This window comes from Neopelma chrysocephalum, unplaced genomic scaffold, assembly GCF_003984885.1.
Source record: "Neopelma chrysocephalum unplaced genomic scaffold, ASM398488v2 Primary Assembly neopelma1_69, whole genome shotgun sequence".
Taxonomy (NCBI): Eukaryota; Metazoa; Chordata; class Aves; order Passeriformes; family Pipridae; genus Neopelma; species Neopelma chrysocephalum.
The window spans coordinates 3,599,318-4,176,033 of NW_020897729.1; the positions used below are offsets into that span (position 1 = coordinate 3,599,318).

Here is a 576,716-nt window from a genome sequence, read left to right on the forward strand (position 1 = left end):
ACATCACTGCAACAAGACAAGCATGTCAGGAAAGTATTTTCCATGCCACATGACAGGAACTATCTATCGCATTCCAGTTCTAAATCAGCAGGATTCTCTCACACCTCCCAGTGCAAACTTTCCTGAGCTATCCCAGTTCAACACTCACTCTTCCAGCACTGGTGAAGGACTAAAGGAGATGCCAGAAGATCCAGGTTTTCCATATCACCTTACACAATCAGAATCATGCCCAGGAAAACCCAAACTTGTTCTTCCAAAAATTTTGCCATTATTTCCGCAGAGCTCCATGGCAGAAAATTCTCCTATATGACCCCAGAGAAAGATGTTCCTGGCTTGAGAGTTGCAGGGCCAATGACAGTTCTTCAATGAATGAAAACAGCACACGGAGAAGGGGGGAAAGCATTCAACTTCTAGGGAGGAGAAGCACTGAAAATAATCATTAAGTATTCCAACCTGTGTCTTCATCCTGGCTATCTCAGGCTCCACTGTGACTGAAAGGCTCAAAATTCTGAGTCCCTTAGGTACTGTGAATGGGTAAAAATCTCGCCAGTAAACAATGTTCCTTCAGTTCTAACTAAAAGGAAAATTCCCTAATAGTGAAAACTACCACCTAAAATCTTTAATTTTGTCATAATTCATAATTACAATGTACTTCTCAGAGGAATCTGACCTAGAGGAAATTTGACTGCCTTCTACAAAAAGTGACCCATGGCACTACATTCATGCTTTATACAGATTCAAAGAAAATAAAAATATGCAAGAATTTTTTTCTTGACAAAGTTGCCTAAGTTTTGTCTTTTTTTTTTTTACTATGGATTTTTAGCTATTAATATTAAACTAATAAATTATATTAAACTACTAAGCTATTTAAACATCCACGAAGCAAACTCTAGCATAAATTCACTAATGGTGTTTGGGTTACCACCTTTACCTAGAAAAGGTCTGAGAACAGTTAACAACTTGCAGTCTCACACTGCAGGGTGTCCCACACAGGTGCTTCCATTGCTACAGCTGCTGGTGGTGATACCCAGAAATACTGCAGTCAAGGACAGCCCTTTCCAAATAGCTCATAATTGCTCTCAGGGGAAGAGGAAAGCAGATGCATGTAATAACTCTTTCATGTAAATGTTTTCTTTATCACTGAACCTTCCTCAATGGAAACTGAGTTGGGAGGAGCAGGAAGCAAGAATAGTGGTGCCTCTTTATACTCCAGCCCAGATCAAGGTTGAGTCCATTCAGATAGTCCCAGGACCCCAGTGAGCTGGTTCAGAACACCCATCTCATAAGTAAGAACTTGGGATTAATCTCAAAAAATTAGTAATTTCATCCTCAAAATAGCTCTTTAACAGCATAAAGTGAAAGTCTTAAGGCTACATCGAAGGAAAAGAAACAAATGGGGACTCAGTGTAACTGAGTGAAGGTTGACTAACTTTTAGAAGTCTGTCAACATATATAAACAATCTTATTTCTGGCACAGTTTATCCATAGTCTCTACTAAAGTTCATTTTCTTTAATCAAAACTTGTAGCAAGTGTGGTGGGTTGACCCTGGCTGGGTGCAAGGTGCCCACCAAAGCTGTTCTATCACTGCTCTCCTCAGCCAGCCAGGGGACAGAAAATACAACAGAAAGCTCACAGGTCAAGGTAAGGACAGAGAGAGATCACTCACTGAATACTATCATGGACAGTCTGGATTTAGGGAAATTGGTTTAATCTATTACCAATCAAACCAGAGTAAGATCATGAGAAATAAAGTTAAATCTTTAATACACCTTTCCCCCACCCCAACCTTTTTCTCAGGCTTAACTTTACTCCCAATTATGTCTGTCTCCTCTCCTCAAGCAGTGCAGGGGGATGGGAATGGGAGTTGCAGTCAGCTCACCACATGTTGCGTCTGCCGCTCCTTCTTCCTCAGGAGCAGGACTCCTTACAGTCTTTCCCTTGCTCCATCCTGGGATCCCTCCCCCTGCACACAGTCCTTCATGAACTGCTACAGTGTCGGTCCTTTCCACAATATCCAGTCCTTTAGAAACAAATTGTTCCAGAGAGCGTCCCCTGCAGGGTCACAAGTCCTGCCAGAAAACCTGCTCCAGCACAAGCTTCCCACAGGGTCACAGCCTCCATGGGGAATCCATGTGCTCTGGTGGATCCCTGCTCTACCACCAATCTCCATGAGCTGTAGGGGGACAGCCTGTCTTACCATGGTCTGCCCCATAGGCTGCAGGAAATCTCTGCGCCAGCACCTGCAGCATCTCTTCTCACTCCATCTTCACTGATGGTGGTGTTTGCGTAGTTGTTTCTCACATATTCTCACTCCTCTCTCTGCTATTGTTCTTCCCCAGTTCTTTTTTACCCCTTCTCCACTCTGTTATCCCAGAGGAACTACCACCACTGCTGACGGGCTCAGTCCTGGCCAGAACTGGATCCACCTTGGAGCCAGCTGGCACAGGCTCTGTCAGATATAGGAGAAGCTTCCAGCAGCTTCTCACAGAAGTGAGCCCTGTAGCCCCCTGCTACCAAAACCTTGCCATGCAAACCAAATACAGCAAGACACAGCTGGAACACAGGAGCCGAGGAAATCCCAAGGTGTTCATAAATCCAAAGAAAAGCTATGTGGTGCCAAACACTGGAGAAAAGCACCAGATGTTCTCAGCCAGCTCTGATCCTGGCTCTGCCAGACACAGGGAACATTGTTTAATCCTTTGTTCTTGGGTGTCACATGTCTGTAAAGGTAACAAAGCACCGTGGACTGACTAATCCATGGTCCAAAGGCAGTCTCTGCATGGCAGCAGAGATGGACATCTCCAAGAGTACTGCGAAGGACAACATTTATCAAGTGCTATTGAAGACTTATGTGACATTCAACCACATACATCTGTCCAAAGACTTTTTTCAAACATGTTCTGAGAGCTACAGTTCTCAGAACTACTGCAGTTTGAACACTGAACAGACCTACAAAATTTATAAGGTTGTTGTCCAGAACTTCCTTGCCACTGTGACCTTCTTGGGTGTTTTATTTAAGCCTTGTAGAATTCATTCTCAGTAGCAGTTTAGATGTTAAGAAGTCAGAAAGCTACAAACATTCTTTCTCTTCTCCTCAAGATCTGTCCTGCTTGGTCTAAACATGTCCCCAGCTGCAGCCATTTATCCTGTTATCTGGATGGCAGGTGGATAACCTTAGTGTCATTCTGGTGACCACACAAAGTTTATTTAGATAAACTCAGAAGTTTATTTGCAGTATAAACAGGCTATGAAGAGAACCAACCAACCCCAGCAGCCCACTTGTTCTGTTTACTTAGCTATTGCTCCTGAAAAACAGAAGAGGTGACTAAAACCCTGTCAGGCACTTCTTTTCCATTTGGCTTTTAAAGAGCCTTCTAATTCAGGTGGCTTTTTTATCCAATTATGAAACCTTTCATTGTACTAGCACTCTGCTGTAGTTTTTTCTGCAGCAGAGCCATTCCTCTTCCATATGAATTTTCGGACTGTGATGATCCTGATGTCTTTAAAGCTGTCGACGCAGCACTGCAGAAGTACAATGGAGAGAGAGCAACTGGCAATCAATTTGCTCTATACGTGGTGATGGAAGCCAAGAGAACTGTAAGTAGACTTCGCAAAAAAAAAAAAAAAGAGTTGGGATTGTTTATACAGTGTGAATCAGTGTATCTCCATCTCATTGGTAAGGGGGCAAGTATGACAGCACAGTGTATTCCAAAAACTTTTTAAAAAATCAAAGTGACTTGCACAGTAAGATACTCGTTCCCATGACAAGCAGGGATGAATATTATGTTCTTATCAACAGAACTATGTGTGCTGGTGAATTGCTTACTAATACAATAGGAAATTTCTATCACTAATACAATTTGTCTTACTAATCCGCTCTGTTTTCTCCTTTCTTTGTTGGGAATTCTATCCCTTTCCATCATCACTAAGGTTTTCAGACCAATGGCAAAAACCCACTTACTAAAAACATTAATATAATCTTGACTTGGCAAGAGCAGGTGTCACACATAGAAAAGAACTACCTGATAAAGTTTGGCAATACTCTGAATTATTTGTGAATATTATTTGATTGACACCTGTCCTAAGTCAGATATAACGAACAGCACTAGGTGGTATTTTAGTCAAACAGGGTGACAGCTAAAATTACAGGAAAAAAAAGAATGCAACATGATCCTTTGCCTGGAGTCCTTCTGTATAGCCTTAATCTAACAAAAGAGTATTTACCTCTGAGAAGCATACAAAGATGGTATTACCATAATAATGACAAGCATTACTTTACTTGAAAATAACATTAGCATTTTTTTCTACTGGATTGGATTTTCAGATGTAAACCACAAGAAACTCAGTGTCAGAGGGAATATTTTGCAGCCCAAAATCACAAGACACTCTTAACCAGATAGAAATTGACCTCAGAAAGGGGACGTGCATTCCTTGCCTTACAGCAAACTCCCCACATCTCCTGGCACCTGCCCTCTGGTGTTCCTGTTTACACACTGGGGAGATTTAAGCATGTGGAGACAAAGACTAAAATCAGGAAATCCTTTATACAATTAATATTAAATAAATGGTCTCACTGTTTTCACTGAACTACACATATCTTTAGCAATAGCCAAATGCAAACATCTCTGTATCAGAGCTGTAATACCACCTTCTTTTTGCTGATGTTCTCAAAGGCGTTTCAGTATTTTACCTTGAATAATGTTGTATTTTTAAGAATACATATTTATTGCAATTATTATTCATCTTTCCTTCTCTAGATATCCATCTTTCCTTTTCTTAAAAGATCTGAAGTGGAAATCAACTATTACTTTGAATCATTGATCCGATTATGATGTTAAGTAAAAAACGGAGAAAAGGAATCTGCAATTGAAATTTCCTCATACTTGAGATTCTTTTTCTAAAAAGAGTATAGATTTTACTCTTTGCTAGTCTCACAATGTTGAATGCATTAATTAAATAGCTGGTTATTACATATTCATGTACATTCATTATTGATAGGGTAATAAAACATAAAAGCTGACTGGTGAAAGACTAAACCTGCCCCAGTTAAAGGCATAGCTGTTCATTATAATAACGAAATAAACCAATAGCAAATAACATACAGAAACAATGTCTTTTCTTATGTATTTTGTTTACTCACTGAGCTGATTTATTGCAGATTTAGAACACTGCAACAGAGAACAGAATTTGGCTCTTTTTAAGTCCCAGATAATATAATCTGATGCAGCTCCATAAATGTCAATTTCTTTCTGCTGAGGATTAAGTCTATTATATTTTTAGGGCCCTTTTTATCCTTTTTTACAACCTGCAACTATTATATCAGGTACTTGTACACTTCTTCGTAGCTGTAGCAATACATAACAGGAATTGAGAGAAGGCAGAATATAATTCTGTGTCTACATCAGTGTAAATCCAGTATATGCCCCCACGCCAGCTCAGCTTCACTTTCTTGGTACCACTAAGGCAAGAATTATCATTTAATTCTCCCAGCAGAGACAGAGAATAATAACTGGTTATTTAAGAATAACCAGTGCTAAAGTACAGCAACTGCCTGTTTGTATTTGAAAAGTCACATTGGCAGAGCATTTTTAGTGGCTGTAAAAGATTAGTAACTTTGCACTTCATACCTTCTCTAACGGACGAACCACAAACTTTAGAATGTGTCACTGTCACCTGTAGACACAGACTCACTACTTGATTTATGGCAAGGAGAAAATGCCCACTACTGATTTATCAACTTCTGAAATACTTCCACTGGCCAGGCCAAGCCTTGCTTAATACTTTTTATTTCATCTTATGTGATTCCTGAGGCTGCCTCCGCTGCAGCTCAGCCTTCAGTGCCTACAGAAAACCGCAGGCACTGCCAAAGGCTGTCTCCAGAGCACGTGCCCTCCTCGCCCCTTCCCGCAGGCAGGGCAGCTGAAGTTCCCCGGCACCACCGAGGAAAGGCCGTCTGGGCACTGCCAGGCTGCCTGAGGGCTGCTGTGCCTGGGCTGCCAGTGGAGCTGCACAGAAGGAAAGTAGACAGATCTGGGAGGAGGCCAAGAGTGAGAGTGAGGGAGTCAGACAGGAGCACAGTCCAAGCTGGTGATTATGCTAACTACCCAAACAGCTGCCCAAACTGGCTTTTTTGGAGTACATTTGAATGAGATTATAAAACCTAAATGCTTCTTCCTGGTTCTAAACCCCTTGGTACTACAAGTTAAAATGAAGGTAGTTGAGCATATTGTATCTATTATATCAACATATTGCTATTGTAGGTAAGGGCTAAGTAATATAATTAGATAAGTTAATATTTGAACTACCATGATCTGGGAGACCAGCAGCCAATATGAAACCATACTATAAAATACAAGGTAACCGATGAATAGCATTTACTTTTTGGAGCTCTTATCTTTTCACTTGATTTATTACTATGCAAATGATGACATGTATATTGTTCTAATCCAGGCAGGTCCTGACCCACAATTCTACGTGAAATACCGAATACTTGAAACTTCTTGTGCCATTGAGGAAAACAAATCCTGGCAACACTGTCATTACAAACCATCTGCAGAGGCTGTAAGTATTTGTTCTTCTTACAAGTTCTCTGTACAGAAACATCAGTATAATGACCAGGAATGTAATTGCCTGGGGGAAAATACAGTAGAAAAATTAACTTTTTTAGCTATGGTGCTTTTGAAAGCTTATATGACTAAAGTACAGTACAGAAATGTTTAAAATTCCAAAGTTAACCATTACAATAATTTTTCCTTTACAATCCTGAACATACGCAGAAAGGAACATTTCAGCGCTGCAATATGAAGGTTGACAATAAACCCAACATAAGATACGTGCACACGTGAGTGTGCAAGGGCTGTAAAACTTTCTGTTAACTATGTATAATGGAAACTTGCACAACCAAATGCTGACACGGAAGCCACTATGGTGGAAAATTTGGCAGAGGGCTTTCAGCTGTGCAAAGCAGGCCTGGCTCGTGCTACCAGAGATCACTCAGTAGAAGGTACAACAGGGGGACACACACTGCAGGAACACTGCTTGTTCCCAGTAGAAGGTACTGGTATTTCACACAGTTCACAGGATGATTAATATTATTTGAATCTATATGAAATGTCATGGTCATTGCTGCATGTCTTGTACTAGCAAAGAGGAAATTGGGTAAATATTTTATACAGTCTCTGTTCAAGAGGATGTGCTAATTTCCACTATTCTGACTATAAATTCTTCAGTTAATCAATACATATCATACAAACACAAAGCAATCTTTCAAGTTATCTGCTCAGTTCATCCCCTACTTTCCTCACAATCAACAAAACTGGTCCTTTTCCAGAAAAAAAAAGAGCAAATTAGACACTACTACAAATGTACACATCAACCCCTTGCCAAAATCTGTTTGCAACTGTCAGCTGTGCTCAACTAGAGGAATATATGGCACTGTATTTTTCCTCAGCAAGTTTAAGACAGTTGTTGCCATTTGTTTTTGCAGCAAACAGGAGAATGCACAGCTCGAGTTCACATGAATGATGCTGAAAAAACAAGTAATGTTTCCCAAGAGTGCAAAATTTTCTCAGGTATGTAAATATTTGGGACAGTATTCAACAAATACACTGACAAATAAGAATGGAATAAATATAATGCTGAGACTTTCAGGTAATTTTAAAGGTAGCAGTTCCTTATCATTCTATTCAGGCATTTATAAATAATCTTCCATAAGCAACTACACGTTAAGGATAGAATTTCACTTCCCTGTTATACACATATAGACTAAGTCAGTGAAGCACTGACTGTCCAGGGTAATAAAAATGAGCATGTGTGTGTAGTAAGTTTCTTCAAGCACTGAAATTATACGAAGTTAAAATTAATTTGCTTAAGATCAAAAGCATCCCAGTAACTTAAAAGACTAAATACAACTTGTCACACTTCAAATTTCTGTCCTTACTTGTTTACATACAAAATTGTGCCAGCAATCACTAGGAAAAAAAATTTGTATGACAAAATTGCACCTCAGTTTTCTCCAAACTAAAAATTAGTATTTCTGTTAAAGTTTACCAAAATAAATACTTACTTCAACCAAGAAAAAACCCCTAAAATTTCATTTACAAAATAAAAATCTAGCAGTGATGTAACTATATGAGACACTGTGATATCTTTTAGACCTTAACAATAAGCATTACTACATTTCTAGCCTATAAGATATTCAGATATGACTATTATATTCACATAGAAATTTCCTTTATTAAAAAGAGATCACATCGTTTTAAAACTTTGCAACTGAGAGCTCTATGCCTGGTGTTCTGAAAGACATATCCAAGCTAGCTTTAAAACATTCATCTGTCTATTAACTACAGAAGTATTTACCATGATTTCTGAGATGTTTGGCAATTTATATTTGGGCTTTTTTTGTAAAGCCAAAAATGGCTTTACCTACAGCCAGTGTACTTCTAGGAACTGCAGTACACGAACTCCATGTTCTACCGCTTTTGTAAGGCAATGGTGACATCTAGTTGCCAGTAAAAGAATGCACGGGAAATTTGCATTTGAGTCTTTGCTTAGAAAGCATTAAAAAACATACATAAATTAAATGAATCATGTATTCAGCCTAAGAAGCTCATCTCTTCTTACCAAGTTGTAGCAACTCTAAAAAAAGAACACACATTTGTTCAGCATTGTCCTTACGAAAGTGCCAAGACCACCATTGGTCTAGAACTGGGTGTGCTCTTGGTTTATTATCTCCTTTGTGACTACTTACTGAAAACATGGTCACACTTTTCTATAACATGTATATACTTGTCATTATGGAGTCAAAATAAGTGATGCTAGAAATACTAAGGGCCAGAGTTTGTTCATGTACCCCTCAGAGAGTTAAGACTAAATATTACTGCTTGCATTGAGATATTCCAAACATACAGAGGAGCCAAACCAGATGCAAAGGATTCAAACAGAAAGAGTAAAACAACAGATCCTGAGGGGTGAGGAATTTCCCCATCATATTAGATACCACACTGTTCAGCCTTTTTGGTGAAACAGTTTGATCTAACTGACCCTGGACTAGTTTCCTGGCTGGTGCAAGCTGGCGTAACTTCATTAAAGCCAGTTTGTGCCAGCTGAAGATCAGGCACACAAATTTTACTTCAATTCCACAGAGACCACATATTGTCCCACTTTCATTCTCAAGCTCACTGAATCGTGAAATTAATTTATGTACTGAACTATAAAATTAATTTATGAAAATCCAATCCATGATTACTAGAAAGGAAAGAGAGTTAATAGGATTAGTAGTAGGAAACAGAAGTTTGAGCATCCCTGTCAAGCTTGTGTTTCCACAGCCAAGCCAGCTGGTTAAACCTGAAGGTTACACCAAGTGGTACCTGGCAGCCACAGTGACTTGCAGGGGCACTAGAATAGTCCAACTGCAGTCCCAAGGGCGCTCAGAGTCAGAACAGCTCACATGGCTGAGCCAAAACGCTCCTGCTGAAGTCCCCATCCCCAAACACCGTGAGGACAGCAAGCAGCTGCCACTGTGGGTGAGCTTTGAGGAACCTGAAGAACATCCCCTTCGAGTTGTAGCCTCCACTGGCTCTTCCCTGACTGAACGAAATGACCCTTCCTTAATGGTGTCAAAAGTACTTGCAAGGTTTTTCTAAGATTCAATAATTGCTCAAATGGAGTTCACTGCTGAAACCACGCCTGGATCCTCATGCCATGGATGGACTCTGCCACCACAAACCAGAGCATGTTTCTAAATACAACTAATGGCTTTGCAGGCCTTGAAACTGGAATGTGGGGTTTGCTCATCACACCAGTTAGAAGCAGGAAAGGTTCTTGCTCTTTCCCAGGTAAAATTTAATCCTAAAGCTGTTTTACATGAAGCCCTATATTTTTTGGTTTCTTTCTTTTCCAGATGTGTCAAAGATAAGAATTACTCAGGTTCCATGTCTTGGATGCTATCATCCTATACCAAGTGACAGTTCACGAGTGTCAGAAATTCTGCAAAAAGCCATTCAAACCTTTAATAAGGAGGGTGATGAGCCTGCCCTTTTCAAGCTTGTGGAAATAAAACAAGCCAAAAGACAGGTTTGTGCATTATTTTTCTCTAAATTTTACCAAAAACGCAACCCAAAGCAGGTACCTTTTTTGTTTTGTGCACTTTTCTGATATTAAGGTGGCTTATATTTCATAACAAAGCATAGAAAATGCACATAAAGTGTAGACTCTATAAATAATTATCTTCATTTATAAGGGATCATTAATGGTTACCTACTGGATTTTCAGAGCTGACAACTTGATAGTACACGCATTTTTTTCTTTATCTGCAGTTGCATCTAACTGGTGTTTAGCACCAGTTTATTTGCATTCAGTGCTGACATATGCATCTTGTGTCATCTCAGATGCTCCTGGGTACTTCACTTGGCCTCTTCCTGAGGCTCCAGCAGGAGCAGATCTCTCCTGGGGTCTGTGCCAAAGCTGCCAGCCTGCACAGATGTCTCACATACTCTCCAGCCTCTCAAACAGCAGCAGGCATCTATGTTTTTGCAAGGCAGTAGGGCCCATATGTCAGCAGCTGCTGTACACTATAGGATGGGTAAATGCCACATAAGAAAAATGGGAAGAAAACCAAAAAGCCAGAATGCCACTCACAGAAATATTTCTGCACACAGGAATATCTGTTTTGCTAGAAATGACTGCTTGGGTTGTAGAAATTCTGTGTCATCCTGTATTCCATGCAACAATTCCTTCCCTGTGAATGGCTCTCCTACGGACTGGTGTGACATTGCTAGAAAGTAAAGTTTCTTATTTGGTTTTTAACTAGTATATAACCTGACACCAAGTACAGACCCTTTTCTTTGAATATGTATGTATTAGTCAATAAGCATCTTCTGGTCTCATGTCAGTTTGACCCGTGACTTAATTCAGACTTGTCCTCCTTATATTTACTGAGGGCAGTGATCCTCTTTGCTCAAAGACAAACTTGCACAACATTTAAGCCATAGGACAATGTCACAGACAGACTGCAATCCAGCAGCTGGAAAGAGAACCATCATGTCACCTCTGGCCAACAGAGACTGGTCAGAGCCCTCCACTTCAATTGATCTGGGATGGAAAGTTCCTATATTTGATTATTTCTCCTTTTTAACCCAATGTTACCTGACCCAACACTAGATATGGAGAGATTTCATGGGTGAGAAGTAGTAGCCACAGTGAGGAAAATGGAACAGCTTCCTAGAGAGAAATTTTAAAAAAGGGTCACAAACCTGGACAAAACAGTGTGTGGGAGAAGGTAAAGCCTGGGATAGACACAATTATGGGTAGATGATAAATGCAGGACACTCAACAACAAATTATGTCAGCAGCATAAAGTTACATTATTCAGATACTGTTTTACTGTGTCCCACGCTCAGGAATGCAGGACTTGCCAGACTGTCTTAGTGTAGTCATCTATCTAGACCAGCTTCCTGGCACTGGGAGTAATAAGTAACAGCCACTTTGGAGGAGAGTGCAAGAAACCCAGCAGGATGAGGCTGCAGGTTTGCCAGGAGAAGCGAAAACCAAATACAAAGTGCACTTCTCACATATGCAGGACTTAGTTTACTTTTTGTATCACAAGGACAAAAATATTTTTGCTGTCCATGGACACTTTATGGTTAGTGATTGCAAAGTGATTTGATGGGAAATCACTAGAAGGATAGTTTTGCTTTCTTTGCTAATCACATTTAATAGTTTAACTTGCAATTTTGTATTGGTTTAAGTCAGGTATAACCAAAATATCTCTTCCAGGTGGTAGCTGGATGGAATTACAAAATTGAATATGAAATTGAGGAGACAAATTGCTCCAAAGACCAATTTCCAGATTTAACTCCAGAGTGCAGAATTACTTCTAGAGGTGTAAGTAATCTTCAAAATCTGTTTATCAAGAAAATATCATACTAACAAATAATCACTGAGATCTGACTCAAGAAAATATTTATAGTCTTGCTTCACTTTGTGAAAGAAGTTTAAATCCAGTCTTATACATAACTATTTATGCAATTAGAACATCCATGTTTTCTCCTGAATCAGTGACTAAGAGGACCACTGAAATGTTTACAGATTACTCTACAGAATCTAAACAGTTTCACACAAATAATAAATCCCTTGAGAAGTTCCTATCCAGATATTCAAGAAGTTACTCATATACAACCCAAGAAGTGATAATTAAAATTAGCACCATTTTTCCAACTTAAGACATATGTTCTAAGAAAAGTAAGTAGCTCAATTATTACTCAATCTCTACCACAGTCCAAATAAGAGAACTTCAAAAGAAATTTATAAACAAATATACATAATCTAGCTAAACAGTGCTGCAAAAACAAGTTCCTCCCTCAGCTTCTCTGACCTGGAACTGAAGTAGCTGTACCAAAAATAGAGGCTTCCTCTCTTAACTGACCTCCCTGAATCAGCTCACAAGGGGATCAGACAAACAATTCTGCAAACACAAGGCAGAGGGCAGGAATGCAGAGTCACAATGAGCAGTGGTGGTCAACGGGAGGGGACTGACTGGCACCTGTTTCAGCTGTTGTGGAACTGCACTACTGAGGGTTACATTCAAGAGCCTCTCCTGTTCCACAATTACTCCTTGTACATTTCGAGAATGTTTCATATGAATTGATCAAAAAGGGAAAGAATGGCAACATTGTGGTAAATAACAGAAGTGTGAGAACCAGACTAGCTGAAGCAAATCCCTGCATTACCCTCATTTGCCCTTAAACCTTAAGCAACTTACTTAATCTGCTTGAGTCTGAGTTTCCCCAGCTGTCACCTACAGGTGATGACTTCTGTCACCTCACCTACTGCAGGAGCTCTCCCTCACTCACATGCTTTGGTGACCCAGGGTTTCTGGGATTAGATCATTAGCACTTATCCCCTGAACTGTTAAGCAGTCTTGCTAATAGATCACTGACAGATATTATTAGACTACCATATTCCACGAATATTCCACACCTTGAAATGACCAAATTCCATGGAAGCTGGTTTGTACCTTTATTTAGCTCAGTACTATTCATTTTTAAATGGGACAACCAGAACTGCACCCTGTATTCAACACACATGTGAACCACTGAGCTATACTGGGGCATAATGTCAGTCTCTTTAACCCAGATAATAAGTCTTGACATTATTTTTTATTATTTTTTCTAAACCACCACTAAGTAGACTTTTTTATGGATTACATTTTCAAGTATCTGTAATAGCCCTAAGATCTTGATCCTGAATTTTAAGCCTTCCTTCTTATTCTACAGTTAATTTGATAAAGGATTTCACCAAAACCTTTTTGAAAATCTCTGTATACTTTATCAACAAGTCTCTCTACCCATCTTTGTTGATGCTTTTGAAGAACTCTGACAAATCTGCAAAATATTACTTTTGTTTATCACAAAACCCTCAATCTCTCCTTGATGTATTCATTCCCTCCAGTTCTTTCCTTATTACCATTTCTAATCACTGGAATGGTGGAATCAGTTTATGGCTCTATAACCTCTTAAAGAAAGAACAGAACAATATCTGCTTTCTTCCAGCCCTAATATATCAAGGCAATTCAAAGCAAGTCACCTATCATAGTTCTTTTAGAAGACCTGAATAAATACAAGAAACTCAGTAATGTTTGATTTGATAATTGCATAATTTTCTTTTTGATCTGTACAGTTTGAGACAGAAATTCCACAGAGTTCTCCATAAAATAGGATTCTGGCTTGTAAACCTCCTCATTTTTTTACTGTAATGAATATATACAAATAGTTCATTTGCCTTCTCTTTTATGATCTTATTTTCTCCAAGTTGTCTTTTTGAATCCTGATCCTTTAATGGCTCTGCAGACGTCTGTCAGGCTTCTGGCTTCCAGTATATTCAAGGAAGGAAGGAATTATTAGTAGCATGCTTGACTTATTCTGTTAGCAGGAAGGTATTAAGATGTGAATTTGTTCATTATTTCTAAATAACAAGGAGCTGTTTTGCATTTTTTACTCCAGCGTGTAGGCAAATGTGAGGCCAAAGCATATCAGAATCTTCAGGCAGAGATTAAAGAGATCAAGAATGAATGCAAATTTCCAGGTATGTCGTAGGCACTATCAAATTAAATAGTCCTGCAATTTTCAATGTTTTTTATTGTTATTTAGTGTTACTTTTTCCCCATGCCATCTATCTGGCCACAGATTATCACAGCTTCAGAGCTTTAGAACAGGGAGCACAGTACTACTCCATGTAGTAAGTGCTGCACTCTCACCCATTCAGCCTCGGTTTTCTTCAACACACAAATTCATTGCTGATTACATGCACCTTGCACCTCTTGTTTCACCTAAACCAGGTCTTCCCATACATGCAGCTGTTCCCTCTCCATATATGCTGACTACCCACAGCAGGCACACGCAATTCTTGTTTCTATGAAAGAACTGTTGTTAACTGGCCAATGTGACAGTAGATGCTGATGCAGTGCTCTTCTAGATAACCAACATGTCATATTGCTGATCATACAAAACTCAAAGATATTTTGGTTTCATTTCATAGACCCAAATATGAAGCATTCCAAAAGGCAGAGGTTCATAACTAACTGTTTTTCCCAGCCTTTATGTACATTGAATCTTTTGTTTCTTAGATCTGAAATCTGTTGGTCTCTTTCAGTTGAGGAACCAGTACGTCCTGCCATTTGTGCAGGCTGTCCAGTGCCTATCCCAAGAACCAGTCCAGAACTGAAGGAACTACTGAAGGTTTCTATGGAGAAGTACAATTCGGAAAGCAATGATGATTTCTACTATAAACACGGAGAAATAGAATCAGCAACATCTCAGGTTGGCATTACAGGCATGACCTCATCATTAGTCTGAGCTGAATGTTAGCTAAAGTTTGTATTTAGCTTTGAAATAATGTTTTCCTCTAAGTGTTGATACATTTGGTAACTGAAATATTCATGCAATTTTTCTTGAAAAATTTTATCCATCTTGTCTTGCATTCAAAAATTATTCAAAAATCTCCCATCTCTTGAAATTTAATTTTTTCCTTAAAACAAAATGATTTTAAAAGCATGGGAAGAAGGTTGACTCAGAGTATTTTATTTCTTTTATCTATCCCACTTTTTACCAGCCTTTGTAACATACCTTAGACTTCTAAAGCATAAAAGATCTACTAGACAGAACTACTCCCTTGATCTACCCTACCAATACTCTCTTTGTTATTTTAAGCAGTGTCCACCCTAGAGTAGGTGCAGCGTCCAAGAAATGAGGCTTCTCAATTTACCTTAGAAATCTGTTATTTTATATACTGATTGTTCTGCGAATAATATTCCAGCAAGATTTAGAAAAGGATATCTGTGCATAACATAAGATAAACAGAGAAATAGAGCTGGATAAAGAGGAACAAGGAATCTGGAGGATAATATTGGTCAGCATTTGCATTTGCCTTGTTTACTGTTCCAACACATCAAAACAGAGGTTAAAGACAGAACTGAAAATAAGACTTGGTCACACCAGAATTTTTCTGAACAGCTCATGTTATCTTACTAATAATATCTGTGCTTTTTCTTCCTTTTTTCTTCTTTCAAACTTTTTTCTCCTTTCTGACTTTCCATATCATACTGATATTAGCACGGATACATTTTTAAAATAGACTTCAGAGAGACAGAATTTCATGTTTTGCCTGCTGTCTCTGAAACAAGATATATTATCTCAAGCACTGTGAAAAATACTAAGAGAACTCATAGCAGGCACATTCTTGAACCCTTGCAGATTCTCTCTTTAACGAGTTTGGCAAATAGGTTCATTTTCAGCTGAGCCCATTCATCACACACTTCATTTTACTCACATTCCACTTTTCTTACATCATATTTGGCTCTCTACAGTGCTATCTCTAATGATTTCATCTCTTACTAACAAAATTACTTCAGGCATCTAATGAAACAAAGTCAAAATTGTGGGCCCAATATTATTCTGGCCTCTTCTGTTTCCTTCAGCTTCAATGCTGGAATTTTTGAGAGTGGGAACTGGAGTAAATAAGTTAGTTGATTAGAAGCAGATAGGTTTACTGACAAATATTTTAATATTGTTCTTCTTAATATATATTGGCCTAGTGGTTAGGACTTGTAGGACATAAGTAGTATAAGCTTGTAGAAAACCATCTTTCCTGTGAACCCTTTTCAATAAAATGCTTTTAGCATAGAAAGCCTTTTTGTTACATTTTCAGGTGGTTGCAGGAACAAATTATCGAGTAAAATTTAGAGCCTGGAAGACAAACTGCTCAAAGAAAGAGTTTGAAAACCTTAATGAAGACTGTGAAGCCACATTAGACAGCGTAAGTAATGATGATGTTGCCAACTGTAATGTTCCTAATAGATAAATTCATTTGCACCAGAAATTGTAAACACTTCAGTAAAAGCACATCCTGAATTCTGTTACCTCTTTCAGTATACTTTTGTTTCAAGGAAAGCAGCTTTCACTGTTTGTAACCCAAGCCAGTGACATATTAGGAAACTGAGTCACTCCAGCTGCAGGATCAGTGCTCACTGCAAAGCCAAAGGAACTTTCTTTTGATAATAATCAACCAAAGAAAGGAAAGGATGAGGCTGCTGAGAAATGAAATAGCTGCGATGCTCCTGAGTCTGTGGACTCACAGCTAAGGAAAACATGAGACTGGAGTGTTACTTGTGTGCAAAGGAATGATGGCTCTGGAGTGTTCCCAACACTGGAAAGTCACTGATAGGGCCAGAAACCACTGGCAAGGGAGTTGTTTGGGAACGGGGGCTTTATCCCCCTCTCTTTTCCCATCATATGAAAAGCGCTTACCTGTGAGATTTTAAAATTTGTTTGTGCAGTAGACAGCACAAAATAATTAAAAAAAAGCCTTTATCTCTGTTTCAATTTCCCAATTTTTAGTAGGAGAAATACTATCAACAAACAATATTTCTTAGGAATATCATGAAGATTAAAGTTAGTGGTCCAAAAGTGCTGGAGATGAAAGATCCAATTTTCAGAACCCAATCTCAAATCCAAAGTTGAATTAAAGTGTTCACACAGGCATACTATGACCTCAAAAATAAATATCCATCGCTAAGATAGATTTCATAAATATTTGGGTAAAGTTCCAAGTATTTTAAAATATTATTAGAAAAAACATTCTTTTTTCAGGCACAACTCTCTTCCTTTGTGTCTGATGTTTTGTTGCCTTAATGTGTTGGTTTTGTTTTGTCAACAGGCATCACTGTCATGTGAAGCACAAATTTATGTGATCCCATGGGAGAATAAAATCTTTCCAAAGATTAACTGCTCTGAAGAACGGAGAGTGGTATGATTCCTCTTCATCACCCACCATCTTAAGTAGAGCAAAGAACAAAGGCAGTCATTAAATTCTTTATCTATTCCAAATTATCCCATATTTTGTACCAAAAATAAAGGAACACATAGTTCTTTTAACAATCTCAGTAATGCCACACTTCTCCCTCTCACCCTCTAACCCGAGCAACCTGTCACACTGAAGTCAGCTTCTTCACAAGGTGAGACAGTGCCCAACAAGGTGATCACAGCAACAAAGGCCACAGGACAGGGAGAATGTCCTGCCTGTTGACTGCTCCTCTGTATTGTCAGTTATGCTCTGAAGTATCAAGCCCCATCAGCTCCTTTAAATTACTACTCATACTAGGTTTGAAACTTAAAACAAAAATGTATTTGGCAACACAATAATTATACCCCACAGATTTCCAAAGCATGTGTGAACCTTTTCATATCAGTTGAGTGGCAGATCCCCTGCCACCGTTGTCAATCTCTGCCAGAGGATCTTTCAATTTCTTCCTACTCAGCTCCACAATTAACTAGCCCTGAACATGGGTCAGTTTGACAATCTCAGAATGGAATATAAATATTTTTATTATCGGAACTTTCTAATGATTGCCGTTTTTTTAATAAATGCAGAGATTCCCATGCTACACTGAATAAAGACAGATTAAGCTGCCCTCGTAATTAATAACTTCACTGTGCTCAGAACCTCCATAACTACGTATCCATTATGTATCAACTAATATCTTTCCTCTCTATTTTCACTACAATATTGTATCCACTTCAACTTTCAAATTTAGTTCCATCCCAAATAACTCTGATTTGCAGTTAGATAATGATCAGAGGCTTTGGTGGAGAGAAATGAAACCCATGTTGAACAGTGACTGTGCACCAAGTATTCAGCCTTTGTCTTCCAGTTGAACAGTGATAGGGGAGTAGAGATCACTCAATAACAACCGAGTGTTTGATATTATCAGCTTCAATCTATGTGTGTTATTTCTAGGCAGTATTCTGAAATGCATATGCCAAATCTAGAGGCAAAAAATTGAATAGTTACATTTTATATAACAAAATGGCACAGATCTTTTGTATATTTTGCTATTGATACTACTCAGAGATGTGTTAGCCTTTAGCATAAATTGGTTTTACACATCGGAGTATTATAATCTAACAATTGTGGGGACATTTAGTCCTAGATATCAACTGTATTGTTCATAAATTAAAACCAGTACATGTGTTTTGCTCTCTTTAACTGGCAGAATTTCAGTGATGTAGACATATAGCTGTTAAAATACTCCAGAATTATTTGGGAGGATATTTATGCTTGTATGCTTATCACAGATAGAAGAGAGAATTATTTAATTTACTTTAAAAATCTGCTAAATGATTCAGGTACTACAATGGGCCAGCTTCTGAATTTCCCAAATCTGAAGCAATTGTTCTTGTTCATGTAACAAATGTGGCTATTATGGCTATGTCTTTTAGGAATATTTTGCCAGAAGGCCTCCTGGATTCACACCTTTCCGGAGTGCTGCACCCTTACTCACTGCAGAAGACACTCAAAGTCCTGGCAAAGAAACAAAGGAAGACAATGGACAGGAACCAGAAGGCAAAGGTGAACCTGAGCATAAACATGGGCATAAGCGTGGGCATGGATGTAAAAACGATCATGAGTCTGACAAAAGGCATGGGCATGAAACTGGTCGAGGGTGCAGAACTGGCCATGGGTGTGGGCATAAAAAACACAGTAAAACCAGTAAACATAAACATCCAAACCCCAAATCTTCTGGGGAGTCCAGTGAAAGGGGTTTTAATCAAAACAAAACCGTCCCATCATCCAGTGCTGAAACAGTACCGGAGCTGGTTAATCCAGGGATTGCAAGAAAGGAAACCAGTACACCTGCAGAGCCACTAATTCTTCCTGATACTTCTTTATTTAATGGGTTGCCAGATCGCCCAGAATCTCCTCACCCCAGATGTCCTGGAAAACCATGGAAACAAATTATGGATCTTCCAGACTCTCCTAGCTTTCCCAGAGAATTCACAAATGAGGATCTCTTGCCTTCTGCAGCAGAAAATGTTGATTCAGCAACAGCAAACGAAGAGGAAGACTTTGATCTCGCAGATGCTTTACAATAACTCAAACATTGTAGGATCCTTTTCAGAAATGATACATAGAGAAAAAGAAAAATAGTGCCTTTTGAAATGTATAAAATGTGAAGAGGCAAAAGCTCCTATTCTGTTAACTGAAAGACTCAAGTAGGTCAGCAGCACTTCTGGGGACCCAAGACCATATGGCAATACTGTGTATCTGCATATATTTGCAAATATGTAAATCAGTGTAACTCATCTGCCTCAAGTTGCTATAAGCACAAAGTGAATCACTGCATCAAATCTCACTGTATTATATTTAAAACAATGGCAGAAAGAATTTTGCAGATTACGTGAAGAATCTCAACCAAATATGGGTAAAACAAAAGCAAGACAATAGAGAGTAAGGGAGCCTCTTCATATATATGAAATAATATTTCTCTGATTTACTGGAGTGAAATAAAGAACAAAATAAAACAAAGGAACCTGTTTTATCTGTCAATTTCTTTAAACAAATTAATATTGCCACCAGTCTATCACTAGCAGGTTGTTCTGTTGGATAACATGGACAGCTGAGAGAATCCTAAATAAAGCACTTTTATTATTCCCTATAGGTATGATGTTAACTACACAGAAGAAGCGTTATGACTGACAGATTTTCATGTGGCAGAAGTGTACAAATATTACAGATCAGACGACAAAATTACAAACTCTTGAGGCACCTAAAATTTGTTCGCTTTCTTCCATTATTAGGTTGCGCATAATTTTGAGACTGGACTGAATTTTCTATTCTGGATATCTTCCAAAGGTTGGTGGTTTTGTGGGACACATTAGCTAAAAAGCATCAAATATTTCTTGCAAATTAAAACATGTTTTCCCTCTATATGGATCCAATAACTTATTCAGCTGAAAAAAATATAATACGCAGCAATAAACAAATGAATACTATAATACCCAGATCAGTTCACCAGTTTGAGCCACTACTTGGTCCCATAAAAGGTTAGTGACAGGGTAAGGTTCTACAAGTGGTAACATTTCACTGATATTGTTGAAAAAGACCATATTGCTTGAAAGCACAGAGTAAGTATCCTCCAACACAGCTTCAATTGCCTGAAGTTGCTCATCCCAGCTCCTGGGATTCTGTGGCATCAAGACTATATATTCAACAGCTGGGAATGGGTCCTTCGTTTGTGTGCTGTGCTTCTATGGCCATCACCTCCCTGGTGAGGGAGAACAAGACAGGTGAAGTCCATTCAGAGAATGCAAATTGATGGATGAACAGGATCAGGAGGTCTTGGCACAACAGGTCCAGGATGATCTTGAAAGAGAAGTAGCTACAAGAAATGGTCAGAAGACACGGAAGTGGAAAGGACAGAGGCAGGGTGGAATGATATGGACAGGGTGAAAAGAACAAAAGAAAACAGCAAATGAGTGGCAAAAATTGAAACAGACTGAATGGGATGGAGAAGTGGCTGAAGGCTCAATGGCCAAGGAGCTAAAAAGGACAGGAACCAAAGAAGAGAGGTAAGAACAAAAGTAAAAAGCAAGAGATGTGTGCAGGAGGGTCTCTCTGAATTGTGGCAGGGCAGTGCCCAACACATCACAGAACTGAACTCATACTGCCTTGAATCTAAACATTCCCTGGCAGTGTAGGCACACCTCCCCTCTCTGGTGCCTGGTTCCTTTTTCCTAATTGCATTAAAAGCTTCGGTGAAATGTATTGAAAAAGTCATGAAGTTCAAAATTAGAAATGGTCCCTGTGAATATAAACTCAGCCTGGTTATGTGCATCTAAAGGTTTTGGTTTTTTTTCACAGTGTAACTGGCTGCCATATAGACAGACAGACCTCTGTCGTGACTGGTGATATATAATCAGAACGACTGTACTTCCTTTCTTTCTGAAAACTAAGTTACCAATCTTTCAGAAGTCACACAACTTAGCTGGAGCCCCATTTTAGAGAAAGATACAAAAATAATAAATCCTGGATCAATCACTACTCAAATCCAGCATTTTTTTTCCATTTCTTTCTTGCAGCATAAAATGCAAAGTCTATCTTCTCTTTTTACCACGTGACAAGTACTAAACTTACAAAGCTAGACAAAGGAAAGCCTTGAGAGTTATCTTTAGTTTTCTGTTTCTTTTCTTTTTTTCCTGAATTTTGACTCGTGTGATCTTGTCTGTATCTGCAAACTCTTTTGTGTATGCTGAACTATTACAAAGAGCATAAGCTCAAACCAGTTTTTCTTTAAATCACCCTAGCAATTTAAGTAATTAGTACAAAATTACAGTAAAAGAAGTAAAGGTGCAAAGATGAGAAAAACAAAGTTTTCTTCCCATTTCTGATGTCCCTGATCTGAATGAAAAGATAGTCACACCCTTGATATATTCTCCCCACAGAGAATCATACGTACACGATCACGAGTAGTGAGACAGACTGAGCGGTCATTTACACTGTGCTATAGTGATGATGTGAGATTTCATTAATGTTTAATACAAGGATGACAATTTCAATTTGCTTTCGTAATTTACAAAAATAATTACTTTTAAAAAAAATCATTCTGGAATAAAAATCAGTATTCTAGTCTAAAAATTTTGAAACAGAATGTTTGGATATTTTTAGAATGGAACATTTCAACTTCTCATTGACATGTTCTCAATTACAACAAAACAGCACCTTTGGAGGGAAGAATCTGCTGTCAGAAAATTACTGACCAGCCTTGTTTCAGTTCTGCTGCTGAGAGCTCTGCAAAGCTCCCAGCTTCTCCTACTGCAGGAATCACGCTGGCGCACTCTGTCCAGGGACCACAGTGGCTACCGAGTACTCTCCTCCTTGGCCAGCAGATGGCACATTTTTTGCCACAGGGTTTACGATCTCCAAATTATGTCAGTCTTGTGATTGCCAGGAAAGGCTTAGTAGACTTAACACTCAGCGTTTGGTTTGGGTGAGTAACAATGTAGATAAGAACATCCCATCTGTGCAATCTGTTTTAAATATTATGCTTTAGCAACAGAGCTCCGAAGTTTGCCAGTTACTTATTATGAGCAAGGTGTATAAATAATGCTCTAAGTGTAATTTCACGAACATAAAGAATAAAGGCTACTCCTGCACCAGAAAAATTGCATTCTTAGTGATGCAGATAGTGCAGGAACTACAACTCTGGGGTATGAAAACATGTCTGAATTAAAGCTCTGTTGATGACACTGCTGACATCCAGAGCTGCACGATGGCCATTCTGCAGCTGTCTGAATTTAATGTGCTCTCTCTCTTGTTCATTCCACCTGTGACTGTGGGACAAAATATGTATTTCAACTGACCACGAAAATTCCTCAGCTTTACTATGGATGGCCTATTGGATTTTTGCCATAATTCAGACACGACCTTTTAATCACACTCAGCAGTTCCAATCATCCTCCTGTGCTATGTTGACACAGTGTAAGCCATGGGAGAGAGCTGTGCAAACACCTGACATCAGAACATGGGGAGCATGAACAATGAATGCTGGCATTTGATAAGATGTAAGAACCCATTTCCTTCCTTGTTTTCTCAGGTCTCTCAGCCAGCAAGATAATTGCTCCCAACTTAGGAATATCAGCTCTGAGGATAAGAGGCTACAGAATTAGAAATGACATCGTTGTGTGGCCATTGTAATGTAGAGAGAGCTGTACCAAATCCAAAGTATAAATTCCTCAAATATTCTTAAAAAATAATAATGGGATTAGATATTTTCAATTCTATAACTAGCTACTCACACACAACTCCTAATGCTGCTGTGTTTACAACACTACATTAGTATAATTCAGCTTCCACAGTTTTAATTAAGCTTTAAGTGAAGTTCATTTGGTAAAATGTAAGTAATAACAAAACGTTTCTACTGCATTCTCAAAGAAGAGGAAGGCTGCTTCATGAAGGAAAGAGGGAAGGTTTTCCTAATTGGGTAAGGCATCTTTCTACAATGAATACTGGTAGTACTGCTGTTCCTGCACTCGTTTCAATCTGCTACTCAGTGAAGACTCAACCATAAGCTCCTACTAATATGGAGTAACAGGGATTCAAAACTTGACAGAGATTCTTTTCTCTTCTGCCATGAATACTGACAGTGCTGATCTGTGGGTTGAAGATCAGGTATTAAATTACTTACCTTATTGTTTCAGTTCAAATTGAGCCACAGAGAATCAGAATTCCCTGCAGAATCCAGAGATATGCCAAAGAATTATATTGGTTTTAAAAGTAAAGAGCAAAAATATATCTATGAGAAGCACTGTCTGAATTTGGTGGCTGCCTCTCCACCTTCCACTGGATGCACTTATCACAGGAGCCATAACAGACCAGTTGGCTTGAAACAAAAAAATAATAATATGAGTGAAAAACAAGGGAACAAATCTGACTAGGGTAGAGAATGAACAAGGAAGTACCTGTCACTCAGGGAGGACATATTTTTAACTGAAACTTAGATTGCTATAAAAAAACTCAAACAGTTGGGGTAGACAAGAATTGAGGATTATTGATTTCAACTTGGGGAACAAAATGCTCATCAATGGAACATCCACAGGAGCTGTAACATGTTTAAAGACTTTGACTTACATGCCCAAAACAATATAGTTTAATATCTTGAAAATCCACCAAACACATGTGAAGGAACATAGTTTTATTTCTTATTCTAACCCCTAAGCATGTCAGCAGAAGTTAATTCCTTGACATTCAATCCAAAAGAAAAAAAGATTAATGCCATAAAACATCACGTAGAAGTAAATCTACTATAGCTGAATTCTCTTCATTTATAAGTGCCAGCTGTTCTAGCAGCTGTATATTAACAAAAAGAGTAGAAATGCTCACAAATTAATAAAAATAAAGGGGTATAATGGGACGTAGCTCAGGCTTTACAAAAGAAAAAAAAACCAGTTCCAGCAGGAATCTAGAATTCAGATTGATCATTTAAGCAGTCTTGTGACTGCTAAACTAAAATCTCCTGTTTGAATGTAGAGGCCTGATTTTAAATTGTGCTGAGAATTAACCTTAAATTAACCTTAAATAGCATTATGGGTACTCACCATTTCAAAAATCAGGCCTTAGAGCACTCAGCCAAAATCTATCGTGTAAAAAACTGATATTACTTGGAAGTGACTGAGATGGACATTGAGCAGTGCAATGCCTCTAAAAGGTAATTATGGGCAGAATTAACCTTCAAAGTAGCTCTTATATTTTACAGTGCTTTGGGAATTGGTGCAGGTCGTGGTATTAACAACAGCAGCACTAGTGGCTTAACAGCTTTCTTTCATGGCCCAAATACAGAGATCAGAATGTTCTGGGTAGTGTTTTGCCATACTTCCTTATTCTCTTGATCATTCCCACAATACAAACCAGGTGCAAGAAGCAAGCAAACCAAGCATAAACTATGAGATCACCTCTTTCTTCAGAGTTCAATCCACATGTATGGACAGATTAGTAGATTTACAAACAACTCCTCTGCCCTGTTTAGCTTCCAATTAAGTTACTTTTCTATCATAAGACAACCAAGATAACTCTGGAACTTTGACTCAAGGTGACAGATGTCGGTTGTAGCCGACAGTTTGGCACAGGAACAGTGTCAATAGGAAGGGTACAATGTGAGTTCACTCCACTCAAAACATATCAGCACTGCTGTAGCTCTATTCATTTTCACTGTAAATATATATTAGCCACCATCAACCCATCAACTGGAACCAATAAATATTCATACCATTTGCAAATTTATGAGAATAACCTGTCATTTAGCAACATTGTGCTTCTGCCACCTGTTTTTGCCAATGAAGAACTATTAAATCAATCTTACACTTCAACACTAATCGTCCACGAAATAGCTGTTCTAAGGCAACTGAATTTTAGTCTGCATAGGGTCCATCCATTCCTTCTTTAACAGCTACTGTACAGAGAGGTGTTTATTATACACTCATATTTGTTTGAATAATCACCTTACAACTCTGAAGAACCCAAACTAGTTTGACTCAGAAGTTCAGTGATCTCTTCTGGAATGTAGCACCCAATGCTCAGTGGAACTCAGCCCTAACACAAACTCAGCAGGGCGCTAACAACTGTTCGGAGCAGAAGGTGATTAAACCGCTTGCTGACACTGAACTGAGTCACAATCACTGGTATTGCCAGGGGGTGCCTCAGCCATGGATTAAGCTCAAAAGACTCATGCAAACCTTAACAGGATGTTATCAACCCCAAGTGCACTGCGGACAACAGTAAATAAAAAGAATGGTTCTGAAGACTGCAGAACTGTCTGCAGCTAATGAGTCTGACAAAACTAGTCTGAATCACAAAATGGGTCTGACTAGTAAAAACAGACTTAAACATCCAATTCCCCATGATACACCTTGGAAAGGGCAACTGATATATTTGTGATTGATGTATCTTACCCAGTGCCACTCATGGCTGGGAAATGACATGTATGAGCTAAGCTCTATGATCTCAAAGAATAACAATTTCACAGTGAGAGATGGTAATACTACCAAAAAAAAAAAGTGAATCCCTATTTACAACCTGAATTGCCAAACTACCAGGCTGCTATAGGAAAAAAATTCACTCTGACCCAAATTGCAAACAGACTGCAGAATAGTCAAACACCATTTGATAAATGGTGATAAAGTGCAAAACAAGAAATTGTGAGAAAGGGCTGTTCTATCCAAGCACACTCGATAACACAGCAAACAGATGGTTAAGCAATATCAACACAGGAGTACCAGCAGAGCTAAGACAGCATTATCACTGCCTCCACAGTTTGTTTTGTTCTCTTCAAGGCCCCACAGCTCAAACATGGCAGGTGTGCTGGGTTCGCAGTGCAGGGCACGTGGGTTCAGTTGCCTCAGAAAGAGCCAAAAGACTGAGGGAAGGAGCAGGTGAAGGACAGCAAAAACACATAACATGCTAGACAGATGTAGAAAGAGCAGCAGTAGCTTTTGCATGAGTGTTTCACATATAATTCTGCAATGATCTTGAAAAGTCTTAGACTACAAAGCTCACCCCATTAAAGAGATCCCACAGAAAGCATGTCTGATGTCAGTTCTGTAGTCAGTATTCTTGAGTACTTAATATTTATTTTTCATTTATTTATTATACATTTCCACTCAAAAGACATCTACTTAGAAAACAGAAGATGAAAGATCATTGATAAAAGGTGGATAACACATCAATATACCCCAACAATCTCAGCACAAAAAATATAGTTTCACTTGCATTTTGAAAGGTTTCACAGCACTGCACAGCTGAATGCAACAACTGACATATTTTAATATATACAAACAGAATTCAATTGATTCAATGTTATACTGAATTTTTTACCACCACTTTTTCTTCTTATCTCTCTACTGAGTTTTTTCACAGATGTCTTTACCCAGGGTAACAACGTTAATGCCAAATAGTATCAAAAAGCAGCTACCTTGAAGCAGCAGTGAATATTTTCTAAACGAAAAAGTCACTCTTCTTCTCCCTCCTTTCATTGCAGTATTTCCTCCTGAAAGCACGGGAGTGTGCTTGCTTGCTCATCACTCCTGCTACCCTAAACAACTGAGAGAGCTTTGTTCTTCTGCACCAGCAGTTCTGCTCATGAACACTGACACTGAATTTCCTTTTTTAGACAGCAAGGACGCAGACTTTCTTCCTCTTCTCCCCCCCCTCTGCCTCGCCTCCCCTCCCCCTCCTACAGTCTTTGCTGTGCCCTCATCTTACCTTCAACAGCACAAGAAATCCATGCTGCAGTTTTTTTCCTCGTTAGCAGCTCTATGGCAACAGCAGCTCTGAGGCAGCAGTCCTTCACAGTTCTCACTTCTCTCTGCTTCCTTCTGCATAAAGATACACAGTCTGTTTGCCCAGGAAATTAGCAAAGACAATTCTGATGTGATGCAAATTAACAAACACAATTCCAAAATTATTTCAGAAAAAGTGTGCTCCCTGGGGTACAAAGTTGTATTCCCAGAAGAACTGAATATTAACAATGCAAATGAATAATAGTAAAGGAAATCAGAGAACTCTTTTTGTTTAATTAACTGTAAAATCATCTTTGTGGTAACTAAGCTTTCTTGAACACAAATGTGAAAAAAGAGAACTCCGAGCTTAAGATACATAAAATATCACATCCAAAAGAAGTCCTGAAACCAAAAGTATTTGTCATTGTTTGACTGAGTCTTTCTTCATTTGTTATTAACACATAAATTAAATCAGTGGTTTGTTTGTTAAACTCCTACTAAAATAAAAGCAGTAATGGCATACAAGAATTCATAGTCTTGTAACCCATGGAAAAGTATATATCAGAATACATTTAGAAATGGTAACACAAGCTAAAGAGGGCAAAAAGCAAGCAAAGAAAAAATATCAGTAATTGGGTGGTTACTGAGTACTACAATATCTGTCCGCTTAGAAATTAGGATTTTCCTGACTTTGCTACTTTTAAATTAATCAGAAGAATGAGCTACAAGTAAATGTTGAATATGACAGCAAATAAACAGCTCCTTAAGACTAAGAAAGAATTACTATCAGAAACTCTTTAATTAAACTAAAGTACCTAAGACAAGATAAAAGTACTTTGAATAGAGGCACACACATTTTATTTATTTATTTATTGCAAAAAACCTGTCAGTAAATTATAATCTAATAATTTTCACTACATGCATGAACTAAATGAATCAATATATTCCTGCAATTCAGCATGAACTTGCATTTCTGTCTCCTGCTGGGTAAAGAACAAAGGTTTCTGGTCACTGCCAATTGCTGTGACATGATGTGTTAAAGTGCATGTCCTGGAGTGGCACGAGCAACGCCACAATTATTCTTATCTAAAGTAACATGATCACCTGCATCTTGTCCTGTCCATGCATTAGTCCATGTCCATGCTTGCTTGTGTTGGTGGATCCCAGGAAAACACAGGCAGCTGTTCCTGGGTACAACCTGAGAGGAAAAGAACGAATTCTCTACTATCCAGCACCTCAAATGTTCATTTTTTGCCTCATCTGGCAGTATTCAGTCAGCATACAAAACAATATAAAATACCATTCTGGGATGGGTTAAAGCACAAACAACTGGGGCTAAGGACTGGCCTACAGAGGCTTCACAGCACGAAATAGAAGCCCCAAACAACAGAGCAGGACAGTTACAATTAGCAGCTCACTTGGCACTTCAGCTTCATGAGCACACATTTCAAACCCAGCCATGACAAGAGCATGAATCCGTAACACTGTTAAAGAGAAAAGCCTTGGAATAATTATATTTTTCATCCCCAAAAGATCTCAGAAAGATTGAGAAAACAAACGAACAAAATTATTACAAAAGTCATAATGTTTATCTTGATTAAGTTTTTAAACTTTTCCCCACCCAGAGGTCACTGCTTTGCAGGCTGAAGCATAGCACACAAAGCCATCAGTCCCAGCCTTAAACAGTTTACAGTCCAAGAGATTCTTCAAAGAAAGACGATAATTTCCATTGTACAAACAGATGAAAGAAGGGCACAAAGCTGAAACTAATTATCTATACTTTCACATTAAATCAGTATCAGTAACAGAAACTGATTCTGAGCTATAGTTACCTGCAGAAATTAATAGTCTCAATTTTCTTATGAAAAGTAAATCTCAGTAGGAAACTTTCAATTTGTAGAAATTAAGATTTACCTTGAGGCAATACTTTTGACTACACAGCTCATTTTATTAATGACAAAGTATTTATCTTTATTTTTACCTGTTACATGCTGTAACAAACTATAAACTGCAAAATACTACTTTGAAATTTAAAATGCTCTGATAGAGAAGGAGCAAGAGAATTCGTTAACAGACAAGGCTGGATATGGACACAGAAAGAGCTTCTGTTAAAGAACAATGAAGTAATTTGTGTGATATCTCACTCTTGCTGCTTAGGGACGTGCACATTTCAAATATCCTGACAATAAAGGCCTGTAAGACACTCACAGGAAGTTCTCTGTGCAACACTGTATCAGTTGATAAATGAAATCCCTGCCATTTGTTGTCACCAATCTGAGATGGGCCCTCATAACTCACAGCACTGCACAGCACAGTGTGTTTGTCCTGATGTCCAAAAGTGTCATTTGGATGGGGAAGGGCAGAGTGGCTGGCTCTCATCACTCAGGACACAGAGCATCTATCAAGGTTCACGTATATCCAACATAAGAGATTATTACTTTTTGACCACAAACTGGCCCTATGAATTTACCCCTGTAAAAATCAAAGTCCTACTTGGCCTTTTTGGTGTTTTCATCTTGGGCTTGGTGCACGTGCATTACTTCCTCCTACTGAGAACATAACACTCAACTTTTTATCAATGAAGAAAGGTGCTCAGATTAAATAGAGAGTACAGGTCTGCCTGTAGTGGCTGTTCCAAAAATTAAACAACTGAAATCATCAATTGAAAACCTTAAGCAATGTCAGTGGATTCCAAATTTGAATAATGATGAGAATAAACAATGTGCACAGATGGTTAACCAATAGCAGAAGGAAAAATGTTTTCTTCAAAGTAATGCACAAGCTCATACCTTTCTCTCAGAATTGGAAAAAAATATTCTTTGCAGACTGCCTCACAGAAATATATGACATGCACTATTTCATGGGAGTGCAAAAGGCTTTCAGCAGACTTAAAAATAAATGTAACCACTACTGTGTCAGGATGTTACCAGCAGCTGCCACCTGGTTCATCTCTCAGCTTTTCTTTACTTTTGCAATAGAAAGAACAGACTCTACCCTGAAAGTACTTGTAACTTCTATCAAAGATTTCTAGGCCTCCTGTCATTACTGACCCCCATGTTTCAATCACTTGCCCACACGTCACCTCTGAGGCAAATACCATCACCCCACTTTGCAGAGGAGAAAACTCAAGAGCAAAAAGAGCTCTCATTATAATAAGAGTCAATGGCAAGTCTTTAATAAATATAATCTGTTCAATTTTAGTGTTAAAATTACATGTCTGTGGTCACACTGGGAGTCCTTAACACAATAAAGAAAAGAGCTAAGCCGACTTCATGTCCTGGACCCAACTACAAGCCTTGAAAACTACAACAAAGGATCTAATTGCTCAATCAAGGAGAATATTCAAGACCTAAAACTGTAATTATTGAGTTTTATAGCATGCAGAGGACTGAATGACTACAAAAATCATAGAAAGAAAAGTGTGTTTCTGTTTCAAGTATTTCGGTTAAGGTTTTATTGTGCCAACATTTTTCTTATTACCAGAATCGTTACTAAAATTACAAGACCACCATAAGTGATCCCATATGATAGTTTTCTTACTTTATACTCCTTTAAAGAATTAACTGTAATTTATATGCTTCCTCTAAGAAATTAAATACTGATTTTCTAAAATTAACCCTAGTTTTTTATTAGAAGCCCAATGTAATGCTAACTAAAGTAAAAGGGAAGTTTTTCACAAATTCAAAGGCCATTGAATGAAACTATATATACTTACTATAAAAATAAGTAGTATTTCACTTCCCTTAGTTCTAAAGATTTTTTTACCCTCTGAGACAGAGCTGAGAATCCTGGGTTTCTCTGAGGGCCCAGAACACTTCTGCCACTTCCTTTCAGCAGCAGTTTACTAAAACTTTCCCACTGCATAAACCAGAGAATTTCATTATTTCAGACTAAGAAATACGTAACAGACAACTTCAAACCTCTGAAGGCAGGAAGGTCACTAAGAGTCTGAATTTAAGCTCCAAACTCTAAAGAGGAGATGAATTAATGGATGAATAACCGGAAATATTAAATTCACACAACTTTGCTCTTTCTTTTTAAAAAATTAGTCTTAAACAGTTTAACAGATTAACATCATCAAGGAAAAAATCTAACTGGGAATGAGAGAACTTAAGGTAAGAAACAAAAGTATGCAAAACTAAAGCAGGAACACTCCTTGGAGACTTGTGCTCCAAGCAACTCGGAAGGACAAGCCACAAACCACCGTGCATACATTTCAGACAAGTGAGTCAGCTGGCCAGCAAAAGGTCCTGTCCACCCCACATCCTCTACACAAGCCTGAATATCATGAATAGACTGAGCATGTGAGACAATTAAATCAACTAAAGCAGCTTAAATCCCACTGTCTGTCTATAGTGCTTGCCACCTAAGTAATTCAAGCATATTTGAAAACATTCCTTATTGACCTAGTGCACAACTATTCAGTGAGACAGAACTTGGACTGGGAGAGGAAATTCTGTGTCTGGATGTACTTTTAATTCACTCAACGGGGACATCATTGAGATTTCACAACACAAATTTGACTACAGTTACAAAGCGTAGAAATATCGGTCAAAGCGTAACAAAGTTGTAAATTAATTTTAAAAAAGGATGACAGAGCAAACCTAGCAGCCCAACATACTGAAGTCATCAGAATGTGGATTTCAGATTACATGAGAGACTACAGAATACAAAGCCAGCTTTCTCAGTCCATTAAAAACACTGCATTTTATAAAATCCTATTGTTTAGTTTGTTTAAATTGTAATTTCAGTGGAATGACAAAAAATGCATAAGTTAGCATTAATGAAACCCTGACTACTTTTAAATAACAAGCATGGGACTCCTGGAATTTGGACTTTCTTTCTTCCCTGGAGGCTTTCCAGAATCTTTCCTATCCACTCCTACATCTGAGGAAGAGCGCTTTTGTTTAGGCAGGATCCTTTGGGACTGATGAACTGAAAAACAGGACTTCTTGCTAACAACACCCTAACAAATCATCTTGATCCTTGACATGACCTACTGTGAGTGAGCTCTGTCTGTTTACCATTACTTTCTTTGCCCTGCTAGTCATGACAATCAAATAATACACAGTCCCCACTCTCGCACCAGACTTGCGAATGCAGGAGAGGAACTCAGGCATCTTCCAGGTTTCCTGTGAAGTACGTGACAGTTTCACAGCAAATTCAAATCATGCTATGAAATTTCTAAAAGGAGATTTCTGAGATTTCCTAATGCAAACTGTACCACAGGCTTTGCCAGAATATTGGTGAGCAGGGATTACTCAACTGGAGCTCAGTTTCAGGAGGTGTCAGCTCCTACTGCTTTCTTTAGATACATCATTCCTTACTTCAATCTGCATGAGTAATGACTGGAAACCCAGCTGCTAAACCAGCTAGTCCATCTGTTACCCCCTGCTAATAAATGTATAATTATGTTCACTCTCACTAAAGAGCTCATGATTCACTGGGATTGTCTTTTTGGGAAACATCTACTGAAGTATATTAGGTGCACATATATATGTGGCCGTGGATCCTATCTTTAGTACACACATATTATTTAGTGTCTTCTTGGTGTCTCTTCTGCTTGATGAAAACATGAACCTGATCCTTGAGGAGCAAGTTTTCAGCTGAGGCTGCTCTAGAAAGCTTAATCAGATCTAAAGCCAGGGGACCATAAGAAATCCCAGTGTAATTCCAAGATTTTTGTCAGTGACAAAATCTGACCTTTCAGTACCTCCTCACTTCTTGTTCAAAACACAAATAATTCCAGGCAGAGTATGGCTAACACTGACCTAAAAATACACAAGTTAGATATGAAATCACATGACATGGCTGCTTGCCCTACTGTAACCAAACAGACATTTCTCAAACACTGTACAAAGGTTTTAAAGGGTGTAAAATGTCGAAATTTTTTCCTCTAGTACAGTTAGGGGTCACTGCTAGGATAACAATCCTGGATTTCTGCTATCTTGTTTCACAAAAAGAAAGGACTGATTCTGCATTTCCAACCATTTGTTTATCCAAATTTAATGAAACAAAATTTCTTTCCTCTTTTCATTTGGTGAAACAAGCCAATGATTTCCACTGCAGGAAACACTGGGTTCTGTTCCTCATAGGCCCTGGTGTGAAATATCCATATGAATAAATCTCTTTTACGTGGGAACTGATGATTTGTTTCTTAAATCATAATTTCATTGTTCCAGTCATACAACACTCAAAGCAAAAAGAAAGTATCTGCCAAGGGGCCACCAGATCAAGGACTGTCACTGCATTAAAACAACCATGAACCAGAGCAAATAATGAGGCCAAATAATTTGATTCATCAAACTCTGCCAAACTCTGCCACGACCACGTGACAGGCGATACCAATAAACTCAACAGGCTTTCCTTTATACTCAAGCATCAGGTAAATCAGAGATGAATAAAATCTTCAGAGACACAGAAGTCTCAAGCTCCTCTACAAAGGTCAGTGGTCAAGAGCTGGGGGGGCAGGCAGCACTGCTTGGCTACGTAGTTGCCTAATTCCAAGAAATCTTGGCATCTGACTGAGAGACTTTCCATTATTTTAGACAGTAAATAACAATATAAATTTATAAAATTGTCCCTTGATCGAAGTTAACAGGCAAAAAAACATTTTCTGAGTTTTTTTTTAACAGGATGAAATTTGGTCAAGCAGAATAAAACAAGATTTCCAGGAAGCTAAAGCAATGGGAACAGTTTCTCCTTAAAGAAAGCCAGGAAAGCCTTGCTAGCTAAAAACTGTTGTCAAAACTGAGTTCTCAAAGTGATCTGATAAATGGATAATCTGAAATAACACAAATTTCATTATAGGGAAAGATAAAGTAGATACTTGTTTCTGAGATGTCATTTCAAATCTGTGAAGAATGATAACTTACCTTCCTGAAACTCCCTCAGGTCCTGAAATCTTTTCCACTCAGGTTTGCAAATACTTCAAGACTTAAATGCAATACTTAAATAAAAAAATACATATTCAACAGCTTTCTTAATAAATATTCAAGATCCCTAACAAATATTCAGCACTTTTATTTCTCCTTTTAGACTCAAAGTCATCTTAGTGGGAAATCTAACCACGCTAGCCATGCATTCATGTTCTTTCTTCAGTCCATCCTGTTTCTTTTACAACCAGAGGTTTATGAGTCCACATAAACTGTCATCATTTATTTAAAAAGCCTCTGGCTATCGTTGAATAGCTGTCTGAACTGCAAACACAAGATATTCTCAATATTTTCTACCCAGCATGGGTGAAACAAAACTTGAGACCATTAGGGTGGGTCACAAGTGGAGTTGTATTTATATAATTTTGCTGGGATATTGGTAAATGCTACATTATTTCTACAGATGATATTGCCCTAGCAGATGTTACCATAGGAAGATTAAATGTATATATAGTCTTTGTGAGATTCCCTTTATGGATATTCTAGATGGTTCTACACAATTTACAATATTCTAGACAAGTAAAGGGTCGAGTTTTTCAAGCACTGCCTTCATTTGTTCATATATAATCACTATGGAAACAGGTTTGAGAAGTGATACATATAAACCCATTAAAGTTGGCAAAAAATTATTACTTGCAATTTACATTATTTGCCCACGTATTAAATACTGATGAAGACTATTGTGAAACCTGAGAAGAGCATTACAATGATCAATATTCTTTTCTACCACAGTATGAAAGCACTGGGCATGATCATTGAATCGGTTTGCACAGTAACATTTCGTTTACGGCTTTATATTGAACTGCACTAACCTTTAAATCAGTCTTGACAGGCTTTTTTTGTGAACATCGCTGTACTGAGACCTGCAGTGTATCACAGCACTGCGCTTTCGGCAGCGCCCCAAGGACCACCCAGCCCGTCTCCTAGAAATACTCCCCAATACTTCTTCATCCCTTTCAGGAATGATGCACCCTCAGCGCCCCGGGACAAGCCTGCAGGATTCAGCCCCGGGACCGCGGGCCTGCACCGCCGGGTCCGAGCGGGGCGGGGGTGAGGGGAGCCCTCAGAGGCGCCTCCATCTTCCCCCCATCACCTCACGGCCCCTCCGTGCGCTCCCAGCACTGGCCCCTCACGACCAATCCGGCCCCGGCCGCAGGAGCGCGGGGAGGAGCGCCCGGGTTGTGTTTCGCCTGCAGGGAGGAGGGGGCGGCGGGAGCCATTTCTGGGAGTGGGGCGAACCCGCGCCCCTGGAGCGCGGCCCCGTCCTAGGACATGCTCTTTTCACTCCTCTGTCATCCCCTTACTCTGGGGCTAAAAAAAAACAGACGCGGCGGGGGAAATATGGCCAGGAAAAGGCGCCGCTGTGCCGGCCCAGCCGCTGCCGCAGGGCCGGTCGGTGCCCCTCACCCGGCCAGGCCCGGCCACCATTTCCCCTTCCCGCCCCGCGCTGCAGCAGGGCCGGGCCGGGAAACCCCGTGCACGCGGTGGGGGGGCAGGGAGGGAGGAAGGAGTGAGGCGTCGTCACGCACTCAATGGTGCAATATCCTTCCGCGCTCCGAGAGAAAAAGAAGTCCCATGCTCCCCGTGACCTATTGGCCCCAAGCGGCTCAGGTACGACCTTCGGAGTAACCCAAACGGTCGTGTGACGGGAATCCCTTGGAAAACGGGGCTAATTCCGGGGGGATTCGTGCTTTTTCGCCAGTGGCATGCTGTGTATATCCATGCGCAGAGCGAAGCGCAACGAGTCCGACGGCGGGGCGGGTATATAAGGCGGGCGCCGCGGAGCGCTTGCCTTTTCAGTTGAGGACAGAGCTGGTGATCGGAACATGTCAGGGGGCTCCGCGGATTATAGCAGGTATGGCGGGGGGCCCAGGCCCTTTCCTCTTTCAGGGGCTCCGTGGGTTGTGCGGAGGCGGCCGGGTAGAGGCGAAGGGGGGTGGATGTGGGCGCTGGGGTGCGCTGAGGGGAGGCCGGCGCTGCGGTCGCTCAGCCCTGCGCCCCGGCCCCTCCCGTTCTAGACGTTTCTGTCCCGGCGCTTCCCTTGGCTCGCGACTCAGCGGCGGGTTAGCTCTATTTCTCAGGGCTCGCTTTTCCTTACTGGCATTTTTTTTTTAGCCATCCCCTTGCGCCTGAATACAGATTTTTTTTTTTAATTTAAACCGTAGACAACTGAGTCGTGGCTGAAATGTTTTAACGCCTCCACGAGGATTATTTTTCCTTGACGTTCTGTTCCTCTCCTCGCGCCGTTGGTTCTCCCCGGGTTGTAGGGCCGCGCTGGGGGCAAGATCATTGTGTTTTGGGGGGGCCCCCCCGGGCCATCGCCCGGCGCCGTCCGCCCGCAGCGCCCGGTTTGCGCAATCCCAGGGGTGGAGCTCTCGCGAGAGTTCCCCGGCGGGGCGGGGCGGGGGGATCCGCAGCGGCGCCGGGAGCGCGCCCGCCCCTTCACCCCCCTTCCTCCGCGGGAGCGCGCGCCATTCCCCGCCGCGTCGGGACCCGGCCCCGGGAGCTGGGAACGCCCGAGCCGGGGTGGGGGGAGGGGGGTAGGAGTTCGCCCGTTGGCAAAATCCCAGAGCACCTGCTGGAATGATCCGTCACGGGTCCCGCGGCGCTGGCAGCCGAGGTGCCGGCGCGCTCCCGGGTGCTGGTTGCTCCTGTACTAACAGCGTGTTCTGTTCATTGGCAGAGACCATGGCGGCCCAGAGGGAATGGAGCCCGATGGTGTCATCGAGGTGAGCACCTGTGAACCGATCTGAGAATTTAGTCGCTGGTGGAGATGGGTATTGTGTTTAATATTTTGCCTTTTTTTTTTTTTCCATTACAGAGCAATTGGAATGAGATTGTTGACAATTTTGATGATATGAATTTAAAAGAATCCCTTCTAAGGGGCATTTATGCTTATGGTTTTGAGAAGCCTTCAGCTATTCAGCAGAGAGCTATCATTCCATGCATCAAAGGTATGTAGGCAATTCATTTATTATCAACATGGAATATTTAGGAAAGCATTGTAAAATGCATACATTGCTTTATTAGTGTATAGTGATACTTATCTTCAATCTTAAAAAGTGATATGATGGTACACCATCTTTCGGGACTGACCTGAAATGGAGAGAACTTTATAGTACTGATCACTTGATTCAAAGGGAATGAAATAAAACTAAAAACCATGAATGACCTCTGGGAGCAGTAAATGTGTATCCTACTTTTTTTAGGGTATGATGTGATTGCTCAAGCTCAGTCAGGTACTGGCAAGACAGCCACATTTGCTATTTCCATCCTGCAGCAGTTGGAGATTGATCTCAAGGAGTCCCAGGCACTAGTACTGGCCCCTACCAGAGAACTGGCTCAACAGGTATTGATAGCGTAGTTTAAAAAAAATAAATGCTTGTGTGTTGCATAGGTTTCAGGTTTCACAACTGTGAGACAACAGACTTCTCAAGGGGCTGTAATTAATATCCATTCAGAACCCTTTTTGTGTGAAGTAATGGGGGATACAAACTGCCTTCTGTCCCACAAGTTCTCTGCCTGCTTGAAAAGCTGAGTTGATGCCCATGGAGGGTGTGCTGGGGCAAAGGTGCAGGAGCCACCTTCTGTGCTGGATGTGGTTAAGATGTGGCAGCATCTCTAGCAGAAAACCAGCTTAAAAGCACAGTGTTCTGAGTGGAAACAGAATTTACTTTCTTTGGAAGCTATTTGAACCTGAGAGCAGTTGTGCAACATGAAAACTGCAAGTGCACATGTGGTCACTTAGATTTTTCATGTCTTTGTATGTTCTCTTGACAATGTAATTGCATGTCTGCTTAACCTTCAAGGCTTGGTATTCTGTTAAGCTAAGTGAACATCTCTTCACAAAACTTATAGGATACTTAAATTTTTAGGGTGAGAGTATTTGTTATGTGGGGTCTTGAAATGTTAAACCCAACTTGAAATGGAAAACATCATTTTCAAGTAGAATATACTAAAATGCCAGTGCTGCAGTGACAGTTCTTCAAGGTAAAGCTAAACATAACTAAATCAGACAGAAAAGAATCTAAAAAGTCAGTGGAACAAGAGCCTCTGATCAGAAGGTTAAGCCTTTGTTCTACTCTGAAGCCATTGGTGAGGTGAGGGTTGTTTTGAAGCCTGGCATACTGCGGTGCACTTGCAAACAGCTCACAGAATTGTTCAAGTGCTTAATGCAGGCCTGAGCAGCTGAGAGCTTGAGCTCACTTTGGGAGGCCTTGCCTTCAGCTTAGTAATTGATTCATGGTAGTCACTCTTCCAGCAAGTTCATCTAGTAAGGACAAAAATGTAACTTAAAGTGCCCCTCTGACTCAAGGTTAATAGTGAACAACTTTAATAATGTGCAGTTAGGCAAAGTCCTTTTAGCAAGTCTCTTCTAAGAGCTGTGTAGTCTTTGCTGTCCTGGTTTCCAAAGTCCATAAATGCCAGTGATGATGGACCTTAATCTTTATTGTACCAGGAACTACTAATGGAAGGTTCTATTTTAGATTCAGAAGGTAATCCTGGCCCTTGGAGACTACATGGGAGCAACATGCCATGCTTGTATTGGTGGCACAAATGTGCGCAATGAAATGCAGAAACTGCAGGCTGAGGCTCCACATATTGTGGTCGGAACTCCAGGGCGCGTGTTCGACATGTTGAACAGGCGCTACCTTTGTAAGTATGAATTCAGTCATGCTCTTAAATAAATTTCCAGTATAAATCTCATACCCAGTAAGAGCTTTTGCTGGAAAGTGTAGTACTAAAGGAGAATGATATTCAGAAAGGACTTGGTGTGTTTCTGAAACTTCATGAGATGCTACTTTGTTTTTTTCCAATAGCGCCTAAATGGATCAAAATGTTTGTTCTGGATGAAGCTGATGAAATGTTGAGCCGTGGATTTAAGGATCAAATTTATGAGATCTTTCAAAAACTTAGCACAAACATCCAGGTAAAAAGCTTTTACATGGTTAAATTAATGGATGCAGATTTTATTACAGTGTGGCTGAGAACTGAATTGTACACATTGGTGTTCTGGGTACGTGCTAACACAGAGTAATGTGTTCCAGGTTGTGCTGCTGTCAGCTACAATGCCAATGGATGTGTTGGAAGTGACCAAAAAGTTCATGAGAGATCCCATCCGTATCTTAGTAAAGAAGGAAGAACTGACTCTGGAGGGTATCAAGCAGTTCTACATTAATGTTGAGAGAGAGGTTGGTATCAGTTGTACTTGCTCTGACAGGACAACTTTAATCTCTTACCTTCTTGTTAAAAGCACTGTACTAAAATTGCAGGAATCAAGGCTGAGCTTTGGTTTCTGCAATAATGCTAGTAGAGTACATGCAAGAAGAAGAAAAATTCAGCACTGGATCGAAAAGACTAGGGTGGACCTCTTTCTTAATGTCCAGTGTCCTGTGTCTTAAGATTTGGTGCAACAATTGATGCAAAAATTTGACTTAGTGTCTTTGTTCCAACTTTCCAGATAATACTAAATATACTGTGTGTGAGAGGATGCTTCATTAATTGTTGTATTAGAGTTTTATTCCTTGTTTGGGGCTCTTAATGTATGAGCTGTCCATGGCATGATGCATTTCCTTATCTTCCTTGTTTCTTTTCAGGAATGGAAGCTGGATACTCTCTGTGATCTGTATGAGACACTGACCATTACACAGGCTGTTATTTTCCTGAATACAAGGAGAAAAGTAGACTGGCTTACAGAGAAAATGCATGCCAGGGACTTCACAGTCTCAGCTCTGGTAGGAATTGATACTTCCCCATCACTTCTGAAATGTCCTGTATGTACTGGGAAAGAAATGGTAATGAGGGGTATTAGAATGAGAAGCAGGAAAGTTATAATATAGCTGTGCAGTGCTGTATTATCGTTCCCCCTGCTTAAAGTAAAGTGCTTCCTTTCTATCCCTACCTGCTTCGTTCCCACGGCAGGTAGGGACGCTGGGTTTCACACATGTGGCTGTTTCTTAAAGGATGTTCCAGTCTGGAGCATTGGAACTATACTAACTGCAACTGTTTTTTAAATTCTCCAGCATGGTGACATGGACCAGAAGGAACGAGATGTTATCATGAGAGAGTTTAGATCAGGGTCAAGCCGTGTCCTGATCACCACTGACTTGCTGGTGAGTGTTACCTTACACTGAACACGTTCCTGTTATAACCTGGTGCCAAAAGCTTCATAAGTCAGTGATGGCTCTTGTAGCCTGAACTGTTGGGAGCCTTTTGGAAGAGCAAAGAGCACGACTCCACTATGGACTGCACAGTTGTAGTTCATAACTAACAATGTGGCTGACAAAAAAAACAGGATAGATAAATTTTTAAGAAGCCTGTGACTTGCATTCATTTCTCTGTGTTGCTTTCCAGGCTCGTGGCATTGATGTGCAGCAAGTGTCTCTGGTTATCAATTATGACCTGCCGACCAATCGTGAGAACTACATTCACAGGTCAGTGGCTCTGCCCACCAGTTTGTGTGCTCTGCTGAATGTCACAGCAAAGGCACAGACCCTCACCTGTTCTTCCCTGTAGTCCTTGCCAAAACCAGGAGGTGTTACTCATCCATGCATACAGTAACTGCTCAAAAGCCAGCAGGGAATAAAGCCAGTTGTGGATGGGCTTTAGAAAAGCCCTGCATTTGCACAGCTGTGGTTCTGAAACAAGGGAGGAGCAGGACTTTGGACAATAAAACAAAGCAGTGGGAAAACTTAGATGTTTAAGAGGTTTGGTAATGGCTGATCATTCTTAAAGATGTGGGGAAAATGCCAGCTACTGAACTGCCTTTTGTCACGTAGGCTGCGATGAGCAATGGCAAAGCCATTACTGGCACATCATTGACAGCAGCATCAGCTTAATTTGGGGTCCTGGCTGGTCTTGAGTTCGTTGCTGCTCAGGGACCAGACAGACCTTGCTACTCCTAGCAAGCGAGTTGTATAGGGCTGCCTTCACTTGAGGAGGTCCAGCTGTGTTCATGTTGTGTGTGCCATGTTTGCTCTTGGTGGCTCCTCAGTGGGATTCTTTCCTCTGTGGTGTGTCTTCTGGTAGCAGTTTGTTCCCCTAGGTTTAGTTAACTGCTTCTAGTGACTGTCCCTAAATTAAGTAAACTGTGCTTTGTTACTTGATGTAAAAAAATACAGGAGTCGATAGCAGCAGTTGATGACACAAGATGGTGCTCAGAAACGACGTTGACGTAATTTAGGACGTGGATTCGTAAGCGGCACAGTTTGAATAAAGAGCGAGTTGGTATTTATTTATTTCTTTTGTCATGATTATCCCCTAAGTTTTGTGAGCCATTTCTGTGTGTTAAGCTCTCGCTGGCAAGGTGCTCTACTGTGCAGTCTGTAGGAAGGTAGAGCTGATGATGGTGGGTGTAACTAAACAGTACTCACTGATGTGTTAGTGACCGATGTGGGCTTACACAAAAATGTTGGACTTAAATTTCGCTTTTTAAAAAAAAAACAAATCCTAAGTTTTCCCACTGGAAACAGGTTGAACTAAATTTCTGAAGTTCAGTGTGCTGTTCTATATGTTACTGGATGTAATTGGATTTAGTAACAGTCTGATTGTTCAACAACAGCCTGTCTTCTGTGTGCCCTGTGCTTGGGATTGGATGCATGAGGGGTGGCTGTGCAGTTGAACAGAGGGGAGGGAGACTGAGGACCCAGGACCTCAGACCGCAGCACCAACCATTAAATAAAGATCTTACTTTACAGCCAAAGAGTAACTTTGTCTGCCCTGCTGCCATTATGGGATGGACCTTCTGCTATGCTGCTGGCAGCAGCTGCTGGTTTTTCCTGACCAGAGGTGATTTTGCTGGCAGCTGGTCCTGTAAAGGCAGCCTAGGGTGGCCAGTGGCAGATAAGAGCAGCAGTTTGTGAGTGGATCTTGCAAACATGTAAAGCAGGTTGGAGTGGTTAACTTGAATGTAAATGTGCTTTCTTTTGATGCAGAATTGGTCGGGGTGGCCGGTTTGGCAGAAAAGGTGTGGCTATCAATTTTGTCACTGAAGAGGACAAGCGGATCCTGCGAGACATTGAGACTTTCTACAATACTACAGTGGAGGAGATGCCGATGAATGTGGCTGATCTCATTTAGTCCCCGGGATGAGGTGGTTGTGAATCCAGTGCTCGCTGTTGCTGAATAGGCGATTCACAACGCGCATTGTGCTTCTTTCTTTGGGGATATATTGAATCTTGTCTCAATGCTCATTACGGATCAGAAATACAGATTTTTGATAAGAGAAGCGACTTTGTGTCGTGAGCTCTTGTGGGGAAAGCCATTGGCTTTGTCCACTTTAGGGTTAGACTGTTGGGGTTGGGTGGAAAGTCATGGGGTCTGTAAATTTTTTCTTTATTAGAAATTTATTTCCTAGTTCCATAGAAGTGGTTGTATTAGATGTTCTTTATCATTTAATAATTTACTTATGGACTAAAAGATATAAGTGCTGTATAAAGTCAGCCAATTATGTTAAACTAGCCTACCTTCCTTTATTGTATGTACTTACACCTCAGATTAAATTGGAAAGGCCTTTCAAAATCTCTAAACTTTTATAAGAGCATTAAAATGCATTTTTGTTTCATATGTATTTATTCAATAAAGTATTTAATTAGTGGTAAGTGTGATTTGGACCCTGTTGCTAAGCCCCAGCAAGCAAGCAATCATACTATTGTCTTAGTTAGGGTTAAACCCAGTAAAATTTGCCATATTGCACATGTCTTAATGAAGTTTGAATGTTCAATAAAATACTTCTATATTCACTTAAATTGTAAATAGTTGCTTCTTGGGTAGAGGGGTCTCATTTAGAAGAGTGCCAGCAGCCTGGGCTGTCTCAGGGTGGGAGCTGAGGGTGACAGGGCCCAGCAGGCAGCTTTGTCATTATTGCAGGGGTGTTCTGGACTAGTACTGGGTGAGCTCCACGTGCCAGAGGCTGTCCCTATGTGACACAGCTCAGGGGTGCTGGACAAGTGTCCTTGACACTGAAATACCCTTTCATCAGTGTAGAAAATGGCTCCCTTAATAATCGGTGCTGGTTGATAAAACTCCCTGCACTGCAGCATTTTAGCTGCATTCCTGTACAAGGGCTCCTTTTTTTAACTGCATTCAGGAAGGTGGAACCAGGTGTTCAAAGCACCTCTGAAAGGAAATGTCCCAAAGCTGCTTGACCACCAGAGCTGTGTTCATCCAGGTCACAGCTTTGAAACTGGGTTTGTGAGTAAGAACAGAGTAATGTTCAGGCAACCTAAGTAACATCTTTTGAACATGACCTGCCCTTCAGATTTTTTTCTTATGTTGCTTGAGTGAAGTAAAAGTTGCAACATGCTTACTAGAAAACTATTTTTGCAACATTTAATATTAAAGCATCAGATACAAGATAGAGGTGGCATGGAATCTGTTCCTTCAGGAGCTGAGTTCAGTCTGAAGCCAAGTTCAATAGGGATGTGATCATTTTGCTAAGTCAATTCATTCAAAACCAACAGGGGCTGCAATGAATAACTCCCTTTTTCTGCTTGCATCTGATTATGCGTTCAGTCTATGCACATTTTTTGATGACTTTACCTTTCCAAGTGTAAGTGCAACACAGAAGCATTACTGACCCCTCTGCTCTTTAACCCAGTGTAAAAAAAATGAATCAAATACTCCAACATGAGCTTTTCCAACTGCTGAAGCAGTCCTTTTATTGCAAAAACAGTACAAAAGTTCATGGGTCTCTGGTCTCAGAGCCGCAGCCACCCCTGGAACAAAGGGCTGCTGGAGGAGTCAGGTGTTCTGTGTGAGCTGCTGCATCACAAGGGCACAGAGACTCATCAGCTGCAAAAATTCGTCAGCACCATCTGCCAGGCATTTGTCCACTTCCTGCAGACAGAACAGAGGAGACAAAACCCTCTGAAAATGGTGCTCATGGCATCCGTGTTGTGGGGTACAGTGGAGAACCCCAAGGTGATGTTTGGCAGCTGTTTACTGAATTGGCACAGATTTCTCCAACAGTCACACACTGCACACCCCTCCTACTGAAGTGGGAACAACAAGCTCTCCAGCCTCCATCTTCCTGGGGAGGCCACACACAAAGGGATGCGCCATTGGCTCTGAAACGACCTGCCAGGAGCATCCCTGCAGGGCATCGACACCACCTGCCTGTCTGCAGTGAATTTAGCCAAACCTCCACCACTGCTGCCTCTTCTTCTAGGTCAAAATTTAGCAAGTTAATGAATTTTTTATTTTTTTTAAAGGCGTATTTTACACATCAGAACAAAAAATTGCATTTTGCAGCTCCTAATTTTTTTGAAGCGATTAATTAATTTTGTCCTAATTTTTCCTCCCACCTTACATCAAAAACAACCAAACCCACAAACCTCTTGCTTGAGTCCCACTAGAACAACATAATATGATCAATAATTCACTTAACTGGGGTTCAATTCCTTCTCATGAAATTTCTCAGGATAAAAATTTAGGTTCTACCAAGAAACACTCAAAAAAAAAATGATCATGTACCTCTTGGGAGAGACCCTACAAACAAAAATTAATCAGTGAAGATTAACATGCTTTGGGTTTTTTAACTGAAGCTACAGACTCACCGCAAGTTTCTCCACTATGACAGATTTCTGCTTGTCACTGAAATCTTCGCTCTCCACCACCGTGTCGTGCAGCTGGTTTACAAGCTGAGCAACAGCAAACCCCTCATTGATGAGATTCTGTGCCAGGGAGAGAGGAAAATGGAGGTAATTCAACTGGAAACCCAATCTGAAAAATTCTGTCTGAACTGAAAGACTGTGCTGAAATTTAGTATGGAACTTCTACATTTTGGAGGACAGTTCAGCAGCTTGGGGACAGCCCTGCCCTGCATCCTGCCTGACAGAGACCCAGAGTGAGCAGCCAGGAAAGGCTGCACGAGCAAGGCAGGCACAGAGCAGTGATCTTGCCCAAATGTTCTTCCAGCTTCTGACAATTCACGTCTCGGGGATTTTGTGAGACATCTTAAACATTTAACAACCTCCACCGAACCTGTCCAATCTTACTCTAAAATTAGGAAAGCCTGGCATCCACAGCATCATGTGGCAGCTTCACAGCCTTCCTATTTTAAAGTGCCACCTACTTTGATTTATTTTCTTCATCTGGTTGTTGCTAGTCTCAGGCATACAGAGATCTGTAAGGCCAAGGCCCTTTTACTAAAATAAAAACCATGGTAACTAAAGATAGCTTTTTAAAAAAAAGCAGTAGTGCCCAGTTACAAAACCAACAAATACTGAGAACAGTGGTCAATGAAGCCATTTAGGAAGAAAGAAGTTTAGGAAAACAGAAAAAGAGTTGGTACAACCTTATTTTTCTGCACAGCTAAATCCACTCCCATGCTTTACAGAACTGTGTGTCCAGTTGTGCCACCCACCACGAAGCAACTACTCTGGCAAATGGAGAACAGTTACAAACCACTCCATTAGATTAGATCAGATCACGGCCTGATAAAAGACTATGCCAGCCCTGAAGGTTTGGATAATCCAGATCATCACCTCTTGAGATCAACACAGTTTCAGACACCATGTAAGTCAATGTGAAAGTGTAAGACAGGGACATCTGCACAAACCTTTGCACAACAATTTTAAGATCTGCTTCAAGTTTACAGGAGAATAAATCCAGACTCAAACCCAAAGGTCCTGCCAAGACTATCCAGTGAGGTTCAGCCAAGCAAAAAGCAGTAGGCTGATCATAGTGACTTTTTTCATAAAGCCATGGAAGATTTCACTGGAAGGGGGAATGGTACTGTGGCTGGCTCTCTGTCGGGGACAACTCCTTGAGTTAAAATCCAGTTCAAGACTGACTGAACCTGCTTTAAACTCTCGAGATTAGGAATTTCCCATTATTCAGAAAAATTCTGTATTAAAGAAAATAAACCCACCTCTATTAAACAGTACCTTGTGCTTTCTCCGGCAAGGTCTATTTTAAGTCACTGCAGTTTGTCTTACAAACTTAATCACTAGTGCACCATAAGATTAACATGAAATATTTTAAAACTGAAGAGTTATTACAGCTTTATTCAGATACTTCTCATCTAACACAGCTTCTGAGTAATGAAGAAGGTGACTAGTCCAGGGACTACTCCAGTCTCTGAAGAGACAGTTCTAAAGGCCTGAGCCAAGTGTCTCCCTCAGAAACGCTACTCTGCCTAATTCAGCCTAACAGCTCCACATGCCACCAGTTTAACTCAGGAGAAAACCAGAGTCCCACTGGTAGGGAAGTTTATTTGCAGCTTCGACAGCTCTTCCTCAGAAGGGAAAGCCTGGAGTTCTAACTGGTAAAAGACACTTCCCAAAATGTGCATCCAAACTGATTAAGGCCAATGTTCTGCTGCTGCAGCCCAGCAACAAAGGATTCAAAGGGCAGTGACTGAGGAAAATATTCAGGACGGAGCACTAAGAGCACTTTACCTTTGCCAGTGTTTCCAGTTTCTCAAAGGAACCACTCTGACAACCCAATAGCAATTCATCAATTGTCTCTTTAGGGATGACCTGTAACAAGAAGGGACATTTCTTAATTTCTGCTTTGTAAACTTAAAATTGATGTTGATGCTTACAGTAACAGATACAAACTGCTCATGGCAGAGGCCATTTCAGCATTTCATTCCTCTGCACACCCAACCACTTCAAGCAAGTATATGATGGACTCACTAAATTTTGAAAGTGAGAGTTAGGCTTTAATATTTGTCCTATATTGGTGATATTAAAACAAAAACCGTAAAAACAGTGAACTGTCAAAGTCACCTTCATGAATCCAACACACAACTGCTTATTCAGGACACTAAGTGGAGGACATACTTCAACATTTAGATCAGTCAGTGCTTTCTGCACCATTCTACACTAAAACAACACAGCAAATCAGTTTTATTTCCAAAGACACACCAGGGACATCCAAAAAAAGCCCAATGCACTAAGATCAGACAATAAATCAGAAGAAAAAAGGTTGACAGATGCCATTATTTTGCTCTATGCAGGGAAGAGCTGCCCATTTTCCCTTCTATTCACTGTCATTCCTGTCGGTTGAGTGTCTGGACAGTTTGTTTTCAAAGCTTCTTTATTAATCTTTTGTACTAAGGTCACTCCAGGGTCACAGAAGTTATGTATGACCAAGAACTTTATGTTTTTATGAAGGTGTAAAGTTGGGTTCCTTTGGTTTAAACAAGCATGATTCATTCAATAATGGAATTTCATGCTTCTCTTTCCTGTCATTACAGTCAACTTCTGCCAGGTTTCAGATATCTGATATCTATTCAGATATCAGCTCTGTTTTACTGCTAGATACACAAAACTGAACAATGACTTCACTGAGAAAATTGCTTAAAATTGTTCTGTAAAACACTGCACAGAAGCAATTGCCTCTGGTTCCATTAAAGTGAAAACCTCCCAGCCCTTACAATTACCTGTGATGGCAGCACCTTCAAGGGAAATGCATCCATCATTAAAGCCCATTTATTTTTCAGCTCCTCAACTCCTAATCTCACATTTCTTGCTTTAGGGGGTAAGTGTTTTGTTGCTATAGGAACACCTCACACATGTTTTATTAAATGCATTTCCTCCCAGGTTTCTCCTGTCCCTGTCAGTATTATCCATGTCATTCTAGAATAAATCACTGCTGTTTTGTTAAAAAGCAGAATCTACACAGATCCTTGAAGAGACACTGTCACTGTGAACATTTAAGTTGTAAAGGAGTTGCTACTGAAAGTCATTCCACTGTGGTGCTTCCAAACCATATTTTCAATGATCTATACTTATATATATATACACATACATAAAAGCACCAAAAAATGTTCTAATCTACTGTTCCACAAAATGCAATACATTTTGCATTTATTTCAGAATATTTCAACTTGTTTGAATTATAAGACTATTTTACAGTTTACCATGACTTACAGAAGAAGTTGCAAGAAACTTGCTATGTAGTAAGTGTACAGAATCAGGCAGTCTTTAAAATTCTGGTGGATGCTCTATTGGTACCATACTGCAATACTAGTGGGTATCGAACAATTTTTTAATCCAACTTGAACCAACAATAGATAAGGGTAACAAAATGCTTTTCAAAGTAATCACAGGAGAAACTGCAAAGCATAGCTTACCCCAGCAATTTCAGTGACTATCTTCTCTGTGATCTCCTTCCCACCCATTAGGCGAGTGGCACTTTGAAGGAAAGTAATTGCTTTTCTTAAATCCCCTTCTGACACTTTCACAAGGTATGACACTGCCTGAAAAACAATGTCAGAAAATACTAAATTATATGCTCACTGTTAATTAAAATCCAGTACACCTTTTTAACACGGTTATTTTAAAACATCAAGTAGTGCCTAAAGCAGATTTTCAGAGCCAGGCACAATACACAAGTCACAAAGCAACCTCTCTACTAACACAAATGTGTGCTGGCAGTTTCAGAATGCAGCATGGTTTAATGCCAGTGCACTCGGCAGAGAACAAAAAGCCCTACAGTTTAGCTTCAGTCTTCTCTGGTGGACACTTCTCCGGTTTTAGGACAACTCTTAAAATTCATCTCGTCTGCGGAAGGAGAATAACACCTAAATGAGTTTATGTATTGCATTTCATACTGTTGAGCAGTCTGGAAAAGTATGCTGACTTGGCCTCTTTCACTGCCATGCAATTATGCACTGGATTAAGCAATAAAACTACATGGCAACCACGAAGTTACCTCATTGCTGATCTTCACATGTTCCTTCTCAGAAACGTCCAGCAGCCGCTGCTGTTGGATACTGTCTGACAAAGGCTTGAAGCGGAATTTGGAGCATCGAGATGTTAAAGGTTCAATTATTCTGAAAGAAAAGAATGTAAGTGTTTGGAAAATCAATGTGTGGGTCAGATTCATACAAACAAAGCTATCAAGGCGGAAAAGGTTTAAATAACCTTAAAACTGCAACACTGTAAAAAATAAAAGTTGAAACCTAAATATTGTTTCAGTCTTGCATTCATACAGCTACATCTCTACTAACTGAAAACTATGAAAACTAGATATCAATCTCTTAGTGGGGAAAAAAAAAAAGACTACAGAACAGGCAGTAAGTCCAAATAAGCCAAAAATCCCACATGTACCTGCTGATATAGTTACAAATAAGACAGAAACGTGTTGTTTTAGATTCTTTTTCCATGGTGCGTCTTAAGGCTGCCTGGGCTGCTGAAGTCATTGAGTCTGCTTCATCCAGGATTACAATTTTAAAAGGAGGACACATTTTACCACTGAAAAGTAAGAAGAAACCTGTTATGCAGGAGACACGCAATGTACAGATCAAGGAGAAACAAACAAAAAACATAAACAAAAAACCCACTGCAAATAGCAAATCATATTTTACTTAAGAATGTATAATTGATAAACATAACACATTTTACTATTTTTAGATAAAGGATTAATATTTGTAATAAAGGGGGGGGTGAGTTCCCATGGAAAGACCAACACTTGAATGCTGCAAAAGTCCTCTAAAACACATACTTTTGCTTTTTCTTCTTTCAACACCCAGTGTAGCTCATCTTTTTACAGGTTTCCTGATTCCCTGAACTCCAAAGAACACTGCAACAGTCTGATTTCAGTACACAAAACCATTTTTTGCCAGACAGTCCTGGCACGCAGTTTCTTCCTGCTACTTTCCGCAGTCCATACACACGGCTTGACCTGCACAGGGTTTCTCACCACCTAACACCAGAATCCTTTTGGCATCTTACAAATTAAACCCATCTCGTGTGAGATCCTCCACTAGGAAAGTAACTTCCACCATGATTTATGCAAAGAGGTTTTTCTATGGTAGTCAAACATCTGCGAAGACAACAATGTATGACCAAACCCAGAAGTCTTGACCTTACAGGATTTTCCCTGTCTGCCTCCAACGCTAACAGCACCAGCAAAAGATCCTCCCGGGTATTCAAACCCCCCAGCATGAAATTCCAGGAAGCCAAAGCTCAGCCAAAGCACTGTGTGTTGCCAACTTTTGGGCAGTGCTGACCCATCATTTATATTGGAAAAAAAACCAACCACGTGCTTTGTCCAAAGCAAGAGGGGTTTGATCCAGCACTTACTCTGAACGGCTTCCAGATGCAGTGAGCTGAGCAAAAGCCTTCACTTTTTCCCGAATCACTTGTATTCCGCGCTCATCAGAAGCATTTAACTCAAGGACTCTTTGCCGGAATAATTCAGGCCTGCAAAATTTTTATTACAACATGTCAGCTGCTAACCCTCGTAATGATACACTATAGAGTATGTCAACAACCCTTCTGGCTGCTTTGAATAGCAGGGATTATTTTTATCAGCATTACTAAATAACATTGTTAAAAGACAGTGAAGTTGAGATCATTAAATGTTAGGTATGAATTTCCATTAGCTATTTTTAGAATCTCCTCCCGGGTTACAGAAAACAATGAAGTATAAAATTACATCAGTTATCCAGGAAAAAATAAAGTAGGAAGTTGGCTTCATAAGTTCAGAGCACTATATTATCTGCCTTTTTACTTATATTCTGAGAACAATGTGGAATAAAAAGTAAAATGCCAAGATACAGTCACTGGCAGTACTACCAAATGAATTATCTACAAAGTATAACACGTGGTATTTAGCAGCAGTACTACACAGCAGCAACTCTGATTAAAGAGGAGCTGTCTTCCTACTACTGAAGTAGAAGTGAATTTTTGACTCAAAAAATGACTCAAAAATTAAAGGTGATGAATGGGATGGGGGGAGGTACTGAAGTCAGCACTAGATTTGATCGTAACATCAAACACCTCCTCATCCATTTTTTGCTTATGGATCACTGAATTCACTACTCAAAAACTCCCAAGTGTTACAAGTGAGCTGATGAATGCACACATGCTGAATTTCAGTCTGACTCCAGACACAATTCAGTGGTGCAGAGACAAGAGATCACAATTCAGACATTGTATGAAGCACTCGGAGAACAACTTACTGAATAAATCATAAAAATTGGAATTCCTTTACAAAGTTCAGTAAGGCATATGCAAGTAATATTTTTTTCCATACTTTGCTATAGGGTTACATGGCTGTTAGTGTTAAGTGTTGTAAGTCTATACTGGTAACAGAAACCAATGGCTTGTGGCAAGACAAATGAGAAAGAAATCTCATGTTGGAGCAGAATTAGAACGTGAAGATATTCCTGAAAAAGTCCTGGAAACTACAAAAGAGCAGGCAATGACCAGAGGCACTGTGTCACATGATTAGAAGACGTGACAGTCGATTACACCAAAGCAACTTGATTCCAGCTTACCCAAACAGTTCTCTAGCAGCTGCTAAAATAGTGGAAGTCTTTCCAGTTCCAGGTGGGCCATAGAACAACAGATTGGGAAGCTGAAACAGCAAGGCACCATTTTTAAGAAAAGTAAATGAGCAGAACAAACAAAAACCAGCAAAACCTACTGAAAATATGAGCATCTAACAGAATAGAAACTATCAACTTCTTACAGTAAACAATACTAAGTCTTTCACTACTAGGTCTCTAAAGAAGGACAAACAGTTGCTGTTTATAAGGCAGCATGAACAAGCTGTTATTTGGTGGCACCATCACATGTTCCAGCAAAACTAATATTCCCTTTTTTTTTATATATATATATATATATATATATATATACTCCAGGACATGTCTGAGATCACTAAGGCCTTCAGAATTTACTGTTATGACTGCAGTGACATACAAATTTATCCAAAGATGACCTTCAAGCAGCCTGGATAACACTAGCAGTGCACTGTGACAGCACTGGTCACAGGTTAACCATCCCTTGCTTTCTCAGCTCCCCAGACTGCCTTGTCAAGCCATGCTGGGAATTCTGCACTGCCACCAACTCCACTGCAGTGAGCACAGGGCAGCTCGGGAATGCCTGTGATGGATTCAGGGAGGGCAATGCAGACACAGGGACGCTCCCAGTGACTCACTGCACTGCACAGCCCTGCCAAATTCACACCCACCCAAGGGTTTTTCAAAGGAGACCAGTGGCATTTCTTAAAGAGATTAGGTTAATTGATCTTTAAAATAATTTAATTAATGACCTCAGGATGAAAAAAAAGACAGCATTAAGGAAATATGCTGACACAGGAAGATCAGAGCAGCACAGCAAAGACTGCAGTAATAATTATACAATGACATTTAGCAGCACGAAGCAAAACAATCTCCCAAATTGAGAATATAACTAAATATCTGCTAGATACCTGAAATTCATCAGCTAGAATAAAAGAAGGTTTTGTTTTGTCTGCCAGAGAGCTACCATAAATCAAATTTGTATAAGCCATGACTGAATTTTGCCTGAAATCAAGAAGCTTTCTAACTAGCATAGGAATGATAGCTTCCTATACTATCTCAATTAATCCCTTTTATAAATTATCACTTTAAAACTGCTGTCTTTAACAGTAGGAGATGTTCCAGTTCTACACTCTTAAAACAAGAATCCAAAAGTCCCCTCTGATCAACAGCAAAAAGACAAACCTCTCAGTCTCACTTGATTTCCAGCCCTTAATAAATGTTCTATTTTTAAAAAGAGTCAACTAAAATTAGATTAGAGAATTCTATGCTGAATATAGCACGCAATGCTGACAGAATGGGAACAGCAAAACCAAAACCATCCAAAGAGCAGAGAAAAATGCAGAAGTACACAATTCATAATCAAAAAATGAAATAGAGACAATCATTTTAGTACCAACCAACCCATTCTAACAACTAAGACAAGACACAGAGAACAGATTCAACTGTGTACGTACTGTAAAAGTACAGAGAGAAGAATTTCAGTCTTCCATCAATTTCTAGGAAATAAATAATTTTCAAGTTTTGCCTGCTTTTTCTGCCAATCAATCATTATTTGTTTCCCTAATTACTAACAAGCAAACTGCATCACATACTAACATTTTTTCAAATTGAGATACACACAACATTGTTGTGCTCCTCAGTCTTTTATGACAGCTCCAGGGAGATGAAATATGTACTGAATGACAGCTGAAAATTCACCAACCTCCTTAGGTTAGGACACTGCAAGGGCAGATATTTTCAAGGAGATTCATAATTTCATGCCTCAATGCTAATTCACACACTACTAGTTCTCAAAACAAGCATTAGCAGGTAAAAAGTTTTAATAAGAAACTGTTCCTTAATTCCATTACACCTCTACTTTAGTACTGTTTCTGTTTCAACTTCATTTATGCCTTTTTCTCACAGAAGTATTTACATTACTTTTTCACCAAGCACAGCCTAATCCTTTATGTAACTGTGGCAGTATTTTTAAACAAACTGCAACCTGATCTGGTTATGCATTTTTCTACGCTTGCCAGGAGTAAGCAGGATACCTGCAGGCATCACCCTGTTTATGGAAAAGTCACCGCATAGAGTGCAAACCCCAACTGCTTTTCCAGAAGTTTCAGCACAAGTGAAGATGCAAATTGCAATGATAATCCTACACTTCACTCTTTTTTCAGTCACTGAGGTATCATGAAGCAAATGAAAACCAAGGAATACCGTGCCACTTGTCAGATTCTTTGCAAAAAACACAAACAAATGAACAGTCCTGGCAGACAGAAATCAACTGCTCCAGTTCAAACCCACTGGGGCTCTGGTCTCCACGGTTTATAACAGGATGGATGCTTGCTCTTACACATGGAGATATAACAGGGAGTTACAAGTCCTGCTGCATGTAGAAGCTCCCAAACCAAGGCCCACAAATACAGGCCAATCAACAGAGGACTAGTTATCTATTCTCAACATTAAGGTTTAAATAAAGCACATGACACAAACCTACAGTGTTGTCACAGCTGTTTCTTTGATCTCCCCAGATCTCCAAATTCAGTAAGAACTTCTGAATAAGTACCAGCCACCTCAGAGTTTCAATTACACTTCTGCCTTTTTGACAGAATGAGTCCTTTAAAGAACTAATAAAAATGTCCAAATTTTAAAAAACGTCAAATATAAAGTACCTGCATGATTTTGTTCTCAAATACTTTGCTGAGTTTGGGTTGCTATGGCAAAACAAAAAGCCTCTAACCACAAGCAGAAGTTATGATTTGTCTGTTCAACTCAGGAGGCCAAAAGTCAACTCAAGTGTACTAGTTCTCCGAATCCAAGAAACACAGCTGATCCAGAAGCTGGAAGGTTTTAAATAACTGTTGCTCAAAATAGAACTTCCCAACACATCACCTAAGTGATGTTACATAACTTATATGTCCAGACAGAAGAGGTGGCAGCACCTCATTTTCCCTTCACTGTTAACAGTTCCTTCCTAATTACCCCAACTTTACAAATACTGTAATACAGCAGCATTAGTGTTGAAACACAGATTTCTGTGGGTACAACATTACATGACAAGGTTACATCACAACAGCATTCTCAAAGCAAACTGGAGACATGAACTAAAGAAAGAAATACAAATCCTTCCAGTTCTGTCATACCAGTTTGATTGTGGCTCCCCACGCTCAAACAAACAAGGTACTTTTGCTTTTGCAAGTTCTAATTAGATTTTCAGAGGGAAACAGACTCACACTAGTCAAAATAAAAACTGCAGAGAAAATTGTTAAAAGTTTCAAGTACCACAGACTCCCTGCGCACATTGAGCATCAGAGCACACTGTGAGTGAACAGCTTCTTGAATAAAACTCTGAAGGGTCCAAATTGCTTCATTTGGGTCTGGGTGAGCAGACAGCCATATCACAAATGGCATTTTCAGAACATCCCTACCAACCATCTCAGGTGGCACTATCAGATCACGAAAACAGAACCAGCTTTTGAAGCACAAGAATGACAATTCCAGGTGAAGCATGGAGGAAAAAAAGGTCTCAGGTCATACAAAGGAAAAAATTGTTCAGATTTGAAAAAAACCCACATGGCTATCTCTTGGCTACCTACTTTATTTCTCCCTTCATTCCTTGCACCTCCTCATCAGCTGGTTTGGAAGAAATAACCATCATACATACGAAACATTTACTAAATTTTTATCCAAAAGCAAGTGCAACTGTAAACAAATGCAACTGAAAATGCTCTGCTCATCTTCTTTATACTCTTAAGTCACAGAAGAAAACACTGCAGTGAAGTCAGAGTAACTGTTAGACTTAGCTTTTTAGAGCCAAAGAGACTTACTTTGAAACTTTAACCCAAACAGTTTGGGGATCACTATCCAAGTAGTAGATCTGGCACTTATAAATTAAATTTCCCTCATTAGCAAACAGTTTTAGTGTTTAGCAGTTTCACAGAAGCACTGATAGGTCACTAGAACTGTTTAGGAATGACTGGCAATCCAGTCATTCTTTCCCCTCTTCTCTTAAACATGAATATCAAAAATATTTGTGGAATAGTAGTGAGGAGACAACAAAGGTCTTTTCAGATTTGAAGCTACCAACAGGAAGTTTACCATTTGAGCTTTTCCAGAAAAATTCCAAACTGTATCATGGAGCTGACACCTTTACAGTGTTTGGAGGGCTGGAAATACCACAAGCTTTACACACATACCACAACATTTAGTGAGGAAGTCACTCAGCTTGTTCGTAAAGTGCCACTGCAAAAATGATCATTGCTGAGTTGGAAAAGAGGAATTTTCATTACCACTGGCTCAAGTGTCTGTCTAAACTTGCTGATTAGGTAGATGTTACCATTACACTCACATCAGCACCTTCCAGGGACTTCTTCAGCACAGCAACAACTTCATCCTGGAAGGCGACTTCATCCACATTTTTGGGGCGACTAAATAGAAAGACATTAAGTACAATTTATTACCTAACAAAGCTTCAGAAACAAGCTGAAATTGAGAAAAACAACATTACATCAGGTACTGAAGAATTACAGTGGATTTTGTAGTTGAGGTCAAAACCATAACAGAAAATCTAACATCTCTGGTCCACATTACCGAAGTGATCTAATTCCTCAGGAAGCTGATTGTCTTCTTCTGTTGTAAACACCTGTCAGAGCTGTTTTTAGAAGCAGAATTGCAATATTTTACCACTTTGTGGTAAAGGCTCCACAAAAAACCAAAGCATTTCATGCACTTACGCATGGAACCACAGGGATGAAACTGCATCGCTTGACAAGAAGCATTTTCTGCCCAGCAGCATCCACAAAGCTGCTGCTCACAGTGCTGGGTTTCATCCAGAACAGGGCAAGTTAAGCTGTTCTCCCTGGTGTGGACACCTACAGCTGCGACTCCCCTTGCTATGCATCCACTGCCTCTCCACACCCCTCCCGAGCCAACCCCTCCTTCACGGCCAGCGACCTCAGAGCATCCCTTACTATTTCTCCACCCAGGGGATGGGTTTGGTCCTCTTGCTCTCCCCGCTGCTCCCCGCCGCGCCCTTTTCCTTGGCAGCCACGGGCTTGGTGCTGATGGAGGACGGGCCTTTCAGGAACGCCTGCATGGCTGCGGCGGTGGCCGCTGTGCTGTTCTGTGCCCGGCTGTGCCGTGTCAGACCCGGCCGGAGCTCCCTTCACAGACCCCCCCCAGCCGGAACCCCCAGGCTCCTCGGGCCTTTCCCGCCAACCCGCCGCCGTTCGGGGGCGGGGCCGCTTCCGCTCGCAAGGGCCAATGAGAGCGCGCGGTGCCGCCGTGGGGGGGGTGGGGCGATGACGTCACTCCGACAGCCGAAGGGAGGGGCGGAGACAATGCGCGCGCCGAGGGCGCGAGGCGGGCGGTGCCTCAGGGAGGGCGCGCGCAGTCCCCTCATAAATGGCGCGGCCCCAACGTGAAAAAAAGAACGAAAAACCTCCATCAAAAAACCAAAAACAATCCCTAAAAAATAATACAACCCCCCTCAAAAGAACAAGCGCCGTACGACAGCAAGCGGAAGAGGGGCTTCTCTCTCCGGTGGGAGGTCCTGAGGCAGCGGCCTCTGCCGGCCCATGGCGGCCGAGGTGCGTCTTGCGGGCTCTGAGGGTGCCACCAAGTGAAGTGAAATGAAGCCCAGGGGAGCCCGAGGCCTTCACGGGCCTGTCCTGGGTCATACATTTGCGGCTGTACGGGCGTCGTTGCTCAGCCCTGCCCCGTCCCCCGCAGCCGCCGTGAGCGCGGCTCCCCCGGGTGTGCAGGCTCGGGGGTTATTGGCGCTGAACTGAAGCGAAAGTGAATCCTTTGTGCTTTCCCGTTACCTCTAATAAACTCCACTACAGTAAAGCCAGGGGGAAAAAAATTGAGAAGTGTGATTGATGTGACAGATGCCTTTAAATGATGAAAAGGCGTCCTGGTAGATGTGGCAGTCGTGGTGCACGCCCACGTTTCCATGTGCTGGGTGGCTGCAGCTTATCCTCCACCAGGCTCCACACACCAGCTCTGTGGATAAAAAATGGAAGTATTTCTGCTACCAGCAGCTGTGTATTATGTGGCTGCAGATGTTCTGCTTTACTATTTTCCCTACTCCTGGGCACGAGGCACAGACAGAGTAGCCTGGGAAGCTGCAGTAGTGATCCTCTAGAATAGAGCCTGTGGAAAGGAAAAAGAGATTGGAAATGGTCTCTATGGCAACAGATGAGCAGCCTTTGGAAAAGGAGATGTGGGAAAAAATTTAGGCTGAAAATACATCAGTCAGTGGGACAAATCTGTAATCCTTCTCTGGGCAATTTTAAATAAGCTGTTTCCTCTCATCCGGCATTCTGCCACGAAGGATGAAATCCAGATTGTAGCCTTAGCAAGAAATGCCCACACATATAATTACTGAAGTTGTCTTGTTTTAGAAGAAAATGCAATGATCTTTTTTCCCACTGTGATTATATTTGGTACTTCCAAGTCATGGTAACAACTGATTTCTGAAATCGGTTTCTTTGTGAAACTCTTTAAAGCTTTGTTGTCTTTTTTGAAGCATAGTTCTTATTGGTGGTCTGCATTCAATCCACTCTCCTTAGTGGGGCCACTTCAAATGTACCTGACATTTGAGCATTTTGTCAACTTTCTATGAGCATCAAGTTCAGTTCAGCAGTGGAACTTCCTGTCTGCTACATTAACTTAACTTCATAACACAACTCTTTGTTTCATTACCTTGACAAAAGTTTAAAACTGCAGAAAAGAATAATGAAACCCAAGCTTTTGTCACTTGCTCCCTGTTTTTCTCTCCCTTCCCCTCATATATACCAGGACTGGAAATTATGCTTGCTCTATTCTATTGAATTGCATTCACTCACCATCTCAAGGTCCAACAGATTGAACTCAGGCAGTTACCATGTCCTCTCATTTGCTTCTCTCCAGCGTTTCCCATGTCATAGACTGTGGTTTACACCAGCCTGGTCAGTGCTCCTTGAGCTGACCTAAATGGGGGGCCTGGTCTCTTTCCTTCCCAGTTGTTGTGGTTTAACCCCAGCCAGCAACTAATTCCATGCAGCAGCTCCCTCACTGCCCCTGTCACCCTGAAGGGGTGGGGAGGAGAATCAGAAAAAAACCCACAAAAAGTAAAACTTGTGGGTTGAGATAAGAACAGTTTAATAATTAAAAAAAAGTAAAATATAATAATACTAGTAATACTGAAGATAACAACAATAATGGTAATAGTAATAGTTGTAATGGAAAGGGGAGAGAGAGAGAAATAAAACCCGAGAGAGGGAAGTGATGCACACTACAATTGCTCCATCCCTGCTGACCAGTCCATCCCTGAGCAGGGATCGGCCCCTCCAAGCCAACATCCCCTGTTTATACTGGGCTCCTAAGAAGAAAACTAACTCTATCCCAGACGAAACCAGGACACCAGTTTCTTATGTCAGCATTTGCAGGTGTACAGCCACAGAATGAGGGTTCAAGAGCTCATCTGACAGAAACCCAATGTGTCAGGGGTTAGGGACAGTAGCAGGGCAGGAGAATTGATTAGGGGGAGGACATTTGTCTTTATAAGCTACTCTGCCTGCTGCCCTGGAGACCTGCTCATGCCTCCATCAATCTAGACCTTCAGGCCCTTGACATTATAGCTTTCTAGGAGATCAGCTCAGAGTTTTTTATGACACTGAAAGTGGACAAGTGGCTTCCTTGAATAAATTACATAGAGTATAGAAAAGTAAGCTGATCCTAAAAATTATAGGATTGCTGTTTAACAGCTTTGTCTAAAAAATCAGGGTTTGTTTTAAAAGAGGAAAGTGTTGAAAGAAATTAATGCAATAAAAATATATGGATTTTCATAAAAATTAACAGCAAACATTTATCTCTTAACTTTCAGCATTGGAAGACTTCTGTCAAAATTATGTAAGCAATACAGAGCAGACTGATGCTGGCAGTTTTCACTGTCCAAGATGTATAAACAGGAGAAGGTTCAAAGCAAGATGGCAAGACTGTTGAAAGGTATGAATTGACTGCTTTTTTTCCCCCTAAGATATAGTAACTAGGGCAGCATTTGTCTCAGCTCAGCTCAAGACAGAGTGACTGTGGGCTATGATCACTGTATAAAACAGTCATGGCTAAGGTGGATACTACAAATAGGGAATTATTCATTCCTTCTCAAGATGCAGGAACCAGAGGCCTGATATTGAACTATCAGGCTTCATACTTAAAACCAAACAGAGTATTTTTTTTCACACAATGCATATTTAAATTTCAAATCTTGTTGCTACCAAACTTTCTAGCTGTGAAAATTATAAATAGATTTAAAAAATAGCTAGACAGATTCATGAAGAAATGGAGTATTAAATATTATCAGTCATATGCAAACTTAAGCTCAAAAAGTCCCTGACCTGCAATCTGAAAGGGGAATACTGGAGAGGAACTCTCTCTAAGTGGCCTGTTTCATACACTCTTTCCTAAGGGTATATTAATGGTCCTGCTCACAGATGGACCACTGTGTCAGGACAGCTGTTCTGGAGCACAGAAAGTGAATGATTGATGTAAATGATGGTGACAAAAAGGTTTATGATGGGGAACGAAGAAAGGGACAAGAGCAGAGAGCTTTACTAAAACTAGTGTCCTCAGTGCCCTCTATTTCTTCAGAGTGGATGTTAGAGGAAGCTGTGCTCCCTTTTAAGGAGCTGAAATGGCCCCTGAGGCAAAGTAGGTCAGGCTTTGCAAAGTTTAGGTAAGAGTCTAAGTGTGAGGGTAGAGCCCCCGGTGTTGCCAGGGGAGCTGTGTGTGGAGAAAGGCTGTACATGCAAGTCTTGGCAGAGAACCCACATTTGTCACAGCAGTTGACTGAGAGGACAGTGGAAAGTCAAGAACAGCAGAGAAGCACCAGCACTGTGACCCTCTTAGAAGCCAAGCAGAAGCTCAGTTCACTGAAATGTTCCAAACAGAACAAAAGTAAGAAAACTTCAAATATGGTGTGCTATTTTCCTTTACTGTGTGATTGATGTTCCAGAAAGGAAGCAGCACTGTGTGCCTTCTTTGTGGGTATGAATCAAAGAGGTGTCTGACTCATTTAGTAGTTTCTGCTACTAATGAAAATGTGCTGTGGGTCTGAGGTGCTGCCACAGCCAGTAAGAAGTGGTGACAGTGTAATTACCTTTCCCAGTTGTGCCAAAAGTGTTATAGTTCTTCCCAGCAATAGAGCCCCAGCCTTTGATACAGGGATCAGACAGATATAGGCAAAAGTTAAGGGAGGGAGAGGGATGATACCAAAGTAGCTTGTTTTCAAAAGAAGAAAATTGAGAAAGGGATCCTAAACTTCTCTGTTATTCCATCAGCCTACCTTTTTTGGTCCTGCTATGGAAGTGTCTTCAGATGCACTCTGCGCACCAGAAGGTTGTAATCTTGTTCTGAAAGGAGATTCTTATGAAAAACTAAAAGATGGGTGAGCTTATAAAGATTATGTGGGACTGGGAAAATGGAAATAATCAAGACAGTGAAGAAGATAGGCTAGTGCCATGGATGGATCTCATTTTGATTCTCACTAGCCCTTCAGGCTCAGTTGATTAAATGTTTCTTAGTGACAGAAGAAAGATATATAGCTATATAAGATGAAAAAGAAGAAAAGATCAATTTTTTTTCCCTGTGAGAGTTTCCCCTTCCATCTGGTCAGGTCATAGAATCTTGTAAACACTTTTTGTTTGCAGTGTGCAATTTACTGCTTATTAAAATTGCTTACAATGCTTTGGCCTCAGCTGTTTGATTCAGGATCTAATAAACAGCTGGTGATTTGTCAGGCTGTCACTCTATGGAAAAATCAAATTCTTTTGCCTGTTGGCCATCATTTGAATAGTGGAACCATGGTGTTTGTATAGCCCCTCATCCTGCTTTCAGTGAGACCCCTGCCTGAAATGTAAATCATCATCCTTTGTACCTCTACCACATGTATATCAGCAAGGGCTTTTATCCTTCAGAGGGAAAATCAGTATTTGTTGTAAAGCTACTGTCTTGATTTCACAAAAAATCCCAGCACTGGAAAATGTTACCATCACAGCTATGGACTAAGTTGCTCCAGCATCTTTGAGCCACTTCTCAAGTGACAGGCACAGGGCTTTCCTTTCTCTCTGTCTCCAAGAGATCTCTGTAGCCCAGGTCCCTGTTTTTCCCCTTTCTCAACTTGGGCCTTGAAGTGTGGATCACCAGTGCTTTTGCAGTATTTTTGAAATGGTTCAGTCCCTGTGGCTCTTCCATTTGGGAATTTGTAATGGCAATGCACACAGTAAACAGCAAACTCTTTTTAATGCAGGTGCCAGTGAATCTTGGCAGTGTAAAGAAATCATCCCATAACTGGTAAAACTAGTGGAGTTTGCAATCCCATGGCAGCCCAAACCTTCCCACCAAAATTTCCCCCTTTTGTTTGTTATAACTCACATCATGAGGGAGGGACAGCACTCTCAGCTCAGACTGAATCCCATGTAACCCAGCCCACAGTATAAGCTGGGCAGGGAGCAGCCACAAAACATAATTATTGGGTCCCTACTGCATCCTTTCCCCCTTCAGACTTTGTGCACCTTGCTGGATTTCAGTGAACCTGTGAGAACCAATTTCTCACTCCTGAACTGGATTGCAGTTGACTGGCAGGTTCAAAAGTTATTGAACTATGCTGGAAAGCTGCAAAGTAGATTAACATAGTAAGAACAAATAATAAGAGAAAAAGGATTCTTAAAATAGCTAATGGCCATGTGTCTGCAGTTACTGATGCTGAATAACAATGTTGGTATAAGAGCATATGGTCTTAAAATAACTGAGAATGAATCTAGCTAGAAATTAGACAAAGGCTCTTAACTATCTTAATGTTCTTGAACAGCCTTGCTGTAGGAGTAGTGAGAGCAAACCATCTACACTGCCTTTCAGTGTGTATTTCATTTATGAATGGGATTATGCAGTGTCTCTCCCTGCAGGGAAAAAAAAAAGAAAAGAAAAAAATCTGGTAAATGTCTGGAAACGGTGACTTTTCTAGTCTCATATTCCTACCTGTAGTCTGTGATTCTCCAAGAGCAAAATAAAGCATCCCAGATCTTTCATATTGCTTAAAAAATTATGGCTGGGTGTCAGTCTGCTTCCCACATGCATTTTTTTCCCAATAATGGCATCTCTTCCCTGATTGAGAGAATCCTTTTAAGTTTAGTTAAAAGCTTTACAGTTTGACCTTTACTGCCAAGAAAGGCAGTAAAATTAGATCTCAGAAAAAAATGTCTTTTGCTTTAATCCCAAAATGTTGGCAGGTGGGTGGCTCTGAAGTCATCATTCTCACATGTTTTCAGACAGACTTACTGTTAAAATAACTGAGCAGAAGTATGCAAGGAACCTCTCAGCACAGTTGGTCAATCATCCCAAAATGAGGACAACAGCACAGATACTCAGACTGGCTTGTAGGTCAGCCAGCTGATTATAGGATTTTCCCATCACAGAGGTAGATAAACCTTTTTGTATCACCAGGACAGACACACTAACCATGCTCTAAGATCCGATGAGCCCACAGGGGGGATTTTGCAGCTCCAGCTTTGTGTATACATGTTGTCAGGTTCAAACATGTATGTTTGGAAAGGTGGACTCAAGTAAAACTCTATGAATGTGTAGGGAAATCTGGAGTTAGAGCTGAATCCACTCTGTGGGAATAGAGCATATCTTGCAGACAGCTGCACCCTTCTCTATTTTATTTCTTCTGTTTTAGATGTGTAATAAGTTTTCCCTATTTCCAGAAGTGTCTTGTGTGGAGCTTCAGGTAGGCTTCAGAGGGGGAGGTGCAAAGAGGGGATGGAGACATACAAGTCTCTGGCGTGCCCTGCCCTTTTTCACTTTCTCGCTGGCCTCACTTTCCCTCTTCTCGGATCCCAGCTGGGATCTGTAGCTGGGAGGGTTGATGAAGCTTTCCCATAGTTCAGCAGCCAGTTGCCCTATGGCAGCCCCATATCCATGCCAGGCTCAGCTGTGTCCCTGGCACCCAGGGGCATCTGCTCCCCACAGACCTGCCCTGGCCCACTGAAGTCCACCTGTGCCTGGCTGCCCCACGGGCACAGCTAATCACAGGTGAGTCCTGCCCAGCACCCGGGGCTCATTAATTCACCCTACCTGTACATGTACAGCTGGAGAGGGTCCCATGAGCTCAGTCACACCAGGATCTCTGAGATCCTATCCATGCAGGTGGGCAACAAAGCCTCTGGCCACAACACCCCTAAAAAGCCCTCTGCCCCCTCCCCCTCCATGTAAGCGGTGGCCCCATTTTTCAGGCAGGGGCTTTTAGAGGGGGTGGGAGGAGGGTCTCTGGGAACACTGCGGGGTTCCACTCGGGAGCAGCCTGCAAGGCACCCGGGCCCCAGAGCCCAGGGGGGAGCACCGGAGGCTGCGAACGGGTTGTTTTCTACTCCCGGGCACGCTGGTGAAGAGAGCGTCGCAGAGCAGCTGCTGCTGTTAGAGCTCTCCTGCCAGCTCCACTCCTCCCGATGCCATTCCTACCTCCAGGATTTTTCCCTTACTCGCAGCATCACCATCCAAAAGTCTCCCTGGAGGAAGGTATCTGCTTGCTGGTTTGTCTCTTTATCCTTTGCCTCATCCGCGGGAGAAGGGAGAAAAAAAAGCTATAAGCAATCAACTCGCCTGCTTCTTTCCTCTTTTTTTTCTCCCCCCTCCTGCTCCTTTGCTGCTGTCAAGGGGGGTAAAATCCCCTTCTGGAAGGAGCTTTACGAGGTCCATGCATGGATGGCAGCAAATTGGAAGAGGTGAGCAGCTGACAGAAGATGTGAGAGCTGGAAGGGCCGTGCCGTGGGAGTGGTCCTTGCTTTGTGTGCAAGTGAGGCAGTGAGTGTGCAGCCTCCCACTCTGGGTGCATCTTTTTTTGGATGCTGTGTAGTCCCCTGTGTGAAATGCTTTTCTGGCTAAAAGAGGAAGAGATGTCACATCAGGAGCTCACCCAGCGACTGACTACGGTTATCACCCATGTGGGTAAGTCATCTTTATTTTTCTTCTTACTATGGATTCGGGGGCCCTGTTCTCCCAGGAGGTGCTGGTGCCTTTGTGTGACAGTGTCACACCTGTGCATGAAATAGGAGCCATCGGCAGATTGTGAACCCCTGGCTCTGGGCAATTAGACAGCCTTTTATTGATGGTTTGGTTTGTTTTTCAAGCATGTATTTCTCTGAAAAGCAGGAAGAGTAGGAGCAGAGTGTGTCCTACCTGTGAACTGATCTGTGTAAAATACCCGAGCACAGTCCTTGCAGCGAGGTGGTGGAGAAAAGGGGGCGGTGGGAGGATGCTGGAGCAACAGCAGTGCTAATGTGCTGGGCACTTGATTGTGGTACTGGAAGCAGCCCATTCTCAGAGAATCTTTTTTATGGCCTTTGATGTTTCAAGATTTCTGGAAGCTGCTAGGACAGGATCTCAAAAGCTTTTCTCCATGTCAGGCTTGATTTTACTGTTGCTAACCCTCAAATGCCCAGGAATACAGGTGAGGCCCTGTACTATGTGCTGGCATCCTTATGCGTCTAAGCTGGCTACACACTTGCTGGCATTGGTGACTGAACTGCAAGGAACTGACTAACCTGAAACTAGCCAGACAATAGGAGATGCTGGTGATCAAAATATCAACTGAGAAAGGATTTTGTGACCCTTTTTTGTTACCTATAGTTGAGTTAAAGCAGATTGCAGCTGTGTTGCATCATGTAAAGAGAACGTTTTTAGTTGAATTGCATGGAAGCAAATTTTATAGCTGTCAGTGTTTGTAATGGATTGTGTGTTGTGAACGCCAAAGATGTTGTACAGGTTCTTGAAATGCCTTTGTCACAGACTTTGCTCAATCTGTACATGAAACAGAATGTTACCAAAATCTGGCTTTTAGAGGATATCCAATATCCAATATTCTTTGGTTTGATATTAGCTGTAGCAGCTGAACTTTTAAGAAAGCAAATGCAATCAGTACCTTGCCAAAAGAAATAGCACAAAAGCAGATTTAAACTGAATAAAATATTTAAGACCAGGTCCTATCTCTGCAAGATCTTATCCAGGGGTCAGCCTTCGTGCTCCTGGTAACCTCAGCAGGAGCTGGGTATGGGAGACAGAATGATTGCCAGGAGAGCTTGTGGCAGCAGCCTCTTCGACCCAGTAATGCCAAACGAGCTGCTTTGCAATTGTGCAAATTCAGATTGACATGAAGTCACATGAATTCACATTTTTATTGTGAAGATTTGAGATTCAATATGAGACACATTTAATTTTGTTTTAGGAAGAATATTTCAGTGGAGCCAAAGAGGTTTGTGCATCTTCTGGTTTTCCTGTTAAACTCAATACAGGTCCCTATCATCCATATTGAGGACCCTCCTTGATGTCAGGAGGGATTTGCTAGAGGTAACATAGCATTATGTTACCTACTATATAACATATTATGATCTAGTAGGAAATAATTCTAGACACTAGAATGATGTTAATGAACCTTTCTCCCGTTCCCTGATATGTAAGAGAGGTTTCTGGGTCATGTGGCTGATGCTAAAGAGTGTCATTGGTTTTCTGGAGATCAAGCAGGCCAGTCCTAGGGAGAGGAATGAAGGTCACAGATCTTGGTGGTTTTTCCATTTCACACTGAGGCAAGAGCTGAGTTCATCAGCTTCCAACAGGGAAAGATAATCCCACCATTTTCCCAGCCATTAGAGACCTACAAAGCAGATGCTACTTGTGGAGTCTGCCTGCCTTTTTGTAGGCAGTGCTCATTTTTTATTGAATCGTGTAACTGGAAAAAGCAGTTGTGCAAAAATGGAAGCAAGTAGTGTTAAAATATTTATCATTGGCTGGAGGAAGAACATTTCTTCCAAATCCACTGATGATACACTGTGTTTATGAATAACATCATAACATAGTGTGAGTTGCTGTAGCTGAATCAGCAGTAGCTTATTGAAAGAGTAATTCCTAGGAAGCTGCACAGGTCTCTTGGAAGTTCAGGGGGAATCTTTACATCTCAAGCAGGTAAAAGGGCTCTCAGCCTTAGCAAACTGAGGGGATCCTCGCCATGAACATACTTTATAGTGGTTACTATTTTTACAACAAATATCACCTTCATATTACTGCTTGGACTGATGGGATTCAACCTGTCTAGAATGTTCCTTGCTTGGGAACACAGCTCCCAGCTCACCCAGGGAGCAGGAGGGAAGAAACTTATGCACTGAATTTGAAAAATGCCAAACAAGAACTTTATGGGAGAGTTAAAAAGAAAGACATATATTTGCAATAAATTCTTTATGGGATCGTTTTGATCTGTGTCAAGTAGATGACACACCAGTTTATTTTTAGTGTATTGATGAGAGTGACACAAACATAGTTAATTGCCTGGGGTTCATCTTATCTGTCCTGGGAAAAACCTCTCATCCCTCATTAGCTGACTCATGTTGTGTTAGACAGTTCATGTGCTTGCAACAAAAGCCTCTTATCCTGCTACAGACTTCATACATAGAGCTACCTGCCTTACCAGGTTAAAATCGAAGCATTGAATGTATTTCCCTGCTCTCTTAATTGATACTTTTCTAGTACCATGCACCCTGTACTGTAGCACATCTTCATACAGTGTCAAGCAACAGAGGACCAAATTAGATCTCTTAAATAGCTCTGTGCTCCCTCAGCCTCCCTGGGATTGTTCCTGATAGCCATGGTGTGGGTGAGGTAATGGGGCCACAACAGGAACCTGGGACAGGAGTAGTTTGTGAATACTAGCGGGCTTTCTGCTTACTATCTGAGATCTGGCACAAAATGCTACCCAATCATGTTACCAAAACTGCGTCAAGATTCTTTTTTTAATTTAACCTACTTTCATTGAACTTGTTTGTTGGGAGGTGTTGGGGAAACACTCATCAATTTTGAAAAAAGTGTGTCCTTCGGGTAGGTGGGCAGGTGGCAGCTCTTCTGTGGCGGGGAGGGAAGAGCTTTGCTGGGTGACGTGCCTGGTGCCGATGGCAGGATTGTTTGCCTGTGGGAACATGCACAGTTCTTCCAGCTTGCAAAGCCCACAAGAATATGCTTTTGTGCACTACCTGCCCACCCACACTCGGCAGTTGGTCCCCAGAAGTCTGATGCCAGCTTCGCTATTTGCGGGCAGCGTTCTGGGCACAGTTACGTACACAAGCACCTCCACCCAGTGCCCCATTTACCGCAGATTTTTTCTTACAATGATTTTATAATAGGATGGAGCTGCCAGAACCAACATGAGCTGTCTCAAAAGGACAGCAGCTTGGGTCCTCTGTTACCAGTAAAGAACTCCACAGCATGTTAGGGATGGAGTTTTCTTAGAGGCGCCCCTTAAATCTCAATGAAGTTGTAAGAGCTCTTCACATCTTCAAATGTCAGGTGGATCCAGATGAGCTGGCTGTCAGTGTCCCTGGTAGGGGAGGCAGTGATGTGAATTTGCAGAAGGGACTACGTTGCACAAATGTTACATAAAAGAAAAGAACCATACAATCAGCTTTTATCTGATTTTGTATATTCTTATTTGTCCAATTAATGAAAAAAAAAAGGAATTTAAGTAACTTGATGGAAATCAAAAGGAAAGTCAGTGGCAGAAGCTGGTCTAGGATTGACACCTCAGGCCTTAGACAACCACCTAAAATTCCTATTTGTTAACCGTAGTATGTCAGTTCCCACCACTCTTGGCTTAACCACCAGAGTTGAGGGAGCTGTGTAAAATACTTGTGTGTGTGAAGAGAACCTGTGTTACAATTTGGAACAGGAAGTAAAGGATGATAGTGCATCCACTTGACTGTGTGAGAGGAATTTAGGTCAGCAGAATGGAATAACCCGAGCTGGCACTTGTCCGAGGCCAATGGCTTAGCATCACAAGTCACAGAATCTGCTTTACGCTACAAAGCCAGAAATAATCTAATATGTCACAGCTGGACAGACGATTGCAATGATTGATATTGTCTGTGTACATCAAGGGCACTCAAAAGAGATATTGTAAGAAATTAGCTTTCGAGGTACCATATCAAATAGGCCCTCTGCTACTTCTCTGCAAAGGCCTAAATCAAGGCAATAGAAATTCCCCTGCCTGCAACAGAACATTCTTCCCTTTGTTTTAGATCATTCATGCATTTCAGGAACTCTTTTCGAACCACTGATTCTGCAGCTCTGTCCTACTTACGGATTTCTGGTGCGCAGCTGGGGGCAGCTGGTCCTTCCGCTGACCACGGCACACCGGGTTTCCTCACCCAAAAGTAATATACGGGCATGGGATGGACATCTATCCCTGCATTCCCAATGAAATATGACAACAGAAAACTTAAAAAATATGTCTGTTAAATTTACCTTGGATCTCATGCTAGCAGGAAATGGTAGGTTGGAGTTCCTTTCCCCATTAACCTACTTCTGTAAAAACACTGAGCTGTGATCATGTTATCTGCATCTTTCTCTCTGTACCCCAGTAAAGCTTTTGAACTGTTGGCCAATTTTTACCAGATTTGATGAAGTGGCAGAGGTCAAAAATATTGCGTTCATGCAAAATATGAAAATAGTAACTGAAGAGAAAGGTGCAATTAGTGAAGAAAATACTAATAAGCTCATTCTATTAGATCTAAGAGATTCCATGTGGGAAAGTGCGATGTGGGAAATGAAAGATAATGACAATTTATCTTTTTTAGTTTCAGAGCTTAATAAAGCTACTTGTTTACTTTTTTGTTGCTAGATTGTGGTTATTAATTTTACTCCGTTCTATATGGCCTATTTCGTGCAGCTGTTTCTATAGAAACTGTTGAGCAAGGAACTATTTAAAAGTGTTTTGTTATTGCTGCAAAGTTTGTGTCTATAAAAAGTGGAAATTAAGCTCTCACAAAAAAATGTGCAGATGTGCCTAGTGCACTTTCCAAAATGTAGAATAGTACAAGTACCACATAGTTGTTTAAAGCCCACATTTTAACCTGTTTTGTTGAGACATGATCAGAAATAAAGTCTATAAGAAACTGTTATGAGTTGGGGATCCAAAACACTTTTTTGTCTCAAAGCAAAATATTTATATAATAGTTTTGTCTCATGTTTAGGGAGACAGAGGTGACTAAAGAGCTTCCCAGAACCAGAAGAAAGAGTAGCTTGCATTAGGGCTGCTTCTGTTTCAGGAGAGAACAGCTCAGAGATGTTTCTCTTCAATATTCCACTTTAGCTGTGGACTTTTTCATATGGGATGAGACCCTGGCATCCTTGAGAGAATTTAAGAAAAAGACAGAAAAATTTTGCACTCTCCAGGTGTGTTACTGTTAATAATTTCTTTCAGAGCAGCAGGCAGTAAGGAGAGCCATGCAGAGCAGCACAGAATTGAAAGGCTGCTTACAGCCCTAGCGGTTTTCTCATTTATGGATATTCTCCCCAAAACTGGCTGTTATACCCTGAGCTTTCATTCTCAAGCCAGTAAGAGAGCAGGATGTTGGAAAGAAAAGGGAATGACAGTAGCTATCCACCATCTGCTTGCTGCAAGGTTTTCACACTTTCTACTTAGGCATGTTGTGATGGCAACTGTTGGAGACAGGGAACTAGGCTGGATGGAACTGAGGTGTGATCCAATCTGTCAATCTGTAAGTGACTCTCTTTTTCAAAAGCCTCCACGTTGCTGCTGTTATATCTAATGCCACAGCAGCCTCCCTCTGTCCTTTGTTTTCTAGTCTGCCTCAGTAATGGCTTGTGGGTGTTTGTTTCTTGGCATGGAGGAGTGTTTAACATCCACGGAAATTAGTAAAGGAAAATCAGATGACAGAAACCAAGTTTAGCTGTTGGTAGTAGTGATGCCCATGGTGCCTTCCACAGCTGTGCAGGCTGGACACCAGGTCCTGTATATCCCTAGAAAGCTCTACTCACCTCTGCAGTTTGTCTTTTGGTGCCTGGAAAGTAGTTGGGACACAAATGAGTAATTCCAAGATGCATGTTTCAGTTGCAAGGAAGTCTGTGTGTCTTCTGTTTGGGTCAGCTCATGGCTTTCCCGAACCCACCTCTCTCTCAGGACTGTATTTTAGACAGTGTTAGCCCTTTGTGGCAGTTTTAATAAAGCAGAAAGCAGGAACCTCTGACTTCCAGAGCAGGCTCTTGCAAACACTATGTGGTGGTTTTCTGTTGGGTTTTGGGTTTCCTTTTGCACTTTTTTGGGGGTTGGGGTTTTTTTTTGTTTGTCTGTTTGCTTCTTCTTTTTTTTTTTTTTTATTCTGTGGAAGAAGCAGTTTTGTTATTAAATAACAATTTCAAAATAAAAAGGAAGAATGAGGTAGCTTAGGTCACGAGCAAGAGAAAAATGACGTCTTACAGCATTATACAATGAGCTAGTCAGACTGTGGCACTTCCCCCTCTGCTCTTAAACACTCCAGAGCAAGCCCAGGGCTACCTGGAAGGAGAAAATGAGGGGACTGTCCAGGGGAAAGCAAGTGTAGGAGGTTTCCTCCTGTGATTCAGGCACAATGGGAGATGCTGGTGCTGGCAGAAGTCATTGCTCACTAGCAGGGTGGGCAGTTGTGACCGTTCTGCTAAGTCTCAAGATTAAAAAGCAAATAGGGCCAGAAGGAGGTAGAGAGAAGCCCCTGTCTGCTCCCATCTCTGTGGCAGAGGGAAGCTCAGATGGCCTCGCTGGAAATTAAACTGAGCTGACATCTATCACGTTTCCTGGCAGCTCGTTAAATACAAGGGCGCTTTTCCACCTCTTGCCTCATCTTTTATTTAATTCCTTTTTCTCGCCCTCCATATGGTGCCCGAATCCAAAAGGTTCCCTGAGAGGACATCTCCCTGGGGGAAACTTTGGAAGGTACTTGCAGCACCGGGTCGTCTCAATGAGTAGAGAATAAGCTCATCAATTCCATGGCTGTCACTCTTTTTTTCCTTTTGCACTATGTTGGAGGCCTCTTTTAGCCCCTGAGGTTGGACTCAGCATTCAATCCAGGATGGACTTTTCTGGACCTGGGTGATTGCTAAAATAATTTTGACAGCACAGTGTCTAGTACATGGTACTGGTCCCGTCTGCATATTTTATCCTGTTCTTCAGAGCTGGGCTTGGAGCATTTGGGAGAAGATAAACCATAAATGTTTTGTGTTAATGCTGTGTTTGTGTTAATGCTGTGCTTTAGCCCACTGACCGAGTTTCTTGTACCTCCCTTTAGAATTCAGCACAGTAACATCTGGATTTCCCCAGATGGTCAGTGGGTGAGTGGGAGAAATCTAAGTTCTCTGCAAAGCTGCCTGATCATTCTCACATGAGAAAATGCTGGAGAATGATATGAAAGGGATAACACGACACATGGATCATTATTAGTCAGTCAGCTTTGGTGATTCACACTAACCAGTGCAGCAGACACGGCCAGAATTGAAACCAAGGAACAAAATGGAGGCAGGGTGAAGAAACAGTCCACTCTTACATGCATAGATGGAGAAACATCAGTTGTAAATACCTTAAGTGCTCTGTAAATCATGGCATGGAGGGAGGTACTGCTCAGAGAGCAGGAACACTGTAAAGAAAAGCTGGTGAGTTTAGCAGAGGAAAGGCTCCACTTTGGCATGGGGACAGATGTGTAGGGGACAACTGGGTTGAGATCACAGCATCTTCAAGCTCCACTGTCATATAAACACAGCATAGATAACATCTGTCAGTCCAAAGGCATAACTGCCTCTGAGGAATTATTGAGCTTGTGTACTGGAAGGGAGCCATGTCCAGCGTGTGAGTTCAGGCTGGTCCGAAGTAACAGCATTCATTCAAGGGTGACATACATTACATTTGTGTGCACCCACCTCTTGTCTTTTGCAGTGCAGCATTGCAGAAGGCTGATGCCTTTTCAGCAGAGGCCTGCAAATAATTCTGTTAGTGAGTAGTCCTTCATCCTATTTTCTATTAGAATATTCCTTGCAGTGTCATAGGGAATGAAGCACTGAAACAAGACAGAAAATCCCAAATTTCAGTGCACCCTAAGATTTAGTTTACAAAGATGCTGTGTTCTGTGTCTATCTTTTCTAGCCACTGCAGAGAGAACAGTACAGAAAAATATCCCAAACAATGTGGCCAAAGGAAAGATGGGCTACCAGTATCAAAAATCCATGCTGTCATGGAATTATTGTCTATTCTGTTGGCAGAACAATGTGCACACAATAGCTCAAAATCAGCATTGCACCTGTTGTGTGTTCTATTTGGGGTGTTCTTGAAAATGCATTGTTCCAAAATCACTGCTGTCATGAAATTTGAGTCCTGAATCTTTTAGGCAGTCAGGACCTAACAAGCATAGCCAAACTACTGATTCTCCATGCCTTCCTGGAGGCTGCTTCTCATTTGCCTGCCTCAAAGGTGGACTGTGCCCATGGTTTGGCTCTGGTATAAGGTACTACCATCTAGTGCCCTCCTGATCTGAGGACACAGGGACTTGTTTGGCACCTCAAGGCAGTCAACCCAGCCCTCCCTTGTATTGGCAGAGCGTCCCTGATTCCAGAGCTACATGAACACAACACAGATGGAGTTCTCTGAGGACTCCATTGCAGTAAGTGCAGGACTATTACACTGAATGCAAGGGTGACTCTCTGGAAGCTTAAATAGAGATACTAAGGTCCTTTTCGGAATGTTAGTCCAGGTCTGATTCCTGACCTGGATTACTCAAGCATGGGAGTAAAGGTTAAAATTCTGCGAAAGCCAAAATCCTTTGAAACATTGCAAAGAAGTGACGGGAAACAATGTCTCATCAATAATACAAGAAAATGGCTCTGATCCAGAAAGGTGCAAAGAGCTCCCTATTTCTGTGTGAATAAATGGGGAACTGCTGATACTCAGCACTCCACAGATATTTTTGTCTGAGTGCACTCAGCTGTAGCTGACCCAGCTGTAGCCACTCCTGCAAACAGGTATAAGAGGCAGCACAGAGACTTAGCACCTACCATCAGAATTTCCTGAGTTCATGTGGGGATCTTGGGTCAGTTCCTGCCAGAGCTCAAGGAAAGCCAAGCTGAGAGGATCTCAAGTCAGATTCCCCACATCCGTGAGCGCAGCCTGTAATCCGTGTGCTTCCGGTTACCTCCATCTGTGTCTCAAGGATCTTGGATGGAAACCAGCAGCTCTTATCCTGAGACTGTTTATGCACCCACTCATATCACCTAATATGTGAACACCCCAACTGTCCTACAGCAGGGCTGTCATAGTATCTATCCATATATTAACACCATATGTTACAGAATTGGTAGGAGAAAGGCTGGATCTGCCACTTCCGCAGTGCAGGCTGTTGCCCAGGGCAACGAGATATGAGGGGCTGCAAACCATTTAGCTCTTGCTTCCTCTGCATGATCGTGAGCTCTGTGATTTCCAGTTTCCCTTGGGCAATGAATTGTCTACAGCTGGCCCCGAATACAAGAGCAGTTATCTGCGGTTCCGAGACATAAACACAAGGCAAACAATGCTGGTGTACAGCATTGTAGGCTACCTGGCAACAGCTGCAGACAGGATCTGATTCTCCTCATTCAATACATGCCTTGAGCTCCAGAGATTTTATATATATCTATACTCTCACAGGAGAACCACTTCAGGAAACTGGAATGCGAAGAGGTGAAGAAAATCTAAAACCAGAGAGTGTATCTGTCAGTATTTCAGGAGAGCGATTGTTGCCTTTAAATTCCAAGACCTTTAAGATAGCAGCCATATTTTAATTATACATAGGTAGGGAATAAGCCCACAGTTACTGGCATCTCCAGTTATTATTATTGCAATATCTCCAGTTTAGTTATGACTTTCCAAGGATGTGCATGTGCTGACAGACAGGTACCAGGGAAAGAAGTGCAAAAAACACACACAGCTCGAGTAACAATGATAAGTAGAAATGAGATTATTTGAATGTAAAAATATATATTTGAATATACTACCTGTTAGCTATATATGTTACAACCTTGACACTCCAAATGCATTTTTTTCCTGGTGTGGAGTTCATATTCTAATAGAATTACTGTGGCTAGAATTACTATCAGAAGAGTTTGCCTCTTTTTATCAATCAATAATTCTTCACCTAACAAAACATGACTATAAATATTTCGTCCCTTAGGGTCTGAAGTTCACTGTTATCCATTACACTGTAGTTCCTAGATCTCTGAAGCCAAGGCTTAGTTTTTGAAGGGATCAATACTGGTGTTTGCAGCATGAAAGCCAAAGCTGATGACATACATAGGAGCCATAGTATTGATCTTGCAACATCCAGAGAAAAGGTTATTTCAAACCGAAATAGCCATGGCCTTAGCATGACCCTGAGCTGTAATCAGGTACAGAACTCAGAGAGCTTCCAGCAATTACATGCCAGTAGTTGGTGCAGGAAGGCTGCTGGGAAAATCTGATTAATCCTTGTTATGGCGACCAGCTTATTTTGTGAAAACAAACTTCCCAATTTTTTTAAAGGCGAAATTCAAAGCTACTCTCACAATTTCATCTGTCTCAGATATTTGCACTGTTATCAGTGTCTAGTATCTTTTCCCATTCCACACCAAAGAAGCCAGAAGGGGCTTCACAGCTGACTTTGAAGTCACAGTTCAGTCTGAGATAAAATTTTTGGTCCTTTTTTTTTTTTTGATAGCTTATAAAAATCCATCTTTCTGGCTTTGTTTTCAGCTAGGGGAGAATGCAGTTTCAGCAGTGTGCAATTGTCATTTTGGATCATGTTGAATTACACTCTGACTATACAGTAGAGCCTTGTGCATAATTTTAGCTTGAATGGGAGCAGAGAGCCGGCAGCCAAGTGCCCTGGGAAGAGCAGAACTGGTGGGACAGAGCAAAGAGGAGCCTGTCAGTGATATTCTGTGCCCATTCTACCCCAGTACCTGCAATAGCAGCTCTGTACGGGCCATACTCTGCCTGTCCCACTGTCCCCTTCAGTGCTGGAGTGTCACATTTGTGCAAGTCTTTCCCAGTCCAGTCTGGAGAAATTCTCCAGAAGGAGAAATGAAACACAAGCCGCCATCCCCTGCACCCTTCTCTTTCCAGCAGGGTAGCAGAGCAGGGCTGCTGCCTGAGGAAGGGGTGTGTGCGTGGGTTGGTCTCAGGAAGCAGCTGTGCAGGAGAGGGGGAGAAGGCAGCAGAAGGAGCAGAGGGCACATCAGCTCCGCTTTGCACTGCTTTTTCTACTGCCACTGTCCCTCAAGGAAAGGATCAGACCTTTCCGGGATCACCTGAAAGGCGGGGTGTTACAGAGATGGGCAGAGGAGCCTCACTCCCTCAACCCCCTTCTCCAAGCGTTTTTAAGCCGGTAGTGGTACCCGGGAGTTACTCTCTGTTGATGGAAAGATCCAGGCGCTCCCACCGCTGCCTGTTTGCGGAGGAGCCGCTGGAGGGCGCGGGAGGGTGAACCATTCCCTGCCCGAGCCCCGCAGGCCTGGGGCATCTCCTCCTGAGGCCACAGCATGAGTGCAAAATACCAACATCACGATTTCGGAGAAAGCCATGATCTCCAGAGATAAATACACTGTGAGATGGGTGTTGAACCTTTGAAAATTGGGGTACAAAAGTACTCTATCTAAGCTTTTCATCCAAACTGGGATATACTATAGAAGCACATCACTTCACTACATGTGTGTAATTACTGATCTTTTTAGTAATCATAGTTTAAGTTTTACATAAAATCTACTTTCCTATTTAGGAGTAAACACATCCGTTCATTTTAATATCTAGAAAATATAAGAAAGAGCCTAATCTTATACCAGCTTCTCTTTCAGAAAATGTGAGAATCTATCACGATTTTGATAATAAAAATTATTAACATTAATTAAACAGTACAGAATTTACTAAAAGTCTTAAACATCTGCCAGAAAATACAAAAGCTAGGAATATGCCTTGCAGAAAAATAAGGCTGGCATTAGTATGATTTTTCTCACCCCCAGAGTGCTGTCCCATAATACCTGAGCAAAGGTGGTGAGAGACTCAAATGATATATCAGGTCTAAATTAATCTAGCAAGTCTAAACTGCAGGTCACGAACAGCAGAGAAAGCAGCTGGAAACAGCATCACCCACAGCATACAGGAAAGAGGGACTGGGGGCCCTCACAAATGCAGTAGCTGAAACATTGGATGGAGGGTGTGTTGGTGGAGCCTCAGGTGAGAATGCTCTGGGAGTTCAGGCTGATTAATGTACTCAGGACCCTGACTACAATACTGCTGCCAAATGCAAAATACTTTCTCAGTACAGCCCACATGCTCTAAAATACCTGCCATGTCCACTACCAGTGCTGATATTTGGGATCAGTCACTGAACCTGATGTTAAGACTCCTTTTTAGTGTTTTGGTTTTATTTCACTCAATTAGGTCATTCTTAGTAGTTTCAGCAGCCTTTATTATCAGACTTGTTGCCCCAAAAGTCTGTGTAGTAGTGATTAGCCTGGAACAGAACACTGCAAAACCTTAATGAGCAAAACTCTGCTTTAAATTACATTGTTGAAAAGATGAAGATACCTACAAATGACATAAAATAAAGTTGAGGGTCGCTCTGTGTACCCTGCTCAAGGCTGCAACCGAGAAAAGGATATTTCTTAGCATGTCCCCATATATTTTACAGCTTTACTGCAGTAATTGCAATTGATCTTAGGCAAACTATATGAATATCTTGGGATTCGGTTCCCAGCTGAAGATTTTTTCCTTATGCTTCGTTATTTGTATTGCGATTTTAAAGTTCACTGGTGGGTTCTTACAATGCTTCTGACACAATTATAAATATTGCTTTATTTTTTTTCACAGTTGATTGCTAGTTTTGAAGCAAGTATATTTAAACAAGAGACAGGAAAATATTGTGTAGAATTATGTGGGTTTATGCTCCAAAGAAGCAGCAAAGAAAGGGTTGAAGAGGGACTGAAATTATTGTTAAGCCAATTCAAAGGGCTCTCAAGCCAGAGGGAGATGTATGGATTTATGTAGCACATTTCTCCCCAATTTTTTGCTTTCATGGGGCAAAACTTTCAGTGAAATTATTCCTCCCCCCAAGACTTCTTCAAACAGTTCTCAGATGCGTACTCAAATACAACAAAACAAAAGTATTGTTCTTAAAGCATACCCTTTTATTGGCAATTAAATAGGAAATTGTCTATTTCACGAGAGTAACAATCTCTCTGTGGTGCCAAAGTGCTCAGCTGAGATTCACTGCAGAAGTGAATGCAGCATTATTTAATGCTCCATTCCATGAAGTGGACTTACGCCTATTGGGACTAAGGTCCATAAACGGATGTGGGATTTAGATACATTTTATTGAGTTAATCTGTTCTGGTCAGCAGAAAGCATTTGCAATGGGGCTTCCTGACAGACTAAAGAGCAATTTCTTATCTCATCAGAACACTGCACAACTCAGCTTTAGGCAATTTAAGTCCATGGTGCTGTTCAAGTCAAAGCACTGTCCTTATTTCATGTGGGCTGGAGGTCTAACTTTGTGCAGACAGTGCTCAGCATGTCCCAGCACATGGATGCTTCATGTCCCGACAGCAGGACACTTGGGGTTGACAGGGGAGGCCATTGTGCATTAGTGCAGTGTTACAGAGAAACCCTTGTGCTGCCTTTCGTAGGAAAAGTTGTCTCAGGTGCAGCTTTATGCTGTTTCTGCACCTGAAGCTGGCTTACAGACTTCTTTTTTACTGTGTGGATCTACTTGCCTTTTAGTATATATCCCTGAATAATTTTAGGCTTGCTATGATGGGAAATGAGGCTTTGATGCTAATACTTTTTCTATCCCAGCTGGCCATTTTCCATATAATTTTAGCAGCTCTTGCCTCGTTTTGACAAAGGATTGAAACTCTTGTTTCCTGTAAATTTACCCTATTTACATATTCAAGATGGGGTAGGGTGACAAAACCCAATAGTTGTGCTGGCTGGGGAGGAGAGGGAGAGGGCTGGGGGTGTGGCTGTGTGGAGGCAATGTCTTGCCTTGCTGTGCCTGGTGCATGATGCAGAGCTCTGGGTGGGGAGAGGTCAATGAAGTGCTCACACGATGCTCAGTGATGCACAGACTGGCAGGTTATCCATCCCTTCATTTTTCTGCTATGCACCAGGCTGTGGTGTAAGTTGGGAAATCACTCCGTAGATTGTGTCTTTGTAGAACCTTAAATCTGTTACAACTGATAACTTAGAGACAAAGCTGGGGTGGATAAACTGGGAACAGCGCAGGGGTTCAGGCTGTGGGTGGATGTGAAGAAGGAACAGCTCTGCAGGATCAGGCACTGAGCAGGACAGATTCCTACCACCTGGATGGAGGCATGTGCAGGCATCCAGCTGCTCTGTGTGGTTGCACTTGTGGGTGCACACAGAGGAGAGTGTTGCAGCCTCTCATTTGCAGGTGCCCAGCATGGAGAAACTACCATGTGGGCAGGTCCTTCAGGACAGACCTTTGGTTTCTGACAGCAGCCCTGTCCTGGGGAAAAAAAAGATAAGGTATACTTTACAGTAGCCAGACTAGAGGCAGTAACTCCTCTTTGATGATTTTATCCTCAATTCCTTAGAGGAATGCAAGCCTTGCCCTAGAGGATGTTAAAGGAGTGTGTTTGATGTATATCTGCCAGCTGAGAGCCCCATCAGTCAAAAAGGTGTCTAAGAAAGTCTCAGAGGAGCTCCTTTTTCCTTGTGGACTACACAGAGTGACTGAAAGAACCTCAGTGCACAGATATAGAAACAGGGAAAATCAATAGTGCCTGAAGCCCAATCTCCTGCTTCTCATGGTAACTGATGTTGAGTGCTTGAGAGATGGCAATAGAACATTGAAAATGCCTTTACTGTACTTTGTAATGTGAGAAGCTCTTTCTTCCTGTTTAGCTAACATTTGGCATGTGTCCAAAAGCCTTGAGTATCAACAGCCCTTGTGGTGCTCACAGATCCTATTTTTATCCTTGTGTCTTTCTGGTTCTCCTTTCTCTGCTTCAAGTTATGAATTGCAACAACAACAAAAAAATTATGCTTCCGTCAGGGAATTTGCACAGCTGCTCCTCGGGGAAAGAAGCTGCCCTGGTGGTCTTGGCTGCATGGATCCAGCAGCTGTTCTGCTCTGTGAGTGCTCCAGTGGTTGGTTGCCAGGAGGAAAAGGTGAAGGGGGAGAGAAGGAGGAATAGTGCAGTGATTCCAGTGCAGTGCCCTGGATGATGGCATGGGCCAGGGTTGCCATGACTCTGGAGGTGACTCAGTGTGTGCAGTGGCAGAGTACAGAGAAGAGAAAAACATGTTCCCTGCTTAATCCAGACTCTTTTCCAGCACTCAAGGTGCTGCCGGAGGGCCATGGCACAACGACTGTACCTGGGCATCCACCTCTCAGATGCATTGGTGGTATGGTCATCATGGTGTTTAGGAGTGTAGGATGATGGGGGCTGACATGCTCAGTTTTATGGGCCACAGCCACTGGGTATCCAGTGTCTCTGTCATCTATTCCTTTTGCATTTACTTGTCTTTCAGTTTATTCCCCTGACTTTAAACCAGGAGCTATGGATTGGGTATGTATTTCTCAGAAAGTTTCTTGGTCTCACTTAGGTCTTTAAGCATTTTCATGATCAGGATTGGAAGAACTTTTCATCCAAGCCTAAACCCTGGATCCAGCTGCTTTTTACCCCAGTGCCAGTTACAGATTGGTAACTCTGAGAATCTGTTTATCTTGCCGAGCAGATTCCTGGCAGGACAGAAATGTCTTCTGTTGGTGATCTGCACTCAGCTGCAGAGGTCGAGAGCCAGGTGCCACAGCACTTTGTGCCACTGCTTGACCAGTGAAGGTTCTGCTCATCTCCTCATCTCCTAGGAAGCTTCTTTAATCCAGCACTAATGGCACTGGCCTATTTTGTTTTGATTTTGTTGGTTGTTTTTTTATTTTTTATGATAATGGTAACAGTCCTTGACTAACCCTGGATGTCTGCACAGATTTGAGATGGCAAGAGAAGTTCCTTGGCTAAGGTTGTCCTCTGATCTTCACTCTACTCACTCCACTTTACTCCCTGCTTGCGTGGGAGTAAATGTGCGTCAACAGTGGCAGAGTTGTTGTTTCCTCTGCTGAAGGTGACCAAAAATGTTTTGCTTGTCCGTTAAGAAGTCACTTTAAGCAGATCAGTGTAATGAGATTCTGAAGCCATATGGCACTGGAATTAGTGCCTTCTAGTGCAGGAACTGTATGTTGTAATTGCAACAGTGCTGTATGCTAAAAGTAATTTCAAGAACAGTGATGTTTTTTCCTCTGCTTGTTACTTTAACTCCTTGGGGCTTAAAACAATGTCTGGGATGTAGCCCTTTATTAAAAAAGGAGGGAGATGCAGTCCTGGTATGCTTTTTATTAGAAAATAAATGGAAGTTAATAGAAAAGATCATTTTCCATTTCCTAGCTGAACATTGGAATGGATGTTACCTGTAACAGCACCAAGTGTGCTCTGAAAATAAACCTGTGTGTCAAACGGCTGAAATGCCTCAGATTGATGTTCTGGGTGATGGGGAAGGCAGAAAGAAGGTCCTGGATGTATATACAAAAGGAAAATGTGTTTCAGCATAGCTATCAAAGATCAGTTCAAACATCAGATAAAACATCACATATGAAATAGGAAAATGTGAAGCTGGGGTTTCAGGAATGAAACACATATTATTTTCTTAGCTTCAATGCGTGTCAATCCTAATATTGGCATTGGATTTAGATCACTTATTTCTCAGCCTTGTGGAATGCTATATACATCGGTGGGGGGATCTACTGGTCTTCATGAATAAATATCTCTTGCTTTTGGGTTTCTATATTTTGTTGTTGTTTTTAAATCATTGGTGGATAAGAGAGGACATTTTTTGAGTCTTTTCTACACCAGACTTTCTTAATAGTTCTTACAAGGCTCTGATGGAAAAGTGATGCCTGTTTCCCTGCAATTGTTTAAATGACTGTGTGGGTTATGCTGCAAACAGGGACCATTTTACAGTGTTTTCTAGCTGCCTCATTTACCCATGCAGCAGAAACAGAGTTCTCTTCCTCCTTCCTCTGGCACATAAATGCTGTTCCCAAACTCAAATCTTGACTGTTCACAAGAAATTACATCCCTTGGGCTCAGCATCATTGAGATCCAACGTGTTTGTTGCATATTTCGTGCTTGACAGTGATACCAACCATCAGAGCACTGCTTTTTGAAGCAGAAGCATATTGTTTCATGAGAAGAGATATTGGGCTTAAACTGATTTAACTGAGTTGACTTCAAATTTGTGGCCATCCTCTGGCCACACAGTCATGGCAGCAAGCACTTCCCAACAAGTGTCAATTCCAAGGTAAACTGGTATTTCTGATGAAAGTCAGAACTAGTGCAGCTTCACAGGTTGTTTTGGTTAATGGCATCTGAGGATATCTGGGTCATGGGTTGTGGGATGGGGGGGGGGTTATTTTGTTTTGGTTTTTTAGATTTCTGATGACAATTTCTTACATTTATTTACTTGCTTATTCATTGACAGACCAAGCCAGATGATGTTGCTAGGCAATGCTGACAATTCATGAGCAGAAAATGTCCTCTTCCTTAGCTTTTCGTAACATTTTGCTCTGGTTGTCTGCAGCAGCAGCAAAGTAGTGCCCTTCCATTCTGTTATTATGGAGAAGACCCAGGGAAGCATGTTTACCATTTTCTATACCTGTCCCCTCCACTCCTGCATGCAAAGAGCAGTGACTTGCTGTCAGTCAGGCTGATACTTTTCAGCTAACGGAGAAAAATTGCTTAAAATCAATCGTCCACTCTGAGTGTGTTTGGTAACATGTTACATAAAAGCATTCCTGCAAGCCAGCCCTTGCAGCAGGTCCTGTGCAAATACATCCACAGCAATACAGAAGAGGTGATCTGTGGAGGAAATAGGGCAGGTCTCAGCACTCCCATGTCAGAGGTTTCCCATACGTGTCAGGAGAAGCCAACAGAGCTGCCTGTGAAATGGGAATGAAATGACACTTACAGGAGAATAAACAGATCCTTTTGCCCATCCATCCCAGTCCTTTCAGCACAGCACTCAGTCCCTGAGGTAACCCTTATGTGCCTTGTTGCTCAATGTGGAGCAGCTGCAGTCAGCTTATTTTTTGGTCTGGAGCTGGGTGATGGCAGTGGTACCCCAGGCATCAGAGTTTTGTATTGAGCATTGTCATGGATCAGGATTTCCTAGGGAAAGACTGAGAGATGATTTTAGATAGTTTTCCTGTTGTGTGCTGTGGCTACCTGTGCTTCCAAAGCTCACACCTAGGGTAGATTTCTTCTTGCATCCCACTTCCAGTGTCGGGTCTCCCACTTGGAATGGAGCATCTCACAGATCCTCCTGTTGCTAAGCCATGTAGATACTGGTGGGAACAGAGTACAAAAGAGCAGCAGACAGAAGTGTATTGCCACAAATGCTGGATTCTCCCTCACTGTATATCTATATGTGTACAAGGTTGAAGTGCAATTAATCTGTGTATGTCAGGCATGAATATATTGTCAGCAAAGTTTATTTTCTAAGGTACATCGTGTTTGCCTGTGTATGGAAGGACACCTTGAGCCCCTGTAATGAAAGAAAAGATGATGGAAGAAAGATTTAAAGATAAAACAGTAGGGTTGTTTTTCTAGTTTTCTTATCTCATGATGGCAGTTTTCTACAAATTAATTCTGCCTTCTGTGCCACTGCTCTCCCTATCTCTCAAATATTGCAGTCCCCTGGGGATTTCTCCATGGAAGCTCTAATAAATATTTTACAAATGCTAATGAATCAGGTCATCCAACAGCTCAGTACATCAATGTCCTTGCTTTGCAGGCAGTGTTTTGGCAAGGAGCAGCTTCATGCCATGTAGCAAATTTGGGGGGCAGGGTAGCACAAGTCTTTTACCATAAAAGGGGCAATGTCCTTTATAGCTTTCTTTGGTCAAAGAGGGAGGTCCAGAGGCTCAGTTCTCAATCTGGTAGCTATTTGACTATATGGTCAGTTTGTGTGTGCTGGGTTAGGAAGCTTAAACAGCTCCTACTGTGTGGCTGAGGAGCAGCAGAGCTGGCAGGGGAGAAGCTGCAAGTTTGTGAAATGGGATAGAAGCAGGAATGAGTTGACTTCCGTGTGCTTCCCCTTACAGGCATTCAATGCAGTGAGACACTTATTCACCATTTTAGTAATGGCACCATGTGAGGCTTTTCTCTCCTGAACATCTTTGTTCCTTCTGTTTCATTCTCTGTTTCATTCTCTGATTTGGATTAATTACCCTTCTCTTTTCCCACTCTGTGCCTGAGGATCAGCTGTGATCTGAGTAGGTCATGAGCTGAACACACTGGATGTTGTTCTGGCACTGTGTGAAGTGCCAACAGGTGTTAGTGATTGAGGCAGAGGAAGGCAAAGGTTCTCAGGCTGTGTGTAAGGTCCTTGCAGGAAGCTCGTTCTGTGCTCAGGTCCCTGCAGATGAGCTCTGGGTGGCAGCTCAGCCCTGATTCATTGGGTTCTCACTGTATTCTTTGCACTGTCACCAGTGCTGGCCTTGTGCCTGTTGTGCATCTCCTGTGCAGTCCCCTCCAGATCCCAGGGAAGGCTCCTTTTTATTCTACTGCATCAGGATTGCGTGCTCTCTGTACTCAGTTCCCCAAGTACTAGTTTCTTCACAAAGCTCTCTAACCATTGATTTGTATTATAGTAGTTGTTAAAAAGGAAAAAAAAAATCAACGTAAATAGCCAGCCCCTTCAAAGAGATTTAATGGATGTTTCAAATCTCTCATTTTGGTGTCAAATTGATTGATCCAACTTCTTTTTTAAACAAAATTGGTTGGGGGGTTGCACAGCCAGCAGAGCATGTCTGCCAGCAATATTTCCCTTGTCCTCGATTTGCTACTCTGTTCATTTAGATTATCAGATCTTATGAGCAGGGACTGTGCACAGCAGCAGAGAGCTTTTCTGTACAGTTGCAGCCTCCCAGTGCCACTGCCAGACATATGAGTAATTGGTTGAGCAGCTCTGCAGAGCAGTCTCCTTGCACTGTCCAAGCTGAAATGCAGAAGTAAAAAAATCCATTCTGAGAGATGAAGAATCATAAAATCATAAGCCTGAAAGGGACCAAAAATCATGAAGGAAACCCTTTTCTCAAGGAAAAATTATTTGTGAACCTGTCTGGCATGCTCCTTAAGAGTCATTCTGTGATCTTGCAATGTGCTTCTGGGATCTTCTCTCGTCATTGTTGCTTGTAAGGCAGCTTTAAATTAATGATAAGGAAGCCATTCAGGGCATAGGCTGTGCTGAGGTTCACAGCTTCCATTCTGAATGAGAGATTAAAGTAAACTGATATTGAAAGCAAGGAGGGAGAAACAAACACAGTCAGTAAGCCTATCAAGTCTTAGCCAATTGCGATGGCGAACATCCTGCTGGCGAGGGTGACCTTGAATGAACTAAGTGGGATAAAGTCACCAGCCTGGACTGACGGCTGAAGAATCAGGCTGGATTCCAGCAAACAGAGAGCAGATTCCTGACAAGAGTCTTCTGAGCTGTGGCAATGGCTTCTCGGTGTCGGAAATGTGGACAACAGGTACCCAGGAATCTGCCTTTCACCGCTGTCCGGATAACAGAGGGAGAAATGAAATCTTACCATGATTTTATAGGAGGATGCATTAGGCTGGAGCGCATGGCAAAGAAAGGTATGTACAGCATCTTTAAACAAAATAACATCTTCTCTTAGTGGGAGCTGCATTGCGTTCCCAGGCAATTTGCAAAAAAGAGATTATATTTCTAATGCTTTCTCTGAGGAGTCAGTGAGATAAAGGCAACTGGCTGGATTTGGATATTAACTCAGGTGTGGCTGCAGCATTTTACTTGGCTGTCTATTTCTGGGATATTTGCAGTGATTTGACCTAAAGGAGGTTAAAATGAATGTTAGGCTCATTCTGAATAAATATTTATTTCACTCAGATGTCAGACACTGACTTTTCTGTATATGTCAGGAGCAGGTATTTGCTGTGCAAGGCAAATACTTTTTTTGAAATGAATGTGAGAAGCTGGGGCCGTGGGTTTCATGACCCAGTTGAACCTGTCACCCAGTTTTCCTAAATTACTATGTAGAAGGTCATTATCTTTCTCTTTGTAAAGATTTTAGTTTCACTGTACTCAGAAAGTTGGACTATGGAGCTTTTTATGCTCTGTGTGAGTCAGCCTGGGTACAGGGCAGTATTCTGCTCTCAGTGGGTTGCTAGTATAAGATGCTGGTGTTCTGGCAATTTGTGCTACCTGCATGTTAACTCTGGAGAGATAATAGTTGAAATGTAGGCTGTTGACTGCTTAGTCACATATCAAGATTGCTGAATCATAGAACACTTTTTTTTATGTGCCATTTGAAAGAAAGATTAACCAAAGAGCCCCCTTTCATTTGCTGTGTTAACTTGAATAAATACTTAGTAAACCTCAAATCCATTATAACATGTTCACTAATATGTGATGAAAAGATCCCCAAAAGCATGCAATATGATTGTATTTTCAGGCTGAATTGTTTATTATGATTTAATTAGCTCTTCAGCAAAGAGAGTTGCATTCAATGTGGTAAATGGAGAATATTCTGTAGAAAAAGAGGTGGACCAGAAGCAGGACATCGGCCGGCAGCTACTGCCTACAAACTGGGGTTTGCAGATGCTTTCTTTAATAGGGCTCTAACACACAATGTCAGGGTTTGAAAACTGCAAAGCCAGTCCATTGTACCTCTGCTTCTGTGGGTGATCCATCCGTGCTGATCTTTGGGCTCAGTGCCTACCTATGCGTTGCTGTGTTTGGCTGACCTCTCAGTCACACTGATGTTTCCAGTTGCACTCTCTGTACTGTGGCATTCCGAGTTCAGCACAGTATGGCAGAAATGTCTGGTATCCCAATAAAAGACAGCAGAATTCATTGAAGTTCCTTCCTGGATGTTTGATCAGGTGTTTCCAGGTTTCTTATGGCTCGGGGGGCCCATGGGCCTGTTGGAGGCAGAGCTCAGGCATCTGCTGTTCTTTTTCTTCCTGTAGGTAGAGAGGAGAAGAGATTGGTAAGAACTTTGCTATGGTTACTGTTCCCAGGGAAACATCTTCTCTGCCTCTCATTGAGAGGCTGGCTACCTGGCACAGTATTATGGGAGGAAATCCCTTGGAAAATCATTTTCTGCTGGAGAACAGATAGTGTGTCAAATCACCTTGAGCCTGTTGCCATTTAGTGAGGCAGAAAACATTGTTGCTGCTTTTGTTCTAAATTCTACCAATGAAGTTGCTGGAGGGGCGAAAGTTTGGTTATTGCCAGGGTCAAGGTGCCTCCTGCTGCAAGTGTTAGAGCTGGGTGAGCTGTGAGAACACACCGGGGCAACTCTGCATGTGGTGACAACGTGAGAAGGGGGCTAAGGAGCTGGCAAGGTGGCACAGGAATTCGTAACAACACTGCCTGGGTTCCTTCTTCCTGCTCTGAACTGACTCTGACCCCACGCTTATCTTTGGTCCTGTTTTGGCCTATGTTTTCTTATCTGTAAAGTAGGAATAGAATTACCTGCCTCCATAAAAAGTGGATCCTGATGGTGTAGTTATGACTATCCTTTGATGATTAGATCAGTTTTCCTTTGTAGTCTGTAGTGCATAAACACAGAGGAAGAAAGATGATCTGTCCCAGAGAACTTGGATTCTGCCTACCCCTTCTTGCTAGTCCTTCTAGCAAAGACTCATTGACAAACTCTAGGGATGTGTGCCTTTTTCCCTGTGGCATGTTCTGACTTACCATCACCTAGGAGTACCCTTTCTGCAATGTAAAGATCCAGCTGGAGTGTTGCTGTGGTCTAATTGGCTGGTACTTAGTGCTTCAGGCACTCCAAAATATGAAGCATTTTTCTCATACAGACCATGTCTGTTGAACCCTGTGAATATTCTGTGGCAATTTTCTCTCTTATTAAATATTATATTGAGAAGAGATGGAAGGCATGCAGGTAACTACAGCAGAAATAGAGGCCACGTGGCTGCAGTGGCCTGCAGGTAACCTGCCTTTCAGCAGCAGTACCCCACAGCAAGCAGTGCTGTGCCAAGCTATTCCAGTCTCTGGATCACACAAGTTTCAAGGCTTCCTTTGAATCAACGTGATTTGTTCTGGTGAGTGGTTAGAAGTGTGACTGTAGTCTCCTGTTCAGGTAAAGAGATGAAAACAGTGAATGCTTACAAAAAGAAAGTGCTGCTGTGAGGGGCCAGCTGAAGGCATCTTTCCTATGGCCATGTGATGCCTGCTCAGAGCTCCACAGCCCCAGCTCCCTGCAACAGGCTACATGAGCTGCCTACGGGTGCTGAAGGCCCCTCTGGGGTCTGGTGTACAAATGGTGCTATTTTGAGTACCAGTATGTGACCTTGAGACTCTCAGGGATCTGCAGCTCCAAGGTGCTGGTTATAGCACAGCTATGAGAACCAAAGGGAAGGAGCCCTGAGAGAACCAGGCAAGAAATGTGACAGGGACTCCAGTCCAGGGTTGATCCTCATTGGAGTGCTCTCAGTTCCTCACTAAAGAGATACTGAAGGTGAAAGCAAAGCATAGCCTCTTGTCATGAAATACATCATTCTTGGACTGTGGCTCATGTGCCCTTTCAGCACTGACATGACTACTCATGTCACCCAGCTGCTGCTGAACATCTTTAATGCTTCAGGACACCTCCTGCCAAACTGGCCCTCTCTGTCCCCAGATGCTCCCAATTAGCCTGCCTTGTTTTGATGCTCCAGTCCGCCAATGGGACCACACACCTATGGGGGCTTTACATGGATGAATGATTCTTTGCTGGTTAGACTATGTCTCTGCATGCTGTGGAGCTTGAGGCTTCATGTGGATTATATATTTTTAAGTGTGGTTTTCATCTGTGCTCAAGGCTGGTGGCTGCATAAATCAGGGTGATGAATCTGCAGACATTAAGGAGTATGCAGTTCGTTACTGAGGCTATTCAGGATTTTGCTGCTGCTGCAAAACCAGGCAAGAGCCTCCTTGCCAGTGGGATGGGGACTTGTCTATTGTGCTAACAGAGGGTTTCTGATTTTGTCCTCTGTAGAGCAGAGGAATGGTGCAGTTCTGTCTGTCCAGCCATCATGGGAACCTTTCCTCAGTCCTACTGCTGTGTCTCTCTTACTGCTGGAGTTGAAAAGCAGTTCTTCATGTCTATCTGTTCAAGGAGGGAGCGGAACTGAAGTACTGGAGCAGTTAAGGAGTTACAGTGCTATCTCTGGAAGGAAGTCCCATCTGTATTGAGTCCAGGCTGAAATTTCTTGGACTTTTTGGAGCTTCTCCATCTTTAGTAGTAAAATATTAATGAGAACTGCTTTCCTTTCCCACAAGGCTGACCTTTCCACAGAGGTGCTGGTTACTGGAGAAAGTGACTATTTCATGTGAAGACCGAAACCTGCAGTATAAGTGAAAGGAATTTCTAAACCCCTTGAGACTCAGTCACAGTGCCTCCTCCTGCATTGTTCAAAATTGTTCATGTTGTATTTGCATTCAGTATCTCTTCTCTTTAATATAAAATGCTACCTAGGGAGCCTAGGGTAATTTTTTTTCCAGCTGGCTCTTACTGCAAAGAAAACAGCTAAATTAAAATATTCTGTTTTCCACAGAGGTTTTTCTAAGAGAAGATCTTTATCTTGGATGCTTGTGTCTCTTTTCACCTATTCCCATTGATATGCAGCATGTTTTGCTGCAGTTGAGCAATACTAAACCCTGTTTACCTAATCAGAAAAGTCCAGAGAATTGTGAGGAAAATAGGGAAGGCAGAACTTGATTTCCATTTTAAAAGAATTTTGAGAGATAAGTAGTACTGAGAAGATCAAGAGAACAAATCCTCAGAGGACGAGTTATAGCAGAGGCCTTCTGGGTATTTATGTTTTTCCCTTCCTCCCAGGATACCAGAACAAGAAACAACTCAGTGAAACGGAAAAGCATTAAACACGGATAGACAGATTGCTGTAATTGGCAATGTTTTGTTAACTTGTGGGACTTATTACCACAATATAATAGCACAGTTTGCTTTTTTTATATGCCTAAATTGTAGTGTAAACTGTCTGGGGAGAATATTTCAGGGGGAAATGGTGCTGAATATACTGGGAGCTTGGAGAGCATCTCTGCAGAGCTCTCACCCTGGTTATGCCCACGGAGCTTATTATCTAATTTCAGCCAGTTCTGATGTTTCAAACCCCACTTAAAGACCCAATTCTGCTGTATTGATCTTTTATACAAATTGTGCTGCTGCTTTATTACCTGAATCTTGCTGTGGATTAGCCTGCCCAGTGGGGTTTCTAAGCCACGGACTTTCCTTCTTCACCACCTGTACATTATCTAGTAGAATTACTCATGCTCAAGTATGAAGAATGATAAATAAAGCTTGGTTGTAGCAGCCCACATATTTATGAATATTTGGACTATACCAAGTGTCGTATTGCACAAATTTCTGATCCTGTTAGTTAATTCCATTTTTCAAGGGGAAAAAAAATCCTCCAGGTTTTTACAACAGACGAGAATTATTGGCCAAAGATTTTTTTTTTCACCTTTTTCTAAGCCAGGATATCTCAGCATCTTTGTTCTGCAAAGAGTCAGTGCTTTATTCATATTCAGAATCTGTTCCTGTGAGTCATTGAACTGGGGATTGGTGAGTTCAGGCTATTTGTCTAAACTCTTGTGTCACTACCTTGGGACAGTGTGCTGCTGGGGGGGCCTCTGAGGAGCAGGAATCTATGTGTCTGAAGATCTGATTTTGAAATTGTGATACTGTTAATTAGTAAGGTCATCATCTGCTAGCATTGGGAAAAGCTGAGGTGAGATGGGAAGAGGTGAAGGAAGGGGATACTCTGTTCCATTTTCCCTTGACTTTACCACTAGACTCAAAAAGTGAGATCTGCCAGAGAACAGATGAAACTGGGGGCAACTATTACATTTTTAAGTCAAAACCACAATAAAAACCAGTAGGCTGTAAATGAAAGTGGGAGCTTTGAAGCACAAGCCAATTTCTGTGTGTTAGGCCAGCTCTAGTGGAAATAGTGGATTTGCAGTTGCCTGGAGTCTTTAACATAAGATTAAAGAGCTTTCCAAAATGCTAGTTTAATCCAATTTCTGTGAACATCTTGTGTGTTCAACAAGTCAAACACAATGAACCTAGTGGACCTCCCTGGTCCTGCAGTGAAAGAATCTAGGAAGATGATCTCTGAGTTAGAGGCACTTGGGGATGAGCCATTCCTTGTCAAGCTTTTGTAGACCCACACCCATAGGTGTGGGTCACCCACATGAACGTGTGGGGTCAGATGCTCACATGGTGCAAGTTATTTCAATCAAACTGAGGTGTATTGTAGCAACTGAGGATCAGGTCCTTAGATATTATTTTTTTAAGTAAACTTAAATGTGTACTACAGATGCTTCCCAGTAACAAAAACTGAAACATCACTATTACTGTGTGCTGAGTGCTGGTGGGACAGTATTTGGATAGTACAAAATACTGTTCTACTGAGAGAGGCACAACCAAGCCTTTTCAGCTTAACAAAGACATTTTACAGATGCTGACTAAAATTGCCTTTACTAATTACTGAAATAAAAAATGTCTGACATGTGTATATCTATTTTATGAAACTGAAATTGCTGCCCGATGAGCTTTCCTTTGAGCATGTAGCAGATCAAGCAGAATTTCTTGGTGCCTCTTCTGCGGTGACTTCATTCCTCTCCTTATCTCTGGAATTCAGCACGAGGTCAGTAATTCACATTCACTTGCAGACTAACATCTAATTTCACAGCTGGATCTGCTACTTTTGCAGCGTCTCTATACACAGGGTTAAAGTGATTTTTGGACTGTAATCACCTGGCACACTTAGCAGCCACTTAGATAAATGTGACACTTGTCCATAACGCTTTGGAGCTTCTCTTACTTGTGCTCCTCGGGAGGCCGAGTCCCGGCAGAAAGGTGGCAGATGGTGCCCGGGAGAGGGCAGTGGCTCCCCCAGAGCCGGCTGGGCTGAACGGGCTCTTCGGTTGTTTCGTGCTTCCCCCGGAGTTGAGCTGGGTTCGGTGCATAACTGCGCTGTTGTCTGTCTGCCGTGCGCAAGAGCTGGAGGGGAATCTCTCACCTGAGAGCAAAACGTATCTGGAATGGGAGACATGTTTTGTAAATTCGCTACACGTGGACACTTATACTGGTAAAGGCAGCAAAGGGTAACATTATACACTCACTACAGCGGTAAATTCACCCGTTCAGCAACCAGTGTGGGAGAGGCTGGGGAAAGGAAGTGCAGTGTAAAAATTATACTATGCATCTTGCCACTTTCCTAATCTACCTTTATCTGCCAAGTAGTGTCTGTCTATAACACTACTCATACATATCTCATACCAGCACAGTGATTCTCTGCTTTGATTTGGCATTTATCTGTAACTACACAGAAAATTGTGTTAGTTTTCTCATGCTGTACTATAAACATTGTGAGAATTTGTGCTGGTTGGCTGATGGGGTAAGGATGGAAACAGTGGGTGTGTTGTCCTTAAGACAGATCCACTCCAGTAGTCTGTCTGAACGACTTTGATTTGCTGCTCATTTTACAGGTGGGATATTGAGGTTGGCTGGTGACCTGGATTCCTCTCCCCATTCCTCAGTTTCCCTATCTATAAAATGAATGACACTTGTCTTTTTTGAGCCTGACTGATGGCAGGACTTAGAGAAGAAACAAGGTGTTACCACTATATCACACATCCTAGGGGACAGCTGCTGTGCTGTACCCTGGGTGAAGAGTGACTTGTATCCAAAGTTACTGAGCTGCTGGGGGTTGTGGTAGTAAAAGAACAATTTTATCAATGAATCTAATGTTAAAGTGGTGACCCAGTATTGCTTCAGACAGCTGTACATGCAACGCTACCATTGGCACACAACATGAAAGCACATGTACTCCCCTCATGCACTGTGCAAACTTGTGTCTTACTAGATCTGTAGAACTGATTCCTCCCCAGCTCAAGAGCTACAGTCGTGTTTCCAACCAAATTCATAGGTCTCGTGCACTCTTCTCTGTCTTTAAATAACAGGTCTATGCTCTGGTGTGTGGGTGTGCCTTTGGGATAGTACTCCAAGACAGCTATTCACAGCAGCACTGCTGGTTTCCATTGGCCCTGGTACTCTGCTATTTAAAGTTATTTTAATGAAAGTCCTTTCCATGCCTTAGTCTGAGCAAGTGAGTCTGTTTTGTTGGTTACTGGGCTGTACTTTTATTTGTTTGTGTTAAGCTGTGAATGCCTCTGAAGCGTCCAAGGGCCTGAGTGCAGAGCTGGCTGGGCGGGAAGAGGCAGCTGTACCCTGGGGAGGGTTAAAGCCTGGGTACGGTGCGAGTCAGAGGGCTCTGCTGCGGTTTGCCTTGAAGCAGTTACTAAGCAATTTGTGCAGCCTCCTCCAGGAGAGCGTCAGCTCTTTGGTGCACTGTTGGTTGGATCCAGGATTGCTTCCACAGAACACTGCCTCTCTCCATCCCTCCTCTCTGCCTCGGGAGAACTCCTTGCCACAGCGGGACTGCCGGGAAGCCAGTCTGGACACAAGGGAGGGCACATGCTTGTGAGTGTGTGTGGGTCTGAAGGGGAGAATCGCTCTTTGCAGCATCTTTCTGTTACTTTTTCTAATGGGATCTGAGCTGAGATGGTGGTGACAGCTTGGAGGAGGCTGCAGGAGGTGGCTGGGTCTCCTTGGGCAGAGAGGTCGGCTGTGAGCAGTATTGGTCCTGTTACACATAGTCAGAGTGCTGCTGGCAGCAGTGGTGGCTGCTGTGGCTCACTGTCTGTCTCCAATGACAGTAACCAGGGAAATATTTTTGAGCTAACTGGCCTCTGCTCAGGACTGAGCATTCTGAGCTCCTGAGCTCAGAAATTATGTGATTAGGCTCTGAAATGATTTTGCTGGATGCAATAGTTCAGAGCAGAGCCAGTGGGTAGAATTTTTCTAAGATACTGTTTCAGCTGTGAAACTGTCTGCTGGCAAGCTCTGGGAGGAAGGAATGAAGTCTGCTGTATCTCTTGATTAGCTCAGTGTCCAGGCATTGCAGTGAGAGTATTTTAGATTTGCAGTTTGCCACATGTGGTTTTTGTTACTCACGATGAATTTTAACACGACATTATGGAAATGTTCTTTTGTTCTATTCTCTGAGCAGGAATTTGTGTTCTAGCAATCCAGCGCTGTTGTGAAGCACAGATTTTGGGAAGAAGATGAATTAACTTTTCTCTGGCAAAAATTGGAAACCATCAAGTGTTTACAACTGAGGGACTAGGCAAGAGGCTGTCACAGGCTGCTGTAAATCCGGGTTAATTTTTTGAATGCTGAGCTTAGACCTTGGTCCTTAATGTCTTTTCTTAGGGAAGTTTCAGTTTGTGGATAGTAGGATGTAACATCCCCCCATCATATCCCCGCACACACTCTTTGAAATCAAGCAATATCTCTCTCAAAAAAAGTTTGCTGAGCAAGTGATGTGGAATGGTGTGTTTCTTTAGATCTTTGCTGATTATGGATTGTTCATAATGCATAGTGAAGATTTGCTAATAATTTCTTATCTATCTCCTGAAATTTTACAGAATTATTATAAGAACTTCATAATAGGCAGGGATATGAAGGCACCTGAACAGAACAGTGACAATACTTTAAGAATTTTAAATTAGTTTGTAGAATTTAATTTTTATGGGGATTATTCATCAAGGATTCTTAGGTGTGTGCATAAATGTATGGTGCATTCTGGTAGTAAGTAGTCATCAAAATCCTTGAAGTGTGACTATATATATAAATTTGTACACACCAGTTCATTTTTGTAGAATGTACCAATAGTAAAGCTAAATACCAGTTTACTTATGTAGCAGAAAGATTTTGATTTTTGTGATTTGCCAATCAATTTAAAGACAACTTCTTTAAAAACATACAAAAAAAAAATCCCAGTCAAACAAGAACATCCAAAGATTGTTTTTGAAGAAGTGGTTAAATGGAAAAAGTAGCAAAATCTGTTTCTTCATCTGAGGAAGTCTATACCAAAATATTTTGAAGTTGGCTTAGAAAGCTGACATAAAGCCTAGAGGGTACATGTCAGCAGTAGCAGCACTGCATATAAGAGTAGCAGGGACACGTCCTGCCTGGACTGGTAACAGCCTGCTTGTCAATTTGACACAGAATAATTGATGTTTAAACTATACATAGGCCTGGTTGAGAACTATCAACTTCACTATTTCTGAGTCTTGGTGTTCCCCAGGCTCAGATTTTGCGTCTGTATCTGAACTTCCTGGCCATCTGCTATCATTTTAAATTAAAACATATTTAAATGTTTAACAAAACAGGACTGCAAGCATTTCCTCTTGTTTCTGTGCAGCTGCATATAGACTTAACTTTGCCTTACACACATGCCTCAGGGGTCTGTCGAATCAGCAACCACCTGAAAGGCTGGATCTAAATTCAGGTTTGAATCAAAAATAACTGTGGTTCACTTGCATTTCTAGTGCAAAGTAGGAGCATGATGGACAATTTGTGACTTGAAAGTCACTGCAAACAAGTCCGTGGAAAGTCCTTGCAGTTTGCTAATGACTGGTGTGGTCTTGAGGGTGAACTAGAAATTTCACTTTTATGTAGTGGCAATGTTGACCTGCAAACAACTGGGAATGTGGTCTGTACTGTCTGTAGTCCTTACATTCTTACTTGGACAGTGTTCAAATGTCTCCTTTGGAGGTTTTCTGTAATGACTGCTTTGAGCCTCTCTTGCATCTTTCATTCAGTAAGCTGCAAACAAAGGGTTATGTGAATGGCTTTTGCCCAACATACCTACTCAAGAAACTGAAATCGAGGGGATTTCCAGTTGGGAGGACAAGATTTCAGCTCTTTGACATGAACAACTCTCCTTTCTCCCCCTTCCAAGTCAGCCACAGTAGACTCCTAATGTGTAATTCTGCCTGCCTGTAAAAACAAATTGTTTAAGTCTGTAACCACTCCTGGAACACAGGAAAACACAGCCACTAAACAAGTATTTTCAATCTGTGACCTCTCCACTCCTGTAATTTTACGTTAAATGAGCATCAAAATTAGTAAATGAGATTAATTGAAAAAATGCAGTGATCCAAAGTAATTTGAGCAATCTTCCCTGAAAGACTTAAAACCAGCAGAAATGTCTAATGTGTCTGCAGAGCCAAGCTCAGGTAAAGCTGTACATCCCTCATTAGGCTGTGCAGAATGCCTTGGAAATACTGATCATGACTTAGTGTAATGACAGGAGAAAACTTGAGAGCAGATCTGCTGTGCAAGAAAAAATCCCATCAGGCACCAGTTCAGCTTCTGCCTACGTAGACACCGAGAGTCACAGGTTTTTGAGCTCTTTAGGGAAAGGTGCATTTCTAGCCTTTCCCTCTTCCGTGGAGATTGTTTGGGAAAGCTTGTGAGGCAATTCCATCCACACCATGATCTGTCCCCTTTTTAAGAGATTGGAACATATTGGAAGTGCATCACTCAAGACAGTTGGAATCTTGCTCCTAACCTTGCATGTCCGGATTTCTACTACATTAGTGTACACAAAGTCAGGCTGCTGTTACAACTAAACCACCAACTTTTAGGGATACCTCCAGACATGAACCAGTTACTTAAATATTTTAGAAGAATTTTGTGTCTCTGTAAGTTAGTGAGCAAACTTTGTGATGAAGTTTGGTTTTAATGAGAAGAGAAATTGAATTTAAACAGATACTCTTTGTAAGTTTTACAGTTGTGCTTGGTGAAAAATTGAGCTGGGATAGAAGATGACATCAGTCACTTTACCTATGCTGTATTTTGGCTTTTGCCCTAAGCTGATCTTAGTCTGATTGTCTTCTGGAAGGGGTAGTCCTGGCTTTGCCATTTGGCCCCCCTGCATTACCAGCACTTGTACCCTTCAAGCAGCTCTGCAGAGAACTAACCCAGATCAGAAGCAATTCCACTAAGGAAAGGATTGCTTCAGTTTATTTACAATAACTTTATTCCTGGCTTGGTTTTCAGTTGATTCAACACAGGTTAGAAAAAAAAAGAGGTGGTGGGACTACGCAGCAGAATAAGAGAAAGGATGGGATTTCCTTTCTGTTTATAGCTGGGTTTTAGTTCCTCTTTAGAGAAATTTGTAGCACAGCAGCTTGTGTCTGATCTTGCTGTTTCTCTGTCTGGGCTGTGAGAATAAACAAACCTTATCAAAAAGTAAACAGAAAGCACAAATTGTGAGAAAGAGAAATAAATAGAATTAATTTTAAAAAAAAGAAAACCAAAAAGTAGTAACTTTGAAGTTCTTTTTGACCTTCGGGAAGGGAAATGTTTTGCTTAAGGGTTCGTACTGGGAATTCTGGTGGGACAGATTATTTTCAAATCCTTTAGCCTGCTTAAACCTTATCAGTGAAACATATAAATTTGTTTCCTTAGTGTGTTTAATTCTTGAAATCTAACTTATCTCTGCTAGACTCATAGCTAACTGTGGTTCATGGCAAGCAAAGCAGATACAGGACCTGAGAGAACATTTCAACAGTAGGTACTTTGCAACCTTCAAACTCTGAATTTGTGTGTTGCTTTTTGGTAGTTTTTAAGAAGCATAAGCACACATAACATGAAAGGTGTCCTTTCATGCTCTTAAAATGAAATATCTGGCCACATGCTTAACTCTCCCTGACCTTTTCCATCACATCAGCAATCTGATTTTTCTCCAAACCCACAATCTTGATTTGAATGCTCTGAGCATAATTTTTGACTGAGCTTGCACAAAATAGAAGTAGGCTGATGTATTCTACCATTCTAGCAAAGATTTTCTTTCACTCCCATCTGTCTTCTTTCCCTGTGAATTACATATTAGGCTGTCATTAAAAAGACATGAACTTTGCTCTGGAAATTTGTAACCCATTATTCCAAGATTAGTGACTTCAGATGGGAGATTGCCGCAGCCCCCTCCTGCAGTCAGCAGAAGGCCGGGCAGTTGCACCGTTCAGTCACTGAACACAAAGAAACCCCAGTGTCCTGTTGTGGCTCTTTGCCTTTGGTGTCCTCCACGGAGCAACAGGCACTGCTGTGTCAATCTGCTCGGCACGGTCCAGTCCTTCACTCCAGAAGGTCATATTTCCAGCACTGTTGGAAATTATTAGTTGCCATTAGCATGTAAACTAGTTTCTCTCTGCTCAGAGAAGAGACAAAGGAACAAGACTATATTCATTGTTACTTTTAATCAGCTGCTGCTGGTGTAGCTCCTCCAGACCTGCTGTGGGAACACATACAGCTGGGTGAGGAATAAAATAGGCAAGTGTGCGTGTGGGGAAGCCCAAGCATGTTTCATTTTTGAGTGAATTATGAAGCATAACTGAATGGCTTTCCCCTTGAAGATTAGATAGCACAGTTGCAGCTAGTTTCCCTAGAGAGCAAGAAGGGAGGAGAAGCTGTGCCAGACAGATGGCTACAGTAATTGCTTTTCTTTTTCTCACCCTGGATAGAAAACCTTGGGAAGCAAAACTGTAAGGCCTAATTCTTCTGCAGTGAAACTGGCCTCTGCTAGGAATTCAATTTGTGGTAGTTTAAGAGGAGAACCAAGAGCAGATGAACTGACTTCTTTTGTTTCTTTTTTTTATTTTTTTTTCCTCTTCCATCACATTCTTATTCACATTTTAATTGCCTTGGCAAATTAAATTAGTTCAAGTCATGAAGAACTGTGTAGTATGTGTAAGTGTTCAGTTTTGGTGGCCTGTGTAGGGGATTGGCATTGTTTCACATAACACCATTTGATCAATTAAGCTTTTTTCGTTTTTTAATTTTAGAGACAATTAAGACCACAAGAACAATCACACAGAAGCTGGGAAATGTCTGAGTCAAGTTTGCCAAGATAAACATGTTCCAGACACTTGGCTGGTGTAGGTTTTGATATGATCTTGAATGGCATTGCTCTACAGACTTTATCAGAGGACAGGACTGCTCTGAGGTGATCAGGGGTTATCCAATCTCTTCTGTAGATGTTAGCAAGGCACAATGAAACAAGACAGTTGTTAAGCTCTTGAGGCTTTTCAGCTTCCTGAAACCTTCCTATTGACCTCTGGGTCCCCATGTAGCGAATTAAAACATCCTCAATAGGTTTTTCTGAAGTAGTCTATGAACCTGCAGCTGTCAGCTCAATATCAGCTCATGTCAACCTGAAGCAGGGTTTTCTCAGCTGGGGTTTCAGTCCCACAGGGAAGTGGTACATTGCTTCTGTCCAAGAGGGTGAACGTCACTTCCTTCTGGCTTGTGGCTTGCAGCACACAGACCAGAGAGGCTGCAGAGCCTCCTGGGATAAAGTTAGTGGAAGATATAAATGGACTAATGCTCAGTAATGCTAGACAAAATGTCATGACTTTGAAACAAACCCAGACCTGTGTCTTTAGGTTTGCTTATAAGATTTTTTCAAGCTTTTCTTTTAGTTGAAGGTTAAAAACTTCCTTCAGCAGCTCCAGGTAATGATGTTTCCAAGGACTACAACTTCTACTGCAAGCTCTGTGCTGTGATGGTGATACAAATTCATCCATGTTGGAGAGTAACCACTTTTAAGCACTCTCCTAGAAGAAGTTGCAAATGGGACCTTGCGTGCTGTTGGGTACAGCTGCTGACATTTCATGGCCACGTGATCTGATTTGCCACTTAAGCTCATGAGGCACCTTCCCTTGTTTGTTCAGATTTTCTCAGTTTCCTGCTAGTTTCTTCTGCTACAATTTCTTTTCCCAGCATGTCAGTGTGTGAGCTCTACTCACTTACTTGAATGTGTGATTCCTAGTCACCAATTGTATTTTGTACCACCTTTATCATCATCATCATCATAACATCTCCTCCTGAGTGTGGGTTTTACAACAAATCTCATGTGTTTTGTCTTGCCCAGGCAGGGAATTTGATGAGAATTAACTGGCACTCTGCAGTTCTTGTTTCTGTTACTTCATCTGATCCGTACATCCCAAAATTCTTTTGGAATAAAAACGATATTTAGAAACCTGAAACCAGGCTATTTTTAGAGCAAGCTAATAAAGCTAATATGGGGGTGGTAGAATTTCTATTTTGCTCAAGACTGATTGATATTAATGATGCCTTCACGTTGGGAAACATCAAATGCAAACTGAGGTACTGACAGGTTTGTTACCCTGGAGGGATGAGGAAGTCTCTGAGAGGTGAGAGATGGTGGCACCTGTTCATTGTCTGTTTCTATGGAGCCTCCTTGTGATTGTCTCATCCTTTGCTCTATTTCTGCAACTTTTTGGCATAATCTCAGTCCTGGTCACCCAAACCTGAGAGTACCTGACTACCCACGGGACTGCACAGTTGTCACAATATCACATTGTGTGTCACTGTCTGTCTGGGAGAGAGCAGTGACACAAGCCCTTCATCTACATCATCTCAAGGCATTAGTGTAGTCTTTGAAAATGAACAGAAAACTTTCCAAATGAAGTTGTGTCATTTAAAACCTAGACTCCCTAGTTCTGGAAAGGATCAGAGTGGTTGTCTGAAAGCAAGAGAGGTGGTATTTGGGGCAGTAGACTAAGATGCAAGAGAAAGAACCTAATCTCTAACCTCTCTGACCTCCCTCTCTATTTCTGGACAGTTGGTTTAAAACCAGGTGCACCAAAATATTTCAGTATCTGTATTGTATTCACATCAGTGAAGATCTTGATGCTTAAATAGGGCAGCTGCCTGCCTTCCCTCAGATTTGTGATCTACCTGGACCCAGCTTCCTTCCTCCCACTTGTTGTCTGGGCATTAGAGGCGAGTTGTACAAAACCAGGACTGGTTGTTGTTCTGTAGCTGCACAGTGGCTAAAGGAGTAGTTACAGTAGGTGTTATTATAACATAGGCCTTGATCCTGCCAGTTGACTTGGCAGATATTCCCCATAAATGCTGCTGCTCTAGACTGGGGTGAAGAGTGGGGAGAACAATTGGGTGCACCTGCTTCAGAAAGAGATCAGATTACTTCAGCGTGAGATTATAGGTACTTGTCACTTGATAGATCACACAAAATTGTGGTGATTTTTCCCCAGCTACTTGCCAAGTTACTTTTTAACTTTTCAGTGTTTACTTTAAAAGAGCAGGCTTTGTTTTCATGAGAAGAAAGCCTCCCAGCCCCGTATTTCCTCCTTTTACTATGTATTTGATTGTAGCGGAAAAAGCATCAGGAAAGGAAACAGTTCTGGATTGGTTGGTTACACAAAGTCCTCCGGCAGAGATCGGGGAGTCCGGGGTGGAACATAGCCCTGAATGAGGAATAGACTTCACTGTTTCAAAGACTGAAACGCTGCTGTACTGGGAGGCCAAATGCAGTGACTTAATATGAAACCTGAAGCAGTAAAGAGCAGGTGTCGGCTTGAGCAAACCTGTGGCAAGCTCTGGCAAATCCACTGGAGCTGGTTTATGGAAAGCTCTCTGTGAAACCACAAAGCAATAGCTGAAGTTAGTAGGCTGAAGAGGAGAGAGACTCTGTAAGTATCATAAAGGTCTCCATGGTAGTCATATAATATCTCAACCAGTCGCCCAGCCAGGGTCTTTTTCTTTGAGTGTCATGTTTGTTTAGCTGGGTTCTTAAAGGATGCAAAAATTGTCATAGAGGCTTTATTAACTCATTTCTGTTTTCCCTTGCACAGATGAAATCATGCAGCAGGAGATACGGCCGCTGGTAGCAGTGGATATAATAGAGCAGCTCCACAGGCAATTTGCTATCTTGTCAGGTAAGAAGTTGCTAGTACTCACATTCCAGGATTCTCTTGGAAACATATTGGAATCTATCATGCTGACTGTCACCCTTCAGCTCTGTACAGCAGTTGCAATAGTAGTTTTATATTGCTAATGAAAAGTGCTGTTACAATCAGATATTTGGGGTGTTTGGAACTGATAAAAGCCAAGTTGCTTGTTTTTCTTAGAGCAAGTCAATTTTCCTTGTTCTCCACAATGGGCTGGGGAGAACAGATACAGGGGGTAGAAATTAAACAAATCTTTAAACAAATCTTTATACACATATCTTTCCACAATGGCCGAGCATCTTGTTTGTGGGAAAAGATTTTGGTCTATCAGGGAGCTATTCATGACCTCCCCCTTCCTTCTCATTTGCCTTTGTTTTAGAAATGATTCATTGCTAAAGTGTAAGGTTCTAATCTTTTAAAGATATGATTATTACATATTCCTTTGTTTGCCTGAAGTTTGCAATCACACAAAGTGACGCAGTTCCTTTCCTGAATAAAGAGCTGATACTGAAATATTTGCCAGATTATTTAATACACTTATTTTGGATACTGTAGAAGGTATCTATATAGAATGGCCTGTGCTGTTGACTGCATGGCCTCCGGCAATTCTTTTTGTCTTTGTTTCTGCCTGTTCTGCAAATAAGGGAATTCAGAATTTGCATTTTATCTTCCCTATAGATGCACACTGAAGTATCATGAATTTACACAAAATGCTGAGATTATCATAAGAAGGTTCTCTTGAACAACCTGTCCCTCTTGTCAGAGAGAAACCCTGGGAACACAGTGCAGAGAGTGCACAGGCCCAGCTCTATAAATGGTCAACTCGGCAGGCCGGCTCTTTGCTGCATCTTTGCATTTTTAAGTACATTCCAAGCTGCCAAATGAAATCCAAATCTTGAGTTACACAGAATTCTGTATGAGGCTCTGAGTATTCAAACTTGATTGGAGGCTTCTAAGTAGCATCTTGTGACAGTTTAATAAGTTCAGTAACTAACAGGTTTGTATCAGGCAGAGGGTATTGACTGGTGGAACCAGCTGCCTTCTCATCTGCAGTAAAGCATCTCAGAGTCACGTCTTCCTAGAATTCCTAATGAATACAAACCTCCAGGCAGGATAGTGTCTGTAACTGCATTAAATTGCTCAAACCTATTTCATCCCACTGTTGTGCTCAGTGCAGGATAATTAGGAAGTGTTGAGAATTCCCTGCCTCACATTCAGTGTTCATCCAGTAAAATGTGGGGAGCTGCCATGCCTGAACCCCATTACTTTGTGACATTTGGGACCATTAATAAAAGCTGTATATGGCATGTAATGAGCAACCTGTGGAAAGTGGTTTACTAAACAGGAAGAAAAACCCATTTCCAGTTCTATCTAGAACATTAAACATGGAACAAAGATGTCAAGGGTAAACATAAAAAAGCATATTCATATTTCTTTATGGACTCACCATTGTAGCAGTGCCTGTATTCTCACCTGCTTTTTTAGCAAGTTCACCTCTTCACATTTGATCTAGTTCTTTTATTCTTGTAAGTGATGAGACAGATGTTTAAATAAAGCAATTGAAGTGTAAGCTGCTTAAAGACTTTGAAAATAACTCTTCATAGAAGGCAGGGCTGAGGGACTTGTTTGTTAGAGGTTGGCAAATAATTGGTTCATTGACATACAAGTGCTAATAACCAATAACAAAGGTGAGTGAGAAGGTGTCCTTCGTGGCCCCATCTACATGAAAAACAAATCCCATTTGAAGAATTTTCAGGCTTATCTAAAATCTCTTCAGTTAAGTCCAGAAATAACAGTCTAATAAAAACCAAGGCAGTATAGTTCATAGTTTCCAAATTGATTTCAGTCTGAAGTCTACAGCTAAATTTGGAAACCTAGGTGCCTCCACTCCAAAATCCCCATGGCAGCATGTGAAGAAGATCAGGAACATTAAATCATCTACTCAGAGGTCCCTTCAGCCCAGTATCTTATTCTATTGGTGACCATAGGTAAAATACATCAGGAATCTTCCTTACTGTCCCTTTATTGCCTCCTGCAAACAGAGGTTAAGGTACAAGCCAGAAATTACTATAGTGTTCAAAAATGCATTTCTCTAAATAAGTGTAACTTTCTTTTTCCTCTAGCAAAAGATTGGTTTTCTCATCCAATGAAAACAAATCTGGGCACTCTTCTGTCTCATTTCACTTATTAAAGTAATTCACACATAAATGACCTCATTTGATTTTGATTTTTTTTTCCAGATGGCTCTGTAGCTTTTCCTCAAAGCATGCTGCTTTGCTGCTTTTCATTAGGTACGAGCAACCACAAATATTTTGGTGCTTCAGTGCTTGCCTACATGGTGACTGAAAATTTGATACTTAGCCTATTTCCTGGTTTTCCATACTGAAAGATTGCAGTCAGTAGCCACTGTCTGGAAAAAAAGGTCTCACCATTGTTGGCAGTAAAAGGCAATCCCAACTTTCTTGTAGAGTGTTATGGACATGTATCATGTTTTTCTGAACAACTTCATACCAGTGGTATATGCTGATTTATAGTAGATGGGGTTGCTGCAGCCCCCAGAGCACAGACAGACCTCTCTTCCATGCACATACAGAGCTCAGAGGATGTAGCAGTGAGTCTGGTTTTTGTTACTCCAGAGCCTCTGGCTTTGTCAAGCTCTCCTGTTCAGTCCTGTGGACCCCAAATCCATTTGTCCAGTGATAACAAAAGTAACTGGTTGACTATTGCAAACTTTGTTATGAATGAGTATTTCTTTGGTTAGTACCACCTTTTTAGCAACAGCTGGCAGCTAAGGCAGATGTAGTGAACACATAATATTCTCTTGCATTAAAGCAGAAAAGAAAGAGGAAAGTGATTGAATCAAAGGCTCTTTGTTTTCTCTGGACATGACTCATTAGAAACACTTTTCTCCACTATTGCTGTGTACAAACTTCCTAAGAGGATCTGACTGTCTTGCCATCTCTGAGCAGATGGTAGGAATTATATAACAAGCCTAATGAGTTTGGTGTTTGATTGTGCCAGGGTCTAGTTATAATGAGTGTATTAGCTACTAACAGCCTCCTGATTGTCCTGGCCCTCCTGACCAGACTAACCAAGACCTTACTGTCCATGCCAAGAACAGGGAAACTCTCCAAAGCCTTCCCTGGTCCACTGAGGTCATGGAAGATGCTGCAGTGTAGTGTGACAATGTGCTTAATCACGTAATTTTACTTTAGTAATCTTTTTCCATGTGCTTATTTAGCCCTGCTTAGCTTGTGAGATCTACTAGGAGTACTGGTTCTTGTGGTTAAATTCTAGTTTTGAAACCACTACTGCCTCTCTCCTTTCCCTGAAAACAAACTCCCAATTATGGGACTACAGCTGTGACAACACAGGAGTGCTCAGCTAGGTTTGTGTGTTTCCTGTAGGTGTTAAGGGAACTACATCCCAAAGTTGGGTAGTACTGAAACCTGGTTATTCTCACACACCAGTTTTTACTGAAGAATAAAGAACCACTGGTAGAATACTGTTTCTGTCCTGCTGACAGACTAATAACCTGCTGTACCAATCTGCACTTGAAACTACTACTACCCCCCCTTTTTATCTGCAGTCTCACAACCTGTTCTTATCTGTAATTACTCTTTCAAAGAGCCCAATCTGCCATTTGCAGCAATAATGGATCTTGTTACTAAATCACGAATTTATTACACAAACTGTCACGAAGTGTATTAGCAGAGAGTCATTTTCTTTGTATTCTGCTCCTGTTAAGTCAACAGGACTGCAGTGAATGGGAGACTATATCTGAAAATGGTAACTGACTCAGAAGCCAGTTTATTTAATTTCCAAAGCCTGAAGGGTATTTGGCCATCTGCTTCCTGTTTAAACTGAGCCTTTTGGAAAACCTGGCCTGACCTTGCCAAAAGGACAGCTTGGAGCTTGTATAAAAATTGAGACCCAGGAAGCACGATTTAATAAGAAATTCAGCACTCACAACCCTTAATCAACATGGAAAACCAAAACAACAGAGCATGGAAAAAGCAAGACCTGACTAAAGCAGTGAAACTTCAGCCAAGACATCTCTGACCTTTTTGGCTGTCTGGCCTGGGAGATGAGCTGCACTCGGGGCTGCTCTAACTCAGGGAGTTCTCTGCACGTGGGCAGGCCCGAGCAGTGACCTGCACGTGTCAGCAACATTTGAAAGAACACTTTCCAATACTAACTGATGAGTTAGTGTCTGTGGCAGGCTGGGGACTTGTGCTCTGTAAACTTGCAGAAAAACTTTTGGAACTTTTCCTGACCATGGCCTGTTTGTTGGGTTGAGTTTTTGTTTGTTTTTCTTCCCCCCCCTCCCCCTGGGGATTCAGCATATTTGGTGATCTCTAGTTAGGAGAGCTGCTAGCTATGGAATAGCACTTCAGTGTAGCCCCTGATTGTCTAAACCATGGATATTTTGATGCCCAGCCAGGAGGCATAAGTGGGCTAGAACTGGGGAGTGGGAGATTTTCTAAGATCCCCATCGTGTCCAGGATCTTGGCCTGCAGTTGTGATTGCTTGCTGCTTTTACATCAGTCATACAACATGCAAGAGAGCTCCCAAAATTCAGCACTCACACCTCATTTGTCAATCACACTCTTTACACTGCAAAGCAAAATTAAATTTTCTCTGCTGCCATAACCCTTTCTCTCCCATGTATATTCCTTCCCCAAGCACTTCAGCTGTTTTGTTTCCACAGCTGAATTCTGTCCCTGTCTTCACTGCAACAGCTATCCAGGCTGCATTGGCAGCTGGAAAGGCTGTCTAGTAGGGGCAACTATGAATGCTGCTCTGTGTTCTGGGACTTGGGGAATTGGCACACGTAAGAGTGAGCAATGGTCCCATTACTATGCCTTGTACTACCCTGATACAGCTTGTGTGCTGTCTATCCTACATTTCTTTCCCTTTCACATTCACTCTGACTTCTGACCTGTCACCCAGGTTCTTCCTTTCCCTTTGCCCTTGGGCCACAAGTGAAGTGGAAAAGTTGAGCAAGAAGCTGGAGCGGAAAATAAGGAATGTGCCTAGGAAGAGGAGGAAAGGGGTGCTGTCATTCTCATTCTGAGTGGCAAACCAGGCAGAAGGTCAAGTTGACCGTAATATTTTCCTCATAAGTCTTGCCTTTTTTCAAGCAGCTCAGCCCTCTGCTCATGTTGTTTGACTCAGTCATGCTCCAAGTTGTTGAGTTTGATGCATCTCTGATCATCTATCAAGGTCTTTAACCAGAATGCTCTTCCCCAAGCAGCGGTGGGTCCATATATTTGACACAGTGAGTTTGGGTTGGATGCAAGGCAGGATGTCATCTGCAGAGGGAGAGAGCAGAGAGATGGAACTCCTCAAGGAACCTGAGGGGGCTAAACCAGATCAGCAGCATGTGTTACATTTGTGGGTGCTATCTGGGAGGGGAGCTCAGGTTTGCAGAAGAAGTGGCAGACAAAATCCTCTTGGGTTTCCTGTGCGGGCAAAAGTATGGAGCTACTTATACCCCAGAGCAGTCTGGGGTCTGACAGAGGAGCAGTGACCCACAGGAGACTGCCTGTGGGATGACCTGGCTTCCCTCAGGCAGATTCAGGAGTGAGCCTCATGTTAGTTCAGTTAACAGGGGATAGCCCTGAACCTCCCCTGCTGCCAACTGAACCTCCAACGCTTGTGACTGCTGCTTGCAATGGCCACTGCCACCAGCTGCTGTTTCCCTGGCTGGGCACCAGCACTTGGAGCTGCCAGGAGACGTTGGAAGTGGCTGGGTTGCCTGAAGAGTGCTGCAGGGTGGCATCTAATGGTGCCTCGAAGAGCTGCAAGTCAGAGAGGCAGACCTGTGCATTGCATGAAGGCAGCTGCCAGGTATGGCCACACTCCTGATATCTATTTTTTAGTGTGTCTTTGTTTCTGTTTCTGACTGCACTAAACTCAAGGTATTGCTTGCTTCTCCCATTGGGCTCTTTAGCTCAGTTCATACCTCATGTTGCTCTGGCTTCTCTCTGAGCTTCTTTGCTCCTGGCAGTCCTTGGGCCCCCTTAACCCTGCTGGAATAGAGCAGACACACCTCAGGTAGCCATAAGGTAACCTCTCTGACCTCTCTGCTGTGTTCATGTGGCTCACTCCATTCAGCACTTCTGTCTTCCTCTTCCTGCCCTCACTTTCTAGTTAAAATATATTTTTTTTCTTTTTTTGAGGACTACCTTTTTTCTTTTGGCCTTCCATGGAACTGCTGGAGCTTGTCCTGTCCCTGTATGCCTGACTTACAATGGATTATAAATTTTCCTGTTTAACAATTAGACGCTTCTCACAAGTGATCCTCAGGAGCATGGGGGTTATGCACAGTCAAGCACAAGGATTGTATACAGAGAGTCCTTGGAGCCAAATTCCATGTACTCAGTCCTTGTGGCTGTGGAACTGATTGAAGGCTGTCCCTGTTGGTTTTCACTTTGTGCTCTCTGTCCTTCCAAGACATTGAGTAGTATCCAGCTAAAGTATTTCAAGGACTGGAAGAAATCATGTGGGAACTCTCTAGAAAACAAGGTTGATGGCCCTGAAAAGAAAGGGCTGCAGCTTGTCAATTTGCATTCTGCAGAAATTTGCATACTGCAGCAAATCTTGGTTTAATGTTAGGGGAAAAAATGGCATTAACATTTAGATGTATGGAACTGCTCTGTCATACAGAGGAGTTTTCCAAACACCCTTGATATTTAAGGAGCTTCCCTTATATCCTTTAACATCTAGTTTTGTTATCTTGCTATACGTAGGGATAGATGGATATAGATCGTTTTCCTTTGTAACTCAGCTGCTGCTTGAGGTTCAGATATGGGCAGGAACAACCCATTCCTAACATATTTCTGTTATTGCTTGTCACTCAACACTTCAGATATTCCTGCTCTCTTCTTGTCATAGTATTTAACAATTTCTGATCGCAAAACTCCCTCAAACTTCACCCTAATTTCCTGGTCTGGCAGGAACTGAAGGTTTCCTTGTTTGTTTCCCTGTCGGAAATACAGCTGTACTGAAAAACCTCTGAGTGTTCTGGTTTGGAGAATGAGATGGAGCCCAGGAGCTGTTAAGGGTGTGTGGCCTCATCAGAGGCAGGAGCTTCTCACTCTTAGCTGAATGTTCAGTCTTAGGCTGCTCCTAAGTGTCCTAGATTTGTTCCCAGTGGTAAAGGGAAGAAGTCAGTGTTCAGTCTGCCTACATTTATTCCTTGGATGACTTTTTGTAGAAGATCCGGTCATAAAAATACTTAGCCACATACATGGAGTGCATCATCAGCCTGCCTCACCTAGCTTGGGGAAGAGAGGCCAGAGGAAGAAGAGCACATCCACAAATGTAGATACAAGAGAAAATAAAAGGGATACAAAGAACCCTGGTCTTGAGGAGCCTTAGAAGTACCATTTGAAACTTGTAGTTTAAGCAAATCTTGAGTATAACTGCAGATAAACGATCAGGCTTTGAAGGAGGGGATCCAGGGAAATCTTTGTCTTATCCTCCAGCAGCAAATATTACTGCTTTAAACCAAAATATTGCATGTTACTACATCTCCCTCATTTAAAGTATCTTCACATATTTGAAATAAGAGCATGGGAAAGCTTGGTGCCCAGGAACCATGTGAATGCTCATAAGATACCAGCCATGAAATACCTTGGCATGCACTGAACTCTGCATGAAGAGACAGAGCAGACAAGCTCACTGTTTAATTTTCCTGGCTGTTACTGTTTGTGTCCAGGAGATGTCACTGAGAATCTGTAACAAACCAGCCTAACTGGGTACCAGCTGGTTGGAGTTCCTGGTCTCTAGAGTGCAACAGTCTGGGGAAAATCTGACTGAATTTGCATGACAGCATATTCTCCCTCACTGCTGACTGCAGACAGTGCAGCTGGAATGCCCTGGGATCCAGCTGCTGTGCATCAGCACTTGGCATCATCCCAAGGCCAGTGTGGAGGTCAATGTGGAGGCTGTGGCTCTGCTCAACATTTGAAACCCAATTCAGTGCAGTGTGAATGATGGTATTCTTGCTTTGTGTTTTGGCTGAAAGCCTTTTCAATCTCTGTAGGCCTGTTTTCTCTCCAGTAGGGTCAGTTTAGTGGATGATCTCACTCAACTGAGTCATTTTCAGATGTAATTAAAGCAATAATCAACCTTCAGAAAGGAAAATAGGGGTTAAAGGTAGTGTGCTGACAAAGCCACCATGACGTCAAGAAGGTGGGAGGATTGGGCAGAGGCAGGTTCAGGACTAGGAATGGACTGTCCCCTCTACACGCAAATAGCCAGGAGTTCCTGGAGCACCTCTTTGCAGTCATCACCAACACAGGAGCAGGAGAAACTGGTTTGTGGCACCAGCTGTGGTTAACAGCAGGGAAATGCAAGGAGCAGCCTGGAAACAGGGTTTATTTGTGGGGATTTAGAGGGTACTTTCAAGGAATGAGAACTTCTTTTTTTCCCTCACTGATTCTCTGTTTCCTCCCATGTTCCTAATGGGATAATTTATTGGATATTTTCCTTGAGGAAGGTGATTTACTGTCTCCCTCTCACAGCTGCCCCTTCACTAAATAGAAGCCCATGACATGACTATTCTATGGGCAAGAATCTTCTGTGGGTGATAAATGATGAGAAAATCTCTATGTGCTGCAGGACTACCCTCAGTATTGGGTTGTAGAGAATTCTTGAGCCTGATGCAAAAAATAGGTTTACATAGAGATTGCAGAGAAAGAAGAAAGACTCCGGGAAAAGAATGTCCTTAATGTCCTATCTAAGGAGAACTGAGCAATAAGATACTTGTAACAAATGCTTTGTTTCATCATGTTCCTTTATGTTCTCGTGCCTCATTAGTCAGCTCTGAGTCCAAGCTGGTGAGAAAACCTCTCTTAACTTCTGTGTGGTTGGAGCAATGCCCAGATTTAATTAGCAGAACCAAGTTAGGATTGTGCTGTGTACTACAACAGCTCCTAGAGCTGAGTATCGTGTCAGGAGAACTGTAAAGGCTGCTTGGTTATGAGGGACTTGGCTCCATGTTTCCTGTAGCTCTACCAGTGTTTAGACCAGGGAATCCCTCAGAAAGAGTCTCCCCTTGACCTTGTTGTTTATGACCCTCCTGTCCTGTTTAGTAGGGGTTTGATGCATCTAAACAAGACAAGAGCAAAATTCTTTGATTAATTCCTCCATGCACTTTGAGTGTCTTCTTGTTAAAGAAAGACCTAAGACCGGGTCAGTCCTAGGCCCGTGTCAGGGGTTATGTGTGTGTATTCAAAGCTTGTATGCTTAGTTATTTCATTTCCTTTAATGTCTAGAAGGAATCGGAGAGTGCTGTACCTATACGTGGGCAAATGTTTTAATATTATCACAATGAATTACTTGGAAATGAGTAACAAAGAACCAAAAAAAGCACTTAATCAGAATTCTGAAGAAGGTTCCTGAAAAAGCTGAGAATAAACATAGGCTAGAATCTCAGCTGGAGTAAACTGAGGTAATGAAACTACAGTGAGTTATAATTTCAAATGGGAAGCTGATTCATGTTTACTGAATGTGGATGCTTTACAAGGAGGGATATACCATTGAGTACTGACCAGTCTGTCCAAAGGCATAAAATCACCCTCTAAACTTTACAACTTCTCTTTTGCAGGAGGAAGAGGGAAGGATGGGGCACCCATTATAACTTTTCCAGAATTCGCAGGATTCAGTGAAATACCTGATGAAGATTTTCTGAATGTGGTCACGTATCTAACCAGCATTCCCAGGTGAGGATAAGCACAAGTGTCTGTTGATGTCCTAGAGAGTTTTACTTCCCCAGTGGTTCGCTGCTTTTAGTGATGCTGCCGGGATGTACCAGTGACCCTGCATCTATCCAGTTGTTAGGAAACTTCCCTATGTACAGGGGACCCGAGGAACCACTTTCATAATTTTCATTGGAAAGAAAGCTTCACACAGGGCAGGTTGAGCTGGGTGGAAGGGGTTGTAGATCTGAAGAGCAGCAACAAAGATGGCAGATCACAAGAGAGCTAAGAGGGGCTGTTTGTGAAAACCCTCAGGGGACTTGGGTGAAACAAGGGAAGGATTGCATCTAGAAGGAGACAAACTGACACGGGTGCTGTGACTGCTTATTCTCTGAGTGCATCTTTCTGTGCAGCTTTCCCTTTTCTGAGAAAGCAATTGAAGTGCCCCATTGACAGGATTCTGGCAAGCACCATGTGCATTCTGATGCTTCATTTCTTTGGAGATTGCTCCACAACTGGGATGTTTTCCTTGCTCTTTGCCTGCAGTTGTGGAGGGATAATGAAACAAACTGACTTCCCTGGCTCTGAGGATCTGTGCTGAGGCATGGCTGCTGAATTACTTCTTGTTTATCTAAGAGAGCTTAATATTTTTTCAGTCCCCTGATCCTGTCTCTGAACCATGGCTGCTTGTGCTAGTTAGAAGCAAGCAAGGATTTATTATTTCCTGTGGTTTTGTGTAAAAAGGTACTTAGAGGATCATAGGGGAAAATGCGCTCCTTCAAGTTTGAGTGAGAAGTTTTCCAGCTCCACCTACATGTATTCCCCATACTGAGTTGCCAAAGCAAGCTGAGAGAAACCACACACTGTGAATTTAACAGCTTCATTGTTTCACTCTGCTCTGTGGGGCTTTTGTTCTGCAGGAGAAACTCTGTCTTAAGTATTTCTTCACTAGCTTCAGGACTGGGAGGGTGACCAGCCTCAGGGTTCATAAAACAGCAGTAGTAGCTGAGAAAAACATAAGACTAGTTTTTCAGTTCTTAGTACTTGATATGCTGGGGGGTGATTCCCGGTAAAGTTGTCACATGTTGGGGAACTAGCATGTTACATTGTCAACATGATAGATAGAAATGCTTTATGCTTCTTCAGCCTGTGTGAAACCCAAAAGTACAGATGGGTTCAAAAGAAATTAGCCAAATTCATGAAGGATTGCTCCATCAATGGCAACTGAACACAATGGCTCAGATGCAAACTTGGGCTGAAGAAATCCATTTATTCCTCAATGTTGGGACTTGGGAGAATATACCAAGGGAAATATTGTGCTTCTCATTTTCCTACTACCTTTGTCTCAGTAGCCACTATCTACCAACACTGGAGTCAGGGTATTGGGCTGGATGGATCTTTGCTTTGATTCAGTTTCAGTTCTGTGTTTTCTCTTCCCCTGAGGAATCCCAGAGCAATGTGCAAAGAATGATGAATTGAGTTTCAAAACTTTGTAGGTCAGGAGAGCTGCAATATGCCCATTTTACAGATGATGAGTTATGTGTAAGTAATATCTCACACTACAGACAGGCTCACCAAAACCTGTGTTGAGTAAGTGACTGCTCAGTTTGCTTTAAATGACTCATTCAAGGTCAGTGACTGGAGTTGAAGGTACATTTTCTGCATACCAGCACACTGGTTTAACTCTTAGCTTCAATCACAGATCACACTGCAGGGATATGAGTTTTCTGTGGAGATTTCTAGTCTTTGTTGCAGTGCTTTTAGAAAGATTGACTACGTTTCTTGAGTCACTATTTGAAACTTGTCACCCTCTATGTAGATAGTGAGGGACAAAGATGTCAATTTAGAAGAGGAAGAACCTGACAAGCAAGCTTTGGTTATGTGATTTATGACTTCATTATATGAAGTACTATCTTAATATGTCATAAGTAGTGGACCTGTTTGGGTGCAGCAGAGCCTTGTTAATCTACATTTGGCAGGTCCATGCACACAGAGTGTCTCTGCCACACATCTCAGCAAGCAGTAAAGGGACTGCATTGTTACCTTCATCAGCATTACTGTGCTATATACTGCTGTGTGTATTATAACAGCATTCCTGTGCATGTTGTTTCACTGCCAGTAGTTCACCTTTTACTTCAATTCCAAGAAAGATGAGAAGGTATCAAATGAAGTGACTAAGAAGAGAGAATAGTCTCTAACTCTTCTGGAGTTACGAAGGGTATGGCCATGAATCAGGTTAGATGAAGTATAGTTTGCAAAGCAGTTCACCCTGTTTATCATAGAAAGTACTTCTTTCTTCGGAGCTTAGTGAACCAGAGAAATCAGCACACCATTTTCCAGGCAAATGTAGAGAGAATATCAGTGTCTGATTCTGCATATCCCGTAGAAGAAGGCTCATGTTTAGTTGTGGAGTTGAGCTCTGTGATTGCAGATAACATCATTCAGCATTTGTAACTAAGTCCCTCTGGAATGGTTAATCCTACATGCTAATATGACAGAAGATATCCACTTGACATGGATCAGCTCCCTTGAGGAACAGGTGCCCTTCTCTCCTCCCAAAAAAGGTCAGGAAATTCAACATCTCCTGGCCTCCTCAAGTCAGTGTTCAAGGGCTAACCCCAATTCAGAGCTGAAGATACAGCTCTGCTGATTGCACATATTTCATTCAGGGAAAGGGAACCTCTCTGCCAGACATCTGTAGATCTGGGCAAATGTGCCAGAATTTATTTTGGAGGTAAGCTTGATGTCTGTCTGCTGTTCAGGATTGTCTTCAAATCCCTCTTTTCAGAGAACTGGAGAAACCCCAATGCATTTTCACAAGACATATTACAGTAGTGACACTGAGAAAACAATGATAGAATTTGAGTGTCTGTGTGTCTGTATTTGTTTTTAAACAAACTCCCTTCCTCTGGGTGCACAGAAGTGGGGTTTCTCAGCTGTACATCACTTGTGCTGATGCTTCCATCTTGGCTAGGCCTCTTCCCATGGCTGTTTGCCCGCATCCATTCCTCGGTGCCAAATGACATTCAGACCTTGGTATGGCCTTTCAGCATACTGACTGAAATAGGATCACTTGCTGACACTCTCTCTGTTTCCCTGGCTAAATTTAGGATCTAAATCAGACCTATCTAGTTAAAAAAAAAAAAAAGTTTCTGGATACTTTTCTCAGTGTGTACTTCTCTCCAATGCTGAATGCTCTTGGAAAGCAGAGAGTAGAGCAGTCACACTGAAATCCTGAACCCTAGAGTGGGATTTTTGAGAGGGAAAGAGAGGATGCAGTATTTATGAGGTCTACATACGTGGGATAGAGCATCAAATCAGTGCCTCCTAGATCCTCCTTGAAAAGCACTGAGAAGGAGCAGGAACTGTTATCCTAGACAATATGTTAAAAGGATAGTTTTGAATGACTTGCAACCCTAGAATGAGTTTGTGGTTGGCAAGATAGAATTCTTAATTTCTGCTTTGTCTACCAGAATTCCTGGGGCTTATGTACACAGCAAGGTGGTAACAGTCAGGGGATATTGACCCCCAGGAGCTCAGTGCCCCTGTCAGATGTCAGCATACCTGGAGAATGAAGACTGAAGTGGGGTGTCTAATAGCTTGAATTATTTTGCAGAGAAAACAGGATCTGAGGTTTTTGTCTTCAATACAGCACAGTCCAATTTGTGATCCTGAACGATTCGTGTCACCTCGACCAGCAGTGGAGTTGCACAGCAGCTGAGAGATTTAGCAGATAAAATATTCATGTTTTGTGTAAGCTGCTAACCTTATGCTGGAAAGAGAAAATTTGCTGGCTTTCCCTTTCGTGTGAATTTCAGCCAAATATTCATTCTTTCCACTGTACGTTGTTTTCATAATGAGCTCAGAGGGTGATCTGAAGGAGGCTGTGTTTTGCTGCAGTAGCTCTTCCATGGAATGGGAGTATCTCCGTGTAACCCTGCATACCTATTTCATCTGTTTTGCAGTCTGGAGGCTGCCAGCATCGGATTCATCATCATCATAGACAGACGACGGGACAAATGGAGCGCAGTCAAGGCATCCCTGACACGGATAGCAGTAAGTGCTTGCTTTTGTTATTTATCTTCTGGAAATTAAAATCGTCTGCTGAACCTTCAGCACATGATATAGTCTCCTGTGCTCATTTTAAGCTCCCATTTTCTGGCCATGGATGCAGACTCTCCCCTGCCCTGAAGCTCATGAGTGTTAAATAAGAGAGGGAGGAAGCTGCAGGAACAAATTACACAGCCTTGTTTACTGCTGAATTAGGACAAATTCCTAATTTTCTGGGTTGACTGCAATCTAAATTCTAGTAATTTTAAGTTGGTTCCTAGAAGAGTATGAGGTCCCCTTCTGTGCCCTGAGGAGGAATTGATGTGGCCTGCCTATGAAAGAAACAGATCCCAAGGGACTTGTGTTTGCATGGTAGTAAATGAACTCTGTTAGAAGCTCTTAATAGCTTATTATATTTCATTTGCAAAAGTCAGAGCTGGGCACTGCTTTTCATTGCTGAGAAAAGCAGCTGCATTTATACATCTATTACCAGGAACATGTGCTGTGTGAGGAGCAAGCACTTATACACAGAGGTGCAGGATGAAGGGATGACAAAGGCAACTTTAAGTTCTTTTGAGGTATTTAGACAGAATTGTTTTTTATTCTCAGGGTTTTTTAGTTGCTCTCTTTGAGTAATTGTTCTTTTTTTATGCTTGATGAGCTCAGAGGAGTGTGTGAAGAGATGTAGGCTGGCTGTTGCAGGCAGGGCCATGTCTTATGAAAGTCAGTGTCTGCATGTGTGTAAAAATATGTGAGGTTAACAGGATTCAAAACCCTTTGCAGAATGAGAAGGTAGGTCAGCCTGGGGAATCCATCTGTGCCACCAGCTTCCTTCACCACGTCAGACGTGGGCAGCCACCTTTGCCCTCTAGTGGCAGCAGCCTAAAAAATGGGAAAAGCTACGGTGTGGTTGTGCAAAGGAGCTTGGCAGGGTTCAAATCTGGGGGAGAAAGGCCCTTGTCAGGAACTTTGCAGCTCTGTGATAAATCCACATCAAAAAAACAGTGTGTGGCTGGGCAGTAAAATCCATGGGCCAGTCTTCCTGCTGGCTTTGGAGACGGTGACAATGGGCACATGCAGAATGGACCAGCTGATACAGTGAGCAGCTAGACTGAGCAAGATTCAGCAAGTCCTACCTACTTAGCCCTGTTTAGGAAACACTTGTCTGAAAATTCCCTAACAAGGCAGAGTTGTGCCTTCTAATAGTTCTGTATTTCTTGCAGGGAGCATTTCCAGGAAACTTGCAGCTGGTGTTTGTCCTGAGACCCTCCCGCTTTATCCAAAGGGCGATCGCTGACATTGGCATTAAACTCTATCGAGATGACTTTAAAATGAAGGTACCGGTAAGCATGCATTTTTTGTCCATGTGTTTTCTCCATATCTGCAGTTCTTGGGTGTCAGCAATTTCTCATAACCCAGTAACTGAAATATGATTGCAAGTGGCAACTGGGGACTTTCATCTGGGTCTGTATGATAATACCTGTATGGTGATGCCAAAACGTTAATTAGCAGCGGATGCTTCACAGTATTTAATGGACATGTTCCCACGTGGCAGGTCAGTCTAGCTATAAAATGTGGCTCAGTTTTTAAGTGTTGACATTTTAACTCAGTGGAGCTGTTCCTCTGAGGTAGGCAGAGGTAGATCTCATTCCAGTGACAAACATTAAGTATTGAGGACTACAGACCAATGAAAGGCTGGGGTTGAATTCTGCACTATTTTATGGATTGTCCGTGGGACTGCTGACTTTGTTAAGTGCTTCCATAGCATTTCTTATTCTGAATGCCTTTTATGATCCCCAGGCCCTCAAGATTCAAAGTTTGTTTTCTGTTTCTTTTTATATTCACTTGGCATATGCAATAGGTTGATGAGACTGTGATTTGAAGAAGATTATCAATCCTGAAAGAGTTCAAGTTTTAGGTTATTCTATGAGAGCTCTTTTGGGAGTTGTTCCTAGCTGCATGTTTGCATGTGGTTTCAAGTGTTTTATAAATAGACTTGAATTATGATTATTGATGATATTTCATCCTGGACCAGACTCATACTGGGTTCCATAATGACTTTACTGTAGTGATTCATATGACTCTTTTGGATTTTACTTGTGGTTTTATATTGTTTTGCAAAAGACTCATAGCTCTCCACCAACAAATTCTAGCTCTGTCAATACTCAAGTTTGAAGTTCAGGTGTTTAAGACACCTTCTGCTTCTTCTGAATGAGAGACAGCAGCCTATTTATTACAGTGCATACAGGAAAGGAACCATGAATAGGCATTTGGTTAATGTGGACTAAATTGTAACATTTACTGTAGTTTGGCAAGTGTGGCTTTTTGGTAAAATGCAAAAGTGATGAAAAAATATATCTTTGAATCCAAACCAAAATATCTTATAATACTTTAAAAAATGGATGTTCCTATATTTAATAAGCCATGATCTGTTACTATAGCAACTATTGTAGCAGCAACTGCAGCCCAGAAAGGGCAACCTCATCAAGGATTAGCATTTTCCAACAATTCAGCATCTTCCACACTTCTAGCAATTTATTTGATGACACTGTTGCATTTCAAATCCAACTTGGAAGAGATGGAAATTGGAAGGGAGGTTAATTCTAGGCAGAGGTCAAGCACTGCATTAAGTATGAAATAATAATTTATCTTTCTTACAAGCAGGAAAATCAAGATATGAGTTTAGTTTGCGGTTATCTTGGATATTCTGATTTTGAGACATCCTGGGTATGTCCACAGAGCTCTTAGAAGAGCAACCTTACAAAAACTAAGAGTCTGCCATGCTCTCTGGAGGGACCTTTCACCTGTGTTTGCAGCCCCATCCTAAAAATACCATCTGGACATGCCCCTGTGTACCCGAGTTTCAGAGCGGGGAACTTTTAGGGATCAGTGCCTATCTTCAATATCACCATAATCTTTTAAATTGATTATAGGTTGTTTGTGTTGAGAGTTTGGCACTATGGCAACATTAATGTCATAACTGGGCCATGGATGGGTGGTATTTCCTATCACAACTGTAAGCGAGTCAGGATCAAGACATGAACATTCAAAAGGAGCTCCAAGAATATTGTGTGCATTTGTCAAAGAAACATTTGTTTAATAGTTTATCTGAGCTATCAGACTGCAAATATGTTCAGTAAAGTAGATTTGCTGGGTTAAATCAACACTGGATTGAGTAGGAACCAGAAGATTAAACAGGAGCTGGAAATAAAGGCTGAAATAACAAACCAGACAAAATAAGGAAATGCGGATTTATATCACATTGGCATACAAATGTGGTTCATAAAACCTCATAAAGTAAATCTTTATTGGGATAGTGATTTGATTAAATATCCTTGTCCAGGAGCAAGATAAAGAAATACAGGGGACACACCAGGGTTCATCTGAGACTAAATTCTGGGAATTCAAAAGGAACACACAGAGATTTACCTGAGGAACCTGCCATCATAGGAAATGAATTAAAGCATCCTCAGAGCATACACAAAAGGCTGACCAATCTGTCCATAGCAGGGACTTCTTTGACCTTTGTAGGCTGTGACTTCTTTCAGGTGTCCTAACCCATCATGAAGCAGCCTCACCACAGCTCTGTGTTCTGACCCGCTCATGCAGACCCTCCTCTCCTAAACTGCTGCTCCCTTGCAATTTCAGCTTACTGACCATGACTGTCTTTAGGCTGGCAAGCAGCATGGGAGATGCTAATGCTCTCTAAGATTGGTTTCTTAGATGGATGCTGGATTGCTCCTAGGCTTTCTCCTGCAGAAATGCCTGCAGGGTGAAGACCCTGTGCCCTGTTGGGCAATATTAGCCAGAATATTAATAAGTTTGCTTTGTGGCTCACGCTGAGAATATCAGATGAAAGCAAACACAAAATTCTTCTTAAAAGGGAAGTGCATGACAGTGTTCCTCTGTAGTTTTAGTGAAGTGTGAAGTTTAAAAAGATTTCCAACTTGTCAGCAACATCTCTGGTGGAGAAGAACTACAAAGCAGTCGAGATTTACTTTATCAAATGTAATTTGCAATTCACAAGTAGTACATGGACTTCAAGTTCCAGTCTGAGGGCCCTTCAAGATGATGCAGCTTTTTGAGTTTTCTGACTTTGATCATAACGAGCAGTGTTTCGCAACACATTCAGGTAACAGCTTTTCCTCTAGCTTTGGCTGAGGAAATAATAATCTGGAGTGAGATCAACAGAGAGACACCAAGAAGGTCAGAGCTTGGAGCATGTGCTCTACATGAAGATGCTGAGGGAACTAGGCTTGTCTAACTTGGAGAAGGGAAGGTGTGGGAGGGTTAATATGACAAACCAGCAGCTTTCCAGTTCTTCCAAGAAGGTCACCGAGAGCACACAGCCAGGCTGTGCATGACAGTAGGACAAGAAATATCTGACATAAAGTGAAACAAGGGCAGTTCTGACTTGGTATAAGGAAAAACTTTTCCACCACAAAGATAATCAGGCAGCAGACCAGACCGCCCAAAGAGGTTGTACAATCTCAATCCTTAGATGTTTCCAAATCTCAGGTGGATAAAGCCTTGAGCAACCTGGTTTGATCTCACAGCTGACCCAGCTTTTAGAAAGAAGCTGGACTAGAGATCTCAGGTTCGTGCCAGCCTGAATTATTCCAGCATGATTCTGTAACAAGGATCAGCTAAAAACCTGTTCAGGTTTGTTCTTAAGGCTTTTCCTAGAGCATTATTAGCCTAGAATACACATCCTCTTGCCTCCGTACATCTTCACTCATCTAATTGTCCAGAGTGTTTGCCAGTGTGTGTCCCACGCTCCCTTGGGACAGGCAGAGCCAGTTAGCCTTTAAACAGCAGTCAGGTAACACGTTTGACATATTTTAAAGTCCAAGGCTTAAAATTCCTAGTAATTTGTGCTCAACATCTTGTTCTTCTGTTGCTGAAATCATGGCATATTTTCTAGCTGTTAGAACAACAATACATGTGTTTTATTTGTGTAATCACTTGTGTTGGCAAATTTACAGTGGTAATGCTGCTTATCTGAAGCTGACTGCAGATTTTTTTGGCTTTCATTAAGCAAGTCTAGTGGTAAAGAGACTCTTTAATGTAAGAAAATGAATTTAGGTTTGTCTCTGCTTTCTCTTCCATCATGATTTTAAATTGAATAATGCCAGTGAACTCAGTGGAAATACAATGCCAAAAAAAAGGATTATAAAACTGAAAGGGAAATTTTATTCTCAATGATTTCATTTAAGCACTTGCCTGGATCAAGTGCTTGGCTTTGAAGAAGCTGTTTTAACTTGTCCATGCCTCCATTTCTCTGTAAATAACAGTTATCTAGAGAATAAATTATTTGATGGAAGTTTGTGTGAACATTATCAATACCATACTTTTGCTCTTGAAGCATGTGCCCAATGACTCAGCCTAGGAAGGAGCAAGATTATGTCAAACTATGGTTAGCTCAAGAATGGTCATGTACACATTAAGAAGGAAAAATCTAGTGAAAATAAACTGTGGCCATTGCATGACCAAATACATGCTGAGAATTGACAGCCTGTGGTGGAACTGCAGTGCTCATACGTGTTAAGGCAAACCCAGATCCTAGGAACAATGGTTTAAAGGGCTCATTATTTCTCTCAGTCCAGTGTGTTTGGATTTTTTTTCAGATCATCATGTTAAACTCTGTCTCTGATCTGCATGGCTATATTGACAAAAGTCAGCTGACCCGGGAGCTGGGAGGAACTCTGGAGTACGGCCACAGCCAGTGGATCCACCACCGAACTGTGAGTGTTGGTTTGTTCTTCACTTGTCTGCACCAGAACTGTCCAGATGACTAATGCAAAGCAACCATTAAGTAGTAACTCTTCAGGGGCATTTCAGCCTACTGATTCTACCAGGGACTCATGGAAGGAGGAAATCCATGACTCAAATAGAGAAAGGCAAATTCCCAAAAGTTTGCAATAGAAGCAATAATCTGTATCTCACTGTGTTCCTGGCCCAGGGCCGAACGCTGCCATGGTATTCTTACTCAGCAAGGCCCCTTGGCACATTCTCCTGGCTTTTGAATAATTGATGGGATTCATAGGCCTTCAGCTCATGGTTGAAGTTGAACATAGGCTTTAGCACTTTACTGAATCAAAGGTCAAAATTCTTACTTTAATGATTAATTATGTCCCTGCTTTTAAGATAATAGAAACACTAGATTTTATTTTACCTCGTTTTCATTTCTGTGCTATGTAAGCATGCACTCCAGCTGGGTCATATTTTGGGTAACTGAAAAACAGTTGTACATAGGAAGGCAGAAAGACTTTTTATTCTATTGAGGAAACTTGTACAGGTTTGATTGTTCCCTTTTGGGGCTGGTTAATGCATTTCAGTGTTTGCTTCAAAACAATGTAAACAATTCATTATGGTGCCCAGAACAGGTGACAGTTCACAAAAACAAACTCCAAACTCTGGCACATTAGCAGCTAAAATATTGTCTCATCCTTCCTGAGTAAAAATGGGCTAAGCTGGGTCGTGATCCTGGAAAATTAATTTCGCGGAGACTCTATGCAGTGTTTGCATCTGTCTCTGTGGGTCTACTTGCAAGATTGGTATGTTAGAGCTCACATCTAATGTGAGCCCCAATATTTTGCAGAGTTCTGATCAGCCCTGGGTTCTAGTCTGTTGTTGCTGATGGACAGGTTACATCTAACACTCATAAAAAGAGCTTTTCTGAGGTAACTTTAGGTCAAGTCACTTTTGTCACTTTCTTGATACAATTTTTTGTGCTTTTCTGTCCTTACAAAATTGAATTTTACTCTCCTTGAAAACCACCAAATATTTCAGGCTTCTAAATGTGGAAACACAGAATTTGAATTCCCTCTAGCACTGATTTTCTACATTTATAGCTGTGTTGACTACAGTGAGGTTAGGATTGAGATAGGTGAGCAGGCTTATGTGTTAAAAGTGTCAAAAATATGAAACTGTCCTTGCAGGAGGGGGGGAGTGTGAAGAAATGAATCATCTATATGAGCTTTCAAACAGCTAAAGGCTTGAAAATATGAGGGAGGGGAGTAAAGAGAGACACAAGAAAGGCTGTATCATTTATTAATGAGAGGAGTTTACATAAAGGAATAATATATAGTTTGTTAAAATATCCAAATAAAAGTGAGCCAAGATTTGAGGGCAGTGGGGCTATGTAATCCGCAGAGGTTTGGGTTAAATTTGTTTGAAAAACTTTTACCAAGCACAGAGACTTGGAAAAAAACCCCAACAAACCACAGATATAACTTAGGTACATGAAACAATTTATTAGACGTGCACAGGAGAGGGGGGGGCAAGCATGCTATTTAGTGAAACTCGGATAAGCTCCTGGTGAGTGCTGCAGTCAACCAAGGAATATCTGTATAAGAGGTTGTCATCAGGGAAGTGTCAGCCTCCGTGGCACCTTGAAACAACCTGACTTTGAGTCTTGCTGAGGTATGGTCTTCATGTCCTTTGCTGCTTCTCTCAGTGTTCTCCTATCTCGTCCTTCCAGTGCTTTTTTTCTGAAACAGCTTTAAACCGTGGCTAAGTGGTAGTGACTCAGCAATCTCCCTGCATTGTTCACTGTTTCTGCTTTCTTATCTTGCTTGGCAGGAGCCTGTGAGCTTTTTTGCCCACAGAATACATTTTTGGGCTTTCAGGAAATTGGCTGGGGATGGCTGTGTCTATGTGGCAGTCAGAAGTGTGACATTTCAGCCAACTCTAATCAGTAGTTTCAGTGCTGAGAACAGCAGGCTACAGCTGCTGGGCACCAACCCAGAGCATATGTGGGTCTGTACTGCTTGTGTTGAAAGCAGGCATGCATTCATGGGGAAAAAGGGAAGGAGGCTATGGACTGTGCAGGCATTGCTTCATCTGGGGCATGTTTCAGATCACATATTTGGACTGTACCTTTTGAATTATGATCTACTTCCTGTTTGTTTTTTACTGAGCACACAGCAAAATTTTACTGTCATGGTTGCAGACAAGGAATTCCCATCATTGCCGGAGAAGGGAATGCAATGTGCAACAACTACATAGCGTTTGCCTGGATGTAAGAGCATCCCTAGTGCTGCTGACTGACTCAAACCATTGAGTGGGTCAGATCATAAAGTGCAAAGAATAAAGAGCTATACAGAACAATAAGGTCCCCCTCAAAATTTGGGCATAATCATGAAAAAACATCCCACGCAATTACTTGCTACTAGATATAAAGGTTTTACTCACATCTCACAGGTCTGAACAGTGTATTCTCGGAAGGCAGCATTGATTTTAAGGCTTCCTCTTTTGCCCTTTCTTCAGTAAAACCACAGATTTGTGGCAGGTTTTGTGTTAGTAGACCTAAGTGATAAAGCAATATTCCAGTGAATCTATGCATTTTAGCTGTGTTTGCTGTAACTTGTTCTTGTATTTGTGTACTAACATGAACAGATGGGAGGGAGTGACTAGAATGCATCTAGTACAGATAGGCGGGATGGAGATGCACATTTTCAGAAGTCAGGGGGAAGACAGATTACTGCTGAGTGAACAATGGCTGTATAAATATAAACACAAAAAGACTTTGCCCTATATACTTTAGGAGTGTCCTCAACTTAAAGCCTTCATTAAAATTTTAAACACAGCAGAATTTCCCAGCAAGCATGGGCAGAGGATCTGAAGTTCCAGGCCTGGCTTTGAAGCTGATGTCCTCTGTGTTTTCATTATGTCCTCTAAGCTCTGGGAGTTCCCAGCTGGCTCATGGAGATGACAATACTTTGTGACAGAGGATTCAATTTGTGACTTTTACCATATCCACCCCAAAAAAGGCAACGTGCCCTGCTTTACAGACATGTAATGCTTGCAGCACAGTGTGCCTGAAGGACTGAGTGTTGTTAAAGGGCTGTTGTTAAAGTTTGTGACTTTGTGCTCCTGCTTTTCCAGGCTATTGAAAACTTTGCAATGACAGTAAAAACAACAGCACAGATGCTACAGACCTTCGGAACAGACTTAGCAGAGACTGAACTTCCCAACGATGTGCAGTGCACAGAGGATCTCCTCTCCGCACACACCGACCACCACAGCAAGCTGAAGGTGATTGTTGTCTTCTCATGATGGCTCCAGCACAATAATACATGATTTGTGACTTAACAAAATTTTCTGCCATCACTTGAGAGTCCATTGTCTGGAAGCCACTGAGGAGGACAGAAACCTGTGTTCAGGAGGTCAATTTGATTCAGCTGTGGAAAAGGACATTTTACTGCTTCAAGAGTGATAGAACAGGGAAATGTCACTTCTAATGTAAGAGGGGTAGTGATGGAATCACATCTGGAATAGCATGGGCTCCTGATGAAGAGTTCATCAGAAAGAATGAACTGGAGCAGATAGAGACAACTGTGAGGATAATCAGGAATAGATAGAATGATCTAACTAGGTAATGATGGTTGTTTTATTTAAAAAACAAAACAAAACAAACTTTGGGGCAAGTTTAGCTTTGCAGAATAAGAATCAGAAGAAAACATTACTGCTGTTAACAAATACCTTAGGTTAAGCACAAGAGAAAAAATACTACTTAGGCTATATTAGCACAACAACATGTTTTATGAAAGAATGTGCAGTGATATGGGGATTCATCAGCTGATATAATAATGTTTCAGCTTCATTGCCCTTTTCATTACTTATCTTTCATGCTGGGAAGACTCTTCTTCTATGGATGACTCCTTATACCTGTTGTTCTGTGGCTCAGCATGTCACAGTGTTGTTTAAGGAAATTCCATTAAGAAGTGCAACGTGTCAGCGCAGGCTCTCAGCTCACTGAACAATCTGCAGCACACATTCAATTTGTGGTAGAATAATTTATTCTGCAATAAATTTCTGCCTGGTCAGAAAGGCAGTCTGCTCAGAAACTGTACTATTTCTTTTCTCAAAAATAGATCTACTATTCAAAGTGAACAGATTTAGTCTCTGCATTTTCTAGAAAAACGTATCACCTTTGGTAAGCATTTATATTTTGTTCCAAATATTTAGTACCTATGAAAGAATCCTCCCGTAGCATCACTATGTTGTCCATGTAAGAGATGTGAGTGTTGTTAGAAGTACATACAATTTGTTTTCTGGCTTGTTTTTTTTCTCTCAGGATGAGCTAAAACTAGCAGTGAAGCAGGGGGCCACCCTGCTGACATGCATTCGGGAGCCAGTCACCCGAAGTGCCAACAGCAAACTCAGTCCAGATGAACTGGAAAATGTGGCCACAGTAGAAAGGTCAGTGAAGCTAGATTACCTTGTGCAAGTTGCTAATTTATTCCTAAGAAATGCAAGTTATAAATTGCCTCCGGTTCAACCACTCAGGATTTATTGGACAGGGAACTCAGAGAAGGGAATGGCTTTGAGGAATTTACTTGATTGAACTGTCAAGGTGAGTTCAAACAAGTCCTGAATTTCTTGGTAATTTTTGGTCAGACCACTAACTACCTGGGCTGAAGATTTAACATGAGACTTACTTTCCCTGTAACATACGTGTCCTCCAAACTTCTGTGCCTGATTTGAAGGGCACCTGAATCTCTGAGATGAGAGGGTGTGTGCTTGTGTATGTCTGTGGAATCACTGGGGGAGAAACAGATGAAGTGATACCCCATCACAGCTGCAGAGAGAGAGAGAGAGAGAGAGAGAGAAACAAACCCCTTTTCCTTCCTACAAAAAAAAAGCTATAAAGCTTTTAGTCACCATGTAGAAGTTTCTGCTGTGCCATGTGATGCAGTGGAAAGAGAAATGCCATGCTAGTGTTTCAGCATGTCTGCATTCACTGGGAACAAAGCTGCTAAAAGTAAAGCTGAGCTGATATTTTTCACTGAATACTTTAAAATCCTTTTAACAGTCACACCAAAAGAATTTGCGAATTCATCTTGAATTCAACAACCAGCTTTTATTAAAACCACATTTTCCAGGGATAGATTGAAAACAGAACTTTGTTTTTGAGAGAAATAGGAGGGAGCTATTGTCATTTGCCCTAATAACTTGATCATTTCAGCACTCACCAATCCCTACCTGCCCAAAGAGTGCCCATTTATTGAAATACAGGATATTCACAGAAAACTTTCTTTTCATTTTTTCTTCTTGTTTAAACTGTTCTACATTGTAATTAGTGGATCATTGAGAAACTGTGCAGATGACTCACTAGTCTGGTTTTAGACATTTTACTCAAGATGTATGACACCTTGATATTAATTTCTTTGCAAATAAATGTTTCATCATTTACACAAAGTAATGTCCATGGGAGTCATTATGAGCTTCTAATGTATTATTTTTAATGGACAGGGAAAAATGATTCAATCCTTGCCTGTTTCTGATGGGTGAAAAAAATGAACAAGTTGTAGAGTTCTGCTTTAAACATTCCATAAAATAATAATTGCATCACATTCAGTCTGCACCCATTGGGGGTGAATTATCTTTGAAGCACTGGGTGGAAGCTTGGGATTACAGTTGCCCTTGGCTGCCAGAGCATGGAACAGCTCTGAGTCCTTGTTGCAGGTCAGGAGGCAGGACTGCAACTGCCACAGTGGATCCATGTAGTTGTCACTCATCCATCATACTCCTGCCTATCCCACTGCAAATTTCATTCTCTTTTGCTTAAGAGAGAGTTGACACAGAGCCCTCTTACATGAGTGTAGGCTCCCCACCATCTCCCTGCTCTGCTTTCTGCCATCAATTAGTGTAACTTAAAAGAAATGAACTATAGGAAATAAGTACATTCTATTCATTATAATTTCTTAACAGGTTGTTGGCTCAGTTGGATGAAACAGAAAAGGCTTTTGATCAATTTTGGACCAAGCATCACCTAAAACTAGAACAGTGCCTGCAGCTTCGACACTTTGAACATGATTTTAGAGAGGTACTTCATTTGTTCATGCTGTCTAGTCTTCTCTGGTAAATAAGGTCAAATTTTACTCATACCTGAAGTATACTGGCAATCCAAAAAGAAGGTTGGGAGAGAAGCCCTTCATTATGAAATAAGAACTGAGTTTTCAAAAATTAAATTCTTGGCAGCTATCAGATGTCTTACAACATTTGAATAAAGCTCAGTGAGGAAAGTGCCAAACTGTGAGGCCAAAATGTGAAACATCAACTTCTTGATGTAATATAGACTCTGGAGTTACAGGTTTTCAAAACTGCGTGGGCCTAAACAGTGAGAAGCAGGGCAACTCTTTGAAGAATAGTTGATTGTTGCTGTATTCCATGGCTTTTCCATTTTGGAATGAGCTGAAAGACTAAATTTGAGATGCAGACTCTTCTCAAAGATGTAGATGAATGTTTGTTGTAATTTTATGAGTATCTTGTGGTAAAGTTTTGGGTGGGTTTATTTTGTTTTGGTTTTATTGTTTTGGTTTTATGCTTTTGTTGTTGCTGTTTTTTAGGTAAAACTGACCTTGGATAACCTCATGGAAGCACAAGCAGGTTTTGCTGACATTGGGGACAGTGTGACTCGAGTGGAGCACCTCCTAAAGGAACAGAAACATCTGGAAGAGAAAGGACAGGTTTGCACTCAATTTAGTATTCTAGCTGCTGTAGAATGGTATTCCAGACACTTCTTTGTCACTGTCCTTCCATCACATTTACTCTCTTCTCATGAGTCATTATTTTAAATTGCAAAACTCAGATCCTAATTTCCAGAAGCCAGGGTTGTTCAGACCCAGTAGTTCCAGTCCGTTTCTTAGAAAGCAGGGGGAAAATAGCAGGGGAAAAAACTTGTATAATGAATGTCCCCAGTATGGAGAAAGAAGAATTGGACTCCACAACTTCTCTGGGCAATGTATTCCAGTGTTTGTTCACCCTTACAGTAAAAAAGTGCTTCCTGATGTTCAGATGGAACCTCTCAAGTTTCAGTGTACTCACTGACAATAAAGTTGGTCTTCAATGTAAATATAAAGTAAGACATATCAGCTATATTTATATCCCAAACCTTTACCCTCAGGTTACAGCAGGGATTCCAGAGATGGACTGTCATTATTATAAATGTCATTCTAAGATCTAACTTTGGATTTTTCTCATTAATTTCACAGGAACCTTTGGAGAAGGCCCAGTCTCTAGCTCTTCATGGAGAACAGCTCATCCAAAACAATCATTATGCAGTTGACTCCATTAGACCAAAGTGTGTTGAACTCAGGAGGATTTGTGATGACTTTACCAATGAGACCAAGAAAAAGTATGATATTTTGGGAAAGTCTCTTGAGCTGCATAAGCAGTTAGATAAGGTGAGCAAACCTTCTCAGGTAACAGTCCTGCCAAGGTTCTACTGAAAATGAATGTTTTTATAAGCTCACATAATTACAATGAAGATAAAAAGTTGTGTTTGTTTTTTCTCTGTTTCATTCAGTAAATATAACTAGAAACATTGGAGCAGTAGATTCCCATAAGTATGGTCTTAAAATGATGAAAAATAGGAAATAAACTAAGGAAAATTGAGCTAGACCTAAATTTGGAATGAGAACCAAATGTATTCTAGTGCTTAAAAATTAACAATTTACTGCTTGTTAGTTTTCAATTTCTCTGATCTAGCTAGAATAGCAAGATAAATGCTTTGAGAATGTTTGTTTGCTATTCCAGCAATGTAAACCTTCTTTGGAGTATTTCTAACTGAGTTTCATAGGCCTAAGAAGTTTTGGGGAGTTTTGATATGGTTTCAGTTTTTGGGTTAATTATGTGACTGAACACTCAAATGAGGTAGTACAGCTGAGAGATTCCATTTGCAGTAACACTTCTCCTCTTTGCTCAGAATATTATTCTTTTACATGTTACTGGACCATCTAGCCCATGAGAGCTGAACTGAACAGCAAGTTCAGTTCAGCAAGTCCAGTTCTACATATCCTGGTGGGATGACTTGGGCAGGAACTATTGCATGCTACGAAGTAACATCCATCCCTTTTAGTGACGTATTAGGGCAAATCTGTATTTCACAGAGCAGAAGCAACACTTAACAACATGGACTGTCAGTGATGATGAGTCCTTCTTCCCCCATTTTTCTTTAAAGGCAAGCCAATGGTGTGAAGCTGGAATCTACCTCTTAGCTTCCCAAGCTGTGGACAAGTGCCAGTCACAAGAGGGAGCTGAAACTGCACTCGTTGAAATTGAGAAGTTCCTGGTAACAGCCAAGGAACACCAGCTCTCTAACCCAAAGGAGTTCTACAATCAGTTTGACATGATCCTCACCCCTGAAATAAAGGTAAAACCCCTCAGATGTGCATGCAATCACTTAGAATTTAAAAATTACCTAATGTACCTGACAGTGTACTGGGCTATATATTTGAGTGCTAAAATATGCCTCTTTCCCTATTCCAAAAGGGCACAGAGGTGAGCACTTGGGGCAATGAGTTTTGCTCATATGAGTAGTCATGGAACACACGTGATTTTCTTCAGAGCAGTGTCAGAAATACTGCCTGAGTCACCATGTCTTGGTCAGTGAAACTGTGATGTCTGTGGAGTGCATGGACTGGGTTGCATTAAACTGCAGCACAGTGTCATCTTCAGCTCTAGTCTGTCTGGTAACACAAGTACTTTCTTAACTTACCCAGTCCAGCACTGACAAGCATTTGTTGTTTGCCTTTTCTTTGTCAAGGCCAACGCCCAAAGAATTGTACAAAAACTTGAAGATGTACAAGAAATGTTTGACAAGAGGCAAGTAAGTTTGAAGAAGCTGGCAGCCAAACAGACCCGGCCAGTACAACCTGTTGCTCCACATCCTGAATCTTCCCCAAAACGAGCATCACCAAAGATTACCAGGCCAGCAGCAGTAGGTAGGCCATGAGCAGTTGCTTTCAGACACACACCAATGTTTTGTCCACGTAGTGATGTTTAATTTTTGTTATCAGAATGAAGACTTGCATTTGATGTGCAGTGATGTGCATTTGATGTTTAGTTTATGCATGCAGTCTCTGATTTTGTTTCTTGAATTTCTTTCTTGTCATTTTAAAGCACTTGCAGATTTTTTAATTAAATTGTTGGTAGAGATAGAACCTTATAGAACAGTCACTAGTATATACATGACAGTGCTCTAAGTTTTGATTCTTGTTCATACAACCAATCCCATACTATCAGCTCTTTCACAGAAAATCATGAGATGCTTCATTGCTCTGCCCCTTGCATTGCAGTTCAGGGTTTTACAACCCAATACAGGATGACTGTGTGACAAGGATTAGCCTCTAACGTCCTGTTGCAAAATAATAGGTAGATGAAATTTATTTTTAAATGTTACTGTGGTTGTTCTTTGAGAAGGTGCAAAGTGCAACTCAGTTCTGTTCAGACTCTGATAATAGACTGTAACATCTCATTCAGATTCCTGAAGGTGACTGACCAAGAGTACCTCTGTACAAAGAAACAAACCCTGACTATCTACAGCTTATCCAGGGGCTCACAATCAGTTACTTTAACAGCTGTGAATAGCAAATGTACATTCACATATTCTGTGTAATGGCATCCTTTGGGTGTTATCCAGCTGTCAGCTACCAAGAATTGTACTTTGAAATTCCTGAGTGCCCTTTCCCTTAGAATGCCAAAGCACTTGGCAAGTACTGGTCAGTATTTTAACCTCTTTTTTTTTCAGAAAGAAAACTGAAGCACAGATAAACTGAGTGATTTACCAAGGCATTTTACAGTCTGACTCTCAAACGTGTCTGAGAATAGAAACAGGGACACTGAGTCCTATTCCAAGCCTTGAAAATGAGGCTGTGAAATTCTGCTCTTCTTGAAGCTACCCTCTTTTGGACTTTCCTTTGTGTCCTTTCTTCATATTCACAGGATCAATGCACTATCAACATTTACTTATGGGGAGAATTTATTGAGCAACATCTTGGAAACATGAGAAAGGCTTAGATTACCTTTTTGAAACAGATACTGCAACTCATTGTAATTTTTTAGCCAGGACTTACCTGAATATTTCTAAAAGCTTGCAAAATAGAATATGGCAACAGGAAAATGCCATGTTCCTAGGCTGCGTAAATATAAAAGCAGGCAAAGGCAAATGAAATGTTGTAAACAGAAATAGAAGACTAGAAAGAAAGGCTTTTGTCCCCAGGCAACAGAGTAACAATACCATGGCAGCACTGCAATGGTTGACTGTGAAAGGAAAAGAAGTTATGTTTGTTCCAGAATAGATTTTGTTTTGTTTTTCCTTGCTGACTATCCATTTTCCAAACAAGGAGTGGTAGGGAAAATTCAATCCAATCCAGGGTGCTAATGGAAAAGTCTTCACAGATATGAAGGCTCAGACATGAAATACTGTCAGACTCTCCCTTTTACATGGACAAATACATAGGTGCACACAGGCAGAGCTGATACCATGTCGGAGAGGAAGGGCAGGTTTCCATCAGGGAAATGACTGTCACAGGTTATGTCTGTGTCCTTATGGTCACTGGTGACTGACTCTCAGCAAACTCTAAGCTTAGTGAAGATCCAGAAAGGCAGCTCAGAGCTGCTGTAAACTCTCCATCACTCAACACTTTTCTGTGGGTCTGGAAGTTCTGAAGCAAAATTTTAGATTAATCGCAATTTTGCTTAAAGCTTTTGGTTTCACAAATGAACTTTCAAATTTTGCAGGAGCAGGCCTGTTCAACATTGAAAAACTAGTTTTGGAATTATTGTGATGCTCCAAAGTCTGTGCCAGCTGGACTTGGTGCACATTTTAGCTGTGAGAATCTGCTTAAGTATTATTCACAGATCAACACAGAAAAGGCATAAAACCCTCTGTTGACCTTTTTATAATGAGTGCCTTGAAAATATTTAAGCAGCATATATAACACCTTATTTTAAGGAGAACTCTATTTACTCCCAATGGAAGCTGCTTGAATACTGCTGATGGCTAAACTTGTCCCTATATGTGTTGGGAGGAGAGAATTGGCACTTGATAGGGAAATATTTTTGCTGATTTACTTCTGAGGGCATAATTTTTGATGATTTGACTACATATTTGTTTTCTGCATTTCTGTACAAAACTCCTTAGCTGGAGTGAATTGGGATAGCTCCACAAAGTCAAACCATGCAGGCCAGTATTGCCTCTAGGCTGTCAGGCACAGATTAGAGATAAATTACAGAACTGTAAAGGAGAATACAAGCTATTAGGGATGATTGCAGTTAGCATTTCTCTATTTTAATTTGCTTGTAATTCTCCCAAACTCTAACTCTTCAAAATGAAACTTTCCCAAAGGCTATCTTCTCAGCCTGACACATTCTTGGAAAACTTCAGTTAAAGGTGATTTGGCCATCCTGTGACCATGGTTAGGAAAATTGTCTTGCTTTAGTTACCTTTGTGGTGAGAGCTGGAACATGGCAGTACAAAGTGCTATAAAATATTCACGGGTAGATTTCTTTGTGTGCAACATAAATTTGAAATACAGGAGCAGAGATGTCAAAATTTCTGTGAACTCATTAAACAAATAACATGTTTAAAAGCACATTGCACATACAAAATCCATGACTCACCATACAAGCATCTTAGAAGGCCAGCTTGGAACTTGAGATTCATATGGGGGAACACAGCTGGAGCCTTTTCAATTCTTTAAATAATATAACTTAAGCTGGTTCCATCTCAGTTAAATGTATACAACTGCTCATTGGATCTATTCCAGCATTCCTCACAGTCACTAGTGCATAACACTCACTAACTAATAACATCTGGATAGGGGATAAAGGAAGAATGTCTTGCAAGTGTCTGGGGATGTGTGCAGGGGAAGTGAGGCTGCAGACAGATTAGCTGACTCAGAAAAGATGCTGCATGTGGTTTTCGTTAATGGTTTGAGAAACCACTCGTTTCTATAGTTCAAGATATTGAATAAGTGTAACTCATTAGCCAGCAAGAGACACAGACTCTGTAGTCAAGGGTTATAATACATGCCCAGCACTTGTAAGGCATTCAAAGACCCCCTCAAATAAATGCTTTACGTTCAGGTTTTGCGTGAATTTCCCAATCACATCTTTCCCCATATGTTTGCTGTGTGAGAGTTTGTGCATTCTCACTAATCATCTACAGCAGAATCAAATTCCTTTGGCAAGAACAGGCATGGAAACAACTAGTCTGCTAAACTTTATTGAGGTTTGCTGCTTGTGCTGTCCAACAGGAAACGTGAGTTCGAAGATCATTAATGACTAAATCATTGTTTTGAATTGTGGCGATGACAAAAGAGAATGTTTAGGCAGCTAAAGAAACACCAGAGCATCTTTGCTTTATCATTCAATGGCTTAGTGCAGACTTTTCCATTTTTTAGCAATATAATCTATACTTCTTTGCTCTAGCAAAATTGCTGTCAAGCTCCTGGAAAATCTGCCAATATAAGAAGCACAAAGCAAGGCCCCTCTATGTGGAATATTATTCTACAAGGAGACACCCCACTTGTCTTCCCTTGTTCCTGTGCCTTTATTCTTCCAGTAGGCAGCTCAACACTTTAACTTTCAACTTCCTCAGCAGTACAATGCAGTACTGACCTTGAAACAGCCAACTGTGCTGAATTTTATAAGGGAGTTTCCCTTATATTTCCAGTTCCACAGTAATTAGTGCAATAATAATTGGCAGGTATTTTGGCTGTTTCTTTCTAAGGTGCTCCAGAAACTACTTAAAGATAGTGACGTGCAGCAGTCTCTGACTATGGGCCAGTCAATAACTGACAAATTCTCTGGAGCATGACCAAACCAGATTGCTTCCTGCTTTCAGTTCATTTCTGGGTCAAATTGGAAAGGGAAGTTCGCTGCATCAATCTGAATCAAATTCATCTCTGAAATATACGCAGTTGAGTTTGTCTTTCTTATCTTTGTACCTGCCTCCTTTTCTGAAATATCTCACACTGAAGAAGCCAAGACTAACCTAGTGAACTGACCTGAGTAATTGCTGCTGGATCAAGGAGCACCTGCACTTGGGCTTCTTGTGAATGTGCCATCTTTCACTTAAGCTGTCCTGGATCACCTGGAGCTGTCTGAATTTGCGAGTTGTGATCCAGACATCAAAATTTTAACTGATTTCCACTTTTTCTGCTGGTTGCTTTCAGCCAGGATTTTCATACCAGTATCAACCATCCCCTCAAGTCTTCTGATTAATGAATAGGTCAAGCAACATGGTATTGCTGACTATGCTCTTCTAAGCAAAAGTTGTCATGTTTTCTGAAGTTATTTCCTTTGCTTCCATTTCTTTCCACAACACATCCATAAAATTTGTGAATTAACTTTATAGAACAATCCAGTGGACTGAACCCAGATTTAGATAGGGCAACCAGACTTTGGCAGAGTATCTAGAGTATTCAGGATGCCTGTAAGTGTGTTAGTAAGAGTATGAAACAATGTCTTGGTAGTCGAGTCTTAGATTTATTTCTTTTAATGCTGATTTTTCAAGGTATAAATAGGATATAGTTGGGAGAAGCTCCTGGAGATAATAGTGTTTAGTGTGATAGGTACAATCAAAACCTGCATTTTGTCAAGATGGGGGTAGATGAGAATTTAAGGCTAAATAGAATCTCCAGGGTGCATTAGTATGGAAAAGAGTGAATTTGCTAATGCTTATAACCACTTTACTCAGGCATTCATGGGGGAAACCATAAAAGGACCCATTTGAAAACTTATCAAATAGTTGATGAAGCTTGGTATTCTGGTTTTGCCAACACTATAAATCATCCTTCTTGCAGATTAGAAAGGTAGGAAGAACTTTGACAATGAGGATCAATAGCTTCTATATGCTTTATCTTGCATCTTTTTGTCCCCTTGGTTTCAAAATGTCAGTACACCACTTTTTGGGTGAAATAAAAATACCTTTGAGAGAACAATAACTACTTCAGGGAAAGCTTTCTTGGGGATGGGAAAAAGGCATCTGTTGAAAGTAGTGCTCAAAATCAAAACAAATCCCCTGCTGTATATTCTGAAAGAGACTGATGGAAGAGCCAAAGAGAGACGACATTTGCATTTCAGCTCAGTCCTGGGAACCACGAGAATCCTCTAGCAGTTGATTATAGCTGCTGGTGGCTGCCAGATTTCACTGTTCCATTGAGGAAACCTTCTAGTATAGAGTCATTGTGCAGAGGTAATAGGCATGAAATGGACATTGCCAAGTCCTCATGTCATTCAGCATTGGATAAATCCAAGAAGATTTAGGGAAGAGTTGGAGAGAAGCTGCTTTAATTAATTCTCTTCCCAGCTGTGTGATAAGGTCGCTGAAAAGACAGAGGGGAGAAAAAACATCGACTTCCATTATTGTTGTCTGTGAAACTGATATGTTGCCTTTTTAACTGAATATAATTTGGGTGCTTCTATGTGCCTTTTTTGCCTTTTTTAAAACTACCTTGAAAGAAGAATTTAATGACAAGGGCATCTGAAACTTTGTTAATGTGTTTCTTCTCTAAAAAGTGTTCAACCCCCTCCTACATGAATCCTTTGATACTACATCCTCTTCATTCAAAGATGTCTGCATCTTTGTTACTGCACCCCTCAGCTTCTCCCCAAAAAATTACTAATTACAACCAGGACTCTCAATGCCTCAACACACTGAACTTGGTGAAACCATCTCAAAATGTTACCAGATGCATTTGAAAACAACAGCTTTTATTCTTAGAAAAGTTCTTGTTCAATTAGAAAGTTTTCCCAGAATAAAAATGAAACGGACCTTATCTCAGAATTGCAGCAATTTTGTTTGGTTTTCTTTTCTTTTTTGTTCTTCTAACCCAGGTTCTTTCACCATTTCCTCTGGCATTGTATGTGTTTTTACCATGACATGAATCATTGCTCATATCAATTCAGCAACTAAGAAAAAGAAGAGAGCTGATTGCCTTGTGCTTATATAGTGTGTGCTGTGAGCTCGTTATCAATTTAAAACAGATACAAACTGTAACAGAGATTATTTTCTTCTCAAGCAAAATATATGATTCCCCTTCTCACAGTTCATTGTAAACCTTTCCTTTGGACAGCAGGCTCGGGACAAGTGGTTATGTTGTTAAATATGACTGTCCAGCGGCATCAGACCCCTCACTGTCAGCTGTGGTTTGCAGAGCCTGCAAAGTCCATCAAACCTGACATGACAGAGCATATTCCAAAATCGCTTCCTCAGGTTCACTATTATTATATCCGTGTCACAGTGACTTGCTGAACTCCTGTGATTACTCTTTTGAGACTTGTTCACGTCATGAAAACATTCAGGGCACAATCCTTTAATCCAACATTGCCAAACCATTACCAGAACCAAAATTTCCTTTCTTTGGGAACCCACACAAGCAACGCTGTGCAAGTGACAATTACCCAAGTGATGATACAGCTGGCTAACATTTACCTGTGCTGGCCTAAAGATGGTTTTCCCAGGGGAAGCCAAACCAATCATTACACTGTGGAGCTTTGGATGCCAATCTGAGCACTGAACAAGGTGGCCCATCCCTTGTGCCAGCTGGTCCATTGCCAACCCAGCCACAACTCAGTTCTCTAAGCCTGGTCTCAGTTACTACTGATGTGCTGGGATCTTTGCTCACTGCTTTTATTAGGAAGTAGAATTTCAACTTTCAGCACACATTTTCTAATGTTATTCTCTTTTTGACTCCTTCAGCTACCAACAGGAGGTCCACTGAAATTTCCTGCCCTCCAAAGACAGTTTCTGAAGTAGAGTTATCAAAAAAGAAAAGCATTAAGAAGACTAAAGGTGGAATTAAGGTAGGATTACCTGTGATTTGGGGACATCCCATATTATGAGAGAACTCAAAACCACATAAATATAGGTTTACTCACTTAGAATTTAAAAAAAAAAAGAAATATTGAACATTTCTAAGTTGACTCTCTGATAAGGATTTTTTTTACACTCCACATTACAGTCTGAAAGCTACTCAGATGATAGCGTTAAAAAGCATTTATGGAAAACCAAGTTACACTACAGGAGAAATCATCTTCAAAGGATGGAAGTGGAAATGTGGAAGAAATGTCCAACAATAATATACTAAAATGCAGCCAAAGTGCCCATCCTCCCTTACAGCATGTGAACTACTTTGTTTCTAAAACTGTAATCTGATTCAGCTCAAGTTGTGTTATGTTCAGGGTTTTACAAAGTTACAGATTTTTCCTCATTTAAATATTTTCTAAGGGTAATTTCTGTGTAAAGGAGTTAAAACTAGACATGTAATACTTAGGAATAAACCAGCCAAAACCCAAGAAAATCCAAAGAAAATCCACTGTTACCTGTGCCTGCATAGGCATGTAACCTTCAGGGAAAGCTATCTGGCGTTTGTGTCTCTGTGATCAGATTTCCTGCATTATTCTTTCTACAACAAGAATCTATTTAAGATTGTTTGGACATCTTTATCCTTTCCTCTCTATTCCCAAGCCTGACAGCATGTAAGAATCCTGCCCTTACAGCAGAGAGTCTGTGCTTTGAGCTGTAGACACTGACTGGGATAACAAGCTACCAAAACAGCTGTTTGGCCTTCCTTGAGTATTTTAACACTGGAAACAGGTTTCAGATACTCCATTCATCTGTAGGTCTTGAAACTATGATGAACTGCAGCTGCATCCTAAAACTTTTCATTTGCCCAAGCTAGCTGAAATAGCCACTTTCAGAGAACAGACTTCTTTCTTCTTTTCCCCTGTCAAAGTCAAGAAATACCTCATTTGTCTTATTTAAAATGTTTGGGTTTAGACCACGCAAATACGCCGGGGAGAGAGAAGAGGAATACCAGTGAGGTTATATTCTGAATGGTCTGTGCACAAATGTCATACCTTTGCCAACATCCCCTTTAGTTAAGTTTACTAAAAATAAGAGGTCAAATCATACACAGTGCTGTACACTCACAACCTTTTAAATAACAGTAGCCCTTTGCCCAAATTTTCTTGCAACTTGCCTGCATTAAGATTCATATTATTGGCTCTTTAGGCCATTATATCATTAAAATGGTAAAAAATGCAATTTAAGGTATGTTTTGAGAAAGAAAACATAAGCCCTGAATGTAAGGGAAACAATACAATGAACGTTCAAAAAGAATTGTGAAACAAGTTGGGTAGTATGAGGTATGATCTTGATTTGGGTGCCTCATGAAAGTGTGATGGAAACAGCAAGTAGCCTTTTTCATATTGTTCAGCAGCATGGCGGAGAAGAAGAGGAAGGGAATAAGCTTTTTCAGTACATCACTGGGGAAAATAAATACCTCAACTTAAAACAGGTTATATAGAAGAAGAGGAGATGACACAATAGTCCCTGCACTTACAATTTTTAACTTTTTCATAGTTCATGAGTTATTTTAAAAGGGATTTTTAAAGGTGAGCTCTATATGAGAACACATCCAATAACAGAGATCACATTTTATTAGTTCTCTGTGGCTTTTCCAGTTTAGTCCACTATTACTCAGGGTTTTTGTAAAATAAACATTTTAGAGTTTCTGATTTTAATTAATAATTCACAGACCAAAACTCATACATTAGCACTTCTTACACTAGTGACACCCAAACATGGATGTGCTACTTTCATCTAAATATTAAAAAATGGTTTAATCTTGTTAGTGCAGGAATTCCACACAGGCCAAAACCAGCTCCAGGGTTTTTTTGCTTGTTTGTTTGTTTTTCGTTTTCTGGGGGGATGGGAATATTTAGCAGGGACAAGTGTTACCAGGAGGCCTGAAAAGCTAAAAAATGTATCAAATGTCTACGTGGCAAAATTCTATTATTCAATTTTTTATATAATACAAGCCACTTCAACCCAGCTCTTCTGTTATCCACACCCCTGACTTGGTCATACATTTCACCTTAATTTCCCTGAAGCTGAAAGTAAAAATTAAACTTGGTCCATCTTCTGAAATGGCCAGAACAGTCCACAACTTCAACAATAAACACAGAATAAAATCCAGTTATCAGCAGGAACCTAGAGCTGGTTCTCCTTTTTTCTGATAATAGTTCAGGTGAGGACAGCTTATTAATGGATCCATCGTTATCATCAACCACCTAAATAATTTTGCAATATTGAATGTAAGATACTTTTCCCCTCCAGAATCAGCCATTAAAAATGAAAGTGCTCAGGAACTAAAAGACTCTGCTGGAGTTTAGATATTGGCTTGGATTAACTGCAAACTCAGAAGCTGGGTTGTTTTACTGAATTTGAAGATTTTGGCTTTTGAGTAAGTCCAAGTAGCACTTGGTGCTCTTAAAGCAAAAGAAGGAAATACCTGCTTAAAACTTTCCTGGAGCACACCTGAAATGATCAACTCTGCAAGACTGGACAAGGGAGAAGGTTAGTGTTTATCAAAATAAACACTGGAGCAATCCAAAAGCTCCATTTCAGCCTGGGGGCAGCCCCTGCACACGAAGAACACGTGCTCAGCACTGTCTTACCAACACTGCTCCTGGGACACAGACACTTCTCAGAGGCACAGGATGGATTCCCAGCCTTCTCCATATGGCACCCTACAAAGAACTCCAAAAATGTCAAGTCTTTGGTTTGGCTTGAGACACAAACCAAAAAAACAGCATTTCAAAGTCTAAGGAACAGACTATCATGCCTGTAATTATCTACACAAGGAGATAATTCACCCTCTATGGTGCAAGAATATAACGTCTTTGCCTGGAGTCAGGAATGCCTCCCATGCCAACACTGAGCAAGGAAGCAGAATAAAAATAGACAAGAGGTATTCTTGATTTACAACCTGCACATAAGAATTCAATTATTTTAACTTGTCTAGTGACTTGCTAGGTTAGGTAGGATCTGTTTTTTATTTTTGCAAAGAGTTAAAGTGTTCTAAATAAAAGCATCAGCAATTAAGTATTTTCACTTTTAACGTGTCCTTTTTATTCAGATTGAGGTGATGCATGAAGCAAGTCAAGGAGGATCTAGCAGAGTCCTGGTGACCAGTGAAAGTGATGAGAACTTGTCAACAAGGAGGAGGTAAGGCTGCACACATGAGCTAGTATATTTTTTTTCTTCTTAGAATGCAAATTATTGCATTTATAGTACACTCTCTATGATTTCTTTGAAGCTCATCAAGATTAATAAATAATTATCTGTAATGAAGTCACTGAAATGTTTACAGCCATGCATTTATACCCAGTCTATCAGATGGAAAAGCAAGAAAGATTTATCTTTTGTTTGGGTTGGGGTTTTTTCCCATTTTTTTCCTTAGAAACATTAATTACAAGATGTGAGAAAATAAGTCATTAGAATAAGCCTTGCATGTATGTTCAAAAAAAGCAGTATTAAAGACTATCTCCGTGTTCAGAATGTTCATATTTAACTATATGCCTCTGAGAAGCTTCTGGGTTTTTTAAATGCATGCTAGAGTTTCTGCAGTCTTGAGAAAAAGATTATTAATGATATATTCTAAAGCAACAAATATTTAAGTCACTTAGTTCAACAAAAAGTACCAAGGAAACAGCTTAATTTAGCTGAACTGCACAGTTTCTAGGCCAAAGGGAGCAATTAAAATAAAAACCCACACCAAAAAACCCACAACAAAACCCACCCTGCAAGAAGCCAAATGACACAAGCCCCACTGACTTCATTTGCTTTGTTCTCTTCCTCACTGTGATTTAGATAATTCATACTTACGTTATGCCTCTGTCTCACACAGGTATACACTGAAGTTACCTGATGCAAAAGACTCCATTTGTAAAAACCTTAGGTTGATACATTATGTTAGACAAATTGGACAGACATACAAATCATAATTATCTGAATTTAATTATACCCTAGGAAAATACCATGTCTGGTCCCCAAACCATCAACTAGTTTTCAAAAGGTGCAAAGTAGGACCTGAAATCTTGTGTAGATAAATACACATCTCCAGAAGAACAACTGCCTAAAGAGAACATACAAATAATGACAGGTTAAGCTTCTAATATCTAGCAGTTCTATACAACTTTAGACCTAGAAGCTTGGTAAACAAATCTGTGAGCTGGCTCTTTCCTGAGAAACACTGATTTTGCCTTTTGTTGAGGACTGGTTTGGTGCAAGATAGAACAGAAAGGAAGGTGAGGGGAGGGGACAGTTTGAAGTCCTCTCAAGAGGGAACTCGAGATAACACTTAAAAGCATCAGAGTTGATGCTGTCAGTTACAAAGAAAGCAACAAGAGATATTTACCTCTGCTGTACTGTTTGAGTTTTTTTAAAAGAAATAAGTCTGTTTATTCAAAACAAATTTTACAAAACAATTGTCTTTCTGTGGTACAGAGCAAAGTTTAAGAATAAATACTGAATACTTTGTATAAAAATTAGTAATATCAAAGGGAAACTGATGCAAACCAAACAAATAGGTAAAAAAAATTTAGCATTAAATATGCTGTGCAACAACGTCAAACTCTTAATGAGGAGTGACCATTCAGGCTGATACAGTTTTATTTGTTGAAGTAAAACCTGACAGCCCTGCATTGGAGCACCGAGACTATTGTTAAAAAAAGTTCCAGATGAAAGTGTACAAATATTGTGTTTAGAACCAGAAAATAAGAAGTTTTCTAGTGTCTCCATTTTTTGAAAGGAGTGCCTTCATGCTTTTCTTTTTATTCAACAAGCAACTTCTTTTCACTGCAGCAAAAGAAAATGCATACTACAAACATCAAGACCCTTTTAAGATTAGGAAACAATCCAAACAAAACTCAAACCAACTGTAAAACAAAATATTTCAATGGTCAAAAGTGACTTTCAGATAATGGCAAACTACATTTAAGCAGCATTTTAGATGTTAGCTAGTTTAGGCTACTTAAAGCTTAGTTTACTTTTGCTTGTATGAGTGAAAACAAATCCCAACACACAGTTATGCTGCAAAAACTGTAGTCTTACTAGTACATTTTGGTTGCATACTGCATATGAAGACCCTCTTTCCCTACGGTGAACAGGGTGGCTTTTTCTAGCAGTGCAGTTTTGCTGTGCAGCTTTGTTGATTTAAATGGCTCAAAACAAGTCAGAAATCTGATGAAGCAGCTTTCCTTCAGTACAGAATAATACTTCCTCTATATGTGCATTTATCTTCTCTGTAAGCAACAGGTTATATAGATCTAGGGTTGTCTTGTGTTTTTTTTCTTTTAAAAAATACATATTCTCAGTACTATAATCAATGTTTAGGCAAGAATAGGAACTGGATTTGGTTTTATAAGTTGGAGTACAGCTGTTGTATTCTTCAATCATTTTGACACTGATAAATGATTTATTTGTTGGCTCTTTATATGCCAAACATTTGGAACCAGTTAGGATTCTTATTATCTTCCTTCTGGAAAATCAATTATAGAAAGTTACATATTTTATGTAGCTACCTATCATCCATCTGAACAGCTTAGAGAACAGTCAGCAAGCTCACTCCTGGATTCTGTCTACACTAAGAGACGCCACTATCCATTCCAACCATAAAACCCGCAGCACAGCTCCAAGAGCAGTAGCAGTTAGTTAAACCAAGTTTACTACTCACAGCTTTAAACTAGCAAGTCCTGTACAGCTACCACAGGTTTTGCAATTAGCAACTAAGATATCTGTCCTGAGAGTCTGTGGAAGCACCATTAGTGAGCTGTACAAGAAAGAACTGCAGACACCCTACAGATCTGGTTCTCTGCAGTATCTCTGTGGCACCACAGTACAACTCGTAAGGGCTGGAGGTTGCAGGTCACTTTGTTCTGTTTTGATTTACAACCCACAGGTGTTTTGTTCCTCTGCAGGTGATATTAACATCGAAATATATTCAAGGTACAGGGTTTTGTGGACACAAACAACCCTGAAATTTTAAAGACAATTTTGATGAAAAATATTTTAGTTATTTTGATTTGTGTACTGGGTTTCTGTGAATCGCCATCTCCCTATCCCTTCAATGCAAAGTCAAAGTTTGTGCAGGAAATATCTCCCCTCTTTGCTAGTACCTGCTTAAAATTTTGCTTTTTTTTTAAGTCTTTAAAAGCTTCACATTAGCTCTAAGTAACATTCTTGGTGACTTTTTCTTGCTTTTAACCTTTAGAATTGTGAATATTGGAAAACAGAAGCATTCTTAAAAGAAAACTCATTTAGCTTATTTGCTTATTAAAGATTGGACTGTTTAAGCACACTGATTCGGTTTTCAGAAGGCAGAGAAATATTAGCCAAACCTGTTACATGAGTAGTATTTGATTTTCATCACTTCAAGTTCTAAAGGGAGCTCCTTTTTTTACTTAAAACCACCAAGTCAGAGGGCATTCAAACACTGTTTCCCTGTTTCAAAGATTTAGGGAACTTCGAGAAAACGATTGTAGCAGGTCTTCACTTCTAGCACTCACTGTCAACTGTGCAGGTCCAGACTGACTTTTGATGAAGCACCTAAAAATGGTGAATATTTGTAATGAGTTTACACTGCCTTAAACTACTGCAACACTCTCATTCATCAAGTCAGAAGTTCCACTTTCCTCATGTTTTGAAAGGTCTATTCCATTTTGATATAACAGATTTTTGTTTTGCCACATGCCTTAGTTCACACAGCTTTAAAAAAGACCTCAAGACTTACTGACAAGTTCAAAGTAACAAACGTTTTCAACAAGCATTTCAAAGTCTAGAAGTCTATTATAGTTCATTTATAATCCAGACTTGCATCCCTTGAAGAGTGTAAAAAAACAGGCTACAATGTAAAAAGTTGCAGTACAACAGGAGAGCTATTCCAATAAGTTTCTGAACAAAATCTGGGACCATCTTCTTCCTCTCCCCTCTGCCCACCCCGAATATTCACATGTAAATTTTACCTCTTTCCATGTTTACATATATTTTGAATAAACACCTAAAAATTGTTGCTCTGTTTTGGCTCAATGGATCTTCTGTGCAGACATTCAAGTATTAAGAAAATGCAGCTGAACAAGGATATGTGTCCTCATAGTACAGTTTACAGAGAAGCACAATATTGACTAGTCTGCAGTATATTCTACCCCAAATCCCTGAAGAAATCTTTTTAACTTTGGGATCTGTAGCCTGCTTCCAGAGCTGGCGAAGATCATCTACGTGTCCGTGAGATGTCATCATCTTGTTATAAATGCAGGGATGATATGGAGCCTTTCCTTCCCCAGAAAAAAATACATGATATTGTGGTACAATTCCCATTTTATTGGCACAGAGACCCATGAAAACATCATCTATATAAAGACTTGTATTGAGAGTCAGTGAAGCCTCATAGACTTTAGCTGCTACATCATTTGATATTACATATGCAGCTCCTGCTGTGTAGTCAGGGTAAGAGGGCCACTGGTACATTTCATATGGAACATAGTATTTGCTACTCTTGTCTCTTACGGGAGGGGATCCACGATGGACACGACCAATCCAGAGATCTTGAACACCCATTTGTGCTAGACTTTGGAGATAAGCAACAAGATTTGGCATATGGATAAATATATCATCATCTGCAGACATAATGAACCTGGCATGAGGACAGTAGGCATTCACCCAGCTAAACTGCAAAAGCAATTTTAGAGTAAGATTGTGAAAAGTATCCAAGAAGTCTTGCTGAATCAAATCATGGTATTTCTGGTCTTCAAGCTCAAGTTCCCTTTGCCGCCATGTTTTCTGCAGATGGTCTGCTGGTCGTCCTAAAGCAAAAAGAGTTTTAATGTTGGCATTAAGTTGAGAACGAACATACTTCTCATTACCCCAAGTTTGTCTAATTGCATCCCTCCGATGACGGTTTTCAGGAGAAGTCTTCACAAACAATAGGAGAAGGACATCCTGCTGCTGACATTTCTCTCTGTGGTTGATCAAATATTGGTAGCTTGATACTCTGTCCAGGTTATCCCTGCTGATAGACAGGCTGTCATTCACAAAATGGTAGCTATTTATGAGGTATCTGTATGAATAGGACTTCATATGGCTCACAATGTGATTATCAAATGGTTCCCAAAAAATCATGAGACATAGTATGAAGCAAGTGGCAAATATTTGCAAAAAATGGCATTTTCTGACTCTTCTGGGACTAACAAACATTCTGATGCAGTTTTTATAATCCTTACTCTTGTTCAGGATCAGTGTTTTTCAAGTGCCTTTGTTTTTGTTTAAGAGCACAGTGTCACCCCTTCAAGATAAGTGTCCCTTGTAAGGCATGATGTCTTTCACTCAGTATCCTTGTGAAGCCAGCTTTGTTCACACACTTCATAAGTCATCTTTCTCAAAAAACATTTTTCTTTGATTGAAGGAACACAGGCAGTTTTGAAAGATGAGACTTGCAGATGAGTATTTTCCCTTTGGGGCATTTTGAAACAAACACTGCGGTTCTAATCGGATCTTCTCATGTGTTTCCCTCCTTCATGAAGATGAACACTTGCCAATTCTAAGTGAGGGAGAGGAGAAAGGTTTTAGTGAGCTGTTATTAACACACTTGTGTTTAGGTTTGGTCATGGAAATGGTTGACTACTCAGACACTCCCCATCAACAGCCACACACCCCCACACCCCCTCCCAGCCCCCAAAAGAAAAAAGTAACCTGACTGGCAGCAAGTCAGAGGTGATCAGTGGCCCAGAGCAAGCTTGTGGAGGCCAGGGAAGGAGGAACCTGACACAGAAACCTCTTTCTTAGAAATGCCCACCATTGTTAACCTACAGATGGCATTTCATTTAAACTATAAGCTCGGAGAGAGACGCAGCCTACAAATGTCCCGGGTTACAAATGGTCTTTGGGCGGTTGGTCTGCTAAGACACAGACCAGGCAGAGTCCCGAGACGGCTCCCGGGGGATGGAGTGCCGGGTGAGCGCTCCGGCCGGAGCCCTGGCACCTCTCGCTGTCCCTCACCGCCGTCTCCCGCCCCCCCCCCCGCCATGCCGTCCCCTTGCCTGCAGCGCTCCATCCCCCCCAGCCTCTTCCAGCACCTTCCCCCGCGGAGCCCCAGGACGGCCCCGCTGCTCTGCCCCGACCCCGCTGGAGGGGAGCGGCCGCTGGACTCAACAGCTGCGGGGCTCGAGAAGCGCCACGAGTCCAACCGTGCCCGGATCGGCCGGTACCGAACGGCCCAGACCCAGCTCGGGACCGCCCTCAACCCGCGGCGCAGACAGTTGGTCACCCGAGCTACGGTTAAGGGGCGGGCTGACAGAGAGACAGGCTGCACCCCTGTCGGGACCAGACAGCTCACACTTCAGGGCTACTGTCTCTGCTACCAACTAGGGTTTAGTGAAGAATCCAAAGCACAAAAAGCCACCCGAGTCCAGCCTTCTCATCCTGCAGTTTAAAATTCAGTTCTTGTAGCCAGAGTTGTCCCTTCTATGTAATAGATAAGAACAGCCTGAAGTTGCAACTACTTGTTCATGCTCCCAAAAAACGACAATTAAGAGCTTTGTCAAGCAAGAAATGTAGGACTAGCACCGTAAGGAATGACATCCCACAAGCTAACCACTTGTTGCATAGAAATAACTCCTGAAGCAAGAGAACACAAGCTATCATTAGAAGTTCTGTGCAACACAAATATTTTGAGAATGTTTTACTCATCTGAAGACTTGCAACTAGATAACAATGAGAACACAACAAAATATAGAAATAAGAAAACTTGGAGCAGTTTTGTGGTGCTCCACGAAGGGAACTGGCTCCTCAAAATGGAAACCACGCATTGGTGTATCCGAGGATTGCAGATTGTAATGCATAACAGAAAAGCTGTATGGGCAGTTTGGTGAATAAAAGTCAGTCAGCGCTTTTTATAGTATCAGTTTAAACCCTTTTTATTTTGGAAACATGAAGTTAAACAATGCACCTCAGAGTTATAAACTCAGCAACTTTACAATAGAACACTATTGTAAAGCTTACTCTTGTTTCAGAGATGCAGACAAGCTGGAGTGTTACAGAAATCCAAACATTTGGTAGTGTCTTTTGGAGGAGTTGGTCTGAAGATACCAAGTAGTCAGGCTGCCCACCACCATCAGGATAAGCTTAAAAGCAGAGGACTGGAAGTTATCTATTTAACCACTTGAAGCAAAGTTTACCCTGGTAAACACAGGACTCCTCATCACCAAATACAACTTCTTTAGATTACACCTGGATAAGAAGTTTTGGCAACAGTCTGCAATTGCCCATGTCATAGGGTAAAAGGAGACAACAATCAACACCACAAAGGACAAGGTCACTGAAACCTAGCAGTGCAACTAATCTACATGACAGTTTTTCCCACTAGGAAAAAATAAAAGTCCTCAGAAAAAAAGCAAAACACCAACAACACCCAAACCAAACCCACAAACCAACCAAAAAATCCACCACAAAACGCAGACATCATCATGGACACAGCTTTAAACATGGAGCAGATAGCAGGGGACAAGAGAGATGCATAGACTCAATTTTCTGCTACCTAGCACCCCCCTTCTGAAGTCAGGGATGCTGGAACAAGAGCTTAAGCTTTTCCTTGCAGAAAAAACAAGCCATTAAATTAACTGAGTAACAGTCTGGTCTGTAATTTCCTTGATCTACTTCAGGGGAATTAAATCAACCATTAGTAGACAGAAGTTGTTCAGAATCCTCCTCAGAAATACACCTCTCAGGTAAAACTTTAAAATGAGACTACAGATGAACAATACTGATGAAATTTATGGAGGCCTACACTCACTTGCCCATCTCTCTCCCAAAAAAATCTAGAGACTTGCACTGAAGGTACTAATGCACAAGTAGAGTCTCTTGGACTGTCAGAACTTTTTACATCCCATTTAAAACACCCATCCTTTGGGCTTAGTCATGTTCTCCTTCCCTTAACAGGAAGTTAAGGAAAGCAGGTTGAGCCACCACAGGAGCTATCTGCTGCCATGTGAACCTCATAATTCTGAGAAAAGAAAACAATCCAACACACCAATGTGTTCTCCCTGGCAAGAGGAAACACCATGGAACAGAGATAAAACCATGCTTAACAGTCATTTTTCTGACCATAATTAAGGTGTTTTGCCTCTTGATGTGCATTTTCTTACTTGTGGCTTGAAAGCTGTTAGATTCACTCTGAGACTGGAGAGAGACTGAGAGAACCAACCAAACACACATCCTCCAACTGCCTTCCTTTCCAGCAGATTTCAGATTCGTAATTGCATGTGGTCTTCCTCCTGTTGCAAGTACTGAAAGCTTTTGTCATCCTGTAGCAATCCTGCCTTTCCTAAAGGAGCTTTAACTTTTCAGTATTACCACAAGCATGACTCATTGAATGTAGCAGCTGTTCTGTTCTGTATTTTGCATTCAGAATATATTCTGGTATGAAAGTGGAGCTAGCATGGGTTGTCTTGCAAAGTCAATAGTTTGTAGAGTGACCACTATGGAAGAGATGATCCTTAGGCAGCTACTTTAAATATCCACAGAAGTCAATATTTGAAAAAAAAAGTCAGTATGAAGTTTATTTTAGGATAGAACAGTTTTGGGAAGTCTGCTGAGGAGTGGCAGACAAGAGAGATCCTAAAGAAACACAAAGACACCCTAGACATGAAACACCAGAGACACAGACCCTTGCAGGAAGAACCATGAAGAGACAACATTCACACTTGAACATGGTGATTCTTCCCAACTATCACTACCCTGATGAAAACCTAAACCCAAGAGAAACCAACTAAGACTGCCCAGAGAGAACATCTCATTTTTCTACTGGCTACAAACTTTGTCACGTGGTACGAGAAGCAGGCTGGTCTTCAATACACCACATCCCTGCACAATGTGTATTTTAGGACAAAGATCATAATGTATAGTTATTTTTCATTCTTTCCACCTAGGACAGAAGATAAGTTTAGATCACAAGCGGCTTTGCCAGACAGCAGGACATACCAGGAAGCACTATTTTAAATAGAAACATTTTTTACAATTTGTAGCAACTGTTCCTTTAACATCGACAACTCTTCGATAAAGTTCAGAAGACCTACAAGAAAGATTGTAGAGCTGAAACATTACCTAGTTTCAAACACAAGTCATCCGAAGAGCTGCTGATCATTATGTCCACGTTTTTTGGCTGTGCCAAAAAGCCAGTTGAAGGGTGCAGTTCTATGCAATGGTTGAGTTCAATCAAAAGCCACTGCTGCCAAGTGGGGACAGCCTCACACTCGCTCTTCCCCCAGTCCTCACCACACCAGCCTTCGACAGCTCTGGAGTTTATATAGTTGTTCAACAAGCCAAATTCAGCTTCTCCAACCTCTTCTCCTCAAAAGACAACTGGCTGAAACCCTGAAGAAGTATCAGAAAGTGGCTAATTGAGGTCAAGCTGTGCCTAAGTGCACAACAGGATTCAAGAGTTTCCTTTGTAGAACCAGATGTAACACACATTGTTTCTAAAGCTTTCAGTCTTTTCAAATCTAAGGCTACTGGCCAGGCTCTGTCACTACAGAAAACTTGAAGCCCTAGGACAGGCTTTTGCTCTGAAGTCAGGATAGTCCTGTCACATGAGCTACTCCATATAAGCTTGTTTGACAGCGGAGTGTTAGAAGGCACATCATAGAGGTGCTCCATCCTGCTTCAGGTGGGCTTCCTCCTGTGTGCTCCATCCTGACATCAGATGTTACAGGGACGCCAATTCTACAGTGCTAAAGGAATGTGCCCAGCCACAGAGGTGACAGAAGCAGACATGCTGCAGTTAAATCTGGATGGGCCAAGATTAGCATTGCCTGGATGTAAATTCAGACAGATTTGTTAAGCCTAGTGTAAGGATAAGACAATTCTGAAAAGAGTGAATTAGATTTTCTTGAAGCTTTCAAAATTGGTTCAGAAAGAGGCTACAGGTTTCAAAGAACATGTGTTTTGGTATGTTTTAGAGTTTTATTTGTTAAGTAGAATTTAAAACTTTTTTTCCATGTTTGGAGCAATTTAAACGGTTATAATTCCTGTGAAATTGAACTCTTCCATCTCCAGCATTATTGATTTATGTATTGCTTACACCCAAAGACCAAAGGAAATCTAGTCAAGTTTGCACATCAAATAAGCCATCAGAACACAAGCTTATCGAGATTTTCCATTCCAACTGTTAAGAAAGTATGTGTCTAAGTTAATGGGAGCAAGGCCTGAGTGGAGTTTGCTGCTTACAGCTTTAGCTACAAGATTATGTAACCCAGGTTGCTCTGATCGTTTTCCCTTTGCTGACATGTCTTCACAAGTCGTTATCTGTCATCTCTACCCTGGCCTATGTTCTCCTTCTTCAATACCCAAAATTTGAAAAACTTCTTACACATCTTAAGAAGTTGCTTTGAAACTAATTTTCAAGTTCTTCTTTTATATGAGCTGTGTCACAAGAGAAAACAGAATGGAAACACTGAGCAAGTTACACCCTGACACTTCTAGGACTTCCTGTCATAGTGACAGAAGGTCACTTTTAGGAAAAAAGATGCAGTAAGGTACTTAGCTAAGTCTGTCTTCTTCCACGGTTTGCAAGCACCAAGATGAAAAGAAATCACAAACAACTTGCAAAGAAAATAATTTAAAGTAATGTCAAAACCTCCAATATTACACCTTGTTCTGTTCTATACAAACTGTTGAGAAATGGAAGCCAAGTTCTGTAGAAAACATGGTCACAATGGCAATAGGATTTGGAAAAAGAATGTGATACAAAGATCTATGAAAAATTTACAGTCAGGTCATGGATGTTGCATCAATAAGAAACATAATGCAGGGATGACTGATAGTAGCTTTTCAGACTTTGTTTTAAGAACATATAACCCATCTTCTCCAATCTCCTTTGCAGGCTTTGCCTGCAATCTCTTTAGTTTGCCTGGAACTTCTACTCAGGCTACGGTTTCCTAGGATGGGAAATCAGCATTCATAGATGCTCTTTGTGCATGCATTGAGGACTTCTCAGACTGAACAGACATGAGATTTTCTATGAAAGTGAACATCCAACACTTTCCAAAACATGAACTCTTTAAATGATTCCGAAGTTGCTCAGTCAAGAGCAATCCCTGATTAAAAAAAATGGGCATTCAACATCCAGGGGAGTTTTGTATCACAAATAACTACAACAGCACCCAGAAAAATGAGCCATCGAATGCTGTGCCCACTTGCTGATTCTCACTGATGTGTAAAACTTGTAAGTGCTGAGCAATCTCTGAAGTCTTGGTTGGCAGAGAAATCAAAAGGATGGCAAAGCTTTAGATGACTAAAGCAGTTCAACTCCTTCAGGGCTGGAAGCAGAACCAGGTTGTAAATGCTTAGCACTGAGAGAAGGCAGCTAACTGCCAGCAGAGATTTAGTTTCTACAGAGGTTTTGCACTTATTGTAACTATTGGGTAGAAAGGAAGAGAGTGATTTCTTCAATTTCCCTTAAAATGAGCTGCAAGCTTCCCAGCTGATCTGCCAGAATGGACAGACTTGCCTTCTTCAGTTGCTTTCATGAAGATCAGTTGCCCCAAACAGTCACTGTGGAGATGGTAGGAGAGGAGCAGGACCACATCCTTCAAACACCAGTCTACATTTAGACTGCAATTCTCAGTTGTTTAAACCTGCTATATCCACTGCAGACTCCTCCCCATACAAGCTAGAAGGAAGGATGGTGTTTTCCTGAATGGAAGTCTCCAAAATATGAGTCATTTCATTCAAGTGATTTTGCATAAAACACACAAGCACCAACATGAAATTCTCTGCTTTATGTGAAGCAGATTGAGTGAAAAGAGCCTGATCTTTGTACTGACAGTGAGGATAATATTCAGAAGTTTTGGTCTGATTGACCCCACACGTCTCATTTTCTGAGAAAAGGGATTAAGTTAAGCACTTCCACATAGATAAGTCAGAGCTCTTAAGACACAGCTAAAAAGGCTGTAATGGCACCTATTTCACAACCCACTGCATCTGTTTTGGCAGCAATGAGTTCTAATACTACACTGAGCAGCAGTCTGCATTTATGTAAATTCACTTTTACAGTGCCAGTGTTTAAAGATGGGTCAGACTGGCACACATTCCTTTCTACTCCCATGTACTAAGGCAGAAAAAGGCAGCAAAGGGGCAGAGCACATTAACTGCATTTGTTAATGTTAGCCTGTCAGGTATAACCTCTTCAAAGTCATCTCCCTCCCCCTTTTATAGTAGATCATTTCTGTTCATATTTGGAATCTTATCTGGAAGCTTGTGTACAAGTGTTTTAATGAATTTTCTACTGACTATATTTCACTTAATCTCAGAATATTATCAACACACCTTGACTGCAAAAGTGGGCAAAATGAGGCATGACAAAGGGCTCACTTGCCACTGCTTTCTATCCCACATTACTGTATCCATCTCTTTACAAAAAAGTGTATTTCAGACAACCCTGCAAGAAGGACATCCCATTACACATGGCAAGCTTTGAACTGAACATTGAAGAAAAATGTTTTCCCCATCCTAGATTAAGCAATTGTGGAATATCAAGCAGTTAAGGATCCAATGCAAAGCTCAGCACTGGAAGACAAGAAAATGCAAATTCCCTAATTACGCATTAATACTGAATCCCTGTTTCATAGCATGTTCTAATTGAAGAGCTACAACATCATATCCCCACCTAATCAGTAATTCTTCCTGCTGCCTGTTTTAAGAAAGCCCATTCAAATATTTATTTTCAGCTAGATTTAGAGATGTTATTTCCTGCCTATTTTCCCCTCAAATCTAAGGTGATTTCTGTTCCAATCTGCAGGCCATACCCGAAGATCAAGCTGAACAACTATCTGAAGCAGACTTTTTCCATGCTAACTGCCAAAGTAAAAGAGGAAGTCAAATTTCAGACTGACACAACTAATTGTAAGACTAGTTCAAGCTGCCTTTCCACGGGGCCTCACTTAGAAACTTTTCTTTTGCCTAGTACTTTAAAAAAATGCAGTGAGTTACAAAGTGTATGAAGGACACACGTAAACAGAAGACTAACACCATTGTATCTCATCTACTCCTCAGTCTATCCATCTTCTCTGACAATACTCTAGCCTATAACCCCAATTCAGCATCAAACTCCAAATGGATGTCCCATATTGCAGTCAGAGTTTGCAGTCAAAATTTGGATGTTACATGAGTCACTAGCATGTGAGCACTAAGGCAGGAACACAAACAAATAAGAATTTGTAAGTTCAATTTGCAGATTAGGATACAGGGTGTTTTTGTGCCAAAGGATTGTGTTTTTTTCCTTTCAGTTTGACCAATGATAATAAAACATGTTGGAATCATAAAAGTCAAAATACAGTTTAATTTACAGGGTACAGGAACTGGTGGGGGGTTTTTAAATGTTCTATCAGACTAGTTTTCTGCTTTCCAGATATAAGTTAGCACAGATCAGATATATGTGAACTCCTGAATCCACATAGCAGAATATCATGCCATCTAGACTTCCCAGTTCAGTTCAGCTGCATAAACTTGCCTGTCTCTCTTAAGCATGGCTTATTAACCTTTGCCAAGTATCATGCTGACTTACCATCCAGACACCATTTATGCCCTAAATATAGCTGAGCGTGACAGAAGTCCTGGATCACCCTTCTCTGCATCAAATCCTTTCCTCCAGGAGTTTCTGTTCCCAAACCTACAAGTAGAGCCCCGGGAGACAAAAACCACATACACAAGATTTTGAGGAAGCTGGGCTGCAGAATACTAGTTCTGGTCCCCACCCCATCAGTCAGAACCATCACCACTTCAGCTAAAAACTCTTCTCTCTTGATGACTCAGGTCACGCAGTCAGGAGCACAGCCTGGTTTTCAGTTCTTTACACACACTGTAGAAATTAAGGAGGAAATCATGTCCCAGTCCTATGCATAGGGATACTAGACAGTAAAGACTAATGTTCTCGGTTGTTGGGGAAGTATTCAAGTCTTTAGTCTCAAGGCCATGCTTTCCACACCACATGTACAGATCCAGCAAGCACAAGGTCTAATGCTACACTGAATCAACCATGCACAGAGCTGTACCTCAAGCAAAGCACACACTTAAACAAAGGTCTCCTAGTAATTTAAGACAGTCCTCTTAACTGTAGGATCAGCCTAGAAAAGAAGCTGCTCTGTGGAGAAAAATAATCCTTCTATCCATATCTAAGGAAGCATGTGTATGTATAATTAATTTTAAAAGATGAGCTTTCTGATGAGTGAACAATCATGAGGAAGAGGACCTCTTGAAGATGACCCCTAATGGCTCATCCCCTCCCACAAATGTAGTGGAGCTGCCATTAGCACAACACTTCAAAGGCCTCCTCTTGAGATCACCAAGAGCGAATATTGCTTAAGCCACTTCATCTTTCCATACACCCACAGATGTACATGCACTTAGGAACTGATAGTCACTGCACACTGTTCCCTTGGCCCTGAACAGAATCAGGCCCTGTTCATTCTCACACCCTCCTGTTCTCTGCTGTGCAGAGCTGCCAGTAACTCTTACGCTAAAAAAGAGAAATGCTGTATTCTGCTCGAGGCTGGGGAAAGAAGGGAGTTGTTAAATGACCCTCTCTGCTTCTTGGAGATAACCCCATCTAGTGGGTTGTCTACTTTTATTAATAGAAAATACATCTATTAAAATCAAGCAAGCAGCCTATCTGACCACGCACTCACTTCTTCTTTAGCATTTGTACTTTGGTTATTTTCTTAAGAGATTAATTACATTTGGAGTGGTTCAGCAATAATTTGCTAAAACTGTTTCAACACATGCAAATTCTGCATAAACATGACGTCTGTATATACAATATATACACACACACGTTTTCTATAAAAGCATGAAGTACTAGTCATTCAAGATATACCAACAGAAGTTAAAGAACTGAAATTTTTTAATGACTTTAAATTAAAGTTACATAAATGGCACCCTGAATTCAATTAAAGAGTCACCGTAACTTTAAGCAAATCATTTTCTAGAAATAGCAACACATTAGACTGTCCATTTCTCCTAACTTCCAACCTGCAATTCTGAAAGCATTCACACAGCCTTCACTGGCATAAGAAAGCCCAATTAGTGTTAACTTTTAAACTGAATAAACATTATGTTAAGAGGAACAGGTAGTTTGAGTAATCAAACTCCTGATCAAACAAGTACCATCCAAACCTGTAAGGTTCAGGCACTCCAATCTCTATTTGTATCAGAAGACATCACTCCTTGTGAAGTGACTGTCAGTTTGGGGAAGAGATTAAAAAAACCAGCAAAGTTTTGCTAAACCTAAGTGTACCAGATGAACTGGCCAACAAAAAGGACCAGAGGGAATAATGATTTACCACTTCTGTGAGATCTGGATTCATATATCCAGCTATCCTCTTCCTTTAGTTCAGTAGTGAAATGTTTAATTTCAATTATTTTATATGACTACGTAAGTTTCAAGGCCCTGATGTAGTTTTCAAGACAATCAAATATCACATCAAAAGCTGACGGTTCATTGAAAATTTAAAAACAAATTCAATACCAAAGGCACATAAGTACATATGGGAGGTCTCCATGTTTCCTTCAAGCCAGCCTGAAAGGGATAAACATCTCAGATTTTAGGATAATGTGGATCGAGAACCACCTCATCATATACAAAGGAGCTGCAGATTGCCTGGAATAATAGCAGTGCAAGGCTTTGTTTAAGCCTGTCTGCAAACCGGGTGGGATGAATTCCATTAATCCTCTCCTACTTCTGTGGGAACTAAGAAGAATTTTGGCCTTTTATACAGCCTCTTCTGCAATGCAACAGGGCCAGGGATTGAACAGGAGACAGTCATCTGCTTTTTGTTGTTATGAAATATGGGGAGCAGGAGCAGCACAGCTCATGGCAAAAGCAAAGAAAAGCACCAAGCCCCCATCACACACTTATGAGAAACATGACACAGAGAGCTGTGGCCACTGAAGAACAGCATCCTGCAGTTCCAGCTTACCACGGCTCAAGTGCCCTCACTGAGAGCTGCTAACAAGCCACTGGCCATAACTAGCCACAGAACAGATGACTAAACAAAGAATTCCTCAGGCCTAGCTTCAAGATTCAAATCAGATAAGAAAAGTCAAACAAAGGAGCTGCAAAACACTCCCAACATGTTTAATAAGCAGTGAGATTTTTTCAAAACTACAGTCTTTGTAAATTAAATGAAGGAACTTGTGTATTTGCATTTAACCAGAAGTACTTGTCTCTGCTTAGGTGAAATGGATAACAGGTCACACTATTCAGTAATATCAAAAGCTAGTAAAAATAATATTTTTATATCTAAAAATACATGCCTATTGTACATATGTGTGTATATATAAACACATTTCTTTGCAAGACTAACATAAGGCCAAGAATGTAGAATGTAACTGAACTACATACAGCACTTGCATACACACAGCACCACATTAAGAACTGCTGTGAGGACAGTTTAGTGAAACGGAGTTAAGTTGAAAATATAAATGGAATTCATTGGGAGACAGACCACAAACACCATGCTGTGGACTCTAAAAGGAAGCTACAAAGATGGGAGCAGAAGCTTGCAAGGCAGAAAGCAAGACAGAAGGAAAAACAGAGACATCACTGAAGAAGCCTGATCATTCTAGAAAGTTGAGCTTTAACTACAGTGCACCAGAAAGTCAGTATTTTTAACTGCCACAGGACTTTGCTCAAGTCCTGCTGACAAAGCAGTCAGAACCTTGAAAAAAAAAATTAGTCATAAGAATGACTAATGAATGACCTTTGCCACCCTTAGTACCCCCTACATGGGTTTCCTACTGGAAAATATAGTGAATAAGACTTTGTTGGAAAGTCTTAAAGGTTACAAGGATGAGTTGTGAAAGTGAAAGCACTTTGTATGGTCTTAACAATAAAACACATGGATTACCCACTCCAGTGTACAATGCAAAGTTAAAGACTAATCTTCCTTTAGTTAACCAACTCAAGCATCAGGAAATCCATCCATCCTCTGTCTGTTTCATACTCCATGGAAAAACACAACTGCAAGGGTAGAGAGCTGCAGTGATGTATGATGAGTAGCAGTTAAAAAACCAAGTTTCCTCACCTAAGACAAAAGGTCAGTTTTGCCTGACAAGTCTCCTCAGGTCTTCGCAGAAGTGAAACTCAGAAAAACAAACATTGCAGGATCTAGCAGCAGAAGAAATGTGAGCAGACTTACTAGGCCAACAGCATGTTCAATTTGAAGCAACTTTCCTCAGCTCTAAATGCAAAGGAAGAGTTAAATCCCTTCCTTTGCCACTATGTCCCACAGTACCTCCAACAATATGTTCTATGTTGACAAAAGAAGCTCTTTATTCCAAAGATGTGGCCTCGCCTGAGTTGGTGAAGTTGAGCTGCTGCACCTGAAAGGTGACAGTGTACCTTCAGAGCATGGCAACATTCCTGTGAGTTTTGAGTGACCAAACACTTTTAATTCAAGTTTAAAACTACATCCGGAAATCTGGAGATGGTATCAGACAGTCAACCCTGATCTCATGGAACTGGTTTGCAGGAAATCAACTCCTCTGCGCTACAAGGCAGGAACTCCCACAGGCCGTGGTCTTCGCAATATGTACATGGATGCCCCTCTTCAACAGTCCTTCCAACTAAGTTGCTTTCACTTATAACATTCCCTTCCTCTGTTCACAGGTTGTTTAAGCAGTTTGGGGATCTGGGAGATTTTCTGAGTTATTCGGACATGTAGTAGCCACAGCAACTCCAAGCCACAATTCTGTCTAAGTTGAAGATCAGCCTGTGCAGCCAGCCAAGCAATAAGTAAACCTCAAGACTGGCAAAGGTTCATTCTGAAAAGCTGCAGTTCCAAAGCGAAGGTGTTTCATCATCCTATTTCCATACATTGTGGCGGTTTCCCCATTGACTATAGAATTTAAGTCAAGTGTCATCTTTCAAAGGTACTTCCATAGCATTCCCCTTGTTGCTGCCAAGGGCAAATGTCCCATGAAGAAAATTTATGAAAGAGCAGAATCTCTCTAGTGTCTGTGACTATTATTTCAGTTTTTGAAGACTCAGGAGTGCACAGATCTCAGTTCAGGATCTAGACCACAATCTTCCAAATGTTGCAAAGATTCCAACTATACAATGTCTCCTTTATCAGTGGAAAATCCTTCTTTCATTTCCAGCCAACCTGACAGATGTAGACCATGCTGCTTTCCACAGGATTGCAAAGATAAGTTATTACTGAGGTCTGCTGAATAATCAGATAGCCTCAGTCAAGATGCACATATCCTAGGAAGCTAAGGAAGGTATTTGACTAAATTCTGCAAGTGCCATATGGAAGGAAGAGCCAGCAGTGCAATGCTAATCCATGATGTTCTGACTCCCTCCACCTCCTTCTGCCAGTTCCAAGGCCCAGCAGACCTACCGCAGCAACAGCAAAACCACAGGGAGCTTTCCCAACAACAAAACCCCCTCAGTACTTCTGTACTTTCAGTTACCAACATCTTCAAGTTAAAGGATTACCAAGGCAATTCCTCAGGCATAGAGGGATAACCACGGGAGAGGCCATGCTCAGTACACCCTAGATGCTGTAACACTGTAGTTGCAGAATAACACCAAACACATAAGCCACTGGCATTTTACACGATAAGCGATGACTTGCAGGGTTTTCCACATGCTTCTCCCTAATCTGTAGGCGAATTACCATTCAGTAAGTACTCACTACTCCAGTTTGGCCAGATGTCAGAGAGACTGTCCCAACTACTGCTTTGGGCAGCAGGAGCAACCAGTTTGTTTCTCAATAATGTAGGATCTTAGAGAAAGCGATACAGTTTTGATTCACTCAATGGAAGACAACTAGTAAACAGATACTGCTATTAGATATCTAAGCAGAAAAACAAACAAACTCCAAAACCCCTACCAGCGAAAAAGCCCACAGTTTTACTGAGATATTACATTTCTGTATGTAATAGATAGACTTCCATGAAACTAGTTGTGTGCAGAACAACCAGTAACTTCCAAAATACCAGAGCAACATCCAGTTCTATGTAACGGTTCAGCCTTCTGGAATACTAGAATATTCCATGGCTGATATCAACAGTGATTTACTGTCTCCTGCCCTGTTCAACAAGTAAAGAAAAAAAGCCCTGGCATTTATCCTCTCTTAGAGTACATCTTTTTTCCCTCTTTAAAAATTAATCTATCCCTTTGCTAACCCCATCCTTTTTCCCTTTCCAAATGCTAGGAGAAATGCAAGAATTGGGGAGGAGAAATGAGAACAAGACAGCATCATACAAAACAGATTTCAACAGCTACATTAGTAGTTCCAACACTAAGAGATCCTCAGGCACAAGCCTGGGCAGTTCCTAGATGAGGATGCGGCAGCACTAGAGAGCAGCACGTACCGAGTTCACTACTTTGCAGAGCCAAGATAGTTACAGGGGTTTCTCACTGTCTTGCACTTGCTGTAGTTGCTTACACTGGCGTAATGTCAATCTCCCATCTCTGGGTACTCCCAAGATCTTCCGCAGTAGCACTTAACGAAGCTGCTTCTCCCAAAATAGCCCAGGTGTTCCCTGTGCTCCCTGCAACGCGGATGAGCCAAAGCGACTCCCCCTTTCCTCGGGCCCCCGCCCCAGCCCGCGGCTCTGCCCCGCACGGCGCCAAGAGCATCATAAGCTCTCCCGAAAACCTCTGAAACCCAGGAGAGTCGAACATACTGGGAAACTCTCGGGCTGAAGGACAACCCGCCGCCTCCACGGGGTTTCCCCGGATAGTTGTTGCCGCCTCCCGGCACCCCCACGAAACCCTAGACCAGCGCAAAGCCATCGTGATCCTTCCCGCCGCCGCGCTTTCCCCCATCTCCATCCCCCGGGGCATCCGCGGAGCACGGGAGCGGCCTGGGAGGGGCGGGGGGCAGACAACAACTTCCAGCCATGCGGCTGCGGGCGCCCCTTCGGGGGAACAAAGGCGGGGGCCGGCCGCGTCCGTCCCCGCACACCTCCCCCGCCGGGAGCTCCGCAGCGCGGACAAGAGCACAGGCAAAAAATGATACTTTCATAAGCTTTGCTTGGCGCAAAGGCGCGTTTGGAAAACGTTCGCTCTGCCTGTTTTGCCCAAAGCTTTTTCTCCCGCCGGTTTTCCCTAAGGAGTCCCCAAAAACTGCTCGGGAGAGGGCTGCTCCGGCACTAACGAGGCCGTGGGGGGAGCGGCTGCCCCGCTCCTGGGGGCGCGTCCCCGTGTTGCAACCCCGGGCTGCGCGGAGAAACTCCCAGGCGGATTTGCGAGTTTCTTGGGTGGGAACAGTTGAGGGGGGAGAAAAAGTCCCACACTTTTCCTGTAGAAAAAAAAAAAAAAACAGTTTGGAGAAATACGAAGCCGGGAGGGGCTGCTGGAACAAGGGGCGGGAGGAAACGGCGCTGCTTTGAATGGGCTGTTTCACTGCAATGCTCGAGTCGCCGCGGGTTTTCCCTCCAAGGCTCAGGGCATGAGAAAGACCCTGAAAGGGCCACAAAAAGCTTGATATTTTTCCGCCTTTTTTTTTTCTTAAACATAATCGACTGCCAGACAATCAGAGGTTTGGGGGGAATCTCCTAAAAGGCTACATGAACAGACAGTAAAACTGCACTAAACTTTGCGTCTCGTTTATCACAGAAATTTGAAATCCCAAACCCCCGAAAAGACTCTTTTTTCGGACGGGAGCGGAGCAGGCGCGTAGGGCGTTAATGGATGCGGTCTGCACCGAAACCTTGGAAACAAAGCAGTTAGAAAACTCGTTTGTCCAAAGCAGGGAACCGCAATTCCTGAAACGCGGATAAGTGAAACACCCTCCTTCCCTGAACAGACCAGCTCTTACAATTCCCGAAGCCAGAGAGAGGAGAGGGGAAAAAAAGCATTTAGATATCCAGAATATTTTCGCTAGTTTTAATTACCCGGCTACTCGCTTTAGCCATCAGAGGAACGAACAACCCGGCTGCTCTTAGTTTAGAAAGCGGGAGGGGGAACGTGACGACGCCCAGCAGAGATTCCCGCACCTCACCTCCAGGACTGGCCGGCGAGCTGCTTTCTCCTGCGCTTCCTTCCTCGGGGAAGAGGGACCGGCCGGGCCGCGCTCCCCGGCAGCATATGGGCTCCCGGGCCCGGAGCCACCGGCTCCGCCCCCTCCCCGCGCCCGGCCCGGGCTCCCTCCTCGGCTCGGGTGTCCCACTGTTTGTAAACAGCCTGCCCTCCCGCGGCACTGCCGCCCTGGGCATTATCCCTGCTCCCGAGGAGGTGGGGAGGGTGAGGCTGCTGTGTGCTGCGTGGGGAAACTGCGTCTTGCGACGGCACTCGAAAGTGCTAAAAGTAATGTTGCTTAGAAGTTCGAAAGTACTTACATCTTAAAAACGTCTTACGTTCTTAAGTTTAGCTAATTGCTGCTCTAAGTCTCCGAGGTGCCAAATAACATCTGCTAGGTAGTTAGTTTGCACGTCACAGTGAAAATTGTTTATCTCACTTTTTTGTTGGAAATCTTCAGAGGGGTAAGAAAGAGAGTGATGTAGGGTTTCTTTTTCCCTTCTGCCTTCCCCACAAACCTTGGTGACTTTTTACACCACCTTAAGGGGAATGCCTGATTCACTGAAGGACATCAATAGTAAGTCTCCATGGGCAGTAGGCTGAGACAGAAGTATTTGAAAAACAAACCGAAGTAAGTGCTATGAATACGCCTTCTTTAAATACACTTCTGCAAACTTTTGTAATGAGAAAAAGTGGATTAAAAAAAGGCACTCATTGAAATTCAGTTGAAAAGCCATTATAATGCTGTGCCTTGTATGGTTTCATAGAATCATAGAATCAGAGAGATTTCTCACTCAACAAAATATCAAACACAAACCCATTGTGTATCTCCCATTCTTTCACATGACTGTGATTGATCTGAATCATTCCTGACCTCATCATTGACTTCACAGAAATTTTAACTATTGCATATCATGACAATTAGGGTCTGTTTGTCACTTTATAACCCTAAATCTGACAACATCTTTGTGAGGCGAGGAATTGTTTTCTTTTCACACACAAGAGAGAAAATCAGAGATAGGAATACTGTTGTCAAGGTCATCCAGCAAAAGTAGAGCAAGGGTAAAATCAGAACAGCTAATGATCTCACAGAAGGATGTGTTGCTTTGCAATACAGGTTTTGTTTGGAGAAACTTCAAGGCCTATGGAGTTTTTCACTTAATCTCTCCTTTCTCTTGTTATATGCCTTGGTATGACTAAGTACTTCATAGCAGCCTTCCCAGATTTCTCTTTGTCTGTTTGATTCTCCAGTAAGACAAAATATCATTCTTTACAATTGGCAGTTCACCTTAGAAGGAAAAGTTTGTAGATCATTGTGGAAATTTGACATGTTATCTAAGCAGTGTTTAAATCATAATAGAAATTACCTTATAAACCAAGCATCGTTCATTTTTCTTATCAGAATGATAATTACTGATTCTTTCCCTAGTTCACAAACGTAGGGGTTTTTTTCCATAAGTTATTCTTCTTTCTTACTTTTAATCATCATTTCTGCCTTATCTGTGTCTGGATAATGCAGCTCCCAGGAAATACAGCTTCAATGAGTCACATTTTCAAAATCAGGAGGTACTTTTACAATTTAAGGTATGTGTATGTGGAAGCATGATTCAGACATAATTACAAGTTTTGAAGAATTGGGTACATAGAAAGCAAAGTCAGAGGTATTTCAATTATTGAACAAGAGTGACTGCTTCTAATCAGCACTGCAAAGAGACTTAGTTTGGTATGACTGAGTTTGTCTTACAGTTATGTCCACTTTTCTCCTGAAAAGTGATATCGGCTCAAAGGATCAACAGCTTTTCCTTTGTGCTCACTTATGTCCCATCTTGATTGATCTGAATTTTCATCAATTTAAATGCAGCATCTCTGTCAGTGAAGTAATCACACTTCCCCTCCCCTCTTTCTCCTTTCCCCATTCTCCTTTCCCCCTTCCCCCTTCCCTTTTCCCCTTTTTTTTTCTCTTTGTTTTAAAACAAAATCCTGTAAGGGTCAGGTCCTCTGCTGAGATAAAATTTATTAAGAAATAAAGCTCTACCTCTTCTTTTTTCCCCCAGTGATGTTGGGAGGGTTTTTCAACCTTTATTTGTTTATAAATTAGATCTTAAACATCCCATCTCAGCCATATCTTGCCCACTCAGCCCTGACAGCTGCAGAGCAAGTTGCATCTCTAAACCAACAGGAAAGGAACCTGCATGATCAAGCTTACTACTCAAAAAAGCCCCTCACACGTGGTTTTCCACAGGAAACACCTACCCTGGGTGTAATTCTGCTGTCGTGCAGTGCTGCAGCACACACAGGTTCAGGTCACAGAGATGTCTAGAGAGAGCAAAGTGGTTTATTGGGGCAAGGACTGATACTGGAGAATGGATGCGGGAGAGAGCAGCACGCACTTGAAGGGATGGGGATTTAGGCAGGCGGATTCCTTGTACCCATACAGCCATCCATCCCAGTTGGCCTCATGTCTAGCTGGAGACATCAGGCCCAATATCAGTATAAATAATGAGTTGATAAGATTCAACAGAACAGGGAGAAATACTTAGATGTTATGGTTTTGTAGTGTGATTTGTAATTCCTGCAGATTTGTGTTAAGCTGTTAAATAATTCGTTTCTGTTAAACAATTTGTTTCTCGAAAAGAAAGTAACACAGAAGCCTGCCTACCAATTAAGTATTTTCACAAGGAGGTTGGGATCAGAGATCTGTCATTTATTGCTTCTGAGCCTTTGAGTCTACAGGGAGCCCTGATGAACCTGCACAGTGCACTTGGAGAGGTTGTGACAGGTGCCTGTGTGGCCTAACTGTTGTGTTGTCCAGTGCAGCCCAGTATAGTCTGGGCCCAGAATTCATGAGAGGAGATATTCAATCAATAGAAAGATGATCTAAAAATCCAGAAGAACAGTTCTGTTTGATAAGTGAAACCAGCATCTTTCTGTGAATCCATGAGATGTTTCTTGTATGAGAAATGCGATAATCTTTCACAACTACCTGACTGTGCTTAGAGTGGAAGTATGAATGAGTTGGGCATTTTTGGTAAAATCACAAGAAGAGCAACCCTTTCTAGTTCATTTACACAAATGGCTGTAGGCAGCCTGTTACTGTAGCAAACTGACCAAATCTGTGGAGTCCTAACAACTGCATTCCTTAGTATCTTGTATGCATTAACTACATTACTGGAATAGTATTCAATTTATGTTCAGATGTTGTTGTGGGGAGATGATCAGATGTTCTGTGGTATTATTTTATGAAAAGAAATGTGATTCATAGGTCTATTCTGATGTTTCACGATCAGTCTAAGCTCATTTAGGGCTGCTGCTGCCCCTTCTGCTTTCTCTTCCCACACACACTCCATGTAGTCCCTTTGCATCCCTTGTACAGGGCTGGCAAGCATGCAGCTGGTATGACCTTTTTTTTTCTTTCTTTCTTTTTGTGAGATTAGTTTTGAGTTGAGTCAACTCCTCTCGCTCAATTTACCTGAGTGTGCATGCTGGTGTACCCTCACTGTCAAATGCAAGGAAGAGGACAGGATGAAGTGAGTGGGAGCATGCAAAGGTGCATATTTATTCCTTCATAGTAATGGAGTGGATAAACTGATCAAGAAACTCCACCCAAATAGTTGATATTGATGATCCCCATCAGATAAGAAAATTTGAAATATTTTTGTGGTTGATTGGCTTTGGATCTGACTCACCCATCATTTTTCTAGTCACCCTTGCAGCAAAGGCTGGGAGACTTTGTTAGGCAATGTTAGTGCTTCCCTTTGAAAACATGTAACTATGACATCTGTTCCTGGGCTTTCTGACCACAGTTTCACTGTTTTCATGAGATGACCCCCCAGATCTTGCACGTGGTGTTGATGTTCTCAGTGAGTTGTCAATGTGGCCTCGCAAGCGGTCACTTATAAGCACAGCAACATGTAAATTGAAGCGATGGGTGTGCAGTGGTAGGAGTGACAGCAGTGTCATTCATTTAATTTTCATTCATGCCTATTACTACTGAATAATAAGCTGGAAAATTGCAAGGCATTGGTGGGTTTGTACTCAGATGTGGTATGTCACATAAGCAGCATAATCCCTGCTTTCTGAATTAAATCCTCATGAGACTGTAAGCTCTCCTAGAGCTTATATTCAGATAGAATTAACCTCATGAATGACCAGCTCTGGGGTTTGGACTCTGAGGTATCATTTATGGGACTTGAATGAAAGAGAGTCAAGTTTAAGAATAAGGAGTGGCCTCAGCTATCACATATACATGGAGCACTACTGTAAACATGCAAAATAGTTTCCAAGCATGTACAAAGACCAAACTCACTGCTTGTCCACTGAACACACATTTAAAGTTTGCTTTACGTGCTGAGGAAACCTGTGGAGCATCTGGGATCACTTCTTGCACACCAGCAGCCAGCTGTCACTTTGCAAATTTGCATTCTGGAGTGTGCAACCTATGGGTCTATGCCTGAAGGTATTTGTAGCCTTAAATGACAGGTTCCAACTGCAGATTTGGATATGATTTAAATTTAAGAGTCCTTTAAATTCAGTGCATCTTAATATCTGAGTCAGGCCTACCCTCAGTGTAATTGATCTGACAAGGACTGGGGAGCTTCATAAATCAGTCTGTGCATCACCCTGAACATAAGTATATCACTGAATCATCAGGTTGTGTGGGTGGAGCAGGACAGCCCTTCTGCCCTGGGTAAAGAATTAGAAGCTATTTTCAGAATGAGAATATTGTGCCAGAGCCCTATTCTAAATCAGCAATAGCAAAGTTGCACTGACATTAGGACTGGGAATTGCTAAATTTAGGTGTGGACTGGTGTCAAAAATAATAGTAGCTCAGGGAATGCTGCTGAAAGCTTTGGTGTCCAAGTGCTTGCTGTAATCATCAGAGCTTCATATGGCAGGAGAGAACTAAGATTCCTGATTTTATTCGCTATTGACCAAAGGTGCAGTACTTCTACAGGAGGCAGAGATAAATATTAGAATCATAGAACAGTGTGGGTTGGAACAGACTCAAAGATCATTTAGTCCAACTCCCTACCATGGGCAGGGAGCCTTCTACTAGACCAGATTGCTCAGAGCCCCATCCAGCCTGGCCATGAACACTTCGAGGGATGGGGCATCCACAACTTCTCTGGGCAGTCTGTGCCAGTGCCTCACCACCCTCACAGTAAAGGATTTCTTTGTGATATCTGATCTAAATCTACCCTCTCTCAGTTTAAAACCATTGCCCCTTGTGCTGTCACTACAGATCTTAGTAAATTCCTCTCTCTTATCAGTCTCCTGTATATTTTGAAAGGCCATCAAAAGGTCTTCCCGGAGCCTTCTGTTTTCCAGACTGGACAACCCCAAAAGGGGAAATTATTTGCCCCTTTTATACGGCACAAGTAGGATCCATTGCAAAGGTTTCCATACAGTGTATAAGTGGAAGATATAACAAATTTCATAATATAATGTAACATAACATAAAACCTCTATTACAATGGAAAGAAGGTGATTCTGGTGAGTGGTTGAGACATAAGTATTACAGTAGAACCCCAACAGCATGTCTTTCCAGTCTAATTTGCAGTTTTATGAAAACTTTCACCTGGTAGAAGGGAAGAACTTGGAGCCTACATTTTAAAAGAGAGGCTGTGGTCTTGACTTTATTGATAGGCACAGAGAGCTGGGGTTTTTTACCAGATTTAATGAATGTGCAGTCAGCAGGAGAAATTTCAAGAAGCCACAAGCCATTTCTTGTTTGCCATTGTCTCTTTCAACTTTTACTAAATCTTTGTTTTCAGAGAAGATTCCCTGTTGGGCAGATTGGCTCCAGCACTTACAAGTCTAATTACAGCCTAAAGGGTTGGGAAGATCTTTGAAGTGAAGTGTATGCTGCCATGTGGGGAGATCTGGCTGCTGATAGAAATCTGTGAAGAATAGCAAGAAGAGATGTATTTCTACTATAGTTCCAAATAGTTCTGGGAACTGGGAAAATTATTATGAACAGGAGAAAAAAAATTCTTATTGTTACAATACAATAGTTTACTGAGCATTCTGGAGGGTTCTTGAAGTCCTTGTGTCCTTGCTCCTAAAGAATCTGGGAGGTAGAGAAAAGCTGGAATAAGCACTCTCAATATTCAGGTTTTCTTAAAAAAATTACACTTTAATCGAATATCAAAGAGGATTAAGCAGTCACTTCTGCTATTATCTCTCATACCTGCTTTCTATTGGAGACTAAGGTTATTTTAATACACTTCAGAAATTCCAGGAATTCCTCAACTTGTTTTCTGTGCAGTTGTTCTGCTGCCTGTTGGCTCTGGGCAGGCTCCTGGAATGCAGCTGGCCACATGCACATCCTGGATGGTTGGTTTGGTTTAGGCCCATGGGGTGTTTAGGATCAGAGGTATCTTCTGTCTTGCCCTCTGTCACAGGAGTATGTGTGCTCCACTTGAAAAGCACTGGAAACTTCTGCAAACATGTAGTCAATGGGGGGCAATCTGCACCCTCTTCCTGCTTCTTCTGCCCACCTAGGACATGACTGAAGATCTGCTCTCTCACACCCCCTGATCCAGCTCAGGGTTTACAGAGCACATGCAAATAAAGGCAGCTTTGTTTTGGCCTAGGACTGGATGTATCTTCTCTGAAGAAGCACATGTGGGCCCGAAGACTTCTATGGTTGTTTCTCCCCTAACTGTAGCTCTGTCACCTCTCCATAAAAACCCCTTTGCTCTGACACAGCAAGTCCTTGGCATTTCTGTATTTGTGTGAAGGACACCTTGAAATCCCAAGTAACAGGCACAAGCCGAGGAGCAGAGGATGTTAGCCCTCTTATCACTGCCAAGCTGATGGATGGGGAAAGACAAGAAGAGGCACTGGTGTGATTTTTACAGCACCTCAGTTCAGATGGTGCAGCCTTCTCTTTAAGGGGCAGTACAGTGACAGTCTCCAGGGTAAGAAATCATGGAAACAAACTAGGAGCAATCACACCTCTCAGAGTGTAAAATTCTTCAGACAGTTGCCAAAGCCTTCCCCTTGCACATTCATGCCAGTTCCAATGAAATCTGCTCTTAAACCGATATGTAGTTAAAAACGCGCATATTCTATGTGTCAATTAGCTCATGGAGGAGCGCGGAGCACTTCTCATTGTTATTTACAGCAGCACAAAGAGCACGATCATGTTGCCTAATCAGATGTCAGTGACTTGCACTCACACTGGGCTGATCTAAATAATTGTATGGTTTGCAGGACAGCAGCAGACAGGTCAGGGCAGATGGGAAATCACTCAGTCCCGTGTAGCTAGTGATGCAATGGAGCAGTGATTTATCAACTGCACCAGGCAGTAAATCACTGCTGACTTTACTTCCTGCATTTAACAAGCTGCTTATTAACTGGGAATATAATAACTAGGTTTGCAAGATTTGTGACATAATCATGTTTAGAATTCTGTGTTTACTTCTGAAAATTCATGTAGACCTTTTTTCATGCAGCAGGAACATTCTTTCCTCATATGAGTCTAAACAGGAATTCTATTTTATATAGTATCACTTGTCTGTCGAGTAGATCCTCTGCAGATCCTGCAGAATTCCTGTGCATATCCAAATTATTCAACACACTGTTGCTGATCTTTCTCTGTAGTCTCTAGCTGGAAGGCATTGATACTTTATTTGCACTTCTGGTTATTACATATGTGTCTTCAAATGCTGTTCTCTGGTTAATAGCCATGTTGGACAAACTAGCATGGACAGTCTTGTCTTTATGTCATCTGACCCGAATTACAGCTAAATAACATGGCCCCGAGCATGCTCTTCTTTGTAAAAATGCTGAAGTTCTATTTGTCTGTGCTGGCTCCCCCACCAGGACTGTCAGGCCAGACTAACTGTGTGGGCAGAGGACACTAAGAGCTCCAACCTTTGTAATAGCTGTCCCCGGTGTGTGTTAACCTCTTCCAGTCAGCACTGCAACTGCACCCAGCCCCAATTCTACATACAAACACTGGAGAGGTGAACTAGGCATTTCCCACGTAGGCAAGGCTTGTGTAAGACCTGTAACAGCCACTGGGGCTGATAAACCAAGCTCCCTATTCTTTTGGGGGGAAAAGGAGAGGAATGGCAGTCCTGAATGAGCCCAGAAATCTGTCTGTCCCATTGTACTATCTTGGACATTGGCTATTAGCAGCTGTTTAGAGAAGAAGGTAAGAAATCCAAATGCTGGGTAATATCCTCCCAATTTCTTGCAATCCGCAATTGTGAGAGATTCCTGTAAAGTGGCCCTGTGAACACCCTCTCCAGCTGTAACCTACAGTTCTCTAAAGCTGCTTTCTAACTTTGGAATATCTTCCAACAGACAGTGTCTCTCCCTGTTTCTCTAAGTTTATCATTAAATTCTGCAAGCAGTATTTCAGAGGTGTGGCAGACAGGATTGTCCAAAGTATAGTTTAGTAAATGGATGTGGATGTTGCCAAGAGCTGTGATTCCCAGTCACTGATGGGTGTGGTAGCTGCAGATGGCAGGATCCTTGCCCGCCCCTCTGTCCCAGATTATCACTGCAGAGCAGGCGTGACACACAGAAGAGGGATGCTTGCTCCTCAGCCATAGCAGTTCACAACTTACTGACTGAGGTAAATGTGTCAAGAAGAGATTAACTAAAACAGAATATGTGTTCCAGTTGTTCCCATAAGCTCTATTTTAGGTTGTCAGAATTTTCGCTCCCTGTTCTATTCCCATTGTCACATAAATTACACCTCGGTTTATTTCCCCCGAGCCCCACAGAATACTGATTCTTGAGGACATTTAAAAGCAGGGCATATCCAAGAGATCTACCAGAGCTTGGGCTGGAGGACCATAGAATATAAGTCTGACAAACTGATATGTCCTATTACAGGGAGAAGCAGATTTAGGAGGATGGAGTTTCCTTAGGGTCATATGACAGACTGAAATCATAGAACTACAGAATCATTTTCATTGGAAAGGACCTATAAGATCATTGAATCCAACGATTAATGCAGCATTGCCAAGTCCACCACTAAACCAAGTCTCCACGTGCCACATCTATGTATCTTTTAAATACCTCCAGGGATGGTGACTCCACCACTTCCCTGGGCAACCTGTTCCAATGCTTGAAATACAGCCCCTCAAAGGACGAGGCATCTTCACCAAATCCATCCCCTCCCTTCCAAGTGCAACATGACCTTCTCTGGTCTGCCCTTTCCAACATAAACTCATTAATTTTAAAAGAACCAATTCCTCATTCTACCCAAATGGCCTTCTGAAGTCTCACAGAACAAAGCTATCGAAGTCAGATGTGCTGTGAGAATCAAAACCACTGAAGCTCTTCTGGTCCTCCAGCAGAGTGGGCCCTTCAGGATAGAATGTGTCTTGCCATTGGCAAGAAGTGAACAATAGTTTCGTGTTCAGCTTCTCTATCCCAATCCAAAAGGGCTCTGTGTGGCACAAAATGTCCTTGCAGGAAGGGAATGAGTGAGTACCACAGGCATGAGAGATGTTAGTCACAAGACCTAATGGAGGTGCTCTGGAGTAAGACATTAGGGTGGTGTAGTAATCTGTGTGGAGCAGAGTCACAGGAGCCTAAATCCTTCTCTGTCCCACCAAGATAACACCAGCGAGGATACCCACCTGAGATTACACAGAATTTTGGAGTCTGTGGGCATGGTTCAGGTTCACTTAGAGCCTGAGCTCTAGCAGTCAACATGAATTGTCAGTATAAATAGTTCCCACTAAGCTTCATTTAACCTACTTTCAGGTTTTATTTTATTGGTCTTGTCTGTTTGACAGTTTCGGGGTTTTACCGCAGTAACTTTTGCTGTTATTAAGAAAGTCCTTTTCAAGTATCGTGCTTTACCACTCTGCATGGGAAAATCCACAGCACTGTCAGCCCTTATCAGATTTCTTGCTCAATGAGGTCAACTGGTGTTTGGATATTATTGTATTGCGTCTACAAAGGAATGGAAAAAATACTCTACATGTAATCTGAAAGTAGTTGCGGTCTTGAAAATCAGGTTAAGCATAGAAAAAAGGTGTTAAATATTTTTTGCTAAAGTCAGAAACTATTACATATCTAGAAATCTTTTACTTGCTCTATTTCCAACTTTTAAGAAAAAAACCGACAGGAAAGAAATTAATTCCAGGACTCAGAAACCCTGTGAATTTCCCACACTGGTAGGACATGCAAAATTCAGAGTGCCTAATTTCAGGGGTCTTAGCTTTTAAATATAGGCCTGGACTGTATGTTCTAGTCCTTACAAGCTAGAAACAAGAACGAGCGTAAATCTAAATATAAGTATATTAATAATATTTATTTAGTTTTTAGACATATATATATACTTATATTTTTACATTTTATAAAACAATGAGCTTCCTTCATTGGCTGGTAAACTTGAGTGTTCATAGTGGCTTCAGTTGAACAGATCAAATCCATTCTTAAGCAAGTGTAGTGAAGAATTATTTCTTTCTCTCTTGCCCTCACTTTAAGCCTTTTATGCAGTATACTTTGCTGCCATACTAGATCTCCCTGGCTCTAAGAAATCAGCTGGTCTGCTTTTGATTGGGTAATGTTTCTAAGGAAGAGTATTGAAATTTGAGTAATTAAGTTAATTCTGTGGCCTGCATGTAAATACCCATAATCTCAAGCAAACAAAGAATTATGAGAAATTACACGGAAGTCTGCACAGTGTGGGAGCAGCCTGTTAACCTGCAATGTCTGGGTTGCATCAGATATTTTACAAGCAAGTATGTGTAGTAGCTTCTGTGGATATCAATCTACTGGCAACCTACTACAGTCTGCTGAAATACAACCTAATACTAATACCACTTAGCAGTTACAGTTAGTAGTAGGTTTGATCTATAAATTATTCACCTGCTTTTAGCTAATTGATTACTCAATGCTGAGATAGCATAGAGCTAAATAAATCTTTATCATCAAATAGAAATGGTGCAGCTGCAAGGTCAAAATCACAAGGTGGGCCTGATGGGTAGTTCACAAATATGGGTAGTTGACAAATATTTACACAGCTACGTGGCCTGTTATTTTGGCCACAGTAAGGACCAAGCTGCAGCATCCGCATCGGCTAAAGCTCAGATTTGGGTCCAGAGCTGCTTCATTCAGTGTAGATGCACAGCTGAGCTGAGAGACAGCTCCTGCATGACTTTTAGTCCTCTATTCATATTATGCCTTTTGGTAGGTGATATAATTAATTTGCCTCTCCATTAACAACTATTCCTATAATGTAGGTCAACTAATTAAGATATATAAAAATATTTCCCCAAGGTCATTTGTTTTGGGAACAATGAATGTGGGACAACTCCTTATATATGAAGAGTTCAGATCACTTCAGAAGAAGCAAAACATTATAAATTGTGACTTTGGTGGTGAAATACATTTCTAACAAAGATGCAGTCCTTCTGCTCAGAACAACTTCCATAATAGGTAGAGCAAATCCATTTGACATTGCAGCAGAACAGGATCACTGAGGCAGGCAATGACAATATCTTCACTAAGGGGCACTAGTTTTCAGATGAGATGGAGCATACTACATAAATCCCTTATCCTTCTCAAATTTAGTTAGTTGGGGTTTGTTTGCAGCCGTGAAATGTACTTCAAGAACAGTCATTGTTCTTTCAAGGCATTGCTCTCATTTGAAAAAAAATGGAGTATATGGCAGAGAAACAAAAAATGTTTTCTATATCAACTAACAAATACAAAGTTCTGTTCTTACAAACAAATGTTCTTAGGTCCAGAATGATCTTTTATTCCACTTTAGGAGGTAAAGTACAACAACTGACTCATTACTCAAATTTCACTTGAGCTGTTGCACAACCTCACCTGAGAATACTTTTCAACTGGAAAAAGCACTTTTAGCACTGTGCGAAATGAAAAATAATTCCTCTTAAATGTAATTATGTAGGTGGAATGGAAGTTTCCTCTACACAGCAGCTGACATGTTGTAATTTCTTTTGATTCCATAGCACCAAGATAATTTTCAGATTTTAAGATTAGACCAGTCTTAGAATTTCTTGTAGTGATTTCTAATTCAAACCTGGATGTGTTGTTTATAGCTGATTCTGCTTCTACTGGAACAGCGAGATTTTCACCATTTGATCCCTACAAAAAAGATACCAATGCAAAAAATATAATTTTGTTATATTTTATTTACATTTGGAAATAGAAATTTCACAGCACTTGAAACTAGCCAGTGTTGGGACAAAAAGGTCTTTAACACTGTGCTCACTTTTCACTCTCGCTTCTTCTAAGTCCAACTCTATCCAGTGTTGATATTTATTCTAAGGTTACGTATCCATTGTACTGTACACAGGTTCATTCAGTCCTTTCTCTTGTTTTTGAAGCCTCGGGTATTGAAACAGCCAGTATTTTCAATTTAAGTAGACATCTATCTATATTAGATACATTTATAAAAATGGTGGGGGTTTTTTAATTAGTTTAATAAATTCCACTGAGTATTTTGCTCTTGCACACTCATATTCTGCTATTTCAACTGTTGAACATAGTAACTTTTCATCTTCTAGGCACCATGCATTTTTGCAAGACAGATACAGAATACTCATGCACAAGTGCCACTTTTGCTGGCTCCACATCTGTCACGCAGACAGGTTTTCTGCACCACCGTAATTTTGAAGCACCAGTTATGGTTTGTAGCGGGGTTTCTTTTCAGAAAAGCTCACCATGGTTTAATTCTGTCCAATGGCTCCAATTCCTCTTCTGGGAAAAGACCCCTTATCAGGACAGGCACCTGTGATAGCAAATCCTGGCATAGAAACAGGATCTGTGAGTGGAGGTGAGCCAGTGAGTTTGTCAGAGAAGAAGCACAGCTATGGAAACAAAAATCCTGAATTAGTTTGTGTTGCCATCTGAGCAGGATGCACAAACAGTAACTGTATGAGCACAAAGCAATTGAGATTTAGCCAGAGGAGATATTAATAGGTTGTGGTAATCTCTAGATATTATTTCTGCTTAGTGTTTCATGATATTAGATGGGGTCTTTTAAGGCAGCTCATACCACAGCAGAGAAACCATTTGATACTGCTCCTACCAAAATCATTGTGATACAGACCTGCAGAATGACCTGACACCTCTGGGGAGCTTGTCCAGCCATTCAATTATGTTTCCTTTTTCTTCTGTTATTAAAGAAGAAGGAAGGAGAAAGAGTTATTGACATAAAATGGTCTGGTATGTGTCTGTTTTATGGTCACTGGGGTGATGACCTTCCCAGCAGTGTGTTCTCTGTTACCAGAGGAAGCCAGCTCAGATAAATACCTATTGACAGAGTTTTGTTGCAACAGGGCAATGCAGTGCAGGGTAAGTCTATACTTGGTTAACAACATTGATAATTGCTATTTGTACTGTCTACAGCAATATAAATAGCTAAGTTTGATCTAAATGTCAGCACAGGCAGGGGCAGATAGAGAAATGCACGGCTGTATGTGAAGGGTGCTAATTAATACCAGAGTTTACCTCATTTTCAAGGTTTCACTTATGACTTTGGCTAAAAACAAGTCTCTTCCCAATGCTTTGATGTCCATTGCAGTTCCTACATTCTCACCCTTGTTGAAAGGAATCCTTTGTGCAATCATTTTTTTTCTTGACTCCAGCATGTCATGACTAACTTGCCAGATGTCAAAGAGAGCATTAGTAACAAAGCAGAAATAGTTTTCCTGTTATTTTCTCCTTTCTTTTCATCCTTATTGTGCTTCTCAAAGCTAGGAGTGGTGGAGACTGGCTCAATGTGTGAGATCTTAGTCGTGCTGCAGGATGCCATGGCTGCTGAAGCAAGAATGACCTGCCCAGAGGAAACCCATGTGAAATCCCACTTGTGGGAAATGTGGTCTTAGTGTAGCCAAGGCCATGATGTTTCATTAGAAACCCAGATCAATCATTCAACAAAATGTGAGCTAATTCATGCATTTAATTTTGTTCCGTAACAAGAAATTTCCTTTGCTGGAGGAACATCTGACAATATTGTATCAAGGAGCCTGTGTGTGATCCCTGCCACAACCACATCCTAACTCTGCCAAGTGATGGTGGCAGCAGAGGCCCTGCCATACAGAGTTCTTTGCCAGGTCAGTGGTGGCTGAGCCCTCTCTCCTAGGACACAGGGTAAAATCCATCCACAGAAGAAAAGCTGGCCTTGATCTCCTGAGCAGTGTTTCACTATTTCCACACCAGGAAAGCTGGTGAGTCAGGTACTATTGGGAAAAGAATATTCCACCTTTGGCAAATTCTTCTAATTTGGTGAGTTTATTTGTTTCTTTAGGGAAAGAGCAAGTATACTCGAGTGGAATGAAGATTTACTGGCAACAAGGATGCCTATAGATAGGACCTTAGAGATTTCTCAGATTCCATGGAAAACTTAGACTTTCAGGTCAGATGCCTCATCTTTTACCATCTCTGTTGAGATGGCCTGTTTGCTTGAGAATGATCCTGGTGAGGAACTATCCTTATGAGAGCTGCCCATAAAATTCAGCCAACTCACAGTTTTGTTGTCTTTGGGCTGCTGCCACGCAAACCTCCTAGTCTTGTAAAATGTCTCTGAAATGAGACATACCTCACACATCCCAGTTACACTTAGAAATAACTTCTAACCTAGTCATGCATGTCAAAGGGGAAAAGGGAGTTGGAAGGACTGCCTGTGACAATAGTCCTGTCAATTGCTGTATCGTATTTCCCTTAAACGTGATCCTTGCAGTAGGTGCGTGCTGAGTTCCCCTTGCTGCCCCACGACAGTCACGGAGGTCAGCAGCTCCAGCAGTGGCATACTCGACAGTGGAACAGAAACTCTAGAGTTTTTAGATATCTTTCTCTCAGAGTGGAAAGTGCACAAGGTGGAGTTTCCCAAACTGGAGAAACCATAGGGAGAGCAGAGAGAGTCACCAGAAGCCCACAGCTGGAGCAGGAGTGGCTGATGGGACCCGAGTGTGGCCAGGAGCAATGGTAGCCAAGTCTCCCCAGCCTTTCTTCTATAAAAGAAACTCCTGGGGAATAGCAGCAACCAGGAGTGCTACAAACAGGGTGGGCAAACGGGGCCTGGCATGACAGTTCATGCAGCAGTTTGCACATCAGGGTGTGAAGGGCGGGCTAGCGAGGTTCTTCTGTCTGTTGTCTCAGTGGAGGTAAGGGATGGAGATCCATGTGGGAGCAAAGACCCAAGTGTTAATGATGAGTTAGAAACCACAGAAATGCCTGAGAATGGTTATGTAGGAATTAGTGCTTCTCCCCCCAAAAAGGTGCTGGGATCAGTAGCCCAGCTGAAGTACATCTACACCAATGCACACAGCATGGGCAACAAACAGGAGGAGCTGGAAGTCACCATTACCGGAAGGATTTAGATGATATGTAGGTGTGACAACTGGGGACACGGTTTAGTGGTGGACTTGGCAGTGCTGGTTTAAGAGTTGGACTCTGTGATTTTAAAGGCCTTTACAATTCTATGACATAAACAATTCTGTGATATCCCAGAAGAGATGAGCTTTCCCCATTTCACCCCTCATGTCTTGATGTGAATCAGATCTAGGCTGTTAAGACTCTCTCAAATGCCATTAAATTCCTTGTGCCATATAGTGAGCTCTCTACTTCACCATTTCCCAACTCAGCATGCTCACACAGTCAGCATAAAAGTATCTCCTTTAAACCTCTCAATGCTTTCCCCTGCAGCAGCAAGACACACTCACATAGCTCTTTAATTTGCTGCTCTTAAATTGTGTTTTTGTCAGGGCAATTCTAAGGTCTGTGGCCAAGTGCACACTTTGTATTGTTAACAGTTTGACAAGAGGGTGATTCATGTGCAACAACCTATAATGTTTTAGATTTTGCTGCTGTGGTTATTATTTGCAGAGCAATTGAGGGAACTTACTCTGGGTGCACTGGAGCTAAGGAAGGCTCTTTTTTGATGGCTTTGTACCAAGTGTTTGTGGTGGCTGCTATAGCAGCAACCCTGTCAGAGAAAGACATACAGAATAACATTTTCCAAAGAGTAGTGTTATAATCATGTAAAATAACATCTAGAGACTGTGGGATGGGCACAGATAGAGAGACAGGGCTCTCTAACATGGGTTAGGGTCTAACACAGTTTGGCTTCATGAAGTCATGTAAAGTACTGCAGAAGCCCTTTGCATTTTTGTTTGTTGCATAGTACTGTTTAGTCATGAAGGTCAATATATTGCTAGGTGTGGCTTTCCTGTGCATAAATGTCTCAATTTGGAGATAATTGGATCAACGTGGAGGTCAAGTAATTGGAGTCAGGACTCCCTGAGTGTGCAGGGTACAGCCTGACCCATTGCCCTACCTTGTGGTAGACACTCTGCAATTCTATCTATTTAAGGCATTATGTCAAGATACCTATGAAATCCTAGCTATTTTATAAAAAATTTGAAATATTATGAGTCAGTTGAAGATAAGGTCTCATTTTTCAGTATTTATAATGTTTCTCAAGCAGTGGTGCATAAAGCAGCAATAGCCTATGAGACCAGAATAAGTGGTTCAGATCCAGTCTGCAAAACCACATTGCCTTGAAAAAACTGGGGAAATCCAACACAAACCAATGAATCTATTTTAGTAGCCTAATAAGGTTTTAGTCAGTGCTTTTGCATTTCAAGCTGCAAGCTGAAATGTGATTATTTTACTTTCAAATGCCTGGCCAAACCATTCAAATGAGGCTTTATCAGAAGTGTGATCATTCTTTCAGTCTCAAAAAGGACATCCTAAAAATCTGTGGAGGATGACAAAATTCCCTTATAGTGGATGCAACAGTACAGATGGGGTTCATGATATAAAGGGCTAATGGGGTCTGGCTGATTATGTGATGGTTGTGTGATATATAAAATCCAGGTAACCAGACATAGGCCACATGTACAGGGAGATGCTGGGTGAATGCACGTGCTGGAATTGATGCCAATAGTTGCCTACACTTTACTGGCCTCAGTTTGTGTGCTGCTTGTGGCTGGCCATCCTCCAGTTCCTCTGGACATTACTCCCTAGCATCCTTCTGGGATGTGTTTTTGCTTGAGGTAGCTGTGTGCTTACAGACTCCTGTGGAGCACGGACCAGGAAAAGAACACTGGGCACTTGTCCTTTTCTACTGGGAAAAACTGCTCAAACCTCTGGAGGAGCTACCCTGAAAACTTTGTTCATAAGGGCATTAAAGACAACACTTTCTTGATAATATGGGACAGTTGATGCATTAAAAAAAAATAAAAATTGAGCGACCAAATGCAATTTTATTTTAAAATCTAGTTATTTATTTGTCCAAAAGTCAATTGGTTACATTCATGTTTCTGTGAAATACATCAGGCATCTTCAAGATATATGTAGTATAAATATTTTAGTCTAACTTACTTTCATGTTTCCAGACTTCTGACATCATCCTGTTGCCTGTTTTTGCAATGTATTATAGAAGTCTAGTCACCAATTTTGTTTATTGTATAAAAGAAAGTAAAATAGAAACATTAACATAGCTTTGAAATATAATTTCATTTTATTGAGTATTGTTAGTTATTCTTAGAAGAGAAACCATTTTTTGTTTGCCTTCTGGGGCATTTTAAATATTTTTTTTTCAGATTTGCAGGTATAAAAATGACAGAAGAAACCAAGATGAAGTTTAAAATGAGCTGAAAAAAATTACAGTCCAAGAAGTGTTTAGGTCTTTTAATCTTATCAAAGCACAATATTGAAGTACTGAGAAATGACCTTCAGAGGGTTTTTTTGTCTATAGTCAGAGGCATAAAAGGGAATATGCAAGGAATACCATTTTTTTCTTTCATGTGTGCTTTGTTGAACTGTGGATAAACACTATAACTCTCCACCTTTCTTTTCTTTTAGCCACATAATCAATGAGCTGATAGAAACAGAACGGGTTTATGTAGAAGAACTTCAAAGTATAATAGAGGTAAGAAAGTCTTCTGAAATGACTTCCAGTGCTTAACCTCCAAATCATCACTGCAGGTGCACATCCTTCATGGGCTGAGCCCTCCCACCTGCTGTTTATAACACAAGGCTGTGTTAGCAAGATAGCTCAGCCTTGGAGAAGGAGAATGAGAAGGATGTTTTGAACATCTTTCCTCAGGGCTTAAAGGAGGAGGCACCTTCCCTGGCCCCAGCCCACAGAGTGATACAAGTTGGGTGGTTCTCAAAGCTATGGACAGAGGAATAGTTAATGATGTGCCTTTTCAAAATATCACCAGTAGGTCTTAGAAGCAGCATGCTTGATTTCCATGGGACCAGACACTGAATTCTGTAAATGTAGGGTTGGAAAATGATTGAGGAAAAGGAAGGCTTTCCTCCTGCTCTTCTTTATTGTCCCATGTAGTGCTTGAACACAGCAGCTCATGATGCAAATATAGTTCTTGAACTTTTGAAACTCATATGATATCAGCACACTGTGTGTGGAGTCTGAGGTCCCCAGTCTGTGGGAGGATGGAAGCTGGGTAGGGATCAATTGTGCTTATATTTGGGTGGGACTTGAAGGACATGTGGTTACTTCTTTATTGTATTTGATCTGTGAGAGCTGACAGCTCTGGTAACTGCTATATTACTCTTGAGTTTAAAATCAAAATGTTTTTCTCTCAAAGTTTTTATTGAAAAAACATAATCCAATTTCTACAAGAAACAACAAAATAGTCAAGCCAAATACCACAGTTCAACAAATAAATCCAAACTAAACCTTATGCAATGAAGCAGTGTAGTAGAAAGATACGTGTCTGTCAATCCTGGCAGTTTCCACCCCTACATGACCAAAATGGCTTTTGAATCCTCGGGACATAACTTTATCTTTTTTTTGGTTAACCCAGTAATCTGTCCATTTGTGGTTAAAAATGTGTTTGCACAGTTGCTTGGTAAAAGCTCTGGGGAAAACCAGAAACATCAGAAATTCATGGGAGCAACAAAGCATCAGGCATGAGAGAAGCCTTTGTATGCTCTGTTGAGAACACAATCACATAGACTTTGGGGCTTTCCAGTGTATCAGACATGGTACTTCTTCCCCTGGTAAAAACAGGCTGGTTTTATTTTCCATTCTTCTCTGCAGGGGTACGCTTCAGAAATGGACAATCCCAATTTATTACACCTGATTCCATCTGCACTTCAAAACAAGAAGGAAATTCTTTTTGGGAACCTCCCAGAAATCTATGAATTCCACAACAGGCATGTGGGAACTGGTGGTTGTTCTGTGTCCTTGGGTGCTATGGTCATTTCTACTCCTTTTTTGTCGGGTGCTTTTCATGCTCATGTGTACACTGGCAGGAAAAGTTGTCCTCACTCTGCCTCTGTGTGTGTCCTGTAAAACCCATGTGTAGAGATCATGTCTGAGACCATTGTATTTCACCTTTTCTTGTGAAAGATTATGCCCTTTTGTGCATTTACTAGTGATTTCCCCTGGCATTATCCATTTTGAATGCTCCTTGTGGTGAGTATTTTACCACCTCTCTTGGTACACTGGTAAATATCACAGCACTAAATCATGATGTTTTTTCTCTGGTAAAACTCCTCTGTGAGGAAGTTTTCTTAGTGTTCAGCTTATTTGTCCTATATTTCTGTTATCAGGTCAGAAGAAGTGATATATTTCATAGCACTTTTCATAAGGAATTTTATCCTTCATATGGTCATACACCTTGGTAGAAGCCTTGTCCATACTGTGGACAAGGTAATCTAGAGCCCATAACTACAGTTAGGAACAAGATCAATCTCTTTTCAATCAGCTTTCAAAACACAAAGCTTAGGACTACTACTGTAAATTTCCTGCTTTTCCTAGCCTTGTGTAAGTAAAACTGGCTATAACTAAAGTGAGAATCTAGGAAATATTTTGAATAATAATTCCCTGTAAGATATAACAAAGAGTTGAACAAAATAAATATAAAAACTCTCTCTTTTGCAAATCTTAATATTATTCCAGTGTAGTTAATACATAGCAGAAAAAATATTTTCCAGTTTATGTGTTATTTATATATTATTTTGAAAGGTTGTGTCTTCCATTTGGAGAAAGATATTCCTCTCCCTTTGCAAGGCCAGTCTTTCCCAAAAGGCTTCATGCATTGACTGTGACTGCAGAAGCCTTTGGACTACATCCCGTATTTCCACTGCTTGCTGATTGAGCAACTGCATCTGACAGAGCTTTCCTGTCTTTTCTAGCTGTTCTGAAAAATCTCATACCCCAATGTGTTGCAGGTATTTGGGCTACATAGTGGAAACAAATCTCAGCAGCCAGAGGAACCAGATGTATCAAATGCTTGTGATCACATGCAAACAGGATAACATTGGTGATTTAGGGAATCAGCTGTGAACCACATCCCATTTTTCTAAAATATGTATTTCTCTGTGTGTCAGAATTGTTACCTTCCCCATTGAATCCTAGTACTACAAACACACAGGCTTTAAGCTGGATTTACATAGAAGCTAGCATGCACAGGATGCATAGGATTTTACATTACTCTTTGCTCTCTTTTTTCCCTCTCAGGATTTTCCTTAAGGAGATAGAAAATTGCATTGAAAACCCTGAACTTCTTGCCCGATGCTTTTTAAAAAGAGTAAGTACATCCTTTTGCATGTTTGTATCTATGGTCTTATCCTACAGCACTTACAGATTTACTTCTATCCTTTCACTCCAATTGCTTTTGTGAATGAGGGCAACTCCCATAAACAGATATTCCCAAATTAAGCCACAGTTAACAAGGATGTATTCTGAAATCTAACCCTTTACATGGTTTACTGACAGGAAGAGAGGTTTTACTAGTGTTTTACCAAGTACTTTAAGTCCCCTTTAAAAGAAAAAAAACAAACAACAAACCAACAAATAACAGTGATCAAATGTTTAACGTGCTTTTCATATCAGACAAATCTATACCAGCAGTCTAAAGTAACCCTGACAACAACCTGCAGTAAAAAAGCACAGCACAGTATCACAGAAGGTTACTCTGAGTGCAGACAATACATCCTGTTCCTGCCTTATCTTATCCTTCTTTTCTCTGCACAATTCAGGATTTACTCCCCTAGACCTGGCCCAGCAGAGTCTGCTGCCATCCTCACATGGACCCCACCAGCTCCGTAAGACTCTGTGAGGTCGACTCCCTTACTTGTTCACATAATTCAACAACAAGTGGGATTCTCCCCCACTTGTATGAAGTGGTGGGGGTCAACTGTTTGCTTAAAAGTAGAGAGAGCTCATTTCTGAGAAAGCCTCAGGCCATCAGGCAGTGGTGGCTTTGGTCAGTTCCATGTGTGTTCGCTTCCTGTGGCTCTCAGTGCCCAAGTTCCACAGCTTTTCCCCGAGAGCTCCCAGTCATGTCCCTCCTCCACCACCCCACCCCCCCCCCAGCCTGAATGTTAGTTCTGTTTCCTGCAACACAACCAAAGGTGCTTGTTTATATGGCACTCATTCAGGGGCCCTACTAATGAGAAAAAAATATCTTGGTGGATTGCTACTGTGTTCAGAGTCTGACAAAACTGCTTGAATAAGACTGTGTTTTGCATAGGAAATGGAAGAGGCATGAGAAATGGGAAAATCTGTCCACTGTAGTCAAAGGTACCTCCTGCCTCTCCTGTACACATCTAGCATTTGCTGCTTTTCCAGGGTACACATTAAATACAGACAGATTTGCATGTACCAGTCAGAGATATTGAGCACTCCCACATCACTAAGATTTGATGGGAATTATGAACATGTGATACTTGCAAAGGGTATGCCCCCAATTTACAAACAGGTCAGACTGAAGAGAGTCATATGAGTGTAAACATGATTATATGTCCACTGAATTATTTTCTGTTTAACAACAAAGCATTTAGAGCTTGAGTGAATGACACTACTAAGGAATGTGTTGTTATCCTAAGATTCAGATGCTGAGCAGGAAAATATTGTGGTGAAATCATTATGCAAAAGAGGATAAGTGAAGAATGCAGACCTTTGAAATCCAAGAAGCATAAAATAGTCCATGCATTGCAAATATCCCTGGATTTACAGCTAAAGAAAAATTCTTGATATAGAATTGATACTATAATTCTGCAGAAAGTTCAGATTCCATATTTAAATATTGTAGCTTACGTCTCTCTCTGTAAAAACAGTGATGAGCCCAATTCTCACTATTCTACAAAAATGAAAGCAGCACTAAAGCTGTGGTTCAGGTTGAAGTGAAAGAAAACCGGTCTGTCATCTTTTCTCCTCAGTTTCTGTGGCCCAGTCAAACCACGCTAAGTCCATCAAGTAAGAGGTTAAATCATGCATTTGCTTTCTCCTTATTTCAAATTTCACACTAAGAAAGCACAAGCTTCTCTCTTGAGATGTCTCTGCTCACACAGTAGCACCTTTGATTCAAGAACTTGCCCTTATGTTCTGTTTTTAGAAGAAGCCACATAAAGTCCAGAAATGTGTTGTTTCTGTTGGACTGCCTTTAGGAGGCACAAACAAAAGTCTGGTTGTGTGTTTGTGTTCCCCATGATTTGGCAGCTTTTTATGCCTTCCTGCTGAGCAGTGGCTTCTGGCTGCCCCATAAATTATGCCTGTGCTTGCTATGACAGGGGGAAACAGAAGCAGCTGCTGTTCCAGGTGATGCCCGAGTTCTGTGAGGAAACTCACATTGTTGCAGATTCTCTTCTCTATTTCTCCTTCTTTTATGGGTGTGGCCATCCTGCCACAACATCGTGGTGGGCTTGTGATTAGAAACAAACAGTTTTTTTAGATTCATACTTGAAGAGCTCTACCCTGTCTGATCACACTGGGCTTTTTCAGCCCTGATTCTAGAGTTTCCTGAAAGCATCCTGAGAGCTGCAGTGAGACACTCTGGTGCCAGAGTCCTTCCATCCCCTGCCAGTCGTTCCTCTGCCATGTCCCTACACACTCTCCCACCTCCACCAGTGCCACCAGATCAGCTGTCACCCTGAATGTGAACCCTTCTTCTCAGGTGATGAGAGGAAGGCTGTGGAGACATAGCCTATTTCTCCTCTCTGGCTTCTCTCCTGGAACATGGTAGAATCAGGTAAAAGATGAGCCAGAAATGCCCTTCTTGTCCTCCCTCCCACTTTGCCTGACCTTGTTTAGGGCATGATTTTCATATGAACTAAATTGCAAGTGAGCCAGCTTAGCTTTGCCCACATGGCAGCTATTATACCATCACCAAAATGCTTGACCTTATTTAAAGCTCTGTGTGGTCAAGGATTATGCAGCTGTTTAAAGAGGGAGGGATGTTCACTGAGTAACCTTGTAGGATGGGTCTCCTAGTGCTTTATCAGCAGCAGGAGGGGCAGTCTGGGCTGATGTGCTATACAAAGGACTGGGAAGAAGGAAAACTTACCAAACCAAGGCAGGAATGCCCAGCATGAAACCAAAAGTGTGTCAGGCTGCTTACCAACATGTGCCAGGTGATGCGTCTGGCAGGAGTGATTCACTGTGGGTCACCACTGTTTATTTATTCATATTGCTAACCTTAAAAAAGGGAATAATTTAGTAGGAACTGGCAGTTAGAGCATTTGGTGATTCAGGGTGAAAGAAGCATTTAGACAAGGAATCTGTCTGTGAAAGGACAGTAGCAGCTGACCAGAAACCTGTGAGTTGGATTCAAAGGGCTAAATTCTGCTCTGAAGCAAAAATTATTCATAAATCATCAGTCAAAAGATAATTGGAACTGTGCATGTATGCTATGTGCATTGGAGCTTACAGAGATCTCAAGGTGCAAATCAGTGTGGAAAGGAAAAGCATTACAGGAGAGATGAGCATGGTGTAAAAATACCAGCAAGAAGTCAGAACCTTTGGATTTGAAACTAGATATGAGCTGAACATGTAAGAGTGGGATTTGAATAATGAGGCAATTAATTATTTCTTGGCATTTTAGAGTCTGATCTTAGTAATTTAATCAGGAATTTTCTATTCCTAACAGTATTGCAAAACTTAAAGCTGTTTTTAGAGATGTAAGTATCTGCCTGAGCAGGTAGGTGTCACTGATTTAGGTAGGAGTAGCTTGCATTGGCATAGGGTGGTTCCACTATGGCAAATTACTGGTAGATTGTTGGTTATTGTACCTTTTCTTTAAATTGAAATTGGTTATTTTCTCTTACTCCTAACAGTGCTCTTGACTGTTGCTGTCTCTGTTCTTCTTGCCCAGTCCAGTTAGATTTCTGTGGGCCACGAAGAGATTGTAATACTTGATTATGCTTTATTCCTACTTTTAGTTTTGTGGGTTTGACCTCCTGCTAACTTCCCTCCAAGACAACATGTACAAACCATTCTATTTTTGTGAAGGAAACACTGCACCTCTTTTGAAACAGGACCATTAATCCTCTATTTAGTTGCAACAGAGCTTTTTGTATTGCATAATCCTTAACACGGCTCGGTGTTCCGTGGCACAACTCTGCTCACAGCTGATTCCTCAGGGTGATGTCAGTATGGGTCTGTAGAGGAAGACAGCAGTAACATTGATTTCTTCTAGTAATTCTATACAAAAGGAAAAGCTTTCCCTGCAGCAGGAGTGTATAGGAACTGTCTAGTGGACTGAAAGCACAGAGACAAGAGCCAGGAATTCCTGAGATTTATTTTTGATGCTTTCTTTGATTCACTGAGGTCACATCCCCCAGGGTAGGTGCAAATGAAGATGGGGAGCTCCCAGCACAGCCAGCCCTGCTCCATGGCCCTGTGGCTGCTGGGCTCCTGGGCTTCCTGGGTGCATAGCCAGTGAGCCCAGAACCTGCCAGAGGAACACCCATCTCTGCATCCACCCACACAGCCCAGGGAGCTCAAAATATCCCCCTCTGAGCTTTTATGGAGATTGCCTTTGTTTTCACTGAACTCAATGAAATTTTTGCCATGGACTGCAGTGTAGTCAAAGCTAAACAGAGGTAAAGTGAATCCACCCACTATCAATTTAGATAAAACAGGGTTTAAGTATATCCCCCTGCCTGGCCTGGGGCATCAACAAAACAAACTTCCTACTTTTTTATTCATCCGTGTATTTTTGAGAGCCAGCACTATTTTCAGGTTGTGCTGAACAGGTAATCCTTAGCTACGTGGTGAGCACTGTTAACAATTTTATTGTTAATAAAATTTACATTTCTAATGTGTCTTTTTATTTGTTTTCAAACCATCTATTCCCCTCCCAGAAAGATACCAGTTTTGCAATTAGATTATGTGTCTTCCAGTCCGCAGTCTCCTTGCTTTGTGTGAAAAGTGAGGAAAAAAAAATCTTACTTTCAGGTGTATTTAACTTAATCAGGAGTAAAAAGTAACTTTGGTAGTTTCAGTATATTTTTACATACAGAGTTATCTCCATGTATTAATTATTCCATGTCTGGGGATGGAAGGTAAGAAAAAATGCGATTCAATGTAGATGCTCTATGGATTCTTTTTTCTTACCTTACCTAAACTCTCCTTTTCTTGCAGAAAGAGGACCTTCAAATATATGAGAAGTACTGTCAGAACAAACCAAGGTCTGAAGCTCTCTGGAGACAGTGTGGAGACAGCATCTTTTTTCAGGTGGAATTTCATTGCAGGCTAGCAGTGCAAAACCCATAAAGCTCCTTTTCCTTCTGTATCTCTTCTTTCTTTAGAAAGCTTAGAGCAATGCACAGACTTTTCTACATGCTGCTTGTACTGAGGGCAGGTGCTCAGTGTGTGTCAAGGTGCTCTGTACAGGAGATTGGGCAGGTAGAGCAGATTTCCTGCTCAGGAGCCTGACTGCAGGCTATACCCAAACCAAACAAGTGCTGGCTTCTTTGCAAACGCCAGGTGATTGCATGTCATCAGCAGGGAATGCCAGATTTCAACACTAAGTTGAACCTTAACATTAGCTCTTGTTTAGATGTATTTTCACTGTGGCATAAATAACCTGGAAACTCCTATGCAGACTGAACAAATTTTTCTCTCACTTAATTCACAGACATATAATCTCAGATTGTCAGATGATAATGATCTTGGTGTCTTGCCTGTGTTTCAAGAAACAATTGTGTTTTTCTACCCTGTTGTCTCTTACAGGAATGTCAGCGTAAATTGGATCATAAACTCTCACTAGATGCTTATCTCTTAAAGCCAGTCCAGAGAATCACCAAGTATCAGTTGCTGTTAAAGGTAAGTTCTCCATGGCAGTGCAAAGATTTCCAATGCATAGCATTTTACCTAAAGAATTGCAAATCAGTCAGGATTACCTGGAAATAAATCCTTGCTCAATTCGTCAGCAAATACTTTGCAATGTTCATTTGTAAAATGGTAGAAAACAGAAAAAGAAGGGACTTGCATTTTAGAATAGGAACTGCTATTTCTTAGCATTACTTACATACTAAGCAATAGAAGTATACTATTGTATGTATAGCTTTCTCTATATAAAGATATTTTACATAGTAAGTATTTTATTGTCTTATTTATTGTTTTATTTATCTTTGAAAAGAAATTGAAGTTGGCTTTTTTGGGTCAGTATATGGTCTTACAGTCTGAAAACAGGAACTGATGCCTTAAATCCTGTCTCTAACATCTGTCCCTGCTTAACAAAACTCTTTCAGCTCTCTGAACTGATATTTTCCCATGGTTGTGACTCAAACCTTTCAGAAGGAGCCACTCCCTTTTGCTGCTTCTTTTTAAAAGACCCAGCTAGGAACAAATTGTTTGTAACTTTTCCAGGAGATGAAAATGTGAAATTCCCTCTTGATTTGGCTGGAACCCTGAGTGGTCCATGCTTGAAATTGTGGTCTGAACTGGGCAACAGGAAATATATAACTCAAAACAATGACTTTTTTTTTTTTTTTAAGATGATGGCTTCAATGTCTGTCTTCATTTTCTCAGTTCTTAAAAATAATACTTATTGTCTTTCCTTATGGGAAGGTCATGAAGGTGAATTACATGCTGTTCTCAAGCCGCTGGGATTAATGTAGTGTTGTGCACTGTCAGGAAATTTAGCATTGAAATTTGCAATGAAGATTTTAGGCTCCCATTTAACTTGCTAGTAGCTACTATGGCACTGCTCAAATTGTGCCAGTGCAAGCCATGTGAGGACCTGGCTGGCCCTTCTTGTGCAGTATTTCTCCGGGCTGTTTATTGACTTTATGCAAAACTATAGAATTGAAGGGGGGGATATTGACAAGGATAAAACTTAACTGATTCCAGCATATTTACATCAACATACTCCAGAAATAAATTTGACTCTATTTCTTGAAACTAATCTGTGAGAATGGAAAAAGTGTCAAGGTCTCCAGAAAAGCAAGAATAAACCAGTTTCTGCTTTTGGTTTGAAATATGACTGTAAATAAAACCAAGATTAGATCAAGGAGTAAAATTCTCGGGCAAAACAGGTCACAGCCATTGGGGTTTGAAGCTGGTCAGACCAGTTTCATACTTATCAACAACACACTGGCATGGGCATTTACCTTGTCAGGGATTATGAGATCTGTGAAGGTGATGCACTCTTTTCCTGGTAGCAGGAGCACTTAAACATGTAGAAAAATTGAAGTCAGTGAAAAATTGATAACAAAGAAGTGGTTAAGAAGCCGTGTGCCTTGAGTGGTGGGCAGACTAGATTTAAATTTTGGGTCACAATTATTGCAACCTTCTATTTTCAACCAGTTTAGCTATTATGCTCATGCTGATGAAAGCAGCATGCTCACTATACAAGGAGCAGAGATCCATCCTCATCCTAGAAAGTGTGCAACAGGTACTATAGGAATGAATCCTGATTTACCTTCTAATGTCTGGTTACCCAAGCACTTGAGGAGAGGCTGCTGCTGCTTGGGGTTTGCAGGAACTACCTTCTTGTGGCCCTGTTTTAGGGTAACACAAGTGCATCAGCGTTTGGATTAAACTATTTACAAACTCAAAATGTGGAATGCCAAACCTGGCAAATTCAGATTAGAAATTAATTTATATTTTTAACAGTGGTAAGTACCTTGTGGAACTACTTGCAAAGGAAAATGGAGAATTCTCTAGCATCTGAAATAATTATATTAAGTTTGTTTTCTAGCAGATGTGAAGAAAAAAACCCTGGAAGTAAAACCCTCTGACATGCAAGAAGTTCATTGTAAATATGTCAGAATGACACCGTCTCATCTTAAATGAACACTTGAAAATGGCCAAAAGGTCAAAATGTGTGTCCTCAATGACAATCCTGGTGAATGTCCTGTTTGGTTTTGTTTGGGGTTTTTTACTCCCTTTTTGTTTTCCTAGAGCTCTGCTACTTTGTCTATACAGCACAAATTTCAGGGAGGATTGTCTTATGGTGTCTTCTGGTACAAGAAGTTCTCAAGTAGTTTCCATATCTCTTTTTAATCAGGAAATGCTGAAGTGCAGCAAGAATTCAGAGGGTACTGCTGAATTGGAAGAAGCCCTGGCCACGATGCTTGATATCATCAAATCAGTAAATGATTCCATGCACCAGATAGCAATCACAGGATATGAGGTACTATTTGCTATTGCTCCTACTCTGGTCTTGAGTAATCCAATGCTCCTCCCACCACTGATTATGCTGTGCCTCTGGCTGGTACACTTTGCAGGAGCCTGTGCCACATTCCTGAAGGATGCCACTCAGTGGCATGTTGTGATGGCCAAAAATACTTGTCAGCACACCTGTCATGTGGAGGTGGGGTGTGAGTGTGGGGAGGTAGTGGGACGAGTGTGAGACTTCTGAGTAATTGCACCCAAAACTCATTTACTTATTTGTAGGTGAGAGGTGCAAGTGTGACAGACATAACTTAACAAATTTGCTGAAACTTTGTGACCTCTGTGCAGCTTGACAGTTTTCAAGTCTTTTGCACTGAGGGAAGAAAATTTATCTTCCACTTAAAAGTGGATAATAGAATCCATCCCAGTCACTGGCAAGCTTGTTATCCGAAATATGAAATAACAACCACAGTACAAATCAAAGGGAACAAATCTCTCTCTCTCTCTCTCTCTCTCTCTCTCTATATATCTGCTAATGCTCCATTGAAGTCATATGACTTTCAAGAACTAGTGTTGCCTACATAAAATGAGCCCTTAAGTGAGAAGTGGAAGTGATTGACACATAAAGGAGAAACACGCCTGGCAAAATGAGGCCTGAGGGTCATGTGGTTGCCCATTTTGAAATAGCTGCAGGGTGAAAATGTCAAGAAAGAAATAATATACTGAGAAACTGGGTTCAAAGAATTATTACATCAGAGTAACAGTTTAGTCTAGACACCAGGAAAACTATTTTGTGCAGAATGCAACTTCCTGAGAAGGTGCTGGGGTCTATAGAGACTTTGCATGGGCGGGAAGAGTTATTCTGTTTTTCAGGATGGGAGTGGCTTCAGGAGTTTTGATTTCTATAGTTCTTTCATGCAAGTGCATCTGGTAGCCGAGGAACCCATGCCCCTGTCAGCATGAGTTTATAAATGACTTTAACTGCTTACTCAGCGGCATGTCAGAGATCCACTGCTGCACACAGCTGGAGATGCTCCTGTGGACTGTGCATTACATTTGAACTGAGAATGTGAGTTCTTCCTCCAGCAGCTGTACTGGTTGAAGTTGAAGCAGTGGCCACCTCGTTATACTGGTAAACACAGGCTATAATGGTGCCTGTGGATCAGAGAAACACCACAGGTCATAAGCATAACCTTAGATTCCCCAAACCTGACAAATTTAAATAAAGCGTATGTTTGCCTCATTCTGGTTATGGCCAAGTCTAAGTGTCTCAGAGATTCATTTTTGAAAAACTCTTTAGAGCCTGGATATTATTATTGCAGACTTGAACGAGTCAACATGGGCGTGGGATGCTCATGGATACAGGACACAGTTTCCACTGTTTCTTATTCATTCCCAAAGAGAAGGGTAGTTTTCCTCCTGTGTTTCCCAGTTTAAATGTATGAAGTTACAGCAATTTCACAAAAAAATTTGGTTTTAAACTGCTCTGTAAGGGATGGGCAGAAGAGCTTCCCCAAGAAAGGTATCATATTATCCTAAGCAGAGGGGATCTAGCCAGTTTGCTGTCCACATAGATGTTGAGATCATCCTTTTGCCTATTCCTTGCTTTCAAATCTCAGAGTAGTTTTGTACTCAGGAATTCAACAGAGCATTCCTGTTCCTTTTAAACTTTTACTTTTGAATTTTCCAGCCTTCCATGAAATGCCAGATAGCAGCTCCCAGGACTAGATTTTTGCTTCTGGTTTCTTAGCTGAACTGAAAAAGGGGGACACAGCTGCTGTTTAGCCCAATGCTGACAGCATTCCTGAGATGGTTTGTTCCGTGATTATTCAATGGGGTGAAAGTGTCAAAGAGGATGCACCCAATAATTATTTCTTCTCCCTGTTCCACCTGTCCCAGGTGCTCAGCTGTGGTGCCAAATAAACACCTTCCGTAGCTGATGAAACCACACCTCATCTTGTGGAGTCTTTCCCACACAGCCATGATAGAAATACTTGGCTAGAACACCTTTCAGGGAGGGATATTATGCCAGCAGGAAAGCAGGTTTTGTGGCAGCTGATAAATGCTCCTAATTGCATAGGATATTCTGCTTCTTGGACTTGTGCACATGTAGACTAGAGGAGCTGAACTGTTGTGTAAGAAATTTCGAACATGTAAGTCTGGGGTTGGTTTGGTGGTTTTTGGGTTTTTGTTTGGTTGGTTTTTGTTTGTTTGTTGTTTTGTTTTTAATTTTTATTTTTAGTCAAAGCCACAAAAAAAAAAAGTAGAATAAAGCTTGGAGAGCAGAAGTTTTACAGATGTTTGCTATTATTATCCCAACATTGGTATACAATCTGGCCTGTGTAGTTTGTCCATGAGTAATCATGGGAGATACATATAAGTTATCATAGTTATCTCTCATATTTCATAAACATGAGATACAGTGTATTGTTCTCAGAGAGGATAGTTATGTTTGAGATAGTGATCAAATCCTCCACTTTAAATTAACTTCCTTTAGGAAAAATATTGCTGCCCACTAGAAGAAATTACCAGAAACAGCATCCTCCTCTCCATTTGCTGCCCACACTGAAGAGAGAGTCCAGGGCTTGTGAGCTGATATTCAAAGACTGCCATCCCTGTCCATCCTCTTTCTCCCTGCAATGGCAGCCTCCCACTTCACTTGCTGTATCCCAATCCCAGGTACAAGATTGGAGACAGACCTATCACAAGAGTTACACTGAGCTGGATCTCAGTGCTGTACTAAGCAGTGCCTGGGGTGACAGCAGCTCTCACCATTTTCAGAACTGTGTAGAAAATATGCTTGTTTGTTTTTTTTAATTTAGCTTTACATACCAATATGCTTTTCACAGGCTTGCAGTTTATACCTGTGTGCATATATAAATACAAATATCCACAATCCTGTACGCACAAATAAAAGATCCAACTCTATATATTAGAGATGAGAGACTCTTATTGAAATCACTGAAGTTCTTTGAATAGTTTGGAGAGTCTAATAATACCCTGATATAGAGTGGAAAAGTACCTAGTTAAGACCTGGTTTTGCAGTGGGATCTGTGGTAGAGGAGGGGGAGTGAGAGAGAGAACAGGTTGCAATCCATAGTTTAAGAAATTAGACATTCCCACTTGGAGCCAACATCCTCACCTTCTAGTCAACAGAACATACAGATGTTGAAAAAAAGTACTTTAATAATGCACTGGGCTTATTCCCTCAACTTATTATACAAAGCATTCCTAGGAAAAACTTGCTGGTAGGATAATTATGTTTATCATTACTTGTTGAAGCCCATTACCATATATGTGTTGCCATATCCTCTATCCACACTTTACTACACTCTTAACACTGAACTGTGCTGGTGACATCAGAGCTACATATTTGTTGATTAATATCAGTTGAGGTATTTACCCATCAGTGGTCCTCAGACAATTTAGAAAGGTCTTGTTACTGTTTAGTTTCACTCTCCCTCAGGTACTTTTATGGCTCCTTGGTGCATTCACTCCCTCTTTGCCCAAGGCTGTGCAGTGTTGCATAGTTTGCAGATAGTGAGCCAGGAAACTATTGACAAAGCTTGTAAAAACTATTTTGCAATAGGAGGGAATCACACACCTACATACCTCTGGGCACCAATCCGTGACTTCAGACATCTAAGCTCTTTCAAGGTTTTGCCCACAGAGGGAAGAAGCTCCAGAAACTGAAACTAGATCTTCCAGAGCCAGGGCCTTTGCTTGAGCATCTGGACTGCACCAGGCCTTCATACTGCCTTGGAGTCAGGAGTCTTGAAACCCTTTTTTGTCAGAAGTCTTCTCTGAGGTCACCAAAGGGAACAGCCTGTCCTGAGACAGACCTTAGATGCTAACTATGAATGGGGAGACAAACTGAGAATTATGGACATGGAAACCAGTGGGTTAATGGTTACATGAAGAAACCACAGAGGTTTAGCAAGGGGACATGTGCACTCTCCAGCACAAAGGATGCCTAGACACATGCCTCTGCCTGGAAGCCTAAACACCATTAGAGGAATGAATTGTGCCTGGGATTACCCTATTGGAACATGATGTACACTCTCTTGGTTTCTAGGGCGATGTCAGTGAGCTTGGCAAGCTGTTGATGCAGGGTTCCTTCAACGTGTGGACCGACCACAAGAAGGGGCACAACAAGGTGAAGGACTTGGCCAGATTCAAACCGATGCAGAGACACCTCTTCCTCTATACAAAGATGCTACTTTTCTGCAAGAAACGGGAGGAGAACACAGATGGCCATGAGAAGACAGCTTCATACAGCTTTAAAAATTCATTAAAGGTAATAAATGCAGTAAGGGTGGGGGAGATAAATAAGTCTGCTGTTCTCACAAGACAAGGATGTTTCCATGTGGAGATTTGAAGCAGGTGCACATATCTGGGGCTGTCTCACACCCCTGAGTAAGTTCCCATTTGGTTTTGGTCTGGAGACAGACTAATCCATATGTCCTGCAACTCCAGACATGAACCTTGTTTTTTGCAAGTTGATACAAATGGGCACCTTGTGTGTTCTTGCCCACCATCCCATAAAGAGAAGCAAGAGTGCATGGACCTGCATCTCTGGTTGTTCTGCCTGTGGGTAATCCTGCAAGTGTAATTCTACTGCAGGTTTTACTATTGACACCAGTTGAGCAGCTCTATCCTGTGACAGTAATAGCTACAGATGAATCAGTGCAGTAGAAGTGCCCTTTTATTTGCAAGAGTGGCATTTCCAGATATGAGTCAGGACATTTTATGGTGGGATTCACAAGCAGGCCAATTTTCCCTTTAAGCACATTGGTGTGACACTTGTGACTTTAGCCAACTGATATGGATCATGAAGTGTAATGCTGCAAACTTACTACAGGGTAACCAGACAGGAATTGTAATAGAACTTGGTTCAAGAGTTGAACCAATTCATATAAACATTTGTAGTTTCCTTCTGTGGAGAGAGAAGGAATGGTGGCATAACACTGTCTAAATCTTCAAAGAAATGCTGAGGTAAATCAAGAACAAGAAGGATGAACGAATATAGGAAGAAGATGGGAAGCTGGTAAGTAAAGTAGCAGCTGAACTTCAAAATTGTGGTGAAGAATATTTCATTTAAGAAATTTAGAATTATTTCCTTCAGGTTTTTTGTGTTTGGATTTGCAGTTCAGTCATTAAATCTCACAAAGCCCTGTTCCATCCCTCCTTCTCTCCCACCTTAACAGGTCAGCGATGACAAAGGAAAATACAGTCTTCTCAAAACTGAAAATTTGTCTAGGTGGACAAGAGCCAGGATGGGTTGAAAACTGACCCACAGATGAAGCAATGAAAGAAAAGAGGATAAACTCATGGTCAGACATTAGCTTGGGTTACTTTTGAACACTCTTTCCCTTTAATCGAAAAGATGAACAACAAATTAGATATTGAGAAATAACATGTTCTGACTTTTAATGAGTCACTAAAGTGTATAAGTGAATGCAGCCTTTTCAAAATGCTTCTCAGAGCATTGAGTTTAAAGACTTGAAATTTTCCAGATTTCAGCTTCTTCTTTTTTGTTTTGAAACAGATGAGCACTGTGGGCATTACAGAAAATGTAAAAGGGGATAACAAGAAGTTTGAGATCTGGTATAATGGCAGAGAAGAGGTCTATATCATTCAGGTAATGACATAATTTTTTTTCCCCCAAGGACTATATACTTCCTTTCAATTGAATTGTTTTTAAGAATGTTTACTGTCCTGTACACTCCAGAAACAATAGCCATTGAAAGCTTCATTGCTGTGTGGGCATTGAAATTGCCAATTTATTATTGTGAAAATGGTCATGATTTTGGCTAAAAGAGGAAATAGTGTAGTGGGAAATCTCTTGGAATGCTAGACAGAAAAGCATAGACAGGACCTTAGATTCATTGTAACTCTTCCATCTCGAAGAGCATCCTCTGCTTCGCTCAAAGCTGGCCCCAGTGTTCCAATCCTTGGGAAAATTGAGAGCAAACGTAGGTCAGGGCAGCACAGTGACTGGCAGCATGTTTTAACTGGATCTGCTTTGCCTTGTCCTCTTGTGTTCTCAGGCATCTTCCGTTGAGCTGAAAAACACCTGGATTTCAGAGATTCGCAAAGTCCTGACAGGACAACTGGAAGCGTGTAGAGGTAGGACACACAGAGCAGGATCTGGTGATGTTGCCTTCCTTCTGGAGCTGTGTGTGACAACATGGAGCTGGGGCGAGTTACAGGGCTGGCCTGTACCACCAGTGAAACGGGCAAGAACAGATCTCCAGTGTGAGGACCAGTTGGGTGGTTGCAGCATTGCTGGGATTTAAACCCTTGTCCTGGTCAAAGAAAATTTCTTGGAACTTTAGAAGTGGCATTGATAATTATTCCGTTCACAGTTAGTCCAAGGGACATGCTTTTCCTCTGTTCTCCCTCTCAAGCTACAACTCTAGAAACATCTGTTTACACCAGCATGTGAGGAATTGGAGTCCCAGTCTTCACTTTGTGCCTGCTCACAAGACCTGGCACAAAAGATCTTTGTCTATGTCCATGACCGAACATAGCAACTGTTCCTCTCCGTCCTACTGTTTCCTTTATTTTGTTTGGGCTTGAAGGTTTTTATTTTCAATCTACTCATCTACCTTATGTTTTAAATGTCAGTCAGTTATCCCATCTTTTTATCTTGGTGACCTCCCTGTAAAACAGGGTTGATGACATTTCCCTCTCTCACAGAGATGTCACAACAAAGGTGGGTTTTGACGTGTTCAACACCATGAATGATCTAAGCCTCATAAGCACCTAAAGTAAAGACACCCTTTTAATGTAAGATATTGAACCCCAGACAGAAAAATTCAGCTAGATTATTCCAGATAGTAAAAGAACATAGTCATGAAAGCTATTGGAGATACTATTCTATTTATTTTGTCTTAGGACAAAAAAGCCTCACAGCTGTGCCTAATACAGGTTTTTCCTGGGCCCTGGCATTGCTTGTCATCTTGGTCTGTCATTTTCTGCTTCTGTCATACCTCTCTTAAAAGCAAGGTCAGCAAAGCCTCTCTACCCACATCCTTCAAATTCCTAAGCAGAGTTTGTTCTAGGTGAAAACCTGTGCCTGTGCTTTAACTTTAGAAGTCACCTTTAATTGTCTGTTTCACAGAGACAATGACTTCTTGCAGCCTCCTTCAGTGGAGGGAAACAACTATGTACATTAGCCTCAGCAAATTAATCCAACCAGACAAAATACTCACTTACAATGCTTACTACTGAGGTTTTTTGTTACTGTTCTTGTCCTCATCCTTTCTCCTTTTTATTCTGAATTTCACTATGATCAGTTCAGCATGAACTGCCGAGGACAGAACTCAAAATTCTTCTAAGCGCAGTTTCAGGAGTTGATCTAGGGACTTTTTGATATGGTTTGTAATATTTACTCCTGGAGTAAATAAAAGCTGGTGTTGCTTAGGCTACTGCAGTAGAGAGAAGAGAAAATGTTCGTGTTTAATAGGAAAAAGTGCTAATCCTCCATGTGTGTTTCTAGGCAAAGAAAATGAAGCTCACAGATGAGCATTTGTGAAATATTTGTAGCATAAAAGATGTATTAGCTAGAGTTACTATGCATTTTCCAGAGAAAAATACTCAGAAATCAAGATTGAAAGTTTTTAAAAGAATTTATGTTTTGATGTTCTCTATTGTTTTGTCTTAAGATCATAGGATTCTAGAATATTTCTGTCTTAATATCATAGGATTCTAGAATATTTCAGATTTCAAGGGACCTCAAGACATCGCAGTCTAAGATCCTGCTCAAAGCAGAGTTAGTTATTGGCCAAACCACATTGCTCAAGACTTTATCCAGTCTGGTCTTAAAAACATCCAAGGATGACTTTCATCCTACTCTATGAGTAAAGTCAAGCTTCCCTTCATTGTGAATCCAGCAGAAGAGCAGTCAGAGGGTATAACTTGTATCTCATATGCTGTTGCAGCTCTTCCCATTGCCTTTTCCTAAATGATCACATGAATCAAAGCCCTTATTACAATACTGATGTCAGGAAGCACATGCTTTGTCCTGTGGTTTTACACAGTTATTTCTAGTTCCAATGACTCATGAAAGAAGAGACTCTAATCCAAGACTGGATATTTCTCCAACTGTGCATTGTAATGAGAGAAGGAAGAGGGATATATTTGTTTGTCTGGCTGTTTTTAAATGACTGTTGGTAGGAGTTGCACAGGTGGTTGGGATGTTGGAAGGAACCAGCTGACATAAATGAGTGAGTGAAGGGCAAAGAAGGTGGCCAAAGTATGTGATAAATAGTTTAACATATGGGTCATTTGTGTCCAACGCTCGGTGTATGTACAGCCCCAGCACATATTGCAGTGAGCATGGAATGCCAACAAGGCTTTGGGTAACACCGTGGTCCATCAATCCCAAAGAAAGTAGTTGTCTCTTGAAGGCAAAGGAATTACTGATGCAGCTTAAGGGATCTGTGCAAGGCTGTGGATCAGTTGCCAAAGTCAGGAATGGAGCTACTTCCGACTCCCCACCCAGAATGCACATTTCTGCCCTGCCAAAAAAGGACTTCATTGAGCTTAATCTTTTGGTGCTGCCCCTCACCCCTTATCAGTTCTTTCATTGAAAGGAGATTCATCTTCTTCCACAGCAAAATAGCCTTGGGATCTCAGCAACCTGAGAGCTTGAAAGCAGCTCCTTCCATTGATTCCTCACTTCTCAGAGTCTGACCCTCCTGGCCGTGAAATACAGGCTGACAGCATCTTTCTTATAATTTTTCTTCACTCAGCACTTACTGGACATAAGTACAAGTTGTTGCTACCTGACAGCTATGCAGAAAGAGTGAACAAGTGGCACCTAAACAACATTTTCTTATTTCTGTTTGTCAAGGATGCTGAGCAAAAGCATTCTGCAGAGGGGTGGGGGTATATCCCACTACATGGCTGTGTGTGCAAAAGGACTGGTGTACATGCATTGCTAAATGCAGAAAAACCTGTGATCTGCAAAACCTGTATTCTGGGAAAAATGGCATTATATCCATTCTCTAGATCCATATAGTGCAATTAGCTAGGAATAGGTACAGAGGAAAGAGAAGGAGGTAGGGCAATAAATCTCTTCTGCACTGAAAAAATATTAGTGGAAGAGGTGTTTGGGTGAGCTAAGGTTTCATTAAGATCATCATATGCCTTTTCTTCAACTACAAGCATTCCATTTTGATTGCAGTGGCAGTCAAAATCTCTTCTCTCCTATTTCTCTCTCTTTCCCACCTTCTACATAAACACAGAAGCAATTTATACAATTTGGGGCAATTTCCTTTTATTTTTTCTTTACCAGAAGCAAGTCAACTGCACCAAAGAATCACTGAGAGTGTATACCATGCACCGATGGATTCCAATGCAAGCAGGTAACCACAACTACTGTGGCACATTCAGGGCCATGTTTTGTCTTGCCTTTGTGCTTTTGCAGTACAAAAATTCTTGGGGTTTTGTATTTAGCTTCCTGGCTATGAACTTACTCGGTTGTCTTCAAATTCTTTAAAGATAAAGTCATAGTAAATACAGATAGAGATTTTGCTCATGGGGGAACTAAAATCACAATTCTGCGTTGATTAGCTCAAGTTTAGGCAAAACGTACTGGGACATTTCCAGATGTTAAATGGAGCTGTCAGCAAATTTTTGTAATGGCCCAATAGCTGGGCAAGTTTAATGTAAGTTGGCACAGGATATCACCGTAACATTTTAGCAGGATCAACCAAACCAGGAGGTCCAAGGTAAGACGGCCAGCCTTTGAGAGCTGTACAACTCCATGCAAGAAATATTAAACACCTGCAGTGCTAAATCCTGCACCATATTTTCTCTAGGCTTGGTTACATTTGCTTTGTTTAAGGTTTAAGGGTGGAAATCTTTCAGCAGAACCACCTTGGGGATAGGAGAAGTTTATTCCAGTAAGATATGAAATGCGAGCACAAAAATGTTTCAAAATAATCCAGACATGTGTCCTTCTTATAAGGCTCCTAAAGGGAGATTTTTTTCAGAGCAGAAATTATAGAAAAAGTATGTAAACAGAAAATTAATTAACTCCAGGAAGAAAGGCTGTGTGATTAGCTATTTGTTCTAGAATGGATTAAACCAAAGGAAAAATGAAGCGCTTGATGTCCTCACTCTGCCAACTGTGCCTGAGAAGGAAAGATCAGATGCTCCTGCTCCAAATGCCAGGTTATTATAGGAACAGGAAGAATACAGTAAGTCTTCATGAAAGAACAACATCCTGGGCTGTCATGAATGGAACAAGGTTTGGAGCGTGATGTGTGTCTTCAAGAGAAGCAAGGACAGGGGAATTGCGGCAGAAGTTAGCTTTGCACTAGCTGATGTGAAATGCTGGATCCAGAATTCCCCAGACTGTGGAGCCCCTTCTGCAGCCTGTTTTGAGATGCTGGGTGAAGGAGGAGAAAAAAGGAAGCCACCTCGTGGGCACAGTCTGTGTTTGTGACTGACATGGCCAAAGAGCCCCAGTTGTGAAAGGTGCTGTAGGTAAGCCAGTGGCAGACAGTATTAGCTAAAGAGCAGACATCATCATCAGAGCTCTGCCAGTGGTTGGAGAATAATTAATCATTGAAATTTTATCTAACCAATAGACACCTGGTTGCCTGTGTGTAACAGTGACTATTCCTAATAGGGAATCATCAAACCTGTGCTGTGACATTAATGAAATCTGTTTGCAGGATGCTCTCCCCTCCCCAGGCTGTATCTGTTCCATGACAAAGACTATCCCCTTTACTTGTTTATGTGCCACCACAACACTTGGGACTGCAATTCCATGAGATAAGGCAGGGCTGGTTTGACTCAGGATTGGAGCTGAGGTGTTGGCAAGAGGGACACTTAGAGCCAGTGCCCATAATACAGGCAGTTATTGAATGTCCCTGAGTCCTGTTCAATCTATTTCAATTCTCTCTCTCTGTAAATTCTTCCCCAAAGTTTCACTGTTAAATCCTAAAATGAGATGCCCTGAGGTATCTATTGCTGCTGTATCTCTCTCAGGGGATGGTTACTGCATTTCAGTGATAATGAAATGATCCCTTTGTATTGTTTTCTAATCTATTTAAACATAAGAAACTTAAATAGATTATTGTTCTAACTGTTTAACTATCTTCTTTGTTGGAAATGACTGATTCAGTCATACATCCATGTAAAAATATCCTCTGCACATAGATAAACAAACACTTGGAGTTTGACTGCAGATGCTGTTTCAGAAAAGCTCGTGTGTTTTCTTGGTGACTTTCCCACAGCTGTATATCTTTAACTCTGTCAGCTGCACATCTCATAGTTATCTCAGCCCAGCTGAGAAGGAACAGAGAAAAAAGAATAAGGAAATGTGACTGTGCTTTGGATTTCTTCCCATATTTATTTTAAGCCCAATTTTGTACCTGACATTAGGCTGAAAAATCACATTTTGATTTAGTACAGGAGGTAACAGAGACCTTGCTAAGGTTCCATCAGAAACAGGTCAGAGGTTCAAATACAAAGCAATGAGTCCTGGGCCGGTTTATAGTTATGAAAGTCATTCACAGATCTCTAGTATTCCAAATGTTTTAATGTTTGTAATGATATCTCAGGCCTTCCCTTACAGCAAAATAAACCCTATGAATGTTAAGTTTAACAGTTCATTGTTAATTGTAAGCAGCAGTGTAATTGCTGATACACGTTAATAACAAGCATTTTGGCAAAGAGGATTTCAAATATGTAGATACAGTGAAATGTATGGAGCAATCTGCCAAAGATAACAGTCAAACACCCAAACTAAACCACCAGACATTTGCAAAACAATGAGGATAAGAAACATGAGAAAATCTTGCAGCTTGAATGTCCTACAAACCAAGGGTGGGAGAGTCCTTCCCGTTACAGACACAAGGCCAATACCTGTGCAAATCTGTCAAGGCAGATCCCCTGTGGTCTGTGGTCCAGCTGTAGTCAGGGATATCCCACTGGGATTCATGTGTCCAAAGAGAAGAAGAAACAGAAGTTGGGGGAAGCCAGTGGAATTCACATGTTCCTCTATGCATGGTATGACCTCTTTGTGACCATCCAGTATCCATTTCTCTCCTGGAGACAACTGTAAGCTACAAAGGATGGAAAACTGGGATTTTCTTTCCTAAGCTGGTTTTCCCCCTCCTTCCTTCCAAATTGGTTGGACTTGCAAAAAGAGCTTGTGCAGACAACCAGCTTGTTTCTCCATTTTTCTCAACTCTCAGAGAGCACATCCCCATAGCGTGTGGTGTAGAGAGGAGGCGGGGGCTAGGATGACTTTTATCCACCACAGATGCAGGCTTCTGTAGCACAGAATTTTAAAACCTGCTCTTTGTTCTGTAGGCTTTCATGTCTGAGGAGAAAAAGAATTCTTAGTGCTCAGTGCTCTGTTAGGCATTAACCAGGAATGTAATTATTTTTATATTTCTTTTGTCCCAAGGTATAGCAGGAAGTCATCAAGTATTTATGAAAACAAATCTGAGACATCAAACGTGGAAGCATCTAACAATAAAAACAGGAATTCCAGTCCCAGCGCCAAACAAAAGAGAGGTAGGAGTTCTGAGACAGAGCTTTTGCTTCCAAAGGGTAATATTTTTATAATTACACATATTTCTGGAGTTTGATGAGGATACTTTAAATGTATGTTGTTTAAACCCAACATCAAAAAAACAATGCTGCAAAGCTGAGCAACTGCACCATGAAACTTCCTGAACATCAAGAAGTGTTACTAGTTTAGGATTTTTAAGTCTGAATTTTGATGCATTATGGTGTTCTTTATGAAACTTGTGTTTTTTAAAAATAGAATTTTGGGGACAATAGTATATGTATTTTAACCTTCTGTATCCTGGTGAAATTGGTTTCTAGATATATTTAATTTTAAGACTGTCTGTGGACTTTGCTAAGTGATTTCCTTGTTTTGTGTCTGAGGCTTTTTGCATCCTCTAACTATAGAGGTGGTGTATAGTGAATAAACCCACACACTGTCACAGAAAGTCCCTCCATTGTTTGAGGGCATAAGTACAATAGATATTCTATACAGTGTAGGTTAAAATGAACTGAAGATGAGAAACTGAATCTCATCTGACAGTAGCAGGAACAGAAAATCTTTTGACAACAGTTTCTCTTTCAGGCAGTATTTCTAAATGCTAGAGCAAAGAATTTTCTAATAATATCAAATGAAAATTGTGAGGTCTTAAGAGACTAAGGCCCAAATGAGGCTTAAAGTAACAGCCCCTTCATAAATAGAGATAGGAAAAAAGAAAGTGGAATATATTTTCTTTGAAAAATAGGCTATTCACCAAAAGATTTTTTCATTTCAGTAAGTTTTCATGGTGAGAAATGAAGTTATGGATTCTTCAGTTAAAAATCCAATCTTAAAAATTTTTTTCGGTAAATTTTTTTAAATATAAACTTTTTAGAAATTAGGAAAGTGAAAAGTGGCTTTTCATTTGAAATTCATAAACCCCTTTAAAAAAAAATTCCAGGAAAATTATTGATGTTTTTAACTGGTCCAGCTTAGCAAGAGTGTGGGAACTGGGGTCACCCTATGTACTGATTGTCATTCTTCTGTCTTGCCTTTCCCATGACCAGCTCCTCAGGGCTCTGGCTTTGATCCCACTAGCTCAGCCCAGAGCCTCCTCATCCTCTGCTGGGTGGCTGCTCCTGCAGAGCTGGGCAGTGAGTCCATTCTCGTTTTGGGATTCGGGTGTCCTGTGCATCCTGGGCTGCAAACCAGGCTGCACAAAGCCAGCAAAGAGCTCTCCAGCTTTAGATGTCCCACCAAAACTTGAGGTTGTGTCCCTGTGAGGCACCTCTGGCTGCTCCTCTGCAGGGGCTGAACTGAGTTTTCTACATATAAACCTGTGTTTGGTGTGGACCTGACTGGTGGAGTCACTGCCTTGAAGCCATGTGGGAGCAAGCCCAGCAGGGCAGTTGGAGCAAGTTGCTCACAGCCATGTCCTGCTGGGCTCTGAATAGCTCCAAGGATGGTGACTCCACAAATGCCTTGGGGATGCTGTCCCAGGCTTTAACCACCTTCCCAGTAAAAAAGTTTTTTCACATTTTAAAATGGAATTTTCTGTATTTCAATTTGTGCCCATTGCCTCTCTCATCCTGTCACTGGGCTCCACTGAGAAGCATCTGACTCCTTCTTCTTTATTTGATAAGACCCCCCTGAGACTTTTCTTCTCCAGGCTGAAAAATCCTATTTCTCTCACTCTCTTGTCATGTCAGCTGCTGCAATGCCTTAATCATCTTCATGGCCTTTCACTGGATTTACTCTAATGTCAATGTCTGTCTTGTCCTGGGGAGCCCAGGACAGCATTCCAAGTGTGTCTCTCTTGTGCTGCAAAGAGGGGAAGCATCACCTCCCTGGTCCTGCTGGCACAGCTCTCCTAATGCAGCCCAGGATGCTGTTGGCCTTCTTTGCCACAAGTACACATTGCAGACTCGTGTTCAACCCACTGCCCATCAGGACCTGGTCCTCATTATGTTTGGAAATGGTTTCCAGGGTTATCTGGTATACTTGCAGAATAAAGGAAAAGGTTTGAAATAACTCAGGTTATTTCAAAGACAATGTGAATTTAGAGACCAGTGTATAGTGCTTTGCTGGTGCTGAAAGGCTGGGGGGACTTGTGAGATCCTTACAGGGTTCCTCGGTGAAGTGATGTAACTGCAGAGCTGAAGAACTAACATTGAAACCTGACCCCTGCAGACATGCACTGATGTATTTACTGTGGGACTCTGATAATGAAATGCTATGGATTTTCTTGCCCTAAGCAAACAGAAAGTAAATGCATTTTATATACAAGTTTCTGGATTCTTTATAAGCTGCAGTATCTTTCCAAGGTTGCCTCGCAGTGGGAGCAGCCATGGCAGGGAATGGTTCTTAGGCCAGCACAGATGGTCTGACAGCCAAAGGCAGCCCCGCAGCTGAAACCACCACTCGGTAGCAATTCCTCACCAGATGCATCTGCCTGGCCCAAAGCTGGCATCAGGGCACTGGGTAGAAGGAGCTGAAGCCCACTGACATAACACTTCTGTGAAATCTGTTAACTTCACACCCACCTATGCATGCAGGCACCTTGCATCCTGGATTATCTTGGCTGCAAATCAGAAAGTGACAGGATGCACTTTCCTTTGGAAGCACAGCTTGTCTGTTGCTTGTCCATCAGTGTGGATTCACTGTCTCTTTGTGTTCCCTTTGTACTTCTGGTCTTCATTTGTCCCTCTAATGATTTTCACTTGGCAGTGTATGAAGTAAAGAAGAGGAAAAGCAGCCAACACATGGCTTTTGTCCTGCTCCTTTGCCATAAACCTTCTGTGTGTTACCTGCCCACATTAAGAGAGGAGCAGATGCAGAATTTGGCAGGAATGTGTGGATCTGGGGGTTTGATCCAGGTCCACCTGTTTCCTGCAATGCAAGTAACTGAGTATCTTTCAAACCCAGAGCCTCAGGACGTCGATCCATCTGTGACTGATCCCTTTAGAGGCGGCTGTCAGGCAGCATGGCTGGCTTATTCCTGAGGGAGCCTGGCATGTAAGCTTTGCTGGCATGGCATCCTTACATCCCAGCAAAGCATGAGATCAATTGCATGACTATGTGCCCGCTTTGGAGGCTGTTAGGAGGACTGTAGGTGGTAAGGCTGAGAGCATATCAGCTTTAGGGTGGACAAGGGCAGAGTGCTCAGTATGAGTGCTGGATAGCAGAAGTGGGACTGCTGACAACACTTGCATGTCTTGCACTGCAAGGCTTCTTCTGTTATTTCTCCCTACTACCTTGTTGTTCCAACCACAGTGATGTGTTTTCACACTAAAAGGCACTAGAGCCTTTTTAATGAGCTTGCTGCTAAACTGTATTTTCCTTTGATGAGAGCTGCATCCCTTCACCTGTTTTTCTTTGGCTTTCTTTTGTTATTGTTCTCCATTAAAACTCAGTGAGCCAAACTCAACCCAGGGGCTCTGTTTGGCTCAGCTGGTTTAATCACCCTGACCTCATGTGACCTTTCTAATTGATTAGCTCTTGCTCAGGCTTGAACTGAATCAAAATTTATTTATTTATTTTTAGTTGTCATCCAGTGCTAACCTTTCCTTTCCCATAAGCTGAACAGCTGACCCTTCCTTCCTTATTTCTCTTCCCTCTCCCTCTCTCTCCTAGTTGATGCTTCCACCAGCCTTAACCTTGAGCGCACAGCGCTTGCTAGAAAGCGATTCACATTGCAAGGTCTTTCCAACCGCAGAGCTCCACCCAAAGGTAAAATCACCCATGCAGCATTTGGTCTCAGGCCATCTGTCTCCTGCACTCCCACAATGTTCTCTCCATCCCATAGTGTCATCCATCACTGTTTCCCAAAGTGCTGCTGCATCTCACCCAAACGCTCCTGTCTGATGCACACATTTGGCTCCTCTTCTCAAAGACACTGTTACCAAAAATTGCTCCCGCAGCAGCGTTGGCAAGGCAACCTTTGAGTTGGCCAGTTGGGTCTTTTACTGGTGCACATTGCAAGTAATAGAAATTTCCAGTTTCTCTCAAGGGTCAAAGTGTGAACTGGTTTTAAATGATCAACCTAATTTCTTTCAGCAACTTACAGGCTTGAAGGGAAGAGTACCATCTCTGTGTTGTGCTACACAAGGTTTTCGTGTGTTAAATCGTTCATTGGTTGGACCTCTTTGTTTTTTCAAATGTTGCTTATCTGTGGCCTAGTGATTACTCTGGAGAACCAGAATTCAGGAGATCTGGTGTTTATTGCCATTTCTACTTAATTATTTTATATGGTACTGTAAAACGGTGTGTTCTTGGTCTTTGTGCATAAATGTTTAACAGATATTTAATATCCATGAGCAGAGAGCACTGTGTGTTCCTGTGATGGCTGTACAAGGAAGAAAATTCAGAGCAAAGAAAGAAATGTGAATAGAAATTAAACTGGATGACTACTTACAATCACTTTCTGAAAAGATACTACAATTACTCCTTTTATTGTTATTGTGTAGCTTTTCTCCTGTTCTGATCAATGATATTTCCTTTGTGAGACAAAGGGTTAGTGTGCAGTGATGGAGAGGGTGAGCATCAAAGGAGGAAGAAGAAAGGTGAAAGAATAAGAAGAGAAATGCAGAAGCAATAAATTGCATTGTTATAAAGTAGATAACAGTGTAGCAAGAGCCATGACAGCCATAAGATTCTGGCTGCAAGGCTAAGGCTGCACGTGGTATTAAGATCTGAGGTACACAAACTAGTTTGGTCTGAATACCAAACCCAGTGATTTCTAGATCCTGTGACTTGGGGAAATTAATTACAAAATACAGATTTCAGTAATTTGTGTGAGTTTGGATCTACAATTTTAGTTTGGGCCTCTTTTGCTTTTTTATCTGAATTTTTGTTGTCATATGAAATGTCTTGCCTTGTATTCAATGTTCCAGACAGTGAAGCACAGCTCAGAGGAGTTCATACCCCCTCAGCTGTAGGCACTCTCAGCTCAAAGGCTTGCAGGGTCTGGTTATTTGGGATTCCTGTGAAACACCTCTATTGCCCAATGTGGTGTTTCACCTTGTTGTGCTGTTTTGTCACTGATCTGGCCCTGGCCTAGAGGGAGCCATTGGCAAACAGGTTGGGTGATGAGGTCATTCTTTCAGGCAAAACCATATTTAGCACAACATGGGCTGGTTGTTAAGGCAGATGGGAAGCTGCAAGAAGGGAATGGGGAAGTCTCTGCAATCAGCTTGTCCTGCTCTTGAACATTTTGTCTAAAGATTCATTACTGGACGTGGCAGGGGATGGTGCATCGAGCTGAGCACACTTTGGCTCACACCTACCGTGTCTGTTCATGTCCAGAACACACAAAAGGGAAGATCTAAACAATAAAATACCAAGACTAAATAGGGCAAAACCAAGAGATTGCCTGATGGATATCAACTGGTAGTGGAGCATGGATGCTCAGAGAGATGCTGAACTGTCTGACTAGGCTGGATATGATGGGGTGGAAAATGTTATATATAAGGACTTCAGTGTTTTGGACAAAGAAATGCCGATGTCAGGAGGAGAAACTTTACCATCCTGCACTCCACCAGTGCAGAGATCCCCCAGGCAGCCATAGCAGAGCTGGCACCAAAGTCTATCAAAGTCCATACTGAGCACTCTGCATCTCCCCCATCCTGGTTGGAAGAGCCAAGCTCCTATTACTTGGTGTTGGTACAACTCCAACACATCTCATAGTGAAATCTGGGGAATTTGTGTCTTCACTCCTGAGCAGACTTAGAGAAAAGGGAGGGTCCTAATTGGAGTAAACAAAAAACTGCTCTGTAGCCTTCACTGGTTTGTCCTGGTAAGGATGGAGGCTCAGAGAGTGTTTTCAGGCATTCACACAGTTAACTTCTAGAAATGACATGTGAACTCCAAACCATTCATGTTTGTTTTTCAGTGTACTTCAGGTCAGTCATCACATAACAAGCAGTTCAGTGTCTAAAATAATCCAAACCTCATCTGTAGACACACACCCCATTCTAGTCATCACGCTCATTTCTCTGTGTTTTGTAGCTGTACTTGGACACTAGTTGGTTGCTAAAATAATAATTGGCATGAGTCTCCTTTCTGAAGTACTGAAACTGGTGCAATTGGAATTGCTTTGAAAATATGTCCATAGCAACTCTTTTCTGTGCTTCTCACTTTGTTGAGGGTATTTTTCCTGTTTGTTTTAGAGGACCAGCCCACCTTTTACCTACCCTTTTCCAGCTGCTGCTTTGCTTTGAACATCTTTTACCCTCAGTGCTTATTAACCTCTAACCCTGCCCTGCATTGCATCTGTCTGTTCTCCCAGATCCAGAGTCTAAGGACAGAGAAGTTACCCGTCGTTTTTCCCTAGCCTCCTCCATCAGCACCACAGTTAATGCTTCTGCTGTGACCAAAGGTACTGTCACGCTGCTTGCTTAGCTCCCCCTCTCCCTGCCTGCTGGCTGATACATTCACTGCCAAATGCTGGTCACAGAGTGAGTACACCAGGCTCGGTTTTTACAAATGCAGGAGGTTCCAGTAGAAGAAGAGTCAGGACCAGTGTAACACCTACAGGGAGGCAGCCCGAGACATTTCAAATGTATATCCAGGTGTGGTGCCAGCACATAGAATGAGTCTTCCCAGTTTCTCCACAGTAGGCTTCAAAAAGCGTTGCTGGTTTCCATGGAAACTGCATTAATTTTTGGCTGATGTGGGGTTAGGTTTCCAACTTCTCCCTGGTTTGGATTAACTAAAATTCAATGGAAATTATTTCTGTTTCCTTAAAGCTCTTCAAGATTTTTGCTTTCAAGAAGGAGAGAATCTCCTCATTGTGCAGCAGACATCAAGAAAGTCTGAAATCAAGCCAAAAATAGATGCCAGTTTTAAGCATATTTAGCATAATCACAGTTATGATTAGAAATTATGTTTGCAAGGAATTTTCAGACATGCATGAAGGCACTGACCTCTGTGCAGTTCGTGTGGGAATTTATGAAAGTTTTAGGTTTGAGCTTTATTTTGAGAAAAGGCACTTTTACAAAATTTACTCTAAGTTACTGCATCAGTACCTACATTTAAACTCTAAATCAACCCGTGCATTTGGGCAAGCTGGTTGTGTTGAAAATCAGTAAGTCTGTAGGCACCTATGCCTACGTGTCAGAGATACTTTTGAGAACAGAACATATGGTCTTACAAGGAATTCTGAATATACTGTCTTTTGGCAGGTCTTGGAATGAAGCAGAGGAACTGATTTGCAAGTTTAAGATTTGCAGGGGCAATTCACAAACCAAAATAGAAGGAAAAAATGTCTGAATTAATTTGTATAAAAATCTTTCCTCTGTATTTGTCAGGAAGGAAGTTGCACAGTATTTGGTGCCTTCTCAATAGCTGTGAAGGGTATGAACAGCATCCTTGACTGCCATGAGGCTGTCAGGAAATGAGACTGTGGTGGGATTGATGGGCAGAGGAAGGATGTGACAGTCTCACTACCTACAAATGTTTCTTTGCCAGCCCCTTTAGATGGTAACAGTAAAACATCACCCCATGAAAGTGATGGGCATAGCACCGGAGAAGAGGTTCTTAGAGCTTTCTGTCCTTGGCAACAACTTCAGAAATACATGGTCAATTACAAAATTATGGGAAGACTGAATTATTTCCCAATAATTATTTTCAAGCTGAGGAACAGAATGAAGCATATATTAAAAAGAAAATGGGCAACAAAGGGTTGTTCTTTCGTGTGGTTTAACAAAGAGAGCATGTGTGAATTGCAATGAAATTCAAACTCTGTCACAGTTTCATATCAAAAAGTCCTGTCCTAGAATCCTGTCTGCCACAAAACTGCTGGCAGTCTTTTGGAATGCTGAGAAAGCAACTCTTGTAATTATTTTAAAAGCTAGAAAATAAAATCAGTGCTTTTCAGTTAAGTATTTTATTTACAGCATCTCTTTAAAGAAACTATTTTAGATGACAAAAGAACTGAAGCCTGAGTCTTGCCTCAGCATCAGCCCAAATTCAGTTCTAGCCAGGGTATTTGGATCATCACTTTCAAGGCTACGGCTACTGCTGTGTCTGATCCTCACTGCTGACAGCTCAGCTCCCTCCACATGTGGAGTCGGGACACAGGAGAGGCTGTGACAGGTGTCCTCCATTTCCGTGGGGTGTAAGTGTTGGCTTTTGTGGGCTCTGCCCTGCCAGTCTCACGGGTGAGAGCTGGAATTTTGTCTGGCTGCTTTAGTGCCATCTCCTGGTCAAGAGTGAGAGGGAACATCTGTGAGACCTGACGGGAAGCAGATACTTTTACTGTGATGTCTCAATGTCTTTTGCGAAAAGGGGTCTGTTTCCTATCTACTTCACAGAAGTGCTTGTCTGCACCACCTAGAATTTAGTGGTTGACATTTTTTCTGGGTGAAATGGAAAGTCTTAAGAAGGTAGTGTTTCCAGGTAATGGGAAAGCAAGTTTCTCCTTTAACAATATTTACAGCCTTGTGACTTTGTAAACTTCACACAGGTCCCCTTGTTCCTGCAGTTAAAGTCAAGAGACATGAAATAAAGAGTGACCCAACTCCCCTGGGGTTTGAAGGTATGAGTATTTCCATCCTGCATGAAAACCTGTTTGGTGATCATTTGATATTATTCACTGAATTCACATCTCATCACAGCTGGCAGATGACACCGGAGTCCACTGGGGCTTTGGGGTCAGTTTATCTGTATAACTGGGATAAAGACAGCTTGTCTCTCCCTTGCCTGTCCCCAGCACTCATATTATATTCACCTAGGGATGGGCCTGAATTAAAACCCCAATTCTCTGCCTGTTTTGGGAAGTAATGCTCTAGACTATCACCCGGATCTGGATTTTCTGCCGAGCTTCTGCCTCTCTCCATCAAGTGTAGCCGCAGGGAGCCAAGGGGCTACTTTTCACCCTCACCTGTAGTCTGGCCACTTGCATCCCTCTTCCCTTGTTAGTGTCTGTACCTAGAGAGAGGAGCAGGAGCCATGTGCATGAAGACTACAGAAGAGGCTAGACTGTGCATCAATAGCCATTTTAAGGTGCAGTGTTTCATTTCAGACAAGCAAAATTTCCACCTATTTGTTGCAGCAGATTAATCAATTACTGCTTAATAAACAATACAAAAGAGTTAAGTTGGGATGCTGTTATACCCAAGCACTGAAAGATCACTAGCTTCCATTGTCAGTTTTCCCCTTTCCCTGAGCATTTGCCAGAACCTGGGACACAAGGAGCCAGGTACCCCTGCTGCAGGAGAGGGAGGAGAGAGATGTTGGCTGAAGAATTCTTTCTTAGCATTTTGTCATTCTGCACAAAAACTTGGTAGAAAGAGCAGGTGAACAGGTCAGTGACAGAATCAGTGACATATCAGACCTGTGTCCTGTATCACCCTCAGCAGGAGAAGAGACTGGAACAGAGAGGTTGGAAGAAACAATTCAGAGACAGCAGAAGTAGTTTTGCTGTTTGCAGAATATTTCCTTTTGCCAGTGACCCCTGGCACTACGTTTAGAGTCATCCTGGCACCCGGCATTAGAGTTTCCCAAACTCTGCTGTTTATACCTCACTTTCCTCACTGACAGATAAGTCTGCTCTCAGCATACCATGGGGCTGCAGAGGTAGGGGGGATTTCAAGATACAAGGACTAACTGTAGCATAGAACTGACTTGCTCCTCATTGCTTAAAACCAAGGTCCTACTGCACAACATCCATCACCAGACTGAGTTTCTTTAAGGAGGAAACAATGAGCTTTATCATCCCTTTACCAGAAGATATTGCTGCTATTGCCAGGGCTCTGATAGAGGTAATAATACAAAGGATTTGATGTACTTAGATAAAAATGTCCCCCTCAAAGTTGCATTGCATTCATCAAGAGTGAAATAATTCATTTCTGGCCTCCCTGGTCCCCTGTTGCTGCTGTATGGGTCAGCATCAAAACTATAGACTATCACCTACAGAATGATTTGAAATGCTGCAAGGAAAATATGTTAAAAATGGGTAAGGAAGCTGTAATGAAATAAAACACTGCGCTGTCCACCCAGCAATCGTTTTCCTTAATTAACATCAATATATCTGTTTGATTCATTTGGCTGTTCTCTGTCCTTCTCAGACTTACAGTTTTTCTGTGGAATGCTGCTGTCCTTTCACTCATTTGTGCTGGTCATGTGTCTCCTCTTTTATAACTGTTGGACCCCAGTCCACCTGTTTGTTAAAAAGACTGCTAGTAGCAGAGGTGATGCAGGAATTCACTTTGTACTGGTTGTCTGGTCACTATTTCACCTTGAAGACACAAACTGTACTTCCTGTCACAGATGCTTTTGAGAACACCATATTGGCCCAGACTAACTCTAATACCGGTTCCACCATGAGATCCGTACCTAGATCTGCTTCACAGACAGGTAAACAGAATTAAAGAAGTTATAATCTCAATTTGAGAGTGTAATCTAAACTTATGATAATATTTACTCTCTTTAACATAAAGAGATTTTTCTCTCCTGGTGAATATAATTTCCCGTCAGAGCAATGAAAGAACAAGCTTGGATCCCTAGCAGTATGGAAACAATGCCTCAGATTCTGGTTTTCTGAGGTCAGGAACAGTTGAAAATAATGCTTTTAATTGATGCCAGAGAGCTCAGAATTTGATGTCTTATTTTATAGCTTGAATTAAGTATGTGAAACTTGGCCTATTTCTTAGTCTCTGAAATTAGAACAGCAATTTGTATGGAAGAGAAAGGCTGATGCATATATTTGCAAGGAATCCTTGCTGGTGAGGTTTCTGCCTTGGATGCTTTCTGTAAATGACAGTGGCAAAAGATTACAGAAACTTTGTCTAAGGGGGAAGAGGGATATCTTTTTCTTCTGGTATTTGTAGCCCAACCTGTGAATTTGAACTAAAATTGCTGTAGCAATTTGAAGTTAATTAGCATCAATGTATTCTTGTATGTTTAGACACTTGCCAGTATTTTGCTTGTGTGAATAAACTGATAGAGAATACTGTCACTTCAGAGGCTGCTTTACACCCTTAAAAGTACAGATGACCAAACCATACCCGTGGGGTTATAGCCGGGGTCACAGCTCTGGTGGAAGAAGGTCGCTGTGTCTCTTTTAACTGGATTGCAGTTGTGGGAGCAGTCACAGCCCCTGGGAAACAGGAGAGAGGAGAAGGGGCTGCAGAGCTGCAGACCACATGTTGCATCAACCAGTGCCTATAGCAGGGAGGATGTGCATGGGGAGGGATTAAATAAATCAATTAATAAACCTATTTCTCCCAGATCACTTTTCTGTTTGCTACCTGAACTACCTGGCTTAGTTTTGTATTGTCCCAGGCCAGGTTTTTGTGTGGGTTGTGAGTGCTGGGATATGTAATCTCACCATGTGAACATCTGTCTCTGTGCACTGTAGTCAGAGCACTGCTTTGCCTTGTCAAGCAGTGGCCCACAGGATGTAAAGAATTTGGTTCAGCATCTGCTCAGCCCAAGTCCCTCTGAATCAGCTGATGCAGAGCAGGTACATTAATTAGGAAGCACACGGTGGTTTGACTGACTGTTCAGCTTGTATCTGTTGGGGCTGCAGAAATCTTTGGGAGGTGGAAGGACTGTTTCCTCTGATCTGGACTGTAGTCATCCCCATCCCCACCAGAAAAGGGACAGGCATCAAATGAAGGAAAGTGCAGATCATGATTTCTCTCTGTACAGAAGAGTCTGAGCTACTTTTGCATCATGGGAGCCTCAGACAGGCAGATCTTACAGGGCTCAGCCTCAGTTTCCCTCAGGACACATCCTATGGACATACCTTTGTAGATAAAGAAACTGGGGCTGTTGTGCTTGAGCTGGAGATCTCTCATTAAGTCCCTTCCACTGGGCTGGGGTTGTTCTGGGTGTAAATCATGCAAGAAGACTCCTAGGAACAGAAATTTGAAAGGTCTGATTTTCTTTGTGCCTTGCTGTTTATCCTGTCCCTTTCCTGCAATTCCAGCCTTCTCCAGGGTATAGTTCTGTAAGTTGCTTGGGTGGTAATAACCCCTTGGGGTGAGATGGAGATAAGAAGTCAACAAAAATTCCATGGCTTTGGACTTCAATTTATAGATAGACATGTGGAGGTAAGCTGGAAATAGAATGAGCATGGCCTTCTGCACCAGCACCAGTTATCAGTTGCTACAGCACTGGCTCAGCAGAAATATTCCTGGTCCTTGCTTTTTGTACCTCCTGAAATGAAGGCATTTTGCAATGCTAAACACTGGAGGCATTGATGGATGTGCACACTGTGGCCACACAGTCTGCCCTCCTACAAATGACAGCGAGTGTACAGGTTTTTAGAGACGAAACAATGGCTGTGACATAATTTTTGTGGCAGAATCAGGGAATAAGCTATAAAAAGGTACAAACAATTCAGTAAGTAGAATAGTGAGAAGTGAACCTGTGACATTTATTTTATAAAGATTGATTCTGAAAGAGGCTAATGACTGATAGCTAACTCCTCTTCGTTTTTATGTCCTTTGAAAAGGTTGGCCAAGCAGGCAAATGCCTTCTCTAGACACATTTGAAGATTTTGAAGCCATCCCTTCCAGTATGGATGAACTCTCGAACTCCTCTGACTTGGAGGAAGAGACCAACCCTAACAATGTAATTCCTTTTTCAAATTACACTGCCCTTTCCCAGCACAACCTCCTCCCCTCTAAGAATCATGATGTAACCCGCAAAGTTTGGGTTCATACCAACCTTAAATTCATTGATATGTGGGAATACAGAAGATGGGAATTTGATCTGGGGTGTTGGGAGATTATTCCAAGACTATTTTGTTGATCAGAATGAGAAACATAAAAAGTCACTCTTCCTTGTAAGCTGTTGCTTTACTTGTTACAAAAGTGAGGGAAAACTCTGAGCCTTTAAAAAAGTAACTTCAGACTTTCCCACATAACTTCACCTGGTGTCACAAACCCAATTTTTATGTCAGAATAATGGCTGGCTGGTTAATCCTAAACCCTGAATGCACAGCACAGTTCTGTCATAATTTTGAATAATATTTAACCTGGGCATGATAAAAGGAATAAGAAGAGACATGTCTCCCTACAGAAGAAATCTCTGCCAGCTTGAAATGCCTAATTTAGTGTTTAACTAAACTCACTCTCTCTTGCATCCATAGTGACTCTCTTTCTGGTGCCTTGTTTCATTCATTTTAGGGCAGCAATCTTTTTCGGGTAGAAGGCAGTTTTGACAGCTGTTTCCCGGATTCTCTGACTCTCGAGGATGGAGATTTGGTGCAGTTTGTGCAGGAAGGAGAGAATGGTCAATGGTAAGTACAGCAGAGAGACAGCATTTGACAGGTAAAACAGCCATGAACTCCTGGAAAAGATGGAAAATGTTCAGAAGAACGTCAAAGTCTCTTCAAAATCAATCCATATCCCCTCACCCCATTAACCACAACATGAAAGAGGCAGTGGGAGGCATGAACACACAAGCAGCTTTGGTTAATTCCACCTGGTTGGCTTTCATCCCAAATGCTTGTGACAGGAGACTTAAGAGGACAGAAGTTGGTATAAAGGAAATGGAGGGGATTATCTAGAGTTTTGACATTTTCTAGGCAGAAGGGCACTGTCAAAGGCAGCACCCCCCTTTAGGACACATCAGTAAAATCCCCACGCCTTCCACTGAGAGCATTTTTAGCCTGGAAGGTTTTGATATAAGATGTGACTGACAAAGAGGAACGAGTCTGGCCTCCCCTGAGCTCACATATGTTTTGGTGCATTTATTCTCTCTTACTGCAAAGTGAGTGTTAGGAGCCAGTAAGTGTTAGTGCCCAGACCTGCCTGGACATCTGAATTCTCCCTGCATGGGCAGTTTGGAGGAAGAAGATCTGATCTCCTTAAAGTGCCTGTGCAGTCAGACCCGTCACTCAGAACTGACATGCAGCTGAGAAGGGAGCAAGTTCCATAGGGTGAAGTAGTTGGGAAGCGAACTAAACCCATCCTCCCTGGTATTTACAGCAAGGGGGATGGATAATATGAAATATTAATTTTCTTCAGCTCTGAATTTAGAATCATAGAATCATTTATGCTGGAAAAAATCTTCATGGAGTCCAACCATTAACCCTGCACTTCCAAGCCCAAGGTCAGTGTCTCAAACACAGGCCAAGGCTCTGCTTCCTTGTCACACAGTCTGCTTGAAAGTGAGCTTGATCTGGGATTCTGGGTCACCATCTGAGACTGAAGAAACTTAGTCACCAGGTACCTGTAGGACTGCCTTGGGTCCTCTGCCTTCTTCAGTTTAGGAAATAGCTGCCAACATGCACCTCTAAGAAACACAACCCAGGGAAAAGGAATGTAGGAAAATTCACTGACTGTTCTTTGAGTTTCAGGTTAGTGAAGAAACTGGTCTCTGAGAAAAGCGACTGGGTTCCCTCCAGTATATTGCAGCCAGCAGAGGGGGACAGTAACAACATAATTAAGAACAGCAATGCAGGTAATAGAGAAAATGTGTTACTGGCATTTATTTTTTATTTCCATACTGAAAAAGGATGTGATAAAAAAAGATGTGATAAAAAAGTGCACTTTTTGTTTTAAAGGACGCACCTGAGTGTATGTGCTGCAGTCTCTGGTGATGTGGCTGAGACAGCCTGAAATTTGGTGCCTGGGTGTCAGAATTAGTTAAGGCACAGCAGCTTTCCTTGGCATGCTTTAATTGTTTACCCCTCCCTGGGCAGAACTTGAATCTCCCACCAAACTTCTGTGGCTACCAGTCCTTTACAGCCAGCCCAAGTGTGTCATATGGCAGGGTGTGCCTGCAGGATAGCTTTGATCCTGACATGGATAGCGTTTTGGATGGAGATCAGCATCAGGGCTGCGGTTCTGGCCTAGGTTTGAAAACATTAAAATTTCATGACCCATTACTGCTTTCATCATATTTCACAGCTGGCTCCAAAAGCTGGAGGAAAGGCTGCTCTGGCACAATTTCAGCCAAATCAGCACTAAAAGTCATCCTTTCTTCAGCTTTGGTTCTGACCTAACACCCAAACAGGTTGCACTGGAAAAGCTGAATCTCAGCAACTCTGCACATCAAAGGTTTACAATTTTGGATTAATTTTTGCCCATCCTTAAATATAATTTACCAAAATGTGACCTGCTTTTCTTCTGGTAACAGAGGACAACAAAATCTCGCAGAGGCATTCCCTGAGGACCTGCTAAAGAGAGTTACCAGCACTTTATTCTGAGTTACTGGTGTCTCTTGATTTTTTTTTCTTTGGTCAGTTTGTTAAAGTGGAGGAAACCTTTTTAAACCTCAGGATTCTTTGCTGTGGTTTAAGGGGAGTTTGGTAATTGCTGCTCCTTCACCTCCACAGCAGGTCAGTTCTGTCTTCACCCTCAGTGCCCAACTATAGCTCTCATTTCATTGGCATGTCTAATGCTTCAAAAGAAAAACAAAACCACACACACATTACAGTTCATTATATGCCAAAAGAGCCTCCCTCGCCTTTAGTGAAGGAGTTAGGAGAACAGTGGAATTGTGATTATTTGTGTTTTATTTTATTTCAGGCTTTTAACAAAGAACCTCAAGACTGTAGATGGAAAATCCTATAGACATATTGTAGTGACAATGCCCATGTCCTCCTTTTCAGACATGTACAACGATTCCTGCAGTACAGCCTCAGTAGAGTCAGACACGAAGGAAAGTGAGGTGGCCAAAAGCTTCCCAGCAGAACAGAGGGCTGGCAGCTGAACAGCAGGACCAGCCTTCCTCAGGACCCCATCCATCTATGTTTATTTTGGGTGGACACTGGATCAAAGTTGCCTTTCTCACAAGCTCTGAGGTTCACAATTCACTAAAACTTTATCACCATGAACAGATGAGAACTGTGCTGTCCACCTGGCAAGCTGGAAAAAACAAACTTGAAAGGAGCATTAAACATCCAGAAAACATCAAACCTACCTTCAGTATTAGAGGAGAAAAATGCTTCTCGCATTGGTTATCAAACTGTTTCAGAAGATGTGGCCTAAATTAGGTCGACAGCAGAGCTGAAGAGTTTCTATGCACGCACCTTTTGGCAACTTTGCTTGAGCACCACGTCACTGCACGGGGCACGTGATGGTTACGAGTTCTTGCTCTACCTGGGGTCGCCTGGACGTTTCTCCATTTGCTTGCCTCTGGCTGTGCCTTCCCTGTCCTCCTTAATTCCAGCTGATACATCATCACAAACGTGCCCTTTTTGCTACGGTCAACACCAAAAACATCCAATTTTAGGGTGGCTGGGGAAAGGAACCTTCTGACTGGGGCCATCAGAGAGGCTCCGTGCAGCAGTGACGTGACTCCCTGGCGATGGCACTGCTGCACACGGCATTCCACAGCTTGGAATGGTGCAGGTGGCAGCTCCTGGCTATGACACGGAGGTGCAGGGCTTAGCAGGGAAGTAAAGATGTGTAACTGCTACTGTGACAAAGAACATTTTGAACTGTTTTTACAATCTAAGTCATTCCTCTGCCCCCTCTGCAGTCTCTGGTTGCTGGATCACAACCCTTTGCATTTGGTGCCAAGAATTCAATTGAATGCCATTTACTGTCACATGTTTGAGTAGACTGCATGCTTTCCTTGTGTGCTGGGCTATGAGTAGATACATTTCACCCCCCATTTGGAATATACTTAAGCATTGCAAATAGGCAGTGAGCATTAGAGTGGATAAAGTGTTGTTGTTGAATACTTCTTTCCAGGACATTTGATTAAAGGACTGTACCAAATCTCTGCCACATAAGGATGTAACGTATAATATAAAGTGATTAGAGATGTTATTATTCCTATACAAGCCATTAGCTCATTTAGAGCAGCTGTTAAGGCATGAAGGCGTTTTGATGGTAATTGGGTCTTAGGTCCCACAAAAGCTGCTAATACTATAGTAAAGATAAGTATTGACTAAGGTTTGCAAACAGGCAAAGATCAATCTGGTAAAAATGACCCTAGAAGAAGCTCAAGAGTGAGTGAGTGGCTTTCACTCTTAGGGATGTTTTGTTGAACCCTCAGACTAGTGGTGCTTTATGTAAATAACAAAGGGGACGAAAGCACTAAAAATGGAGATGAAGCAAAACCAAAACCCACTCTTTACTAACTGAGCCTCTGAGCAAAACAGTAGGTGTCTGTCTCACCTCTGCTATCTCCTTTGCAGGGACCTGAATGTTTTTCTTTCTGTCTCAGTGGAGGCTGGTGTTGCAAATATCTTAGTGTGTGGGTCAGGATAGCTGTGACACAGGCAGATAGTCCTATTAGAGTAGGTAAAGGCTTATTCAGATTTTTTTTTGCCTGTGAAGCCATTGCTTGATTATGATTTGCACTGTGGTGATTAATTCCCATGGCTCTTCTAACCCTCCATATCTGATCCCTGTGATTTTGGACATTTTCCATTCATGACTAAAGGACCTGAGAGTTCTGTACCTTTTTGGAAAATGATTTTGTCCTGTAGAGAGTTGAGCTTACCTGTTTTGTGCTGGTCATTTACCTCAGAAATGACACATAGGCTCTCAGGAACATGAATCCTCTTGGTCTACAGTAGTTATCAGCATCTTAAGGGAAGAATTCATTCCTTTCAGTCCCCTAAGGAAATATGCAGTGATGTTTTCTTGTAGTGCAATTCCTTTATCCTCTCCCTAAAATGAGTCCATTCTGGTTTCAGTAATTTTTGCAGTGCTGCTGTCTACTCCTGCCCTAAGCATAGGAGAGGGAAGGGTAGGGAGCATTGATTGCATATTAATAAGTACAGTAAGCTTTTGTGTGAGGGAGAGAGAGATGGGGAAGGGTTATCCTGGCTATATGAAACTGCCAAAATGAAGATTTGTGACATTGCTGAGAGATGGAATGATGAAAATCTGCACATTGGAGTTTTCTTTTTGAGGAATCTCATTCTTATGGTGAAATGGCAGTTTGATCTGAGGATGAGAAATCAGATATTGCCAGTCCATTTCCTACCTCTGCTGTGAGCAGGGTGACAGTGTGCAAGTCCTATATCCCCTATATCCTGCAATACCCTCCTGTAAATGGGAGCGATTGAATTTCCCTCCTCTTGAATTATGATGCTAAATTTTACCCTGTATGCAAAAACTGGGGACCCTTCAGGGAAAGTGAAGCTTTGAACCCCATATGTCCCAATGTGCCCTCCATGAGTGCCAGTGGCAGCACCCTGTGGAGCAGTCTAGAGCTGGAGCAGGGAAGAGGATTGCTGATGAAATGTCTCCTCTCCCAGCTCACAATCTCATTGTGACAACTGCAAAGGTATGGGCTGGATTATCACAATTCTTCTCCCTACTTTGCTTTTGAAAACATTTTTTTTTTCCCCAAAAAAAATGTTTTATCCTGCTGGACCAAAGTTTGAGTCACTCCTGCTCCACGAGTGTCCTGAGGATGACAGGTAAGTCTCTGCCCCATTGCCACGCAGCAGTGGCACAGCACTCTGCTCCTTGGGAGCTGACTGTGCCACAGCCACTCAGACACACTGCACCTGAGCAGGGAGCCCACAACCATTAATTGTGTCTTTAACCCTCCAGCAGTGCTGGTGAGCCAGAGGCAGCTCCTTGTTTCTGTCTCCACGTTCCAAACCCAGAGTATACGGCAGCCCTGGCAGCTGCTGCTGGGCAGTGACCAGGCCCTCTGTCAGGGAGACAGGGTTTGCTTTGAGAAAGAACAAAGCTCAGGGACAGATCAGGCTGCTGACAACTCCAGGAGCAGCCCACAAAAAGTAACCCTCTGGCTTTGCTGATGAGACAAAATGGGGTTTGATGACTTTTTGTTTTGTTTTTTAAAGGGTAGACAGGATAGTCTTTTAATTAGTGTATTTCTGTCAAGCAAGGTGATAATTAAGGGAATGGCTCTCCATGTACAGTCTAGATTATGATTTGGTAATGTCCAGCAAGACTAATGCGTATGTTAAGGTACACTTTGTATGTAGGCCTTTGACACCATCCTTTTCAGCTAGACACACCTAAAAATCATAGTTTTCAAATATGGATTTCATTTCAGTGTTGTTTGGAGATTATACAGTGACCAGAAAGTAATTTAAAAGTAACAGCTGCCACTAAGTTTTGGTTGTAGAAGACACAAGATCCCAGGTAAATCTGGGCTGTAGCAGCACTTGTGGCTGGGCAGTGCCCTTGCTGCTGGATCAGTGAGTCCGTGCCAGCTGCCTGCTCTGCTCTCTGGGCCTGTGCTGGTGAGCCCTGCCCTCCGGGCTCAGGGTCCCCTCTGCTCTGCTGCTCTTCTGTGAAACTTGCAGGAACTTCACATCCTCAGAACTGCCCTCTGCTCAGGCAGCTGCAGGTGGGCAGCACAGTCCTTCCTCACCAGCAGCAAAGAGCCGGGCAGTTGCCATGACACACAAGTCTTGCTTTAGTAAACCAGGTTAACATTTAATCAGGGCTCATCCTCTCCTCTCACCTTTAGCCCCACAGGGTGGAGAATCACACCAATGGTCATTGTCTTGTCATGAACAGCTGCAGCCAAACCACCATGTCTGAGCTCTGGCTCTTCTTGCCAGTGACAGCAAAGCTGTGTGTGTGTGTCTTATGTTCTGGTTGTGTGTGTGATGAAAAGCCATTTTATTATCTATGATTTTCTTAGACTCTTGATATTTCAAACAGGATTGGGTATGAGAAAGGCCATGTGCTTCCTTTCCAAAAATATACTCAAAGACTTCAAATATATATATGATTAGAAATATATAAGAATAAGAAGAAAAAAGACCCAAAATGTGTATTTCTTCTTGCAGCTGGAGCTGAAATAGCTGCTAAGATTTCCTCTCCCCAGCTGAGAATTGGTACAGTTTGTTTTCTTACATGATTTCCATGGTGTTGATAATGATGTATTTGTATATTGTGACTGATGAGAGATAATCAGACAGGGAAAGAGCACAGAATTACCTGTCCTTTTTTCCAGTCATGACAGAATGTATGAATTTATTACAAGAAAAAAGTGTGCAAATGAACTTCCTGTAATTAGGCCATTCTGACCTGTGTAGAACCACACTTTGTTTGAAATTTATAAAAATTATAACTAGTACAAAACCCTGTGGTTGATGTCTCTATATGAAGCAACAAGTCAAATGAGGTTTTTTCTATTCAAAATAAATGCATATTAGTAAAGGCACACCATCACAGCTGAAAAAATCCTCATACCCATTCAGTATAACTTTAATTTGCCCAACACACATGTCACAAAAGGCACAGTGTTTGGGTTTTTTTCACTTTACCCATCTCCTTTAGTCATGTTCCTGAATCCCTAGGACTTTTTGGGTAAGTTCACATAGTTCAGAGGAAGTTGCAGGATGGCTTTATTATAGTTACCCCCGAGATATCTGCATGCCTTTGGCTACCAGTGTTTATTAGGGAGCAGTAATTGACCCAAATACATGCTGTGGATCATGCAGAAAGGCAAACAGGTAAAAATAAGAATGCAGAAACACAATGCAAATTGAGCAAAATAAACTGGGACTAATTTCAGCTAGTATCCAGATTTCTGGGAGCAAACTTCACCTCACTTGAATTTTCAAGTCATTGACCCTATCATGTTATTGCAGTGCAGTATTGGTATGAGAAAAAGAGGAATTAGGAGGACAGCAGATGCCTTTGTCCCCCCCACCCAGCAGTCCCCATGGCAGCAGCCCAGGGCTGGGAATGCAGCCTTAGGGTCGAGCAGGAGCAACGCTCTCCTGTTGCAGATCCCTGGTGTGTGCTCTGCAGGCTGGGACCTGCCCCTGCAGCTCCTGCCCCAGCCTGGCGTGGTCTCCAGGAGGCACTTCGTGGGACAGAGGTGAGGTGTTGCCATTTGCTGAGGAGTGTGTTTGGATACATCACTAAGGGTGAGCCCAGCTGATCCACCTTCCACAAGCCCAGGCCTTGGAGCCAGCAAAGGCTGCTGACCGTCCCCACCTGAGACAAGAGCCCATTTGGGGCTCTGCTCTGCCCTGTCTCGCTGGTGCAGTCTGCACCAGGTTATCAGAACTGGAGGGATCTTTTGACCTGGCCTTGCAGAGCCTCACGTCTCAGCTGCAGAGTGCAAGCCTGTCCCCCCCCCGAGTCAGCCCAGCACTCACTTCTGTTTTCACTTTCTTTCCTAACCATCATTTATTTCCTTCTGCGGTAGTTTACAGGCAAGAAGCACTGGCCTCCCCCTCCCTCTCCACCTCCTTCCCAGCCATGTGACTGAGCACTCCCTGCATCAAGTGAAACTTTTCAGTCCCCAGGAAACCTTGATTTTCTCTCCACCTGCTCCACGGTGAGAAGCAGCATCTCTCACACCTGCAGCCGTGCTGGCCATGGGGAGGAGTGCACGGCAGCTCATCCTGCTGACCTTCGGCTGTGGTGAGTAACATCTCCATTTTTATCTGAGAAATCAGACAGATTATGCCAGTTCTGTTTGCTGGCAGTCAGGACAGCACCTGAAAGACTGAAAACTTTGAACAGTTTTGTTGCTAGCACTAAGGGTGCTTTCAGTGAAGTTCACTGCTAAGAAATAACCATAACTACAGTGAATTGCAGCTGCTGTAGACTTAGTTGGATGTTTTCCTCTATTTTTCCTTGCACTCTGTGGTGACATAAACTCTGACTCTGTGAAGGAGTCAGCTTAAAGTAGTGTGAGAAGCAGACTTTTTTGTCCTTGCTTTTCCTTATTAAAAATAGTTTCTGGACCAGCAGAATTGACTGAAAATCTTGAGTGAGACAAGCAGGAAAGAAAAAACTTAGGAAGCATTGCTCTAGTCATTAATTCATTTGCATTGCAAGATGCAGAAGCAGGATCAGGAAAGCAGGAGTGAGGCAGGGGGCTTGGAGAGGGCAGGCTGGGGTTTAACTTAACGATAAACCACATCAGAGTCACTGTTTGATCCTTAATGCTGCTCTGTGAAAATCTGTGGAGCCAGCCAGACCAAGGATATCTCCCAGTGCTTGAAGGCGCCCCTCAACGCCTGCAGCAGTACAAAATTTGCCCTGTGAAGAAGGACAGAGCGTGATTTAATCTGCGTAATGGCCGAGGGGGTTTGAGCTCGCTGTTGGGACACTGCACTTCTGTGGTGGGTTTTGCCGTCGGCACACAGGGATCACACCAGTAACAATCCCCGTCCTCCTCCCAGTGCATGAACAGGGAAACTGCCCAGGGACTCGACCATGAGCAGCTCCTGCTGTATTTCTCTGCATTCCCACACCTGCTTCATAGCCAGAGTCTGCTGAAGTAGCCCCAAAACATACATATGAAAGGAGGGCAAGATCAGACTGAGAAGTAACACTAATAACTCAGTGGTCAGCAACCACTTTTGACCAGAAAGAACTTGTTTCCTCAGCTCCTTATCCATTTTTGATCTTTCCTTTAATGATTTGTTGTGATGTTTTATTAATGTCCCAAAGCCAAGTCTTCCTGTGCAGACAGGGAATTAAACATAATTAGAGTTTAAGGGATAAAGGTCAGATGGGTGGGAAGCTATGACAGTACTGAATCCTCCCAGAAAATCTTGGTGCTTTTCCAATTCCTCAAAGCAAACCAAAGCAGCCAGAGATGGTGAGAGTGTTTTCAGTGATTACAGGAGCTGGGTCAGGTTTTGTGTCCACATGGAATCAGTCAGCTAAACATGAGCATTTCTTCTGGCAGCAGAAAGCGGAACAAACCCACTGGGCAGCTGAACAGCATGAGTGTGGTTAGATGGAGAGGGGAAAAAATCCTCAGTAAGAGTTTCTATCACCCACCCTGTTGCAAGATGGCAAGCTGAGAAATGTCACAGCCAAATCATGGCACTGAGCACTCCCCTTCCCATCCTAATGCCTGAGAGCAGAGAGGTGACATTCCTTATGACTGAAACGTGTCACCAAAGCATGAAAACGGGATTTCCAGGCTCGGACTGGGAACAGTGAATTTCTGAGACCTGCCCTCATTGGTTTCTGAGAGTTTTGTTCAGGAGCTTTGCATGCAGGCTGCCTGGACTCAAACACACCCCTCAGCATCTGTGACACACAGCTTTGATGCTGAAGTAAGATGAGGGATTGCAGCTGCTTTCTTTAGGAAGATACACCCCTGGACTCTTGCAGCCCTCAAAATGTTGCTTGTATGAAGTTTTGAGTTGGCTTCATGGGAGGAAAAAAAAGAAGACTAACGGGGGAGGCAGGTGGGGTGCAGAGCTGCCATTTCTTGTTGTTCTGCAGCATTTGTTTTGTTCCCATTTTGTGGCAGAGCCATGGGAAGGGCTGTGGTGGTGAGAGCTCTGCAGGCGGCTCCTTTGCCGAGCTGTGCAAGCTCCCCAAGAGGAACATGGCAGTGCTGAGCGAGACACAGGGAAGCCTTCCTGGCCTTAGCTGGAGGGCAGGTCAAGGACCCCACGTGCCCACCTCCCCCTCACACAGCAGAGCTACTGACTTACCTCCAACAGCCACCAGAAAAGAGCCAAGACCATGAGGTGCAAATGGAGAGCAATCCTTACCCATCCCTGGGAGCTCCCGTGGCCAAATGCCTTCTGAGATGACAGTCCAAGCCAAGGGGTTTAGCAGCGTGGCCATGCACTGACAGAAACTCCAAAATACTTGGGAGAGCCCAGAGGAGTGGTCTGGTAGGTCACAGTGAGCAAGAGCCATGGGCCACCCCAAAGACATTTCTGGCTTTACCCCTCAGTGACCCTGTCAGGCCAAATAATGAAAAATTGTTTGGTTGAAATTACCTTTTGGGGATAACAAAGTTTCATTTAAAAGCTATGAGTGGTATTCCAATGTCAGTTAAATAATATTTCTCTCCACATCTGTAAAGTGTTATCTGGCCAGTAATCAAAACCAACCTATGAACTAACAACTAATAAGTACTGACTTTATTTAAGACTTGTGTAAATTTAAATATGAGTTGTTTCACAGTCTTATGGGGAAGAAAAAGTGAAAATTGCAACTTCTTCTTTCTTGTTCTTATCATGCTGATACACTCAGATGCAACTACCCAGAGTTGGTTTATGGCAACTGCTCTGAATTTCCACTGGCACACAGAGGAAATCAGTTGTCTGCTTTTCAGCTCTGTGGTAAAGTCTAGAGGAAAGTGAGAAAATGAACTAAAGTATCATATTAATTACACATTTTTATGTTCATTTTGATAAAAATCACAATATTTTTTGAAGTTCTTCAACTGTCTCAAATTGCACTTCTTTGATGGTAACAAGCTACACTCGCAGTCATGTGTATCCTGTACAGCACAAATTTTAGGAATATGAGTATATGCACTTCTGCTCTTCTCAGTCATAGTCATTTTTAAGGGAAAATTGTAGTGTGGGTTAAGAACTATACATCTGCTCTTATTTCTTTGACTTTTGTCTTAAATTTGATTCAAAACCCAATAGGGTTTATTATTCTTATTTAGTTTACATGTCTCCTAAAATGGTGAGATTTTGTGAATTCACCTATAATTGAAGACCTCTGTTCTTCATGATGAATGAAAAGAAATAAAAGGAAGAACCTTTGAGATTTCAGCAATTTTCACTCTGAATGTGCTTCTGGCCTTAACCTATTTCAAAAGCCAAATCTCAGCAACCTGCCTGCCACAAACTTTGACACCAGTTGATGAGAAGTTTCTTTGAAAGAACCAGTGTACAGTAAACTCAGACAACATGCTGTGGCATCCTCTGTGGAGCTGTACTGTCAGGAATATGGCCTGTCTTGGACTTTTGGGTCCCTTTGGTCTCCAAACTAGAATGCATCTCTGTCCTCCAGCTAATTTAGGGTCAGCTGAAGCTCCATGCACATCAAGGAATATGTCATTGAGTTATGTTTTCTTTTAGCTTGACCTTGCCTTTCCAGAGTCTTGTTGCAAGCTCACAATCAGAGATTCAAGCAGAAGAGTTGTGACATTCTTCTATTCTACAATGTACTTTCCCATTTTTTGTTCACTTCCTTATTTACATTTAGGAGCCAGATTTTTTTTTTTTTCAGTTCAGCAAGGGACATTTTTCCGTAAATGTTATTAGATGGAAGTGTAATTTTAGTGCTGTGAGTATTTTCCAGTATGGTCCAAAATGCCCCTGGATGCTGTACCCTGAAATTGTTCCTCATTGCTGAAAGCCCATCACTAAGAGAGACGGTGGTTTTTTGGGTTCTTCCAGGAGGAAGGGCTTCAGGGTTCAAGCTGACATGGCTACAACAAAACCATAAATAAATATCTGGAATTTCCCTGTGTCCCAGACTGGTTTCCTAGACTATTGTGAATCACTGTAAGACCATTGCTCTGCCTTCCCACACACATGGTCCCTTTCCCTATACTTTGTTGGTAAGTAACCAACAACCCCTTTGCCTGTTACACCCTCTTCATTTTCCTTAGACCTCAATAATTTACTTCCAGCAAATCCTGCTGTACTACTGCCTGCAGGGAACTCTTGTGCTGCCTGAGGATTGTGCACGGTCTGCTCACACCTCTGGTGTCCTCTGGCTTCTTCAGTGTGTGGAGAGCTGGGAGCCAATGTGCTGCCACTGCAATGGGTATATTCAGAGGTGTGAAACTTGGGGGAGTGGTGACAAGTTATGGATAGTCTTACAGGGTGTCTGCCTTCACTCTCCTGTCATGACTGGAGCCAAATGAATAAAATCATGTCACATCACCCATTTGATAACAAAATAGTGCAGTTTGGTTGTGGGGATCAACAGAACTGTTAAAGGTAAAGGTTTCCAGACTACTGACTTTAGTTTCTTTGCAGCATTTTCCTCCTGCCTTGCTGAAGTGGCCTTGAGGGTTGAGCTGTCTCCAGAAACCACGTCCTTCCACCATATGGCTACTTCTGCTCAGCCACTTTCCCTTTATCGTTCCTCACCCCATCAAAGCACCACAGCTCACTTTAACAGCACAGTCTCTCTTGAAACAACACCCACAAGCCACAGAACAACTGTGCAGACAACAGAGCAGCCCCAGGAAACAGCAGCTCCAGGCCAGCACACGACAACCCAGGCAGGAGCTGGAACACCCATCACCACCGTGACACCAGCAGACAACACCAGTGCAGCTGGCCAGGCCACAACCCAGGCCATGCACAGGGTCTCACCTGCAGGGAAGAACACAACCACCCCCTCTGTGTCCTCCACACACGCGAGCACACCAATGACAGCCACCAACACATCCCAAAACCACACAACAGCAAATACTCAAGTGACAGCTGCTGCCATCGCCTCTACAGCCACCACGCAGACGGTCAAAGCCGCCACACAGTCAGGAAAACAAACAACAGCGACCAGAAACTCAACAACCACAGCCATGACCAGCACAACAACCGCCCGTCCAGGGACACAAACAGCCACCCCATCATCTACTGCGGTGACAGCGAGACCCACTCATGCCCCACAGCCTTCTTCCATCCCCACTGGCACATACACCATTTCCAATGGGAACAGGACCTGCATCAAAGCAGTCATGGGTTTGCAACTGATGGGTCAAAATACACAAAAGGTGAGGTGGGAGCTGAGCTTTGTAATGACTGTTTCTTCATTAGCTGCAATTTATTCTTCTTTCCAAGCCATTTTCAGAAGTTAGTTCTATGATTAAAATAAGTGGTTTGCTGCCAGTAAAGCCATTCATGTGCCACAGCATCTCAGCTGCTGAACTTTGGTTTGTATGATGATGCCAGGGGGACATACATGTGCTTTCTTATTTCAGTGATGTACATGTGGAACCAATCCTGGAGCAGTAGATCAGCCTGAAACATTATTTGTGTTTCTTACAATGGGAGACTAATTAAAATCTGAACTGACTTCAGTGAAGGGCTTGACATTGTGAGTTATAATGAAAGCAAGAAATTGCCAGTTCACAGACTGGGAATCAGGACTGGGTTATCTTGATGCTGATGCACTGAGATTTTAGGAACACAGAAACTTCCAGGTCCTGGGGAGCTGGTACCCTCTCCTCGAAATGATCCACTGAGAATGATTCAGCAAAAGGTGTCATACAACCTCAAATGGTAATTACGTCCCTCAGACTTGTGGTTTTGTAGCCTCCATTAATACAATATGTGGGGTTACATCCTCAGGCTCTGGAGTTCATATGCCTTGAGCCATCCCCATTACAAATCCAAATATTTTTGTTTGGAATCTGGATATTTCTAAGGTGGGATGAGTATCTAATGTTAGTAAAAGTAATTTTCATCCCTCATCCTGGCAGAAGCCAGGTAGGGAGCATGATTCCCAACCTCAGCAGACCACAGCGACACGTTTATAATAACATAGGGTGTGTTTGAGATGAGACTGAAAGAGCAAAGCTCCATTCAGGGCTGCAGAGCTCTCCTTTCAGACTGCAGTATGGGTTGTTAGATGCTAAAGATGATGTGCAGGACCTAATGAGGAGGTCGGGGTGATATGTGGAGTAAAGCATGCTGAAGCCGAACTAACCCCTGCCTGCTTCTGTCTTCATCTTTCCTCTGCCTTCAGGCACAAGTTTCCACTGCTCCTTCCTTATAAATTACCATTTGTACTCATCTGACACTGCTCTGAATCGTATCAGTCCACTGAATGAACAGAAACCAAATATTTTCATATTTTCACAGCTCAGTGATGGTTTACGAGTGGGGAATGGCCCTGGCAGGCAGCAATTCAGCTGCCACCATCACTGGCCTGTTCATTCAGCCACACAGAGCCTGTCTGGGGAAAAAAAACAAAGCAGATATAAATCTCTGTGTGTTCCTACGAAGTTCCCCTTCTCTTCATCAGCAGCCCTGCAATGTCTCTTCTCTCTACAGGAGCAGATGGAGTCTGTGATTGTCAACCCCAATGCGACACAGACATCTGGAAGCTGTGGGATGGTGCAGTCTCAGCTGAACTTAACTTTCAGTGGAGGATTTGTGAACTTCACCTTTGTAAAGGTAATTGTTGCATTTAGAGGGAAGGAGTGTTTAGGACTGGGGAGCTATAACTTAGGTTCCCTTTGACCCATTTCATCTCTCTCCATGCTTGTTTTCCACCTGTATATAAGGCACTATTACTCCTGTCCTTCCTAAAGGGGTAGAACCACAGATTAGTTCAGGTTAAAAAAGGCCTCTGAAGACCACCTGGTCCAACATCCTGCTCAAAGCAGGTCTTGTCTGTTTGAACTTTAAGTTTGGAAAGGTTCATACCTGCAGTGAAGGGTAAGCATGGCGCCTTGCCATCCTTTGACAGAAAGTGCTAGAGAGCAGTGTTAAAGCTCCCCATCAAACAACACAAAGTCTACAAATAGGCTCAAGCAAAATCTGAGTCTCTTTTTTACATAGGTAAATGTCAGGTCTGCTGTTTACATTGGAGTGGTACAGAGGGAAAGGGTTTGGGACTGGAGTCCCTGCGCAGGAACAAGGTGTGTGTGCCGGGAGCTCTGACTCACTGTCAAGCTGCTCTTAGTCATTTGCTTCCCATAAAAGCCAGCTGGGGTTGTTAAATTCGAAGGACAGCCTGTGCAGTTTTAAGTGCCCAGGAGCCACGACACATCCGCAGCTGAAGGAGCCTCATTTCATCTAATTTCTGAGTGGAAAATTCCAAACAAGTGAACTACAACAACAAAATTGTAAATATGCAATTGGGAATGCACCACACCTGGGAGACCTCCAAATATGCACAGAAACTTGGATGGGATGGGAGGTCCTGCTTGCACAGTGGGAAAATGAGCTTTCTTTTTGACATTGTGTCTCTTGATACCATGGTCCCACTGGGACCATGTTGCATGTGGGTGAGGCTTTAACACAAGATACCAAAAGTGCTACAGCTGCTATAACCACAGGAGAAAATCCCTGAGTGCAGCTATCCTCTTGCTTCCTCAGGAATTCACGCATTTTTTGGAGGCTGTAAGGGCTGGGTGGTGATGCCAGCAGGGCTAAAGACAGAAGTTAATATTTTGTATAAAGTGATTAATGGGCAGGGAGGAATACAGGGTTGGATCCCATCAAATTCTGATGAGTGTAATGTGCATCAAGGCATGTCCTGGAGCTCCAGAGCTGCATCTGGCCATCACTGCTGATCCAAGCCTTTCAGTTAATCAAGCCAAAGTGTCAATCTTACAGCCTGGCTCCAAGCTCAAATTAGAGATAATTAAGAAAAGTACAAATGCTTAGTAATTTTCATAGACAGTCCAAGAGGGAACAGCAAATTATACCACACGTGAGTCGTTAATTCTTGAACAGAGATAATATTTCAATTAATAATCATCTTAATTTTAGTTTATGGCAAAAAGTTTTCTAAAAGCTGCAGAGGAAAAGTGAGGTAAAAAATGAAGGAGCTGTTTTGAAACAAAGGCTCAGTTCAGACCATGAGTATTTGCTTTAAATGTGTGCTTCCTGCATGAAGGGGAGCATTTTGGTGTTACAAGAATCCTTAGAGAAAGGCTGGGGATTCAAGTACCCATGAAAGCCCCAGCTTGCAGCAGTGCTAAGAAGAATCACGTAACCTTTAGGAGGTGCTTGACCTGTCTTGCCCTGAAAAGGGTGGGTTTGGCACAGGATTAGACAACCTGCCCTTCACTTAAAGATAAGCCTCAAGAGCACAGCAGGGCTCGGCTTGGACTGCTTTGAAATTCGGGTTAATAAGAAATCATGTTGCTGCTGGTTTTTATGTGTTTGGCCCCCACAGCCTCTCTCAGTGCTTTGAACCAGGAGTGCTGCAGCAGTGGCACTTCTGTCTGTCCCCATGTGAGAGGAGCTGGGTCAGGGGTGGCAGAGGAGAGTGGCTGGTTCAGTGCTCACCACTGCCAGGACCTCCAGGAGAGCTTGAAATAAAGAAGTTGTGTAACCCACCCACAAGAAGTGAAGTAGGAGCAGGTGTTTTCCCCGAGCAAAGTTTGTAACTGTGGCCCAACAGAACATAGTGCTACCTCCCAAAAATGGTCATATTTGACCTCTTTGTGTCTTGAGGTTGGAATAATGCTGAGAACCTCTTCTCTGGTGTATTTCTTTCTTAAATTTTCCCACTCCATCCTACCAGTTTTTAAACTGGATGCACAGGAGACATTTAAGTCTGCTGCCATTTATGCACCAGCTGCACTGACCAGGCCCTGTGTGCTCACAGCTGGAATTAAGCTGAGCAGTAGGGCTGCCACATATAGACACATTATGTTCCAACACTGCTACCAGAGAGAGGCTTCCTAGGGCTGGCTCTTGCTTTGTCACAGTCCAGTATTCAGGCTACACCACAGTTTCAGGGCACAAGCAGGCAGGACATCTGGCTGGAAATTTTGCTCTGTGTTGTACCAGGTGCTTTCCATGTCATCAGTCTGCAGGCATATGAAAACAAGCCAGCCAGAACCAACGCTGTCAGCAGGGTGGAAAGAACAGTTATTTCTCCCCTACACATCCAGGTTGCTGTTTTCTGGTTTATAGAGACCATGGTTGGCAGACAAAATAGGAAATGAGTGGTACAAGCATAAAATGAGCTCCTGGCTCTCAGATTGTTGTTGACCTCTCCCAGCTCAAACCAGTGATGGCCACAGAAGTGCTGCTGCTCTGTGCCGTGAGCTCACGGGAAGGGCACCTGTGCATAAAAACACGGTGGCTCCAAGGATCCCCGGAACTTCCTGAAAGTGTGGGGTGGGTCCCACAGGCAGGGAGACTGCAGGGCTGAATTCAGTGCAGGATTACTCAGAAGAGCACTGTAGGGGCTCTGCATGAAAGTGAGTAAAAGTAAAATGGCCTTATGTCATGCCTGTTAATTTGCAATGTACACTATTTATTGAACTTCTTCCTACTTTTGGTTATCACAAGTGTCTCACAAATGTCCAGTTTGAGCAGTTCCTTTAAAATGACACCTGCATGGTCCCGTGCCACTGAACTGAGCAGAACTGGTGATGTAGCTGAGATTTGGAAAAGAAAAATACATCCAGAAGAGTTGGTTTTTGGGTCTTGAAGGTGATGCTTTGAAATGTGTTTCTTTGGGAAATTGTGACCATTTTTCTGTGGTAAACTATACTTTTTTCCCTGCAGATATGAGTATGTATTATTAATAAAGATTTATCTTCTTTTGCAGCAAGCTCCAAGTTACTTTGTCAGTAACATTGAGAGCAGAATACCGTTATCTTCTGAAGGTCAGTGATTTTACACTGTCTTAATTTCATATCAAACTGTACTGAATGTGGGATAAGCTTTCATATCTTTAAAACACTGTCTTTTGCAAATAGGTGTTTTATCTAGTTTTCAACATGCCACTGTTTTATGGTATGAAAATGGAAGAGAAGGGACCAGGCTGCAGTTACATCAGTATTGTTACATTTTCCTTTTGACCTCAAAAACTTTCCCTGCCCCACCTCCTTCAGAATAGAGATTACTTCAAATCTAAATTTAAGATACAAAACAGTCCTCATAGTTTTTATCTGCAAACACACAACAATGCTGTGACTTCAGTTCAGGTGCATGTGTCTTTCCAATCTAATCAGCAAAGTGAATGAATACAGTACCTGGATCACAGAAATGAAGAGTTAGATACAGATTTCAGATAGGCCAATATGGAGAGGAGGCACATTTGACATTTTGGCTTTGCAAAAATAAGAACTGAACTCAGGCTGAGGTTCTTCAAACCATTCTGAAATACTAGACCCTTTCTGTGCTCTTCTCAGGCAATTGGATTTTCATTTGGATGGTCAGGAGCTGCCTCAGGTGCTACATCCCAAGAAATGCTAAGGGAACATCATTTAAGTTAGAGAGAAAAATTCTAAGCCATCACTTCACATTTTCTCTGACATTAATTTTGCACAAATGCTTCCCAATATATCAAATCTATAATGATTCTATCATGTTGCTTCTCTGTTACTTGTAAGTATTGAATTGACTTTTTGTCCCTGAAAGAAGAAAAACAAATCAGGAGCTTGACCAGGTGTGTCCTAGTAGCACTGAGCTCAATGCCTATTTTCATTCTCACTGATGAGCATTTTATTAACTCCCGTGGAGTCTCTTCTGATCTATGGGAATGAAAGTAAAAGAAAAGCTGATCCAGAGGATGTCTCCAAGGAATGTTCTCAGTCTAAATGACCATCATTTTCCTGTGCATTGCTAAGTGCAAATTGCAGCAAATACAAACTGATCAATTTAATCATATGTTTTAAAATCCTCAGCTATACTTTGTGTCCCTCAAAGTGGTGCTGACAAGAGACACTTTTCTCCCTGGATGTCTGTCACTGCCTCTCTGCCAAACGCTGCCATTTCACTGTCCACCAGCAGTATTTTTGCAGTGATAAGTCCCTAACTTTTCTAATATAAAAATGACTGAATTAACTGTACCAGTAGACACTGGTGTACTGATTTTGACTGAAGAGGACCAAGAGTATGCTGCACATGATGTGCTGGCAAGATGTGGTTGAGATATGCTGAAGCAGAGATGGTGATATGGATGATTTTGTCTTAAACTGGCCTATCTGCTTCCAAAGGAGGATGTGCATAAAGAATATAACCAGGTCACAAAATCTTTTCATGCTTGGACCTTGGGCCATATTTTTCATAAAGTACTCTGACACTGAAATATATTTAAAAACATATTTAATACATAAAGTAATACAGACTAGTTATGTCAAATTCCCATGCTAGAGATGGTATCTCTTTTTTGTCTGGAAATAACTATGCTGGAGACCTAAGATAGTTGCCTGCTCCTGAGAGAATTCTAACCCCTTTGCAGACTCAAGTTGTTAAAATATGATTTGGAGAAGCACCTGAAATTTTAGTCACTTTTTAAGACCCAACCTCAGCTGAGTCACCCACTGATACTTAAAGCACGCATTTAAACTTGGAACAATATAAATCATACTTTATGGGGAAAATATCCATGCTTTAGTCACATCAGTGACTGCTGCTCTGACAAAGCAACTGGGGATCCTCCATTTTATCTCTGTTGCTTCCAACAGACTCAGTTGAATTCTCATTTGCCTCTTTCTGGCCTCCAGGTATGTTTTACTATGCAGCCCTAAATGAGAAGCTGTTTACAACAAAGCTGGGGAATTCCTTTAAGTGTGCCAGCAGGCAAACCTTCACCTTGGAGAAGAACTTCCAGATCCTCTTTGTTCATATGCAGCTGCAGGCGTTTGACATTGTTGGTAACCAGTTCGGAAAAGGTAAGTAGAAGGATACCTTTCCACCCTTCCAAGATCTACATGTCAGCACTCTGGTAGCCTGATAGATATAATCTGCTAAATTATACCCATACACAGGGGATGATCCTGCTACAGCACAGTCACAGTTTTGTATTTGTTCCCAAATAATGTAACCTGTCTGCTGCTGTATTCTCAACCTTTTCTGAGTCACTTCCAACACAGTGCTAATACCTATGGAGGATAGAAAAGTATTGTTCCCTCCTGCATTCAGTACCTTCTGTTTCACCTTCTCATGAAAAATGTTCAACTCTACAGCCAGAATTTTATTTTTCACCCATTTTCTCCCAGAGCAAGCAGAGGTGTTCACCACCAGTGCACTGCCAAATCCCCCAACTTTACAGTTCAGTCCCAGGTCACTGTTCTCAATATAGTCATATTTTAGCTATTTTTAAAAGCTCCTGACACTCAGGTTGTCTCACAGCTGCAGCAGCAAAACTGCCAGCTAAAAAGGGATATTTGTGAATGAAGGATGATACTTTCAGAGCAGCTGTGCCTAGACGTGACAAAATGTGCTCCTGAGGAGGATCACAATTAGCACACTCACAGATTCAGAATTAAATGTGATGCTTATCTCTGCACTTTGTCTTTTCTTGGAAAAGCATCACAAAGAGACAACCAGGTCTCTTAGTAAAAGACAGATCAGAGAGGTGGAGTAGGTGGAACCTTGTTGTCTCTTTCAAACTGTACATCTTCTCATTTTTGTAACTTCCTCTCAGCGTGTTTCCATTCAAGAACTCAGATGAACAGAGGGGTTGATCAGCTCTCCAGCCCTTCAGATGCACTAAAAAAACACTCTCTCTTCTGACACTTGCCTCTCTGCATGCTTACAAAATATTGACCCTGTATTCTTTTTACTTTAGATCTGTCTTTTGACTCACTTTGTCTGTGTTTGACCAATTCTTCTTCCGTTAGGTCACCATTTTGGCTGCTTTTCTCATTCTAAAAGGAATATAATGGGAAACGACACTTGGGGCTTTTTTAATACCTGGACTTCTAAAAAGCCACACTGAGAACCCAATTTATGCTCTCATTCTCATGAAGAATCTTTTCATGGGATAACATTGAGCTGGAACAACTCATGATACCCCATCTGGTCTCTACACACCCGTTCAACTTTGTACAATGAGTGATTTCAATTATGGGATTTGGTATGGCCTCACCTCTAGCAGAGACTGAGTTGAGAAAAATGTTCTCTCTCTGTCTCCAAGATCAGGCTAATCTCTGCTAACCAATACCATATACAAATTTAAATTAGTTTTGCTCTTAATCAGAGAGCTGAGCAATCAGTTATCACTTCTGATATAATTCCCCAGTGGCCGTGAAATAGTCATGAAACTGTTAAATACTTTGGCTGTGTATGCAGATTTTGATAGATAAAATCCCCACTGAAAGAATGACTCTAAATACATCACCAGCCACCTCCCTTGGGTGTCTCAAGACTCATAGTTTCACTTCTGCTGCTCCTGATGTGCTTATCTTTAAAAGGGGAAGAAAAAGAAAACATTAATGGTCACTGGTTTCAAGTTCCTTACAATTTTGTACAGACTGCAGCAGTGTTACATCAATAGCTTGGCCTGTTAGAGTCTGGAAAGTTTAGAAGTGCCTTCTGAACTGTATGTCAGTATATCAGAAACAATTCCTAGAGTTCATAGCCAAAGGTTTCATCAAATAAGAATGGCCAATTCAAACATCTCTGGCTTTTACAATACTTAAATGCAAATATTTTTAAACTCATTTAACTACAGGTTACATTAACCAGACAAAGCTTTTAAAAGGCAACATCTAGTAGAGTGTTGATGCCTTTGACTTTGTGGCATCGCCATCTGGATTAGAGAAGAAGTGGATCAGATTTTGGGAAGAGCCATGTGGAGGCTCTGGAGCTGTGACATGATGTCATGCACTCCACATGCTCCCTGGGCAAACTGCCCACTGTCAGTGTAAAGATTCCCATGGTGGAGAAGCCCAAGCCAAGCTACAATCTGTGCCAGCATAGTCACTGGGATAACAACAGGGGCTTTTGCCTGAGTGTGCTGTCAAAACCTGCCTTGGAATAGTCACTGGGAGTGAGAAGGGCAGAGGGAGTTTGGATCTCCTTCATACCCTGTCTATAAACTGGATTCACTGCTCAGCTGGGATATACTGAAGGGTTTATCTGACCACAATGCCCTAAGTCAGACACTATGATCCACAAATATTCTGAATTAACTGGGAGAATAATCAGAATTTGATTTTTCTTAGGAAACACTGACTTAATGAGGATCCTTGCTGTGCTAGTGATGTGCTGGACTATGAGCTCCCTTCTCTGGCCTGATCCTTTTTACTGGGCAGATTAGATGAGGAGCAGTTTTTGACCATGCAGGATGTGTCTTGCTCTTTATTTTTAGGCTGGCATTTTGTAGTGTGATGCTCCCCATCTGCTGCCAGCAAGAAAGCTCCTGCTGTGTGTGTGTGCGCTGAGTGGTAAAAAAATTCCTACAGACATGAGGGAGCAGAGTCACTCTCTAGTGAAGCATGCAGCTACTGTGAAAGGGGCAAGGATGGTTTTCTTGAGATAAGGTTTACCACAGATAGAAATGTATAAAATATAGCTCAGGAAAAAGAAAGAAAAAACCAAAAGAAAACAACGTTTTGAGAACATCTGTCTTGTATTTGCTAACTTTTCTGGAATAGAGATGTATCGTCTCGGGGTATGGTGTTCTGCTATAACACAATCTCTGATCTTTTCCTTTCAGAAGAAGAATGTTTTCCTGACAGAAACAGCAAAGCAGCTCCCATCGCAGTGGGCCTGAGTATCCTGGGGTTGTTTGTCATTGTGTTTGTTACTTTCCTGATTTCCAGGAGGAAGCCGCATAGAGGATACGAACGCCTCTGAGGTGCCCTTGTACTTCCAAATGTGTGTAGCAAGCAGAGAAGTCACAGGAGTTTTAGCTTCTGCCTGGCAATCTCACTGCCCTGAAGCCACATTTTTAAGTGAGATGACAGCATGTGTTTAATGAATATTTCTGCAAATAGTTTCTTTAGGGTAGGAAGGAGACAACTCACACCCTCTACTTTAGGCTATTCTTAGCATTTAATTTAGATATAGCCCAGATGACCAAAATGAGGAGCCTAAATTCTCTGTGTTATCAACAAAGGAGATAATTCAGACCACCTAAGTCAGATTCCTAGAAATAGCTTAAAGCAGTATTGGTATCCCCAAGAAAATCCATCAGGTTTGTTAATTATAATATTTACATTTATTAAAATATGTAAGTCTGGTGATATGACTTTCAAATGAATAAAGCAGAGATCCAGAGCTACAGACAGCCCTGTTAAATTAAAGCTCAGTGAAAGCCTTGTGGGAACACTGTGTGTGCCAAAATCTCAGGGTGTCAGTGTGACTCCATTCACAAGCAGGTTCTCAGCAGTCCTACAACAGAGTTACACTTCCTAAGTGCTTGGGTTTTTTCCTAGTAAGCCCTTTGCAAAGACACAGTGGTAATATGTGACTCTTACTCTGGAGCTGAATGTCACAGTCTTGTGAGAGCTCACGAATCACCCACGTCCTGTTCGGACATGGACCTGTCACAGTGACCACCACTGAGCCCAGTAACTGCCCCTCTACTGAGATGGCAGCACTGGGATCTCTGAATCTGGGAAGATGCCACACTCACTGGAAATGCCTGGGATTCAGTGACCACCATCGTGGCAGACCTGCACGAGGTCCACGAGAAATGGAAATCCACTGACACTGTATGTTCAAGGCTTCTGTAAGAACTAAAAGCTTGCACAGCCCTTGGACAAACTCTCTGTCCAAAAGCGAATGTTATCCAGTGTGCTGGATTTTCATGTGGAAATAATTTGGAGTTGCTTTAAAGCACATTAATTGATACACTCTGCAGTCTATTTCCTGCCAAACCAATGATGAAGGCATGAGAGTAGTAATTGCTTTTGAGGTTAAGTCCAGCTCATGTTCTTTGTTGTAACAAGGAAAAGCTCCTTGTCACAAAAGATTTACAAAGCAAATGTGCACATACACACACGTACATGCATGTGCACACACCACACAATCTGCTCACTGAAGCCAATGATGTCCAAATTATAAGAAATTAAATACAAAACTATTTGCAAAAGAGAAAATAACATTAAATAAGAGCACACTTCCCCCTAAGGAGTTAGGGTAATGGCATTAATTTTACTAATAAAAGTTTGGCCTGGAAAAGGACTGTGGAATGGTACTCATTAAACAAAAGAAAGACTGAAATCATATGCAAAAATACATTGATAGTTTAATCTGTATCTAAACAAAATATAAGTGCTATGAGCTGATTTAATTTCAAGGAAGAATGGCCCAAATCCTGAGCAGTTGTGAATGACGATGCAACCTCACTGGATTTTCACTGGGTAAAACTGGTCATTGGATCTTGTCAGTTTAATTTCCCTTAAGTATTTTTAAACAGTTTTGATATTTTACTAGTATTTAATGATTGTGAGTTGACTTATTTAAATTGAGAATGAAAGGAAATATTTTCATTCCATGAATTACTAAAAGATGTTGGTCTGTGTGAAGTAGGAAACATGGTCATACTGTTCCATAATCAGTATAATGTGTAGCTGCAGAAATAATTAAGTCTCCAAAAACATTCCCTTTGGATCCGAATGAACCAATAAATGAGAAAGATAAAGACAATTCTGAAGCACTTTTGCACTTGGAGAAACATCAGAGAGAAGTCAGAAGCAGCTGTGAGCAGAGGGGCAGATGAGTACGTTTATAAGGTAAAGTAGCACAACCAATGGGATACCAAACTTTCCAACCTTTAATACAGAGACAGTGATTTAAGTGTATTCAGTTTAAAGCTCAGAATGGTCCGACCCTAAGCTGTTCTGCCCAGTGATCAATAAGCCTCTCCCACTCAAAGCTAAGTCGTATTTTACATGTTCTTTGGATTGCGGGGTTGCATGATCTGTAGTGTGTTTCTTCTGCTGACACGGAATATTTGCTTGTTCTGTTCTGAAAAATCACTTTATGTTAATATTCAGTCTTTTAAAATCTGATATCAGGGTGAGGAGAGAAAACTGTTCCTAATGGCTGCTAATTCTGTGTTTAATCTTGTGATACCCTATGGCATTACCAGTGATGCAAGATAAATGTTTTTCCTGACTTTTTTTATTTCTACACTGAATCAACCCGGTGTTATTGAACAATGTTCAGATTCAGGTTTACCAGATTTGTTCTTATGCTTTTTATTGCTATTGTTTGCTATTTTTATGAAGCTGCATAGCCCTTTCTAGATGAATAATACTCTGGGCTTGCTCTAAATGTCACAGGGGAAATGCACATGGTACAAACCGATGAAACAATAGGATGCTCCCAGGAAATGCTGCCAACATGCAGCAAAATTAATCCAATGGAGTTAGTGCTTCAGAGTAGTAGAAGATCTATCAGAGAATTCCTTACTGCATCAGGAGATCCCAGCCGCTAAGTGCAACCTTTCTCCCACCTGTGGCCCAGTCTGCATCCCGTCACATCTTCCTGATCACAAAATACAGCCAGCCTGCAGCAGGGATGTGTGTCAGCACACCAGCAGAACAGGGAATGTTGCCTCTCCAAATTTAATGGTAAATTAGAATTAGACAGCCCAGCTGCTCCCTGAGCTGCCACGTGCAGCTTTAAAAGCTAATGCCTGTATTTATTCTGTGCCAGAATTTAGGTAGATGTTTAGCTGGCACTTTTTTATCTAATGGAGCTGCCTTGAGATCTTCCTTCCATTGGGAAGACTCTATAGGGCTAATGGGCCTTGCTCTTGCCAGACCTGCTCTTTCAAATATCTTGTCTGAGGAAAGATTTTGAGCAAAAACTCCCTAAAAGAGCACAGTATGAAAAGAGCTCTTATGATAAGCTAGTTGTACACTAGGTGGGCCGTAATAGTCATACTGTGGGCAGAAGGGCACAGTTGCATCTGCTGTGGGAGGGGACAAGGCTGCAGTGGGTCTCAGAGTGACCAGTGCTGGTCTCAGCAGCCCCAGCTCATTTCTTCCTCCAGCTGCAGACCCAGATCAACCCATCCCTGAACCAGAGGATACTGACCAGGATGACATGATGCACTAGGGCAGCAAAGCTTAACTTCTGTGCATGCACGTGCTGGTCAGGAGACAGTGGGGCCATCACAGTAATTAGGAGGTGAGCACATCCCCACATCCCAATAGCTCCCTGGTGCTCTGCTGCAGCTCCCACCCTGGAACATCCACTGTGGCCTCTTGCACACCCAAGGCAGGCACAAGGACATCCCATCAGCATGATGATGTCATACTTAGCCAAATCTCCAAGGAATTTATAAAGCAAGGTTTAATTTCTTTCAGTCCTTTTTGTTCTCTGATGGACAAGTCCAAATTAAGGAACAGCTCTTGATTCAGCTGAAAGAGGAAGGGAGATGTAGATCAGCATCTGGAGTGTCTGAAGGTGGTTTGGTTGATCACTTCTAGCTTGCTATATTGTATGGTTGCTAAAAATAACTTGCTATGAGAAGTAAGATATGCTCTTTATTTTTCTATTATTGGTGTTTCTATAATAAAGGTTGTATTTAGTCATTAGAGTGTGCATTGCTGTGGAATTAATTTATCTTTTGAGTGCTGTTTCAGTTGAACTGTTTAAAATACAAGCACAAGCTAACAAACAGGGAGGATCCTATGAGCTTATACCCTAACCATAACTTTGATGATTATTTCTTCTGTGGCTTGGGCAGCTCCTTTGACATTTCTATATTTGTTTTATCAGCATTATTAAAAAAAAAAGGCATTGAAAATATTACATGATTTTCTGTTAATCTCCTCACAGCTTCTGGAGAAGCTGAATTCACTGTTTCTTTATACAACCAGATCTCTTCTTTCCTATTGATCCAATAAACATAGACCACAACTCACAGCAAAATGAGATGGATGCTTGTTACTTCACGTTTAAACTGTTTTCACAGATAATAATCTTACGAATTATGGTAAGAGTCTTTTGAGGAGAATGCATCCTTTCAGCATGCAGTTATGGAAACTGGAGGAAATAAATAGCTTGGAAAATACCACACATAAACTTGAGAACTCAGCAGCCACTATCATGGTAAAAGGAATTTCCCAAAGGAGGCAGGCTGGACAAGATCATCCTTAAAGGTCTTTTCCAACCCAAACCAGTCTAATATTCTTTGTGGCTTCGCTGTGATTTTGCTGATTGTCATATCAACAGGCAGCTTAAAATATCATAACTGCATGAGGTAAACTTCTCAACAAAAGAGGGCACTCAAAAATTTTTCAGCTTCATCTTTAAAGATTTTTCAGAGGAACTTCAAATCTGTCTAAATCTACATTTGGTGAGCAACTGCAGCCAGAGCCTGTTTGGGGTGCAGGTTCCTGTAATGCCTCTAAGGCTGTTGTTGGGGGGTCACATCCTAGAGCTGGGCTGGCTGGGAGAGAGAGGTGGACGAGGACAATGCCCTGTCAGTGGTGAGCAAGGTAAGGCTCTGAAATAGCTGAGCGAGTCTCACATGTTGTGCTCTTCATGGCTAAAGAAGCAAAGGTTGTAGATGGACTGCAGGAAAGCAGATGTGGTAAAGATGGGTGAGAAAACCCCATCTCTCTGCTGCTGGCAGCTGATGGAGGAACTCAGCTGTTGGAGAAGTGCCAGTGAGGGCAGCAAAGGGACCGTAACTTCCCTCAGTGATAAAATATCAGAATTATGTTTCACTGGTCATTTCTGGTGTCAGTGCACATCCCCCCATGATAGACAACTTATGGCTACAGGTCACAGGTTGAAAACTTCACAAGCCCCTTGATCTGTCCCTGAGCAGAAAAGCAGGGCTGCCTGGAGAGCAGGGGCAGTTTGCTCTGCTCTCTGGCACTTGCTTGGTCTGGTACAATAATAAATTTGGTGCCAGGCTTACACCTATTTAGTGGATGAGGTTCCTCTCTTATTCGTGTCAGTTTTAGAAGCTGGGCACTGGTGTGTGTGAAGTAGACCCTCAAGGGCTGCTAGATGTCTCAAAATTCTCTTTCTTGGCAAAGTTTAGGGGTAGATGAAGGAAGAGTCAACCATTTTTACTTTGAAGGCAAAAAGCCCCCATCTTGTGTCCAAGAAGCACAAAGGTTTGGAATTTATTGAAGAAACCTTTACATCACGAGTGTCTAGAAGAAAATATAAGGAGTATTTATTTAAGCATCAGTTTGAGCAACATAACAAGAGTGAGGAAAGAAAGATTTCTAAGGAGTTAACCCTTCACAACCAAGGTGACAAGACACTTGCAGACTACACTTTCTTTCAACCATCAGAACTGCATGCTAACAAGGCAGGGGCACGTGTGTCTCAAGTTATCAGCCACAGCAACATAACACTCCTGGGCTTTCATGAGCATCTGGGCTTTCCCAGCCAGCCACAAAATGTCACAAAACCTACACTTCTCTTTTTCTGCAAGTGTTATTGCCTATGAAGTTGGTAGATCCCAAGTACTTTATTAAATTATAATCTAATTGGCTCAGTTTCTTACTTACCTTTTTCTTCACAATTTTAAAAAAGAGTAGGTTGCATTTCCAACATGCAAAACAAAAATAAATGGCTGTTGGGAAAAAGGAAATTGTTCAACCTGAGGAAGAATATCTGTGTTTATTAGATCTTAGTTTTGAATCTCAGGTTTGCTGGGGCTTTCCTATACCACAAAAATTTTTGAAGATTATGCATCATGAGTCCAGCCAAAGTTTAACCTCATTTATTTTGCTATGGAATGACATTTTTTTCATCTGCTCAAGGAAAATGATTTCATATTTCAAATTATGGTTTACACAATCTGCTCATGGGAGAAAATGATAATGAGAAAACTACTCATATTAGTAATCAAAGCAGCTTTCAAAATACGCCAAACTTCCACAATAAAATTTAAAATGTTGCCCATCCAACCTACATGCATCACTAGGTTCATCACAGTGCTTCTGTCTATGTATATGCACGTTAAACATACTACTGGTGTCAGTGAGAAAATTATTATTTTTTCATTTCAGTGTTATTACACTGCACTTTCAAACATCTGCATGTACAATCTGGTGATTCCACTAGACTTTGCAAGCCCTAAAAGCCATGCTTGCAGAATGCCTTCCACGAGCAGATTTGCAATATAAATGAGTTTGTAATTTTCATTAGTTTTGTTAAAAGCATCAACTCCTCCACCATCTCTGATTTAGGTATTATAAAATATCTATAGCTCTTCCCAATATTCAGTAGTTAAACTACATAAAATGCTGCCATCTTGTGTTTAGAGATAAATTAAACATGCAACTTTAAAAATCTGGGTTTCAAAAGACAAAAGTAGGATTTACAGTGTCAGCACATTATGTGAAAAAGATTGAAGTTAATGAATTATGGAAAAGTGGAAGCATCACTTAATAATTTCGCTTTTAAAATCTTATCCTTAGAGCAAGTGCTGAGCCCACCACCCCTTGCAGTCAGGGCCAAAGGACTGTACAATTTCCCCAAGCTGATCTGGTGTCTGTTTAACCTACTTAAACCACCCAGTCCCTGGTGTGAGGGGTCACCATGGCAAGTTAAAAATAGCAACAGTGGAACAAGCAGAGATTGCTTGCATATGAAGAATGCTCCTTATGTAAAAATCTTTGTTAATGCTTCAGAGTACAAGAACACATAAGACATGTTAAACGCTGCCGCTATTGCAATTAATAGCTTGTGTATTCCTTTGGTGAAGAAGCACGGCTGCTTCACCATTTGTAAACAACTAGAAATACTTATTTTGACCGTGCTGGGGCGGGCCAGGTTTAGCAAGGTTCTGCAGTGAGGTGAGCTGGGCCTTAAACTAACAGATATTGGGAAGAAATTCTTCCCTGTGAGGGTGGTGAGGCACTGGCCCAGGTTGCCCAGAGAAGTTGTGGATGCCCCATCCCTGGAAGTGTCCAAGGCCAGGTTGGATGGGGCTCTCAGCAACCTGAGATAGTGGAAGGGGGTTGGAACTGCATGATCTTCGATGTCCCTTCCCACTCAAATCTATGAGCTGCAAAGCTCCGATGCCTGCGGGAGCAGAACGGACCCAGCCGGCTTTGTGTCCATGAGCAGGCAGAACGTGCTGACTCCACCGCTCCGTGACCTGCTTCATCCACACGGCGCAGTTCTGATCCAGGGATCTGGACCTGAGCACAGGGACCTTCTGGTGCCCTCGGATCCCCGTGCCCTTCCCAACAACCCTCACGTTCACGCGTCGCTATTCCATCACAACCCCGGATGTCATTCCCGACGGAGCGCGCTCAGCCCAGCGCCCGCGCACCCATAAACTCGGTAGTCCTTGGGCGGCGCGCATCGCTTCGCATTTATAGGAAATTTATGTTGTCTGCTGTTTGAGCGCCCACTTTCTCGGCGTCATCCAACCCCGCCTCCCGCCAGCCATTTCCCCGCTGTCCCGGAGCGGGCACCGGGCGCGCTAGGGTCCCCTCCCCGTGACGAGCCCCGTTGCCCCCCGAGGGCTCTCCCCGGTCCCCGCCCGCCGTGACCCGCCCCCTCCTCGCAGCCACTGCGGGCCGGGCAGGGCCGCACACACCCTCCGCCCACAACATGGCGCTGGCGGCGGCGGCCGAGCGGGGCCGCGGCGGCCTCAGGGCGCTGAGGCGGCTGTGAGTGCGGGCTGGGGGCGGCTGTGCCGGGGAGGGCCCGGCCGAGGGCAGGAGGGGCCGGCGGGAGCCGCCTACAGCGAGCCCCGAGCTGGGCTGCCGGGGGGAGGAAGGGAAGGGGGCTCTGCTGGGCGTGTGGGAGGACACCGGCGCCCCGGGCTGCTCTGTGGGAAGGGAGAGCGAAGAAACCCCCCGCGGTTGAAGGGATCGCTGTGGCAGCTGCCCCGGCGCTCGGGGGTCTGTCCGCAGCCTGTGCTCACCTGCGGCACCTGAGTGGTACAAGCTGGGGAAGTGAGAAGTTTGGGGAGTGCGCAAAAATCCCTCTCTCGTTATTAAAACTGAGGCTTAGTTGTGTGGTGCCTTTTTGCTCCGACAGAGCTTCAGAGTTGTCTGGACTTGATCCCAAATTCCAGAGTTGATTTATGCACTAATTAACTGCTTTCACAGTTTCATCCAGCCGCTTCACCTTGGCTACCCCTTTTTGTTAGTATTAGTCGTTTGAGGTTTAGGATTCTGAAAGTCTCCACAGCTTTTCTTTCTTGCTGCCTTCACATTCTTTCTCTTGCACTTTTTCTCTATAGACACAGCTCCTATTGCCGTTTTAAGCGTTTCTATTTTGTGGTTGTCAACATCTTCTTTCCCAAATAGTTTAAGTTGGCCTCTCTGATAAACGCCAGATGTTGGCTGTTCTGTCCACTAAAAGACTTTTTTTAAGAAAAAAACAAAAAAACTTGACTTTCTGTTTTAATGCTGCTAAAAAAGCAAGGGGATAATTTTTACTGTATCTAAATGAAAGCAGTGGAGGAGCCATCTGGTGAAGTTTGTACAACTTTCCTTGTTGTACCTGAATATGTAAACAAATGTATCAAAAGCTTCAGGGCTATTTCAGTGCTGTTGTTCTCTCACCTGGAAATAAAAGTAGCTCAGTTGCCACTTCTTCATATGCATTTGTAACACTTCTGTGTGTTTATAATTGCACAGGCAATGGAACCAAGTGCAAGGATTTGTGAAATGGGCCTCAACGATAGGTATGAAATTTAATTTCTTTGGCTACTAGGTTAAATTGCTGTTTAATGTGGATGGTTTTACAATTAGTTTTAGAGCATTAGTTGCTGAAAAACTGTAGGGTTTTTTTAATAAATATTCATATCTTCATAGTTCTTGAAAAAAGTAGCCTGTAGCTAACCTAGCAGAAATCATTTTGAATAATTTTAGCTGTCATATTTAGGTAAACTGAACTTTATGAAAACTATTTGTTTTTGTGATGTTTTCCTTTGCTGATACAAGTGTTGCAAAGTCTGTGAGAATTGTTTTTTAAGGCATAATAGCATTTAAACAAAATACGAAGGAGAGTAAAATTATTTAGCAAGATGATTTAAACTCATTCTGTTGTCATGTTGACGAAAAAGATAGGTTTTAGATTTCAGAGATCTATCTTCATTTTAATTAGTGAGTTTTAAGCTACTGAGTTCTGACTGTGAAGTCTCTGGCAGTGCTGACCTTACACTTTATCAAGTTGTACTTGCTGTCTTGAGACTTTGTAGGAGCTTGTAAGTCACTGCTTAAAAAACCCAAACAACAAAAAACTTGATACCTTGTTCTTTCTTTGTGACTGCACGAATGGGGAACAGTGCTCTTCAGGAAAATGTCAACTGCTTCCCCTGGGGAGGACACAACACAGGTGTTGATTGTTTCTTAGTTAGTCCAGGGAATACACAGCAGAAATATAAGCATCAGCTTTTATGTTTAAGTGTTTTTTTAGGGTTAGAATATATTTCTTGGATTCTAAAAAAGGAAATCTTTAAAAAAGGCTTAAACATACTTCTGCATAAGGACTCTAAGGAAAAAAATCCAAGAGTAGCATGGAAATGCTTTTAGGATGAAGTTTTGAGTGAAACAACTTCATTGTTGGAAGAAGTGCATAAACACTATAAATTATGAAAAAAGAAATCATCATTTTAAAATTGCTGTGTTTCCAGGAACGTTTTTAAGGATCTGTTTCTTACTGTGGTTCATCCTTTTAAACAGGAGGCCACAGCATAGGGAAGATTCTCATCGCAAACCGAGGAGAAATCGCCTGCAGAGTGATGCGAACAGCGAAGAAAATGGGTGTGAAGTCTGTGGCAGTTTATAGTGAAGCAGACAGAAATTCCATGCACGTAGCAATGGTGAAGTATATTCATTGTGCTTGTGACTTATGTTCATTCACAACAGTATTTCCTATTGACAAGTTCCGTGTGAAAGCAGATTTGGGTGCTGGTGCAGTTGAGTTTCACCTCTGTAGAGTTACTGCCAAGTTTTCCTTGAATTGATGAAAAGTTTGCCTGGTCTCTGTCTCAACACCTGACAGCTATACAGGAAGGGATATTAAATTTTGGCTCTCTAACTCCAGAGCAGCCAGAGGTTAGAGAATGGACTCTGATTTTGGGAAGAAAGTCAGAATTTGTTTCACTCAGTTGAGCCCTTTCATGAGGAGAGGCAGTGATTTAAACTGCTGTGTGCCAGCAGTGTGACAAATAAAATCATCTCAAAAAATTCAAATTTGCTAATAAACAGTCTGTGTCCTATGTATTTCTTCTAAATCAGGCAGATGAAGCATATTGCATTGGTCCAGCACCCTCACAGCAGAGCTACTTGGCCATGGAGAAAATACTGCAGGTGGCCAAGGTCTCAGCAGCACAGGTGAGTAGATCAGAACCTACAGTTTTCTCATATTTTCATGTCTTTAGTTCTTTATTTTTACCCATCTTGAGTTTCCTTGACACTACTGAAGTTTCTGAGTTTTCTAAGCTAAACTGATACAAAAATAGGCTGGTAACGTTATTCTATTTTAGGCTGTTCATCCAGGTTATGGTTTCCTCTCAGAAAACACAGAGTTTGCAGAGCTGTGCAAGCAACAGGGAATCATCTTCATAGGTCCACCTTCATCTGCTATCAGAGATATGGGTATTAAGAGGTATCTCTTTCTGATTTATGTGGTTATCCAATTTACAGCTTGGCAAAGCTAATTTTGTTAACGAACGACCAGTGTCATAATTGCTTTATTCTATCAGTTTTCACTGTATATTATTTTTATGGCTTTCTTCAAAGGAATAAACTTCAGGTCTATAGATATGGGATTCCAATAGACATAGACACAGTCGAACTTGTTCAGTTATTAGGATTTCAGTAATTAAATAAGTAATGATTCTGCTTTTCCAGAACTGGGGCATTCAGCGGTCAGATTGGATGTTTTGTATGTTAGTCAAAAGAGCAGTGGAAAAGAAACACCACATCATTGGGGTTATTGTGGCTCATGGAAAATGGGGTGGTAAGTTTAGTTCATCACCGAGGACCTTAGTTACTTAGATCAAAGAAATGCTTTTAGGGTATGAAGTATAAATCAAGAATGTGGAAATGAGGTTATTACTAACACATGAGCTGTATAATAGTAATTTGAGAGAATTAATTTTTTATCACTTTGTAATGTGAGAGTAAATTACCTCTGTAATTTAACGAGCTCTACATGTATATTTGAAGTTAGAGTTGTTATGCTCGAATGTTTGATGTGTGGTGTGAATCCAGCTGTATCATGAAAAGTGTTTTGCCTTTGTACAACTTCAGATATGGTTTTGGCAGGATACAGTGTTGTAGTTTGAAAATTTTAGGGTTTGGCCTCTACAATGTGGGTCAAAAGACAGGAAAGAACAGCAGAACTGAAACTTACTCCTGCTTTTATGTGGAGGGCTTGGAGAAAAAAAAATCCCTGTTTGAAGCATGTGATTAATTACAGTCCAATCCTATGTAACCCACCTATGCAAGTAGTCCTGTCGAGGTCTACTGTGGAAATGCTTTCAAGAAGAGAGTTAGCATTGGGAACATATACAGGTTTGGAGTTTAAAGTAAGAAAAAAAAATGTTATTATCATTCTAAATATAAAATTGTTCTGTCAAAGCACTTCCAAAGCTATAATGTCTGCTGCTGGCGTTCCTGTTGTTGAAGGTTATCACGGGGAAGATCAATCAGATGAGTGTCTAAAGGAACATGCCAAGAGAATAGGATACCCAGTAATGATTAAAGCTGTTCGTGGGGGTGGAGGAAAGGTAAGGAACTAATCTGTTCATCACATGCCATAAAGTGATCATGTCTCAGTATCTGCAACTGAATATTCTAAAAGAAATCTGAAAACAAAGAAACTGGAAAAGTGCTTTTTGTTAAAATTCATTATTGATGTCCAATCTAGCACTATGAAATCTCATTTCCGTTCATTGTGCAGTCAGGCAGAAGGTGAGTAGCTGGAATAAACTGGGAGAGTTTTATTTATTTCAATGGATCTCCAGCAATTCACATAAGCAGAAAAGTTGTCCTATGGATTTGTGTGAAATTAGATAACTTTAAATTGTTACTTTGTGATAACTTCTGTTACTTCTTTTGTTAACAGTTTTAAATGTTAACAGTTTTAAATGTATAAGAAGTGATTAGAAATACCATTTAAATATTTTTGTCTATAATGTGTGGTGAATTCCCAGTCTAAATCTGATTTTACTCTGAAATGTCTATAAAATGACATGTAGAGAATTTTAATTATTTTCAAAATAGCTATATTTGTTTTGTAATAAACGAGTTTTTCTTTGCCAAACTTGGAAAAGTCCTATTATATCTGAGAATAAAATTGAGTTTTGTCCTCACCCATATCAATGGAGTGATATATCTATTTTTCACACTTTTTATGGCACTTTGAGTGGGACTTAGAAGGATTATATTACTGGAAGCTGATACACAATATTAGTAAAGTTTAAGAAAGGAGGGAAAAGAGTTATTGTTAAGCTCATTTCTTGCCATTTGTGTGCAACAACTATTTTCATTGTATACCCTATTTTCAGACATTTAGAAAGGCTTTTTTCTGTATTTTAGGGCATGAGAATTGCTCATTCAGAGAAGGAGTTTCTGGACCAACTAGAATCAGCAAGGAGAGAAGCAAAGAAGTCTTTCAATGATGATGCAATGCTGATTGAGAAATTTGTAGATAATCCAAGGTGAGAAACAGATATTTCAATATAAACACTGTAATGTTTATTCTATGGTTGAACAAACATAACTGGTTTAGTAGTAGGATGAAAATTGGTCTTGTATGTTTTATTTGCACTATGGCAGTTGTTAATTTGGTCATATTTTTTTATAATGTATTGAATTTTTTGTAGTGACTTTGTTTTGAATGCTAGGAATTAAAATACAGTTGTTTGGGAGACATGGCAGTGCGTGAGCTTTCTAAACTTGATTTACATCTAGAAAAAAAATCACTTTATAATACTTCAACCACAGACCTGAGTTAAGCTGTCATGGTGTTTCTGCTGCCCTCAGGTGTCCTAAAGTAGTTATTTAATCTTCCTTTATTTTGATATTTAAAACAGAAGGGATAGTTTTCATCTCATGTCTGGCCTCTGAAACTGAGCTAATTTATTTTTTATAAAAAACTTCTCACATAGATCTGTTTGATAATCTTGCACTTTACATCTGTTTTTCTTGAAGCATCACTATAAAGAAAGCATTTATTTTAAAGAAACTAAGGGCCTCCTTATGCTGTCAGATGGGCATGAGAAAAATCTCATTCCTGGGGAATTTCTTTTGCCAGTATCAGAGGATTGTCACAGTGGTGACATATTTTTGTTAGCTTTATACATAGAACAAAATTCTGCCACCTAATAGTTGTCCTCTGAAATGGTGTGTTGAAATAAACAATGTTATTGCTGAGCCAGGGCTGCTGCTGCCTCTTGTGCATTGCTACACAGTAAATGATGGGGGAAAGGAAATCATCATTATCAAATAACAGTGGAGTGGTTTCACTTTTATAATAATAACTAATAAAGAGGAGGCAGCTGTCGGATATGTACCTCGTTTATCCCACAGCTTACAAGATTTCAATGCAGTAGTTGGCATTTAGAATCCTGTTTCATTTGGGACATCAAGGAAGTCTAAAACAATTGAGATCTTGCGTAATAGCAGCCTCACTTCTATATTTTCAGCATTTATTTGAGGGCAGACACTTAAACCTCTGAGAAGTCCTACTGGAGCGCACAAGGCCATGTACAAGTTCAAAGTCTGTTTGAGTGAAATCAGTCACAGGATTGGGGTTTTATTGAAATACATTGAAACATTTATGTTTATGGAACAGGCACGTTGAAGTGCAGGTGTTTGGTGACCAGCATGGCAATGCAGTGTATTTGTTTGAAAGAGACTGCAGCGTGCAGAGGAGGCATCAGAAGATCATTGAAGAGGCACCAGGGGTGAGCAGAAAGTTCTTAATATTTTTTATGAACCGACATATTTTTAAAGTAATTAATAATCCCCCATCACATTTATTTAGTTGATAGTACTTTATTTGTAATTCTTAGACCTGTTTTAATTTTGCTGCAGAAAATGTTCTAATTGAAAAAGCAACTTTCTTTAGGAAAAGGATTCTCAAGGAAAAATTATATAGGTGTCTTCACTACAGTTGTTAAATACTGCAAAATATTCACACATACTAGGTTTATTATCACCAAACTTAACAATAATTTATAATTTTTTCCATTATTATTATTTACAGCCAGGAATTAATCCAGAAGTTCGGAAGAGACTTGGAGAAGCCGCTGTCAAAGCAGCCAAAGCAGTGAATTATGTGGGAGCAGGTAAGTCTGTGGAGGCTTTTAACTTAATGAGAGTTGAAGTCTCAAGCAAATGGCATCTGATTGTTTCAGAGTATGACGCACATGCCCCGAGTTTTTTGCGGTTCAAGCAAGTAATCACATAGTTCTGATGTAATTACAAATTTAAATTAGCATACCTGAGCTCAACACCAGTGGCAGCCGAAGAAAAGGAAGAAAAAATTTCAGAGCAAATAATTCAATCAAGTCGACTGTTGGAAACTGAGCATTATGAGTTAGTAACTTCAAAAAATAATTTCATCGTACAAAGAATAATCCTTTATATTCAAACACTAAAGCCTTTAAAAGAAAAACACAAATCAGTGTAAAGTCCACACCATTTCCCAGATGAAAAATAACCTCCCAGAATTACTTGTGACTTTGTTTTCTCACTAATTTCTTTGGTTACTTATTTTTAAAAAATAATTACACAGTCTATAAATATTAACAGTACTTTAGAGAGTCCTGATGGACATTTTAAAGTGCTAATGAAATGCAGCTTTTATTGTAGAGGAGAATGCCTACTAAACAGCACAGGCCATGTAAATGTAAAAGGAAACAACTCTTCTGTTTTCAGGCCTCAATTTTGTGACCCTTTTAGATAAATTGTAGAGAATTTAATGAAATTCAGTCTATCTGATTTGGAAATAATAGTGTTGTCCTGACATAATTAAATTAAGTGTCATAGATACTATTTGGTGAATAGTATCTTCTGTTAAATACTTCAGGAACAGTGGAATTTATTATGGACTCCCAACATAATTTTTACTTCATGGAGATGAACACCAGACTGCAAGTAGAGCACCCAGTTACAGAGATGATCACTGGCACTGACTTGGTGGAATGGCAACTTAGGGTGAGTGTTAATTGTTTTTACATGTAAGGTTCCTCCTGAGTGGTGAATGGTGCTCTGTAATACTGCCTGTGAGAGAACAGATGGGTTTCCAGATCCTCATCTCCTGTTCAGCCAACAGGGTAGAGTTTCCTTTGCTCCAGAGGAACATCTCACATTGCTGTATTTGATGTGAGCATTGTGTAGATGCTCTGAATTTCAACAAAGTCTTCTCCCAGTTGTGTAGAGAAAAAACCTTTTTTTTAAGTGTATTTAGAGACCTTACAGTTCGTGCTGGTAGTGCTGGCTGCCAGTAACCCATTTTATCATCTGCTTTTGGAGCAATTTTTGTCTAATAAAATCTTGTCTTAGTTGACCAGGCTAAAACTTAAATAATTTATTTTTTGACATAACCAGTAGAAAAACATTAGACTTTTTTTTTCATTATGTTTTAGCTGTCTGAAATATTAGGCAGTAAATTTACACAATAATAATTCAAAATCCTTTGATTGGTGGCTTCCACAAAAAAGGAAGGAGTGACTTCAGAATTAGTCTTTTATGACCCACCATTTTTTTCTGCTTTTGCTTTTTTTAATGTGCTTTCTAGTTGTTCGTGTTTAGAAGAAAGATATTTAATATTTCATCCATCAGCACTCCAGAATATTGATCCTGCATTAAAGAAAAAAACTGCTGTTTTCAGGTTGCAGCAGGAGAGAAGATTCCCCTAAAGCAGGAAGAGATCCTGCTCCAGGGCCATGCATTTGAAGCCAGAATATATGCTGAAGACCCTAATAATAACTTTATGCCAGGAGCTGGGCCGTTGTTGCACTTATCCACCCCTCCTGCAGATCGTTTCACCAGGATAGAGACTGGAGTCAGACAAGGTAACACTGAAGGCCGTGATGTATAAGAAATAATTAATATCAAAATGTTTTCTTTGTAAGCATTTCCCTCTTTGGCCTAAATAAGTTAGTCTGACAGGGTGTTGCTATAAAGACAAATCCATACAGAATTATTCCTCCTTGTAATTGTCCATGTATTTTTGGTCAATCACTGACTATTTTATTTACCTCTTTTTTTACCTATATCCATAGTAAAATCCATTGGATCATGCTGCCTATATTCTCCTCACAATTTATCAATCCTGCATTCTGATTGCAACAAAGAAAACTGGATTTGAGTAGTGTTATATCTACAAAGTCTGCACTGAAGTTGTCCTTGAAATTGAAATGCCAGGTCACATCATCATGTCTTCGAAGAACTTTAATCTCTAGAGAAATGTGGCCATGAATTGTGTCCCCGTTTGATACCATGTGGTGTCCAGTACCTTGCATTACCAACTTTCAGAAATACTTGGTTTAGTGTTACAGCATTTCTTTTATTCACATATTTTAGGTGATGAGGTTTCTGTTCATTATGACCCAATGATTGCAAAGCTGGTTGTTTGGGCTGAGGATCGGCAAGCGGCGCTGAGGAAGCTGAGATACAGTTTGCACCAATATAATGTAAGTAGAAAGAGCCCAGTGTGATTTCAGATCTTGAGCTAACTTTGTGAACACCTGGAGCTAACAAAGTATGCATAAAATACTAGAGTAAAACAAAAGTGATTTCTAAGAGGGAGCTTGCATTGCCACTACTGTTTCACATTCATTATTTGTTTGCAGAAGTTGTATTTTTTTCCTAATTTGCAAACTGTTTTTATAGGTGGTGTGAGTAGAAATAAGTGTGAAGTCCAGTTTTACACATAGATTTTTAAGTTTGTGATCTCTTCAGCTGGATGGTGCACCTGAGACTTTGTAGAAGAGGAAGGTTAAACAACATTTTCCATTGTAGTGTGAGCTCTCTTGAACTTAAAGGAGTGGAATTTGTGTTTGTGTTTGCCTGTAATTTCTGATTTGTAAAAATAACTAAATTTTTAGACTAAACATGTGGTAAAGAAATATGCTGTCAGTTCTTTTTAAGAAACATGCCCTTTCCCCCCCTATAAAAACTACAGAAATAGTATCTTTTCAAAAGCGGAATTCAGAAGGTTTGACTTGACATGAGACTGAATATTATTTGTGCAGAATTAATTTACACTTTTAAACCAACAACATGAATGTGATTCAAGTATTGAAAATATCGGGCCCCTTATTGTTTTAGCTACAAATGAAAATTACTTCAAGGGAAAGAGTTAAATTCTGGAAAAACCCAAGAGAATTCTTTTTCTTAGGAGTTCTGTCAGTACATGTTGACAGCATAACATAGTTACCAGTTTCACTAATTTTTCTGAAATAATTATGTTGTTTGCTTAGGTATTTTGCAGTACAGGAAATGGATAGTATCTAGTAAATTTATAAAAGTCTCTGTTCCCACTTGTTACTATTAAAAGATCAAATATGAGATACTGACACTATTGTAACTCATTTTTTCATAAGAAGCACTTGTCAAGTTAGGAATGTTCTTTTAAATACTCAGAGCATGCTTTTTCAAAACAGTAGAGTTTTTTCCTAAATTACCTTCCTTTACTGTTGCTGGGAAGTTTTCCTCAACTTCACAGTGGACAAAAGTGGTGTTGAGAAAACAGAGTGCTTTTGGCAAGGCATCTCTTTGGGGTTTTTATTTGGTTTGTTGTGTGGTTTTTTCTTTTTAGAGTCATTTGTTTAACTGGTAATAAAACAGACCAGTTGAATGAATTACATTTTATTGCTGAAGTTTGTTTCGATGGTGCTATCTGAAAAAATACTCATTTCTTATCTATACATAACTTGAGCAGAAAGCTGCATGCTCATTCATAACTTCAGTTTGCACTATGCTTCTGTTTCTTTACAGATTGTAGGATTAAGCACTAATATTGATTTCTTACTGAGCCTGTCAGGACACCCACAGTTTGAGGCTGGAAACGTGCACACTAATTTCATTCCTCAACACCATGATGAACTATTTCCAACCAAAAAGGCAACTCCACATGAAGTTATGTGTCAGGCAGCTCTTGGGCTTATACTGAAAGAGAAAATGCTAACAGATGCTTTTAGAGATCAGTCAGAGGGTAAGGATCATTCTTTTGTTTTATTTTGGGAGCTCATGTGCAATTACTTACTTCGCATGTTCTTTCTTTCACCTACTTTGTGCCTGCTCAGGGTTCTGCATTCTGGCCTCTCTCAGATATTTACAAAGACTCTAAATTTTGTGAAGGGGCAGATATGGAATGTATCCCCACTGTAATGTCCAGAGTACTTCCCACAGCACTGCAGATAGGCATTATCTGGAAGACCTTGGGATTCCTAGTCAGTGACACTGTGCACTCTTTGCTCTTGACAAGCACAAATTGTGACCATCTGCCTGTGCTGTTCCTACAGCTGGCCCAAGGTCTGCAGACGTAAAATTGACTCTGCTCAGGGTGGGAGAGGCAGTGGGGTTTGGTGGAACCTTCACCTAAGGTTTAATCAGAATCTGCTGTGGTGTAACTGAACTCCCACACATTCTTGTCCTGTTCAAGGATGTGTGCATGGAGAGCAGCCAACGCCCCCCTTCTTAGTGCTGCTGTCAGCGTCGTGGTTTTTGTGGGTTACACAGATCAGCTTATTCAGTGTTGAAGACTGAGGAATTGTCACTCTCAGTGACTACAGTGGTTCCCCAATCTTTTATGTGCAATGTAAAACTATAAGTATGATGGTAATAACAGTAGGACAGTGATTTTATGGAGTAAGTTCTGAGTTATTGTGTTTTGGCGAAGTAGAATGAAAGTAACATATCTGTGTATTTTGTGTTTTAGATAAATTCTCACCATTTGCATCCAGCACTGGTAGAAGAATAAATATATGTTATACTAGAAAACTGTCTCTGCTGGATGGGGAAAACAGTAAGTTAATAAGAAAGTGTGTGGAGGGAAGGGAGGCACTTGATGGATAAAATTATTTCAACTGATGCTTGAAAATTCAGACTAAGAAACAGCAAATAGAAGCAGTATGAGTTCTGTGCAATTTAAGCTGAGAATTCACAGAATTGCATGCTTAATCCACACTGTTAGATCTTGAGGAGATGTAAACCAAATTCAAATGACACCATTGTTGTTCATCATTTAAATGAATAAGGTTGACATTTTAAAAAGAGCTGAGTGCCATTGACTTTTTTTTTCACTTCATTTTGGTATGAAAAAGCTCAGAACTCTTTCCCATCACAAACCTGTTTTCTGTCCAGATAACACAATACAGATTTCAGAGCATAACTTCAGGTGCTCATCTTTGAAAAACATGTCTCAAATTCAGTATGAAAGCTACAGTGTCTACAAAGCTAACCTGAAAGTACTTGTTCTTTTCTTAGTGTTGGTAGGTCTTGTTTTTATTAAGAAACATAAAGTAAATATTGTGTATATGTCATCATTCTCTAGATACTGTAATTAATCTACTCACATATACATATTTTGTTTTATTCAACAGCTGTGGATGTAGCTGTAACTTACAATCAAGATGGGTCATACAAAATGCAGGTACAAGTCCATTTTTTCAGATATTTCATTAGATAAAAAAATCTGTGTCTTGTAGACTTATCTTAGTATTAACTGTTACTAAAGTTGCTTGGTGATTACAGTTACAGGATTCTATTTTTGGCTTACTTGCAGCCATTGCTGTAGACTGTTATTTTAGCCTGAAATTATCTTTGGTAGATGGTGGATCGGCATGGAAGAGCTACTAAAATACTTCTGAAAATAAGGCTGAGAAAAGTGTTTGTATTTTCAGTATTTAAAGGTCTTATTCTTCATTTTCCTCTTCCTTAAATTTGTCTTCCTAAAAATAAGTAAGTAAGTTAGATTTAAATCTGCATTTAAAAAGACTTTTTTTTCCACAGGACTCCTGCTTTATTCTGTGCATGAGATGGATCTCCTGTGGCATAAATAAAAGCTCTCTAGAGCATTATCTGTAGGATAACACTTATTTTATTTTGAAGATGGAAATTGAGACGTGGTTACCAAATGGGATGAGGAATCTTCCGGTCAGATAATTGAATGATACCCCATAGAACTGGCTTCTTTGTCTGTGCTGTAGAGCTCCTATAGGATACAGCTCAAGATGCTTTAAACATAGATAATTTTGTGTGTGCACATGTGATAGTGTCCAGTTGTGTGGCTTATGGAGGTTGTGTTTTGCTGAGTGTTAAATATCCTCCTTGCATCACTTGTAGTCCAGTGTTTTTTCTCTCAGATTTGTCACCCTGAATGAAAGCATCTGGAGAATGCAGTCTCTCTGTAGTTCAGCTTCTTGTTCCCAATATTCAGAAAAGGGAAACTGGGAGAATAAGTATTTATGAACTGCTTAGACTGTGTAGAGATGAGCCTACCAAAAAAATAATGAGAAAACTACTGTGCTTTCGAGGGTATAACAGCATCTTGGGTAACTCACACCCTTATTTCTATGGATACAAAGACTGAGATAATCCACATCCCTCCAGTAATACCCAGGTTATTTTGGGTGTATTAATTACGTATGTGATGCTGCAGAGCTCTTACACTCGAGGTTTGTCTCATGTAAGTCATGTCAGCAAAAGTAAAGAGAGGCTGGAAGGGATGTAGGGGCCATTTGTGGAGGGAAGTGCAGCTGGGGAGAATGTAGGCTCCTAGGGAAGAAGCAGGAACGGAGGTTGAGATGGAAGTGGAGAGAAGCTGGAGATAAAGGATGGAGAAACATAACTGGGAGCTGATTATGAGGAGGACGTTGCCTCTGGAGTGTTACAAAACCTGTGCTGAGGCCAATCAACCAGAGCAGGTTGCTGGGCCCTGGATCTGGCAAGCACTTAGTGCTTCCAAGGGTGTTGCCCTATTTTGTGCCCCTGCTCAGGATACTCATCAATCAAATGATTTTCCTCTGAGGGATAAGTATCAGATCAACAGTATCTTTTCAATGCATGTTTTCAGTGGAAGAACAGTATGTGACTACTTAATAAAAACTGAGTTTTACTTCTACTCCTACCTCCCTGAAAGACCAGCAAGTCTCTGATCCTTTGCCCAGTGATGGTAGACTTAGAAGCAAACATATCAGTTAAATGTAATGCACTTTTGTTTGTATCCTTGCAGTCTTTGTATGCTGAGGTTGTGCCAGAGGTGCAGTTTCCACTGATGTGGTTGAAGGGTTTCTCACAAATAAATGACCTTTCCATCTGGTCTTTCTTTTGCAGTTTTGGTGTCTAACTGACACTGTTTCCATTACTGCTCTGCTCCTTTGTGGGTTTACTGAATATGTTGTAGTTCTTGTATTGCAGTCTTCCAAGGCAGAGGAAGTTAACCTGTGTTTTGGAAAGCATCGTGGAACATGATGTCAGCTGAGTAGTATGGATTTTCAGTTTGAAGTCAAGATGCTACAACAAATCAAAAATATTGGATGTTAGTAGCATCACTGAACTGATAATTCTGGGGTTGTTTTTGTTCTTGAGAAATAGTATATCTTTGTTTAAGATAAAAATTGTCCTGGGGGAACAATTTTCTGAGCTGTTTGTATTGGATACAGAATACAGTCTCTTAACTGAAAAATAAAGGATACATAAGATTTAAAAATATTTTTTCTTTTAATTCCAAAATTGTCTATGAAGAATCACAGGTTATGAGTGCACAAATGCTGTCTTTTGGTTTATTGGTCGTGAAGGGTTAACCTTTGTCCTTATAAAAGCATTGAACTTTCAGATTCAAGATAAAACGTTCCTGATTTCTGGAGAGATGTTGAAGGAAGGTGATTCACTTTACTTGAGCTCTTCAGTAAATGGAACAGTGTGTAAGGCCAAATTGGTCATTTTGGACAACACCATTTATCTCTTCTTTCCGGTAAAGTTCCTTTCTTTATTATCACAAGTTTAAAATTTCAGAATTTTATCCATGAAAATGAGGAATATAAATTGCAAGAGAATGTGAATCATAATTTCAGTTTCTTACTTTGACCTGTAATGTTTTGATACTTGCTGGATTTATAGGTCTAATTAGAAGTTCACTGCTTATGGTCCATGAGTGAGAAAATTACTTTTAGAAAGATAAAATACAATGAGGTGAATTGCAAATGATGGCTTAGGAGGAGGGAACACAAAATATTAAAATTGTCAGGTATTTAAGTTTGTCATAGAACAGTAGCAATTAGTTCAAACTGACAATTATTTGAAAGTGCTTGTAACTTTTATTTTAATTTCATTTTTTTAAATTATATGACAAGAAATAAATTGATACTGGTCTGAGGAAAGATAACTTCAGCTAATATTAAAAGAATGGAATTATGAGCTACCATGGCATTATATCTGTTGCATATATGCAAATGACATTTGAAAGATGATGTACCCTAATTTCCATTATTAGGCTGGTAATTTTTTATATGCAGTTCAAAAGGTTGCAAGGCCCTAAAGTAACTCAATAAAAATGTAATCTAAGTAAGTAAATTATTATGTGTTAGTTTCAGTAATTAACCTCTAGCCCTGAGCCCCTTAAGACTTTCTGCAGAATGCAGTGAAAACTTTGCTGCTCCAGTGGTGAGGACTAAGAAACTCGTGCTGGAATGGCAAAGCTCAGTTCTCCTGTGACATCAGAGTGGAGTCAGGGGTGGGGGATCTAGAAGAAATCACAGCAGTTTTAGGGTATGGGTAGGGTGTGGGGGAGAATGAGTCTTTGGGGAACTCTGGGCACCAAGTGTGAGAGCACTTAAGGGATTTTGAATAACAGTGAGAATTTATTACTGAATTAGCACTGAATTCATGTTATTGTAAGTTGTGAAGCTCTTATTGGCAATGTCTCTCTTCTTTGTTGCAGCAACCTGCCTGCCCCTTGTGCCTTTATACATTTTCTAAAACCTTCTGCACTGTTGCTGCATGAATAGGGGAGGTGCAAGATGGGTTTTGTACAAAAAAGATCCATGTGAAGCTGCTTTTCCACAGGAGTTCCTTCCTTGCTGACCCTTAGCAGCAGCAGCAGCCTGACTTTTAAGGCCTCAGACATTGGCAAAGCTGCTGACAGTCCTCCTGCTGCCCTGACCCCAGGGCTCTGCCACCCTCAGAGCAAGGCTGGATCTGTTCATTCCTGAATGTCAGAACATGTACTGGTGGTGGGATTTTATGCTGTTAACTCACCTGTCCTGGATTTTCTCCCTGTAGGAAGGCAGTGCTCAGATTGGCCTCCCTGTGCCCAAGTACTTGTCTGCAGTGAGCTCAGGGGGAGAGCAAAGTGGTGCTGTAGCACCCATGACAGGCACAGTGGAAAAGGTAATTATAATAACATGGGTGGGAAGTGAATTCCAAGTTCACTCTTCCAGAAATGGTGCTTCTGTACTGCCAGGAAGGAATCAGAGCCTGAAATGCCAGTGCTGTATGACTTCTAATTGGAAAAAGCCTTGTTTACTCTTGAGTTTTCAGCAGCCACCCAAGAGTTTTTAAGGCTTCCAGTCTTCTTTCTCTAGAGCTCTGGAAGTTCTGAATATTTAACTAATGCTACTGCTTAACTAATTTTTTCTTCATCTTAATTACTTTTTAAGTTGAAGGTCCCTGAAGTGTTAGAGACTGTTTGATTCATTTCATCTAACAAAAGAGCGAGTTAAGAGATGCACTTGCAAAAAAGGAAATACTCAGAATTGCCTTTTTGTTAAGCTGTGTGTTTATTTGTTTTTCTTTAGCTCAGAAAGTCTTATGTATTTCTCTGTACAGTGACAAAGTTTCCACAGAAGAGATTTCCATGAGAGTTTAGTGGTTAAGGGATTCTGGTAGCAATGAAAAAGCATGAACCCTTTCAGAGAGTCAAGTACCTTGAACATGGATCTCCTACACACTGAGTGAACACTCTAAATCAGTTATAGTTGAATAACAAGGTGGCTCTGCCATCTTCTTTCTGGGTGTTGTTTTTTAAAAGACTTTAGGGACTGGCTCCAGGAGGAGGTCCTGCACTTTCTCAAAATAGAAATGCTTAAGCCAGAAAGGGTCAAATATACATCATCTCTTCTAGTGTTCCATCTTTGATAGGTAAATGTCTTCCTGCTTGTCCTGGCAGCTGGCACTGAACCTCTCTCTGTAGCTCTAACTTCCCTTAAGTGTCATCTAGAGAACTCTCATACCCAATTCAGCAATAATAAAAATAATATGAGGTTGTTTTGCAAAACCACAATCACTGTGTGGATTGTGCTAGTCAAGATCCAGCTGAGGATTGTTAATGGCATAGACAAGAATGATTTTTTTTTTTTCCCCAATTTTCTCTTGAATTTAGGTGTTTGTGAAGGCAGGGGATAAGGTTCAGGCTGGAGATCCTCTAATGGTTATGATAGCTATGAAAATGGAGGTAAGTGACATATAAAGGTTTTAATTACTGAGAAAATAAAAATCTGGTCAGAATTTTATAATTTTTGGTTGCATTAGTGACGTGTGATGTAGCTTGCAGATGTCAGTATCATTTCATCTGCTATGAAATGAGTGTTGTGTCTGTCTAGATTTTAGAGGATTATATTTGCTGTTATTTTGCTAACAAATTATGATTATATAATCCATGGCATTCTGCAGCTGTTTCAGCATGCATTTGGTGAGCTGTGTCAGGCCTTCTCTCCCCTCCTCTCCTTTGACTTCTCTAGCAGAAGACTGTCCAGGTGTATATTTGCTCACTGATTTGATCCAAGCATATGGAATATCTGCAGTTACTTCTGACAGAAATTTAGCTACTGGAGACTTTGTAAATATGTACAGGGTTCTTTGTGTATAATCTTTATTATTTACATAAAGTTTTACCAAGAGTACACTCAAGATTCTGTGTAATTGTCCACATGGCATTCACTGGACCAGCACTTTGGCCATTTTATCTTGTCACAGTGTTTGACTGAATTACAGATTTTTTAGCCTTAACTGATTTGACTTGACTATTAGTTTAAAATAAACCTCAGTTTGTGGTAGTAGAACTAACATTGTTGAGAACATCCCTTATTGTGTCCTTTTTAAATTATACTAAAATTACATGAAATAAACCAACTGTGCACCAAAAAAAACCCTAGACCCCAAATCCTTTGCAGTTGGATACTAAATGTGTTTGTGCCTCTCCAGCTGATACCTCAGACTGACATTATCTGAGGTGCAATTTTTTAAGTCCTATTCATATATAAATTGTAAAATTTAAAAAGCAAATTATTATTTACATGAGTCTTGGCTTAGATGTGAGGATTTACTATGTGGTATTAAATGTTTTGATACTAGACTAGCCTTATGTAGAAAAATACCAAGAAACAAAGCTACAATGGAAAACTACCTTGGTGCAATAACAAGCAAACCAGTTTGGGGTTGGTATGTAAACATGCTGGTTTACTGTCATTAGTAGCTGTATTTGTATTTTATCTGGATTTTGCCAAATATCTGCTCAGTAAAGACCCCTCCTGGCCAGAAAACAAAAATATCTTTAGTAAATCTGCAGATTCCTCTTAAGGGATCTTAATCTGCTATATGATTAACATTTTGGATTAAAACTGTATTATTTCTGCTTGGTATTTATTACAATAACAAAAACTGTTAGTGAAGTAAAATAACATTCAGCTGTTCATACTTCATCATATAACATTATATAGCATTTTTTGTCCCCAGTATACTTATCAAATATTCATGAGAAAACTTGAAAATGGACTAGTATAATGTTTTAAAAGGTTTAAAATAAATAAATAAATAAATAAATAAATGTGTCAGAGGAAGGAATGAAATGTTTTTCAGTTCTAATTGCACCAAAGAGTAATATTAGCATTTGTTGGAGAGAGAGAGAGAAGGGAAAAAACCAGGTTCTCTGCTGGTTCACTCTTGCTCTGTTTTGTGCAGCACACCATACGGGCTCCAAAGGCAGGAGTGATAAAAAAGGTTAATTTCCAAGAAGGTGCTCAGGCCAACAGACACGCTCCACTGGTGGAATTCGTGGATGAAGAAGCCGAGTCAAAATAAAATTCAAGGAAGGTCCATTTCATTTTTTCTACTTTGCTGATTTTCTCCCAGGAGAAGACTTCTTTATATTTTCAGCAAACTGTTTTGTATGAGAGATTGGGGAATTGGTTTCCTCTGCACTTCCTGCATAGGTTGACTGTAAATTATGCTGACTTCAGTGGAATTTGGGTATCACTGTCCTGTAATTGTATTTATAACCCGTGGACCTGTGTGATTGTTGTTCAGTGGTTACGTTTGCCTGTGGAAAGGCATCGGACTGGAAAAAGATGTGGAACTCTCAAAGGATGGGAGAGGTTAGTAAGGACTGTAAGGGACAGACAGGTTGGGTTCTTCTGCTTCTTCATTCACAGCTGCCTTTTTCCCTGAGATTTGAGAAGACTGATTTGAAGGAAATCTGAAGGAAGACAGTTGTTTTATGAATTCATTTTCTGGCAAAATCCCTGATTGTGGCTTATGTTTTTGCCTTAATAGGGAATTCAGGATTTTTCCTTAGCCCTGAATCCCTCTTGGTCATTTCTGTTACATCTTTTTTTCCCGTTTACCTCAATGAGTAGTGAAAATTTGCATTTCAAAAATTATTTTAATATACCTCAAAACATCTGATACAATGCATTTTTCAAATACATTTGCTACACTTATTGAAGTTGGAACATAAGTTGGTTTCTAAAAATATCATTTGAACTTTAAATATGAAGTAAAGTTACATAGAAAGATAAGCTTATTTATTACTTGGAAAGTGTGCCAAAATAAAATACTGACTTCAAAATCCTCATTACTGTTCCCATATTCTTCATGTTCTTCTGTGTTACTTACTGGCTGGAATGAAGTACATCAGTCCTTGTAATAACATGAAATATTACTATGAATAATAGATTTTTTTTTTTTTGGTATCTGCAGGGTTTCAGAAGGGAAAATTGTTAGGTTTTTTGATATGCAAAGAAAATACTCAGACTAAGCATACTGATCATTTGCTATAGATTTATTTTAACTTATTTAAAAGCCCCTCAGAGAAACAGGAAAAGGGAAAGAAAAATATGTTTTAATTGTTGCAAACTTTGGATATATTTTTACCTTTCAGTTAATGTGATGTTCTGGTTGTCATGTGAAGTTTTGATATGCTAATTTAATTCAATAATATGGTCTATACTGCAGAAAGGAACACATCAGATGCTGCAGTGATCCCAAACTTGTAGTCAGATCTGTGCAAATGGATCCTCACACTTACCTGAAATCTCATTTCTGAATCAACATACAGCATCATGGGGAATTCTCTGATCTGCTTCTATAATTGTGCAGCCTGGCCTGCAATGCAGAAAAACATTATAAAAAAGAATTGGCTCTGGATGGACTGTATATTAAAAGCATACTGTAATACTTTTCAATGTTCCTTGTAATCCTGTGGCCACCTAACAAAAAATTATATTGATCATTTTGTAGAGTATTGCCACAGTGATTTTTATTTACTGCCAAATAAAAATTAAGCTTAATTTTGAATGTTTGTTTTTGTTTTTCTCCGTTTTGTTCCTTCCTTGGTTGCTTCTGTCCATGCATTACATTAGAGGGTTTTAAGCAGCTGTTTCTGTAGCATCATCTGATGATGACCACAGTCTGCAGATCACATTTGGGAGGCAGAAATCCAGGCAGTTGTGATGGGCTTCACTGCAGGTAAGGTTAGTGGCTTGTTTTATCTAGAAATTGGATCTACATATAGAAACATGAGCCTCTGCAGCCTGGCATTTATTTTTTGCTCTCTACATGACAGGGCTGTGTTTCTACACTGAATCTGTACCAAAACACTGAAACTCACAGCATGAGGTTCTCTGCCTGCTGAGGCTGCACAGCTTGTGCCCACAGCCAGTGAAACAAGAACATGTTCCCTGGAAGCTGACAAAATGTCCTCCCTGAGGAACGAAGGGAGACAAATAATGTTACCAGTTTTCATTTTCCCTCACTTCTGGAAATTAGCTGATAAGTTTTTCTCTCTCTAAGTTTCTACTGAGATTGATTTTTCAAATAATGATGGTTGTGTTTATTTCAGAATAAAATCTCTTGCAGAAGTCACTGTCACACTTTAAATGTTTTACTGCAATGTGATTTAATTGAATTTAGAGATGCTCAAAGAATTACTAAAGTCAGGTTTTTCCTCTAACAGAATTTACAACATATTTAGAAATCCTTGGTTTATTACAAATAAATTCTTGTGTTATAAATGTGCATTGCTAAGAAGCACATGATAGTAACAGCTGTAACTAAACTGTTGTCTCTAGAACACTTAGTGGTAGATTAAGAAAGAAAAAAAATGTAATTGTTTAAAATCAGTATTTTAGTATTTGAGATAAAAGGGTCATCTCTGCCTGTAATTTGTTATCAATATACCTTTTCAAATGGTGCTGTAGTTAGGAAAAAACAGTCATGGGTGTTCCAGTAACAATGAACCTGAACTGATTCTAGTTGTAATGATTTTCTCTTGCTGCCATGGGAGAGAGGGGGCCGGGTCACAGAACACGTAGTTCAGCCCCAGTTGATAGTCCCCAGGAAAGAACGAGGGTGTTGGTGTTCAGACCCGGCCTTCTGTGAGACAGGATCAGGGAGTAACACTCCCCATGAGCCTGCTGGTCAGCCTGGGGGATCAGGTGTGGATCATCCTGCCCAGCAGTGTGAACGTTACCAGACCAAAATGAGAGCCTTTAGTAAACTTCAGTTATCCCCTGTGGGATCTCCGTCTCTCTTGCACTCTCCAGCGGCTGCCAGTTACTATGGCTTATACCCAGGGAAGATCTGTGGTCTGGAGCCTGAATCCATGCTGGATCAGTGAGTAGGACACAGAGAGTGGAAAGCAGGAGGGCAGGACTGTGTTCTTATTTCAGCCACTGCTTCATGGTGACTTCAGGTAAGTCACTTGGTAGATACTTGCCTGTGTTTCCTCTTATTTAATGAGGTTGATGGCAACCAAAACACTGCAAAATTTGTGAACAAAGTGACTTATAAATAACTTTCGATGCTTGTTGGTAAGGTTGTAATTCCAGATGGAGGCAATTTCTACTTGTAGGTGGTTTTTTAAACTGTTATACAGCAAATATCAATACCAAAGTTATAAAGCTTCCAGTGTGTATTGTATCCCTCGTTGTAATGGTTGTACTAGGTCCTTACCAGAAAATCTTTGCTTCTGTCTTCATGCTGAGTAAAAAACGAATATTGGAGTGTTTTTTGGCAGGACATTTAAAATTTAGTCAATGGTAGGGAAAAACATCAGTTGATCTGGGAATACAACTCTTTTACTAAAACAAGGTGTACTATTTCAGAGGACATATCAACCAGTGCACTAATACAGGTATATTAGTTTCTGTTGATAATCCTTCTTTTCAGTCAGATCAGGAGTTATTTGTGTTCTGTCTGTTCTGTTTGTAAAACGCTGCACAGTGCTGTGTAGATTGTGTTTACTGTTTAATGTTCTCTTAAAACCTGTTTATTTTAACATGGATTCATTGTATAATCAACACAGATTGTCTGGTTGAATACTCCGTATTTTTTATTATAGGAGCAATAACTAAGTAAAACATGTCTGGAGTCCTGCTGGGTTTTAAAATTGTGATAGCTGCATTTTAGCTTTAATCTGTGTCCTGGTTTCAGCTGGGAGTTAACCTTCTTCCTGGTCTCTGGTACAGTGCTGTGTTTTGGATTCAGTGTGAGAATAATGTTGGTAACAAACTGCTGTTTTAGTTGTTGCTGAGTAGTGCTTAGGCTAAGGCAAGGACTTCTCAGTTTCCCATGCTCTGCCAGTGTGCAGGTGTATGAGGAGCTGGGAGGGAGCACAGCCAGGACAGCTGACCCAAACCAGCCAAAGGGATATTCCACGCCATAGAACACCGTGCTCAGTGTATAACCGGGAGAAGTTGTCCAGGAGCCACCAGTTGCTGCTTGGGGATGGGCTGGGCATCGGTCAATGGGGACTGAACACCTGTATTGAGCATCACTTGTCTGTCTTGAGTTTTATTTCTTGCACTCTTTTTGTTGTCTTGCTTTTCATTAGAGTTGTAGTATTATTTATTCAATTTTATTTCAATTATTAAACTGCTCTTTTTCCCATTCTCCTCCCCATCCCAGCGGGAGGTGGTGGGTGGTGAACAAGCAGCTGCATGGTACAGAGGGGACCTCATTGCTGGCTGGAGTTAAACTATGACAGACCTTTTTGGCACCCAGTGTGGGGCACAAAGGGTGGAGATAACAACAGATCTGACCAGAGCATGTAAAACAAATTTATTACAAGCATTCATTATATTAATTTAATAGTCACTAGACACAATGTTGATTTGTTTGTTCTCAAGAGGTGTTGCTCTTGTTCTCAGGTTTGCGTCATGCAGTGCCTTACTTGGTGTGTGTGTTCCCTTTGTGCTGTTTATCCCCTCTGGGGGCTGGGCTAAGGTTGATTCTGTTGTACTTTGTAACACTGGCTTATGATATGATAAAATTGCTAATTGTGAAACAGAGAAAAACAATCACAAATGGAGGTTCTTCCAGGAAAGTTGCTGCTCCAGTGTCCAGTGGGCAGTTCCAAGACAGAGAGGAAGGGCTAATCTTACTCCTCTGATCCTATGGAAAGAAATTCTGATCTGTTTTTACAAGAAGTGGAGAATCCTAAAACCAGTACTGGAGAGGCCCTGCCTCCTGACAGATAGAGGGGAGGGAGAGCTGAGTTTACAGGACTGTGTGGATCAGATGTCCTGGCACATCAGACCCACAGGAATGTAAGGCTCTGGGAGATACCTGTGCACAGGGTACCCTAATGCCATCAAGCTATAAAGGGGCAGAACCCGTTTTCCTTCTTTTCCCATTCCACTGGGTGTGCATGAGCAGCTGCATGGTACTCAGCTGCTGGCTTGGGTTAAACCATGACAGGCCGTTTTCCATATAAATAGTTCTGATGCCAAAAAGTTGCTCTTAAAATGGTAATTTGTCTCTGTGAATGGCAGCCAACCTACTCAAAAAAGTAGGGAAACCGGGAGTTGTTAAGTACTGGAGTCAGCAAAGCTCCAAAGAGTTTTTGGTGAAAAAGACTTTTGCTGAGAGCTGCATCCCTCCTTTGCCTCTCTGAAAAGGGAAGTGGTATCTTCTTCTGGGCTGTCCTGACCTGCACTGGCACACAGGAACACTCAGTGATCAATACTGGTGTGGCAACTCCAACCAAAGACCCCAGACCTGCTCAGTGTCCCGTTCAGCATCCCAGAAACATAAGACACAGCTCCTGCTCTACAGAGTTGTAAAATGAGATAAAATATGAGCTAGAATGAACCAATTTTAAACCAGAACTGTTATATACAGATGTGGTTAATGTATGTTTTCCTTTAGTCTGCCCCACTGTATTGATGCTGATAGCCAGGCGTGGATGTGGAGGTCACAATTTGCTGCTTACGTATGAGAACAGTAATACTGGCTGGGTTGTGTAAACATGATCCCCAAAACCAGTTTGCTGGACAGTGTGAGGACTGGAAAAGGCTAAATGCCTGTGACATGTATGACAGGAGCCATCTTACTACCCTTACTTTTTATGTCTGCATTACTCCTGCAGTCTGCCTACCTCCAAGGCAAAAGGCTCTACCTCCCATATATGCAACTTAAATTACTGTTTCATATATTAATACCAAAATATGTGCTCTGAATCAGGATGGCTTATTTTTATTAAGTAGAACAACTAAAGATGGCACATACAGAAAATCACTGGGACAGGGAAATAAGTGTGTCTCAGTCTCCTAAATTCTTGGAATCACCCATAATTCTCTGTAGTGAGAAGGGAAAGCTGCTTACAGTTCAAAGGTGTAGGTTTTAATCTTGAAGCTGTGATGGCACTGTCTGGATTACAGCTTGGGAAATTTCAAATCATTCTGGCTGCAAAGATCATACCTTGTTTTACAGAAGTTCTGAACTAAAAAGGTCTATATCTCATAAAAATCAACCAGCTATGTCTTACTGCCCTTCATTTTTTAATCCATATTACATGAAATGCCTAGATTTTAGTATATATATCTCAGTACTAATGAGTTAAAAAACAAAACCCAGAAGTCCTGCATTCTGTTGTCTTTTAGGTGTCCTGGAAAGTTTCAATTTATTCAGGCCTGCCAGGGTATGGTTGAGTACATGAGAAATGTTCAGACTTTCTTAGGCTCACTGACCTGACTTTGCTTCCTTTGTCACATTAATCTGTCCTGCTCCCTCCCAGAGACACTGTCATGTGGAACATGGCTCCTAATAGTGTCTTGGACTGGGTGTAGTAACTTGTTAACCTCTTGTGTAATGCAGGAAGGATGAAAAACTTAATAGAGGGTCAACACCCTTCCTTGCAACCTATTAATGATCTTCTGATATTGGTGATGTCACTTTGCAGCTTAAATTGCTCAGACACCTACAGGAGGACTCACATTGTTTACTTCTTCTGTGCTTCTTTCAGAGCAGAAAAAAAGCATTATGGGCTGATACAGACATTCCATCTGTACCAGCTGAACAGCAGAACCGAGCAGACCATTGGGTCTGTACCTGTGGATGCCAAGGAACTTCATGCCTTTAGAGTGGCACTGAATCTCCTTGTGCAGGACAGTTCATGGGACTTTGTCCTCTTGGTTAAACATGTGGTCAGTTTGCAGGCAAAGGGCCACAGTGATAACCACTTTCTGACTGTTCCATCAGTGTAAGATGAATTTCTGGTTTCACTTTCTAGTGCATAAAGTAGCTGACAAAAAGATGTGGGGGTTAGAAAGACATTTCCAGACCAAGCTGTCCCAGGTTATTGTTACACTTCATAAAGCTTTGGGCCTCTTCCTCAGAAAGTGCTCTAAGTGGAAGTTCTCAGCAAGGAGATTACACTAAATAGATTCTACATTGACTGAATATGAGACTTGCTTGCCTGTCTGCTTGAGAGCTCAAGTCGGGGTAAAGCAGCTCAGTGTTATATTCAGAGTTATGCATTTGACACACTTGGATTTAAAAAAAGATCACTGCCTGGTTCTCCCAGGGTTCACATGAGATGATAAAACATCATTGGCTCACACAGCAAAACAAGGCAAGCGTGTCAGCCTTAAAATAAATTAAACAAGTCATCATGTTACTGTGATCACAGTGCTGCCTCCAGATTGCACAATGACTATTTCCTTCTACTCTGTATCACTGGGTGCACGTGTCATGTTTACAAGCAGCAGAGCTGTGTATCCCAGCTCTGACCTGGGGTTCATCCTGCAGGGAGCTGTACAAAGGGAACCCGGAACAAGCCCCATTCACACACCTTACTCTGAATACGAACAAATACACTTTTTGGTGGCCTCATGGTGCCTCTTGCTTTGCAAAGCATCTGGTTTTGCTCAGAAATGCTGAGGGTGAGGTTCAGACAGCATACACATCATGCAGATCTCCATCTACAGAGATACAGCCAGCCCGTGGGTGTGTGGATATGAGTGGAATTGGGGCAATCTGGATGTGTCTGAAGTCTGTGCCTGCCTACTGCAGAGTGCCATGTATGGAGAAGGTAACTCAATCTAATCAGACTGGCTCAGGCTGAGGCACCAAATAGCCTGGCCATGGTGGCCAAGAGCTCTGGGTAAGTTAACTTCAGGTTCAGCAATTCAGACATACCCATGGAAGCACTCTGGAAATCAAGACAGAAGACTGCAGCTTCCACTAAAATCAGACACTAGACTTACAACTTAAATGGCAGTAGTAAGCTACTCCTTTTCTCAGGTACAGTTTCACCTTATAAGTAAACTTAAATAGGGAAAAAAACAACCAAAAAACAGTAGCATGCACACTGGGAATAGCATCAATCTGCATTTCACATATTTTTTTATATTTCACCTTCATATCACTAAATCATCTTTTTATCATATTTTAATCTGCCCTGCTTAGAAGCAATGAAGTATGATTTTCCATACCTTTCACAATGGGAATTCATAATGTAGAGAGATTTAGTAAGTTAGGGAGATCAAATCACAAGTCAGTCAAAACACTAAACACAAACACAGTGTGCCCCCAGACACTCCAAAAACCCACCAAGAGACCCTGGAATACAGGAAACCAGCAAGGCTCAAAGGCATTAGGGAAAAAACAAGCCACTTAAAAATCCTGCCTCTGTCCTGAGGAATCCACTGCAATCACAGCTCATCTCTCAAATTATTGTTACATGTCGCAATAATTTTCCAGATTGTGTCTCCAGATCACAGGTGGGCTGTCACAGCACGTTAGACTGATGGCAATTAGGTAACTTGATGAGATAGATTTTCAGGTTTGGCTTTGTCTCCCCTGCCGTGGTTCACGTGGACTGGGCTGGTGTGCAAGTGTTCGTGGCTTTTCACACAGGCCACTCTGCAACCATCCTCAATTACAAAAACATGCTTTTTGGGAGGGTTCAAGGTATGCAGGCAACTACAGTCTCTCGGGACAGCCGAATTCACGCATATTTCCATATGTTTAATATCCAGACAACTCTTAATTTTCCTGTTTCAGAACAGTAGCGCAACTGGACACTTCACAGGACAGGCCTGATTTTCCTCACCAAACATGATTTAACTCCTCACACTCCATCTAAGCTTTTCTTTGATTTTTAGCAAAGTAAGCAAGTAGCAAATTAGACCCTTTTCTATAAAAACAGACATATAAACCCTGAACATCTATGATGAGGAATGTCTTTTTGAAGTCTTCATTTCCTTCTAGTGTGTGCAGTCATACCAGTCATGTAATATAAATACAGAAGCTTACTTTAATAGCTCCCAGCTCAGCAGGAGATGAGAGAACAAGATCAGATCTCAAACCTTTGTCCTTCACAACAGCAGTTTGCCACCGCTGTGAGTTTTATCAGCAAATATTCTGCTTCCCCAAACTTCTTCAGCTGCCAAAAGCCTGCGGTAGGTAGAGTAAGCTTTCCTGGGAAACAAACAACTGTCTGGGATACTGGTACAAACTGTGATTTAACCACTGCAGCCTCTTTTGACAGTACATCTGTTCTACTGCAGAAGGGCTACTTCTGTCCAAAGCCCCCAAAGGGAATCCCAGTCAGGAGCAGGGAAATCAGGGAAATCTTACAGGTGTGGAGGTGCTCCCGAACGAAGATGTCTGTAAAGCTGCTGCTCCGAGACCTCGCCTTCCCCAAACGTCTTCTGCCTCCCTCGCGAATCCATCCTGGAAAACCCGAGGGATTTTCCCATCTCGCCCCTTTCCAAGTCCAGGCCCCCGGGAACAGCGGCCACGCCCCTGGAGCCCGGCGGGGCCGGCACAGGCGCTCACAACTGACCCTTAACTTTTGATATTGAAGAAATAAGAACATACAGGGAGCTTTCCCGACAGAACACCCGGTCCCGGTGTGAGGAGCCGCTGGCACCCCCACCCCCGACTGCCCCCTCCGAGCCCACCCCCGACATCCCCAGGAGGCCGGGGGGGACTCTCTCCTTCCCTCCCCTTCCCCTCCCGGGCCGAGCTCCCCCCCGGTGCGGTGCCCCCACCTCAGCTCCGAGCGCGCACCGTCCGCTCCCGGCGCTCCGGGCACAGCGGGACGGGCCGCCCCCCGCCAGGGCTCCCGGCCCCGCACTGCGCATGAGCGGGGGAAGGCGGCGGAAGGGCCCGTGAGGAGCCGGAGCCGCCGCCGCCGGAGGAAGCGCCGCCGCCGCCGCCGCCCTCAGAGTCCGCCCGAGCCGGGAGGGGAGAGGCCCGCACAGCCCCCACCATGGTGAGCGCCCGCCCGGGGCCCCTCCCGGCCCGGCGCGGCGCCGCGGGGCCGGCCGGGGGCAGCGGGGCCTGCTCGTGGCGCGCTGGGTGCCCGGGAGCGGCCGAGGCGCCGGTGCGGGGGCTCCGCAGCCCGGCACGATGTGCTGGGTCGGGGCTTCCTCGTCCTCCCGCCGGGCAGGGCGGGGAGGGCGCGCGGGGCGCGGGCCGGGGCCGCGGGGAGCGCGGCGGGGGCTGCTCTGGGCAGGGGCCTAAGCGGGGGGCGCCGGGATCCCGCCCAGGCCTCCGGAGGCCCCGCACGGCGGGAGGGGCGCGCTGGCACCTGGTGCGAGGGCTCAGCACCGCCGGGCGGGACGGCGCGGGGGAGCCGAGCTGTGGGCAGCCCGGTGTGTGCCCTGAGCCTGCCCTGTGCCCGCGGCAGCGCTGGGAGGCAGAACAGGGAGCTGCCGGGAGCCGGGGGCTGCCTGGGGTTTTCCTCAGGATTTCAGGCGGCTCAGAGCCCATTAAGTGCTGTCAGTTCGCGGGGAAAACTTGGGTATGTTGATGCTCCTTAAGCTGGGGTTATGTTGGAGAATTTCTGGATAATTGTTCTTATGTTTTGGGGAGGCTCCTATTCATAGAAGGGTTGTAAAGGAGAACCTTGCAAAGGTCCTCCTGGTGAAGGTCTTGGGACCTTGTAAAGGCCTTTCTTGCATTTTCTCTGTAATATTGCTTTCGTTATAGCTGAGGATTTGCTGTGCACTCCCAAATCAACTGACTTTCTCCCTTCTCTCTTCTAGAGGGAAACCGCAGTGGTTGGAACAAAATTTGCTGTTTTTGTTTGTCTAAACAAAAGAAAAATACATTCTTTTGCTTTAAATGAGAGGGGTCCATATTGGTTTGTTGCATAGTGTCTTATGCACCAGATGGAACAAGTTTATAGTTGTACTTCTAAGCCTTCCCTGTATACAAACGTTGTACAGCTTTAGCTGCACCTGTACAGTTTAAATTAGTACTTTTCTATAGCAGCAGTATTGTCTTAGGAAGGGTGTAGGAGGGAGTCTTAACATCTACTGGTGTACACTTACTGGTATAAGGTTATCTTATACCTGCTGTTAATACTATTCTGTCAAGTCGTGTTAAAAACATATTAAAAAAATTACAGTGTCGCCTTTAATTGATGGAGTTACGTTGGCATAAAAATTTGGTTAGCCAGCATTTAAATTAGTGGTGTGTAGACCTCTAATGAACTTGTCACTATGTTACTAGTATAATTTTTAATTGAATATTTTGATGTAGATATTCACTTGCGTTTTTTATGAGAGCTTAAGACTGAAGCCTGGGTAAACTTCAGCCTGTAAAGGTGTCTTATTGTAATTCTGCAGGTCTGGGACTGTCTCAAATAGCACTTACGCAGTAATGTTACACAACTTTTTATGAAGATTTTTTTCCATAAAAATCACATAGAGCTGTCTTACAGTATATTCAGTGTAGGTATGCAAAGTAAATACACAGTTGATGTCTTGTACATGCATATTTTATTGGCTGGCTGCATGGTTAGAAATTTAAATTGAACAATGCTGTAGCAAGTGGCCAAGTTAGAAATAGTAAGGGACGTTGTTCTGAGAATAGCTTTTTGTGAGAAACAGCAGAATCCTATCTCGTGCTTGGTCTTCTTGGAAACACTAAACTGAAGAACCAGCAGCCATATTCTGTGTAGCAATTCTATACCAATAGATTGGTATTTATCAGACTGGAGGGAGAAGGTGGATACTCTAGTCATGGCCCTGAGCAGAGTTGTTCGGCCCTGCACAAACAACTGTGTTCAGGTTGTGCTTGTTGACTCCCAACACCCAGGTGAAAGGATGGCATAGACACTGAAGTGGAACTAAATGACAGGCTGCAGCTTGTAGAAGTAGTAAATACAGGATTGTTTCTAGTGCTTGGGCACAGGATTCTGTACCTATATTTGTGGTATGTCAAAATCCTCTGCTTGGTTAGGGGAAAGGTAGGGAGACTTCTCCACAGAGATCCAAAGATATCCCATTGTCCTGCCCATGTGCACTACTGCTCTGGCTCGTCCTTCCAGTGGCTGTGCCTGGTTCCTGGGGCCAGGTAACTTGTCCAGCACAGTAAATGCTGTTATGGTTTGGGGCCTGACTCCTCCTTGCCTCTGCAGCATAGCCAGTTGGAGCACTGCTGGCTCTCGCTTGGTCTCACCAGTGTCCAAATGGCCAGTGCCTTCAGGACAGAGGTTTCCTGCCTTAGACCTGTCTGTGTCCAGTATCTGGAATAGACACCACACAGCCTGGTGGGCTCACTCTGGCCTTTTAGGCAACCTGGACAATGTTTCTGTTCGGCGCTCAGGGACACCCTGGCAGAGTGGCTGCGATTGCTGAGAGCAATCTGCCTCTTTCACCCAGTCCTGAGCTGGCTGAGCAGCTCCTGTGGAAGTGGTCGTCTTCAACTTCCCTGGTAGGGTGTTCTGCTTCACCTCATCATGAGGACAAGTGCTGTGCCCACAAATAAAGGCAGAGCAGTAAGCTGGTCCATTTTACTCTCAGCCATCTTCTCCAAAGAGAAGAGCTACTACCTGTACTATTCTGAATAATTTAAGAAATTTAGGACTACGTGTGGTAATGCAGGCAAGTTTGTGAGTATCCATATCTGTATCCAGAGCTAAATGCTAACCTTGTCTCTGTTTACATTATCTATCATACTATCCAGTTTGTGTTCTCTGAAGAATGTTTCTATGCTGATAAATACATAACTTCTTACTGTAAACCTCAGCTGACAGGAAGTTGTAAAATTCAGTATTACAAGAATTCCATGTCTGACGCTGTCTTCTGTAATGTTATTGTACTTCATGACATTGTTATGCAGTGTTTAACTCAACAGGCTGTTCTGTAGGGCTGTTTTCTGTGGTGCATGTTCATGTCTGTAGCAGTTTGTTGATATTAAATATTTTGGGGTTTGGTGTCCCATAGTAAAACTTGTAGATTCTTGGCATTACGCTTAGAGTAGTCGGAGTGCTAGACAAGATGGTGCATGATGTTGTTTCCTCTCTCAGCTTACCAGAGATCCCTTTGAACTAAGGCTGTAAAATCACTTTTAACTAGAGCCATGAAAAAATTATTCAGAAATATGAACTACTCTGAGAACAAGGTGTGAAATTTATTATGTAGCTCTTGATATTTTACTCATGTTTTATGGTGCCAATGCAAATACATGGTATGAATGCAGCTTCTAAGGGCTGAATAGAGCTTCTGCCCCAGACCAGAGCTAAGAATGCCAAACAACTGACTGCTTTATTTTGTCCTTTTTTATTTGGAAAAGCCCTGATTTTTGGCATTTCCTTCACTGTTCAGGTTAATGTGAATTACCATTACATCTTCTGTGTAGCTGTATATTGACCTCCCTGCATGCAGGTACTAAAATGATTTTATCCACTAAAAGAACATTAGAAGGCATAAAAAGCAACTTTAATTTTATGTTGCTTGTGTTTTTTTCCTTGGATTTTGTATCTCAGCAGACTTTGTAAATGGTTAAGTTTTGTTCTGTTCCACTGCAGACAAATGGATTTCACATCAGTTTGAAACATGAAGCTTAAAAAGGTCCTGATTGTCTTACTTCTTAGAGAAACTGCTTTGGAAAATAAAATGTAGTTAAAGCACATGTTTGTTTACATTATGCAGAAACTATGGCTATCTACTTTAATTGTTTTGTCTTTAACTTGGATTTTTTTTTTTGTAGTATACATGTGTGCCATCACAGTTGGTGGATTAAAATGCACTCCAGTGTATTCATAGATTTCTGTTATGATTAACTTTTGTTTTCTTATCAAACAAAAATGCTCACGGTTTTGCCTTTTAGGCTTTAGCTGTATATTTGTTGAATACAAGCTGTAAACCGGGCTATTTGCAGGTGTCTTGTCGGTTCCTTTAATGGATACGGCCCAAGGTGGAGTGATTCAGGCTCTGTCGGGGGCAATATTCTCCTGACCATTAGTGTCGCATAAAGCCGTGACAGAGCTGGAGTCGTGTGAGGTTCAGGGATGCCGAGCCCGTTGTGTGCGGGCTGGAGTTACTCCGGGATTGAACTGACGTCAGTGGGGTCCTTAGGAAGTGCAGGGATGCTTCCCGCAGCCAGAGCTCTTGCTGGAGTTTAAATGCAGGCAGTACAAAGGCTTAGACTTTGTGGAGGTTGATACTATTTTAGAAAAGGCTTTTACCTGTCACGTGCGTGAGAACTTAACAGGCTTTTCTGTGAGTCCTGCCTGAAACAAAGGCACAGATGTCACATCGTTCAGATTCCCTTAGTTAGCAGTGAAATTAGCAGGAATGGGATCAGCTGTATCGATGCCTGGGAAGGGAAGGGTGGAAAGCAGTTACTGGAGTGACTGTGAATGCCTTCTTTGGGGACCTTAAGAAATTTTGGGCTGCAAAACTGATCGTGCACTGCTTGCCTGGCTGGTGGCCACATATGACCTTTGAGCAAAGTCCAAGAGCACAGTTGTGGTGGGGATTCCCAGCTCTCCAGTCCAGGCAGTGTGGGATGTTTCTCTTTCCCATGGACATTATCCAGGAGAGCGGAGCCCTTGTTCAGCTATCATCTACCCAGAAAATATTGATGACCAGTGTGCAAAGCTGATATTTGAACCTGAGCTGACTGAAAAATGAGTGTAAAGATATGGAAAAACAATGTTGTGGTCAGAGTTGGTAGATCAGTTCTAGCATTTCTTGTTCTCTAGACTGGGGAGAAAACTACTTCAGGAAATAAAAGCCCAAGTATTTTTATTTTTTTTTAAATTTGGAATCTTTCACTGAAGTATCTGATCAAGGAAAGGTTATTGAATTAGAATATTCAAATTTGGTACTTCATGGTAAGAGGAAGATTTTCATTTTAAAATTGATGTTGTAGAATCAGATGTTCATTAGAATTAGTGTAGTTTCATTAATCTGCATAATGCAGCTTTTAATTTGGAGAAGTTACTTTGTGTTTGAAGAGTAAGGTCACCTTCTCTCTCGTGACATCCGTATTATGAAAGGTAGCTTGGGTACCACACAAATTTGATCAAAAGCTTGAAGATCTGAATTTTTCCTTTTACCCTTAACCCAAAGAGTAAGACTAGGAATTTGTTTCATTTGTTTTCCATTGGTGTTTATTTGTATATATTACCAAGACAGATATCTGTTAAATAAAATTCTCTCTTCCTTTTCAGCTAGTGTTAAAGTTGAGGTGTTTTAAGTGGATTGAGTTGCATTGGAGTGGTTACAACTGCACTGTAAGGTATTTGTTGCCTGATGACTGTAAGGATTAAAGGTTATGGGGTGCTCTGGCTGCTGTATTGCACTTAGAACAATAACAGACTGTTAGCACTTGGCTTCTAGAAATAGTCCTTAAAAGTGCAGAAGGTTTGGAACCTGTTCCTGCTTGAAGTGTGGGTTTTTAATGTGCTGAAGGAAGAGCTATAATAGGATAATAAAAACTCAGCAGTAAATCCATCTCTTGCTGTCCTGTAGTAGGCCTTCAAAGAGTGTCCAGTCACTTAGGATGTGGAGCTTCTGCGGAAACATTCATCAAATATAACGAAAGGGCTTTGGCACTTCTTTACTAAAAATAAACTCATATTTGACCAGTAAAAATATGATTATTCCAGAAAAAGATTATGGCTGAACAGTGTGATTTATTGCATCTTAATATACTACCAAATGCTGTACTGATTAGTGTAATTAGCTGCTTGACTCTTGGCGCTTTTGATCTTCTTTTGAAAAGGTTCTATGTTGTTACAATGAATTAGGGAGCCCCAAGCACGGGAAAAGGTCATGTGCATATGTAGGATTTAAATTTTATCATAAAAGGGATTTAAGTGGCAATTTTTTGTAATACATTGCATTCTCCTTTTGTGACAACATGTAAAACACACCACCTTTTGTGGTCCTGAGCATCCACAGTGAATCCCTTTAAGAGTTCACCTTGCCAGGAGCAGGGCAGAACAAAATCTCTTGAGGTTTTATGGAATAGTCACCATTCAAAGGGCTATGCGAACTTATGTGTGCATGTTAAAAAAAACCCCACAACAAACAAACTAATGATTAAAGGCACCAGCTTTGTTGAAAAAAAAAAAAGGAAAAAAGAAAGGGAAAAAAAAAATAAAAGCTATGGTAATTAAGTGTGACTGCCCTGTAGTGCAACTGAGCCTGGTGATGCAGCAGTCTGGCTCTGTGGAACTGATTAGAGGAAGCTGGTAATTGATAGAGAACATTAAATTTGGGATTGTTTCATCTTCATTTGGGATTTCATTCAAAGGTTTGTTTTCATATATCTGAGTTAACAATACATTTTTAAAAACTGCAGCTAAAAATGCATTAGTCATTTCTGGAAGTCATTCCACATGGATTTGTCAGCGTAGTGATTTCTGTGGCACTCTGAGCTCACTTTGCAAGGTGCTGAATGTCTGCTGTGGAGCCAAGTGTGCACAGACAGGCAGCAGTGGGTCTGCACAGGAACTGCTCTCATGGCCTGGCCTGTACCTGGAACCGTTTCAGAAACGTGTTTGTAGTAAAAGATCCAGCTTGAGAAACTTGTTCAAGAGACTGAATTAAAGCAGCAGCACATCGTAACTTTAAAAATGATGTAGCCTAACTAATATCACTGTGTATTAGGTCTGCAGCGTGAGCTAAAATTTTGGCCTCAGAAAAGTGTTGAAGATGTAGAGTGATGCTCTTGTATAACCCTGAAGTTGGTAATTTCACTATTCTTACAAATAATAGTGTTCACACTCATTGCTATCAAGGCACAGAAAACTGTATCTGACTTTTAGGACAGATGAATTTGTGTTCTGAAGTGTTAATTCTTTGTTTTAATGATAATGTGCTTGGACACTAATTATCCTTCAGAACGAAGAGCTTGAGCTCATACTGCTCCTAAACCATTTATTCTTTGGCTGAGGATAGTTTATCATGTCTTGAGATTTTCTTTGCCCTTTCTCCCCATACTCCTTGAGAAGGAGCCATGGAAATTACAATAATGAACAGAACATGCAAGTTTTGGTTAGAATACAAGGTAAACGAAAAATTAATATTTGTGCTGTGTAAGAAGTCCAATCCTGACTTAAAATTTTGTCGGAACTTTTATTTACTAAGCTGTAGTGTTGGGAGTCCTTTTGCTTTGACTGTATTGAGTGAACTTTAGAACTGAATTTGGATGTAGCTCAGGATCTGTGTTTGCTCTCTCCTGATCAGCACTTAGTTTTGTGTAACTCATACCGTTGAAATACTAACTGTGCTTCTCCTCATCAAAAATATCCTTGGGAATCCCTCTCTGCTGATCAGTTATTGGCAGCAAGTTTTCAGTTCTGTGCTAGAGCAGAGGGATGTCTCTGGGTCTGGGCAGGAGGCCTGGAATTCAGAGCTCTCACCTTGGCTACTCACTCCCCCGCCCGCCTCTGGCAGAATTACCTACCCCTTTTTTTTTTAGCTTCAGTTGCTGCACCTGTGAAATGGAGACAATGCCTCCTCACAGGAATGTTTTGCAAATTATGTAGGTGGAGTTGAGGACTTTCAAAGTGAAAAAACTCGTAAAAAAAAATAAAAAAGTCTTTAAGGTATTTCGGTGTAGCTCCCTGAAGTGGATGACCCAGCCTAGTCCCTTGTTGCCATCAAGGGGCACTTCAGGAGATGCTGTTTGAGGTCTGGCCCTGGTCCTGCAGTAGCTGGGAGCAAATGGACACCAGCCTCCTGCTCAGTGATGGTGAGCTGTTCAGCAGCCTGCTCTGCCCCAGCCTCGGAGCCAGTTAATCAAATATTTTGATATCTTAATTGCTTGGGAAAATTATAGAAGTCCTGATTTAAAAAACATAGACAGGATTGATTTTTCATTTATTTGTTTTTTTCTTCCAGTAAATATTTCTATTTACAGTATTGTCTGTTTTCACTAGAACAAGTTGAAATCATCACAGAAGGATAAAGTGCGTCAGTTTATGGTCTTCACACAATCTAGTGAAAAGACAGCAGTGAGTTGTCTCTCTCAAAATGACTGGAAGTTAGATGTTGCAACAGACAACTTTTTCCAAAATCCTGAACTTTATATACGAGAGAGTGTTAAAGGATCGTTGGACAGAAAGAAGTTAGAACAACTATATAACAGATACAAAGGTGAGTACCCTGAATTTTAAGGCTTATTTCCTTGTTGTATGTATATATTCTTAATTACAGTGTATTAGTGCTGCTGTGCTCCTTTGCTGGGAAATCTTAACCGACTCTTTCAGCTTTGTTTTTCTATTACTGATAATACAAGTTAGAAGGGGAATATGTTTAGGCTTCTGCTTCACAGGGATTACATACAGGTGCTTTATGTGCTCTAAGTGTAAGTACATTTATACAAGATGAGAGTCTGGAGCTGGAATTGTGTGTGCAGTGAGAAATTGTAGTGGTTAATGAGGATTTCAGGTGATTCTTCTGGGGAAAGCACATCACTCAGGACTTGATCCTGACAGAATGAAGGGTGGCATACCAGGGATGGGTTCTACCTTAATTTTTATTCACTTTGGGCTTATTATCAGATAATTACAAACAGAGTGCAACAGAAAACAAAGCCTCTTTATCTGTTACATCGCCAGTGTTCAACCGATGGTACCGTACCACAGATAGTGCAGGGAATTCAGTGCAGTAGAACAAATCCCATGTTTTAGCACTTAGAAAAAATCTGAGAGCTGTGTTTTCTGTCAGTTTTCATATGTGTGCATAATCCAAATACCATTTTCCTGAAGTCTTTGTTGGCTTGCATTAGTAGATCTTTGTTAGTGCAGTTGAAATATGAGCATCTCACTTCCAGACCAGATGTTGATTCCTTCGTGGAAAGAGGAGTGTGACTGACTGACTTGGAATCATCGGTAATGGGGCAGCATAACTTCCCCTTGGAGGTTACCCTGTCCAATCTCCTGCATGCTGGTGGTGCCAGGAAATGCATAAAACTACAGTTGGGGTAGTGGCTGATGGGCAGATTTGGGTATTAGTACAGCTTGCAAAGGGACACTGCACAACTGCTAATAATGGGACACAGATCATCAGCCTTACCCAAGATGCCAATAATTAAGTGTCCTGGGGGGAGAGAACCACTGTGCTCTGTGTGGAATGAGTCAGAATATCATGCATAGCATTAGGCAGAAAACAAATGTTTGTGGTGCTTTTTTGTCTCTCAGTGAAAATAACATGAGCTTCATTGTATGGGAGGCTTTATTGCAGTAACTGCTTCAATTGTTAAAGCTTAACCATTGAGAATACAATTTAATTTTGTTTTTAAAATACTCGCTTACAAAGGCTGATTCCAAAACTGGCTTCTTGAAAATGTTTCCTTATCTTAAATATACTTGAACAAACTGGCTTTTTCAAATACCTGTTTTTCTTGATACTTACTTTTATGTCCCAAAGATCCTCAAGATGAAAATAAAATTGGTATAGATGGTATACAGCAGTTCTGTGATGATCTAGCTCTTGACCCAGCCAGCATTACTGTTCTCATCATTGCATGGAAATTCCGAGCTGCAACGCAGTGTGAGTTCTCAAAGCTGGAATTCATGGACGGAATGACTGAGCTGGGGTAAGTGTTTAATAAGTGTTAGATGTTGACAGTGTGATCCAGTGTCCTATTTTGGGGAATTCTCAGTCACGTTGCCCTCTCAGAGACTTTTGAGAGTCCAGCATCACTTGTCTGCCTCTGTAAAAATGCATCTGCTGTCTGTGTGCTGGATAATGGGAGAAGAATAGAGGGGGCTTTGAGTGCCCCTTGCCTTGGTTGGGTGAGCATTTCAGGCAGTTGCCACAGAGCTGCTCAGGGTGGTAAAGCAGGGATGTTGGTTTGCAGTCAGGCATACCTGGGTTTTCTCTGAGAGCATAACAGTATCACATTTTTCTAAAAATCTTATGGATTATAGGATCTGATGTATCAGGCAGTATGTGCAAATGCAACGTGAAGAAATAACAACAAAGAAATGAAATATTGCTGCATAGGTACAGACTCATTAAAGGCATCCTGAGTTTTGTTTTGATAATTGTATTCCACAAACAGTTCATAGATTTTTGTTTATGTTATAACTCATGTTTTTATGGTAAAGTGAATAATACATGAATAAACATGCTTCTTAAACTGCAGATGTGACAGCATAGAAAAACTGAAGGCTCAGATTCCTAAAATGGAACAAGAATTAAAAGAGCCAGGAAGATTTAAGGATTTTTATCAGTTTACTTTCAACTTTGCAAAGAACCCGGGACAGAAAGGTTTAGGTATGTATTCTTAATCATAAGCATTTGCTCATAAATATAGGAAATGACTGATTAGAGCAGGAAGTGAATGTGCTGTTGTGATCCAGTGAGTCTGAAAGATAATCACCCCTGGGATAAAATACATCTCTGTGTTGTGGAAGATAGACGTCAGTTTAAGGTGTTCAGATTGATAGAAATATTTGCATCATTAATAAAGGCTACAAAATTTTATGAGAGAGGGTTTATTCTTTCAGTCTGTGTGTGCAGTGCTCAGTAAGCACAATGGATTATGGTCTTACATTAAAGGCATAATTGCACCACTTAGAATTTGCAGCACTGAACAGATTAATTGAATTTTTACTTTTAGCATAAATTGAAGCTGTAAAGCCGTTTTAATAAGCACACTTGTGCAGTCTCTTGCAACACCAAAAATGCTTGCAAATGTCTTGGCAAAATAGAATTGGAGTAGTACAAATGGATTACTGTATCTTGGGCCTGATGCCTGTTGTTGTGCTGTTGGTAATAGGTGTCTACCTACAGCTTTCCCCCCCCCTCATTTCACTGAATGCTTTTTTCATTATTTCAGGGCTCATGTGCCGACTGTGGCTTTGGTCAGTGTAACAGGTGAAGTGGAAGAGTCACTTATTAAAAATAATTTCAGAACATCACAGTTCAGATGGAACTAATTGAAAAACTGTAGCTCTGTCGACTCAAAACAGCAAAAATGAGGGAAAAAAATTTCTTTCAAACAGTAATGTTAAAAATCCAGAATGCACATTAATTTATATACAGTGTAATTGAGATATCAGCCATAAACTATCATTTCATGATTCTGTAGCTGTTAACTTCTTAACTCTTCTACTTTTGAGTGAAAGTAAAATACTGAAAGACCTGTAGGTTCTTCCCTGGCAACTTGTAAGTTTGTTTTCCTCAGTAAAGAAAATGCCCTAAAACTGCCACAGAAAACCACCACAGCTTTGTACTCACAGGCTGTGTAAAGATGAGCCTTCTGCTTTAGTTTTATTTGCTTTTATATATGGACCAACTTTTGGCTTAAAATAAGTATTGAAAAATAAGTAAATAAGCAAAAACTCTGTGTCTTGGTTTCAACTGTGTCATTGTTTAACATCTTTCTGTATCTTGTTTTTTGTTTTCAATTGGATTGTGAATTTCATTGTCTTTAAAGAAGCTTCAGAGTACTGTGAAGCAGTAGGAAAATACTTGTGCGTGCTTGTAGTCAGATCTGAATCATGCAAGTAGATGAATGTGCTGATTCTTATGTCTTGTACAAAGATTAATTTTTTTAGGCTGCTACAACAAGGAAAATGTGGGAAGGTAGAAGTCAGGATGTGGGAAGTGTCAGTGTAGCGTTTGTTCTGCAGTGTGAATGGTTGCAGGGTTTTGTTCTTCGATTTTTTTTTTTATGGTTACCATTGTAACATTTGTATATTTTTTTTTTTATGGTTACCATTGTAACATTTGTATGTTGTTTTCAATCTTTAAACAGCTTTACACAACAATGAGCATTTTGTAGGATCCCTGTAAGGTGGTAAAAATGAAATGAACAAATTGCAATGATACCATAATTACATGACCCTTTTTAGTTGGTTTTCTCAAAGCTTCAGGATAACAGAACTGTTTGATTTAGTACTTACCTTTTATTTTCTTTTCCATATTTTAAGGTACAAGGAAGACTTGCATTCCTTTTCTAAATCCCCCACAAGTCCTGTATAGAAATGAATCTGTTGAGTGTCCCAGATGGAACAGACTTCCATAAAAATGACTTACCAGGAAAACTAATTCCCTTGCTTTATTTCTCATTCATCATAAAGCTTCTTTATGCAGGTTAAGCTCTAACAGTGACAAAGTATAGTTTTCTCAGATCTATATAGCATATACATAGTATAAGGTGGGGGTTTTCATTGCTTTTGTTTTCAAGTCTGGGTCTGGAAGTGATGTAGAACTGAGCAAAATCCGGATGGTGCTCATAAATACACAGTTCTAGGCATGAATTTACAACAGGGCAGAGTAATTCTGGAAACCCTGAAGGAAAAGAATATTGGGAGAAGTACAGTGCTGCAAAGTAAGTGCTCCTAGTTAGGCAATTCATTTTGGTGTGTCTGAATAACTGCTTGTAGGAACTTGCAAATTGATTTTAATGTATATTGGCCTCTAATCTTGCAAACATTGTGCAGTAGTTCAGGCAGAGTTCTGGAAATGTATTTCATCTGCATAAATCCTTACTACTGTGTAAGTACTGTGGATGTCTTAAAAGTTCTTGTGATATTTGCATACCATTGGAGAACCCCTTGTAGCTGATGTTCATCTCAAACACTGTTTGCTTCTCTTGCATGTCTCTGGATAAAACTCAAAATGGAGTATATACTTGGAGGCTTTCCTATTTCATCCATGAGAATTTTCCTGAGCATTCTTACATTTATGAAAACCTAAAATTATATCTTTAACTTCCAGTTTTGTTATTTCATAAAATTTCTTTTAAAACATGTAGTTTGTCCCAAGGCATTATGTCTACTCGTACAATAAGTTTGAAGTTGCAGTATCCTGAGATTTTTTAACAGCCTTTGCTTACCCACAGGAATTATCTCAAAATTGGATAAGCATGTCAAAATGCACAGTTTGTTTATAGTGATTGTTTACAAATCACTGTAAAGACCTTGCATTTCTGTGTGCATACCATTAATGCAGCACACGTGAATAAAACTTAGTTTTCTAATCTTGTTTCCTTGAGGAACTGATCAACTCCATCAGAACTTTGTATCTGTTAATTTTTAGAAAGACAGTAGTTTTAGTTGAGAGCTAAAATGCATGGTTTTGTATCTGAATCTTCTGTTAAAGATGAGATACCAAACCTTTGCAGTATTGAATTATGTTTGCCATTTTCACATACAGCTTATTTACCGAGGAGTAGTGACTTCTTTCTAATCTGTCTCTTCTTCTCAAGGCTCAGACTTACACTTTTGTCTGAAATCACATCCCTTTGCAGTTGCTGGAAAATCCTTCATGAATTTTATTCAGAAGCATTATAATGTGACTCTGCTGTTCGAAAAGAACTTTTAATTTCAGATACTAAACAATTCCGAAACTCACAATCACCATCTATTTTCCCTTCAGCAGTGCAGATTTCATGCTTTGTTTTGTTTGCTGTTGATTTCATCTCCAAGATCTACCTCCCCGGGTTTTTTTAAATATTTGGGCATCCTGGGGGAAGGGAGTGGTGGTGTTGGGTTGTTGGTTTGGGCTTTTTTTCTTTTTTCTTGAGGTGCAGTTGATCCCGTGCGTTTTCTCTTTGCTTTCACAAGAGGATTGTTTATGGAACAAATTTGCTAGACTGCAAAATATATAAGAGCTTTTTTTAAAAAAAGAGGCCACTTACATGGGCAGGCTTTTGGGGTCACTGTATGTGTTTGGCTAAGGATACTGAATTTGGGAATTCACAGTGAGTAGTGGTTTGTTCTGCAGCACAGAGGAATTGCTTGGTAATTCCTGGTAATTCAGGTGACACTGGGCAAAGAGTTACATATCTGGGTTCTAAATTGCCTTTATCAGCTAACAAGTTACTGTCTGCCACTACTAAACAGTAACTGCATGTCAGTTTAGCCCTTGGCACATGCCAGGGAGGTGAGTTGTCTTTCTTTTCCCTTCCATGCCAGACTAACCAGGCTCTCTCTTTAACTGCTGCACTCCTAACAGCACCCAGTGCCTGAGAGGCTGCTCTGAAGTGGGTCAGGTCAGATTTCTCAGTTGTCCTGTGAAACTGATTCCAAGCAAGCAGAAATTTCACAGGAATCTTCAGGGGGAAAAAACAAAACAAACAAAAAACCAACAAAAAAAAGCAAGATGCAGAGACTCCCAGCAAACAAAAGAAAAAAAAAACAAAACAAAACAAAAAATACCCCAAACCACCAACAAAAAACCCCAAAACCAAACCAAAACCAGCCCGACCAAAATAATGCCAACAAACACACCATCAACTGTCTGTCTGCTTAAAGACACTACTTAAAGATTCTTTTTTCCCAAGGAAATGTGATTGCAGAAATGAGCACTTGACAAAAGCCTTGTTACAAAGGCAGGACCTATAATAAGGTTGCTCTAAAAATGAAATCATGAAAGGCCAGTTTTATGTAAATTGTATTTTATATATTTTAAACAAATGAAAGCAGACCTCACTACAAAATACTACAAATTTTCTTTTCAAGTCAGTAACATTTCTAAACCAAAAATATTTCTCTGATTTTTAATTATGTATTGCTATATAGCAAAAGGCACATGAAATGTCCTTGTGTGTTTTGGATATGTTAGATATTAATACAGGCAGTTTTCAGTTCTGTATTCAAGTAATAGTATGAAAATCTAACATACTTGTGTAACACTTTATTTATGGTTGCCTTTTTGTAAAGGATCCATGAGTATATTTGCATTAGTTTAATCTTTTCACCTTTATGAATATATAGTTCATCCTAGTGTTAGATACTTGTGGAGATTATATATTTGATATGTATATCTCTAAAAGTAATATATTTTAATATTACAGATTTAGAAATGGCCATTGCCTACTGGAATTTAGTACTTAATGGAAGATTTAAATTTCTAGACTTGTGGAACAAATTTTTGTTGGTAAGTTTAAATCTTTACATAAGCTGGATTGCAGTATTTTCAAAACTTGGAAGATAAATATGTTTAAATTATCAAGTAGATGAAATAGACTGTCTTGACCCAAATCCCAGATAGTCATAGTGTGTACAAGAGAAATACGTTTTGGGGATATGAATGTGTCCAAGACAGTAAAAATGAATGTGTAATAGGGTTTTAATTTATTTTTTTTTAAATATAAATTTTCTACCCCTCTGAACAGGAACATCATAAAAGATCAATTCCTAAGGATACCTGGAACCTTCTTCTAGACTTTAGTACAATGATAGCAGATGATATGTCTAACTATGATGAGGAAGGTAAACATTTCCATTTTCTTTCATTAACTTCTAACTGTGTTTTATGCTACATTCATTAATGTGTGTCTGCTTTGGCACAGCTGTCTAATAACAGCACAATTAGAATATCCCCAGTGATCTAAAGCCCAGTCAGAGCTGCTTTAATGCATGTTGTAAACATCTGTTTGTTACTGCAGGTTTAAAAAAGAAATGCTGAAACTTCCATAGAATCCATTTTCTTTTTTTCTTCTGTCTGAGCTCAGACACAAATTCTTTCTTATTGAGACAAGCCCTGATATTTGTGCATTTAAAACCCTTGAATTCTCTGTCGGTGGGAGCAGTTCTTGGCATCTTCATCCAAGGAACTGACCCACGGGCAGGCAGTTCTGTGTAGGGTCCTCTGGTTTACTGCATTTCGTAGCTGAGAATGTTTTTAAGTTTGGTTGCCTCAGTTGATGTGAGGGTTGGCCATGTAAGGATATAGAAGTGAAGCTGGCAGCACACAGGGATTGCTAAACATAAGTCACTTCCTACCAAATGGTGTTTCTTGTAAACTTCTGTATCGATCTTTCTCAGTCCCATCTGTAGCCAGGAACAGCTGATCACCCTCAGTGCTTGGCAGCACATCAGGGAGGGGAGGGGAGGAGGCTGTCAACTTGTGATACTTCCAGAGCAGAGGGGAGCAAACTTCTGCAACTTCATCTAATAATTATGGACAGCTCTCATTCCCCTGTCATCGAGAAAATGCTCCTGCCTGCGATAAATCCATGTAGTTTAGAAAGACTAAAGGTAGAAAATACATTTGAATGATTTGGAATAAAAATATTCGAAGGAGAAAAAAGCCCACCAAAACCCCACCCATGATTATTTTTAACCTTCACGTGACCATCATGTACAAGACTGGGGACTCTTTGGTTATGGCTGCCCATAATGTGTAAAATATTGTTATGTATTTCAACTGCCTCCTGGTAAGGAATGTGGAGGAGTGTATGGAGTGTAACAGGAGCCTTCTGGGGCATCAGACTGTCAGGGTGTGCTTGGCTGTGCTCAGGTGTGGCTGAGTGTGCTGGTTCTAACAGATGATGAGCTTGGCATTCATGCAAACCATACTGTGAGCAGTAAATGCTGTAGAATGTTCTGTTATGCTGCTGCTCACAGCATGAACTGCTCCATCCAGTGTTCAACACTCCTTAAGCAGCTACTGCCATCCTGCAGGTCAAGTTGGAGTCCTGGTGCCATTGTCAGGTTGTTTGTTTTTTTTTTATGGGGGAGGCATTTTTTTTGTTTTATTTGGTCAGGAAGATGACCTTTGAAAGAGATGAGTATTAACTGGGGTTAAAGGAAGCAGAAATCTTTAACCAGCTCTTAAATTTCAAGCAAGAAAATCAAATTCTGTTTTTTTTAGCTAGAAACTCTGCCTGGTTTAAGACTGGAAAGTAAAGAGCTTGTTTGGAACTGAAGCTTTTAAAAGAATGGCTTGTTGAACAGAGTTCTTATGTTCTGGTGTTTTTATCTTTTTAGGGGCATGGCCGGTTCTTATTGATGACTTTGTGGAATTTGCACGCCCTCAAATTGCTGGGACAAAAAGTACGACAGTGTAGCACTAAAGGACCCTTCTAGAGTGTACATAGTCTGTACAAATACCTGAAATGGAAAATTGCACAGTCAATTTCTGCTGGCTGGACTGAACTGAAGATCAATCCTCACAATATGGCTGAGGGTTGAGACAAACCTTTAAGGATACATCTTGGACCATATCATATTTCATTCTTCTCCTGGTGGTTTGGGCTTTTCTTCTAGTCTGGACCACTCTTGCCCGTTAAAATTCCAACATTGTGGATTTCATCATGGATTTATTTTTTGTTGGTGGATCACCCTAGTTTCATCTCCCATAAGTCCTAGAAGCTTTATAATTATTTTGAGGTTTCTGGTTTCACATAAAGCACAATGCTGGTCATCATCAGACAACTGTTGTACGGCATCAGAATTATACAGATCAACATCGAAACAATTTTTAAAAGAATCCTTAAATATACACTTGGGGCTGGTTGCAAAGACTGTACTGAGAGCACTTCCTGCAAGAGTGATATATTTAAGTGTCCTGGGTCCGAGTTTTTTCTTTTCTGGAAAAGTGCAGGTATTGTCTGAGTTTGAGTATCTGGTAAAAACAAATACAGAACTAAGCAAGGAAGCCCAAGGTTGTTGATCCTGGGGTCTCTCGGTGCCTCCCTGCCTGGTTTGATCGTGCCCAGCTGACTGTGAGGGCAGCTGAGCTACGACACAACTCTGCACTTACAGCACCCACGTGTGATGTCAGAGCCCTCAGTGACATCAGGAGATGAGCTGTGTGTGTCCTCATAGCATCCAATATTCCCTAGGTTACTGTCTAAGAAATCAGATTTCATTGCAGTTCTGAAATGCTTATCTGTCTGTCAAAGAAAGGTTTTTCATTTCTGTGGAAATCGAAAACTTGAATATACTGAATTTGTGTCTTAACTGTTTGCTACACAATACAGTATTTTAAATTGAGATGTGTAACTTTTATGGTTGAGGTATGATGAAGCAAATGGCCCTGTTGTACAAGAAGCTGGTGAGTTTGATGTGAATCTAGGTTTTGAAACCATTATCCTGGTAAGTTAAATCTTTGTAACATAGAGGTACTGCCGTTACAGATGACACCCTTTTTTCAATTATTTTGTTGAGTTTTCCTTAAATTGACATATCACTGTGGTTGCCAAATACAGAAATTAAGAGTAAAGCTTTCCCAAACAAGCACAGATCAGATACAAACTACTACACTGGCTTTGTTTGTTTAAATTATTTTGTTGATCACTACTTCTTACTGTCTTACTGCGTTTGACTAAATCAAGTTCATTTGGTTCAAAGCAGGTTTTATCAGATGCAATTATTCTTTATCTTTAATATTACAAGAACTCTTGAGCTGCTTTTGTGGTCTTTTACTCCTCAGTTAGTTACTTGTGAAGAGATTTGATAAATCCTGCTCTGTAAAACAAGCTGGAAAGAACAAGCTCCAGGAGAGGAGACAGACCGGAGTCACAAGTGAGGAGAGAGGGTTGAGTTTGTGCTCTAAATAGTGCCGTGATAAGGCCAGAATTATTTTTGGGATGAGTCATTGGTACTTGCACTAAACAGCAGCACACTTTTATGCAGATGCTAAAAGTATTTTAGGGAAAAATTGAAAAATATTAAACAGATGAAAATTTTTTATTTGTACTCTCTGAAATTGCCCTTAAGGCTGGCTCCCCTTCCAGCAGTGCCCTTTTAGCAAATCCACTTCTGCATTGATTCCAAAAATACAGTTCCACAAAAACATTGCAAACTTGCTCCAGCTACTGGAATTGGCTATGCCAAAAACTGTGTGTTTTGCTGCTTTCAGTATATCCTTTCTCAATTTTGTGTAAATATAAATGGGGACTTTAAATTACAGGGGTGGGTGGGGTGGAAAAAAGCTCGACAAGGTATCTCTGCGTGCTGTTTTCTGTCTTGAGGGTTTTGGTACCGTTTCAGATTGATTAGTTCAAGTATTGCTGTGTTTGGAGAGGAGAACTGACTTGCTTTTTATCCCAGTACAGACTTGTCCCTCCAAAAAGTCTGAGATTGGGCAGTGGCGAAATGCCGTGGTGTTTTAAAGACTATTCCTTTTGAATGCAGGATCTTTTCAACAAAATAGTGTTGTCATCAGTTTGGTACTACATGCTTATAATTACTGTGTAATTATAAAGAAATACATAAAACTTCGACTTATTATGTTGCAGAAAAGGGGTTATTTGTGCTATCATGGCATCTTAAAAGTTTTTCAAAATGACTGAAGTTGAAAGAAACATTGATTTAACAGGGTGTTGTTTTAAGGACAAAATGCCTGATTACAGGGAATATTTTGTATTGAAACGTGCTCGGATGTGGCCATGTGTGTTTTTCCTTTATATATTTGTGTGGGTTTTTTTCTTTTTTTTTTTTTTTTTTTTTAAAGAATGCAGCCAGTTGCTTCCTTGGATTGCTTTAATTCGTAAGTGCTTACGTCTTCAATTCGATGATCTCCCCGCAAATGGATCGATTTAATTTTGCCAAATGTCAAGGGAAAAAAAAAAAAAGAAGGCAAACATCAAGTTTGTAACCTGTTTTTATACATTAAAAAATGTACAAAATTAGAAGTGCCCTGATATAAAACACTTAATCTTGAGATTATATTTAGTAAAAAACCGTCATTTACATATCTCTGTAAGTTCAAATGTAACTTCTTACAATCCCTCTCATTACCAACAGAGGCAATAAAGCTCCAGTGAAATTGCCATGACTGAGGCTTCTCCTGCATTGTTTCAGTGTATTATTTGTAAGACTTATTTCTGGAACGTTCTTTTAAGGAGTGTGGGGGGGAAAAAGCATGGAATACTTGTCTTCTGCATAAAATACAGTTTCGTGGTAAGTTGTTTTTTCTTTTTGGGGAAAAAAATAATCTAAAAACTGCTACACCACCTTGCCTACTGCTTGTTGTACATGTGTACAAGTCCCCATGGAGCCGGTGTTCCCAGCATTGCCATTCCCTAGCATGTGAAGGAAGACACCACACACACTGCAGTGGTTTAAATGTGGCTGAAGACCATCCTACAGTAGTGAAGTGACTTTTTTTATCAACCTGTTAATAAGTAACTTATGACCTGCTTCAAAACTGTTTTACAATGAAATCCGTGCTGAGAAATCCTTATTTAAGAAAGATATAATTTTTTAAGAATGCATTTAATAAACTTTTGTCATTCACACTTTATTTAAATACAGTTGCCAAAAGTCTCTGTAGCTTTTATTTGAGTATGGTACAGTGACTGTGTTTGGTTTTTAAACCATGGTGCCTTCAGTCCTCTGAGCTCTCCCAAGAGTTGACCGCAGCATTAAATACTTGATGAAATTATAATTTCATCTATCAGAAACAGGCCTAAGCTTTGTGGAACTGTAGCTGGTTTAGTACCAATGTGTAGAAGTATCTGCTTGAGTAAAAACCAAGAATTTTGCTCCTGACAGTTTAAACAGGCATCTGTAACTCAGGCCCAAGTCTGAGCATTTAAACTGGAAGTTCTTCTGCTAAATGGTCTTCATGTTCTCAGACTACACAAAAGCTGCCTGAATGTAACTTGAAAATTTTGCAAGAAAATTAAAACTCCTTCTTTTCTAAATTCAAATTGTATGTGTTCAAGAATGTAACATTCCAAGCCTTCCTCAGTGTTCAAAGGACAACTGGCAGGAGTCAGAGGGATAACCCTGTAAATCAAATTAGGACCAGGAACCTGAGAGGGTGAGAAATGATGGGGCTGTAAAGGTTGTGTGTAGAGAGAACCAGACTGTGTTCGGGCAGCTGAGTGAACTCTTGGTTACATTTACTGTTGGAGAAATGGGAACGACCCCCAGGCTGGAATTCATCACTAATCACCTCATGGTGGGCTCCAGGGCCAGTGAGTTCCTGGGTCAACTGATTTGAGCTCAGCTGCTGGAGGGACACCCCTGCATCCCCTTACACACAATGGGTGTATGTAAGTGTGTCTGTGTACAGCTGGGGGGTTTTTTTGGTTTTGTTTTGCTTTTCTTCCTGGTGGATTTCTCTCCAGCCTGAGACTGCTGGGAATACATCTACTGACTGATCCTGGGCCTGTGGCACAGCAAGCCTGGCTTTACTCTGCCATATTTTCCTCTAACACATAATTAAAACAATGACTCAGCTAGAAGTGAAAGTTTTATTTAATAAATATAATTTTCATAAACCATTTTCAAAACAACTTCTACTGACCAAGCTGTACAAGGAGCAAGCACACAGCCTCGCTGTCAGAGGAGCAAAACCAACATGAGGCAGCCACAGTGTCAGAGGTCCAAAATTCTTTGTACTAATTATTGCTAGTTTCCAGTTGACAATGCCCCGTATTTGCCTAAAATTAAGGATCAACATCTTTCAAATAGTACTTCTTGCAGAGATTTTATCATTCCAGTTTTTTTTTCCCTTTGGAAAAGCAGAACTTGATCACACTTCAGTGAAAAAACAGGAGAGGAGATGATCTGTTGTTTTTGTATGCATAGGACCCGAAATCTCTCACGGGACTGCAACTAGGAATTGTAAAATCTATTCTTTGAGATATAAATAAGATACTCCTGCAGCAAAATGAGCCTCATTTTTAACCACTTTCCCCTTTCTATATACGCCCCAGAGATTATCTTCTAGCCCGTTGTCAAAACGTAAAAAGGTTGAGAACCTGCTGATGGATGAAGTAATTTCCTTTAAACCCACTCAGGAAAAATTAATCCACCCCCCAGGCCAGGCCAAGGTTTCTTTCAGACAAGTCACGCTCTGTGCCACAAACAGCAGCACATTTATTTCATCACGTTCCAGGCACAGCGTCAGCCCAGGGCCCCTCCGCTGACATCTGTGCATTTACAGCCCGGGAACCACCGCGGCCCCTCTGCAGCGATGACGGGACGGACTGAGGGCAGCACAGCCGGAGCCAGGGAGCGACGGGAACATCCCTTCAACCAGCACCGCACGGGCTCTCCACCGAGACAGTCCTGATGCCTCTGGGAGCAGGATTTAGCTGAAGGAAAAAAATCTACGGCAAGCAGAAGCCTCGCAAATACCGATGCAAATGCGCTTCTATGACGACTGATGGCAAGAGCTGATAGAGCCACGAGCATCCCGTTCTTCCCTCCTCCTGTTACAAACTGAGTCATTCCCAGAGAGCAGAACCCAGACAAAGCATGCCGCTGGAAGCAAACAACAGAAGCAAAGAACGTACAAAACAACCAACAATAAAAATGTTTGCAAAAAAACCCCCAACCCAGATCTGCAAAGAAGAGAGTCTACCTGGGAATTAATTTAGGAGTAGAATAAAGGCTAAAATTAGTCCCTAGTGAATGGTTTGCCCAGTTCTAGGAACAACTGTAAGCAGGGACATCTGTGTAACAAACAAGGCAGTGGTGAGTCCAGCGATGATGGCAAGTTATTAGGGATTCTACACCAAAAAAATGAGAATCCCAAAATAGCTCAAAAATAAATGGTTCAGAAGCACATTATGCTTGAGCACTTTAACACTGAATTTCACCAAAATCACAACTCCTTAGAAGTACAGAAGTATCAAACTATGAAAAATGATTTAGACTACAGCTTTGAGACACTTCTAACACTAGAAAATGATATTTTATTCCAATATAGAAGTTACACTGTCATAAAAAACATGTGAAAGTACTACCACAGGTTTTCAGTAAGACATTGTAGGTGCCTAATATGCATTCTACATTGCATGAGCTTTTCTCAAATCACCTTTTGCACTTGAAAACAATAAATCACTCTGAAAATATAAAGCCAAAGTTTTCAGAGTTCCTTCCTTTGCAGTTTTTGTTTCCCCTCCCCCACCTGTAACCTTAAAAGATATACAGAATACTCTTAATATTTACATTTTAGTTTGTGAAACAATTCAGAACATCTTCCCACTGAAGTCTTTTCCACTGCATCCTTTTAAAAGCTTAAGCCTGGCAACTAAAATTATGTTTTCCTAAGTAACAAAACCAAACCCTGTTTTTTCCAGAACGAGAACTGACCTGCTGGGAATGCAATCCCATGTGGGAAGGGCTGTGGAGAAGGTGCTTCTTCAGAGACACTGCATAGTAAAGCAAGCATACACCACTCTTGCTTTGAACTACAAACACCTACTACAGGCTTTTATGGATTTCAAGGCTAAGAGAGAAAAATAAGACATTTTCTCCCCGTGGCAAATCGTCCCCCACCTGTTCCTGCTCTGACTTGGGGACAAATGCCAGTGTTACACTGAATTAGCTGGATTTTGTTCTGGCTTCTACACGAAGGATTCTGCACTGTGCCCAATGCACAGTGAGTGGTTTCCTACACTTCAGCTGTCAAAGAAATACACAAAGTCTTTCTTCCTTGAACAGAAGTGTTTTTAAAAGCTTTGTGACATCAACACAAAACCCCAGTCACTTCTTCCATCCAAAGTATTTGTCACACCAAAAAATCTGGTCTAATGCAAACCATGTCTAAGTTGTGAATGAGACATTACTGACTTAGATTTACTGCAAATAGAAAAATATACCTTGGCAGACAGATGGATTCTTAAGTTCCTCCTTAATTGTTTAAATGCATGTTTCTTCGGTAACCTTACAAACACTGGGAAAAGGGAAAGTAGGGGGAAAAGGGAGGAGAGGAGATGGAAGGTTTTAAAGAAACACATAATGAATGTAAATTATTCTTCAAATATAGGACTGTGCTGCTTTTGTGCAAATATAATTAACACATTTTTGTGGTAAAAGCCAAAATACATCACCCACAGAGCTGAGCCAATGGAAATGCTTGGAGTGGGGCTGTACAAGGCCTCTGCTTCCTACTGCACAAAGTTAACCCCAGTCTGTATTTTGGTCCAGGACACACGAACCACAAGGATGGATGAGGTCACACGGTCACACACACTGACGGGACAATGCTGTGGCTGACACAGACAAACAAGTACTGCTGAAAGGTGGAACACTGTGATTTAGGTGTAAAAGATACAGCTAAACAGCAGATATCTGATTAGAGCACGTAATTCTGCATTTCCTAGGTAACCGTGGCAGTGTGAAGACTCTGAGAATGAGAAACTACTACAAATAAAATAATTTTAAACCCATGTGTAATATTATAGATATGAAATATAAAGTGATAGGAGTAGATGAAATCCAAGTGTATTTTGCTACTAGTGCATATATGGATAAGTTTTTGGGGGGGACTGGAGAGACAACAATCAGGTTATTGCATCTCTGCGCTGGATCCAGGTTTCAAGCTGTCTGCAGTGGGATGAGTCACATGTTCCTACCTGCTGCATGGAGAAGGCAAGGCTCAATTATAGTGATTCCTCATCCCCTGGACACTCGTTGTGGGGATCCAGTGTCCACATGACATTTTCAAGCTGAAGCTTGTTTTTAGGTAAGGCACATGCAAAGGATCTGATCCAAGGAAAGCGGGACCTCTTCAACACTTCCTCTCCTCATTGAACTTGGGAGAATTTCGGATGAGTGCCCCCACTGAGATGTCACCAGGAGGGTGGGATGTGCATGCCTGAATCATGGAATACAAAGGATTTGCTGTGAAATGTGCTCAGGGAACAGCACTGAGGGCAACGGCGGCAACTCACCCAGGCAGGGGGAAAGCGGCTTTGTCCGAATCCTACACTTTCCCACACCTTTACTGAAGAAGTTCTGGTAGGTGTTATTTACAGTCTGTGTTTGATTTACAGTTTATTCTATCCCGAGTTAATTTTAAATACACAGCCTTACATCTTTAACTGCCTGACAGGGAGAGTATTGAAGTTATTGATGGGACTTCAGTGTCAGAGGCTGACTTAAAACGGGATGTCCCAAAGCAGCAGCACTTTCACCAGCCTCGACCCACAAACACCACTGTGCCCAAGGCAGTGCTCTGCAGCCATCCCTGTGGCAGCACCTCCATTTCATCTCCCACATCCAAAGACAATCATTCAGGCTGAAGGAACACGTAAATGTTGCTGCTACCCAGCCCCAAGCCTGCAGACACGTTTATACTGGGACAACAGAAGCACCTGCAAGATGCACCATTCAAACCTCCAACTGTGCAATTTGCTTTTATTGGCATACTCGGGTATCAAAACATTGCCATCAAGGTCTTGGATCCTTCCGATATACGAAGATAATTAAGCATTAATTATATCTTCAAAGTACAACATGACCAAATATAAATACATGAAAAAGAACAAAACATGCAAAAATTCCCCAACTTTAAAAGATTAATAATTCAAAAAATTTATGCTAGTGAGACTTCTGCACAATCCACCAATTCTTTAAACATTTTTCCATGTTGGGATGCAGAACTGTTAAAAAACCCACACACGGCATAATAAAGGATGACTGGCTTCCGAATTATACTTTAAGAGAACAGTGAACTGTTATATCCCTTAGTATTCCAAATTATTGATTTGTCACAGTTAACAGTGTTTTTCAAAGCAATGACTAATGTATTGCCACTCGTATACCAGCATAAATATTTGAATTGCATTTAACTCTCAAAAATTACTAAACTGATTGCTCACAGAATATGGTAACCGTCCACAGAAATAAAAAAACTGATCTGCAAACTGCTAAGACAGCATCTGAAACACAGCTCAAAATTAATGTGTGTGTTTAAAGGGAAGGGTCATCATGAAAAATGCAACTTTTAAAACTTCAGTTGTGCAAATTCAAGTTGATTGAAATTGGATCACTCAAATTTGGGAGGAGAAAGATTTTATCATTGCACCACAGTGACGTCTCAAGTATTAAACTCAGGATTTCAGTCTGCTCGTACGGTAACAAAAAAGATCAAATGGTCAGAGGTAAAAGCATTCCTTACCTCCAAAAAATTATTTAGCAATTTGTAGATATAATTAGAAAAAAATACTGGAAGCAATAGCTGTGCAGATGCCAGGCCACAGACAAGGTCTGTGCTTAGGAGTCACTCTACTCTTTCCTAGGGCAGCGACGGACACTGGACTCGCCTCAGAACCTACAGGTGTGTGAGCACCACATGGCTTCCACAAGGCATTTACAAATGTCCCTGTCAACAAGTGGCTGAGTCCATTGTGGAGAGAGTCAAGATGCTTCTGTCGTTGGCATAGAAGGGATCCGAGGAACTCCATGATCTAAAGTAACAATAAAAGAAAAGTTTGGCTGACTGGGAACTTATACTCTACAGAGGTGAGGAGAAAAGTCTAGGAAAGCAAAAGATAGAAGTGCTATGAGATTAGGCAACTGTTCCTCTTTAAAAGACTGATCAATTAATTTCATGTAGGCACCTGCAATTCATTCAGACCTTTGAGAACAGATGCCAACTCATGTCTGCTGTGTAATTAACAATTTACTCACAGCTATGGATATTTTCCTCACTATGAACTAAAACAACCAGAGGTTTATATGCCCCTTTTGCCACTAAAGTTTCAATACTGTGCCCTCAGGGAGACTCTGAATGCTGCCTGTGCACACTAAGGCACCACCCGAGGCCATTCCAGCAAAGCCCTGTGGTGCACAGCTACCCCTGGAAACCCAGCACACCCATGTCCCAGTGGGAAACATCCTCACTGGCTGGAGTTGTGGGCAGGCAAAACTGATCCACAGTCATGAATCTATTTCATCCCTTTTACTGTTAAATTTTAAGACATCAAGGAAAGCTACCTAAGACGTCATAGCTTCTGACTGAGATGGGATCTCACAATGTCTTTCACTTGAGGACAAATTACTGCTTGGGAAGAAATACTGTTCTTGGCTGAACAACGTTATGAAAATTGTATGTGAAATGCTGAAAAATAGAAGGCTGGAAGGCAGGAAATCAAAACATAATGAACTTATCCTCCAAATTAGCCTCTGTCAGAAATCTGCTGTTTCTTTATAACTGTTACATGCAGTGCCTTGACACAAGTACCACTAATGGGAGATCCAACAATTCAGCAATGAATCCTACTGAACAAGAAATGTGATCCAGCATTCTTAGTATCTGAGTGACTGACAAGCTGACAGACAATTTAATGGAACAGACAGACAAAAATGCATTTTTTAACATACCACACCACACATTTTATAGCCTAACTGGTGAATGGAGCTATAGAAAATACTTCTCAAATACATTTTACAAGCAGTAAAATAAACACAAGAGAACTACACTCCTGTGGCCCACTACTCCAAGCATTTGTACAACTTTGATTCATCAAAGCTTCTATCAAAATTTGATACCATGTTGGATTTCCTGTTCAGTTCTCATATTTGACAGAATATCAGGAGTATAGAATACAACACAAGCTGCTACAGCAACATTATTTAAAGAAGTGCTCTTCATTCTACAGCACTTGCACAGACAACGTATTTATCAGCATCACTTTGTTCAACAAAAGTAATTTGCAGCTACCTCCTGGTTGAATAATTTGCTGCTTTATACAGCAAGTGCTCAGGAGACCATCCTGTTGGGGACTGCACAATTTTCTGAAGATTTAGATACAAAACACAGCAGCTCGAGCTCGTGAACAAAGCCTAAACAGTTTTACAAACACTTTAAAAAATCACCCAAGAGATTTCTTAACTGTACCTTCAGCATTTCACGACTTGTAACTGCTTCGTGTGATTCAAGCAATTAAGATGTTAAAAAATGAACAAAGACTTTCTTATATTACCAGGAAAGTGTAAGGGAAGAAAATTACTTTTAGCCTCGGTTTTAAGAGTCAATGCTGAGTAGAAGGAGCTGAAGTCATTGAAGACAGCAACTTTTCTAGTTGTACTGTACATAAATTTAAGTGAAACTAGAAGATTGTTCAGAGCAATTTCAACCAGAGGCAGCAGCAAAAACCACAGAACTTCAAGCCCTTAGTGTAGCACCAAGATAGTTTTGCATATTCATTAAACATAATCCTATTGTCTGTTCTAAGAACTCTACAATTATTTGGCTTGATGGAACTTCATCTGAAAATTACATGAGGTAAGCAGACAAGAAACCTGAGAAAAAGCAGTCTTCAAAGAGTGTTTAATATTCTGTCAAATATGAGTTATCTTCAATAAGTATTTGTAAGTTCTTAAGGAAAGAAAATTTAAGTGGAACAAAAGAGAAAATCGTAAAACATTAAATAAATCGTAAATACATTAAATAAAACACAGAATACCTACCTTATAAGACTACAGGTTACTAAGGCAATTGTTAACAAAAATCTTAATTAGATAATAAATGGAAAAGAAGTAGCATGAGAAATTCCTCATTTGGAAAGCACAGTTTTACAGAGAAGTGGAAAAAAACATCAAAAAACCAGAGCAACTGCTACCAAAATGTTGATTTTTAGACCAATTAAATGCTCACCTTGTAGATTAAAAATTCTATTAAATTGTTTATTTTACACATCATGCCCGCTTTCTATACAGCAAGTTTGAATTAAAAATGTACTTAGTCATAACAGTTCATATTTCATATGGAATGAAACATTTTGCATATTCATAACCTAGGTTTGTAGAAACACTGAATAAATTTCATAAGCAAGCCAGAAGAGAGAGACTGACTGAAACCACAGACACAGTGTTCAACACAAGAGTTCCAACAGAGATGAGCTACAGACCAGGCAATACCTAAAGGCAGAATCAGAGCTGACAAAGCTGTCAGTGGAAATTACCCACACAAGACTTGATACCCAGTGAATGATATCACAACCTTTAACAGAAAGAGACAAAGTTGTTCAAATACAAAATGAGTTTCCTTGAAAATGTGTGAAGCTCAATGTTTTCAGGTTTGCCTTTTGACCAGTGAAGGACCATGATATCATTCAGGGACTCAGAGATAACGATGTACAAAAGACTATTTTTACTTCTACCCCCAAATATTTCCATGTTTGTTCACTATCCCTCTATTTGGACATGGGGAGATGGCACATTGGGGGATTCAGTGAGAGCTCCTCTGACCATAAGAGCAGTGTTGCTCTTTAGACATATTCCATTACTCTAACGTGCTTTTATCCCACGGATGTTTGTTTCACACATGGTTTGTGAAGGAAAGATTTATTTAGCACATACTTTGGAATGGCACACATGACTTTGACAATATACCTTCTAGAACCGAAAAAACATTTAAAATTCTTAGAACCTGAAGACTCTGTTCTGTCAATTACTCTGATTTTAGAAATAGCTTATAAAAGTTATACTACAAAAATATTTCATCTTCATATCAATCAATGGCTGAAAGATTTAAAGACTCTTCTTCTAACAATGAAGTTATATTTAAGGGGGGGAGTGTGAGCCTTTTGTATATCTTCAGGAGTAATTCAAGCTCCAAGGTAAATATTTGGAGGTTGTACATCCAGAACCAAAGGGAAAGGTCTTTCGACTTCACAAACAACTCCTGATTCGTGAAGGCAAAAAAAAAAAATCATAAAAAGAAGAACAAAAACAGCAGCAAGGCTTGATTTTCTAAAGAGAAGAATGTACAAATCAAGAGAAATTACGATAGATACAACACAAGAACTTGTAGTAAAGCCAAACTAAACACTTTAACAGAAATCTTTTGAAAACTGTTTTTCCCCTCCCCATCCCAAAAGGAACCACTCAAAAAGAAACAAGAAACTAATCTTTTAGGATGAAAAGAAGTACAATAAAGAGTTGCATCTCCTACTTAGGTAAGCAAAACCTGCAGCTGATTTCTAGACATCTATTGCTGCAGGCTCATCGGGTTCCAGTTTATAGGAGAATCGTCTGCAGCAAAGGCTATTGAGAGAAATGCCACACCTGTTGACCCGGGTTGGGCTACATCTTCCCATTAGTCGTTCCAACATTCTTCTAACAGATGTGCATGCTGTTTCCCCATCTGAGAAGCAGCACATGGAGTCCAAGCAGTTGATACCTGAACCTGCCTCAGTAAGCTGGAAGGAAGGAATAAAAAACAAACAAACAAACAAACAAACAAATTAAAAAAAAATCAGTACTCACAAATTCTAGCAATGAAGATGTTATCAGAAAACACTTAGAAAAAGCAGATTTTCTTAAAGTTAGAGTGTTGAATATTTTTCAATTTTATAGGAGAACTACAATGAGGAATAATATTCCTGTGCCCCGAGGCCTATATACACTAAAATTTGATCTTTCCAAGGTTTGTTTGCAGCCTTGGTGAGCTCACGGAAATGGTTTAACACCACATCTGCCTAACGCTGGAAATGAACTGGTCAGGGACTCTCTGTGTTCCAGCTCTAACAAACCCCACAGTGGAGCACATGCAGTTTCACTGGGATTCACCTCAGTGGCCAGACAACAATTTATACAAGCTCAGCTCTGTCCTACTTTGAGGGAAATCAAGAGAAAGCTTCAGGCTGGGGCTGCAGAATACAATGCAGCAACCTGATCCTATGTAATACCTTTTCCTCAAGAAGGACTGCAACTTCCTACAATAATTTACAGATTTTCACTACCATAGATACCCTTGGCTTGGTACAGAACAAAAGCACATTCCTGATTTTACGAACATTGTTTATCCAAATGCAAACAAGGCTGATGTCAGAAAGGTTCAGTCATGTTCATGCCAACATAAAGAATAATTCAATATTAGCATAATAAACTTTCAACAGCTGATTTTTTGTAGGTGAGAAAAAAAAGCAATAGAAGGAATAAAGGGGAAAAAAAAAGGCAGTAACAGAGATGTAGGGGTTTAAGTGCCACCTACCAGTGTGCTCCTTTACAGCACTGCTGCACACCAGCCAACTGCAGCAACCTGAAATCTCCCTGAAATCTTGCATTTCTAGAGAGAAGAGCCTAAACAGTAACCTTTCCAAAAGGAAATAAAAATGTGAATGTGGAGTGTGGGGAGGCTTTTTAATTTAATTTGAAACTCTCCATGAGGGCATCCTGTCAAACAAATATTGAACACACAGACTTAAGCATCCATTATCCTGTCCTCACATCACTGAATGAAGATTCTGGGAGGAGGCATCTTAGTCTGTGACAGGACACAGTTCACTGAAGAGCTTCCTACAACTTTTCACAGCATGACTGAAGGTCACTGACTGTTGTCTGAACTCTGGTTTCCAACCCCAATTTTTTGCACAACACTCACACTTAGTGAACACCGCAACAAAAGCAAAGAACCTCAGAGTTCCCTGTGGGAACAGTTTACTGTGTGAGTGGACACACTCCTTCCCAAAACAGGCAGCCGGACACATTTACAGCTTCATAACAACAATTCCCATACAACAGAGAAGAGGCAGCAACAGAAACGAGGCATTTGGAAATCCAAGAGGAAAATCCCAACTAGTAGGACAAGGAGGGAACACACCGGTGTTTCCATGCATCTTTCCCCATGCCTGTCCCTTCCTCAGCTCTGTGCCACATTCCCAATGGTCCCTCCAGGCCCTCCCATCACTCTGCTCAATGTGATGCTCACAGGACTGTCAGTCAACAGTTGTCTGAACATACAGAAAGCTCTAAAAACTGGAACCCTGGATTCTGTGGATGCTGCACCTGGGAGGTCATGGATGAGCACAGGCAGAACACACACTAACTCACACTTATTTAGGAGGTCTTGGGGACACAAAAGGAACATTTATTATGACAATGAACTCCTGAGAGACAGGAGCAGAAGCATTGCAACCCACAGGTCTAAAAGGGGTTCTGGTTAAAACACAAACAGAACAAAACACACCTCAACAGAGCCTGAGTCCCTGAACACCCTTATTTTATGGCCATCACATCTGGTCACAACTGCACTTTCACAGAAAATCAGGAACGGCACAATTTGCAGCACTGCAGTACCAGCAAATATGACCTTCACAGCCACATCAGACTGTGTTCACAGAATTATCAGACAAGGAATTACACAGAGCAGAAGGAATTCCTGTCTGGAGGTCAGCAGACAAGCTCCCTGCTGCACATGGCAGTGATCTTCACAGCTGTGTTCACAACAGTAACTCCCAGCATTCCTACACTTAGGATTTCAAAAAGAATATTTAGTCCATCCATTATCCTGAAGCAGAACAAGTTAACACCTTCAAAGTTACTTCAAAAGGTCACATTACAGAGGTTTTAGGTAGGATGAGATGAACCAGACAATTTTTGTCCCTAGAATCTGCTGAGAGCTAGCAGTCCTACATTTTGTTCAAAGACTGTCAAAAAGAAGAACCAAGAGTAGCCCAAACTTGCTTCTAAAGAGTGAAGCCTCAGCTCTGATTTTGGAGGGCTGCTGTTTCCTTTATTCTTCACTAGTTAGATACAGAAAACTAGGACCATGCTTGAACTACAATTTATGGAACTGTTAATATCACTTTTTAAAAAAACAAACTAGCATATGTGACCTTACATAAGACTGGAAACAACAATTCCGTTTCATCAGCTTCAGAGTTCAGTGTACAGTAACACTGGGTGAGTTCCTGCCTGGTGAACACAGATTTTTATATTTATATCCACTACCTGGAAGGAAGATACACACGAATCCCTCTTCTCACTTTTCTCCCTGTGGAGGACAATTATGACCACAGTTTTATACCACAGTAAAACCTGGCATGGCAAGGCAGTAATGTTCTCTGAAAACCTAATACACACCCTTCAGAAACACAAGGCAGGAGAGACAATGCTTAAAAAAAAAAAAAAGAAGAAGAGTATAGAGAAATACAAGATATTATTAATAATTGGGCTGCAAATAAAGTATTTTCATAAGGTAAGATCCGGGATCTCAATAAACATAATACTTTATATGACAATGGCCCGTTTGATGTAATAAATCAAAAAGCAACTGAAGTGCAGAATGATTCGGCTTGATAAAGAAAAAAAATCATACCATGATGCAAATTTTCTTGTGGATGCCAAAAATATGGGTATTTTGGAATGGCTCCATGACTGTCTGTATATGAGATATGCAAATATATATACACACACATTAGGGTAGAGTGGGAGTACTACCTAGTGAACGCAAGGACTGTCGGGCAGGCTAGATGGCTCTAGCAGTTGCCTATTGTCCTCCCCTCTGTGCCTGCCTTCAGCAAAGTCACCTGCTGAGCTGACTGAACCCTTATCTTCTTCCATCTAGAAGGACAGAAAAGCAACAAATCTTATGAAGCACCACGCTGGCATTGCTTTAAAACAGTTATCATTGGCATATGAACTTTCATTTCCCAGATCTGCTCTTGAGAGAACAAGGCACATTTACAAGGTAAAGAGGCAATTTCTTCACGTTAATCCGTGGATCAAACGCGGTTTCTCAGTGCACAAATATCAGAAGTGTTTGGTCTCTTTGTGCACCATAGAGTACAAAAGGGGGAAACCCAACAAATTTGAAATCTGTTTCAAATTTTCAGATTTTGCACTTTTATTTGTTTTCCCCCTTCTAACAGAAAGGACCATTTCAGTTTGTTTGCAGGTTATTCTACGTGCCACAAGACGGACATTTCAACTCAAAGTTAATCACACTGAGATGTGCAGTTGGGACTTTGTGGAACAGGAAATGTATTTAATCCTGTACACCAAGTTAGGAGCACTGCAGCATATCTTACTGAGCCCAGGTCTTGCTGCCAACACGTCTGATGCCACATGGACATTTCAGAAAATATATGAAATGATTATTACTATTCCACGGTTAAGTTACAACTTTCTCCCTACTGTAAAGCTCACTGTCTTTAACCCTTAATATACTGTATAACAAAATCCCAAACAATTAGCTTTAAAATTTTAAAATATAAGAATATTCACATCCAACAACTTGCCTGGCACGTATGTTTTCACCACTTCTCTAATTTTTCTACTCTTTGTCTCTTTGAATTAAATAAACCTGCAAATGCCAAATTATTTCAGTATTTCAAAGTCATCAGTCAAAAGTATCTTCAGGTAAGTAATATGTGCACTTTTGTGACTGAAGACAAATACAAATGGTGCATTTTTTTCTTATTTATTCCCTCCTCCTGTGATAGATTCTCTGGATTAGCTAATGGATCAGCACATAAATATGCTAACAAAATGTACAAACCTGTAAAGGCAGAGATTACCTCTAATCAAATTTTAGCATATTAAGGTGTCCTAGTACACCTCACTAGTGCAAATATGTGCTTGCACTTGGATAGTCCTCTTGGGAATTTCATGTTCCTTACAGAAAACAGGCTGTAAAAGGAACAGAGACCTGTCTGCTCTCGACACCGTTGGGCTGGGTCAGATCTGAAAGCTGTCAGGAGGAGAATCCTATGAAACAGGAACTAGAGTTAAAAATTCAAACAAGTAATGAAGGGCTTAAAGCCAGGGCCAGGAGCCTGGAGTTCTGGAGACAGAGCAGATCTGGACAGAGATGAAGGGAAAACCAGGCAACAACAGACTCATGGGCCTGTAGATGGGGAATGAACAGGGCTTGGCTGTGACGAGGCAAATGCTACGGTCAGAGTCCCGGATATACCATTCTGCACTGACAGCCTTCTCTGTAAACAGACTCCTTTCTTGTGTTTGACATTTCCCTGTAGCTCATAACACACTGTCCAGAGGTAAAAACTCTATAAACACAATTAATCCCATCAGCAAGCAGAAGTAAAACATCTGTCCGAGCAACACTGCTCACATGTGGTTTAAGATTCTGACAGTTCTTATAAAGCAGAGAGACATGTAGACATACATGCAGACATAAAACTTTATTTACAAATAAAAAAGTGGAATGAGGTACAATGGGACCCAGTCAGTCCCCTAAGATACATATTTCACACATTCCAAGAACAGGAGAGACAGCTATGGAGGAAAGCAGTGCTCAGCCAGACTCCAGCTGAGGAAAACACCTGCACCTGAGCTCTGCTGCCTCATTTCCTTTTCATCCCAAGTTACAAAAGTGATAATAAAGTTCAGAGGCAAAAGTTTAACACACAAGACTGCAATTCTGACTCACAGGAATCACATGGACACTTAGAAGACTCCCTTCAAAACTTCTAACTCTACATCACAAATGTATTCAATACAAACTTGAACATTTTTTGCATACTGTGAAACCTATAGACATAAAAAAAATTATTATAACATCATACTTGTCTTTTAATTTGTATTCATAAAGGGATTCTCCTTTTGTATCTCAACAGAACAGTAAGCACATTGGCAGAACAAGGCGTAACTCGGTTTAACCTGGAGTTATGGTCCTTTTGGGGATTTTAATACATATTTACAAACAGAAAACTGCCAAAGTCTGTTCATCAACCCACACGCATTCTGCATCACAAAGGATGCGATTACCGGGTGGGCACGTACAAATGAGGTGTGACAGATTAGCTGCTTACAGCCACATATTCACCGAGCAGCTGTTTTGTTTCCTGCTTCTACAGTTTTTCTTGCTTTTTCTGCCCTACTGCTTCAGGAAAATAGCTGCCCTTGACACCACAGAAACTAACCTGTGGTCTTCACTCTAAATAGGCTTTATTTAGTATAGTGAAGTGAGCAGTTTCTGTCTGTTAACTGATCTTCCTTTTTTACTGTTTTAGGTAAGGATCCATAGGATTGCTTCTGAACTTTGTTCAAAGACAGAATAAAGAACTAGAGAAACTCAAATCCTTTTTGTTTCTCGTTGCACTTCACAAGTTCAGTTCCATAGTATAAGGCACTCAGTGCTTGTATTTCAGGTATTATGAGATGCTCAAGTGTAAAAATTCTGACATACAAGAGAATTGGATTTGTATAATCATTTGTTACTCATGGACAAAACAAATTTCCCATTTTTTTCAACCCATTCCCTAAGTGTAATATGAAGAAAATCACCTCAAGTTAGCAAGAATTCTCCTGGTTTTAGCCTTATAGTAACTACAGGGCTGCACTCCTAGACAGCTTTATTTTTCTTTGACTATCCAGCTGCATAACCCTTAAAATGTGTTTCGTTTTGGAAAGTTTAACAGAATCTTCTGTTACAAAACCTTTGGTGTAGATATGATGCGCCACGTAATTCACTCTAATAATTCACTGAGAAAACAGAGACTTACTGGAAATATATTTGTCCAAAGTAACATATTTAGATGACGCTGATAAACCAAGAAATTTCAAAGCTAACTTGTAAAGGCTTTTGCAGAGCAATTCCCCAACGCAGTTGCTAAGTTTACTAACGTTAAATCATTTACTAACATACAGCACTTTGCCTGTTTTAATAGTGCTGAATTAAAAACAAAACCAAACTAAACCACCCCACCACTACCTCCCTGGGTGTTTGGCAATCCAAGGTGATGTGTTTCACAGTGGGAGCACTAACAGCCAAACACAATGGCCATTTCAAGTTTTGCCTTGTAAAGATGTAGTGCACTCTCAGAGGAAATACAGAACTCTTCTCTTTTGGTTCAACAAACGGCAATTAAGTCCCAAAAATGTAGGTTGGTTGGTTCTCCTAGCACCTATTTGCACATTTTTAACAACAAAGTCATCTTAAAAAATATTTAAAAGTAATCAGATCTTTGCCTTAATTCTTGCTGTGGAATACAGAAGTAGATAATGATGGGAGTGAACAGGTTGAGACGTTGCTGATGCATATGAATGCTTAAGTCTTACAAAAGAGAATCAGCATTTGACAGCATTTCATGTATTGAAGTCGTTGCATTTGAAGAGTTTCAGAATCATGTTTTACCTACACAGACACATGTACACTTTGATCTTTTTTTGAATAATTTTCTGGGACTTTGTAGCCAAATGCCTTTAGGAATATGTATCTACACACATTGAAAACAAACAACACTCACTTTATAGCTGCACAAAACAAACACAAAAAGCCTTAACTGCACAAGGGTATGTAAGCACCCAAGCTTAAAACATTTTCCGCTCTTTCAACACAATTGAAAAGCAAATTAAATGGACAAATAACTTGCAAGAAACTGCTGCCTGAAATACATGGATTTTCCTGTCACGGCCTCATGAAGCTGAAATTATCCAGCATGCAAAAAGCACTGTTAATTTTTACCATAAAGAAATTAAAAGCATTATAACCATGCTAGAAACTATGATTATTTAACAATGGATGCACGAACAGCTAGATCTGTATTCTGAAAGTTGAGCATCATGCTAGGGATGTTTTTTCCTAAAAAGAAAAAGCATGTCCAACACATGCTACTTAGGAGAAGCATTTGGCTCAAAAAACACAGAGCAAAGCCAAGAAATAACCAAACTGAATGTTTCTGCACTACAGGTATTGCCCTCTCAACCCACTAATATTCATGCCTCTTCCCATCTCTCTCAGCACTGGTTAGTTCACCTTCAGCATGCATAAGAGTTGATGAGGAACTGTCCCTCCTACTCTACCTAATTTTGCTCAGCTGATTCCTTGCCCTGGACAATGGCTGCAGTGCGATGAACTCGTCACTTAAAGCAACTCTGTTGGAGTACATCTACAATTGGACAGAGAAGGGATGGAACATACATGTCAGTAAGTAGCAGCAGTAATTTTCTAAGAGAAAGACATAGGACAACACATTGTTATTTAAGTGGAATACACATCATATACAGAACACAAGCCTGGTACCTTTCAAGACAGCTCCTGGGATAATCACAGCCAGTTACTGTTTGGTAGGACCAATCTTAATGTACTTGTGCTTTCAATACTGAGAAAAAAGGCCTATACACTTCTACATCTGTGTTTTATTCTGCATTACTTTCTCCCCTCAGTAGTGCTGTGATTTATATTTACCCAAAGATTTATATCTTGATTCACATTTACCTTGCTGTCCACTTCCTCCTATATGATTCTGTAACAGACCTACAGTGAGAAATTGCCCATAAGCTACTTCAGGGCAACTGACCTCAGTCAAACATAAGATGGCTTTTCTTTAGGCCAGCAAAAGCCCCTTGGAACACAGCAAAATAAAAGAAAGTAACACATTCACCTTAAGTGCATTAAGGAAGGTAAAGTTAACAAAATTCATCCCTCTATAATAATCAACTCATACTTGCCTGTCACATTTTTAATATGCTTATTTCCCAAAATGAAAGGGAGAGATATAAGTTGCTGTGACAGCACAACATTTGCATTTAAAAGTTTATCAGGTGTTTCTCATATCAGTTACATTTCTCTGCTTTGTTATTAATTCCTTTGCTACATGTAACATCTGACTGATCAGACAGACTGAATGCTGATGCTATGACCTTATACTAACAAAAGGATAAAATCAGGTTCCTTATATATTAAGTAGGGTAAGGCAGATGCCTACAGCTACAGTGAATTCAGAGCAGTAACTCAGGTAAGTTGCACAACTAACATGTTCTTGGTTTCTGAAAAATTAAAATGACAGAGGCAAGTGTTTCATTTTCAGCTGAGGAACTTGTGTTTGCACAGTGCTCCTGGGAAGACTTTAGAATTTTAATGATAGCAGTCAGAAACAAATAACTGAAATAGCTGCAATTTAAAAACCAGTGACTAGTTCAATAACAATTTATCTCACCATGATAAAAATGTAGTAACTGTAAACTTTTCTTTCCCTCAATATGAAAATATACTAATTCAGTCCTGTGATTTAAAATAATTAAAAATATTCAGCTAGACACAGGATGCATCTGCACTATGAAAAACAGCATTTAAGAAAGCAATATACAAGTTTCATATTTACTCTTTTAATGACTCTTTTAATTGCTCTTTGATGACTTCCACAGAAGTCATCAGCGTTAGTCAGCACCCCTCACATTTGGGACAAAAACATTCTCCAAACCCTTTCTATCTCAAAGTTAGAGTCTCTTCCTCTGCTTTGAAACTGAGAGAAAAATATTTACTAGAAATTTTAAACACATATAATGAAGAAGCACAAATGTTGTCAAGAAGGGACAGAATGCTAAATTGATCATCTGCTCCTCTTCACTTATTTGTAGTTTCTCACTTCAAGAATAGAAAATGAAATTCAATGGAGCTGATTGTCCCATTAAAAGTCAGAGTGGGAAAATCTCAAAAGATTAAACCTTGAGAAGGGAACAAAGAGGTGTTTTCTTTTCATAAATACATTTTTAACTATGATTTCACTATCAGACACACACAGAGAAACCACTGGATGGCTGCTGAAGAATTTCTGGTCAAATCAGATTGCAGCATCAGGAATTAAGAGTTTTCAGAAAAAAAGACAGTATTTTGGTAAACATACACCCTACTGCTGACTCTGTAAAATGCAATGTAGAAAGAGAGTAAGAAAAAAACCAAACAAAGAAACCCCCAACCAACCAAACCTAATGGAGATGCACAAAGCAAAATCCCCATGGCTAGGAATCAAGCTATAGCCACAGGAAAGATGTTAGACATTCATCAAGATTTCTTTTTAAAAATAAGACGTCCTACTGTGTCCTTGACAACACAACTGCAATGGAAGTAAACTGAATCCAGAAATTCTTTAGAATTGATTCAGAAAGCAAAAGAAGTATATGGATAAAGGCAGAGAAAAAATCATGTGGCTTTTTGGATTTTAATTCAAGCACTTCAGGAACATGAGAAACCTCAACAACCACACTGATACAAAGCCAAACAGCAACAGCTGATGCACTGGAAGGAAGGAAAGGGAAGTGTTTGATAAATATTGCCACTAGTTTTTCAAGAAGAAAAGACAGGTAAGTATCATTACCTACCGCATTTTTCCTAAATCAAGACCCTTTAATCCAAGAAGTGCAATAGTGTGCAATCCAGAGTCTTATCAGGCCTAACTCAAGAGTCTTCTGAAAGCTAGTGGTTACTTACCTTGACTTTTAGCTACTAAATTCCAAGACAGAAAAAAAGCAGCTAATATTCCAGTTTTGAAAAGGGAATAATGGGATATTCTGGACAGCAATAGGCTTGTCAGGATGATGTTGATCTGAGGCAAAGTAAGAGAATGTCTCACATGGATTTTTTTTTAAACACACAAATTAGAAGGGTAATATAATTGAAGTAAATCAACATGCACTTACATCAAAGTAATTACAAGGTTAGATGCTAAAGATAACAGCACTGATGTAATGCAGTCGGGCTTCCGCATGGCACAGAGCTCAGAGTAATTTGGATTAAGCAACTAGGACACCACAAAATCAATCTGGCACACAGATGGACTAAAACCTGCTGAGAGGTTTCAGACCATAGCTGTGTATGGAATATCTTTGTCAACCAGGTTCTTCATTCACTGTCACTGTTTTTTGGCCCTGTGCTGTTTGACCTCTCATCAACGACCTGAAAGAAACCAACACCAGCACTTGCAGATGAGTAGAAGATGCAGAAGACAACAGGTTATTGATGTATATTATTCTGTAAACTGAATACAGCTGGGGGATTCATTATTTCCATCCTTGGCACTGATGTCTGTTGTGCTGGAATATGCTGTCCACTGGTGAAATCCAAAAATCAGGATGAGGTTGAGAATGTTGAAGATTACAGGACAAACACAAGAATCATGAAAAGACTGTAAAACAACCTTTTTGACAAAAGATGCAAGTCCAGTCTACCTATTAAGTGTGAAAATGAACAAACCTAACTGATCACAAACTAACCTTGATCACAAACCTAACTGTGAATAAACAAAACACTGTAACAGAAGACTTCTCAGTTTAGCAGAAAAAGTCTAAAAAGATGAGACGCTGGAAACTGAAACCAGAGAGAGAGTTACTATGAGAACAATGGGTCAGGATGACTTCTCTATTACTGTCACTAAAAAGAAGACAAAACTCAGAGATGAGATATTTACCTAAGAGACAGCCTAATTTCAACAGAATGATTTAAAGGATTCTTTGTAGCCTGTGTCAGGCAAAAGAGAGATTCTATTATCACAGCACATCTCTGGCAAAAAGAGAGATTCTATTATCACAGCACATCTCTAGACCTCGTCCATGAACCTGTGGAACTGCCACATGGGTAATTAGCTTTAATTACAGGATCAACAATCAAATGCACAGCATATGATAGGATCAAGATTTAAGAAATACTAATTAAAAAATCCTACTAAAGTAATTTTTAAAATTATTGTTTCCATCACATTTTAAGAACTATTCCATGCCAATTACAGTTGCAGCTTCTAATACCTAGACAAAAATAAGAATAAGTTACCATCTTTAACACAGGACAAATATGTGCAGTATGATCCTCTCATACAGCTGCAAGTTCAGATGTAAATGACTGAGTGACCTCTTCATATATAATTCTGTTCTTATTATTATCAAATACTTAAACATGAACATTACTGCCTTGTAAAATGGTGTCCTCACTTTTGTAATTTTAAATTAACAACTGTATTCTGAAATGAGAACACTTCTATGCATTAAAGACGACAGCAATGTAAGAGGATAACTATTGGTCAAGTTGGATACAAAAGCATAGTATTACCTGAGCTTTTTCAGTACTTGTTGGTTGCAGATGTCTGTACAGCACTTTCTTCACAACATCAATAAACAAACAAGCAACTACTATGAGGATTATGGCAAACCAAGCAGAACCACTTGACAACAGTTGAACAAATACAAAGTACATGTCCTGGGTATGTAAAAATGGCCTGAAAAGTTAAAAGAAGTGGCAATTACTAAAAGGAACTTCTAGAAACAAAAGTACAGCACAGGCTGTCTCAAGTGTATCTATTTCCCATCAAGCACTGAGTCTCTCAGGATGCAGAGTCACAACTGATGATGTCCATGTACAAGTCCAGCAACATGTTGGACCTGACCTGCAAAGGGAGGGTACTTAACTTTGGAGGGAAAGGTTCTGATTTAGTTTTAAATTGTGTTGCAGGAAATAAACCATCATCCTGTCCCCCCAAGACCCCCAAAATACAAAGCAAAATACCCCCTTTACTGATTCAAATCCAGCATCTTTATTTCTGTTGGAAATATTTACCTATTACATAGCACCTTTGGGAACCTATCTAGTTCTTATGAGCAAAAATGCCTTCATAGTCACAGGCTGACAGAGACAAGCCCTGTCTGTCCTTGAGCACAGGACAGTGTAGCAGCATTGCTCAAATTTTTAAAAGGATCACCAAAAGAAAGTGGCTGCTCTAGGTTTAATTTTATTTTTTTTTAAAAAACTTGTCATAAAATTCAGAGCACGATGGTACAAGATAATCCTACAGTATTTTTTCATAGTTTGATTGATCTTATGTGCTATAGAAAGGGGGAAAAAAAGAATCACTCACCAGATAATTCCCCCATAAAACAAGGAGAATATGAAATAAAATACAATGGATCCCCAAGTAACAAAATGGTTTATCCATGTCCAGAAGTGAGTTTCTAGTGCCATCTAAAACAGAGATAATGTCAGTGAGCTTCCTTTTTTCAACAACTTCACAGAAAATTATAAATACCAGTCTGAACATACTTATGAACTTCCAGGCCAAACACTAAACATAGTTGTGACACACGAAAACTAGAGAAACATTTTAACCACCACTGAAACTAAATGTAAAAGTCACTTATCTGGAACCCCCAAGAATCAATCACTTCTGTATAACTTTGGATCAATTTTAAATTATTGCTTTATTACATATTTGCCTATATTCCCAAACACAGAGAGTAGTCTGTGCAATATCATACCTTCATTGTGACAGTTATAACCATAACGGTGAAGACCAAAGTACCAAATGTCCAGTTTCCAAACATCTAAGAAAAGGGCAAGGAAAAATCATGGAAGATAAAAAAAATCAATTAAGAGCGTTCACAGTAAGTTAGGATTCTTCTCAAGTCAACTACACTAAAGAAATTAGTCTGTGGACATAAGCTTGTGACAAGTAATCATCATGAAAAAGCAAGGAGGATACAACACAAACTACCAGGAAAATAATACAGCTTATGATAAGAGCAAAATTAACAACCCAGAAGTCATCTTTCTTATTGGTTCAAAATAAATCACCACAAAGGCTACATGAAATATGAAAAAAGTTCAAAATAGTAATATGAAATGATAGGAAGATGAAGATATCAATTTGATCAGTTTTGATAAGCATCCAATAGAAAGGAAATACTGGGTGGAAGGTATTCACTTTCACGTAAGTGCAAAACACTTTTGAGTTTAAACATTTTCAGATAATTTCCAACATGCAGCATCACCTGAAGGATCACTTTTTAACCCAAGCACAATTTTACAATTCAAAAATAATGGTGCCATTGCATTTTACAAAGAAAATTCTAAGGAAAAGACACTTTGTTTCAAGGCTAATAAACCCAAAAATCAGCTTCCATTCTGACACATTTAATCTGTCACTTTTGTATTCTCTTGTGCATGAAAATTAAACTATCAAAACTCTGAACAAGGTCTACAACAATAAAATCTCAGCTCTGACAACCAAGCAGGGATGCTTAGGTTGTACCTATCTACACACATGCTGCTCACACAGAGCTGCCATTCTACAACAGGTCCAACTGCTCTGCTCCTGGAAGCAGGCTGGGTGCTGAAACGGGAAATGTTGCTATTTTGCAGCTATTTTTGCCACTGACAAACTGAACAATGACCAAATCCTCAACTTTGTATTTCCTGGTAGCAGACTAAGCAAGCAAGGAGGAAGGTACCACATGCAGACAGGCAGAGTCATCCTAGAGTTGATGTGTCAGTACGGCACAGAGGCACAGAACTGGGATTCACACAGTTGTAGTCCTTGTTACAGAGCTCTGACAGAAAAATCCCAACAGCCTGATGACAGATCTCACAACTGCTTTTCTCGTCTATACACTAAGTACAAAACTGAGGCAGCCACGAGTCTGGATTTACTGATAATTTTTAAGATCTTTGTTACAACACGTCTTCTGAAGCCTTCGATTTACTCGTCACAACGTGCTGGTTGTTGTTAACTGCTGCAATAGTAACCTCAAAAGTGAAATTAAACTGCTCCTGAGTGACCTGTGAAAGAAAGTGTCTTTGCTAACACTGTTCTCAATGGTCACAGAGTTAGAACACAAAACACAAACAGGTTCTTGCCACCATTTTATTTTTGAACACATTTACACTGCGGATGCTGCATCCTTTAATCCTATGACGTAACAGATACAAAATATTGTATCTCCTCCTCTTCTAAACTCTTACCATTTGCCTGTTAGGTTTCAATATCTGACGACATGCACAGCATGAAAAAGGGGGGAGAAAAAAGAACTAAAAGATCAAGTAGTTGCACAATGGGTTGAGGTAAGCCTAACAAACACCAGGATTAACAAATTATTTACAGTCTCCTCTATTCTGCTGTGCTCCAAACTGCGAACCTGGAATGGAAATGTGAGGCCTTGCACTAAACATTACCCTGTATCACAGATTTGCACAGCTGACCACTTCTTGAGGACTTCTTACTCCAGCAGCACGCTACGTTCTCTTGCCCTTAATTTTGGCTTTTTCAGTCACACGTTAAATTTGCAAGAAACTTTAAACACTGCAGATATTTTACTGCAACACACAGCTCTACCAGTTCCAGTAACCATCTTCTAGCAAACACAGAAGGCAGAGTAAAAAAAAATCCACAGTTTTAGAATTTATCTGAAGTCATATCACATGAGAAGCCAAAGGGCATCTGTCAATTAGTTGTTACTAAATACAACGGAGGAAGTCTGTTCCTGCCTTGTGGACATTTACTAAGCAATTCTGAAGTGAGGTGCTTTGACAAGTTAAGATGGATGCACCAAAACACACTGATTCATAGTCTAAAATTACCTCATTAGAAGAGTTCTGAAGGACCTTTACCAATTCACAAGAATTTCAAATCACACAGCTTGTAACAAATGGCAAGAGATGACACACTCTTACTTCAGCTGGAAGAGACATTTTAGTCTCAGCACAACTATTTTAATGTTCTTATCAAACACCTCAAATGGAATAGGTGCTCCAGCTGCACCACTCCACTGCTCCTCTCTCTGCAGGGATGCTCAGAACCACCAGCTTTCTGATTTTAGTTCTCAAGACAACTCTGTCTACTGTCTGTAGATCACTACATTTTTAACTAAACTTCCTGAGCTCCCTGTCACCAGGTGACCACTGTGAATTCAGCATGATGCTATTTCTGTACCTTGTGCCATAATCTGCAACTCTGCCAAGCACTACATGAGAATCAGCAAGTGCTCCATGCCAGCATTAAGAATGGCATGATGAAAAGCAAATGTATTTTTCCATTACTCTCCATGTTTTCCAAGGGAAAAATCAGTATCTAATTGTTCTAAACTGAGCTAATTAACTCAGAACCAGGGGAGATGAGGAAACAGACTTGTAATGGTTTCATCCAAGCTTTAGGGCTTTTATCTGAATGGTTCTTCCTATGAACTTTAACATCTTTAAAATAAAGTGTCAGATTAGTATTTGATTATTTCATTAACTTATTGTCTTAAAAACATTTACTGAATAAAACGTATAACTTAAAAGCAGCTTGCACCACTAAATTAAAAAAAAATCTGAGTAATATAATTAAAATAATACCTTTCCAGGAGAAGCTTTAAGACTTTTGTCAACTTTCAGATTTAAGCCTAGCTTTGTAACAGCTACTAAAGAGAAGCCACTGCAATTAAGTCCAACTCAAAATGAGTTTTGAATGAATGGATATAAATACTCATTTACTGACATGAAATACGATTTTGACAAAAACAGTATACAAAATCAAACAAAGTCTAAGACAACCATGACACATTTATTATCTTGAAGGGTATGTTCTTCAGGGACATACACTTTCTGACAATGCTTTACGATTTCCACACTAAGAAATGTCGTTCTTGAGAGCAGACACTAGTATTGACAAAGACTCTTTGATAATTATGTAGTCCATAAAATTTTTTGGACACAAGAGGATTTTTTCAAAAAAATATTAAGAAATATCACCACAAATACAGTGGTATAATAATACTTATGATATTGTACCTGGCCATTTCCCAGCAGAGAAGTGTCTTCTCCCATTAGAAGATACGAGCCATAAAAGAAAACAAATGCATGAAAGAAGCCCAAGATGGTCCAGTAAAGAAATGGTTTAAACCCCAGATGGGCATTTTTACTGATGTCTCTGCAGAAATAAAACAGATTTTGGATTTCATACTGTCTTTGTATAAACCATGAGTTATTCACATGACATTAGTGCTACTGCTCTGAATAAATGTAACTTTCAACTGCAGCGAGACACATTTAACAAATGCTGACACACGAAAAAAATACATAAATCATGGGCAAAAAAAGAACTCTGAGCTCTGATGATTTTGATCTGCTTTAAGCAGTGGTCACCAGTGGCAAGGGTCTCTAATGGGTCAAATTCAGAATAGCACAAACTAGAATTCTTGTCCCTGGAGGTGGAATTGCAAGGAGAAGAAAAAGTCAGATCTCCTGATACTTACCCCCCTGTTCTGCTTAAAAGACCTTTACAACAAGAGAAACATCTGACAGACGCTGCTTTTTTTACAAAAATAGATGCTTTTTTTCCTCCAAAAAGCACTATGCAGTGCAACATGTTACCACTGGGAGGACATCTAATTCTACAAGAAACCACTTCTTTTCCCAGTACAGGATTTTTTGTGGTGATTCCCGTAATCAGGTGTCCTGGTTTTTCATTTGCACGTCTGAGTCATTTTCCCCTCCCACACATAATGGAGGAGAAGGCTGCCAATCATGTGAGCTGACCAAGTGCTCAATGCTCTTGCATTGTTAACATGACTGACATCAAAAGATCTTTCTCTTAAAATACTCCTGTTAATTGACATTTAGGATGAAAGCTACATAGCTGCAGTTCTTCCTCATCGAGACAGTTACAAAAACGCCTAAGTCACAGATAAAATATTGTACAAATGTCTAATAGCAAGTTCAGAACTCTGCAGATGCCACTATTGCTGTAAATGATGTGCTACTGTGAGAATTCCTGTAAGATGCACGTACCTGTAGAGCACGGGTTTACTCTGCAATACATGCGGATGCACATGCTGCTCAAAAAGACTGTATATGAGGACAGGCAGGGAAGTGAAACAAATATTGTACAAAGTCAGGTATACACTGTCATAGAGCGTCTGGAAAGGAAAACAGGAATTATTTTGAGTCTTGTAAAGAAAAAAAGGTGCTTATGCATACTAAGAGCAGCAACAAATCATTACTTATAGGAATTTACTTGTTGGGAAAAAACTGTACTCTCACAACCGCCTAGTAACATCGAGCTATCAAATACAGAAAATCAGCTGGATACGTTTTAAGTGTAAATCTGTGCTGCACTTGTGTAGTTATTTACTAATTTAGTTATATATTTATTAGTTATTTAATATTATTGATTAATAATTAGTAATTATTTATCATTAATAATTAATATTAGTACATTTACTGAGATGTAAGGCATCCAATACTTACTTGTTGTGAAAACAAACAGAAGAACTGATATAAAAATTGTGGTGTAATAAAGCACACATTCTGAAATAAAGAAAAGTGAAGGAAATAGTTAATCCTTAGTATATTCCTCACAACTCTAAAAGAAACTGCTAACTCTTACAAGCTGGTAAAAATACACATGAAGACCATAAAGCATTTCAACATTTTGCAGAGCCAAGTGAAGCAAGATTCTTTACTTGACAGCACATTTTGTTTATTTGTCCTTTGGGACAATGAACCTGGAAAGCATAAACTTAATTATATCTGCCTGATGAACACATCTCACTGTGGGAGTCTAAGTAGTATTAAAGGAGAAGAAATCCATTCATTTTCCCCCCAGTTTCTTTTTAAGAATTTCTTTGCAAAATAGATTCCACATTTCATTCAAGCTCACGAGAGCTTGTTGCATGGGAGCAGACAAAGCAGAAACCAAAACCCAACAACATAATGATGCCTTTAAAGGAAAGGGAACAACTGAAAAGAAAAAGTGGCACAAATGCATTTTCCTGTGAACTTCACTGGCACTCTTGGAAAACTCACCTTATAAAAAAAGTACTGTACAAGGGTTGCTATTCTAATATAGTAAAAGTGCCCATGAACAAAAAGCAACTTGGAGAGGAATTTAAACCGAGCTATTGCATAGTCACTGTTCCTTACAGCTTGCCTTCCTTCCTTGCCCATGATTCCTGTAATGTTTGGGAAACAAAACAGAAAACAGGTTAAGTATTACAAAAATCGAAGTTTAAAAACCCCAACAATGTACATCTGAAGCTACAGTTCTGTTTTCCTGCACTTCAACATTATAAAGACTTCAGCAATTTTCTGTTGCAATAGAAGGTATTGCTCCTCCCACTTACAACTAAGGGAAACTACTCATTTGATGCTGATTCAAATTAAAAAAAGCCTTTATTGCTTCAGACAGAAGAAAGTTACCTATGCCAACATGTGCTTCTTGTATCATGCTCACATCATTAGCACCATCACCGATTGCTAATGTTATGGGTTTCTCTGGAGACGTTTTTAACAGTCGCACTACCTGAAAAGAAAAAATTAAATATTTTAGATTAGATAGTCTACCCACAAACCATGTCACCAATTCCCAAGTATCTTACTAGTTCCCTACCTGTAAATATAATTAATACATTTTATGAGCATGGATGCTTGGGTAAAAAACATCTTTGGCATATCACAAGCACAAATTCATTCCTTCTTTAGAAAAGCAGCTTGTTTGGGCACAAGACTTATTTAAGTATTATGCCTGTCATGAACTTACTCCCCTGTTCCTATTTCAGTATTCTGTTACATTGCTTAATTTGGTGCTTTATCATACGAAACAGTCAAGTGAAAGTTGGAACTGAAAATTTACTTATGGAGTAATACAGATTTCGTGCCCTTTACCTGACGTGCCCAGATTCTTCATATTTGTAATTAATGGAACTAATCCAGGTAAAATGCAGTAGCTAAAAGATCAATACATTGTTATAAAAGAAAACAGATTCTTTTTAAAGCAACTTCATTATCACCAAGGGGTATTCTCAGTTGGAAAAGACACAGAAGGAGATAGGACAGAGCAAGGAAAAAAACTGTTGCCATACAAGGCTGTAAGGTAATCAGAAAGAGGAGCAGTGAGACCCTGCTCTTTGCAGGAAGGAATTGGATCTTTAAGTAAATGCCAACGCTATTCTAAATACAGAGGAGTTAGTTAGATGAGGCTTTTGGTTAAGGAGAATTAGTAGTTCATTAACCTCCCAGAGAGCTCTAGCTTAAGGCAGAAGCTTCACTAATTCAGTTGTAAACAGGCTGCAGAGATAAAGGTAGGAATGCAGACCAAGAGGCTTTCCAAAACCAAGAAAACAAACATGTATGAAAAAACGTTTCCCCCCTGAAGTTCCAGAAAGGCCAAGGTGGAAATATCAACAGAGAAACATTGGCACGAGGTAAGTAGACACAAAAACCTGTACTGGAATAATTGAGTTTTAGTTGGCAGTGACAGGGCACTGATTCACAGGAGCAGGAACTCACTTCACATGAGGAACAGAACAATGATTAAATACAGTCCACAGCTCAGAGAAATCCACCTGACTGTGGGAATACATTTCCTAATTGCAGGTATTAATATGCAAGCTTAAAGGTTCCCCATTTTTAAGAGGTAATTACTTCAAGTACATTTAGCATTAGATCCTAGCAAGCAGCCCTACAGAAGCAACAAGGCCACAGTGTGTCACCCAGATCAGTCCTCCTGAGATCCCCAAGGCTGGGGTAATTCAGACAGACAAACATCTATGTGAAAAGGTCAAGACAAATCCCCTGGCAAATTTTAACAGGAGCAATCAGCAGCAGCTCTGAATGACTGACATGATGATGTTTAAAAAGGTTTTCGAGCTATAGAACGTGCCAAAATTAGTAGTGAGACTGCCAGCCATCTATTAACAAGCATTAAAGTTAGTAAAAGATGCAGGAAATATTAAGCTGAGTTCCAGTTTAACCTTGGAATAAGTCTCACAAAAAGGATGCCTACAGTAAAAGATCATGTGCAAGGCTAGACTAAACTGCCCTGGACTTCCTTGCTTACCCTTCATGTTGTATGGCATTTGTCTCAGTGATTTATATACTTCAATGTTTGAAATTAAAATGTCACTGCCATCAAAATTACATTTTACTGTACTTCATGAGGAAAGACAGGAAATAATCTCCATTATCTGCTGGACAGGATAGGAATTATGGAAAGCAATACAAAGCATTATAAATCAAGTTAAATGACAAAATAAGAACAAGGACACAACAGTGGCAAATAACTGTACCTTAAAGAGAGGGGATGGCAAAAATTTCAGCTAAAAGAATGGACAGAAGTGGACAAATGAAACAGATTGTTTTACTCACAGTAGTAACAATTTCCTTCTAACATTTTATTGAAAGTAATATTATACCAGGTGAAGAGTTCTATACTGAAGGGATTCTAAAGACTGCATTAGAACTCTGATTAATTGTTGGAAGCAGGAAGAGTGACCTCAAAATAGGTCAGTCGTGCTATAGTAAAACAGCCTGCCCTCTTTTGCACATCTAGTACCTCATATAAGGGTTTCCTAGTGCTTTAAGGTGAAGAGATGTCTTTTTCCAAAGAGAGAAAATTTCAAAACAAAAGAATAAATATTCCAGTCCTTTAGAGCTTATCTTTCCAGACTGAAAAAAAATAAATCACAAAATCTAAATTTTAATTCCATCTACCTTGTATTTGAGTAAAATTAAGTACATGTGAAGGAAAAATGGTCTTAGAAGAGCATGAAGGAAAACCTCCCCTGGAGACTAGGCCTCTGCTTCTCTTCCCTTTTACTTTATCCTCAAACTTGGGTATATTTTTTTAAATACTCAGAGAAGCACATTTCTTCCTTACAGGTCCGTGAACTTTCAATTTGGTTTTTTTGGTTTGGAGAAGTGATGTAGCAGGCAAGGCTAAAGCATGCAGGTGGCCAGGACAGCTGCTGCCTTACACAACACTCAAGAGGCAGATTAAAGATGAGCCTTTTGCTTGCACGGTGGCAGGATTTTGACTTTTCCATCCACTTGCAAATTTTCAAACACATATGTAAGAAACTTCTGAGCAAACTACTCCAGATCAACTGAATTTAACAAGGATTCAGAAGTCAGGCAGACAAACAAAGCAGTTTCAGAAATCCTTGCCTCCTCAAAGCATGGTAAAAGTACTTTAAAGGCAATCCTGACTATATTTGCACTTACCTTTGCTTTCTGAAGGGGTGCCATGCGACAGCACAACACTGCAGAACAGTTTTTGCAAACTTCCATGAACAGTTTTTCATGTTCCCTGAGTGCAAGAGAGAGGCTGGTCCCATCCACAACCAGTCCATGTTGGATAACATGGTCTTCCTTTATTCTATTCAGGGACAAAAATGTTAACTTTGTACTGGTGTCACAGAAAAATTTCAATTTGCTATAAACTGTGCTGTTGGCCAGACAGTAAGCAAAGAAGTTAATCTGTCAGACAGACTGCTTCTTCAAGTCTGTTATTAATAATTTTTCTAAAAAGGCAACTTAATTTGTTTGGCACATTCATAAAAGAGATTGTCATAAAATTTGAAAATGAAAGAAAACCAAGCTAAGATCATCACTGAGATAGCGACATCTCAGGTATTTTACCTCTTGGCAAGCTGCCTCAGTTGTTCTGCACAGGTACTGTCTGACTTGTGCTGCACAAGCTCAAGGATGTTCATGGTTCTGTGGAAGTGTCCACAGGACAAACTGACACTAACAGCTGTCTCGTGCTTGTCTCCAGTGAGCACCCACACTTTGATACCAGCCAACCTGAGGGCTTCTATAGTTTCTTGGACTTTCTCCTGCAGTCTGGAAACAAGAAAAATCTCAAGTAACCAATAAAACACTTTACTAAGAAAGAGCTCACACTGTAACTCCATGTTACCACCGTAACCCCACTGCCATGACAAGTTAAGACTGCATTTCCAATGTCCCATGTATGGTCAGAGAATCACAGCCTGGCAGATGATACTCTGTTACCAGCAATAAAACAAAGGCCTTGACAAAACAAAAACTGAACTTAATCCTGCTAAGGGATCAAAAATTTGTCATAAGCATACCTTGATTTAAATTATTTACTGCAACTATTCCATTTCACATACAGGAAATCTCTCCTGATGAAACACAGCTGTACATCATTGTTATTAAGCCAAAATCAGTTGGTACAACTTTTGTTTTGAATGCTCAATCCAAAGAGTGGTAAACATACTAAACGAGAATAGCACAAAACTTTTGATCATAGTGGGAGAGTTTTTCACATGTTATATTTCAGGAATAAATCCTAAACTCGCTGGGATTGACTGTAGTTAGCAGTAACTCCATTGCATACTTGTCTTCTACTCCTGTAGCCCCAAGTAATTCCAGATCCCTTTCTATGAAGTTGAACACATCTGCTAATCTTTCCTCCCGTTGTTGTAAGGCAGTCCTGGCCTCATGAAGGCGTTTGCCAATTTCTTGATACTCCTCAGGTGTGAATCTTCTGTAGGCTACGCACAAAGTTCTTAGTCCTTTCTGTGAGAAAATAAAAGACTACATTCAGAGTAGACAAGATTCTGATCTAACAAGAAGGTGTCACCTGTAATTTGTTCACTTCAAGCTACAGAATTTATCCCAGATAAATTTCTTCCGATCAGCTGGGCGAGCACATACACTTACCAAAGCAAATTCATCCACGTGTATCCTTGTTTTGTCTATTTCTCCACTCTTACTACGAGGAAGAATGGAAGATTCTGCTCCTTTTGTGAATAAAAGCTTTTCCCCTACAAAGTAAAATAGAATAGTAATTAAGAATAATGTCATTTAAGAAGTTCTCAACTGCAGCTTTTACATTTTCTGATGACCTACCTGAGGGACTCTCCACAATGACACTCATTCGTCTGCGATTTGGATCAAACTCCAACACATGAAGCAATTTGTACCTGTATTTTGTGTTTTAATAAAAGAGGGAAGGACAAGAAAACATTTTTAGAAATAATTTTCCAAAGACAATTACTTATAAATAGACTCTTACACCACAGACATTTCCTCAAAGTGTCATTTTTATATATAAACTCTAAAAGCAATGCTACCACTGATGAACAACAATCACTGCTATTAGTCACTGTGCAATTCATTGCTTTTCATCACTTTATGTATACTTTATTCCATTTTGTAAGAATAAAAGGCTCTTCTACCAATAGGAATAGTTTCCAGAATACTAACTTGATACATGGAGATTACAAGCAGCTCCTATTTCTTTATCCTTCTGTCATTATTTCAAGTGTAATTTTGAAAACTACATTTTGTTTTTAACATTTGTACACAATTCACATTGTCAAAAAACAGTGTGTGTGCCCTGATAACTGGGCTAGTTTTTTATGTTACCACTAGTGCAGAAAATTAATTTTAGACATTTAACTTTGAAGTACTGCCAACTGACACAGATAAAATGGGTAAAAGGACTTATGACATACTGCAGATATACAGTTATCAATAACATTTCTACTCATTTTGTGAAAGTTTGAAATATATAATTAGATTATGCACAGATGAGAGTGCTTCTGGAAACTTCTAGGGCTGAAAGCAAAAACTCTAGGACTTGAATAAGCAGTTCAGTTTTCCAGCTCTACTACAGTCTCAACCTTTGAGGAATGGGAAAAGATACAAACTGTTACAACACACACCTACACAGAGTAACTCACAAAATTCTTGCATCTCAGCTACTATTGGTAAGGAATAAGATGCAAGCTGTCTTGAAGACATCAAGGGAAAAGCATTAAATAGAGCACACTGTGGAAAGGCAAGGTTTGCTTATGAACAGAGAGGATTAAGAAGAGAACTTTACATTCATCATCACTACTGTTCTGTCCTTCAAAATAAACAAGGAATAAAAAAAATACCTCTCTGGTTTTCCAAGGCTTTTTACTTCCATGCTGTCTCCACTAATTCCAGTAAATACTACTCCAACCCTAAAAGGCAAAGACAATAGACATTTAATTTCCACTTTAGACAAAATGTCTATTGATGCAGGAAGGGGAAGGTGGCAGGGAAGAAAAAGAGAGATTCTTATACCCCATTACTGTTCTCTGATTTTAGAGAAAGTTAAGAATGCCCACTTTGTGCAGTATTTCATTTGCAACATACTCTGATCACTATGATTTCCCAAGGATTTCCATAAATATTTTACATGATGACAGGACCCCTAGGGTTTTGTGTATTTTATATTTCCATGTTTTCCCAGGAAGCTGACAGTGCCAGGCCCTGGGCTTTACAAACGTCCCGATTAATTTTTACGGCTGCTTTCAGCATGGATTGCCTGCCCTAGGAAGCAATTCCTGTGTTAGGCACTTCTGGCAGCACAGCTCACCGGCTTGCAGCTTCAACTAAAGCTTTCTCATCTGGTGAAGAAGCATAATACTCCAACGGGGATGTTATTCCATTGGCATGCCAGGGACCATCAGCACCATCTGTCTGATCTGCATTGATCTGCACTGTATGACAAAGACAAACTGCCTTCAAGAACAGTTCTTCCTCTTTCACCTGTAAGAAAGAAAAATCTTGGTTTGTAACATTTATGTATCAACCCAGTTTTGAATGCACTCAAAAAAAAAATGTTTTTACTTAAAAATCTGCCAAGTATTTCACGTTAAATAATCTCATCTCTACATGTTTAATAAATATTATTTGTTCAGTAACACTTAATAGCTTCAAACTATTTAGAAATTCTGATTTATGTTGGGTGTTTTTCATGCCAATGGTGCAAGAATATTTCTCTGAAATAAAAAACACTTTCTATCCAGGATGACTAACGGTGGGAAAATCAAAGTGTCTTACCAAACCATGCCTATTTCCATCTGGAGAATCTTCAGAAAATCCCTCTGGAGTTAGTTTACCATTGACCTCTTGGTACTTTATGCCATTAATGGAGCACTCCCGAAACTGCATCTCATTTTCAGTTAATGTACCAGTTTTGTCTGTAAACACATACTCTACCTTTTGTAAAATAAAAACAAAAAAACCAGACTTGGAATTGCATATACTTGTTAGAAGAAAAAATAAAATAATCTCAACTCACACTTTCTACTACATATGTTGTTTTGATCATGTAAGAATTTTAGCTTTTGCCATCACGTCTATACCTTATTTTAAAATTAATCAAAGCACAACCAATAAAAAGCCTGCAGTAATGAATTTTAATATTAAAAACTAAGTAGAAAATAGGTTTAAAAAAAAAAGGAACTATGTATTTTTTACTCTACCTGTCCCAATTCCTCATTGAGGTCTGAAGTATTTACTTGCGCTCTCTGGTTTGTTTCTTCATGATAGAGGTCAAGATCCCAGCCAATAAAAAAAGATCCAAGAAATTTTTGCATCTCGACAGTCACATAGAGTGAAATAGGTATAATAAAATTGTAAAGTACCAGAAAGGCCAGAAAATCCGAAATAAATCTCAGGATCTACAAGAGAAAAAGAAAAAATGTGAAGATTACAACAGTCATCAGGTGAAACGTGTCAACTTAATTGTGTTTCAATATGCATGAGGAATGATAAATTGAGAGAGCCAGAGAAGACCAAGTCCCACATCCACATGAGAGAGACAACATACCCAGTGACAACGCAGGCATTCCCAGGTTGCCCCAGTAACACGCCTTCAGACTGATGCAAAAAGTCTGCCTTAAGCTATGACTGGATGTTTGACTTCTCAAGTTCATTAATCTTTGTCTATCTACTGAATCTGTCAGGAGGGCTGCCAATTAATATTAACTGTCAGGGTGAGTCTATTTTCAAAGAGGGTCTGAAAAAAGTAACGTGTTCCCCATTCCAAACAGCATGACTCATTGAGGCTTATCTAAGGAACCATAAATTGTGAAGGCAAACAACTGATATTCCGTGCTGTCAGAGCAATCTGCAAGGACTCCGTGTTGTTTTAGGACAGCAGAGTGACAAGAGGGCTCCTGTCTGCTGGCATTCCCCAGTGACGTGGGTGATCTGGACTACATTACAAGGGACCATGTGCATTTCCATGGCACAGACTTCGTTTATACCTCTTCAAATCACTGTGTTCAACATTTACAATTGAGGCAAACATCTACATAACAGGATAGAAACTTCTCTTTATTAGGTATGAAAATTTTAAACTCTGAAATGCAACACTACAGCCTCTCTCAAGTTTGTTTTTCACTGGGACAACAAACTCACTATCTGAATTGTACTTTGCGAAGACTCTTACCAACCCTTGAATATTGAGCAAGGGAGATTAGAGATGAGAAAAAACAGGCCATTTCTTTCAACTCTAATAGATATTGGTGCAGAAGAACATTTTAAATAAATGGTAGATAAAAGCAGTGAACAGTTTGCAAAGCTAAATAATGTCTGTTCTTCCCAATTAGGGAGTGTTGCTATAATTACTTAACAAAAGTCAGTAATTAAGGTGTCTGACAAAACCTGTGCCTAAAGAGATCTTCCAAACTAAACCAGAAAATACAGACAGAAACCAAGAGCATATTGCCAGGGGAAGTTTAGGTTGGATATTAGGAAGAAATTTTTTACAGAGAGAGTAATCAGACATTGGAATGGGCTGCCCAGGGAGGTGGTGGATTCACTGTCCCTGGAGGTTTTTAAGATGAGACTGGATGTGGCATCAGTGCTATGGTCTGGTAATCATGGTAGTGCTGGATCAAGGGTTGGACTTGATGATCTCGGAGGTCTTTTCCAACCCGGTTGATTCTATGATTCTATGAATTCATGTGAGAGAAGATATACTGAGAAGAAGTGACAATTACTAAGGTTACCGAGTTTCTTCAAGCACTATCTGTGAAATAACAACCTGCACACACAGGACAGATGGACAGAGAAGCACTCCAAATAAGGAGATTAGCATGTTGAGAAATGCAAAGCAGATTGTGGAAGTAAACATGTGAGAGAGAAAAACAAAGACACGATAGAAGAAGAATGACACTGCAGAAACACGTGGCTCTCTCTGTTACTGATGGTAAAGGTAAAGGAATGGAAAGGCTGAGGAAATACTTCTCCCTGTTCTGTTCAGAACTGAAAGGGCTCCACAGGCTAGTCTACCTTGCATAGCCAAAACTTCAACTTAAGCTCCTGAACTGCTTTGGACAAAGGTACACTCATACAAAAATCAAAAATTATGCAGAAAGCAGAAAAATACACAGTGATTAGAAAAAGAGATAATTCTCAGAATTGCAGATTTCAGGAACACTCCAAAGTATCCTTCCAATCTCTACAGAAAGTGAGAAGGGCAAGCAGGAGCTTGAGCAAAATTACAGCCTTGCAAAATTGCCTGAACCATCTCAACATCACAGAACGTACAAAATTCCTGAACTGTGAAATTACTGTAATAGGACACACAAAACAGCCATCCTCCTCCTCTTTTCATTTATGGAATGACAAAAGACACCCTAAAGAACAGCAACAAGAGCACAGAACATCAGAAATATGCCCTAACAAAGCCCAAAATTTTCAAAAAGCTTGGTTTTTCCTTAAAGGAAAAAAATGTCCAACCAGTAACAGAGTAGAGATATTCCTACACCACAGTGAGGCTACATAGGACTAACATCTATATCCAAGAACAGAGACATAATAAATAATACATTCAGTATCTTGGTTGAGTGTTCCCCAGATATGCAACTGGGTAAACTACATTACCTTACTGCTGTTTCTTTCATGCTCTGTTTTTTCATTGTACCAGGGCTCATCCCATTTCTCTTCAGCTTGCCATGCATACTTTAAAATAGTGCTCAGAATGGCTTCAAAGAGGAGGATTATTAGATAAATAATCAAAAAGGAATTCATGGACCTATAAAGAAGCAAAAAAAGAAAAGCAATTTCAGTTTATTTTACTCAATCTGTTGACACACTGTGGTTACAAGAATTAACTTTACTGGACAGCACTTTAAAAAACATATCCTGTGCTTGATGTGGATATAAATTTTCTATGTGACAAGCAAGCAACAGAATGGAGGAAAAGAAATCCTACATCTTACTAAGATAAAATCTCTATATGGCAATATGAGGACTAGATTAAAGTGCAAGAACATCCCAACAGCTGACTTGTGTCACACCCGCTGTCCAAGATTTTGGGGGCTGACTTATCCTTCTCTTCTTCCTTGAGTTTCTAGCAAGGCTGTGAAGGCAGTACAACCAACCACACTGGAAACCCAAGGCTGCACCTTTTCCTTCAGTTAGAAGAGCACTGCCATGTGCACCTGACTATTTAACCCAGGCCATGCTACACCAGGATACAGTCACATCTGTCTCTATATTCTGTCACATCAGACAGACCATCTTTCCACCCCTTGCTCTGATGACTGAACGTTCACACTACAGTTCTGTCTGTATGGAGCTATAGAAGAATAATCAATCCCATGCTTGTCTAAAAATTCCAAGAGGCTCTCTCAGAGTTTTTGTAACTGCAATAAAGGCAACACAAATCAGAACTTTTTCCTTTAAAGTAAATAATGAGATTCAACATACAAATCTCTACTATAGTAACACCTATCCTGTAATCTTGAGCAAGCTGGGGTATTTCCACTCCATACACAACTAAAGAATCAATAAAGGATGAAATATTAAGAAATTAATTTTATCTTTACAGCTTCCTACCAAAGGCAAGGCAACCAACACTCTCTTCCCTTGCCTAAAACCCAGTGAACCCATCAGGGTTTTAAAGTTACAGAGGAAAAACTAAGTTAAAGCTCTATGAATAAGAGAGATATTAGAAAATAAACATACTTTTCTACTGCTGACCGTTTCTGAGATTTACTCTTGTAATTTAATGCCATCTTTGTCTCCATACCTGTATACACTGCAACACCTGGGAAGGAAGGGGGGGAAAGAGTTATACTTTACTTTCTGCATGTATAATTTGCAGAACTTTTCATTTTGAGAGACATAGGATAAAATCAAAAGGTTAAAATCAATTAATAAAATCAAACACTTTTGTGTTTACTTCAGTCTAGTGATGAGACAGTATTTTGTAGGTATTTGCAACATTCTGCTATAGTAAAACAGTACCACTGAAGTAATTTTAACACCTACTTTAACACTGTTCATTATTATGACTGTACTGCTCAATATGTATTTTATGGAAATCAGAACGGTAAATCTCAGGAGAAAGTCTTGAACAATGAGTAGCAGTAAGAACAGTCATTTATCCATTGAAGTTAAGTTATTCCTTTATCAAACCACTTCAAATATTTTCACAGAGCGGAGCTGGAACTTTATATCCTTAGAGATTCTTCAGCATAATATCATTACTTTCATCTATAATCATATCCCCTCAGGTAACAGGCAGCAAGATTATTACAATTTCTTCAGTGCGAGTAGAATTAAAGCACAGTTCATCAACATGCTTTAAGAAGAGAATACTCTTTAAATATTTAGATGTCTACAAACCAAATATTTCTTTAGTGTTTTTTAATCTTGCTCCACGAAGTAAGAGACTTTCAGGCCCAAGAGGTCTAAAAAGAAATAGAAATATCAGCATTTAAAAATTAGTTGTTCTGTATTCTGTAAAACCAATGAAATCCAGTCTCCTATGCAAAGCTGTCCTATATTCCCTATGAACTCCCAATGCAGCAACTTCAACCCCATCCTCATTTAGGTCCATCTTCAATCATCTTACACGCCTCACCCACACATCTCCACAGAGCTCTCGGTTTCATTTCATGTCTCCTTTGGACACTGTCATACTCTCCCACCACTGTTACATATCCCATAATTACTCATTGAGCTAAATATTCCAAATGGCTGGTTCAGAGAGACCTGCAAGTTACTCAGGAAGCAAGCAGGCAAAAAGCCAGTTGAGCTCACAGTACACCAGGAATGCTATTTTTAGGTTTGGCTAACTACCCATCTTACTTCTACCCCTCTGACAAACTGAAATGATCCAGAAAGTTCAAAATTTTTCATACCAAACAGAGACAAACAACTAGATGGTCACACCACCACCACAGCAGTGTAAATTTTGCTTCCTAACACAAGAGTAAAAATTTCATAAATGTTTTTTTCCTCACATCTATCACAACGCAATAATACGTTCATTTCTTTAGCTAAGTTAACTCCAAACAGGGCTGGGACAATAAAGGTCTAATTAGAAACAAGGTCAATTTAAGGTTAGAGTCATATGTTCTACTCCAGCGGCTGTATCATCTTTAGAAACTATCAGCAGGGTTGGTTTGAAATTAAAAAAAAATGCATTTTTGCCAGTGTTTCAAATGAAAGCAAAAATTTAACAACTGCAGTGGACAGGTTGACATACCAGGTATAAGCAAAAGATGTAAAGTTCATGTGCTAAGTGCTGGCACACAAGCCCTTGGGTTTGCCTTACTTTCCCTTTAGCTTTGCCACAAGCAGTCCATGATCACTGGTACATAAACAAAGCCCTTATACTTGAAGTTCCTTTGAAAGCATAACCTGGAGTTACTCAAAAAAACCCCAAAAGCCAAATCCACAATCCACCTCCCACAGTTAAACATTTAACTTAATTAATTTAACTTAAATGTTACTGCAAATGTGACAGTTACCATCACAAACACCATGTGCACCAATTATACACAGATTATGGTGGGTTCTTTAAATTACACATATATATGTTAATGTTTTAGGCTAGACTCAAACTTCAACTGAAAAATTGAACTAAAAGGTACTAAATGCTCGAGCATTTGAACTTTTCATATAAGAAACATAATTTGTATTTCTGGATCCAAGTTTGTCAAACCAGTCTGACAAACCCAAAATAAAAAACGTGAATCACTGCAACACAGTCTAGACAAGTTTATCTTTGAGAGACAGAAGATATAGCTTCGCTAGAAGTCAGAACTTGCAATTTTTTTTCCACACTCCCTTTAAACTGGCTCTGTTTTATGTTGTCAATTAAATTATTTTGATAGATTATCCCAAAGCTGAACCTCTCAATCTTGAGAGTAATGGATCCTGAAAAGCTCAAAGTGAAGCAGCACATAAAGTGACCTTAGAAAACAGCTGAGTTGGGTATTGGGGATGGTATGGGTGGGGTTTTTTGGGGGGTTGGCCAAGGCACTGGACTTGGGGCCAAGTGATCTGCCTTCTACACCCCCATATTTATTGCAAAAACCATTGACAAATCCTTGATTCACTCTGAACTCCAGGTCATTCCTATCTAAAATTGACAAATGTTTGCAAGCCTCAAAGGAGTCTCTCAGACTGAGTCCTTCAGACTGAAGCACACATCACATGGAAAATAGCTCAAGCAGAAATTTCACAAAAAAAAAAAAGTGTAATAGATAATATTTTGGACAAATTTATACATCATAACACAGCACTTCACCTTTTCAGAAGAGGTGACAAGGTTTTTTGAAAGCGTGACTATCCACAACCCACATGATAAAATAATTAAATAACTTAAATGCTATCTATTCCTGAAAATCTGGCCATTTCTTGTGAGTGAGTTCCATGTCTTTATTTCAAACCATGATCTTTCTCATTCCTGTTCCTCCTATTTTCCCTCCTGGTAAACAGATGATGGGATCTGCTGTAGTTTACATAATACACCACTGGAAATTGTTTCAGATCAATAAATGCCTTAATTAACAACTAGCTGATTACCAGAGCCTAAAAACTCCCTGCTTCAGAGAGGCCAAGCCTTCCAGAACCATTGTATAAAATCTGAAAAACTGAGTAGTAACGAACTTTCTTTCACTAATCCACTTTCTTTCACTAATACTTCTCCATCTGAAGTATTCAGCTATAACTGACAACTTTCAGTAAAAATACCCCTCCCTTTTATATATTCAACAGTAACTCTTATTTGTGATGGTCGTGATTTTAACCACCTTCATGCATTCTAAATAACCATCTTAGAAAATTTGACTCACCGTACTATTTCTTCAGCTTGTTGACTTACAGTTATTCTTCCAACAAATCTAAGAAAGATGGGAACATTTTAGAAATACCTACATAAAGACTCAAAAAAGTAAGAAGTCTGTATTTACAAAAAAGTCTTTAATGGTTCACAAGTAGGAAATAAAACAATATGGAAACACTGGCACTAATTTTACAAGAGACATTTAACAACAGAAACATTTATCCGTCAAAAGAACAGTCATCTGAGAAAGCCTATTAGGTTTCATTAATAACCACAAAAGATTATATTTCTACTCATTTAAAACAGATTGTGACTTTTTGATGATTCAGTAAGAAATAATTCCTCAACAAATGTAAGTTAGCATATTACCAACCAGCAATAGTATTTTTTCTTTACTAAAGCAAATCTACTCTGCATTTAAATTCTGATATTTGCATATTTAGTATGACCTCAGCTACAAAGAGGGACATAAGCTTCCATAGCAATTGTACCTTAATTTGCTAAATATCAAATATCTGAACTGCTGCTCAAACTGAGTATCTTAGTTTTAATGAATTTAATATTTCTCAAAGATCCCAAAGTTTACTGAAGAACAGTTGTGATACTTGGATTTTAAAAACTACTACGTAATAGCTACCATTTTCCACTATACAATTCAGAAGAAACTTGGATGGGAATATAACTTTTGCTCCCCATGATGTCTAGGACATTGATTGCTGATGTTAAAGAACACTCAGATATCCCTGTTTTTAATCTAAGGTTTTACTGTTGAAGAATAGAGTTCAAATCTTGAGCACATGCAAAATAAACATGGTCAAGACATATCTTTGGAATTAACATAAGCTTACAACAATTTGCTATGATTTGAGGTAATTTCACTTTAAAATATCCTATATAGTACTGAAATCTCCTGTCAGAACCTTATGCAACTCATTCTCCAAACTGGTCATATTCATAGGCCATTTAATTTTTTTAAATCTGGAAACAAGTTTACTGGTTAGAACAGAAATCTACGTAATTAAAATACAAAAGATAAATAAAAACTATAATTTTTGGTTTAATACTGAAATACTAAAACCTGCCACTTGCAGCTTTCAGTAAGTGTATATGTATAAACACAAGCTAATTATTAAAATCTAAAATTCAAGCAGATGTCTGAAGCTATTTTAATCACAGCAAGACCGATAACATTCATAATATTAAACACCTCATTTTGAGGTGTTTAATTTCAAAATATTTACTACTAAAGTGATACCTGTATAGATCTGCTTCTGGCTGCTGACATTCTATAACAGCTACCAGTTTGTCCAGGTTGGCAACAGACTGCAACACTGCTGTTTCTGGGACTGCAACATGTGTCTGTAAAACAGTGCCCCTTAAGTTAACATGGGACTACCAGGTAGCAGGGGGGGTATTTCAACAGGGTGAACTAAAAATGGTATCCCAAATGAACTGTTTAAGAGAAGTAACCCAGACCTTAAGATTGGTCTCTCCATCCAAACTTGCAGTGGTGACATGGCACGAACCGTCCACTCGATCAGACGACAGAAGCACCAGGTCAACAGGAAAAGTCTCATCTTTGGCTACTCTGACAATGTCCCCCACCTAAGGAAGTGAATACAAATGAGAAATACACAAAGGGAGTTTGAAAAGAGCAGAATTCATTTCAGCACTGTTACCTAACCATGATCAAACAGGTCACAATGGTTAGTAATGAAACAAGAGCTGTGTCTATGTGATAGAAGCACAATTTTCAGTTTGTCCTTAACAACATACCCGAATGTTTTTAGATCTAGTTTTCACAAGGCCACCACTTCGAACAACGTAAACTGGAGCACCGTTGACTTCATTGTCTGCTTTATGTCGTAGCCAATCTTCATAACCCTGTGGAAAACACACAAATTTAATTTTTAAGCAATAAACCTAAAAAGCTTACTAAATATCTTCTAAGCAAATGTGCTTCAAATTACTTCCTGTATAATCTGAATATAGCCACTAATTTCTCTTGAGTTTCTACCAGAGCTGTCACTCAAGAACCTGGGAAACCTCTTAATTTTCACTCACAGGAACAAGTAAATGCACATAAAGCAGCAAAAGTGGTGAAGAAACTTAACAGTTCCATATTCTCTGAAAACAAACAGGCAGTGATATTTTCTGCAGATCAGATGACCAAGCACTCATTAAATCATTGATCTGCATGGATTATTATACCACAAATCTGGGAAGAGTCAGTCCCCAGGGTCCTTTATGGATTCCTTTTTTTTAAAGAAGTAACAGACTGAAATTACTTCCTCAAGTCACACCAGACAGCACTTCTTATAGTTACTGTCATAGCCTATGCATGAGATCTTAAGATTTCCTAATTTTGTGTGACATGCTGTTGACACATCAGCTCTGTATAGCAAGAGAAGATGACTGAGAAGGTTTTAATTTTTTGTGAGTCCTAATGGAACAGTTTGCAGCAACTGAGCTTTTAACTGATAAATTAAGCAGTTTTTCTTTAATTGATATTCTGCACCTCTTTAAGCACCCTTTATCCCATGCACACAAATGTGCAAACATTCCTGATCATGAATCCAGGTATATTATCCCCATCCTATTTTCCTGAAGTGTTTATACATTGCTTATTTAATCTAACAGCATTAGATCATAATAGCATAATAATCTCTAATCCCCAAATCTAGGTACTGTTTGGAAAGCCCAACAAGCAATGCAAGAAATGGATCAACTGCTTCTTACATCCCGGCAAAACTCCTGCAACTCATTTGCAATAACAGAAAGATTTCCTAAAATGCTTTTCTGTAGGAATAAAATCTGTGAAAGAGTTAAAAACACTTCCTTGTAAGTCTGCAGACAGAAGGAGGGAGCCTAATGAAACAGCAGGCATAATCCCAACTCATCCTACAAACATTATATGAATGTAATAATACGAAGAGTATTAATGCAGATGCAGTTTGGAGAGTTCTGCAGCTGACTGTAGCCTGTAGGGAAGTTATACGATGAATTTTGTATGTTAAAAGTACAGTTTTGCAGCTCTACCTTCATGTACCTCCACTGTTACTAGCACAAATGAATAAGGACAGCACAACTGCACTGCCTGGGTTTGAAAAGAAAGGAGAGAGGGAATAGGGAAAAGAAAAGAAGCTTTTTATGCCAAATGCTTAAAAATAAATAATTAAGAAGTGTGTAGCAATAGCAGCCACACACAGAGATTCTGGGAAATCAGAATCCTAAAGCTTCTAAGCAAGACTCTTTTAAGAATCCTTCCTAATCAATATGAAAAAGCAGGAGTCAGTACCTACAGCTCCTTGTTAAAGGTGACTGACAGAAGAAAACAAAGGTTTAACTAACATCCAATAACCTTGGGGCATTTGTCTCATAGACCTGAACAGCTGAGCAATATGGGCATTTGGCAAAGAACTGAAGTTTACCTTCTTTAGAAAGTACAGATTTCAGTGCTTTCCCCATCTGACATCTACTGCCTACAACCAAGGGTGACACCTCACACCAGGGAATTCTTAAGAGCCAACTTAATGTGGTCAGTTCAAATTCCCCCAAAATTCACCTACTGCGGCATTTTTGAGAGTTCCTTATCCTCACTTGCAACTATTGGAAAAATACTGTGACAAAGAGACATGCAACAGGAATACAGGGAATGTTGCTCAATTGCGTGAAGAGAAACTAAGATTAAAATCCCTCAATTAAATTAAGTCTTAAGTCCTGTTTAAATAACTGCATCAATGTAATTGAGAAACAGCCTGAATTTTATATGACCAGGGTTTTCATTCTCAGTTTAGGTCTATAATTATTCAAAACCTTCAAAGCAGTTGTTCATAATTTAACTGACAGTCAAGTAAACATCTCTGTTCAGTCAGCTAAATACCTATAACTTATTGAAATGGACTAATTTTCCTGAAGTTCCTTGGGAAATACCTTTATTTTATTGCATTTTAGCTTTTTTTTTTTTAAAAAAACTTTTTATTTTTATTTGTTTGCCAATTTTGGACTCCTCTGAGGATTGTATATAGACCTTCACAGGCACAAGGAGGAAAGTGCTCTGGCTAACAGGACAGATAAAATGACACAGCATGAGTTGCACCACTTTGCAGTCTAGTATGTCCTTCTTCTGACCTAGGTGCAATTACACTTCTAAGAAAAAGTTCTGTCTCCTTTGCTGAGTTTAAAATCAGGCTGAGTTCTGAGGTTTGCTAGAGGTTCCACATTAACTGGTCTTCTGGAAGCAGGGGAGAGTTCTTCCACCCACTGCTAAGCTTCTTAGACCTGGATATGATTAATGCTTCTATTTTTCACCTTCATCTTTTGAGAGAATATTAAATCACAGTTTAACATTTATCCTGATGTAACTTTGTACAGAACTGGTGCCCCACAGCTTTCAAAAAGGGGTTTCTTTCCTTAAAATCTGCTTCCTATGAGGGAAAATGGGAGCCGATTTTGAGGCAATACTGAGTATTTTCCCCTCTGCATTCCAACAGAAGGTTTATCTTTCTTCCCTGTCTGAGGGCAGCCTGTTGGAAATAGCACACTTAATTGTCCTTCCAAGGTAACAGCTTGTGAATATTTTTTGCCTTCTTTGCAGCATGTAGGATAAACGTGAGAGTCCATTAGATCACTTTAGGTGGTTCCAATAGTCCTTGCAGAGATATTGAGACAGCCAGGAAATCTCTTGGTGCTTTGCAAGTCATGAATGATTTCAAGTTTCTCCAGAAGGAATGACAGAATCTCTATTCTTTGTAATTGATGATAAGATACTTAAATTTCCCAATATAAGATTGGACATCTGGAACCAAGGTGGTGTTAGATTATTTTGGCCTATTTTAGACTTAAACAAGTCCAACTTCTTCCTGGAAAAAAATGATCTAATATTTATAACTCTGTTTCATAATCTCTTTTAGTTCACACACCTTTAAGGAATATTGCCTACTTATGATTCTAGCTCTTGAATATGTGATTTTTTTGGGGGGGTGATGGTAAAAACTGCAATTGAATAGGATTAGGGCACTCTACATACACAAATTGCACAGCAACAAGACAAAATGTTAGTCCAAATATTACTCCAGCATTAAGAATCCCTCTGCCCCATTCTACCCAGTTGAAAGCTAGAACTATTTTTACTTTTGCCCTATTTCTGGGTGCCTTTGGGTGTTATTGGCACAGAAGGCAAATTGAAATTCCAGTTGTAGCTCTGTAACAGTCTCCTGCTTATTTTTCAGTTGCTAGACTGCATCTCTTCCCCAGACAGCACTGTCAAACCCTTTGAAGGGGATAGTTCCTGAAAATAACCTCCCTGCAGAAGAGATTATAATTTCTATCCACATCACCTCTTTATTTATGAGCTCATTTCTTTCTCCTCTTGCTTTAAGGGTTTAAAGAAAACATAAGATTTTTTTTTCTTCTATTTCTACATTCTCATTACAGGGGCTCTAGGTCTCAATGTGGTGCTTGAACAAGATTTCTGTTAAACTCAGAAGATTTTTCTTATTTCAGGTGCTATAAAGCACTTCAAACTGTTTTATGCAATCAAAGAAGAAGAAAAGAAAACAAGAAGCTTTCTAAATTGGAGCTTTTACCTGGTACAGGATTACATTTAATACATACTTTACAGCATGGAATGTACTCCTTGGGGCCAAACTTGCCTTTTAACCACTGACAAAGAGACTGCACCACTGCTCCATCCACCCAAGCTCCTTTCTCAGTCTGTGATGTGGGAGGATTGCTTTTGATATGCAGCGAGGTGTGCCAAAGGAATAAGTGAGGAGCTTTCAGAAAAGGTCTGATAACAAGTGACATGTAATGTTTAGACAAAAATGCTGCCTGACATCATTCACTGTCCATTTAAGGGTACTGCAGTGAGTCACTGAGCGCTCAACAACTAACCAAATGCTGAAGCTCAAGCATCTAACAAGAAACATTAAATACAAAATCCTTTCTAAAAATTCCACTATTTTATGTATTTTTAGCATCTAAGCATTTTCTTGGTCAGACTTTGTTAAGTAACTTTACCCTCAAAAGACTTCATGCCGCAAGTTTTTTCCCCTTTACCTGTTTTATGGCTGTCACAGTTATGACAAAGAATAATGGCAATCCACTGGTAATAGGACTGGTAGGGGTATCTATCATGAGCTAAAAGGGAAGAAAATAGGAAAATTAGCTCAAATTTTATTTTTGCCATTGTACTTTCAAAAAAAAAAAGCCAACAAAAAACCACCCTAATAAAGTAAGATGACAACTATTTTCCAAGTATCTCATTATAAACTGTGAGTGTTTTTACTGCATTTCCTGCAATATTTCTGGAGCAAAACTCAGTTTCTGACACCTAAATAATACACGTCAATAATGATGCAAACAAAAGGTTCTAGGTAACAGAGCAGCCTTAGTCACATTTGTAATGCATGTGACAATTTTAAGAGTCCTTAGTAAAAGGAAGATATACTTCCATTCTACAAAGATGAATTCGGAAGTATATTACAAAGGAAAGAAACCTACATTTCGTGATGCTGTTTCAACATTCTATACAATCTACTGCTTACCAGCAACGTAGAGTATAACATCATCCACTTTAGAAGTGAAAAGAAAGTTAAAAACAGTAATTTCCAATGGTTTAGATATTAGAGAACATTTTCTTTTTCAGACTGCACCTTTCTGGTTCCCCCAAGTTAACATGCAGTTTTTACAATCTGTGCTATTATTGCTGGCATGCCAAAAGTGCAGTGTACACACTAAGACTCTGTATGTGGGGGGATGTTTGTGGTTCTCCTCTGCTGCAGGAAAAAAACAACACGGTCAAGTGCTGCAAAAAAAATATACACAGGAACTATTCAAAACCACAGACACTGATTGGATCCACTTTACCTGAGACCTATGGCATTGCTTTGGGAATCATTAAAGAAGAAAAAACAAAATCATACATGAAGTTTACTCTCTTAAGAGCCAAGAACCTCACAGAGAAAACAGATTATGCCACCTTAAATGCATGCATGAGTTTATTTCTTTTGCCATTGAAACAGACAATTTACAGAACACAACAAAAATGAGACATAGCCTGCAATATTGTTCTTCAACTGTAGCACTGCAATTTCAGCTTGGCAGCATGTTGTCCAAGAAGACCCATGCCAAAAGCACCTGATCAGGTGATATAGAGGACATTTCTGCCATCTATACTCTCTCAGTCTTTCTCAAGAGAGGCTCATATATGAAAATGAAGCAGGGTTTGTGCTGGTGGAATTGTCATGGCAGCCTGCTCCCTTTGCCTCTTTCACCAGAACACCATGGTCCTTTGCCTGCCACACAGCTGGACACACATCCATGACACACCTGGTGTGGCCAAAATGCAGTCTGTCACCATGTTTTGGGCATGCATGTGTGTGGTGAACAATGTGGATTGGACTGTGCTGTAAGTTTAAATCCCACACCCAGACCTTGCCTCAGCTCTGCCATCCCCAGTGGAACAAGGTGGTAATGACAGATTCTGCATCTTGGTCACATGAGATTCATATGACAGGGAATATACCATGGTGATCAACTTTAAAATAAATAAAATATTAATGAACTTCCAAATGAGATTTGAATAAAAACATTCTAACAAATGAACAAAAACTACTGCAGCTTTTCTCCTGTTCTATTTCCAAAAATGCAGGCACATAGACATTTCCCATACACATGAGGGCATCCACTTGTCATAAAGACAACAGGATTACACTCAGAATAGAAGTTATGCCTTTAGATCCCTATTTGTTCATGGACATCACATTTAGATATTACTGAACTCTAACAGTCTGAAAGAAATGTGACACAAAATCGAACTAAAGGGGTAAATCTGCATTAAAAAGAAATAAAAGCAGTGCTGGCTGTGGTTACTATCTCCAGCATGTCTCCATCTTCCTCAAGCTACAATATGTTAAACAGCATGAAACATCCCAACAGGAATGACACAGTCAATACTCTTAACTAGGAAACTGCGATGGACAACCCATTCTGTTAGACAAAGTTAGAACAGTATGACTTTAGTGACTCCCAACACAGGAATTTTCAGCCTAAAAAGGTCATTCTTTCTAAATGTGAAAGAACAAGATCAAGGGACACAGGAGGCAATGGATTCAAAACTAAAGAACTGTCCCAGTACTGACATCTTGCACAATAACAGACAAATTTTATGAACTCCTCACTATCCATGCTTTTTGTCAAATGAGGTGCCATATTTTTCAGATGCATACTATAAATGTTGGTTAATCACTGTGGAGGACTGCACATGTTCAAAGCATTCTATTTTATAATGACAGAAAAGTTTGTGTACCCCAAAATCTTGTCTCTGCCTCAGATATTCATTTGTCTTTCAAAAGTTACTATTTCTCCTTAGACTCTTTCTCCTGTCACCTGCTAAGCCCACAACAGCTCCACAGAATTCGGGTATGATTACAGAGCTGGGGGTGCAAAGATTACTGAAAATCTACACACTGCCATAATATACTTGTGGATGTTCTTCATTAAAAGAAGAACAAAAAAGCTACAAAAGCCAGAGCAGTATTTCTGACCTGTACTGTAACAATATCAGCATTAACTGACATCTTCAAAACTGACAAACTGTCAACTCGAATTGTAACACCTGTGGGTTCATTTTATCTGAACAAATTGAATGTGAGGATCTTAGAACTGTGTCACAATAGTCTGCTGATTTACAAAAGTGAGATTCCACCTACACTGGGAATATACACTAATCTCTACTCAGCTCAAGAGAAGCACACTGCCCAGTTTGGTGCCAGTGAACTTGAATGTCTGCGTTTCTGCAGACAAATGTCCAAGAAGCACTTAAAAACACAGAGTAAAACTCCTGGTTTATTCAAACACCACCAATGCCCACAAAAATAAGAAGCCTATTTGGAATTTCGTTACTACCTTACGAGATTTAAAAATTGTATTTTGAGGCAATTGAGTCCCTCTGCTGTCAGTGCAATGGGCTTTAAAGCTGCACACTTAAATACATTGGCATTCATAAAGATAAAACCTAAGAATAACACTTAAATTTGGACATAATTATTTTTAAAGTTATGTTCTTTTCCCAGGGAAACTGGAAATGTGTTCTTTTTATAGGCAGAATATGTAAGTAGAGAAATTAAATTCACAGAACAAAAATCAGTGGCAGATTTACAACATAAACTGCAATTTCCTATTATTCAACTTACCTGAACCAAAAATATAATGAGAAAATAAAAGTTGGCTACTCTTCTGAACTGCTCAAATAAGTTTTTTGGAACAAAATTCCACACTGTATACTGAAGGGGAAAAAAGAGAGAGAAGAGTAATTATGACACACTGAACAATTTTTCAATGAAATTCAGTTCCAATCTCATTAAAGTCTGTTAAGTTAAATCTTTTCATTCTCCATCTCCCCTCCCCCAAACCTTCTCCTGGTCTTGGTCTTCTCCCACACAGAGCTGTTGTATCCAATTTTTGTTGTTATTCTCTCCTTCTGTTTCAAATACAGCTAGGAGGGAAGCAGGGGTAGCAACTGCATTGCCAGTACAGGCCATGTTTTAAATGTTCTCCTACCCACTGGGATAGGGGCAGCTGGAGTCATTTGGCTGTTTGCATCCTGGGTAGCAGGGAAGAAATTAATTCTTGCAGCTGTAACATTCTCTCCAACACCACAGTGACGAGGCACATCCCACCACCAGCTCCACTGATTTCAATCCAAGAACACACCAGGAGGGAATCTGCAACTGCAGTCCACTGCTGATTTATTTTATGCAGAGTATTAGCTTTCAATTTGGCTACTTTAAAAACCCTCACAACCAGCTTCACCCTTCCTTTTAAGTAGTTTGGTGCATCACATCCAGACATGATCAGCAGGTTTAAAACCTACTTTCCTTCAGAAATCCTGACCAACAGGCTTAATTGCTCTGTACTTTAACAGGCTTTGAGGAAAGAAGGATGAGAGGAGAAAAACTACATAGGAAGCAACCTTGCTTTTCCCTCAAAAAAGTTTAAGTTTGTCTCATTTTGAATATTGTATATGCACCACTAGACATCATACACACCTGTACATTTACCAAACAACTTTTTAAGTAACATATCAAGTGGTTTTCCCACAAGAAATGGATTCCTTACCTTGGATGATATGATTCTGTTGTCTGCAAACTTCTGAGGAACATAATGGCCATGCTGGGGAAAACGATTTGCTATATAAATAGTTCTTGTATCGCTTTGATGTGGTGGGTCAAAACCCTAGAACATAAAATAAAAAGGAGGTGATTGAGAAAGGCTGTTAATAGCTGCTGTTTTCTAAAACTGTTAACTTTGTGCTGAAAAATTATATACAGATATCAAGCAGCAGTTTTGGAATAGTGGCTCTTGAATAGTAAAGAAAATTAATGTACAAAATTGAAGTCTTTTTTGTCCATAGAATTTTCAAAAAAGGGAAAAAACCCTCCCTCAATTCTGAGGTTGTGTACTCATTCTGAAAAATAACATTAAAAAATCCTTTCTCAAGAAGGACAGAGATGCAAACTTGAAACCCTGTGAAACTTAAAAAAGAAGAAATAGAAATGAAGATGAAAATATAATTAAATTACAAAACCTCACAGCTGTGCTCATAAAAACCGATTATTGACAAAACCAAAAGGTCAAAACAAACAAGTTATACTAGTATGCTGTGATAACTGGATTTTGAAAAGATTCTCACCAGCTAAAAACCAAAAGCATATGAATTTGACTAGACAATACTGTTTTTCCAAATAGGTTTTATCTCCAAGAACTAACAATTTGTCAAATCTCAAATGTGATTTCCTGTCATGACCACGAATTCATCCAACAACTCTGAGTCATCCATGTCATCCCACTGAGGAAAAGGCCTTCAGTGCTGAGGAGGTTGGAGAAGAAGTGGGAGCCACAGCTGAGGCACTGAGAACCAACTGGACAACACCCAGAGGACTGGAACATGAGCCACAAGGGATCCTAAAAACGTGACTTATAACGCAAGGCTGAACAATCTAAAAGGCAAAGAGCAAACAAATTAGAGTCATTTAGCCTAGAGGAGAGGAATCCTGGGATATCCTAGCAAATCTTCTGATATATAAAAGACTGTTCCATTGAGAAAACAGGTAATTTAAAGGACAAAGAAGAACAGCAGCAAGTAGGCTTAAGCTGCAGGTAGGAAAACTTAGTCTGGATATTGGAAACCAAACCAAAATTCCTTTCTTATGGAAAGAAAGAATTAAAAACCAAAATAAGTCATGTGGGAAGGTTGTAATGTCTCTGTAACACAAGGGCTTGTTGTATCTAGGTCATTCAAGTCTATCTTTAATAGAGCCTTTCCTGGGGCTACATGACTCACCAGAACTCTTCCTAGCAATAATTTTTTGACCTGGACAAGCAGGTGATGCCAAAAGACAACAAACAACACAATAAAACAGTAATAATTCAGACAACAGGCCAAGAAAACTAGTAAAATAAAAAGAGAAAAGCTCTAAGACATAAAATAAACCATTGAAATTAAATCTGGAACTGTTAATTGTTCGATCAGGAATCAATGACTGTATGTGAGTTGCTGAATTTCATCACCAACGCCACACACATTCCTAATCTTAGAATTGACTTTGCACTGTGTCCACAATCTCCTTGCTCTTTGATGCCACGTGAAAGGACAACTGGTGGAACAGCCAGGAAGGGCATTACCAATTCCACTACTGCAGGTGAGGAAACGACGTTTGCAGTTGTGTTGCTTCACATGTGAAACCAGGCTCAGCCCCTGAATGATGTCAAATAAAAACTGACACTTCACAGAACTCCAGAAGATACTTCTGTACCAGTTAACTACAGATGATCAACAGTGAGCACAATGAGTGACACAAGAAGTGGTTGGTATAATCCATCAAGAATTTTCTTTAATCCATGAATATCTCTAACACAGGGCATTAGGTCTGTTCACATCCAGGATGGTGTCATTTTAAAGTAATGTAATAATAAAAAGAATCCTCTCAAACATACAAATTTTTGTGTTTGACATCATTACCAGAGAAACCTTCTGCATCAGAAAGAAGGAGGTCCAGAAAAAAGAAGGGAGAAAGAAAGGAAGGGGAATTTTTCAAAGAGATTTGAAGGAGAACAAACTTTAGATGACAAGCAGTGGAAGGCTGGTCTAGTCACAAGCTCCAGGGTGCAAACTTGTTTAAAGATAAGAGTGGAGCAGGGAGACAAAAAGTAGATAGGGGAAAGGACAGGAAAAAATACATAGGATGCCAAAAGCAAAAAGAAAGGAACTGTTCACAGCTTTAAGAAATACAAGCATGAAAGTAAGATGAAAAAAAAAGTACCTGTTAAATGATGACACAAAATTTAAAAAGAGAACAGTGTTTGCAGCAGAAGCATTTTGGATACCTGACATTAGTGACACATTATTTCTAAATCAATCCAGAAGATGTCACAAATAAAAGGGTTTTGCAAGCAAGAAAAAATGTGCCTAATTAGTAAGACTAGGTACACAGCTCTCTTCTCTCTCAGAAAATGTCTGGCACTCACAAAACACCAGACATTCTCACTTTGGAAAGTCATACTCTACAGCCTGAAAAAATTCAAACAGATGTAAAGCAAGGAAAAAAAAAAAAAAAACAGAAAAAGCAAAGAAAACAAGTGGCAGTCTTCTTTCTGACAGTGAAAAATGCTAACCTCCATGCCACTTGCTGAAAGTTATTAAAAGATAAATGAAAGATTTCAGAGTGACTACGGTATCACTGAATTTTTTATATTCCCTTTTTAGGCAACTATCTGAGCACCTGAAAGTTGATGAGTTTGATGACATTTTTATTATGAAGAGTAAAGACCTCTGTACAATTCCAGCCTCACTGCACAAGCACTTCTGTCAGAGAATACATCTGCTGAAGCAGACTCAACCGATTAAAAGAAATCTATTTTCCAAATCAGAATCTCTGGCCATACAAGTTTACAGGTGCAGTTGTGCAGTTAAAACAGCTTAAAATTGCAATCTTTACACATTTAATTCCATTTTGTTGACATTTGCCACAGAGAAAGCTCAGAAGCTGAGCAGTCAGCAGATCACAAAGCACGCCCAAGGCAGGCTGGGGACAAAAACCCTTCAGTTGTCAGAGCCACGGTTGGAAAAGGACAACCCTGACAACCTTAGTGACTTCACTGTAGTCACAGCAGGAAATAAGTGTCAGAGCTGGGAACAAAACTCAGATTTCTTAAATTTTATTACTGTAACTTCTAAAGATCATTTGAAATCACCCAGCATCCCTGTCATCTCGTAATTAGCTGATCAGACCACAATCAAGCAGATCTGCCAGAGAAATTTTCATTACACATCTCTCCAAGGAAAATTCTGCACAGACATTGAACTTAATTGTTCCAGAACTGAAATGTCTTTAACACTTCTCTAACTATGGGACTGGTCACTGAGCCTGCTCCTGACACAAACTGATTTGTAGTCCAAATTTTTGCCCAGCAAAGGGATTTTGCACAGTAACTGTACACAGCCAGCAAAGCAGGCTGGAGCACACTGTTTCCTAATTTCACTTATTAGACAGTTCTCTCTCTTTCTAACGTCATTCTCTAACTCAGCTGCAGAAGTAGGGTAACATGCCCTTGTCAAAGGATTTCTGCAGCTGAACAGCATGAGCAGAGAATCCCCAAAATAAAGTTTGAATCTTGCAAAACGATTGTCACCAATATCTTTCAAAAAAAGTTAGTTTTCCTGCAGTTCTCTCGTGAATTGACTTCTACCCAAGTGCACAGATAATTGATGTCATAACAAATGATGCTGAGTGTATTACAGAATCTGATATTTAAGGCTTCTTGATCAGATATATTACAGGCACATATATTACATGAGTCAGCTTTAAATAAAATTTGACCATAAGATAAAGTGACCTGATTTTCCCCCCTTCATGCTGCAAGTTAAATCTAGATTTATTAGCTAAAGTTCAGCCCTTCAGCTGATTTATCAATACAAACCAGGAGTTATCTACCCTTGGAATACATCTCTCACTTAATTTCAATCCACACATTCCCAGTAGAAGTTTTGCACCCAGATAAACTTGACATGTTTGTTTTTGAATCTAGTTTAAACACATACCACTTAAATACAATACAAAGATGCCTGAGTGAAGCTGATTTACAAAGCACAAATGAAAGTAACTTTTGGGGAATAAAAAGAAGAAATAAGTGATTCAGAGTTTTCCTTTTTTATAAATTTGCAATGACTCTAACCAAAGACGAAGTAGTTTTTACTAAATTCCTTCAGCAGTGATTTTCGTTACTGTTCTAAAAGTTAGACAAAGACATCCTCTGTGCAATAATTAGGTCCCTTTAAAACAGCACAGAAAACATACCCTGAGGAACTGAGGAGAAATATTTGACTGCAATTTTATGCAATTTATTTCATGAAAGAAATGGGATTTTACAGCCACCCCCAAATAACCCCTTCCTACATTCTGTCTCCATCTCAACCACTGTATCAGAACTGCCCATGCAGCCATCGGGTAAGGTGGACTGGAAAACCGACCCAACCAAACCCCCACCATTTTTCCCACTTGTTTTTTTTATTTTTTTAATGTGTCAGTTCCCTAAAACAATTGCATGGTCATGCCAACTGCCTGGTGACAAAGCATTTACTGTGAAAGAAGAGTTTTATATTGCTGCTGAGGAAGCATTATTAACACACACAATGAATTAGGCAACCACAGAGTAAGCAAATGAGAAGCAGCACTACAAAAAGAGATCCTCCCAACACCTGCAAGTGTAAAGGAAGAAAAGAAAAACAGCTTTTGTGGTCAACTTGTTGATATAATATACACATATACTGCATATATATACACATATATAAACATATAATGCTTCAATACCACTATTAACGTAGGGCAGTGTGCACGTACACCCTCCCCACACCCTCCCCAGCACTGTGAAGTGAGACAGCAGAAATCCATGGATCTTTCAGCAAGGATTAGTGACATGAGACCAGCACACAACAAACCAATCGCTGTGTCAAGCTTTGCAATACAAGCATCGATAATTACAAATCATCTGACAGGCAGTTTTTGCCTGTGACTTGAATAAAGTTGGCATGGTTTAACATCATCTCCCAGGGTTTCTTACTCATTCCTCACAGCTTTTACAGGGGTAAAAAAAGCAAACTTATATTTGCCAAAAGAACTTCTGCTATGTGACCACTTTTCAGTGAAAGGGGTTTGAAAGAAGGAAGTCTTATTTAGAGCCTCTTCCTCATTTCAAAAACCACACTGGACAGTGCTAGGAAAAGTAGTAGATCCCCTATAAGCCATCTGATTATCAAGTACTACCCAATAAAACTAATAAACAGATGAAAACCTGGTCTCAGAAACCCTTTTTCCTCAGGAAGTGACTTGACTGATCGTAGCTGCAGAAGCAGAACACCACATCTCCTGGCAGACAGCCCAAAAGTCTGCTGTTACACTGCTGTCAAGATATATTTTGATTAAAGGTGTTTTGAGGAAATGGATTTTCTTGCTTTGGATTTTCTTCTGAATATACATAGAATACTTTTCCCTCTGTCAGATAAGATGATCTATTCGCACTCCATGCCCATTTTCAGAAGTCTGTGTAAATTTGTACTCCATACAGTCAGCCAATAATTCTTTCAGTCATATAACTAGGCACTAGTCAAACTGATTTTGCCATATCAAAGGTTAGCATGAAGGAGGAAACAGCCTCTCACAGCAATTTTAAACACTGCTCTAACAACTAAAGTAGTGAATCAGCTGAAGCACCCTGACGTGTACATGGTTTGTTCCTCCCCTTTTAAATACCACTGCAGTAAAGAAATAAAACTGTACTAAAAGCCATGCACCATTCGTGCAACTTCCTCTTCCCACTTACTGTATCTACAGTTGTTTAAAATATCTGACAATAAATCATGCTGTAACCTTCTAAAAGACCTATAACCAGACTACATTATTTTGTGAAAACACACCCTCTAGGAAACAAGACCTGAGATATCATGAAGCAACAATCTGTCCTTTCACTACATTAAAAAATCTGCCTCATACTATATTCAGAAAAGTTGTACTCGTGCTCATCACAAAGTCCTGGTTACATATAGCTCAAGTTGTTCTTATTTTGCCTTATTTTTTCAAAATACCCATAGAAATAACCTGGGAAAATCCCTACTTAAAATTAAAAAAAAAAATCATCTGTTTTCTCTTTATTTATCTGCAAACATAACAAGCCAGGTCAGCTGGCCTCATTCACTGCTAACATACTTCCCTGCACCAGTTACTCTGCTCTGGTCACTGATGCCAAACATACTGGTCTTGTAACATCAATAAAATCAGAAAGGAAAAGGGAGCTGAGCAGGCAAGTTATGCTTTCTAACACAGTGCTCTCAAGACTGTTATGGCATGGCTGGTTCCTGTGAGCAGCAAAGAATTTTAACAGAGGTTCAGGTACAATGCTTAATTCTAAAATAGTCTGACTTGCATCAATGCAGGAAATGGCTTTCTTACTCTCTTCACAACCCAAATCACAGTATTTACAAAGCATTTTGGATTTCATATGATAAAACAAACCTAAAGCCTTATAACAGCTACTTGTGGCTGTCTTCAACAGAATGCCAATATTCACATTTGTCCTACAGAATTATTACTCCAGCACCCAAAGGGGGACTACAAGAAAGCCAGGGAGGGACTGTTTACAAGGGCATGTACTGATATGACAAGGGGTAATGGCTTTAAGCTGATAGAGAGCAGATTTAGATTAGATATATGGAAGAAATTTTTCCCTGTGAGGATGGTGAGGCCTTGGCATGGAAAGCTGCCGATGCTCCATTCCTGCAGTGTTCAAGACCAGCTTGTATGGGCTTATCCTCTTGCCTCGATGTATTTAACCAACCAAATGCCTGTAATACATTCCTCATTCATTGCTTTATTTTAGGATGCTCCCTGTCATAGTCAGACACACAGATTATGAAGATTATCAATAACAGATCCAGTGATACTTTTGCTCAGATGCTGTTTGGCAGAAAATAGACTTCACAATAAATGTGTCTTCAACTCAAATGAAGGAAGAAAATTAGTTAACAGTCAGATTCTAAGAAGCAAGCCTCAGTCTCAGGGTTAGTTGCTACTCTTCAAGGCTAGTCAGTGCTCTCTAAGATTTTTCTTTTTAAAAAATGTTAAAGTCCAAGAAGTTTGGGAGAAGTTGAGGTTTGACAGGATCTGTGGTCCAGAACGTTTGGTCCTTTGCCATGCTTCCCAAAGCAGCCCATTCCCCTAAATAAGTGGAAATGAAGATGCCTTTGAAGTTCCAAATACACAGTTTTTTAACTTCAGAACCAAAAGTTTGCCTCTGTGGGCTGCAGCAATTAGTTGTTCAAATCTGCAATATCATCTTCCCCTTAAACATAAACAGAGACTGGGCAAGATTTTCAAAGCTGAAGGGTGATTTCAGACACCTATCAAGAGGCAACTATAGGGCACCATATTTTGTAAAATAAGAATTGAGATCCCCAAAATCACAAATCACTTTTAAGAACACTGCTCAAATATAAAGTACCTTGAATATGGAAAGTGCTACAATTCTGCAGTAATCAATCAGACAGAAATAGCAGCTACTAAACAGGTCACACTAAGAAATACAGAACCAATGCAGTAAATGAAACATTTAACATACAAATCCTTCATCTACCTTGAATAACCATGGTATCTCAGAAAACAGTAACAAAAAACCCCACACCCTAATTGTATCCTTTCTGCACATTCCCTGTATTCATTTAAGTAAGGTTATAGCAGATATTCAATATTTAATAAGGTATTCCAATCTGTGACAGGTTATAAACTTTCACTTAAAACTAGAAAGCAGCTCCAATTTTGTAGATAGCAATTTCACCATAAAAACATTACATTTGTCAAGTCCATGACAGGACAAATACAGAAGAATCATACATTCCTTCACGCATTTGCATCCTATGTGCACCAGTAACTTAAAATGAAATGCTGTTTACTCACTGCTTTGAAGAGTCATTTGTAAAAGTATTTTACACAAGCATGAAGGGCTCCTGTTCTGGGCTACTAATACGACCACTATCCCATAAGAATACTGAAAATCACTGTTTTCAATATTTGGATTGGTTCTAGCAGGCAATAGCTACTTATGCCAATCAGCTCCGGCACTGCAAGTCTAATTCACATTTTCCTTCAGCATGGGGAAAAAAAAACCCTTTCCAAATATCTCTTCCCCCAGAATCACCCCAAGATAATAAATCTTAAGGCTTTTTCAACATGTGTGCCAAAATTACACTGACAATTGCTGACAGTTGCTGCTCAACAAATTTCACAGGAAGAGAATTTCCTTCATAGCTAGGACTGTCTAGCTCTTCCTTTTAACACGCTCGGATAAAGCCTGATCTGTAAAAACATTACAGTTGTGAGTCTGCTCCATCCACTGAATAGCACTTTAAGTTTTAATTCCATTTCAAATATGATTTATGACCTAAGTATCAGTTTAATGTCCTGCTTTCAGACGTGAACAAACCAGTTTATCCTTAAAGCCTACTAAATCTTAAGCATCCTTTCTGTTCCAAACAGATATGTAAAATATCTGAAAAAACAGGCACAGTCACCCATAAACTAAGCACAAAAATGTGCAAAGGAGTAACGAAATGCAGGAACATATAACAAGATATTTTTTTTGGTTTAAACCATTTGAAACTTCTTCCCCTGGTAAAGTATTTCAGGATGAAAACAAACAGTTTGCCTTTTGTCTACATCATTATCTCTCCTTTCCATTTACAGTAAAGTTTTCCTTTCCCATGCTTATTTTTGCTCAAAGTAAACAAGGAAAAAAATCCTCTTAAGTCACTGCATGTGGGAGGCCAAGGAATTGCAGGGGTTTGTTTTTCAAATCACAGTGTAGCTGTCGGTCCCACTTTCTATCTTTTCTATCATGGCCCGTACTATTGCTAAGTGGTTTTTTCAACAGCAGCTGAAAAGAGGTTTGTAAAAAAAAGTAAGGTTAAAAAAAAAGTCTAGCTGCAAATATGTCACCTGTGCTTTGCTGGAAGATATGACCTTGCATTTACAGAGGCACTTTGTCAGATCTATCTTGCTGCAGTTCTTATCTGCTGGCTTAACAAACAGATTTTGTGCTAGAAATTAGGGGATTTTTTGGAGAGGTATAATGTAGATACCTTTTCCCTGGTGAAATAGTTTAAAAACCAGTTGTAACTACTGAGGGCATTAAAGTACAATAAAGAAAAAGAGACCACCAGTGAAAGGCACAAGTCATGAGGCTTTTAATGAAATTTAAATGCCTTATTGTAGTTTTCTTTTATAACTCCTATCTCTCCATTCCAGAAGAAAGCAAATGTCAATTTTAATGAAGTCAGCCAACCCATTTAAGACTAGAAAAACAAATACCAATGATATTCAAAACACATGTTGAATGTTACTAAAATCAGCACGTATTTACTTGCCTTAGATTATGAATTTTACCTTCTGATGAGAAGTCAGAAGCAATCTATTAGCACTAAGAAGAGGCATTCACCCTGAACCATCCCCCCATCCTACCAAATACTACATGCTGACTAGAACACAAAAAGTTTTTGCTCTTTGTCAACAAAATAATATTTTTCTCCCCTAGTCACATAAAACATAAATAGACGGTAGGACCTGTTAGTGCAGGAATATCATACAGTCAATCAAATAGTCCTATTATTGAGTGACAAGTGGAAATTTGGTACAACAAAAAATCTGCTGCTGAAAGAAAAGAAAACCAAGTCTCGCAGCAAGGCAGCACATTGGACAACGCTGATCTTCCTATTTTTAAAACAGTCTTTGAAAGGCACAGTGTCATGACTGGTTTGATTAGGTTTGGGTAGGCAATTTTTAAATTTAGGGTTTAATTTTTTACGAGGTAAGACTTAAAAATCACACACAGGACAGAGCGGATGTCTCCATTGGGAACAGACAGCTGGCTGAAGGCAGGGCCAGGTTCTGCACGCTTTGGAACACACTGTGCTGAGAATGTATCAGCCTTCAGGAGTCACAGAATACAAAAAGAAAATAAGAGTAGAAGACCCAAATACAATGGGAGGACTAGTCCAGCAGATCAAAGAATATCTCTAGCAGAAAAAAAAACAGGCCACATTTTCTCCTGTGCCAAGTTACATGAGGGGAGTCACTAACCCCCAGTTCTCAAGCTACTCTACCAAGGCAATGCCACCTTTGGCCTGTTCTAACACGCACCTCGCTGATCCTGCAGTGACAATTCAGAAGGCATGAGCTGGGCACTCTGAACCATGGGAACTCTTCTGAGAAAATATGCCTTTATTTTTATAGTATACAATAACAAACACCCACTTAATTTTAGCCAAAAAGGGTAAGAGGCTTCAATGACAGATAAGAGGGGGAAAATGATACTCCAGAAAAGCAAGGTGATTTCAGAAGCTAGATTCTCAGTCATTAGATTAAACTACTTTCAGCATTCAAAAAATACAGGGAATTATTTTTTTTGGGGGGAGGGGGTTAACTGTACTGATTCAATTCATTCAACAAAATGATTAAGTGAAAATAATAAACACATGCCAGGGCAAACAATGAGATCAAATGCTGTCCACCTTGCTCACAATGCCAATAACTGCAAGTTATCTCAAAATACCATCTGTTCTCTCAGAACATGTTAACAGATACCAACACCTGGAAGCAAAAGGGATGTGACAGGGACTACCAAAACAAAACACACAAAAATACTCCCTGTGATCACCCCTCAGTGCAGGCTATCTAGAACTTTTGGACTAGACAAACTCTAAACTTTCCTCCCAGTCTGAGCCTTCCTATAACTATGAAATAAAATTTAGTCTGGTAACTAGGTTTTCTGGTTAATCTATATTTTTTATAGTTGACTTACAGTTAAATAGCAAAGCTGCATTTGCCCGAATACCTCACGTAAAAGTTGCTGTCAGTGCACAGCAGCGCTGAGGTTCTTAAATTGTAAAGATCCTCTGACAAATACAGCTCAACTCTGCTTGTCTTGAACTTGTCACGTATAGAAGAGGGACCAGGCAGGCAGCTCTTAGGTTTTCTCCATGCAATATCTTTTGTACATCATTGAGATGACAGATAACAGATCAAAAGGCTCAAACTCCTCATAATAGCAACTAGAAGGAAAAACCAGTGACCCTTCTTCACGTGACAGGACTAATAGTTCAAAATTACACAGTTAAAATCACATACAAAAGTATTCTACAACAATTTTTGGATACCATCTCATTAGACAACTGAAGGTATCATTACTTTCTGTCAATACCACTGCAACAGCTCCTACACTCCATGTGCACCACCAGGACCCCAGCACAGTCCAAACACTGTCACAAACCCACAGAACTAGAAGTGGAACAGAAAGTCACCGAGCTTTACAAATGACACGCTGGACTCTCATTTTGTGTTGGTGCTGCACAAACTCGACCAGGGGAGCCACAACATCCCTCTGCTGTACACAGATCAGCTATGTCATCTAAACCATGACATCTGGAAATGCAAATAAAACGTACTATGCTATTCCTGAATATTAGTGATGCTTCCTATCAACTGTTGTTTATCCAGTTGCTTTTTTCAAGCAGACTTGGCTGTGCCTGTGCCGTTATGCAACCCTGAGCAAATCCACATGCCCCCTGCCTTTCTGAGATCTCAAGGTAACAGAGTTGGAACTCAAGCATCTTTCCTGTGCAAAGCTTGTCTTTGAAGTACCTCAGGGTATTTTACTCAAAGCCATAAATTGTAACTCCACTTGTCTCTACATTTCTCATTACTAAAACTTAAGTACATCCAACTATTAACTAGATAATTATATCTTTTTAATATTAACTAGAAAGTTAATGAATTACTATGCAGTCTATTTAAATGGGACAGCAATAGATGAAGAAAAACTGATAAACTGTCTCTGTAGAGTGGTGTGAATTCTTCCTAAACAAAAAAACAGACTGAGGGCCAAAATACCAAACAACCTGACAATTCGCGTCACATAGGCACTGAAGACTGAGCAACAGAATTACTGTCATTCAATTCCTGATATACAACAAATCACTGAAAAAATATGTAACACCTCAGTTAGAAAACTGTTAAGGACTTGTAAGACCATTACAAAGATGAAGGAAGTCTTACATTCTCAGCATGTCTCCCCTTCTCAGAGGACTGGGCATCCCTTTCTGTACATCTACAGGCATGCACAGATCTTCACAGACTAAAGCACAGCAAAATCACTTAATATATCACTTAAAAATCACCACTTAAAAAACTTAGCTGAAACAATCTGAACTCCATACCAGGTCTTCTCATTACTTTAAGATCACCTGTTTCATTTTCCCTGTCCCTTTTACAACTCTTGAAAATGTGAATTCTCAAGACCATATACACTCAGGACACTTAGTATATTAAATACTGTTCTCTTAAACAAATAAGAAGTTGCAAAACAACTCACTGGTTTCATACAGAGAGTACTTAATAACTACCTAAAAGCACCTTCAGCAAAGCACCAGTCCCTCCCCCTTCTCCTAATCTCTTACTACTTTTTGAGCATTTCTGCACACCAACGTTTTTCTTTTGTATTACTACAACATCCCACGTACATCACTCCCACATTTTTGCCTGGTTCCAACCCTCCTGTATGGATGAGAACACTTTTTTTAAAGCCCATTGCCACATCAAGCACAGGTACAAATGCACGCTCTAAAGGCATCCAAGCCCACACATTCTTCTCTTCTCCTATCAGACATAAATTTTAGCACCCTTCGATTCAGATATTTCTGTCACCCCACTATTCCCACTCACTCTGGTTATTTTGTCAGCATTTTTCCCCATGTTCTTGGACCTTTGACGTTTTTTCAGAACCTAAACATCACAGCCATGAGAAGAACCAAATGCATGGTGGGCTCTATGTTAAACCAACCATTACACACAGGGATGAGTTGTCTGAGTGTCTTTAGGAATTAAAATGCGGTGTAATACCGCAAATCTTAGGCCATTTTTCATCCTTATGAGCTATGAAACAACCAAGCCATTAACATCAGCGACATCTACAAAAAACACAAAACATGTATCATTGCAGTAATTTTTTTTCCCCTTAGTACCATATTTAAATGTCTGTTCAAGAAACTTGACCTTTTATTATCCTGTTTTTCTACTACACTAATCCTTCCCTGCCAAAACTAGTGCGAGCTTTAAACAGTCATTTTCCCATCAGTTTCCTTTAGAAGCACCAAAACCTCCTAGTGCCAGGTTTATTGCTCATCCTGTCACACTAGGCTTTTACTTTCGATTACGGGCAAATAGATTTCTGGAAAGCTGAAAAGTACAGGGCTTCTGAAAGTACAGGGCTGTACTCCCTGGGAGAAAAGCAACCATGTTTGATACATGAATTGCTGGCACTGATACAGTCCTAATCTAAACTCTATAGAAGACTGCATAACGCTGCTTTGAAAACCACAAACACAAACCACAAGCCACCTTCAAGTGGAAAAAGTGACAGCTATGTTACACCAAACAAGTTTTCTTCTAAAAACCGTGTGTATGACTGTAACAGAAGAGTACAGTCAGAGCTCAAACAGAGCAATTAATTTCCAGGTCAGTAACTCTTGGTATTGGACCAAACTAGTGAGCACTGTCAAGCTGGCACTCAGACCATCACCACAAGCTCTGTGCTTCAGACACAGAACCGGGAAAATCTATGGGCCATGGGAAACGAGGTCAGGGAAGAAACGGGGAAAAAAAGAAAACACAAAAATTTTTATCCTTTTTTTTTTTTGTAAAAAGTGATGCAAGAACTTAAAAAAATCATTAGTGAGACAGAAGCTTTAACCATTAATATCTAAAAACCTAACTAATGTAAGCTCTCGTACTAACCTGGGCAACATCTGAGATGCAAGGTAACTGCAGTGAGTGGAAAAAGTTATCTTACAAATATATTACTTAGAAAGAATGTCTCTTTTAGAGAAAATGCAAGAGGAACAACGCTGGACATGGCAGGAAACCGGCCAACACTTCAAATGAAAATAGTCAAACTCGATGTATTTCCCTGTTAAAGCAGCACAGCCTCGGCTGCCTGGTTTCCTTTGCTCGCTCTAACACCGCACAGCAAGTAGGGTGTCCCCCCCGTGTGGGGGGACAAGCACCCTCACCGCTGCCTTTTCCAAGTGCTTTCCCTCGCCAAACGCATTTCATGGACGTTTTCCTTCCATTCCTCGTCACTTCCAAAGCCTTTGCACGCACAGAGCGGCTGCAAAGGGACCGGGAAATAAACGAGATGAAAGCACGTCGAGTTAAAGAGCCTCGAAAAGATTTCGCAACGGGAAGGAGGAAGAAGCTGCGAATCTCTGAAGTGCCGGTCCAGGGAATAAAGGCACCGTCATTCCTCCGGGAAGTTTTGGGGAGCCCTTCCCAACGAGAGGGGCACAGGTAAGGGGAACGCGCTGTCCCCTGTGGGGACAAGGGGGGTTTCGAGAAAAGGAAACCAAAATAAATCAAAAAACAAACAAATAAACATCGCAAAACCTCCGATAAAAAATATAAAAGTAATGTTTTTAAAAACTACAATAACGATGCGAGTGCAGCCCCTGCGGGGGGAAGGACTCCCCTCCCTCCCGCACCCCGGCCCTGCTCCCACGCTGCTCCCCGGCCCCGCGGCCCGCGGCCGAGCTGGGGCTCCGCCGGGCCGGGGAGTGAGGGGGGCTCGAGGGGGAGGCACCTACCAGCTGCTGCCGGACCCAGCGCAGCATCCCCGGCGGCGCGGGTCGCGGCCCCCGCGGCGGGGCTCCCTCGGCACTGCCGCGCCCTCCGCTGTCGCCGCCGCCTCAGGCGAGCCGCCCGCCGCGGCTGCTCCCCATGGCGCGGGGCCGAGTCAGGAGCGGCACAGCCCCGCCGGCGCGGCCCCGAGGAGCCGCGGCTGCCACCGCCCCGCCGCCGCCGCCATCACAGCGCGGCCGCTCAGACCCGGCGGTCCCGGCGCTGCGGCCGCCCCGGGAAGTGACGTGTCGGGGCGGGGGAGGCGGGGAGCGGGGCCGGAGTGAGGGGTGGCACGGAGGGTTGGGGGGGGGGCAGTGGTGGTCCGCCCCGGGCCTGGGCTGCGGGGGGTCTCCGTTGCTTCGCTGCCCCGAGGTGCCGCTTCTGGGTTGCAAGGGCGGTGCGTGGGCCCGAGTGACCCGAGTTCCAGCAGCCTCCTGCAGGGATTTGGGCGAAATCCCACTCCCTGTCAGGGCTCGGCGCCCTCAGGCAGAGCCTCAGCGCCTGAGACTCCCCTTTTCTACCGAAGTGAAGCTACTTCGCGACTTGATTGTTTTATCTCTTTGCTTTCTTGTAAAAAAATGCAAAGCGCGCACGTGTTGGAATAAAGAGGCTAAATAGCCGCTGGTTTGAAGTTAAACACAAGTGCACAGTGTCTGGGTATCCCAAGGCAAGGAACAGGTGCTGGGAGGATCTGGCGCCCTGCTCTCTCCCTGCTGCTGGCAGAATTGTCATGAACTGCTGCTTGGTTAAAATTGGGTGTTGAAACGTGTTGTCAGGCAGTGATTTCTTTGAAATCTTCCACTGGAAGAAGTCTTCCCAGCTGGATGCGTTCGTGTGTCACCTGCTCCGGGTGATTCTGCCTTGGCCGGGGGGGTGGATTAGATGATCACAACTCTGTGATTCTGTGATTTTGCTCTGAAAACAGCTGCTGCTTAAGAAAACAAAACTCTGTTCAGCACCAAACACTTGCAACACACCGATACTAGTCTGCAGCTTCTGGGCCTCTGACTAAGAGCCAAAGGAGATTATTTTAAGCAGTAAAGACCTGGGCATTTGTGACCAAATGTAGTTCTCAGTGAAGCCCAAGACAACTTTGACACTGACTTAAAGAGAAGTGTTTTTGTGTGTGAAGAGCACTGTTCCTGCTGTTCCCATTTGTTCCCAGGGAATTATGCTATACAGCAACGAGTCATAATCATATCTGCCATAGTGTTTAGTGTTCAGTTAAAAATTTAGAACATAATTCAGGATTAAAATAGATGATATAACGTCTGAACAACTAAATCTTGTGGTGAATGCTGATGGTTTAAGCATCTGCATTTAATTAGAAAAATAACATTAAAACAGCAGGGAATAAAACTATTTTTATCAGGCACTTTGGAAAGCTAATGTTAACAAAACTCTGTATCAAATGCTAGGCATTATTTCAAAACATTTAAATACATCAAAGCTGAGTTTCAAACAGCTTGCACTACCCTATTCATCTAATGTGAAGTCGAAAATAACAGTGATTTCATAGCTATGGCACGTTGCCTGGAGAGTGGCCTTAAGCCAGAAGCTTAACTGATACACTCAATATTCATGCCCCTTCTTTATCATCAGATGTAGAACAGGGTCCTGACCACTACACACTAAAATTTGTATGCCGTTTCTCTGAAGTGCAAGTATATTTGTCACTCTGTCCCTGTCAAATTCGAGTTGCACTTTCTGCAAGGCTCTGTTTCCATGGCTTGCAGTTGTGTTACATAAAGCTGCTTTGCCCTTTCTGTTCCACATTGCTGTAATGATACTGTTTCACCAGACAAAACTTGGAAGCAATTTGCAAGTGATTTGAACCCTGCAGTTTGTATTTTTCACTTTAAGAAGTATGTATCTTAGTGAATGAAAGTGTATTGATAGGATGATATTATTTTGCTGCATGCAAGAAATTTGCAGCAGCAAAATTCCACCAGAATAACATTCTTTACAAGCATCCTGCCCAGTAGAACCTTGCGCCTTTTAAATTGTCCAAAAGCTCACACTAGACATTTATGAAGTTTCATCTCACCCTTGAGAGATAAATAGTTTTCAGAGGAGAAAATTGAAGCAGAGCATTCAAGCCAGATATTGATTAGACAGTAACACTCCAGCACTTCTCAAATCAAAGGTCAACTGTATTAAGAATTAAGATTCCCACATCAGAGATCCCACTTTAAAATACTGCCCTGAAGCCTCACCTGCATTCACACAGCTGGCTTATACAGAAAAAAAAAGCAACTGCTGAAGAAAAAGTCACCTTCTGATATGAAGATTAGGTTTAACCCATCACTAAGGCTCTCTTGATGAGACTCCAAGCTTCCCAGTTAAGTATCTATGAGAGCAATGATTTCAGATGTTTATTTAGCAAGATCAGGATACAAATGTTGTCTGATACAAAAATGTGTACACAAACATAAAAACACACACTTAAATGTTAGGTCCAGCAAGCTTTTAATTAGATGTGCATGAGTAATTCTTATGTAATCAATGGTGCTACTTTTAGGTTTATAAAATTAAGCATTGGTAACCACAGAATCATTGCCTGAACATGCAACCATCAAATTGACGTTGGGGGTGCTGATGTCACTCCCTGAGCTTGTTCCTGTGCAAGACATTCACGCATTTCCATTATTCTTGAACGGTGTTTTGGGGCTATTCTTCAGCAGGAGCTGGTGAAGTGCTGTCGTGCTGTGTGACCACATTTGGTACAAGATGAGATGAGATGAAAGTGCAGCACTGATGCCAGAGGGTGAGCTGCCCCCAGCATTTCTGCCTTTGAAACTCTGAAGTGCTTGGTAGCTGAACCCTTTCGCCTGTCACATCCCTCGGTGAACCAGCCCCATCCCAGGTTCCCAGGTTACTGCTGCAGTGCAAACGAGGCACCTGATATCAAAGGGGATGGTGTGCTCTGGTGCTCTGACACTGGGGCAGCCCAGGTCTTGTGCTGCAGCTGAAAAACACCTCTGTCCTTTGGGGCCAAACAGAAAAACAGCAAAGCCTATGAGGTGTGGAGCAGGGATGGAGATTTGTGTAGCAAAGAGCAGCAATACTCTTTACAGTACACTGTCTTCCTGGTGGAGAATTCATCTCAGTCATTATTTTGGTTTTAGTTAAATGTAATTTCTTTAAGTGAGTATTTTAATCTACTCATTATTTACTTAGATAACTATGGTGCTAATTAAAAATGTGTACTATAAAAATGCCTGTTTTGTTTCTAATCCATGGAGACAAAAAGCTGCCTGAAAGACACAGGGTTTCTTCAAGGCATCTTTCCACAAGCATTCATTTACTGGCTGAAGCATTATATATAGATAATAAGTGGCTGATTTTCAGTCACAAGGCCCTTCATCTAAAGACACATGGACATTCTTACCTAGAGCAACCAGTCTTCAGGGAAAAAGTAAAAGCATTAGAAAATGAACTGAACTTTTTAAAGGAAAACCTTGTGTGCAGTTTGTCACTCCTTTTTTTGTGCCCTGCAAGAAATAGGATCAGATTAAATTGCAGGATGCACAAGGTGACATTTCCAAGACACTTACTGGATCTCTACAATAATGCATTATTTTGTTATTTCTTCTTACCCTTTCTCTCAATTGCTAAAACCTGGATCCTGATGTAAAACCTCACTTTTCCATTACTGTTTTTTTCTTTTCACTTGAGAGCTTTGTTTGCAGTGTAGAGCTTCAACTTCTACCCAACACATTCAGCCCAACAGAGCTGGATCCCAGAGTGCCAGGTGAGGGGCTCCATGTGGCACACAGAAGGTCAAACCTGTCAGTCCCCTTCACACACACACAAGACTTTGCACTGCACCACACTGCATGAGAAAATGCTCTACACTTACCTCATCTCCTGGCAGTGTGGAATAGCCTGGCCTGCTAAATGCAAGTCAAGATCAGTGCAACTCAGTTTGCAAGGCCCCAGGATAACAGCAAGCTGTGGAAGACATTATAGTTCATCTTCCCTTTCAGCCCCACTGTTAACTTTTTAATTGCGTGTTGTCTGTAGGCCACAATGTTTGGCTTGTGGCTTTCTCTAGAACTGTTTCGTTTTCTTTTTCCCCAGGGAAACTGTCCGTGATTAGACAAAAGAGGAAATCTTGAAAAGCCATCCCTTATCTTCATAAAGCTGAGTATGACCAGGATGAAGAATAAAACCCTGTTTGCTCATGCCCTTTTTTCCTTTCTTCTGTTTTTTTTTAAGGGAAGAGATGAATTTTTGAATCCACAGCTCATAAAGTTTGGAACGTCTCCAATGGTCCTGTCTTGATGGAAAGTGCAAAACAAAGGTTTAGTGAGGAAATGGTTAAGATAATCAGTTAATTGCTATTATATCCTGGACATTGATATCATTTTTCTATGTTATAAATTTGGATATCCTTATAAAATGTGATTTTTTTTCCCCAGACTTTATTTAATGATTTATAAAAATACAGTTTTCCAACTAATTCATTCTTATCCTCATCCTGTTATAACAATTTCCTTTTCTAACTTATAAGCCCAAGTGATTGATGACATTCACACATCCCCTCATGGTTAACCTTAGAAAAAGTACCAGGCAGAAAAGGATGCAAATCAATGTTGGGATTTCTTAATAAACACTCATAATATATGGGATCTATGGGGATTTTTTTCCTGCTTTCACCTCGTTTAAGACCATGGAGTGGATAAAGAAAGATTCAGTCCTGGAGAATATACATAGGGACTAGCATTAGGTCCCTTGACACTGGTCTCCTAGGACACTACCATGACAACTGTAATACAAACAGTTACACACCTGGATATATTCCTTTGGAAAGGAGTTTGAGAACTTTGTGGGAAAGGAACACAGGAATTCTGTTCATGGCTGTACACTCTCTCTTGGCTTAATAAGCTTATTCCAAAATAGAAGTATGGAATATTCTCCAGGTAGTGGGAGGTAGGATTTCAAACACCCTCATGTAGAACCTCAGTATCCCATGTCTTGGAGAACAAACTGCTGAATTGGATAGAGGGTTTCTGAGAGCGCCTTCTGGTTCAGACTTTACAAGTCACGTAAATCTCTGTGGGATTTAGTTATGAAGTAAGGTTGTCAAAACTAACATAACATATTTTTTATCTTTCTAAGCTTCAGCTTTTTAGTATTTGAGCTAGCTCATATAAAGCCAGCTGACATGTCCCTGTACTGCATTCCAGTTATGAGGTAGATATTCCTGGAGGTGTTCCTTGCTGTGCTGTTGGCTGGGTTGTAGCCAGCTTGAACGCTGAAAACCTAACCTGGGTGCAGATGATTTTACCTCTCCGAGCAGCAACCAGCTGTGATTACATGAGCTCCTTTTCAAGGCTCCTCTCTCACTAGTAAAGACAAAAGAATTTAGGAGAGCCTTAATTCAGCACTCCTAAATTGGGAAGCAAACAGTCCCCACCATTTTAGTATGTGCATCAGTGTTAAGTGCTGGGTATTACCCAATATCAGTGAGTTTGCCCCTTTTTCAATAGTGTGAGAGATTGAACTGGAGGGCATGACTTTGGCCTGTCTGGGTTACCCAAATGCCTTGAGAAACAAGGCAGAGACAGTTTTGAGGGGCAAGACAGACACTTTGGAGAGGTGAAGAAAATTTTAGTGCCTCATCTAAAACTGATACAGCCACCTTGGGCTGTAAAGGACAAAGTACAAAATCTTTGCCAATGTTGGCCATGAGCACAGATTTCAGATGTATCAGCGGGAAGAAGGTCTCACCGATCCAGACAAAATCACTAGCTTGCACTTACTCAACACTGGTGAGGCTGTTCATTAGTATAGCTGTAAAAGCAATTTTTGCTAACAGAGATGCATTTTATACAGCAAAAGGGTTAAGCAAAAGCATTTACCAAACAGAATAAGCTGGCAAAAACACTTCTTCCTTCCCACACAGTATTTAGAGTAAAGTTTTGGCACTTCAGAAATTGTAAATTAATCATATCTCTGGCTGGTGTTTATGATGGGACCTATCTTTCCACCTGCTTTTCTTTAACCACCGTCCTTCCTACCTAAACCAAGTGTTAACACGTGGGTTTATAACCCGCTTCTTATATCCAGGCAAATCTCCTGTTAGGTGTGTCCACCAGCAATGCTGTGCTGGCTCCAAGCAGTTCCTGACAACAGGACAAGTTGTGTATCATATAGGCAGAGTATAAGTAAAGTCTAATGACAAATCATGGTACCACTGATTCCACAACAGCTTCCCATTTCACTTCTGGCTAAGCTTCAAGAAAAATCATGCAGGCTCAGGGTTTTGAAAACCTGTCTATAATTTCAGAGTCAAACTTCATTATAGACTGAATAAAACCATAGGAAGTGTTTAGCACTTAAACTCAAGCTTTATGAATCTGAAGCTGGATACTCAAAATCTGAGAATGTGTGTGTATATATTTTATTTTTAAAAATCCCTTTGTGGCCTACTATTCTAGAAGTAGGGTACAATAATCTACCATGCAGGGATGTCTGTGGTCTCTGCAGGCAAAAAAAAAGTAGCTGTGAACATGACAGATGATGTTCCTGCAGCCATATGAGACAAACAAACATATGGCTGCTCTGTCTGAAGTTCCTACAATGCTTTATGTCTTCAAAGTGTAGCAAAACATTGGCTGATTAACATAATTAAAGCATTTTACAAATGATTCGTAATTATTTTTGCAAATGTAAATGATGATGCTGACATGTGAAGTTTTTTGCTGTGCATGATGAATACTGAGTTCTCATTTTACTGAGTACTGTAATCAAATTTAGAACAAACGTTATATAAGTGCATAAGCAATCCTAATCCTAATCCCTTTTCTGCTGTCTCACTTTCTCCATCTAGGCCTGCTGCAGCTGTAAATCTATAAATCTCCCATATTTTGTGATTTCCTTGCATATTTTTATTTTTTGTTTCCCAATCTCCTGTCTTGTTCTGAAAGCATACATTTTTAGTTGGTAATGGTTCTAATGGAATGAGAAGCCTTCTGCCAGCTTCCTGTACTGTATATTTGATCACAGCCAAGGTCCTTTACTGATGCTATTGCTATAAGATGTTCAGCCTCACCCTGCTGAAGCATCTATTGGAAGAAATCTAGAGATCTTTAAATATTTTTTACTCTGTCCTTAGTTGAATGTCTATTGTTTTCACTTTTTTATTAGTATCAGTAGAAATTGGCCGAGGGTATGTCAACAATGCATAATTCAAAGTAGCCAGTAGATATCAAAGACAGCTATTAACAAACCAGTTGGTAATAAATCAGTTCTAGCTTTGGAACACTAAATTCCCTGTGGGCAACCTAACCCTGTTTCTGATTTTACTCTAGGATTTGTGCCACTGGTGTAATATGAAGTTGTTTCACGGGCTCCATGAAAAATGGCCAGGAGGGACAGTATCCAGTGCAGATTTAAATGCTAGGCTCAGAAAAACAAGGGAGGGAGTGCTAGTGATTTTGTTTTGTGATACATTTCCAGGAGATGTTTTGGAATTTACTGACTTAACAAATTCATCCAAAACTTTTTAAGGTAATCCCCATATCAATTAAGTAATCTTATGACAATTATAATTATTTTTTTTTCTAAATCACTTTTATTGAACTGTATCTTTTATTTGGAATATTTCTAAGGGTGCACATTAGCAAAAGATAACTATTACAGCTGAGTGGTTCATAGCATATAATTTATCCAGTTAATTTAATTTCTTTGTATTTGTCTACAAATTGCTTATAATTTTATGTAATTAATTCTTTATGTGAACCTAATTGCTAAAATAGCTGTGAGATCGTCCAGCTGATAAATAGCAGGCTTTTCATTGACTTGAGTGGGAACAATGCTAGGCCACTGGAGGTTTATCCCTCCTCTGCAGATCTTACTGAAGTTATTCTTGGGAAGTACTGAAAGAATGAGCTGTTTCACATTTGACATATTATTCCTTCTATTTCTTGCTTGCTAAAAGAGAAATCATTCTTAAGCAGAAAAAATTCACATTTATAAATTGGTGAATGAGACCTACAAATATTCTCCAATTTTTATTTTTTTTTTATTATCATACTTCCCATGAATCTATTTGTCAAAATATATCTGGAATAAAAAACCCAACACGATCACTGTAAATGTATTTACAAATTGAAATTTATATTTATAGTATTTTTTTTGGGTAATCCACACAGATTACCCAAGTTTTGCCTTGCATAACTAACCTTTAGTGACACAATTGGCAATATTATCGGATCAGAGGCTAAAAGAACACATGCAGTCCAAACCTTAGTGCCTGTCAATGGAAATAAGATCTCAGGTGTCTGTCTTCTTTTCCAGTTACATTGAGCAGTTTAATTACTGCTATTGTGTTCTACACTACTCATGCTTCTTTCACAACCAGGCATATAAGCATCACAATGATAATGGTAGTGACATGATTGCTTGTATTAATTATATGAAAACTTCAAATCTAATATGAGATTATAGTTAATAGTAAAGTTTCTTGACTGATGAATTTACTAGGTACTTGATAATTTACAGGTTCCATGGCAGGTACAACCATACCTGCTAAAATGTAAGAGAACAGCTCAGCATATAATATTTATGTTATTTGATGACGAGCCATTGCAAGCAAAACAACAGCATTTCACGTTTTTTAAGTTAATATATTTCCTTCTGTTTTGCTTATCCCCAATTTTGCTTCTTCCACAAAAAAATATATTCAAATACTTCAATATCACTGACATCAGCTGTGAGTTAAGCAACTGTTTTCTAGAAAATAAAATGGGCAGCAGTTTTCCAGCTCCACACTCCTGCCCAAGGCCTGCTGCACCAGCCAATCCTGGTCATCCAGCTGCTCCTAAAAATCAATTACAAACGCTCAATATTCCCCAAAGCATTACATTCTTCTGAACTTCTAACCTAGATCTGCTTCACCAGAAGGTAAATTTTTTTGCTTCTTATCCTGGCCCAAATATGAGGAACAATAGTGAGCAGTACCTTTGTACTATCTGAAAATAGTCCTTCTTTAACCTGCAGAACACCCAGTTTCTTTAAGTTTTTCTGATGAAATCCGTGGTTATTTTTGTTGCTCTCATCTGGACTTTATCCAGTTGGCCACCTCATTTCTGAATTGACAAGTACCAAACAGAGCTGGTACTTTAACTGAGGCCTTATCTGTGCTGCACGCAGTGGAAAAATAATTTCATTTATCTCACATGTATTTGTATAACCCATAACAAGATATGGTGTGTTTTTCCCCTATAGCTATTACACTGTTGACTCCTGGCAAACGCATGCTTTTTTTTCTGGCAGGCCAAATCAGTCACTTTATATCTAATGTTCATGCAATTATTCTTAAGTAATTCCTATTTTTTCATTGACCATTTTTTTTTAGCACCACCCAAGCTATTTATCTATTTTACCAAGATTGTTTTGAATTTGGCTTCTCTCCTTCAAAGTTCCTCCCAGGTTGTTATCATCTGCAAATATAATAACACAGTATTCCCTAATCCAAATGCTTAATGAAAATGCTGATCAGTACTGGACCCAGAACAGATTCCCATGAGAAGCAGTCTTCAATTTGCACAATGAAAATGGATTTCACCGGCACTATCTCTCATTATTAACATGGATTTGAGTTATCCTTAGAAAATAGATAGTTTCCAGTGCACCTGACTTGCATGGCTGCCCTGGAGCCTTTCTGGAGCCAAACAGGATTCTGGGTTAGTCAAAGAATTCATTAGAGAGCCCACAGATGGCACAAACAATTGTTATCGAACTGCATTAGCCCTTTGGAGAAATGCCACCCGCAAGTACCCAAAAGTGATATGGGCAAAGTACACGGTCCAAGTTGTACATTTTTAATGATATTCTGCAAGGTAAATGTATGCAGTGCCAGCTGAGTTTGCCCTTCTGCATATTGCCAAAAAGATACTGCAGGTGACCCAGAAAGCACAGCAGTGAACAGCTGAGGTTAGAGCGTCTACATCCTTGCAGCGCTTCCTTATGTTCCTTTTTCACTCCTCATTTTATTGCAGTTCCAGCTCTGGTGTTGGGCTGATGGTGTCCTCAGGACTACAGATGTCATCTGTAAAACCACCGTGAAAGCCACCCCAAAGAGATGTGTTCCTGTCTGTCTGTCTGTCTGTTATAGGTGGTCAAACTAGTAAGTATTTCTCATCAAGTTTTGGGAGAAAGACCAGAGAAATTGAGGGACTCATGGATATGTTCAAAATTTATCAACACCAACCCAGATAGGATTTACTTATTCTTAATATATTTTTCTTTCTCAAACTTACCCAACTTCCTATTTGAACGTGTGTGTCTTTGAGCTGAATAAGGAACTGGGGATTTGCCTGTGTGAAGGCAATTAAAAGGAAATTAAAGGAAACAAACACCTTCTTTTGAAGAAAAGGTGGTTACTCAGAGAAATCTGTTAAGAAAGAGTATTAACTCTTTTATTTCAGATTTGAGGATCTAATTTTCGTTCTGAGATTGAAGCACAGTACTAACAGTATAATTTAGATATCAGATTTACCTGTTCCCTTCTGCTGCCAGCCTGTATTTGGTTTCAGGGTTCTGATGTTGACTGTTAACCTATTTAAATATTCATCAACAGCCTTCTGCCAAGGTGGATTAATTCACCATCTCGGGACGCTGTCAAGCTGTCAATTTGTCAGATATTTTTCAGTTGCCAGTGCCCTTTATAGTGACAATGATGGCACACATACAGCTGAGAAACAGTTTTTCTGTTGGTATCTCCTGCTACAGAAAAGCTCTTTTTGAGTGGGTAAGGATTTGAGTGGGTAAAGATTTCTGTCATGGCAGGTCTGAAAAATAGTCTTTTAACCAGAAAGCAAGAAGTGTGTATGGAAAGGAGCTGATGGACCATCTTGTTTGATTTATGGCAGTGAGGCCCTGTAACACCGATATGAAAGTTGCCTCTGAAACTAAAGAAACACTGTCAGTTTTTATACCCACTGTATTTTTCATCCAAAACCATGAATAAAAGACAATTATATTAATCATGGAAGGATTCTGGCTGTCCCTTCAGTGATGACCAGAATTAAGCCCTTGTCAGTCTTTGATAATATACAGAATCATTAATTTATTTACTGAATCACTAATCATTAATTAAAATGTAATGTTTATTTAATATAACATTGTTTATGTTATAATTCATACCAGTGCCTTAAGAAAAGCCCAACCAGATTTCTTTTGGTTACCTCAACTTTTAGAACATCTTTCTGGGGGACACTTTAATCAGAAACATTCAAGACATATTGCTGCAGCTGATGATTAATATATTTTTCATGATGGAAATCAAGTCAGCTGCATCAAGTACACAAAGCTCCTTTTATAGCTCAAGTACTTCCAGCTTCCAAGTGAGCGTTAAAAACACAAATTAAATAAAACAGTTTTCCAAAGCAAGGAAACTCTGTTGAAATGTATAGAGACAAATGTTTATTTTTGTATTTTGGAGGCATTTAGGAGTGGTAGTCCTCCACGAAGAAGTCTACGTAAGTAACAGTGGAGTTACAACAGGGATGTAAATGAAATGAGGATGAGGCCCTTGGGCTTTAGGTCAACATATCACAGTGGAAAGGGATTTTCCCTCTCTGAGACGTATCCGATGTGGAGGACGAGCAGAACGCGCCCCAGTCTGACAGCAGGTCAGAGCCCAGGATACTTCATTGCAGCCACAAGCATCCCAGAAAGGCATCTCCAGAAAGTGGTAACCCCAACATGGCCTTTTCAAGCTCAAACATCTCTAAATGCATCTCCAAGGACATGCACACAAAGACTTAGAAGAAACTCTGGCTTTAGCGAGAGCTTTGGCTGGATATTGAATTTTCTCCCTAATTATGCAGAGGCCCTGACTCTTGACACCCACTGACTTCCAGCAGCTTCATTCCAACTCTAGCAAGAGCACCAGTTTTCATTTAGTTAAACGCAGTAGAAACTGAAAAACATTTAATCTGTGTCTAAAAAGTCTTACAGTCCAGATTAATAGCTGTGTTAAAAAAGATGAACACACACAGATATGCATAGTTAAGCTGGGCAGATAACCTATCCCATTTGCTAAAGGCAGTTTGCATGCGGTGATTGATTTCAATGTAGTCTGCAACTCTGTTGAGCAGGTGCTGTATTAGCAGATCTGTCATTAAATAAATATGACACAAATGTAATTCTACACATGGGGATGCTTTCACAAGGCTTTGGACATGTTACAAATTGGTACACGGATAGACAGTACTATATAAGATCAGATAGCTGAGGCAGCAGCCTGTACTGTATACACTTCCACTCTACTAGCAATGTAATGGTGCTGCTGGGTTAAGTGTATTATAAAAAAAGAAAAAAAGTCCCTCAAAGATCTCTATTTCCTGCAGAATAATTTATCTTTTTCTTTTCTTTTTTTTTCAGTTTTAATGAAAGCTGATCAACAGTGTTTGAATTGGAGAGAAGAAAGGAAGGAAATGATATGTGGATAGAGAGAGTCAATCATCTGAAAGATCAGTTCCAACAGATTCATGGAAATTAACCTCTTTTATCATTATCAGGCACTAGTGATGCTCCTGCAGGCCCTTGGCTACACAAACAAGGACTGGGCAAACCAGGAAAATTCAGGGGGGTGCACATTATTTTAGCACCCAAACTGAGTTCCAGGAGAAAAGCCAGTATGGTCAAATAATGATTTGTGTTTGTTTGCATTTTTTGTTCATAATTAGTCCATAGTGCTGTGAGTTGGCTGTACCAACAGTGCATTTCCTGAGGGACAACTAGTCCCCATCCTTCCAACACTGCCATTACAGGAAAGATGGTTCTGGCAAAAGTTAACAATACTTGACATAGACATTACAGAATAGATTTTTAAGTCATTGGTGTTTTATTTGTCTCAGTGAGCAGATCTGCTACACAGAGGTGCTTTTCTGAGGTACTTCTCATACACCAAGAAGTGATTCAGTTTCTCTTTAGGGTCTTCAATGGCCTGGTGAGTTGGGAGATTAGGGTTTTGTGTCTCGTATTGTTTTCATTATATTCCCACTGTTCATTTTTTTAATGCTCTCTTCAAGACCTGATAAGGAACTACAAAGTTAATTTTAAAGCATTTATTCTAGTGGTTGATGATAATGTAGCTTCACAGACCAGTCAGACCTACTAGTCTAAACTTTCTCCTGTCACAGGCCAGGGAGTTTCACTCAGTATGTGCCATACGCAGATCCTACTTTTTGGTGAAAGTAGGTATTTTTAGTCTGGGATAGAAAAAAAAAATCTATTATTTACTTAATGACTTCAAACAAGAAGCAGCCCAGTCCTCTCTCATGTTGCAGTGTTCAATCACATCTTTGTTAAAGATGGAGGCAAGACTATTGTTAATTGGATTTAAGGTATCCACTGGATTTCAGAGTCCATTATTATCAGATATCTTATTTATGTAAATATTTACAAACTTCTGTCTAGTCACTGCTTTGCCTTTGTGTTACTCCACTAAAAAGATTATGCTTTCCACAATTTTCACTGGGAGATTTTTTTATTTTCCTGTTTACTCCTCCAGCTTGGTTTGCAGACAAGTAGTGCTTTGTGGGCAGTCAGATGACCAGAAGTGGAGTGAATGAAGTATTTACAGATCAAAACCAGAAAGAAAGAAGCACAAGTAAAGGCAAAACAACATTTAAATGCTTGGTGTGGGAAAACAGTAATGTTACCTGGCACGTCCTGGCAAGACCAGGGATTTAATGCTGCCGAGACCCAGCTGCCGTGTGGTGCACGCTGCTGAGGGGGTTTTGCAGAGACCTCACCCCACAGCAGTTTAGAGGTGAAATACTCTTTGAGATTCTGGTATAGGGGGAGGGACGGGGAAAGAGAGAGAGAGAGAGGGAGACAAGCTTTCCAAAGTACCCAGTTGAGGTGCTGTGAGCTGGACCCTCTGGGACAAGCACAAGGTGATGGTTTTGCAGCAGGGAAAGATGGCAGGAGCTGCCCAGACTCGCTGGTGCTCTGCTCTCATCTTACACCGGGGTTGGAAGAGGACTCAAACACCTATCAGGCTCACACCTGACTGTCTTATTTATTTATTTTTTTGCTGTTAGCTGGGCCAGTATAGAGAATACAGAGCAGGCCCAGGACTGCACTTATGTCAGGCACATCCTGCCGTTGCAGCTGCGGTGTGAGCCGGGTGAACCCTCACCCCTGCGGCTTCCTCGTGCCTCTGCACAGGAAGCACAACAAGGATGTCACACCCTAAAACCAACCCTGTCCAACAGTCTCCTGACACCAACATAAGTGCCACCTCCTCCAGGGAGGGACGACAGGTTGCTCCCACACCTCGGCAGCCCTGGGTGTACCTTGGTGAATCCGGCTTCTCCTCCTACTGCATGTGAGCTCATTAGAAACACCCTGCTGCTGGAAAGCAGCAATTCACAGTGGAGATGTTTTACAGGCACAACTGTGGCTCTGGACCTGCCCTGTCATGTCCAGGTTGGAGTGGGGCTCACCCTCCCTGGCTCGCTCCGGTGCAACCCTGAGTTTCAAAAGGGAACGGAGAAGGAACACAATTTTTAAGAGGCAGAGAAGTAATTGAGTAATTGCCTTCACAGTTACATGCTCAGCTTTCTACTGTTTGCACAAATGAATCACAAACAGGAAGATTGATACCACGGGAAACCTTGGGCTACCTCTCGAGGCAGAGATAATCGTTCATCTCATGCTCAGGCAGTCAGTAAACAAACAATAGCGCTTTACACTTCATTTGTCAGCCTACAAGGCACGGGTTGTGCTCATGTTTTATCTCTGCATTCGTCTTACACAGTGCTGTCATGCAATTTGCACTGATTTTTTTTGAATTAGCAATAATTATAAGTAGAAACACACCACTGAGTAAATTATAGAGTCACTTGCCATTTCCCCAAGCAGCACACTGCTGCTCTCTGCTTCAGTTCTTATACTCATCTGCACCTGCTACAGGGAAAAATTCAAGATGACGCAAATTCAAAATATAATCAAAAGCAAGCTGAACCAGTCCAGAGAAAAGTGGTCAGAAACATTTGTGCTTTACCAATACTGTACTATGAGCTGGACTAATCAGCTTTATCTGCATTTTTCAAGCTACATTTTCAGATCCTTGCTACAAATACCTGAATGATATGGCAAGAAGATTTTTTTAAGTTTAAAGCACAGTGCCAGTCACTTGCATTTTTGTAAAAGTGTTGATGTCTGTTTGCTTGCCCCAGCAAGGTCCTAAGAGCTCTCTGGTAATTTCTGAGAACTCAGAAATGTCACAGGAGGACAAGCCACTCCCTGTGTGCAGTAGAGATCACTGCTTAGTGCCACTCAGCATCTAAGTAGAAGAGGATGACACAACATTCAGCTTTGGGGAATGCAAAACCCAAAGAGACATTGGCTCTAGTTTGCCAATGGTCCTTCTCTGAGGACCATTCTCAGGAGCACTGAGTGATTCCTGGCACCCTGAAAAGCTAATATAAATATTAATGGCATCAACCAACACCTCGGGACTGAGGTGATGAATCTCTGTTCCTGTCACATCATAGACTGTACAAATAGGGCATGATCATTTACTCTGAAGTGCCTGAAATAACTCAGGAGTCTCTTCCAGCCATTTTTGAATGCCTTTAGAATTCCAGCCGTTATTCTCACAAGAAACTGCATTTCTTCAGCCTGTTCTTTGTTTCTGGTCCCTGAACACGATCTCCACTCAAATACAGTCTCAGTTTCAAAGCCTATGGAGGACATAGTTCTTCCATAAAGCATCTGTAGGCTGCACAATATCTATAAATTTCAGTATGTAGCTTGGAAGCCAAACACAGGTAATGGAAACAAGGACACTTTTATAGGCATGGGCTTATAATAATTTAAAACCTGCATACCAAATGGAACAACAGAACAACTAAGACTCTCTGATTTACATTGTCTTCTTTCAACACAGCCATAAGTAAGCACAGTCAAAAATCATAGTCAGGAAAGTATGAGACAGGAGTGAAAAGTAGTTATGATATCCTATGCCACTTGTTGGCAGCCAATACACTGGGAAAAATGTTTAATATTGTCAAAGGAAGAGCTCACGTGGGGATAGCAGGGATTACTCTTTACCAGCACATCTTCAGCTCAGCCTATACAAATAGAAGTCTTGGCTATATCCACAGCTTGGCAGAATTTCTGCAAGGAAGACGCTGTCTTAAAGGTATCCATAAACCAGTTCTGAAAGCTGATTTCATAGAAACATTTCTCTGTTGAGGAATATTTCTATAAAGGGCTTGGTGCTGTGGAATGAGATCCACTCATTTTTTCAAATAACAGATGATCCCTAAAGTGTCCTGCTCTTCTATTACTGCACCTTAGTGTCGTGTCCAGTGCCTGTGCCTATTTATTTCCTATACTGTGATGCTCCAAAATCTGTTAGTAAGCTCTGCAAAACTGATATATGTACACATATCAAATGCATCATATTGGATCATCAGTAAGACCACAGTCCCCTCCAGTTCTACTGGAACTCGAGAAAACCAGATCCCACTAATGCTGTTACCCTGTTGTCAGCAATACAGAGGTAAGAGCAGGATCAAGCCTAAGACCTTGGCTTATAAGGCTCTTTATAAAATAATCACTCTGCTGAAAGGCTTCAGTGAGCCCAGTCTGGTATTACAATAGACTTTCTTACAGCCTCCCTCGCTTCTGGCCATTCCTTATTTATACCACTCAAATTACTTGGCTCATTAGTCTGCCATTCTAATATAAGTCCAGTTGAGTTTAGTTTATTTACTGTTTGTTAACAGCCTTTTCTTTTAAAAACAACATGCATTTGTCTGTATTTGCAGAAATCTGGAATAGAATGGAAGCAAGGGAGTAAAAAAATCCATCAGGGCTTTTAAAGACTTTAATCATTCACATGAACAGCCAGATGACTGCAGTCATTCAAAATAAAAATAAAATCAAAACACACAGACTTCCCTAGGCAAGTGGATAGCTCTTAAAATGACTAGCCAGATAAAGGAACAAGCTAGTTAAAAGAATATTGACTGAACCATACTGCTTTTAGAAAAACTGATAATGAGAGAGAGCACGGAATAAGATAGAAGGATCTTCCAAGCATTCTGGCTGCACTGAAACACAACAAAGCAGATTGCTTCCACTAAGGAGGCTTCAGTTCTTACTGTTCTTCTTAAAAGGGTTGTGTCACCAGGATTTATTATTAAGGTGGACATAAGCTTGCCAAGGCACTCAGCTTTATGTTAAGAGGCCTCAGTGCAGACTTAAGGTACTAGTTTGGTATTGTGCATAACTTCAAGTAGATGCTCAGCTTCAAGCTCTGTTGTTGCCTCTGTTGATCCTAATGAAATCATCAATTTAGATTGCCTACGTTGGTGTGGCAGCATGAACTGGAGCCACTGAATTAGGGGCTCATGCCCTGCTCAATATGTGTGGTACATCCTGTCAGGAAGACCATGTCAACACACGGGCAATTGCTTCTGAAACCCTTGCAGATGGCTTCAAAGGACATATGTTAGAGAGCTGAGTCTGGGCGGTTGGATTTGAAAACTGTGGCCTAAACAAATTGTTTAAAGGAGTAAGGCAAATATTCCATGCTAAAATTTTTGCTGTGACTTTTCATACGGGGATCTGTAGCAGGCCAAGTTCTGTTAGAAAAAAACAACAACAAACCTATCTCTAGACAACTTCAGCCAGTTCCAAGAATGGAGCTGGGAAAAAAGAAAAGGCTGTCTGCTGCAAGGCAGCCACTTCTTTGCAAACCTCCTGGTGCAGAGGCTTGGAAAATGGAATAGGGTTCACCAAGCCATAGGTGTGCCCTTACACCAGAGACAGCTAAAAGCAAGAATTAGGGTTTGTCATCCTTGGCAAGTGTTTAGTTTCACACTGATGGATTGTTTCAATTAGTAAACCACGATCATTTAACGTTGTACAGAATCTCACATGATGAGCTGATGGAAACACCAGCTCCTACCTGATAACTCCTGTTACATCTCTCGTGTTACGCAAGATGTTGCTTTATGGATTCTTCTGTGTAGTACTACATCCGATTGAATTACTTTACCAAAGTGCTCTTAACAAAATGACAATGCAGCTAGGTCAGGATAAACTAAAAATATCTTCTAGAACAAGCTATTGGAAAATTAATTAGTTTTGGGTCTAACCCAGTATTCACTGCACTCCATGGAAAACCATCCACTGGTAAGCACAAGGAATGGCAGACCAAGCCTTTGCAGGATTCTTTAGCCCTGGCCAAATTATTACATAAATGCAAATCCAGGATAGCACCAGTAAGTAAAGAACTGATGACAAAAACTAGCTCTATCCCTAGCAGCCCATTTCAGGCATTTGTTCACCAATAATGTCTGTCAACTGAAACCAAGTTATTTAAGTTATTTTACGCTTGTGCTGTACACTGCCAGAGCCGAAACATCAGTTAAGTTTGCTGCTGTGTCCTTAGAGTGCTCTGCTGTGTCATGAAGGCTCCTTTCCAGCTCCGGATGAGTTAAGGACAATGTCACCATTAACTGTGAAGTTTCTTGCTACTTTGGCTCATGACCTCAATGCTACCTGAACTAGAAAGGAGATAGTATTAAAATGCATGTCCAAGTAATTCAGAAAGAGAGTGCGAATGACTTCCTAAATTTTAATAAACTCTCAATCCTTTCATATTCTTCCTGCAATATTCTCCTTCTGTACTTGTGCTAAGCAGCCCTAGACCTCATGGATTACTTGCCTCCAGTTTTAAGCATTTAGATGTCAATTATGGCATTGATTTCAAGGACTGAATTATAGTGCTTTTCTTTGTTATAACTCTGCTGGGAAAGAGCCACAGTTGCTATGAACTATGAGCCATGGCTATAAATCAGTAGTGACGTGCTGATCTCCATCTGCTCTTAAACAAACCACTCCTCAGTTACACCAGCGTGAGTGAAAGGAGAACCAAAATGTATCAACTACTAATGATGACTAACATGCACAAAAGTTTCTAAACTTCTAAGGCAAAAGTTTTTATAATATGAAGAATGCATAAGAATAATGCATTTGCATTCCCTGGGAACCAGTATAAGTAGGAATTGGGCAGCTCAGTAGCAGGTCAGTAGCTCACAGGATGAAGAGTTACTCTAGAGTTGGTGGCATACTCTGATTTCTTTCTTCCTCTTTTCTAAGCCTCAATACAAGGACTTTCTTCTAAGCGTGTTAAAACACTTCACAGTGGATATACTTAGGAACCAAGTGAAGAGAGCAAGCTGAGCCAGGAGTGAAATGCAGACCTGAATCTGCTTAATTTCTATTCTAGGATAAAGCTCTGACTAACAAGGAACAGTGTTCCATGGGGTGCAACCTGCCTACTGAAATGGTTTTGTTGTGAATGAAAACAGTAACTACTGGGACAGAGCAGGAGTCTTGTTTACAGCACATGGTAGTTCGGACACACACTTGAGATGCATGTCCAGATCCTTGTTCCATAAAAGTGTTGGACATCTCTGCATTACATAAACAGAGGAGAGATTTAGAAAGATTCCCTCTCAATAGTCCGTAGCCCAGTAACTACATGCCTCTAAGTACCTCTGCAATGTAAAATAATAATTGTGGTTAAAATGAGAATATTACCGCACTTAAGATGTACATAGAAGCTCCAATACTTTTTATAAGCGATGTAATTCAGATGGTGTGTTATTGAATCCATTTAGTTTTCTGTCCTTCTATCAGCTTGAGTATTTGTGCAAATGGGACTGGTGACTGACTTCCTAATAATCAAAATGTAATTATTCCCCTACTTCACATCATAGAACTGTAACTTTTTATTTAATCAATATAAATGTTTTAAGTAGTAACATCAGTGAGGAGCAGCTACAAATGAGCTGAGCTGTTAGTGACCTACATCAGTGGTTGATCATGCTTCTTGATTAGTGTAAGCTTTAAAGCTCATAAGCTGTATTCTGCACTAAGGCAGACATTTAATAACAGTGATAATTAGTTAGTAGCTTGCAGTTTTCTCGTACTAAAGTCTACCTAAAAGCATAAAAAAATCTTTACTTATCTCTGTACATAGTATTAACAACAAATTTTGGGCTAGTCTGAAATGACATGTCTTTATCCACAACTCTTGGGTACAACTCTTTCCTCATCAATATATACTATTAACAACATTTATGTTATCTAAACCAAATTGCTAATTAAAAACCTTTAATAAACATTGTCTAGAGTTGCTGGCTTTCTAGAATCTTTCAGGGATACCCATAAAGCAACCACAGATGAAAATACTTATGTATATAAATACATACATATGAACAGCTGGCCTGAATCAGACTTCCAAAATAGTAAGCAGCAGATTAAGGAAAGAGACTAAGAATGAGGGACACATTCAAGGAGCCCTCCTTGTAATCTGGTGTTGGGTTTAGGCAGTATAATTGGACATTGAAGTTGTCAGTTGTGGGTATTCTGCAGGGCAGTGGTTTTGAAACTGATCTTGGCTACGTGGGAGTGAAAGGCACCTCAGGGCTTTCAATTTCCTAAATTTCCTAACCCCCACTTCCAGTGCAGATACCCTCCCTGTTTTACTGCCACGTATTTCCCTCGCTCATGGGTAGTGTCAGTCTGTCTGCAACAGGAGGAGTGAGGATGCAGATGACATGGGAGGAGAAAGAAACCCTATGGCTGCAGGAGAAACTCCTTGTCTTAAAGGCAGATTCCCCTTCACCGTGTCACTCACTTGCCTTTGCACCCAGGGTACTGGCTGGGTGTCCAAGTGAAAGGAAGTTGCTCTATGAAACAGGGTCAAGTACTAAGGGGATAAATTTTTTAAAACTATTTAAATGGCCAATGGTGTAGACAGGCAATTAGTGAGACTTTCAAACTGCATTTCCTAATTGCATAGTCAAGTACTTGAGCACAATTCATAAAATTTAGTCTTTATTCCTTCTAAGATCAAAGTGAGGGAAGAGCAGGATAAATTACAAGCCAGCATGTAATCAGCCTATTTTTGTGTGCCTAAATAAGATGCCCATATGAGAAGTGCAGTTACTCATCTCTGCCCTGATATTACCAGTTCTGCTTGGCTTTGCAGTGCTGAGCTGGAGGCTGCAGCTGGGCTGGAGCTCACCCACAAACCATCTCAGCTTCCAGGGAGCATGGGTGGATGGACAGGCAGCAGCAGTAACCCCAAAAGCCATCCTGAACTCAGCCAGCTTCACCTCTAAATCATATCCTTAACCCCATCCCCAGGTGTGAATTGGAGCCACTTAGCAGGATTACGGGGAGTAAGTAGGGGGAGGCTTATTTTGAGACAATTGTCATGACTTCTTCTCCATCTTTCACAGATTCAATTAATATTCCAGGTTGGACGTGATGATGATGCAAAGGCTTCCTCCAGACTGGGGGTGGGGTAGGAGTGGGACCTTGATGGTGAGACAAAATGGGGAGTGAACACTAAGACCTACAACACATTCAAAAATCAAAGCCTTTCTGTGATTCAGAGCAGTTTCTCTGGCTAGTTTAAATATCTGTGCCAGACACTGGCAGTTACATGATGTGAATACCCCGTCAGAGACAATTATTTTGCCGATTTGTTGTGTGACAGCTCAGTTTTACACCAGCACTTACAGAGAATAACAGAACAAAAAAACAACTTAAAGCATAGCTTGAAGTGCAGTGACAAGAGAGATTTATCTCTGGGGAAAATAATAAGGAAATACATTTGAAAACAGGAGCATCAGAGGGTTCAGAAAGTCACTGCTGAGCGTGGGAGGGCAGGGTATGAAGGCGGCTGACAAACTAACGCAGCAATTGCAAGGTGAAGCCCTCCCCTCCGGAGGAGATGGCAGTCTTTGAAGAAACACAGCCCAGTGCCCGAAAACCTGCTATGTGGATTTGGCTACCACTCTCTCTGACTTCCACATTCATCCTTAGTACTGCTCTTGCCCTGTATCTTGATCCTTAATCCCCACAGGTGAATTGCTTCCCGCCTTCTAACTCTTCAAATATACATCTCCAGTCTGTCCTCCCCTGAGCCTGGCAGTTTTATTTATGGTACTCACTGAAACAGTGTGCCTCACCCTCCTTGGAGAACTTTTCATGCTCCAGCTGAGAGGTGCAAATCCCTGTGGGTATTATCATTACTGCAGGCAGGCAGGTGGAAAGATGGCAGATTAAAAGGAGCACTAGGCACACTCTTCTCTCTTGCTACAGCCTCATTTGAAAGCAGAAGCACCCTTCTCTGTCCCTCTCTGAGCATACAAATAGGAAAAAAACAGGAGTGTCAGAATGCTTTAAATAGTCAGATCGGAGATGTCTGTCTGACAGCTCCTGTGCTCTGTGGGGAGGATGTGTTCTGGGTATGTGATAGACTTCTTACCTCCCTTTGAACAAATCTTGGACTTTTTCTGACTTCAGTCCTAAATGCTCGTCTCCCCAACTTTCAGACAGGACTTACTCATACAGCCAGCCTCGGTCTTGTTGATCTGAGATGCCTTTGAAATCACCAAAGTCGAGCAATATCATTCAAGAACCTTTCCCTTCAGAAATGAGTCTTGGAAATGCAAAGCGACACTGTGGGGATGACCCTGACATGGTGATATGTTTGTTTCTGAGCACTCACAGGATGACTTTTCCATTGCTTTTCCAGTGCAATAGCTGACTCTTCAGGTGCCCTTGACAAACCAGCTATAAGAGCATCATCCAAACATCAGGTAGACCATGACTTTACCAGCTCTCAGTCAACATTTTTTCCCCACTGCAGCTACAGATCACTTTGAAAGCAGCCCTCCTGCAATAGTGAGTGGCATTTCTCTCTGTCATTATCTAAGCCCAGTTGTAAAGTTACATTTTTTCCAGAACAGTTATAGAGCATTAGTTTAAATCCCTCCTATTTTAAAGCACAATGGCCAATCAGCTGGCTGGCAAGCAAACAATGTCGCCATTAGCTCTGAAACCAAACACACTTTCAAAATAACCAGAGAACAAGAGAAAAAAGGCCACGCTTTTTGTGACTGAAGCCTGCAACAGAGGCAGGTTCTAAAAAGCTCACCCATCACTTTGGGTGGTTCCCAGCATCCACTGTTTATCCCTGTAATCAGTACATTGGGAGAGCTCATGTGACAGGAACCGTTCAGGAGGACACCCTTTGCTGGAGAGGACAGTGGACAATGGACTGATCATTTGGGGTTCAATCACCGTTAAGCACTTTGCAAGGGGAGTCAGAAAACTGACACCCACGCTGAGCTACTCTGGTGCCCAGGGAGGGCTCAGAGGTGAACAGCTTGTCAGGCTCTCAGACGTGCCTGGGCTTTCAAGGATGACCAGTGCAGTTTTGGCCAGAATCTTCATTTGCAGCAGAATGACTGCTATGTCAACAGCAAGTTTCCAACTCCCCTGTTCAGGAGAAGGGAAAACACCTCCTCTACAGAGTTTAATGTTGGTCAGCAAAATTCAGCTTGAGGTGCATCTTGAATTTTTCAGCTTATAAATTGTCTGGTAGCTGAAGTCTCAATTTAGAAAAAAGTAGCCTGGAAATAATATCACTATCTGATGTTTCCCTAAGGAATCCAGCTTTCTCAGTGCACCCTGCAGTTCTGTACACTTCCTGTTGGCATTACTGTGATTTACAAGATATTTGATGCTGAGTTAGGTGCTGTACAGAACCACCCAGGTGAGGTCAGTCCTGCTCCGGGTGCTCAATCCTATAGTTAGAATTGTTGAAAATTACAAAAGCATCACTTCCCCTCAGTTTTATGCCACAGATTTAATACTGATACAGATTAATACAAATTAATAACAGTTTTTTCTAACTGTATGGGAAGCAATGCTTAGGAGAAGAACATTTTTGTGAAATAAACAAGTTCTCAGCTCTTACCATACAGAAATGACACAGTTTTTTCACCTTATTTATATTATTCCCTCAGCAATGTAGAGTTCCAGGTCTGAGGAAATCACCAACTTCACTTTAAGCTTTACTCCCCTAAGCACTGAATTCTTTCTGTGGCTGGTAGTTCCCTCCTCCTTGAATAACAGAAATCCCTTTCCCATTCAGAGAGCTCGAAAATTTCACTCATTGAAGTCCAAAATACACAGTATAAAAGCAGCTGAAATTAGCATATGCCAGGGTTGAGAAGGGCACATACACAGTATTAAAAACTCTTTTTGAGTTTTCTTTGTGGACAGTGAAATCAGATTATTTTTTTTGGAAACACAGTTTCCAAATACAATAAAATGATTATCTGTTTGGTCTTCACAGAGCCCCTCATGGAACAGTTTCCATATCTGTCTAGAACCATTTGCAGTGAATTTTAGTACTGACATGAACCTACTGTGACTGAGCTCCAGATCAGCCTGACTAGCCTGCATGGATCCTTATCCCCACAATATCATCACTAGAGGTCTGTGGATTCAGACAGTTCTGCCGTCAAATAACTGAACCAGAACAGATCCCAGCCAGATTTTGAAAGTTACTTTCCCAAACCATACAACCCAAAGCCTATGATGGGACACAGCTACAGAAGACTTTGAGACATGCAAATTGTACGATAGTGCTCTACAAACAAGCGCCTGACTTCAGGAATCCTCTCAAGGAATTGTCTCTGGCTTTCCACCAAGAAATAATTTGTTGTTCTCAGCAGAGGAAAAAAAAAGTATTATTAATGATATGGTTTGGCAAGCACGATGCCAACACTGCAGGTCAAGAGCCATAACTGCGCTGCTGGATGCGGCTGCTTCCAAGCCCTGCGCCGGGCTCCCGGGCAGAGCACGGATGCGGGGAGCTGCAGGGATGCGCGGTGAGGAGATACTCAAGCTCCATCTAGTGGAAGAAAATCTGTGTGAGGTCAGACTGGGACAAACACGGTTGCTGGGAGCGGTATGCACTAAGGAAAAAGAAGTAAACCCGGGTAGGGACTTGATTCCCTGGGAGGGAATGTTCTCTTTTCTTTTCGGAGGGAGTCAGGGTATAATCATAATGGAGAAAACAAGCTGCGGTTAGAAAAAGAAAAAAAAAAACTAATTACCTTCTGGGACATAAGGATTTAAGCTTCCTGCACATATATTTTACTCTCCATTACTCCTGCCATATCCCCCTTGAGCTTCTCACGTGTGCTCACTGCTGTTTACAACCTTCTCCTGTCAGGGAGAGACCATGTGCTGACCATGCCAGAAGGACCAAGGAGGGTTAAGGAAAAGCTTTTGTTCATTTGGCTCCATGCTCCCATATCAGAAGAGGGTAGAAAACCACCCTTTCACATGCAGTGACTCAGCCTCTGAGTCACTGGCCTTGTTCTCCCAGCACACACAGGGTCCAACAGCACAAGGGTCCCGTTGGCTCTTTGAATGTATCTTTGTGGTTGGGGCTGTCCTTTTCCTCAGAGGGTAGTACCAAGCAATGGTTGGGTTTTCCAGTGGACACAGTCACGATGGCAGCAAACACCTTGCTCAGCTGTCACAAAAGAAAGGTCCAAGATGGAGACCTCTGAGGCTGCTGCCAGATGGCATTAGGAGCACTCATCCATGCTGTATTGGCAGGATGTGGAGAGCCAACCCAGCAGAATTACGGCCAATGTCTCTGTTTATTCATCTATTGCCACCTCTGCTTACTGCAGAATTTGTCTCACTGGGCCAAGACACCCAGCTAAGAACCTTCAAAATGTCTACCTTTAATTAAAAAATGCAACCAAACAAAGATTTTCCCCCAGAAATGTTACATATTGGTTCTTTTGGACACAGAATGCATGTGTATCAGTTTATAAACCAAATATTAATACAATATTAATCTGTAGAATATTGTATTTTAGCTTCACAAAGTTACTACGTCTTTTACTCCTGAAGTCAGACCACTTATCTTCAGCATTGGGTCATGAAACTGTAGAGTTTTTGAATATATTTCTCTCACTTTGCCTAGAGGTTTTCCCTGAGGACAAGTCAGCAAGGGAAGTCTCATCATGACTGTGGACAGCAGCAGCTTGGTGTAGCTCCAGTAGTTACACCTATTTAGTGCCATTACCTGAATGTCTTTTAAGGGTTGAGATGAAGATCTACAGAAGGGAAACACAGTCACACACAGCTAAGATCAGTGCTTGCTACAAAGGTGTTTTCTTCTTGATCCCATACTGATGCCAGGCTTTTTCCAATTTTGGCCTTGTAGCCAAAGAAGAGTAAACAGTTCTATGAGTAAGAAGAATAAATGGATTCTATGTTCTGTTTTTTGCAAAGGGAGAAATGTCTGTGCTGGACTCGCACAGATCCAGTCTACCTTGATATTTGAAGGTTAGGAGCCAAAACAGAACAGTGACCCCTAACAGGGCCATGGCCCAGTCTGCACCCTGGACTTGTATGATGAGAAGAACCATAAAGTTTGAGCCTGACTTGTCTCAAGATGCCTGGAGTTTCTGCTTGACTTCCAGGTTCCATTAATTGATGATGTGTGTGTGTAAATCCTCCCTATGGCTCCGAAAACCTGTGATGCAGAGCTTTAGAAAAACGGAGATAAAAACTTAATACCTTAGGTTATTAAAATCTCAGCACTTCTTTTACTGCAGCAGCTTTTTGCAATATCTACTAATCCTTTTCCTCCATAAAACTCCATATCCTGTCTCACAATATACTTTGCTGTGATATTGCTAATCTTTAAATTTGTGCATGTTCTTCAGTAGGTGAACATTAACACATGCACTGTGAGAGCATTAGACTTAGGGTATGCTGGAAGTGTTGCCTTCAGCTGCAAAGTCAGAGTAAGACAAGTCTCCTCCACCTGTGCCCACCCCACCAGCACCATCAGCATCGCGAGGCTGGGGCAGGAACTGCAGCAGGGAAGTAAGATACAGCAGGTTGTATAGGGGAGGGAATTTTCAGCAGGGCTTTCCTGCCAAAGCCAGGGTTTTACAGATGCAGAGACCAACATCTCTTAGAAACCACCTTATTCTGCAAATGGTGAATGTTCTTTGCAGGTTGAAACTGCTCCTTCATCTCTGCTTTACAAGAATGAAATAAGAAGAGAGAGAACTGCAAAGACTGGTGCTATAAAGCCACAGGTTGTATTTACAACACTTACAGGTTCAGCAGTGTCAACTTGAGTTTTGTTCATATCTCTACCAGCAAAGGTAGAAATATAACCCACCATAGTCTTTTTCCCTTCTAGGAATATTTTTGAAGAGAGTAAAATTATAATGTTTGAATTAAACTGTATGTGCCTATGGAAATAATATTTATAAGCTTTGTGGTAGGTCAAACACAAAACAGAAGTTCACATGAAGTAAGGTACTTGTCCCGTAGAAACAGAACGTTGTTCCACTTGTTCGCATAGAGAACCTGTGTCCTTGACTTTTATTTTACAGCAAAAGTAAAATCCTTGCAATAGTAAAAATGCAGTGGTTGATCAGATTCTAAACTCAAAATCTGTTTCTGGAGATGAAACTTTTCAGCAGAGGAAAAGGAACATATCAAACCACAGTTTAAGTACTAAAAAAGCTGTTAACTATGAAGAATAAAGGAGAAAGTAGGGAAAACCCCCACAGAATGTATGTGGGATAAGAAATGAAACCACAAAAAGTCTTAATGCACCACTGCATGCAAACAGACATAGGCTGTGGCATGGCCAGACCTATACAGGACACAGGCACAGTTCTGAAGTTTCTAAAGCATTTTAAAGCTTTCCCCTTCTCTGCCTCATCCCATTCTGTCTCCTGCTGGAATCAGAAGCAAAGGAGACACTGGTACAGCCAGGACAGTGTCCTTCAGTGTTTGGGCACTGCTCTTTTCTGCTTCAAAGGCAGCTGCAATCTCCCCTGCCTTTGTTTCACTTTATCAGTAGTGGAGGAGTTCACATCCTCCAACACACTCGGTAACAGAGAGCTTGTCCTCCATCTCGGGCCGCTGCCGTATTATCAGAACCGTGAGAGAAGGCCTTCAAAACGCTTGTCCAGCACTTTCATTTGTTGTGCCCTAATGTGGCTGCTCTAGTCGCTGAATATGTAGATTTAGAAGTAAGTTTTTAAAGCAGTGCTCGGGTGGTATGCGTGTTAATCCCATTATCTGATAAACGGATTTGTGAACACACCTTCCACCATCCTGCATTAATAACTATCCCTCAGTGTCACTAGGAAATGTAATTTAAATGCTTGTGAGAAGTTGATGGGCCATATGTTCAAAACCGCAGATTAAACAGAACAAGTTTATGGGAAGTTGCAACATTGTCAAGATCTTATCCCTCGCTCTCTCCTACCAGCTCCCCATCCTTCAGAGTGACCAATTAGACTTGCTGCTGATTTCCTGCCCATTTTTGAAAGTGCTACCACATGCAACTTGTCTTCCCCAAAGAGCACTGAAAGCTGAGCACTCTGACACAAAACCTGACCACTCCTGGGACTTAGGGAATTTAGATTCTCCTCCAAAGCCACACACTGGCTCCTGCACCCGAGGAAGCCATTCAATCTTTATCTTTTTCTGAAACACAACAAATCCTATAATATGGGGGGTTCAAATTCACACTTTTACTCTAATATCCCTGCACGTTACCAGTATTTTTCCATGACATCACTGTGAAGGATGGCAAAGAAAAACTTTTGGGGACCAGGCAACCAAAGCAATTGATACTGAAATCAAATATTTTGCATCCAGGCCACCAGTCCAAACTCAGTATAGTGTGCCAGCAACTCAGACTATTGGTTTTCATTTGTCTTTACTGAGTGGATATGGAGACTGGACTTCCATTCGCCTTATCAAGAGATATTTTCAGGGAAGAGACACTTACCTATGCCCTCTGAATATTTATTATCAGTGCTATAGATTATTTCAGTGAAAAGCAATGATGCCACCCACTGCAGTGTTATAACAAAAGGATCCTACACCATCAACTCAAGGACTCAATGACAACGTACACAAGTTGCTGGGGACACAAGGCTGGAGTACAAACGTGCTGACTGTTCCACCTCACCACAGCAACAGCCATGGTGCACAGGAGAGGCCTGAGTAGCTTGAGGCACTCGCAAAGCGGGGGCTTAGGTAAGCAGAGGTCACAGGCCAGAGATAACCATCTATTTCCAAGGACTCATCGTTGACATTTACTCTCCAACATCCTCTCCTACTTCTCCAGAGAAGTCAGCACAGTCTGCCCGTGGGGTCAAGAAGGGGGAGAGAGAGAGACCATAGGATACAGTGCTCCAAATGACCAAGCCACCTCTGTAAGTGGGGAGAGGGAAGGTGAAGCAGGCAAGTCGTACACTCAGCACTCAAGATGTGAGAGTCCTATGGTGTGTCCTTGTAGTGACAGGGCAAGTCACACCCAGTGGAGAGAGGAGGCTGTTCCTTCCCTTCCACCCATCTTTTGCTTCTGATCAGTAAAAGAGGCCATGTGGCCTCCTTAAATCTCCACAGATAAATTCTTGGGTCCTGAGGTCTTCCATTGCCCTTGGCTGGAGCCACACAGTAACAGCACATTTGTTTTTGTAACCCAGTTGAACAAAGAAGGAAAAAGCCATTTCAAGTCTCAGCAGTCCCAGCTCTAAGAGTGCAGCACTAAAGAGGCACTTGCTTTCCAAATCAAGCAGGAGAACCAGCTCAGCTGGGGGGCTCAAGTCCAGACTTGCAGCCACCGAAGGAGTCCAGACTGTTGTAAATGAAGGACCGGCTGATGCTCCCAGGCGGGAGTTGGGAGCGCTGGCATCTGCCTCCGTTTCGAACTGAGACTTCATTTTGAGATTCGTGTCAACACTGCTGACAAGCGGGGTTTCTGTGAGCAGTCCCGCGGGGGTCGGGAGCTGTGCTGGGGGACGGCGCAGCCCCGGGAGCCGCAGCCGTGCACTGCCCGCCGCGGTCGCTAAAGGGAGCTCCAGGCTCAGAGCTCGGCTCTGCCTCCCGCTTCAGATGGCACCAAGCCCGTTCGCTTTCCTCCTGCGGTAACCGGGTCCTGAGAATTACTGGAGGCATTTACAGGGGCGTTTGAGAAATGTAAATCTGCTCCGTCATTTTAGGTTTGCAATACAGCAGCAACAAACTCTTTGGGGAACTGGGCACACCTGGAGTAAGCGTGAGGCTCATACAGCGTTTCACTGGGTATCTTCAAGATATATTGTATTTTAGAGCTGAACACTGTTATAGATACAAAAAGTACTTACAGCCTAAGCTTGTCAATAGAGACTCGATGAACTCGCAGTCCTGCTCATGTCTTTCTGAAGGCTAAGATTTTAAAAACACAGCTATGCATCACATACAGTGACACATCTGAAATAAAGTACATCTCTACTGATTTAGTGTGAACAGTTTTGAACAGGTTGTGTATAACACTGGAATATTTTAGAGTCACACATTACTCTTTCACAGAAAAGCACAAGGCAGTTTTGGATGCCTGTGGCATTGTCAGTGCAATCAGTGCCTCTTAGTGCCAATACATTGCAACAGGTAAGCAGAGTAGTTCAGCAGAAACACTCCTGGACTCTTGTGACCAACAAAACATCACCACAAAAAAAAAAACCAACACAAAAAAACAACAAAAAACCATCAACAACAAAATAAAAACAAAACAAAACAAAACCACAAAAAAAACCCCCAAAAAACTCCAAAACCAACCAACCAACCAAACCAACCTAATCGGTTTGCAACACCAGTCTGATTTAAAAACCAAGCAGCTAAACTCCCCAAGGAACAGCAACTGCTGTGTGGCAAGCACAGCCTCGTAATTCAAGTGTCCCTGAGGAAAAAAATCAAAACCTGTAAGGACTTCCAGAAGTGGAGTGATGGTTGGGAAGGTCTGCTCCCGGGGCTAGGGACCAGGCAGGAGGGTATTTCTCATTTTGTTTAAGTGTTTCTAGCAGGCGATGGAGCTATAGAAGCAGCTACTCTCCTGGTATGAGCAGTGGTACCCTTCCTAATTTTGCTGGCCCTCCTCAGGGAGCTCTGATTAGCCAGTTTTGTTCAGTCACTGCTGGAGTCAACTGCTTATTAATAAGTGAAATACCTTGTTTTCTACATTCTCTTCCTATAAAAAATAAAAATCTGTGGACTTCTTTGGGGGACTGGTTAGAAACAGGTGACCTTCAAGTACTTATGGCATGTTCTTTGTCTTAAAGAGAGTCACAAGTCAATAATATTACCATTATTCAGTAAATGCAAAGCAGTACATATGGTGCAGAAAGCAGCAGGGACAAGCAGGCAGTCTAAGAAAGAGTTGAGAAATGTTTGAGAGGAAGGAAATTCCCACCACCAGCCCGTCTGTCATACCAAGCCTGTGCTTGTATAGATGCAAAGCTGTTGGTATTCCAGACAAGTCATGATTCACTTGCTTATAATTACTGCAGACATTTACAGGAAAAAGGGGGTTTGTTTTTTTAAGGGCTATATACTCCAGCTCTGGCTCCTCACCTGAGCAGCCCTGTTGCAGCTACAGTGAAGATAAGGGACAGTTTCTAGCCCAACTTTGGAAAAACCCCAGCCAACTCCATCCAAGTTGGTGGCCTACAGGTTATTCAGCCACCCATTAGGGAGAATAAAATCCTCCAATCAAATCCCAATAAAAAACACTAAAATCAGGCACTGTAAGTAATAAGACAGTTATCTGCTGCTAACCCTGGCTGACTGCTCTCCACAGGGCATGAGTAGATGTGCCATCAGGAGGGAGGTGGGAAAGAACAAACTCCCTTAGTTCACACAAGTGCAGCAGAGCTCATTATATGCCCTGCTGCCTATTGCTGCGAGAGGTTAGAAATGCTTCTTTATTTCCCCCTGCCCTAATGCACTTGCTGCCTTCCCCATTCTGTTTATTTTGTGCCACCAAAGCAGTGACAATCAGGCATGTGAAGCATTATTCCCTTATTCCCCAGCCTCCTTTCTGAGGTGAGCACAGCCCTGAAAACAGGAGCAACTTCCAAAAAAAAAAAAAATTACTGCCACATCAATTTCTATTCAAATCACTTGGCACATTTCTCTAGTTCTTTTGCTGGAGACCAAGGTTCACTTCCAGCTCCCCAGCCTTCAATACCTCGGGACAGTGAGTGCTGGCACAAACTGAAACCTGGTGACCTTCCTTTGAGAATATTAAGTCTTGCTAGAGTTTCTGTGAGGTTAATCGATTCCACTCAGTCCTCTATTGTGAAATCCTCGGACAGGAAAAAATAAGGAGAGAAAAAGCCAAGGGATATTTTCAGGCAATCCTTACAGCCCCAAGATTGCTTCAGTTTGTCTCAGTCTCACCATCCTTGGAAAGCATGCTGTGAAATACTCATATTAGTCCTTAAATAAAAACCCCCAAATACTGAACCTCACTTTTAATTTGCCAAGACCACCCAGTCTGTACCATATTTGAAATACTACACAGCAAGGTAAGGTGCAACATCATGCCAGTTATCAGAACCATTCCAGCTCCCAAAACTTTGTGAAGAGGTTTACCTTGTACAGCCTGGCACCCAAAGAGCATCAAGTGCAAGGAAGCCATTCTGATCGATTATAGACACATGGAGATTGGTGTGATAAACACTGGCCCATGGAGCCATCTAGGCAAAAATGAGCCTAATCAACTTGCCAGTTTCTCTTTCCTCTCTGCCACAGTTGCCAACACAATTCTGTTGAGTGGGCACTCACAAATGCAGTTTTGCTACTGAAGGGCCCAAACTCCTCATCACTTTGCAGCTCACTGGAACCTCTGTATTTCTCTGTTCCTGATGGGACTCATGGACTGGCCTCCAGACTTTCCTCATGCTCCCTCTCACTGTGACCTGCACCATGCCTGGGGCAGTGGTAAACCTTTGTGTAATGTGGACATTTCACATGCTGCAAAAGCAAATGCTACATCAGCTGAAGTGCTGAAGGAGGCAAAGCCCTAATATCCCCTTAGCTCCTCCCTGGGTAAACTGGTCTCCAAAAGGCTGTCCTATCAAAGGCACTGCTCATGTCAAAGTTTGGCCATGCTTTAGGTTGTGTACAATATTGGGCACATGAGTGCTTGAGCTGAGTACACAAAATTGGGCTGAAATGGGGTCACAGTGAGGTGCACCAGTGCCCTCAGAGCCCCAATATATACAGAGGTGTGGAACAAAAGGCATCATCAAATACAGCAGATCTGACCAAAAGGATTTTTCTGCTCCCACAACACCTCCATTCTAATATCTGCATCTTGCCTTCTGTGATCAGTGCTGCCTTCGATTTGATCAGGATCACTTTGTCCCACAGGTCCCCAGCCAAACCGGCCGGCGGCATTGGCAGGAGAATCCATGTGGGATAACTGGGCAAGTACTGCTGGCACAGGCCAGCTTCGCACAGCACTCAAATCCCTAAATAGAAATATGAATAAAAATAGCCCAATTTGGATATCAAAAAACCAAAATGAGGTAGGAATATATTTAAATCGAGAGGTAGTTTCTAAAATGCAGAGCGATTCCTAATTATTTGCCACTGTTCATGAGGTTGTACTGAGATGCTACTTCACCTCATCGTTTTCAACCCTCTGGAATGCTACACAAATGTCACATGAGTAACTGACATTTTGAGAACCAATCTTTCCATTTGTTCGGTTTAAAAGAATCTTAACTTTTCTTTTAGGCTACAGATACTGATTGAGAGTGCTACATAATCTTTGGATTCATTTGTCCAACAAACAAATAATTAATTAATAATTGATAATTAAAATGACCTCCTTTTGACTGATACCCGATCTCAGAAAGGTTCAAAAGAAACTTAACACACATTGTGTCATGTTCCAGCATAACCCACTACAGGTATGTTATCATGTTATGCCACATCTGGTTTCCAGAGAACAAAATGAACCGCGGAACAAATTAAAGGAAGAACCAGTTGTACTTGTATCAGATCTAACCAGTTCAAATGTCTGGCAATTACAGGAGCAGGTGAACTTGTCGGACCATCATTAACCCCAGAAATGGCATTATTTTTGGATATGTCCAAGCAGGGATATCTGATAACACCATATTATCTGTGCAATCACTGCTGTACTTAGGTGCTAGAAGAACCCTCTTAAGAGAAAATCTAACTAAAATCTCAGCTAAACTGACAAGAAGGAAAAGTATTCCTCATGTTTGAATTGGAGGTGTGCAAACTATGAGTGAAATGAATGAACTGGCCATCCTACACCTCCCTGATTTTCTTTAGCAGCTCCGTATCTCACATGGGATCTGCAGGCTGACCCACACCTCCTCTGCTACACTTCCTGGTCATTGTGTGATGAGGGGAAAAGGTTCAGGCTCCCAGGTGCCTCAGATAAAATATCACCATGAAAATCTCAGTTCTCCAACCACACTGAATACTGCTGTTCAGGGAAAGCTGCTGCCCCCATCCCCTGGGCAGTCCAAACCTCAGACAGGGAAAACAGTGTCCTGCAAAGGAGCAGGGTACTCAGCTCTCATTTTTCTTTTCTAGGTGTTTCCTCTCTCAGTAGCACCTACCAATGCACAGCTCTGACTTCACTCTTAAAATGAATTAAAATGCAGAAATAGCATTTACCTCTCTCTTCATGGATGTTTTGCCAATTTGAGGAGGAAAAGCATTTTGTGGGAACAGTAGTGTCAGCTATGGAGTTGGAGTCCTGCCCTCCTTACAGTAGCACAGTTGAGGGACATTTCCATTGAATAGGTTGACTGGTGAAAGCAGAAATAAACATTTACCTTTATTTTATGTTAAGGCTAAGTAGGTGCTTTTTATAAAAAAAAAAAAAAAGAAACAATAGTGAACCAAGGGGTTTAGGGGCAGAAAATCTATGGAATTGTAATAAGTGGTGGGTCTTCTCCAACAGGATATTGGTTTTCAGTATATAATTAATAACAAGAAAACTGTATCCTGACTTTGGGGTCTGCATCAGCATCCTGGAACAAAAAGGGCCATAAATTAGCATCAATTATGTATTAAAGTTCCAATTAACCTGGCTGACACTGATATACTTTAACAAGGTACACTTAGACAAAAGAAGCAACTCTCTAATTACTTGGAACGGGACCTCATGACCCATTCTGCTCTTTTATCCCAATGCCAACCTAATGAGGAAGGAAGTGAGAGATAGGAAACTGTGCATGAGGCAAGGCTGTAGCACCCCAAGATGCCCCTTGGAAAATGCTTTTACCTTCATAAAGCTGCCAGTTGTTAATACTTTATTGTTCTCAGTGACTTTTAACTGTTTTCAGAAGAAGTAGATAATGAATAGTTTCAAATGAAATTGCTAATGTTCATTTTAATGTGGAGATCTGACATCTAATGAAGGTCCTGGTCACCCATTCCTGCCCTGTGACACGCCACATACACAGTATTTGTGATGAGGCACCCAGGGTTCCTGTACACAGATTGAAAGGATGCTCCTTGAAGTATTTTTGTTCAGGCAAGAGAGACAATCACAATTAATTTTACACCCTAATCAGAACAGTTGGGTCAAGCATATTTTTCAGCACTGAAAGGACCTTTTCCAGCACTTGTGCAAAGACCAAGAACAGCAGGTAGACCTGTATAAAACTTGTGCTGCCTGTAGGAAGAGCAACATCAAGGGGAGGAGTGAGGACAGAGTCAGGAAGGTATATACAGAGCATCTAGTAAGGCACATAATTTTTCTTCCTTTTTATGTTTGCTGAAATCAGATAACCCTGGATACCATAACCAGGGGCATCTCCTCTCCCTTAAAAAACAACAGGTAATTTAGAGAGTGTACAGCCAGGCAGTCTGCTTTTGTTCAGTTCTGTTCAGTGCTCAACTCTTCTACCCCAGATTGACCAACCAGACTTTGAACATATGCAATTATACAAAGGGCAAAGGGGGTTGTTTTTTCTGGTGGTGTGGTTTTTTAAATCGCTTAAACATGTTGTACTTTACTGTCAAATAATAGTTCTCCAGAGCAAGGCAATTCCTGTAATGAGAACTGCAGAAGAACTAACTTGTCCTTGAAGAACAATCCTTTCTCAGTGCTAATTCTTTCTCTGTGTCATGTTATCAGCACTGTGAATAGTTTTAAATTAATCACGATGCTGATCCCTTTTTTATGGTTTTCCAGTGCAATACAGTTGGAGTCTTGGCTTTCACAGTTGATCTCCCACTAGCCACACAAGTCTGACTTCTGTCCTTTTGGAGAAGAGGTGTTGGTGGAATCCATCAGAGGCACCTCTTAATTATAGCCACGGTCTTCAAAACTCGGAGGAAAGTAAACTTGTCACTGGGATTTCAGCTGGATGACTCCTGCAGCGAGTGCTTTCCTGGGTCCTTGCAGTCAAAGGTTATCTTTCACATAAGCCATGTCAAAATTTAAACTTAAACACATTGGGTCATGTTCTTCCCTAGATGGAATTTCTCTGCAGAGGGAGGGAGATTTTCTCTAGTACTGCCAAAACACACAGTGCTGGAAGAGAAGCTCAGCAGCTCAAGGCCTGGAATTGTGACTCCTTTTCCAAGACAGAGGTGTTGGATGTAAGGTGTTCCATTAGCAAAAGCAATTAGAAGACAATTGCCCAAATTACAGCTTCTATAGCAAGATTTTCAGGATTCCTTTGCTTTAGTTGGGAATTTTGTCTTTACCATTTTCCCCATATCTTTGAACCATTCTTCCAAAGCCAGCTGAGAATCAAGACAGAAATGTAAAAGAAATGCTTTAGTCGCTAAAAGGGTCAGAGTCAGGTCACCTTAAGATTTGAACAGTTCATCGATGTCCCAAGCTAAGGCTGCCACATGCATTATCCTCCTCCCCTGTATTTTCTGCAGGAATATGTCTGGATCATTCAAGTAGTTTGTGAAGATTGAAAAAGAAACTATACAATCAATTTTGGCCTTTTGTGACATCGCCAGTGACTTCAGTAAGCCCTTGTGGAAAAAGACATATCCATAGTTCATACGTGATGCATACCCCTTGATCCATCTCCATTTAAACCAAGGTCTAGTTTAAACATCTGTGGGAATTGAATCAGACCGACAGACTATTATATGTGCACCATAGGGGACTCGCTTATAAGTCTCTTGTGGCAAACATGCTACTTATACAGTATCCCATTCAGATAAGTGACCTAGTTATTGGTTGCATGTTGTAAGCTGTTTTGATGAGAGCAATGTGATCCTTGCTGTTCTGCTTTGAGTAAACTTTAGCCTTTGGGTATAAGAGGAAAATTTGACATCCATGTAATAGAGGACAGCCATATACATTCAGAGTGGGGATTTTCAAAACCATTCATAACTGCAGAAAGGAGGAAGAATAAATTCACAAAGCCTTGATTCTCACAGGAACACAGTCATTTAGTAAATATCGAGGTGGCTTTATTCTCTATCACACTGGAATGGGCCTAGTTTTTTGGGGGAAATAGGACAATTATTTGGTATTGCTTGGCTGCAGGTGCACAGGAACATTAAGGAGAACTTCCATCTCTATTTCTACCATTTGAAAGAAAAAAGTCTGATTTTAGTAGAATATCACTAATGTGAAAAGAGGGTAAATGACGGGACTTCAACTTTTTTTGGCAGTTTATGCTATTGATTAAATAAATCCATCGTCTTTCTCTTCAAGACTTTGCTTAAAAGTGAACAGATGTAAAATCCACCACAGCATATCCAAAGAAAAACACCTTTCTAAAACAACACAGAGAGGGAAAAAAAGTGTTCTCCTTGACATCTTATCTCTTTCCCTTGCAGCTTTAGCTCTCTATCATTTTATTCAAAGCAAAGTATCATCAGGCCCCAGTAAGAGCTATCCTTATCAGCCAGGGCTGCCGTGGCACACGTGGTCCTGCACAGAATAAATACACGCACACCCTGGTTCCCAGTTCAGATGACTCTGTCCACTGGTGAGTAGTATGTGAAAGCCCTTCAAATCTCTTCACTGAGCCAAGGGTGACAGTTTGCTCAATCTTTTGTACCTCCTCTGACCCTGCCTCGTTCAAAGGAAAGCTTTTTTTTCTTTCCTAATTCCTCCCAGTCCCTCTTTTAGAGGAATGAGAGGAAAATTTAAGTGCCCTGCTTTGACACTCAGCTTGCTGCTTGCGTGCAGTCAGGCCAGCTGCCTCCCCAGATCTCCACTGCATTGTCAATACGTTCCTCTTGTGCCAAGACAAAATTTATAAATAGATTTGCCCAGTCAGTAAGCCCTTTCTCTTTAGAAAGACAGGGATTCAGGCAAAAAGAGGATTATTGATAACATGCAACATCTTTATTATAGCAGAGACTGCTACTGCTACTATAGTTAAGGACCTGTCAGCATTTCCATTGTAAGATTTTTTTTTTTGTGCAAAGGTTTAACTTGGCAGTAAAAATTTAAATACACTTGAAGCTGGACTTTTTCTTGCAAGAATTCAGCAGGAGTGCAGGCACAAGGCTCTCTCCTCTCCGTCTTCTTAATTGAGTGAATTCAATGAGTTTTAGAGGTTCTCGTGAATATGCCTCTCCTGTTTTCTGAGCAGTGATGGGTAACACCTGATCCACCATTAGGTAGTATAGAGCAGAGAGAAGAGCACAGGGCAAACAGAGGGCCAAATCCTGCTCTCATTAGTAATGGTGCTTGAATAACATTTGGCCATTACAGGAACACAGTTTTGGCCAACTTCCCATATTTTCCTCTACCAAAAAAACCCCCAAACATCTGAGGGAGATGGTAAAAAAAGTCCTTTCAAAATCATCTTATTTAGGTAGTTAATTTTCCTTGCAATGCATGCTGGTAGGACAATCTGCCAATTGACGTATGTGTCTTGGGAGTCACCAGCCCCACCTCTTTCCCCTTGTAGTCCGTGCCTCTCTTCAGCCTCTGGCAAATTGCTTAATTTCTGCTCTGTCTCAATTTCAGGATTCAGGATGGAAAACAGTAGAACTCATGCAAATGGTTTTGCACACAGAATTCATTCTGCTGCAGCTCAAGCACTTTCTGGCAGGAAATAATCCAGCTCCCTTTGACTTCAGCAGTGATTAGCCCAAGTGCAAAGCCACGGCTTGTTATTGCAAAATTGCTGGCACTCGCAGACTTGTGTAACTTCAAGGAGTCTCAGAAATCTTGAAAACAGGACTGCTAAAATATTGCAGTGGAGCACACATGAGTTTCATCAAAATAAGGCCATCTTTGCTTTCAACCATGCTCACACACACATGGAAGTAAATAGCAATGTGTCCTCTGATCAATTTTCTCCTCTTCTTCAGGTTTAAAAAAAGAAAAAGAAGTATTCATGCATTTCATGATTTGCACTTTTTTTTCTGGTGGGGGGAGAGGGGAAAAGAGAGGTACATTGAAATTCAACCACTGAGTTTTGCTAAGGGCAGTAAATTGAGGACCGGGGGCCTGCACAGAGGAATGGTAGATGTATTCTCCTCTGCCATGCTTCTCAGTGGGATGCTGCATGGCTTTCAGACAACCAACACAGAAGAACGTTTTGCTTTCAGGATCTGAATAACTTTGCTCTCACAGCCTGAAGTTAAACCCTTAATATGAGGAGAACATGGGCCTTTAAGTCCAGTGTAAGTGACAGAAAGTCCTTTACGCACATGGCACAAAGCATTCTTTCGCTTGTTTCTCTCAACATTTGTATTTGTGGTCAGCTGAGTAGTATCTTTTGTGTGCTCATCCTACAAAAGAATAATGCTTGTCTGTTTTGTCTGTTGACAAGATCTTCAAATCCTACTGCTCCTCTGACACATTAAAACAGTACATTTCTGTATAGTTTTATTTTTGTGATATGAGGATTTAGCTAAGACTTTGACACCATGGTAACAAGACACAGGACATGATCCTGTTCTATCTAAATATATCCCCAACTTTCAATCACACTTGCCTCTTTTATATTTCATGAAAACTGCTCTTTACCTTCCTCCATCTATGCAACTTTTTTGGCCAGCAGGATCACCTTGGGCCCATCCCTTAGCTTTCATCACCAGCTATTACCACTTCAAGGGAGAATTGCATGCACTGAGTGGAGGGGAGGCAATGCAAGAAAACAGGCCCTTAGGAAACTGGATGTAGCACATCACTGGAGTAATTCTCAAGGAAATTAAATGTTAAATGGAAAGCAACTTTAAATCCTCCTGTGTGCCAAATGCAACTTTAATTAAGCAAAGCAGATCAGCTTTTTCCTTGTGCTGTAAAAAGAAAGGACTGTCCATTTCTTAAGCCACCATTTCCACTATAAATCTTTGGCATTTTTTATTACTGTTTTTGGCATTAGTTTTTATGGCTTGTTATAGCTGGCAATCATAACACATTTGCACTTCTTATCTACAGGGCTTCAACATTACCAGTATTTTATTTTTTAAGCCACCAAAATATCCCTTTGTTGTATTCACACAGATCCTGCTTGAGTAAAGGAGGTGGGAGGGACAAGTCTGAAATGCAATTTGATGAAAACAAATTTCCCATTTCATTGTGGATTCAGATAGCTGCACTTCTGGAGACAAAAAAGCTATCTATACCTGTCTCTTAAAAATCAGCTTCCAGGGCTGATGGGGGTTTTCCCACCACTGGGAAAACAGGACACAATATTGAGGCCAGAGTCAGGAAACAATATAGTTATCAGGTAGCACTGGTGCAAATGTGGGCTCACACAGTCCTCGGCATGGAAGATGGAGCTGTCTCTCCATTCCAGTCTACCAGACACAGCAAAAAGCCCTAGGAAGGCCAAAAAAAATTCCCCTCCAAACAAAATTCAGTATTTTCCCCACCATGGGCTGACTGGTTACTTTTAAACAGCTTAAGTGCCAATATGTGTTATTCTGCCTGCACAAGACAACTGAGCTGATAGCTGAATGAAGGAGGCAAGACATGCAGAAGGAGTTGGAACAAATGTCCTGAATTTTCGAACCTCTCTGTTTTGCCAGTGACCCATAGAGTGAGGAGCTGTGTCAGCTAATCACTTAGCTAGTCACTGCTGACAGACAAATACCTTTGGTGACATCTGATGGAGTTGTTACAAAGCACCAACCTTTTGGGGCTCGTGCACTTTGAGCTGCAGGTTGTGCACAGGGGCACAGCACAGCCCCAACAACTGCTCAACAACACACATGCAAACCCAGAAGTGTTCAGATGAATTTCTTAAAGAGAAGGCGTTTGTGTTTACTTGGGCATTTTTGTTTTAAACCATTGACAATAATTAAGTGATTAATAATATCACAGTCATCAAAAGTGATAGCATGTTTTCAAGGAGCATGCAACAATAGCTTGCTGTTTTTGTGGCTTTAATTGTAAAAGCAAATAATTACATCCTCTTCGAGGCTTGAAGAGAATTGCTTTCAACTGTAAACAGAAACTAGGAAAGCAAATTCTCCAGCACAGTGCCCATTTTTAAATGGACACTTTTCCTAAAAAAGCTTGTAAAAACGGTTGTGTTTCAGGTGCATATTCAAGGACTAATTACTGATATGGACACTACCCAGACAATCAGATGAGGCTCTGCTCATCATCAGGGTGTCTTGACCCATGGATTGATTTGGCCCACGTCTTTTTTTTTTTTTTTTTTTTTTTAAAATACTTACAAGGCTCCACATGCAGTGCTGACCACACTGGGAGGAATGCAGATGACCTCAGGACTGAGTCAGTTCCTCTAATATTACTTTACAAATCACTGCAATGACTGGTTCATTTTTCTTCTTTCCAGTTTCCCTCCCAGCATCTGACAAATCTTATGGTCTTTGTGCACAATGAAATAGGAACTCATTGCAAGTTCTGGATGCAAAGCATAGAGGAAGGCAAATTGTGAATGCAGCTCTGTGTGCCTCATCAATCTTTTATATTCTGATGGGTTCTGGTGCCTGTGAATGATCTCTGTATAAGCTGCCCAAACAAAACAGGTCACAGAGGACCATCAAACAAATAAACCTAATTAATGATACCTTCCACCTGACACACTCAGGGTTTTTACATCAACTTCCTTCTACACCAACTCCCCTGGGGTCTGACCCAATCTACCCCAAAGGGGCAACAGAACCAGATTTAACTGGACTAGACTTGGATGTAGCTTTGCAAACAAGTGATAGCCCATTCAGTCAACAACGTTTGGTCTCAAAACTCAAGTGCTCTAAAAGCCCATTTTTAGCTGCTTGCACAGGAACAGGCTTGCCAACCTGTATGCGAGGTATGAAGTGCATGTGTTATGTGGAACTACACCAAAAGTCCCTTTCACATCAGCAATCTTAAGCACTCAGCACTGAGTATTGTTGCTTTGAATGTTTCCAGCTCCTGAAGCAATTCCAGGCAGACATGCTGACAAAAGAATAATTTTATCAGCATATGGCTGATCATAGCATCCAATTCCACCAGTATGAAATGGCCCCATAGCGCACACTAGCATTTCTGCATACAAATGGAACAGATGCTGCAGAGATCAATGTAATAACAGTTTAATTAATTTTAGTGTCAAAGTCAAATGCTTCCTTATTTGCAGTTGACACATCCCTAATTTCATGGTTGGCTCTATAAATTTTGGAAACAGGAGAAGAAATTTGATTCCAGAGTTAAATACTGCAGAAAGGCCTGATGAAATGCAAGAGAACCCCTTCTCCCTAATCTTCATAATCTTGAAGCCATATTATTTTCCATTGTCCACACTTTGTTATGAGTGTTTCACAGTTACAGTTTCATTTTCACAAAGCAGACTGCTTACTCTGAGCAGTCCCCTTGCATAAAAGCATAGTAGCATCCTGGAGCTCCAACTGTAGGTGACATACTGGGCTAGGAGTTGAGAGACTTGGCTCTAGCCCTCACTTTGCAAGTGAAGTGTTCTGTCAGGAAAATGTACACCCACTGGACCTCCTGAGAGTCTGTTTACCACTAAAAAACTCATTGTATTAGAGTGAGATCTTTTATCCCTCAGCACTGTGGGATAACTGTATCCCAGCTGTCAACATTGTACAGCTCCTATCCCAAAATGCTAATAGTGTTCAGCAGATGAGCTGGAGAGGTGGAGGAGGAGAGGAAGCATATGGTCTTGGACAAATTATTTTATATTTCAAGTCACTGATAGCACCAAACACTATCTGCATATTACAGTAGTGGGAAGGCTGCACATCCTGCGTCTCCTATTAGAGCCCAGCTCTTTAGTTCCAGGGAGCACACAGGGGAAAACCAGCACAGTAAACTCAAATACATTCAACCAGGAAATATTGCACCCTGACTTCTGGTCAGGGGAAGTGAAGTTAAGCAACCTATCAGTAAAACAGTTCTAGGAGTTATTGACATAGTTGTGGTCTGCATAACGCTCAGATTGTCACAACAGCGAGAGGCAGAGGGTGGTGAGCGATCGCCTGCTGCACAAAGTGTTATTATGCCAAGATGTGTTCAGCAAATGTTTATTCCACAGGCAGGAACTACTAGTGCCTGTAGTGGTCACTTAGGCCTGAAACCCAAGATTTCGGTGATTTTGTCTGAATGCATTTGCCGAGCACTGGGTGACATTCACCAACACAGGCAGCTTCTTAGGTTTCAGCAGGAACTAATCTACCATCCTCCTGCATCTATCACTTCCAATGACCCACACCAAAGAGCATCATGCACACCCCGCCTGCTCTGACACTCAGTGGGGTATCACCTCACAATTAGGACTCTGCATCCCAATGTATTTCATTAGCAAGAGGAGACGGTGGCCAGGACTCTGCACACGTTGTCAAACAGAGTGCCCACATCACAGCAGGCAGCACCACAGAAACCCCCCACCTCTCCAGCAGCCTCCTCCCATCTTAAAACAAAGGCATGTTGAGGGGAGAAGTGATGGGGATGGGAAGGAGGGAAACCTTAGCAATGCTTAAGCAAACACATTTGGAATGAGGCTTAGGTTACTACACATGTCAAGGGGATTTTTTTCCTCCCCCTCCTCCTCCTCATGTTGGCAAACTGTTGATGACCACAGGCATGGAGGCCTCTCAACAGGGGACCAGCAGAGACCAGAGGTAAAAAAACCAGGGGGTTCGTTGTGCAAAGGAAAGCATCTGAAAAGGCACATCCTCTGGGTGCTTTTGTTTGAGGGCTATGCTTGACTAACAAATCCTGTTGCACTAAGATTGCAGGCTGCAGATATCCTAACAAAAACAAACCCAGAGTACTGCCTTTACATCCAAATGATTTCAGGGAAGAGCTGTTAACAGCAGGATGACAAACACCACAGTCCTTGAGCTCATGTGTGCAAATCCGAAACAACTCCTTGCGTTAGGATATCAGAGAAAAATCCTACAAATCAAACACAGTAATACCAAGTGCTTGTATAGCATGTTTTACCTGCAGCTCTTGGAGCGATTACAAAGAGAAACGAAGAAGAAAGGCTCATTACCACCATTTCACAGATAAGGAAACTGTGGCACAGAAAGGAAGTGATTTGTCCTGCAGCCCAGTGGAAGAACAGGGCAGTCAAGTCAAGCCTCTTAAGTCCCAGTCCGATGCCCTCTCCCCTGAACTATTGTAGCAGACTCTGACCCTGCAGGAACTTCACATTTGTCATTATGCTTTACACCTTGATCATGAGGCTGGGTGTCTTCAAAGCACTGCCCTCAGCTCCTTGGCCAGGAGAGGAAAAAGCTCCCATGTACCTAATCAAATATAATTGCCATTCCTGGAGAAAAGAGATTCCTTCTCAACTCCTCTGGATGATAATTCACCCTGTGTTCAGGTGTAAATGTAATGCTATATGTAAGCCAAGATAAAAGTAACTCCTCTGACCACTTTTAACTCAACATCCCTTATGCAGTAAATTTCATACACAGCTATCGAAATAGTACCAGAAATTGGCTGTAATTTTGTTTTCTTTTAGTATCATTTCATACAGCAGTTTTAGACTATTCTCACTAAAATATAGGCTCCGGGGAAAGCTTGTTTAACAATAAAAGCCCATCACCTTTAAACATATAGATAGCAGAGGATTAGTTTAACTATTGAACTTCAACTGGGGGACCAGTTTCCAAGAAGGCACTGGCCCAGCATAGATCCTACATCATTCAAGGCTCAGGAACAGCACTTTACTTGCTACAGCAGCAGTTGTGTCACATGGGAACAGAGAAATAGCCAGGACAGGAATATGGGTCAAAATCAGCACTTAAAAGTTAACCTGGAAAGCAGTAAATCACCAGTGGAGATTCTGGAGTGTGAACACAGAGCGCTTAAAAAGAGGGACTCTGCTTAGCGAGTCGTCTGCAGAGTCTGTCCCACAGTCAGTGGTGTGGGTTTAGGATGTGCACATGAATACAATCTCCTGAGACAGATGAGAGCATCCTGGTGGGTAGACAGCAGGTTTCTTCTGTGTTGCTTCCAAAAGGTCGTTACTGTGACCAAGTCAGACAGTTAAATTATCAAACATGAACAGCTAACAAACAGGGCCAGGGAGGAAGGGATGTTTTCCCTTAGGTGCCTTGTGTAAACTTAGAGCCTGCTACACTCTAAAGGTGGCCATAGGTGACTTGTAATCCAGGCCAAAAGCAGAAAATCACAGGATTAAAAGTGGGTGGTCAGATCATTCATTTGACTTGTAGGGGAATAAAACCCCACGATATCTGCTCATAGACGACAAGCAGTTTTGCAGGGAACAAAGAAATCTCTCTCACAGACAAAATTGGTCTGCCAGGAACTGAGCCCATCTAGCTCCTCACCTCCCCACCACCCTCCCCATATCTTCCCCTCTAAAAGGATCTTTTCTGGGATTCAGGGAATGCGTGTTTATAAAATAGTTCCATTCAATTAGGGCACAGAGTACAGCAGCTTTATATCAGAGGCAACCCAGAGCGAGAGCTCTGTGGAAGTGCAGGTACATGGTAATGATGACAACCCTGCACTGGTTGTAGTGTCATCACCTCTTATTCTTAATCAAAAGGCTTCCAATCCCTTCTCGACGTGTGCACTCGGAAATGAAGGGACTGCTGGAGAATCATTTGAATGTGGCAGCCCTAGATAATGATGAAACGAATAAAAGGCTGACTTTTTTGTTTAGGTTTGAGGAAGAATTCAGGATTCCTCTCGTGAAAAGGCAGCAGTTTAATAGCAGTGAGGCAGAAGGGCTTCTCGTTATCCACAGAGGCTGCTGCCGGCACAGCACTAATGGCCATGGCACGGGCTTCCCCAGAACGCTCCCTGTGCCGTGGCACCCTGAGGAGGCTGTGTGCCAGCAGGGCGAGTGGAGACTGCTCCAAGAGACTTGGCATGGGACTGGGAAACAGCACAGGGCTCAAGTGCGCAGCCTTTCCCTTGTGGAAGAAACAGGGACAGTTTTTCTGGGTTGCCCCAAGCAGTGCAAGCCACACAAACCCACATCTGGCTGGCCAAGCGTGGGGCCCTGGTGTCTCTGCCCCCAACTTCTTCATCCCCTGCTGAGCAGCAGCTTCTTAAGCAAATGTAATGCTGCACACAGTGGAAAGGCCAATCAACTATGGGGCAGGAGTTGCTTCCACGAAATAGGATGCGCCTCCTTGGGCAGACACATAACATCATTGAGCCTGGAAGCAGCTCATTGATAAGCTGTACCTTCCCATAAACTGCCCTGCAAGACTGATTTTGATACTGAATTTGGGTGAAAAGAATGGAAAGCAGCTAAGCACTTCGCTTCTCCCTGTAGCTCATCCATACCTCTCAACACAATCTTATTAATATCTCTTGCAATACGTTTTTGCAGTGTCTTTTATATACTCCAGGAACCAGCCACTATAAGTCATATTATCTTTTGTCTGAGGGAGGTCAAGAGCTGTGCTGTGCTGAATGACCTACTGGATACCTGCTGGTTCCATTTGGGGAATACCAATTGCATGCCAGGCAAGAGCAATAGTAAAGGGTCTTTGTTTGGTTGTTGATTTAAAAGAGCATTATTTCAGAGAAGGAAGTTGAGTAACAGACTTTTTCAGTAACTTAAGGAACACATGGAAATAATTTTTACTTCTATTTCATTATTGGCCTCTTTTTCTAAAAGTGAAGTTTTCACAAAAAAACCAATCTTGATCTTTGCAAAATTGCAACTGTCTTTAGCAATTTGCCCAACACTTCTGAGACATTCACATTTATCTATACCAGAGCAAAACACACAACCCAAAATTCGAAACAACTTCTGTTTAACACCAGTTAAAGTGACTCTGTTCACTGCAGTAACATTTGCCCCAAATGCAGAGCTGACAAGGTCAATAGTTTCACTTTTTGTGCTTCAGCTACATTAATATAACAGTTTGCCATTCCTCTCTATTACTATATACGTTCAAAGCTTCATAAGCTATCATGAGCAGCCTGATCTCTGACACACAAGACATGTTAACAACAGCTTTTGCCATTCAGGAAGCCAGCAAGGAAGAGAAGTCAGACCTTTCAATGTATGTTAAGTAACAAATATAAGATCTCCATGATGTCCTACATGATGAAACACCTTACAGCAGGTTAGAAAAGGAAGTATGTGGAATCAATACATTTCTTCTCACAGTTACATAGCTGCATACATCACTACTTTTAACTTCACTGTCTTCAATCCAGCCCACTGTGTCCACAAGTAATATCACAGGGATAAGGCTATAGAAAAGCCAAGGACATTATAAATGAACAATGTGGTTATTCAGTGCATACATCTAGGGTTAGGGCAAAGTGACCAGCGATACAAAGAGCCCAGAACACTATGATGAGATTTCACTGTATAGCAATACCTGTTAGAATGAACACCTAATAAGAAAAAACAGCAGATAAAAAGAGCTTACAGACAGCACACAAGAACATATGGTTAGTCAAGAAACTAAACGTAGTCAAGCATAAACACAGAACAGACATGTACACGGTTTCAGGATTTCCTATCCCCTACCCCCTTCACAAAACCATAGCATATGAATTAAGACAGTTGCATTGGGTTTATGTAGCAAAGTTTGGTAGTAGGGGACTGGGCTGAAGGGGTGGCACCTGTGAGAAGAGGTCAGAAGCTGCCTCCATATCAAACAAAGCCAGCTCCCCAACTGACCCAGCACTGGGCAAAGCTGAGCCCATCAGCAATGCTGGTGACACCTCTGTGAAAAAGTGCAAAAGAAACAGCCCTGCAGACACCAAGGTCCATGATGAAGGAGGGGGAGGAGGTGCTCCAGAAGTCAGAACAGAGGTTCCACCACAGCCCATGGAGAAGGCCCTGCAGCCCAAGAAGGACAACATCAGAATAGACACCCACACTGCAGCAGGGGCATGTGCCCTGAAAGAAGCTGCAGTCCACACTAGAGCAGTTCTTGAAGAACTGCTTCCACACTGGAGCAGTTTCTGAAGGACTGTATCCCACAGGAGGGACCCCATGCTGGAGCAGTGAAAGAGTTTGAGGGAGGAGTGGCAATAACAAAGTGTTATGAGCTGACCACAACCCCCCCCAATGCCAAATGTGGAGAGGGGGTAGCAGAGTTGGAATGAGGGAATGAGATTGAACCTGGGGACCAGGTTGGGGAAGGTGGGGTTTTTTTGTCATTTTCCTTCTCTGTTTTTTAAATGAAAATGTGTTAAATTAATTTTCCCCAAAAGCTAATTCTTTCTGGTTTGCTAGTGAGGCCCACTGGTGAGCAAGCTCCCTGTCTTTATCTCAATGCATAAGCTTTTTTTGCATCTCATTTTCTTTCCCTGCCCCAGTGAGGAGAGGGAGCAAGAGAACAGCTTGGTGGGCATCTAGCAGACAGCCCAGGTTATCCCACAGGAACAGCATTGTGCCTACATGATAAAGAACAAAACAAAGCTACGCAAATCCCTAGAAAAAGAGGTTTTCTCCAGACATGTGCCTTAGATCAAGAAAAGTAAAACCATTGTCAAAAAAAGAAAGAACATATTAGAATTCAAATAGCAACTGTTTGGTTGTGGTTGTTGGGTTTTTTTTACTGCAAACCCAAGTGAATTAAAGCATGCCATTCAATAATTCTTACCTTTTTAAGAGTTTAAATGCCAGAGTTCTTTTTTTTTTGTGTCAAATTACTCCTACATGCTCATTCCCTCCTTTTATAGCCTCACCACCATTCTGATATACAGAATGAGTGACCTCACCTGTGGGTTAACAAGCCCAGAACCCTCTTTTTCTATTGGTCTACTCCTTCCTCAGTCATTTTCAATAGAGCAATTAAAAGGCTCAGCCAGCAGACAGTGCTCTCCACCTGATTTGCAGGTAGTTTGGGGAAATGCACAGCAAGGGGTTAGCAGATGAATGTACACATGAACTTCAATCAGCACAAATTGCTGAGGAAATATTTTAGTCTTGGATTATAATAACCATGTTGGATTGAGGCTGTTTCCTAATCATTTTAAGCTTCATCAGTCATAAAAATGTCCATTCACTTGGGCGTGAGTTTTATGAAACCAGACTATGATCTCATAATAAATCTCTTATAAACTAGTTGAGGATCAGACCTGATTATGGACACAGGAAAGATTCAGCAAATACAAGACGTGAGAAAATACACTGTATTTTTACTGTGATTTAGTTACTGGATGATCAGCTGGAGAAAAGCCGAGTTGAGAAGGCCATTTTAACCTTACCTAGAAAAATATCTTTTCCTACAGCAAACACATCAATGCCAATAAAGACTCTGAGTCTTCTCCTATGTTATCTGACCTTATTGGCATTGATGTGCTTGCTGTAGGAAAAGATGTTTCTCTAAAGCCTGATGAGATCCTTCTCTCGCAGAGCTGCTGGGTGGATGTATACTCTTACCAGGGTAAATGAGCACCTTGGTTAACTATAAATTAACTGCAGACAGTTCAGCACCCTGCTTAGCTGTAATCCCCTGTTTGTATTACTGTGTTGCTCCAATTGCATGTGCCATTTTGGGTGCTAATGAGTAAAATACAGTGTATTTTACTTAGACTGAATAAACATCTTGTAATTAGTACTAACCCACCTCATTGCAACACTGTGTTCTCCCACAGATGCCAGTAGCTATTGCTGGTTGATAATTGCAGGGGCATGTTTTGGCCACAAAACAGCAACTTTACAGCACTGTCCTTATATTCACTTTTGACAAAACCCGTTGCCATCACCGGCCTCTCGGGCAAAGGACACTCCATGTAGGCTCCCTTGGAGACTATCTGGACCCCTGGGGAATGGAACAATGGAAAAAATAAATCTTTCCAAGGAAGCCTTAAACTGACCAACAAATAATGTTTCTGAGGTATTGAAATGAAAAACTTGGGTGGAATTCAGTGAATTATGCAAGCTTAAAAATATCAGTGTGTCAAAACATCAAATTTATGTAATGCCATGTTCTGCTTCAGAAAATTCCAGTGTGTCTTCTCTAGAGGCAAAATATTTCAAGGCAAAATACTTAGTGATGTAGAAACCACCAACCAAGGCAATTTGCAAGAACGCACAGTGGCAGTTGCTGCTCCCACAGTCCTGGTGTGGGCAGTGCTCCCAGGACAGAGTCAAGCAGTGCCAGCTCCTGGCAGGTGCTTCCCACAAGGTGTTAATCCGAAAGCTCAGTGACAGAATTTTAATATCACTACTCATCACCACAGCAAAACAGCCACTAGTCTTGTTATAAAATAGGTGTATTTTAAGTGCACTGTCCTATTTTGTTCTGTCCAGGGAAGAGAGTAAGAGTGGACCTGTAGCCAGACATTGCTCACACCTTGTGGTATCCTTTCTCTAGGAACAGTTCTTGGCTTTCCCTTATTTCTTTATGAGTGTAGTAAAAATGCTTTGGAGAGAGGCTCTCGTGTTTTGCAATGTGAATAAACACAGCTGACACAAAGAGGTGAGTTTCAGACTATTTTAGAGCAGTGATAAAAACCATATTGCACTTCTGTTTGCTTCGGTTTAGATGATGTCTGCTGTGCTCACAGATACAGGAAAAAAAACAGAGGGAAACAGGACAGAAATAAAAATCTTTTGAAAAAAAGGTCTAAATTTTGTCCAGAGAATCAAACCTCAATGTGTCAACATAAATTAGGCAGTTCCTCTTCAGAGTATCCATAACCATGTCACAATAAAGCTGTTGATGACGGACTGAAAAAAAGGTAATTTTGTCACCTTAATTTTCTTCCTATTTAAGTGGGAAGCAGGAATGCTGCAGTGCTGGGAGATGACACCTGCAGCGCTGTGCCATAGCAGTTGAGCCTGAGGAAAGCCTGGCTGCCCTGTATGGGCTGGGAAATCCAAAGCTTGGAGTATTTTCTAAAGAGGCCAGCAGATGGTTCTCAGCTGTGCTCTGAGGCCCAAAGTGGAATAGAATCAGCAGAGGTATACAGCCTGATTTTTATTTATTTTTTTTAAATACATTTTTGTCATAATTAAACACAGTGATTTTTTCTTTATGGTGAATTCTTTGCCCCTCAGTTTCAGACAGTTACCCAGTTGTTAGCCTGGGAATGCCTGTTTTTCTTGAAACTCCCCAGGAAACAGTGCCGTCAGCTGTCATAATTTCTATAGAGCTCCTGCAGTGGGACACGTGGCATGAGGGAGGCCAGGGGAGCTGCAGGAGTAGGATGCCCTCCTGCAGAAGGAGCTGTACACCAGCACCTGGAGCCCCTCACTGCCACCCACCTGCTGCTGCTACTGTGCCATGGAACATAGAGGAACTTCAGCCAGTGAAATGTATGGAGGAGCATCCTTGGCAAAGACAAATGAGTAGTTTTACATGTGAATGGATTTGTGGAAGTACAATGGGTAGAAAAACAGTTCTGCATTCCCTGGATGTGTCAGCAAAGGCCTTCTAAGAGTGAGGGAGTGGTGCTGGGAGAGGGGAGTTGGGAGGGAGCAGACTCCTCTGGTTGGGACCCTTGGTGGGTCCACAGAAGTGGGTTTAGCCTCTAATTCCACTAGAGAGGTCCCATGTGACCTTGAGAAAAGCACATACTCTGAGTTTCTAGGCTGTAAGAATTCCAGATCAAACTGTATATTTTTCTTCCAACTTTCATCTGTTTAGGTTGTATGCTTTTTTTAGTGGGCAGCTGCATAGGGGCCACAGTCTCAGAGGGGACCTTATTGCTTCTGGAATACAAATAACCTTGGAAAGATTATTCTATGACTGTGTGAATTGCTTTTCCTGCCATTTTGGTTGCAAAGTGCTAGTGGTGTGCAGTAGAAGATTTTCATGCTACTGTGCTTTTATTTTGGACTCAGATCTTATCATCTGAAAATTCTGCAGCTAATGCTTAGTAGGATGTGATATCCAGCATTTTGCACATCTGTATCATTAGCTGGAGGAGAGAGGGAAAAGAACAAAAAAAACCCCACCTTTGTGTAACTAAAAACCTCACAGTGGGGTTTGTTTAGTGTGAAAGAAGGATTAGTAATTTTTAGTGATTAGCAATTTTCTCCCTCAGGTGGCTTTTCTGCATTCCCTTAGAGCTCACGTACACAACCGACCTGGCAAATGGGAATGCAAAGCTGATACAGAAGACATATTGCAGCAGTGAAAACTCTAGCAGGCAATTAAACCAGATATATTTTACTATTTTTAAACAACAGGTCTAATCAACAGAAGGAATAAAGCCCTTTTTTTTCTAAATCAGTCTGTGTTTGTGCAAAATTCTTCCTAAATACCTGCAGGTCTCACACTGCTGACTTAATCAACCTAGGAAGCACAAATATATCTAACTATATACATATATGGTTATCTACAGATATCTATATTTAGATAGATTACAGATATAGATACAGGGAAGAGGGGAAAGCACAACTAGATATCTATATGGATATAGATGGATATAGACAGATATAGATATCTAGATTTGCTTTCCTCTCTTCTCTGCATCATTTGGAACTGAACAGAAATGAAAGAAACCTCTTGGTTATGCCAATTCCCCCCCCCTTCCTCTCCTCCCTATGACATGCTGAGGAAATTGTACTCAGGTTTCTAGGACTGGTTTTCTCTGCCCCATTGTGCAAGAAAAAAAGTGATTATTTTTAATGTGGGCAAGAAAGAAGCATTTTTTCCCTTCTCCTTTTCCCAATTGATTCTGCTGCAGGAGGGATCTTGCTTTATTGTACGAGAGAGGAACATGGGGCCAGATTCACACGTGGATAACTCTTACTGACGATGCTGGAGTTGCATCAGGGATGGATTTGACCCATGATCTGTTATTTTTTGCCTTAACTGCAGAACCTCAGTCATTACACCTGGTTAGACTAGAGACTTAACAACCTGTGTGGCCTCAGCATTTCCTTTTATGAATCATCCCTTGTCTCATATAAAGAAATCCAAGACAAGCTGAACACGGCTGCTTAGTTTGATGGCAATCACACACTTGGCCAACCTCAGGGCTGTGTGTCTAACCCTTTCCAGGAGCTGGGAAAATATTCTCAGCTTAAAACATCCCATTCAATGCTACCTTTAAAACAGGAACAAGAATATTCACTGCATTTACTGTAGGGAAATGTGCTAGAATGAAACTATTGGAGACTGAAGTCGTGCACATACAGAAGTGGTGCCACCTCTTCCTGGTTGCCTCATTAATGTCCTACCCTGCTTTCCACCCCAAGGAACAAGAGGGAAAATTAGGGTCTACAGCCAGTCAGCCTTAAACCAGTAAAGTCAGAAGCAGTGATGGGATTTCACATGGCTGTTTCACGTGCAAATGTCCTGAGATCTGCTAATATTTTGGAGATGCCTCTGAATGATCCCTGTCTGAGAGCCACCACCCAAAGCTCCCAAGTGTTTTCTCACGGTAAGGCACAAACTCCTCCAGGACTGGATGTGAACTAGTAATGGAGTTAAAAAGCTTATTTCATAGCACTCCTGGAAAATCTGAACAGGCAGCTGGGAGGGAAGGTGAGGAAACATGGAGTCTTTCATAGTTTCTCCAGGCTTTCTCTTCAAATTTGTTGAAGTCCTCAAGCCTCACACCACCCGATGCCCTAAGCTGAGTCACCCTGAGAAACCGCTTATGGGATAAACAAATGCTGTACACACTGAAAAGCAGATTTAAACGCGGAGCTTCAGAAAGATGCTGAGTATTTTTTGTTTTGTTTTTGCTTTGCTGTTTTGCTTTTGAGTCAGAGGAAATGATTAGCTCCTCAAATTTCCCCAGTACTCAGGAATGTGACTACTTAGAGGATGAGGCCACCTTGAAGGACAGGATGCAGACAGCTTGGAAGCCTCGTGTTTGGCTTTTCTTGTGTGCTGATCATTTGAATGGGTAAAATACAGCCTCACACACAGACACAGAGTGTTCCACAACCAGCCCATTTCCTTAGCTTGCTGCTTGCCTTGGATCTTGATTTACCCAGACAGCCTGAAGGATGGATGTTAATGTGATTATATTTTTATGTCCTTTCCTGGCTGCCAGAGGTTCCTCATCCACTTGAGCAATGTAATTTGCCTTTTTGGCTCAAGGTTTGCCCTCACAGTTGTCTTCTCCTGCCTCTTGGCTTACGTGTGTGTAAATGGGTCCAAATGGGGCTTGGGAGCTCTCCTGTGTGCTGCTATCACAGAGGAAAGGGAATGTCATATCCAGGCAGCAGCACTCTCAGTTTTAGGCAGGCTGCCTGGCAAAAACCCTCTTTAGGCAGTACCTGCACCCCCAGGGGACCTGGCAACCCACCCTGGGCTGGGAGTGATGCCATTGGAGCACATGGATATGGGAGCACACGCAGCCAGGAGGCCAAGTAAGAGCATCCAAGGGGTTTGCTGAAAGCAGGGCTGGATCCAGCCTGGGAATGCTAAGATATTTGGACTGTCTTTGCACACTGTTACAGAGAATGCCAGCCCTCCTCAGACTCCAGACGAGATATTCTTGGGTAAAGAAATGACAATTTCCTGGTGGAACAAGAGTTATGTTTAAAAATTATTATGAAAAATAAAGTCCAAGCTGTTTTACGAGTGTCTCTGTGAAAAAAAGCAAAAGATGATTCCACATAATAGAAAAATTTCTATTTGTTTAATATTAGAGTTAGCAGATATTTGGAGGGGAGGAGGCCTCTCTTGATGAGAGCAGCATTTTCCAGGTGCTACTTCTATTTCTTCCTTCTGTTGTTCCCAGGAGTGGGATCCTTGATCCATTCAAGCTTTTTACTCACTGTTTTTTGCACTTGTAACTCACATGGGAAGATTCTGACCTCATACAGTGCTTTTACGTCTCATAGTATCACTGAACTCAACAGGATTCCTCTCCATTTACACTTTAATGAGCAAAAGAATTACTATCATTTTATCTTTGAGAAGGGAAAAATGGTAAGTGTCTGATTTAGGAATGGTTTGACTGTCTGAGAGAGGATAGCAAAGAAAATTGCTCTGAGGTCCCAAGAATAAAAGCACTGTGGAAACTCAGAGTAGAACTTACATTAGTGGAGGAGTAAACTGAGGCACAGAGCAACCAAAGTGATGCAAGGAAGTCTGTGCCTGCCAATACCCACAGTGAGGACCAGTAGAAGGTGGTGCCTTCCATGGATTCAGTCAGTGGGAACTGGTCCAAGAAGACTAGTACAAAAAAGAAGCATGAAATACTTTGAAGGAAAACTGCACAAACTGAGCAAATACAGTTTATGCCAGTGTTTGTTTTGGAAACAGAGTGTATGCTCAGGTGAGAAAGTGTCCCGACTTGCAGCATATTTTAGCTTGCCTGTATACAGAGCTCCTTTGGGCTTTACACAATAATCACTTTCCCCCTTTTGGAGAAGAATGACAGACCATCCATTTGATACATGACAAAAGTGAAGAAAACAGAGGCCAAACACTGACTTAGCAGAACAATCTGCCATAACAGTCAATCACTATTTTCCTTTTATTTGGAAGGTAATTAAGTGCTAGAGCTCAGGTTTCCTGACCTATGAAAATTAGATATTTATCATTTTGACTACAATTCTAACATACATTCACGTATTCTTCAAAATGCTCTGACTTATTGCTTTGACCAAATCCATGTCAACATAAGACCTGGGTCTAAATGTTCACTCTGGAAATGTTCTCACAGTCCAGTAATACAGGAATCCTGCTCTTCTTCATGACTGGTCTCTATGTTAAGAAGAAGCTGATAGTATCCTGCAGGCCAACTACTGAGCTTTTGGACAGGCAGTTTCATTTTTTCCCACCTCTGGAACCATTCTTTTGCTCTTCTTCACATTCCTTTTCAGTGTGAGGAAAGGAGTAGGGATATCAGTGGGATTCTCAGAAAAAACAAATGCAGTTAGAAACTGCAGACATGACGTGACAGGAGGAGGAAGAAAGGATAGAACATAAAAGCTCCACTTCCCACCCAACCTGCACAAACCCAGCTGAATACCTGTAACTACGTTGCCTGAGTTCTCACCTTTGTTGATTGAATTCTTTTTTTTTTCACCCAGGAGTTTCTAGAAGTGTGAAGAACATTTCTCCATTTTTGCCTCAGTTCTGTTTATATTTATTCCTTCCTCCAGTGCTTTGGTTCAAATTCATCTTGACTCCAAGGGATCCTGACAAAAAGTTAATTAGAAAGCAGAATCCTAAGTGCTGTAAGTGGTCTTCAGGATATCCAACTTCATTTTAGTTTTCAGGAGCATATTCTTCCTTCTGGAGAATTTTACCCTTGTTTGAGGCTATCATGTCCTGATTTTCTGACCTGTTAATTCTAACTCAGAAGGCTCTTCAAGCCTATCTTATCTCTTGCTTTCTCTGGGCAGCTTTTCTCATAGATACCTGCTACCACATCCCCAAAGTCATGATTCCGCCCCCTTAGGATGAAAGATTTTTCCATGGAGCTTATTCTCTTTCTCCTGCATTCACATGCTCTCTGCCAAATCTCTCACCCCAAGGACTTTGCAATTTTTTTTTACTTTTATTGCTCAGAAGCCTTGGCTGATCACATAGCAAAGGCACCTATTGACATGCTCTTGTTAGAAAACAAGAGAGGGGCAGCTGATGGTGCAGGAGATAATGTGGAGCCCAGTACACCTGTACACATCCAGGAAATAAATATTTCAGGATGTGCTGCTTTAACCTTTTGCTATTCAGGCTCTGAGCTGGAGAATCAGTTCTTCCCTTTTGTATCTGCTGATGTGACTGGATCTGTGCCCGTGCACATGACAAATATCCCTCTCAGTGCTGGCCACTGCTTTATGCATCTTTGGATTTGCAGCCATTTGGCAACGACCCCATTTCTCAGTACAGGACTCTTTCCAATTTCAAATAATATTTTTTCTAGGACAAAATGGAAAACCCACACGGCCAAACTTCTTCCACATTTTGGGAAAATTGATGCCAGTTATCCACTAGGTGACACTGTTTACCTACAGATCTTGTTCAATTTGTGTGAAACCCCACAAATCTTTCAAAAGTAGCATACAATATGTTTTGCTCTTAAAGAAAAAGGAGACTGTTTGCAGAGGAGAAGGAAAATGGGCTGTCAGTGAAGTATAATTAAGTACAAACCTACAGTTATGAAACTTTATGGTCTGGTTTCAAACTATTTACTAAAATGCATTTTAAAAGCTGCTTTTTATCAGCCCATTTCAAAGCCTTAGAAAATTGTTTTATTTAAAGAAAGAAAAAAACGAAAGGCAGGCACTCACCATCAACACAAATCTCAGTCTGGCTCAGATTTTGTCTTGGAGAACAGTGTGAACAGAATTGCTTGGTAACAGAGCCAGGCAGGAAGAAGAAAACAGAAGAATTTCTGCAATCTCATCTGAGGAGAACTTAGTGGAAAGCTGTTTTCCAACCTTGCAAACATTTCAGAATTTTGCATTTTCTCCCCAGTCTTAAATAGGACCAGAATTGATAATCTCAGTTTCTGAAGATTGGGGTGTCTGAAAGAAATAAAAACTGGTTAGATGCTGATTTACTTCATGCTTAAATATTATTTTATCCTTAAAGCATTTTTTCCTATGGAATCATGTGTTTCTCTTTGAAAAAGAATATATTTCATTATGAAATGCTGATCAAGTAAAAATGTTTAAAACTGAAAATGAGGTAGGTCAAAATCAAGAGCTTCCTACAAAATGTATCAGCTTTTAATTAATATTTTTTAATTACAAAAATACAAATCTGCTTCTGCATGCTGCTTAGCTCAATGCAGAAATGATGTGATTGGCAAAGTCTGTGCTAGAGTTAGCTGTGATCTGGGAATCACACTTGCAAGGAAGCCGGATGAGTCTGTTTGAATTGGGCATGCATTTTGGAAGAACTTTGGAGAATTCTGTTTTCTTTCTTCTGTTTTGGCTACTGACAGGCCAAAAGAAACACTTCTCATCTGCAGCCTTTAAGTCGGTCTTTCAGAAATAGTAATGATCTGCAAGTCTCCAGGGAGGTATATGGGAGGACTGGGTGTCCAGGATCTCTAGGAACAAGCCAGACACCTCTGGAGAGCAGGGAGGATTGCATGGGAATGTTCCAGCCTTGTGCTCTCCCACTGTGAGTCAGCCTTTTTTTTTTTCTGTAACCACAGCCCATAAGAAGCTTATGGCCTAGTTCATGTTTAAACATGGCCAGAGATCACCTTTAATTCCAACTGTCTAGCCACATTCAAATATGGGATTTGGCCACAGCTCCCAGTACTCTCACAAAATACAGTTTTGGGGAATATTTCTGTATGATACTGTTCACATTTGTATGGGAAGATCTTCTTTTCCTTATGATTTGGGCTATTGGGCATTTCCCTCCTTGGTTCTGAAGGGAACAACTAGCTAAATTAAAATTGTGAGTAGCTAAACTAATGTTGGGGGTTTATTTTCTGAAGCCCTCTTCTTCATGTGCCCTCATCAGATCCTCCCCCTTGAAACCCTGAGGTGCCCAGCCTTGGCTAATGTCAGTGGGGCAGAGCATCAAGTCTCTGGGATGCAAACCCACTTTCCCACGCTACTTCCAACATACTCTGGTACCTACCACAGCCAGAAGACTGTCCACATGACCCAACCAAAGCAAGGTCCTCCTCATGCTTCCTGCTGAGCACTGGGCTCTCTCTTCATTTCTCATTGCTCACACTGTAACTCAGGGGTTTTCTGCGTGTTTTCAGGTATCTGGACATATTTTAGGTTGAGTGCCCCTTGTCATCACTGACAAAGTTTGGTTCACCAGCAGCAGTGACGGAGCAAGCTTTGCTTCAAAGCTCTTGTGATCATGCACAGAAGATGGGAGGGCAACAGAGGTACGGGGATGCTCCAGGGATTCTGCCCCTGGGCCGGGAGCTGGCAGCAGAGCCGAGGTGTGTGTGGATGTCCTGCGGACCTGGCGCAGCCGCGCTTCCGCTGCCGTCTGCGCGATTCGCCCGCGTTCCAGGCACTGCCTTTTCTGAAATCCACACGGCATAATTGATAAATGTGTGAAAAGCCTTGGGGTTGGACAAGATAATAGCAGTTTTACAAGAGCCTGGAAGACATTGGAAACTTTTATGGTGTTTTTGATGTAAAATTATTATTTTTCCCTGCTGTTCAATGCACTCGGTAGCTGCTGGCACGATTTCAGTGGTTAGGTGGATGACATGTTATTTTTACATTTTTGAAGTGATTTTTGGGCCTGGCTCACACACACATTACACGGAGCAAAAGAGGAGCAGGGGCCATGTTAAGAACTAGTGAAGCCTCTGATTTGTCTTGCAGTGTGGACAGAAACCCCTAATTGGACTTTTGTCTGTGTCACTCTTCCAAAACTGTTTCTACAACATGGGGAAATGCCCAGGAGAAGGCACTGAGGTTAAGGGCCTTGATTTAAGAAGATGTGGAACAAACTAGCGCAGCAGGAGCTTCTCCCAGCAATGTTCCTCAGTCTCAAATCTGAACACATCATGTATTTCAGCCCCAGTTGGGGCTCTCCTTCCTCATGAGTGCTACAGACAGAAAATATTTCAAACAATGTGAAAGCTTTGTGAGGCAAAGTGGGGGGAAAAAAAGGTGAAAAGGGAACTAGTTCTCCAGAGAGCTGAGTCTAGCAAACTCATTGCATTGGTGACACCATCCAGATTTGAAACTGCACCTCCAAAGGCAAAGGGCAGGAGCTAGTTTGTTTAATTTTGAATATTTGCATATCTTTTTCTCTCGCTGCATTGATATCAGATCTGCAACAACCTATTAAAGCTTTCATTTGAATAGCCATTATATGCCTGAGAATGGAGACTGGGCTCCTTGGGGGCGCTTAGGAATAAACAAATCATTTGTGGCACATGTGTTGTTCAAGCTTCAAGCAAGGTAAATGGAAAATACAGATTATGGTGCCTCAAGTCCTCTCCATTTTCCCCACTTGTCAAACATTCCCAGATTCTTCAAAAGAAGAATCTAGCCATATTATTAGCAATAAAATGGCTTATAGCTGAAATTTTGAAAAGATTTAACAATGTTCTTTGCAGGAATTGTGTTTCTCATTACATAAATCTCTAGGCTCTCAGACAAACCACCACACCACAGCAAGCCATTATGTCCTGCTGTGGTGGTGTCTCCACTTAAAAAAGGTAAAGATTCAGGGCTTTTTGACTTTCTTGTTTCCCATTCTTATTCTGTTTAAAGAAAAAAAAAAACACCACAAACCCACAACAAACCAAACAATATATTCACCACAGAAAAGTCCCTGCAGATTCATCTGCACTGGGGCAGATTAGTCCCCATTTACACCAGTGACCCAGGAAAGGCCAGGGATGGGCTGGAAAGAGGACATGGATAGACAGATAGGAAGTTTCTGGACTACCATTGGGAGTGAGTGCAAACTCCCTCCCCACCCTGCTCTTCCCCACCTCGATGGTGCTGGATGCAGATACAGGTTCCAAGAAAACCAACACACCGTTCAACAGCAAAGCCAGGAGCAACTTCCCTTCCCTCTACTGTGCCTCCTGTGCCTGTTCTTCAGAGCAACATAAAAGCTGAAACTGCTACTTATCTCCAGCCAGAGTGTTTCTGTTGATGCTTGTGGCCTTTCCCAGATTGCGGGATGTGTCCCACAGGCTTTATCCCAGCTACTGGTGTCAGCTGCATTTTGTCCTGGCACCTCGCTTCTGCACGTGGGCTGCTGAACCTGAGATGTGCCTGGGCAGAGGGAGGGTGGGGATCCTTGGTTGGGAATCAAATACTGGAAATAAAGTAAAATAAGATAAAGTGAAATCCCAGCAAACAAATGCTGAACTGATGCACCTAAATTTTATGATCTTCCATTGAAAAATAAGCTATCAATTGCCAGGCAAATTTCTCAGGTTGATATGGCAACTGGAAACACTGGAAATTAAAAAGCTGAGCAAATGTTCTTAAAGGAGAAAAATAGTCTTGCTCCTGATCAGCAGGGATTTCCATGTTCCCTTCCTCAGCCTACCTTCTTTTAAATTCACAACCTACAGGAACAGCAGTGTCATGAGATGACGCTGATTTTCTTTCCATCACCAGAGGCTGTTTCTTGGAGGTTGCAGTAACAGCTTTGGGCTTTTGTGTGATGGATCTATAGTTACAGCATAGCTCTTAGTCCCTTTTCAGCAGTGACATCCACCTGCTAGCATGGCCCCATGTCCCCACCAAACTCATGGTATCACTCTTTCAGTTAACACTGTCAATATTATGGAGGGTAGGGTGGGAAAACAGACAGAGCTCCTGGTTATCCGTATTATGACTGTATCACTTATATCCCTTCCAGTTTCAGCAAAAAGCTAGTAATGTCCCAAGAGTCCTGATGCCTCCTGAACACATCCTGTAGCATGGCTCAGTGGGAATAGGTCAGCAGCCTGCACAAAGGGAGCAGATCACACTGGCCAGGAGAGCTGCTATCTGGCAGGTTGATTAGAAACAGAGAAATTAACGACCTGTAGGTGTCAAAAGAGCAGCTATAGGAAAAACATAAACATTATTTACTTAGTTTATGCACTGCCTCTCCTCCATGTTCAGCCAATTCAGTATGAAATAGGAGAATGAAATGGTTGTTAAGCACCCAAGATTGCCACTTGGGAAGAAGAACTAAACAGGACATTCACATTTGTATGCCAGCTTCCTACGTCAGAAAGATTTACAGGGGTGAATTAGGATAACAGATGACTAGGAAACTATCCACTACTTAAGATAGACAAGGACTGCATTAATCTGGTATCTAATAAATCTTTTAATTTCTAACCTCTTGTTTTGCAACCTCATTTCTTAATTAGTAATCTCTAATTTACCCATAAAGGTAAAAATGACCTTTTCTGGATATGCCAAGAAAAGTGATAGGTGCAAGTGCCAGAGATACTGGGCAAAGGAAAACAGTTCTTGCCATAAAATGCTACGGTCTGTGATGGGGACTTTACTACCTTGTGCTAAAGTTTGGGACAGGCAGAAAAAGGTACCTGCCTTGCAAGGTGCAAACGGCAGCATCGTCTAGAGCTCTGGACAAAGCCAAAAGACACTTATGTGTACTGTGATCACCATGGGGCTTGACTGGGGCACATAGTCCCACACAGCCCAGGATGCAGGGACAGGAAGAAACTTGTGGTGCTTGGGGCAGTTTTACGCTTGGATTCTCCCTGCCAAACCTCAGAGAGCCCCGTGCTGCTTCCTGTCACAGCCTCCTTGCTGATTAATTAGTGTCCTGGGCTGCCTGCTGTGACCGTGCCAGCGAGGACAGCAGTGGTGCCGAACAGCTGGAGCTTGCTTCCTATGAGGGCACCTACTCGAGTGGACAAACCCTCCTTCCCCCTTCGCTCTCTACCTTCACAAATACTGAAAGCATTTGATAATCATGTCAAAGCCTCTCAGATCCGACTGACCATAGTTCCATGAATCGAGTCAATTAATATTTATCCTCTGAAGGGGACAAGAGAATGTTTAAGAACCCACCTCTGAAAACCAGAGGGGTCAATCGGCTCTGATTTTATATTTATTTTATCTTTTCTTTAAACAAAGGGTTGCTATTCTTTTCTCTCCCCCCAACGAAGTTAATAGATTTATTCATCAAGTTTTCTAAATTTAGACATCAAACTGATGTTTTTCTCCCACTGCTAATTTTATTCTTAGCAGCACTTACATAAAGGCAAGTATTGCAATATGACAAAAATACAAACCTCCTCTGACCTGGAATGTACCAGCAGGTAAAGTACAGGGGAAAGTACAGGCAACTTCTTACCCAACCTCTCCAAAACAGCAAGTCTTAAAATAGAACTGAGTTTTTTCTTAATGCTTAGTGTTTTATCTCAAGACCTACATCTGACCTATATGCCTTTGTAGTCTGGCCCTGGCCTACCAGGTTATGCCCTCACATTACCACAGTGGTTTGGGATGATGCTGTGTTTTGCAGGAAGGCCAGAGTTCCTGGCCTCAGTTCAGCAAGTAGCATTTTGTGTCTGTATGGGGTATGTGCCTGTTCATGGGAGGCCATGTCCGTGCTCTCAGTGTCACTCTCCTGATTTTCTCCCAACCTGTTTCTCTGCAAGCACAGTCACACTTGGACTGAGGCTGAACTCACAAGTATGTGCTGGGAGTTTGCATTCTTGCACCTGGCCCAGTTTGGGTGATTTGGGCCCAGCCAAAGCAAAAGAGGCTCCAGCCTTGCACACTCCTCTGGCCTCTCCCAAGTACAGCTGGTGATCCACAGTAGGAGGAGGTGGCCAGCAATGCACGGGAGGGAGAGCACCATGGAGCACCTATGGCTCCAATAGGTCTTCTCGCAAGGTGGGCAATCTGCAAGAGACACTTACTACAGTGTCTCCCCGACCTTTCCCATTCTCCAAGCTGATGAAGTTCAGTGTTGGTGAAAAGGAAACTGCCTGCCTTAACCACTGGGCTGTCTGCTAAAGAACCAAAAATGCCCCTGTGCACATGCCCCAGAAAAAGAGCCACAGGGCCAAATTCAGATCCTGAAGCATAGAGAGACATTGAGCAAGAGCCAAGACCAAACCAGTTTTAAACCCTGCTGAGCACACAAGACACTCTCACATGTAATTACCACTCAAAGAGGGCAATTTGGGGTGCTGTCATCAGCAGTGTGAACCCTCTCTGCACTGTTCATGTCTGTGACAGCACCTGTTCCTGTGCACTCCATCCCATGGCATCCTGTGTCTTTGCCTGGTGTAACAAAACCCAGCCCCCAGCAAAGCTGCAGGTTTCCATCAGCTTTTGCAATGCCTGAGTCCCACACATTCCCATTGGCCCTGGTCGTGCCTCATTAGTTTGGCTTAATCAAGTGACGAGCACCGCTCAAGGCCGGGGAACTGCTGTAGTCAATGGGGTCTATTCTCCGCTGGATAGACACATGTCACACCCATTAGCGTCAATGGGAGTTACAAATGCACAGCGGAGAAAGGCCCCAATGTGTCTAACGTGCATTAGGAAGGAACAGAGGGGCCAGTTCAGCCCTGGGGTAAGAGCCTGCAGCTCGGTCATGCCTTGCAGCAGAGCCAAAATTCGACTCAGCTTCAATCCAGCCCAATGGGATAATCACCAAAACAAAAACAAAACAAAAAACACCCACAAAACAACCAACCAAACAAGAACCAGTATTACCTGGTAGGTGGCTGAGTCCTGTGTAAAATGGCCAAGCAAGCAGGCTGAGGGCCATGGCATGTGCAGCAAACAGGTGTCCAAACCACCAGCGGGCTCTCACTGCGCCCCCACGCTGAACAGCGCCGGGGCTCCGGCCTTCCACCGCACAGGAACCTTTCCCCTCTTTCCCCTTCCACGGTACTTTTGTGGCAGATAAAAAGCCCCCAGTCTTTAAGGCTGTGGAAATGATATTTGCCAACCAAACTAAAAAGAAAAAAAAAAAAAGTGGGGCAGAATGGAGACCCTGAGGACAGCCTGGGGGACAGTCAAAAGGAGCAGGCTGTGTGTCAACAGCGAGTGAGAGAGAGGGGCCACCACGTCCTCTGTGTGCACGTTCGGGGCCCATCCTTAGTGGACAAAAGAGGGATTCTTCATTGAAATCAGCTTGCCCCTGCCAAGGATCTGGCCTTTTATGAGTAGCATCTGAGCCAAAATAGTCAACTGGATCTTTGAGTTTTTTACTTTCCTATTTCTTCTTTCTTTTTACATTCAAGTTGCTATTAATTCTCCTTGAGATTTAAAATAAAATTTTAACAAAATTTAAAATTTTGAAAAACCATTTCTTCAAATATCCTGACCTGGGAGTTCTCATCTATGTCACAGTGAGAGAAGAGTGAGCCTGGGGGGTATCATGGCACATATTTCAGTGGTGTGCATAGCAGAGATGTCAGGTAGTTACACCAAATGGTTTTTAAACATTTGCTTTTCAATTTGTACTTAAATTAATGCAACCCCACAAATATTATCATCGGACACTGGGGTTATATTTATCCCTCATGACACTGTTTCACATGTTGGTGTATTACCTAGACGCGGGGCACGGTCCCCCTTGCATCTGCACCTTTCCCATGGAAATTTCTCCTAAATGTCAGTGATGTTGGGCTTGACTTACCTTTTATGAAAGAAAAATCTAGTCCAAAATATGTAGCTCTATATCAGACTACAGGTACTTCACTGGTACTCCTAGAGTTAATAGCCATATATATCCTAACAAACTGTCTTTATCTTTCTCCATATGTTAATTCCCTTTAATTCTGTTATCAGTACAGGTAGTTGGACAAACAGTATGATAATAAAGCAGTATTTATAATACATGTCCTTCAGTCCAAGATTAACCACAAGATTTCCCAAGCACCTAGGGATTCAATTTACCTACTGTGTGCAAATCACCAGTAAAAAAAGAAGTATCCAGAAGAATATATTTGTTCCCACACTGTATTGTTTACCATCCACTTTCCCCTTGATCTGTATGTGTGTCTGATCTATGGAATTTATTTATTCAAGCCCTCAATGATAGTTTAAAGCAGGGTCTAAAGACCTGGGACATTATCAACACACTGAAGGAGTTTTCTATGAGCATCAGACATACTCCTTCTCATTTCCCAAGTGCTTCCCCTTTCATCACAATCAAGAATTAAAAAAGCTAAAAGAAGGAAAAATGAAGAATCTCTTTTCCTCATGACTGCTACAGGTGCTTACTTAGTTCTGGATAAATGCAGCCTCCTTCCCCCCCAACCCACAACCATTTTTTTTTAATTCCTCTCAACGTGTCGTAGCTTTATATGAGGCTAATGGAGCAAGGAAATGCTCAAACGTCAAATTAAACTGCACAGCTCTGTAATCACTCAGACTGACATGGCATAAAAGGATAATTAGTAGTTCATTACATGGAACATTGTTTGTTCAGCTAAATTGATTTCTCTCAGCTGCCCATGTTTTCTGTTTACTTAGTGAGTGCTCCACTGCACATTCTTATTTGTGAACTAGGAAATCCCTTCCCCTGAACTTTTTTTTTCCCCTGTCTAATCAGCACTGAGGTTTTTAAATATAGTTTGCTAGAGGTAGATGAACCTCCAAAATTACAGACAGGTGCATGGCAACAATGGCCTGTGTGGAGCGATCTGAAGTGCAAAACAAGCTGTGGTGGCTGAGACATACCCAAGTATCCCAAAACGGGCTGTGTGTGTCCATCTGCTTTGTACATAGAAATTCCTAGCCTGTTTTTCAACTTACAGTGAACTTGCCTTTCTCTCATAGTATAAGAAAAAAAAAAAAGGGCAGGGGGATTATAATCTTTCAGTGCTGGGAGTGGAAATTCTGCAACAGTCTTCTTTAAAGCCTCCTTTTTGCTCACTGGGACCTGGACAAAAGAGGAGATTGTTGTTTTAAACATACTTTTCTCTCCTTTTGCAATTAAGGCTGAGGCATAACTACCCATTTTCAAATGTTTCTAAACTAGCTGCCTCATGAAACCTCTCCACTCAAATGAATTTCAAAATCCTGACAGTAGTTACAAGTAAAAGTGTTGGAGTTATCAACTCCCACACTTCTAGTGTCAGTCTCAATACATTGTATTTTGCTTGAAGCCCTAACTTCTGTAGTCATTTTCATTATGTTTTAAAAAAGGTTCTTGTTTAGGTAGAAAATCTGATCCCTAATGAGTCAGAACACTGGAGAAAAACAGACAAATTACTTATTTTTTGAAGCCTATTTGAAAACTTTCACTTCAGTGCTGCCTACAGCATCCCAGACACCACCAAAAGACACCCACCACACCCCTTTCCTGTGGGCCTTGCAGCTACTACATTTTTGGTGCTGGCGTGTTTGAATTGGATTGTTTTAACCTGATTTCTGAAAGAAGTTTACACAGTTTCTCACAGTGCCCCTGTAAGAAAAATGGTGCTCACTTTCTCTCAATTTCAGTGACATTTATGGGCAGGCTTCTGCCTTCGGTGGTGATATGGAACTAAGATATTCCCACGCCCTGCTGCTTGTTATGGCCTCCAGCCCCCCTTGGATGTGTTGCCACAACACTGCGAAGTTGATCGCAGAGCTGATGCAGCTGAAAAAAAAATAGTTTCCATTTGTGCCAGGTTATTTTCCGGGAAGATCAGATGCCTCAGCCAGCTCACAACATGGACCCACAGACAACTGTTTTGCGAGTTGGGAAGGGGGCAGGGGGAGCAGCCAGGATGAGCTGATGGGTGGGAACTGTTTGGGCTCACAGTATCGTGAGAAAATGAACTTGGATCTGTGGGTGGATCAACCTCTTGCAAAGCTTCCACCCCGGCTTTACTTGTCACTCTGTGGAGCCTAAGGCAGTGCCATGATCCCCAGCACATCCTCGCCAGTCACGTGAAGAAGCAAAGCTATTTTCTCTCTCCAGATTTTTTTCTACTTTACTATCTCCTCTCAGTCACGTGGCATGACTTTACCTATGTCCACAGCAACAAATCATTGTCTTTTTGCTTTGAACACTATCTTTTTCTACCTATTGATAGCTGCCACCAGCATCCTAAACACCACCTAAACACAGATCATCTTCAAATTTAAATTTTCCTCACTGAGCAAGCCATTTCCAACCACATTAGGAAGATATCAGGGTCTCCCCTTTGGAAATCCCTAAGCAGGTGTGGAGACCATTTTGGTGACAGCACACCCAGTACTTCAGCAACAAACCCGTGCTTGCATATCTTAACAGCCCAGGGTGATAGGAACCCCCTCATCTCTTTTGGACACACATATTCCCCTGAGCAACTAATTCTTTGCTCACTTGGTTAGGGCAGGTTTCCAATTGGTCTCCCAAGGAATCAGTCTGCACAGGGTCACACCACTGCCATGTACATGCTCGGGCCTACCCAGCACCATGCAATGGGAGCACCACACTTGCTCCAGCCCCCTCTCCATGTCTGGAGAGCCATGGGATGGAGACAGATTTTCTCCTGGCTGCTGAACCAAAACGTGCTTAGAAAAGGACAAAAAACTAGTGTATGCCTCCTTTCTTGACAAAATGGAAAAAAAAAAAAAGGAAAAAGTCACCTGAGCTTTTTATAGAGGGATATGATTGGTTTGGCTTCTTCTGTTCTGAATTGAAATAAAAACAAAATTCTGTTTGAGTAGTTGTAGGAAAAAAACAAAGTACGAAGGATAAGTCTTGAAATATCTTGTCAATGGTCTCTTCCTTCAATTACCAGCTCAGTGACAGAGCTCACACCAAAAAAGCATCAGTGATTTCACTCCAATTCTTTCCTCTACTGAAACTATTTGAAAAAATGACTTGAAAAATTTGATTTCTGTGATTACCTTCAGTGTGATGGAAACCTCAATTTTTGAAAGAGGGACCTATTTATTAAACGAAAATAGGTCCAGAGTGCATCCTGACTGCAAATACAAGTGTCAGCAACAACGCTCCCTGTGAGTGACACCGACACTGCTCAGGGACCGCTCCCAGCGGTACCTCCTCAGCAGCGACCTAGTTCCTGAAATGGAAATGGAGTCTTTCTGCAGTCAGGTATCACACTTTCAAGGCATTGTATAATATTTGTACTATTATCTTCTCCAGTAGCACTGAGAGGCATTTTACTATAGGCTGATTTCTCTGTTTTGGTTTCAGGTCCTGCTGTGCCCCTGCTCCGCGCTGCCCAGAGCGGAGCCAGCAGCTGCTTGTCCACACAGTCATGGCTTGATCTAATTCCCCCTGCTCCCCACCATGGCTTGCTACTTTGTGCCACACTAATGAAGCTTCTGGCCTGGATCTGGCTGGCGCAGGGCATGGGTGAGTCATTGCTGGGCTAAGCTGCCGGCTTCCCAAGGTGATTGTGCCACACCCAATCTATGGGTACAGCTCTGCAGATGAACCTTTTGATGGAAGCCCTGGTAAATCACCTCCCCCTCCACCTGTAGTGGTGTTTCCTTGATTCTCAGGTTCACTCATGCCACTGAGGGGCTCCTCTCTGCTACTGGCTGCTTGTCAGAAATGCGAATTTGGAAAATGGGCAGGTTCTGCTTCAGGTCATCCTGAGCTCACGAGACTAAAATCCCCAGTAAAGTGCTCAATCTTTAAACTGGTTTCAGTCTTTTTTTTTTTTTCCTTCCTGGAAAAGTCCTTATTACACTGGCTGCCCTGGACAATTTGTTCACGGCAATTAATTGCCTGTAAATCATTTGTTTGATCCAAGACACATCTTTAAAGGGAGTTTGCACAGATTATTCCTGGCATTTAATACTAAGTTACCAGTCATAATGAAACACAAACCAATCATTAGCTCATCTGCTATCTCAGCTATCCAGACTTTTTTTTTTCCTCCAAGGGTCCAAATTTCCAAGTATTTGGACAACAGCACCATGTTCCCTAACTGTCTCCATTCTAGGGCAATTAGGTCATTTGGGTTTGAACACCTCATTGCATGGATTTCTGAATGTGTCTGGTTTGGTAACAGGTCTGCTGGAGCCAGTATCCACCATCCCCACGCATTTCCCAGATCCTGCTACCCTTTCAGCAAGCAAACTTTCTCCTATGGCTGTTTAACCACTCAAAATGAAGAAGCAGTTCTGCAAGTTAACAAGCTAATGAAGCATGGTTTTCTACACATTTACCTCTCATCATTGCTTTTAGTGTCTGAGGATGAAGTTCCAGTAGAAGTATTTGACATAATTGGCCATTTATATGGGCTTTTTTTCCTCTCCTATGTTGATTTTCTACAGTGTAGGCCCCTACCTCAAGACTAATTGAAAATCTCTTGAAACCTGTAGGAACTTACTGACCTTTGATACCTTCATGCTTTTGTCAAGTTTAGATGAAATCAGCAAATAAGTTAAAAAGGCTTTATCAGGGGACACACAGATGGACATGGACATCATACCATTGTAACCCTTTGGCCCCACGGGGAAACAGAAGTTGAGACCACAGAGCTGAGCACTTCAACTCCCACTGTGCCACCTCGCCCTGGCAGAAACCCTCCACCAGACTGGGAGAAGGATGCTGACAGACACTGGTGGAAGTCCTCCCTGACCTCTAGCAGTCCTTAATGTGATATCTTTCACAGTGCTGGTGTGTAAGTGAATTTAAGTAAACTACTCCCACTAGGTATTGCACTACTGCAAATTGTTTTCATTTGACTAAACTAACAAAAAACTAACAAATTTTGCACCATTGTTTTAAAATACCTGAGAGCAGACTAGAGTCTCCTGTCCCTTCTTGCACACTCAACACGGTTTCACTTGCTGAGTTCTAGGTTGTTATCTTCCACACTGGCTGATTCCCCTAAACTCTTGTACTGGAGATTGAATGATGCTGCGTAAGAAGCTGTTTGTTGGGTTTGCCTTTCTATTGAGCCACTGGCTAATTTTTGCACCTCAAAGATTGGTGTTATCCTTCCCAAATGATTCCTGACCATTAACAAGCATATATTAAAAAAAAAAAAACAAACAAACCCAAACATGTTTAAAACACATTAGTACGTACCAAGTAGACCAGAGCAAGTTTTAAACATAATTCAGTGCTCTCACAAAAACATTGACTATTCCACAACATTTTCCTTGCAGACAGAGGACAAGAACAAAGTACAAGTTCAAATGTTGGTGAGAAGTTGCCTTTACATCAGCAGAGCCAAGGACCAGAAGACTCACAAGGTGGAGCAAACTCACTGTAAGCTGTTCTGACAATAAACAGTTGATTTTAAGTAGTGACTTTGAAGAACTTTAGCCATAGCTGAAAAGATCTATAAACCATACTTAAAGCTCACTAGTGAGCAGATATTAAACACCACCAACCACAAAAAGTTTCTTCTCTACATGATATTCAGCTCCCTCCCTTCTTCTGCACAGAACAGCAATGCTGCAATGAGTAATTTTTCTCATGGTGATGAATACATAATTAGATAATAAATGCATTTCAATCTTTGAGAGTAGAGTTGCCATCCACTCTGTATAATGAAAGCTGGAAAGAAGCTAATTCACCTGTAAGTGACTACATTCTCAATTACTTAAGTCTTATATTAAAAGAGCAGCCAGAAATCCAACAATCTCTTCAGACAATGTCTGTGCCACTTGCTTCTGTGAGAGGACTGCCTGTCCTGAACCTCAGAAGCAAGTCCCTGTTTCCCACCCCTCATCTAACTTACTGCTTACTGACGTGAGACAATATAACTTCTGTCATCGCACCAATAACTAATGAAGTGTTAAAGCTGTGAGCGCTTGTGTGTCTGCTGTGGAGGCTGCACAGGGAGCGAAGCCCAGCCCTGTGGCAGAGCCAAAACCACAACCACCGAAAGCCTTACAGAACTGGGTGGCAGAAACTCTGGAGTCAGACACCGGGGCTTGTTGGTTCTCCTGGTTTTAGACCCTGATCATACAAAAAGTCTCACACGCCTGAGGTCATGAATACCAGTGGTGTCCCTGAAGCCACGGGAGCTTTTCACGTGAATAGATTTTAAAAGAAAATGCAAGGATTTACAGGATTAGGGCCTGAAATTCTTGGCTTTATGTCTTTCAATAGAGTCATACAGTGCCAGTTACACTCCAGAAATGCTATCACTTTAAGAGACCGAGTGTCGTCAAATGCCAAGAACTTTGCTGGAGATGAGGTTTAGGGTCTTCTTACTTGGCCAACCTGATGAAAGAGGATTAAACTCCAAATGAGCCAGATTGCAAATTGAGGCTATGAAGGTCAGTGATCATTATTTTCTGGCTGCTGAAAATAGGTGCTTGCTCCTCTGACTTTGGTAATTTTTAACCCTTATTGATACGTTGATCCAGAGCCAATATATAAAAAATGCTTGTTCCTATATTCAGTTTATAGTACAAGACTTTAGATTTCAGAAATAGCTTTCAAGGAGAACAGCAGTGGCTAATTGTTTCTGAGCATACTGTGCTTAGCCATATATACTAATTCAAGGCTACATCTCTGGAAACTTGGATAAGATGATATAAAAAATGCCCCAATAGACACAAAAATCAGTAATGGGTTGAACAAATACACCTTGTTTCTCCCCACCAACAGGCCTACTTTGGCAATATCCAAAGGAATAAGGCTTTGAGCCCTCACCCTGATTTCACAATGTCACCTCTCAATCTTCTCCTCATCAATTACCAATATGTTGCCTGTCAAAGGATTTTGTGTCCGGACCAGGTACATGATTAAGCAAACTGCTGTGGGGTCATCTTCAAACCTCTCTATTTTTTTGCTATGTGAAACAGATTGCAAACATATCAACAGTAATTAATCTGTTCGTCCAGGTTTCTATTATTAAATTTAAAAAACAGTAAAATTTGACTAGAAAAGAAAAGCCAGCATAAAACAATGTACACTTGCAAAATTGCTTATTTTGGTCAGGAATAGAAAGATTAATGACCTCTCCATTTCTTACACTGTAATAGAAGTGGTTTTTTGGGCCTCCAACTTCTGGCAAGCAGATCCAAGGGGTGGGGGAAGAGAGGGGCATGTGAGAGTGTAGAAGGCACACAGGGTGCAGACTCCAGGAGTTAGGAAATGGGAGTTAGGGAGCAAGATGGCCTATTTTTTGTACTCTTTAATGTGAGGTCTGTTTTTTTTAAACCTCTCAGCAGGAATAGCAAAGTTTTCCAAGTCATCACCTAGCAACAAAACCCAGAAAAACATTTGCAAAGCAGTTTTGCATCACTGCCATCCCTGGAAGAACTAACTTGTTGAAGGCTGAATTTGCTATGGAGAGGGATTGAATGCTCTGTTCTTATTCAGAGTGCTGAGACGTGCAGTCCTCTTTCACTGAGAACAGAAATTCATTAATGCACATACACACACATTAAGTGTTGCTTTGGAGGTGTTCTCAGAGTTTTTGGACTACAGGGGTGTGATTTCAACTGAAAACTGTGTGAAAACAAATTAAAATAATTTCTTCTTTTACAGTATATCATTCTGTGTTACAGATTGCATTTACACACTTTCTGCACAGTAGATAATAGGATCAATATTTAATCTCAAAATCTATTCTTATAGCATTTAATTTCAAACTAAAATAATTTTAGTAGCACCTCTGTAGCAGAGGTGTCTTTGCTAGAGCTGTTTGAAGTCACAGTGAACAGCCTGCCTTAATACACACTCTATATATTTTATGAAACTAAATAATTTCCAGCAGCACATTTGAAAAAAAAATTGTATTTGCTGAAAGATCATCTTTTTCTTGTAAGATTCCTTCTCTTCCCTTCCCACTGAACACAAGGACTTTTCATGACAGTGAGGTCTATAACTGTCATGACCCTACAGAAGCTGCTACAAAGGCTCTGCCCACACAGTGCAAACCTGAGCTTTCTTAGACATCCTCCAGTGTGTTCAGAGCACCTTTACAGCCATTTCCTCTCAGTCAGCAGAGACCAGAGTTCAGAGCCCAGAAACAATATGACCATGTCAGTGCAGTGTTAGGTTGTGTGCCTAGGCCCAGTCCCTTTGTGATGCTCATCAGTCCAGTTGCACTGCTGTGCTGACTGGTGCTTCTGGTTTTCATTAGTACCACCTCTAAAGTTTCTGTGCCCTGTTGCACAATGTAAGCAAATAATGAATTAATTTTTCCATATTTAATGGGCAGAAATGCTATAGATATTATTGGGCCAGGAAAAAAAATTCTAATACTGAACTTTTTTAGGGATAATATTACTTATGTTTACACACTGATCTTCCCTTACTGCTGTAATGGTTGGAATACTGCTAATGGACCAGCTCTACGGCTACTATGGACATGGAGTGCAGAGCTGGACAGAACAGTTACATTAAACTCAATATGGCATTTAACCTCAAAATCTTCCCATTTCAGGTTGTCGATGCACTTTTGAGAGGCATTAAATATTCTCCTTAATCACCTTAGACCAGGGTTTGCAGAAAGAAGAAGAATTTACTGGATGATATGGATTTCATCCCCCCGTGGTTATACATAATCACTATGCAGCTTTGTATATGGTCTTACTGGATGATTGCTTATATCCCTTATCGCTGCGGGAGTTTTACACAGCTTCCAAATATTTCCTGGGATGTTTTTGGCTATCAATACTTGGCTGCTTTTCCTAGGTTTCACCAGCCAGTGAAAAACATTTGGAATTCCATGGGACTTTCAGTGAAAAACAACTCACTCATCAGCGTTCCCATTTCATAGGGAAATTTTTGCAAAGATAGAGCCTGTTCTTTCTTTTCTTTGCAGTTAAATAAAGGGTTAAATGCTGAGCTCTTAAAATCTTCCCAAAGTGTTCCCAGGCCTTGGGGAGCAAGGATGTAATCACAGGTTTGTGACCCACCCAGTGGGGGTTAAGTGCTGCTGCACAGTTCACTGAGGACTCGCTGCTCCTTTGCTCCCAGCTTTATGCACTGCAGTCACTGGGGGTGTCACACACACAAACCTGGTGCAAGAGTGGGAAGAATCATCCCCTTGAGCCCTATGTCTGTCATTCTGCTTTGTCAACTGTGGCTCCTTGCACAGCCAATGCCCGAACTTGCAAGCATAAGAGGGAGGACTGACCCTTCGAGTATTCATTTCTCTCATTTGATCTCAGCAAACCTTTCATCCTGTCACCGCTTCCTCTTGTGTTGTGTCTCATCTTTTTAACATCTCTGTGTAACCTTGACTTAGTCACCATTCACAAGGCTAGAGAGGGCAAATGCAATCTATGGAGGGGTTGCTTTCCCCTCCCGAATCATCTTCAGCTTTACCCCTTTCTGTTCCTCTTGCTCTGAATTTTTACCTTCATTTTTTCTTCCAAACTGTCACCAGGTGGACAGTGGTTGTTAGGCTGAGATGGGAAGATGGGCCTCTCTCAAAAATCAGCATTTCTGTGGGACACACACTGCTGTCATGGGCTGCAAATTTGTGTCTGAATGAATCACCCTCCAGGTTGTGGAGAAAACAACAACACATGACAAATATCACACATACACCTGCACTTTCTGTGCTTTCTACCTGATACCAACTTAAGATCACAAGCCAGCATTCTAATAATACAGTACATATTATAAGTACAGAATACGTGGCCTTCAGGCATGCATGTGTCTGCAGCAGGATGCTACACTCAGAGAAGCTCATTTTGGAGAGGCCAAAGTTGTCCAGCCATTATAATAGGGGCCTGGGCTTGGCATCTTGGCTACTATTGCTTATCTTTAATCTCTTCTTGCAAAATGCGGGTAATGTTTTCCTGTGATATTCTTTAGACTATTGTGGAGTAGAATTCTATTCAGAAAGATCATCATAAAGCAGAATTCGATGAGTAGGGGCCATGGTGAAGAGAACTGTACATTCCAGACAAAATTCCTATCTTCAATCTTCATCCAAATCAAAATGAAGTGCATGTGAGCTGTTGCTCTGTGCAAGCTATTGCCCAGGTCAAATGCAACTCTGGGCCTGTCTGCCTGCTTTAGTCTCTATGCATTGCTCCATATTAATAAATTCTCATTTTCTTGTCTATTAATATATTCAGAGTGACAATTGACATAGCTGCCAGCTGCTTCATACTGAGGCAGAACCACAAACAGCACCATTTTAGTGCCGTATTAATGGTTTATTATAATAAAGATGCTATCTTGGAGCCCTCATTAATGTCAGTATTGCAGCTGTACATGCTGCAAATAGATGAGTGATATAAAGTGTGTGTACAGCAGATAGAAACGAGATAAGGTAAAATCAAAGCTGTAAGCTTAAATATCTGATCGACTGTTCAGTGAAGCCAGCAGACTTCCTGAAATATCTGTGGTGAAAAGACCTGAACATACGCATCTTAAGAAAAGCTTATTAAGAACACACAAACTATAGGTCACACATATGATCATTACTAGTCAGAGATGGAGAAGTGCTAAATAGGTGTGTAGGAAAAGGCAGGAACTATCTGCAGTTACATCTGTTCTGTGGAGAGCAGGAGGAAGATGCCACTTTCTTAATAGGATGCTGGTATTGGACTAGAAATAAGGATGGGACACAGTACCTACCAAAAATAGACATTTTGCAACAAGAGTGTAGTGCACTTCAACGTGTATGTAACACACTGCAGTCAGCGCGTATGGAAATAGTTGAGAAGTCCTACGTTAAACTTAGTCCAGCATTAGAAAACAGTAGAGACAAAGAGACAAGCAACATGCTGAGATATTATTCCACTAGTGCCATGACACTTACAGAGCCAGCTTTCCAAAAGTCTTCTCTTAGATGAGGTCCCTGGGATCCAGTAGGCTTCGCTGAACAATGGACATTATGTTGAGCCGCCTTCTTCCACTCTTTTTGTTGGAACTTGTTTCCAAAGCTCACTGCTAAGAAGCATCTCTGGAACATTAGTCTAGCCAGGAAATTTAGTTGAAATTGGCTCATAGCTTCAATTATTGCTGGAAAGAAATGAGTGATGTCCAGGTCTGACTAAATAAGATTTCTTTAGAAAACCAGACTGTACAAAGGTTAGTTGAAGAGAGAACCCAGAAAATAATGCAACACTTTGTTTAGGATATTAATAACAGATAATTAATGCTAAGGACATAACTCATACCAATGTATGTATTAGTCTATTTTTTGACACGGTAAAGAATTAGAAAACCTGTCTGGGAGATATTTTGGAGGGTTAGAGGGGAGGGTAGAAAGATTATAGGCAGGCTCATGAAGACGGTTTATTAATATAGTTATTCTTGAACTTTTTGACTCTAAGTGAAATTTTGAGTTAAAACTTCTGTTAAAAGGAATCACATAGTATATGTTTTCTACATCTTAAAGACATCTTGTGATAGTGCAATTTTTAAGGGAGAAATACCAATTAGCAGGATATTTGTAGCAAGAGACATTGAAAAAGAAGTTAAAGTATTCCCCTACGGTCTGGACTGGCAGATTTTTTTTTTTAATTAGTGATTTAAACATTTTTTACCATGAACCTGGGTGATGATATATAATTCTTGCTGATAAAGTTTCAGCAGACACCACCAAGATTGGTTACTATTACAGAGTGAGCCGAATCTCCTGGTCAAATGATTGTGATTCAGTGTGGCTGCATTTAATACAGTCAAATGCAAGGTGATACATCTGGGAACCCGGAGGGCAGATTACAGCTATAAGATGGAAGATTCTGTCTTGGAAAAAAGTGACCCTGAGCGAGACTGAAAAAGTCAGTGGAGATAACAGCTTCAACATGAGCTCTCAATGCAAAGCTGCAGCTCAAAGGGCAAGTGTGTCTTCTTAGCGTGTGAAAAGGGAGGTATCAAGTTAGAGATTGGGAAACGATCCTGCCTCAGTAGGGAGCTACACTGAGATCACGACAGCAAAACTGTGTCGAGTTTGGTGGTCCGGTTGTGTATCTGGAAACAGTGGAAAGACTTCAGATGGGAGTCATACAAATGATGCAGGAGCTGGAGAACTAGACCTATGGGGATCTAAGATCTAAGGAGCTTAGTACGTTCAGGTGTTTCAGAAGGAGTTTGGGAGGAGACTTGGTCATTACAAATGCTGAAGGAAGAGGTTCTCAGAGGAAACAGGCAATTTCTGCTCCCAGAATTCATTTTAGCAATACACAAGCATAGCAGAGCCTTGTCGGTTTCCAGGGAAGACAGTGCTACCAGTACCTCCTGGGAACACATTATACCTGATAAAATACGCACTGGCACATACTGTCTGTTTTACCTGAGCTCTGTGTAACAGCAGAATTATTTTATTTCACTACAGAGAAAGACTGCCAAAAGAGAGAGAGAGTACTACACTGCCATACCCAAACTTTTGTCATCTGGCCTTCTATTGACTGCTAAGGAGGCCAGGTAATAGAGTGCTATCAGCTGTAAGGAATTAATGATTTTTAGTATTATTGCTAATTTTATATTTCATTCAATGATCTGGTCACTCCTTAGTTATGTGTGTATACATAACTGTATGTAAATACAGTAATGTATGTCAGCTAAAGAGAATTGTGTCTGGGAAATAATTTTAGTGGTGCAAATCTCTTTGTAATAGTCCTAGACCTGTATATATGGATGGTGTGGGGGGATATTCCATCGATTTCCAACATGAAAACAGGCTGTGAAAACCATGCTTCTATCAGATTCCTCCCCCTCTCAGCTATCTCAAAGAACAGAAATCCTAAGCTTTAAATTTAGAAATTACCGTTTTATAAGAAGATGCTGAGTTAACTTGATTTTCTAATTGTTTATATGAGGATCTACTTTCATTTCTAGAGAAGCCAGCATGGTTCAGGGGATGTTTGGGGTAGTTCATACGATTACCTTAAAGAAAGTCACAGAAGCCTGTACTGCACATAGCAGTCACTATTTTGAATTTCTGCTAAATGATGCTCCCAGTTTTGCTGAGTGATGTGCAGCTAATCCCCAAATACTTGCACTGGTGTGGATAACCCCACCCACTAATTGCCTGGAAAAAAAGATATCCCATGTCAGGTGTTCCTCCTGCAGTAATACCTGGCAGCAAACATAAACCAGACATTGTTTCCTGACAAGCTATACATGATGCATCATGTTGCAATGTGAGGGAAGAGACATTTTTCCATGTTTACCACCCACTGTTAAACTTGCATAAAGAAATGCTGTTGCCATCTCTCTCGTCAGAGAGAAACTCTTCAGTCCTTTCAGTCCTTAGGCTGTCCAAACATTTTAGGAAGCTGGTGACTGCTCCCTTAGAAAAACAGGTCAGAGGCTTTTAAAATAACCCTCCCACACAAAAATGTTTTCCCTCGAGTTCTAGGAGTTAAAGAGATTCCTTCCTGCCCCCTCATTAGGGATTGTTTTCATAGCCTGCATGAGGTGCAGCACCGATGGCTCGGAGCAAATCCCCTAATGGCAAGTTCCCCCGGCTCCCCAGCATGCAGGTTTTACTAGTCTAGACATGAGGTCCAAGCCCACTCTCACTCTCAGCTGCCTGACAGAATCCAGCAGACCAGTCTCTACACTTCCATTTCAGAGATTGTGGCACTTTGGATACCTAAAAAATATGTCAATTGGAGGTGCCGAGCTACATTCAACCTGGTCCCTGTTTTCCTTGCCAATGCCTTGGGAAATTGCTGCAGTTTTGCAGGGTGGCTCATTCAGCAAGGGTTACCCAGCTTTCCATGAAAACACAGCAAGGATGTCACAGAATATGTTCATAAATTTCTGTTCACTTCAGATTAAGGAAAATGAACGCTTGGGTTTGGAAACTCAATTGCTTTTCTCTGTTTTAACTCAGTGGCAAAGGCAGATTTCAGAAGACAGCAGAAATGCCAAAGTTTTGGTGGACATAGCCTCGATTTTAGCTCAGCTGAAGTCAGGAACAGAGGCAGAGTAATGTTTGACTGCTCTGAGGAGAGTTGTTGATTGCACATTTCAAGTTCATTGTTGAAGAGTCCCATTCTGTTATTATGGCATTAACAGAAGGCTCTTGGGATCCCTACACTTACACATATTTGCTTTCCTGGGAAGAGAAGCTGGGGGGCTCAGGGAGGCTTGCAGAAGTAAAGACTCAACAAGAGATTACAATAAGGAAAAGAGAATGTTATGAAGGAAATATCTTCAATTTTTTTCTACTCTGTCTGTTGCCAAGGAACCTTGGACCAAGTCTACACAGGAACCTTCCTTGGATCTATTTCTTGTAATAATCCTAATTGCAGCACAGTTGGTGTGTGCAAAAATCCTTCTCCCCATTTAGCAAAATGAAAGGTTCCATCAGAGCAAGCACATCTGCATGTGCTAAAAATGGAAATGCAAGAGCGATGCAAAATCTATTAAACAAATATTTTTTTGGGGGGGAGGGGTAGGAATCTAAGAATGCCAGGGCTGATCCACATAAAAACTGGAGCAAGATGAAAGCCTGCATCAGAAGTTTTCCTTGCCAAAGAGGTATGCACAATAGGTGGAAGTACATATTATGCTGCATTGTTGTAATGTAGATCAGTCATTATAAAAAGTTTCTTTTAACTATTTGGTCTGAAAGAAGGTACACATAGTTCAGGTTTGCACTAATATGGAAACGTCAAAATACCCACACACATAGTCCAAATCCAATGAGGATTCTTCCAATGTAGGAAGAAAATGAAACAAAAATGAAAGTCATATTTCACTCAATCCCTTTCCTATCAGTCATCCTGGAAGCTGTCAATCAATTCCTCCAGCTGTATATGATTGAAGTGTGCAATGGGCAGGGCTTTCAGAGCAGTAATTGTGAAAGTCCCCCAAACCATCCAGCCTTCCAAACATTAAGCAAATTCTGCAAGAGAAAGCCTGGGTACAAGTGAGGTGGCTTGAGCTACACCATGACACCAAGAGCCATCCCCCTCCAGGCCTGCAGGTTGCTATTTCGTGTTCACATGTTTCCAGATACAGGGGAAATCCTCTTGCTACTGCAGTACTTACAATTTGTTAGTGGTGCTACTCTCTCTAGGGTAAATAAGACCGATTTCCACAGTTCTGAACTGATCAGCACTAGAAAATCTCTTATCCTTAAAACACACAGAGAGTCCCATTTCTGCAGAGAGAGGAAACCCTTGGAGAAAAAGAGACTGAAAAGTTCAGAAATCCAGTATCTTGATTCCTGATGAGTTAAAATATTTAGAAAGGAGAAATAAACACTCTCATCCTCTTAATCACACGTCTAGCAATGCTCACGATAAAATTCTCAGTATTTCTCCTATTGCCTCTTTTCAAGTGGAAACTGCCTGATCCTGCTGAGGTCTTTAGGGATCAGCTTTTTTCTCCCACAGTCCTCACCTGCCTGGCCATACCAAGCACTGTGTCCCATATCAGCAAGAATCAGATTTGTGACTGATATAAAAAAGGCTCAAGATACCATTTAGCCTGAAATGTTTGGAGTTGAACTGCTACATGCATGTTACTTAGCACGTGAGAGGCACATCATGTAGGTTGCTCTGTCACATAGTTTGGATACCTTCATTTACTCTGCAGTTCATTCAAAAATGTGGTTGCCTTAGAAACCACAAAAGTGCAGCATAATTCTAAGATAAACCCAACTGATAGAATCACTCAGCAGTGGCTCAGAGGTACACAGACTTTCCATAAATTCAAAAAGAGATATTCCATTAAAAGCAGGGGAAAAAATCATTTCCTCATTAAAAAATAGGGGTAGGGAGAAGTGGCCTATTACTCTGCAGAAGATGACAGATCACTGTATCATGTTACATGTTCGGGCAGCCTTAGCCTGGGAAATGCCCATGGCCATCAGGTTAAGCCTGTGGGAAAGGAGGAGGCTGTAAAGGATGGGGAGAGCTCACAGTCAGAGCAGGAGTGGTCTTTCAGGCCACAATTTCCCTGCAGCTCTGGGAGGATGAAGAAAAGCAATATGTGTGTCTCCATTTCCAGATGTTCCTTACAGAACAGGCTCCCTCTGCCTGCTTCTGCTGGAGGCATTTCCCCATCCATGTGAAGTGCTTCATCTAGGAAGTATAAATCTGCTCCCCTTCCCTGCCCCCCCTTTTCTCAACCCCGAAATGCTGAAACTTGTCTGTACCAAGGTGATGATTTCCTATCTGAAGAGCATAAAGTGAGCTCCCGAATGGAATGCGATCTCTTCCAGCTAGTAAAAGTTTTATAGCCAAGGACAAAAAAACCCTATAAAAATAAAATAAAATAAAATCAGGCACCTCAGCTGGTGTAAATCAGCACTGCCTAACTCCAGTGCAGCTTGCCTTAGGCAGGGGTGGAAATTTTGAGGTATTTCCAGTACATGGATGGCAGGTTTATTGGAAGTCATTAAAAATGAAGTTTTATTCAAAAAAAAAAAAAAGAGAGAAAGAGAGATAGAGAGAAGTAAACATTCCAGACTTCTCCTGGGACCATCCTCCATCAAGACCCCTTCAGTCAATCACTGGAAGTGCTTTGACAGGGACACTGCTAGGAATAAATTTTGATTTTTTTGAGTACATTAACAAAATAATTTACACTCATTATGGCTAATCTCTGGTTTAACATGAATAAATGTGAAATATCCTTTCTGATCCTCTTTCTGTATTGCTCCTTCCCATTTGTTCTACGTGCTCACTTTCAGCTGCCAGAACTTACTGCTTTCAGGTATGACTGGTATATCATACTTGGGGCAAGAAATTAAAAAGTATCCCTTGGAGGGGAGTGAAGGTCCTCAGTTTTTCTCAGCTTTGTGGCATCATTCTGCTGTGGTGCTTCAAATGCAGCCACACTTTCTGAACAGCTGTCAGAGGCACTGCCATGTGCTGGATCACACTGTGGCATCTCCAGTAGTTTCAGCGGGGAGCAAAACTCACTAACTTACTGACACACTCAGATGACTTGGAAAAAACTGGTTTTGTTCAGAGCAATGTCTGCCTTGGTTCCAGCATTGCAGCAGATTGATGAACCTGGTGCTGAGAGGCAGCAGGAGTGGGGGAATATTGGGAACAAGGCACTGTAGCTCCAAGACATGTAAAATCTGATTTATTTCTTTAAACAGTTTCTGCACCTTGGGTCCTGCTTTAACCAGCCAGAGAAGAAATCCAGTACCATCTAGGATGACAAAATGACAGCTCATCCATGGCTTGAAGGCTGCATATCAAGAAGAGATGCCTGTCCTCAGGGATGTGTTAGCAGGGTTAGGTTTTTTGAGTGGACCAGCCCCAGCATCCAGTTTTACTGGACACTAGAGTAGAGATCCCTATGATCCACTCTGAGCTAAACAGCAAAAGAACCTCCGTAGATGCCCAGCTCTATTTGACTACTAATGACAGTAACTTGCTTGCCTATTGTGAACATTAAGCCTTGAATAACTACAGAAAAGTCAAAGCAATATATATAAGCGAAGGAGCCACTTGTAAAAAAGGTTAAGAGAATTCAAACAGTGCTTTATTTAATATAAACAAAGGAGCTGATCCTTCTCTTTGATCTCATCAACCCTTCCCTCCCATAGAAAATAGAGAAGCAGAATACAAAGACCCAAGCATGCCAAGCAGGGGAGAGAGAAAAAAAAAGCCAGATCACCAAGGTAAATGATTGACTATGAGCTATTCACTTCACAGACCGCTAAGTTTTGTGTGGGGATCCTCCCCATTTGAGACAGCATCTTCAAAGATCCCAAAGCCTCCTGTGCCCATTTCACATCCCCTGACCTGCTGCCAATGCTGAGAAAAGAGCCATGCAGCTTCACACTTGGACTGAAGAAAAATGAAGTATGACCAGAAACAGAAAGGCTGAAATAACAATCATTGGGAAAGGGCTGGAGAGCAAGAAATATTCCCCATAAGGGAGACGGCTTGGCAGGATAAAAGATGTCATGGATCCACTTATATGTGAAGCCCTTCTGCCAATCAGATAGTGTCTAGAAGTGCAGCTTGCCCCCCTGGGGGAATCTAATTTCAGACACGAGATCACTGGATTTCCTTTTTCCTCAGAGCAGGCTGTATCTGGAGATCAAAGCCCCGCCGGGAGCTGGTATATAGAATATTCTCACTTGGATGGAACTGTAGCTTCTGTGACTGCAAACATGGCAAGAGGAGAATACATCCTTTATGTGACATTTCCCATGTTTTTCTGACCATTCACATTGCTGGCCAGGAGAAACAGATTTAAAGGGCAGATTTAGTCAAATTCTGCTCTTTGTGCTTTTTCTCTGCTATTATGCTGCTTTATTAAGGGTGATGAGGGATCTATTCGTTTGCTACCCCACCCACCACAGCCATCCTCCAGACCAGGTAATATATAACTCCATTCATTGTGATGCTAACGAGTTCTATTTAGCTGTATTTAACTGGATATCATGACTCCACACGATGACCTTTCACTCCTGGGAAGTAGTTTTAAATTTGATCCACAGCAAAGGAAAATCCCTCCAATTCATTGGCTGTGAAAGGTCACAAGTGAAATGTGTTTTGATGATATCTGCCTGTGGTTTAGTTCTCAGTATACCTGAGCATCAAGCTGGTCTGAATCAGCTTTTGTGCTGACAGTCTGAGTACCAAACACCCTGAAAAGCACTGTGGAAAAGGCAGCCAAGCCTCTGGCAGTGCCAGTTGGTGTAGGCAATGCTTGGAAAGGAGATGTCCCATTGAACCCAAGGCATGGGCTTCCCAGGATGAAACACAGAGACCCTACTCAGCTTGATTTGATATTTTGACATTCCAGTTATAGGAAAGATTTTTCTGAAGATGTTTAAAAACACAATTAAAATTCAACATTAGGTAGAAACACACTAAGATCTCATATAAATGAGATGCCACGGAATACTCTTGTAAATATGACTTCCAGGACAGAAATGGATAGAGAGGAAAAGAAAGGACTAAAATTGTGTTAACACTGTGGTGTTAAAACTTCACTGGCACCTCTTCTCCCCTTTGCTAGCAAGTTCATACAAGCCATTCGGCTTGGAATTGCAAAATAAAAGACTGCCAAAATAATTCATCTTGTCTTTCCTCCCTTCTTTGTGGCCATTCCCCATGCAGAAGTGTAGGGGCTTGTTTAGGTCTTCTCATTAAAAAAACTCTTGGCACTCTGATATGGTGTACCATATACAGGGTGGGAAGGAGTATTGTTTTACTAATTTCTCATTACTTAACGTTGGCATTATAGCAAAAACTATCAGTCAAAAAAACCAATCAAACAAGCCACCCCATCAAAACAGTAAGAAGATTACCTTTCTAAAAGCTTTCAGTTAAATGGGGAAGGGGAAAGTACTGTCAGTCCGCTTTTACTGCAAGATTAAGGGATACACAGGTGGCTGAAGAGAATTCCTCTCTCACACCAGCTTGTGGCAAAGCTCAGATCCCAACTCGGACACTCCTAGCTTGAATCACTCTTCCAAATTATAACAGGTGTATCAAATGTAACAGAAACTAGAACTTAAAAACAATAAAAGAACAACAAAACCAACCTTACAATGGGAAAGCTTAGTTACAAAGTTGTGGCAGAAAAGCAACTGGTTTTGTGGTGGCTCTGGTGGCATTTGTACAGCTGTGAGCCTCCTGCTGAAGTATTAAATGAGGTCTTGCTGTATTTAAACACCAAGGAGTGCCCTAAAAGTCAGTCTGAAAAGACCTTTCCCTTCCATAAAATCTTAATGCATTTGCAAACCCCTGCTCAGACTAGGGTGTTTGAAGTCACGTTAGCCAACACAAGGAAAAAGAACAACCTTTTACACCTGCTTAGACATACCCTGGCTATACAGCCAAACTAAACTGGGCTCAAAAAGTGAGTATTGTCAGTCACTGAAACCCCCCGCTGATTTCTGACTGTGAAAATAGAGAAAAAACATGCAAGCAAACACCAAGCCTGTCAGAGACACTGAGCAGCCTCAGGGGTCAGAATTAAAGGTGTTGCTGCCACCAGGGTGTTGTAGTTAAAGCCAGTCTCAGGACGGTGAGCAACCAACCTCTGTTGCCATCAGCAGGTGGAATGTCTCCTTACTAAGGGAGAAATGACAACTACAGGAAGAGGATGTGGTGCTCAAGGCTTCCCCAAAACACACTCAATTCCCAGTGAGCTCTCTGGGCTTATCCAAGGAAAGAGCACAGCTGGGAGGTATCACAGAAGATAGTTCTATGACAAGATACACCAAAAAGTCCTGTATTCACCACACATAAGAGCAGTATCCAGAGCACTGTGCAGAGAGTGAATCCTTACTTTACTCCTGCTGTGAACTGATAGCCAGAGGGTGACTGGCATCCAGTGCAGGAGAAATGGGACAGGCAAAATAAGGATGTTACACGTGTTCTCAGATCAAAATTCAGGGTGACTCTAATGCATGGTTTGGTACAACATTGGGGAAGGAAGTACAGCCTGTATTCCTACCTTGACACCTCCGCTGTGGAAGAAGAAGGAGCTGTGCACAGCAGAACAACTCTAGCTGAGAGCTCTCAATAATCTCAAGTTCAGCCAAGTTTCAGGTTTTAATGCTGTGAAAAAAAACCCAACCAAACAAAAAAACCCAAAACAAAAACCAACAAGAAAACCCCCCTAAAGAAAAACAAAGCACAACAAGGGCTAGTCCAAAGGTGACCCTGCCTTTGTACTACAGTCAGAATAAAACATAAGTAGACCAGGGACACCCAGCCCTCAAAGGTTCTGACCTAAAATGCAGAAGAAATACACAAGGAGGTGAGTTAATAAAACACACCTGCAATAACTTCTTTTGGAAACATGTCTCAGCTGAGGTACTTGGCTTTACTCCCAACACTTAGCAACAATCCCCAAATGTCACGGACTGCTGTTTAACAGACAGCACCATTTCCAGGGGGTCCTAAGAAAACCTGAACTGACAGATTTCATTTTTTGAAACACTGTAATAACTTATAAAGCTGCCAGAGTGGGGATTTATTACTATTATTTAAAACATACTCCTATGTAAGTCCTTGTATGACAAATTTTAGCCAGCAGGTAATTTTTAAAGTCAAGTGATAAACTCCAGAAAGCTGAGAATACATAGAAGCTCTGAAACAGATTTAATTAGAGGGTTGTAACCAGGTACAGGTAAATTAGTAAAATGTGTTGTTTAGAGGCACTTCACTGTTGAAAAATCACTAACACCTCTACTATGTTGTTTCTAAAATGCTTTTATGCAGATAAGCAGATAGATCTTCCTAATACAGAGTTCAAAAGTAAAATCATTCTAAGGAGTCCTTATCTGCCTTTTGTGCCTCCATTCCCCTTTGCCCTTAAATAGTACTGAAGGTTTATTAAGTGTGGTTAAACTGTAGTTCTTCCTTCCGAGGAGAAAGTCAAAACACAAAATACAGTTGTGACTCTCCTCACAAAGCGACTTTTGAGCTGTTTAGACATAAATGGCCAATGCCAGAACGGTCTGCGGATTCAAGTAAACTGCAAGTCGCCTTTGCCTTGGGGCCTTTCCCCTCTGAACAAATATAATTATGCACCTGCAACTAGAAGCTGCTGCTGAGGTTCTTGTTTCAAATATTCCTGTCGTTGCTGCTTTTGTATAACTTTTTAATTCCTCACTGCTCCATCTCAGGTATTTCTAAAGATGTGCACAAACCATTCTGATTGATCTCACCTTTCCCTTGGAACAGCTTTTCATTTAATTCTTTCCTAGTGAATTCCAAATCTTGTCTCACTTCTGATGTACAACCATCATAAAGGAAGGCTTAGTCTGGCTTGGGTTATAAATTAAGAAATAGTCAGATGTAGGTAAAACTAAAGATTAAAAAAAAAAAGGGCTTTACTACTTGTTTATCTTTAGGGAAGCTTTCCTAATCCTTAAAGATGTCTTTTGTTTTCACTTCTGTCAAGTACTTTAATTTTCCCATTTAATTTAAAACCCCAAAATCTAAATAGAATAATGAATGGAGAAAAGAAGTACTGAATTCTTAGGATATATCTGACCTGTAATGTAGTGCAGAGATATCTGAGTCAGCCTGAATACCAGAAATGATGTACACACCTGGCCACCGGTACCTGAGCTACCTCTAGGGTCACATACACATCTCTAAATTTTCATCTCCATGCCTTCACCTTGTCCAAGAACAGCCCCTTGATCTGCAGGTCCAAACTGAGACTGTAGCCATCCTGAGCTTTGGCCTCATCCCTGCAAGGTGCTGAGCACCACAACACTGAGCAACTTCAAGAGGAACTGAAGGTGCTCAGCACCCTGCTGGGTTGAGCTCAGGCTGACAGATGTCGTGGGTGGATGCTTCCTGAAGTGCTGGTAAATTCACTAAGGCTTGGGTTTTCTGCCAGATAAACGCCAGCTGAGGAAGTTATGGCTGCCCGGGGGCTTTCTTCAGTGTACATGTTCTACTTAAAAAAAAAAATTTCTACTGTAAGTTTTGCATTCATAAACTGATGTTCTCCTTTTTCTTCCTCTTCTGCCCTCTCTGACTTCTGTCCTCCCTACTCAGCTGCCAAGAAAGTGCCCCTTTGTGTGCGGAAATGCCCAGCAGTTCACAGAAGTTAACTAGAAAAGACACATTCAGCCACTTTCTGTCAAAATGCCTTGACACTCTCTTTCTGTCCAAAAGACCCTTTTGCTTTGGAAAGGCCCCCATTGAACACCTCCCCCCTTTCACCTCCCTCTTGAACTTACCCTGCAACAACAATGCAAAATAAATAAGTAAAAGAGTCACCCTTCTCCCCTGCCCCCAGCCTTTGCTGCAGTACTTTTTTGTTGCAATCTTCACTATAAATTTTATGCGGGACACTCACAAAGTCCAGACCAGTGCAAACTGCTGCCACTCAGAGTTATATTCACAGACATTCTATTCCGCTTTCATGACTTTTTGCTTTTGCCTCGATGTTGTTTTTTTTCCATGGCTTGTTTCTTTGGCTGTGGGAAGAGATCCTACCATGCACAAGACCCTGTGGGTCTGTGTATTAGAGGGAGGGACCGTGTCACACGCGGTGCGAGCGCAGTCAGGAGCGCTGCTCTCCAGCCGCCCCTCACCCAGAGCACCGAGAGCTCCCGGGGCACAGCCAGCACAGTCCAGAACAGAAACTCAAGGCTGCCCTTTTGGGTTGAAAACAAGTAAGTAGCAGATGATCTCCAAATCGAAACACAGCACTGAAAGTTACAGACTGCATCATTTTGATCAAGGTTTCAAAATCCTTTGGATGCCCATCTCTAGCCAAAGATATTGAGCATCTGGTGTGACTCCTATTGATCTGTGGTACGTTAAGACAAGCACTAATGCTACTGTTTAATTAAACCTTGGTTTTCTTTGCGGTATAAAACTTTTTGAGACAGGCCCGAGAATAGATTCTGCAATGGGTAAAACAAACATGTTGACTCAGATCCAGTGTTAACGGGTGAATTTATTTCTGGATCCACTTTGGCCAGAAATTGAGGGGCTCTGCCCAATGTGTATCATCTGGCTAGAAATTACTGGAGGTTTTACAGGAGGATGGGCTCTTTGGAATTTGTAGCTATGTATTTTTAATACTGTCAATAAACTACTTCCTTGAGACACAGAAGGGCAATAATGGGAGCTGTTAACAAAGTGTGAAAAGAAACGGGCAAGCAAAGGTTAATCACATGGCTGTCCACTAATGACCTCTCCAGCCCCGAATTTAAACCCTCCGCTACTTGTAAAGACCAATCACGTGAATAATTTCCTGTCTGAGGTAGTCTTTATGGTTAAGAATAAAAGCTGAGCTTATTGTGAAAAGAAAGTGCTCAGCAGGGGAGAAGGTTATTATTTTTAAGCTGATCTAAACACCTGGGTTTCTCAGTAGACCCTATTAAACTTCCTCCATTATGTCTAAAGATTTCAATCATTCCTACCACAGTAGTAAATTAGTGTATTACTGCTTAAAGCAGATAAGCCGTAGTGATGGGGACATCCTAAGCTGATGCTGCTCACCCACCCTGAAGAGAGACCTATGCAGCCGGTTTCTTCACCATAAATAAGGCAACAAGGACTGATGCTATCCCAGAATATTGTCTCCTTTCAGTGTGCTGAGGTGTGAGAGGAACATTGACTCCTGCTGCTAACAGGACCACGGCACAGACCGTGGGGCATGGGAAGGTGCCTGTAAGCAAGTTGCTTTTGGAGCAAGGCTGTGCAAAGTTATATGGCACGGGAAAGCCAACAGAAAAGCTTGCTGCCATCTCTTCTAGACACCTTCAGTGACAGCCAGAGAGAAAGCAGAAAATACAGAAATGTGAGATATCCCTGCTTGAAGGTTTAGCTTTTGTAAAAAAAGGAGTTCTGTGAGTGAGAAAAATAATGCTGTCCTAGCCAGTGGCTCTCTGCCCTCATTCTCTCTTCCTCCTCCTCTCACCACTACATTATTTATGAGATTTGTTTTCTTTTTTTGCTTGGAGTTATGATCCTGGAAAATGCCTGGACATCAGACTGTGCACAGAGAGAGTAAGCAGCCTCCCTTCCTCCCAGCACAGGTTGCTGCTACTGGGATCCCCACAGCTCACCAGCACATCCCCACAATGCAGCACTGGCCAGGTGCTGTTCCTGTTCCTCCATCCCTCCCAGGGCTCTTTCGTGAGGGTAACAGAGCCCAACCCCTGGCCAAGCAGCCCTCCCAAGGCTTCACACAACATGTACGCTGTCCTGGCTGTGGTTTGTTTATGGGCTCGTATATAAAGAATGCCAGATCCTCAGCCAAGTCCAATTTATCTCAGGGTAAACTGCACTTATGCCATTTATTTCAGTCCTGATTTACACACGTCAAACAAAATACCTGCAGATCTTTTCCCTTCTCAACTTCCCCAAAACGACTCCTCTGGCACATTTAAACCAAGACAGTCTGCAAGAGTTGTAAAACGAGTGTGAAATTTTAACTCAGGTCAATTTAAAGTGCCCACCTTACAGTCTCTGGAGGGAATGATATTATACCTTATTAACCTGTTTAAAATGCTGCCTAGAAACTGTTTGATATTGCATGGGTGGTGGCATTGCTTTTTCTGCTTAATAAATGGAGTCCTTGAGTTTTCCAAGCGAGTGCAAGAGAGAAACTCTTCTGTTCTGTAAACAACTGTGTGTCCAGTTTCCATGCACGGATACCCAATTTGTGCATGCAACTGTAGTTATTGTGCATTCAAATGGGGCACACCACTAGTCACGGGCCTGGGCTTCTTGCCAGTTTAAAAGTCAGCCCTTCTGTATGTAGAAAGAGAAAGCAGTATCCAATAGAAACAGTGCTCTGCATGCACTCACAGCTCTTATTCAAGGCTCTCAGAACAATGTCTAACTGTTAATCTTCCCAACACTGCCGTGAGGCAGGGAATATTTTATCTACATTTTACAGTCAGAGGAAACTGAGGTTAAGTGACTTGCCCAAGGTCAAAAGACAGATTTAATGACAGGCTCAAGATCTAGCCATGAGAATATGCTGCTCTGACACTGGCTGCTACACCTTGGGGTAGATGAGGAGTAAATGTGTCCTTCCCGCAACATCGGAGCAGTGTCGTTTGCTAAAGGTCTAATCCAAGGAAGCGCAAACAAAAATCTGCAGTGGTGCCAAGATTAGGGAAATATCTCCTCTGTGGTTGGGCTCTTTTTGTGTTGTAAATGCAGAGGCTGAAATTTCCAGAGATGTGGATGCCCAATTTCCGCTAACATTAATAAGCTGATGTGTCCAAATCCTGTAGGCAGCTTTGAAAGCCTGTTTGTGCTTTCCCTCTTCCTACTATTCAAGCATAGAGTAAGGTCAGGGCTTTCCCATACCCTCTCCCTTCTCTGCCGGTGGAAAAATTCTGGCCATACCTTCACTTACTCTGCAGTGAATGGATAATGTCACTGGGGATTGATTGATCTAATACCCACAAAAGGCCAGAGGAGAGATTCCCTTGGTTGCCACAGATACTGGATCAGGACCTTATCTTTTTATGGCACTCATATCTCTCTCACTATTTTAATATCTGAACATCTCGTGGTTTATAATATATTCCACTTCCTAACTCACCCATGAGATACAGAGGTAGCATTAATCACTTAATCCCATTTTACAGATGATGAACTGAGGCACATCAGACTCCACACTCATTTCAGTTTGAACTACTCTGAGACACTCTTGGCATAGGCAAGAGGACGAGATAAGCACCTGCAGCCAGAGATTTAGACACTGTCTTAGGAAGGGATAGTGCAGAAAGAACGAGCAGCCCCTTGGAAAGTGCCTTTTTTTACGTTTACTGTGAAGGGAGCCCGGATGACGAGATAGTTAAAATCCCTCCCTTTGAGACAGCTACTGCTAGGTCAGGTGAATCCCCTCCTAAATGACTTGCCCAATGCCATGGAGAAAGGTTGTGGCAAAGGAAGAAATAGAGTCCCAGACACAATCACAAGGCTATTTTCCTTGGACTGAGCTTTGATTTCGCATAGAGGATTTTTTTCATTAAGGCAGGAAAAATAGGAGTAAGTTTAAAACTATCAGCTTTGCTTGGATTAGTCACTGGGAATCTCAGCAGCCGAGCTCTTGAGCTCTGGCCTCTTTGACTTTCGTATGTTTAGATGTTCAGGCCCTAATGAGTTGATCTCGTTGATCTTTAGGTACCTATTCATATGCAAATCCTGGCATTCTACTTTTGCTAAATAGTCTTTGTATTAACACATGAAATAAATTTTTAAAAAAGAAAGTCAGGCTGTGGTAAATCCTCATACTTAGGTTTGTTTGCATTTGGATAAATGATCATGGTCCCTCTTTATATGATCTTGCTGTACCCCTGTTAAGAAAAGGGGGGGGAAGTGTGGGTGGGTATTGAGAAATCCAACTTTTAATCTCTTCCACATCATTGTAAAATGTTTTGTCAAAGAAAAAAATTGTCCAAGAACCAAGAGACAAAGATGCAGAAATATGTTAATGCCTCAGCTTCCTCTTTGGCCAGATTTTTAAAATTAACACAGAAGTGTCCTCATCCCAATGTTCCTAGGTGGTTAGTGTACTAAAAAGACCAGGTCTGTCTTCTAAGGCTCCAAAAATCATGGCTTGCCACAGGGAGGATGCCTTTTCACATGACACTTTGCAGGTTCACAGTGCATGTGCGTGTGTGTGAGACGTGTACATCACTGTGCCATGCCAGGGCACACTCGAGAGATTTTGAGCATGAATCCTGACCCCAGTAGTGAATAAAAAGCACTCAATGACTTCAAAGGGTCCCGGATTTCACCCATCGTTTTTCAGACTCTGAAGCTTGCAATCATTAGTAGTTTGCTCTAAAAGTGTTGGTTGCAGCGCTGTAAAGTCATATGGGAATCTCATTCAACTCTGTCACAAACTTCTATTATCTCTGTGTATGATACAGTTATGTATATAGTGCCTACAGTACTGTTATATATATTTAACTAGGTTAGTCACAGAGAATAATCTGAAATGCAGAAACAGAAGAAAACTGTTGCAGGGCCTTGAAACCTACCCTGAGAACTACATATCCACATGTATGTATTTACAGATGTGCGTATGCACTTAAAACTTTCCAAAAAAATCTCAGCCTTAATTTGAACGACTTGCCTGGATTTGTAGCTGAGTTTCATTTGCTAAAGAAAAGCTGTTTAGGAGCAAATGCAGGTTGCAACAAAATGTTAGGAACAAACTGTCCAGGATCTTCTTTCACAACAATCCCACGCGCTTACAAATCTCCCTTTAAGAATAAAGTGGTAGTGCAAACACCTAATTAAAAAAACAGCTTGTATTCAGAGTTACTAATTAAAAATCCTCATGTTCCCCCGACTTTTTCCCCCCTCTGTGGAAATCTGCAAGTTATTTAATTGAAGTCCCATTTTGTCGGTGCAGATGCACGAAGTGTCTGAATCATCAAACAGATTTAGGGTGTTTTGATTGTTGTGTGTGCCTCATTGCTATTCCCAGAATGTCGAGCTGAGCTTATGCTGATCGGCAGGACTTAGAAGCATGAAACAGTAAAAGAGTCCTTTCTTCTCATCCCAGCCCCATCCCCCTTGCCCCCCTGGATTTACATTGAAACTTTGCCAATCTCAGATCGCACTCTGTCTGCTGCCTCTGCATTAAAATGGAGCCGCTTGCCTGTTTCTTTGGCCCCACACTCCATCTTCAGATTCCCCTTGGCTGCCCTAAGACGCCCCTCATGTTGCTTCAGTGAAACTTCTTTAGGAAAACAATTTCATTTTCTCTCCCTCTTTTTATTTTTTTCCCTCCTTTTTTTTCTTTTTTTTAAAATAAAAATCCTTCTCTGTTTTTACGTTTGTGCACTGTGTGAAAAGAAAGGAGACAGAGGAGGAGAGAGAAGCCTGTTTTCGTCTAGAGGTGAAAACAGCCTGGTGAGCAGCAGGTGCAAAGCCCCAAAGCAGCTGCTTACTGCTCTCAAGTTGAAGCGCCTTGGTCCCCCACCCTCCACGCCAAGAGCACTTCATATAATCCTCTCATGCAATTCACACTGTAATTGCAGATATCCAGACTGCTAGGGCTCATTTTATTATTATTTTTACTGATAACAAGATCTGCAAACAGGGGACCAGTCGTAGTAATTAGTTGTGTGTCGCTAGGCAGCTTCTGCTGAAGCAACTTGGATTCTTTTCCGTTCTTTTCCATTCTTTTTTTGGGAGGGGAGGGCACGACTGCTTTGCCCCCTCCTACCTTCTTTTTACCCCCTTGATGGCCACTCAAAGTAGCACATGGGGAACTTTCCTGCTGGCTCTCTATGTCCTTTTATTATCTCGCCTGCCTCTTTCACTCCTTGAGACGCAGGCTGTTGGATGGGTGCTAGCAATGAAGATTATTGTCTTGAGGACCAGCTTGTTTTCTCAAGACTCTGCTTGTTACATTGCTAATTATGGGTCTATGGGATCCTTTTCTGATATTTGACTAAGTGGCATGGATTACTGTGTAATCATTTCCCACTGGGGAGGGGGATCTTTTTTATTATTATTATTATTATATACCTCTGGACAACTTTTCAGTTGCTTTTATTTAGGTAATTGCTCTTCCCTGTAATCCAGGAATTCTTATTTTTTTAATCATATTATGGATTTCACCAAACACTAGTTAACATGTTAATTACTGGTAAATACACACTTCTTTTTCCCTTCTGTTCAGAGTGAATACAGATCCTATGAATGTGTTGTTTGTCATCTGTACCCCTTATGTGTTATCTCTGTCTAATAGGACACTGTTGTTTACAGAATGAAAAGGCAGAACATGAACATTTGGCTCTAAACTTTTGTTTTAGATTAGGGCTTAATGAGTTTATGCTTTTTTTTTCTCAGCTTTATTTTTCAAGCCAAAATATAAAGGAATAAAAATCAGTTTGATGACATAATTATTTTTAATAACCTGAACAGATTTTGCAGTGCTGAGACACTATGAAAAAGCCTGGAAAATAGGATCCTTTATTTAGTTAAAGAAAGCTTGATCCATCTGCCATGAAGTCAAGGCAAATTTTCCACCGAGTCAGAGAAACTCACATCAGAGTGGAAGACCAGACAAGTTTCTTCCAGAGTGTCCTGGTAACACACCGGGGTCCAAACAGACAAGTATGGTTCAGGCAGAGGGGAGTGGAGGGAGGAGGAGATTCTGATATGATTCAATTACTAGAAATGTTTTCAGTTTACCCTAAAATAGCTTATTTTCCTGACTTATGACAACTGTGATTTTTTGCAAAACTGTAAGTTACTGAGATCTTTCTGTTATGCTGCATTTCCAAGTTTTGTTAAACTATTGCTAAACTGACAATCGCAAAAAAAAAAATGTTTGAAAGACTCAAAAGTTCCAATAACCTCACTGCAAGAGTGCTGCTCGGAAAATGGTGCTTGACTTTAAGAAACCTCAAGACAGGCTGACACAGAACTAGAAAGGTCAAAGAATACCCTATTCTGGGGACTGGATAAGTGAATTCTGAGTGAGGTGTAAATGAGAACCTCCTAAGGCTGATTTAATCTGTGCTGTGCTATCTAGGATGTCAAAAGCTCATTCTGGCAATGAGGAACACCCAAAGCATTGGTGCTCTCTGGGACACCTGCTTCTCATGGGCCATGGCTCATATGTCAGGATGTTGAGTTTCACACTTTTTGTGGCTTTTTCAATCACTCCAAAATTGGTATGGCAAAAACTTTCAGCTGAAATATGCAGGCCAACTGCAGCGTTAGAGTGTTGTCAGCCCCCAGTGTCACCATGGACAATAATCCAGCCAAAACACAGCCCAAAGAGCTGCTGGACTTGGAGGAAAGTAAACACAGTCCATTACCGATTCTCAGCAGTCAGTCCTAAAGTGCTTTTCTCTGGGGGGGCCAGCAGGGATGTCCACAAGGTTTCAAAATAAACATAATTCAAGGTGACACTGGCACACCAGGATTTGCATTAAGGATATGTCAAAAGAAGTAAATTGCAAACTGGCAGAGCGGGAGAGAGCAGGTCAAGTGATATGGTGAAAAATACCTTTGTTGGTTCCTATAAAACTTTCAAGCAGTTCAATTGGTTCAGTGTAAATGCTGTTAGTTGCACAACTACTGTGAATTTAATCTATAATGTCAAAAGAGTTTGCATTCTTTCCCATTAGAAATGTTAACATCTTAGACACCCTCCTGAAGATGAGATTTATTAGGTTAAAAAGTGACAACGCCTGAATATTTCCTTGAGAAACGTATTATTCCATCTCAACTAAAATTAAAACAGGTCAAGTAAACAACTCTGAAAGCTGGAAAACTCAATTTCTTGCCCATCCAATTATGCCTAGCTAGACCAGCCTGTACAATTTTCCATTATGACTGTTATGAACTGTGTGTGGTCCCCTGACTGTACCATACGAGCTGGAGCACTGGAGCACAATAAGGCATGTTAGGGGCTGTCAGCGTGTTTTAGGATCTCCTAATTCTTGTTCACTGTAATCATACCGCTGTATACAATATAGCATTTGAGATGACCCTTTGAGCAAAAAAATCTACTTTACATCCCCAGACTTTGGAAAAGTTCAGTTTGAGAGATAAAAAAATGTTAATTAATTTTTTTTTAATTAGAAAAAATCAAAACCCTGAGTGCCAATATATGAGCTTTCTCCTTGGTCCTGGGCTGTGGCCATAACTGTGCTTTCAGGCTCCTCTTTTCATCCACGTTTATTTATATATGGATTTTTCATTTTTTTTTTATACTGGCCTCCTTTGTTTCATGATCACCTATCCTGCATTTTGGTTGCTTTGCTGTAATTCATTTGTTTACTCTTTCAGAGCTGCTTGGGTAGAACATCATAAAATCTTCTTACACACCAACGAACCTCCAGCTCTTGTAGAAGAATCTCTTTTTTATTTAAATCAAAGCAATAAAATCTAACCAACTTTTCTTGCTCTTCCTCCTCCCAATGCACACATATTTTCCAGTAGTTGCAGAACTATATAGCCACCCTACAGAAAAGAGCTGATATTTTCATGTCATCACTTACCAGCTATTTTAATAGTGCAGATGGGCTGTGAGAACAATCCTTCCACAGCAAATCAGGAAGTTACAGCTCTGGCTTGGGAAACCAATGACATGAAGCAGCAGCACAAGCAGGACTTTCAGAAGGTGAGAAATCCCTCGTCACCTGCAGGGGTATGGAAGGTATTTCAGAAAGGCCAGCAATGAAGGAGGAGTAAATGTTCAGTTTTGGCACAGTCCCAACTTGGTGCCAAGGGTCTGTGAGAGGCAGTGTGCTCAGGCTGGGAGCAGGGTGGGATGTACTAACTACTGAGAGATATCTGCAGTGGTGGGAAAGGTGTAGAAGCCCTCGGGTAGGCATGCCCTGTCTCATTTTGGGACACCACTGCATAGAAGGACAGGGCTTCATGTTGAGAGTTTGGACTCAGCCAAGGCAGCATGAATCCTGGAAGGCAGGAATGGCATCCACAATCACATTAATTACAGTCATTGAAATATCATTTGGGAATAAGAAAGGCTGTATATTCCAGTGCGTACACCTCTGTGTTGCCATCAGCCCTTTCCCTGCAGGTTAGCAGCGCTGTGGGTTGTGTGTCTATGTGGTCTTTACCAGGGAGGACTTGCTCTCTTCTCCCCTTCTTTAACTCTGCCCTGGGGGAGTCAGGGTCAGGTACTAAAAGAAGTTTACTCACATGTCAATTGTGATTGAAGTGCCTCCTCCGTAACCGGTCCCTTCTCATCGAATGGCCAACCAAGCTCCGGGTCAACTCTGGTCCTTGTGATGATTTCAAACAAAAATCCCTTTGGGCTATGCCTCTCAATTGGGAGGATGCCATCTGCAAAAATTCTCCCACCAAACAACTCAAAAGGGTGGGCAATAACTTGCTCACTGGTGTGCTGCTCCCAGCCTCAGCCTGCTGCTGTCAGGAGGGCTATGGTGTTCCCACGGCTGCCTGCACCTCTCTGCACCTCTCTGCTGTCTCCTGCATCACTACGGCATCAGGGAAAACTGGTGCCTACAGCTCTTAGATTCTATAATATTGCTACAAGATGTAACATAAACCTAAAAAAGAGCAGTATGTGGGCAGGGAGGCACTGCCCAGTGATTTGCATGTGCAGATACTTGCACCAAATTTAAAGGCGGCTTGTAAAACTAAGGCTGTAAGTATTGCTGAGGCTTGAAAGCACTAAAACCCAACATTAAAGCAGTCTATTAAAGCACAATTACATACAACAATAACACACCTAACTGCTGTGGGCCCAATATAGCACAGCTGTTCCCAAACTGGTCTGAAGGATTTCATATGGCAGACTTCAGATTTTGTGCAATTGTGCTATACTGGTTTTATCTCTGCTTGTGTTAGAGCAGCATTGGGAAAAAAAAACGAAAAGGTAAAACTAGGGCCCCGTCCTGGTAGACAGCACAAAATGCCATAGGAAGAGATAGTTATCTTCATCAAAACAAATTTAAATAGACACATTTGGGCCAAAAAATAGGAAAGGGAACAAAACTGCATGAAGGGACTTGCCAGAGATTATAAATGAAGTCAATATCAAGGCTTTAGGCTGCTGTTCAGTGACACATCCACTGCACAGCCCTGCCTCACGCTGACCCAAACACTGGGAGTTTGGTTTCCTCCCGTCTACACAACACTTACAACACCTACTAATTTTCTATTCTCACTAGCAATGAGGACAAAGGGCAGATGACTGGATTTTGTTCCTCTGTGGCTGCCAGCTTTTCACAGCCCTTCCACAAGCTTGAATAACACATGTAGCATCTGGAGTGCTGAGGGCCATATTTTAAAGTGCTCAGCACCCGTCAGTGCCTCTAGGAATGCTGGCTGGAAGCAACCGCCAGCCAGATGTTCAAAATAGCACAGGACCAACTTGCTGAGATCTTGGGCCATTTATACCAGGGTCTGAGAGAGAACAGGACAATTTTGAAAGTCTGCAAAATGTAGCCTGCTGGGTATTTTTAATATAAATGTGCTTCAAGGTCTAGAACTTGTAAGCCAAATATTTAAGGAGCATTGGTATCTGAGCTTTGGGGTATCTGGTCATAAAGCTCACCTATCTATGGGAAAAGCAACTGTTTTTCTTTACCGAGCACACACATATGTACATTAAAAAAATGTGCCATAAGAAAAAGGCTTTTTAAGAATTTGCAAATAGTAATAATTTTTAGAGACAATTAAAAGATCTATTATTAAGCATCATTCCCCCACATTTTTGCAAAGGGATCCCATTCCTTAGAGACACAGAATTGTGTAGGTGGGAAAAGATCTGTAAAATCATAGAGTCCAACTGTTAACCCAGCACTGACAAGTCTACCTCTAAATCATATCCCTAAGCACTTCCTCTACAAGTCTTAGATACCTCCAGGGACAGTGACTCCACCACTTCCCTGGGCAGCCTGTTTCAGTGCTTGACAACCCGTTTAGCAAAGAAATGTTTCCTAATATCTAAACTAAACCTACCCTGGTACCACTTGAGGCCATTTTCTCTTGTCCCATCACTTGTTCCTTAGGAGAAGAGCCCGACCCCCACCTGGCTACAACCTCCTTTCAGGTAGTTGTAGAGAGCAATAAGGTTCCCATGAGCCTCCTTTTATCCTGGCTAAATACTCCCAGCTCCCTCAGCTGTTCCTCATAAGACCTGTGCTCTGGACCCTTCCCCAGCTCTGTTGCCCTTCTCTGGACATGCTCCTGCACCTCACTGTCCTTCTTGAACTGGGGGGCCCAGAACTGGACACAGCACTCCAGGTGTGGCCTCACCAGCACTGAGTACAGGGGGATGATCCCTTCCCTAGTCCTGCTGGCCACGCTATTGCTGGTATAAGCCAGGATGCCATTGGCCTTCTTGGCCACCTGGACACACTGCCAGCTGATTCTTAGCCATAAGCACTCAACCCTATCGTCACCATCATTAAGCTCTAGACAGTTGAACCTCTCCCTAATAAACAGGGCGACCCAAGGCCTCTCCTTCCTCCCCTGTCCTTCTGGAGAGTTTATAACCATTCATTGCAGCACTCCAGTTGTGTGAGTCATCCCACCATATTTCCCTGATGGCAACTATGTCATATAGTTTTCCTGCTGCACCATGGCTTCCAGCTCCTCCTGTTTGTTGCCCGTGGTGCCTGCACTGGTGTCCCTCAAACATTAGTGTGCTTCCTCCAGGCTTATCTCTAGTGAGTCTGGGGGCTTGCACCCATCTCTCCCCTGTATCAAACACAAGGGTGGCTCCCAATGTTAGCAGTGCTTACATTCACTTCCCCCCAGTCAGAGCCAAACTCTGTAGCTTTTAAGAGCTTTTATTCATTTTTGTAAGCCGAGAGGGACTTGTTCAACAGAGTTCATCACGGTTCTATTTCCCCACAACCCCCCCATTTAATTTTAAGAGTGGGCCAGCCCCAATATTTGAAACTCCTGCTCCATTTCTTTTCATTCTCTTTTTCTTCCTTCCTTCCTTCCCCCTCGCCCCCTCCCTCCATCTCCTACTCTGTCCCCTTCAGAAGCCCCCAGGATGACACCGCTCATTGATGCTTCTCCTTCATTAGCATTTCAGCAACTTGGCTCAGTAGTTTCAGAGACAATCCGTCATGAGAAAACTGAAGAATGTGCCCCATTTGCATGATTCTGTGCCAGAATGCAACTTTTTCTCAGCTGTTCATTGTGTAATTTCCCCTTGAGCCTTCAACTTTCCCATGAAGTCCCAGAAATCATATTATAGAATTCCAGACCAGCTGCACTGCTCCAAAGATTAGTTTTATGGACATTTTAACCAACCTCACAGCTCTACAAAGAGAATCACATACATAAGAAACACAGTTTTACTTTCTGTTGTTAGGAAAGGCAATGTGCCTGGTTGAATAAAGTCCTTTAAAACTACAAGAAGGAATTTATGCCCCATGATGAGAATGATCCAATAACTGTTGTGAATTCTTAGGCATATTTTTAACTTCTACTTGTCCTTCCTTAATTATTTTATTCCTCTTACAATTAAATGTTTGTAATCCATTTTGAGAGTCTTTCCGAAATGAATGGATATGCAAACAACTTGATTGAAATGCTCAGTGCATATGACTAAAAGTTACTGGCTCTCACACATCAGCAGAACAAATCAAGCTTTTGGTTAGTTGGTTTTAGAAATCAAAAAGTGGTTTATAAAAAAAGACAGGCAGATAAAACCTGCTTCTAATTACTTTCTAGAGGGCATCTGAGTTTGTGGAAATAAAAGAGTTTATTATATTAAAAGTAAGCAAGAAACTGAAAATTGGTGTGAAGCAATCAAACTACTTTGTCAATTAAAATGTATCCCATTAGGAAAATTAGGCACCTGTTCCACAAAAGTTAGACAATGGAGCATGGGAGGAGAACACTGCATTTTAACAATCTGGTTGCTAATTAAATTCTTTACTTTTTCCTATGTACGCCAATAACTATCATTTTTCCCATGTCATTTTTAACCTACTGAAACAGAACTTGCTGTTAATTATTCTGCCTCTTAAACACACCAGATTTCTTCAATGTTTTCAGAGCCATAGCATATAAAATGCAAACATTTAGATAAATATTTTAAATACAGTCTGGATACTTTTTAATACAGATTTTTGCTGTTCCCCCCCTTCCCTCTACCAGTGGGGTTGCCTGTGTGAAAAGCATCCTTGCTGACTCAGGTAAATATAAGAAACAAACACAGAGACACACTCACACTATGTGAGTGTATACTTATATACACACTTGCATTTATATATATAAATATATATCACCATATATATGTATACATATTTTGCTAAAATCCCGTGGAATTAAAGCTTGCCAAGATTAGGACTTCATAAACAGATAAATTAGGGTTCTTCCGATGCGAAAGATAGGGGTTTTTTTGGTGAGAAGCTCACACGGTGATTAGAGTGAGGTTGTGGAAGATTTCATTAATTATAGGTGACCGGTTTTCCTCTCAGAGGACAGCTCAGGTCCCCCAGCTCCCCCTTGGCAGCTCATCTTAAATTGTTGTCTAACCTTTCCCTTAATTCAGCTCATCTTGAGCTGATGGGAACTGCTTTCATTCCACCTCTTGTGGAGGTAATGAAACAATCTTCTTATTCACTTGGTTCCTCTGAGCCGGTGACACACAACAAAAAACCCAGGGCCCTGATTAATGGCCGCTAATTAGCAATGTTAATGACCAGGTGTCCAAGAGCATGGCCAGCTTCTCTCAGCATGGAGTGATCCCTCAATGAGGGCCCTGCAAATCCAGCCCCAGTGACCCTTCCCCTCAGCTGCCAGTAATGAAGCTGAGCTCTCTCATTACACCCAGGAGAGGCTCAGGGGGAGGCCCAGGCCTTGAGAGCCAAACCTTTTCCTTCGGCTCTAGTGGGCCTTCCATTAATTAAGGTCAGCATTTTTGCTCTCCACCCCCCCCAGCCTCAGCCTTTTCCCCCTTAAAAAAAAAAAAATCCACCAAAAAACCCCCAGCCCTCAAAGGTAAAAGATTTGGACGAAGGGAGGCTTAGCTCTTTCAGCTTTCTCTGCTTTCCCAGTGATAAAGATGCTGTTTCCCAGTGTGTTGGGCTGCTTGCAGCCCCTTCTCTTCCCCCTCAGATCCAGTTATTCACTGTGGGAAATCTCTGTTGGCTGCAGAGTCACTCCCTGTCAAACCCTACCTGCTGCCTCCTGGAGCAAAGATACTTGGAAGAACAAGGAGGTGGAGAGATGCTTGTGCCAGCATATCAACAAAGTTATGTATATCAGCTAAAAAGCCAAATTCACATCTCCAAAGATCAGACTGGCCACACAGAAATGTATTTATATATTATTTCTCATCAATAATTTAGGTATATTTATATTCTTAGCATTAGACACATAGAAAGTCACCTTCAACATAAATATCAAGTAAAATATGCCCCTTTGGCAGTTTACTTGGCTGTACTTTGTAACGCCTTTCCTCCAGCAGCACGAGGTGGAGGTGTCCTCCGCTTTCTGCCTGTGGATTTGAGAAAGCAGAAAGGGGAGTTGGCCCTGTCCAGCTGTTTTGCCGGTGCAGGCAGAGCTTCCTGGGCTGCCAGCTCCTGCCTGAGCCTCTGATCATCACGACACAGCCCCTGTCTGTCGGTATGGGCTGTGGGTGATGACAATATTTCATGAGTTTTAGAAATTGATCTTGTTTTTTGTGGGAGGGGGATTTTAAGGATGGGAGGATGTCATATCAGCGTGCATGTAGCATATGGCTACAAAAAGAGGTGAATGTTTAAAGAAATAGAGAACTGGTTTTTTTTGCTCTGTTAGCTTAGCAAATGCAGTGATAGATGAGTGAGAAAATACTCTGTAGTGCACCTGTCTACAGCCCATGTGGTAAGGCTGTGTGCTCCTTAATATTTGAAGTTTCTGGAAATTTTAAGTTGGCTTTATTAGCTTTAACTTTGACAGTGCAAACGTTTTCTTTTAATTGGAAGAATCTTACTAGAAGTTATAATTTTTTTCCTGTTGTGCACTGTGAAATGAAGGCACAAAATTAACATGGAATGAAAGGGACTAGTTAAGGGAGCTGATGGGACGATAGAAAGCCTTTTACTCTAGGTCACATATTGAGCTGGAAGTGACAGAAAGTTAATACTGAAAGAATGCCACTTGGTGGATGTTCTAAGATAAGAGGGAGCCTAAGTCAAACTTTAATGTGTAAATGCCTTCACAAATGCATTAGCAGTAGCTCGGGAGGTAGCTGGACACCATACTGCACCAATTGTTTTCCTATAAATCCTTACAGGGGTGATTTCCATCTAACTGTAATGCTGTCTCCTCCCAAATGACAATTATTCCCTGCTCTCTTGACCATCTGGGCATTACAGTAGTGACTAACATGGCTAACAGGGCAAATTAATATCAGGATGATAATGCATTTGGATTTTTCCAGTAAAATTTAATGAATGACAGAAAAGGTGCTGCCTTTTGACATGACTGAGAGCTCAAGCACAGGTGGTGATGCTTCACCGACAAGGCTGCACTTCAGCTACTGGACTTCTGTGCATAAATAAATTACTAAACTTTTCATTTTTGCCTCTTTAGACTATTTTACTGGCACCCAACTTGACTAGAGAAAAATCTTGCAAGATATACTGGTTCATTCCCAGTCAATCAGTCACTCTCCATGGGATCATTGGACTTTCTAAGGGTATGCAGCCTTGAAATTTTGCTGCTTTCACCTTGCACACAGCAGGTTATTCAGTAAGGACCTGCTCTGGCTCTGGATTGCTTCACCTGAAACTGTAATCCTACAGTAGGTCAGCTGTTTTTTAAAAGGTGTTTTTGAACCAGACATGGATTTTGAATGAAGGTTTACATCTATTCCTTATCTAGGGAGGTGCATTGATTGGCATTACAAATTATTCAGTTCCCAGCTCTTCCAGTGACCTCCTCAGAGATTTTGGGCAAGTTACTTACAGCCAATGAGGGCCATAGTGATGGTGAAGTATCAAAAATTAAAATTAATTTAAAAAGCTGATTGAAAAAAGCCCCAAAGCCCCCAAAAAAACCTGGAATAAGAATTAGCCTCCTCCTTTGTGCCTCAGCTCCCTGTGTATAAAGCAGTCATAACAGCATTGCCTTTATTTTCCCCCATCAAGGCAGACTGAAGCAATGACTGAGCCTTCATGTGTATTTCTGTGGCATCAAAATCCTATGGGAAACCAGTGGCAATTGAGGACTTTAGCTACATCACATAAAGAAGAACAACTCAGTTTTCAAAATATCATTCACTCCTTGTAACATCATTTCTAGCACTGTGCTGTTCATACAGACATGAAGAGCAAAGCAACTCCTGAAAACTGTAGGAGCTTTTGTAACTCCATCCTACACATCTAATTGATCAGCTATGCCAGAAAGAACAAAAGTCTTTCTATAGCTATAGTTATTCTATTACAGGTTATGCAGATAAGGTTACAACTAGAGCCAGACACGTTTTTTTCCAGATAAACCTTTTCCACTGACAAATACACCTTATGATCACAAACTTTTCATGAATGGGTATTGAGTTGAACTCTTTCCTAACTAAGAGTCTGAAACTGTTTTCAATCTAAATTTACTTGTGGTTCATCAGAAATGTCTAGGAAGCTTCAAACTGTGAAATATGGAATATTTTTTCAGTGTTCTAGTTCATCAAAATTTTGCACAAAATTTCACTTCAGGCCTTTACCTCTGTTGTTGTATACACACCCCTTCTGCCTGTTGTAAGCTTCTCCTTTAAGGCAGTGGCTGTAATGCCTTTTAAATGTATCATCAAAAATATTTTGTCCCCTTCATTAGAGCATTGCTGAAGCCATTGCTTAAACAAAACAACCAGTACTGTGACCGCTCATTAATATTGGCAATCCGTTTATGAAGATCATAGGGATCAAAAGCAAATTTTTGCCTGGTTCCAAACTTTCACAGACATTTGGACACAGCTTCTGTTCTGTGTCCCACAGGGAAGGAAGAAATGAGAAACACATGAGGGCAGTGACCATCACATGGGCCAAATCCCAATCACTGATGCCAAGGAAGTTCTGACACTGGCTTCTGTAACAGCAAGAGCAAGAAGCCTTGGAAGATAAAGAGAGCTGCATGGAGTCGTGAAATCAATTGACAGTAAAGATGCTCATTCTCCTTAATCCTGCATGATCCCTGTTTCATAAAGTATTCTATTTAGTAAACTCTTCAGCAACAACAAAAATAATTCTGCAAAACTATTGAAATCTTCTTGGCACTGGCAATACTTCGCTTTTATACCACCTAGGTTTATGTCCCTTATAAACTCTCAAGAAGGATAAATCTGAGGACTACACAGCAAGTGTAGAGTTTGGGATAAATGTTTGATTGCTGGGTTAAATTTCTGGTTTATCTGGCAATTTACTTTGCAACTGTATTTTATCAGGATTTAATAGATTATTTTTCGGTTGCTTTTTCTAATCCCTTTCCATTACAATCCTTTGCCTCAGTTTTCCCCATTGAAAAATGGATGTGGCGTTACCTTTTCAACAAGACAAGGTGAAACTTCATTTGTTGATGTTTGTGAAGCAATTTGCAATGATTGTTTTGTAGCTCTGCTAAATACAACGTACAATTAATGAAGTAATTAAATAAAAATAAATCAGGAAGGAATTATGTGGATTCTGATAAAAGACAACTGGTAACAGGGAAAGAATTTTGCCCATTATTGGACCACATAGCTCCATAGGCAAATTAAAACAAGGGCTCTGTCCTCAGAGTTTTGGGCAATCCAGGCTACATAATTGATTTGAGAAGAGCTACTCCAGGCTACTGTGTAATTACAGAAGTATTCACTCTTCTGGCTCCCACTCTCCTTGTCATGTTCTACCTCATTGCCCTTTATGCTAAAGCCTTTGTTGATGAGGGAACGGAAGCAGTAAGGACAAATAAAGCAATTAGCAGGTAGGGGGAATGCTACCACTGTTTAAGGATAACACACAGCTTTTATTTGGACATTTACTAAGTAGAGGTCTAGAGCCAGCAGGTCAGAAGGAAAATACAGGTAGTCCAGAAAAACAAACAAATTTTTAAAAAGACCCTTTCTCATATGTATGTAGCATTGAAGAAATCTTGGCAGGAGGAAAACTTCTTAAAACAGTCTATATAAAAACAATGATGGTTTTACTTTATATATTTTTAGTGGGATTAGCTTCCAAATTTCTAATTTTTTCTTTTTTTTAAACCAGAGTCTCAACACTAGAGTGCTCCTCTCTCTTGTTTCAAGTGTGCATTGGCAGTAAGCAAACACTAATTTTTGAAGGGCTAAAATCTCATTTAAAGTTCCTGCAAAGCCAGCCAGGAGAGGGAGCCAAGACCTTGAACAAACCTTTCTTCCTGGCTCTCTGACACCCTGGGAAGGAAGCTGAGCCATTTTGGCCAGGGCTCCACTGTGCTGACAGGACTTGTGTGAATGCATTGCATGAGGAAGGAACAAGAGCTGACTGGGAAACAAAATTACATATGGAGTCCCCAAGCATCAGATGTTGGATAACTCGTGGTGTAAGGGAGAGAAGAAGGCAGAAAGATAAATGAGGACTAGTAGAAACAAACAGTATTGTAGTTTCTCACTTTTGATGCCTCCATTGCTCATTAAGAGACTATAAGAGATTGTTATAATCTGTGGATTTGGCTTCTCTTCATAATTCCCTATCAGATGAATTTGAGATAGGCATGAAGAAAATAATAGATTTCCTGCTGAGTGTGGTAGACTGGAGATTGTGGCAGATCTAAACTTGGGTCAGAACTGCAACATCAGGCACTGCAATGCACAGAAGTGCTGTTGCTCCTCCACTGTTTGGGTGGAGTTTGAGTTCTGATCTCCAGAAATAAGTCTAAGGTACCCTTTATCTCTGTAACACACCAATCCAAGGTGCAAGGAAATTGCTAAGATGCAAGGAAATTACTAAGATTATTGTGAAAGAAAAAAAAGAAGAAAACAGTGAGTACAAATAATGTAAGGGAAAAACCAACCATGTTTTAAATTTTTAAGAGGAGAGATATTAGAAATTAAAGGGACAACTTCATTCAGGGCCATATCTTTCTAGCTGAAAATCTAGAAGAAAGGAGAAGATTCTGAGTCCAATTCTATGTTCTTAATTTTTTCCATTTCCAGGTTTTCAATATTTATAAAAATAATTTCTCCTCCTTTTCCTCTAGTGGGAAGAAAACAAGTAAAAAGTATTGAGACCAGTGTATAATGGAGAAAGTAATCATCAGGAAAATTTAAAATTTTTTTTTGGCTAACTAAACTGAAAACTGTATTTCAAACTGTATTTTAAACTAAACTTAAGAAAAAATGGCTTAATTTTTACTCTTTTGTCTTGAAACTTCACTCTGAAATAAGAAAAAAGTAAAGTGTATAGTTTTGGTTTTTTTCTAAAAACCTATACGATTTTTTTTCTTCAAAAATTTTTACTAACTTTAATTATTGTGATCTGTTACAATCGTTTATTTGTAGACTCGGATAATAAATTAATTACTTACTACCATATTTTTTACTGTATTGTTTTGGATTCTTTTTCCCTGTTGTGCAGGTAGCAACTTCTCAGAAGTGCATCCAAAATAAACTGACTACAAATAGTGACAAACCGAATTGAAAACAAAAAGAACTTTTTGTTATTTCTTAACTATTCTTATCTTACAGATCAAAGTATTTGGATTGGAGGCAAACACATCATACTTTATTTGCTGAACTCTTTTCTCTTTATAGAAGCTTGGGAGTGTTTCTTCAGGCACTTCACTCAAGCTATGAGACAGTGAGTTTATCCAGACTCCTCCAACAGGGAGTGAGGCATCAGCTTGGAGCTATTTCAGAACAGCAGCCCCAAGAATAGCAATCAGTGGAGAAACATCTCAGGACTCTTTTCATGCAGCTCAGGGGAAGCATCTTAGTATCTGTGCCTAAAGTTGGATGCCAGGAGTGGTTTTTACTCCTTTCAGTCTCTGCAGAGCAAGGTCTTCCTCAGGCAACACTGATAGCAACCTGCAGAAGAGAAAACTGAGGCACATGGAGAAGCAACTCTGCATGGAAATGGTAGCTGGAGACCTGAACCAAATCTCTGAAATCCCATTCTGGTGCTTTCTCATTGAAACACACTGTGCTGTGGTGCAGGGAAATCTGCCTTGCCATGATTATTGTATTTCCAACAAGTGGGAATGGAGGGCAGAGCTTGCTATTTGAACCTCCCAGTGGCTGCGTGGCAGCATAAGAAGCTTTAGCACGAATCCCCAGATTCTTATGTAAATCTTCATTAAAGTCAGGGGGACTTTCAAGTCTGTTATTAAATGTTCAGTTACACTCTGTAAGCAACAACAGAAGCTAATTGAAAAAATATGGTAGGAGACAACAGCTTTTGAGCAAAGGAGATCACTAAAATATGTTTGTGAGAAGAGCCTGGAATGATATGAATAATGAACAAATTTGTAAAAATCAAAGTCTTTTTGCAGGTGAATAATAAACAGAGGAAAGGGCAGAACTGGTTGAATGAATTATGCATTATGAATCATTTAACAAGCACTGATATCTATAAAGATAATGGTTCTAATGTAAATAACAAGCCTTTAATATTTATGCAGTTTTAATAGTCTGGAGAGTCTGAAATGATAGGTAAAAATTAAACCATCTCCTCAGCGTTTTTCAGTGGAAAACAAATTTATCACAGCGTCACAAACCCAAAGCAGTGTTACTTCATGCTAGGTTTGATACACCTTTACTCCACTTGGGACACTTTTTGCCCTAATGTTGGAGTCTGGACAGAACCCACACCTCTATATGACAGCAATGCCATGGAAGTAAAATCAGTGGCTTCTGATATTACAGAATATTCCTAGATATTACAGAGCACTCAGTGACAAAACTGGAGATTTCGCTTTCCTTTCTGCTTTGAGATAAGGATCTCTGTACTGACTTAGTGCAATCACAGCAGCCAGAGGAGAAAGGAAATGAAAAGCCCCTTCCCCTCCCCTACAAGCACAGAGTTATGTGTGGGAAAAGGAGAGAGGCCGTGGAAAGCCCTGTGCAATCACAGCTGGGCTGTTAATTGCTTGGCCCTGTGCACAGTCACACCTTGTCACTCCTCTGCCCTAAGAAAGGGCCACCCAGCCCAGCAGTCCCAAGGCAAAGGCAGAAAGGTTTCTGCATTCACCTATGTTATCCTCATCTCACGGAAATGCCCAGGTTTTAGCACAGGCACGACACTGTCTGGGCGCCCACGGATGGCAGCAGTACTGAAAGTCAGGGAGTGATCGTGTGACTGAGAAAGGATTGGGTTACACAGTTATCAAATTGAGATTACAGCAAAGGAAAAATCATTGGTTCACAGAAGCAAAAGCAGCCAAATGCAGTGCCACACACCCAGCCACTGATCACAGCAGCAGAGGGCCCAGCTGTTAGGGAAAACCAGACTTTTCCAACAAATATGTCTCTTTCAGACATAGTACCTTATTCCTAAAGAGTTTTTCCATGTGCCTTGGGGAGACAAGGTTGCCATGTCCATTTTCCTTCTGTGTGGCCATGGATTTCTGCAAAACCTACTTACTTGGAGGTCTGATCTGGTGCAATTCCCTGGCTTTTAATTCAGATGCAAAACTGGCACATACTAAGTGTGACACTATATTGAATTGCATAGAGCCTGCAAAATATGTTGTGTTTTTTAAAAAAATAAATTAACTTGACCTGCAGGATATTGATATAGTGACAACTACCCCTGCAGGATATAAAACTGGCACCAACTATAAGAGCTTCTATTAGGGTTGTAGATTTCTAGTCCTAGTTATGGTCATTTCATCTGAACATGTGGAAATAAACCCAAACCATAATAGGACTTAAAAAGCATTCAGTGCATATTTGTCCATAAACACATCATATAAATAAAAGCTCTTTAAAAAAAATGTGTAAAATGAATCAATGTGTATTCTATTACAGAATAATAATATCCCATACCACATGTGTTGCTGAAGCAAATAACTTTAGCTGGTATAATAGTATTTTCCATTTTGTGGTACAGCTTGTATTTTGATCTGTTGATTAAGGACCTGCCCCTGAGGAAGTCCATGACAAGAGTTCCCCAGGCTTAAAAGGAGAAGGAAAAATGTGTAAACGATTTGGCTGCAAACAAGGAAACAAATGTATTTCCCCCCCTTTCTCGTAGCGTGAGTGAACACTGAATACAAAGCCAGTTGAAGACAGTGGAAAGATTTGCTCTCTGCTTCATCAGCTTTGGATCTGGCCCTAAGAATGTATGTGTGAGATAAATTTTGGCACTACTGGAAACCCCACCTCATACCTCCCACTGTGAATATGTCATCTTTCTATGTGCTCATGCATGCCAAAGCTTTATCTCTTTTGAATTATTGCCCAGAATCAAGCTATGTTTACTTAAGTAATAGGGAGATTCACTTATATGCAATAATTTCTTCAATGGAGAGGCTGTCTTTCCGCAGTTCTACTTTGGACTTTGTTCCTAGTTTAGCTTCTGTTTTTCTAACTTGATGGTTTTATCCAGGTTTGACAACAGGGTTGGATTTTTGTTAGGTTGTGTTTTTTGAAGTTACACACCTGGAATTAGCTATTTCTGCCAAGAATTACAGTGCACCTGGAAGTACTAAATCATTTTAATCTGTTTTTTAGTGGTTTTGCACAATGGAATTGCATCTCTTTAAATCTTTCTTACCTTTTACAAAACTAAATTACAGCTCTAGACAGAGCATTTTATGAGTATGTAGATACTGATATCATGAGATAGTTGTGCCCTACTAGTGTCTGCCTTTACTCATCCTAGACGTAGTTAGCTGAGAACTACGTCTCAGGGTTTCTTTCCTCTGCGGTGGCTCTGCTTACCTACATAACATATGGAAATGTGAGCACACACTTACAGCAGATTGTTTGCTATGTTTACACCAGTTCTAACACTAATCCCCATTAATGTTTGATATTGCTCCCAAAGAGTTTAAGTAGATGTCAGGCCTCAGATCCATTGCATACGTGTTAGGCATCATATAAACTTCAGATGGAAAGATACTAAAATGCTGTAGGATGTCCTTTTTTTAACATTACTTTTACTGACTGGATTAACCACATCGAGTATATTCAAAGCCCTTCCACTTTCATGATTTCTGTCATCACATTTAAGAGTCCTATTTTCAAGAAAAACATAAGCCAGTTTCACATCCAGTGTCTTGCTTCTGCTCTCGGTTTCTTCCATTCATCAAACACGTCTATGAGTGCAAAGTGAAAAAACAGCCAGATGCACGCAAACAAACATAAAACTTTCTTCCTCTTTGTTGAAGAATTTCAGACACAGCCATACTAGCTGCGTTTTGCTGCAGAACAATAACCATTAGGGTCATGGCAAGGTTTGCCCCAGGCTCCATAGCCCATCCAGCAGCAGCCTGGGTGCCTCAACTTGTTAGAATATATTTAACTGCTGTGCAGAGATACGTGGTCCCTTCTGCAAGGGTAAATGGGAACAGCCTGAGAAGCACAGAAATGACAAGTGCCAGGCATATCCCCAGCTCAAGCTGCTCCTTTGCTCAGTACAAACTATGTGTACTAACTGTGATTTTATGTTTCAGTAGAGAGAAGTCTTCATTCATTGCCCACCACTTGGAGCTGGTCAGGCTTCCTCCATGCCAGGTGTTCCCTTTCCCCAGTCATTTTAATTATTTTATATGAGGCTGTTTCTCAAGCTGATTGTTTTAAAAATTACTGTCTCAGAGGCTCAGCTCTGAGGCTGCAAAGCTTTGCTATCCAACAAACCTCCTCTGTTGGAGGTATTTGGGATGCAACCACTTTGCATTTAGAGGACTGTTTCTCAATTATAGGCTTATATAGTGCCCAGTTAAACAGGATCCTGACCTTAGCTGGAGCCTTTCTGAAACCCTTGTGTTGTCATACAGGCAATAACAACAACATTCAGCTACAAAAGTCACCAGCACAAACAAACAACACTGTGTGAGAGCACTTGGGGACAGCAGACAGCCAAGACCAGAAAGTGGTTATTGAGACAGGTTTGTAATTGAACAGAGCTGATCTGCTCCTTTAGGCTACAGACAACTAATTCTCACTTCAGCCAACCATAGAAAAAGTAAATAAAAGCTGTAGACATATCTCTTAAAACACAGTGTTGGTTAGTAACAAAAATAATTGGACTTCACAAGTTAGTGTGTTTCACGGCAGGGGATAATTTTATGTTAAATGACTAAACTGTGTCTCAACCTTTGCTGGGCTCATTATATCCTTTAAGTAGTTCAAGTTTCCAGATAACCAGCAGCAGAAACAGGTAAGCAGGCAAAATTAGTATGGCTGGGAAAATTTGTATCTGTCACACAGGTCTGGTTCCCACACACTCTGGTTACATCATTACTTAGTCTGTTAACTAGGAAACCAATTAGGCCAGAGAGCTACTGTCAGGTGACCAAAACACGAAAATGCACAAGAAACCCTACCCGAAAGATGGGATTTCAGCAGAGGCCCGCAGATAGCTGACTCCTCTTCTGCTGCACTGCAATTTTCGTATTTCGTTTCACCTTTGCTTTCAGGCTGAGCTCTGAGGTCCCACAGATTGATGGTTGCAGAAGCCTTGTTTCTCCCCCCAACAGGTGCACTGAGAAAATTGTTTCCTGCATCAAAAATTACACAAAATTATGTAATAATTTCTCTCATTCACCCTGGAAAATTTCCTTCTCCTTCGCACCTTTTAATTTACAAGGTGAGAACAAGGCAGTAGGTACAGAACAGAATACTGCCCTGTGGGTAACAGTACACTCATCTAAAAGGAAAATGGTGTGTAAGATAGTTAAAATTCAGGGCACAAACACCTTTAGCAACTAACTATTGTTTGCTTTCTGCAAATGTTGAAGTAATTTCTTCCTGCACAGAGGAAGCACAAAGGTTGCTGGGGTCACCCTTAGGAGAGATGTGTGCACAGGCAGAGGAGGACAGCATGGGGCACTGGGAGGACAGGTGAAAGCCAGTTTCTGTAAAGCATGCATAAAAATGGCATGTATGTACAAATAAATACACCTAATCTCTATGCTACGTCATTGATCTGGCTAAAATACATCTTACATGACTATCACTTTTTTTATACGCACACATTGTGGACAAAAACTCATTATATATGAATGTATATGTTTTGCATACCACAACTGGTGCGGGTATTTTCTAGGCTGCACGTCTTTCCTGGTTCTGGAATCACCTAAAGAGTTCGCTGACTTGCTAAGTCCTTCCTCAAACCTACAGAAAACCTGCAAACAACTCCAATACCATTGCTGTGGGCCAAGAGCACTAACAAGCCACATGCTCTTTCTCTATGTTCTTGTTCAGTTTTGTTTTCTGTTAGGACAATGAGAAAGAGGGAAGAGTTGATTAAACCTCACCTCAAAAGCCTCAATAAGAGACTTCATGAACACAGTGAGGGCAGGCTGAGGGCACGGGGGGTCCTCACCCTGAGGAGGATGATGCTCAGGTACCAGCACTGCTGCTGTTTGATGGTTGTACAGTGCCACTGGTTTAAAGGCTTCTCACTGCAGTGTGGCCCCCTTCATTTCTGATGGCCTGTCATCTTTGGGTTTTTTTGGAAAATAATCATCAGAGGAGGCAAACTAATCAGAAATACTTTCCTTCCCAATGATTTTGTTGAGCAGATGATTTGATCCCTGTGTAGAGAAGAGCAAACCAGTCTCTGCCGGACGCCTGCCAGCTCGGGGAATCAGGCTCTTGCATGTTTTCCAGCACAAGCACCTCATTATTAATTCATGCTCCAGGTCCTCTGTACATGCTGTTACTAATATTAGGTTTCGACAGAGTAATGAGCAACAGCAATAGACTGACTATCTTAATATATTTTAAATAATGTTTGAAATATTAAATTTGAGTTTGGATTTTTAATTAGAGCCTGAGCAGGGTATTGACAATCTTCCTACTGTTTTGCAGCCAGCAAGCAAATAAGATAGGGATTGTTCTGATCGGAACACTGAAAGCCAGTCTGATTTAGGGGATGGATCTGAAATACAACACCAAACTTTAAAGCATGAGGGAAGTTTGGCTCTGACCCATCCCTAAACTAAAAAAGGACTTTTGATATGGGACTGTAGTAAAAGTAAATAGTTGTGAGACCAGGTCTTATGGATATGTTCTGTAACATCCTGTCAGTGAGATGCCCAGGGACAGCTGGACTGTCAAGGACATCCCTGTTATTAAATAAAGGGGACTTGGTGTACCTGGGCATAGAGAAAAGGGGTTGTTGTAGAATAAATATAAATATATAGTATAAATTGATACCATAAGAATATATACAGCAGGAAAAAATTAAGGCAGGCTAGCTGTGGGTCCGAAACCCTACAGGGCTTCAAAGCCCTTCCCACTGCTGTGCTTCAGACAGAAGCATAGGTCAGCATCTCTTCTTTGGTTGGATTTACACATATTAAAGAACTCACATAAAATTTGAGCTGGGTAAAGAGCCAGAGCCATTTTTCTGTGAGTGTGCTGTGAACATTTCTGAGCGTGTTCCCTTTGAGAGGGAATTCGCAATGAAGATTTTGCTGTTCTGGAACTCACTCCTCCCACTTGGTCTGTTGGAGTCTGAATACATTGACCTATGGGGCACATTGCGAAGCCTAACTATTTTCCCAGGATTTTTCTGAATGAATGACTTGAGTAGGTAGAGAGAAGAACGTTTCATTTGTACAGTACGTGGAGGCTTTTAATTAATAATGTTCCCATTTGAATTCCTATTGTATTTTTAAACGTGCTTTGTACATAGGCCTAGAGCATCGGATAACTGCAGGGTTTTTTTCCCAATTAAAACAAAAAGAAATCCCATAACAATATGACATGGCTGCCACAGGTCTTTTTGTGATATCTTTATACTGTGTCTAGAACAGTAGCCCCTGATCTGGACTATGACTTCTGGGTGCCAGCACCACCCAAACTACAACAGGTCTCAAGGACATGAAGTTTCACATCAGTTGGAAAGTTTGACACTGCTGATGATCACTATAGGGTTGGGGATGTTCTACAGTCCATCAGTGATGTTAGAAGTTCCTAGGCTCCTCGTGGAGGTACATTGGGCATTTCCTACTTTTATAACAAAAGAATCAGCCTGGTGAGTTGTCTCACAGCAGAGGGGGTTTGTTTGTTGAAAAGAAAGGTCTTAATAGAAAGTGAAGTTGGTGCTGGTTCCAGTTTGAGTAAGAATTTTTAAGTGTATCTAGTTGTTGTTGTTTTAAAAAACTTTCTTGGTAAAAAAATACTCCATTTGCAATATTTTTTCTGCTTTGTCCTTCCCCAAACACTCTGACATAGCCTGAAGATAAACATTTTATTTTTTCATTTTAAAATATCTCCAAATTTTAAAATTTCCTATAGCTATATTTATTTCGCTGTTTGGTCCAGCTGGTGGTCTGTGGGTCAAATATGACTCAGGGAAATGCCTTTGTATGGTCAAATTCTTTCTCCCTGTAGGAGACGCCGGCAGCTTTACTGTAGTACGTGCTTCCAAAGCACGAGAGCACATCCTTCTGTGCCAGGTCACCAACCTGCCCGGGATATGTTCGTGCAGAAGAGGTCACCTTCCAGTGTGGGTTTGTGTGTGTGGAGCAGGCACAGAGCACTCAGCATCACCCCATCAGCATAACCATACTGAAAACGTTTTTCTGATTTCAGTTTGCTCACTATTATATTTTTTTTCTTTTTTTTTAAATTTACACCTGGTCCAGTGTCAAATATTTTGTGAGGACAGATGAGGGCGCTGCCACCAAACTGGAGTACTATTGCATAACTTATTGTATTTGAGCTGTTTTTTTGATGAAGAAGCTGTTGTGCAAAGACAAGTATCCAACAAGGCTTTTTCCACACACTGCGTTTTTCCTTGTTGTTTTAGTTCTCTCTCTGTTTTGCTGCTGTTTTTTGAATTACAGGAGAAAACCACTACCCTTCCTGAAAGCCTTAAAAAACCCCTTCTGCCACCTCTGCTTTTTCATTCCTTTTCACTGAGTAGGCTGCCAAAATTGATTTTTGATTATTTACTGCAAGATGCCATGGGACCTTCCCTCCCTGACCAGGCAAGTGTAGGGCAAAGGACCAGGTGAACTCAAACCTGGCTCCAGAATCTTAATGCAGAGCTCCTTCGAGAAACACCATGGACAATCACACTGTTTTCTTCCTCTCTGAAAACGCTGTGAGAATCTTACAATTAAATCAGGTATTGTAAAAGCTTCCCTGTGCAGCTCTGTCAGTGCACCACAACCCTGACCTGCACCACTCTTGTATTTCTATCCCCCTCAGGAAAGACAACATGGTTTGTACTGAACTGTGAGAAAAGCTCAAATTTGTACAATTTCTGCCTTCACATGAGGATACACAAAGGTCAGTTACAAGGTGAGGGCTGGATTTAGCTTTAAGCCAAGCAAAAATATGACTCTACAGAAGAAAAGAGCTGATGAGATGCATTATTCCACAGAATAACTAATCTATTGCAGGTACAATGACTAGCATCTTATTCTATTTCTTTATGTTAATTTAGATGATGCATGTACTACAGAATTAAAGAATTAACTTTCCATTCCTTTTGCAGTCTGTGGAATCCTAAAAATATTTTGACTGGGAAAAAATCATATTTTGCAACTTGAGTGATGGCAAGTGCAAACACACATATAAGAGGAATAAAGAGTTTCAGATCTAAAAGCCCTTCCTATATATAAAATGATTTTAAAAAACTGACTCACAACAAACTGCTCTCAGGCAATTAGTATTTACATCCAAAGGAATGAGGTACAATCACATATTTAAAGTACCCAACACTTTATAGTATGGTTGTTCAGCTGGGCTTGCTGATGCTGGCAATGAGATGCCACCAAGGAAAAGAATAGTTTACTGCAATTGTCTTTCCCTGAAGGATTGCAAAACACTTATCTGAACACATGCTAGGGGGGAGAATGTTATGACTGAATTATTCAATCTATTTTGCAGTCAGAAATTTGTACACAAAGTCTGAGAAATGTGATGGGCAATCCCTGCTCTTCTCTGATTATGTTGAGTGTGAGGAGATCTGGGACACAGCCAGGAAAGAACAGAAGGAATTACTGACTCCAGAGTCCACAGCAGACAACACCATGTAGACTCCCCTCTTCAAAATAAGTCACACAGGTAGTGATAACATGACAGATACCTATCTCCTAACAGTAAAAAAATACAAGTGATAATGTTGGGAAATGGCTTACCATGGGTGTTTGTAACAGCCAAGAGCAGATCGTTATCCTCCAGCTAAGCTGGACTGTAGTTTTAGTGTTCTGAGGTCCATAGTACCCATGGATATTTAGATATCAACTGTGGCTTGCCGTGTCCACTTCCATCTCATCTGGCTGTGAGGTGGCAAGATCTGTATCATATTGCTATGAGCTGCACAAATGCTGCTTCCAGATTCAGCTGCTGCAAAACATTTTACATGAGTCTGAACAAAGAGATTCCAGCTGGTCCAGGTTGAAGCAACATGTTTGCTTCCTTCTCCCTTTCATCTCTAAGCTCATTCATGCTGAGAGCAGATATAATTGCTCTCTATAAATACATTCAGGTTAGGCACTAAAGCGAGAGAAAAGATACTTAAGCAAATGGACAATGATGACACAAGAACAAATGATTACTAATGAGCAATGAATAAATTCCACCCATAAATTAAAGTTTCTGATTATCAGAAGACTGAAGTTCTGAAACACCTTTCCACTAAAACTAGGTAGAAAAAGAAATAGTTTGGGGTTTTTTTTGTGAAGCTTAGTAAATGTATAGACTATGAGATACCATTGCTTACAGCAGCAGAGGAATGGACTTGATAATCTAGAAGATCCCTTCAATTCTTATGCAAATAATGAACACAAAATCTGCCTGGAGTTTATGTCAGTCTTCTGTTTTACTTTTATTCCAGGCCCTTTGGAATTTGACTTTTTTAAAGTTTAACAAAAGTTGCTCTTGCAAAATATCTTACAGGTTCTTGTTAACACTAACACCTAATAATTTTTCTATCTGGTTTGCCAGATATCTACTACTTGAGCATGAGCAACCTGATGGCTTACCTTCTACAACTTCAGTTGCTGTCTATGAAGGACTTTCTTTGTGTGCCTCTCTGCTCTAGAAATTCTGCAAGTTCTGTTGTGATTCTGTTCTCACGTCTCTTTACACCTGACCTGAAAATGTACACCTTCACAGATGTATCACAGACACCATTCTATTCCAAATTACCTCCATTTGTCTTCAGGCTTTGCAATGGACAACTGTCATTTAGCATGGTAAATACCACTTGTGGTAAATAAAAGCACTAAAGCCTATTTGGAGAATTAGTTATGGCATAACAATCAGTTTTTCTGAACTACACTGAATCACCCTAACAGAATCTTCTTCCTACCTGTCAAGCACTATGAGTTCTATGATAATTTCTGACCTGAGCTTCTCTGGGTCCTCATGCTCCAGCTCTGTTTAAATTTACCTGTTCTCTGACATTCCACAAAGCTAAAGCTGCTGTACTCATTAGATTGTGTGCTGTATGCTGAAATTTCCTTTTCTTCTGGTTTTGATGAATGCAGTTTTTACCTATTGCCATCCATCCATCCATCCATCCGTCCGTCCATCCAGAATGTTGCTGCAAGAAACATTTTCTTAGCCAATTGTCTGACCACATCACCCTTTTTAGATGTTCCTCAACTATACTTCCTTTATCAGCTGACACAGGATTTTGCCTTTACTCACAAACTCATTTTACCCACCTGCAGCATCATGTTCAGCCCCTAGATGTGAGCTCCCCCTTGCAATCCACCCATGCAGTGACCCCTTACTCCCACCTACTTGCTTGATTTTCAGTTCTGTTTATGTTCTGTTCCAGCCACCATCTCTGGGAGCAGCTCTCTGGTAACATTAAATAATCTCATTATCCTTATTCCAAATGCTGATGTAAACTCTTCTTTCACAATACCTACGCAAAATTGGACCACAATTTCTAAGTTATGTTTCTATAATTTTTGTTTATTATTGTGATCAAAAGGGTTCAACTGTTTATTTGCACCTCCTCCTACCTTGCCTCACACATACTTTGTAAATGGTCCAGGGCAATGGCTGGCCTCTTAATCTGTATTTATACAGGGGTTAGTTCAGTGGTATTCTGGCTCTTGACAAAGGCCTATGCTGATGTTCAGCTGTAACAACAGAAAAAATAACACTGTTATGTCAGAAACACTGTTCTTTCTTTTGTTCAAGCTACTGTCATTCCCTGTCCAACAGTGAATACTGTTCAGGTGCTTCTGGTCTTTATTTTTTATACTGGCCCTCTGGGACTCCTTCTGCTTTGCTGACATTCCTCATAATGATTTTTTTCTCTGGAAGAACAGAACTATCAATATATTGGATAAAGAACTAGGATATTTTTAGTGAGAAGACCATGGAGGTAAGTTCAGGCCACCCAAAGAGCAGACTGAGCATCTGACTGTTTGTTGGGAATGTAAAATAGGAAGGGAACCTGTGGAGCTGTGGCCTATTCCCAGGTCTCTTATGGCTACTTTACTGGTGAGGTTGAAATATTTCAAACTTTTAGAGTCCACTTCCATTTGTGTTTTGATTGACTTCCAGATTTCAACTAAAAGCTTCCAAGGGAAGGGACAGTAACATTATGTTTTGAACTCCTCAGCAAAACACTTATAAGTGCTACTGTGACCTCCCGCACCACCATCTTTGTTATAACTCAACTAACACAATTAGACCCTAAAAAGTGGCCAGTCAAAACCTCCCTCTTTCCTAAGGGGGAAATTTCATTTTGGAAGGATAGATATATCACAGAACTGGAAATAGCAGCTCCCATGGAGAAGGTGGGAAAGGGCAGGCAGAAGTCAGTAAGGCATTAGAGGGGACAGAAAGAAGGATTTTCTGTAGCCTGGACAGAACTAACTGCAACCAAAAGTCCCCAGTGGAACTCTTACCAGGTATGGAAGCAAGGACCTGCCTGCCAGGATTTTGTAGACAGGGATATTGCTGTACATGACTCATTTTGATTTTAGTTCTCACCTAGCAACTTTGTGTTTCCTCTCCTCAAAAGATTACGCTTCTTGTTTTGCTCTACACAACCTGGCTTTGTGAGTTTAAAGCCTGACAGACTTCTCTGGGGAGCTCACTATAGGAAAAGGTCTAGAAGGCAGCTCCATCTCAAAGCTCTGGCCAAACCAGAGTCATATCACACCTCCACCGTACAAAATCCTTAATTTAACATTTTTCTTCCTTTCCATATGGTGTAGTAAGAAGGAAGAAGTGGAAAATATATTAAATATACTGGAGTATTGATCTTGATAATACTGTACCCCATATACCAAAAACACTTCAGTGCTATAATGACTACATTTGCAGAGAATAAGTTCAATGAGAAAAGGCAGGCACGTGCCAACCAATTCAACAGAAGAGGTTTCAAGTCTGCCAACAGGGTGCAGAGACTCCTTCTGAGCTCTTTTCCTGCCCCACGATAGCCCTTGGGTAAATGTTTGCAGGAAATTCAAATACTTGTGAGCTGGTGGAGTTGCTGCTTCACCAGCCCTAACAAACGTAAACACTTCTCCTTCAGCACATCTGCCATTGCAATACCTACAGCTTTTCCAGAACCAAAGGATTAACTTTATTGTGCATTTGCTCTGCAGATCTGGTAACACAATATTGTACTTCTAAGCAGACAGATTACTCACAAGTCTCTGGATGCTGCATCTTTAGAAACTCACTCTACTTAAAGATAAGTGTTGAATCTTGCAATCCCAGAAACATCCAACTGATGTAAAAAACAGTTATACCAATGGCCAGATGGATGCTATTTTTCCTTAGGTTATTTGGATATTCCAAAGTAATGGTTCTATTATTATTTTTGCACTTTAATATTAAACAGATGCAGCTTGTTTGTAAAGACTTCTATGAGCCATTTTTTCTTTAGATTTATAAAATAAACCAAAAAAAGATGTAAGGAGTTAGAAGGGTTTTTTGTATTACTTTATCATAAAAGTGAAAGAGAGACATTACATCAATACAGATAATTATATGGGATTTATACGATATATGTATTAAAGAGCATTTTATGAACCTGTACAGAGAGCTTCATTCAACATTTCTAGAAACCAGGCATAATGCCACAGACATTAATTATTTTATTTTGGATAAGGGTAGACTCAAATCTAGAAAGGTCATATTTATGTATGTCTGTCTGCGTGTGCAGCTGAGCACATCAGCCACGCTTTAGTAAACACTGAGAAACTTAAAGAAGAGTTTTCATGGAAAATAAGGTGCCATATTATCTTCTGGGTTATTTTTCAGGATGGTCATCATCGTCTCCCAATCTGGGGACTAATCATGAAAAGTGCTGAGATCTTCCAATTTCCACCTGACCCCATGACAGCTGAGAGCTCTGCTCTGCTGTACTAGTACTAACAAGGCTTAAAGAGACTAAAAATAAACATGTATTTATATCAAAGGAATCAAAATGTGACTGACAACCCTCAGAGCAATTTGCCTGCTAATCAGTTGGGAAGTTTCTCCCATAGCCCTGGTCTGCCCATTCAGTTGACCTTTTCTGTGGAGTGTTTCACCCTTTGACCTAAAGAGAATCTGAGCCCCCAAGTGACTATATTTAACCAAAATCTGTACTGTATGTGACTGATTCATTTACACAGACGTGAAGCAGTCTAATTGCAAAGGCTTGGAGATAAACTGTCTCCCTAAAGTAGATGCACAGTGAGGATGTCTACTTGGCTGAAGGCATTCCTTTCCTCACAACCAGGGGAAACTGGCCAAACTGATGAGCTATTTAAGTGTTTTATGAACAGGCATCCTTGAAATATGAAATATTTAATCACTAAGAGTATTACTATTGCTGCTACTTATTTCACTTTTTCTCCAGTTACTTTATTTTACTAGAATATGAGGATTTCTTCTCAATCAGATTATAAAGCACCCTGCATTATAAAACCTTAGGTTCAGATAGCAGTAGTTTTTTTAAACATTCATTTTGTCTGATAATTTCTATGGTGAGTTCCCATTCAAAAGCAATATTATTATTATTGTTGTGAAAATTCAAACATTAAGATTTCAAACACCTTAGTTTTAACCTTGGTTTTAACAAGTACTCTGCAGCCAACATGGAATGGATTCTAGTGTGGAAACAATCTTAACTGAGGAATTAGCACTTAGTCTTGCTGTGGAGGAAACTGAGTTTAATTGACTGAGTTCTGTGAGTTTAAAAATCCAGCCTCTGAGCCTCTTAGGTAAACAAATGAAATGGACTTTGGACTCCATGTTACCGACATGTTGAATATCTTCCCTTCCCAGGGGCTTTAACAGGACTGAGGCTGCTGAGTACTTCTCAGGAGTTTGCTCTGCATTGCAGAATTGTGTCCAAAAGATCAATGGATTGTATGTGTGGGTAAAGCTTACTTTGCCATGCCGTCACTGACTAGTCCTAACAATGGTTGGCCTGAACTTCAAAGTCTTAGAATAAAAGGATGTTCTGAATTCAGGTGATGCCATGTGACTTTTAGAACAGTACCATAACACAGTCCCTTGCTGCTTTTACAGAACACTGCCTCTGCCTCCATGTCGCTGACACAAACTGAAATTTGTTTGTCAGTTTTCTCTCCTGCCCTGACAAAATATTTCCCTGAAAACCTAATTTACCATTGAAGCAAAAGATCCACAGTTCTGGATGCAGACAGTTCACTGACTCAGTAGGGATTAATAGTTAAACATCCTTTTAAAAGAATTGAAGATACAGTTAAGATGAGTGGTCCAGATCTGAGCTTTTCTAGACCAATCTCAATATTAACACCTCTATAATGAGCATGTAGACAGTTCATAATCTGCATCTGTGTGGCAGATTTTGGTTGGACGGGAGTTTGCCTGAAGCAGTATGGAAAAACCGCAGTAGGATATATAAAAAATAGGAACTAGTCAAGATGACTCTGAGCTTCATGATTGCCCAATGGCCTGGTTGTGGGCACGGGACCAAAACAGGCTTTGTGGATAATCAGCACTGGAATTATTATACACTGTGTTACTGTCTAAAAAATGATCCCCTCCTGTCCTGCCAGGGGGACACTGAATACACCTGCTTCATTCACTGCAAGGATGAACATGGTAAAGTTTAGCCCATCTTGTACAATATGGGCAACTTGGGTTGGGGTACAATTCCTGCCCTATCAAAGACATCAACTGCGAGCTTAAATAACCACTGGAACAACAGCCCTTCTTCCTACCAGGAGCTGGGGAAGGCAACAACACAGACAGAGGTGACATTTGGGGATGTGTTTATCATGTGAGCATCAACTGCTAAAGTCAAGAGCATGATTATGTTGCTGCCTGCTGGACCCTTGCTCCCCATGCATTCAGGGGAGAGGATTTATATTTGTTGCATCAGAATGGACCAGTCAACATAGGATAAGTGCACTCTCAACTTCAAAGGGTATTTAAAGTTGAGATCAAGCCAGGCCATCTGCCAGGTACTATGACGAAACCTCTTCATCAACCGTGAGGGAACCAAAGTTCTGTACATTTCCACAGCAGATACTCCAAGAGGTCTCTTTAAGTTAGGTAGATAATGCAAAAAAGATGACTGTTACAGACTTTGATGAAGTGGGCACTATGGATACTGAAGACAGAGAAGTTCTCAGTTGCTCTAAAAGCTGCCAAGAACTTCATTATACTTCAATGTTCCATTTTCTTGCATTTTCCCTGTGGCTATATTTGGCAGAGTTTTTCTACTGATTCTCTGGACTAGTTGTCCTCTTGTTTTGGCAAAATTATTATTTAGGACTACTGACCCAGTTCTGCATTAATATTTCACTTCTGGATATAATGATCACACGAATAATAATAGCACTTATCCACAATCAAGATGGAAACATAACATGCCCAGCTGTGAGCACAGTGACTTACCATCAGTTTTATAGAAGTACCTGAATCTATTTTGCACAGTTAGGTTTCTTCTTCTGGAAAAAAAAAAATTTCAAGATCAATTGCTGTGCCAAAAAATATGGACAATGAAAACAGATATGAGCATTGACTTTTCTGGCCCTGGATTTGGGAAAGTGCTCTTCAAGGAAAAATTAAAATTATAATAAACTCCTGTTGAAAAAAACCCCCAGCAACCTGTTCATCTGATTCATAGTTTGGATGACAAAAAACCATTTTTTCCCCACTATCTTGAACTCCAGATTTGGACTAAGGTACTAGGATTTTCCATGACACAACAAAATAAGCAAAATCTGTAGTGACAACCAACACCAAAGAGAGCCTCCACAGAGTTCTTACAGAAGCAGAATAAAAATCAAAACTGCTTCAGAGAAATACAAATACTGCACCAGCCAAAGCTTTATGCTGGCTTGAAGGCTCAACCTGCTGAAAAGCAGCTGCTTTAGGTACTTCTGTGGCCTCTTTACCTTAATATCCTAAAGCCTCACACCTTGTAAATGATCGCATTCTCTGAGAGAATTGTCTCAATTTTGCACAAGAGGAGTTGAAGCAAACACAAAGTTTAAAGGCTTTTTCACCAAGGTAGTTAGGTACTTATATCCTGATTGCTTTCAAAGGAAAGGTAGGAGCCTGAGTACCTTCAGATTTTCCAGGTCTATGTGACCCTCTGAAGGCCACAGGGCAATTATGCAGCAGAAGAGAGAAGAATTTCAGCAGGGAATTTTATTCAAATTTATTTTTAGCTCTCTTCTTCCAGCCACTGGTAATACCCACTCAACTAGATCGTCTTCTTTGTGTTTCACATCCTCCTTATTTCCTAACCCTGCCTTACCTCTCTATACAGGCACAAATACTCAGTGGAGCCACAGCAAAAATTCTCTTTACACCTCTTTGCAAGTTACAGACACCTGTCACGTCAACGCTGCCACACACATTGGGGCTCTGTGAAAGAGTTCAACATAAATTGTTGAGACTGTTCATATTAACCAAAGGGCTTGTTGACACAGCAATTGGTAAGGACACAGGGCACAGTGAACTGTATTAGAGAAAGGAGTTGCCACCTATAACATTTTAAGGGTTTAACTTGAGACACAAATTTGCACTAATTTCTGTGTCATGGTATCACCTGGGACCAAAGCCCATAGAGTACTTTTCCATCATCTCCAATTCAATGTTGAATCTATTTGTATTCCACAGTGTTTTCTTCTTCCATTCTGTATAACATGCAAAATAAAGAGATTTATAGAGCCAACATTTAAATTATTGTATTAACTACTATAACAGTAAAACTAGTATGTGTAATAATGGCAAGTTGAATGAATGTACAGTTTGCATACAGTGTTTTAATTCCATAATCTCACATGCTTTAGCTTTTGGATGGACAAGGAGACAGATTATTTATATTAACAGTCTTTAACCCTTTTTTATATGCTATTCTTCTAAGTTTATCAGCAGAATACTGAATTTAAAAGGCTTCTTCTTCTTTCTTACTTCTGTTGGTCCTACTAGGAGGAGACCATAAATTTACAGGCACCTGTAAACCCCAGGATAAAAGCTATTAACTTACATGCTTAAAATTAAGCAGCATTTTTGTTGAATCAGCAAATACAGGTTTGAATTAGTTGTTTGATGAAATTAATATTAATTTTTTAATAACTTCTTTGATGAGCATAAATTGGTTGTAATTGTAAACTTGACTCTATTTCACTTTAGTACTTTTTGCTTGGGCTGTGTGTTCTTTGAGATTATTTTTGTTTTGCCACCCTCGTAATGTGCACTGAGCAGTTATAGGTCCTGGAGTGCCCTGCTTGGACAAGACATGCTGTCCATCACAGTATTGTCAACTCCAGTGATTTGGATGGGTCCTCTGGAAATCCAGAGTTACACTCCTGAAACTCATTCAGTAGCATGTCTGGTGCATCTCCCACCTTGACTTCGATACAGACCTACTTAAAACTGAGGTCATGTTTTTAAAGATCTTAGTCCCTAGTAAGTCCATAAAGATATGTTTCAGACCAAAATCCTCACCATAGAAGTTAAAGGAATTTAATCTATTGATTTATGTGGGATGAGATTTTATATTTGATAATTTATGGCAGAGAAACTCTTTCAAAACCTGTGGCATTCGACCTGCCCACTGGAGTTTACTTTGCAAATCTTGTCCACTACTGACAGCAGAGAGTGAAATTTTTGCTAGTCACAGTAAAAAAACACGTATTTCACACCAATTATATTAGAAATGTTAGTGAAGAACTAATAGGAACATTAGACAATTGATAATCACAGATTGTACTTGCATAGTACAAAGCTTTTCATCCACCCAAAGCTTTGAGAAAGATATAGGCCATAATCAAAGGAGTTGGCCAAAAGAAATATGTCCATCAAAAAGGATTACAAAAATTATACCCCCTTGCAAAAGCAATTTATTTTAATTCTCTTTCCTACTTACCAAATTTGAAATATTTCACAACAGGTCAAGGAAAGCTATTCAACTTCTATTGTATTTCCATTTCTGCAAATAAAAAAAGGATAAAAGAAAGGAAAACAGGTTTAAAAGAATAGTAGCCTTCCCATAAAACAGGATTTGGTTCACATTTCAACAGGTACGTTCAGCCTTTCAGTAATTACTCTTTCTGTATATAAAATATGTATAAAATGCTCTTTTAAGATGAAGTTCGCTGCTGTTCAGTGAACATATATAATAAGCACGTGCATTGGGATAAACCTGAATCTGAATCATTAAGTGGTTTGTAGTACTGTTGATTGTATTTATTATTAAAAATTCATTGTATAGTTTGCAATTGGAATACCCCAGTCTTGTCAGCCTAAACCTGATCTCACATGTATGAATCTCACCCACTTTAAAGGAGCAGAGTTAAAAAATTTTCTACTTTAATGACATAAAAAAGCCATTCCCTCTTAATTTCCAGAGGTTTTAAAAAAGATATCAAACCATGCAACAGATTACAAAGAGTTTCTCTTTCAGGACTGAAGGACAATAGTTTCAAGCTCTTGAAAACATCTTACATTAATTGATCCAGCCCCTAGGTTTATGAATTTAAGTAGAATCTTTTGAATAAATTTAGTTTAAAAAATATTTTCCTTCTGTTTAATCAGGACACTATTTATAATGAAGTGAACCAAATAAGAACCAAATTATTTTCTCAGGTGTGTGTACAGCATCACAGTGATATCACATTATCTGTGAAAATCTTATGAGCTGGATCCAGATATTCAGCATCCATACAACTGATGATTTTGTGGGAATTGATGAGTGAAATTGTGTCTATTGACCTCAACAGCAAAGAATTTTACTCAGCACTACTAAATGAGTAGGCCAAATACTAAAATCTAGTTTACTGCTAGGTTATTAAAACTTTCAAAATAAATGGATAAATGACACCTCTGTTTAAATACCTGGTCAATGTTGACCACAATCATTAAATAAATATCATGCATTGATGGATGTTATTAAAGCCATGTCTGCCTGCAAAGCCATTGAATTGTCCACATACCTCAGCCAAATTATATTAGTTTGTTTAAACATAATTTTAAATTACTTATATTTATTTTAAAAAATATTGTCATATTTTGAGATAGACATTCAAAATAGCAGAAAATAAATGCAGAGTTTTTCTACTTTATTGATAACTAGGTGATTGTTTCCTGGTATATCCTATTCCTCTCACAGCCTGGGCCAATCCAGAATTGTTATATGCATTAGCTTCTTCTATGCAGATGAGGCTGTTTTTCAACAAACTAAATGAAAACTCCTTTATGTGCGTTGACATAGAAAGCAATTGCTCAGAGAATGGTTTTCTTGTTTTGGCTCACACTGCCCTGGGACTGGGGAGACAACACTTGTGATCTTTTTCATTTACTGATTATAAAACCTGATAAGAAAAGAGGAAAACCTTTTAATGAGGTGAAATCACAATCCCTTCTTGAGCTACTGGGTAATTGAACTCACATTGCTAATACAGTTAGATATATATGTTTCTTTCCTTTAGGATGGGAATTCAAAATAAAATTGCAAGGTGATTACAAGATTTGAAAAGAGTTCCTAAGTAGTATTTACAGGATATCCCTGCTGAGTAACAAACATTCATTCAGAAGACAAAGTGCCATAGGGAACATACAGACATGCAGGTTAGGAACAGACAGATTAGAGATAATAATTAAGTTTGTGAAAAATATCACTTAGGAAAAGAGTATCAAATGAAGAGATCAGTATAAACAAAAATGGTAAAAAACAAACAAAAAAGGCTCAAGATATGAGAGACAAAATTTGTCCAGGAAGATGTTTTTGAACAATGAGGTAGCAAAGGAGTGAAGAGAGAGGATCCAAGATGGCCCAGGAAGAGAGGAACTCTGCTAATGACAGCAGAGGACTTTGAAGGGAAAAGAGAGATCTTGCAGTGCTGGAGATAGATAAAACTAAGGGACAATTCTTGGAGGACAGATGAGACCAAAAATATCTGCATTTTTAGGAGAAAGAGCCAGAAAAAGAGGCTAATTAAAATGGTGGTTAGATGAAAACGGGCAAGAAAACAGAGACATCAAAGAACAGTAAATACTTCAAATACACCTGAGTTAGCTCCCAAATGAAAAAAGTCAGGAAGCCACAATGATGGTCACCAAGAAGGACAGTCATCAAGAGGGAATCAGAAAAAATGGACATTAGCAGATATTTTCTTTGAAGAGGATGGCAAAATCCTCCTTGGAGATCAAAGGAAGTCATCCTTAGCTCACATACACACTTGTCAAACTAGAAAATAAGTGAAATTCTTGGTCTTACATAATATTTCAGATAAGTACAAGCAGAATGTTAGCTCAGAGAAGATCCACAAAAATATCTAACAATATATTTCTTAAAATTCCTACAACACAACAAAAGAAACTTCCTTAGGATGCCAAAGAAGGTAATTTTACACATACTATGGGAAATAATTACAAGAAGTGTTATTTGAGAAGAACTTTAACACTGGAGCAAAGTTGAAAAAAAAAAGATTAACTTTTTATATGGGTAAGTTGAGCCCTTCTGTGCTAACTTTACTGACATTTGAGATCACTTTTGTAACAGTTCTGTCTGGAATTTTAGTGAAGCCACAATCCTGTGCCTTACTCATTTCCACACAATTTATCACAATATCGTAAATGCACATCTTTAGCAAACAGACAAACTACACCTGAAAAGAGCCTTCTCTGCATTTGAAAGGTCTCTAGTATATTCAGATATTTCCTTACCTGAGAAATCATTACCATGATATCCTATATTGCAACAACAACATGAATGTTTTCTTCATTAGAACTTTTCTGCATGGCAATACAATATAAGGATAATAGGGAATGTGTTGCTATACCAGATCTAGGCACCAGTGGGCTTTCTGCAAGAGTTAGGTCTGTAACAGCATTATCTGTGCTACACTTACAGTGAGACTGAGGATTTATTAAGCTAAACACCATAGACATAAAATGCCAAGGCGGAGTTTTTGCCCCAGAGAGCTCAGTCAGTGGGTAACTCAACAAAGAAGAGATACAGAAAATAGGGATGAAATGAAGTTTTTAAGGTCCTGCAGTGAATCAGGTTTTCTAGGAAGACAGTGGGGATATGGTAACTTTGGTGCTGTTTTCTAATAGGGTACCATCATCTGGGCTGATGGAATTAAAGGAGGATCCCCCAGTGTTTGCCACACCAGCATTCGTTCTTCAAAGTTCTTTCCTTCACTCGAATCTCTCATCTGTTTCCCTCTTTCTCTTGCTCAAGTCTCTCTCTTTCCTTCTCTTCTCTTCATCGTTGCTTTATATCCTTTCTTGTGCCCTTCACCACTCAGTTCTGGGGCAGAGCAGCAGGAGAGAGAGAGATTCCCTTCTCAGTAAAGCTTATCCCTAATGAGACAGTATCTCCAGGGCAAAGAAAAGTACCAAGCTCCTGTTCACAAAAATATCTCACTGGACAATCGCATATCTTGCAACAGGCAACTTGTTCCCTCATAATCAGGAAAATTATTTGTGTGAAGTAGGCGCTCTATTATGGGGATGGAAATCAGCACTGCAGTGATTTGTTTATTTAGTTTTCCATAAGAAAAATTGTGTCAGCTTTCTTATACATTTGTGACACTTCTCTTACATTGCCAACAATCAGTAAAGTTAGTGATTGTCATTAGCAAAAGAATCAAACACTGACTGACAGTAAAAGCCAGTAAAATATTCACTTGTCAGTAAAAATGGCAAGATAATTTAGAACTTTTCATTGCTTTGGCATAAGTTTCTGGACTATTTGAGTACTTTTAATATCAAAGGGCTTTATTTATTATAGTTGAAATGATGGGTTCTATAAAAATCGACACATATGACCATAAACAGAAGTAATAATAATCCCAGATTGCCTTGAAAAATGTACTCCAAATTTCACAAGTTAAATCAAAATTCAAGCTCCGGATATGTGTGGAAAGACAAAATGCAAATGGAACAGGTTGCCCAGAGAAGTTGTGGATGCCCCATCCCTGAAAATGTTCAAGGCCAGGTTGGATAGGGCTCTGAGCAACCTGATCCAGTAGATGGTATCCCTGCCCACGGCAGGGGGGTTGGAACTGGATGAGCTTTAAGGTCCCTTCCAACCCAAACCATTCTATAATTTTATGTGTTTGAAAAATGTCGTTGTTTAAATTGAGTCAATATTTTGATGAGTGTATTTTTCCCCTCCCCACTGAGGATCATTTTCAAAATCAAAAAATTTAGGAACCTCTGTCCTAAATCCTTTGAGAATGTACTCTCTAATGTTAAAACCTGTTGCACAGGCTTAAACACGGTGGTGATTGCTTCTAGGACTCAGTACTTGTATTCCCTGTGACCACCACATGAATTAACAAGGCAAAGTTCATTTTCAGCACCACTGTTTGACTCATTACCGCAGCCCTCCTAGTAAGTGAGGTGCTTCACCAGGGACCTGTAAAACAGCTGCCCTCTGGGTGTCTTGTTTTGGCGGCCTTTCCCATCTGTTTTACCTGTCTCCCCTTCTGAATAATTTATTTCACCGTCTCCCTAAGTAGAACACCTGGCCTAGGGCTAACTCTTTCACCTAAATTATTCAGAGCTGAAAACTCTTTGGTTTATACTCAGATAATGTAATGACTTAACAGGACAAAACCCTTAACTTTGGAGCAACTGTGAGGGTTTCTAGGCTCTGGACTCTGTTAGCAACTTGAAAGGTTGGCTGTGTAAACTATGTACAAAAGCACCACAGAAATCCTTCGTCCTCAAACATCCCCAAAGCCTCTTTCAGCAGTTAAAACTTTCCAAAGCAGGTTTGTTTTGCCTTGATGCCTCTCTGTCACATCTCAGTCCTGTGAGAAGCCATAGGATGCCTTCATGTGTGTGCACTGCAGCTGGCTTGTCCCTTGTCTTTATGCAGGAAAAGACACTGAAAATTGGCTGCAGGGCTTGACTTTTTATCCTCATATGCAGGTTTTTCTTCAGAAGCACCAAAAGCCTCCCCTGTGCAGAGCTCCCATCCATGTTCCCTACTCCACTATCTTTATCTCATGAACTGTAGTTAAAATAATTCCTCCCTGCTTCTGTTCGTAATAGCATGGAGGGCTGCCACACTCCAGCAGAAAGGGGCTGTACAAGATCCTTGGTTTGGATGCCACAAACTCTCTGCTCTCGGACTGAAAACTCAATGGTAATTTTGGGTGCAAATTTGACTACCCCTGTCTGTATTGATGTGACTGAGGCAAAGTTTCAGCTTGTTTTTAGGCACTTATTCCATTTATTTTCCCGCAACAGCACCACTGTTTTTACCCTTTTCATTATGCTCAAAAAGTCTATGACTAGCAGTTTTCCCATTATTTTTGAAAATCTTCTGAAGCTGTTTAGAAGACAATCAATAGAAGATGATCTCCTGTCTTATAAGATGCTAGCTTCAGCAAATGTCTTTATCACTTGAAGAACTACTGCTTTAAAAAGTCATGGTATCAAGGGCATAATTTGAGATTCCAGATCAAGGGATATGTTAAGGCCTTCCCCACTTCAGGTTAAAAGGAATGATAAATTGTCCCTGGTGAAAAAATAAACGAACAGAATATTCATGAATGAATGAACAGTTTTTGAGGAGGCTGTTTCCAAATGGCCTTGCAATGTTTTTAAACATTAAAAAAATTTAATTAGGACAATTTCTAGGTGGGTTACTCCGGATTTACCTCAGTTTCACAAAGACGGGCATGGAGAAAGAAAATGAATTATTAAAATTAAATCAGTTTTGAAAAATCAGTGCCTTATCACTTCTGCAGTCAAGAAACCCTGAATATTTTTCATATTCATTTCCAGGAACCAGCATAGATGCTGTATTGTAGAATAAAAAGAACATACAGTAATCTTTATCATATCCTACCCAGACAAAGCTAAAGTTATTGTCAGTTGGATTTTTGTCTGCATAAGTACCAAAGAATTTGACACATTTTGCAGCAACCAGCATTGTCTGTAGGGATATCCATAATGCCCATCTCTGTAGCTCTTATAGGCACTATATGAACTGTTTCATTTTCCTCTGAGAAGTTTATCAAGTATCAGGTATTTGCTTTTTGCTCCAGCTCGGGAAATCAGGGTCATGGATTTCAAACGAAGTGCTTTGTACTCTCCAAGGGCAGTGAGAAAACACAATAGTACAGACAAAATCTAATCAAAGTATTTTGGCTTTCTGCCTCCTTTTTATTTTACAATGGGAAAAAAAATTCAAGGTGCGACTTGAATCCCTCCAGGAGTTCCCTTCCTGTGTTCGCTGTCTCTCGCCAGAAACACGAGACTGACAGAATGATAAAATGTGCTGCCAGGTCCTCTTGCCCATTCAAAGACCCTCCCTCAGGTATCAGGTGCCTTGCCTGAGCTTTGAGGTCAACCGGACACCTCCCCTGAGGCTTACCTGGGCTGAAGGATCCATCTACCCGAAAATCCGCTCAGGTAGAGCAGCTGTTATCTGAGCTAGGATCAAAGTCCCCCTCTGCACTCCAGAAAAACATCTTCCAAGCTGGTCTTCTTTCTCCATGATTCAAATGAATGTTGAATGAGTCCCTGGGGACAACAGTTGTTGTGCTGAGGAGCGAGCTGTCAGAAATACTTTATCATGAAAGTTCAGTTCCTTTCAGGGCCTTTTATTATTAATAGTCATCACTGCAGGAGAGCATTAAACACAGACCCTATTTACTGTACAAATTGTCATATTATAAACCACAAAAGCCGTCCTGTTGCTTTGCTACTTTACCTTCCTTTTCAGCATACTAGCACAAGGGAATCTTTAACCTTTGTGTTGCTAGAACACAGGCAGTGAATTTTAGTTTGCCATGGCCAGGCTGGACTGATCAGAGCAGCTGATTTTTTGAGGGTCGTTGTCTTGAGGAGTGAGTGGAGGACCATGATATCTGTACCATATGAAAGGGAAGACATTGTGCTCCATAGTGACACTGGGTTCATCTGCACAACAAATCAAAGGCATTTATCCTTCTCTGAAGAGGCCACAGGATGCGTCCTACAACAGCTTATGTTTTTGCACTATATTTCTAGTAGCTCCCACAGCTTTCTGCTGCCTGCTAAGGGCATTGCAGCTTATGCAAAAAATGGGCATGTTATCTGAAGGTGTATATATATATATATATACACACAGATGGATTTCTTCAGCAATAGCATGGGATAGAGGTGAGAAAATAGCTGCTATGTAACATAAGAAAACATGGCAAGATAAGTCCCAGCTGTGGGCAGAACCCAGCCCTGCTCCAGCCCACCATAGCTGTGGTACCATAGGCAGAAGAGATTTTGTGAGGTCAGCAGTGCAGTATTGGATTTTAGCAGCCTGGCAGAAAACTCTCAGAAACAAACTATAGAAGAAGCAGTAGAAACAAAACCCAACAGGACAGCAACAGCCCAGAGGCAGGGCAAGTGGTAAACAAAAAAATACCAGGTTAAAAAAAGACAGTCTATTGCACTTGGTAGCAGACAGGCCCTTGGCTTTGCGCTTTCTGTCCTCTGCACTTTGGAATCAATCTTAAAATATGTCCCAGCCTTCTTGATAAAGTTACAATCATGCTGAGGAGAGACAGTGCTCTCCCACAGTTGCCTGTGAGCAGCCAAGGGGCAGGAGGTGTCACAAACACACAACCTGGCAAGTTGCAAAGTTGTGATTCTACAAGTGGCACCTGAGCAAGCTGCAAGTTTGAGAGTCGTGAAGCATCGATTCAGTGAGTCCTGGTGTCATCACACAGCAAACAACGGGGCACACAGAGGTGACACAGCCAGTCCAGAGGTGCTGAGCCAGCAGCAAGTCACAATGCACCTCCTCAGCAAGACACGAAGGCAGAAAGTCACAAGGGTGACTCTGCAATTTCAAATAGCTAAAAGCAGTTCTAGATAGCAGTTTAAATGCAATGCAACCACGCCAAAGAGGCAGCACTGCATGGCAGACAGTGTGTGGCCCCTGTGATGTGCCTCAGAATGTTCACAGGCCAGTTCCCAGCAAGGGAGGCTCTAAACTCGATTTCACAGTTGCCACGAACTGGTAGTACCAGAAGAGACACAGGAAATGGGAGGGATGTGACGGTTCCATTGCTCCTGCACTCCCTGAAGTGGCATCCCTGGAACAGGTTTAAGGCACAACCCCAGGGAGGGTGGATTGGTGATCCATTGAGCAGCTGCTCTGTGTGGAGAGGGCGTTGTTCTCTGAGGCTGTTGATCTGGTCTCTCTCATGAATATTGTATTCTGTGCAAAAAGCCAGACAGCAAGGGGGTGGAAACGGCTGCTTTTTAAAGTACAGAACATGTACCCAAAAAGAATGTTCAGAAGTGCTTCTTCCAACCCACAGTATGCTAAAGTTTGGTGCGCAGTACATTTAAAGGAAGAGAAAAAAAAATCACACCACTCAAGTATAGCTGTGACTATTTTCAATTAAAGAGTTACTGACATTCAGAAATGTTACGTGTGCTTCTGACTAATGTCCTTAATAACAAGTGAAACTGTCACAAACTTGAGCCTCTTTTTAGATAGAGAGCATTTTGAGTCTCCTCTTGTTACAATAAAAAAAAACCAAACCAAACCAAACAAAAACAACCCTGTGCTTTTGTAACCAGACTTGGACTAACTTCTGAGAAGGACCACACACCAGATTAGATTATTTAGATTTGTTGTGAGAGTAGCTGACATGTGTTCCTTTCCCATTCTCTGTCCAATCTTTGTTGTAAAAGTGGACTCATGTTGTGCCAGTTCAGATTAATATTATAACATGAAAGGGCTCTAGGTTTGTATCATTTTCCATGTTAGTTACATTCACTGATGTGGGAATAGAGTTATATTCTACCTGAGACACTTTTTGTTTTATGGCCAGGATTAACAGCACACAAATACCTCACAGTCCTAGGTGGGTATAGCACCTGCCTCTTGGCATCAAATATGGGAGTGTCAAAGTATCTAAAACTTTATTTCAGGCCATGAAATATGCTTCAGGTTACTCTAGAAGATCTTAGCACGTTCTTTACCCTGACACCTCTTTTGCTCTTTTCTTAACAGGACACACCCCACGACTTCTTTCTCTGTCAAAAATTCCCCCGAGATTATGTTCTGTTCTTTCCATTAAAGACTACATTCAACTCAATGTATTCCTTTGACCATCATTGTCACTGGATACAGAATTTGTTATGAAGTTTAATGACACTTTTAATGAACCTACATTGTATTTCCTTGTAGTTACCACTGCTCATTGGGCACACCACCTTATTAACATGAAATAATCCTCCATCCCACAACCACAATTTCAAATATTTCCACAGTGTTCAGATAGGTGATGCTATTTGTAAAACCAATTATTAGAGAATTTCATTATTTTCAAATGCTACTTTTAAAATCTAATTTTCTGCAAGTGCTATTACAGTGCAGTTTATTCATTAAAATTAAAACGAATGTTTTATGTATTTTAGGTGTAACTTGAACTCAGAAAATACCAAACTATTTACATTTTTACAAGCCCTTGGAAACCATTTCAAAATGATATAACAGAAAAACAGTTGATACAATGGTAAGATAACATCAAAGAGTGGTTTGGGAACACAAACCATGATCCTTGTGAAAACTGATTCCTGAAAAATTAGCCAAGAGAGTTCTGAGTGCATTTCTTCCTACTTGCTGAACTATAATGTTTGTTCTCATTCATCAGGTAGAACCTGACGAGTCCGTATTTGCATTTGTTTATCTTTCCCAACATAAATCTCTCCATTGTAGTCATATCAACAATTACTTTAGTAATAAAATTTCTTGTAACATATGCTCTTTTAGGCTCTGTGTGCAGTATTTATCAAGTTATTGAGCTTACAGTTACAGCCCATTTCAGTATAACATGCAAAGGACAATGAAGCCTTGCACAGGTGTAAGATCTCTCTGATCTTCTTTTGCCATCATTTAAAACCAGCCTACAGGTGTAAGAGCTCTCTGATCTTTTTTGCCACCTAATAAAAAGAACATTATTGGAATATGCCCTAATAAGCATAATGGTACACCCTTAACCATAAGACATACACTGCTCTTATAACCTCTCTAATGCAATCAGTTAACAGACCTAATCTAGTATTTTGCTGGAATAATGTCTGGATACATAACTGCTCCTACTCTGTAATGGATACTGATACTGTAATTTCTCTGACAAAACATCAGCAAAGTTTGGGACACTAATCTTTTTATATGTAACTTTTAATTTAATAACATATTAGGCAAGTTTTTAGGGGAAGAATTGAATATGAGCTCCCCATTTTTAGGAAAAAAAAAAAATCTGAAAAACTTGCTCCAAGGTTGATCTCTGTTTCACTTAACACTTTCATAGCATGACAATTACTTTGGAAAAGTGTGTATGGGGAAATCACCTCTTGTCCAGACCCACTTAAGCCTGAACTGATTGTCTGGGATGTGCCTTTCTCGGTCTTCTTTTGGAGAGTGATGAAAAACCATCATTATCTTTTGGATATGGTTTGTTCCAAAATTCCACTGTAAATGTATGTAAGTACAGACATGATCTTACCCAAAAATGAGAACTTACCTATTTGCATGTATATATACAACTGAAACGCACTGCCCCCAAAAACACGGAGGTGATTCTTACTGACGTGTCAGAGAATCAAGACTGTGTCTAACTCTCATAACCCCAGGTAAAACTCAAGAGTTTAATTCACTTATCACCATTTGGGGTGGCATCAGCTAGGATGCATTTGAACAGATGAAGCTTTACTGAGGATCTCATAGATTTAGCCTGACCCCACTAGATATGCTAAGTTTGACTGGGGTTTGGAGAAAAAAACTTCAATAGTTCCTTAGTTACAGGCTGAAGAATCAAAATTCACCTACAGATATGAGCAGGAAGTGCTTCTGGCAAAAATAGTGACCAGTCTATATGGGGAATTTAGAATCTTTCATGCAAATAATGAATATTCTTCCAGATGGGTGGAGAGTTACCTTTCAAAGGAAAAGTACTAGAAAGTACCCCAACAAGGTAATTACTCATATTTTGATAGTGCCAACAATGCAGTTGGCACTGTCTGGTTGACACAAGAAAAGATGTAGGTCTTACAGGAAGATCTTGCCATCTAAAAAGATAATTAAATTGTGAGGGAGATGAAACCACTATATACTGCTTCAGAAATGACAACAAATATGAGATATACCACACTGAAGAGCTTATTTTGTACCAAGTAACACAGTAATAGATATTTATCTCAAATAAGCTATTCAATTATTTACTCTTTTTGCTCCTGATAGAAAGTGTATGTCCATGCACGTTTCATAACATATTCAGAATGCACCAGTGGTCTAAAAAATGTTTTTAAAATAATCATCGAATTATGCTTTTGGAAAATTGAATATGAAACTTGAAATGTGAAACAAACAAATAAGACAATTTAGAAAAGATTAAAAGCAATTGTTCCGTTACCTTGGCAACACAATCGAGGTGCAGCCAATCAGCAAAGTTGATGTATTGTTTTGACACACATGCACATATTTCTAACATAAATAGCAACAGAGACTTAATAACAATAGGTTTTAAAACTAGGAACTGATGTCATTTTAAATGTGTCAATCAAAGAGAACCTATGAAAGTGTTTCTTCTTTCAAACTGACAGTAAGTATATGCTGAAATGGCTTTATAAGAGATAGCAGACTTCTGACAGGTCATACAGGAGATGCAAAATCTGTAATTACATTCTAGTTTCTTGGATTGTGTCCTTTAGTATGTCTAAAAAATTTGGGAAGAAAATAAAACTTGAAGGCTATGATATATCATTAATTTCTGTAAACAAGTAAAAAAAAAAAAAGGCAGAATATCTGGGAATGGAGATGAAATATCAGCCTGAAAGAATCTGCCTAGACCTCAAAATAGATGCACTTAAACTTCTTGTCTTTTTTTATGATTGACTGGTGCCAGTGAGGTTTTGCAGTGTAAGTTTTCAAGGACACTAAAAATTAACAATAGAAGAAATGTTCAGAGGAAGATTGCTAATGGGATACAGAGCCTTTCACCTCTTAGTCTTTGGTTTGAATCTGGCCTGTGTCAGCAGTAACAGGAAACCATTACTTTTTGACAGGTGTCAGAAGTCTGTATGGAAGGAGTGCATCAGCCATCCTACTCCAGACCCTGATTGGATGTGTGCCCAAAAACAACCCTCAAAACCAGAATTCTTTTTGACAGCCTAAAAAGAAAACTCATGTCTCCTCCCTATTCCATAAAGCCTTGTCCCAGCCAACTCTCAGAAGTGCTCGGCCACTCTGTTTAAGACCACATTGCCATGGATTGGCCTTTGAATCAACACTGGGGTTCGAGAAGGAACTTCATTTCTTATTGAGCAATATTTTCAAATCCCATTCACAACTAAATTACATTTTAACACAATTGTACATTTCTTCATGGGATCAATATTTTTTAGGAAAGCTAGGGTTGTACCAGCCTTAAATCTTCCCACTTCCAAAACCCCAACTTTAACAACAACAACAACAAAAGGCAGCATTGACAAATGATTCACACATTCATAAAACTCTCAGATACAGAAACAAGCACCTTATTCTGTCATTCGGTGGGATTAAGTTACCCATTCTGGCACATCATCTTTTTTCTTTTACTTTTTCCAGATTTATATGACTCTCATCATAGCAAATACTCAGTGAGGAATTTCCAACTGGAACACATTGAAAATAGAAAGGAAATAACTCACTATAAACAGCACTGAGGAGAAACAAGTGAACATGCAGGGTAGATCTTGCTTCCTTGTCAGAATATGAGTGGTGTACTTCTGTCTTGCACCTATTATCTTTCCTTAAGAAATACTGATTTTACTAGGAATTTTAATCTATATTTTGATTGATTTCATTTTCAAGTTATAAGAAAAGTGATGAAAAGGACTGGAGATAAGGACAAGGAGGAGTAGAACAAGATAAAAAGTTTCTAGCCATGCTGTCAGTTTTGGTGAAAACATCCCGATGATTAACTGTTTCAGTGCTGTGGAACCTGTGTGTTAATGGAGGCAAAAGAGATGGAAAGTTTCCTTGTGCGTCAAACTCATGACCTTTAAATTGTCAGCCTTGTGGCAGAATCTCCCTGCCCAAAACACTGCTGAAGTGGGGACACTGACAACCAAAGACAAGACTTGACAGCAAACAAAGACTACAAAAACATAGTCCTTAAAAGAAATGTTTTATCAACAAATTATCACTTCCCATTGGTGTTATTTGACTTTCTGCAACATATTTTAAGGAGCCTGAGGTAAGGCAATGCCAACCTATGACACAAAGGGAATGTATTGCATCAAAACACCTTTATTGAATGGTCTACTTGTAAAAATTTGATTGTCAGGTCAGCGTGGACCTGAGAGCTGAGCTTTATATGCTCGTGCAATGAGTTTATCCATGGCCAACATGCTCCCTATGCAGATAGGTGCATTATCTAGAGAAGGTCAGGTCAGGCTCTTATGATCAGAGTTTGATTCCTCCCTTTGGTCTTGCTGCTTGAAAGGTAATTAGCAACACTCCTCTCCTTCCTTCTAAATAAATATTTTTATGACCCCTTTGCACACTGTTTTTATGAAATATTTGTTCTACAAATGGATCAGAGCATATGGAGTCAGAGGTTTCCATAGAGAACTGAGCCCTGGGACTGATGGAGATAAACTATGTAATTTTGTAACTGGAAACAGAAAAGTAAATTCCTTTAGCTAGAAGTGGGGCAGAGTACTGTCAATAACAGCCCGATCACCTTTATCTTAGAAGCCAATAATCACATATTGTAACTACTAGAAGGAGATACCAAGACTTGATTTAAGAAGTTGCCGTGGCAGAGAATCCATCATCTCCAGATATCACAGGTTAATTATCCTTCTTAAAATATACTTGGTTCTATTATGAATGTCTTTGGTTTCCATTTTCAAGCCACGTATCTTCATATCTTTTTCCTGCAAGATTAAAAAGTTAACTAATAGTAAAAAATCTCTACACTCTTTAATACCTATAGTCACCTCTTAAGCCAGGCAGAGATTGATATATAGCAGGCCCAGTGAGGAGGAGGTGTATATGATGAGGAATGTATACAAGGCAGCAGGAATTCAGTAACTGGACCAGATGATTAACATTTTTCATAACCTATAAAAAGAGGGATTTTTTTACTGAACTCTTGTACATGTATTTGGTTGTTTTATCAAACATTTAAAAAATCTAAATGAGTGATGACTTATATTTCTATAAACCTAGTTAGAATTTACATCTTCTACAGTCTTCTCCCCTACATTTAAATCTCCATCCCACATTTTAATATCTTCTGTTTCCTGCTTTTTTCCTTTTACCCATTATTTTCATGTTAAGAAGCAATGATGGATCTAGTGGAGCTCTCTGTGACTCAACTGATAAGTCTTTTCCTCTAGAAAATTACTCTTGTAATTGCTCTAAAAGCAAAGCCTCCAGAAATGATGACTCAATACAGGAGGTCGGACCAAACAGCACTGCTGAGCTGCAAAAGATGGATCTGGGGGTTCTGACAGTGACTCTGAGTGCCAGCAGAGTCAAATGGGCTGATTAACAGCTACAATAAGCACAGGGGAGCCAAGTCCAGCCTTCTTGTCTCTGTCCTGAGCCTCATCTGCAGTAAAGGATACTGAACTGCTGAGCTGAATATTCTACAGAGCAAAAAACCCCTTCCATTCCATAGTATCAACAGCTTAAGCTTTGCCAGCCTGGGCATATGAGTTCATGGGAATCCACTGCTGGGCTGCTTACTAGTTATTTCCATTACAAAATCCCTCAAGAGGTTCCAGCAAGGAATGAAGTCTCCTTGGGCTGATTAAACTACCTGGGAACTCCCAAAGATGAAAGAGGTAGTTCTAGTCCTATTAGGTTCAAGGCAAATTTTGAACTTGGACATCAAGGAGGTCAGGCCTTTTTGCTATTTAAATATAACTGTATGGAAAATGAAATCTTGCTGGAAAAGTGAGTATAAAGATGCCCAGACAGAAGAGAAAGCTTTAATACAGTACTTAAAAAGGGATTTAGTGCATGCTGGCTGCTATTCTGTTAGTAACATTTTTTGTAATCAACTCAGAACCAGAACAAAATGCTACACCTTCCATTATGAATGAGTTAGTAAAGGAAATAGCATAAAGAAATCTGAAGAAAAAAAATTCCCAGACAACAGTGAACTAAAGTCCTTAAACCACATAAATGCCCATGAATTTTGCACAGGGTTGTATCTTGTACACAACTCTAAGCAAAACATAAAGAAAAGGGAAAGATATGTACCTATGCTGCCATGCGGGGGTTATCCCCTGTCTTTTACAAGCCAAAAAACCCCCAAATACTGGATCTTTCATTGAGTTATTCCAGAAGTACAAAGACAACACAATGCCTGAGTCATTTGTCCATAGCAATGTTACTCAGTGTTTAGAAACCGTATTTTCTTTCTATTTAAGACTGAAATAGTTTGCAAACACTGACTAAGCCTCGCAAACCCTTTACCAAGAGCTCTCTTAGGCCCATTGCTCAGCAGATAGGACAGACAGACAATACACATCCAATGGAGACAGGTAAGGAAACAGGTTCAGGAGATCTGCCACAGACTTCCACTTTCACCTCAGGCAGAGTGAATTTCTTTGCCCCAAAATGTCACAGTGGTTATTTGATTAATTACACCAAGAGGAAATAGGATAAATTTGATGATATATGCCTGAATTCCTGCCTGTTAATGGGAACAACACAACAGTGACTGTAGACCTAGAAAAATCCAGAGTCATTATCTACATTGAGATTCCTGGTAGTTAGACCCATTCTTTAAAACATCAAATCTTATAATTTATGATATTACTGTAAAATAGTTAATTTCCTAAGGTGAAACATATCTTAATATTATGACCATAAAGTTCTTACTGATGTAATTTGCCTTTTCTATAAATCAAAATGAAACAAGGTGTAATAGTTGTAATTATGCTGTAAAAAAAATGAAAAGACCTAAAAGAACAATAGATCTCTTAAACTGTTATCTTCCCCTAATTGTAATCTCACCTAAACTAAGGAACCAGGCATTCTACACACAGTGGTGAGCAAGTGCCTGCTATATTTTTGGCTGCATATTCTTTACACTTTTCCTTCTCAAACTAATGTATGCCCTATCTGCAAAACCCTATCTTTCCATAAAGTTGAGTACTGTGTTACATGAGACATAGTCCAACAGAAATGTAGGTCAATTTTTAACTGTCTTTCCTTGAAATGGAATGGGCTTGCATTTTACATACAAAGGGCCAGAGAGGAAAAAATAAATTGTGTCTAATAGTCTTTACAAGTCTGCTAGGCCTGTTAGCTTAAAAGCTTCCAATATGGAAATAATGGGACATACTAAATCATGTACAACAGAACGGAAATGATGAGATAAAATGAGTCTGAGAAGTGTGAAGGGTTGGGGAGTCACTGAAGGATGCTGAAAAAGCCGTTTTAGGTTAGGTGAGGTGAGTTCAGAAAGAGAACACTGTGGAAAATTAAAAAGATTTCCCATAGCTGGGCTAAAACGGGGATTACACAGATAAATAAGCTCACCATAGTAAGCAGTCCCCATAGACCAGGGTGCCTGACCCACCACTTGCTCTCTCCTTCCTTTTATAGGCCCTCCTGATGGAGCAGTTTGCTCCAACTGAGCCCTGCATACCTGGGCTCCCTGTAATCCCTGAATGAGGGCAGACACCTATGGTACCTCAGGGACAAAATATTAACCTGTTCTTTTCCAGACTGTGGGGGATTTGTACTTCAAAAGTAGAAGTCAAAAAGCTGGAGAAGAGGAATTGTCTTTTGTGCTACTGCTCTAAGACCGGCTCAAGTAAAAAAATGCTTTCACAGATAAAACTTCATAGTTGATATTTTGGCTACCAGAGAACTTTGGCAACTTTAGCTACCAAAGAATTCTCATTAACTCTAAGTTACCTACCAAGACAGAAACACCTACAGTGCAAAGCAAAAACAAGATCTCCATCAAATGAGCAAACTTAATTATTCAGTCAAGTTTTGGGAGAAATACTCCATCCAATCAACACAGAACCCAAAGGCAATTATCAAAGAGGTTAATAAAGTCATCTCTCATCTCCAGGACTGTAGGAAGGAAGGGAACATTTCTTTTTTAGCAAATTCCCAACATGACAAAGTATGACAGAGAGCTGACCATTAATTCTTTCTAGATGATCAAGATCTCTCTATCCCATGTAGACACACTACCCTCTTCCCGAGTTTCTCAACTTGCACTTATTTAATTTAACCAAAATAAACCAAAAAAGGCAAAACAATTGTCAGGAGCTTCTGTCTGCCTTGCTGGAAGTACTGCATTAGCAAGCTGACAGCAGAGTGACAAGATGTGCTTCTGCAGGCCTGAAACCCCAAAGTGCATCAGGTACCTGAGGGATTCACTGGCAAAGGCAAGAGGAGACGAAAGGGGCTGTTCAGGTGCCACACCTGGGTAGGGAGCTCCCTGCCTTAAATGCGATGCTGTGAGAATTCAAACTTGGCTACAGCACCAGGTCAGACTTCCCAAATTAGCTGTCTTCAGAGACAGCAAAAGCACTGCCCCATCCCCTTCAGTCAAGTTCTCTGCCTGGCTGGGGAACTGGGAACCTGGCTGTTCAGGGAGAGTTGAAATGTGCAGGCATCCATGCGCAGGATCTTCTTCAGTAGGAGGGTTTAGGAGAACAAGAAGAGTTGTTTTCCCTCTTTCTTGAGGGAAATTAAAATAGTCTGTGTGTCAGCATGGTGGACAAGAGTTTGGCTGCTCAGGCCATGTTTCTCCCTGCCAGGGAGAGTCTTCTCATATCCACATAACTGGCAGCTGTTTAGTGATTTCTGGCAGCTGACCCAAGACCCCATCACAGAGTCTGACTTTCAGAAAGTGCAGAGGATCCAACACACTGAAAATCAGGTCATATAAAAATAACTCAGAATTAGATCTCCCAAATCACCAGGTCTTCCTGAAATCGGAAATCCCAATCTCCTGGTTACACTTTCTGTCTCATTGTTTCTGTGTCATCTCTCAACACCTTCACCTGAAACAAAGCCCTGGCTTCAAAAGCCACACAGGCTCTGTGAGATGCATATGGTGAACCTCTGGGGATGAATCAGATGAAAGAACGAACAATTGTTTCTTCCAGGACTTCGGGGTGTTTGGAATCCATGCCCCTCTGTATTCAGGACATATTTATTCAGCCTTTTGAAAATGCAAGTCATATTCCTTTGATTTGTGGGAGGGGTTGCTGCAGCCAGGAACTGAAGCCTCCCTTTTATTGTTGCACAAAATCTAAAGGAATAGTAAGAATTAATAACACCAAAGGGTTGAAAGGAAACTGTTTCATCTGAACCTGTAGGTGAGGTTAGGTGGATGAGTCTCCAGCTTCAGGGTCAGGTTTAGGACACCTTTAGAGCTGGCACCGGGGCAGGTTTGCAGTGTTACCCCTGGTGTGTAGCACTGTGGTGCAGGAGCACAGGCAGTAAATGGAGTTCTTTGCTTGTGCCCTGACAGCACCTCACTACAAACCATCTTCTCTGAACAGCATCTTTCAGTGATGCTCCCTCAAACCTTGTGACCAATATCACAAAGCAGGTTGGGGACAGAGCTGGGCTTGGAGCCCTGGTGCTGTGCTCCCATCCCACAGCTCTCTATTTGCAACAGGAACTGTGGGGTGAGTAGGTTTGGGTGAGCAATTTTTCCCACTATGCCAATAATGCTACAAACTGGAAGAATGAGAACCTGGCTACTAATTTCTCTAAAAGGCTGATTAATTGGAATTTGGATACCTGCTTTAAAGGGAGAGTTTAATGTCAGAATTTTTATTCCTGGATGTCCTGTTTTAACAATTAAAACTTAGTCTCTTTTAAGATGACCACATTCAGAGATGAGAAATTGCAGCAGTTGACATTTAAATAAAGTCAATGAATTACAAGCATGTACTTGCATTGAGATGTTAACCCCTTATGTACATAGGTCCAGTTGAAAAGAGCAGTCCATTGGTTTAAGTTTCCTGTTTTTCTGGTAACTTTGACTAGAAGTGACACCAGTATATGTTTCATTTCCTGATATGAAGCTCCTGAAACCACCTCTTCAGTTTAATATTCCCTCTCTTCTTCAATTCTTTCTTCACCCATTTCTTGCAGGCACCTTGAAAGGTAGTCCCCTGCCAGCTAAATGCTGCTTTGAACTCTCAAAATCTTACAACAGTCATTGGAAATACTTAATTTTCACATGATCTGCATTAGTTCTGTGTGAATTGCTGTCCATCATTGTTAGCTTCATTTTTTGATTACTTTTAAAAAGCATGTGGTCTTTCAAGAGTTTCTCTCTTTAAACCATTGACTACTATAAAGAAAGCAAACCTGCAATGACTTTTGAAAATCTCCGGAACAAGGACCACTGCCTGACTACCCAGCTCCAAGTTCTTTGCTAATTTCAGGAGTCATATTTTAGTATCTTTAGATTCTACCCCAAAGCTAAATCTGATCTCGACACACACCAAATATCAGCAACCTCTCTGTGAATTTCTTAAGACTCTCATCCCATCACAGCAATTAGAGTGCTTACAGCTCAACCATAACATATTTTGATCAAAATATATTATGCTGTCTTTTTAGGATAAGGTTTAGGATTTGTTGATCTAGACATTAGATATTCTGCTCTAAAAAAATAAACAAATGAAAATCAAGTCTAAAGTGTTTTTCAGAATACTTGCATTTTACCCTAAAAGAATAAAATAAAGTTTTTTGCTTCACTTTATTTTAGATAGCCTGGGAAAAGCAATCAGTAACTAACTCATTGAATTATCATCTAGAAATCTTCCTGTAAGAGCCCAAGTTCATGTAATACTCCCTTTGGGTTGTATTTTGCATTTTTTTTGCTTAGTTGTCTGTGAAAGGATTAAAAATGGATAGATTTGGATCATTCTCATTTTGTTTCAAAATATCGATCTATATTGGAGACCTCTTGTCCATTCCCAAATAAAAGAAAAATCTTGGCCTCAAAGATCTTCACTCTGAGCACACAGGAGGAGCAAGAGAGGTGTTACTGTATTCATTTTATGGCAGGGTCACAGAACTTTCAAGTGACTTTCCTGAACTTTTATACCCCAGGTGTTAAACCAGAAGACTAACATCAGATGTTATAACAGTAAGCCCAATGTCTTATTTGGATGAAGATCTTCAGTAGTTTGAAATTACAAGGTCTTCTTATTCTATTATCAGTTGCTGGGTATGCTCAGTAAATTATTTTGCCAGTTATTAAACTGATAGATTTGTTTCTCAGGATTTTTTTCCCCATTTTGTAGAGATCACAATGTATCTCCAAAAAATTATGGAAAATTACAGAAAGAGATAGGCTTTGGTGGACCCAGGGAATGCCTGAATCTCTCCATGTTTAAGCTTGGCAGTTAAAGTAAGTCCTTCAAGCTCGTTCCAAATTTTCAGAACTGCACAGCATGCAACTGAGAGAATGATTTGACCGCAAAGATCAAGATGTTGTAAGTATTGTTCAAGAAAAATCCAGTTGAAAAAGATTCTAAAAAAGTATCAGGGACACTTTTAAAGTCTCTCTTTAAAAATAAAAATCATAAAACTACCTCTGTTGACTCCTGCTGTTCATGTGCTTTTATTCAGGCATTTGGAAACAATATCACTTTGCAGAGCAGACAGCAACTGTCAAGGACAGTTTTCTCATCTGTGGTCACTTGTTATGTACTGAGAATTTGAGAAATAATATGCATGCCTCAAGATGGTAGAGAAAACAGGCCCCTGACTGCACAAGGAAGAAGAATAGTTCAAAATAGTTGGTAACTTTGATGCTTTTGAAAATTTTAGTGAGGTAACTTTTAATTAAAGCTTGAAATAAACGTTTAACTTGTCTTGCCATATGAAGTTGCTTCACAGACATTTATCAGCACATGTATATTTAGCAGCTGCCATTCAGTGTAACATCTGTGTCTATCATTGTCTTCTCGAAGTTCTTTTCATGCACTTCAACTGTATTATGAAAGAGCAATTTCCTTATTAACAAGCAAACTCTGATTAAGTTACTTAAGCAATGGGTCCAGTAAGTACTGAAGCCAGAGGACAGACTGTGCAATGACCCTGACTCAAAAGCACAATTGAGAAGGACAAGTGAAAGCTGGTACTCAGTCCCTCTTCCATTAGGAAAGATCTGGTTCACCCTTTTTGCCATCCTGAATGGATGCATACAGCTTCAGCCCCATGCTATCCCCAGGAATATATATGTGTGGATAAGGATGAGCCCTCTGAAAAACATTTACTCACTGGGCTTATTCTTAACATACATCAAAAATTATGATACTATATAAGCTCTCTAAAAAAATTTTTTTTCATTCTAGTTGCAGTTTCTAGCAGTAGAAAAATTACTGTACAACAGAGTCTTCCACTCAGCATAAGTTGTTCACAATTACACTTTGCTTTTCTGTTTCTGTTACAATTGCATTTCTGTTTCCAAATGTGGAAGAAATCCACATCATTAGCATTATTCCATATATGCCATGGATGTTGCTAAAGGTCAATTTGTTTAAAGAAAGAATTTCATTGAGGATTAATTATGACACCGTTTTGACCTCTCTGACCTCGATGAGCAGGAATGTACTTTTCAAGCATCCATAGCCCCTCTTCACAATTTGCCTAATCCCACATCTCCCCTGCCCTTGCAGGCTATTTGCTGTTAGTGGCCACAATAGACAAGCAATAGTACCATTATAGGCTTCTCTAACAAAAGACTTTCATGATCGTTTTCTAGTGCCTTGAAGATTGACAAGATCCCCTCCTGTTACCCAGATGCATTTTCCCCTCCTTCCCGGTGATTTCTTTTCTTGTTTCCAAGGAGGAAAGTGCCTCCCTGAGTAGCGACCTCTCTCTCTGCAGAAAGACCTGCTAGAAACAACAAACATTGCATGTTAAACCTCCTCTGAGAGGGCATTATGTACAAATGGAGTGCCAGCTCTTCTTTGATAAGGTGTACACCCATGGCACAACTTAAGAATCAATTCAATTATAAAGACACAAAAATGCCTTTTGAAGAATGTTCCTGAGTGAGTCAGAGGCAGAGAGCACAGCACATATATGAGTCTGACTTTACCAAAGTTATTTCAAGGCAAGAAGTTGCACAGAATTGCTCCAGCAGCCTGATTAACTAACTGGGCACTCATCTGTTGGTGAAATCCTGAGTGTGAAAATTAAAGCTCTCCCACTGACTTTATCACATCAGCTGTCCTTCAGTGCATTCAGAATTTCTCTTTTCTGCAGCTTTTGCCTGCTTGCTGTACAGAAACTGAGCTATCTGAATAGCATGTTTATTTTCCAGAGATGCAGAACATTTGTACCTCTCACTGGTATGTGAAAACATATCTGATAATAAAGCCCTCTATCACTCAGGCTGGATATTCAGAAAGTGAGATGCCCTTTCTCTGCTCCAGCCAGTAGCTACTTCGGAAAATTTCAGCTGTGCTGCCTTTGTGCCTCATTTGTAACATGAGCAGGTAATAATACCGGCCCATGCTAGAATATTTTCTGAGGGTTACAAGTATTTTGAGAACCCTCATAAATAATGGTGCAGATTAAAATAGTAATGCAAATGTTAAGTCTTGTTTGTTGCCTATGATTAATATGTAGAAAAAAAAGACAGAAGACCAGTGCTGACCTTTACACATGCGGCACTTCACAAGGTAATGTGCTTTTTAAGTGTTTGATATACTTTAGCATACTCTGTACACTTTACAGAAGTGTCTAAATAACACTTTGTTTGCTTTTCATTTACTAAGAATAAACATTCCTCTGTATTGTCATTAGTAGAAGAGGAAGAACAAGAAAACCACAATCTACATTATTTCAAATCCTTAGATTTCAGTTTCTTCTCTTGCTGTAGAGTCACTGATGTCAGAGGGTGGGGTTGCTGGGTGCCCGCAGGGTGAGGATTGTTTGATTCATCTTCTGTTGGAGCTGGAGAGAGAATCAGCAAAGGATTTCACCAAAGACAGGATGAGTAAGGAATATTTTGTTTAGATTTGAATTAGGCTTAATAAGAGATTTTATGAGACACACAGGAGGTCTGCATTCAAATTTAGGTTCATGATTAAGTTTTTTATGCGAAGTTGTTTCCCTACGTTCTGAAAATGCTTGAACACTGCTGCTGTCACAGGATTATCATTACATTGGTTCAATATTTTGTTGTTAATAAGACAGTAAAGAGTTGGGCTAACACCAAGAATCCATAGCACAGTTAGATCTAAGGATGAGGATCCAGCTTCTACTGAAATTGAAAAATATCCAGATTTTAGGTTGAGTCAAGGTCACCATCTTACTTCTTTCCTTCCCTTCATTCAAGCAATTGAATTTATTGAATGGCTTAAAAGACCCACTCTCAACGAAAAGCTCAGCAATGCACTAAGATCTAGTAATTACCTAAACAGAATTACACTGCTGGAGAACAGAACAAACTGAGCTGTCCCCAAAACTACATCATTTTCCTTCATGCTCTTCATATTGGGACTGCAGTCACAAACTGGTCATTTCCTGGCTTCTCTACCTCCTCCCACTTACAGCATTTTCCATGGGACCTCCTGCGAGGAAACTTTGAAGATATCTCAAAAGGAATGGTGCAGCATGGGCAAGGATTCAAATTCCACTAGGAAAAAAACCAAAATCCACTGCACCTTGGAGTCTCCTTCTAGACCTTTACACTGGGGACACAGTCCTGATTTAGTACTTAGTGCAAAATTAGTAGTTTGCCTCAGCTGCCTAAATGAGTGTTGTTCAGTGGCTTTCCTACAGCCCTGACATTTACTGTCTCTCAGTTTCTGGGACATGCAGAGCCATGAACACCGAGGTGTTTAGTACATTTGCTCTTGGTGCATTACATGGCTCGAGTCCTTGTAAGGCAGGTCCCTAATAGGCGGACTCAGCAATTTTTAACAGAGAGGCACATGGCTTATCCTGATAATTGCTGGAGAGTTCTTTAGCTAAAGCACTAAGAACTTCCGATTTTAGAAGAAATGATACATAAGAATGTTTCTATCTCTGTATTGTTGTTATTTGGTTTTATGCTCTCTAAATTGTTCATTGGAAAATTCTGTTCCCAAATTAAGATGATAGTCTTTAAATTAAAAAAAAAATGGCAGAGTGCTGACTTCTATCTCTGAGTTATGCAGGAAGAAAAGAATCACAGCATATCAAGGCCCATCTAAAAGTAATGAAAGCAGTACTGGATTCATTTGTTCTCCCTTCTTTTGCAAAGACTGTTTTTACAAGAAGGGTTAAACTAAGGGCAAGGCAACAAAATTTGTCACTGTTTATTTTTCCTTTTTCTTTGCTCCATTGATCTCCTCCACTTACGTGCAATTAGTATTATCCTAAATGTTGCCTTTTTATGCATATCCATGGCTTCTCATCCTACTGTTTGCTCATACGATCCTTTCAACCGTAAGGACATCAATACACTCAGCAAACTTATTAACCAGCTATAGGCCACACTATTCTGTCTGATGGGGAGGCAACCAAACAGCAAAGAAAGGTGTGAGTCACTGTAAGCTGTGAGACACCAAGACTTTGAAGCTGTAGGAAAAACAAGCTGCTTCATGATACAGTTTGTAGAATATTTGCACAGGAAAAAAATTCTGCCAAAAAGCATACAGGAAAGTTTACATAGTGCAGCATAGGAGCTAAAGAGCATCCTGTAGTATGTGATATTTATGCACATACAACAACTATGAGCTTTCTTTAATAGCGATGAAGCCTCTCTGACAGATTTTGATCTTCCTTGGATCCTTTTCTAACATGTTGACTGCAATTACCAAGGACAACCCCAGTGCTATGTTCAGAAAAAACATCTTTAGGTATCAGAGAGAATAGATTGGTCTCTCCAGTAAAACCATGTATTGCCCCTACTCTCTTGACCATTTCCTTGGTGCCATTTTCCACACAGTCCTGTTGGGCTTTTCTTTGCCCAGTGTCAAAAAGCAGAGGAAGGAGTCATGCTGGCTCCTGCAGCATTATCCTGTTGGCAGCATTGTTCCCAGATGGGAAAGCAGACCTGTAAGTACTGGGAAAGCTTTTCACCAACCTTGCCTTCCCCTGGGCTGAGACACTTTTTAGCAGTCTAACTACATGCAGCTACACTGCACCAATGTGGAAATTTAAGGAGAATACAAGTAAAAAGCCACTGAAGTCTTGAAAGGAGGTAGAAAATAATAAATACTCCAACTGAAATTTGGCCTGGACACAAGCTATTTGGTCTAAGTGCATGTTTACATTCCTTTGAAATGTTCCTAAACACTCCCTCTGTCTGAAAAGAAATTTTCGAAACCATGATGAAAAATCTGGTTCAGATCATGTGTATTGGTTTTAAAACCAGGCATAACATTGCAGCCAGTTCTTTTATCCAGAAAAGGTGCAACTGTCATATCAATTTAGAACTTCAGTCATGTTATTTTAAACCTGCATTAGTAAAACCTATAACAAAACATGTCTCTGTTGTCCACATCTTGCATCTGGAGCAAAGTTATGCTGAAGTCTGATCTCTAAACCCAGTATGGAAATTATATCTGGTATGTTCTGCACTTTGTAACATGGTCCATGTGGACTTATTCACTGTAGTGATAACCCAGCTCTATAGCCCACCTGGTAAAAACATTATACATTAAAAATGACAGTCAAAAGAAGCTGGTGCAAATACACTGGAATTACATATGAAAAGGTTGCAATGTAAGGCTAAAACCAAACATCTACATTTATAGGCACTATCTGGCACCTTACTTTTATACAAAGGTATCTTATGGTGTCATTTTAAAAGCTTAGTCCTGGGTTTTCAAGACTGGAAACAGTATAAGACCACTGTATTAAGGAGCTGAAATTTTGCTGACATTATAGAAGCTCTTGCTAGTTGGTTCCCTACCACTTGATAATAGTCTACAGATGCTGTGGAAAAACACTATCAAGAGGCAATTCTTATATATAGGACCTCTCAAATCATAGCCAAACATGACTTCACACAGGTAATTCAGGAACATATGTAACATATGGCAGAAGTATTTATAAACCAGGGTTAGAATACAGAGAGGTATCCAGACGAGACTTTCCTGTCACCTTCCCTCTGCACCAAGTGAAAGGAGTAAAAGGTCTCACAGTGCTGTAACAGTAGGTGCACTGATGATGCCTTGTTGATGCCCATAGTGCCTGGTGTAAATGTCACACCAGAGATGAGACTCAGGGTAGGCCAACAGTAGCACTGAACCTTATGATTTCTATCCCACTTTATCCTAGGAGATGAGGGCACAAGGGTTCAACCCATGCTCTCATGCTTGAAAAAACAGGAAGCCAAACTGATCTCATGGTGTGATGCTGCAAAGAACATCCTTTTCCAGAAGAATATGTTTCTTCCTTGATTTTATCCCTTCTTCAAAGCAGAGTGAAAGTTCCTGAGACTGAAATACTAACTGAAACCAAACTGTACAACGAGCATCTGTAGGATAGGGTGCAAGGCTTCAAAGGAGATACTTCTTGGGATTATTCTTCTTTCAATAATTCCTGTGATTCCTGGAGCTCACAGCACTCTTGGAGGCTCTGGGCATTGGGGTTTGCCACCAGCCCCAGACGCATTTTGTGCAATGATGCAGCACCCAACAACTCTCATAAACCCCAAACTCCTTGCTCCCCTGATACTGAGCCCCAAAGGACTTTAGGTTTTTCCTGTAGTGCTATAAGCATTGCTATATATTAATTAAACCAATTTTCTTGTGAAACGAAGGGAAATCCTCCATCCGACCAATAAAACCCTCACTTTGTTCTTTTGAGAAAGTGCCCTCAAAAAAGTCTGTGAGAAAATTTTCAAGTTTCACAGTACTGCCTCCAATAACACAGATTCCTGTCCTCAGTTTCTTCCTATCTGAAGGACTACTCACACTGCTAAATGTTTGCAATAGTAGCTATAAATCTACCCACTTATTATATGGTATATACACAGAAAATACAAATGGAAGTACCTAAAACTGGTAAAAACACCTGAAAAATGTTGTGACCTATACAGTAAAAAGAATATTTTATAATTTGCTAACAAACAAATTTAATTTTGCTAGGTACAACATATCATTAAATTCCATATAAGGGGTTTTTTTTGTATGTAGACTTTGTTTTCATAACTTTAGAACTTTAAGTAGCTGACACGGTGCCAACTTCTGGGGGTAAAGAAATCACCTGTCTTATTTCCAAGCTGACACAACATGTTTTAAGTAGATGAAGGTTCGGTTTCATTACATTAACAGTGTCTCTGGGTGCTCTTTGATGCATCCTTCCAGTGCTTAGTAATTTAGTAACAGGTTGGAAATGAGCAGAGGGGTAAAACGAGACTCTGTTGCCAGAGCAACTACTGCACACCTCTAATTTTTGAATCAACAGACAGAAGTTGATACTTTGCCACAGAGTATGAAGAAATATCTTCCAAAATATTCTGTGAATGCAAACTTGTTTTGTTTGAGGAGTGGCATTTCTAAGAAAACAATTTCCTAAACGTAGCCCAGGTCTGCTATTATTAAGCTAAAATTATAATGGGAAATATTTAACTTTATTTTGACCAAAAGTCTGGGCACCTGCTCAAGTGCAAAACCCTAGGAAATAATTCTCTGAGCTATTTTATCTCCTAAAAAAAAGAAATGCACTTCCTAATGATGTCGCAGCTCAAATTTTGCAGCCGTGTGTGACATGGAAAGTTAACAACAACAACAACAACAAAAACCTGGCTTTATTAACCCAGTGAGTACGTAGGTAGAGAAAAAATCAGAACAAAATGAGTGAGAGCCATGTAAGATTTCTGCCATTCCAGTATTATGGATGCCAGAAGGAGCTAAGGTCAGACTCCCTCAAGACACACATCTGACTTACTGTTGCTGGATGACTGGAGACTTTGTGCCTGACAATATTTCCTTCAAGCAGTAATGCTACTGGGAAAGTATTTTCTTATTGACCTGGGGGAAAACTAAAGGCTTTGCCCTCAATTCTCCAGTGGGTTCTAATGAGGTGAGCACAGATATAAAACAAGTTGAGGTTGGACAAAATTGGGGCTTTGCTCTTTCGTGACTTCTGCTTGGTCTTTCTGTTCCTCAACTTCCATATCAGGATGTAAACCCTTGCACCTCATGAAAGACTTGGAGGTTTCAGACGGAAACATGAAGCCATTGCAGTGGAAGTGCAAAGCCATCAGAGCAGGGACATTGTGCCAACTCTAAGGCAGCCTCTTCCAAACAGCTGCTCTCTTAGCACAGTGATGGAGCCCACCTCAGTAATTACATCCCATTGGACTTGCTCCACTATACACTGGGATAAAGACTTTAATACCACAGGGAACAGTGTGGTATTAAAGTGATCTTTGCCACCACTTTACTTGCTGTTATACAGTGACTTCTACCAAAATCCTTTAATTGTACAGAAAACACCATAATTTAAGGGGGCAGAACACTTGCAACATATTCAAACTGCATTTTTGTGTATTTCATGTTCACTTAAAAGTGCATTATCATCAGTTCTGCTTCAGAAGTTACTCAGAAGTGAAATAGAGGGTTCCTGATAATCTACTGAATTACAGCTGATTTTAAAGTCCGGGCAGATTTTCCTTTCTCTCACCTCTCATGTCCCCATCAGGTGCAATAATTCCCAGGACTGATAGCAGCTTCCAAAGACAACCAGAGTTTTGTCATTGCCTACTTAGCTACTGGAAGCTGTTCACTATGGGTATAAAATTCTGCCATCCTGAGAGGCTCTTTGCTGCCACTGTGACTGCCTGTGCAGGGAGTCGTCTTTCCTCTTATCAGCCCTTTGGTCTAAGCTACTCTGCTCCTTTTATAATCTGTGGCTGTACAGAGAAAACCTCAGAAAGGGCAGTTCATCACAGCTATTTAGACATGTATCTTAGGATGGGATGCAGTTCCCTGGAGAGGTATCTGTTTCTCTTCATCAATAAAAAACAACCTCGCTGAGTAGTTTAGACTCCACAACCAGCTTTCAGGTGGTGGGGGTCAATGGGAGGAATCCCGCTCAAAACCTGATCTAAAAGGAGTCAAGGCCCTGCAGGGTCAACGGGAGCACACCCCAGTCCCCAGCAGAGCACCCAGAACATGGCAAGCAACAAGGAAATTTATGACCTCTGTTGGTGGAGAACTACGTTGCTTTGTGCAGCTGTTTTCCAAAGGGTAAATCTGTTTTCCTCTCCCAAGGAAAAGAATGTGTCAGTAGGTATTTGACTAAGGGGAGCTGGGGAGAGTGGACTGAGTAAACTCTGATCTTTCAATCGGGACATCCTTACAAAAGAGTTCTTGCAAACTTGCACCTCTCTATACACACATATGATGCTCACAGTAAAAATGGCAGCACACAGGCACATTTAGTGACAGCCTGAAACAGGGTGCACCAGGCAGTGGTGACCTGCACAATACATAGTCCCAGTGACTGAACTAGAGCTCTCCCAAGAACTACTGATCAGTGCCACAGATGGTCAAAGGAGACAAGACTGTCAGCATAGAATCTGACAGCTGATGTAATTTTTTAAAATATCAGAACAGAACATATAGAAATACAACTCCACTCCCTTGCTCCCCTGCACTCTCCCAGTTTAAACCTGGATTACTGTGCTGAACCAAATGCAGCTATTCTGGCATAAGACTAGAGTCAGTAAAGTAGAATTCAGCCCCTGAGATTTAAAGCATTTGTGAAGAATTTTCAATTATTGCCAGTATCAGTCGAAGTGCTGTAACAACCTGTATAAATCACAGAAAGGAAAACAAAGAACTACTCATATAGATGATCCTTTTGTCAAACTGAGTATGTGAATGTGTCTGAGAATCTGCCTGCATACCTTTAACACAAGGACTTAATATCTTAAGAATATAACTCCTTCAAATTCCTTAAATTTCAAGAAGGTTTTACTTTCCATGTTGTCTTTTAAGAATGGGATGCATTAACAACAATGTAGGCAGTCAAATGCTTCTTTAAGCATTAAACTGTTCTCCAAAGAGGAATTAAAACATGAGATTTACGGAGTATGTTGCCTAATATACCAACAGAGCAAGAAAGAAAGAAAAAAAAAAGATCAGTGCTGGAACTTTCAAATGGTTCTACTAATGTGTTTTTATGAACAGAGCTGCCACACTTGCTGCCTCACTAACCCCAAGAAGTAGATGCAATTGCACCGCATGCAAACATACAGAAGCTGGACAAAGAGGACTCAACCGTGCAAAATACTCATCGAAACCTGTGGCTACAGCACAGATAAGTGAATCCTAGAACTATTGAAGTCTTTCTCATCCATATTTAAGAGCAATGATGGTATTTAAAAAAATCTATCAAAGGCTGGCATAACCACTGGGCAGTGAGTCAGCAAAACTCAAAACTGTTATTTACTAAAATCAGTCAAACGCCCCCTTACCAATTTCTTGGAGTGTTCTGACAGTTTAGATGGATAGTCTCAGTTGTTGGAAAGGCATCACTGATGCTGACATTGCTATGTCAGCACACAGCTGTGTTTTCTATGTAGAGCTCAATGCATTTATGCATTGAGAGAGGTAGCTGAAGGGTAGTTATAATACCTCAGGTGAGTGAAAAAGCATTACACTCAGGGTCATGTTTGTCATGAAGCTGCTTCAGTACAATTTCTCAAACTTAGTGACACCTCCCTAAAAATTGTCATATTTTCAATTAAAAAATATATTTCTTATTCCCAATTCAGTGCAGGCTTGGACAACAAATTAATTTATTTGCCTTTTAGACCTGTTAGACCACAATCCAGTAAAACCAAGAGAGAAGGAGATCCAGTCTGTCCCCTCTTGCACAGACTGTTAATACTACTGCATTCAGTCTGGGGAGTCTCTCTGAAAGCAATGGGCGGCACAGTTGTCACTGTGAGTCTAATTTGACCTGTAAAACATTAAATACTGATGATAATGTGCAACAAGGAAAGAAGCCAGCTGGAGGTAGAAGCAGTGGCAAGTAGAAATAAACATCTTTGCACCAGCAAAATGAACCCAGTGAGTTCGTTTGATGCAAGAAATCGGTGAGAGACAAGCATTGAATCCCCTGAAGTTACCCTGACATTACTTTCTTAAAGGAAGAATTACATATTTTTTAAAAATTGTTTTTAGATTTTCTTGCATGGGAAAAAGTCAAGTCTAAAAGCAAAGGGTTTGATGTAACCCATGAACAGTCACAGCCGGAAGACAGAGATTGGGATGAACTGAACAGGAGAGCCAGTATGACAGAGGGAAGAAGAGTGGTGAAAGATTTCAGTTTTAGTCAGAATTGAGTTTGGCAAAAATTCTCATTCAATTCTCTTCAATCGTATGCTTGAATAAGTTATTCACCCAGGCCAGTAACATCTGTTCAGGAAAGGGGCCAACTCTAAAATGTGTTTTTTCATCCCACAAAACAAAGTGTAATCTAGGCTATAAATATACATGCTTTTACTATGCTGGATAAAGTATCTCATGAAGAAAAAAAAAAAAAACTTTAGTTTAGGACTTTTTTGTTTCTAGAGACATTACTCATCTGATCCTGGATCCGTTACATATTCAGGAGTCTCACTGCTTTCAGCAGGATACTTAGGACTGCAGGGATTTTTCCCTGGGTAAGCAGGACCCAACTCAGAAATGTTCTTGCCCCTTTATGAGATCAGAACTGCCTGGGTCCACTCTCTGCTGACACATTTTTCACACTGAGCATAATAAGAGCCATTTAGTCTCTCTGACTCATCATCACAGGCAAAAACTACTCGAAAAGCCCCATTGTCACGTGAAACTAGCGACAAACTTTGAAATAATTCAAAGCAAACAGAAAATAAGACATTTTCCACTATGGATTTTTTTGAGGTGCTTGATGAGGTCAATATATTTTAGTGAGACACTTTCAAGCAGACACACACACACACTTAAGACAAAGGCTACAGTGCCTTTAAAAAAATATTTTTAAGTGACAGATGACTGTCGGCTTTGCAAAAGGTGACCATGCAGTGGCTTGATAGCACAGAAAGAAAGCAATCTACAAGTGAAAGTCTGTTTCTTTTGGCTGCAGGAGGAATTGTTAGTGGATTCATCATTTTCTGTTAAGCCCTAGCGTCAAACAAAAAAACATTTAGGGCTCTATTCATCTGAGTTTCCAGGCCTACACTTGCCAGCCATGGAGGCTCTGTGGCTTGGTGCTCCAGAGCTCCAATTCTGACTTGTGTCTCCCAAGTCTGGAAACGAAGGCTCCATAAGACCTGGAAATCAGTCAGTCCTTCTCCTCCCCACCAGTACCCTCTGTCTGAACTGGTACAGAGGTTTCAGGTCCTGCTTTCCAAGCACTGACCGCATCATCAGTACAGCCACTGACCATCTTTTCCTGGTTTACTCATCCTGTAACAAGTTCTTACATGGCAGCTGACTGGTAGCAACAGATCTTGAAGCTGATCAGCCACGAAAAGCCACAGAAATGCACCCACCAGTTAAGAAGAAAATTGCTAGAAAATTAATTGCAGTGACCAACAGAGAACTGAAAGGACAGTGAAGGAGGAGACTTCCAGCAAGCACTAAACAGGGCACCAGAGAAAAAGGAAGAGAAAAAAGGCTTATTAGTGCAGAGGCTGTTAAATATGTTTGAACATTACTGTGCACACATGCAGGAACAAGATAAAACACTGACACCAAAAAACAGATCATGCATTTGAGACACTTCATCCACTTCTAGGCAAGAAGCACTTTCGTCTTCTGCCTTCTCAAAAACATCTGAAAATAAACAAGGTGAAACTACAACAACTCATCTTCACTATTTACTTTTTGTAGGGCACTCACATGGTGTCTAATGTGCTTCAGATGAGTATTTTCTTTTTAATACATCGGAATCAGCAAGATGGGTATTTTCCTGATGGAAGGATGGAATAAAGAGAAAGGGTCTTACTGGAAATCACTTCACCATTTACTAGCAAAATACTTTACTGTACAACAGCAATAGTTCATGGCAGGGGCTAAAATTACAGCATTACACTGAAATATGTCATTAACGTTGGCTTGTTGCTGTCATTTTTTCCTTGAAAAAACTGACTTTCTACAGAACAATTTATAAGATATTTCAGACACCCAAAATATTACTTTAACACTACAGAATCATATTTTAGATGTCTTGTTTCACTGATAGTTTCAACAAGGAATGCACAGAATGATCAAACCACATTTAGTAGCAGCAATTATTGGTACATTACAGATGAGCACAGCGTGAAGGATAAGTCTAAAGAAAGATTAAGACCCAAATACTAAGGGAGGAAAAAAAAAAGAAAAGATGGAGCAAAAAGGCCTGAAAAGCAGGAAAGGACTAGCTGTCTGCAGGAAGCTTGTATTCTTGTGTGAGTGTGAGTGACCCAGTGCAGGTTGGAATGTTATCTCTATGTGATCTACAGAATTTCTCTCTTAACTGTGGCAACTGAGGAAGAGTGAATTAAAGTCTTAGAGAGAAAAAAAATCAATAAAGAAAAAAAAAGGAAAATATGACAGAAGAGCCTTTCAGTGGCTGTATAAAATGTCATTCAAATGATCATAGGCAGCAACCCAAAATTTTCATGCTTGCAACAGAGGTATGTTGTAAAAACAAACAAAACAAAAAAGAGGATCCTTTTCTATTTGTTTTGAATTATATTTGTCAGTGAGTCTGTCTATTGCATCACTAGGGATGACTTATGAGATCATAGTGGGCTTTTCACTGACACTTCGGGCCCCCAAAGTAAACTTCTTGTTCTTCCTTTAGGATCTTGAGTTTTAACTAAGTTTATCTCTTGGAATAGATAGTATTTAGCTGAAAACTCCAGTGAAAAAGTCCAAAGGATAATATCTGGGTCCTTGCAGCCTTGCAAGCAATAAAGGTCAGAGGAAAGGTTTACTCCAACCACCTTTTTCTACATTCAGTTTTATCTTTAATAGACAAGTCCTGCTCTCTGTGCATCTAACAGCCACCCTCTAATAACCTTTGTAGGTTCCTTTGGTTGGAGCCGCACTGAACCCTGCTGTTCAGGCTCTTGCTGTAAATCTGTAGCCCCTAAATAGACCACCTCTCTTCTGAGAGACAAGGCTTTGTATACCTGCTGTCTGCAGCCAGCTGGAGTATTTCCCTTTTCCCTCCAGATTTGTCTTAACCTTTTCCCCACCAGCTGCATGAAATGTGATATATCGTTCATTACAACATGGAGATTAGTTTTTTCTTAATCAGTAGGAATTTGCCATTTGTATTCTGCTGGGTGATCAAGGTCCTTTTGCAAACTCAAGGTTTATGAGGAAAATGTACGGGAAGGTCTTAGGTTCACCACAGCAGTTACTACCACAGTAATCAAAATAAACAGACCAGTATGTCCACGTGTCCCCACTTCTCATCCCTGCTTGCAACTTCAGGAAAGGAAAACCTTTCTAAAACTGTTCTTTTTTCAGGTCCTCTACTGAAAAATCAAATATTATTGCAGTACAGTGTATAGTCACAAAAATAAAGTTCCACTTCTTCCTGCCTGCCAAAACCCCACGGAAGACCAAGAAGCCCAAGTTCAATAGGACAAATAATTTTAGAAAAGCTAAACACATAACTGAGCATTTGAGAATGGCTGCGAAAACAAGAACATCCCTTCTTAAAACCTAGGGAACAGGATTTAACTCTACTTTTCAGGGTTGAGAACACAAGCTACTCAGAAAAGTAAGATGCAGAACTACCTTTGCTTGTCATTTAATGGAAACAAAAAAAAAGGCAAAAGTGTCTGAGAAGCTTTAACAGAAGAAAGGCTTTGTTTTTAAACAGAGCAAAAGAATTAATGGTATATTCCCTCTCAGCAATAATCAACACCTACCACTATATCTATTCATGAGGAACTTTTAAATAAAATAAGCAGATTTACAATAAGGTCTATTCTGTATCAGTGGAATAATTCCTCTCTACTCAATAACACCGGAACAAGCACCACAGACTCACAAGTGCCCTCTTGCACCTACAGGCAATTACCTCATCACCCAACCTCCATGCTGGGACTTACCTCACTTCTGTGCCCATTTCTAACACAGATGAAGTAACTTTGCACTTACTGCCCAGGGTCATACATCTGGTAAATGATTCAAGAATTGAATACAACTCTCGGTGCTGCTCAATAACCCCCCAATGTGTGACAACAGAAATTTGCCCAAACAAAAAAAGAAATGTATGAGCAAGAGGCAGAAATGAGAAAGCTGATTAAAAAAAAAAAAAAAAGGGGTGTTAAGTGTGTCTCATGTGGCTTTTCTAAACCAACAGTTTAAATATACAAATACTGCTGTTCAAATTTCATCACTCTACAAAGTTCAGGGGTCAAAAGCAGGCCAAATATGAATCACAGGTTCCTATGTTTTACCAGATGCTGGCATTACCAGGTGCTGAAAAACACTGGGTGTTGGTTTCTTTTCTTAATTCTTTCTTTTGGAATCTCTAGCACATCAGTATCATAAACTGAGTCAGTTGTCATTTTAAATTATAAAATAAAGAAACGTTTATTTGTACATTACAAATAGATGGATTATTTAATAGTGCTACCACATTCTTTCAAGGTTTGGCTTGGAAATAGAGACACATTCTCTAAATGCAGCCAGGGTTTACATATAACATACATCTACATTGGTCATGGATAAATCTCATCTATTTTACAAAATTGACATTAAGGTATTTGAAGGTCACTCAAAAAAAGTATAATTATTGTTGGACTTGACTGTTCCTTGGACCTCAGCTACAGGTGTAGTCATTCAATTTCATGAATTACCAAAGCAAATGTAAGCAGAAATACTTATTTTTCATTCATCCAACAATTTTACTGACACAGAGCCTCTAAAGAAAAATGTTAATATTTTATAGAGTTGTGAATAATTAGAGAAAGTCTAAAAGATGTTCAGTGAAAAAATTCAAGCCATTTTTGTTAGTATTTGCCATGTTTTGGAGGTGGGAATGCTGCCAGTACCTGGTGTGGGAAACAAAGGTCTTTAAGTAGAGGAGAAGACATTATGAGGGCAAACTGTGCTGACAGGTGCACCAGGGTGTTCCTTAGAGCTGGGTGCTGGGAGTAGGACAACAAATAGCTGATGGATGCTCCAGGTAGATGGAGGCAATGTCTTAATCACCCACTTTGTTTATGACATTGGAAATATTAGTTTGCTGGGAAAAATAAGCATTAGTTAGACTGGTTGCCATAATTGCATGCCTAAGGGTTGATTGACTGGGTGGCAGCACCTCACCCCAGGGCTGTGTGTCACACAACCAAGCTGAAGGCTTTGTGGGACTGCTGACAAGCCCTTTCTTCTCCCAAATGCTCTATTAAACACTTTAGGAATAAGCCCCCAAGTTAAACCAAGTCAAATGACACGTGGAGTATGTCTGGTACAAAGATTTCTCTGGCACTCACATTTCTCACATGGGAGAGATAGCAAAGGCAAGGAGTACGAGTTATTGCTGGTAAAGAACAGGTTTACCATATACAATATTCAAACAAGTTAGGCAGGTTTTAACATGATCATTTCATATGTCATGACAACTTAGAGCAAAACAGTCACCACAGCAATTGTTACATCAAGTTGAGGTGGCTGAAACATGTTGGGCATGGAAGAGCTGTCACACAGAGAAACACAGCTACTAATGATCCGATGTCAGGTATCAGGCTGAGCTGGTATCAACTCATAAATAAGTAAAAATGACAAGATTTTTAACCCAGCTGTGCTCTCCCATAGTGAGAAATTAAAATTCTGTGTTTGAATGCACATATATTGCATTTATCAGGTACAAAGGAGGTAAAATATTAGTAATTTTAGGCTGGAAATCAACAAGCTTCTCAAGGCACTATGATTTTGAGACACCTTCCCAGTGTAAATACTGGAAGGAATGAGCCCAAGAAGTTCAAAACAGAGATTGATATATTTATTAGTTTTCCATTGGGAATTAGGAATTTTCCACTAAAAAGAAATTTTAATTTTTTTTCTATGTCAATTTTTTTTCTTTCTAATTTTCACAGTGAAATGCAGCAGCTGGCTGCCCTCTTTGGTGGTGCCCAGGACAGCCCAGTAAATCCCTGTGAGCTGAGGGAGAGGTCTGTCACCCAGTCAGGAGAAACCGAGAAAAACCAGTTGCACAAGAGGGAGCGAGAGCAGTCCTGAAAGTCCCAGCTCCACCCCAGGATGTCAGAGATGGTGGCTGACCACTGGGTAGCCACAGCAATTGGCACTGGATCTTGGTCTGGTTTGGTGAGTATGTCATTGGAACTAGGACTTCTCCATTTTTCCACAAATATGCATGTTCTACTCAAACCATACCCTATCAAAATAATCCCTCCCATCTCCAAGAAAGGCTCTCTCAAACTCGGAAGAGATTTTGAGTGGAGGGAAAATGGGAGGGTGGGTGAGATGTGAGGAACTAGCCAGTGAAGCATTTCAGGACTGGGGAAAGCTAGAAAAGTGCAAGTATTGAAAGGGCGAGAAAGAAAACACAGTTGAGACATGAGAAGATAGTAGGAGAGCTACACCTGGGGAAACAGTTTGCCAGCAGAGGTAATGGGAATCAAGGAGGGAAGGTTTTTTCTCCTCTCTTACATAGTGCTTTGATTCTTGAGTGCTCTGTCTGGCATTTGAGGGCTGCAGCACGATGGCTTTGCATTTGCTGTACACAAAAGGAGTGGAAGATCCTGTCCCAGTGGGATTACCAGAGTGAAACCAAATTTACAGTCCGTAGAAGCTCCTATAGTCAAGGCCAAATCAAATCTCTCCTCTTAAGGGTTGGATTTAGCTGGGAGCTCAAGAGCAGGACCACTTCACAATCCCAGCACTAGTTCCCTATCTCAGATCAGCATCCTCAGAGCATCTTTCCAGTGAATTACCCTTTCTAGATCCCATCACCTGGACAGAAGCAGGAATACAACCTAAATTAAAAGAAGAGTGATGCCTTCTAGCAAGATATACTGACTCAATGACAGTCTCCATCTGTCCTCTGCCAGGAGAAATAATACCAGCTGCAAAAGAAAGAACTGAAAGAGGTGTCACATGCAGCCTGCTCAGTTGTCTTTTGGATGATGACACATGAACACAAGCATTGCACCCTTACTTGGCTCCAGCTAGAGCTGGAGCCTGGCTCTGCCCTGCCTGGATGGAGAGCCCTGACAGAGCAAAGCAAGGTGGACACAGACCTCTAAGTAGCCCAGCCACTCAACATTAGTGAAGCCCTTGGTTTCTAAACACTGAGTTGCACCGAATTTGAATGCTCCACTGATGACTGAACTGGTAAGGAATACAACCGAACAGCAGGCTGAATACCCAGCGAGGTATTGTGGGTAATTAGAGATTAATTACAATCCCATAGTTTGTATCATGGTTCAGGGTCAGCACGGGGTCAGTGCACATGGCAAACTTAGAGAGCTGTGACTGGATGGATGACGCCAGCTCGGAGTGGCTCAGCAAAGTGAAGCGTATAGAAATGAGGAGCCAGGGAGGCTGGGGAGTGGACTCACAGCCAGGGCACTGGCGACAGCAGTGACACGGAGTTGTGGGGCCTTGAGGCACTGAGAAAATGTTAACAAGCAGCAGAGAGAATACAGCTGCACTAACTATCCAACTGCAACCCTGACTTTTCCAATTAACCTTTTCCAGGCTTTCTAAGATTTGGGAAATCTGGGGCACTGTCCTGTTGTCAAAGAAAGCTCTTAAAGAAAGAAAAGTAGTGAGGAAAACTGCCAAAAGAGAGAGAAAAGAGGAAAAGGGAAAAGTAACCTCTGCTATTTAATATGGCTATTAAATTTTTATTTAAGACTAAATCCAGAAAAATGTTTTGTCAGGCTGCAATGAGCTTTTTAGTAGATGGCATTCACAGGAAATGTGGAATATACGCTTGCAGTTCAAAACCCATTTATCATTAAAACCCTTCCCCTCCCATTGCCAAGAACAATTTGTCATATTTTTATCAACAATCAAGATATGCAAATAGCCTAAGACAGCTGAAAAGGCAAATTCATAACCCCAATATGCAAAATAGACAAGTGATAATGTAGTAAGTGGAAGATACGGAACAGAAGCATTTGGTGGAGAGAGGAATAAATCAATATAAAACTCCCAAGTGGTCATTTTTGGCAGTTAATTATTTGCAGGAAGTTTTTCTCCTTTAAATAAACCATTTTTTTTAAAGATCATTAAACTAAAAAGCGAGCTTGTAGCATTCAGAGGAGGGTGAAGAGGAGACTGGTTCTTGCAAGGGACAGCTGGTATGTAGAGGATATACCCGTTCTCTTGTGTGCCCCCAGCCGTATCCGCAGGTGGCTACTGCCACTGTGCCTTACTGAATGAGGATCTGTGTAAATTCCCAAACATATGAACATCAGTTCCTTTCTGTACAACAAGGGAGTATTTTCCCTTCTGCCTGGATTTGATTTCCAGAGGCATCTGTGGATTTGCCCAATTCCTGCCCAGTGCTAGGAAGCATTTCAAATTATTCTTTTTAATCTCGAGGGTGGTAGTAATATTTATGTCATTTTAATAATAGACAAAAACATTTTTCATTTTCTTTTTCAGCCCTGGCTCTCTGGATATGAGGTACTTCAGAAGTGTAAAGTTCCTGATTGCATTGACAAAATAACACTGGGTTTTTTTTCATAAATTGCATCCACACATATCAGAAATTTTAACACAAAAGCAGGTCTCTAGCATTATCTCTGTTGGCAATTGAAAACAGTGGAGAAATGAAGTGAATAGACCTCAGTAATGGAAGAGGCAGCAGCAGAGAGGAGATCATTACTGATCCTGACTCCTAAACCACCATCCTTGCCACCAAACCTCAACAATAAAAATCCACAAGAAGTATCATTATTTTTACCTTCCAAAATGCTCAGGATAACCTTAACGTCTTTCTTCAATATCTAAATCAGAGAATGAGCCTATAGAAACCTCTGACTCCTGAACAGGGAGAGGTGGGAATGGCCAGAGAAGTTGACTAGAGGAGCACAAACCTGTCCAGAGGGTTGGGAAAGCCTGAACCTCCCAGGGGAGAGGTTGGCTGATTGGAGGGAGCAACACAGCTATTGCAGAAGGAGAAATCTTGAAACATAGTAGTTTGAAGACCAGAAATGGCAGCAACAGTAGCCTGTCTAGCACTTTCCCACCTCTGTGTCAGCTCTCCCCTGAGTATCCAGAAGTCTTCTCACCTTTCAAGTCCAAACAGTGTTTCTGCTGTCTGCACCCTGAATGAATGCTACACAGTTTACACAAAGGGATTTCACACCATCAAACAACTAGTATTTGAATTTCCTAGATAAAAATACCAGTTGACCCTTTCAGTTTTATCAGATGAGCATCACTTATATTTATGAGGCTTTCTCTTATGCTTTCCCCAATGACAGATGATTTCATGTTCTTTCATCCCAGGGTTACCTAGCCCCACAGAGCCATTACAGCGCAAAATCAAAGAGCTGTGTTTAGCATTCTAAAAATGAATAAAAAGTACATGAAGTGCAATCTGAAATGCTTGCTTTAAAAACGCCTGTTTTCTAGTCATGTATAATTATGTTTGCACATTTAAACATCCTACCCATGGCTCTGGGAATCGGGGGATTTCCTGACACTAAGCACTAACTCTAAGTGCATTAGTACTTAACTTAGTGGGAGTGCCTGACCTGCCTGTGCCAAGGGATTAATCCAAATGCCACATTTCTGCTTACCTACAGCACTGAGCTGAGATGCGAGTGAGGGCTGATGGGCGGACATCGCTCTCCAGTGCCTTCCAGTATATCCAAAATTAATATACAGTTGAACAGAACTGCATGGCTGAGATGGCAATGCTCCCTTCTCCAAAGATTGGTGCAAGCTGTCCTTTGGTATTTCGTTACCACATCATTGCATTCGAAGTTCAAACTAAGCAATGTCAGACACCCTTGCATACCTTGGGCATACACAGGCACAAATGGCAGACACAAATTGCATTTTCTACCTTTAAAGACTGTAACAGATTAAAAATAAGGAGTGATCAGGTCTATAGGTTCAAACCTCTTAGATTTGGAAAGAACAGGCCCACACTAAAGTTGCATTGTACCCAAATGCAACAAGCTGTCTTATTTTCTTGAAAAAACACAGAATTATGCATTTCCCTGTGAATCTCTCAACCCCACAGGATACCAAGAAAACCTGACTTGTAACTCTTACCAGTTTTAATAGAAGTAATTACTGTCTGTGAATAACAATTACTTAATATGAAATATCTTTACTGTTGTCTTCTTCTCCAGCGTAGCCAGTGACCTACATTACCTGTGCAGAAATCCAGCCCTGATTCATTCTTTGTCTCCAGGAGCCACCTTGGGAAAGGTGTATTTTTGGCCTGTTCCCAGTACACAGTTGGATCTGAATGCCATAGTGGATTTAAAGATATTCATCGCAGGCAAACACGAACTCTTTTGACGAATCTATTTCCTTGATTTCAGGGATGGTGAGCCAGTTTGTTCACAAAGAAAAGAACATTTCTTGCAAGTGTTTGCCTTTACTCAGAGAGTGATTCTCCAGGGGCACAAGAGAATAAAGTTTGCAGAGCATCCACAGAAACCTACCACTTCTTCTAGGGTTCTTTGTTCTTTTCATGAAAACCTCTTCAGCTATAATAGAAAAAAGGAAAAACAAGGGCCAAAATGTTTGTTCCACTGAAATAAATTGCAAAATCCCACTGATGCCAGGATTCCTCCCTGATTTTCTAGAAGAATTGAGAGTATCCTCAAGCAAAGATTTATCCTGCAACAGCAAGAGAATTGGAACCAGACATTTAATGCAGTTCAAGTATGTAAAGCGCATTTGTAGAGTAATGGATAACTGCCTGTAATTTTCCACTGATTTTCCATAATTTTCCATAGAGCTGTGCAGTTAAAAGCAGTTTACTGAGTGTTTGTGAAGGGACAAAGCCTTTTGCAAGCTCTCTATCAGCTGATGACAGAGCTGCATTTTCCCTTTGCTTCTCTTGCAATACCAATGTTGGCCCCCCAGTCCTACTTGTGGCTGAAACATTTATCATTTCCAGATCAGCACCTAAATGTAACAGCCAACAGAGGAACATGGCAAAACTGGCCATATGTCATAATTTCAGCAAAATGATCATTGGTCTGTACCTCTGTAGATGTTTTCAGAGGCGGAGTAGGCTCCTGTAGAGCACAGAGCCTTAAGGCTCTGTTCAGACACAGAAATCTGCAAAAGCAAAAGCAAAGCCCAAACTCAGACCAAACTGATGGTACAGCTGATATGGGAGAGCAAAGCCAAGGAAAGAAGGCACCTTCTACTCTCAGGTCCCAGGGGCAAGTACAAGGAAAATCTTCCTCAACAAAGGAATCAGAAGAAGAACAATTTCATTAAAAGGCAAAGAGGATTAGCTGTGCCACACCTTGGGAGCTGGAGACAACCAAGTGAGCCAAGCACTGCAGGGCACCCTGGTGTTGGGTCCTGACAACTCACTCCATCTGGGTCTTACACATGGAGATCTCCAGGAGTAGGCTGCATGGGCTGTTTCTCTTCCACAGACCTCATAACACACTCTTTTCTGCCTTTTGTAAAGATTATCATCCCAATGCAGTCTTCTCAGATCAGATTAGACATTGCTTTAAAATGTGAACTTTTGGATGCAATTTGAAATGTCCTAGAGAACAGAAGTTCTGAATTTCTCTAGAGTCTATAGGGCACTAGCAAAGGGCAGATGGAAGAAAGAGAAAGCAGGCACAGCTGAGGATTGGATAATATAAATTGAGAAAACTCACCAAAATATATACCTTAGACCCCTTTCTTAAAGGAAAGCTCATTGTACCAAGAAAAGCTGCTTCAGTCATGAAATAAAATGATAAAAGAATGTGAAGTTGTAAAATTCTCTGAGCCCTATTTAGTGTCTTTTGATACACACTTGTCTGGTTTGAATTCCTACTCCCATGCAAGGTGAACCAGTGTATTTTTTTCATGTATACATGATTACATTGATATATTATTAAAACAAGCTAATCACTACTATGGAAAAAAGGTAATATAAAATAAATAATAAATAATTTGAAAGTAAGGAGCATATCCATATTTTACCATCCCTCATTCAACTACCACTAATAAACTTTATTAATCATCACTGTTGACCAGCCAGTGGCTAACCACTGTGTTACTTGAGACTTCCCAGACCATATTTCAGAAATTTAAGAAAGACAACTCATGTTTCATGGAAGTAATTAGACAGGCCCAGTGGCTAATTATCTGGGAACATTGCAAGAATGATTGACTGTCATTTACTTACTATGAGATGAGGTATATTTTTTTCCAGAAATACATCTTGATATTGCATTTATGCAAAAGATCAAGCAGCCCCCTTCACAAAGAGGTGAGAGCAACAGTGATCAGCAAAGCAACCCTGAGCAAATGGAACTCCTGGTGAAAGCATCCAAATCTGAGTCTACCAAACACTATTAGTAACATTTGTGATCCCATCACAGCAGCCTTGTGATTCAAATATCCTCACATCCTTGCACCATCTCAACCTTACTCACTGACATTTGTGCCAGTAATTTCAACAGGGATAGGTTTGTAATATAGCAATGATAAAAGAGAAAAGATCATGAATGACATGGTCTTCCAAGAGAAGTCAAAGAGGAGAGAACTGATGGATTCTCTGTTCTCATTGGTGGATTGATTCCCTTTGGCACTGTGGTAAGGTCATGTCTTCTGGGATGTGACCTCAGCATACAGAGATGGATTTGGGTTTAAACGAAAATTTGCCTCAGCCTATGCTGGAATTGCAACTATTTTTTTGTTCATTCATGTAATTTCATCTAAGTGAAATTCTCAATTGAAGTTGACACAGTCTTAAAAATTTGAAGGAGTTTTTGACCAACAGTAAAACAGTCACATACTTTTCTTAATCAGGTGTGTAACTATGAAAAACTCCTGAAACTCAATTTGGTAATTTCAACTCCAAACCAACTCCCTTTGGAATTATTTTTTTTTTTACTAATTTAAAAGCAATTGCTTAGAAGCACTGGAGAACAGCTTGTTGTCTGATATTACTTTTTACTTCATTTTTGCAGGTGGCATACCAGCAGAGAAAAAAATTCAAACCAAATCACTCTTCCATCTGCCTCTGTCTTTTGTAGGCATTTAAGCAGAACTTACTTATTTTAATCTTTCTATTTGATTGACATTTTCTGAGTGGGAGAATGACATAAAGTATCAGTTCACAATTTTTTAATGGCCAATTGAGAAATTAAAGAAAAATCATGATCTCTGAAAGAATTCCTGCCCCAATAAGATTAATACTGCAAACACTAATTACTTTCTTATTATCATTTCTATGTGACAGGAGCATCTAGCAGCATTACTTTACAGGCAAAAATCACTGACAGCTGCCATCCTTAATCCCAGTTCAGGCCTGCTCTAGGCAAAGCTTACATCCTTATTACTGAGAATTTGATTGGATAAAGGCAAGGTCAGCACTTTCAACATAGTCCCCAGGATACTTCATTTTTCACTTATCATTTTAGGTTTGTGTGTGGACTACCTACATTATTAAAAGATGAAAATTGTTTATGAAGAACAAACACTTGTATGGAATCCTATGGTTATGATGGTGTTGTTTGTTAGGGGTAATTTTATTTACTGATCTTACTGATGCACTCCTATGTCGATGGACAAATTTATGCAAAACACAGACATTTGTTTCATCTGCCACATCTACAACTTCAACAACCTTACAGTTCATTTAGCGGTGCCTCAATAAACAGGTATCTCAGTGTGGATGAATTACTCTCAGAAATGGGAGAGTTTGCAGCTCACTAGTGAGCTGCACTCACCCATGTGAGCACTGCCCTGATATTTGCCCAGGTATGACCCCCAAAGTTCTCAGGCTCACATATTAAAACCCCTGCTTCTGCTTTCATGATGCAGCAAATATAAGTAATTTCAATTTCAAATATATATATATATATTCAGTTTACAATCGAAACAGAGATGTTCAGAGTGCAGGGGAAGAGGAGGTCACACAAACTTACAGACAAACCAAAAACCCATCAGTAGCAGGGATCAATTCTCATGGTGGTGAATTTGCACCCCGAAGGGATTAGAAGTCTGTGGGCTTCAATAATACTGATGAAATTCATACTCTAAAAACACAGGTGACGAACAGATTCTTGTAGGATTTTAATGAATTGCATGTACAGTTTCTGTGTAGCTGTGTGGTCAGAGAAGTACAATTGTCATAGATATTACTATTCTATGCTGATCAATGGGGATTTTTAATTATCAAAAACTAGAAGAGGGATTATTTGAATTTTATTTTTTAAAGAAAGTTGCACAGATGTTTTTCTAAGTAAATATTTCTTTAAAAATGAAGTAAATTACTGTAATTTTACAAAATCTACCTATTTGATTACTAGGCTTTTCCTTGGTGATCAAATAAATCACTTTTTGATTCAACCTCTCATAAATATCATGCCAGTGCAAGTACAAAATCTACTTATCTACTGGCAAATTCTCATGACAGCTTAGTAAGGCTGAGTGATTCATTTGCACTGTGGTATTCATATACTATAGATAGGCTTCATAAAACCTTCAATGATTATAGTTAATAAAAGTGAGCTTCAGTGACAGCAAAATACACTGAAGGTACAATTAGAGACTATGTATTGGGTGAGTAATGAATATGAAGCTAATTAAAATTCTACTACTCTACCAAAAATGGTTGCTAAAGTGTGATTCAGCTCTCCTAATCATTTGTTAAAATATTATACACTGTATGTTTAAATAAATCCTGAGGTGGTTCATTACCTACTTTATACAGTGGGATAAATCTCAGTCTTTCTGAGCTTATGGACATTTTATGCTATTTCTAAAAGCCAGACATAATTTGGCAGGATAGACAGTCAACAGAACTCTTGAATATTTTCTAATCTTTTCTCTTTCTTATATATGGCAATGTAGCTGAATTAATTGGGTTTGTGATTTTAAGTCAACAATTTATTGGGTAGACTTTTTTTCATCATTTTCTCTTTGGTGGCTGTTAAACCTAGACATACAGGTAATATCATGTAGCTCTGAAAAATTACCCAGGCTGGTGTGAAAATTCAGAGGTGAAGGTACCTCCTTACACGGTGCACTCTGCCAAAACATCCTTAGTTAGCTTGGAAGGATGATACACTATTCTTCCATTCCCTATCTCTACTTCCTACACAGATATTGAAGGGGTAAATCAGAGCAGGATGATAAGCGCTGTAATGCCCTAGAAACCCATTTTTCAGGTTTGGATGATCATACTTTTGTTTTCCATTTCAAAGGTAATTTCTGTATACATTTTTCAACATTCACTTAAGCGGTTTCTTAGGTGTCCCTGCCACAATTAAGAGAGCTCTAAGAGAGCTAAGAGAATTTTGTAGAAAATCAGTCACAGTATTTTCACACATTAATTATCCAGAATTACTTAGCCTTTTTTGCTGTTCAGCTAGAGCAAGAGACAGATTTGTTCTTTCAAATAACTGCTTCTATCTTTGGGTAAGTTGTATATACAGTCTGCCATCAAGCTGCAAAGGTTCTGCCTTGGAAACCATGCTTATGAATAAAAGTATTCTAAAACATAGCAACGAGAACATTTCTTACACTCTTCATGACAACATATCAATGTCCTTAATAGTGACACAGAAAAGTGCACAGAATGTGTACAATACCTGGCTTAATAAATTACAGAATACTAATTTACAAATTCTTTCACTTAATCTTCTCATGCTTGCCATGACTAAGGTAAATGCAAGTGTTATAAACTCCATCATGCCAAGCTGTATCTCAGATGTGCCCTCCTAAAGAAGCACCACAGAGAAAGGAACCTGCTAGGAAATACCTCACTCATTCCAGCCCCAGATCTCCTCCTCTGGAGTGACCAGCAGGAAATCTAAACACACTTCATTGCACGTCCTGGCACTGTGACATACCTTCTACCACAGCAGCTCAGGAGTATGGTTTAACTAACCAGGAAACAAATCAGAAAACCTGGATGCCCATTTGCATCCAAACACTCTGACTTAAACTGTTAGTTAGGCACGGTACCTGTCTAACTCAGGGCTGGTCTGACTCATGGTGTCTGCTCCCATGCAGGGTGTATCTTAGGAAAAGAGAAACACAAGAGTTACAAGATGGAGCAGAGCAGCCCACAGAGGCCTCCAGAAGTCAAGTGAAGTGACTGTAGGTCAGCCCTCACTTCAGCAAAAGCTAATTCAAGTCCCGTTTGACTCTGAGGCAAATACCCCAGGGCTGGACGCTGCATCAGGCAGAAAGGCTGCCTTAGGCCTGCATGCACTGCTACAGCCAGAGGAGGGGAGGCAGGTCAGGCACAGCAGTGTCTAATCCTCTCCCAGCTAATAATTAGTGTTCTACCTGGCACAGGCACAGGATTACTTTGGAAAACTGGAAACAATGCAAGAAGCATTACTCAAGCAAGTCCAGATGTTACCCACAGTATCTGGAGGGCATACATGAGCAACACAGAGGTTTTCACTAAATTGTTTCCCAAACACACCAGAGCTACTGAAAAAACCCACATTTCTAAATGATTTTAATACTCCCCTGTTTACAAGAATGAACGGACAGAGTCTGTGTCCCCCTACTCTTAATAAGTGTGACCCAGCAGTCATTTGTGACCCATCTCAGTGATGTTTCTACAAGGGTAGTGGCCAACTGACCATCATCTTCCTTCAGTGTCAGCACAGTCTTGTCACTGGTGATTTTATTTAGTCTGTTGTTCAGAGCTCTGATACAGGACAGAAAATGAGACAAGAATCAATGGTAAATAACCTATGGATATGTTCTTTCCTTCCTATAGATAACAGATGTCTGGAGTGAGCCTGGACTGGGGCTGTAGATCCCCTTCTTTAGACTGTGTACATTACATTATATTACAATGGAAGCTCTTAAGGCAGTTGACATTTTATTAAAGGCTGAATAGTTACTTCTAACAAAGCAGGACCGATCCTTTGCTTTGAGATCAGACACATTTTTGTTATGGTCACTGTCAATGGTCACATGGTGACTAAAGCAGATTTAAAGAAAAAAACAGGAAACAGAGTCTGAATCTGTCAATGCAAAATTTTCCCTGAAATGGGAAAACACAGGAAGTTAAATTTCATTGCAAATGGGCTTTCTCCATAGCTCTCCTTACTCCAAACCAGGTGCATGAACAGGATGCTTCTTTCCTATGAACTGCTGGAATTGTTCACCATTCAGTTTCTGTTCTGAAAAGCTCTAGCAGCGAATAAAGCTGCAAAGATGTCAGCAAAGGGCATTTGCTAAAGAAGTCACTGGCCTGCACTGGCTTTCTTTGCAATGGTAGCATACAAGAAGGAAGAAAAAAATCAGTCCACTACAGTTTGCCTCTGAGAGCAGTTTGCTGAATGGATTTGCCTTCACTGGGTCTTTGCCTTTGACTTCTTATTCAGAGGTATAAAGGCAGCCCTGGACAGTCTGAGGTCAAAAGAAACCCTAACGTCTGGACCTACCTCTGCCCTGTGACTTCTGAGTCTTCCAGGATGATCTTCTCATGCAGAACTGGCAAATATTGCACCATGCATTCACAAGCAAGCGTTATGATGTCAAAAGTGAATCTCACCTCTACAAAATTGGAGATGATGAAATTTTGAGCAGGAATTAGGGTAGAGTAGGTAATAAACAACTACTAAGAATTTTCTTTCCTTCTCTTTGTATCAGCTAAGAAAGGGACAAAGAATAAAACCAAATGTTGTTCTTTTACCAGACTAGGTATTTTTACACACTGCAATACTGTGCAGTTTTTGCTGAGAAAAATATAAGCAGAGAAGTTTACTTTCATAAGCAAGATTCGTTTAATTTTGCCAAACTGGCAAGAATTACATTCTTACCCAGCCCTTAATATCTGTCTGAATATACCATCTCATGATAATTTAAATTTTCCAAGAACTATTTGGTGAAAATCAAACACTTGAATTTCTGCTCACCTTGCCAGTTGCCCTGCCCTTTGCCAATAACAAAAGGTTTTAAGATAGAAACTGGACTATTTAACCTTCATTAATCATTCATACTGTTCAAACACATCATCCAGTAACTGAAGAGGGGTTAATGGTAGCTAAGCTTGAGGCTGTTGTCAAAAGTAGGTTTAACTTTCTATGAACTCACTGGACACAAAGAATGCAGCCTGCTCACTATTCTGAATGTCACCAGCTCGCAGCAAACTGATGACTACTAATGGTAATTAAATACCTCTGCAGCTATTTGTACCAATAACAAAGAGTTACTGTCAGAACTTGAATGAGGTCCATCTGCCCATTTTTAAAGAATGTTAACATTCTGTAAGTGATAAAGCAGATGGCAACCCAAAAAAGGGAGACAAAATCAAACTCCTGTATTATAGTCCCTTTCTGGACCTGCTCTGGATTCCCTAATGTTTCTCCTCAAAGACAGAACTTTAAGAGTAATACTTCCATACAGATCTGTTTTCCCGTGGCAGATTTTCCCACTATTTCATTTTATTACAGGTTGTAATAAAATGTCTGTCCCAGTGAGTTGATGGGGAAGGGCTACGCTATTGCTGCTCTGTCCATCCTTACTTCACCATGGACTTGTAACTTGGTGCCAGTCAGATTTGAACAGAGGATGAAAACACAGTTACTTCTCTGTCTTTCTTGGTAGGCTGCAAATGGTGCAAGATTTAATTGTGTATATTTGGAAGGATAGTGCAAAGGTTCCTCCAAATTAGTCCTGTAGAGTTTTATTAATGCACTTGACTTTCATGACATTTGTGAGTACATACAGAAAAAGAGATTTTCTTCTTTGCACTTTTAAAAATTGTACTATATATTTTTCCAATATCTATCACCTTAGGATTCACATTTTGTTCAGGAGAATTATTTAAACTGAATCCTACTGGGTTTGTCCTGTTAGTTTCATTTGCAGATAGATTAAGTGTTCAACCATTTAGTGACTCTCTCTGTTGATTCAGTAGGCAGTCCCCACACAGCAGGCAAAGCTTTGATGGGCTGAGCTGTTTCCCACTGTAGAATAAATGCTTTATCCAAGTGACTCCTTGGTGATAGAAGCCAGGTAGTGATAGGGAAAGTCAAAACTTCTGCATTTATTTACTGTTCTTATTGATACATTGGTCATTAACAGGCATTTATGCAAATGGAGAAAAACACTTGTTTGATCTGCCATATCTAATCTCAACAATCCTACAGTGCATCAGAGGTACCTTAATAACCAGCTCTCTCTCTATGAGTGAGATATTCTCATTGTTGGTGCAACCATGTCCACATCTTGCACCAGGAGCTCTAGCTATGGCCCACCATTGCCCCATCTCAAATACATTTGTGGTGCCCAATCTGAAAAGACATATTTCTATTGTCTCTGTAGGGTCACCTTGACAGATTTCTGTATTGATCCAGTATTGTATTGAAAACACTTCCTTATTAGTACCATGTTTTAAATACCATGTCTGACACCTCAAGGGTTTTTTACTGTAGCAAATAATAGTAATGGCTGCAACTAAACTGTCAGCTTTGAGTCAGGATCAGAAACTGTGAAAACACTGGTTTTGATTGCAAGATTTCTATTTTTAAAGGAAAGAGAAGCATTGAGATAATTAATTTAGATTCTCTTCACATTTCTTAAACTTCTGCCTCATTTTTAAATAATTATTCGTACTTTTCATTTCTGTGCTTGAGAAATAGTTAAGAATTTTTTTTCCCTTAATTAAAACTAATTCATTAGAATAATAAATGAAATTATGCTCTGGAGCAGGGAAAGCTGGGGACAATTTACAGATAAAATTCTCATCTTTTGTAGCATCATCTTCAACATGTCAACTCTTGTTCAAGTATAAAAAACACCAGCCTTTCCTAGGTCTTAACTCAAAAAGTCTCTAAGCATATAATATAATTCCATATAATAGTCCTGTTGCCCTGGAGAAGTGAAGTTCTCTGAGGTCAGTAGAATCATCACTGTACCCATATCCATCTAGTTTGTCTGTCTGTCTTGCTGAATCAGAAGCTGATATCTGACATCCTATGTCTGCATTTGTGTCTATTGCTGGTTCTAAGGTATGTGCTCTTGTGATTGCTGAGGCTATTACTGAGTTACACCTGTTGAACACTAATTTAATACTGTGCAAGTTGTCAGATGGGATGTTTACAAGCACCAGTGCACAGATGTCCCTCTGTATCCATAGTTGCCTATACAGATATGTGCTTCCTTCCACCAAAATCTACAGAACACGCATCTGAACTGGTGAACATAGTCAACCAATTTCTGTCAGTCCATTTTAACCGGTAGGAGTACAGCAATCTCCTGAAACTGCTACTACAAGCACACACTCAAGACACTATCAATTTCATACTGACTTGTATTATTTATATTTTTTCCTTAGAGAGAGCAAAGTTTATTTTATAAGCAGATCAGAAATCCTGTGATCATTTAATGCAAATCCTTTCGTTGTGTCAAATTTTTTTAAAAGCAGGTTGTGGGAACAACACTTGGGTCTACATTAATTCTGGCAGATTTAGTGCTGTACATCCCCATCACCCCGACAGACTGGCAGAAATCACGTAGCTGACATTACATTGGTATCAGACTGTGTATCCACAAAAGCTGTATTATTTTACCTAAAATGACTTGAAGTAAACTAATGTAATTTCCAAGTGCTGGTTGCTCTGATGTTCAAGGTGAAGGGAAAATAGTCACTGCCTTCGCAGACCACTCATTTTACAGCAGACTTTTTTCACCACCATTTGTATTTGATTGTTGTCCTGCATAGTTTCAATATGAGTGTTGAAATATAGAAAGTACTAAGATTTTTGGCTGTTCTAGTGAAGTAAGTGCTCATCCATAGTAACACAGATCCTCAGGGAGGAAAGCAGCTGTGGCCTAACTGGGCTTCACTGACCTTAAAGGACCTACTTCATAGATTCCATCCTCAACTCTTTTCCACAGGACACCCCCCTTCCTCAGCCAGCTCACAGTGGCAAAGGTGTTATAGAGGCTATAACAGACCCACAACCTCCCAGCACTTCACAGCCCTCACAGTACTGCACACTGAGACTACCCAGGATCTCAGAGACACGAGCTGGTGAGAGCTCAGACCCCACTACTTCAAAAAAGACCCCCAGGCTCTTGAATCTAAAGGAGAATAGCACTTCACATGAACTGAAGAACAACTGACTTTCCACACAGGGAAGAGCAAAATAATTTTTTAAAAAGTTAAGTGAACTTTTTGAACTTCACCAACGGTTCATCTTTGAGATCACACTGATCTCCCTGTGAAGATCTGGGCAGCTTCATATCCTGGCTGGCAGTATCACAGTGAGTCATTACTAAGCAGGTAACAATCCAAAAGAAGGAGGACACCTCTCCTGTGCTGATGTAAGGAAAACGTATGGAGATGTCAAACCATAGTTGTTATACCTCAGGCCTGTCTGATCCTGCAAGTAATTGCTCCGGAGTTAGATACACTGTATGATTATTAAGCCCTCTGTGGCCAAATATCATAAAATGCTCACAGCCTTCCCTGTGTGGCCCAAGGCTGATGCATAAAGGAGATGCTGATGACACTTCTTACCCGATAAATGTCAAAACTGAGAGGAGGAATCTCACCTCTGTAAATTTCAGAGGACTTGTCGCTTCTCAGGTCTGCAACCTTTCCCTGAAGGGAGGCTAAAAACCAACACTCCAGAAAACTAAAGCTGCAGGGTTACTTTGCCACTTCTTCCTTGGGGAACCAATCATATCAAACTTTCACATTGATTTCATTAATTAACCAGCTCAAACACTGTGTGGATAGCTGTAAGGCTCTAACAAAGGCGTGCGCCAGGCAGGCACAAGGTGGCAAATGAAGTTACAGAACTTCTTCTGTAGTGAATGATTTCTCCCTGTGATTAGATTGATTTATGTGCTGGTAAGCATTTGTTTCATTAGGAACAAACTGTTGATATGTCTGCAGGATGTGTATTCACAGTGCTCCTGAATGCCTTTTGAAGCTCATTTGTGAAGTTGTCAGGCTCAATACAGATAAACATTGTGTTTGATATTGTTTTTGCTGTGAGGGATTTGCAAATTACATTGTTAATCCCTCTCTGGAGGAAAGAAGCGTTTATTGGCTAAGAAAAGTGAACTTGTTTGGTGACAGGTTTTTTGATGATATAGAAGTTCAAGTGCACAATATTTTTCTCTCACATCCCTAGTGAATGTTGCAAATTTTGCACTGAGAAAAATAAGTATACACTTTCCCTAAGCAGAAATAAGAAACTCATAATGATCACACAGTTTACAAGAGGCCTGTACACGTTCACACTGCTTTCTGTCTCATTGTGCTCACACAGTTGTAGTTTGGTCTCTAAATTCTTCAGAGCATCAAGATGCAATGTACTGCTGTATAAACTGCCCATGACAGTTTAAATAATGCCCCCACACCTAACTAGAAATCGACATAACATAATAAAACCAAGTATCCAACTTGATCCTGCAAGGAAACACATAAACTTTATAAAAGACATTCACATTCTTTTCTCTGCTCTTTTGTGTACTTGTACTGACCTACACGGTGCTGAGGAGCTCCCTGTCACCCTCCTTTCAGTTTGTCCAACTCTTCAGAAATTAAGATACTGTTATTTATCGTCACTGATATTTTTATTCTAGTGATAGCATATTTGAGAGTGGAGAGTGACTTAAGACAGTCATTTTGTCTATGTACGGGTCCTGTGCACTTGGAATTGTCTCTCCTTTTCCCAACTACTTTACCTGGTCTGATCAAATGTGTTATCCCTCCCTAAACATCTTGTTTCTCTGATACCCTTGGATTAAGATGCAACATAAATGTAACACTAGAGGTAATTTCACTTTCAGGAAACCCAACTGGGAAAATACAAAGACAAGGAAAATCAACAAAGAATTGAACCAAGGGGACACATGGCCATCCTACCTCGCCTTCGAGAGTTCACCTGGTGCCCACCTGCCTGATCTCTGAAACAGAATCAGAAATCTCCTCTTCAAAAAATCTTGGAAGGTACACATTGGGGTTCCCTGACTGGTTTCAGGAAGCCTCAGAAACACCTTGTACAGAAGTCTGAAGTCAGACAACTGTAACACCGATGAAAAAAGCTGAATGAGGTGAGGGACATATTCTTGCAATGAAAGGAAAGGTTGGACTACAAGCATGGTGAAGGCTCTGGAGCAAAAGTCTGCTTAGAAGTGGCTGAGGGAGCTGGGGGTATTTAGCCTGGAGAAAAGGGGGCTCAGGGGGGACCTTATCACTCTCTACAACTACCTGAAAGAAGCTTGTGGCCAGATGGGCTTCGACCTCTTCTCCCAGGTAACAAGTGACATAACAAGAATAAATGGCCTCATGTTGCACCAGGGGAGATTTAGGTTGCATATTAGGAAAAAATTCTTCACAGAGAGGGTGGTTGGGCATTGGAATGGCTTGCCCAGGGAGGTGGTGAAATCACCTGGGAAAATGGTTTAGTGGTGAACATGGTTTAGTGGTGAACACGGCAGTGCTGGGTTAGTAGTTGGACTTCATCTTACATGTCCTTTCCAGCCTTAATGATTCTATGATTCTGTGTGTTACCCTGGACATAAAAATAGGTGCTTTATTTCTCACTGGTGAGATGAGATACATGTGAGACTTATTAGCAAATTAGCATGTTACATGGTGAAACATCTTTTGTCATAGTCCCACCACATGGTGCCTGTACACATTCTATCCACGGGTGCAAAATTTCTTACTGGTGCTACAACCAAGTTTAGTCCCTGTGTTAATTTCTGAGCAACTCAAAATGGCAGTTTTTCCTCAAAACATACATGCAACTGATACCAGTCATGCAGAAATCAACACTGAAGAACAGGTAACACCACAGAGATTTATCAGTTATGTTTGTAGTTCACACTCTGTAGAAAGAGCTGACCTTATACATAAAGCAAAATAATAGAGGTCATGCACATCACAGACAACATGCATAAAGGTTTTTCTGCCTGTTTGTCCTCTCTACCATTATTAGGGTGTTTGCAAATACCTATGAAATTCTAGCACCTTGAGTTACCTAACGAAGTTAAAGAGACGTTAGCGGTAGAGTCACGTCACCTAACCTTAAATCCATAATTCAATCAGATAATCTCAGTTATTCCTTTAAAATCACAGGCTTCTCCACAGAATAAAGCAAGGCTCTGAAGTCCTGCTGCATAGGGTCAGCCAGAAACTTCTCTCCTCTGACTGTAAAGGAGATATAAAGTGACTAACTTAGCCAGCTGAGAGAGGTGCCTAAGGCTGAGGTATAAATACCTCCCTTAAGATGAGTATTTTTAGAAATGGGTTGCTAGAACTAATAATTCTTAAAAAAAATTATAGCTTCAGAGTTTATATTGCTACTGACTACTTAGTATATAAGATGGTTCCTCTTTCACCCTCATGATTTGCTGGAGTTTGGTTTGGTTTTCTGTGGTCAAGGATTTTCTCTTTCTTTATTTTGCCCCAAATTTTTCTACAAATTAAGACCTCTCTGGCTGCAGAAAGACACATTGAGTAGAAATTCAAAGGACCTGGTACAATTTGCTAAGAAAGAAATTTACATTTCCTCACACCTGCCAGCACCGAAGGAAACCTTCTCAAAGAGAAACAAATCTTGAGTGATGCAGACTGTAGAACAGAGACATCTCTGTGTAATGAACAGGTTCACCAACATGCACTGCAGCAGAGATATCTCAGAGAAAGTCCATAAAAAAGGGTGCTTTCTCCTCTGCCTGTTTCCATTCAGGTCATTAGATTGTGGGGAGCAGGATGTGGAAGGGAGGAAATGTTGTTATTCCATATTACAGACACAAAGCCAAGTGAAAAGTCCAGGATTACACAAAACCTGCCACATTGCAGTCAATGCTACACTTACATGACAGACAGCCACGCTCCAAGTACTGGATTGTTCTTCCTCTCAGGAATTCTCCTGCACCTCCATCTGCCCTGGCACAGTCACATTCAATAGCACACACTAAACCCCTATAAAGCAGACCTGCTTTGCAGCCTTTGCTTTCTCTGCAGAGCAAATTACCCTGAAAGCAGAAAGAAGAAGAAATATGTGTCAGGGTTGCCTCTATGCTGCCTGAAACAGAACGGAGAAACAGGGAAGTATTTCTACGTATACTTCAAGGAGCCCAGGGGGTTACTGTTCTGAACAGCACTCTCTCCTGGCAGTGAACATGACCACTACTCATTGCTACTTTGTGCATAAGCTAACACCAAGAAAGCATCAGTCGTGTTACTGACATGACTAGTGCTTTGGAGGGATCCTTGAACACAGCTATCTCTTGTTGGTTAATGAGGGCTTTGAAAAATTGCTCATCTTGGCCAGTACAAAAACAAGCATTCATGGAATGGAAACCTTCCCCCTTTAACTGAAAAGCTCTATGTAAGCAAAAGGTTGCTTCGTGTTTGACACTGTTTAGCTAAGCGTGGCAATGAGTGAAGTCTTCTCCCCCTTTACAGAGCTTGGTATTTAGATGCACTCTCTTTTGTGCTAAAAATAACAAAGGGACCATTTGGAAGAAATCAGAATAGATGAGCTGATACATTATTGATAGAAGTTTCAAGCAGCCTGCCACTCTTGTTATGTGGTTGAAGCTCAATTTTTAATGAAGCAACCTATGAAAATCTGATGGGGTGAAAAACATGACCTCTCAATGATACTGTACACAGAAGTTCCCATCAGATAACTGAACTGCCCTCTTTCACAGCCCATCAGAGATTTACCTCAACTTGACCCTAAGGTTTACAGGCAAAAGAGACAATACCCTGACTCAGACAGGAAAGGTGGCATTAGAGGGATGCACAACTCTGAAAGAGGACTAAACAAACTAGACTTTTCTTCTATTGTGTGGAGTTTCCATCATGTGCATACTGACTAACGCTCCATCCTATTAGAAACACACCTCCAATTCGCTGAGAACATTTACTAAAACATTGTTTGTACAGAAAAATCCATGGGAATCATACCATTAAGTGCACCAAGTGCAGGATAGCATGACAGGGAGGTACACTGAATAACCAGAAAGGACTAGCAGAAACAGGTTTTAAAACATATGAGCATGGGATTATCAGAAGCCAGTTCTGGAGCATTTGTTCTCAATGAAGCAAGAATGGAGAACTTATGCAACTGGGGTTTTTTTGTAAGAGGTGAAGTCTTTTGTCTAAGATAACCATTCCACCGTCATTTTGACTGGTTCCTTATTCCCTGCAACTGTGATAACATCCTCAAACTGCAATCAGAGAACCTGCTCAAATGGGGATCTTCTAACCCCATTTTCTGAAAACTAGAAATGAAGTGCATATAAGTAATCCTCTTCCATTCATTTACCTTCTAATCTGATAATGAACCAATATGTGCCTCTGTTTACCAAAATGCTAATACTGCCACTATGAATACTGGCTAATTTATAGTTGCTGCCCTGTATACAAATGTAACTCACTGGCCTGCAGTAAAGTTACATTGATGATTGTGGCCGTGACAATGATAAAAAGATGACAGTCATGCGGTTGTATTCAAGAGTTCACGACTCAGAATAAGGACAGAATTAAACGAAAATGTTTTCTTAAAATTAATTATAAGATGTGTTCATATGTCAGGGAGATAAGTATAATGATTCAGCAACATAGTATGGAAAAATGGGATGCTCAACAGCACACTTCACAGAAAATATTAAGTCATGAATACTGACCTTTATATAGTAAAAGCCACAGTTTTCCCTGGCATTCATGAATCAATTTTAATGAAGGCAGTGGAGTCACACCTCAGATTCCAAGAGAACATTGGCTGTATAGGGCTTGTTACCTGTCCAGATAAACTGTCCTTATTCAGTTCAAGTTCTCAAAAGCATCATGGGCTGATAGTGCAAAATCGCTGATCTGCCCTCAACATAATTTCTAGTATATTTTTTAATTCTTTAACTTTTATTATTGCATTTCTAAACAGAACTATATGTTTCTGTATTGTGCCAGTCTTCAGAGAAAAATTAGAAATACTACAGAGTGTTCACTGGTGCTTCATAAGTGAAGTTGTTAAGGTACAATACAAACATACTATAAACCTCCCATCTTATAACTCATGTGGGAAAAGGTATTCCTAACATATTACTCAAAGAGCATCACTTGTTATCAGTAATCACTTCACAACAGAATATAATCACTTTCACAACGGAAGAACAAGGAAAAGGGGAAAAGAAGGAAAGAAAAGAAGTGGAACAATACTTGTCAAGAAAATGTCAAAATTAGAGCCTTTATCTCCTCTGAGTTATACTACCATAAATCCACCAAGAGCAGAGAGACTATTGCTAAGTGTTGTGTTCAGAAATCACCTGGCTCTACAAAGTGACCTACATTCAAGTCATGCTTAATCACAAGACCCCTCTTTTTGCCAGACTTCTGAACTCAGCTCCAGCAGGATTTCTTTTCTTTCTCCAGTTTGTTTTAACCACTACACTTATTTGCCTCTTCGGTTGAGATTCACAGACATCTCTTTTTAAATATTAAGCACCAAATTAAACCTCTTGTTTTCCTACCTCACAGAACAGAAGAATGACCTTGTGATTAAAAGGGCTTGACTAGGATTCAAAACTGAGTTTAATTCCTCACTTCAACACAGGATCCTTGTATGACTTCATACAAATTGCTTATTAAATCTCTTTCTATTTCAATTTCTTGTCATAAAATAGGGATAAATTATCATATTATCCATGTGGACATGCCACAAAGCTTTGCACAGCCTCTAGCTGCCCAGTGCAATGGTGTCTCAAACACAGCAGCAGGTTACAATGATAACTTAAATTCCCTTCCTGGAAGTTGTCCCATGTAACTTGCTAGAAAGCTTAGGACTGCTACAAAATCAGTTAATATGATTCCCTTCAAACAGAATGAGATCACATTTATAAAATGGGAGCTGAAGTCAGGCCCTCAAACCCGCTGGAGCAGGCAGAGCTGGATGTGCCATATACACACAACCATTTGCAGACAGCCACTGCTCTGCAGTGGTATCGTCACTATCACCATTCGTTGGGACTGCACCCCACTAGAAATGTTTTGTTTGTAGCAAGGGACCCCACCGTTTGATATGACTTGTTAAAGTGTTACAGCCTGAAATAAATCTCACCAGAAATGGTCCCAAAGGGAAAATGTGTATCCCATACAAACCATGCTGCAAGCACTGGGCTGCTCCTGCTGCCTGTGTCCATTGTGGCTGACACAGGACTGGCCTCCCAGGATAGTTTGTGGTGGCACGGACAACTGAATATGAGCAAGGGCTGCAGGGTGAACAACACTGCTCCAGAAACCTGGGGTCTGGGATTCCCTCCCCCTCCCCTGATGCTTTTAGAGGGTTAACTTTCTCACAATCAGATATTGGGACAATCTAGAGTTTCAGGCCCACAGTCCGCCCAGCAGCTTGAAGCGAGGGAGTTAAGCGTGATGCCCCTGATAATTTGTGTGTTTCTCATGCAGTTCTGTTTACCTCAGAGAATAGCTCAGATTCATGTGGTGGCTCATCTGTTTGTTTCCCAGGAGTGTCCTCCTCATCAGGTACAAATGACTTGTTGTTTCCCCGTCCTGTCTGCCTCCTTGGTGACGGATAGATGAGAACCGTTCCCTGTGCTCTGGGACTCTAATGTGTTCTGGGTCGCGCTTGTGGCAGGCGGGGGTGGAGCGGGGGGAGAGGAGTGCAGGGAAGGGGCAGTTAACACTATGAGAACTAAAATTTCTTTGTAGGTGAGCATGTTTGTGTGCATTTTCAACCTACCTGCAATCCACTGCCAGCTGCTTCACCATCCCCAAGCCAGGGGAACAATGGCTCAAGAGCAACGCTGGCAGAAAAGAGAGATCTAAAAATAGATCTTTGAGGGCTAAAATCAGGGGGGCAACATTTTGAGAAAACATTATTTGATTGAGTTTAGTAACAGGTATTTTTTGCAGAGTGCGAAGTCACCATGTTTATTGCCTTGGACTCTTTGAGTAGTTCTGATGGCCCGATTCTACTCTCACTTAGAGGTAAATGGGAAGTCATCAATCCATTTCTTTTACTTATTTACATTTACAATTATGCAACTTATAGTCCAAGTCACAATCCACTGTTTTGGTGGATGCCTTCTTGGTAACAGAAGATGCAACTGTATTTATAAAGCCAGCCCACACTGCCTTTCACTTTTTCTTTACAAACTCATTTTTATAGGCAGTTCTTAATTTGGCAGTTACACTTCAGCAGGGATCACATGCACATTTTTTCTTTTGATTCACATAGTTTCAAATGCCCTGAACTCCATTCAAGTTCAACTCCACGCACAGTGAAGCCAAGTTTCACCAGGACTATGACTGAAATCATACATTTCTGGGAACATCACAGTTTCAACAGAAAACCTTAAACTGATCCCATTTCTGTTGAATCTGGCTAGAGATTCATCAAAAAAGTTCACAAACTGCTTAACAAAACCTAACTAAAAGCTCAATCTTGACTCTTACTGATATCCACAAGTCGTGTTGCTGACGGCAGAGACAGGATTGGGATCCCAGTTAATTAACCTCCACGTTTTGCACTGTGCACAAAAAACATTTCACGCAATTCCACTTGCCTCAATCAACTGGCTCAATTAATAAAAACAGATCTGGGAAGATGCTTCCACTGGATTTTGGGTAGCATTTTGGTTGCTTGCATTCTCTTTACATTCTCTCAAGGAAATCCTGTTGATTTCATTTTCCTCTTTCTCTCTCTCTCAATTGGAAAATAGAATCTATGATTTTCCATCATTTCCACTTAGATAGAAATATGTTGTGAAAGGTAATTTTATTGCTGAGAAATAATCTTCCTAATGTCAGCCATTATTTCACTCTCAGTGTGACAACTAGGGTAAGTGTTGGAAATCACTGTATGTTTCAGCTAAAGTATCTTGACAACACAAACGAAGAAGAAAAAGGTAGTCTTTTTGTTAATGAAAACTGCACTGTTATTTTGGTCTATAATGGAGAGATTCATGTAAATGATTGCCTGTCGTTTATACTAAAGAAAAATAGGAAAAAAAATTCAGCAAGCAGGAAAAGTGGTTTCTTTCCTTACTCCTTGAATTTGATCTTATATTTACTGTAATCAGCCCTTTCACAACATTTTGCCTCTGAATAATGTTCATGACTCCCTTAGTAAAATAAATCAAAATCCATCACCAGACTGGGGCTACCAGCTTCACAAAAACTAGGGAAACTTTAGCCTTGCACTGTTAAGAGTAAACATTATTATATTTATAAATCTATTGGCATTTGGTATGTAATACTAGACAGTAAAATCATCCTAGCCCATACCTCTGCAATTAGCACAACCACCTGTATGTCAAGTCAGAGTGGAGGATTCCTTCCTTTGGGGATGGAGGGACAGATGATATCTCCTACTGCTCTCATCCCTCAGGGCTCTTCTGCAATGCTACATTTCTTCCCTTCCTCTACTGCACCTGCAGACAAAAGAGCTGTCCTGCTATGTCAGGAGTGCAAAATTCAAGTTCAGAGACAGGGAGAAAGAAAAATGTCAATGAAGTTGCATTATTTGATTTTTTTTTTTGGCCTGACTTGAAAGTTGAATAAAGAAGAAAATTTGGAATTTTTTGGTAGCCTACTCTTCTTTCATACCTAGTGAACAAGAACATTGATGTTAACTCCCTAAACAAGTTTTCAAAGAGCTTCAGCAATCAGGTCTGCAAAGTCGAAGCAGCAGAGAGGGCTGTGAGAGAACTGAAACCACAAATGGACTGTCAGTGGGCAGAACCCTGCAGCACCTCAGTAAAGACGCTCCAGTATCTCAGAGCTCTGCCTACTTCCTATGTCAGTTACTGTTCTCAGCAATTTATTCATGTCTTAAAATTCTAGGTCATGAGATCTACCCTTCGCAATCATATTACAATTTCTTAAATTTATGCCTTCAATTCAACAGAGAATTTCCGATGAAGTTTTTCAGCTTGATTCTCCAGCTATCCAGAAATTCCAGCTAGTTCTTCAGCAGATGGAATGCGACATTTTTGCTTCTTGGGTTTATAGATTGAAATGATGAATGCTGGTATTGCATTTGGGCAAAGCTTACTCACACAAGTAGTCTTTTCTAATGGAAATAGCTTCATTTAAGGGGGAGTGAGCAAAGAATTTGCCGAATTGGATGAGAATTCCCTGAATCTATTCCTGGTACAGATCTAACTTTCTTTTCACTGCCTGATGAAGAAAAACAAGTAAAAACAAATTAAGAAGCACTTCTAGAATTTTAAGAGATTGAGGGACACAAATTGATGGACGGCAGTGACTCACTGCATTGCAGTTCTGTAGAACAGCAAGATCTCCCCAGGCTCTTGATTTCAGGAAAGTCATCCTGAGTTGCCCAATGGGGAAAAGATGGACAAACCCCACTTTGGCTTAGTTCCCTAACAATGCTGCCATATATATATGTATAGGTTGCCTATAAAAAGCACAGTATAGGACGGTGAAAATGCAGTAATTCTGTATGAAGAGTTTGGACCAAGTCTGCTGGCAGCTTGTTGATGAAGGTAAAACTGTCTTTTGCTTTGTTGGAAGACACCTTTGTTTTTTTGCTGGGACAGTGAAAGAAACTGAGCAGGTTCATCTGGTGAGGGAGAGAAACTAAGATTTGTGCACTGATTTGTCTTGTTTCTGCAGGGTTTTCTTTCTTACATGAAAAACAAAATCAAACCATCTGGAAAACCTTGGGCAACAAAGTGGAAGCATTTCCCACCTCAAACAGCATCATGGGGAGAAGATCCATTGTACCTTTTCCTGTACTTATGTTTTACTGCAGCAATTTTGGAAACAGGCAGGGATCTCATTAGCCTTTAGCAGCTCTGCAGTCTTTTACCTGTCAAAGTCTTGACCATCAAATTCATTTTTGTATGCTAATTTTAAAAGGAAAGACAACCCTTCTTTCAAAGGATCACTCGTCCCAGTTGAAGAACTATGAAAAGCCTCTTAGTATTGAATGCTACTGTTCTGTTAGCACAGAAATGAACATGAAGAGGTCTCCCATAATCTGTCAATCTGATAATGTCCAGAGGAGTTCCTATGGCCTTGAAAGTAAAACTTTGAATCTCTCCCTCTGCCATGCACATGGTTTCTGAGCCTAGGAGTGGTCTAACAGGGAATTTCCCAAAGAAGTAAGAAGTTATAGCAGAGACAGGCAAAGACCCACAGTTTGCCTCAGGCTGTTTTCCAGCATCAGACTGCATCTGCAGGGGCACGTATCTAAATTGGGGGAGCCTTCACAACAGGAACTGAATGAGCCACAGGAAACCTCCACTGAAAGAGGACGTTCATGGAGGGCTGAACAATCCCACTGGTGAACTCATACAGGGCCCATTGACCTGTCCATCTTCCACAGCCTGTTTGGAGCTCCTGCCCAGGAGTGGAGACCCTCTGGAGCCTGCTTGCACACAGCTGCCCACCTGGACTCTGAATACATAACTTACTTGATCATCTGCGATTTAACCTGAGCTCCATAGCATGAAGGAAACAAAATTTGTTATTTCTGGTTTTTCAGGTTTCCAGCCCCTCCTCTGCTGTAGGCAGCATCCCTGTTCCCATGCCAGAGGTGTTCCTTCCCTCTCTGCTCTCTGACCCACAGCTTTTTGCTTTCACTGGTTGATGCAGGCCAGGGAATGAGCCTTCAGATGGTGAGGCAATTCAGTCTTCCCACTAATTCTTCAGCAGCAGTAGTTTTAGGGCACACATGCCTCAGAGCAGACCTACAAACCAGAAATTACAGCTGCAGGCAAAGCAGCATTGACTTGTGGTTGTCCACATAACACAGTCCAATTTCCCAGCTGGAGGAGAGGGAAAAGGATGATGTCAGCCTGTGAAACACTTGCATGCAACATACAGCACTAGTGTGGAAAGCTCTGAGTTTGCACCAGAGGCAATTTACCAGCAGTTTTTAATTTAATTGCTGTGAAGGTAGAGAACAGGTGGTGAGCAGCAAAGTCTGGGAACACGGGCAGCACGTGCCACACACCATTGCTGCCCTGCACAGATCAAATGTTCCCCTCATAGAAACATCTGTATTTTGGCCTCTTTGCCTTCATGAGCATGGTAAGAAAATGGTCCAGGAACATATATTCATAGAATCATAGAATGATTTGGGTTGGAAGGGACCTCAAAGATCTAATTCCAACACCCCCCAGCAAGTGCAGAGAGATCCTTATTCTTACTGCATCATTTGAGGAAAATGAGGATTTAAAGCAAGAAATCTTTCTAGAAACCTACAGAGACCAAGGCCTGACCCTGATGTACTGTTACATGTGACTAATGTTAACTGGTGCAAACAACTCCACTCATATTACTAGTAAAAAATACAAAACAAAGATTAAGGATTTTTCACGCACAATTACGGCAGAAATTTAAATATGAATTTGCTCCTGCTTTCTATTAATAGCAAGCTACCAGGTTTAGGTGACCCAAACATTCCTGGGAAGTTGTTGTAAACCTCATACTCAGGCACTTCTATGTGGCAAATGTTAAACCAGCATGGACAAGGGCTGATATATTTTCTACAGGAAAGTCCTTCAGTACTTAAGACAGCAGTAGAAAAGGCTTTCCCAAAAAATATTCACTGTTGATTAAGTGGTATTTCTTGAGGTTCACATTTAAGCAGAACTATAGCACCAACAATCAGAACAAGCCTTTATAAATTAAACAGATCTAGAAATATGTGGGCAAATCTTAGCTTTCATATAAAATTAGATAAGGAAGAAGGACAAAGGAAGCAAAGGCCTCAGTACCTTCAAAATTCCATGGGAATAATGCACCCAACATCTCACTCTGAAATGTCTTAATTTTTTTTTTCAGCTTCTTGGGATTATCTTTTTAAAATATTTTGAAAAACAACATCCCTGTTTACAAATTCTACCAGAAATGGTGGGGGCTGCTTCCTTCATATTGGGAGTGCAGCAACACCTCAAACACCACTCCACCTGCCTGAGACAAAATCTATTTCTGCTCAAGACCTTTGCACTCAGGAGAGGTTATTCTGGAGCACGGGAGGCAGCAGAGCACACTTGACTGTGCAAAGGACTGATCCCTGACTCCAACATCAACTGGCTCTTGCCACCCCTGATACCTTCAGGCAACCTGCTGGTTTTGGCAGTGTTATGTTTGTCAGCAGCCACTGCCAGGACTCATGAAGAAATAAAACAAAATATATCATAAATAGGATGGTCCAAAACTTTAAAAGCATTTGGGGACCCTTTTTAGGGACAAAAACAAGGAGGTTTAGGGACAGAGGATTACTATTCACTACTTGTTTATATAAAATGCAATCTCATGCAGTTCATACTCATCCATATACAATGGAATGTAATTGCAGGGAGCAACTGTCTCATTTTTTTGTGCAGCATGTTTACGTGTGGGTGGATAATGGGAATAGCAATGTGTTGGTTTGGTAATAGAATACTTTGCAGGTATGGCAAAAAAACTAAAACACAGCAATTACCAAGGTCAGTTTGCTGTTCCTCAGAACAAAGTCCTTATAAGCCACCCAGTGAATTAAGAAGAAACCAACAGTGTTTGGCACCTGCATGAATATGTAACAGAGGGACCATTTCAGGAGGGTACTTGTTCAGCATCTGGTAGACAGGGCAGTGATTTGAGATGGGGACACCTGCATGCTACTGCAGTCTTACTGGTTGAAAAAGTTGCAATTTGCTCATGTATGATGTGTGACTATGAAAATTAGCTAATTTTCATAGCAAATAATTTATTGCAATTTATTTGCTCAGTGTCATACAGAGGCTTGCCTGATTGGGAATACTTTGTGGTCTTTTCAGAGTCTTAAAATTCATTATCATAACTGTTAAAATAAAAAAAAAAAGAGGGAGAGAGGGTCTTTCCCCTTTTTTTTTTCAGATTCAACCATTTTATTTGTAGGGAAAAAAAAATAACAGGTTTGAAGGAAGGAGTTTGCACATTCTTTTTAGAAAGTCTACTTATGAGGAAGAAAAAACTACTTTTCAAACCTATACTTAAACTTGAAAAAGGACCGTTGCCTAAAACTAGCCATTTTCCTATTTTCTCATGCTAATGTCCTGTTTATAACTGACACCTTTACTGCCTACCCACTATATCAATTTCACTTCCCCAGAGAAAGAAAAACCAGATCCTGTGACTAGTGTACTGGATTGATAATCTAGCCTAATGCTGACAGATAAATGCACTAATTTTCTTCTGTGGTTGGCTCCACATTGCAGAGTAAATCTGCTTCTAACAACTGCCTCAATAGGCTCTGTAACCTGTCCAAGAGATGATGTCAAGTGCTACAAGGGCCTAGGGCTAGTATGGCAGGTAAGAGTTACCACTGGGATAAAGTTACAGGTGAAGTCTTGAATGAGAGGGTTATTTTAAACGAAAACCTGGCTGGAATACAGATTGCTTTTTTAAAAGTTGAAAGAGTAAAGGAATAAAGAGCAACTTATATAATTTTGGGGTCTAAATCTTCACTATGAAAATCAGCATGTTCTTACCAGACACTGGCTAAGGTATTGCAACGTCCAGGAAACACGAGGAGTTATTACTCTGGGTAGTGGTGCAAGGGAAAAAGATGTGCCTTGCCCTGCCTTTGCTGGATTTGGTGGAAGAACAGCAGAGTTCAAGCCTCAACAGCATTCCCTGAGCACAGGAGGATATTGGTGACTGCTCCCACCTCCTGTGTTGCAGGAAGCCTCTGAAGCAGGCAGGTACCAGGTTTGACTCGATGCTGTGCAATCAGGCACTGATGGTTGTGCCTAAGGTTCACTGGACATACAAACAACAGACATTGGAAGGAGAACCAGAGGACTTTTTTTTTTTAAAGAATTAATTCCAATAAGGGGGAAAAACGCAATGTAAAACTATTTTTTTTTTAATGATTTCATGCCAAATATTTAGGTCATTTCTAAGAATTTCAGCAGCAACAGCAGAGTCAGGAAGATCTCAGTGTTGCTTTGCTCTTATTGGTTTTCTTGTTGAATTCCACTTCACTGGTTGATACCAATTTATAGCACTTCGATGTTCATTTATCATTTTGACCAAAAGAGCAAGTTTGGTGGACATTTATTGATTCCCTCTTTGGAAAAGATCACAAGCAATAGCTTTTTAAATAAAAAGGGTCTTTGGGTTACATGGATAACCCTGGCACTAAGGGATACATCTCTTACTCTGCTCTCATGTCTAAAATGTTCTATCAGCTCCCACTCCCCTAACCTGAAACAAAAATAAAACTTCATTTTAATCACATCTTCTTCTCCTGATTTTCACTCCCCACCTCCTGACCTTTTCATGTGAAGAGGATCACGCAGAACATTTCAGCTTTTCTTAGGCTAACTTTTGCTCACTTTGAATAGCACTTATATAGGTCAATAGCATCACTTCCCCTCTCGCCCCCCTCCCCATCACAGAAGAAATACAGGATCTAACCTCTTTAATGCATCAGTTAACAGGATGCCTTTTTGTTTGTTTATGGCACAGGAATCTTGATATTTGAATGAAACTAAATATTCAGGAGAGAGACTTTATAGACTCTGCTTTCTTCTTTTTTTTTTTTTTTATATTTGTACAGCACCAAGCACATCTGGCTCCGAGTAAGGCTCCTTGGTGCTATTTCAATATGACTAACAATAACAGCAGGAGTCCTCAGACCACAAACTACAGGTATCACAATGGTGAACCTATTCTCATTACAGAATATATGGAAAAAATATGCCATATTAATAGTATGTACTGCAGCATGCACAAACCCCCCTGTATATTGTAGGAAAACTACAGTTCACTGATTTCATTGCTATGGAAAAATGCTAAAAAACAGCCAATCCCTGAATGAAGCAGGTCACTGGTTTGGTCATATTCTAATATGATATTTTTGTGGTCACAAAGAGATGATGAAATGTCTGTAGGAGGTCACAGAGAAAAACTATTCTTTGACAGCAGCAAAGGTGTACGTATTTTGTGTGTTTTCTGAATTTTTCTACAACTAATATACTTTTCTCTTTTTCCTTTTTTTTTTTCTTTCTTCTTTTTCTTCTCTGAACATTTCTGAATGCCCCTGTTTCCTGAGCAAAGGAAGCTAAAAGTTTCGGTAACATTTCAGGCTGGCTGTTTATCTTTTAATTGTGTATGACTATTCAGTGAACCCAATCCTGCTCCTGTGGAAGTCTAATGAGAACTTGGGTACTAAATTCCCTGGGAACTGGATGGAGCCTCCAACTACTGACTTTGTAAGGCTTCAGCCATGCAAAACCCTGCTGGCACAAGTAACGCGTAAGAGCAAAAATAAAAATTCTGCCTCTTTGAAATGTTTAACCACAGCTCATTTGTTAATACAGTAGTTGAAAGGTGAAAAAACACCCACTGATTCTGAAAAGTATGGAAAAACGTATTATTTTTTGGACTGCGACGCCTTCACTAGCTGTTAGCTTTGGAAATATTTAGACATAAATCAATTTTGTCCCAAAATAGAGTCCAAATGAAAGAATCGTCAGGAAGTGGAACAAAGTCCTGCATTGTGCTCCGTGAAATACTTGTCGGGATGTGTCACTAGAGGGCACTACCACATCGTCCCCAAGGCACCAGGACAAAGGACACGAGTGCCCTGGCTGTTTAACTTGCACTCACTGCTTTATGGTTTGAGAAACAAATTTTAATCGCATCGCAAAAATGATTTTTTTTTTTTAATAATAGTGGGACTTCAATAATCGGCCATATTATTAAACAGTTAGTACGTGGAGCCTTCACATCATAAAATTCTGACTCTTTGGACTTCAGAGCTCATCAAAAATAGTCTGCACTGAGTTAGCAGTTCTCATCAAAACAATTCAAGGAGGCTGTATTTGGGAATTACGCTGTTGAATTAGCACAACAAATAAGGTATAATATGGGGCATAAGGCAAAGGAAACTTACACTTGGGCCGCTTCCTTTCTTTGTATTCAGTGCTGCTCACAGGCACCCTGCCCAAATGAGGCTGGGGGAAGAGTTGAAGCTGCGAATCACAAGGGGGAAGTAAGGAGAGAAATATAAGGGAACTCTGCTTTTCTCTCAAATAAATGCTATTTGCAACAACCTGCGATAATTACCTAATGGCATTGGTGGCCTAGTGGTTAGCGTGCAGGACTTTCACTGCTGCGACCACGGGTTCGATTCCCAGTCCCTCCCGGGCAGATGGAACCCGTTAGCCCTGTGTGGCCATCCATCTATGAGAAGGATACTCTAAACAAACCTACGTCCTGAGGACCTCACTGCCATTGTCCAAGCTTGCTTGGCCCCGGCAGATGAACCTTAGGATTAAAGGGTGGGCTCAGTTCAGCGCAGGCTGTGTCTCACCTAAAAAATCCATTGCGCAGGCTGGAAAGGTAAAAGACCTTTCCCCAAATCTTCGTTCGCGAAGATGGGCCATTATTATTATTATTATTAAAATAAATGTGTCTCACTGAAGGGAAGGGGAAAACCATTTAAATGTTCCAAGTTTAGGGATTTTTTTTTTTTTTTAATTTTTTATAATGGGTATGCAATGCTTGTTTCACTCAGTGTTAGAGGATAAATACAAATGAAGGTTTTCTTTCAATGCTTCTGGCTGAGAGAGAGCACAGAGGTCGCTTTCAAGGTGACTAGATTTTTGTTTGAAAATGGTGAGTTCCCTGTTTCTCAAGAAACTCTGCTTTGTAGTCCATTGCTATGCACCTGAAAACTTCCCACTGACTTCCAGGGGAAATTTGGCTGCTCAGGAATGCAGGATTGGGCTTTGGAATGGCAATCCCATACAGAGAACTCAACAATACACAAAAATTTAACTCTTCAATGGAACCAGTCATAAGCTTAAAGCTATTCATGAATTTATTACCCTGCTTAATATGGAAGACAGCAAGCAATGCATTTGCTATATCAGAAAATTGTAAGGAAAAAAAATGAAGTGGTTTGAGGGTTTTTTTTGAAACCATGTGGTTCATCCAAATATCTAGTTTCTCAAGCTTTCATCTGCTCTAAATCTGATTTCTGAAAACTCTTGAAATTTAGTATCTCTTTAGGGCACAATCCAACTCCCTTTTACCAGATAGGAATTCAGCCATGTATAACTGCAGTTAGGGGCAAGGCCATGATTATAAAAAGATGCACTAAATTCCTGCACTGTGCTTGGAACTCTGCAAATACTTTGTTAGTGAAATGCTATTGCTAAATTTAATTTTTAAATAATTTTATTGGAATTATTGAAACTGACCTGCTTATGGCATCCATCAGGTGGAATGGCAGCCTACTAAAATGGTCTCGTTTGAATGGGGCTGGGAGAAAAGCAGAGATGTTTCCGACTTGGAGGCCTCCTATGTCAGATCACAACAGGCATCAACAGAAGTTGCTCATAAGCTGTAGACAAAACGGCACCAGAGCAGGGTGAGTGAGTTGCCTATGGGGCCAGAATGTCTGAACTCTACCAAGTGCTGCTGAGGAAAACAGCTTCAAGGCCAGATGTGATAATTGGGAAGAGAGTCCAGCAGCTGAGAGGGGATCCTTTGGCTCGTGGGATGAGCACCAAGCTCTATAATATCTCAATATGGCTCTTCATTTAAGGACCAATAAGAGACCCTTTGGCTATGAAGAAAGTGCAGCTGGGGTAATATTAAAAAAAGAGGCCAAGTCCGAAGGTTTTGACAATTGTGTGTTTTCCTATTATGAGTTATGGAAACCTAGCTCTGTGCAGACAAGCCTGTGAAGGGATGAGTGAGCAGAATGCAATGTCTTTCCTAATATAAACAGATTATTTTGCATTATGGCAGATTTAGGAATGTAAAATGTTCACTCTGTAGCTAGTTAAAGGCTTACCATAATTGCTCTACTACTGCTATTGCTACAGGATTCCCTGCCTTGTCCGACTGGTGGATGTTGCTTGGTTTCCAGACTCTGTTTGCAGGAGTTTCTGGAGAAGGAAAGGAGGAGATCTGAGGACAGATCCTCCATTGCAGAATGTCTGTGGCACCAGCTCTGTTCAACAGTTCATAACTCACTTAATCCAGGCTGAGAATACGCCTTAGAAACACACAGAATCCAAAACATGAAAGAGATCCTGTGCCTCCTCCCTTTCCAGGTGAGCAGCTGTTTGGGCAGCACAAAAATATGAGACAGGGAAAAACCTATCCAAACTGAAGTCAACAGCAAAACATGTCAGAAGATTTGAAGTTTCAGCCCAGACAGTACCAGCTGAGCACTGCAAATTGAGTGAATTCCCTTTGCCTGAGCTGCAACTCAGAGGTCTCAAGCCCAGTGACTTAGTTGGGGTCAACCTGTTTCTGGAATAAGAAACCCAACAACTATTTATTATGTCCAAGTGAGATACTTTGCAATCCAAGGTCAAAACTCTAGCTTCAAGCAACCCAAGCATTTTGCGTGGAAAGACAGATGTAGGTACCAATTTAGTTACTAATTCATGCGTCAATAAAATATCAACTGAAAAGAAGAATCCAAGCACTCCCAAAATTTGGATAAGAATTCTAGTTTGGGCTTGCAAGCAGGTCTGCACGTTCAAATGGATACTCAAAGACAACCTGGCTTCTTTTGTCAGAGAACCACTTTCTTAACTCTGCCAGCAGCGCTTCAGACTGTCTGACATTTCATGTGGTATCTATTTTTTTTTTAAAACACAGAATTAAAGGGAAAAGAAAAAATCCTTAACTCAATATCTTTAGAGCTTTTGTTTTGGTTTTGCAACTTTTCTGTTTCTCAAAAGAGCACCAAGTAATCTGTTGATGAGAGAAGGAAAAATATATTTCAGTAAGGAAAAACATGCTGCTACGGTAAAACTGTGTCAGATTCTATTAATTCAGTTTTTCATTGTCTGATATTTCCAGGCACAGTGGGCTTTTTGGTAGACCTCTGAGCTCTGTTTTCTAACAGAGGCATAGCACAGGGCCTGTCAGGAAGAGGCAGCGCTCTCATTGTTATACACCTCAAAGAGACAATATAATCCTCATGTCTTCAGAAGGGCCAGGACTGAACCCCAAAACAACAGCCCTGTCTTCCTTTAAAGGGTGAGCAAAGCTCAGTCAAAGCCTTGTTAGTGCATGCCTATGAATTATTCCCTCATCGAGTGGCCGATCACACCACATTAATATCGTGGGCACATTCTGCTTTGTTAGCAAAACTGAATTCCACTGCGGCACTAATGAAGGACCAGTCCTCATGTAAGACATGATATCTCCAGGATGTGTCTATTCTGCTATGAAATTATTTCCTTTTGTCAAGAGTATTATGAGATTAATAACTGGAAAATATTTAAACACAACACAAGGGGGAAAACATCTCTCTTTTAGAGAAGTTGCATGAACACACAGTAGTGTAATTCCAACAAAAGCAAATGTATCTAGTCAATATTAAGCATCTGTCCTTGGTGCGTGAGCCAGGGAGGCACCGAGCTTCTTACAAGGCACTCCTACAGAAGTTGGTTCTTTATTTGAAGAGATTGAAGCAAGAAGAGGCTTTGGCAGTCCCTGGTTCTACCCACAGTGTTTTGTAAAGTTCACCTAAGTATCATCACAGTTTACCTGTTGGATTAGGTGAAATTGGATCCTTTACAGCTTGATATGAAATTTCATAGGTAGCAAAATGAAGAATAACAACAGGCTAATTGGTATTATTTTGGGAGCATCCCATGAGGCTGAGGGTAAGCCAAAAGATACAGGAAAAGAAAAAAAAGTTATAGCCAGACATGTTGCACTGAATTAAAACAGAGTGAGCCACAAAATAAGTTTCCTGAGGTTAACTTCTATTTCAGCCTCAATAATATCCATCTATCTGGAGGAATATCTCTAAGATTGCATGTCACTCAATAACATCAGCAATAATGAAAGAAATTATGAAGACTATGTGCAGTGAAAAAGTGCTGAATCTAATCTGTATCTCAGAAAAATCTCTACAGTTATTTTAAATTTCAAAGCAATGTGAATTCCACTCTCAATGCCACAAATGTAAAAGGTGTAGCTGGTACCAATCAACACACCCAGTTCTAATGCCCCTTTGCCTGACTTTTTGCACAAAATAACCAAGTTCATCCAAAACAAAATTAATTCCAAATCTGATCCAAAGCTTTTTGAAATCATCGTGATTTTTTTCACAAATTTCAAAGGGTTTTCAATCTGGTCTGTTAAGAGATTCATTAATCAGTTTTAAAATTGGAAGACTGATTTAGCATGCAGTTACGGATTTGATAACGTACACAAAACCAAGTAGGATTTTCTCAAGTCTTCACTGCTGTCCAAGCTCTTCTCTCATTTAGGTCAGCAGAAGTCCTAACACTGAGAGTGTTTAAAAATTCCTCCATGCTGCATAAATTTAGTCACATTAATTCAGTATTGGAAAGAAACTACACATCTCATACAGGGCCTGATCCTTTCCAATTTGCACAGGAGTAATTTCATATGCTTACCGGTCTTGGTGGGATTATTCCTCAGTGTCCACTTCCACAATATAGAGAATAATTTATAGATATTCCATATCAAGATATGTTATCCTTCACAGGCCGCTGCATATATTCTTCCTTACTGATTCTATAATATTCCTTGCTGAAATGCTTTGGGTGCATTACATTCCAAGCCACTTCTTTTTCCTTTATTATTATATCATTATGTGAAGTAAAACTCAATAATAATTTTAAATAAGCTTGTGTATTCCACTTCACCAGTACTGACAGACAAAATGTCACATATTGCTTCTTTTTTGTTAAGAAGGTACTATTCTCTCTCAGTTGCATAATCCTAACACAAAGTAGAGAGTATTTGAGGGTTTGTTTAAAATTATTCAGTTTCATTATACTGCTACAAGTGGTGCTGACAGCAAAACCACTTGCTTGCCTAAAATAAAATGAAACATAAAGGATTTCTTTTCTTGCATATGGAAAGTTGTGCAGTCTACCTTACTCATTTGTTAGTTTTTCAGAAGTAATCTCATTACCTCAGATTTTACTCCATTTCTACCAATTAAACAACAAGCTTCCAGAATTTTTGCATAAAATATTTTTAATTTTCATGTGATAGCAAATAGTTCTCTCTCCTGTTCATTACTGATTTTATGATGGGCAAATTCTACCTCAAAGATTAATTTGTCTGCCTTCACCTTAGTAATAGTCTACAGGAATTCAACAAGCAGAATTTAGTCTCAGCTTGCCCAAGACTTAGATGAATTTGAGAAGTCTACCATTTTTAAAGGAAAATTGTAAATGAGGGAAATAACCAGAAGAAATCCTTTCAAACTTTCATGGGTTACAATTAAAGAAAAAGGTGCTCAACTATTTCTCATTTGAAAGGAATGTTTACTTCAGCAGTTGCCTTAGCCCTGTCTCTTCCCCAAGGATATTAACCTCACTTCTGACACCTCACCAGTCAAATAGGAAAAGATCAACATTCTGCAATGAAGGGGACAGTATGTAAGTAATTTTTAAGTTGTCATGCATGCAGGTCCAGCTGCTCAGCCATCATGGTTGTTAGCATTTGGCCCTTTGCCATCAACTGACAGCCAAGCAGAAAATAAGCCATAAGGGTTAAATCACATCTACTTATGGACCAAACTTGCTAGCCCAAGGCATACTGCAATGGTGGCCAAGAAGAGCAGGAGCACAGGGAATCAGCCTTTTACCATTCACACTCGCAGTAGGAAAATGGCAACATGGTCATGAGGTGATTCCTTTTAGCTAGCTGTCCCATAAATTTCTTATGAAACCCGGAATAGTCCTTTTGCAGTGCCATGTTCTTGTAATTTATTTTATCTGTGTCAGAGTTTTTATTTTTTATTAAAATATGAGTTGCACAGATAAAATCAGTCAATTCATCAGCTCTCTTTTGTCTAAAACCCACTCTCAAAAGTTAGTTTTTGCAATGTGAGCACACTTTTGACAAAGACAGAAATTGGGTTAGTAATAACATATACACATATATATATACACACATTACCTCCTGCATAGGTTGCTTGGGTTTACATATTTATTTGCTACTCAGTTATTTTTTTATGTGGCACTTGAAAATCCTGATAAATGCTTTGAGGAACAAAGATCATCTGGAGAACTTTCCAGCTCCAGACTAGACAGTTGCAGGCTTTGGTGCCACAGAAAAGTCTGTGGAAACATTAGTAGTCAGGAGACTTTAGCCCCCCTGCAACTGATTTTTTTGTGCTGTACACAGGAAACCCTCAGTACTAATAACACCAGTGGGTGTTCACCTTATCAGAAAGCATCTGATTAGAAAGATCTTAGCACTCTCTGCTACTCCTCCCACAGATTCAGAACATAACCCAAAGCACTCCTATGATTTTTATTACTATTTTGCAAGAAGATGCAAAAAAATAAAAAGCAATATAAATTCAAGTGCCCAAATGAAGCCCATCAGTTCAGGACTACAGGAGAAGGATGTTTCTTGACCAGGCTATTCTACTCTTCCAGATACTCAATTACATAAGACTATTAAATAGATAAAGAACATTCAGTTCACAATCACAGTCCCAGGTTACAATGGAAGGAGTAGTAATACAGACATCTGATATCAAGAAAGGTACACACAGGTAACAAGAAGATGTGCTCTTGTGCTTACATGTCCCATTCATCACTTATTGAAGAACACTCACAGGAGATCACATCGGCTTCTCGTTAACATCAAGAACCAATGAGCTCTCTGAGCCTCACCCTGTCCTGTGCCTCTGCCACACAGCAAGGCAGACAGGTACGGGTGCAAACTGATTGTGGATTTTTAAAGCTGAGCAGCAAGTCGCTACTGTGTGGCTTGGAAATGTGTCTGAGTTAACACTGCAATAATTGGAAATCCCATAAATGAGGGAAGTCACTTCTTTCTCTGCACAGCCAGCTCTTCCCTCACACCTGAAGGGCTGTGATAAAAGAAAGGCTGTTTTCTTCTTAGCACAATTTAAGGAGAGCTATTTCTTCCAGTAAATGATAGTCATTCAGGTGATACCCCTCTTGCTGAAAGAGAAAGGGAGTCCAGATGACTCGGGGAACCAGCGAAACCAGAAAAGCTGCAGAGTGGGCAGTGGCAAATAACGCAATGGCTTTGCTGTAGTGACAGCCACCTATGTCCAACTAACAGCAAAGGATGAAGAGATCCCACAGGACCAAACAGAGAGGCTTGAGGGGACTTGGTTGAAAGAACACACATGGTAATGCTAAACCAGTTCAGGAAAACATATTCATTTGTTGTTCAAAAGTACACACCACACTAAATATGAAGCACTATTACTGTAAATGGAAATTAATGTCCCTTTACTTTATTTCACTACTAGAATACCTAAAACCTTGTAGTCCCAAATAATTCAGAGAATAGGGTATAAGTAAATCTTAATTGATAGATTAGGAATATTTTGAAGCCATAAAATGTGACAGATTTTACTGAATTAAAGACAACCACATTCAGGCTCTTGGAAAACCTGTTTCCTAAGTATCCACAAGGCCCAGAATCACTGGGACATAAGAGAGTAATATGTACAAGAAACAGAGCTGTATTTAATCCTCACGTCTATGACAGGTGGAGATTGTGAGAGGAATGCTCTTATAAATAAAAGAGCCCCATGTTGTTAAGCTTCTCTCATCACTCCAGGCCAGGTAAATCTCACAAGAGAAATTTGTGTTCTGAAAGCGCTGGAGATTATATGAAGAACCAGAGAAAATGTAAAAGCTACACTGACCCAAAAAGACAGAGAGGCAGCAAACAGCACTAATGTTTCTGTGGATGCAAAGCCAAAGGCAACTTTTCCTCTCTCATTATAACTGAGTGGGATCTGTTCGTATAAACTTGGGATGTTCACATATAAAGGGGTTGTTGCATGACCTCTGATTCATGGTAACTGTCTGTGCATGTGCTCTAAGCTGGCAGCTCAGGTAACTGGAATTAGCTAATTCCTCCTTTTATTCAGAGCAGAAGGCTAAGCCAACATGAATTACTTCACATTTTCAGGAGCTAAAAGCATGCATGTAAAATTGTGGTAGATCAGTTGATGGTGCTGGAAATGTTTACAACATATTAGCTTTCACTTGTGTTTATGTTTTGGGTTCCTCTTTAACAGTGACTGGGGCAGATTTCTTTTATTTGCATCTTTACACCTGTTCAAAAGGAGTCCTTGACACACATACTGGGAAGGAACAATCATGGCTGGTAGATGCTAGGACATTTTTTTCACCTATAACACAGACACAAGACAAGATAGCTGGCCTTTTAAGCAAAGGTGAATGACTACATACTCTGTTGGTGCTGTCACCTGGGGGGCTCATCATCCAGGGCTTCTCCCTGGTTGTGCTCAGCTCTGCTTCACTGTGGGGTTTGCATTCTGCACTCACTGGGCTTCTCCTGTTCCACCAAGACACTTCAATGCTGCCTCACTTCAAACTGATTTTCAATAGCAATTATACAGCACTTTGCTGGTAACCACCAGCCAATGCTGAGTCTTTGGGTTGTTATCTGACAGACACTGGATGTGAGGGGTTGTGCTGTGCTCCAGCTTGGGAGGTACATCCTACCAGCAGGACTCTGTCACCACTTAAAGTTTCGTTAGCTTTGAATCATTAGAATAATATTGCTCCACAAAGCAATTTCTAAAAACAGAAGATCAAAATTTAAGTATATTCTTCCCAGGCTGACATTATCATTCAAATATAGCTTCTTTCTGATATTTTTCATTTGTGAATCTGAATTTACTGTCTAAAACTGAGGAAACTGAGACAAGAAAGAAGTAACCTATTTCACCAATGTTGCACGGAAGGACAGAAAAAAAAAAGCAGAAACAGAAAGATCAAATCTTGCTCTTTTACATTCAGAGCTACTCTGACAGGTCCTGCCTATGTACCAAAAAAATTAATATCTAAAATTATTTGCAACTCACTTGCATGTGGCCCTAAGTGAATAAATAGATTATAGAGAAGCTTAAAGACTCTTACAAATGCATTCCCTTTTTTTTCCTATCCAGAATATTTGAGTTGCAACTTTTCTTTCCAATGCCTAAAGAAATATTCAAATGATTCTCTTCTAATATCCATGTACTATAAAGAAAGATTTTCATCATATCATCAATTTAAAATCAAACCAAGAAAGACAGAACCCCAGGGGTTCACTGATCTTTTAGCTCTTTATAATTTGTGGGCAAATTCACACAATTATATTACAATGTCTTAATATAATATAAAATGTAGCTTGAAGAAACCTGAAAATAAACCGAACCTGACTGTGTTGGTGAGCTATTGTGATAAAAAATTAACATGTTTGGGGAAGTCTGATTTGCATTACACAGTGCCTGTAATCAAATTACCTCTAAATGTTATGCCATGTCACACTGTGTTTGAGATGTTGCTGTCAAAAACGCATACATACGCTTTGCAGTTTGACTCAACCTGGCTTCCTTTTAAGCGATCATGTATGCCTCTGAGCCACTGCAGCCAAACGGTGGTAAAATACAGAGGTTGGCAATTCAATTTCATTCAACCTTTCAAGAAGGAAAGAGCAGATAAGCTTTGCTTGTTCGTGTCAATGATAATATTCAGCGCAGCCTAAATCTAATTCAATAGGTTCGCTCCCGCTCTCGTCACATTGTCATTTCCGAACCAGGCCCCCGCCACCCCCTCCCCGCTCCAGTTGCAGCAAAACTTTCTGAAGTGTTTAACCCGCAGCCACGGCCGCCTCCCCAGTGGATGCACCGTGGGTCAATCCCAGCCCTGGGGTTTGTGCACAGGGCTGGGCAGCTCAGGTGGCGGCTGCCGGACCCCATGTCCGCTGACCTCATTGCAGCCACAGATGTTTACTGCACTTTGGGCGATCTGCAGAAAGCAGAGCAGTAAAGTAGGCCAGCTTGCGGGAAGGCTGTTACCCACAATTCATGGAAAAATGCCGGATAGTTCCCACTAGGTTGTGGTCGGCTAGGAAACGGCAACTTATTAATCTTGTGTCAGAGGGCCAGCTGCAAGCCTGGCAGTTACCATATTTCACCACCAACTCCGTGTCTGGACAGCCATTGTCTTTTTTTATGAAAAACTCCACAAATCAGCTGCTATTTTCCCCCCCTCTACGTGCAGAAATGGCACTCGGGGGCTGAGGTGGTTCTGGCGCATCATCCACACGGCGGTCAGGTTTGCTAATTCAGAGCGACTGCTTAGTTTCCAACTTTAATGATATTCCCTCAGCATATCACTATGGTTGCCTGGCGACCGGATTTCAGCTAGGCCTCTCATTTGATTCCCACACATCAGACCCTGAAAAGCACTTTTTTTCCTCCCTCCGCTTTTGATTCCGGCTCCTCTGAAACCCTTCCCCCTGCGGTGTCGGTATGGGTGGGCAGCGCGGTGGCAGAACAAGGCCAGGGGTGACGGGAGGCCTGGAGGCTCCTGGTCACACATCAAGGCCTGGAAACAAAGCCGCCAGGAGCCCTTCCTGACAAACACAAATTCCCTTCAGAAAAAGCAAATTTGGTCTTCCCTTCGTAGCGTGGGTGTCATTTTAAGACTTTCTTTAGACACTTTACTAAATCTGACGCTTTCCATTGTTTTTTGGGCCGTTTCTCACAAAAGGCTTCCTATTATCAACAAGTTGCTATTGGAGTAAGCAAACAGCTTGTGAAGGCCTGAAATAATCTAATAAGCAACGGGCTTGCGTGCTTTATGTACCCACATCTTTACAAGATACAAAGTTTGTTTGGATAAATAATTTTCCACTTTTTGCTCAGTTTCAATTAAAGTGCCCTTTTAAAATTAATGGTTTTGCTTAGCTTTGAACCCTGCCCCCTTCCATACACAGAAACTCACTCTACGTAGTATAGCATAACCATAGATCCATTTTTCTTAAACTGTTCTGGCCCAAACAAAAGAATTTTAAAAACATTCCATTTCTTGGTGCAATTACAGGTCTGATCAATAAGATGAGTACAAGGACTACACTGACTTATTCTTCTCTTGGCTACGACTGAAAGTCTTCACAAAGTTAAAGGATTGACTTCACTGGAAGCCATATCAGCTTACACCAGCTTAAGGTTTAGTCTTGAATCTTTAATATGCCGTAGCAAAACCAATGTTGTTCGCTATAACAAATGTTTGTTAAAAAGTTCTATAAACAAAATACAGAATTGTTTCCGTAACTAAAAAAATATCATGCTAAAGTAACTTGTGTCAGATGGGGAATCACCAGGCATATAATACCTAACATAAATAATTTTCAAAGATTACTGTAGAGGAAAATGCAGTCAGCTGAATAATTTACTAAAGGTTTGATATGAGCACCACAGAAATAGTTTAAATACAATGTTCTGCTTCTTGTTTGCATGGATTCCACATCATTCCCTGTACAGCCTGCTGATGGATATGAAAATCCATAGTTATTTGACATAAACCACTACTCAGATGTCTACTAGTGCTGACCCCAGTCACACCAAAATTAATGTCAATGTATCTACAGCAGGAGTAGATCAAACCTTGTTAGCCTATACAGACCTGAATTGTCTCATCTTTTATACTGATTACAATCTTGTGTTGTTTAGAGGTCCTCAAAAACTCCCAACTCTTCAAGTTATTTTGTTACAGGAGAACCTTAGTTTGTCAGTTTTTGAAAGAAGTTCATGGCCCTTATGTTTCAAGAAAATGGGGATTTTTGTTCAAAAAGCTGCAGACAGCTTCAAATTCCTTATGCTTAGAGGTTTTGGGCTTGGGATTTCTTGATTTTTCATAAAGCTTACACATTACAGGGAGGGACATGCAGTTTCTCTGTATACTATTTGGCAGTCCTGACTATATCCACAATGAGAGACATTCAGCTTTGACTTGTCTCGATCACAACCCAGGATAAGAGTGCAGTGGGCATGGAGTGTCCAAGGACCAACTCAGACTAGAGCTCTCAGTTGTGGTACGCAGTACCATTTGAGTATTGCATGGTGAAATAATAAAAAAAAAAAGTAGTACAACCATGATATGAAACCATGTTAGTTTACAAAACAAGAATGATGTTGTGGGATTTCACAGTACGAAGCTTCTCTCCCTCCCACTGTCCACAACCAGTCCCCCACTCGTCAGTAATGTGATCTGACTACAACGTGGCAAGGACTTTTGAAATTTTTGTCTCACAAGGGACCGTTGTTCTGTGGTCCAGACTGAAGAGCAGAGCAAACTGCTGGGACTAAACCCCCTCTGCACCGCTGCAGTAGAAGCATCTCATCCCTTTACACACTATCCTGGGCTTCCCAATCCTCATGGAATATAGAGCTGTCTCCTACAGTCCAGCCTGTGTCATAACAATATTAGGGTGACCTGACACCCCATATGTTTTGCACTACCTGTTACAATAGTATTCTATGCCATTTATTGCTTGTTACATCCTTATTTGAGGTTCTCAGCTGAGGAGAAGTTCAGTTCTGGAAATGGGACTTGCAATTGGAAGTGGTCATACCTTAGAAAATCTACTGAGAACAGAGGTCACCAATTAGGGCATGTAGGATATACATTGCTAGACCTCCAAAACCATGCAGAAAAGTTTTAAGGGCTAGTAATGTATTTGCACTCTGTTTCTCAAATTAAACTTCCAAGGAATTGTAGACATATGAGACAAAGAGTCTATTTCATGGCAGACAGTGCTGCTCATGAGAGTTATTGCTGAATGGTAACTCCCACAGAACAGAAAGTACGTTCTGGTGCAGGACTAAATTGTTTTGCAGGTCTACACTGAGACAAATTGTGCTCAGTTACCTTAATAACAACAGTAGCAGGGAAGTGTCCTCATTTCCACACTAGTGGGAAGAAGAATTTTGCCCACTGCATAACATTTCACGGGAAGTCAAACTAAAAAGAGTCAGCATACTGGAACACTTGAAAATACATTTAGACTATTCTATCTCTAATTAAATGTACCTCAAATGCACCTTTTGAAATGTATGCTGGCATGAACATAGAAAGGGTTTGGATGTGTAGTCCCTGTTACTATTTCACATTTCTTCATTGAAAGAACAGATGACTGATTTTGTGTTAGAGCTAAAAGCAGGACTTCTAACCTGTCCCTCTCTCCCCTAACCCAGAGCAGGTATCACGTCTATATCCTTTACTCAGGAACAACTAAGTCTTCACAAGTCAAGAGATTTAAACTAAGTCTTTTTTTTAATCAGTCATTTGCAATAACTGTTATCATTGAAGATCCACTACCTGCTGCAACATTTCTCACTTACTTATTAAGTTGTTAAGGAAGTCGTTTTGTACAGTACACTCCTGACATGTTAAAAAAGAATGTTTTCAGATTAGTGTTCAAGCTTCATTTTTCTTTTCCCTGAAAGTTTTAATTAATACATTAAACACATTGTAGCTGTGCAGATGGGTAAAGGAGATATCTATTTATACATTCTATTGATTCAGTTATTCAAATGTTTAGTAGCATTATGCTATACATGCAAAAAGAACATGGTGCCCTTTGAGAATTGCTTCCATATTGTTGAGTCTAAATTGAAATACACACACACACACAAATCCCATCTGCAATAATGGGATGTATACCACATCAAATTACCCTCCCCCATCCGCTGGAAGTATTTTCAAGAATGAAAGGTAAATGTTCAATACTGTTTTGCTGCTGGAAGGCAGGCTCTTGGTGCACTCCGGAAATAGGATTGCCCTCTAGTTATCTCACATCCTTCTTGCTCTGGGAATAACACCCAAAACAGGTAAATCTACCAAAAAGTGCTTTATCTGAAAGTTTTACTCTTTCCTATTGCAAAAAGCTAAGACATTAGATAAGCTTAATTTTTTTGTTGCTGTTCTTTTGTGGCAAAACATTATAGTTCTGGCTCTGGGTTTTCACTCCAGGTCAGAAATTTGGTATGGAAACGTACTGGGGACTGTGATAATAAACTCTGGATTTTTCCTATTATTTAATTTTCTGATTTCCAGTGAACACTGGGAACTGGATTTGATAACCTGGGGAGGTTCTCTTTTCTGTGATCTGAAATGAAGTGAACATGGCTGCAGTCAAAGAGGATAAGAGACTTCATGATTACAAAGAATTACTACTTTCATTCTCTACCCGTGAAATATTTTAGTTGTCTAAAAAGCCTCATAACTATAAAAAAAGATGATTAAGTCTTTTATTTTTAACAAAAATATGATCAGAATTTTAATACAAAAATGGACATCATCAGCTTCAGAATTGCTCCCTCAAAAATAAAAAAAAAGAAAATTAGTTCTGGGCATACTCTCTCTCTATAAGTATGTGTTGCTATTCATGGTACATTTAGAGTCTCAGATTTTAGAAAAAAACTCTTATATTGATTGAGCAATAAGAAATAAAACTGACCAAATATGAAAGGTGCACTGCATGCCCAGAATCAGGCAGTCAAAGGGAAGGGAGTGGAGAAGTAGTACATCCTGTTTCTTGCACCAGAATTCTTGTGTTCTAGTATTCAAGACAGGTTAAGAAATTCTTTGCCTAAAACGTGACTTTTACTTTGATGTGATTCATTATAGGTCATAAAAGTTTGGCCCATTTTCCACTGATTTGAAATCCAACCAATAATGAATCAGAAGCAGAACCAAGAATAGATCTAAGGAGTTCTGAATCACAGGCCACCTCTTTCTCAAAACACCCACTCCCCTCCCAATCAGACAGACGTCCCTTGTTTCTAAATAAATGCATTTAGTTACAAAATGGATTTATTTATTTTTAGCAAAAATTGCTCATAGTGACAAAATTGTCCATTCAGTTAATGACAAAATACATTCTGTTGCATAAGTTTTGCACTCGTGCATAAAATTGCCTCTCTTACCACAATTAATGTACAGATTGAAATTATAAGACATCTAGAGTTGCTGATGTGTCACTGAACATCCCCATTTTTTTTCTCCACTTTTCTCTCACCCTTTTAGAACATGACAGAATATCTAAATACTATGGAAAGTCACATGCATACAGATAAATTGCATTTGTATTACTTCAAAATGCAAAAACCAGTTGCCCACTTGAACCCAGTACAACTCTGTCACCCTCCTGTGGTAGAACCAGCTGTGATAGAGTTACATACACCCCTGACACAACAGAGCTTTACTTCTTTGTCCAGACCATCGAGGGACTTGCATATCTAGAGCACACCGTGCTCCCGGGTATCAGTTTTGCTATTGCCAACCCCCCAGCAAAGCATCTCTGTTATGCAAGCAAGTGAAGAAAAAATCCTGAAATGGTTCCTATTCCTTACATCACCACAGATATCTCAAGTCAGAAATCTTTCATCTGAACGTGTTGTTAAATTAAGATCTCTGAGTGATGCACAGAATTAAAATGAAGATAAAATTATCTCACTGTGATTTAATTATCTCAATTATCTGAGTGGAATAGTGCACTGACTTCTACGATGCAGAACCACCTCTGATGAACGGGCTACACTCGATAAAATAAATAGCAAGTCAAATCACTCTATAAAATTTAAAAATAAACTAATCCCAGGGATAAAAGACACTTTCATTTCCTGTCCTCCATTCTTCCCTTTTCACTTGTATCTCTAAAGTAAGAAAGGAAAATATCTTACCTTGGCAAAAACTTAAAGTTTTGCTCTAAATAATAAATAGATATTTAAAGTACAACCTTACTGTAAAAGAAATCCCATGGAAAAAGCATCCCTTCCTAGTTGCCAGTTGCAAGGATTTGGAGTATCTGGGAAAATTTTGAATGAACCTCCAGACATGCAGAAAACCTCCTCATTGCCCTGCTCTTTTCTGAAACGTTTCCAAAAGAAAATAATCTTTATACTTCACAGACAATCTGAAAATATGTTTGTCACTGACAAAAGACTCCCACACACATCTTTTTTTTTTTTTTGAGTCATGGCAAGAAAAAATTACTTGCCTCAAATTTGTGCCAGAGCCTGGCCAGTATCGGGCCTCTGTCTGTTCATTCTCCAATAGTGTGTTTTAGCCATGAGACTGTCCCTTTTCCTGGCACTCATTAAAAGACTGGAATGTGCTTATGCTCAAAATTCTCCCAGTCAAGGGCAAATACATGAAAAAAAAAAGAAAAAGAAAGATACATAAACATTTTCTTTTTAACATCATTATATTAGGTGCATTAGAGAAATGAAGGATAGATTTGAAAACAAAGGTGAGAGACAACTGATGTTAACAGCAAAAGCTGAATTGATGCAATAGGTCTGTGGACATTTTCTGACTTAACATGTTTTCATGTAAGCAATAGGTTTCCAGAGCCTGCTATAATTCCTAGCGACTGCTCTGTCACTTTATGATGTGAATGAATGCTAAAAATACCACACATTTTATACTGTGGCTACTCAGTACGGATTTCATTCAGCCTGGGTTTGTGATAATTCCTGTTACGCCTTCACAGCACCGACACAGAGGAACTGTAACAATGGTCTATTTTTGTGTAGTGTGGATCTAGAATGCAGATTAAATCTGTTTAATACACAGCCTAGTCTTGATCTCCTTAGATAAAGAGTTACCCTAAGACAATGAAATTTCATCTGACACAACTTGGCCAAAAACACTTAATTACAAAAGAAGACAAACCATGATAGAGTGCCAGAATGTAGCCATGAGGAGATGAGCTTTCCCAGTAAAGGTATTATCACAGAAGCAAACCTTATACTTTCAAGACAGACCATGAGCAAACTAAAACATGAGTCGACATATTTCTTAGGGAATATTTATCATTTATGCCAAAATCCACCTCAACAGATATCTGGTCCCCTTGAAAGCTTTTGGTTAAAACCAATCTCTGAGCCAAAGCTTTCTGTCTATTATTTAGTAAACAATTAAATCTGGAAGAAATTAATAGGAAACAATGCATATTAGGATAAAATTGTTCCATTAATTACACATAACAAAATTGGCTGTTATCTCTTACACAATATGTACATGGTCACAGGGAGGTTGGCAATGCATCAACCAGACAAAATCCCTAAATGAGCAGAGATTGCTACAGGCAGAAGAGAGATGTTACGCAGAAGGGAGTTGCCCTTAAGTCACTGCACATGAGACAGAAGTTCACAGACTGTAAAATGCAGGACTTGGTCAAGTAAAAGCACAGGGCCAGTGGGAAGTCTACTTTATGGATCCTAATTACACTCCCTGGTAGGACCTCAGGAGCTACTGCAGCTTCAGTACTCAACTTCTACACGTTATGGGTAATATATTGCCAGATGAGCGTGCAAACGTGGTCCCAACACAGAAGCTGGGGAGCACTCCTTAAGACTCAGTAGAGGCTCCTTTGGGACCGTGTGTTAGCCCTAAGCAGAAACAAGCCTGTTGCCACAAGCCAGTCATGCCCAAGGTCAGCATCACTTCCCAAACTGCCATCAGCATGATGCATATAGGAGATAAACACTCAGGAGCATCCTTGTCAGTGAAATAATTAATTGCCTTCTTCTGAAAATTCTGAAGTTTTGAGGGGGTTTAGTTTTTGTTTTGTTGGTACTGGGTTTTTGTTTGTTTGTTGGGGGGGGTTGTTTTGTTTTGTTGTGGTGGTTTTTTTGGGTTTTTTTGTTTGTTTGGTGGAGTTTTTGTTTGTTTTTTTAGTTGGTTGGTTTTTTTGGAAGGGGGTGTGTGTCACAAATAAATGAAATATGAATGGCTGCTCTAGAGAGCTTGCTACAGCTCATAAGGACAGCAAGTAGACTTTGAAACTACATACTGCCTCCTCATTCCACAAGAAGCAGAGAAAAAATGGTGGATCCACTCAAGGCAGCACCAAGGTACGGACTTTTTAGGAATATAAGTAGTCCTCTTTTAGGCTTGCCTGCTTTCTAGAAACAAGACCACATTAAATCTCTTCAATGGATCAAATTTGGGATGCAAAATGGGACATGAACATAGCTGAGGATACAACTGAAAACTGCAGAAAGTCACTTTGTGCAGAACTTAGGAAGACAAGTTTGAAGCTGCTCTGCTCCGGTGGCTGAGACGAGTGATTACTTTTATAAGAAGGAATTATCTACCTCATTAAAACTTTGCAAGCTTCTGTTGTCTGTGGATCATCTGACTGGTACTCAGCAAATAGTGCTGAGGTTTTCTTTTTTCTACTTTGTAAATAATGAATGAATAAGAACTTACTATGTAGTGCCAGTTTAATTTTAAGGGGCATTACCAGAGGCTTGGTAATGCTGGAGTTTTAGAGGGTTTTTTAGCTGAAGTCTTGCACATCCATTTGGCACCAGGCTCATATTCTAGACTTTTTTGTGTAAGTTTAATGTATATTAACTACTGATTTACCTTGTGTGATACTGTAGAATTCAATAGGAGTTCTACCACTAATTTAAAGAGAAACAAGACTGGGTAGACAAGCACGACTTAGTTACTGTTAAAAAGAAAACAAAAAATATAAAATAAAAAAAAATTTGATACCTTTTTTAATGATATTTGTGTTTATAAGAACTAGCCTTTAGAAAACAGATAGCAGAATGACACCTAGAAGAACAAATTCTCTATGCAGTAAGTTAAAAAAAAATTAGTTTACCTTTTAAACAATCAAAAAATAACTACTCAAAACATGTTTTGCTTTGTGCACTGGAATATTGAAACTGAATATCTGCATGGGCACAGTCCCTCTCTTTTATGAAGTATTGGGTAACTACTGATTTCAAAATTACTATCTAAATGCCTTGGGGCAGCAAAAAAACCAAATGCCCTGATTTATGACAACCGAAAGCACGATCCACAGTTTTGTATCTAATCCATGTATGTATTCCTACAGCCTCCATCTCCATCTCCCTGGTTTTGTGCACACCAAGCATCAATCCCCCAGTGTGTCTGGGTTCCTTCCAAATGCCCGGAGCGCAAACAACCCGAAAGCGCAGGCCCCGCACTGTGACAATGCACTCTTGTCACAGGAGCTGCCACAGACCCTTAACTTCGCACTGGCAGGTCTGTCTGCGATGTGGCCCGTTCCCTTGGCTGTCCCCGGGCCGCTCTACCTCGGGATGCCGATGGACTGATGTAAGCATTTGAAATGAGCTTGCTTGGGAGTGCCTAGATTAGCTGTGTTGCCAGGCTCTAGCCACTCTAACCCCCTTTTCCACTTCAGTGGGCTGAGCTTTTGACACTCTGAAAAGCACCATTTAAAATTAATTAAAGCTCCTTATTTTGTACCAAATCTCACCACTATCAACTCTGTTTATTACGTTTTATGCAGGGTGGGGGGTACCAGTCAGCAAGGTGTTCTGGGCTGGGCTACCAATACTCATGGATGAGGAGACATTTGCAGGGCAAACACGATGTGAACGGTGTTTCCACAAATCACAGCTTTTGCATGGATTACTGGATTCCTCTGGTGGAATCCACATGTCACACTGCTAGGCAAGGCAAACTTTCTGGCAACAGCTTTTCATGGAGATTTATTCCATTATTTTACTACTGTGCACAACATTACAAAGTTTTACTTGTGATTTTTACCAAGTAATTTTGTAAAAATAATCTGCTGTGAACTACCACAAAATAGGTTAACACATATATGTTCAGGCCAACTATTTTTCAGTCTATATGCTACAGCTGCTTTATGAATATTTTTTAAAAGCTGGAGGCAAATATTGTCTTTTGATTTTCTTTTCTGAAAGACCTTCTGCCCATCTGATAAAAAACAATAAAAGAATTTAAAGATTATTTTATTGCATGTTTGAACTGTTACCTACAAGATAGCGCAATGCAGTCATGTAAATTTGTGCATACAAAATTTTATTAGATGGCTGCTCATTGTGAAGGAGATCACAACAGTGAACTAATCCAGCGTATGAAGTGTTCTTCAACACTTCATATTTGGCAAACATCAAATTTCTGAACTATCCACCAAAATGTAAATGGCATACTTGATATTCAAACTAACAGCAGGTTGTCCCATACAAAATAGTGTTCTTTAAATGTTAGGCATTGATTGTATAGCACTCGGTGCTTCTGTGGTATTTTTAGATATGATGTTGACAAACACTGAGGAAGAACAAAAATGTAACACAAAAGGTGCAAAGTAAAATGATATAAAAGCAACAGTTAGAAGCAACTCCTGCATTCAGAGTGCAGGGACATGAAACCTGATGTAGCTGCTGTATTCATGATCCAGCGAGCTCAGAGGATGCCCAGCTAGTCAAAACAATTAGTCTGACACATCATTACTCATACTGGAACAGCTTCACTTTACATTGCTTTAGACAGGGCAGTAGCATAATAGGCTCTTCAGGGTTTTAGAGCGAAAAAATCTCTTGGATTCAAAACCACTTACAATTCTGTGAAATTCTCCTTTTTGAACAAAACTAAAAAGAAAGGAATTTTTAGATGGGATTTGAGCTATACACAGACACGACTGCAGAAATATAAACATTAGCAATTGTTGGGGATTTCTGAAAGCTGTACTTTTTTTGTAGATCCTGCTTTTTCAGTTACTCACAGAGCAAACAACAATCTACCCACTAGAGAAAACGTGTCAGAATCTAACCCTAAATCTAATACATCTCAACTCTTCTGCCGCACAGCCTCAATTTTAATTCCACTATGTGCTTATGCCAATTGCCTATGGGCAGTATAGATAAGGCAAGGGGAAAAAACCCCCAACATTATAGACACAATTATGATTTTTTGACAATCACTTGTGCAAAACAGGGAAGGTTTCCTTCAAGAGGAGAACTAAACATCTGTAAACATATTTATATCTGTAAATATCTATAGTGTTTATTTAAAATAAGTTGATATCCTTTCCTTTAAGACTTAGAGGATTCTTCTCTGCTCCTAAACATCCCAACTTGCACAAATGTCCTTACACTGGATTAAACCCACTTCATTGCTCCGCCCCTTGTGCAGACATTTGGACCTGTGCTGAGAGAGTATGAAATGCCTCCAAATCACAGAGTACAGTTTTATGTACCAGCACCAGTATAAACTAATAGCAACACAAGACATTAGGCAGGAAAGAACCAGGCACTGAACACTACAGTCCCATAAGAAAGAGTATCCAGAATATAAATGCTGCTACAAGTTCCTTTTTTAACTAGGAGGAGTCTTCCCATACTTCTCTCAGAGAGCTGAATCAGGTTAAGGACAAATATTTCTACATGAGATACATGAGGGCAAAGAGTCCCAAGAGGTCTCAGTGAAGATTAACAGGAGTTCAAAAGCACTGGCACAGTACAGCCTGAGACCTCAAGTCAATTCCATTGCAAATCCAAGTGATTAAGATAAATAAATTGCAAACAAAATGTCTCTGCATTGTTTCCTAGTCACCCACAGACCCTACTTCCACCACCTCTGCCGAGCCCTGGGCCACCTAATGTTGGGACATCGTAACAACAAACTAACTCGGGGGTGGGTCTCCAATTAAAATCTCTCTCGCTCTCTATTATCCTGATTATTTTTAATCTGGCAAGATCTGTGTCTGAGCATGCTGCCTTCTCACCCACAACACACTCTCATAAACTGCCATGCCAACAGGATGGAGGGGAAAGCCTGGATCAGGAATAGGTGGCCAACAGTTTTGTGAGCTGACATCGCTCTGTGAAAAAAACTCTTTGCATAAGTTTTTTTTTTTCCCATAGGGAAAAGTTTTTCTGATGATGAGAGTCTTATCATGTTAAGCCTGACCAATCAAGGCCAATTCCTGCTAATTTCTTCTCATGGCATCACTAGTTCTTCACTACGCCTCCATTTTGCTTATCTTTCTGATAAGATAGAAAATGTCCCTCTCAAGAGAGAAAATAATTAATTAAAAAAGAAGTTATAAAACATTATAGATTAATTTTGGACTAATAGTATGATTCTTTTGAAGCTATGTTAATAGAAAGTCTTTTAGAAATTAATGTAGGTCCCTATGCCATGCAAATTTCCATCAGTTTTTGGGTATTCATGAGAATAAGGGATGGGACTTGACTGTCTCATAAATTTTACCTGCTCTCCTCAGAGAAACAAGAACCCGTAGGGTCCTTTTATCTCTCTAGCTAAAAGGAACAAAACCAAGGGTTCTCAAATCAAAACTCCAT

General features: G+C 40.7%; 10 protein-coding genes, 1 long non-coding RNA gene and 3 other non-coding genes across 45 annotated transcripts in view; 11 read left to right on the forward strand and 3 right to left on the reverse strand.

Moving 5' to 3' along the window:
* HRG (histidine rich glycoprotein) overlaps positions 1-775 on the forward strand; it is a 10,269-nt gene extending 9,494 nt beyond the window's left edge. For all 5 annotated transcript variants that reach the window (XM_027685678.1, XM_027685676.1, XM_027685675.1 and 2 more), the window contains exon 8: positions 1-775. This exon is cut by the window's left edge. In XM_027685678.1, the coding sequence (XP_027541479.1) occupies positions 1-310 (310 nt within the window). In that variant the 3' untranslated portion in view covers positions 311-775.
* Positions 776-3,284: 2,509 nt separating this feature from the next.
* On the forward strand, positions 3,285-19,482 carry KNG1 (kininogen 1). Its single transcript, XM_027685680.1, has 11 exons — positions 3,285-3,598; positions 6,452-6,562; positions 7,488-7,572; positions 9,903-10,075; positions 11,777-11,884; positions 14,002-14,083; positions 14,651-14,817; positions 16,205-16,312; positions 17,213-17,302; positions 18,775-18,904; positions 19,241-19,482. The coding sequence occupies exons 1-11, from the start codon at positions 3,404-3,406 to the stop codon at positions 19,426-19,428; spliced, it is 1,437 nt and encodes a 478-aa protein (XP_027541481.1). The 5' UTR covers positions 3,285-3,403; the 3' UTR covers positions 19,429-19,482.
* A 16,291-nt stretch (positions 19,483-35,773) lies between these two features.
* EIF4A2 (eukaryotic translation initiation factor 4A2) lies at positions 35,774-42,787 on the forward strand. Its single transcript, XM_027685681.1, has 11 exons — positions 35,774-35,895; positions 36,724-36,769; positions 36,862-36,994; positions 37,250-37,389; positions 38,528-38,696; positions 38,861-38,970; positions 39,089-39,232; positions 39,638-39,775; positions 40,064-40,153; positions 40,395-40,474; positions 41,975-42,787. The coding sequence occupies exons 1-11, from the start codon at positions 35,867-35,869 to the stop codon at positions 42,117-42,119; spliced, it is 1,224 nt and encodes a 407-aa protein (XP_027541482.1). The 5' UTR covers positions 35,774-35,866; the 3' UTR covers positions 42,120-42,787.
* LOC113968944 lies at positions 37,101-37,171 on the forward strand. Its single transcript, XR_003534689.1, has one exon. It is a non-coding gene; the product is annotated as a small nucleolar RNA SNORD2 (small nucleolar RNA).
* Positions 39,279-39,459, forward strand: LOC113968942. The gene has a single exon (XR_003534687.1). It is a non-coding gene; the product is annotated as a small nucleolar RNA SNORA81 (small nucleolar RNA).
* Positions 39,859-39,986, forward strand: LOC113968945. The gene has a single exon (XR_003534690.1). It is a non-coding gene; the product is annotated as a small nucleolar RNA SNORA63 (small nucleolar RNA).
* An 881-nt stretch (positions 42,788-43,668) lies between the features above and the next one.
* RFC4 (replication factor C subunit 4) lies at positions 43,669-56,511 on the reverse strand. Its single transcript, XM_027685684.1, has 10 exons — positions 56,259-56,511; positions 55,637-55,715; positions 51,277-51,356; positions 50,078-50,197; positions 49,103-49,246; positions 48,705-48,825; positions 48,124-48,249; positions 46,442-46,522; positions 44,597-44,713; positions 43,669-43,877 (listed from the first exon to the last, which is right to left on the reverse strand). Exons 1-10 carry the CDS (start codon positions 56,381-56,383, stop codon positions 43,782-43,784), a joined length of 1,089 nt encoding a protein of 362 aa, XP_027541485.1. The 5' UTR covers positions 56,384-56,511; the 3' UTR covers positions 43,669-43,781.
* An 83-nt stretch (positions 56,512-56,594) lies between these two features.
* Positions 56,595-223,516, forward strand: MCF2L2 (MCF.2 cell line derived transforming sequence-like 2). Of its 18 annotated transcripts, none has more exons than XM_027685611.1 (35): positions 56,595-56,665; positions 59,156-59,277; positions 100,799-100,882; positions 110,514-110,628; positions 114,570-114,660; positions 115,878-115,997; positions 120,282-120,398; positions 123,544-123,693; positions 124,736-124,860; positions 126,373-126,487; positions 127,011-127,130; positions 127,656-127,847; positions 128,624-128,815; positions 129,209-129,386; positions 136,151-136,254; positions 139,374-139,462; positions 178,131-178,197; positions 179,335-179,450; positions 180,760-180,829; positions 185,665-185,757; positions 186,256-186,348; positions 188,537-188,662; positions 192,719-192,940; positions 194,192-194,284; positions 194,694-194,772; positions 197,948-198,017; positions 201,077-201,186; positions 204,794-204,889; positions 207,447-207,536; positions 209,625-209,696; positions 211,430-211,516; positions 213,621-213,739; positions 214,297-214,409; positions 215,472-215,575; positions 216,729-221,143. In XM_027685611.1, exons 2-35 carry the CDS (start codon positions 59,229-59,231, stop codon positions 216,827-216,829), a joined length of 3,762 nt encoding a protein of 1,253 aa, XP_027541412.1. In that variant the 5' UTR covers positions 56,595-56,665; positions 59,156-59,228; the 3' UTR covers positions 216,830-221,143. The 18 variants fall into 18 exon arrangements, 17 of the variants coding, with proteins under 17 accessions (XP_027541412.1, XP_027541413.1, XP_027541409.1 ...); XM_027685612.1 differs by lacking the exon at positions 56,595-56,665 and adding an exon at positions 56,817-56,876; XR_003534645.1 differs by lacking the exons at positions 56,595-56,665; positions 59,156-59,277 and adding exons at positions 84,181-84,852; positions 223,505-223,516 and having other exon boundaries at positions 216,729-218,684.
* On the reverse strand, positions 140,891-145,483 carry B3GNT5 (UDP-GlcNAc:betaGal beta-1,3-N-acetylglucosaminyltransferase 5). The gene is made up of 2 exons (XM_027685626.1): positions 145,366-145,483; positions 140,891-144,830 (listed from the first exon to the last, which is right to left on the reverse strand). Exon 2 carries the CDS (start codon positions 144,485-144,487, stop codon positions 143,351-143,353), a length of 1,137 nt encoding a protein of 378 aa, XP_027541427.1. The 5' UTR covers positions 144,488-144,830; positions 145,366-145,483; the 3' UTR covers positions 140,891-143,350.
* LAMP3 (lysosomal associated membrane protein 3) lies at positions 222,045-240,736 on the forward strand. Its single transcript, XM_027685623.1, has 6 exons — positions 222,045-222,444; positions 226,788-227,530; positions 228,813-228,935; positions 232,057-232,114; positions 233,960-234,127; positions 236,899-240,736. Exons 1-6 carry the CDS (start codon positions 222,399-222,401, stop codon positions 237,036-237,038), a joined length of 1,278 nt encoding a protein of 425 aa, XP_027541424.1. The 5' UTR covers positions 222,045-222,398; the 3' UTR covers positions 237,039-240,736.
* Positions 240,737-244,733: 3,997 nt separating this feature from the next.
* Positions 244,734-264,670, forward strand: MCCC1 (methylcrotonoyl-CoA carboxylase 1). 2 transcript variants are annotated; one of them, XM_027685399.1, is made up of 19 exons: positions 244,734-244,792; positions 245,771-245,817; positions 246,818-246,957; positions 247,376-247,471; positions 247,624-247,745; positions 248,724-248,871; positions 249,683-249,804; positions 250,941-251,052; positions 251,355-251,436; positions 252,180-252,307; positions 252,984-253,167; positions 253,679-253,788; positions 255,095-255,311; positions 256,038-256,124; positions 256,702-256,751; positions 258,936-259,073; positions 260,381-260,488; positions 261,480-261,551; positions 263,057-264,670. In XM_027685399.1, the coding sequence occupies exons 1-19, from the start codon at positions 244,734-244,736 to the stop codon at positions 263,174-263,176; spliced, it is 2,142 nt and encodes a 713-aa protein (XP_027541200.1). In that variant the 3' UTR covers positions 263,177-264,670. The 2 variants fall into 2 exon arrangements, with proteins under 2 accessions (XP_027541200.1, XP_027541201.1); XM_027685400.1 differs by lacking the exons at positions 258,936-259,073; positions 260,381-260,488; positions 261,480-261,551; positions 263,057-264,670 and adding an exon at positions 257,111-257,423.
* A 956-nt stretch (positions 264,671-265,626) lies between these two features.
* DCUN1D1 (defective in cullin neddylation 1 domain containing 1) lies at positions 265,627-292,843 on the forward strand. 2 transcript variants are annotated; one of them, XM_027685402.1, is made up of 7 exons: positions 265,627-266,066; positions 280,791-281,007; positions 282,283-282,451; positions 283,004-283,134; positions 287,666-287,748; positions 287,987-288,083; positions 289,584-292,843. In XM_027685402.1, exons 2-7 carry the CDS (start codon positions 280,833-280,835, stop codon positions 289,661-289,663), a joined length of 735 nt encoding a protein of 244 aa, XP_027541203.1. In that variant the 5' UTR covers positions 265,627-266,066; positions 280,791-280,832; the 3' UTR covers positions 289,664-292,843. The 2 variants fall into 2 exon arrangements, with proteins under 2 accessions (XP_027541203.1, XP_027541202.1); XM_027685401.1 differs by lacking the exon at positions 265,627-266,066 and adding an exon at positions 272,761-272,876.
* Positions 292,844-293,784: 941 nt separating this feature from the next.
* Positions 293,785-359,131, reverse strand: ATP11B (ATPase phospholipid transporting 11B (putative)). 9 transcript variants are annotated; one of them, XM_027685393.1, is made up of 31 exons: positions 358,959-359,131; positions 344,339-344,455; positions 343,414-343,503; positions 340,277-340,357; positions 335,993-336,100; positions 335,693-335,821; positions 335,472-335,575; positions 334,227-334,274; positions 331,768-331,832; positions 331,105-331,186; positions 330,019-330,169; positions 327,609-327,806; positions 327,184-327,342; positions 326,717-326,889; positions 326,250-326,318; positions 325,216-325,289; positions 325,027-325,130; positions 324,701-324,882; positions 323,977-324,180; positions 323,560-323,713; positions 320,758-320,860; positions 320,365-320,510; positions 319,807-319,866; positions 319,348-319,475; positions 318,349-318,487; positions 315,060-315,125; positions 314,663-314,766; positions 313,861-314,026; positions 309,843-309,928; positions 302,358-302,491; positions 293,785-296,235 (listed from the first exon to the last, which is right to left on the reverse strand). In XM_027685393.1, exons 1-30 carry the CDS (start codon positions 358,983-358,985, stop codon positions 302,389-302,391), a joined length of 3,420 nt encoding a protein of 1,139 aa, XP_027541194.1. In that variant the 5' UTR covers positions 358,986-359,131; the 3' UTR covers positions 293,785-296,235; positions 302,358-302,388. The 9 variants fall into 9 exon arrangements, with proteins under 9 accessions (XP_027541194.1, XP_027541198.1, XP_027541196.1 ...); XM_027685397.1 differs by lacking the exon at positions 309,843-309,928 and having other exon boundaries at positions 293,785-294,818; positions 296,162-296,235; positions 358,959-359,130; XM_027685392.1 differs by lacking the exon at positions 293,785-296,235 and adding an exon at positions 298,641-298,753.
* LOC113968658 lies at positions 358,351-372,275 on the forward strand. The gene is made up of 3 exons (XR_003534585.1): positions 358,351-358,665; positions 369,003-369,130; positions 371,392-372,275. It is a non-coding gene; the product is annotated as an uncharacterized LOC113968658 (long non-coding RNA).
* The last annotated feature ends 204,441 nt before the right edge of the window (positions 372,276-576,716 follow it).

What these genes read in the sequence shown, in the direction of transcription:
- KNG1 (XM_027685680.1), top strand. Translation starts at nt 3,404, where the DNA reads ATGAAACCTTTCATTGTACTAGCACTCTGCTGTAGTTTTTTCTGCAGC. An exon ending in ACAAACCATCTGCAGAGGCT is followed by an intron (nt 6,563 to 7,487) that starts GTAAGTATTTGT and finishes TTGTTTTTGCAG; the next exon opens with CAAACAGGAGAATGCACAGC. An exon ending in AGAGTGCAAAATTTTCTCAG is followed by an intron (nt 7,573 to 9,902) that starts GTATGTAAATAT and finishes TTTCTTTTCCAG; the next exon opens with ATGTGTCAAAGATAAGAATT.
- EIF4A2 (XM_027685681.1), top strand. Translation starts at nt 35,867, where the DNA reads ATGTCAGGGGGCTCCGCGGATTATAGCAG. An exon ending in AACTTAGCACAAACATCCAG is followed by an intron (nt 38,971 to 39,088) that starts GTAAAAAGCTTT and finishes AATGTGTTCCAG; the next exon opens with GTTGTGCTGCTGTCAGCTAC. An exon ending in ACTTCACAGTCTCAGCTCTG is followed by an intron (nt 39,776 to 40,063) that starts GTAGGAATTGAT and finishes TAAATTCTCCAG; the next exon opens with CATGGTGACATGGACCAGAA.
- RFC4 (XM_027685684.1), bottom strand. Translation starts at nt 56,383, where the DNA reads ATGCAGGCGTTCCTGAAAGGCCCGTCCTCCATCAGCACCAAGCCCGTG. An exon ending in TAGTCACTGAAATTGCTGGG is followed by an intron (nt 46,523 to 48,123) that starts GTAAGCTATGCT and finishes TTCTTGTTACAG; the next exon opens with GTCATCCCTAAAGAGACAAT. An exon ending in TCATAGTGGAGAAACTTGCG is followed by an intron (nt 43,878 to 44,596) that starts GTGAGTCTGTAG and finishes TTCTGTCTGCAG; the next exon opens with GAAGTGGACAAATGCCTGGC.
- MCF2L2 (XM_027685605.1), top strand. Translation starts at nt 84,711, where the DNA reads ATGGCTTCTCGGTGTCGGAAATGTGGACAACAGGTACCCAGGAATCTG. An exon ending in AGTGGATCCACCACCGAACT is followed by an intron (nt 120,399 to 123,543) that starts GTGAGTGTTGGT and finishes CTGCTTTTCCAG; the next exon opens with GCTATTGAAAACTTTGCAAT. An exon ending in ACCACCACAGCAAGCTGAAG is followed by an intron (nt 123,694 to 124,735) that starts GTGATTGTTGTC and finishes TTTTTCTCTCAG; the next exon opens with GATGAGCTAAAACTAGCAGT.
- B3GNT5 (XM_027685626.1), bottom strand. Translation starts at nt 144,487, where the DNA reads ATGTTTGTTAGTCCCAGAAGAGTCAGAAAATGCCATTTTTTGCAAATA.
- LAMP3 (XM_027685623.1), top strand. Translation starts at nt 222,399, where the DNA reads ATGGGGAGGAGTGCACGGCAGCTCATCCTGCTGACCTTCGGCTGTG. An exon ending in TGGGTCAAAATACACAAAAG is followed by an intron (nt 227,531 to 228,812) that starts GTGAGGTGGGAG and finishes TTCTCTCTACAG; the next exon opens with GAGCAGATGGAGTCTGTGAT. An exon ending in TGAACTTCACCTTTGTAAAG is followed by an intron (nt 228,936 to 232,056) that starts GTAATTGTTGCA and finishes CTTCTTTTGCAG; the next exon opens with CAAGCTCCAAGTTACTTTGT.
- MCCC1 (XM_027685399.1), top strand. Translation starts at nt 244,734, where the DNA reads ATGGCGCTGGCGGCGGCGGCCGAGCGGGGCCGCGGCGGCCTCAGGGCG. An exon ending in TTCGTGGGGGTGGAGGAAAG is followed by an intron (nt 248,872 to 249,682) that starts GTAAGGAACTAA and finishes TCTGTATTTTAG; the next exon opens with GGCATGAGAATTGCTCATTC. An exon ending in TCTGCTGGATGGGGAAAACA is followed by an intron (nt 256,125 to 256,701) that starts GTAAGTTAATAA and finishes TTTATTCAACAG; the next exon opens with CTGTGGATGTAGCTGTAACT.
- DCUN1D1 (XM_027685401.1), top strand. An exon ending in ACTATATAACAGATACAAAG is followed by an intron (nt 281,008 to 282,282) that starts GTGAGTACCCTG and finishes TATGTCCCAAAG; the next exon opens with ATCCTCAAGATGAAAATAAA. An exon ending in CCCGGGACAGAAAGGTTTAG is followed by an intron (nt 283,135 to 287,665) that starts GTATGTATTCTT and finishes TTAATATTACAG; the next exon opens with ATTTAGAAATGGCCATTGCC.
- ATP11B (XM_027685389.1), bottom strand. Translation starts at nt 358,985, where the DNA reads ATGCTGCGCTGGGTCCGGCAGCAGCTG. An exon ending in AAACACTAAAGAAATATTTG is followed by an intron (nt 331,187 to 331,767) that starts GTTTGTAGACAT and finishes CTTCCTTCCCAG; the next exon opens with GTGTTGCAGTGTATACAGGT. An exon ending in TTTTATGGGGGAATTATCTG is followed by an intron (nt 314,027 to 314,662) that starts GTGAGTGATTCT and finishes TTAACTTTTCAG; the next exon opens with GCCATTTTTACATACCCAGG.